The 527842-nt window shown below is 46.9% G+C and overlaps 6 protein-coding genes across 11 annotated transcripts; 3 read left to right on the plus strand and 3 right to left on the minus strand.

Annotated features, from left to right (window-relative positions):
- Positions 1 to 618: 618 nt before the first annotated feature.
- On the plus strand, positions 619 to 7641 carry C3H5orf58 (chromosome 3 C5orf58 homolog). Of its 5 annotated transcripts, none has more exons than XM_060296593.1 (4): positions 619 to 661; positions 1729 to 1802; positions 2588 to 2681; positions 7271 to 7635. In XM_060296593.1, the coding sequence occupies exons 3-4, from the start codon at positions 2588 to 2590 to the stop codon at positions 7420 to 7422; spliced, it is 246 nt and encodes an 81-aa protein (XP_060152576.1). In that variant the 5' UTR covers positions 619 to 661; positions 1729 to 1802; the 3' UTR covers positions 7423 to 7635. The 5 variants fall into 5 exon arrangements, with proteins under 5 accessions (XP_060152576.1, XP_060152580.1, XP_060152577.1 ...); XM_060296594.1 differs by having other exon boundaries at positions 653 to 676; positions 7271 to 7636; XM_030829966.2 differs by lacking the exon at positions 619 to 661 and adding an exon at positions 689 to 959 and having other exon boundaries at positions 1729 to 1918; positions 7271 to 7641.
- Positions 7642 to 9695: 2054 nt separating this feature from the next.
- On the minus strand, positions 9696 to 53557 carry LCP2 (lymphocyte cytosolic protein 2). The gene is made up of 21 exons (XM_030829965.3): positions 53303 to 53557; positions 49197 to 49259; positions 44368 to 44414; positions 35765 to 35830; positions 35320 to 35351; positions 34680 to 34717; positions 31858 to 32056; positions 29600 to 29697; positions 27143 to 27209; positions 26958 to 27041; positions 24121 to 24146; positions 23985 to 24004; positions 23785 to 23892; positions 22400 to 22430; positions 20197 to 20209; positions 19367 to 19496; positions 17829 to 17878; positions 14373 to 14467; positions 13690 to 13767; positions 11992 to 12147; positions 9696 to 10436 (listed from the first exon to the last, which is right to left on the minus strand). The coding sequence occupies exons 1-21, from the start codon at positions 53378 to 53380 to the stop codon at positions 10314 to 10316; spliced, it is 1602 nt and encodes a 533-aa protein (XP_030685825.1). The 5' UTR covers positions 53381 to 53557; the 3' UTR covers positions 9696 to 10313.
- A 58268-nt stretch (positions 53558 to 111825) lies between these two features.
- Positions 111826 to 123204, minus strand: KCNMB1 (potassium calcium-activated channel subfamily M regulatory beta subunit 1). Its single transcript, XM_030829960.3, has 4 exons — positions 123145 to 123204; positions 119509 to 119666; positions 117266 to 117437; positions 111826 to 112195 (listed from the first exon to the last, which is right to left on the minus strand). Exons 2-4 carry the CDS (start codon positions 119640 to 119642, stop codon positions 111926 to 111928), a joined length of 576 nt encoding a protein of 191 aa, XP_030685820.1. The 5' UTR covers positions 119643 to 119666; positions 123145 to 123204; the 3' UTR covers positions 111826 to 111925.
- Positions 123205 to 180158: 56954 nt separating this feature from the next.
- LOC132597027 (paraneoplastic antigen Ma1-like) lies at positions 180159 to 181819 on the minus strand. The gene is given in 2 exon segments (XM_060295496.1): positions 180159 to 180598; positions 180601 to 181819. Coding segments are annotated over 2 exon segments (1050 nt in total). The 5' UTR covers positions 181313 to 181819; the 3' UTR covers positions 180159 to 180260.
- Positions 181820 to 227632: 45813 nt separating this feature from the next.
- On the plus strand, positions 227633 to 457292 carry KCNIP1 (potassium voltage-gated channel interacting protein 1). The gene is made up of 9 exons (XM_030829957.2): positions 227633 to 228211; positions 440848 to 440972; positions 441734 to 441803; positions 443199 to 443269; positions 444001 to 444108; positions 448942 to 449046; positions 449957 to 450019; positions 452273 to 453171; positions 456338 to 457292. Exons 1-8 carry the CDS (start codon positions 228151 to 228153, stop codon positions 452318 to 452320), a joined length of 651 nt encoding a protein of 216 aa, XP_030685817.2. The 5' UTR covers positions 227633 to 228150; the 3' UTR covers positions 452321 to 453171; positions 456338 to 457292.
- A 43533-nt stretch (positions 457293 to 500825) lies between these two features.
- Positions 500826 to 522796, plus strand: GABRP (gamma-aminobutyric acid type A receptor subunit pi). 2 transcript variants are annotated; one of them, XM_030829885.2, is made up of 9 exons: positions 500826 to 500878; positions 501351 to 501469; positions 505895 to 505962; positions 506732 to 506949; positions 508591 to 508673; positions 512066 to 512203; positions 512680 to 512832; positions 513329 to 513516; positions 522494 to 522796. In XM_030829885.2, exons 1-9 carry the CDS (start codon positions 500826 to 500828, stop codon positions 522794 to 522796), a joined length of 1323 nt encoding a protein of 440 aa, XP_030685745.1. The 2 variants fall into 2 exon arrangements, with proteins under 2 accessions (XP_030685745.1, XP_030685746.1); XM_030829886.2 differs by lacking the exon at positions 513329 to 513516 and having other exon boundaries at positions 522494 to 522531.
- Positions 522797 to 527842: the final 5046 nt, after the last annotated feature.

The following is a 527842-nucleotide window of genomic DNA, read 5'->3' on the forward strand; positions in this document are numbered from 1 at the left end:
CTTAGTGAAGGCAGACTTGTATAGAACCTGATGCTGGAGTGCATCAAGTCTAAGGCAATTCCCGAGGGTGTCATGACAGCGATTCCTCTTGGAATCCAGCAGAGATGGCTTGAATCCCAACTTCTCTACTTGGCAAGAGACCAGTATACACCTCTCAGCTCATCTGTACAGATTTATAGGAATGATAATAGCTAACATTTATGGGGCACATCATCTACCAAGCCCAATGTGATGCATTATCTCACTTAAGCTTCAAAAGAAGACAGAAAGCAGCTATTATTACCCTCGTAAGATAGCTGAGGACATCTACAGCTAAACCAGCAACGGAGTAGAATTCAAGCCCAAGCAGTTTCAGTCCAGAGTCTGACCTTAACCACAATCCTATTCTGTGAAAATTAAACACAAACAAGGGCTGCAAAGCACCTAGCCAGGTGCCTGGCACATAGGCGGCAAAATGCCTTTCAACTCTCCCTCTCTGCCCATGCAGTAGTGCTAGTCACATCCTGCTTGGCATCCAGAACCGTCTCTGCAGGGGCCTAGCCAGGGACTACAACTCCCAGGATGCACCAGGCGGAGAAACTGGCCAATCAGGAAGCCCGGTCTCATTTCCACTGCCGGGTCTCGCCACTTAGCAGCTAGAACTTTGGTGACGGCTGGCGCGGTGGGTACCGACGGGGTCAGTGTTGTGGGCTGCCCAGGGTTACCAGATTTTAAATAATCTTAATCCAGTTTTGGTGTGTGGGCTGGAGGTGAAGACCGTTGACATGTCCAGGCTGCCTCAGGTTCCATCTTCAGCCGCCAAGCGGGGCGGGTCGCCAGGTCTCCTAGCCCGTGGCTAAGAGCCCGGTTTCCTCAAAAGCATCGTCATCTGTTGGGTCGAGAAGGAGCGGTTGTCTGGGCGACTCCAGGGAGGGCCGGTGGTCAAGGCTGCTGAGCACGTTTCGCGTTGTCCTGAACAGGTTTGGGAGCCTGAGGACTGCGGAAACTTCGAGATTGCCTCTGGCTCCATCTTCAGGCCCCAGCCTGTGGACCCCTAAGGCGTGGGGCTCCTCACGCGTGCCACGCCGAGGAGGAGGACTTGGCCTTTAGAAGGCAAACTTAAGGGATAATAATCGCTCCTCAGGGTGAGGGCCTGGCCTCCTGGCCTCTGGCCCTGGGTTAGTGCCTAAGCTGCGTTCCTGCCTTCAGTGTGGTATCGTGGCCTCCGACCCCCTATTCCCTTGGCCCCCCGAGCCTGGTCTCCACTTCCCACCTCCTGGGGAAGCACTGTTTGACCAGCCTCTCCTTTCTCTGAGTGATATCCTGACCGAGCTCCCTGGGGAAGGCTTGACCAGCTCTGGCCTCGCTCTGGTCCACTAGGGTCCCCTTGCCACTCTGGCCTCTGACCCCACCCCACCTACGGGCACCTGAGGGCCCTGAATAACCTGACCCCAGAGTGGAGAGCGTCAACTTTCTTGGGCATTTCTCCATCCATTTAGTTTCTACTTACCTCTTGGTTTTTACTTGTATTTTATTTTTACCTTCATATCTTTAAGGTTCTTTAATCCCCACCCTACCTCCTTTATTTTTTTTATCGTCTTTCCTTTCTCCTCAAACCTGGGTCTTTGGCTTTGCCGTACCCAAGTAAGATAGCTGCCATTCCATTTTCAGTGCCTAGGGGCTTGTAGGTGGATGCGAAGTGTAGTTTTTTCATTGTCTGGAGATGAAAAAAATGTATTTCCTTTACAGTGGCTCTGAAGTGAGTGAAATAGGGTAAATACCCCTGACTCAGGAAAAGGCAGAGGCAAGGAATTGATTTCAAGGTTAGTTTGTTTTCAGTTTTTGGACAAGCAGCCTCACGCGTAACTGCCCACCTTCTGGAGCTGTGTGCACTAATTGTGGTTTATTCAAGTTATTTCGAGATATTTGAATGGCTAAGGTTAGTTTCTAGTGAATCACCTAGAAACATCTCTCTATATTTATATCTGACACAATTGGCTAACTATATGTACTTTATATATAACATAGTAACACGTTGATTTACACATTTCAGCTAAATTAAAATGTGTGTTGCCCTAAATCCCAAAGCTAAAATAGAAGTGGCCATGTTGCCATCTTTGTAGTCAAGGAATTATAATCAAATCTTATTTTAAGCTTTACTATGTACTTAAAGAAACCATGTACGGACCCTGTCATTCAAGCATAAGCTAGAAAAAGATGCTGACTTACATAAACAAAATTAGAGAAGATCTTATATGAGATTGCTAAATTGTAAGGTAGTTTATAAGTGCTGAGGCTTTCTGAAATGGGGACATCTGCATTTCCATTGTAAGGGCCCCATCTTGTGGATATGGTTTGATTAAAGAAGACACCTCATCCTAAGAATTCCAGTTACAGGTGTTTTCAGTTGGAAAAATATCAAGTTGATTCCTTCGTATGTTAGAATTCTAGCCATTATAGTCTCTCTAAAGAGACTATAATTTCACAAATATTTTAGTTCTGAAGTAACAGAATTTTCCTTTCAGAAATGCTGAAAATTTAAGTATTTTTAAAGTATACACAAATACTCCTGATTTATACATTGTTTTCGTTTCTCTTTTAAAATCAGATGTCTGACAATAATGTTACCAACCATAAGCTAAATGTGGAAGCCATAATTAAAAATATTAACACAATTTCTTTGGAGTTGAAGAAAATGAAAGGTAAGTATGGATTAAATTAAACATGAATTAAAATGTTTGCATGTCATTGTTATAAAATAAATAGTAGAGTCAATTTGTGCTTCTGCTGGGGCAAAACTGAATTTTGCCAACTAAGTAGGATTTTTCTATTTCTTAAGAAATGCTTACACTGTAATATGAACTAGATCTCTGAAGATGCATTATGTTTGAGCATTGACCTGGACGTTAGCAGACTTGAATTGTCATCCCTGAATCCCTTAATCATTACTAAGCCCCTAAAGTTCCCTCCAAGTCAAAACTTGTAAGTTTGCTTGATTGTGTGAATTAATGGTTCTAGTAGGATTAGATCTTATAGGTTATGATGTTTAGTCACTCACCTTAGAGACATATTCTGTAATTTTATCCCAGGCATGTAAAATTTCCGTGAGTGAATATTTCACCTATTCTTGACCAAACATTTCCTATGTTGGGAAACTCTCTATATCACCAGTCAATCTATTCCATCTTAGACAATTCCTCTTCATGGACTAGTGGAAATCTTTTTCCCTATTTCTTTCATCCATTGGTCCTATTTCTAACCATGAAAACCACTGAATATGTAGTGGTTATTCTTATGAAAACCTTTGGTATTTGAAGACAGTCTCTGTGTCAGTTATGAGACCTTCCTACAAGTAACAAAATACCAATTTAACATGGCTTATACAATATGGAAGATAATAAGATTCCAAGGTTGGGCAGCCCTAAAGCTAACTCAGAGTTTTAAAGACTTCATCAGGTACTAGGTTCTTTCCATATTTCTGCTCTGTTATGTTCACTCTGTTTGTCACTTCTCATGGTCATTACCTGCAGACATGACCATATACAGACACTGTCTCTGCCTGTGTCTCTTTTTTTTTTTTGCGGTACGCGGGCCTCTCACTGCTGTGGCCTCTCCCGTTGCGGAGCACAGGCTCCGGACGCGCAGGCTCAGCGGCCATGGCTCACGGGCCCAGCCGCTCCGTGGCATGTGGAATCCTCCTGGACCGGGACACGAACCCGTGTCCCCTGCATCGGCAGGCGGACTCTCAACCTCTGCGCCACCAGGGAAGCCCTGCCTGTGTCTCTTATATAAGCCTTTCTCCAGATCCCTCCGGCGCATTTCCCCTTTCCTTTCATTGGCCAGATTTGTGCCACATGTGTATCCTACAGCAGCCACCACCAAGGGGAACAGACCAATTTGGACCAGTCAGCACTTACTGCTGGTGCTGGGGAAAGAATCACCTCGAGTGCAATCAAGTTGTGCCCCCAGGAAGAAGAGGGGAGTGGCTGTTACTTAGGCACCGAATAGTGAGTGCCTGTTATGCTTTTCCTATGTGTTCTCCCAAGCATTTCCCAGACTTTGATCTGGGAACACTGCTGTCTCAGAAGATGTTAGTAGATGCTGTGCAATAAAAACGGAGTCCATCAACTGATGATCAGATAAGTTTGGGAAGGGCTTTATGCTATATAATTCTCTCACAAATTCACAGTACATATTAAGAGAGGCTGTGAGGAGTCTGATATAAAGGAATCGGGTTAGCTCTGCTTAATTCATCATCTCTCAAAACCAATCTAAACACTACGGCAAGGATCATGTTTCTAAAATGTAAATCTGCTGAAAATGCTCGTTGGCTCACCATTGTCCTCAGGATAAAGTCCAGACCTCCTAGAATGGACTGTAAGACCTTGAGATCAGGCCCTGCCTACCTCTCCAGTCTGTTACCTCATTCTTTATTCCCTGCACGTTCTGTGTTCCAGTCACATTGAACTATCTGCATATCTACACGTTTGCTCTCTTCTGTGCCTGTGCCTTAACACCTCCTCCTGCAATGCCTACTGTTGCACCCCTACCTCTACCGCACCAGGTTAACTACTTATTAGTCAAGGTTGCTTACAGTGGAAAACTTTTTTTTAAGCCAGTATATCATCTCTTCTACATTTTCATATTACCTATCACACTGTATTGTAATTGAATGTCTACTTACTTTTCTTATCCCTGCTCATCTGTAAGCTCCTTAAGGGTATTCCTAGCACTTAACACAGTGCCTTTATATAATAGGCTCTTGAAAAACATTGATTAAATGAATAATTGGTTCCAGATGCTTGCACTCATGTAAAACAATTACAGAAGCTTTAGATTCTTCTCAGACTTTATTATCTAACTGTTCTGGTTTGGGAATTATTCTTTCATGAAGTAAAATAAAATAAATATGATCAATATGTTTTTGAAAAGTTGTCGGGTAGGGCAGGCAGTGAAGATACAAGACTTGCAGAGCTAGACTAGGAAGGTAGACTTCTGGTAAACAGGGAAGAGTAAACGAACACTGTTATCCCCACTTTCTCCCAAAAGTAATAATATCAATAGCTAACACTTATAGCATTTACCATAATCCAGATACTCTTCCAAGAGCTCTACATAAATGGACTCAATCGTCATAACCTTATGAGGTAGGAAATAATACCATTGGCATTTACAGATACAGAAACAGATATAGAGAGTTTAACTAACTTTCCCAGAGTTACACAACTAGTCACTGGTAGACCTGAGATTTAAATTTAAAGTCCTACAAGTTGAGGGAAAGAGTAGTACTAAAAACAAGGGTCTTAAGACAAAGTTTACATATTGAGTTACAAGACCCACAGTGGGGAAACCCACTTGGCTACAAGACATTGGCAGCCAGATTTATACCCTCAAGCAGATTTTTCTTTCAGGAATCAGACCAGCCTAAGAGAAAAGACCTAAAGATACTGATAGCAGAGGTTCCTCCAACAAAACACCCAACCAGATCACCCCACAATATAGACCACCATGGGCAAAGAACTTCCAATTGTCTTTTTAGTACCATAGTCTTAAATACGAGCAGACAAGTATGGAAAACAGATATTTGAGGAAAGCATCTAATGGAAGGAAAAGCAGAGACAAAACCAATAAATAGATTCAATCAACGGGGAAGAAACAGATTAAACTCCAAGAAACTACATTAATATCCACAGAGAAGTAGGAGAAGATGCTATGTTCATGAAAAAGGAACAGGATACTATAAAAAATATTTAGAGAACAAAGTTAAAAGTGTGGCATAGAAATAAACTCTGGAGAAGGGTTTAAAGATAAAATGAAGAAAATTCGAGTGTAGAGCAAAAACACAGACAAGGAAGTCCAACATCCAATAAATAGGATTTCTAGAAAGAAAGAACATAGACAATGGATGGGGAGGAAGTCATTAAAGAAATAATCCGAGAAAAATTTCCAGAGCTGAAGGATATGATTTTTTACAGTGAAAGAGCCCATCACAGTAGATTGAAAATAGACCCATACTAAAAAAACAATAGTACAAAATTTCAGAACACTGGAAGAAAAAAAGATTCTTAAATCTTCTAAAGAGAAACAATGATTAAGAATTGGAATTGTATGAAATTTCTCCATAGAAACACTGGAAGCTAAAAGAAAATGCAGCAGTGCCTTTGGAAATCTGAAGAAACATGATGTCCAACCTAGATTTCTGTAGCCAGTCAAGTAAGCACTGGTGTAGAGAGAGAAATTTTCAGACATAAATTTCCCCACCTCAGGAAGTTACCTAGGTTGCATTCCACCAAACAAAGGAGTAGACCAAAAAAAGAGAGACCTGAGATTCTGGAAAAAAGATATTCCACATAAGGGAGGGGTGAAAGGAGACCCTAGGATAATGGTGAAGGGAGTTCCCAAGATGTGAGCTGTACAGCAGTCCTAGAGAGCTGTCAGTCCAGACTAGAGCTGATCAGACAGCTCTAGGAGAGGAGAGGCTTTCAACAATAGAATAGTCAAGGCACTTGACTATACTGAGAGGAGATTTACCCAACTGCAGAAATTTGATAATTAAGCAATGAAAAAAGGAAACAATTATTAACTGTGGTTAAGTGGTAGCTTGCAGGAAGGGAAACATGTAAGACTCAGCTGTAAAGATTATATAATCAAGAAAAATTTAAACATTAAATATTGAGCTAAGAAAAATTGTCCCTCAAGTACAGTGGGGGAATGGGTATAAGTGAAAAGAGCTATATCTTAATCTTCTGTGATCAGAAGCAAATAGATAATACCTAAAATTGAAAAAGAAATATGCATGCCATTTAGAGATATGGAGGTTAAATACCACCCCTCCCAAAACAAACAAACAAACAAACACAGAAGAGAACCACAAAAGCGACAAAAACAAAATGGGCTCCAAAAAAGTTAAAAGTGGTTGCCTCTGGGAGAATAGGAGCTGCTATTTTTTGCAACATGCCTTATTTGATTCTTTATACTATGTGCATGTATAACAGATAAAAATAGTAATTTTAAAAATACATAAATTTGCATAAATCAAATTGCAATTTAGTTAAGATAACTGACAATTTGAGCTAAAGAGCCCTTCTAGTAAGTTTCTATATCATGCTTATTTTGTAGTATATAAATTTGACTCTAAGTCAAAATTGGGCACATCTAAATTGCGGTTTGAGCAATAATCACTTAAAAGAAAGCTAAATTAAGAATTAGGAAAAAGCTCCTTAAAGTAATAATAGTTGCCTATGACATATGTGCTACAATATAATGTCTTCTATTATTTTGTTTTACACAGAGCTCTCCCAGTTACTGCTTTGTGACCTTACCCTATGTTTTAGTCATCCTGTGAAGACGGATGATTTAAAGGAAACAGAAAGAAACAACCCCCTCTTTGAAGAGTCTAAAATGTCAGATGTATCTCTTGCTTCTAACAGTTTTTTAATCTGATATTTTATTTATTTGTTGTGAATTTATAACTTTTTATTGTTGAATTAACACATACCTAGGAGAATTGAGTTTACTAATATATTTAATATAATAAAAAACAAAATAAAAATATGTTGAGTTGTAAAGAATCATTTCATGCTCTTGAAGACTGTTATTTTCTTGTTTTAATGTTTCAAGGAATGGCTAATTTATTTCATTAATGGCAAGAGTATGACATAGGAAATTGGCCATGAGGCACTGCTTATCCTTTACCCTATGCCTGAATTTGGCTTAGGTTGAGAGAGAGTTACTAAATTCTAAATGTATGGTATGACTTTATATTAATCAGATCTCTCCTGGTAGCAAGTGCCAAAAGCAACTCAAGCTAGCTGAAGCATTTATTGGGTCATGTGACTTGGAAGTCCATGGTTGGGATAGATTTCAGGGCCTCCACTAATTCATCAGATGTCTCTATCCTGGTTCTGTTTCTGTACTTGGCCTCATCCTCTCCTATTAAAAGCTGATTTCCTCCATATGCCAGGTAGAAGGGGGTAGAGGTATGGTAGACAACTCCAGGTGTACAGCAGTATCTTTTGGGGATCCCAGAGGAAAGAGATCTTCTCTGTCTCAGTGTTTAACATTCCAGAGAAAGATCCTGATTGGCCCAGCTTTGATTAAGATGGGTCCTGAGCAACTGTGTTTGGTGAGGCTCGTATCATATGCCAGGGTCTGTAGCAAAGGAGAGACCCCACCAAAAGAACAGAGTTGCCATGGCCTGAAGAAGGGGAGAAAGAATGCTAGTCATAAAAACATCAGATACCACTCATTTCAGTCACTGAAGTGGAATAGGCTTTAGTTTTAGGATACCTTTATTCTAAAACTTCCTAATTTCTGTCCCTTTCCACCAACGAAAACTTAAAATAATAAGCGTTTACCTTGTAAACATAATTCACTACTATATAGTTGCTTTGAATTCTACCATGTCCTTCATTTTAGATAATTTTGAACATAAAGTATAAAATACCATGAAGCAAGACACAAGGTCAGCAGAACTTGTAGCGTTTTCTATCCTCGTTACCTAGCACCTAGCTCAGTGCACAGAATAGGCATGACATAAACGCTTGTTGAATATCCTATTGAATAAACAGGTAAATGAATGCAAGATTTTCAGCTCTAGAATTCCTGAGTTCTGGACCCTAATTTGAGAATTTCCAGTTTCTAAGGATGAAGTTTTGTGAAGCATTCTTTTTATCATCATTGATTAAAAGTCTCCATATGCTCATTATCTTAGCAAATCGTGCCAGTGGTCTTTCTATTAGCTCATGAAAGTGAAGATGCAAGATATTCTTTGTGACTCAGAAAACTCCTAGGTTAAACAGAGAAGCCAAATATTTTTGTTAATAAAAGTTTTGGGGACTTCCCTGGTGGCGCAGTGGTTAAGAATCCACCTGCCAACGCAGAGGACACGGGTTCAAGCCCTAGTCCGGGAAGATCCCACATGCCGCGGAGCAACTAAGCCAGTGCACCATAACTACTGAGCCTGTGCTCTAGAGCCTGCGGGCCACAACTACTGAGCCCGCGTGCCACAACTACTGAAGCCTGTGTGACACAACTACTGAAGCCCGCATGCCTAGAGCCCATGCTTCACAACAAGTGAAGCCACTGCAATGAGAAGCCCGCACACCGCAACAAAGAGAAGCCTCCACTCACCGCAACTAGAGGAAGCCCGCGCGCAGCAACTAAGACCCAACGCAGCCAAAAATAAGTAAATAAATTAATTATTTTTAAAAAAATTTTGGAATAACAACGAAGGCCTCAAAGGGGAAAACTTAACTAAATGCGAGGTTTTCATTTTGTGAAATGCCTACTACTTTTTGTTAAATGAGATATGTAGGTTGAAGGAAAGAAGTGAATTGCTTTGAAGAATTTATAAAGCCTTTTGGGGAAGGGTGAAGAGAGGGCTTTATGACAGTTGTCAGGGGGATAAAAATAGAAAAAAAGTATCTAATTGGAAAGTCTGATCAAATTTTTCCATGTATATATACATGGCTTTTTCATCTTCCCAGGAAGACTGGTAAAAATCTACATCACTTGATGATGCTTTTGGAGTTGGGTAGGGGTGGAGGAGGTAGGGTGTGGGTGTCGGTTGTGATGAAATTAAATCCGGGTGTATATGACACCAAAGCCTCATCTCTAAATTTAAAATGTTTTCTTTTGGTATTTGTCGCTTTAAAACAGAAAAATGATAGTGTGAATGAAATAAAGTCAACAAAGTTGTTTTAGGAACCGAAAAGTGAAGCAAAAGGCAAATTAATTTTAATTCCAGGAAATTATCCCAACTGCATTTATCTTTTTCATTAAAAAAAGTATACAAAAATCCCCCCAGCAAAAACACCAAATAAGTATGAAACACTTTTGAAGCCTCTTAAATTATTGCTCTTGAGAAATTAAATTTTAGTAATTTTCAAATTATACATATAAAACTGATGATTGCTTTGAATGGTAAAGGATTGGCTATTTAAAAAATCAGTTTTACGTGTTACCAAAAACTATTACCATTTCAGTGTTTCGAAACTTACCCCAAATTGTTTCTGTAGGTATGTAAACCACTGTACGTGGAAATGGGTGTTCAAATACACATCTTTTTAAAATGAATTATTACAGTGCACTACTAGACTTCAAGTGTGAACATTATTACTCATGCACTTTGCAAATATTGAAGAAGAATAAATAAATTATGGGATCTTTGACAGTCTTCATTTCAAACACTTTCTTAAGGGAAAGGACAAAAACTTTGTGTTCGTGTTGAGGGGTTCAAATCATCCCTGAGTGTTTGACGGTTCACCAAGATTGATTGATCTTCCCAGGCTGGGACAGAGGCAGGAGGAAGGTTCATTTGCTTGGCTAACTTGCTAGGGATAACCTGCAGAATACGTTAATGTGCACTGGTATCTGGAACCTCGGTTCTTCCCATCAATGAGCAGAAGTGGCATTTTCCTGAAGTAGTCGATAATATCTGACACAGACAGAAAGTCCTGAAAGATTCAAAATAGGGAGATAAATCAACATTGGAATAGGTAGTGTGAATTTCACTCTCAGTTTTTTTTATCTGCATAATATCCTACCTCTTGAAGTATGAGGATTATGGGAAAAAAACATGTAAAATTTGGCAAATATTTTAATGATTTCTGCTATAGAACATTGAAAAAAATAATTCCTCACCAGTATCTAGCAAACCTTGGATAAAAGACAAATATGTATTTAGGTATATATATTTTTAACCTCATATAGGAAATTATATATATTATAGAGATAGAGAGAGGGAGACAGGGAGAGTCTAATTACGATAGCCTTACCTTAGGATCATTCTATCTGTGGTTTGGTTTTGGTTTTTGTATCCCTACTTTACTCTAAATCACGAACAACGTTAGGAGGTATAAGGAATCAGGAAGTCAGACAGCATTGCCGGTGTCTGAAGATGCATAATAGTTCCTTCGTGATCTCTGCCGTGTCCCCACTGCCACCTCCACACTCACTTGCTCTGTAGCAAGTCTTTGCATTCATTACCTGGATCACCCTATCCCTGATGGTCAGACTGGGAAACCCCCATCCATCCATCTAGATATGGGTCAGAGGTCACTTGGTACCCCAGACAGAGTTATGCACTTCCTCCAAGACTACTCTGCTAGGTGCCTCCCTCCAGGGCAACTGCAATGAGTGGTTTGTATTTGTATGTTTCCACACTAGACCAATAGAAGTCCTGGAGGGCAGACATCTGTGCTTCTATAGGACCTATGCAGCTCTACCCATGCTGAAGCAGTGATTCAAACATGTGACCAAAATCATGTGGGGTTTTTTTTCTACTGGTTTACATTACCATAACTTAAAAATATTTGGAGTGAAGTGGAAGTTATGGGTATGTTGTTTCTCATTCTGGAAATGTTTGATTCAGCTGATCCTCCTCCTGGAAATTTGAACTTAAAGAACATGTTTGGGACATTAAGTTTAGCTATAGTTTCCTTTGCAAAAAGCAGCCGGGAAAGGTTTCCTTCACACCAGTTGTGATAACTACCCCAAAAGCGACTAGCATAAACCTTGGAAAAATAGAGGAAAATGTCTTTGGCAATCTGGCCACCTTCATTGGCCTTACTTCCATTTTTCGTAAGCAGTGACCCAAGTCATTTTTCCAGATGTCCATTTAAGACACAGCCCTATAAATACACTGTAATCTTACATTAAAATTATTAAGTCACAGGGGTGACTTAATTCACCTCTGTGTCACAGAAGGGACTTGCCTTTGGCACCATCTAACTGGATTTTTAAAAATTTAAATGCTAACATACATATATTTTTTAAGTTACACATGTGATTTTAGACTATTTGGAATAAAAGATATAAGTAGCAGAGGTAGATACTGTTACCATTTTAGTTCCTTCCAGTAAATGAAGGGCTTCACCAATGTGACTTAACTCTAAAGTTGCCAGGCAGTATGGACCCCAAAAGAATGCTACAGCTAGGTTCCATGTAGGTAGGTATGCAGAGAGGCATAAATAGAGAACTGGGGGAAATTTTACAACTAGAAGTCCTTACCTCTTTCCCTCGGAGTCCAGTTCCCAACAAGTAAACTTGGCTTTCCTCCTGATAACGGATCTGAATGTTGTAAACTTTCTCTTTGTACAACACCATGAGGACGTATGGATTGGTTATTGTTTTTCTAGAGCTGTCTCTAACCAGGAAAGTGCCATCCTAAAAGGATAAATTCTTGTTATTATGGGAGCAGCAAAAGTCAATACTCCTGTTGCCCGTGAGAGCAGTAGACAAGCCTCTAGGGATCTGGGAACCTACCAGTTGACAATTCAGTGAACATTTAGTTCCCCAAACTGCAGTCCCATGTGGCATGGATTTCTTGGTTGTCAAGAAATCGGCAGCAGAGATTATGTTAGAGAAATTTCCAAATTTCAAAGAGACCTCTTTGAAGTCTCTTGATGAAAAAGGAATCTCTTTTTCAGTAATAAAACAAATGACAGATGGTTGAGTGGATAAAGGGCCAGCAAAATAAGGACTTTATTGGTTAACTAAAGATGTATCTTCCTACTGCTGAGAGCTATTTCCCTAACTCTTTCTTTCCACAGTCAAAGTCAGAAAACACCCAAATTCCTAAGAAATTTACCCATTTTAAAACCTCATGGTATCCAGGAACAGTGTTTCATCATCAAACACCTGAACAAAATCCAGTGTGGACCATCTGTGTTCTTATCTCCCTTTTTCTTCTGATATTTACCAAAATAGTATTGTGATTTGTCTTGTACTTTAAAATTTCATTCCATGAATTATCTACATAATATTAACACTATAAAGACCTAATATTAAAATACAATGAATTAGGAAGGACTCATTTAAATTACTCCCTCCTCTGTATATTGAATCAGGATGGTTCTAAATAGCCATCCATCTGCAATAATGGCTTTCCTTTGTTCTTTTTATTCCAGGTTGATTGAGTAAATTCTAGTGGGAACATCTCTGTTGAACAAATATACGTGTGGACCAGCGATTCATAGCCCTGGCTTCACTTTAGAATTTCAAGTTTTGGAGACTTCCAGAGCCCACACAGCACCCCTGACTAATTAAATCAGAATCTCTCCAAGTGAGACCAGAATCAGAATTTTTTAAGGTTCCCCAGGTGATTTCAATGTGCAGCCAAGCTTGAGAACTACTGTTGCAGTCTTGAGATGTGAAAGGTGTGAAAGAGGAAGGATCTTTGCTTTCCTGTCTCTGATATATAGATTTAAGGTTAATGTTCAGCACTGGAAGACAGGAAATCTGGTTTAAGATCTTTCATATTGAATGACAGCTAGAAATTTCTAGGGGAAAGGACAAAAAATTGCTGTTGTCTCTCTCAATACGGGTCCCTTCACATTGATGTGGATGGCAACTGTGTATCAAGAGGAAGATGGAACCGATAAGACATTGGAAATTTGGGGGAAAGAGAGTCTCCTTTTGATGCTGTGTGATTCCTGTGAAAAGATGGACCATTTTAGTTAATAAAATCTCCTAAGATTCTGCCAGCCAAATGACTACCTTAATTTAGATTTTTTTCCCAGGGTCCTAAGAGTCTGGTAGGACACGGGTAGGTGGAAAGCTGGCACTAATTGGCCCCCTTGGTATAACAGCATGAATGGCACCCAGCAGAATTCCTAGCCCATAATTGGTACTCGGTAAAAGTCAGTTCCATTTCTTTTCTTCCATTAATATTTATAACTACTTAAAAAATAAACTTTAGCACAGTACCTGGTTTATCTTTCTAAGAGCCGCTTCTGCCTCTATTCGGGTAATATACGAAACATACCAGTCTTCATTTAATGAATTCTGAAAATGTAAATTTTAAAAAATGGTATAAATTTTGCAGTTACATATGTAAGTGAAAAGAAAGGCCTCCAAGTAATCATTACCGTAAATCACCACCTCAGTTCCATGAAGTTTGAAGCATTTATTTTAATTTGAATATAGAATCATTCAGGTGAGGATAAACAGAAGATATTTTGTGTGAACTGCTTTTTTTCATGACACTAGTTGCAAAGGTAGCAGTGAATAAGCATTTCATATATAATGAAGCCTCTAATCAGGAACGATATAAATGTAATAATTTCTTCAGTGTAGTATAATAATATATTTAATGAAAAAAACTAGGTTAACGAGCAGTTAAGTGACTTATGCAATGTCATAAACCAAGAAACAGATGAAAAACAGGATTATTTTTCTCACTGTTTAATGCAAAACATGCATTTGCCATTGGAAGAGGAACACCAAGGGAAAAAGAACATATTATTTTTCATCTGAGTCCTCCTCTTGATTTTTTCGCTAAAAAAATTAAGACTAATAGGAGATAAAAGAACAAGGGAGTATTCAATGGGAGTTTCTGATGATTCATTTCCTGGGGTGGAAAGAAAGTAGGAACATATGCTTTATCTTACCTCTCCTTCCGAAGGCGATGGCAGCTGAGGTTTGGTCGGGGCTGGCGAGGGAAAGCTCCTGCCTTCACCTCTGGGAGGTGGCCTGTTGCTAGGGCCTTCAAAAGTAGAGCATTCTGAAAGTTCATTTACTTTAAGCAATTTTTCACTTGTCATAACACATTCCCCCCCCCCCAAAATGCCCTTGCAGTTATTCCCAGCAGTTAACGTTTCAAGAAACCACAGCTTCAAATATAATTTTCAGGACTTCCCTGGCAGTCCAGTGGTTAAGACTCTGTGCTCCCAATGCAGGGGGCACGGGTTCAATCCCTGGTTGGGATCCTGCATAATGCAAAAAAAAAAAAAAAAAGTCACTTGTTCGAAACCACAGGGCTGTTCTGTAGCCAGGCCAGTGAAATTCTGAGACACTACCACACATTTGAGTGATTGCTTCATTGTGCACGTTACATATACACCACCCATGGGATGACAATGCGGTGATAAAATAATTATGTTCTCATTGTTTTCACAAAAAGAAATTTGTTACCCAAGAGGAGGTGAAGTTACCTTCAGAATAGTTTTAGCTTTTAGAACTAGAGTTTACTATCTGCTGTTCTTTACCCAATTTTCTACAGAGGTAGAAAGGTTCAACTTCCATAGAAAGCCCCGCCAACTATCTGATCAATCAGGAAGTCTGTATTGGGTTCTATAAATTACCCAGCACTTGTGCTTCGCCTTTTCTAACACCTTTTTTTCTTGTTGACAGTTCCCTGAAACTTTCCAAGAGGATGTGTTTCAGGAAAGGTTTGATTTGGTTGATTTATAATCGCCAAGGCTGTCTCCTGTGTGCCAGAACAGCTGTTAAAGCCTGGGAAATTCTGTGAGTTGAATGTTCTCTTAATAATTCATGCGTCATTCATTTGTTCATTCAACAGACATTTAGTCAGCACTACTCTGTCCAGGCCCTGAGTAAGGCACCTGTGTATGCTACCTTTCATTCTCACAGCAACCCCACAAGGTGGGTATTATCTTCTTTTTTGAATATCAGGAAACAAAGGCTCAGTGAGTCTAAATAAAGCATGTGCTCTTAGTGGCAGCGCCAGGACTTGAACTTTACTGTGCATAAATGAGAAGTCCAGGGGGACCCAGTATCACCCAGGCTCAGGAATATGCATTTAACGAGCACTCCAGGTGGTTCTGCACCGGGGCTGTTACTCCATCTACAATACACCACGGGGGGCAAACTGCCTGCCCCTGGGCCACTGAGAGAGGAGAGTTACTTGGGAAGAACCAGAGTCTTCCCAGCCATGTCACCTGGATTACTTGAGATGAGGTTCCCTGTTTCTAAAGAAGCAGATCAGGCTAGCCTGAGCTGCTGATCTTCCTTCTAAAGGCTCCAGACTTTCCCCATGCCCACCTTTGCAGTCCAACACGGCAGGCACTTTTATAAGGTTTGTTGAATGAATGAAATCTAGCTATATGGGAGAGCAGTGTAATCAAGGCTTACAGTGCATGGCTGTTTTAGAGTTGAGGAATTCTTCTCTCTCTGCTTCTGCAGCTGCAGGCTAGCACTACAAAGCCATTATTCATGACAGACAATATACTACTTTTCATTGCAGTCACCCACCACCCTTCACATCTAGATCCTCAAGGGTTTTGGACAATATACAGCACATCCTTTATCTTCCTGACCTTGGGACAGCCAGTGGAGGATTAGACTGAGGACCAGGTGTCCTGGTACTCTTAGGAGAAAAGGGTTCAATTTTGATTAAGGTAGTAAAGTAAGCCCTCTGCATCCACAGGTCCACATCTGTGAATTCAACCAACTGCAGATTGTTTCAGCCAGTGGGTTGGTTGAATCTGTGGATGTGGAGCCTGAGAACGTGAAGGTCTGATGGTGCTACGCCATTTTACAAAAGGACTTGAACATCCTTGGATTTTGGTATCTGTGGGGTCCTGAAACCAATCCCCCTCCCATATTAGAGGGATGACTCTATTCCAAAAAAATGAACCAACTGTTTATATTAATAATGCCCATCACCAACTCATAGAAGTCTGTGGAATTCACTTTGTGAGATACTGCTATAAGTGAAGTGTCTCAGATGCCTGCAGGGGCCAGGCAAGGAACACAACGTAGGTTCACAAAATAATGAGTTGTGGACACTGGAAAATTGAGGGGTGTGTGTGGTGGAACTGTGGAAGCCATATAGTGAATATGGACACTATATCCTCAAATGCTTAGGAAACATTGAAAACGTAGTGGATTTCATTGGTGTCAGCAGTAGGGTCTCACACATACATGGGATGATGTACCCAGCTGAACGTAATAGATGTGCTCCTGAAAAAAGTTCTACCCTTGAGTTATCATTTAAACTTACTAAAGTAGTTTTCTATTTATAACACATACGGTACTGGTGTTCCTGTATGTGTGCCATGAGTGCCAAAAAAAAGAAGAGTGTTTTGTTTTTTCCTCACAGGACTTTTAAAAGTCTTAAGTCAACCTTTAAAAATTGGGTAATTTCACATTAAAAGCCATATTTCCAGTTTTTCTTGAAAAAAAATCAGAAAATCTGGTAACACGAGGTGAGTTTCCTAGCATGAGAAAAAAATCTGTTTACTAGAGTTGGGTGACTTTCCATAGTCATTTGTCAGTCATTCAACAAATATTTTTAAAGTGCCTACCATGTGCTAGTTACTTGCAAGTCTTTAAGGATAAAAAATAAACACAGTCTAGTCCTACCTTTTAGGTCTTTGCTTCTACTCAGAGCGGTCCATGGACCAGCAATACCAGCATCGCACAGGAACTCGCTAGAAATGCAGAACCTCGGGTCCCATCCAAGACCCACTGAACTAGAATCTGCATTTTAACACAACTCCCAGGTGATCTATATGTATTTTAAAGTCTGAGGACACTCTCAGCAGATACTTATCATGGACACCCAGAGGAGGTATTACTGAAAATGCAGGTCCTCACCCAGACTTACTGTATCAGAATCTTGGGGCCTGGGGTCTCTTAAACTGTATTTTAAAGTTGTTCCTCAGCTAGCAACTCCAGGTTAGATTCATTATAGAAACCAAAACTACAGAGAAAGCCAGCACTGTCCTAAGCACCATATAAAAACAGCAGGGAGGAAAAGCTCTGTGTGGGAAGATGAATGCCAAGGCTGCCTTCCTGAGGAAGTGTGTGTGTGTGTGTGTGTGTGTGTGTGTGTGTGTGTGTGTGTGTGTGTGTGTGTGTGTGTGTGTGTGTGTGTGTGTGTGTGTGTGTGTGTGTGTACGTGTGTCTGTGGTGTTCTGTGTAGTATCCTATCACTCCAACAGCCTCTGGCACACTGCAGAAACTGAGTTAAGGGCTGAATGAGGAAGTCAGATACTTTTAGGAAACAACAAAACCGTTGCCAAAAGGCTTTGGGACAGGTTGGCCGTCTAGTCATGATGGCATATTGGCGGGAGTAGACCACTAGAGCCCGGAGTACAAACCTTGAGAGAAGTATGGCGGCAGGGAGGCACTCTGCGAAAAACCACTGTTGCTGTGGAGACAGAAAAAGAACGGATTTTATGTTGGGTTAGGTTTAAGGGGCCAGAGGGGGAGCCTGGACTGGGGAAATGCTGCTTCTTTTGCTATTACTTCCCACTCCCTCCCTGAAACCACGGAAGCAGGGCAAAGAGAAGGAACTTGTTGGACATACTTCACTGCTGTCCCAAGATGGACCATCTCAAAGTCTAACAAGCTTCTCAAGCCAAAGAGCAAAAGCAACCAAAGAACTGTGTAAAGGGCTTTAAAAGCTACTTTAAAAAGTCAGCTGCAGTTTGAGGACTTTGAGTTTGCAGCATGACAGAAGTCTTCTGGGGAGAGGACTTCTCTTTCAGTTAGGAAAATATATTAAATGGGCGTGTTGTTTGGGAGTGGTGCATCCCCAGGGCCTAGGGGTTTATAAGGAGAGGGTAGGGAGGTGAGAAACACAGAGAGGGCTCGGTGGTGCTGCAGCTGACAGAAGCAGCATCTCTGGGGGCTGGGGTGGTGCTGACGAGGGCCTGAGGGAGGCCCCGAAATGCTGTCTGCTCCACGCTGAGCGGCAATTTCCCTAGCCTTTAGCCCAAACCTTCTGTAAAAGTCTGCTCTGCTCAGAAATCTCGTGTGAGTGTTATCTTGTAAGAATGAAGGGTAGGGCTGGGGCCCCAGGTGGGATGAGGTGGCATGAGAAAATGGGAGACATGGCAGAAGAAGGAAAACAGCTGGAAGAATGAGAGGAAGCAGCAGAAAATCAGAGCAAGAGGCACCCAGGGAAAACGAAAAAAATTGAGAATCCTTCCAGATATCTGGCAGGGGTGGAGGGGTCTTGCTGGTGGGTGAGTTTTCTCCCATCATTAGGGTGGGGACTGAGCCTCTCCCTTTGGGTAGTGAAGGAGAAGATGAGCCCAAAGTGCTGGTGGATGAACCCTCGAGGGCACTACAAGGCAGCCCGACGGCTTATTTATGAGACACGACCTGAGTCTTCCTCCTGTCCGTGCCTCTGCCTCTGACAGCCTGCCTAATCATGGACCCTGAGAAACACTCTTGCAACTGAGAAAACAGACCTGCTGGGGACAGAGCCTGTGCAGTGAATTCTCCCCACCTGCTAGGTACAAGGTGCGTTTTCTCAGTCTTCCCATCCAAGGTGCAGGGTGAATCCAACTAATTAAATCAATTGGGTTTCTTGAGTGTTTGTTTCTTTGTTTTAGCTCACAGAGTGAAAACATTCCCTATTTCCCACCAAAGAGTCCATTCTGTCTGGGGCCATGACAGGGCGGTCAATTCTGTATCCCTCTGACCCCCAAGCACAGAGACTCAGAGGACAGCAGTGAGTTAACATATGCAATTCTTTATGCTCAGCTTGGTTTTGTTTCTTAAGACCCAAGATGTTCTGACCCTATGACCAGCGGCTCATTTCTTTCTTTCTCAACCCACCCGACATTCGCTCAGTATCAGTGGCCCCAGACGTAATGCTAGGTTAGAACTGAATGACGTCAGCACAAACCTTTCTGAGAAGGCTCCGGGCAGGTGAGCTGATGGGACGGAGTGCTTGGGCGATGGCTTAGTAGATCTTGAAGGGAAGGTGTTGGAACTCATGGGGAGCAGTGCTGGCTGGGGCAGAGATCTCTGATGTACTTCGGGGGAAAAGAAAAAAGAAAGCAGATTGTCAGGATCCAAGTGTCACAGGAACATCCCAGCACTGCTCCCCAGTTAGAAATAGCTAGTCTAAAGGGAGCTACAAAAATCCAAAAGATCAAATGTCATTAGGAAGTGGTAGGTCGGAAGCCCACCCCCCAAGGTTTTTCTAGATGATTTATCGCCTTAGAATACAGTTTCAAATGCTGCCATTCTATATCATTCTCCATAACACACATTTATTTTATGTTTTTTTTCATTTTTGAAATGTTAACTTGGCAGAAAATTGTCAGTTGGAAACCATATGAATTTCAGAAAAGATTCACAAGTTTTGTTTTATGAAAGCCAAATTTTATGCTATGTCATTCATCTGCAGTTAGTGATCCTTTAGCCACATGTGTTAGAGAGCATAAATACTAGAATGTTTTCTATCAAACTGTACATGCAATTTTCAATTTTGCTGTACTAGTAATCTGCCCTGTTATGCATGAACTTAACAGTTCTCTTTGGTAACCCAGCCGAATAACTCCATTTTATTATAACTATGCAGTATACCAACTGACATACATCTACTTAATACTAATTTTACAATTATACTGGATACTATAGAGTTTCTGTACTAAATAATTCCATCTGAATGCCTGAGCAGAAAAATGAAGGAACGGGTTATAAGTTGTAAGAAAGCCTTTCTGAACATACCATCATCTTCATCCTGGTAAGGGGAAGGAAAAAAAAGACATTAATCTATCATCAAAACACAATTTCTCAAAGAGTAACTATATTTCTGTATTTCTCAATCATAGAAATGTCTCTGTTTTCTTTCTTTAGCAGTTGTGTGTCTCCATAATAAAGATACTGTGGAGAACAGTAAAACTTGCTAAATAATTTATGATTTCTTAATACAAACGATCATTTAAAGACACTCCAATCTGAGACACTCTTTATATAGTTAACATAAAATAGCTTCTGAGGTGTCTAAAAGGACCCAAAGATACACTAATAATGATGATATCTACTATGTGCCCCAAAGACTCATATACAATATTTCATCCCGTTCTTCAAGCAACCCTTCGAGAATTTAACATTCTCACTTTACAAATGGAAACATGCTACCCAAGAGGGATTCCTAACTCGCCAAGAGTTACAGAAATTGATTCAAACCTAATCTGCCTGACCCAAAGCTTAACCTTCTTCTGCAATGGCCGCTCCTCTTAAAAGCAATGCAACCTTACTGATTCGTAAATAGCTTCCAAGGTGTGTACGCTCGGTTCAGCACATTTATCTTTAGGACAACCTTCTGATATAGATAAGGGAGGGGCTCTTTGCTCTACTCCTCAGATAGGAAATGATGTTCAGAGAGGCAAGAATGATTTTGCCGTTGACTAGTAGACCAAAATTGCCAACTTGGACTTGTTTTGTTAGGCTAGCACAGTGGTGGTGAAAGAGCACCTTCCTCAAGGGTTGTTGTGAGGATCAAATTAGTTACTACTTGTGCCTGGTATATGTGGAGTGCTCAGTAAAGTTTGCTGTCCCTAGTCCTACCACTGAGATGAGGCAAGAAGGATCAGAGCCAGAATCACTCATCCCAGTTGGCCAACTGGGAAGGAGTCCCAGCAAAGGGCTGCGTAGATAAATACACATGGACTCAGGGAATCCCCAGAATGAAATTGGTCTTTGACACTTCTGCAACCATGTTTCCTCTGGTCCAAAACATAAGACTTCTGGATTCTCATGACAACAGGTGTCAGTCCTTCCAGAGACAGGGAACCTCAGGAATGTGACGTTACCCTCATTTTCAACCTTATCTCCTCTTTGTCCCTATGGCTCTGCAGCCAGACTGCTGTCCTCACCGTCCCCACAGGCTCCACGGGCATCGCCACTCACCTGCCTTTGCTGAGGATATTCCTGAGGCTGGAACGCACTGAGCTTTCTCTTGGGGTGTCTATCCTGTGTCCTTCCCATCATTCAATGGCCACATCTCTAAACGTCACCCTTGTCTCCTCAACCCCCATATATCACTTTCTTCCCTTCGCCTCTGTAGCTCGTTCTGTGATCATATGCTCCTTAGCATGTGGTCCGTGGGTTTGCCTGTCTCCATCATAACTTAGCACAGCATCCAGCACAGAGCTATGAAACACCAGGCACCTGTGGGCTGAGCCCTTGAACATGGCAGGGGTGTGATGGCCTTCAGACAGCTTACAGTATCGAGGAAATCAGACAGACCTGGATTTCGATCCTGGCTATTGACTAGCTGTGCAACTTACAGTGAGTATCTTACTCCTCTAAGCTTCCATTTCCTCTTAGTGAAAGAGAAACAGTGACTCCTCACAGGGACATTAAATGCAAAGCATATGTAAAGCTGGGATGACCAACTGTCCTGGTCCTTGTTTGCCTGAAAGTGATGGGGTTCCTGGGACGTGAGACTTTCATTGCTAAAACTGGGCAAGTCCCAGGCAAACGGCTTGTCAAAAGTAGCTAGGTTGGTAACATGTACATAGTAGGCACTCAATAAATGCTGCTTCCCCTCTTTCTTAGGCCATGGAGGTATTAAAGGGGAAAACAGAGGCCTAGGAAACTTTGCTGTGAGGCCCAGACTCTCCCTTTATTCTCCCTTCTACCTACTGCCCCTTCATCTTGCTAATTACCACCTGGTAATAGGGCTGAGACTAACGCATCCTCCCTAGGAACCTTCAGAGGGATAGGAGTTAAGCAATGCAGCACGGTGGGCAGGAGGGGAAGATGGAGGCCCCACCGGGCAGCGGTATTCAGGAGCCTACTGTGTGCAGGCCTGGCTCCCAGTGCTGGATTTCAATGAAGGCAGAGCAGAGGTAGCCTCGACCTCCTCAGAGCCTATAGCGGTTTCCCTGTGCCAAGCATTCACCACGTGACATTGAGTACTTACATTCTCTCTTCTGTCTGATCCCCATCCATGCCTGAAATGAATCAGGGCAAAGGAAAAGAACTGAGTATAAAGACTTTCAAAGAATATAGATAGTTTCACTTAATCTAATAACGAGAAATCAAAGCCATGAGCCGTGGTAAAATGGGAAGCAAAGTCCCCGGCAGGGAAGCAAGGGAGAGGGAGCTTCGGTGACTCAGTGTTCTGTCATCACTGTGAGCTGAGCTAGACAACCTTTATTCTGCGTAGCTACTGCTGTCAATCATTACATTAAAGAAAAAAATGTTTAATCAACAAACTAACTCTTAGGAGCTATTAAATTTCACTGAGTAGATGTTTCTCCAAGCAAATAAAAACATTTTAGGAAACATTCTCCTTTGCCGATATTTTAAAACAGCCATCGTGGGGCTCACCCTTCGTGTGAAGTGAAGATAATTGGGAAATGCTGCTGCTTCGGGATTTTTCCCTGATGCACCAGCTGGTCAAACAGATTTGATGACAGCGGCCTGAGAGCTGTGGTGGGCACAGCTGCCTGGGCCCGCTTCATGTTCTCCTTAGAGAGAGGGACACGAGGAGGACGATGTGTTGGACGCCTCCTGTCGGATGCCTCACGTCATCGCATCCTGTGTTTCTTGGAAACTTTGATATTTTGTTCATTATGATATTTTTGACATTCATTTTGAGTTTTTAGAAGAGTCCATTAAAATATTAACTCAGTTACTGAGGTTTTATTGATGCACCCTGAGCCTGGCCCTGATTTAGTCCTCACACTGGCCAAGCAAGGGCCATAGTTATGAATCCTGATTGCACAGGTGAGGTCAACGGAAGCTTTGCTTTTGTCTTTAGTAAGGAGCAGAGTTGGGCCCGACCCCAGATATGTTTGTGCCATTGGCTAACTAGGCCCCAAAAGACTGTAAAGTTAGAAATATTAGAACTGACTTTGGTATTCTGTCACCATAAAACGTGGTTGAGCAGTGAGGAAAACACTAACAGTGACCTAACACTTCCCACAGTGATTTCCTCTCCACTGCCTATATGGAAATACAGAATGGTAGGTATAGTTCCTACACCTTGTGATGGAAGGAAAATGCAACCAAAAATCTGACTGGTTGAGGAGAAGTTCTCCACAAATGGCAGTCATTCTTGTGCTCCTAAGGAAGCATCTCTCTACGTCTCTCTGTGCTAGATTGCCACGTCCTTCCAAGTGACCCAGGCACTCTACATCCAACCTGAGAAGCCTGAACACTCCTCAAGCCCCAGCAGCAAAATGAGCCCACTTCCACCCGGGAGCACCATGGCTTTGGGTCCCTACGCAGAGCTATTTCTACGAGGCAGGAGTTCACATCACCCCCTCTGCACGACAAGCTCAAGCAACAGAAGACAATTACTTTGGCACAGGTGGCTTCTTCCCTGGCAGGGGGCTGCTTCTGTCATGCCTTTCCATGGCTGGTGGCAACGGGGGCTTTTGTATCTTGGGTAAATGCTCCCCGAGAGGCCTGCAGAGTTGAGAGAAAGGATGTGTGGGAAACAAACAAGAGTCTTACAACACGTGCCACGTACCCTCACGCAGGTGCCCAGAACCACTCACCTTCCCGCTGGGGCAGAGAGCTACAAGGCAGGAAAGAAGATGTGTGAGTGTCCTCAGCACTTTCCACAGGATAAAGACAAGGTACAAAACAGAACAAAAACGAAAACAAACGAAACAAAACAAGGAGAAAGCTTACCTTGTCAGAAATCGCTGGTTTCTTTCCTGTAAGTGACAAACAGCAGGTAAGCCTTGAGTTTAAAAACTAAGCATTAAAACATTGTTTGATGAACATGAATCCAAGCCCCTTGGAGGGCTGCTTGGGTTTTAGCATTGAGGAATCATAGACTTTAGACCTGGAGGTGTCCCTTACAGAGCACCTAATTTTAGAGGCTCAGACAAATTAAATGACTTTGCCCAAGGGTCACACAGTGTTGTGTACATACGAACAGTATTGTGGGTTCTGTGCTGCTTTCCATTTTTTTTTTAATATAACTGATGATGAAAAGGATTAATGCCCTCTTGAGATTTTATGTCTCTTTCATTTGTCCAGAACTTCTTTATACAGCCGAAGTTTATTTTCATATCTGAAATAAACCCATTTGCCATGGAGGGGTTAATTTGCCTTCAGTCCTCTAGTACATTTGCCATTATGTAAGGTATTACACTTAGTTTCTGGAAAATTTTTTAACTTGGGGTACAGGGTTTCAGGAGATTCTCCTGGTGGGCTGCAAATCATTTTGTTTTGGTTTTTGTTTTTCTTTCTTTCTTCCTTCCTTTCCCTTCCTTTTTTTTCTTTTCTTTTCCTCTCTCTCTCTCTCTTTGTCTCCCCCTCTCTCCCTCTCCCTCTCTCTTCCCCTCTCTCTCTTTCTCTCTCTCTCCCCCTCTCCCCTTCCTTCCTTTTTTCCTTTTACTTTTCTCTTGGAACAGATGACATGCAGGCTCCCTGAAGAAATACTAGACATACCTGAGAACTCTGCGTTGCAAAGTTATTCAAATCAATGTATTTTTTTTATTCTGTCTGAAGTTCCCTTGAGTAGATATGCCCTATGCCTTCAATGTAATAAAGGCATTAATTAATTGGATTCAACCAGGTTTAGAAGCAAATCCTGTATGATGTTGAGCAAGTTAAAGTCTTTGAGTTTCAATTTCCTCACCTGTAAAATGGGAATTATAGGTTTGCTATAAGAATTATAGTTTAAAACTGCATAGATTTGCTCTAAGGATCAGGTGACAATTTATATGCAGGGCCAGGCAATGACCCATGGGTGCTGACAATTGTTAGACAGCTTCTCTTTCTTCCACTCCCTCCAACCCCAGCTCAGTTAACACCCTAGGGTGAATGGTGATACATCCTTCTGGAGTTGCATTTTCGCAACATGATTTATTCCTTAAAGACTGAATACATCCCTGGTCCATGATAGGCCCTAAGACTCTTGTTCCACTGTTGAAGAGCTCACTGACTAGTGGGAGAGAGTTGGGTGGTATAAAAAATGTTCCTTATTTATAAAATTTTGGTTTGAGGTGGAAACCCTACTTCAGAGGGGTACCCAGAAAACTTAAATTTATATCATTAGATATCATGATATAAATTGTATCATTATAATGAATAGGTTTTCTTTTAAAAACATCTGCTGATTTATGCATATTCCCTGGGCATGTTAGGAGTCTCCCGATAAGAGTCTCAGCATTGTAAGAGGTTAATTCTCCCAAAACATCACGGATAAGGGAGTAATTCAAGGGTAGAGCTGGTACTGTCAGGAAAAGGTGTCTTTAATCCAACTCAGCATTATGTGGTGGAAAAGGGCACCCACTGTGAAGTCAGAAACACTTGGGTTCAAATCCTGCAATTCCCTAATTATGCAAATTTGAGAAATTTACTCAACCTCTCTGAATCTCAGCTTTATCATCTGCAAAGTGAGGATGAGAATACTCCCTCTTTGTTGGGCTTGGGTGAGGACTAGAGATAATGTAGAGGTAACTCTCCATATCCATGGGTTCCACACCCATGAATCAACCAACCTCAGATCAACAATATTTGGAAAAATAATTCCAGAAAGTTCTAAAAAAGCAACACTTGAATGTGCCATGCACTGGCAACTATGTACATGTATTTATGTTGCATTTACAGCTATTTACTTAGCATTTATATTGTATTAGGTATTATAAGTACTCTAGAGATGATCTAAAGTCCACGGGAGGATGTACATAAGTTATATGCAAATACTACACCATTTTATATAAGAGACTTGAGTATCCCTGGATTTTGATATCCACAGGGATCCTGGATCCAGGGATCCCCCCTATGAATACTGAGAGACAACTGTAACTTATTTGTGGTAAGTAAAGCACTTGACCCATAGTAGGTGCTCGATAAATTGTAGCTAAGGTTTAGAATTGGATTAAGATAGCTTTATGTAGAGGGAACTGCAATCCAAGAATACTCTGGGCCAATTCTGCAGGAAAGAACTGTAGTATACCTACAGTTTGGTCAACCACTCATACAACAAAAGACAACTCTGACATTTGAATAGCACCTTAGAGTTTTATAAACTATTTTCTCATTACAGAGCACCCACCTTACAAATAAGGAGACAGCTCTGAAAAAGCAACATTCCTGTGGTCAGTGAGCTGCTAAGTTAGCAGCCAAGGCAGCCGACAACAGCTGTCCCAGGCCTCTTGCCTCTTAGCCCAGGTGCTTCCCCATCCTCCTTCAGGAGGACATGGGATGGTTGTGTGTACACAGATGGCACCTATGGAGAAGCAGGCCCAGCACAGGGCTAAGGACAGGAGCTCCGCATCAGGCTTCTCTGACTCTGGGTTTCCCCCCCGCATCACTTGGTAGCTGAGTAAACTTGGTAAGTTACCTCTTCATGCCTCAGTTTCCTCATCTGTACAATGAGGATGATTCTAATAGCCCCCACTTCATAGGATTGTGGGGATAGTTAAACGAGATGGTCCCTGTGAAAAGCATGCAGTAAGCACTCTATAAATGTTGGCCACTGTTACTATGCAGCAAATATAAAAGATACCAACCTATTGCGAAGGGCTCTCTGTCAAACGGAGCTAAGGAACGATCTAGGGGTGGTTTCGTGCTTCTGTCTATGGCAGGGGCAGGGACTGAAAGGGAAACACTGAAGTCAGTTCAAAGAAGAGAGCAGTCGGCTGGGGCAGGGGTGTGGGTGGACTGGTGGGCAAGAGAGGGCAGCCCCTATACTTACGCTTTGCTGTTTTGTGGTTTCTACTTCTGCTAGGCTCTTCGTGGTTGGGCTGGGGTGGCGGTAGTGGCTGCTTTAAAAGAAATCCATGTATTAGGAAGCATTTCCAACCCATCAGCAAGCCCTGAGGGCTTTATCGCCCTAAATAGGTGTGAAGCTGTTCACTTTCCTCCATCCCCATGTTCCACTCACACGTATACCTGCCCATTTCTCACCTGAACTGAGCTTCCTGTTCCACACACTGTGAGAGTGTTTTCTGCATGTCACTCCCCTGTCAAGCTTTTTAGTTGCTCCTATCACATTAGGAACAAAACTAAAACTCACCACGGCCTGCAAAGCTCTGCCTGAGCTGCCCCCTCTCCACCCGTCCAACATCTTTGTACGCTCCTCTCTCCAGTGCCCACCGGACTCTCACCATAAGTATCTTCCTGCGGTTCCTGCAAAATCTCAGGCTTATGCACTCTTTGGCATCTCTGTACTTGTGTTTTCCTCTGCCTGGGATGTTGTTTTTCCAGCTCTCGCCACAACTGGCTCATCCTGTCCAGGTCAATGTCACCTCTCCACCTACCACCATGTTCCCTGGTCTTCTGTCTCCCTAACCACACGTTACTACTCAAATTACCTTGTTTATACATCTCTATACTTGTTTATCATCCATCTACCCCTAACCCAAATAAAAATTTTATGAAAGCAAGGATCTTATTTGTCTTGTTCACACTCTATTCCCAGCAGCTAGAACACTGCTGGGCACTGCGGCTCAATAAATGTCTGTAGATTGAATGAATGAATTCTGCACCCCAAGAGTGAGGTGAAGCGCTACAGATTTCAAGGGCAAAATGCATGTGTAGATAAATTCAGCTCCATGAGCCCCCTCTGTAATAAAACTGCAAAAGCAGGAGGAAGCCATCTGTTCTTAGATGAAGTGTCCCGACTGTGGTGTGATCTGGATTGTGAACTTTGGGGAAAATATGTCCTCTCCCTCCTCCTAGCCCTGACACTCGGCATTCATCACAGCTGTCAAAGCGCTCTGGTCCTTTGTGAAGAGAGCACATTTGCAACTATTGACTTCTGATCCCGAACTTCTCCGGGCCTCTCTGGATACAAGCCTACCTCGGAGATATCGCGGGTTCGGTTCCAGACCACCGCCATAAAGCAAAAATCAAAAGAAGCCTAGTGATGAGGAAAAATCATAAATTTCTCTACGACAGGACAATCAAACTAAGTCAGAACTGAAACACATACAATATGCCTCCGTTGGTGATGGGCCTTTCCTAATGTGCAATGTGCATTTGTATTATACATTAACCAGACCTCCTCAAGGCAGGAGGATATAAAGAAACTTTGAGAAAAATGGTACCTTTCTTCTGAAACCACCATTGTGACTTTGAAGGTTAGTATTTCTTTCTCATCCTGTCAGGGAGTCACACTGACCTAAAGGCTCACTCTGTAGGTACACCCCTGACCAAAACATCCCTGATGAACTTTGTGTTTAATACTAACCTGTCAATATGATATATGATTCTTTGTCTCAAAAATATATGAAACGGAATCTCTAGCTCCTGACCGGTGGAGCAGTTCTCAGAGCTTCTGAGAGTCTGTCTCCCAGGTTATAATCCTCAGTTTGGCTCAAATAAAATTCTTTTTTTCTTCTTAGTTCGATTGTTAATTGAATTTTCGTTAACACTAGTCACACAAATTTTTTTATTGCCCACTGAATATAAAAGTTACATCTACACTATCCTGAAGTCTATTAAGTGTGCGATAGCATTATGTCTAATAAAACAATGTGCATATCTTACTTTTAAAATATTGCTAAAAAATGCTAACCATCATCTGACACGGCAGAGTTGCCGCAAATCTTCAATTTGTAAAAAATAAATGCAATATCTGTGAAACGCAATAAAGCAAAATGCAATAAAACGAGGTGTGCCTGTTAGTTAAGTAGAACCACGGGATCTGAGACTGTAAGCTTGAAGAAAGAGGAAAGGGAGTTTGCTGCCTCTCTCTCCCTGGGTTCATGGCATTGCACGTTTGGGTCTCAAACCTTTTGTCCGTGGAATTTCAAATGTTGGCCAGCAGGTGGCGCAAGTCTTCTTGCAGGAGGGAAGGCTGGGGACCCAAATACTTGTAGGTGCCATTAGTTTATTTTTCACTTATTTCAAAAGTCAGAAAAAATAGCACAATGAATACCAGAAGGCGACTTTTTATTATACAAATAGCTTATATTGTTTATGGTAAAGAGAAAATACCGATGATAAAAGCATTATGATGTGTATAAAAATCACTAGTATTTCATCCTCCAAAAAGCCCACTGTGAGTACTTGGGAATGCATTTTCCCGACCTACATATAACTTTTTCTTACTGGCTAGAATTGGATAACGATGTCTATAGTTTTTTCTCTCTGCAGAGGAAATCATCGAGTGGACACAAAGTGGCATAACAGAAAGTATGGAGCCTACCGAGTGAGCCCGGCTGCCGGAGGGCAAAGGAAGGATGGCGGCCATCGGCCTCTGCGGGGGCACGGGCGGCTGCTGCACTTTCCCGGAATGGGGCCGGTCTGTGGAAATGCAAAGACATTAAAATGAAAGGAGAAATGCTACATCTAGGCAAGTGTGGGCCACACCCAGGGCTCTCCGGGAACCCATCCAGCGCCGGCTGGGGGCATCTCCATATCGCTGGATCCCACGGACTCCCCCCAGCACCAAGGCCAGCCCCAGCCAGCATGGCAGGGATGTGTCCACACCTGGGTCGTACAGGGTGGGGAGTCCTTGGCCCTTTGCCTTCTCTGTACCTGTCCAGTTTGTCTTACTCTTATACTTCGGAGCAACACTCGCCTTACCTCTGGGGAACAGGTATTCATCAGAGGTTTTGTCGATGAAAGCATGAAAAAAGGCCTCTTAGTCATTAACTCAGCCAGTACCATGAGGGAGTGTTTTCAGACAAAATTGTAAAGAAGTAAACGTGTACAGACACACAAATGCACACATGCATATGTACACACATGCACACGCAGACACACATACACTCAGGCACACCCAGCTGCCTGGGCAAGGTGAAATCCACCGTCATGGCTCTTGAAGATCCTGTTCTAGGTCCCCTTCCTTCCCTCCCCTCACAAATGCTCTGGGTTGTCCTCCCCCCTCCCACTTCCTCCTTTCTTAAAGGGAGGAGCCAGTCACCGACTCCTGTAACCAAACCACAGACTCTTAACAAAACCTCACATTCTTCTGGTCATCACAGAAGTATCCCCGGGCCAGATAGATAGGCTGGCAGTGTTCCATCCCTTTGCCAGGGAAAGAGCAGGCCAGGACTGTGAGGAAGTGACAGCATTCTTACATGTTTTGCCCTGGGTGCCTGTTTTGCCTCACCCTAGCCCCAGTCCTGGGGAAGCAACACTGTTCCACAGAGGATGGGGCTCAGAACCCAGCAAGCCTGGTCTAATCTCATACCAATGCACCCCCTCTGGCCATCTGTCAGCTCCTCTGACCTGTCATGCTCCTTTCAGCCTCAGGGCTTTTGCACGGCCATTTCTACTGCTTACAATGCTCTTTCCTTCCCACATCTATGCTCACTTAGCCAACTCCTGTTCACCCTTTAAGTTTCAGATTAAATATCATATCCTCAGGGAAGCAAGTCCAGATCAGGCATATGTCCCAGCCTCATCTCCTGCGCTTGTCTTCCTGAGTATATATCATGGTTTAATTAAGTCATTTTGCGACTCATTTGTTTGATGTTGCCTGGACTATGAATTCTTTAGGGTGAGGCCTGTCTACCGTCTCGTTCATTCTGTATGCTCATAACTGGCATGTATGAGGCACTCAACGACTTAGTTACCTGTTTCTTCTCAGGGTCTACATATGAAACAGGCTTGATAATTGTTGCCTGTATCACGCAGGGTGCTTCAAAACACAAAATGAAATGCCGACAAAGCGTGAAAGGGCTTTAAAATTGCCACGTGTTATACAGCCTAAAGGATTAGTGGTATTAATTTTTGTGATACGGATCATCAACTTTCTAGCTCACTCCTTGATATGCGAGTGTGTATGTGCCTACTTGCTGTTACCACCACTGCTAGAGTGTAAGCCCTGTGAGGCAAGGGCTGTGTCTTCTTTCCAGATGATTTTAAATTTCAGCATTTAGAATGATGCCTGGCTCATAATAGAAGACCAATAATTTTTGTTGAATGGATGAATGAATAAATGAATGAGGGAGAAAAGGGCTGACAGGAGCAGATAGACAATGAAAATCTTGAATACTGTTTAAAGATTTTAAAGTTATGGCCAAACCACATTCAATATTGTTGTATTTATTCTGACAGTCTGTGTGTAGTGGTGCCCCCTAATCATGAATTGGTCAAAGGTGGGGAGGAACAGGAAAGTCCTCTTGAGTACCAAAGTAACACTCAAAATAAGCTATTACTTCCATATACCCTTCACTGGCAGATCAGTATCATCCACCATCAGCAATGATTTGTCTGCAATCATAAATATTTGTCCGCAAATCATAAATATTATTGATCCTCACAGCGAACCTATGTGGTCTGTATTGTTATTGTCCTATTTCAAAGATGAGGAAACTGAGGCCCAGAGAGGTGGAGTCACTCGCCCAAAGCCACACAGCAGGTTAGCAGGCATCAGCATGCCAAGCTTTCTGCTCCATGGGCGTTGGCCTCCCATACATCAGTGGGGGCTGGGGGCTGGGCTGCCAGGGCCGTTACCTATGTATATGGAGCCGGGGTTGGAGAAAGGCTTGGCAGGCAGGATGGAGTTCTGCAGAGCCTCCTCGTTGTTGGAGGGTGGCGGCTCATAATCGGCGTCATCTTCCACGAGGGCCTCTTCCTCTTCATTGGGGGACTCATAGTCACCGTCATCCTCCCCATACTGATCATCATCGGGACTTTCATAGTCATCTTCATCCTGCCAACACGGTGATGGGGACAACGCGGTGTGTAGAGGTCCCTTGGCAGTAGGCGTGCCCGCATCTACTCTCTCTCTGCCAAGCCTCACAGGGGTCCTCACTTGGGGGCAGTCAGCACTAGCATGGCCCTCCCACTACACATGAGGAATACTGAGCTCAGGGAGTACAAAATCCCAGGACCAGCAAGATGCAGACGTGGGACCCCCGTCAAGGTCTTCAGACCGCTAGGCAAGTGCATTGTTCTCTACATTTTTTTTTTTGCATAACAGAGAAAAGCAGAACAAACTGCTTTTGGAGAATACAGGAACAGAGGGATGGGAGAGCCCGCTGTTTTGAGTAAACACGTTTTTTACTCTAGACATTGCCAAGAGGAAGACTAAACATCAGGAGTGTTTGTGATGCCCCTAGTTAATTGTCAGTTCTGTTCTTAGGGTGACTGTGCTTGAAACTTTCTTCCCTAATGGGGAAACCAGATAACCAAAGCCTGTTAACTAGAAGGCAGGTTAAGTTGTGCCTGAGAGGGGATAGTCAGGGCTGGGCTAGTCCCTTTGCTGAGAGCTGAGCGTATAAAAACGACAGCTTATTATTCGTGACATCTGGCACTGAGTGTGAAGCTGCTGTCTTGGAAGAGACTCTTCCTAAATTTTAAATGACTTGTCGTGTTTTACATAGGCTTCTCTGTGGGTCTCAGGGAAGTTAAGCCCTAGGGGCTGGGTGATTGCCTTTGAAGCAACCCATGAAAGTGGACAGTTACAGTAATGATTTCCCAGGCAGGAGTGGCACCATCAACTGCCAAGCAATGACTAGCTTATCACTCTCAGGTCAAGATCAAGTGGGTCGTAAATGAGCCCAGGGCATTTCTCTAAAGTCGAGGGCAGCGTGGAAAGAAGCGACAGGAGGTTGCAACTTGACGAGGAAAGGTGCACACTGAGAGCCTAGAAATCCTGACAACCTTACTAGGTGGCTTAAGGAAGCCTGTCTAAGGTGCTCAAGTGAAAGATGCATGTGTTGATGTTTTGACTTGCAGAATATGTATATTTCTAATATTGGAAGACGAGGTTGAGTACCTTCCCGAACTCCAAAACAGACTTCGTCCTGCCATCAGTGTTCCTATAACTTGAGAACAGAGGATGGAACCCCTGATGAATGGGAGGGACTTCAGAACCACGGCCTCAGCGCCTCTGCAGCCCATGCCGACTGCCCCCTAGACCTACAGGGGCTCCCTGCAATCTCTCAGCCTGCACATCCCAGCCCTGTGGCTCCTGACTTTCCACTAGGCCTTTACCCCATAAGCCCTTCTCAACAATAGACTTTTCCTCTCTGCTTCTAGAAAAATTATTTTCTCCCAGTGATTTGACTTGAATATTTCTATGTGTGTTTTTGTTCCTAATCATATTCTGCCCTGTGTATGTGTTATCTAAGCTAGAAAATGCTCATAGAATTGGGTTCTTCATCTCCACCCACCCCCCAGTGCCCTGTGCAATGCTGGGCACTTCATGGAACCCCTAATGTTGTAGCCAGTGGCTAGTGGAGACTCCCTGTTTACAGAGAAGATGGAGGTGGCTAGCCTCAGGCTGAGCTCATGGGAGGGACTGCATGGCAAGCAGCAGCAAAGATGCAGCTTCTGCCTAAAAATGTAAACATTTGGGGGGAAACTGGCCTATTTTCCCTTTGGAACAAAATTAATCTGTCATATTCCTTTGTTCTCACGTAGAAAGCACAGACTTAGCTAGCACTATTTTTTTTTTTTTTTTTTTCCCAAATTCAATGCTTTCTTTTACCAGAATCCCATCAGGACAAGGGAGGTTTAGTGCCTGCTTCCTAAAGGCACTAGAGGCAGCCGCTTACCAGAAAGACCCCTGGACGGAGGGTGGGCGACCCGGGTCCTCAGCCTGCCTCTAACTAGACGTGTGACATAAGTCACGTTCTCCAGCGGGCTCAGCTGCTTCATCTGTAAAATGAGCAGACTGGACTACGAGCCGTAATGGAGTTCTTAGCCTGAGTCTCTGGTTTCAAGCGTGGTGACTACATATGCAGTTTCCTGGGGACAAGGTGTGCAGAATTCATCTGACTCTCAAAGGCGTCATCATGACCCCTCAAATATAAAACCCAGTTGGATCAGCCCATCCCTGAGGTCTTTCCAGGGCTGAGAGTTAATTCTGAGCTCCCTTTCCCTCTGGGTCACCGGTGGGCACGTAAGCCTATGAGAAAGGCTATTTTAAATCTACTTTAGCGTAGACCGTGTGGAGGAGGGGTTTGGGGGAGGGCCCTGCTATGGAGGTGTGCACGGTGGATAACGGCGTGGTCAGCACCCCACAGCCCATGGCCGAGTCCAGCCCGCTGTCTGTTGTTTGTCAAGTGAAGGGCTGGTGGCACAAAACCAAGCCCATTGATTCAGGTGTCGTCTACAGCTGCTCTCGTGCTACAAGGGCAGAGGGGAGTAGATGAGGCCAGAGACCCCGTGGATCGCAAAGCCAGAAAGTTACTAGAAGGCTCTGGCTTTCACAGAGCCCTGGGTGGCTCTATCAGGCCCTTGCTCCTTTCAGCATCATGCTGGTTCCTTATGACAAAGGCGCTCTGGAAACAGCTGTAAGGTGGAAGAACGGCCCACCCCATACTCACAAAGGATGACCAGCCTCCGTTGTCTTCTTCATGGCTTTCTGTGGAAGAGGATAACACCAGCATCGGTACCAAAAGAAGCCGCAAGAAGGAACGTCAGAGCCGCTCCCCACTCCGGGATCCTTCCCCACCACTGCCCCATGCCAGGCCTTCATGCTACATACCTGGGGGTTAACAATTCTGTATCAGCTCTAGAATTTCTACTTGAGGGGCTCATTCTGCCAGACAGAGGCAGTGGTTCTTAACCTTTCACATGCATAAAAGTCACTTGAGAGTGCTTTAAAATATGCAGATACCCTGGGCCCTATCCCTAGAGCTTCTGATTCAGCAGGACTGAGTGGGACCCAGGAATCTGCATTTTAACAGGATGTGCAATTTAACAACTGAATAATTGCCTTAAAGACTCAGAAGCAGGAGGGCTGGCTCTGCTTAGGTGCTCAGTTCAAAGCCTGGCCCGGGTCATTCCATGCACCCCACAGAGTCCCTCACTGTGTCTCTGCAGAGGGTCCCAGCTGAGAAGGGGCCATAGCCAGGTGTCCCGGCATAGTGACATCTCTCCTCCCCTCAATCTGGACCAGCAGACAGAAGAACCAAAGCACCTGTCACCTCCTAAAGCCATTGCTCTCACCCCTGAGACCTTTACCTGTTTCCTCAGGAAACCGCTGGACTTGGGGTCTGTAAAGACAAACACATTGCATTAATGGCCCTACTGACTTAGGGAGATCTCCCTCTTTCCTCAGTCCAGCCCTGCAAGGGGAGCCCCCGGGGGAGGGTATGTCTCACCACCCAGGACCGCGGTCCCTGTTGCTCTGAAACCAGGGCCAGACTACCCGAAAATTCTGGAAACCACCAAAGCCATGCTGGTGGCACAACTGGGAGCTTGTGACTGTCTGACTCTCTAGGGGAAGTTCCCCTGATGTCCCAGACACAGGGCAGGATGCAGGGCAGAGGGGGGGGGACCCCTGGACTGAAGGATCACTGCGGATCAGAAATGGGGGCCAAACCAGTCCCATTTAAAGTTAGACTTGGGTTTGCAAATGCCTTGCATTTCATTAAAGTGACACCAGGACCTCAGCTGCCCCACTCACTTGCGTGTGAAAATGCTCCTTCTCTCTTCATTCTTGTTGATTTCTTGACTCAACTTACTGAGAATCCTGCAAGATAAAGGGACAGGGGAGGTGACAAAACAGTCATCTCCCCGCTGGCCCAAACTTCCTCCCACGGCGCCCTGAAGTTCCCTGATCTGTGTGACCTCAGGAACCTGGGCCAGTATTGGCCAGCCTCTGTTCCTTTGGCCTCCAGCCAGGCCCCTCCCCGTGGGGCCTCTGCTCCTCGCTTCCTGAAGAGCTTGTCACCTCCATCCCCCTACCAGTCCCTGCTCAGGAAGCTCTCTGCTGGGGCCTCAGTCTAGCTCAGAGCCCCTCTGTGGAGACTGGTCAGCTCACGCCTGGCTCCTCTTCCTCTGAAATCCTGCAGCCTTATGATCTGGACATGACCACTGCGTATTTTATTGCGTTAGCATTCCCCGGGGCTGAGGTCCCCTGACTCTGGGTTTGGCATCCCTGTAGTGATATCTAACCTCTAAGAATCTTCAAACCATCTCTGAGACCGGGAGGAATCAGCTGCTTGCTGCATAACTCTTGACAAGAGCTCCCGTGCGCTTCTTGGGTCTGAAATCTCCTTCCATTCTCCGCTCCCTGACTCCTTCTTGGTGACATGCATTCTTTTTTTTATAGCTCTTCTTAACTAATTAAGTCAAGGGCAGTGTCAACAGACCAAAATTATGTAATTTCTAAGTCACATTTAGAATGAAAGAGACCCATTTTTACTTTTATACAAGCACACAAATAAATCAATAAATGAAATGCTCTTGTAACGGATTCTGGTGGGGAGGTCTGGGACTGACCTTGTCCACGATAAGGCTCGCATGTCATTATTTTATTGCTTGCTCCACTGCCTGACAGCAAGGTTACTGGCAGCTTAATCCTAATTTCTCAAGCTCTGTCAACAACAATTTCTTTTCCTTCAAAATGGGATTGAAGTTCTGTGAAATGATTTAAAGTTATTTTTAAAAAAAGTTCTCTTAAACCCAAGCAAGAACTAAGAAATAACATCTTTCCATCTTTCTTTAGCAATCTTAGAATGGCAAAAGTTTAATATTAACCAAATTACTATAAACATTCAGGAAATATCCAGGGATGTGAGAGAATTGGAATCTCATGAAACTCAGTCAGTTTTTAACTAACTGAAGATTTTGGGGAAAAAAATGTTCATGACATGGATTCTTTTCTTTGTTTGTTTGTTTTTTTTTTGTGGTACGCGGGCCTCTCACCGTTGTGGCCTCTCCCATTGCGGAGCACAGGCTCCGGACGCGCAGACTCAGCGGCCACGGCTCACGAGCCCAGCCGCTCCGCGGCATGCGGGATCCTCCCGGACCGCGACACGAACCCGTGTCCCCGGCATTGGCAGGCGGACCCTCAACCGCTGCGCCACCAGGGAAGCCCTGACATGGATTCTTATAAACACTTGGTGAAGTGTTCCCGATCTAGGCCCAGCCTGCAGAGTGGGAGACTCCCTGAATCACCCACGCCCGGAGGCCACCCTTGGCCAGGACCCTCTTATTCCTTGGATGTTGTAAACTAGCAATCCCCAAACCCCAGGACAGGAAGGGCCTTTGTGAGTGGGACGGCACCTCTGGCACGCCCTAGCAGTCAGCTCCAGCCTCCCTTCGCACCATTGCTGTGACCAAGGGCCCTCATCAGTAAACAGGCTCATGTCCCCTAGAGATCTGGGGCAGCTGGAGGAGCCTCAGAGGTGATCTAGTCCAACATCATTTTACAGACGGCACCACAGAGACCCAGACGGGGGAAGGGACCAGCCTGCACCGCGGGTTAGTGATGAAGGCCACCCTCTCCCCACCACACGCACCAGCCCCGGAAGCCAGGCTCCCTGGTTTCCAGAGCAGCACACTTTCAACACACCACATCCCCTGTCCATGCCCCTGATGCCAGAAGCCCCCTGGGAGTGAACGAGCCTGCAGCCCTTCTGGAAATGGCCCGGGGTCTACACTGCTTCTGCTGAAGTGACCACCTCAAGGTAACAAGCTTGGCCTAAGACAAAATTGCTCAGTTAGCAGAAGTAGTCTTGGCATCTACCACTTCTTGCTTCCCCCATCATCCCCTAGGCCCCCAGTCCCCCCACTTCTCCTTGCTCCCCGGGACCTGCTGCTCGGAACCCTCCAACTCATTAGAGTGACAGGGTAAATGAATTGTTAATAAATCCACTGGGAACTTTAGAGGACAGAGAAGGAGGGAGGGCAGTGTTTAATCCTCCATCATAATGTCCTTGTTGGGATTTCACACTTCACTGGGAGATGCTTGGGGATGGGGCTTCCCAGTGGCCTCCTGATCACACCTCCAGAATGCTTATTCCTGGTTCTTCTGTTTCCTTTAAGCGATGGTTTTGAGAAGCTGGTGGGAGTCCCTCTCCTCCCTCCTCTGACGTGCGGTGTCCCACACCCTGGCCAGGTGCGTCTGTGATGGGCGCAGCACTCATCCCCATTCAGTCACACCTTCATTCAACAGCGCGCACTCAAGGGCTTCTAAGTGCCAGGAGCTCTGCTGGGGCTCAGGGTGCCTCAGTGAACAGAACAGAGATCCCTGCCCTCCAGGAGCTTACTTGCTAGCGGAGAGAGACAGACAATAAACAACGAACATTTAAGGAAGTGAAATTCTAGATGAGAGCTGTATGTACACGCATGCAGCAGAGGTGCGAGCTGGGTGAGGGGGGAAGGAGTGCATAGGTGGGGTGCGGTTGCAATCGAAAATGAGCAAGCCTCTGGGAGGAGGTGACTTTTCAGCAAGACCTGAACTGAGGGATGCTGGGCAGCACATCCCTGCAGAATGTAGCGGCGGGGGGGGGGGGGGGGGAGGGGGGGAGGGTGTGGGGGAGGGGGGAGGGGGAGACCCTGAAGGGCTTGCACAGCTGCTTTGATCCTGAAAAGACCTCCTGCTCTCTGCAGCTCCTCTGCTTACTGGTATCTTCAGCAGCCAGGCTGGAAGCTGCTGGACTCCTAACTGGTGAAGGAAGGAAATGTCAAACCACAGAACACACAGAGGAGCAGCACAGAGCTGAGAGCAAGCAGAGCCAGAGAGGGGCTGGCAGCCCAGCCTGCAGCAAACATGGGCGCCCAGGGCCTCCTGCTTTGGGGGGCCTCGGGGCAACCTTCCCAGCCAGCTGGGACCACTGCTGGGGGTGAGTGCAGAGGGTAGCGGTGCTGGTGGACAGAGCAGCAGGTTGTTGCCACCTCTGTGTGCAAACCTTCAAGGTTGTCCCCGACTCCCACCTCCCCAGAGGACCGAGTGACAGTGAGTGGTCAGAGGTGACTCATTCCCCCTCTTCCCCACAAACCCCAGGCCATACTCAGCACCAGGGGGAAAGGCAGAGGGGGCTGGCAGCTGGTAGACACAGTTCTCTCTGCTTCATCTGTTGTAGCCCCAGAAGAGGAGCGAAATTTTCCACAGGAAGTCAGGCCATGCAGGAGACAGAATCCTGCCATGACCTGGGTTGCAGCCCTGTTGCATCCCTTAGCTTGCTGTGTGATGGGGGCCGGTCTTTGACTTCTCAGTTGAAGGCCTCTTCTGGTGATGTTAGAAGGTACGGAGGGTGGGACCGTGGGTCCTTGTTGAGTCTGACTGCAGCACCCTGCCCAAGGGCAGTGTGACCTCAGGCAAGGCATTTGCCCGCCACCCACCCCTTGGCCTGGATTCCTCATCAGCAAAACAAGAGGGTTGGCCCTACTTAGAGAATCCGTGATCGGCCTGACCATGGAGATTACATGTTACAGACACTGAGCCCACTGGTGACATAACCCATCGGAGCCTCCAGGAGAGATGCCTCGGGGTGCGGGTGGGGTGTGGCAGTAACACAAGCACCCTGGTAACATGGGTGATTCCTACCGTCTGCAAAGGTTGTGAAATCACTCCTGTCATTCTGGTATTCTTGGAATTGTTTTTTTTGTTGTTGTTGTTTTTTGTTTGTTTTGTTTTGTTTTGCGGTACACGGGCCTCTCATTGTTGTGGCCTCTCTCGTTGCGGAGCAGAGGCTCCGAACGCGCAGGCTCAGCGGCCATGGCTCACGGGCCCAGCCGCTCCGCGGCATGTGGGATCTTCCCGGACCGGGGCACGAACCCGTGTCCCCTGCATCGGCAGGCGGACTCTCAACCACTGCGCCACCAGGGAAGCCCCTGAAATTGTTTTTTAAAAACAAAAAAATGGAGGAAGAGGACAAGGAAAAGGAGATGGAGGAAGAGGAGGGCGAACGAGGTAGGGCAGCAGGAGCAGAATACGGGATCTGAGTCTGTCTTGACGTGGTCCCTGTAGGATTCTCCCAGGAGACCTGGGGCTCCCTTTCAATGGTCCCTATACTTCAGCAGCTGTGGGTAGAGGGTCTTGAAGTGCGTCTTGAAGTCAACTTTGCTGATCACACAGAAGAAGGAAGCTATGAAAGAAAGACAGGCAGGCAGAAAGGAAGTCAGGGAGGAAGGAGGGAGAGAGGAAGGAAACAGAGCAGATAGAAGCTATCAGAGCCCACAGCACACAGTAAGAGTCGATATTATTTCGTGAACACTCTATTCTTGTTGCCTGTGTTGTCACATGTACCAGCACACAACTTAAATGTATTTCTTACCAAAACTTGCATAGCCTGAGCTTTAGATGAGCTTCCCCTATCTCCCACGAGGCTGGGAGCTCGGGGGGGAGGCGGGGAGTTGCTCCCCTGACTCTGTTTCAGGGGCACGCTAGTCTCTCCCACTCCCAGAATTGGGCAGAAGTCTGCATTTGCTCCACGCTGCCCTCTCCGGCTCCTCAAAGCCTCTCTGTCCTCTGACACCACCTCTGTGACCCCTGGCCCGCCTCCCAGCCCACATTCTCTGTCCTAAACTTGTGCTTGCTCTGCGTGTCACCCTTCTTTAAAGGAACAAAACTCCTCCTTTAAAAGTCAGCCAAAGTGAGAGAGTGGCATGTAATATATACACTACCAAACGTAAAATAGATAGCTAGTGGGAAGCAGCTGCATAGCACAGGAGATCAGCTCGTTGCTTTGTGACCACCTAGAGGGGTGGGATAGGGAGGGTGGAGGGAGACCCTAGAGGGAGGGGATATGGGGATATATGTATACGTATAGCTGATTCACTTTATTATAAAGCAGAAGCTAACACACCATTGTAAAGCATTATACTCCAATAAAGATGTTAAAAAAAAAAAGTCAGCCTCCTTGAACCAAGAACCAAACCTTCCAAAGTTCTGTCCTGTCACCTGAGAAGCCAGGGAGACGCCAGGACATGGGTCTCAGGACTCAGGCCTCCGTGTAGAACCAGGCACGTGAGGGGGAAACAAGAATTTAAGGGCACAGCAGGGTCTCCCCACTTTTCAGGCATGTCCTCCGCCTGACAGTTTTACAAGTTTTATTTTACTTGTACTTCACAGTCGTCTGGGTAGTAGCCAAGAAGAATTATCCCCACTTTTACCAACAAGGAAAGCAAGGCGCTGGGGAAGTGTTTGTCAAAGGTCCCATGATGGTTTTTACATGGAGCTGAGCCAGAAGTCAAGTGTCCTGGGTTCGCACAGGGGAAGAGGAGGGGCAGTCGGTGGAGAGGACGCACTTTTCATGCGGGGAGGACTGGGCAGCTGGACGGGGATTAGCCAGTGAATGGGAGCGGGGAGGCGCGTGTGAGAGAGGGACCTTGTCCCTGTCTCCATCCTGCGGGGGGCTGGGCACGTTCTTTCATGGGCACAAGAATGTCATGTTCAGCCCTGGGGCCCTCCTCCATCCTTCCTCCCCCATCATCTGCTGTCTTTCTATCTTAGGTAGGCACTGAGTAGATGAGACAGGAGGCTGTCTCTGAGGTTAGGAGACCGACAGCCTTATCAGAAGACAGACAAATGAACAGGCATGCCTGCATTACCTCTCTGATGGGATCTTAGCTTTTCCCAGCCTAACTTCACTATCGGTAAATGGGTACAGTGTGCATTAATGTTATAAACAGAATCATCCGATGCCTATGTGCTGCCACCACCGCATTGCTGCCCTCTCCTTATTTTTTAAGTTACACTATATTATTTTAAATATAAAACTTATAGCATTAAAACAAAAAACTCCAAATGGTCATCAACAGATTTTATCACGTGTTCTATCGATTTAACCAGAGCACGCTCAGCTATACCATTGGTGTTAGGCTAGGTCCTCTAAAAGGAGGTTAACATTGTTTTATTTTAAAACCCTCCTCCATTACATTTTCCTTGATGTCTGTGGGAAAAACTATGTCCTGAGAGAGCAACTATATCTTCAGACAGAGAATGCTTCCTGGCCAGAATCTGCCTGCTTACAAAATCTATTTAGTACTGACTTTTTAAGCATCAGGGAAGGAAATTGAGGTATGCAGAGGAGTGTCATCTTGTTTTGGTCTGCTGTACCTAAACACAATTTCTTTTCTATAACCCTTTAGGGTAATGATCCAGGGCAAACGAACCTGTGTACAAGGGAATGGAACAAATAAGTACTGACTACCTCTACTCATCAAGGATGGCGCCAGGCAGCTTATATGTGGGCTGTCTCCTTCATATACACCGTTCCCTGAGAGTTCCTTCTTTCTCATCTATCGATGAGGAAACTGAGGCTCAGTGCGTTGAAGCAGCTTGCCTGAGTCCCACAGCTGGTAGGAAGCAGAGCCCACCTTAGAACCCAGATCTCCCTTGCTCCAAAGCCCATGCCTTTCTATTCTTTCATCCTCCCCAGTTAGCAGGATAAAATAATGAGTAAACATCTGAAATTGTGCTCATTGGGATTTTGCATAAAATGGTTAGAATAGCTAACACATCTTCAGTACATTTGATTATTTCCCCATTATTTCCTCTAACTTTCCCACTGGCCCTTGGAGATATGTTCTATTATTGTCCCCATTTTACAGATGAGGAAGCTGAGGCTCAGGGAACTCAGATAACTTGTCCACAGACTCACAGCTACTGAATGGAAGAATTTAGTCGCAAGTTGTCTGACCTCAGAGCCTGCATTTTACTCACTAAGATCTCCTGTCTGCCTGTTCAGATCTTAAATAATATCCTTTAAAAGAATGAGCCCATGCAGTTCATGTAACCCATTCCTTCATTTTATAGACTTGGAAACTGAGGGTGGTCTAGGACTCATCCCGGGCACAGAGCTCACAGAAGTAGAGATGGAATTGGTATTTATTATACATTTATGCCAGGGACGGTCACTATCAGATTCACCTAATCAGGGCAGCCCAGACCTTCCCCAGATGCCTTCCCCATCACTCCCCACGTTCACCCTTCGTGTTCCATGGGCAGGCCCCATAGCTTGTCTGGGGCACACATTCAAGGACATCAGAGTGAGATTTTACTGCGGGCCAAGTTGTTTAAGTTTTCAAATAACTGAAGGAATATCCCACACCTCTACCTCACCCATATGAGGGTTTAGAATCGTTCTTCTGCATTAACTAGCAGTTGCTTCTCATGCCACCTCCTTCTCCTGACTCTCAAACATACAGATGTCAGCTGAGCTCAGGCTTAAGGTTAAAAAGCATCTTCCCAGTTAAAAGTGCCTGCCTCATCGCTTTTCTTCTACTGCTCTGATGAAATCCCCTCCTTCCAGCATCTTCATAGCCACAGCCTAGGAGAAGCTCCCATCTCATAGTGGGATCATAGCCGTCATCTCCTAACTGGGTTCCATGCCTCCAGCTGAGCCCTCCTCTGACTCATCTTTACCTGCCCCCGGAAGAGCCAAGATGCAGGCTTCACCTAGTGTTCTCCCTGGTGAACTCACTTCACCAACACTCTCAGACTCCTTAGAATGGCTCAAAGCATCCTTCAGAATTGTGACCCGTCACCGTGGCCTCTACTTTTTACTTCCCCATGTATACGCCACAGCTGCTCTGACCTACTTGCAGTTCCAGTAAAGGCGCTGGTGCCATGCCTTCGCAATACAGTCCCCATTTCTAGAATGTCCTTTAACCATTTTTCATCTGATCACTCCTAATGCATTTCAAGATCCAAGTTAAGTTCCCTTCTTCCCCAAAGTCTTTCCTAATGCCGTATCTTGATTTTAAAACTCTCTGTGGACCAAACTTAACGTGTCTGCAGGCTGACTCTGGCCCACCAGCCACTAATTCTCACTCCTGTACGTTAAGGTCTCTCCTTTACATGGAACTATGGTCTTTTTCTAGAGCATCACATTTCTGTAGTTATAGAAATGTTCTATATCTATACTCTCCAATATAGTAGTTCATTGCCATCCTTCATCGGATCCAACTCTCTCATTTTACTGAGGTCCAGAAAACTAAAGCAATGACAGAGTTGGTGATGACACCATGAGGAAATCTCAGATCTTTGATTCTAGTACTATTTTCAAAGGCCAACCCACCCCACTGGGAAGAGAGGAAATGAAAACGTGGTCCAGAGTCAGGCTTATCTTTGGTAAGAGCAGCCAATACACCAGCTGGGCTAGATCTGTTATTTCTTTTCCTCAAGTCATCTTGTAACTTCTCTTCACTAAACCCTGTCCTTGCCTTCATGCTTCCTCCTCACTTTCTTATTTCAAACCAACAGTGATAGATAACTGACTCAGCTCCCCCTGGACTACTCCCCATTCTACCCAAGGAATGAGGGGGTGTACTTACGGCACCCGGAGCTTAGGGAATTTCTGGATGTCATTCTCTGCCAGGTTCTGAAATGAAGACAGCAGTAGGTTACAACCCACAGGAAAGGGTTCTGGGCCTGGTGAGTAGAGTATGGTATGAAACAATAGGGAACAGTGGGGACTGCAGCAAACTGCAGAGTACACCCCACTCACCCATCCAAAGCGGGCAGCTTCTAGATGGTGCATAAAAGCCTGTGGGCCTAGTGTTGCCAGATCTTTTTCAAAGGGAATCCCGAAACCTGGATCTTATATGAAATGTCCTGAGTTCTAAATATTGACAAATAATTTTAACTGAAGCAAACAGCAAATACTATGAGAGCCAAATCTGTGGGACCGCACAGGACTTGTTTTGTGGGCTGAACTTGGCCATGTCATGACATCTTTCTTAGACTCCAGGGCCCCTCTCAGCAGCCGTATGGAGCAGCTATGAGAAGCCAGCCTGGCGAAGGCATCTGTGCCCTTATAACATCATCACACCCCAACTGCCTCTTTCACCAGGGTTATTAGTAGAATTCTCTAGATGTAAGGATGCAATAAAGAGGCTGTCCAGAGGGAACCAAGAGGGGAAAGGAGAAAGAAACGCGTATTTGTGAAGAACTGACTTTGGGCCTCTCCTTACAGCATCTTGATTAATCCTCACATCAACCCTGTGGTGTAGAAACTACCAGCATCGTTCCCATTTTAGTGAGAAAGCTGTGGCCCGGGGATGTAAGGGGATTCCAGGTTGTAGGTGATGGAGGTGGCACTGGGACCCTGCTCTATGGCATCCAATGTCTATTTTCTTCCTGCAAGCTTCACTTTTATCATGTCCAAGCCCTTTGAGGGTCCCAGTGACCTGTGCTGGGGGCAGGTGGTGAGAGAAGAAGGCACCTGAAAGGGAGGAGGAAGAAAAGAGGGTGGGCACGCTCTCCATAGAACCAATGCCGAGGCAAGGAAGGGGCCTCCTTAACGTTCTAATTGAGGTCAGAATCCCAGTGGTTAGAGTGGGAGCTCTGGAGTCAGACAGGCTGGTTTGGAATCTTGGTTCCTTCACTTAGCAGCTGTCTGACTTGAGACAGACGCTTAGTCTCTCTAAGCCTCAGTTTCCTTATCTGTATAATGAGAAGCGTAATAATATTAATAGCCCCGTTTCAGGGGTTGTGAGGATTGAATGAGATGACGTATGTCCTGTGCTTGGCTCAGTGCCTGACATACCTTTTGTGAGTGATAAACGGAGGTTAGGTGAGTAATTTCTGTCCCGGGGGAGGGAGCAGCTGGGGTCTGGCTGGCTCCTGGATGTTAGTGTCTTTGCTTCTACTTCCGCTCTGGGCTGGGAGCTGCCTGGCAGGTTGTTGGCTGCCTTCTGAGATGAGCTGGGCAAGCTTCCTTTTAAGCACAGGGGCTGGGGCATCTTAGCAATGTGCTTATGGCCTCATCTGCTCCACTTCTTAGGAGCAGTGTCTGACCCTGCGGCAGGGCTGGGGAGGGAGTTTGCCAAGAGTCCTGAGACAATCAGGTTTTTGGTCAAAATTCTTAACTTCTTTTATTTATTTTTGCATCACTGAGCTATGGCATCCCCTCCCTCCAGAGCCACCTCCTCAGCGAGGATACCAAGACTCTTGTTCAGAGTGTGGCATGATGAGTGGAGGGCTTCCTGGGAGTTGCCAGAGGGATGAATGCTGAGAACTGGGCAGTTTCTGTTCTGCTGAGTCAAGGACATAAGCTGAGGGGATTTCAGGAAGCATGTGAAGGAGAAGGTGAGCATGTGAGCATGGCTGGAGACATAGAGGTAGAGGATATTAGGAAAGAGAAAGGCCTTTAGCAAAGTCTGGAAACTCTGGGTTACTTGTACAATGACTTGGAGTTAGACTTGTGGCTTCACAGGAATACACTTATACGCTGAGTGTGTCCTCAAGAGAGACACGGGAGAAAGGAAAGCTGAGAATTGGACCCCACCTGGAGAGGCAATGTGGCCAGGGGCTGCTGCTTGCCTACCCAATATCCACTCTCTTTCTCCCTTACTGATGGGACCCGGATTTTGTTCAGGGCAGTAAATGTGCCCAGTTCAAAATATTTAACACCCTAGACTCCCTTGCATATGGCCAAGGTCACGGGACTCCGTTGCAGCCAGTGAGCTATAACCTGAAGTCTAACTGGATAAAGCTTTTGGGAAAGTCTCCCTGAAAATAAGGGGGAATGCATTCCCCATGCACTTCTGCATTTTTTCTTCTTTGCCCTTCCCCCCTTCCTCCTGCCTGGAATGCAGATGTGATGCCTGGAGATGGAGTAGCCATCTTGTAACCATTAGGACAGAAGCCACCAACGGTTTCCATTGGCCGGGTGGGGCCTGAGTTCTTGATGACTTCCTTTAGCAGCTCACCAGCCTCGAGTGCGTAACTCTAGATTTCTTATCACTTGAGAAAGATAGGCCCCTATTTGGTTAAGCCACTGTGGTTCAGTTTCTGTTTCATGCAGCCGCACACCTTTCTAACTGACACAGCTTCCAAGCACATGGCCTCCTCTTCGTCAAGCTTCTGGAAGCGCAGCACCCCTATTCCCTCACCAGACTTCTCAATGGAAAACGAAATGGCAGCAAAACAGATTCAAAGGGCCTGCTAGACCCTACACTGAAGAAAGGAGGAAGGAACAAAGGAAGGAAGGAAGGAAGGGGGGGGAGGGAAGGAGGGAATCAAAGAAAGAAAGAGGAAGGGAGGGATAGAGGGATACAGACTGGGGTCTTCCACTTCTGCTTCGAATAGCAGAATGGTCCTGGATATTATAAAGCTGGAAAGGGTGAGATACAACCTGAAGTCTAACATCTCATATAGATGAGATATTACAGCTCAGATCAGAGCCCAAGTTGTACCCAGAGCACCTGGGGCGGAGAGTGGTCTCAGCAGAAGCTGCCGGATCAGGTCTGGGTTCTGCTGCCCACTCTCCTGGCTCCTCGAGCCCCTCTTTCCACTTCTTCCTGTTTGCACAGTGACTAGAGCATGCAGCATATTCTCTGAGGGCCTGACAGGTCCCAGATATTGGGGCAGAGGAGGCAAAGCTCCTGTCCTAACAGGCCCGAAGCTCACAAGGGGAGCACTGGGGGGACTCCCAGAGCTGGGAGGGACTGTCACCCACTACCACCCAGTCCAATGTGCTCTGTTAACAGAGGAGGGAGCAAGGAGAAGCTCAAGAGGGCAAGTGCTTATTCAAGGTGACCCAGGGCATCAGGACCACAACTGGGACCATCCTCAAGAAAGATGTCTTACTCTCTTTCGACTCAGCCCTGAGAAGTCTCTGTTCTCAGTGCTAAAGGCATCAGAAGGAAATACTCAGATTGAGCAGTAATTTGCAAAAAGAAGACAATAAAACTACCAGAACTCTATTGGCCCAAAGCTCAGTATAAAGAAATAGCATTGTTAAAAACGTATGCATGGTTAGATTAAATTACATGTGTGCTTTAGTCCAATTACTAGGTGCGCGACTTAGAATAAGTCACATCACACCTCTGTACGTGTTCCTTCAATTGCACCTGAGGTGGTTGGAGCCTTCCTGAAGATAACTTCCTGCTATAAAACAAGCTTCTGGAAGGCAGAAAACACATCTTAATCATCTCTATATTCCCAGCACACGGCATGGTCTGGTATGTAAAAGGAGTTCAGGAACATGCTTGTCCAGTGAATGACTGAATGGTTTAGGTGGGACAGTGAATAAACATGTCTTACGTGGCACATGAAAACGAAACTCAGACCAAAAGGGGCACAGGTTTGGTCTTGGCATGAGACTTAAGAACTGACCAGAAAGGAACATATGACTATGGGTGGTAGTGAGCTCACTATCACTGAAGGAATTCAAGAAGCTCTTGGTGGCAGAGATGCAATACAGGAAATGGATGGGTGTGCTGGGTGGAAAACTAGAACATGCGCCCTCTCTGGCCCCTTCCAACCCTGAAGTCTCATGGTTCAGTTCCCTCACTGCTGCTGACTAGGTCTTACAAGGAAACACAGCTTAACTTGCCCCCCGGCTCCAAATCCAATTTGGGAACATCTACCCCATGAGACCTTTGAAGTCTTTTTCCTACTTCTTTTTTAAATGATGAAGGAACATGACCAGAAGGGATAGATTGGTGCAGCCAGGGTCTCTCTTACCCATTGGCAAAGGTGTCATTTTAGGGGAAATGCTCAGACCACCGCCCCAGCCACTACCCAGTGCCTCTAACTCCACCAATTAGAGCTGCATCCCTTTCTATGTAATGGCTTAGTCCTCAATAACAGCTGCATCTTAGTCTTACGCTTGAAGCTTTTTGCAATATAATGGAGTGGAGAAAGCCATACCCCGTGTGTGTTTAATTGACACAAAACCAACTATGTGAATTTAGTAGAGAAAGAGGGACATATTGAAATAAGGAGGGTGATTCTATCCTTTATTCTAGTCAGTGAGTATGTACCCCAGAGTGAGAAATAGAGAAAGAGAATCTTCTATTCTCCCATACGATCATTTTCCCCCTTGGCCTTCTCAAAGTATGAGTGGTATTTGAATAGATTTTCAAGAGGCGTGTGTGTGTTAACTATAATTGGATTCCTCCTTATACCTTGACTTTAGAATGTATCTTGGTATGGGTGAAAAATCTGGGAGGTATCCTAAATAGGAAGGATCCTGAGAGGTGATGAGAGAGACGTTCATACAAAACTGAAGAAGGCCACGGGCTGTGTGGCGATCCTGAAGACAGGCATTGCCCCTGGGCATCCCCAGGGACAGGGTAGCCCAGTTGGCCCTGCAGCCATTGATTAAAGTACAGGACAGCTTTGCTCTCAATGGGTCAGACTAGCCAGCGCTCACCAAAAACCGCAGCCCGTCGATGTGATATTTCTTCACAGCTTTTTCACAGTCCCTGTAGTTCAGCTGAAAAAGAGGAGGGGAGGTGCTGTCAGTGCGGGCAGTTCGTGCCATTGGTTCCCATCCCTTGCCTGCCCTAGAAGCTTAGCAATTTGTGGTACTTGTGGCTAGCCAGGTCCCCCACTCCCCTCCCCTGTCTAACAGAGGGGCCCCATCCCTACCTCAGCCCTGCTTTCACTAACTAACCCCTTGGGACTCCCTGAAATGGAGAAATTGCCTGTCTAAGGCCTTGGGGCCAACCCCTAAGGGTTGGGGTACAGAAAGAGCGCCTTCAGAGCTTCAAAGGGATGGCCATACGCTCCTCTAGCAAGCAGAAAAGAGCTGAAAGAAGAAAATAAATAGCATCTCTCATCTCGCTACCCAAAGACAACCTCGGTGAAAACGGCGATGTCTTTCCTTCAGTGGTTTTTCCTAAGCATCTTTCTAAACATAATCGAGGTTATCATTCGTATTCAATCTGGTTATCTTGACTTTTCCTCCTGAAACATATAGGCACTGCTTCATGTTATTACAAACTGATTTTGAACATTATTTGAGTTTGCTCCCTATTGCTGAACATTTAAGTTGTTTCCCAAACTGCTGTTCCAATAATGATAATAGAAACTTCTAGCAATTACTGAACACTTGCTATATGGCAGGCACTGTTCTAAGTATTTAAACCAATTTTAAGTCATTTAAGCCTTATGTTTTTCAAATGGAGAGTCAAAGGCACAAAGAGTCAAGTAACTCGTATAAGGTTCCATGGGTAGGCAGGTGATAGAGGTGACAACCGGGCTGCAGAGCCAGGAATGTTCTCCTTTTAGTTAATAACAGTAAAACTTACATACAGTAAGTGAACAGATTTAAGTGCAGCTTAACATACCAGATCAAAAAACATCAGGGATATTCTTTAACATACAGCTTTTTCTTCTATGTTATGTAGTTGAAGTTAGATTCTCAAAATAGAATTATAGAATCAAAAGGAATGATCATTTTTAGGGCCTGGTTGCTTTCCTAGAGTCACATCAGTGGACAATTGAAGCAGGTGTCTGTTTCACCTCACCCTCAACAACATAAGCATTTCTACTTGAAATATCTCTAAATTTGATGTTTCTAGATAGAGTATTTAAGGTAAAATATTTGTCCTTGAGAATTCTAGCTTCTCCTCTCAAGTATGGGTCTCACAGTCTGTGGCGGCCTTCTTTTGGGGCAAACTTCAAATCATGACCTTTTCTTATGGCCAACAAAACTAAAGAGTGAGAGCAATTGTTGTAACCTCATGGCCTGACAGGGTAGGATGAATATTAGAAAGCTCGGAAAAGGCGATTTAGCAGTCATATAGAAAGCAAGCAGTCTCTGCAGGGCCCCAAACACCCCTTTTATGCATAAGCCGTGCGGTGACATGGTTCTTGGAATTTTCGACTGCCTTTAATTCATCATTTTAACTGTCCGTATCATCAGTTGAATCTCTGATTTTGCAGAGTGCTGACTTGGACTCTAGATAGACAGACTGTCCTGCAGACTGGGGCCTGCCTGGGAGTTTGATTCTGAGCCAGTAATGTCTAGGCCGGAGGGTGAGACTCTGTTCTTTTAGCATACGCTTAGACGATTCTTAGGAGTGCCCAGCTTTGGTTGGTGCTGGTCTAGAGCAGGTACCTGGTGTTGCAGATGGGACCACTGAGGCCCAGAGAGGGGAAGGGACTGGCCTAAGGTCACACAGTGAGTTGGGGACACAGCTAGGATTAGCATTTATGGCTCTGAGCCAGAGTCTTCTCCACTGCATGGCCCAGGGATGCCTTCCTGCCAAGTCAAAAGGAATTGGAGGAGTTAAAGAAATAGAAAACATGACCTCAGTCCTCAGGGTCTTTCCAGACAGAGGATGAGCTGCACATATTTGAGACAGTAAGACACAAAGGCCCACTGCTCTGCATGGAGTCCCCAGCTAGGGTCCAGCGAATAGAGCAGGAGAAAGGGAAGACTGAACATGAATTGGCCCCCTGTCTCTGCTGGAGGCCTCACACACGTATTTCCTTTATTTCTCCCAACAATCCCATGAGGTTAGTCACTGTTACTATCTCTGGTTTACTGACGAGGAAGCCGAGGCACAGAGGTGAAGTAAAAAAAAGGAGGGTCACCAAGCTAGCAGGTGGCAGAGCCAGGATTCAAACCGAGGTGTGTCTGACTCCAGAGCTGGCCGGGGAAGTGTCTCCAAGGAGGACCTGGCCCCAGTGCTTCATTAGAAATTACACCTGCTAACAGGACTTTTGCTGGCCAAGATCCGTCCCCAAATGACTCCGCGGTCAGTCCTCTGCGTTTTCCCTCTGGGGGAATTGAGATGTTCACGTTTGACGGATGTCTACCTGGGTCTGTGGGTTCCTGGATCACAGGTGCCCCTCAGTCTCCTCGTTCCTGCCTTCAGTCCCTTCATACTGGGAGGGGAAAGCTGTCCAGATTCTGTGGACTTGACCTGGAGTCTGGACTCTCCAAGAAGAACATTCTCCCTTCCTCCAACTCAGGCAGTTGTCCCGAATCATCCCCGACCTATAGTCCAGCTCTCTCTACTAAGGGGAACTTTACCTTTGGATTCTGCAGCTGCTGTACTATCTGTGTAATTCTCCTTCTCACATTGGAGATGGGGCCTATCTGTGCCTCTCAGCCCATCCTCAGGTATGCCTTGTTAATTCTCAATTCTTTTCTCCTTTCTTTATTGAGGTAATATGCTGCTTTATAGCATCTTAGCAAATTTCACTTGTGGCCCTAATTTATTTGGTCTACATTTAAGAAAAGTATTTAGAAAACTCTTTCAAAAGTCAGTTACCTCAGTGATCTTTGCACCCACCGTGCTGAAAGCTAAGTTTATTATGACCTTTTCATAAGGGAAAAATAACAGAAAGGAGATGCACAAAAAGCAGAAAGTAACAAGATCTGTGGGCTGTGCCTCTATCGTGCCACACCCAATTCAACATTTTCACATTTTTCTTAGGGAAGAACAGTTGTGACAGGAAATACCTTGGTACCATATGGACCCCAAATTAGACGATGTGTCCCTGGGAGCCTACTCCATCCCAGGAAAAACAAGAAGTTGACTTAGACAACCTCTAAGGTCTTGACCTAAAATCTTATGCTTGTGATAATCTGGAGTAACAAGTGAATCTGATGCCAGCCTCCAGAGGTGGGAGTGTTAGAAGCTCAATTGTCCCTCACGAGACATCGTATCCCTCGGACAGGGATAGAGGGTCCCTGAGTCATGTGACTTGGGATCTGCCCAAGCAGACATGTGACCTGTGGTCCCACCAGCAGATGACCAAACACAGGGATCCTTGAGCACCTCCAAGGCTGGGAGCCAGGACAGCAACACTCAGCTCTGCCACAGCTTGGCCCCTGACCCTTCCTGGCCAACCTTCTCCTCTTCAGGGGCCTCAGTTTCCCCAGCTATAGTCTGAGGCTCATGTCAGTTTCCTAGCCTGCCTCATAAGACCCTCATAAAGCTCCAGTGACACTCTGTCCAGGTAAAGGCTTCAACAGCCCTCTTTCAAGGTCATGAGCAATGACTTGCCCTGACGCCATCTCCAGCATCATTCATCACAGCCTCCAACCTTTCCTTTCTTCTCTCCTACCCCAGGACTCCATATCTCCCCTTTCTAACAAGTAGCCTTGATCTCACTAGTTGTTACAGCAGTTCTGAGTCTCAGAGCAAGGACTTTGAAACCAGACAGGTGTGACTAGAATCCCACCTCTGTCACATGCAGTCCCTGGAGCTTTGGGCCAGTTAGCCTCCTTGAGCTTATGTTGCAGCTGAGCTGGGAGGACAGCAGTCTTGGAGAGGGTTAGATGGGACTGTGCCTGAAAAGCACAAACTCGAGCCCTGGCACACAGTAGATATTTGTCCCTCTGAGGGCCTCCCATCTCCCCAAAATGCATTGCCGGGGTACTCAGTGGTGCTCACTCAACTGGCGAGGTTGCATGGAGTTGGAAGTTCCACTGCTATCTTTCACGCCTCTCACGTTCTGCCCACACTCCATCTTCAAGCCTCTGCCCAGCCCTACCACCCCCAAAACATCAAGGCTCACCTTCTTGAAATAGTCTGCAAGGGTGTCAGGGTCCCAGGCCAGGACCTCAGAGCGAAAGGGCACGTTCCTGAGTGCCATGGCTGCTCTCCTGGGACGAAGCTCACAAACTGAGCATGGGTGTTGCACCCATGGACAGAGAACCCCAAATCCAGAGTGTGGAGGCGTCTTTGGCTCTTCCAACTCCCAGGTACCCTCTGGAAAAGCTCTGCTGGAGCCGATGTCCTTTCTGCTATAGCCAGATCCCAGAAAGCAACGGCTTCCTCTGAGAACATATATGGTCTCTTCTCAGAAAACGACTCAGCAAGTTTCCTTTACCACTTCCTCTACTGGGCTCTAAATAAGTAAACAAGGAAGCTCAGCTCTGGGGGCTTGAGAGGCAGAGAGAGCTACAGGCTGGTAATTCCCCACTGGCCCCATCTACCCCAGCCCAGTGGGAGGGGCGATGAAGAGAACTTAGACTCCAGTGGGAGTCCAAGTATGTTTCCATTAAAATCCCTGGCAACCATATGTCTAAACCACATTCCTTCTTGGCTGGGTCTTTGCAGATGAAAATCTAATTTGACGGTTGACCTAAAATATAGACAATCTCCCACATCAGTGAAGGGGAAGGAGCGTGACCTTTTAATGCTTTCCAACCACCCCTCAGTTTCTCTCAAATGGATAAACTTGAGCTTCTTTCGCTGCTTGCTTATAGTTATTACAAACTCTGTGAGCCAGTGAGCTGGGCACCCAGGACTGAGAAAGGGGATCCACTGGGCAGGGCCGGGCTTAATTTCTGCTATGACTATTTCCATGCTGGGCAACCTCAGGCAAGGGCTGAAACTCTAGGAAACTCAGTTTCATATCTGAAATACAGGAACAGAAGGATTGCTTCATATGTACATAAAACTTAGATGCATTTAACTAGACAAACTTAAGGGGAAAAAGTTAAAAGAAAAAAATACCGATTGCTATCGATGCTGCCATATATTCTAGTCACTATCGTTCCCACCGTATATGCTACTTACTATTTATGCCTCCACATATTCTATCTAAAGAGCATATCCCTGGAGACAGGAGATGGGAATCTGGGTTCTCTCAGTTGGTTTCTTAGACCCTGTGCGCTTCCTATATCTGAGCATCTCCTTGACTGGGGGTGAGTCCAGTGTCAAAAGCAAACCTATTTGTACAACTTCACAGCCTCCAAACACAAGTTCACCACTCATTTAGTGCTGCAGGCACAGGCACACACAGATGACCGTCTGTCCCGACGCTTAAAGAAAGAACAGAGCTCTGTTGCACTTACCGAGTGATGTTAGGTTGGCCCCTGAGGTGATGCCTTCCTGAAGCTTCTTCAAGGATAGCTTTGGCCGTGCAGTTTCCATCTTACGCACAGTCTAAGGACCCTCACTGTAATGTACCAGCCTCGCAAGGTCGTTGTGCAAATGAGATCTGCACGTTGTCCCAGGCCAAGCGCCTTTATGGAAGTGGTTCATGAACCTGAGCTGATGTCATCCTCACCTCAGAGGGTGCCAGGGGCATCGGCTGAGGCAGCCTAGGCCGAGCACTCCTCACAGGGCTGGTACCTAAGAGCTCTCAGCAACGGACTGTGCTCTAGAAAGCACGGCCTGCTGTTCAAAACTCCGCCGCTGGTGGGAGAGGTCACTTCACTTTTCAAATTCCCAGAAGAGAAGCAAATGATAAAAAACCATTTGAAAAGACAGGAAGAGAGAGGATTCGCCTCCAAGTAGGGCAATCAAAGAAAATATCATGGAATTAGCTGGGATTTAAGCAGGACCTTGGAAGATGTAGCCAAGGGAGGGCATTCTGAACCTGTGTGTGATATATGGGGTGTGTGTGTGTGTGTGTGTGTTGGGTTCTACTTCATGAGCAAAAAACCACACCACACCTGTGGAAAGGAACATTCAAGATCATCCTTAGAAGGAGAAGCAATTTCTTTCAATGATGTTCACCCACACTCACAAGAATGCAAATCTAGGGGCTTCCCTGGTGGCGCAGTGGTTGAGAATCTGCCTGCTAATGCAGGGGACACGGGTTCGAGCCCTGGTCTGGGAGGATCCCACATGCCGCGGAGCAACTAGGCCCGTGAGCCACAACTACTGAGCCTGCGCGTCTGGAGCCTGTGCTCCGCGACAAGAGAGGCCACGATAGTGAGAGGCCCGCGCACCGCGATGAAGGGTGGTCCCTGCTCACCACAACTAGAGAAAGCCCTCGCACAGAAACGAAGACACAACACAGCAAAAATAATAAATTAACACAGCAAAAATAATAAATTAATTAATAAAACTCACTCCAAATTTCATACACAATAAACACTGCTATAAAAAAAAAGAATGCAAATCTATAGAAAAGCAGAAGTTGGAATGAAGGTATAGCTAAACATGAGGCTCTTTTGGAAGAATCATCCAATAAATGTGGCCACGATGGACAATCTGTAGAGCCCATTTGGAAGACAGACACAGCAGTTAAGAAACCTGGATGACAGTGATGATGGCTCTAAGAATCACCACGAATCAATGTGTGGAATCCTTCACGTGTGCCAAGGAGTGGGCTAAGGACTCTCCACTAATTGACATCTCATTGTTGGCACTATTATCTCTCCTACTTTTCAGAAGAGAAAACTGAGACTCAGAGAGGTGAAGCTCCTTGCCCCCCTTGCACCCAGCAATTAGGTCGTGCGGCCAGGTCTTGTCTGGAACTCTGAGTCTAGAGCCCCTGTCCTTCACCTCTCTGCCACCTTGGGGCTCTGAGATGTTATGTAAATTGCACAAGGCGGAGCAGGGGTTCAAAACCAGCTCTGTCTCCAGCCTGTGTAATTTCCTCTCTATCAGTCTGTCTTCCACAAAGAGCAGGTGAGTCTGGCAACTAGGAGCAGTTAAGAAGAGGATGCAGCACTTTCCGCAGGGCAGGACTTTGATGCGTGCACCCTCCCCACAGGGTCGTGGGCCCCTTCCCCAGAAAGGGCAGCTGAGCCGGGAGACCAGGTGGCACAAGGGGAAGGGGCTCGCTTCAGCTTGGAACCTTTACGTTTCCCCAGTCCTCGGTAATTTCCCAACACTCACGAGTTTCACGTCTCCAGTCTCCAGCTAGAGGGTTCCAGAAATTCCAGGGGCAGGGCTAATTGACCCCCAAGAGAGGCTCAGGACACCAGAGTGACCCTCGACAGGCTGGCTCACTTGGTCCAGCCTCAGTCTCCACACCTGTAAAATGGGCGGTCATGAGAGCAGCCTCGGGGAACGGCCCACAGCAGGGGGTATGCCATGGCGAGGAAGGCTGGGGCCAACTCACAACGATCCTCCAGAGAGCATCGGTCTTGGCTTCAAGCACGAAGCAGAGCAGAGAGTGGGGAGCAGGTAAGGCACAGTGACGTAGAGCCGTAGCCTCGGGGGCAGATACCCTCTCCCATCTCTGTCTCCCCCAGGCAGGTGGGGAAACCAAGAACTCATGAAGAAGCAAATTAAAAGGTTTAGTGGAGGTCTTCTCAGGCTTTGTAATCTCTGTCTGCAGGTTAGGAAGGGGGCAGTCTGTGCACAGTAAGAACAATGTCGTATCAGTACGCGGGGACAGGGGTTCATGGCGTAGAGAATCTTAAATGTGATCCCACAGAGCCTGTGGATAAGAGAGCAAATCTTGCAGGGAGTAACATGTCAGATTTTTAGATCTTAGAGACAAAGAATGGCTATGGGAACAGCACACTGCACCCCAGAGCTGGGGGGAGGATCCCCCAATATCCCCCCTGCCACACCCTATACCGTCCAGCCTTGAAGCTCTCTCTTTTCCCTGCTAACCCGCAGAAGAATTAGATGAGGAGATAACTGCTCTTCTTCACAGCTAATCGTAGAGGTGAGAAAAATATGCAATTTATTAGAAGAGTCTTGTGGGTTGCAGCCTCTGGGGGAATGGGAAGGAGTTGTCACTTAGAGACCAGGAGAGAATGGCAAGTAGGTACTTTGGAGGAGAGAATGTGTTGACCTTCTTAGGAGAGGTACCTACAAAGCTAGAAGGTGGAAGGGAGGATGTGCTTATTTGGATGTGATTTGGACAGAGGGTGTTGTCTGGGGGAGAGAGACAAAGGTGGCGGCATGTGGCTCAGAGAAGGTGGCATCTAGGGACACCGCGAACCATGGAGAGAATGTCCTCATGTGGGTTCACTCCAGTCTCACCTCCACCAAATTTATATCACCTGAGGCCGAGATGAATCTCTACTGGAACTTCCCGTAGGGCCTCTGTGGGTTTGTCTATAGTGGGGACCAGAGCTGCAGCTGTCACCTTCGCAGGAAGGGAACTATTTTCCCCTCCACTCTCAGAGGCTGGCAGTAGAAGCACCATCTGTGTGGAATCCTTCTGGGTGACCAAGGGCTCCACCCACACAGGAGGGTCCAGCCAGGAGAGCCAGGAAGGGGCCCTGACCGTTGGGCTGAGCGGGGACAGCTCCATGCACCTGGCAGCCATACACTAAGACAGAATTTGGGGACCCTGCCTGGGAGTGCGTGTGTCAGGAAGGACTGGTCTGCCACACAGCCGTCCCAGATGTGCAGGGGTCGTCCTCACCATCACTCCTGGAGGCTGGGGGAGGGGGGGAGGGACAGGGGGAGGGGCTCAGGCAAGCCCCGGGCAACCCTTCTCCAGACCTCACTGCACTCTGTGTCCTGAGAGCCACTCCAGTCTAGACACGGTCCCCAACCCCACACACACGCAGCCTGGGATATGCAGGAGGAAAGCATGAACCAGCTGCTGCATGTGAGACAACGAAGAGCAATATTTTCCACTTCCTCAGACCTGACTTCATTCGTTTCAAAAATATATATATAATTTTTTCATCCTCTCTCTGTGTCTCTCTTTCTCTGCCGTTTGGGCTGAGGTGCGTCAGAAGTTCGAAGGTGGGTAGGAGGAACTGCTTATTTGGACTTCCTGTCAAGCCTCTCTTCCTTGTCTGCCCTATTTTTCACTCAGGCAGCCTATCCCCAGATAGCTCTGCTGCGAAGAGACACTCCCCAGGTGCCCGCAAGGGTGAGTGGGTTGTGGGCAGGGGACCAGAGGGGGGAAGACAAGCTTCTCTGCTTGATAGAGGAGAAAAAACCTTGCCCCCTCCCCTCCCCCTCCCCTCCCCTCCCCCTCCCCCTTCCCCTCCCCCTCCCCCCTCCCCCTCTTCCTTGGGCAAGCTGGAGAAAGGCAGTGGAGGAGTGGGCAGAGTGGGTGCCAGAAAGGCAAAAGCAATTTTACCCTTAGCCCAGCAAAGGTGACCGTGGCCTACTCTGGCTGCACTCTCCCAGGGAGAGCTGTGGGCCCAGGAAGCCCATACCTGCCCCTAAGAGGAAAAGAAAATTTGCGACCAGCAAGGCCAGCAGCCCAGCATGGCTCAAATCCATTATAGCTCTCAGTGCATTTCACCCTCACAAGACACGTATGAGTAAGTAGATGGCAATTTTATAGAAGCTGAGAGACCAGAATTCACTTGCCCAAGTTCCCATGGCGAGTCAGTATGGAGCAGGAATGCCAACTCAGGGCCAGGTGGGTTTCCATCTGTTCTGCTTTCACCACTTTTCCCTCAGTCTTGGCAAGTCACTTAGCTGTTGACTTTGAGTCTGGACATTCCTGCCTCAACTGTGGCCCTGGTGCTTGTGGCTGCCACACTACTTCTGGAGCCCCTGATGTTGGCTGCATTACCTGTCTTAACAATATCAGTGCCCTGACCACCAGTTTATATATGACCTTCCAGATTTTTGACGCACACAGAGTGCATCTTCCAATACTCTGTCCTGGGAGAGTCACCTTGTTTGGCCTCTTCAGTCCTTGACACCTTCCTGGGGGTGAGTGTCAGAGCTTTCCTGTGAGCATGTTCCTGGAACAGAGGATGGATCCCTTAGAAAGAGGGGGTTAGGGGTTTGGGGAAAAGAGGATGCATCTAGAAAACTGGTAGTGTGTCTACCTAGCCCTTCTGTGAGACCTCAAGTGTTTGGAGAAAAGAAATGCTCGAATCTTATATGTATAATATCTTTGTGAAAGGGAGATAGGGGCATATACACCCATTTTACAGATTGCAGAGAAAGAACAAATGTTTGTCCAAGGCCTCACAGATAACTGGAGGGATTTGAAACCAAACCTGTCTGATGCTAAGACTGTTTCCACTGAGAGATGTCGTTTCCATAGATGGAAACTTTACTAGGTGAATAACCAATGTTTACCTAGAACAGTTTGTACCAACCATATTTATTAGGCGATGAAAGAAAGGGTATTTTGTCTTTGAGTTCTTCTAAAATAACGATTCTTGGTTTGCCTACATTTTTCTCTAATTAAAAAAAAAAACAGGCTTAGCAATGTGAATGCTAAGAATGTGAATGTGTGGTGCAGGCTTATCGAATCCCCTGACTGTACCCTGCAGGTAAGGAGACATTTACTTGGGGTGACAGGCTTGGCTGTCTCAGGCTGTGTGGGGATGGGAGAGGGGGGTGGCCAAGGAGAAGAGTAAAGTAAGGGAGGGAAATGACCGGCCCTCATTCATTTCATCCTGGGACCCTGAAGAAGTCTGCATCGCTCTGCTGTGGAGACCCCTGGAGTTGTCTGGCATCTTCGTGTTCAAGTCTTGTTCTTAAACCATCCTTTTGAATAATGTAAGTTCCCCTGTACTCTGTTGCTCAGGTAGCACAAGGTTGGGCTCTGTTGCTTGTACTCTGTCTTAGTTCAGGCTGCTAAAACAAAACACTGCAGACTGAGTGGCTTAAAGCAACAGAAATTTTCTCTCACACTTCTGGAGGCTGGAAGTCCAAGATCAAGGCGTCAGCATGGTTGTGTTCTGGTGAACAGAACCTTCCCGGCTCATAGCCAGCACCTTCTCACTGTGTCCTCATGTGGTAGAAGGGGCGAGGGAGCTTTCTGAGGTCTCCTTTATCAGGGCACTAATCCCATTCACAAGGGCTCCATCCCATGATCTAAGCCTCTCCTAAAGGCCCCACCTCCTAATACCATAACACTGGGGGTTAGGAATTGAATACATCAACTTTGGGGGGACACAAACATTCAGACCATAGTACAACAAAAAAATCCATTAACTCTCTCTCTCTCTAAAGGCAGAATCTATAGGAATTGAGATTCAGACTCTGGAGTCAGAATAACATGTTTGAATTCCAGTTTTGTTACACACCAGCTGTGTGACCTTGGCCAACTTACTTAACTTCTCTGTGCCACAATTTCCAGAGGGGGATGAGAAAAGCTAAATAATAGCATCGACCTCATTAAGTGGTTGTGAGGATTCAATGAAATAAAATTTCAGGCAATGACTACAGCCCCTGGCACACCATAGATGGTGGTTCTTGCTGGCATTGTTCACTGTAGTGAACATATATGATTCATTCGTCCTTCCCCAGAGACCAGCAGTTAGCTCTATATTTCTGTGGGTTCCTGGGCTGCATACAACACTGAGCTCCCCTTTCCTGTGTCATATGTGGGTAGGGTCCATTACATACACTACTGTGTGATTCTTCTGATGTAGACAGATAGCAAGAGTGGTAGAGTTGAGATTTCCTAAGAATTAAGAAAAGATGCTGCAAGCTCAAAGCCCGATGAGGCCAGGGGGAAATGCAGGTGAGAGAAGTAAGCTTGGTAGGAAAAATGATAACCCAATGCAATGACAAATGGAAACTTAATCTGGGCATTAGTCAGGAAGATAATAAGGAGGGGTGGGGACTAGGGCAAACAAGGAGCAGCTCAGTCCAAGCCCACTGCTTGCTGTATTGTAAGGAGAGCCTGCTGGTGTAAGAATGAGGCCCAGTGTTGCCAGATCCTTGATTAAGAAAATCTAGAAACATGTTACAAAAAGAAAAGGGAAATGCAATCTACTGTGCTAGGCAGAATATAATCAACTACTCTTAAGACAGTGAGTTTACCCTGAAAACTTGGGTGGGCCCACAGGGGTCCTTACAAGTGGAAGAGGGAGGCAGAAGAGGAAAGATTCAGTGGGACATGTGATTATAGGAGAAAGACACAGAGAGATGAGACACTACTCGTTTTGAAAATGGAGGAGGTAACCACAAACCAAGGAATGTGAGTGGCCTCTAGCTACAGGGAAAGGTGAGGAAAAGAATTCTCTCCTAGACCCTTCAAGAAGGAACAAAACCCCAAAGTTTAGCCCAGTGAGACCTATGTCAGACTTTCAACCTCAAGACTGTAAGATAATGAATTTATGTTGTTTTGAGTCACTACATTTGTGGTAATTTGTTATCGCGGCAGTAGAAAACGAATACATCAACTAACTTAAAAAAAGAAACAAAACATGTGGGCCCAGCAAATCACACCTGGCATCTGTTCCTGCGAGCCACTTCTGATTTAGAATCACTGAATGACATAGAATTCATTGGAATAACTCACTGGCCTAATCATTGCCCAGAGGTGCCCCAGATCACACAGCTGTGACTCACACTAGGGATGCTGATTCTTAGGGCAGACTCATATCACTACCCGGGGCATTGGCGGAAAGCAAACGGAGGTGAGCTTATGTCTGCGAAGTCCCGGCCGTCGTGACATTCACATCATGTGCGCCGTGCCTTACGTAAATACACCTGTACGTGGCTGGGAAGAGAGCAAGAAATAACAGTTTCAATGGTGTGGGTCACTTGGCCTACTGATCTCTTTAAGAAAACAAATGAATGGACCAGGGTGAGCTCACAAAGTCTGACTACAGTCTCTGCCTTCAGAACACGACTCCTGTCTAAGAAAAGACTTCCTTCTAGACACAGGGCATTGTGAGGGGCCCTTTCCCTGTCACTGCTGTCAACGTGGCTACGACTCCCCAGAGTAATGTTCCTGTGTCTCAAGCCAGTCACATTTTATTCTTTGTGTGTGTGTGTGCATGTAATTTCGGAGGCACCATTCCATTTCCCCGGAAGGATCTGCACTGAGTGGCAGCATGAATGACCGTGTGTTCATTCAGCAGCAGCAGCATCTGGCACTGGTTTTCTAAGCTCTGGGTCCTGTGATGCTTTACACTCAGAGGACACCTATCAGGGCTGTGGAATGTCTAAAGTTGAACCTCTGGAAAATGGAACCAGAGACTGGTAATTCTAGAGCAATGAAGTCCCCCAAAGTGGCCGCCCATGGGTGTCTTTTAGCTATGTGGGTAATCTGCTTGGACCACAGTGCTTCTCCCCACTGCCCCACTCCCAGAAAAGGACTTTGAATACTTTTACCTGGGACATGTTCTCTTCAGTCTGCTGTAGCCCCCAATCCTCCCCCTTTATCTTATACCATCACCCTTCACTCATTCACATTCCCTGCCAAGCCCCCAAAAGAGTTTGAGTTTGGGACAGTTGATGCTTATCCAAGTCCCACATTCAATTCAATTCACTTATTTATTCATCCAAGAAATATTTATTGAGCACCTACTACATGCCAAAATGTTCTAGGTAATGGGGATTCACCAGAGAACAAAGTCTGTAGTCTTATGGGGCCTTATAATGAAAATAGCAATGGCAAGAAGGTGATGATGATGATGATGATGGTAATTAACAAGCACTGAGTATTTACTTTGTGCCAGGCTATGTTCTAAGCCATATATATATATATATTTGCTCAGTGCATATGTACATATATATATATATATATATGTTTATTTCCTCCTCACAACAGCCCTATAAACTATTTCCCTCACTATAAGATAAGGAAACTGAGGCACAGAGAAATTCCCTGCGTATGTGGGAGATAAACATTAACAAGGAACAAATAAGAGACTCTAGGGTTCTACTCTCCAATATGGTAGCCGCTAGCCACATCTGGCTGTTTAAATTAAAAGTAATTAACATGAAACGAAATAAAATTAAAATTTCAGTTCCTCAGCTACATGCATTTCAAGCACTCAATAGTCACCTGTGGCCAGTGGCTACCATTTTGGACACAGAGCATTTTCCATCATTGCCAAGCTCTTTTGCAGTGCTAGTCTAGAGTATTGTCATCAGTAATGGAAGCTCCAGGGACTGAATCTTCTCTGACACTCACCAGTTGGGAGACCTTGAACAAATGTCTTAAGCTCTCTGAATCTCAGGCTATTGATCTATAAAATGTAGTTAGTAATAACACCATTCTCAAGGAGTTTGGGGGAATATGAATTATTTCTTGACTGTTTAGAACACCGTTCAGCACATAGTAAACATCTGATCCATTATAGCTATTATTATAAATATATAAAATGATGGGAGGGAGTGATAAATATTATGAAGACAAATAAAGCAGAGACAGGGGACAGAAAATGAGGGGCACTTGCTTGGACAGGTCAGTCAAGGGGGTCCTCCTGAGAAGGTGGCATCTGCGTGAAGTCAGGAAGCCAGACTTGGGTAACCAGGAAGGACACCCAGGTAGAGGCTGTGGATGAAGACTGTGAGGCTGCATCTTGCTTGGTGTGGTCCAGAAACAGCATCATGGCAGAGAAGCTGGGAAGGAGCGAGCCAGCGAGAGAGGAGAGAGAGCAGGGCTCAGGAGATACCGAAGGACCATGGGGAGAACTTTGGCGCTTGTTCTGAGAGTGGTAGGGGCACCCGGTGGGTTTGGAGCAGGGAAGTGATGGGATCTGACTTTTATTTTAAAAAGTCACCCTAGCCATGTATGGAGGGCCAAGGGGGCAGGAGTAGAGGCAGGCAGCTGGTGGCACGGAAAAGAGTGAAGATGAGAAGGTTTCATATTCAGAGCAGCCCTTCACACCGCTGTCCCCTCTGTCTGAACCTTTGCCCTGATGTTCTCCTGGCTCGCTCCCTCACCTCCTCAGGTCTTGACTCAGAAGAGCCTTCTTGCCCCCTTTCCCCCACCCCTTTTACTCCTTCCCACTTATCCTGATCTAAGATACAGCATATTTTCTTGGTTTTGTTCACTATGGAAAGAAAACACGACGGTGGGGATTTTTATCAGCTTTGCTCATTACTCAATCCCCAGCACCTAAGCAGTACCCAGCACAAACTAAGTGCTTGAGAAATATCATTGAATGACTGAACCGGTGTATGAATTATAGAGAAAAGGAGGAGTGTAGGTGATAACTGAGAAAACTGAAGCCCAGAGAGGGAAAGTCACTGGCCTAAATCCACAGAGCAGTCGAGGGCAGAGCTGATACTGGAACCCAGGCCTCCCAACCCTGGTCCTGTCCTGTCCCTGCTCCCCCACCACCTCATGTAAGTTTTTCCTTTATTCTTGGAGCTCTCAATAAACATTTTTCTCTCCATGTTTAGTTGTCACTTTTCTCTTGAACCAGCTGTGTCTTGACTCCCTTTCTCCATATTTTCCGGAATATATTCTTCTGAACTTTCACTTTTTCTGCAAGCCTGATCCTACTGCAATATCCAGATCGTCATCTGCATCACATGAAAGAGACGAAACAGGAAGCCATGATGCCCAATCTGGTTTCCCTGCCAGGGCAGTCTGCCCAGGAAGATACAGAGACACTGCCCCATGGCAGGGGGTGGAGGTGTTGAGCTGAGCTGAGCATATCCTCCCCCCAGACATACAGCTGCTGAGCAAAAACGGAGGTCTTGCCGTTTGCTCTGGTACAACGAGCCCAGGGATCGCCCCGAGAAACCTCATTCAATTTGCCCTCACGGGCAGAGTCCCGACAGCTCAGCCTTCTCTTCCCTTCCCTCTGTGTGATGGCAGAGAGGTCCTCAGAGCTGGTCACTCCATCATGTCCCTTCCCGCTTCCCCTTCCTGACCCATGCAGGAGGGAGGTAATTCTCCAGCTCGTCTGATGGCAATTCTGAACTCTTGTTCTATCCCACCTCTGGTAAAACAGCAGAATTCTGTTTTATTATTTATCATAATATTAAAAGTTACACTTTAGAACCCTTATTCTATATTAGGCACTTTGCAAATCCACAATCTTTGCATAGCCCATCTTACAAACGAAGACTCAAACGTTACCCCGTGGGTAAGTGGTGGAGTTGGGCTCAGTCCTCGGGTCTGCCTGTGTCCGAATCTGGAGCTTGTTTTCTTCCCTGAGACGCAATCGCCTTTCACTCATTCAGCAATTTTTTATCAAGCCATGCTATGTGCCAGGCCCTGTTCTAAGCATCAGGTTATGATGATCAACAAGACAAGGTCCAGCCCTGGAAGAACAAGTGGGAGAGAAAACAATGAGCAAGAAGTAAACAATGAACCCAGAGGTCACGTTCAATAGATGTATTGGCCATGGACACATTGAAACAAGCCCGTGTGAGAGAACAAGCACAGGACAGGGGCTTCTCGGTTTGGTGGTTGGGGGAGGTTCCTTCATGCTGATGGATGCCAAAGACAGCAGGAAGGAGACACTTTACCAGAAGGCCGTGGTCCACCTCGGGAGGGGGCCATGGATTGAGGCAAGGTGTCAGGAGGTTGTGGGGGGTGCATGGCTGACCTTGGGGAAATTCATGGGGTGGTGTGTCTCTATTTAACCACTAACCGTGTAGGGGCCTCTTTGTTCTTCACCTCCAGCCGTGTTGATTAAGTAGTGTATACCATTTCCCCTGTTAGGTTTAATGTCAAACATCTCTTCCTCTGTCCTGGTCCCTCTCTCCTCTTCATGCCCGGCTGGGTCCTCTAATGGGTTTTTCTCCTCCTGACACCAAAGGCTGAGGAACCTTAAAGCCACCATCACAAGGGAAGAAGCTGCAGCAGCAACAGCTACCTCGAGCTCCCCCTGGTGGCCTTTCTGCAAGCTGCATATCCCTCGCGCTCCGCGGCTCCTTGAGCCGCTGGCTCCCTGCCCTCTCGGTCCAGACCCCTTTACAGGAGACTTGGTCAGACCTGATGCCAAGCGCCCTCCCCCAACACCCCCATGCTTATCACCCCTCATGGCTCTTCTTAGCTCTTGTCTGGTCACCTGACAAGGGGTCTAGAGACCCATGATTAGACTCAGAGCCCCCAGACCCCACTTACCCAGAAAGTGACTGCAGAATCACTTCAGATGACTCGATGCAGATCGAGAACATTATCCTGTCCCTTCTAGGAGAATGTGTAAAGGGCCCACTCCCTAATTCCCTTCCCTATCGATGCTGAGCATCACCTCCTTGGGAAAACTTCCCTGAGCCTCCAAATGTGGGTCAGGGTCCCTCTGCAGTGCTTCCAGAGGGTGCTGCACCTACCCCTCATGTAGCCCCACCCAGGAGTGGCCACCCGACCCCTCATCTCTCCCACTGGAAGGGGGTCTCCTTGAGGGCAGGTCAACACAATATCTCTAGGAGTGGCAGGATTCTTGGCACAGGTGAGCCTTATGAGGCCCAACTGGCCCGAGTCTGAGGCTGCTGCAGCCCTGCTGTCCGGACCCTGGGAAACCAGAGCATGCGATTGTTTCTGTTTCTAACTGTCCAGGATGTGGGAATCCTTCCAGACGGTAGTGCCACTTCAGCTTCCTCTTTGGTTTCTCTTAAAAAGTACAACTGGGGGATGTGTAGGCTCAGCCAGGGTTGGAAGGTCAGAAGCACATAAGTCGAGAGCACCCTCTGATCACAAGCAGGGAGATGAGACTTTCTATGACATAACTGAAAAGGCATATGGGGATTTTTGTATCTCCAGGAAGACTCTGAGACACCCCTGTTTAGAATGCAGTGACTCCTTAGATTCCATACATATGTGTTAGCGTACGGTATTTGTTTTTCTCTTTCTGACTTACTTCACTCTGTATGACAGACTCTAGGTCCATCCAACTCACTACAAATATCTCAATTTCGTTTCTTTTTATGGCTGAGTAATATTCCATTGTATATATGTGCCACATCTTCTTTATCCACTCATCCAACATGTATATGGAATCTAAGAAAAAAAAAAATGTCATGAAGAACCTAGGGGTAAGATGGGAATAAAGACACAGACCTACTAGAGAATAGACTTGAGGATACGGGGAGGGGGAAGGGTAAGCTGTGACAAAGTGAGAGAGTGGCATGGACATATGTACACTACCAAATGTAAAATAGATAGCTAGTGGGAAGCAGCCGCATAGCACAGGGAGATCAGCTCGGTGCTTTGTGACCACCTAGAGGGGTGGGATAGGGAGGGTGGGAGGGAGGCAGACGCAAGAGGGAAGAGATATGGGAACATGTGTATATGTATAACTGATTCACTTTGTTATAAAGCAGAAACTAACACACGATTGTAAAGCAATTATACTCCAATAAAGATGTTAAAAAAGAATGCAGTGACTCCCCGGCGCTGTCTAGGGTGCTGAGCTGGTCAGACGGCAGAGATCTGGAAGATACCCAGAGGGGGCGGGGGTGGGGATGGGGAAAATGGCGTCACGCCCTTGCAGCCCCCAAATCCCTTCAAGTTGTCTGCTACCCTCATATTTTATACTGTTTGAACAAAGTTTTGATTGTTTTCTTCCTACAAAGGTAAAACAGGCATTATGGAAACTTTAATAAAATATAAGCAAGGAACAAGAATAATAAAAAGTAAACACTTCAAATTTACTGTTTCCTTTTTAAAAAGGAAATTTAAAAAATTTTTTTCCTTTTGCACTGTCAAAATAGGATCACATTCTTCTTACAATTCTTCACAACCTCTTTTTTTAAAATATATGCAACATATTGTGAACAGTTTTCCATGTGGCTGAATGTCATTCTGGAGCAGCTTTTTAGATGGCTATAGGGCACCCTGTAGTATGCAGGTACTAGAATTTATTTCAAAAACTCCCTACGGTTGGATATTTCGGTGGGTTCCAAATTTCACTACTGTAAACAACTCAGAAATGAGCCTTCTTTTATCCATGATTATGTCTAGGGTAAGTTGTTAGATGTAGACTTGCTGGTCAAGGATATGAACTTTTATAATTTTCCTACATCTCACCCTGCTCTTTTCTATGTATAAGTTTATCAGATCATCACATTGTGCACCTTAAACTTAATACACTTTGATATGTCAATTATATCTCAATAAAGCTGGAAAAATGAATTATTTTTTTTTTAAAAAAAGAAAGAAAATCATCAGATAATTCCCGATTGAGGGACACTCCACAAAGTACCAGATCATTATTCCTCAAACTGTCGAGGTGATCAAAAACAGGGGGAGTCTAAGAAATCATCACAGCCGAGAGGAACTTAAGAAGAGGGACAGTAAGATGTAATGTGGTGTCCTGAATGGGAGCCTAGAACAGAAGAAGGACATTAGGCAGAAAAGTAAGGAAACCTGAAAACTGTGTGGACTTCAGCTAATAATAATACATCAATATTAGCTCTTTAATGGGAATTCCCTGGAGGTCCAATGGTTAGGACTCCTTGCTTTCACTGCCGAGGGCCTGGGTTCAATCCCTGGTGGGGAGCTAATATCCCTCAAGCCTCGTGGAGTGGCCAAAGGGAAAAAAAATTAGGTCATTAGTTATGACAAATGTACTATACTAAGGTATGATGTTAATAAGCAGAGGATATTGAGTACAAAGGACCTCTGCACTATCTTCACAGTCTTTCTCTAAATCTAAAACAATTCAAAGTTTGTTTAAATAAACAAGCTTAGTAAAATGCTCATGGTAGAACCGAGTTGGTGGATAATATTGGTGTGCACTGTACAATTCTTCTGACTTTGTTGTGTGTTTGAAATTATTCATAATTTTAAAAATTATTTAAAAAATGAATGTGTGAGCATTTTGCTTAAACTGCAGGGTAGGAAAATCCTGAAATGCTTCAAGCACCTAGCAAGCAAACAAAAGATTGTAAATCAAAATGAACCGCATGGCACTAATGTGCAAGTTGCCTCTGAGGTCTCGTCCTCACTTGGTGTGCTATGTTCCTTGCTTTATATTACTCAATGTAAAGTCATTTATAAGGATATTAATAACTTTCCCATCAACTTTGGTTTCCCCAACCCTGGACCCCCTCTTGAGATTTTAAGATTCTCAGTCACAATTTCTCCTGAATGCCCCACAGTTGGAGAGATGCTACATATTTACATATTTCCGCAGATGACCTAGTATCCTACTTCACAGACAAAAAACTGAGGCTACCAGGCCTAACTCCCCCACTTCCTGTCCTCCTACCTACAAACGTATTTATAATCTTCCCACACTCGCCCCTTCCTTCCAGACTCAGAGAGCTATTTCGAGTTGACTCCTCCCTCTGTCCTCCATCCTCCCCTTTCTAATTCTTCCAAGACAGTCATATCTTCCATCCATTATTTTATCTCTCTTCCAAATCTTCATATCTTCTCTACCAACTCTCTTCACAGCCCCCCCAAGCCTGTGAATTTCATCTTTTAAACAATGAACTGAGTCCTCCAGAAGCAAAGCAAACAACCACAAAAAGTCTTTTACCTCTGCCTCCGTTCCCCTCTTTTTCTCATAGCCAGGGTTCTCAGGAGGACACGGTCTACACTTGCCGTCTGCACACACGTTCATTCCCCAGTGCCTAGCTCTGCACCGAAGCCTCTGCCCATCTCACTGCTGGCTTCCCCAAGGCCCACAATAGCAGCCTGTACTGTCAGCAGCAGGGGACCCTCAGGATCCAGTGCCTGCTGGGCATTCTCGCCTCCCCTGGCTTCTAGGACTCGCTCTCCTCCCACCACCACTTTGTCTGATCCTTGTCAGCCTCTCTTGCTGGTTCCTCTTTCTCTGGTCACCCTGATAGGTATTAGAGCTCTGTCCTTGACCTTCTTATCATGCCTTAACACACTCTTCCTGCATGACCCCACTCCTCTCAAGGTCTCCATCATTCTGATGACGCCCAGATCTGCACTTCCCCACACAATACAAAGGGCTGACATGTAACTTGTTTTGAGGACCTACTACACGCTGGGCACCGTTTAAGGACTTTCCATACATTGTCTCATCTGATCTTTACAACAAGCCTAGGAGGGTGGTACTATGATTGTCATCCCATTTGCCCAAGTCCACACAGCCTGAAGTCAGGATTTGAACGCTGACCCATGCTGTAACCACCACACTACTCTCTGTGCAGAACATCTCCATCTGGAGTTTCTTCATTTGCCTCAAGCTCAACATGCCCCAGATGGAACTCATATTCTTTCCCCACCTTGTATTTTTAGAGGAGGCTCTATACTTGCTTCTACAATTGGACAGGGAGGAACTCTTTAAGAAAAAGAAAAGAAAAAGAAAATAGTGACTACAAAATCAGGTTCAGAGTCCTGAAGCTTCAGCCTGGACTTTCCCCAACACATTTCCAGTGCCGCAGCAGGGTGACCGTCAGGAACACACATCGCATCAACCCTGCTATGACTCCCTATTTTCCTCCGGCTAAAGTCTAAATGCCTTCGCCTAGCATTTCCCAACTCTGGCCAGCCTTGCCAGGCTTACTTGTCACTGTGCTCTCCTTTTGTTCCTTTTTTCAAGAAATAATTCTTGAGTACTAAGGGTTCTGGACCCAGTTCCAATGTGTGTGCGTGTGTGTGTGTGTGTGTGTGTGTGTGTGTGTGGTGAGGAGGTTTTCCCACACCACGAAACAATGCTCAGGGCATCATCAAGGTGTCCTATAACCCAGTTCAAATTCTGATGCTATATTCCTGAAGTTAGCGTCAGATCCCGTAAGTTAAGGGCTCAGTCTCACAAGACTGCCCCCTGCCCCCCGCTTCAGAGGCCAATCTCAAGTCCAGGTTGTCCCCTGTGCTTCTGACCTACCGGCTGTGGATCAGAGATATCCACAGCCCTCTCCTTAGGTTCTATGAACTTGCTAGAGTGGCTCACAGAAACATTTTACTTACTAGATCATCAGTTTATGATAAAAAGATATAACCAGGAACAGCCAGACGGAAGAAACAAATAAGCAAGATGGGTGAGTGAGGAGAGAATTAAATTAACCAAAATCACGACACTGAGGGTGCTACTTCAGAAGAAATGGTCAAGTCCCTTACAAGAAGGTGACATTTGTGTGAACAGCCAGGCAAAGAGGAATAGAAAGTCCTGATGTGAACGACTTGAGCATGTTCGACGATCAGGAAAGGGTAGGAAGAGTAAACAGGGAGAGGGCCGGGACGTGAGCGTGGAGAGGTCTGCAGGGACAAGACCATGCAGCGCCTTGCAGGCCATGGAAAGGAGTCTGGACTTCATTGGAAGTGAGTCAGAGGCATACGTAATTGTTGAGTGGGTGAAGGAGTGAGTGAACACATAAACACGATGCATGTGCACTGTTTCAAATGTAGTTTGTCTCTGGTGTGTCTCTGCCTTGAGTCCTCGGCGCCACCTTTACCTGGACCCTCTTCTGACCACCTGGTGGGTGTCAGGTAAGACAACCTTTGTCCTGAACGCCAGGCACGTTGCTGTTGGACAAACCGAGATGCCCCAGGTCCCATCTCAGAAAGGACAGTTATCACCCTTGCCTGGAAACAGCCCGGGGCTAGCCCTTACCTCCTGGTCCAGGGCTGATGTCCTTGCAATCCCTCAGGACTCCTGGGTGAAGAGTGAGGTCATAGACTAGGGTGGCGGGAAGGGCCAGGGACAGGGCAAGAACTGGGAAAACCCAGGAAGTTTGGCAACAGAGAAGATTTTGGATCCTTTCAACCTGCTGTAGAGCACAGGGAACTATACTCAGCATCTCGTAATAACCTACATGGAAAAAGAATCTGAAAAAGAATATATATATATATGTATACCTGAAACTAACACAACATTGTAAATCGACTATATGTCAATAAAAATTTTTTTTAAAAGATTTTGGATCCTTTCTTGAGCATTTATCTCTACATGAATGACCTTGGACAGGCCCCTTCACCTCTCAGGCTCAGTTTCACCACCGTGACATGGGGACACAAGTCATTGGGTTTGGGGGAAAGAGTAAATAAGACCGTTTAGTAAAATAATAGGTTTAGACAAACATTATTTGCTCTTCCTTTCTTTAAACAAATAATGACCCCGTTGCCTAGAAGTTAAACTGTACCGTCAGAAAGCACCTTTCTTCTTTGCTCCTGTTCTATCAAACCGAGAAAACACCAAAAATCATGTGGTGAGTCTCAGTTCCCCATTTCGTTTATATCCAAGTTGATATTTCCCTTTTGCCACAATAGAAAAAAAAAAGGAAAAGAAAACTCGAAACGGCTTCACTTCCCCTTCCCTCAAGATCCAGCATGACAATCCCTCCAGAGGCAGAGCTGCAAATCAAAAGAAGCAGCAGAGTCTTCAGAAGGCAAGGGGGCATCACTCCAAGGCTTAGAAATCGAGGACAAGAGCTGGGAAGCCGGCGGGCGCTGGCACTAGACCAAGCCTCCGAGGGCCTCCGTGAGCTTGGCTTGTACAATACCCTCCCCTTTCCCCACGTCGCGTGGGAGCAGATCGTTCAGATTATTGTGGGAGCAGCAATACATGTGGCCGAATTATTTTTCTCTCTCATTTAGTTCTTTTTGTCTTGCTCTTTAAAACAATGTCCAAACAGACTGTGGGCCACACCGGATCATCTAGGGTTCAGTGTTTTGGGAGCTGGTTTTCTGAAAGCCCTGGTCTCAGGAAAGCTTAGCAAGTCGCCGCATTTCACTAGGGGGGCCAATGTGGAACATGTACACACACACACACACACACACACACGCACGCACACCCCTCCCCTTGCCCCAGTTCCACACCACTCCCCTACCCTCAACCGCAGGAAGTAGATTTCTCAACCAGCAGGGCCGGGTATGAGTCACAGGCAATTCCGTTTTCTTTGGGGGCATAAGACTTCCCTCTCGCTCTTGGGGCCACGAGGGGCTGCTGAGAAGGAGATGTGGTCCTGACCTTGAAGGAAATTCCCATGTCTGTACCGTGGCTGGGGAAGAGCACAGTTTCTTTTCTCAGCCATCTCAAGGGTCAAGGATGCCCTCGTTCCTGGTAAAGGACTGATGTCTGCAGGTGTTGGTGCAACGTGGTGTGCGGATGCTAGGGAGAGAGTGCAGGAAAGGAGGGCTAATATGAACTGTGGGCTCCTCAGCAGAGGCTGCCCAAGGTCACATGATGATGGGGAGTGTGTATGTACGTGTGTGTGTGTACACACACTTATGTGCAGCTGGTTACTGAGGCTTTCAAACTTTCCTCCAGGAGCTGCTGCCTTTGCGGAGGGAATAAAGGAAAAGTCCCTCTCCCCTCTCCCTCCACCTGGTGGATCCATGAGGAAGGGTGGTCAGGTCCATTGCTCACACAGTGTTCTCCTTTTCCTCAAATCAGCTCAGACTAAGCAAAGAAACAGGGTGGTGGCCCTCCCCCAAAACGCATCATGGTGGCAGGAGAGGAAGGGCCCTACTTGGGGGGACAAGACTCTCCCTGAATCCATGAGCGTTGTCCCGACGGCTCCCTGGGGATGGTCAAGATGAGTCTTCAGGAAGACTCATACCAGGCAACTTCTGTTTCTTTTCCTTTCTCAGGTGGAAATGATGCAACCCTGTCTTTGTGATCCACCTGCAGGCTGCCCACCATCCTTGAAAGGGACAGAGAGGAGAGAGACAAACCAAGCAAAGCCAGTGGGCTTCGAAAGCAGCCTTAGCTCCGATCGCCGGCGCTGCCCCAGGGGCCAGCCCTGCCTGAAGCCCTTTGAGCCCAGGTCACTGGAAGGCTGCTATGGGGCCATTTGGTGACCAGAGGGGCCTGTGCCTGTCTCAGGACACAGAGGGCTTCTGTTGGCCACTGACGCCCAGCGTGGGCAGGTGGGAGGGTACCAATCCCAGACAGCAAGTTGATGCAAGACGGCACCCTGCCCAGCCAAACCACAGGAAGAAGAGAAATTCAGTAAACAGAAGACACTTCACTGAACCCAAATGAGGTAAATGCCTACGTGCCTGACTTTTAGAAGAAAGGGGAACATGAAAAATGTATTCTTAGCAAAGCTTCTTCAGCAAAGAAAGTGTTTCACATCATGTGTCCTGGTGTGGGTACACTTTGGGTCACTGAGTCCAGAGTCCAGGTCACTGGCTACTCCAAGTTCAGTGCCAAGAATCCACGATGGCCTCTGCTCTGCCATCCAGGCTGCGGTCTCAGAAAGATCCTTCCACTCTCAAGATGTGGAGCTAAAGAGAGTTTCCACTCAGATAACCTGAAACCCAGGAAACGGGTTAAGCTCCTCAGTCCCTGGATTAAGTGCTGTTTTGCGGTGCTTACCCCAGCAGAGGGCAGGGCAACATTGCTCTCTTCTCTCCCCACCCCAGCGCCAGGTCCAAGGCCAGAGGAGGTGAGCATTAGCAAAAATGTGGCTTTTTTTCCTTGGGTGGAAAGGCTGAAAGCCTGACTTGCTTCCGGGCCTTCGGCTGGCCTAGGTGCTACAAAGAGGCTGATGTTACTGCTTCGAGCATCAGCGCTGTGGACTGTGCCAGGAGTATGGGTGTGTGCGTGGGGGCTGAAGCCTCTTTCACCCTGGGTTCGCCTCCATCCCTTCCATGGTGAGGCTGGAAAAAAAGCGTGCGGCTTCTCCCGAGGCCTTAATCAACACCCTTGCCCCCATTTAAATCCTGTCTGGCGTCTGTCTCCTGCTAAGGTTATGACATCACTGCACAACGTTTCCTCTTTAGCAAAGCGGGGTCCAGGTGATGTTCAAGGGTTGGCCCCCAAAACTGAAGAGAACAAGAATCAAGGATGGTGTTTACTCCCTAGGAAATGTGCTGTTTCTCAGGAAAACTGCAGAAGCCCCAGATGCATTTGCCAGACAGAGCTAGATCAGCAGAACAGTGGGCTTGGACTTGGAGGCCAGTTCAGTTCCGCCAGTGGGAAGAAAAACAATGCAGAATGTGGTTTTCTAGTTCCTGGGGTTTAGGGAGCTCAGAAACTCCTTCTCTCTCTCTGTCCTTGCTGCACCATTGTTAATTGTGGAGGAAACTCTGCCCTCTCTTAGCATCGACATTGAGCTTCCAGCAGCCTCAGTTTATCTGGCAGTGAAATGGAAAACCTCATTTTAAACTCATCACCTATGGTATGAGAGAGGTGGGTGTGACTCCCATGGGCCTTTCCATATCTTCTCCTCCCCCTCAATCACCCTTTCTCTTTCTCCCCTGGCTTCTGCTTGTTGTTTCTCTTTTCCTCCTACTCTCGAGGTCCTCTGTCCTCTGTCATCTCTTTGCCCCCTCCAGGCAGCAAGATGAAGAGCGTGCCACATTCTGGTTAAGAAGTTTTGCTTTGCAGAAACACAGCCAATTTACGATCCTGCCCTTCCCATCTAGGGACTTGTTCATTTACATTTAGCAACCTGAGAAGAGAGGCTTAGCTGGGAGTTTCTGAGGCCGGGGAAAATTACAGTGAGACTTAAAAGTGATGTCCTCACCAAGGTGCTGAGCTGGTGCTGTGTGCCCAAGCGGCCACTGAGCTCTGAACAGAGGGCCTTGTGGAGGGGGGGTGTCGGAAAGGAGGGGGGCTAAGGTTCCCCCTTGGAATCATGGTTAACTTTCTCCGTGTTCCCAAGCCAAGAGACAGAGACAGAAGCACAGAGGGAAAGAGGGAGACAGAGCAAGACACAGAGAGAGCCAGAGAGACAAAGAGAGACCAGAGAGGGGAGAGACAAAAAGTCCAAAGGGTAAAGAGAAAGAAAGAGGTGTGGCAGTCTTGAATATGTTTAAAAATCACAAATAAGATTTGAACAGAGGGGAAAGGGTTTAAAAGGGATTTTTCCCCTTATTTACTACTAAATGAAAGAACCCCTGCAGCAGGTGACTGGCGACCAGGGGAAGTTCCATAAGAACCAGGACCAGTTAAGTGGCAAGGTTCCCAAGCCTTTGTTCCTGGCCTACAGGGCAACTTGTACCTTCTGCATTTTTCTGTGGTGCAGGGTGGTTGAAAAGTACGGTAGACCAGGCACTGAAGCTTTTCCTGAAGAGGCAGGTCATGGGTTGATCTGTCTGGGGTGTCTCATGTCTCCCATCCCATTAGATATCCCTGTCCTACTAACACCTCTCCCCCTCAAGCTGTAGATGACGTGTTAAAGCAGGGAGTGCAGGCCCAGGATCATACATATCCCAGCTGGAACCCAGGACCTGCCACTTACTAGCTATGTGTTTGAACCAAATTCCCTAATCTCTGCGAGCCTTGGTTTTCCCATCTGGAAAATGGAGGTATTAATATCCCACAGTGTTATTATAAGAATTATTAATAATGTTAGTACACTATTAAACAAGGAAACAAGTAATGGTCTTGGCTCTTAACCAACACTGTAGGTGTGTGTCATACATTCATGACCCCAAGTCGTCCTCACATCACCTCCACCAGGTATGGACCACAAACATTCTCACTTTTTTTTTTTTTTTTTTGCTGTACGCAGGCCTCTCACTGCTGTGACCTCCCCCATTGCGGAGCACAGGCTCCGGACGCGCAGGCTCAGCGGCCATGGCTCACGGGCCCAGCCGCTCCGCGGCATGTGGGATCCTCCTGGGCCGGGGCGTGAACCCGTGTCCCCTGCATCGGCAGGCGGACTCTCAACCACTGCGCCACCAGGGAAGCCCAACATTCTCACTTTTTACATGACACTGAGAAAGGCAAAACCAAAAGTTCCCGCTGACAGGGTGGCTCCAACACCCTTCCCTTTCACAGCCAACACATCATAGGCGAACAAGATACGTGAGCTTCCTTTCCTTCTCCACCTACCAATGGTTTGGCTTTCTGTTTGGACAGGCCCATTCCCTGCAGCTGGAGTCCAGCCCTGCAGAGCTGCAGAACCCTGGAGAAGGAGCCCAGCCTTGGAGGGCGTCGGGAAGCACCTCGTCCCAAATCCATCAGCCAATAGCTGGCGGAGGCACCCTGGGCAAAATCATTTTCTCTCTCTGAGGCCTCTGATTCCTCATCAGAGGAATGGAAGTAGAGGTGATGCTAAGCGTCTTCCTGCCCAGACAAGTTATTTCGAGGACCCAGGGTAGGGAGGCGGTGTTATCAGTGCAGAGAAAAGCCACAGCTCACAGGAAGGGCAGAATTCTCTTCCTCTCTCTCAGCCCCACCAAGAGCCTCTGTTAGACCTATAGACCCTCGGGGCGTAGGCCGGGCTGTGGCTGCCCCCAGACTTTAGAAGGGGAAAAAGGAGGACCACACAACCTGAAACTTACTTTGACCTGGGGTTCAGGCCCCCAGTCCATTGAGAGCAGTCAAATTTCAGGATAAAACACATAGGTTGAGAGATCAGACATGTGGGGCTTCAAGTCCATCTTAAGAGTCTCTTCCTAGCTGTGTGACCTTGAGCAAGTCACTGTCTCTCTGAGCCTTAGTTTCCTCATCTACATAATGGGAATAAAACTAGTGCTACCTCCAAGGGTAGATGTAATAAAGCAAGGCTTAGAAAGCACCTGGCCCAGCCTCCAGGGCACAGCAAATGCTCATCCACGCTGCTGACCCTGTACCCGTGCTGAGAGCCGAGGGGCTGTGCTCCCGGGCTTCCCATCCCCACCTGACTCAGGGCCTCGTCCTGCCACCGCTGTCCATACCGGGTACGAGTGCCACTTGCAGGGTACGTAAAATGGCGTTTGAAAGATGAAGGCTCTGTGCAGCTCATGGATGTTCTGTTTAAATTTACTGATTCCCTAATTATAATCTCAGCAAGAAGGAAAGGACCGAGACCGGCAGGGGCTGTCGAAGAGCAATTACTTGGCAATTTTCTTTTTTCCAGTGGAAGCGAAGGGAGGTGTAGGAGCACGACACAGGGAGCTCAGATGGGCGGCTGCCTGGGAGCCGACTCAGCCCTTCTTTGGAGGGTGGCCACGGGGATGGTGCTTGGGGGGCAACGGGGGAGGGGGAGCTGGTGGGTGACTTACCCATAAAGTGACATCTCTTTGACATCCCCCTTTCTTGCAAAGCTGAAACACAGCCTGCTCTCCCCTTCCTTCCTGGTTAACGGATAACTGTAGGGCACATACCTATTTGACAGATCTTTCTTTTTCTTTCATAATTTCCAAAAGTAGAAAGAACACTTGCATAGAATTATCCAGGGTGCTTGACAGAGATTCAGGCCCCAAAGTCTCACCTCAGACCTACAGAATCAGCCTCTGCCGCCTGGGGTGTGGGCACTGACATCTGCACGTGGCTAGTGGCCTGGGAGATGCTCACAGACGCTGAAGGCCGAAAGCCCCCCACGGTGGGCTATAAACTCCTTGAGCCCATCCCGTTTCCACATGGCAGCAAGCTGCAAGGCTGGGCCCAGTGTCTGACACCTGGCGATCCGTCATTGCATCCTTGGGCAACTCAGCTCATCACCTCTTGGATGCCTGGGGTCACCAACTTTGGAAGTGTCAGATGCAGGAAAGGATGGCTGAAGGCTTGCCTTGTCCTCTGCACAGAGTGACCCAAGCCAGTACATTGTCGTTTGCAGAGTGTCAGATCCAGAAGGACTCTAAGCAAGCAATTTCTGAGCGTGAGAACAAAGATGTCTGGGCTTCAAAATCTGGTTCCACCATCACTTACCAGCAAGACAACTTTGGACGTGTTGCAGCACCTCTCTGTACTTCACCTTCCTCAACCGTAAAAATAAGACAGAACCATCTTCCTGGGAGGATAACTTACGATTACACAGGGCACATGCACACCAATGCACATGTACGCCCATGCATGCGCACACACAAACGTGTGCATGAACACACGGTACCTCACAAAGTGCCGGGCACCTGCGAACTGCGAATTGACTGCTGTTGCTGGAGGCTTACTACACTCTAAGCACAGTGCTGAGTGCCATAGCTGGATTTTCTCATCAAATCCTCACCACCTGGTAAGTAGGTTTTTGTCCCATTTTACAGAGGAGGGAACTGAGACTCAAAGAGATGAAGTAAGTGGGGCTAGGTTAAAGAAGCAGTAAGGTTGGAGCCGCTGGTTTATTCATAAATTAGTGATGGCTCTGCGTGTGCCAGGCTCTATTCAAGGCATTGGGGATTTTGTGGAAAACAAGAAAGACAAGGTTCCTGGTCCCTTGGCAATCACGTCTGTTTGAGGGAGATTTGGAGACTGACTCTAAATTGTCTGACTCCAGAGCCCAGATGTCTGCCCACCACTCGTACTGCCTTCTTCATAGGCGATGGGTCTTATGGTCATTGTCAAGCACACGACCAAGCCTCTCCCATCTCCTATCGCTGCGTCTGGGTCCTGGGACTCTGTACTTGGAACAGAGTGGGACTTGCTGAGAAGAGCTCTGATCCTGGGATGGGGAAGCAGGTTGAGGGTAGAATACAGACCACCAGCTTCCGAGTGAGGGTTGGAGGGTCTCAAAAACTGTGAGTAGAAACAGTACTCATTTTACAGTCAGATCTAGCCTTTGCTGCTTGTGATTCCTGAAAACGTTGTCCAAAGCGCATTGAGATCTCCCCATCACTAGGAAGGATACCTGCTCCTCCCCCAAGTCCCCTGACCTACATCTTCTCAGGATCAGAAGGGCGGTCACCCCTAGCCATGTGGGCTGCAGATCAGGGAGTAGGAACTTGGGCTCCCTCTAGTGAGACAGTGGGGGACCTGTGTTCTAGGCGCAGAGCAGCCTCTCTGTAGGACTTCCTCCCTGTCAAGAAGATGGTGGGGTTGAGAGAGTCCTGGTCAAAAATAGCCCCTCCTGTGGCTGCCAAGAACGGCAACAACTCCCCAGCAGAGCTGTCAGGAAAGCTCGCTCTTCTGAGGTCCTTGCCTCTGTACCTAAACTTCCCCCAGCTGTGCACACACAGATCCCTGGGTTCTGGCCCCATGTAGCTCCCTCAGCCTCTGCACCTAAACTTCCCCCAGCTGTGCACACACAGATCCCTGAGTTCTGGCCCCATGTAGCTCCCTCAGCCTCCACACCATACTCTTTGCCACACCAAACAAGCACTGCTTTCCCTGCTGGGCCCGTTGGGCTGAGCTTGCCCCTGGCCCCTTCCTGCTCACCCCGCTGCTCCCTACCGACTGGGGGTGGGCCATGACAGAGATTGGCCCTGAGCCCCATTTCCGTGCTCAGCTTTTCCTCCTGGAAGCCACCCCATAGTATTTTTGGAGTCACTTAACATCCTAATGATTAGCAAACTCTTGCAACCAGATGCCTGGGCTCTGCTGAGTCAGCAGATGTCCCAACAACAGTGGAGAACAGACCGTGGGCAGTGTCACTTCGAATGAGTCTCGTGACCTCTCAGGGCTGCAGTCTCCTTGTCTGAAAACTGAAACAGAAGGCTGAGGTTAAAAGGGACAAAATATGGGAAAGCACTTTGGAAAGTATAATGCACAAGCCACTGTTAGTATTTCTATTATGTTTGAAACCGGGAAATCAGCTGAGATGCCTTACCCTTTAGGATTCCAGTGGCTTTTCTTGGATGTCCCCCCACCACGACCATGTAGTGGGCCCCTTCTGCTCTCAGTCTCTCTGCTATTATGTAGATGTGGGGAGAGGTGTACGGAGGGCAGGGTATTCCCAGTCACCTGGACTTCTGAGCACCTGCTAACACTGAATTAAGCCAGCTTAGGGACCTGCTTGGTTTCATAGGTACCCTGATTCTCTTCTGCATCAAATCCATCTGAATTTGTAATTCAATCCCTTCTCCTAATTTTCACTTTAAAAATCTGACAAATCCTTTGTATGTAGCCAACGTCACGGGAAGTCTGGGGAGACAGACGGAGCTTACCTCACAGCCACACAGACAACTTAAAGGTGAGTTTCGACATCTCCCTAAACATCCCTTGGTTATTCCCAATACCTGGAGGCCAGCATCCATCTCCACTTTCCTAAGCCCTCTTCAGCTCTCTCCCATCCCAAATTCCTACCACAGAGAAGTTTAGGTCTTTCTTTCTTCAAGGACCCACACCTCTATCTACAAAGGCAATCCCTTCCCTGAGAGGAGCTTAGGTGTCAGTTGAGGGGATAATAACTTCTTTCTCTCCACTACACTCTATCTCTGGACTCCCCATTCATGTGGGTAAGAGATAGGAAAGAATGAGGGCTGATGGGATGTTACTGCAGGGGCAGAGAGTGAGGACGTCGCAGAGAGGAGCTCCAAGGCTGCACAGAGTTCTGCCCCATAGTTATTTCGGAGGGGGTCTTAGCCCCTCAAGTCAGAGAATCAAACTCAAGCATTGTCTCCTCTACATGGCAGAGTCTTAATAAAGATTTGTCCTGAGCTGACCTAGTTCACTCACACATTAAGGAAGGCAGGACCCATACTGTTTCCAACCGAAGCTGAAGCCACAGAAGAAAAAGGGCCCTGGAAATGCCTCCAGGCCCATTGTGTCTGGTCCTTTGTCCTACTGCTCTGGAACCTCTGAAGCCCAAGAACACCCAGCTCTCAGACTCGTGGCCAGAGACAGAGACAGGAGATGTGACTGAAGCTTGTAAGGAGGAGAGACGCACAGTCATTGCAGACTCCAGATAATTCCATGTGGGGTCAGCACACCTGGAGAGGCAGCCACGGGTCTCTTCATCTGTATAGTGGTCAACATCATAACAATAACAACAGCAGCAACTGCAAATGATAATAGCTGTCCTTATTTGAGCGCTTATGATGTGCCACGTCCTTACACACATTTTTCATTGAGTACGGTAATCATAGGATGTAACTACCCTCATTTTACAGAGTGAGGAATGGAAGAACCGAGGCTTAAGAGGTTTCGTTGGTCTAGAGGTGACATAGCTCAGAGGTGTAGGAACTGGGCTTTTAACCATCACATGGCCCTGCCTCCTAACCAGTATACCATTGAACACGTATCAATTCTCAACTTAGAAATGAACTTCTCAGGTATTATTTTATTTACCCCTCACCTCGATATACCCAACCTGGAAGCTATGTTACAACCACGTCACAGACAAGGAAACGAGGCTTAGACAAATGACAGCGTTCGTCCGCCTCTCCTTTGCTCACTGGAATTCGAGGGCGATGCCAAGGTGAAAGGTATTGACATTCTGCAGTGGAAAGATAACCTGGGGCGGGGGGAGTGTATATTCAAGGGGTGAGCATCTCCCTCCCCAGCATGAGCAAGCTTACGGACTAGGTGGAGAAAAACAACACAAACTACCCAAAAAGCTTTCACATCCCCTTTGGTATGCCATTGCCTCCTGCCCTTCTGGGAACACGCCAGCTTGGCACTGAGCTTGAATTCCTCTAAGAGTTGAGTTGGTTTCACTATTTGAGGCTCTGGGCACAGTGACAAGGGCGGGTTTTCTCGGATCTGCAGTGAGCATTACACCAGAGTTTGGGAAATAGCCCCTACTCAGCACTGCACCGATGCAAATGCCCCAGGGTCTCCCTCCTGCCCACTAGCCACCCAGGACTCTGCCGGCCCCCCTGGGGGCTGATGTAATTACCAATATGAGGATGACTATTTAAAGGGACTTTTATTTAACCGGGAAGTGCCTCCTCTCCAAGTTCTCTCCATCACTGCCTCTAGATGGATTTCTAGAAGGATTGTTCTGACTTAGACCCGGAGCTGCCTGTGGTTTGGCCTTGGTCATGTGACCATTCTCCCGGCTTTCCTGGTGGGTGGCCTTAAAGGTAGAAGGGACTAGTCAGTCTGGCCTGGCTGTGAATGTCAGGGTCAGCCCCTCTATTCTCCATGACTGGATCTGGGGAAACAGGACTGTGACTGGTACAGAGAAAGGGAGACAACCATAGAAGCAGAGGGGACTGGCCACCCATGACGAATTACCTCTTTATTATTTCTGACACCCGCCTTGGTGCCCAAGGGATTTGGGTCATTTGTGACAATATATGTAGTAAAATATAAAATGCAAGTGACCCAAAATCTGAAGGCAGTGTAGAATTTGGGTTAAAAACGCAGGCTCTCCACTCTCATTGTCATTGTTGTGGGAGAGGCCGCCTCTCTATCTGTGCAGGGGCCCCTAGAGTGACCCAGGACTGTTGTGATTTTAGCAACTGAAAGTAGCTGCTTCCCCAGAAGCTCCTCGGTCCTGGGGAAACCAGGACAGTTGGTCACCCTGCCCGTTTAACACCAGAATCAATTCTGACAGTTGGGAGGTCTTATCCCCATTTTAAAGATAAGGAAATAGAGGCTTAGGAAGCTGGAATACCTGGCTTATGGACACACACCTAATGAGTGGTTACGGTGGCAACTTAAGTTGAAGTCTCATGGGCTCCAAAACCCACGTTATCCATGGTGCTCTAAACCAGGCAAGATCCCAACCAGAGCAAAATTTCAAGTCTGTTTTGGTGAATTTATTCAAAAGAGCTTGGTGGCTGGAGGAAGCCAGCTTGTCTCCATGAACAGTGGGGAGGTGGGCATTCTTCCTTGGGCCGCCCTTGGCACTGGGGATGGAGAGAAAACAGACCTGGTCCCACTGTCTGGGAGCTTGCAGACTCGGGGGACAGATATCAGGCAGACACGTATATAAAATAGTCAGGGAAGGCCAAGCGCCCTGAAGAAAGATACATGCACACACACCTGCCCCCGCTGGGTAAGGGAATCGGCGGTCAGAGGGGCGCTTTCCCGATGGAGTTGTTGGAGGGACCACTCTGCGGAGGTGACATGTGAGCAAAAACCTGAGTAAGGTGAGAACAACTTTGTGTGAATAGCGTTCCAGGCCGAAGAAGCGCAGTGCAGTCTCTGAGTCCAGAACATGCTTGGCCTGTGTGAGGAACAGTCAGGGGGCCCGTGAGGCTGGAAGGGAGTGAGCGAGGACCTTAACCCAGAGCCTTGCAGGGAGGCTGCTGGAGGGTTCAGGGCAGGAGAAAGACAGGACTGTGAACTGGAGGTGACAGAGATCAGCCCCTGCCCCCCACTGCAGTCTCAGCCACAGCAGCCATGTCTCCATGGGCCCCAGGGCTGGGGTCTCCTCTGGCCAGGGGGCTCAGGGTCAGGGCCACCGAAGTGGGAGATGAGGGTGGGGTGATGAGGAGTACCTTCCCCTGTGTCCCTGGTCAAGTGGCTCAGCTCCCTTAGTCTACCTTCGTCCTTGTCTCAGCATCACTCCAGGGTCAGAATCCTTTGTCCAGGCATCAAAGTTCTCAAGACGCTCTCCGTGCCCAGCACTGTGCTGGGATCTGAGGGAGCATGGAGTACGTGTCAGGCCTGGGATAGAAATGTGAACAAAAGAGACACACTCTCCCTGTTCTCCGGGCAGCTTACGTGCAGGGAGAGAGGCTGTCATTAAACCAACAGACACACAAAGGGGTCCACATTTATATGCGAATGAATACAATTGTGTATCCTAGGTGAGATGAAGTTGGAGAGATAAACAGTGGTGGGATCACAAGGGCTTTGAAAGCACTGCCAAGCAGCGTGGGTGTGATTTTGAAGGCAATGGGAAGTCATTGATGGAATGTAAATGAGGTGCTGACTAAGCAGGTTCACTGTGAGAAATGGGCCAATCAGAGAGGTACTAAGGAAGCAGAAGTGACGAGAACAGGGAATAGCTTGGATGGAACTAATGATGGCATGGAAAGACGGGAAACTTGGGTAGTTTTCCCCCAGAATGGATGTCCACCAGGAACCTCAGAATGTGACCTTATTTGGAAAGAGGGTCTTTGCAGTTGCAATTAGTTAAATTAAGTTGAGGTCATACTGGATTGGGACCATTGTCCAATGACTATTGTCCTTATAAAAAGAGAAAGCAGACACACAGGAAGAAGTCCACGTGAAGATCAAAGCAAGTTGAGAGGGATGTATCTACAAGCCAAGGAATGCCCAGGACTGTCGGCAATCACTGGAAGCTAGGAGAGAGGCAGGGAGCGGATTCCCCCCTGAGCCTCCAGAAGGAACCAACCCTACCAACACCTTGATATCCAGCTTCTGGGCTCCAGAACTAAGCTTTAGTGAGCGACTAAATTTCTGTTGTTTTAAGCCACCCAGTAGGAGGTAATTTGTTACAGCAGCCACAGCAAACTAATACCGAGGGGAAAGGATGAGGGAGAAATCAAGAATGACCCCCAGTTTTGTGACCTGGGTATCCTGGGAGGCTATGATGTGGTTTGCTGAGCTAAAGAATATGGGAAAAGCCATCTGGGCTATTTGCAAAGAGCAGGGCCCTGCAGGCGCAGAAACAGGACAGGTATATTCTGATGGGAACGTAAGAATTAAAGAAGAATCCAGAATCACTTGTATCTAGGCATTGGGACCCCAGCCCTAAAATGTGCATTTTGTGAAGCTGTGTCCTGCTTTCAGGGCCTCCGGGACGCAGTGGTGAGACACAGGGAGCCTGACTTATAGGACTCCCTGTTGGTCAGCCTGGGGCAGCCAGACCACACCTGTGGCCTTTGGTATCCAGCTGAAGCTGGCTCTTCTCTTTCCACGCTTACATAACACAGGGGGTCCGAGTCCAGTTCTGAGCGTAGTACGCAAGGGTGGGGGGGGTCAGGAGAAGGCAGCACTGGGCCGGACGTGTCGATGCGTAGCAATGGGGTAGCATCTGGGGCCACCAGACGGAGAAGGGGAGGTTTCAAGGACCCCCTTGGTCTCTCCCCATCTTTTCCCTGGAAGTCTCTGCAGCTGCACCATCCCCCTTCTCGCCAGTTGCATAGCAAAACCGTGGTTCCTCCAGCTCCGAGCCAGGCCCTGCAGACGTGCTGACACAGTTGAGGGCAAAGGGCATCAAGACCCCAACACGAGGTGCCCCGCCCTCAACACAAATGGGCCTGAGCAACTCCAGCCAACAGCACTCATGAATCTCCATCAGCTCTTAGGCATCATCTCTCATAATGATAATGTAGAAGGACACGGAGCCCCACTGGGAACATGGAGGCCTAGAGCAAGGTGAATCCCTCTCTGAGGACCACACTTGCACAGAATGGATTTTTCTGAGACTCAGAGGAAAAGGAAAACAAAAACTGATTTAATTCTGAGGAAATTGCCTTTTTTACCCACCTGTGTAAGCCTGTATTTAAATGCTAATATTTTGGGCCTGCTGGGATGCCACATTTATTTTCTCCTAAGCAGAAACAAAAAATCATTTATTTATGAGAATTCTAGCTCCTACACTCTCTCCTGAGTTCCTCACTTTCATTTCCATCGACGAGCTAGACTTTTTTCTCCCTAAGACAAATGGAATCTGTAACCATTTCACTCCCCAGACCTGATCCTCTTCGTATCCTTCCTGTTTCTGTTTCTAGGAACGCTGGTGGCTTTTGACTCCCTCCCATCCCTGAGACTTTCCTCTGATCAGTCACCAGTCCCATTGACTCCACTTCCTCCCCTGGAGTGAATCACCAAGTCTGCCTGAGAGCCTCCACTTCCCCATCTGTAAAATAGGTAACATTAACTCATAATACCAACCTCATGAGTTTGTGACAAAACCCAGATAATCCAAATACAACCCCCAGCACAGAGTAACAAGTCATGGTGATTATAATGATCCCGGCCCCCGTGGAATCTGCCCTTTTCCTCTTGGTGGTGGTTCTATTATGAGCTGTTTAGTGAGCTCTGAGACGACTCAGTCCTTCTGATCAGAAAAACAGACACTGGTCACTATTGGCTTCAGAGTATTTTCATGCTCTGAGATTCTCTACCTTATAAATGTGTGTGTTTATGGTCTGAGCACCACCACCCCCAACTCCACCTAGAAAATGCAATTTCCTCAAGGGAAGGGATTTTGTCTTTTTGGCTGGTGCATCCCCAGTGCCTGGCACACAGTGGGATTCTAGAATTTTAGAAGGGAAGACACCTAGACTCTGCCGGTTATTAAGCTACTGACCCTCAGCTTCAAGGGCTCCTTTCCCTGCCCTGCTCCGTGATGCTGGGCTGGGACCCTGCCAGCCACCTCTCTGCTTTGCCAGCAGTGCCAGGACAGGCTGTGCCATGGCGGAGAGGGAGGCTGCAGGCTGGAGAGGGGGCCTTGTCCCTTCCAGGCAGCTTCCTGCTCCTGCCCGTGTCCCCACGGCCACAGTGCTTTAGCCTAGCAGTGGCGGCAGCTTCCGGTTTCTGATATATACTTTTTTGAACTTCCAGAATCAACCTCATAGCTCTGCCTCAGAGATGCCAGCACCAGCCAGCCAGCACCCCTTCCTCAAAGGTCTGAGTCTCACTGTCACAGAGTCCCTCCTCCAGGCTTCTAGGTCCTGAGGGTCCCAGTTCTTTATGTCGTCACCCCTACCCCCAGCCCCAGCACTAGAGCAGGCAGCTGCTTCCCGCAGTTACCACCTCTGTGAGGCCTCACTGTCCCCCTTTGCCTTTCCGGTCCTCCAATACCTGCTTAACACGTCCTTATATGAAATTCTCTCTGTTAAAATAGCTGGTGTGGCTTGTGTCTCCTGGCTGCTCTGTGACTGAATCTGTGCCTACTCTCCACCTCCCTCCCATCCCCACAGCTATGGCCGTGGAGGGAATTCCCTCCAGGATGAATGTCTCCATTCTCTCTCCACGATGTTTTAGGGATGGGGAGTTTATGATTTTAAGGGACAGCTGCTTTTTGCTTTTAATAGCGAGGCAAAACGCATCTCTCTCACACTGCCAGTGGCTTTAATTTTGAACCCTGATGAGATACTAAATAAGTTTCCGTGAATTTTTGAGTCAAATGTCAAATGGTCTTGACTCAAGATGGCTGTGTGACCATCAACAAGTTACTTTCTCTCTCTGAGTCTTTCCTCACCTGTAGAGTCGGTAACATAATAGTACCTGCCTCACAGAGTCATAAGGATTAGATCTGGGCAAAGTGAGTATTTAGAGCAGTCACCTGCACGTAGAAGGCGTTCAATGAATCCTGTTGTCATCGTTATCATTGTGAGGACAGCCTCTCCACCCTCTAAAGAATAGCATGTTTGTCCTGTCTTAGCCTTGCACTCGGAGAGGTCAGTGCACTTTCCTGGGCCCAGACGCCCTCTGGAGCCCCCATCTGCCTCTCCTCCTTCCCCCTGGAACAAGTTTGTGAAGATTCCCATAAACAGTTTCAAGTGGAGAGATAACTGTCTTCCCAAGTTCCTTTGGCTAACGCACACTGGTACAAGGAGGCTGACTAATTATAAGCCTGCTGACGGTTTAATTTCCCTGGAGCCACCTGAATACCGTGTGGCCTCTTCTGTTCTTTGTTTTCAGAATACCGTGTTTCTTGAGCAGAGAAGGATCCTCTCCTATACTCTCCTATCATGAATGTAATATACGCACAACCAGCCTTCCTTCGCTGGGAATTTTCTTGGCACACTAAACACCTTGCTCACATTCCTGGGGGGTTTGCTGTGTGATATTTTGGATGCTGTCGACCCTCTCTGGGCCTGAGTCATTTATTTAAGGTTGAGAGTTCAGATACTTGTTGCCTTGCTGTGTTCAGAGGAGGATCTGAAATGCTTAGTGTTTGGGTTACTACTAGGGGAGATTAAACCTTGAAGCCTGGCTCCACGATTTCCAGTGACCATGAAGCTTCACCTACACAGCATGAATTCTTTTAGGGGATGGGGCGGGAGTGGTGGCACTAACAACAACAGTGGCAGTAGTAGGAGCAGCAGGAATGACCTTTGCCCCTGACAAAGTGGTTTACTATGCCAGAAGCTAAATTAATCACATTGGTTTCATTTAAATCTCCCCCAAACTTTAGGAGGGAAGAATTGTTCTTCCCATTTTACAGATGAAAAAACTGAGGCTCTTTGGCTTGCTCCAACAATTGCTAAATTGCAGACCTTAGGATCTCGGGTCTGTCGTTGGCTTTTGTACTTGCTGTTCCTCAGCCCTAACAGTTATTACCTCAGGGAGCTGTATGGCTGGTTTGGAATCTCTGCTTAAGTGTCATTTTAATAGAGAGAAGACTTCCTCGATGACCCTATAAAATAGGAGCTCCTGTCACTTTTATCCACTTAGCTTTCTTTTTCTTCAAAGCACAATCGATATATGCACATATTGGTTGACTGCGTCTGTCCTTCCACCATGTGAACGTGACCCTGACAAGCACAGGACTTTTTCTGTTTTGTCCATCACTGTATATTCAATGGCTGGAGCAGAGGTCATGGTAACAGTGTTTTCAACATATATGGGTGTAGAATGAACGAGTGATTAAATACCAGGTGCAAAGATCCATGGTCTTAACCATTATCTGTCTTGCTTGGAGGAGTTATGAGATACTTGCTTATAAGATTGGCCTGATCCTTCCAACAGTAGGTGCCGTTGTTTCGTTACCCCTGTGTGTTCAAATGTTGGGATTCCAGATTCCTGAGCTGGAGCCCAAATACGAATCCCCTCCGGACATCTCTCATCATTCCCAAACAGACGCTGCTAACAGCCTTCCAGAAGTACCTCCACCAGCAATGTTCCTGGCCAGGTTTCCAGCCGAAAGACCAAGTTCAGGGTCAGCTAACGTCACTAAAGTCACAGCCTTTGTTTTTTTGGTTTCTCAATTTTCAGTGTCCTTCCCTTGTGTGGGATGGAAGAGAGAAGCAACTGGGTGTAGCTGAGAGTTCCATGTCCTATGAAGTGAATTCTCCATTCAGAGGGCGGTACTCTCCTTGGCAAAATGGTCAGGTGGGTACCACATGCTCTTTTAATCTTTCTCTAATCTTTCTCCTCCTCCCTGGTGCCCAGGTAGTGCTGCCCTTGGCCGACTGCTTGCCTACCCAGTGATGTTTCACACCCCAGTTCTTTCCTCTTTCCTCTCCACCTCTACCTGCCCTGCGTCTCCATCCCACTAAGATTCTGCAAAGTGAGCAAATTTCATTGGCTAAACGATTCTTGACAAGGGCTTCACATCTGATGATGAGTCCACTCCACCGTTAGTTCCAGGAGGGCACTGACCGTGTCTATCTAGTGTGCCCAGCTCAGCATTTTCTACATCCGGGGCCCTCAGTGCTTCCTGCACCCAGGCTGCTCAGCCCTTTTCTACAGACTGTGAGCTCAGGAAGTACTGGATATATGAGCAAGTGTACAAAAGAACAAGAGCCATTAATATTCCCAGATACCACATGCATTTTAACTGGGACCTTCAATACCTTAAGACAAAGAGTGAATAACGTGGCGGTTTCAAACCTTAAGACATCAAACGCAATGGGGTATTTTCCTCCGGGGCTCCTTTCTGTTGTATGTGTTGTGACTCATACCATGCCGGTGAGTCAGGGAGCGCAGGCCACTTTAGGGCTTGGAGAAAGGCTCTGTGCTAGTGGGCTGTCTCCGGGGTCTGTTCGCGGAATTGAAATTTGTTGGTGACCTGAGGGCTGAGGTTCGTTTCAAGATTCATTTCCACATGACTCGCAGAAGATGGGGAAGAAACTAGACACGAACCATGAGTTCTGGCATATGTGGCATTTTATCAACAGGTGGTGTCCCTTCTCTGGCTCTTAAGCAATCTAGTGCTCTCAAACATCCCAGAGAAACAGATAATAGACAAGCCGATGGAGAGAAAAAGAAAGACATTCCCAGGGCATGGCTTAGTTCAATGCCAGGTGGATTTCATATCTGCTGTTCAAATGGAACCACGGTGCATTGGTGGGTGGTACCCATGGTGATGGCCCATGGGGACCCTTTAAATCACCAGGGAAAGTAAAGTGGGGACGTCATGGGGGAGGTTCACGGCCCTGTGTAGAGGGTGGGATGAGATGTCCCCCTGACGTTCCAGGCAACCCACATGGTCTATGCTACTGAACAGCAGCCAGACTTTTTATTAAGCAACAGTTGGGGTTCATATTTGCATACTACCATGCAGTTTTACTTCTGAGAGTATTGTACTGTAGTCAGATTGTTTGAATTTCGGTCATTCCTTTATGGCATCTCCGAGGAGTACTTTCTTCATCAAGAAAAGCCCTAATTGCACTCCTCTGCTATCCTGATGAGAGAGCACAGACTCTTAGCTGCTCTGTAGGGGTGGGAGCTGGAGTTGAACCCCCGACTTTGAGTGGGTGTGTGTTGGGGTGGAGGGCGGGGCACCTGGAGCCGGGAAGCAGCAGAGTCATTGACTTTCCAAATAAACGGAGGCAGACAGCCTCTGCTGCTGGTGCCAGAGAGCTGCACAAGCCAGCTCCCCCAGGGCTCCCCACTCAGCCCAACTTCTCCGTGATGCAAACCAGGCCGCTCAGAAGCTACCTGCAAACTTTCCACTGAGCGCAAAGCAGTGGTCTCCTACTCTGGAGGGAAGTCCTCCCAGATCCCGATCAAGGCACGGCACAGAAAATTGATCTATTAGATTAACCAGGAAGGAAAGAGCGGGAGAGTGAACCGGGAGGCTGTGGAGTGGAGTGTTTTTGCGTAGCAGTCCCCTCCCTTCTGACTCGAGTATTAATTGCTACATTACCACTGCCATGTAAGAAAGACAGTCAGCAAAGCCTGGGAAAGCTCCAGCTTCTCCCTCCCCACGCTGCTCAGCTTCACCCTCCTCCTCCGTCCCCTCAGAGCGCCCTGTGCCCTGGCAGTGCTGCCCCAGCCCTGACATCCTGAGATCCTCCTGTGGCGAGGACTTGGGTGGACGGCGGGAGGGAGTGGAGGGAGGGAGGAAGGAAGGGAGCAGATATCGTGCCCTGCAGGCTCTCTGGATGCAGAAGCCGGACTCACTGCAGAGGCAGCTGTGCTGTTCCCGTAGCTTCTGGGGTGCGTCCTTCTCTCAGGGTTCGCCCAGGCAGGCTCCAAGTTCCAGGGGCACGCAAGGTGGGTGCCTTTCCTTCTGGGTGCCGACAACAGAGCCTGCCTTCCCTCTGCCACCATGAACGGCTGCACCAAAAGATGCAAGCTTGGGTTCGTGAAATTTGCTCGGACCGTCTTTAAGCTCATCACTGGGACCCTCAGCAAAGGTAGGGAGCCTGGCCTTGACCCTCGTTTTCTGTATTGGTGCGGTCTGGCTGGTCAGAGTGCCTCGGTGCGGTTAAGTGTGGCCATTCCCATGAGCCTGGGTCTCAGAGGAAGCTGGGGAGAAATCGGGGGCTGGATTTCAGGGTTGCTGACAACCTGGGTCCTGGCTGCAAGCAGGCGGGCACCAGGCCAGGGAGTTCAGCCGGCTGTAATTGCCTGGAACTTTGGAAATGGGTTTGGCGGTGTGTGGCTGATTGGTTACAGGGGGGCAGAGGGACAGAACCCTTCCCAGAGCACTAGAAGCAGCTTAGCATGACTAGAGTTTCAAGAAGTTATCCACGGAGTGTTGTGCCTTGTGATAAAAGAGAGATTTGATGCAGTGGGCTGTGAGTAATTCTGCAGAACAGAGAGGCTGGAGGGGGCGCCAGCAGGAGGTGGCTCGGGGCTGGAAGCCACCGTGCACTGGTGAATACAGGATCTATATCAGCTCTGGGTCTGATGTCAGGAGCCAAGAGCTTCCTCTCACGGGGTTCCAGGGTCTTGCGTTTCTGGGTCTTTGTTCATCGTTTCTTTGCTTTTTTTGGACCCCTGTCTCTCTGCATCTCCTACCTATGCCCATTCCCCGGGAGCAGGCGTGGCAGGGAGTTTTCAGGTCTGACTGCCTGGGTAGCCCAGAGGGGATGGTTGTGGACCGGAACTAGGACTGCATGTGTGCATTTCAGCCCCAGGATGCAGAGGGGAGGCTAACTTCTCAGGGACGTCCCTGCCTCTGGGGCCCCATGTTACACTCTGTACCAAGGAGTGTGAGGGACTCAGAGACACTCTGGCAAACTTTCTGGAGATAAAATTTAAAGAGGGAGCAGCGGCGTGATGTGGCTGCACTGGCTGAAAAAGTGTCTTTAAATATTCATGCCCTTCGTTCAGGAGGAAAGAGTCTTTGGGGGAGATGCACTGGAAGAGGCAGGCAGGGTATTTGGGGAAGGAGGGAGGCCCACATACTCTTGATCGGGGATTTTTTTAAATGACAATGAGAGAAGATAAGGACTGTGTATGGCCATCTCTAATGACCTGGTTCAGGTCCCCGGCTGCCCGGCAGGTCCAGCATGGTGAAATTGTAAGGTGGGTATGGGAGAAGGAATGGTGAGATTTGGTTTATCTCCTTTCTCTGGCCCTTTCATAGCTCCTGTTCTGTCCCCATTGCACTTCTGAAATAGGGCACTGCCCCTCCAGGAAGCTCAGGTGGGTTGAATGCCCAGTGCTAAGGGTCAGGCTGCCAGGCAGAATTATTAGGGGCTCCAAGTGGGACAGACTGAGGTGAGGCGGAGAGAGCAGAGGGCTTAGGGGATGGTGCAGGGTTCCCCCATTCAATCCTCTCATCAAGGATCCCGGGATCTCAGGGGGTGATGGGTGAGGGGCAGCATCCTATCCCAGTCTCTGCTTCCCAGAAATGCAATGGAAAGAACTTTGGCCTGAACTTAGGAAACCTAGGTCTCAACTCCAGCTTCGCTCCCTGTGCAAGTCACAGCCTCGCTGAGCCTCGGTTTCCTCACTGTAAAATGAAGCTAACCTATCTACCTCCCAGCCCCGTTTCAAGGATCCAGGGAAGCTGAGACACAGGATCCCTTTACGGAGTGTGTTGCAGTGACCCCACACGAAGAAGAGGTCAGGGACTGAGATGGGCATGGGTCTGGAGAGGGTGACCCAGACCATCCCCTCTGCCTGCCCAGGATCAAAATCTCTGTAATGTAGCCGACTGCAGGCAGGTCTGTACACTCCAGGCAGCATCAGAGGGGAAGAGAGATCACAGAAGGACATAATGCCTCAAAAGTGGGTGAGTGTGAGTAGGTGAGGTCAGTCAGGGAGAGAGAGTGTATGCAAAAGGGTGTGTGTGTGTGTAAGAAACAGACAGAGAGATTCAGAGAAAAGGTGGATGGCTATTTGAATAAATGAGGAGGAGGATATTTTCGCCTGCATATTTGCCCACAACCATCCCCTTGACATTTATTTACTGAGCACCTGCTCTGCGCCACACTCATTAGACGCTGGACATATGGGTGAATAGGACTCGAGCCCTCCGTCGAGAAACGTGCATTCCGGTGGGAGCGCAGACCAAAGACACAGACCCCACGGGGACATCACTCTGAGTGCTGAGAAGGAGGGAGGCGTGGGGGCCGAAGGGCACAGAGAAAAGTAGCCTGAGCAGGTGAAGAAGCTCCTCCAAAAGTGACATCTAAACTGAGCCGAGCAGAAGGGCCAGGGCTGGGCTGTGGAAGGAGGTTGGTGCTCCAGAGGGAGCAGCACTGGAGTGTCAGCCTTTGCAGAGAAACCAGCCAGTGGGTCAGGACGGCGCCCTCTCTCTGCTCAGAATCCCGGAAGACTAAGATCCGTGTGACACAGAAAGGGCTCCACAGGGACCGGTAGCAGGGACCGAGTGGCCGCCTGGACTCCTTCTGACCTGCTTCACCACTGAGTTTTCGCAAACTCGTGTGAGAGGCGACCCACGGCAGGCATCAGGGCACGATCCTGCCTCCTGGCTCCACAGAGAGCACCGAGAGTTTACACAGCCCTGGCTCTGTGCCAGGCACAGGCTGGGAAGCCAGTGTGCTGCCCAACCCAGGTGTTCAGTAAATATTTTTAAAATAAATGACCAAGAGAGCAGAGTCAAGCCTTGAGCAGGAGAGTGGAGAACAGTCTTTCTAATGTATAGACCGGCCCTAGGTGAATTTAGATTGCACCCTACATGGACACGTGACATTTGCCTAACGATTTCTGGTTTCCGTTGTGATTTCACTTATTCATTATTCATCACACTGAGTCCTAGATTTGCAATAATCCAACCTTTAGAAGAAGTATTTCTCTTTGCTCCTTTCAGGATTGAGGAATGTAAAGATTCTATAGGACCAGGTACCTCCTGCTGGTCCTGGGGGCAATGTATTCTTTCTTAACCTGCCTTGGGAATAACTGGGGAACAGGGAGGGCCCATGACCACCCCCTCTGTGTCCTGCCTGCTCCTGTCCTGGCCACCTCCCCCTGATGCCAGCAATCCCCCATTCCACTGCTCTCAGCTGCCAGTGGCCCAGATTTCTCATGGAGGTCCTTTTCAGAGATCAGGTCCTCCCCCTTGACTTTGACCTTTTCCTTCATAGCTCTGATCACAATATGGGATCCACGTCTCTCTTAGGAACATGTTTGCTTAAGGCCGTCTTCCCCACTTGACTTAAGCTCTGTGAGGGCAGGGCCCACGCGCATTTTCCTCACCACTGTAGCTGGAGCTACGCCTCCAGTGCCCAGCCCAGAGTGAGTACTCCACCAATAGCATTAAACGAATGAAGCAGCGCTACGTGACACCCTGAGATGATGCTTGTAGTAGCCTGAGCTTCTAGGAAGCACCGTGCACACACCTGTCCCAGAGGTGCTCAGTCTATGGTCAGAGGGTGAGCCTCCAGCCAGACAAATCATTCAGAACCGTGCCTGAGCTTCTTAGGGTCTTGGGAAGGGCATTTAAATTGTCAGAAGAGGGGAGGTTGTGTGTGTTTTGGGGATGGGGGAGTGTCCTAGCACCCTCACTCCTGCCCCTTCAGGTCTACTTTGATTTGTTTCACATACTGGACTTCTCTGAAATTTAACAAACGAGTTTTTAAAAGGTTAAAAAACAAAAAAAAAAGAAAGCTTAAAAAAAGTTTGCAAACAAATTATGCAGTGGCAAAGGCAACTGGTTGCCAGACTAGGACATCTTGGGTTCTCTGCATACTGGCTGGGGAGCCTCGCGCCAGGTCCCTTACCTCTCTCTGGCCTCAGGTACCTAATCGATAAAATGGAATCGTAAATGGCCTCCTTACGGGACTTAATGAGATTGTGCATGTAAAGCTTCCTGCGCTAATGAGGACCTACAGTGTCGCACAGGGAACTCTACTCCATACTCTGTGATGGCCCATATGGGAAAGGCATCTAAAAAAGAGTGGATATATGTATTTGTACAACTGATTCACTTTGTTGTACAGCGGAAAGTCACACAACATTGTAAGTCAACTATACTCCAATAAAAATTAAAAAAAAAAAAGAAGATATCTGCATAATAAGTCCTGAGGCAATGCTCCATGGGGCTGCTACAGTGATTAGCTGGTACTCTCGGGGCTGTGAGCATCTTAAGGCAGAGACTTCTCACTCACTGCTTGTTCCTTGAGCCCCTGACGCAGACTCTGAGAGCAGCTTCTCGTCTCTAGCACTTTTGCTGTTTCCCCTCCGCTGAACTTGCTTTCCTACGGCTCCACCCAGTGCAGAGACTGACACACGAGCCACTTCCCACACCTGATTCCCTGATTAGGAGTTAGGAGTGTGACTCCCAGAGCCAGGCCCTCCCCTGCTCTAACGAAGAGCTTACCAGATGCTCAGCTCCTGCCTTGGATGCCCAGTTACACCGGGCTCTGAGGAACGTGCCTCTTCCTGCGCAGCTAGCTCCCCAGCCCTGGCAGAGACCCCGGGGCTGGCGGCGGGAGCCAGAAGTTGTGCAGGCTCCACTCTGGCTGGTGAGGTTTAAGCCCATTTCCTTTTGCATTTTGGGGACCCATCCATTACCCAGGCACAGATGGCAAAGCCAACGCAAAGCAGGAGGGAGAAATCCAATCCAGGAGAGCTTCTAGTTGTCCTGGCCACCCGCGTAGCTGCGGGGTCGGAAGGCGGGGTCGGCAGGGGGGCGGTGCTGACCGTGTAAGATTTGTCTCAAGAACCTTGCGCTGGAGCCCCAGCTCTCCCTCCCTCCCGGCCCAGGTCGGTTCTCTGTGTGCTAGGCAAGACCTCAGCTTCAGACCCAACGGAGACAAGCCGTTCCTCTTGCCTCCCCCCGACTGCTGTTCAGAAGCCTCAAGAAAATGACCTTGAACGTGGGGAGGGCTCTGCCCTCGGGCAGACTGGGCTGGAGTCCCAGCCCTGTGGTCCACCAGCTGTGTGAGCTCGGGTGAGTTGCACAACCCTCCCAAAACCAAGGTTCTTCCTTGATCATTGGCGATAATAGCAATATCAACCACGCAAGGCTGTTTTCTAATTTAACAAGGATAATACAAGTCACAGGCTGGCAGCAAGCAGGTCGAGAGGGGACCCCGCACTTGCAGGGAGCTGAGCTCCTTAAACGGCATGCCCTAGGCACCTCTCTTGCCTTGCCCCATCCTGACCCTGGAAGTAGGCACTGCAATCTCCATTTTAACTGTTTTAAGGAAACGGACCTTTAGCTTAGCCAGGTTGCCCAGCTGGCAATGAGTGGCAGGGCTGGAGAAGAACCTGAGTTCTACTGGGGTCAAGACCAGGTGCTTGCCTCTCCACGGGGCTGGAGAGGATGCCCCTGCGGGCTTTGCTCCCCACCTTGTCACTGGCAGAGTGCCACCAGCTCCCCACTAATTTTGTAGGTGGGTTTGTCAGAAATGGTTGTACCTGCTGGGGTGCTTCAGGGAAGCCACCTATCTTGCAAGGGGTTGGGACAAATTCCGTTATGTGGCATGACCTGGGTTAAGGAATAAGCTTGATGGGGAAAGGGAACACCCCACAGGCCAAGGTCAGCAAGACAGACCCATGCGTGCTCTCCTGGCGGCACTATCACCCCTGGGACAGGTGCGCTGGGGCCCAGACACCTGCTGTCTCAAGCTCCTCGCCCATGTGGGACCCTCTCTCACTGCTCTGCATCCTCACAGGGCAAGTGTGAGAAGTTGTCTTGCCAGTGCAGAAATACACAAGTTTCAGGGCACCAGGCAGTCTGGAATTACTAGAATTATCTAAAAAAAGCAATGACCTTGACTCTGGGGATCTTGGAACCTGTGAGATGTGACAGTGCCCTCTGCCAGAAGGAGGGCACCTCCTGCCTCCTGAGAAGCTCAGCTTGTGTGCACTTCCCTTCGCTGGGGAGGTTAGAGTCCCCACCAACCCGGGTCCCAGCTGGCTTGCTCTCCTGGCCACTCAGGCGAGCACCGGGCTCATGTTAGCTCAGCCCCATCCCTGGTTGCAACTGGGAACCTCTGAGTGCTTGTGCCTTGTCATAGGCAGAAAGTTCCAATATTCTGGTCCATTCCTGCCTCTCCAGTCCCAAGCCAGAACCTGCCAGGGTGGGCAGTGTGCTCGCTTTGGCTCTCCCACGTAGCCCTCATCCCAGCCTACAGGTCTCTTGTCCTTGCCCCTCTGTAGCAGACCCATCACCCCCTGATTCATTTTGCTGACCAGGAGCTCTCTGGGGTCCCTGTAGTCCCATAGCAGAGGAGAGAGAGGAAGGTGGGACCTCTGTCACCTGCCAAGGCTGTCCCTCTCTGGGACCACCGGTCCTTTCTTCCAAATGACACCAATACCAGACAGGAATAATTTGTTCAGCTGCTTATCCTAGCCCTGCTGCACAGACATCCTATTAACTCTAGGACCACGGGGGACCGGCTGGTTTGTTCCAAATTAAAAGTAGCTGGAAATGGGCCCCTCTGGCAGGCGGGAGGGCTGCAGTACAAAGACACAGGGTGGAGTGGATCAAATCAGGTCTTAATCAGCCTTTGGAGGCCCAGAGGTCCCTGGCCCTGCCAGTGTGACCCTCACCTTCCCCATTCTTCTTAGGATTCCAGAATCTTCCAGGCCACAGAATCTTCCCCAGACCACCTCTCTCATCGGACCACAAGTCCCAAGTCCCAGACAGCTGTTGATTCATGAGAGCGGATGTGGTCATGTGAGGCAGCCATGGATGGCAGGAAGATGCAGGGCAAGCAAGGGCACAGCTCTGGAGCCAGACAGTCCTGGGTTCAAATCCTGCCACTTGCTGGCAGGATAGCCAGGGACAAGCCATGTCCCACCTTGAGTCTGTGTCCTCCCCTGGGAAATGGGGCCAGTAATTCCCTCCTCATGGGGCTACGAGGAGATGGTGCACGTGGCATACCCAGCACCCAGCACATACCTGCTGCCCAGGAAAAGTCAGCTTCTCACCCTTCTCTTCTTTTCATGCAATTAAACCTTGGACTCATAGCCAACAGAAAGGAGGCGGAGCCGAAAGAAACAAGGCTATGAGTCAAGTCTTCTTCCGGCTCTTCTCTAGACGTACGGCTCCTCCAACGTTGCCCCCTCCACGCCCAGTCACTCTCAATTACATCTTCCGTAATTGGGAACTTGTCAACAGCCGAAATTATCCTTTTCATTTACTGGTTTTCGTTTTTATTGGCCATCCCCCTGCCCCTGTGAGAACATGAGCGCTCACTGCATGGGGCTTATTGGTGATGCCTTGAGCACCAGATGCATGTTGAATAAATGATGACTAATCACTTTTCCTGCCCAGCAACATCAGGCTGTGAGACTGGAGTCCCTTTTTGAGGCCTGGACTTTGTCAGGCTGATTCAGAGGCCTCCACGCCCCATCTCCCTGTTCTGAATTTGCAAGAGTTTGACAGAAGCCACCAGCCACAGTGACCTTGATGAGATGAGGGATCAGTGCAAGCAAGACCAGGGGCCTGGCCATTCTTCCACCCCAGTTCTCCGGTGCCCTGTGGGATGGCCCTCGCTGCCCGTCCACTACAGCTGGCCAGATGCACAGAGGGGAGGTCGGCTTCCCCCTCAGTGTCCATCTGCTCCCCAACTGGAAGGGCAGGAGGGAGGACCCAGGCTCTGAGGGCCCCACAGGAGGGCAGGGAGTTGTGCAGAAGAAGCAGAGATGAGAAACTTGTACAGGCACCCCAGGCCATCTGGAGGCAGTGGAAGCCAGGACCCCAGGAAGAGACATGAGGGAGAACGTTTACCACTGCCAGTGATTCCAATCCCTGTACTCCTGAGTCTGGAGGCGGAAGGAAGCCTTCCTCCTGTTGGGATGACGGCAGGAGGACCATGAACTTAAAGCCAACCATGGTCCTCTCTTCTTGAAGCCATTGTGTTCCTTCTTGTGGTCTTAGAACCACAAAGAGCAGCAGGTTGGGAGCTCGGCCTTCGATTCCAGATCCTCCCCTTCTCTGGGCCTCCGTTTCTTCATCCCTAAAATGAGGGAGTTTCTGGCTTCAAGCGTCCCTTCCAGTTTTGGAATTTTAAGACTCTATAGCGATCATTGCAACACTACGCATGGCACCTGCTCTGTGCCCGACCTTGCTCTAAGCACCGCACACACAATTTTGTTTAATACACACAAGAACCCCAGAAGGTGGAGAGCTCTCATTAACCCAATTTATAGATAAGAAGTTCTGAGCTTCAGGACAGGAAGGGCCTGGCTCTGGGTCACACAGCCAGCTCGGGACAGGGCCAGGATTGGAAGTCAGGCTATCTGTCTCCAAGTTCCAGTTCTACTTCCTATATGACGCTCCTTTCATTTCTAAAACTCAGATCCGGCATAGGAAAGTAATAAAGACAAAACGGGTTCTTCCGCAGCTTGACCAAGAGGCAAAACATGCTCTTATTTGAGAAATCAAGGTTTCAAGGCCTCTATTCTGACGGAAGCAGCACAGCTTGGAAGATTCTGCTGAGACCTGTGCCCCCCAGATTACACCCCAGACCCTCATCCACATACACCCCTTCTCCAGTCAAACCACAAAAAAATATGGGAGAACTAGCCTGACAGCTGAGACTGCACAGAGGGGAAAGAAATGAAATACCACCCAGCAAGCATTGCTATTGTAATTCCAGTCTAGCCAATTTTCACTTTTTGCTGGCATGAGCTGGTTTAGAAGCAGAGGCAGGTAATCGGGCAGGGATCAGGGAGGGAGATGTGATTCTGCGGCTTGTGTCTGAGAGGCTGGGGTTAGCCCACCCCAATTTTCTTTCCGTAATCTTTTGATTAACCCTGAGCCAGTTTGGGTGTCATTTTTCAAACCATCTGTGCTTGACAAGCAGAGCCAAGCCCAGGCTTGCAGCTCGCTATCTGTAAACATCAGCTGGGAACCCGCTGTGCCTTGGAGCCTGGGATACGCCTAAGACACCAGGCACATTGGACTGCAGTCCATCCAGCCCTGGCCCTGCGAGTTACCTACTTTTGTTATTCCCATCCTGGAGCTGGGAGAGGTTGAATAACTTGCCCAAGGTCACAAAGCCAGAGCTGTGACTCTGAAGATCCCATACGGTACCAAAGGAACACTCTGTGTCAAACCCCTCAGCATCATCACCCCTGGGATGGACTGAATTGTGTCCCCCCAGATTCATAAGTTGAAGTGCTAACTTCGATGTAACTGTATTTGGAGGTAAGATTTTTAAAAGGAAATTAAGGTTCAATGAGGTCTTAAGGGTGGAGGCCTGATCAAATAGGACCGATGTCCTTATAAGAAGAGGGAGAGACGCACACATAGAGAAAAGGCCCTGTGAGGACACAGCAAGAAGGACAGAGTGGCCATCTACAAGCAGAGGAGAGAGGCCTCACCAGAAGCCAGCACCTTGATCTTGGACTTCCAGACTCCAGAACCACGAAAAAAATAAATTTCTGCTGTTTAAGTTGCCCAGTCTGTGTATCTTGTTAAGGCAGCCCTAGGAAAGTAATGCACCCGAGACAATTCTTTGCATAGCATCCTTTCGCATATCTTTCTATTGTCATAAATATACATAGCATAAAATTTACCATTTTAACCATTTTGAGGTGTACAATTCAGTGGCACTGATTACATTTCACACTGTTGTGCAACCCTCATCGCCACCATCCACCTACAGAACCTTTCTTCTTCCCAAACTGAAACTCTGTCCCCATTAAACAAGAATCCCCCATTCCCTCCACCCTCACTCTCCCAACCCCTGTCCAGCCTTCTACTTTCTGTCTCTATGAACTGACTATTCTAGGTACCTCCTGTAAGTAGGATCCACACCGTATTTGCTCTTTTGTGTCTGACTTATTTCACTTAGCATAATGTTTTCAAGGTTTATCCATGTTGTAGCATGTGTCAGAATTTCATTCCTTTCTAAGGCTGAATAATGCCCCAGAGTAGGGATATACCATCATTTTTTTTTAATCCATTCAACCGTTGCTATTCATCCACTCCCATATTTTTAAAAGACATAATCCCCTTGCTCACAACTCTGTCTCCAGTGGTTTCTTGCCACATTCAGACTCAAATGCAGACTTTCGTCTCTGGTCTGCAGCCTTTGCGTGATCTGTCCCTGCATTTCTGGCCTCCTGCTCTGGTGGCATTCTCCTCCAGGAGTGCACACCAGCCACCAGGCCATGTTGTTTTTGCTGGAACCCCAGCTCCTCCAGCCTCTGGGTCCTGACGGTTACTGTCTCTCCGTCTGGACACCCTCTGCCAGCTCTCCTCTGGCTCTCTCCCGCACTTCATTCAGATCCCCTCCTGTCTACAGTCGCCCCCGCTGTGCACAGTGGCATTTCCTCCCACCTAACGCTGCCTCATTTTCCCGCATAACCCTCCTGCAATTACATCACACATTTACTCATTTGTTTCTGGTCTGGCTTGTGCCCTGAGAGTCCAGCTTCACAAGGGCAGGGACTGTCCTGGCCGTTGCTGCTTCCCCAGCACCTGGCACAGGGCCCAGCACATAGTAAGTCCTCAGGGGAAGCTGAGAGGTCCACCAGGCAGATGAGAAGCCCAGGAGGAGACCACCTGGTGGGTGGCAAAGCTGGCCCTTGAACCTGGGCCTCTGAATCCACTTTCCTTTCCTGAAAGTCTCTGCACTGCGTGCCCATTAAAGGCCCCGGTTCTGCCTTCCCAAGTCCATCTTTCCAACCACACTTACCCCCTTAGCAAAGTGTCGATGATCCTGACTCAATGGAGGGATGAATGGAGAAAGGAAGAAAGGGAGGGAGGGAGGATGGATCATAAGTCCTTCGATTTGAATGTCTTCCTGTGCCCTCTACTCAACCCTTGTAAAAGCAAAGCAGACCTCTCTCTCCTGACTTCACTGTTTCTCTGTATGCGTCCCCAGTTTGCACCTTCCGTTATCTTTGCTCACTGAGATCTATTGATTAGTTCTCCCTGGTGTTTCTCTTGTCTGTCACTCTTTCCATTCTCAGTGCTGTCCCCAAAGTCCAAACTCTCATCACGTCTCACTGCTTTGCTGCAGCCGGCAGACTGCATTTCTTTCCACTTCTCCCCTCTTGTCTCTTCCACACCAGGGCAAAACAAAGAGATAGTCCATACAAGCCTTTGACCAGAGAGCCCTACTTCTAGAAGTCTGTTCTAAGCAGATCATCAGAGATGTACACCAAGACTTCTATTCAGCAGGGTTCATCACGGTACTACATTATAATAGTGAAAAATTGAAGACAATCTCAACTTCAGTCGAAAAATAGTGGGTTAACTGAATTTTGGTTCATCCATCTGATGCAATAATATTAAACCTTTGAAAAATTATTTTGAGGACTACTTAATAACAAGCAGAAATGCTATTGATGTAATACTAGGTGAAAAATCAGGATACAAAACTATAAGTACAATGAGGTTCCAATCTGTGAATAGATAGGTGGGTAGAAAAAGTAAAACAGAAAAGAAATAAACTGAAATATCCTGGGTTTTAGTTAAGATCAATGGTTATATTTTAAAGTTCTTCTTGATAGAGGAACTGTATTGTCTGCCTTACCTTCAATAAGCATGTATATTTAATCAGACCATAAAAATACCATTCCCTGAATACACATCTTTAATTTTTTAATTCTTCCCAATACCTTCAATAAAATTTATGCTTTCACTGCACTGTATCACTGCCTGTCCTCACCATGTTAGAGCACACCCGAAACTTCCAGACCTGGCTGTCATAGCTGGCATCTCATGGTCTCAGCCTGCTTCCAGCTCGTGTCTCCCCAGCTACAAACACATTCTCCAGCCAAACTCGTCCCCATGTGGTTTCCAAACCAGACTTGTGTTTTATGTCCCTGAACCTAGCCTCAAATGATTCAGAAAACCAAATGCACACACACACACACACACACACACACACACACACACACAGAGAAGGAGTACAAATATGGCAAAATATTGATAATAATTTGTGAACCAAGGTGAAGGGTATGCGTCTCCTATATACTAATTTTGCAACTCTTCTATAGTTGGACATTTTTAGAATTAAAGTCGGGGGAAATAAAGGAGCAGTATAATCTGGCATTTAAAGGCATTGGCTCTGCTATGAAATGACCTTAGTTTAAATCCCAGCTCTACCACCTATTAGTTGGGTGACAATGACCTCAGGCATGTTACGTACTTCCTAGGTCTCAATTTCTTCATCAGTGAAATGGGGATAATGAAAATCATCATGTATTTATTTCCCACCATTGCCTGGAGAATGGAATACATGCGTGTAAAGGGCTTGGTGAAGAGTCTGGCCACCCTTGTTCGTTGTGAACGACTAGTGTCAGTGTTCAATATAGAGATCAGATTCTTAACCATGAAGTTATCTATAATGCTCTCTACCTTCCTAAACAACTCAACCCTGGATAACTAAGTAAAGTGCTGTGGTTTGGGAATCTTTTGCTTATGAGATTCTCTTTCTGCCACTGGCACAGAGCAGGGAGAATGCAGTGCCATTTCCCGCTAGCATCCACATCTCCAGGACCTGGCACAGTGCCTGGCACAGAGGAGGCAGCCAGTAAGTGCAAAAACCCCAAAATGAGGAGCTTGAAGGGTTCAAGTTGCGCTTTAAAGAAAGTTCATCTCATCAGACACAAGCTTGTAACCTTGCTGATGCAGCCACTCTATTCCCATAGATGAGGCATCACCTTGATAAATTAGCTGTGGATATAAGCACCCTGCAGTTGGCATGGAAATGCAATTTAATTTCCAATTAAGCCTGATTTCTGGGCCGAGGGATTTGCCTGCCTCACACTGAGAGAATCGTTCCAGCCAGACCTATTGTTGTCAATGTTGGTGGTTCTCCCATGAAGGGGACTATCATGGAAACTGGTCCTTTGGCCCTTGGATGGTTCAACCAGGTTCTGCTTTTCCTCCAGAATTGAGTTTATAACAAGTAGATTCAAGAAAGTTCAAAGCAAAGACAGTCTCTCTGTGGCAGAAATTCTTAAGACAGAACACAGCTAGAAACAGATTGAAAGGGAGAGAGATGCAAGATGGTCCTCAATGATGCTCACAAGAAAGAGAAGTGAGAAGTTGTGCATGAGAAAAGAGGTGTGCTGGGAAGTTCTCTGAGCTCAAACAGAGAAGAATCTGTATAATCAGAGGAAGGAGATATGTTTGCTCAAATGGAGAGTGAACATTTGCGGAGCATCTTTTATACACCCGACACAGTGCTGAGCGCTTCACATTCAGTATTGCACTGAGTCATCACAAGCACCCTATAAAACAAAAGATGTTATGCTCATTTTCCAGTTGAGGAAACGGAGTCTCAGGGAGATCGAATAAACTGCCCAGGGTCATAGAAAAGCCAGATTCGAACTTTCATTTTTCTGAGCTTTCCTCCCTGCAGGCTCCCTCTCCAAACACAAATGAAACATGTAGTTTAGAACCAGAAGAATAAGGTTACACTAAGCTGAAACTTACCTCCCGCAAAATTTAAGAATAAGAAAAAGGCTTTGAAAACATGTTCTGAGAGAGAGAGCAAAAACAACTGACTCAGTAAAAATAACCGAGTTTGCTTGGGGCACGTGATCTGAGGGAGGGGCAAACGACACCTATTTCTGCTTGGGTTTCCCATCTTCCCCACAAGGTGAAAGACTGGACGTGATGGTCCAGCGTGGCTAAGAGGCTCACAGGTGCTCAGAGGGCTCAGGCTACTCCAAACCAATGAGGTTCTGGCTTGGGGCTCAGAAAATTTCAGTTCCCGGAGTTGGAAAGAACCAACGGAGGGCATATAAAACGGTGTTTAAAGACACCTATATGTGAGATGTTTCCAAGACTACCACTTGCATGGCCAACAGAGTCACAGAAAAATTAGTTAGAGACCACGAAAGTGTCACATAGCTCAATTTTTATTAATGATTGCAAAAGAAAATTCTAGAGCTATGTATAGATAAGCATGCTGTCAGCTCCTGGACACATCCTAGAACCGGCTATTGAACCAGGGATTTGGGGACACTTGGGGGAAAAAAAGCAGGGTTGACTGAGAGAAGTGTGGGATCCCTGAGAAAGGGACAAGTCAGCCCAGCCTCTCTTCCATTCTGCTTTTCAGTAGAGACATCAGGTCAGGGATTTCTGTGGCCATAGCATGCCTGGTTGGTGCCATGGGCTGGGTGATCACCGCATCAGGCAGACTCTAGCCAACCTCATCTGCCTGTCCATCTTGGCACTTTCCCCATCAGAATCTTTGCAGAGCTTTTTCAGATGCCTATGGTGGGGCCTCACTCCACAGCTGTGGACTCTTCAGAGGTGTGGCTCCAGGGAACCGTTCGAGAGCCTCGGCTCCATGGGAATGTATATAGAGGCCCTTAGAAAGCTCTCAGTACTGAATTTGCCCTGCTGGGAATTTTCCATTTTTGATACGGGACAGAGATTAACGGGCAGGACGCACAGTGGTTAGAGAGTAGAGCCTGGAGCCGTACTGTTCAGGTTTGAATCCCAGCTCTGCTATTCACTAACTGCTACTTACTGACTTCTGACCTGCGGCAAGTTAAATCTCTGTGCCTTCGTTGCCTCATCTATGAAGTGGAGACAGTGATAATAGCCTAAAGGATATTGTTAGGGTTAAATGGACCTTACATGTAAGGGTTTAGCCCGGATCCTGGCCTACAGTGTTCAACAGATGTTAAGTCTTATTATTATTACAGATGATAGATTCTTGTTCCAGATGTAATTTGCTAAATACATCCCCAAATGGAAGTAACTACCTCCCAGTACAGTGAGTTATTTGTCAAAAGAGATGTTGACGTAGGTTGTTGCTAAAGGGGAATGTTATAGGGAGGGTTCAAGCACCAGATCAGAAAGTGAAGAAGCACTAGGTGATCTTTAAAGAACTACTGAACCTCAGAGAAGATGAGTTTTCATTTGAATATAAGAAATCAAAGGCGTGTCGAAAAGTGGAGGCTGCAGAATTGACAGATGAGGGCTCAGGGCAACAGTGTCACTGGGAGTGGAGAGAGAAGATGGGTCTTAAAGCTGCAGATGCTAAGTAAACCCCTGTCTTTCTTTTATGTATATCGAGGGCGGTTGGTGTGAGATGCGGGAGATTATGGGAGATTGAAGTCTCTCTAATGGAGGCAGAAGGTGCAAGCTTTGGGATGAATCACCACCTCGGTCCAACATTCAGTTGGAGTCGATTGCTTTGCATTTATAGACATCTCTTCCCCGACCTCCTTAGCATTTAAGGAAGTTGACTGATGAGCACAGGCATGATATGAGTGGGAAGGGAGAGCTGTGGAAATCTAGGAAGGTGCTGAATTCTGTATTTGAATCGACATGACGAAGTTCCAGGAAAGCACCTGTGGAGAGGAAGGTAGTCCATAAACTGACCCACCTGTAGAAGAGACAACCCGGAACCAGGAGAGATGGGGAAAATGGACGCTCTCCTCCTGGCCCTCAGTGGGAATCTGATGAAACTTAGAGGAGGGTTTTGGATGTGCACAGGGCATGGCTGGGAAGAGCAGGGGGACCCTGTCTGTCTCTGGACTCACCAGGCCAGCAGTTCTGAAACTATGTGGTCTCAGAATCCTTCTCCAATCTTAAAATATGTTGGGACTCCAAAGAGATTTGGTTTATGTGGGTTATATTAACTAATGTTTACCATTTAGAAATGAAAACTCAGAATGTTTCATTTAAATGAATTTATTTTAAAATAACAATGATATACCCATTACATGTTAACAAAAAGACCATATTTTTATGAGAAATAATTATATTTTCAAAAACATTATTAAGAGGGCTTCCCTGGTGGCGCAGTGGTTGAGAGTCCGCCTGCCGATGCAGGGGTCACGGGTTCATGCCCTGGTCCGGGAAGATCCCACATGCTGCGGAGCGGCTGGGCGCGTGAGCCATGGCCGCTGAGCCTGCGCGTCGGAGCCTGTGCTCCGCAACGGGAGAGGCCACAACAGTGAGAGGCCCGCGTACCGCAAAAAAAAAAAACAAAAAACATTATTAAGAAAAGTAGCACTGTTTTCCCTTTTTGCAAATCTCTTTAATGTCTGGCTCAGTAGAAGACTGCTGGATCCTCATGTCTGCATTCAGTCTTTTGTGATATCACATGCCGCATAAGCTCTGAAAAATTCCACTGGTGAGAGAATGAGAGCAAAAAAAGCAAATAGTATCTAAATAGTATTATAAAAAGAGTTTTCACCTTGCAGTCCTCTGCTTTGAGAACCATTACCCTAGTCTCTAGTGAATTTCTTCGTGTCTTCCTGATTTTCCTTTGGTCTTACTCTTTTCCCTACGTGTGAAAGGGCAGTGGCTGGTGAGGTATAAGACAGCTGCACTTTGTTCAAACAGTATCTTTGCAAATGTTACATATAATTCAAATTCCCCCAAATGCAAAAGACATTGGCTATTCTTATGCACCAGCCTGTACTGCCAATTAGTAATAGAGCGAATGCAGTCTATAATCCACACACCCGAGGAGTTTTGAAATTAGGAGGAATTTTAGATGAATTGTTGATGGCGGTTGGGGAGGCTGACATCATTTCAGGAAGTCACAAAAATTGAGGTTTTACTAATATTTTTACATTGCATTATTTTGAATTTGCATAAATTACGTTCTTCGCTGTGGAGAAGGAAGCCCTTGATAATGGTAGGGGAGCAGGGAGACGGAGGGTCAAGAAGATGATCAGCTCCTTGAAGGCAGGCACTCTCTGCCCCTCCTCCTCTCCTTGCCGCTGACCTCCACCAGGCGATCTGAGTTGGGGGGGGTTGCAGGGAGTGATCCAGGTGCACCTCTTCAGGTGTGAGTCACTGGCTCAGGAGAGAAAAAGCAAAACCAGTGGAAGCACTAGACTTCATTAGCGGAGTGATTTTTTTAAGAACTGTTGAGGGCTCTCTGCTCTCAGGCAGCCATTATTCCAAAACCATTTTCCTCCGTGTCTAACTCCATCATGCTTAAATGCCCATTATGTCGCTCTTGTCTTGGCCATGAAGTTCTGTGAGCAACAGGCAGGTATGGGATTTGATAGAAGTGGGTCAAATTCGTTGACAGGAGGACGGCATTGTCTCAAGCAAATGAAGATCAGTGTTAATAATGCATGGATCAGTGGGGCTGGGCATCCCCAGGTACTTTTTGCTAGAAAGTCATGACCTTTTCCCCTGCAGGGGCTGTTTGGATAATCTGAGCTTCTCTGTATTTCAGCCCCAAATGCAGGTGCATGGAAAGCGTATGCAAAGGAAGCCCTGTAAATGAGACTCACGATGGGGACTTTTTTCTTCTTGTAGATTCCCATGCAGTCGTAAGAAGTAACACAGACAGGTCCCATGTACCCTTTACCTAATTTCCCCCAAAGAACTATAGGACGGTATCACAACTGGGACTTTCTAGTCTCACAAGGCTCTTGAGAAGTCCCTGACCTCAGAAGGAAGAAACTCCAGGGAATAGTGTGCTACCTCCCCTTGGAAGGATTGTCTTCAGTAAGAACCTGGAGGATGGGAAGCTGCATCAGGGATCCCTGGCTGCAAGTGACAGAAGTTGGTGCAGATTCCAGGTGCTCCCTCAGATCTCTGACTTACATGAGGACACCATGGTGTTCCCAGGATGCAAAACTCTTCCTTACCTGGCCCCCGGGTCTTTGGGTGGATGGGTCCCTCAGCCCTTCAGCTGAATCAGCTCAAATACTGTGGTTGACAGGTCAGGCTCTGGAATCACCCAGCCCAAGGCTTGATTCCCAGTTCCTCACTTACTATATGGTTGACCTTGGCCAATGATCTCTTAGAGCCTCAGTTTCTCATAATATCTTATATAGCACTTACCATGTGTCAGTCGTTATTCTAGGAACATTATACAATAACTCATTTAATACCAACAACCCCCAAAAGGGAAATATTATTATTAGTTCCTATTTTGCAAGTGAGGAAATTGAGGCACAGAGAGGTTATTTGCCCAAAGTCACCCAGCTAGAGAATAACAGGTTTGGGTATTTGAAGCCAGGTCGTAGGCATCACAAGTCCACATATATAAACCACTGTCTTATTTTGCTTCTCCTTATCTGTGAGCTGGGTTCAGTAGTGCCTCACTGAATTTTTACAAGACACACTGCTTAGCACTGTGCCTGGCATGGAATAAGTAAGCACCAATAAATGCTAGTTAACATTATTGTTGGTATAAGTTCTTCTGGAAGTTTCTGAGTATTCATTACTTGTTACTGTTATAACAACAGCTTCCATTTTGACCACCTATTATGTGTCAAACCTTCATTAGCCCCCCCCAACTACCCAAAATGGGGAGTCTCTCTTTTATAGATGAAACAAGTGAGAATCAGGGGGGTGCAATCTGGCGGAAGTGGAGACAGGATTCACCCCCAGGGTCTGCACCTGGAATCACAGCTCCGGGAGGAGCTTCAGGGACACCAGCCTAACTTCATGTCCAGCTCAGGACTGGAGCTGACAAAAAGTCATTGATTCATTCCAAAAAGCCCAGTGACAGGACCCTGGTTCTGTACACCAGTGGTTCTCATGATCCAGCACAGGTCCCCTGCAGCCACTGTTAAAACACAAAGTTGCTGTCCATCTCCTCGGGACCCCACAAAACCACTCCCCACCACACCGCCTTGGGGTTTCTGGTCCAGTGGGGCTGGGCTGAGGGCCTGAGAATGTGCATTTCTCACACGCCTCCATAGAATGCCAATATTGCTGGTCCGGGGACCACACTTTGAGAATGACTGCTCTAGGCCAAGTGTTTGGAGTGGTAATGGTAGAGATGACAGCTTCCCCCAATTATCCCCTTTCTAAGACTGAGATGGACTTCCCCTCAGGGCCAGCGTCTTGTATTTATCTGCATTGTAAATCATAATTCCCCATCTCGGCGGTTACCTTCCCTCCATACAGGGTTCTTAAATTGTGTGTTCTCAAAAACCTGTCTCTGATGGGAGCTGACCCCTTCCCCAGGCCACTTGCATCTGCTTGGTGATGGGGAGCTCACCCTTTCAAACTTCCTTCGAAAGTAACATCTACTGTTACTTTTCTGATTAAAAACAAACACAATGAAACCAAACCTTCTTAGTGTTGAAAATTTAGAAAAGTATCAAAAATAAAAAGAGGAGGGCTTCCCCGGTGGCGCAGTGGTTGAGAGTCCACCTGCCGATGCAGGGGACACGGGTTCGTGCCCCGGTCCAGGAAGATCCCACGTGCCGTGGAGCGGCTGAGCCCGTGAGCCATGGCCGCTGGGCCTGCACGTCCGGAGCCTGTGCTCCGCAACGGGAGAGGCCACAACAATGAGAGGCCCGTGTACCACAAAAAAAAATAAATAAATAAAATTAAATTAAAAATTAAGAAAAATAAAAAGAGAGAAGAAAAAAAAAAGAGGGAAGAAAGTTACAGTTAACCACCATCCCACTGTTACTACTTTGATGTATTTTAGTATTATTTCCTTATAGCCTCTTGTTATTTTTTATATATTTGGTTTTTTTAAGTTGAGGTATAATTGATATATAAGGTTATATTAGTTTTCAAGTGTGTAACGTAATGATTCGATATCTGTAGTATGTATTGCAAAATCATCACCACACCTAGCTAATATCCATCTCCCCACAATGACAATTTTTTCTCCTGTGATGAGAGCTTTTAAGATCTACTCTCTTAGTAACTTTCAAATATACAATAAAGTATTAGTAACTGTGGTCACCACGCTGTACGTTATATCCCCATGGCTTTAAGACCAGAAGTTTGTACCTATATCTGATAATATTGGTATAAAAATGTATATAGCTCTGAGAATCCTGAAAACAAACAATGTTCTAAGTGTGCTCTGCCCATGAGCGCTGCTGTTGTTTTCAGAGTGGAATTCAAAGAAGGAACAGAGGTTTCCCAGGGATGGCTTCCTGGGTGGGACCAGCAGGTCTTTGATCCAACTGCCAGGACACAGGCACAGAATCACTGTCCTCGGTGCAGTGGACAGTGGCACAGCAGGAAAGAAGTTTGAGTCAGTTGAGCGGGGACAGGGAAAGGAGACCTATCACTGGTTGGCCTTGCATTCTCCTGGGTCCGGGGAAGCCACTGTAACATTCTTGAGCAGGAAATGACTTAACAAAGAGATTTCCCAAAGACCATCCAGGCAGCAGAAGACAGAATGTATTGGAGGGGGGAGAGTGGGAAGGCAGGGGGAGGAGGCATGGGGACACAAGTGAGGAACAGCCTGGGGACGCATCCAGCCCCTGGTGGCCCGAGCAGTGATGTGGTGTGGATGGGGCTACTTCTGGGCTGCCAGGATGGAGAGGGACTGGTTGATCTTCACCATGGCGATAACGAGGAGGCCACCGGTCAGCAGGAAGGTGGGCCAGAAGAGGGAGAAGAGGAGGGTCTGGGGACCGTAGAGGCGCTGATACAGGACACTCGTCTCATTCTCCCGAGTCGTGGAGAAGCAGTCGAAAACCCGGCGCTCGTGGAGTTTGGCTCTAACCTTCTCCACATCGGCCCGGGCCATCTGGTAGTTGTCCAGGCTGCCTGGGATGTAGGAGCACTGTAGGGAGAAGCGAGAGCACCCATGGGATTGGAAATCCCTCTTTCTTAGGGCCTGGCATGGAATAAAGAAAAGCGTCAGCTTTGGAGTCAGGCCCCTGGGTGGGAGTTAAGACTGTCCAAAGCTTGGCAGGCTGCACATTGTGTGCTTCTAGAAGGTGTGTACACAGTGTCGTCTGGGAGGGTGGTGGCCTCGGAGCTGCTCAGGGTACACGCTGCACACCTGGAGATAGGGGCCCCAGCTGGAGCCCTGGCTCTGCTCCCATTGGCTTCAGAACCTTAGGCAAATTGCTTACCATTCTGAGCCTTGATGTCTTCATCACTTAAATGGGTTAATAGCAATACCTTTTTCAAAGGAGTTTATTAAAGAACTTCAAACTTATCTGTCTAAGGAGACCAATGGGGGACACAGGCTGAGTGGGCTCTATATTTCGATTCAGGGCAGAAGTCAGACGCTCAATTGCCTACAAAGCGCAGGCAGGTAACGTCCACGGGTGAAGTAGGTAAGGGAATAGGATGACAGGTGCCAGCTGACACTCGGTGTCAGGGGATGGGTGGTCCTGGTGAGATGGAGAGAGCCAGCTGCGTCTAGACTGGCAGGCATCACTCCATCTGGACAACTGATGCCATGCCATCCAGAAGACCTACTGTAGCCAGACCTCCAATATCTGTAGAGAAGCCAGAAAACCAGATTTTAATGTGGACTCTCACAATTTTAAAATATTGGTGAAAATTTGAATTGAAAACCCTTTGAGGTCTAACCCTGCGTGAGCCGAGCAAAAGATGTCGGCCAGCTGGTATCTGACACCGAGATTCAAAGGAAAGAGAGCATGCATTTAAAAGAGATTTGTGCAGGCAGAGCCTGGGACACGTTTAATTCTGACACTGATCCTTGTGATTAGGAAGCTTCCGGCCTGGGCAGATGAGGTCCAGATGGAAAGCTCCGCAGAGAAGGCACAAAGTGGAGACCCTGGTTTTATCCCTCTTCCGCGCTAGGAGGTCTGCATGTTGCTTACGTGAGCCTCCGGCAGATGTTCTGCGAGGGTGGTCCCCCGCACGGCCTCCGCAGCAGACTACCTGGAAGGCTGGTCATAAGCACAGGCTCCCTCCTCACTCTGAACGGCTGAGGGAGGGGCTCAGCCGTCGGGTGATTCCTCCATGCACTAAAATTCGAGGACCACTGTCCTCGTCCAATCACGTCCCAGATCAAAACGAGTGACCGTGTTGCGCCAGCTTCTCCCCGGGCCTGGGTTGCTCCCTGTATTTAAATGAGGTCCTGCCCCAAAGCTGCCTGCCCTGACAGCGTTCAGTCCAGCACTACAGAGAATGGTTGCATCACAGCTCTGACAGCCTGGGAAGTGGGAGAGCTGCATCCAGAGGCAGATTCACGTCCCCAGCCAGTCAGGGAGCAGCCGAGGCTGGGGAGAAGCCGGCTCCTGAGGAATCTGGCACTCAGATTTCTTGGGTACGATAGGGTCCCAGTAGCAGGTGGATCCAGAATCATGAGCTCAGAGGGCCTAGTCCTATCTCCCCAAAGTCTCTGACTGTGACCTTGGGTTACCTAGCTCACGGAACAAAGGTGTGGCGATGGAACCAGACGGGCCTGAGTTCAACTACAAGTTCCAAGTTGTGTGACCTTGGCAAATGTCTCAACCTCGCTGAGCCTTGTAGATTGGGTTTGTGAGGGTGCCTGCCTAGAAGAATTGTCATGGCAGTTAACCAAGATGATGCACGTTAAGCGCTTAGCGCAGAGCCCAGGACATATTACGTGCTCAATAAATGGAAGATGGTGTTAATAATAGTATTGTGACTTAACTATGAAATTGAAACAATACTCCTTCTTTCCCTTAAGGAGGGGCCTATGGACAAGCTCCGAAGTGGGAACTTGTGCCCATCCTGGGGTCCCACTGTATTCTTTGCCAGTTTGGGATTACTCTAGATCCTTAATGTTCTCTAGACACTGGACAGGAGTTTACTCTGCAGAGCCAACCTCAGAGGCCTGGGGCCCACTTGCATCCTCTCTCCCCTGCCTTGGGTCCAGCTAACCATGAGTTGTCTAAAGGATCTTAAATGATCTATCCTCTCCCCCCAAGCCCTGCAGTGTCACTGTTCTCAGCATAGACCGTGGGGAGGGGCTTAGAATCCCCCCCAGGCTAAGTCTCATGGAAGAATCCAAGAGTGGGCTGGCGACACCCTTCCTCATAGTAGGGGTTGGGGGAGACAGCCTTGCCAGGCCTTTCACATGTGATTCCAGAAGACACCCAGCTGGCCTGGAACACTGGCTCCTTGCACGGCAAGGAGCTGAACAAAGGTGGGAGGAACAGCTGGTGCACCAACACAGCTGTTTGGCAAAACCGTGAAGGCCACTTCCGCTGTCACGCCAGAGTGGCAACCTGCCATTGGCACACTCCTGGTGGTGCCTGGATGCTATGGGATAACAGATAGAATATCCAGCGGCTGCCAGTGCTGTCCTTCCAAGGCCAGACAGAGGCATGTCTGAGAGGCTGCTGACAGCCCATTAGGGAGAAGATCTGGCCTTTCGCTCCTCTGGCAGCCTCAGGACCGGGGTGGCAGCCTGCAAACCAGCCTGTTCCCAGCCCCCGTTGCACCAGTGATCACTTCTGCTTGTCTTTGAAAATGTGCTTCTTGATCCTTGAATAAATCAGGGGCCCCTGGATGCCAAAGAAGAGGCAGGGGTCATGGGAGGAGCTGATTCAGGTAGGTTTGGAGGCTCTAGCTCCATCTGGCATGGCCGAGTCATGCTAGTGATGACAGAACAAGTCAGGCCGCCTTGCACTGCCCGGACCCACGTCTCCATGACCCCCTAGCACTGTCAATGATCCCACTGTCCCTCCGGCACCCTTCCCCTTCCCATCCCATCAGCTGCTAAATTCTGTCTGCATCCATCCCTGCCCGAGCTGTCCCAGGTGTTTGCTGTGGCCCTCACCTCCCTCGCCAGTAACTGAACCCCACAGCCCTCCACATCACTCTGATCATGCTGCCAGGACCCCAAATCCTTTAAAGACTCCCAGCTGCTCCCAGCAGTAATTCCCAAGGAACCTTGGAATCACCTGAAGAGCCCAGAGACTCTGCATCCGTGGGTCTGGTGTGGGACCCCGGTTCTAAGTCCCCCAGATGGATCTAACCCACAGACAGAGGTGAGGAACCCCAGCTTCCCTGATCACATTTTAATTCCACAGTTTGGTAGTCCTTGGCAGGGAAGTCAGGCACACAGCTTATACAGCGCCAGAATATCATTAGTCTTTCCCTTCTTTACGGTTTGCTTGAATTTAAATCCCTGGTAATCAGTAGAACCTTCCCCCAGGAAATGCTGGAGTCTATTAGGAGTTGCAAATGGCTTTACTCCCTGTTACAGCCAGCACCACGAGCATTATTTGGTCTGAGGTTTTTCCAGGCAAAGCTCTGGCCTTTTGATGCAAAGGCAAAGGAACTTCGTGTGTTCCCAGCCCAGGCTGGTGAGAGACCAGCCCTGGTGGAATCAGAGTCTCTTTCAAACTGTGTACCCAGTACGTTAACCCCGAGCCCAGATGGCCGCCTTGGCATTTGCTCTACGTATTTGCAGGGCTACATGGGGAAGGCTAACCTGCGCATCTCATATGGTTGAACCAGTGTGTTTTTCTGTAAAATGGCAATTGTGGATAAGCTTAACCCTTCCTCCATCTTTCCTTCCCAGTTTCCTTCCTTATGCTGAACTGTTAAAGCTCAAAAAAAAAAAAAAAAAAAATCCTGATTGAATATGAATGCCTAATCCCATTCTCTGTAAAATGGTTCCTTCACGTGCTTCCCTAACTGTGCTGGGTCAGGGAATGCTGGAATTCCACCTCCCCTCCTTCTCTCCTACTGTGTTGTGTTTGCTATCACTCTCAGACACCCTTGAAGACTGTCCTTTTAGAAAAAAAAAAAAAAAATTCAGGAAAGTGTTTTCTGTAATATTCTTTTACTATGGGGGCTAATTACCTTCTATAACATGTAACATTCTTATTAAAGTTCTTCTTCTCTCAAAAAACAAAGAAAAAACTACAAAAAAACCTACCCCAGTTTAACTGTCCACTTTGGTAGTGTGGGGGGCTTCTGAGAACAGACCCTAGGCTACCTCTGAAACATTTTCCCGCTACACCCCATCCTGTGGCACTGTCTGTGCCGGTGTTGGAACCTCTCTCTTACCCGGCCTTCCCTCCTCATGCCTGTTCTCTGCCTCCCCTTGATATCTATGTCCCCCGCCCCGTATTTCTGTGTAAACTGTACCTGCCTGATTTTTAACCCAAATGCCTTTCTGATACCCTCACCTCAATGTGCTAGGAAATGTCACTTCCTCCTTTAATGCCCATAATTTTTTTGGTTTCTCCCTATGGCACTGATCCCTCTCTACTAGGTGTTATGTCACATATGAGCTCTCTCCTCTTGAACCCAAAGCCCCTAACACAGGAAGTGCTCAGCGATGGCTGAATGAAAGAGCAAGGGAATGAGTGAATGAAAATGGGCCAACTTGTGTTTCCTATAGAAAGGGCTACAATGGTGGATTTGGGGTGGGGGGCTGTTGAGAGGCAGTGATGGGTACATCTCCCAAGTGTTGGCCTCCAAAGGTTGCTCCAAACCTGGGCCTCTGGTTTCCTAGAGTTGCAGGGGGAGTCACAGGGGTTCCTCTCTGTGGGGTCAGCTCTGGGTCCGGCCTCTCATGTGACTCACTTTACAGGATGAAGCGAGACCATTAACAGCTTCTTTGTTGTGCCTGCTATCCACCCAGCATCGAGCTTGGTACATCATAAACAGTCCCTGACTTCATAACAGCGCTTCAACAGATGTAGAAACTGAGGCTTAGGGGGGCCGCGCTGGCTGCGCCCACCACACAGCTGGTTGGTGGCAGGTCTGCCTGACTCCAGTGCAGAAGAGCTAAGGCTGTCTGGACCTCATACCAGCTGTGGCCCCTGGTCAAGTGGGTTTATCTTTCCCGGCCTCCGCTCTCCAGAGCGGGGATAGGGAACCAGCTAGGGACAGGCGCACACGCCTGCCGGGGTAAGGGGATGCGTACCTCGCCCCCCCCCATCAGTACCTGCTGGTTCCGGTCCCGAGTGTCCTCTGTGTGGTACAGCACGGCCCACCGGCCCACGGATGACACGTTGACCCACAGGCACGGGTACTGGGGCACTTTCTTGCCCTCCAGTTGCTCCTGGTCCCTGATGTTGGTCTCAATCAGGTGACACAAGGATTCCTGGGTCCACACACTGGGGAGACGATGCACACACACACACATCTCAGAACCCGGATGGCACAGACTGCCCAGTGTGAACCCCTTTAGAGAGACCCAGGGCCGAGACCCTCAGCATCTGGCACTAAAGGAGCGTGACCCCAGAGTCCCTGGGCCCAGGGGAGGAATCGTAGAATCTAAATATCAACGCTTTGGGGCCTTTTGGACAACATCTGCATAAGTGGTTCCAGCCCTGGCTGCTCACCCAATACCCTGGGGAGCTTGTAAAGATTGTCGGGCCAAACCACACCCCAGAACAAGTGAATCAGAATTTCTAAGGTAGGTGGGCTCCAGGCCCTGGTGTGTTTTTGTTTGTTTGTTTGTTTGTTTGGGGTTTTTTTGCGGTATGCGGGCCTCTCACTGTTGTGGCCCTTCCTGTTGCGGAGCACAGGCTCCGGACGCGCAGGCTCACCGGCCGTGGCTCACGGGCCCAGCCACTCCGCGGCATGTGTGATCCTCCCGGACCGGGGCACGACCCCGCGTCCCCCGCATCGGCAGGCGGACTCCCAACCACTGTGCCACCAGGGAAGCCCCCTGGTGTGTTTTTAAAACTCCTCTCAGTGATTCTGATGGGCAGCCCGACCTCAGACACCTTAGCCACATCCATCTTCGTCTTGAAGAGGGTGGCAGAGAAGTTCAGAGAGGTCGAGTGATTCTTCCAAGGCCACACAGCACCTGAAGCCAGGTATGGATGGCTTCAGAATCTGTGCCCTTTTCTTTAAAAAGAGTAGATGAAGGAGGGGCTTGATTTGTTTCCCGAGAGGGGAAGATGCTTAACCCGGAGAAAACGTGTTGGAGGCACATGGCTGCTCTGAGCGGTGCCTTACTCGGTAAGATTCCAGCCTGGAATGGCTCCAGAGCTGTAAAAAGTGGGGCAGGAGCAGGCCCGGAAGAGCATAACAGGCTCATCAACACACCAGTGAATCAATTGTGACTCATTTCCCATTTACCAGGCAGGAGACACATTGCCAGACCGAGGGGGCTGTCAGCCGCTGGAACGCGGCCAGAGGCAAGGGTCTGAGACTTATCCTAAGATCAGGCTGAGAGAACGGAGCATATTTGTTCCCATTAGAACATGGATCGGGGACTTCACAGCCTTTCCTTTAAAAGCTCAAGTGGTTGACATGTCAGGCAGCAAAGGCATGGGACATTCTCTGAGATTCCAGAGCAGAGCTCCAGGGTAACAGTTTTTGGCTCGGTGTAGACACTCCCTACTTATCAGAAAGGCCCCCAAATGAAATGGTGTATACAATTGAGGTAGTGAGCTCCCCATCACTTGAGATATTCAACAGGAAGATAGATGCCCACTTGACTCAGAGGTTTGTGAAGGAGAACCAAAATGCAGATGAGCTACAAAATTCTGTGACTCTCTGATTCCTCCTGGGATCAGACTCACACTGGGGCGTTTGCTCTGATCCTTGGCTCTTTCTTTCTTTCTTTTTATTTTTTTATTTTTATTTTTGGCTGCGTCAGGTCATAGTTGTGGCATGCGGGCTTCTCTCTAGTTGAGACACGTGGCATTCCCTCTAGTTGTGGTGCGTGGGCTTTTCTCTAGTTGTGGCGTGCGGGTTTTCTCTCTCTAGTTGTGGCATGCAGGCTCCAGGGCTCATGGGCTCTGTAGTTTGCGGCACGCAGGCTCACCAGTTGAGGCATGTGGGCTCAGTAGTTGCGGCGCGCAGGCTTAGTTGCCCTGCCGTATGTGGGATCTCAGTTCCCCGACCAGGGATCAAACCCACGTGCCCTGTATTGGAAGGCAGATTTTAACCATTGGACCACCAGGGAAGAGCTGTTGGCCTCCTTGGCTGTTTCTTGTGAGAAGGGCCTCCTGCATCTTTTACACCCAAGTTCCAGAATTCCAGAGGTGCAGGGCCCAGTCCGGCCTACCCTCCATGCACTTGAACCCTTGACCCTAAGAATGAGGATTGTCCAGACCTTCCTGCCTGGTGTGAGGGTCAAGGGGAAGGGTAAGAAGAAGCCTGGGGTTCCTTGCAGACCAGACCCTTAGGGGAGAGGCCGGAGGATGGGGCCAGGCCGGGAGGGTTCCGTACCTTTTCTGGTAGAGGGGCAGCATGGTCGTGCCAAGGATGTAGTAGGTGATGACGGCGCACAACACCATGGCCACACCCAGGCAAAGGGCTCGGGTCTCTCCCCGCTTCTGAGCCATCACCAACTTCTTCCCCATGTCCACAAGGGACAGCAGTCATTTCTAGGACCACGGAGGCAAACAGATGTGAGATCAGCACAGGTGATAGGTAAACCACAGAAGGGAGGACAGGTGAGAGAAGAAGGTGCTCAAATATCAACATCATCTTTACTTTTATATGGAGCCTGGCAACCTCAGAGGGTTCTTTGGACCCCATGTAAGCCTCCCCCCAGCTCTGAGAGGCAAGTACTATCATCCCCATTCTACAGATGAAGGACCTGTGGCTCAGAGAGGTAAAGTGACTGGCCCAAGGTCACATAGTGTGTGACAGGCTCAGTAGTGGCCCCCAAGGTACACACGTTCTCAGCCCCAGGATCTGTGACCGTTACTTTACATGGCAAAGATTTTAAATGAAGGATCTTGAGATGGGGAGATTATCCTAGACTATCCATGTAGACCTAAATGTAATTGCAAGAATCCTTATAGGAAGGAGGTGGAGGGAGATTAGACACAAAAGAGGAGAGGGCGCTATGACCAGGGCGGCTGAGATTGGAGTGATGTGGCCACGTGCCAGGGAGTGCGGGCAGCCACCAGAAGCTGGAAGAGGCAAGGAATTACGTATTGTCCCCTACAGCCTCTGAAGGAAGTACAGCCCCGATGACACCTTGACTAAGCCTGGCCAACATCTTGCTGATTTTAAACTTCTGGCTTCCGGAACTGTGTGTAAGTAAATTTCTGTTGTTTGGGGCCACCAAGTTCGTGGTACTTTGTTACAGCACTGATAGGAAGCTAATACTGGAGATAAACTAATATCCTCCCTGCAGAAGTGGACCATCTGTGCTCTTTCTCCTAGGATACCTGTCTCAGAACAGCTTGGAGCATTTCACAGTTCTACCAAAACAGTCCCACAGCAGGGCCGGCTGGGCGTGGGCAGCACGCAGAGAAGGGGCAGCAGGGCCCCCAGAGGGCAGCCACAGGCATTGGGGTGGCAGGAGGTGTCTCCACTACTGGGATCCTGTAAGAGCCTCCTCCTTGCTCCAAGCAAGGGCAGGAGGCATTATGTGGCCTCAGCAACTGCTCTCTTATACGGGGACTTGAGCCACCCTGGGCCAAAGCAGGTTGCACGGGAGTGACGGGCATCTTCCTCCCTTCCCCCTTCTTGGGCCAGAAGCCCCTCGTTTTTCTTCTGGGAATCTGCTTCTCCCCAGGGCAAGCAGGGTCCCTCCCTCCCCTGCTGGGCACACTGAACACCCTCCAGCAGTGTCACTCTTGCCACCCGTGTGCCGCCTGGAGCCAGAGGTGCCTGGCTTCTCTCCTTGTATGGATTTCCCATCCCTCTGTGCGTTGCCTCACAGCCTGTGGTAAATTCCTTTGCTGGGGTTTTGTCTGTTGTTGAAGGTAGCAGTTCTACCAAGGATGCAGGGGCCGTGGGGCCTTTCTCTGTAATCCCTGTTGTAGGGGAAATTTTAGCCAGATATCAGGAAGGAATTTATTTTCCCCACCAGGTCCCTAAAGTAATAAACCTAATATTTTTATGAATTAGTGAGTATCCAGGAGATAGGCATTATTAGTCCAAAGGAATTTTCAGCAAAGTGCTTCATTTTCTACTCAGGCTTCTCTCCTAACTATTGGACTGTTTCAAGTGTCCAATCAGAGATGCTTGACCCCCTTTCCTCCCCACTCCAGCTGTTCCCCCTCCCCTAGTGTCCTGAAGAGGAGATTCCAGCATCAGATACCAAGGTTACAGCCCTGTCACTCCCTCCAAGATGATTGACTCCCTCACCCAATGATGACTTTTCCTTCCACATTTGGGGCACTGAGAAGTGGGGTTTCCCTACATTCTAACAGACATTATGAACTCACAAGGGAAAAAAATGTTCCCTTGACAAAGAAAGATGTTCTGTTCAATTCTCTTCTGTCCTATTACTTCTGTCCTTCTGTCTCTGCGTCTTGTGGGAGTGGGACAGTCCACATCATTTTTTACCTGGGGCCAGTTTAACAAGCCCGTCCATGTTTTTGCAGGTAAAGGAACACAGCCACCTGAGGATGGGCTAAAAGCCCACGTGGCCTGCTTCCCCAGGACTGTCTATGGTCACTGGTGCCTGGTCCCAGCCCCAGGACTGTGGAACACAAGTCTCTGGGGCCAAGAAGGAATCTTGCCTTGGAGGGAGGACCTAGGCCGAGCGCTCACAACAAAACCAGTCTTTTCCTGGGAGAGTCGGCGCATCCTTGAAGGGGGGAGGCCTGCCCTGCCTTCCTGGCTAATCAGCCCCCAGGGGCACTGGCCCTTCTGCTGCACAGCTTCTTATATCCTCCCAGCCCCTGGGCACTCCCGAGGCTGGGGAAGGCAGGACCCTGTGCTACCGGGTCTGAGAACTCAGGAGGAAAAGAGATGGGAGGCTCCCTGTCAGAGAACAGTCTGGAATCTGCCATTTGTTCAGATCCCACCTGTCTGCAATGCTCTGGTGAGACTGTGGCCCGCACTGAAGGAGTAGGCTTCAGAGTTTTGATAAATCCTCGTAAGACCACGCAGGATAAAAGAATGGGGAGATAATACGGATGCGGATATGGCCATAGGATACAACAACCACAGTGAGAGCCTTTAGACAGGAGGAAGGTTGGGAGCTGCTCACATCCCCTGAGGTCTGGACAAGAAGAAATGGGTTGCAGCTGTAAAAGGAGGGATTTCAGTTAGACTCTAAGAAGACTCTCTCAGTTTTGAGAATTGCTAAATATCTCTGGACTTTGGGGATATAGCTTCCCATTTAGAAAAGTCACTAGAGGTCTGGGGTGGATTTAGGAAGGATGAAGAAAGGCCAAGCAAGACAGGATTTTGGAGGGTCCTGTGTGACCTGGTATTTGGGTTGACCTCCTTTTCCTTAAGAGGACAGGGCATAGAGGACAGTGTTTAAGGGTCTGGTGGAGTGAGGGACAGGGGGTGTTTTGAGGTCATCAGACATGGGATCAAATCCTGGCTTTGCTACTTAGCAACCTTGCGACTGTAAAACGAGTATGATAGTACCTGCTTCCGAGAGTTCTGACAAAGAGCAAAGGATGTATCGAACGTCATATTTATCACAGTGCCTGGCCCAACGCAAGCCCTCGATAAATATTAACTCTTACTATTAACAAAGAAAACCCTGAAGGTTTGGATCAGAAGTCTCCAGTGCTCCTGCTGGGCCTGTTTCTGTCCTACCCCCTCCCCTGGTGACAAGTTCCAGGACTGGTCTTGATCTCCAGGCTGCTGCCCTCTGGCTGCTCTGGGAGCTGAGACCTGAGGGCCAGTGCACTGAGTTACTACAGTGACTGGGCCATGGAGCGCCCACCCTTACCCTTGGCCCCCCGAAAGGCCACCAGACCACAGGTCCAGCAGTTCTAGTCCCGAGTGACACAACATCAACTCCTCTGGAGCCCAGAATCCTGATGGACAGCCCGTCGAGGGAGGGAGCTCCCACTGCCAGCCTCCCTCCACGAAGATCTCCCCTCCAGCCCCAGTCTCTGGAGAAACCACTTCCCCAGTGCCCTTGAACTTGGTACTCACAGTCTCCCTGGTGCCCTGTGAGTCTTCGGCAGACACTTTTCTGCCTGGCTCCCAGCCCCCACCCCAAAAGAGGCCGCCTGAGCTCCAGCAGGAAGTTTGGGCTCCCAGTCCGTCTCTGGGGAAGTGGCCTTTGGTTCCCATCTGAGACGAGCCTCCATGCCCAAACATGGTCAAGTGTGAGCACACAGCCCCAGGACACAAACTCGGGAGAGCAGGTACCCAGCTCAGAGGAGGGCAGCTGTTACCCAGGCCCCTGCACCTGCAGTTCCCAGAGTCTAGTGGAAAACAGATTTCGCAAAACAGACAGCAAAACTGAGAAGTCAGGAAAGACCATCTGGGTATATTTGGAGACATTTCTTCTTCACTCAGTCCCTTCTCTGAGCTGGCAGAGAAGCCAGGAATAGAAAATGAGTTTCTTTTTGTTGACATGGGGGAGGGAGGAGGAGTTGAAGCTCTGAGGGGTTGGGCTTGTCAGCCGCTGAGGGGCTGGCATTTCCCCGCTAGAGCAACCGAAAACCCTTAGCCTTTGGCGTTTGTGTGCTGTGTGACCCTGGGCGGGTCACAGCACCTCTCTGAACCTCAATTTTCCCATCTGTGCTCTTGGGATTTTTAAATCTTACTTTGTTCAGGGTAGTGATGAGGGTTAGAGATGGTGGAGATTTGGGGCAGGGGAAAAGAAACTCACCTTTTAAAGACCAACCAAGCAGAAGTTGGGAGCAGTGAGAGATGGACCGCTGCTTCCAGCCAGCCATGTCCAGGAATAGCCTTCTTGGCCCTATGGCCTCCCAGAGACTGTCAAACTGTGCATTTTGGGCTCATGGGCAGAGACTTGTTCCCATCAATAGGAAAGACAAGCAGCAGCGTCTGCAGGCAAAACCATGCTTCCCTCCGCTTCCTGTAAGGATTAAAAAGCAGCGACAAAAGCAAACCCCATGTATTGGGCCTCCCCTAAGTATCAGGCATGATGCGGGTCGTTAGCAGGCCTCTGCCCCACACGTTACTCGAAGAAACTGAATCTGAGGCTCAGAGGCCGTAAGTTACTGGTCCACAGTTCCCCTGCTCTCAGGGCAGGAGCCAGATTCAAAGCTGGCCCTTCCGGATTGCAGAGCCGGGGCTCGCTCTGCTGAGACTGGTGTTTCTCTAAAATATAAAAGCTCACCTCGGTTATACAGACACCTGCCACCTGAGGTTCTGGCGGTCACCTGAGTACCCCCAGCTCCTGGGGAGGTGAGCACAGCCCAGCCATGCCTGCTGAATGTGTTCTAGCCCTTCCCTCACTCCTGCCTCGACTGCTGTGAGGCAGCCAGCCCGGCAGGCCATGAAATGAGAGCGATGTTCAGGCCGCTACATACTGTCTAGCACTTAGCTCCCTTCCACTGCCCCTTTCCTAATGGAATCCTATGAACAGTAGAGTAAATCGTCTATATAACAGACATCATAGCAAAGGGGGTCTCTTAAGGCCTCAGACCTTGCAGATACTGCATTGTCAATGAAGGACATAGGGCCTGGAACGCATCCCCAGAGGAATGATTTTCCAAGAAGGTCCTTGGCCCACCCCCACCCCCCCCCCTCGGGAGCCAGAATATTCCCACCCATGAACTCATGCAAAAATGCCGGTCCTTCCTTCTGCTCCCCTGGGGGAGAGACACACAGTACAACAGTTGGCCTTTCATATGACTAAAGGGTTACATTTAACCAACTAAATGAGGTATTAAGGGTTATACATTTGGAATTTATAAACAAACACTAGCATTCTTCCCAAGGTACTTTCCCCCCTGGAAGATAGGAACAGGCAGGGAAAGAGGGTGCGATCCTTCTGCTGCATCAAAGCTAATCCCTGCCAGAAGGCTTTGACATACTCGCTCTTCACGGTATGTGGGTGGAAACCCTGGTCCCTGGTTGGCTGTGGGGTTTGTGTGGGACAGATGATTGTATGTGGAAGGCAAGGAAATAATGATGCTACAGCAGTGAAGACCGGTACTTTGCACTGGCACAAAGGATAAGAGATCACAAAATCACTTCCCCAACTTCAACCTTCCAACAACCTCATCAGGTAATAAGCACTGCAGGCTCACAGTAATCCATTCAGGTAGAGAATTTTCTACCTATTTTATAGAGGGGGCTCACTGAGGTTCAGAGACGTTAAATACACTGCCCAACCAGGCAAGGATGTCACAAAGAAAGAAAACTACAGACCAATATCACTGATGAACATAGATGCAAAAATCCTCAACAAAATACTAGCAAACAGAATCCAACAGCACATTAAAAGGATCATACACCATGATCAAGTGGGGTTTATTCCAGGAATGCAAGGATTCTTCAATATACGCAAATCTATCAATGTGATAAACCCTATTAACAAACTGAAGGAGAAAACCATATGATCATCTCAATAGATGCAGAGAAAGCTTTTGACAAAATTCGACACCCATTTATGATAAAAATCCTGCAGAAAGTAGGCATAGAGGGAACTTTCCTCAACATAATAAAGGCCATATACGACAAGCCCACAGCAAACATCATCCTCAATGGTGAAAAACTGAAAGCATTTCCACTAAGATCAGGAACAAGACAAGGGTGCCCACTCTCACCACTCTTATTCAACATAGTTTTGGAAGTTTTAGCCACAGCAATCAGAGAAGAGAAGGAAATAAAAGGAATCCAAATCGGAAAAGAAGAAGTAAAGCTGTCACTGTTTGCAGATGACATGATCCTATACATAGAGAATCCTAAAGATGCTACCAGAAAACTACTAGAGCTAATCAATGAATTTGGTAAAGTAGCAGGATACAAAATTAATGCACAGAAATCTCTGGCATTCCTATATACTAATGATGAAAAATCTGAAAGTGAAATCAAGAAAACACTCCCATTTACCATTGCAACAAAAAGAATAAAATATCTAGGAATAAACCTACCTAAGGAGACAAAAGACCTGTATGCAGAAAACTATAAGACACTGATGAAAGAAATTAAAGATGATACAAATAGATGGAGACATATACCATGTTCTTGGATTGGAAGAATCAACATTGTGAAAATGACTCTACTACCCAAAGCAATCTATAGATTCAATGCAATCCCTATCAAACTACCACTGGCATTTTTCACAGAACTAGAACAAAAAATTTCACAATTTGTATGGAAACACAAAAGACCCCGAATAGCCAAAGCAATCTTGAGAACAAAAAAAGGAACTGGAGGAATCAGGATCCCTGACTTCAGACTATACTACAAAGCTACAGTTATCAAGACGGTATGGTACTGGCACAAAAACAGAAAGATAGATCAATGGAACAGGATAGAAAGCCCAGAGATAAACCCATGCACATATGGACACCTTATCTTTGATAAAGGTGGCAGGAATGTACAGTGGAAAAAGGACAGCCTCTTCAATAAGTGGTGCTGGGAAAACTGGACAGGTACATGTAAAAGAATGAAATTAGAACACTCCCTAACACCATACACAAAAATAAGCTCAAAATAGATTAAAGACCTAAATATAAGGCCAGAAACTATCAAACTATTAGAGGAAAACATAGGCAGAACACTCTATGACATAAATCACAGCAAGATTCTTTCTGACCCACCCCCTAGAGTAATGGAAATAAAAACAAAAATAAACAAATGGGACCTAATGAAACTTCAAAGCTTTTGCACAGCAAAGGAAACCATAAACAAGACCAAAAGACAACCCTCAGAATGGGAGAAAATATTTGCAAATGAAGCAACCGACAAAGGATTAATCTCCAAAATTTACAAGCAGCTCATGCAGCTCAACAACAAAAAAACAAACAACCCAATCCAAAAATGGGCAGAAGACCTAAATAGACATTTCTCCAAAGAAGATATACAGACTGCCAACAAACACATGAAAGAATGCTCAACGTCATTAATCATTAGAGAAATGCAAATCAAAACTACAATGAGATATCATCTCACACCAGTCAGAATGGCCATCATCAAAAAATCTAGAAACAATAAATGCTGGAGAGGGTGTGGAGAAAAGGGAACCCTCTTGCACTGCTGGTGGGAATGTGAATTGGTTCAGCCACTATGGAGAACAGTATGGAGGTTCCTTAAAAAACTACAAATAGAACTACCATATGACCCAGCAATCCCACTACTGGGCATATACCCTGAGAAAACCAAAATTCAAAAAGAGTCATGTACCAAAATGTTCATCGCAGCTCTATTTACAATAGCCCGGAGATGGAAATAACATAAGTGCCCATCATCGGATGAATGGATAAAGAAGATGTGGCACATATATACAATGGAATATTACTCAGCCATAAAAAGAAATGAAATTGAGCTATTTGTAATGAGATGGATAGACCTAGAGTCTGTCATACACAGTGAAGTAAGTCAGAAAGAAAAAGACAAATACAGTATGCTAACACATATATATGGAATTTAAGAAAAAAAAAATGTCATGAAGAACCTAGGGGTAAGGCAGGAATAAAGACGCAGACCTCCTAGAGAACGGACTTGAGGTTATGGGGAGGGGGAAGGGTAAGCTGTGACAGGGCGAGAGAGAGTCATGGACATATATACACTAACAAATGTAGTAAGGTAGATAGCTAGTGGGAAGCAGCCGCATGGCACAGGGATATTGGCTCGGTGCTTTGTGACAGCCTGGAGGGGTGGGATAGGGAGGGTGGGAGGGAGGGAGACGCAAGAGGGAAGAGATATGGGAACATATGTATATGTATAACTGATTCACTTTGTTATAAAGCAGAAACTAACACACCATTGTAAAGCAATTGTACCCCAATGAAGATGTTAAAAAATAAATAAATAAATAAATAAATAAATAAATACACTGCCCAAGGCAGGTTACTTTGCCTCTCTGCGCTTCAGTTTGTCCATCTCTAGAGTGGAGATACGTATAGGTAGCCCCTCAGTGTTTTTTGAGGAATAAGAGATCATCTGAGCTACCTGACACATAATGTGGCAGATTGCATTTTCCCAGGATGGCTACACCAACACACATCCCATCCCATGTGCTCGTCTTTCATTGTGACATCGACATTCCTCCATCAAGAGGGGGCATCTTTGTCCCCTCCCCCTCAGCCTGGCAGAGCGTTGTAACTGTCTTGCAGATAGAATGTGGCGGAAGTGACACTGTGATTCCCAAGGCTAAGTCGTAAACCGTGGTACAGCTTTCACTGGGCACGCTCTCGCCGGACACTGTCCGTATTGTGAAGAAGCCAGGAGGCCCCATGTAGGTGTTCCACCTGACAGCCCCAGCTCAGTTCTCTCTCAGTCAGCAAACAGCACCTCCCAGGTATGTAAGTGAAGGAGCCTGCAGATGACTCCAGGCCCCAGCCTTCAGGTCCCCCAGCTGAGGCCTCAGACGTCAGCCACCATTCTGCACCCTCGATGAATTCCCCATCCACAAAACATGTGAGCAAATTAAGTGGTTGTTTTATGCCCTTATGTTCTGGGGGGATTTGTTATGCAGCCATAGTAACGAGAACATGTTGTAAGTGATTTGGAAGGGGAACTGTTATTGTTGCTGGTGACAGTGGTAGTACAGAACCAGGATTAAAAAGCCTGAGATTGCTGTATGACATGTGATGGGGGAGCTTTAGAAATGCTCTGTATAGTCTTCTATCAGGTTGTTCACTGCTGCACAAAAGGAATAGAAGGGCAGTGATATAGGAGGGCATTTTCATTTATCAAGCATCTACTTGTGCCAGGGCGTGGTTCATATACATATGCAAATATACATATACATGCATGTGTGTGCATACATATACACACAAACACACACATGCACACACATGCATGCTACACACATGCATACATATGTGTGCGCGTGCACACATGTACTTGCATGTGTGCATTCACACGCATGCACATATACACACATATGCATACACACAATGCAAACACATCCATGTGTATATGCACATATACATGTACCTATATCCATGTACATATATATGCATGTGTGTGCATACACATGTGCATATACTATGCAATGCACATGTATACATATCCACATGCATACACACATGTGCATATACAAACACATATGCATATGCAGATAGACATAGACACACTCACACGTACATATGCATATACATATACACATGTATGCATACACATACACAAGTACATACACACATATGTTCCTCTGGGCAGTCCTCACAAGAGGTCTTCTTGTTTCAGTTATTTGCCCAAGGTCACTCCCCTGGCATGTGATGTGATGGAGCCGGATGTGCACCTGTGCTTGCTGGCTCCGCAGCCCATCCTTGTCCCTCCATGACTCCCCCAGATGCTGTTTTCAAGAGGACCAGCATTTCTTTATGACGTCTGCTTCAGCTGCTTTACACACCCCTTCTACTCGGTCTATAGCCCTTTCTGGATTGTGTACCCACTTACTTATGTAAACCCTTTGAATCAACATCTATTCTGTGTGGCCACTTGGGATGAGAAGTCCCATAAATCAAACTGGCAACCCGTGTCCTGAGCCCCTGCTGAGGGTGTGTCACTGGCTGAGTGCTGCCGGGGGGAGGGTGTGAGTAGCTCTCAGCCCTAGATAAGCCATTCGCTCACAGACATTTGAGGGCCTGCTGTGCAGAGGCTGTGAATCTGTCACTGTGCTGACCTGTGGGTCAGATGTGGCTCCTTCCCTGCAGGGGAGCGAGGATGGATTTTTAACACTGCGAAAAGTCACAACAGAAAAGATAAAATAACATGTTTTAAGGGAGAGAGAGTAATGAGGAGCAGAATAAATCACAACAAAAGATTTTTCAATAGAGTTGAGAAGACAAAGTATCAATACAAAAACAGACAATGAAATGCCAATATTCGAATCAAATGACAAGGCGAGCCCTGCCGCCGGGGAGCAGGACAGGCTCTCTCCCTGTGAGCGAAGGGCTACCTCGCTCCTTTTTCCTGACTCTTCTAGCCACTTTTTCCCCTCGCTGCATTTTTCTTACTTAACGACAAGGCATTTTAGCCTGCTGTATTGTAAACATAATTGTAAGCAGCTTGAAGTCCTCTTTGAAACAAGGAGGAACATAGGTCAAGAGCCCTGCAGTCCATCTGTGTAGTAAGGTGAGTTTTTTTTTTTTATGCCTTTTCCTTCTGCAAAATCATCTAAGCTCACTGTGGAAAAGGTGGGCAACAGAAAAGGGCAGGAGGAAGATGAAGGCTCAATGATAACCTCGCCACGCCATTCGGAGGGAATTGCTGGTGAGGGGAGAGGGCATGCATCCTTCCAGACACTCATAAAAGGGTGCAGGTGCTCTCTCTCCAGAGAGCATGCCCCCTCTGGCCCCAGCTGCTAGTGAGCTCTTCCTTTCCAGCGGGACTCACTCCTGGGGTCCTCACGTCACCTCCTGTGCCCTTAGCTACCCCCCTCAGCTACTGGGCCGGGTCAGTGCTCTGATTTAACCTGCTCAGAGCACTGTGTGCACCGCCTCCACGGCGCTTCCCTTCTGTAATTTTACATTTATTCGCATGCATTCTCCATTAACAGATCACCCATGGGGATGGAAGCTTCCTGAGATCCGGAGCAAGAGCTGTCCCTGTTCACTGCCACATCTCTAACACCCAAAGGAATAAATAGAGAATCTTGGGATTGTTTGTTGTTTGGCTTGGAAAAAAAAAAATCCCTTACTTGAAAAATTTTGTTTACCCTCTTAACCGTGTTTTTAGTGTACGGTTCAGTGGAGGAACTATATTCTCATGGTTGTGCAACTGATCTCTAGAACGTTTTCATCTTGCAAAGTTGAAACGCGGTACCCATTAAACAACTGCCGACTTTCGGCTACCCCAGGCCCTGGCAAACATCATTCTACTTTCTGCTTCTGTGAGTCTGACTCCTTTAGATACCTCATATAAATAGAATCATACGGTCATCGTCCTTCTGTGTCTGGCTTATTTCATTTAGCATAATGTCCTCAAGTTTCTTCCATACTGTAGCATTTGCCCAGGGAAGAAAAAATCTTGCTTTTTACTATAACACAATATTATAATCATTTTCCCATCCCATAAGACATTTGCGGTACGCGGGCCTCTCACTGTTGTGGCCTCTCCCGTTGCAGAGCACAGGCTCCGGACGCGCAGGCTCAGTGGCCGTGGCTCACGGGTCCAGCCGCTCCGCAGCATGTGGGATCTTCCCGGACCGGGGCACGAACCCGTCCCCTGCATCGGCAGGCGGACTCTCAACCACTGTGCCACCAGGGAAGCCCTCATAAGACATTTTTTAAGGTTGTATAATATTCCACTTTATGGGTAAACCATAATATATTTGATCATGCCATTGTGGGATATTTAAGAATGGTGCTTGTTTGTTGGAACTCAGAGTTGCCCTCTGCTGGTTATCAGACCTATTCCACCCCGACCCTCACCCTCACTGGCGTCCGAAGTCATTTTCCCTGAGTTGACAGGTACACAGGAGGTTGGATCTATAAGGACACAGTTTAGGAATCAGAACCTGGGGATAGAGATAAGAGAGCCATAGAAGTGGAAGATGGCAGCAGCTTGTCAGTTTCCTAGCCCTGCCCCAGCCTGATTTAAGACTGAGGGGGAGGGGAAGGGGAGAAAGAGAGAGAGAGAGAGAGGTAGGTAGATGTAGGCAGATGGAGCTTTTTTCATGCCATAGTTTGTGGGACTCAGACTCTAGGGTGATAAGAACAGAGGGCTCAGAGTGACGCTGTGGCCCTAGGCAGTGTCCCCCTAGAAAGGGAATCTGCATCATTGCTGAAGACAGCTGCAGCAGAGGCAGTGTCCGGACACTACTGCACCAGTCAGAGTCCCCAGAAAAGGCAGGCCCGCTGGTATGCTGAGCCGTTGTCACCCAGTTGTTAAAACACTGGGAGCTGGTCATCAGCCACGGTGCGAGTATTTATACCACGGAAATCTACAAGCGCTGCAAATCAGGACGTTTGTTTTTTGGAGAGCCGGTTTTCCAGCACACCACTTCAGAGGGCACACAAATTGGGAGATTCAAGGAGGTCTTAGGAACTATTGCAAAAGTGTGGGCAGGGTGTAGGGAAGCACAGGGAATAGTGCAGTACCCTGGGGGCTGGTCACGATGGGCTGGGGGAGGAGGGAAGGGGGCTGTGTCAGCATCAGAAATAGAGTCTCCTTGAGAGGGGTACCTCCAGCCTGAGACCCTCAGGGGGCAGCTGGGTAATGAAGAGCTGACCTCGCTGTCCGGAGACCTGTCTTCTGATCTTCACAGCCCCACTGACTGAATGTAGTTGGTAGATTCGATGTAGTCCTATGGTCAGCCTCCAGGGCAGAGAACAGTCTGGAGAAGAGTGGGAGTGGGTCTGGGGGTCACACAGGAGGATATGAGTCCATCTCCCCTAGGTGACTTTTGGGCGGGAGAACCAACAAGCAGGTGGGAGCAAAGGGTGCCTAAGTACATGGGGGAGTCCCTGCAACCCCCTAAGAATACCTGTGGGAGTCGGGTGAGAGCTCTGAGCTGAAGCATTAGTAAATCACAATAAATGCGGCTCATTTGTACCTCCAGCGGATGACAGCTGCACTCAATATTCTTTGCATATAATTTTTGCCCATTTCTGACTATTTCCCTAGAATAAAGACCAGGCCTCCAAGCAACAGTTCTAGAGCAACGGATTTCTACATTTTTAAGATTTTGATACTTACAGTATATTTTTTTCCAGAACATTCATACCAATTGATAACTGTGTGTACACAGCCAGCACACGAGAGTGGTAGATTCCACACATCTTCACCAGTACTTGACACTATTAAATTTAGAAATAGTCTCCTTTTGAGAATTCCCTGGTAGTCCCGTGGTTAGGACTCAGCGCTTTCACCGCAGTGGCCTGGGTTCAGTCCCTAGTCAGGGAACTAAGATCCTGCAAGCCGCATGGCGCAGCGGGGAAAAAAAAAAACATAGAAAGAGTTGCCTCTTGGCTAGGTGAAAAGTCTTTAGTTCCAGTTTTAATTTGCTTTGGTTAAATTACTAGCAAAGTTAAACAGTTCTTCATATTTTTATTGGAAACGAAAATTTTATTTGTCCCAAATTTCCTTTTTTAAAGATTTAAAAGAAAAGAACCTATGAAAGCAATTAGCACAGCACCAGCACATAGCGAACTCCTGTCCCTGTTGGTTTACAGTTCACTCCTTCCCACAGTCATTGACGTCACATTCATGACTTGTCTACTGTGTGTGGTCAGGGGTGAACAGGATGTCTGGACTCTCCTTTTTTCTGGCAAGATTCAGGGCCTCAATCTGCATCAGCTGCTTTCAGTGACACCTGTCAGGATGGAGTCCAAAGACTGAATGACATGCCCTCACCCACTGCCTTCCACCTCCCTGCATGGTGGGGGGCTTTGAACTGTAAACAGATTATTCCCACCCGTTTGCTGAGTCATAGAATGTCAGCCCTCCAAGGGCCCTCAGAGACCATCTAGGTCATCAGCTATCTGCATGTGTAAGGTTTTCCATTTACAAATTAATAGAGGCAAGTTTTAGAGAATCTGATAAATACAGAAAGGTGAAAAGGAGAAGCAATGAAGGCCCAGCATCTTGAAGAAAATACTTTCAAAATATTGGTGGATTCTATTCTACAGATAGATGCGAATGCTTTCTAAAAGTCAATTTAGGAATACACTGTATAATTTTAAATAAGTTCTTTTTTTAAATAGAAACACTTTCCCTTTTAGGTAATATTTTACAAAATGATGTGGCATGTCTATAATAGGTCATCATACAGATATGCCATAAAGTGTTGATTTTCTTATTAGGAGAAATCTAGGCTAATTTCAAGTCTTTGTTGTTATTAGCTATTCTCTAATGATGATCTTTGAATTTTAATCTTTGCTCACTTCTCTGATTCTTCCAAAAGATTTCTAAAAGCAGGGATCGGGGTCAAAGAATATTATGCTTTGAAAGCCCTTCTCTTTTCCTGGAAGTGTAGGATCCTATAAGATACTAACTTCCCTTCTATTGGTAAGCCATATGAACTCAGAGAGGGGAAGTGACTTACCCAAAGCCACACAGCTTTGATGGAGCAGGAATTGGAACTATGGTCTTTCTCTACAGCCTCTGGTAAATATCAGAACCTAGCCTGGAGCCCATAACTCCTGACTCCTGGGCTATGTGCTTGCCTTACTTCTCTGCTGTAGGTTATGTCTCTACCCATAAGGAACACTCTCAATTACTGAGCACTAACACGTGTCAAGCACTGAGCTGAGCACTGCAATCTAGTATCTCATTTGATCCTGATCCTATGATGTAAATACTGTCATTATCCTCATTTTGTAGATGGGGACACTGAGGCAGAGACAGTGTCCGAGATAAGCAGAGACCTACTTGTCTGAGGTCACAGTGCTGGTAACTCACAGAGCCTCCTGGTTAAGCAGGGTGGTCCAATAGAACTTTCTGTGATGATGGAAAAGTTCTATAAATTTGAGCCATACAATGTGGTAGCCTCTAGTGACATACGGCTATTGTGCCCTTGAAAAGTGGCTCACATGAGTGGGGAACTAAATTTTTAATTTTATTTCATTGCAATGAATTTAAATTTAAATAGCCACATGTGACTGGTGCTACCTTACTGAACAGACGTCTCCAGAATCGTAAGCAGCTGGCCACTCCACTGCCCCTGCATGGCCTTTTCTTTGCTATGTCACATCTGCTTTCAGGAAGGTCCTGTGAAGCGTCTCCCAACCGCTTCTGGACCCCAGCCTCGAGAGGGACTCGAACTGGCCTTCCCGAAGGTCCAGGGACTCACATCCCTTTGCCTGAGGCTGGTTTTTAGTCTGCCCCAGGCAGACGGTCCCAGTAGCTGCTTCTGCAGGCATTTAAAAAGAGATGCTGCAGAGAGAGGCTTTTTAATCGTTTTGGTCACACACTAATGAAAATGTATGTCTGTCATCTTTAAATTGCTCCCACAAAGCTCAAGGTCTACATTTACTCTCAGTGCAAATACTATCATGAGCTTCGTTAGAAACTTCTCTGGGAATTAACAATACAGATTTCAATTGTTCCTGCTCTCTGCGGACACAATCTCCCAGAAGACATGAATCTAAGGAGGGAACTGTGGAGGCATTCAAGGGATGATTTTTTTTTGTCACCCTTTACTGTCATCATTTACTTTGTGCTGGGCCCTGTGCTAGCCCCTGTGCATACCTCACTGTATTCATTTCCTAGGGTTGTTATAACACATGACCACAAACTGGGTGGGTGGCTTAAAGCAAAAGAAATTTATTGTCACACAGTTCTGGAGGCTAGAAATCCAAAATCAAGGGGTCAGCAGGACCATGTTCCCTAGGAAGGCTCTAGGGGAGAATCCATTCCTTGCCTCTTCCAGCTGCTGGTGGCTCCAGGCATTCCTTGGCTTGTGGCTGCATCACTCCAATCTCTGCCTCTGTCTCCACATGACCTTCTCCTCTTCTGTCTGTGTCTTCTACTCTCCTGTTTTATAAAGGCTGTCATCAATGGATTTAGAGCCCACACAGGTAACAGGTAAACCAAGATGACCTAAAGGTTCTTAATTTAATTTACATGGGCAAAGACCCTTTCACCTCATAAAGCCACATTCACAGGATTCGGGGATTTGGACATGGATATATCATTGTGGGGCGGGAGCACCATTTAAACCATTATATTCATTTTATTTAATCTACGTAACAGCCCTGAGAGGGAGGTGAAGTAGCCAGGATAGACTAACTGCTGCAACAACCTCAAGATTTTAATGGCTCTCGCCAATAACATTTCTCACCTTTGGAAAGCCCAATACGTATGCTACTGGTTGTACGGCTCCTTTTCTAGGTAAGTCGACCAAAAAACAATGCAGGAGGCTGAAAATAAGAAAAGAGTTTATTTGGAGTCTTAAGAATTGCAATTCGGGGGGCTTCCCTGGTGGCGCAGTGGTTAAGAATCCGCCTGCCAATGCAGGGGACACGGATTCGAGCCCTGGTCCGGGAAGATCCCACATGCCGCGGAGCAACTAAGCCCATGCTCCACAACTACTGAGCCCGCGCATCACAACTACTGAAGCCCGCACGCCACGACTACTGAAGGCCACACTCCACAACTACTGAAGCCCGCGCGCCTACAGCCCGTGCTCCGAAACAAAGAGAAGCCACCACAATGAGAAACCCGCACGCCGCAACGAAGAGTAGCCCCCGCTCGCCGCAACTAGAGGAAGCCCGCGCGCAGCAACAAAGACCCAATGCAGCCAAAAATTAAATAAATTAAAAGAATTGCAATTCGGGTGACACAGATTCTGGTGAAACCGAAAGAATGTTCCAGGGAAGAGAAAGAGTCAGAGGCTTATAAAGACGAAAAGCCACAAGGTTGCTGAAAGTTGCCTGGTGAGAATTGTGGTTGACTTTGATGCAAGTCAGGAAATGTCTGTCTTTAAGGAATCACGAGTTAGATAAGGGTATGAGTCCAATAAGCAGACGGACTTTCACAAGTTTCTTTAGGGTAAGAGTTTGGAAAGTATCTTGTTTCTGGCAGATGTTCTGGATGACTTCATTAGGACAATAAGTGGTCAAAAGGTCAGATTCCATCCAGGCTGCTATGTATATAAATCACACTTCCTTACTGGCCTCCTGAGTCCACTTTAGAGAGCTCTCTTAGCAATACTGACTCCATTTTTATTTTATTTTTCTACAGCTGGCTGCCAGGGGAATCAGGCCCCTTACATCTTGTGGCTCCACTGTCTTGTGGCCTTGAGGTCACCTTGGAGTTATCCAGCTGATAGACTGCAGGGAGGGAGTGGGTACAGAGAGAGAATGTGGATGATTGAATACATGATACTTAACCACCTTGGCCTGGAAGTGACATGCCAGACTTATCCTTACATTCCATTTGTGGAGACTAGTCACATGGTCCAACCCAGCTGCAAGGGAGTCTGGGAAATGTAGTCTTGGATGAGCATCTATGTGTATGCCAGGAATAAGATTGATAACATTTATCTACGCGGACCTCCCGTTCCTTCCCCACCCCCCAAATAGTCAGCCCTTTGTCCTTGACTCTCAGATTCTCCTCCCCTCCTCCTGCCTGTCCCTCTGGAGAAGGGAGAGAGAGAGAGAGCTGGCTTTAGAGAGGCAGAGAGGTAACACAGAGCTAAGAGCTGGAAAGAGAGGGTGTGGCAGAAAGAGAGAAAATCCATGTGGGCCAGGTGTCCTAGAAAATTCTCTCTGGTTTGACATGTCAGATGTTTGGAGCAGCTTCAGTTAGGAAAAACTCAGGAGCAAAGGAAAAGCAGAGGTGTAACTGTGAATTTTGAATGGTATCCACTTTTACGTGTTTAAAGGAGAGCAGTGATTTTCTTTTTAATTTGTTTAAATTCCTTTTGTTTGCTGGACAGCATCTCTTGACTGCAACTCCATATGAAGGAGCTGGGCTGTGGATAGCGTGACCATAGGTCCCTGTTAGCCCTGGACAGCCCCTGTTGACTGTAGTCAGCCCCTTTTACTCCCCAAAATGTCCCCGTTTGAACAATAAATGATGTGGTCACCCTAACTTTGCCTTTTGAGTGTGTAGGTCTCACCCACAAGACCAAGTTCTTCCCTAGGGCACAGGCTGTGGCTAGTTCATCTCTGAATGTCCAGCCTACACCCCCGGCCCTGGAGCATAGAGGTGCCAAGAAATGAATGCAGGAGCCAAGAAGGGCAGAGCTGGGGTTTGGGTCCAGGCCTTTATACTCCAAATGCCAGGCTTATCCTGCTGTGCCAGCTCTCCTTCTGGAGCTCTCCAAACACAGGGAAACAATTCAAGGTAACCAGGGGCATGGGGCTGCTTGCATTGTATGGACTGAGAATGCCACAGGGATTCAGAGAGGGGAGCTAAAGATGGCTGCCAAAAACAGACAACAGTTCCCAAGCTTCTCACTTCAAAACCCACAAGGGAGAGGCTGAGGGGGCCTGGGGGCAGCCCTCCAGAGCCCACCATCCTGGCCCTGCAGTGGAGGACACAGCTCAAGTTTCCTCCCACATCTGCCAAAGGCAGGAGATTGATGATGAGGTCCCAATTCTGAACAGGAATATGCCAGAGAGGTTTGAATTAGAACACTCCAGAGAGGAAAATTCAGCTCCTATTTTCACTTTTTAAAATGTACCTTTGTTTTTCACTGTAAATAGCTTAAGCAGAGTCTTGTAATTTTGAAACAACTAATTTTTTTAATTACCTTTAATCCTACCATTTAATAAATCCACTATGTTTGCACCTTGGAATCTTTCCATCCAGGATTGTTTTTCCTTTCTAAATGGTTTTTCTGTACATAGGAATAAGCATAGGCTGGTGTATCAGGTATCCATTGCTGTGTAACAAACCACCCCCAAATTTAGCAACAGCAGTGGCTCATGATTCTGCTTGATGTTTCTTCTGGTCTGGTCTGGGCTTGGTTGATCTCAGCTGGCTCACTCATGCTACCTGCAGTCCGTGACCCTGTAAGGCCTCTCTTATGTTGCATGGTTGGCTGACTATCAGCTGGGGTGACAGTGGGTGACTATGCCATATGTTTCTTAGTAGATTAGATGAGCCTGTTCTCATGGTGCTGGTTCCAAGAGCAGTAGGAAAAGCAGAAGCTGCAAATATTCTCAGGGCCGAGGATTGGTGTCCTGTGCTGTGCCATTTATTCCATTTTCTATTAGTCCAAGCAGATCAAAGCCCAGCCCAGATTCAAGGGAGAAAGGAAAGACTACTGGAGGACCTGCAAAGTATTCTTCTTTGGGCTACACTGTTAGCTTTGTGGTCCTCGTACAAAATGGTGGACCATTTTACAATCTAACACAATTGCATAGAGTTTTATACTCTTCTAATTTTAATTAATTTATTTTTTAACATCTTTATTGGAGAATAATTGCTTTACAATTGTGTGTTAGTTTCTCCTTTATAACAAAGTGACTCATTTACACATATACATATGTCCCCATATCTCTTCCCTCTTGCATCTGCCTCCCTCCCACCCTCCCTATCCCACCCCTCTAGGTGGTCACAAAGCACCGAGCTGATCTCCTTGTGCTATGCGGCTGCTTCCTACTAACTATCTTACATTTGGTAGTGTATATATGTCCATGCCCCTCTCTCACTTTGTCCCAGCTTACCCTTCCCCCTCCCCACGTCCTCAAGTCCATTCTCTACGTCTGCATCTTTATTCCTGTCCTGCCCCTAGGTTCCTCAGACCTTTTTTTTTTTTTTAGATTCCATATATATGTATTAGCATATGGTATTTGTTTTTCTCTTTCTGACTTATTTCACTCTGTATGACAGTCTCTAGGTCCATCCACCTCACCACAAATAACTCAGTTTCGTTCCTTTTTATGGCTGAGTAATATTCCATTGTATATATGTGCCACATCTTCTTTATCCATTCATCTGTCGATGGACACTTAGGTTGCTTCCATGTCTTGGCTATAGTAAACAGAGCTGCAATGAACATTTTGGTACATGACTCTTTTTGAACTATGGTTTTCTCAGGGTATATGCCCAGTAGTGGGATTGCTGGGTCATATGGTATTTCTATTTTTAGTTTTTTAAGAAACCTCCATATTGTTCTCCATAGTGGCTGTATCAATTTACATTCCCACCAACAGTGCAAGAGGGTTCCCTTTCTCCACACCCTTTCCAGCATTTATTGTTTGTAGATTTTTTGATGATGCCCACTCTGACCGGTGTGAGATGATATCTCATTGTAGTTTTGATTTGCATTTCTCTAATGATTAATGATGTTGAGCATCCTTTCATGTGTTTGCTGGCAATCTGTATATCTTCTTTGGAGAAATGTCTCTTTAGGTCTTCTGCCCGTTTTTGGATTGGGTTATTTGTTTTTTTGATATTGAGCTGCATGAGTTGCTTGTATGTTTTGGAGATTAATCCTTTGTCACCTTGCTTCATTTGCAAATATTTTCTCCCATTCTGAGGGTTGTCTTTTGGTCTTGTTTATGGTTTCCTTTGCTGTGCAAAAGCTTTGAAGTTTCATTAGGTCCCATTTGTTTATTTTTGTTTTTATTTCCATTTCTCTAGGAGGTGGGTCAAAAAGGATCTTGCTGTGATTTATGTCAGAGTGTTCTGCCTATGTTTTCCTCTAAGAGTTTTATAGTGTCTGGTCTTACAATTAGGTCTTTAATCCATTTTGAGTTTATTTTGTGTATGGTGTTAGGGAGTGTTCTAATTTCATTCTTTTCCATGTAGCTGTCCAGTTTTCCCAGCACCACTTATTGAAGAGGCTGTCTTTTCTCCACTGTATGTTCTTGCCTCCTTTATCAAAGATAAGGTGACCATATGTGTGTGGGTTTATCTCTGGGCTATCTATCTTGTTCCATTGATCTATATTTCTGTTTTGTGCCAGTACCATACTGTCTTGATCACTGTAGCTTTGTAGTATAGTCTGAAGTCCAGGAGCCTGATTCCTCCAGCTCCGTTTTTCTTTCTCAAAATTGCTTTGGCTATTCGGGGTCTTTTGTGTTTCCATACAAATTGTGAAATTTTTTGTTCTAGTTCTGTGAAAAATGCCAGTGGTAGTTTGATAGGGATTGCATTGAATCTGTAGATTGTTTTGGGTAGTAGAGTCATTTTCACAGTGTTGATTCTTCCAATCCAAGAACATGGTATATCTCTCCATCTATCTGTATCATCTTTAATTTCTTTCATCAGTGTCTTATAATTTTCTGCATACAGGTCTTTTGTCTCCTTAGGTAGGTTTATTCCTAGATATTTTATTCTTTTTGTTGCAATGGTAAATGGGAGTGTTTTCTTAATTTCACTTTCAGATTTTTCATCATTAGTATATAGGAATGCCAGAGATTTCTGTGCATTAATTTTGTATCCTGCTACTTTACCAAATTCATTGATTAGCTCTAGCAGTTTTCTGGTAGCAATTTAGGATTCTCTACGTATAGTATCATGTCATCTGCAAACAGTGACAGCCTTACTTCTTCTTTTCCGATTTGGATTCCTTTTATTTCTTTTTCTTCTCTGATTGCTGTGGCTAAAACTTCCAAAACTATGTTGAATAATAGTGGTGAGAGTGGGCAACCTTGTCTTGTTCCTGATCTTAGTTGAAATGATTTCAGTTTTTCACCATTGAGGATGATGTTGGCTGTGGGTTTGTCATATATGGCCTTTATTATGTTGAGAAAAGTTCACTCTGTGCCTACTTTCTGGAGGGTTTTTGTCATAAACGGATGTTGAATTTTGTCGAAAGCTTTCTCTGCATCTATTGAGATGATCATGTGGTTTTTCTCCTTCAATATGTTAATATGGTGTATCACGTTGATTGATTTGCGTATATTGAAGAATCCTTGCATTCCTGGGATAAACCCCACTTGATCATGGTGTATGATCCTTTTAATGTGCTGTTGGATTCTGTTTGCTAGTATTTTGTTGAGGATTTTTGCATCTATGTTCATCAGTGATATTGGCCTGTAGTTTTTTTTCTCTGTGACGTCTTTGTCTGGTTTTGCTATCAGAGTGATGGTGGCCTCGTAGAATGAGTTTGGGAGTGTTCCTCCCTCTGCTATATTTTGGAAGAGTTTGAGAAGGACAGGTGTTAGCTATTCTCTAAATGTTTGATAGAATTTGCCTGTGAAGCCATCTGGTCCTGGGCTTTTGTTTGTTGGAAGATTTTTTTTTTTTTTTTTTTTTTGCGGTACACAGGCCTCTCACTGCTGTGGCCTCTCCCGTTGCGGAGCACAGGCTCCGGACGCGCAGGCTCAGTGGCCATGGCTCACAGGCCCAGCCGCTCCGCGGCATGTGGGATCTTCCCGGACCAGGGCACGAACCCATGTCCCCTGCATCAGCAGGCGGACTCTCAACCACTGCGCCACCAGGGAAGCCCTATTGGAAGATTTTTAATCACAGTTTCAATTTCAGTGCTTCAATTTCAATTTCAGTGATTGGTCTGTTCATATTTTCTATTTCTTCCTGGTTCAGTCTTGGAAGGTTGTGCATTTCTAAGAACTTGTCCATTTCTTCCAGGTTGTCCATTTTATTGGCATATAGTTGCTTGTAGTAATCTCTCATGATCCTCTGTATTTCTGCATATACTCTTCTAATTTTTAGTTTAACATTGTACTCTAATCATTTTCCCTTATCAATACAAAGTCTTCATGACAATATTTTTACTGTCTGCATGACAGTTAGAAGGCAGAGTACAATTTACTCCACTATCTCAATTTTATGTCCAAATTGTTCAACATAAAGATTACTTCCCTTTCTCCAAGTTATAAATAAGGCTGCACAGAACATCTTTATGCAGGTAGCCACTTCTGTAATTTTGATCGTTTCCTTGGAATAGATTCCAAGCAGTGGAGCCAAAGAAGTATAAATGGTTTTTAATATTCTAGGTACTTGTCATCAAGAGGCATGGCAAAGGAGTGCTGCTTTGCCTCCAAGGGCAAAGATGAGTGAGATTTTCAGCAGCCACCTGGATGCAAGCCTTCCTGCAGGGCCTCCCAGCTTCCCGTGGCTCCTCTTCCTTTCTGGTTGGCCAGGCCGGGAGCTGGAATGAAGCACCGGCTGGGCAGGCCCCTCCTTGGGCTCCAGTGTTAGCTCTGTGGTCGGTGGCTGAGGGTCAACCTTGAGGTGGACACAAACTGACTCAGGGCCCTGCAATCTCTTACCTCTTGTCTGTCAGGATAGTGTGTCTCCTGGACCAGTGACATTAACCACCTACACCCTGAGCGGGAGAGCAGGTGGGACTGCCAATGGCCTCCCATACCAACCGGCTCTGCCAACCCCTCCCACGTGCATATGAGGCCCCTGCTCATCCATGATTCCAAGTGAACCTCATGGAAACCCCACACGCTTAGCAACACTGAGGTTGGTCCCACATCCAGATGGAGTCTCGGGGCTCAAAGTGTCCCCACCTCTCATGGGGGGAAGTTGCTGGGTTCTGGGGGTGTGCCTGGTGGTCTGAGGGTCGCACTACAGACCAGCTAAGAGAGGCAGAGCCTGTATGTGATGGCATGTTGCTAAGGGGGGCCCAGCAGGCCCTGTGGTTAAGGACCTCAGGCTGGATCTCTTTCTCTAACACGTTGTGTGATGAGAGAGATGGGTTTGCAGGTGTTTCCCCACAACTAAAGAGGGAGCAGTTGATGTAAATGAGAGGAACATTTATAGATTTAAGGAAGGGCAGGAATTTAGAAAGAAAGATAAAGATAATAACTGTGCTGACTGACACTTTAATTTTTCTCCTATTAACGAGGGTAACCCAAAAAAATTTCTTTTTAAAACATACCATGGAAAGAAAGAGGTTAAAAAAAATCATCCACAATCCCACTCCTCGATCAGAGCAACTATCGTTAGGTTTGTGAGTTCTCTTCTAGGTTGCTTCCCACCTCCCGCCCGGACTTTTTTCTCTTGTAATGCATCTTTTTCAAAGCTCTTTCCCACACTCTGATTTTCTGCACCCAGTGTGGGAGGTTGGACAGGTAACATCTTCTCCTTTGAACAGGTGAAAAAGGGAGGTCCAGGGAGGCGGCGAGGCCCTCAGCTAACATGTGAAGGAGCCAGACTTCACCTGTCCAACTCCAGGGCCGGGGCCAATGCCCTTTAATAATAATAGTCTGCTCCAGCCCAGGTACTTGGCATTCACTTTCCTATATAATCCTCACAACAACTGTGCAATGGGTACTGTCATCACTCCCATTTTACAGATGATAAAACTGAGGCTTAGTGCTGGAAAGTAACTTGCCCAAGGTCACACAGTTAGGATATCTGTAGCAGGGATTTGGACAGGGAGTGGCCTGTCTCCAGAGCCCATGGTCTTAAACCTATGCCCACCATGTCTGCCTGCATGGTGAGATCCATATGTCCTCTCATGGTCTTCGGGGTCCTCCAGGACCTGGCTTTTGTTCACCTTTTCCCTTATTGCTCCCTGCTTCCCACGAGGCCCCTCCACTCCCACTAAACTGAACTGCTCTCAGTTCCCCCAGTGCTCTGTGCTCTACCCAAACATCTAGGCTACTATTGCTAATAACGTGCACCTCCCCCCATCCTTCAGGTGGCTTAAAAGCTACCTCTTCCAGGAAGCCTTCTCTGACCACTTCCCAGACAGGAGGGGCACCCTCCTCTGGGCTCTCACAGAGGCCGCATTTCCCCTGCCACAGTACCTGGCCTGGGCTGAAACTGCTGGCTGCACTGTCTCCATAACAGACTGTGAGGTGTGGAGTCTTGCCCCCTGGACTGTCTTCAGCATTTAGCCAGATGCTGTGGGGAAGCCTGTCCTGAGAATGTCCTCTTCTTCCCCCTTCATGATGGGGTGCTAGGTGGGACCCGGTCCTGAGGGCAGGATGCAGCCCTTTAATGGTCTCCAGCACCCATCCTCCTCTGCCTTCTCTCTTCCCCTCAGCCTCTCCTGTCCAGAATTTGGGACCCAATTCCAGGCTGCCCCTGCCCCAACCATGTCCCTTTGGCTTCCCCAGGTCTGAAGCAGCTTTCTCCTCCAACCAATGGTTTACAAAGATTTTTCTGAGGAGCACCAGTCCTGCATAAGATGGTTCCTTGGTCCAAAGTTTTGGGAAACCCTGCCTAACTGATTTCTTTGATATCCACCTATTAATGCTTTGGAAATCAGCACCTGTTTCATTTGATACATATGAAATGTGAAAATGTTTATTTCCTGGGAAAGTTATTATGAAATAAATGGGGCATCTTACAACCAATGGCATTTTGTAATGAAGGAAATGCGGTATGGAAGGTGTCAGGCAGGTTAGGAGAGTAAAGGTCCTGACAAGTCCTGCAGCAGAGAAACAAAATTAACAGTGCTGAGCCCAATGCTTCACAAATGAACTCTAACTCCTGAATATTTTTTAAAAGACATAATAACACTCCAACGAACTACATTTCTAGAAAATGCACTTTGGAAAGCATTCCCCACAATATTTATCATCTATGGAGCATATTTTAGGATCCACCTTGTGTTGTTTCTCTGATCGTTTCACATTTGCTAATCTTGCCTTCTTGCCTAGACCACATGCTTCCTGAGGGCAGGGCAAGCTTCATAGAAATCACTGATACATCAGAAAAGTGATGCCCCAGAAATACACTGCTGCTCAGAATACGGCCTCGTCCTCCGCAGGGCAGTGAGAGTGACCTTCACCAGGAAGGAAGTAGACCTTCAAAGGTGAGGGCCTTGTTGAATCACATCTTGTTTGGCTGCTTGACTTAAGGCACGTTCCTTAATCATTCTGAGCCTCAGTTTTCCCATCTGTAAACTGGAAGAATAACAGTTTCTAGCTTCCAGGGTAGATTAGGGGAGATAAATATGGGTAGAGCCCTTGGAACCACTCAAGAGATAAAAGCTCCTATCAAGAGATAAGAGCTCTGATGCTAGCTGTTGCTGTCATTTTGTTGTTATTGTCATCTTGAAATCCCCCAGTAGTCAGTGGTGGACGGTATTAATTGGAGGAGGAAATTGTTAGATGAAAGGGGGTCACTGGATAACAGAAGGAGATTAGAATTATTGGCCGGCAGACAGCTGCTTATGGAAGAGTCACCGGCTGGAGGGACCTCCATTGAATAGGCGGCCACTGCGGGGAGAGAGTCACTTGCTGTGAGCTCACTCATTATTCCTCAGGGCATCTGCAGGGCTCAGCCAGACCCTCATCTGTAATCTGCTCTTGCCCAAAGCTGACCGAATGAGCTCTTTGTCATGTAACACAATAGGAGCGAGGGTGTGAGCCGAATTATTCTGCGCCCAAACTCCAAGAGTAGAAGAGGCCCTGTCAGAACTACATTTGTCCCTAGTGGTGACCCCAGGAACTGCAATGTGGACCAGTCAAGGAAAACGTGGTAAAATTCCAAATGTTTCATTTTGGTTTGGTCTGGTTTGGTAGTTCTTACTGGGGCAAAGGAAGAATTGTATTTTCAATGCCCCATGGCTTCTTGAAGAAAGCATTCACCGCTGTCACCGCAGCCCTTGTCAAAAAGTCTCCATTGTAAAGAAAAAAGAGAACACAGAGAGAGAGAAGCAGAGTGAAGCTTCGTCCAGCCTGTAGGTCTCTGTGTGTGAGAAATTTAAATAGAAATGAAGGCATTAGGGGGAGAGTCTGACTGCTCTGAAGCATTTCACTCCTGGAGCAGCCGGGCTCTGGAAGGCGGGCGAGCCTGGCCTCACTAACAGCACACACTGCCCTGGGCGCATAGGTGAGGGCCTGCGGGCCTGGGGAGCGGGGGCACAAGGGGTGGCTGGTGAGGTAGGTAGGTTTGGAGGTGTGAGCTGCCCGCATAGCTGAAGAGGTAGAGGAACAGAGCAGGGGTAGACTCTGTTCCAGGCAGCCAACGATCACAGCTGCTCATTTCAGACTCAGCGGTATTACTAACGCACCCGGCTCACCCAGGCATTGGGAAGCAGGACGGAAACTCTGGTCCATCTGGTGCCTAAGACCATGCCTTTCCTTTTCCACCGTGTCGTCTGCTGGAGTTAACATCTCAAACTGGACGGCATCATTCAGTGTCCTCCTCGGCAGGGAACAGGCTCCTAGCCCACACAAATCCATATGGAGACTCTCTGAGGACCTGCCTTTAGGATCGTGAGACCCCAAGGAGTCGCCCTCAGGATTTAGAACCTGGGTTCTCGAGGTGTGCATGAACTTGCCTGCCCCGTTGCTCTTAGCAAACCTACAAGAACGAGTCAGTCTCCGTCCCCCGGTTTGCTCACGGCTCCAGTGACGCAGGAGCAAAAGAGCCCTGAGCAAGCTCGGCAGAGGCAGGGTTGTACAGGAGTTGTGCACACAGAATCCGGAGCCGGTGTGAGTTCAGACCCCCTCTCTGCCACCAGGGCCACCATGCAGTGTTGGGTAGGTTATGCCCAGAGCAAGGGCTCCCGGCCAAGAGAGTGCCGGCGCCTGGTGCTCCTGTCACCAGGTCCCCGGGCCTCTACCCAAAGAACAAGGGGTCTTACATCAGTTCCAGAAAAGACCCACATGCACCAGCCATGACCATCTGCTGCTGGGAGCTAGGTTATCTGGCTGAGTTGTGTTCCCTCATTGTGCCTCAATACCTTCACCTGAAAAACGGAAAAAATAATATATTTCTCAAACGTGTTGTTGTGAGGCGTCGAGGGCTGGTTGCCCAGAAAGCATTTAGAACAGTGTCTAAAGCGTAGGAAATGCTCAAAGAGCGTGGTAAGTATCTGAAGGATTAGCCATAGTACCTAACCAGCATTTCTAAAGGATAGTTTTGCTGGTGGCCAACTTTGAACCCACAGTATTATCCAATTTTACATTTTTTGTTCTAAGCTCCAAGGTAACCATCAGAATCCCAGAGAAACCATCAGCGGGCCCATGAGCCCACCAGCCAGCCTGCCTCGTCAGCCTGCCCTGTGCAGGTCGGCCGAATCCTTCACACAGGGCACCACCGGCAACACAGGTGCACCTACATGTCCTTCCTACACCCTGAGATGGAAACGGAAAGCTGGCTTTTTTTTTTTTTTTTTAAGCTCATCTTCTGTTTTGGACCAATTAAAAGAAAGGCATTTTAATAGCCCTGTGGAAAGGGAACTGACGTTGTTTCCCCAGGCTGCTGTCTGAGCCCAGAGGTCTGGGAGGGATTAATAAAGATGCTATAAATGCAACAGTGGCCCATATGTCTGCGGGCAAAGTGCTCTGGTTTGGGAGGAAGGGAGAAAATTAAATTAAAATGGGAAAATATACGTTATTCGAATGAGGATAGAAAGGAAGAACCCAATGGAGTCTAAAGGAATCTGAGGAAATCTGTCGGCAGGATGTTGAGGTTAGCTCAGCACTGCTGCACAAAGACATCTGGCAGGTGGTAAACTAGCGCCCCAAACAGAGTCAACTGTTGAGTTTGGTCTCATTCTTCTCACCGATGTCCTATCCATGGGCTTTTAGTGCTGTGGTCCAGGGATGACAGATAGTTGTATTTATCAGACTTTCTCTCAAGGCAATGTACACGGTCACCCACCCAGCAAATGTTAATGAGGCATCTTCTCTGTCCCTGACCTCGATAGGCACTGGTGACTCAGGGATGAGCAGAGCCAGCTCCGGGCTGCCCTCAGGGAGCACTCAGACTCACCATGTGGCCAGTGAGAGGATGAGACTGATTTCCTGTGCCCTCCGTGGGCCGCGGTGCTGGCTCTGGGCAGCATTTACTCACTTCTTCTCCCAGCATCGCCCTCCACCGAGGTGATTATGATGCCTATTTTACAGGTGAGGCAGCTGAGGTGCAAAGAGGTGAGGGAACCGCCACACAGCCAGTTGTGGCAGAGCCAGGGTTAGAACACAGGGGTGTTGTGACTTTGAAGACTAAGTTCTCACCCACCTTGCAGGCAGCTGTTCTGATAGAAGAGAGCAGAGGAGGAATGTCTGTCTGTCTGTCTGTGTCTGTGTGTCTATGTACACGTGTGCATGTGTGTATGGCAATGGTTCTGAGTCTACCTGAGATAAGCATTCCTGGGAGACTTCCTGGAGGAGGTGAGGTCTACTGGAGTCCTAAAGGAAAGGTCTTGAGTGCCAGGCTAGGGGATTTAGATTTTAACAAGTGTTTTTTGAGCAGAGGTGAGGCATGATCATATCGTCAACAAACCGATATTTAATTAGCAAGTACTATGTGCCAGATAATCTATTAGACATAGAGAGGGTTGTAGAAATCTAAAATGAGATGTAGTCCCTGCCCTCTCTTAGCTTCAGTCTAGCTGGAGAGATGAAACACTGAAATGTTAAAAAAAAAAAAAAAGAATTAGTGACAGTGTTGATAAACTCATGCCAAGTGTCAAACAGCAGGCAGAGACCAAGTGCTGAGGGAGGTCAGAGGGGGCAGCTGACTGGGCTCTGGGCCGATTAAGGTGCCTTCACGTGTAGGTGGAATCCCAGCGGGGTTACAGGAATTCAGAGGGAGAGATGGGAATGACACCAGAGCCAGGGCCCAGCTTTTCCCATTCTGGGGTCCCGGGCACTTAGGAGACAGTCTGCCTCTAGCAGGTGCTGATAAGTGCTTGTTGAATGAATCAGTGTTGTGTCCACTGAAAATAAAGGGTATGTGGCTGACAGGTAAGGTGTGACTCTATCAGGGACGGCAGGCCACTGAGCCTCTAACTGCCCACCACGTGCAGTTTAACTGACTTGTGACCCTACCCATCAGATTCACGTCCTTCAGTTTTCAATTTTTCAGTTTTTCCAGGGCCAGACACACATAAGGCCCTCAGGCAACGTGTGCTGAAGAGGTGAGTAGGCTCTGTGCCAGGAGCAGCAGCAGGAAATATGGGAGAAGTCTGTGGGGGCAGATGGAGGAAGCCTGGAATGCCGGGGCTTTCCTGTGAGCAAGTGGTAGCCACCGAGGTCTCTGAACATTCAAGAAGTGGAAGGGAAAACATCAGGGGAAGATTCATCTGGCTCTAAGCAAAATGCACTGAGTGGTGGAAAGGAAAGGGGGAAATGCTGTGAGAGAGGGCTTCAGAAAGTGACTGCTACCACTTAAACTCTGCAAACCCTTTGATCCAGAAATTTGATTTCCCGACATTTGTCCCAAGATCACTGAACAAGCGTGGAAGAAAGCCATTTCCGGAGATCCTTGCTGTGGAGGACAGAGAACATTGGCATGTAGCTCCCTCTAGGGGTGCAGTGGGCGAGCTGGCGTCCGCAACAGGCTCCTTGCTTTTTCTCTTCCCCTCTCGCCTCAAGGCCTGTGCACCAGCGTTCCCTCTGCCTGGAATGCTTTTCCCACATCTAGTGACGTAACTCCCTCCTTCCCATCTCTGCTCAAGCACCCCCTTCTCAGTGACACCATCCCTGACCAACCTATTCTATTTTCCTCCAACCCATAATACCTGCCACCCCATGCCCCCTGCTTTGTTTTCCTCCCATCACCTATTGCCATCTGACATACTCTGTATTTTACTTATTTTCTGTCGCCACCATCCCCTACTCACATGCCCACTAACGTAAAATGCACCAAGTGGAATTGTTATCTCTTTTGCCCACTGCTCTCCCCCAGTGCAGAACAGCACCTGGCACATAGTAAGTGCTCAATAAAGATTTCTGAAGGAATGAAGGAATGATGGGTAGGTAGACATGTAAGTGTGCGGCTTACACATGAGTTCAGCTTGGGCACCAGGGAGGGGGCCAGGGCAGCACCTTGCTACTTCAGGGCTGCAGGGTCACAGCAGAGGGAGGCTGACCCGGGTACCTCAGGGCCCTACTGGCGGAGGGTCAGAAGGCAGAGTTGTGACGGACACTTTGAAATTAATCAGGCCTGACAGGCACCCAATGGGTCCTTTCCTGTCATAATGAAACCTTTCTAAACATAGCCACATGCAATTAAAATGTGACAGCACTTACACTGCAGCTGTGTTGTGCAAGAAAAGACTTCCTGGCCCTAGGTCAGAAGAGATGGACTCACATCCCAAATACCTGCCCATGTCTCTCTCCTGGGCAAGGCCCTTCACTTCTCTGAACCTCAGTCTTCTCCTCTGTGAAAGGGGAATAACACTATAGGAGCTATTTTGCGGGGTGTCATGAAGACCAAGGAATTAACCGAAATGAGGGATTTGTATAGATTTGAAAAGCACCACACAAATATAACCCGACATTATGTGATTATTATATGAATGAGACCAGGTTGGACCATAATTAATTTATGAGTGAGGGTGTGTCTGAGGCCAGTGAGGATGAGGCGAGAGTGGTGTGCGGGACAGACAGTGGACGCTTCCTGGACTTTCGCTACTCAACCTCAGTCCAGAATTACCAATGCGAGTGGTCTTTCTGTAGCCTCATTTTCTTTGTCTTCAGGGTCTGAGTGCAAGCAGAGATCTGAGCTGTTTCCGAGTTTCCTGGGGGAGTAAGACCTCTTGATGTTTTGTTTTCCTTTATTTTGCTTTGTACTTATGCCTGGGAAACGATGAGAAAGAGATAGAAGGAAGGAGATGGGGCTGAGGGACTGAGCCCCTTTCAAGGGAATAATTTATTTAAAGCACAAGGACGGTGACAGTTTGAGCTGGACAAAGGGTGGTGAAGAGGCAGTGCAGTGGTCTACGGAAGGAAGTTTCTAGCCCTACTTGGGTGGCTTTGGGAGAGAACCATCTGTTGGGAACCATCCTGTGCAGGAACTGGGAACTGGTCCTGAAAAGGGGTGGGGAGATTGGGAGGGGGTCTCCACATCGTTCAGTGTCTAGTCCTAGGGCCTGGCTCATTCCTCATGTCTGGTCTGCCCTCAGCTCCAGAGCTCCCATTCCTGCGTTGCCCAGCTCTTTGGATGTGACTTTGTAAACAGAAGTATATAAAAATGGTCTGGCTGTGCCCTTGAGCTCCCTGGTCCAGCCTCCCCCTGGGACCTGCCCTCACAGTAAGAAGGAGTCAAAACCCATCAACAAATTCAGAGTCAGTCACCTCTCTCTCCTGTGGGAAAACCAACAAACCGCAACATTTACTCATCCGGAATGTTCCCCTGATCTTGTCTAATGTATCCGCAACCATTCTTGAGCTGAGGTTTTATAAAGACAGTTGCGCAAGTTGAGGATGCGGAATAAATGGTCTAAGGCGAAGAAGAGCCAGAAGGCAAAGATGTTTCATCCTCGTGGTAACTAAGATCTGCTGGCTCCAAGTGCCTAGAGCTCTGCACTGGGAAGAACTGTGAGGCTGGGTCCGGAATTCTGCACATCCAATCGAGACTGCTGCAATCAATTAGCAATGTCTGCCCCAGGCATGTGTGGGGGAACTGAGGTGTATATGTCATATATAATAGACCCTCCTTATATCTCCCAATCTACTGTGAGACCTGCAATCAACCTAATGACAGTTTTTCCCAAAAGAGTCCATATTCAATATTAAAAAGTGTAGATGTTGGTTATTGGATGGATCCAGGTTTCAAACTTATAAACACAAAATGTGTGTGTGTGTTTGAAAGAAGAAAATTATTATTTGCTATCCCTTCTGTACCAAAATTGGCTTGAGCATTTCAACCAGAAATTCAATGAGCATTCTTTGGAGTATAAATAAATATGTTGAATCTACCCATGCTTTCTCACTCTGGCTGTTTCTTGCTTCTGTGTGCAGCAAAAACAGGAAGAGGTGGAAGTGGGGAGGAGTTTCTCTGATGTGTTGGTAAGGTCTCTAATGTCTGACACATAGTAGGTGCTCAGCAAACACTTGTAGCATGAATTTTGAAGGATGAACTCAGTCTCCGTGTATTTTTCCATGATTCATAAATGTTGTCACTTGAGCTGAATTTCAGTGTAATATGTTATCTACTGTCATATTTTTTCTCTGTGAGCAGACATGAAGGTTGTTAATTGGGATAACGCATGTGGACATTGGTTCGTTGTTTTTCTGAGCGAGGGGATGGACTGGAAAGAGGAGGGATTTTACTGTTAATTATTCCACTTATGTATTTGCTTGTTCATTGTTTGTCTCTCTTTCTCATATTTCCCCTCAGAGGTTCCTCATTCTTGGATCCCTAATCCCGTAGCCTAGGATTCTCAACCTCAACTCTATGACATTTGGGGCGAGAGAATTCTCTGTTATGGGGGCCTATCCTGTGCCTTATGTGACGTTTAGCAGTATCACTCACCCCTACCTACTAGGTACCAGTAGCAACCATCCCAAGTTGTGACAACCAAAAGTGTCCCCAGACATTGCCAAACGGTCCCTGGGGGACAAAATTTCCCAGATCAAGAACTGCTGCTTGAGCTTCTCCAGGAACATGGCTAATTTCTTCTTTTTGGAGCAATTTCAGCATTAATGTCACCCTCTCAGAGAGCCTCTGACCACTTGGTCCAACCCCAGCCTCAGAGCTCAGCATCCTACCACCAGGTCTCATTTCTCTGCAGAGCACTTGTGTCTCCCTGTAATTTCCTGGCATAGATGTTGTCTGCCTGTCCCCACTGGAATATGAGCTCCATCAGGGGCTTTTCTGTTGACCATCTCTCCATCCCAGGGCCCAGAAGTACCTAACACTTAGTAGGCTCTTGATAATCGTGTTGGATGGATAAAGGCAAGGAGGAAGTAATCAAGGAAGGCTCACTTTGGAGGTCACATCTCTATGGCATGAGGTTGTCATCCATGGGAAGTTTGAGGAACAGCATTCCAGACAGAGGGAACAGCCATTGCAAAGCTCTTAGGCCGGAATGGGTTTGGCATGTGGAAGGTTGCTAGAGAGGAGAGGTGGAGGGGGATAGGAGGAGTTGGGCCAGGAACCAAGAAACAGCCTGGGGCTTCCCTGGTGGCTCAGTGGTTGAGAGTCCACCTGCCGATGCAGGGGACACGGGTTCGTGCCCTGGTCCAGGAAGATCCCACATGCCGCAGAGCAGCTAGGCCCGTGAGCCATGGCCGTTGAGCCTGCGCATCCGGAGCCTGTGCTCTGCAACGGGAGAGGCCACAGCTGTGACAGGCCCGCGAACCACAAAAAAAAAAAAGAAAAGGAAAGAAACAGCCTGATTAGGGGGCCCGGGAGGCCAGGATGAGAAGTGCAGACTTTATTTTAAAGTGACAGCAAGCCCTCGGAGACCCCCTGGGAGCCCCGAGAGTCAGCCCCTGGCAGACAACTAGCAACTTCTCCTCTCTACCTGTCCTCCAGCCTCAGTATGGACAGGTTGGGGAGGATTCATAAATCTGGTGTGAACTCTTGAGACTAAAGTAAGAGCTGACATGGCCTCCAAGCCATATCTCACAATGGGAGAGAGTCCTTCTGTCCGAGAGGCTCAGAGGTTTGGGCCACTCTGCTCTCAGCCGAAGCTGGCCCCTCTTTGAACCTGCATGGACCTGTCCTTAGTCAGCTATGCAGAAATCACAAATCCAGGAATTGGCAAGGAAGGGCAGGGATTCTCTGCTCCAGCTCCTCAAATATCAGCTTAAAGAAGTGATATGTAGGAAAGAGCATTGAAGAGACTCATTATTCCCAGGTAAGCCATCCTGGAGTTCTCGGGTCATGTTGATTCTGCCCTGTCAGAGCTGCCTGCCCAGCTTTGTGCTGCAATGCTGTGTCTGGGCTAGTATTGAAGGTCTTTAAGAAAAAAGCTGCATTTCTGCATTTAGTGGGCCACTCAATATCTCCTGCATAAGAAGACTTCTGACGATAATAATAACAGCTAACTTTGTTAGGAATACTTACCAGGCCTCAGGCTCTATTCTAAATACATCACTCAATAATCACTGAGGACTTCCCTGGTGGCTCAGTGGTTAAGAATCCGCCTCCCAATGCAGGGGACACGGGTTCGAGCCCTGGTCCGGGAAGATCCCACATGCCTCAGAACACCTAAGCCCATGTACCACAGCTACTGAGCTTGTGCTCTAGAGCCCGTGGGCCACAACTCCTGAGCCCGTGCGCCACAACTACTGAAGCCCACGTGCCCTAGACCCCGTGCACTGCGACAAGAGAAGCCACCGTGATGAGAAGCCCGCGCACCCGAACGAAGAGTAGCCCCCGCTCGCCACAACTAGAGAAAATGACTGCGCGCAGGAAGACCCAACGCAGCCAAAAATAAACAAAATTTAAAAAATAGTCATAATAGGGGCTTCCCTGATGGCACAGTGGTTAGGACTCCGCCTGCCAACGCTGGGGACATGGGTTTGAGCCCTGGTCCAGGAAGATCCCACATGCTGTGGAGCGACTAAGCCCACATGCCACAACTACTGAGCCAAAAATAAATAAATAAGAATAATAAGTTTAAAAAAAAAAATAGTCATAATAATTCACTGAATCCTCACAGCAAACATGTAAGGATCATACTATCATCATCACCCCCATTTTACAGATGAGGAAACTGAGGCCCAAAGAGATTAAGTAATTTGCCCAGATTCACTAAGGAGGCTAAACCAGGTTTGGCCCAAAAATCCACATTCTAACCCTTAAATTATATTCTCTTTTTTAAATTAATGCCAAAATATGTCACAACATCTTTTTAAATGAATATACCTTTTGCCTCAGCAATGCCACTTCTAGGAACTGAGCCTAAGGAGGTATAAATATTTAGCTACAGAGATGCAGTGTTGTTTAGAATATAGGACACAAACCACATCTTTATTAAAGGGGTTATTTAGGTAAACTGTGGTGCCTTTATATAAAAGAAACGGTTCAAAATGACATCTATGCATATGTGCCAACCTATAAAGACATCTACACTATATATTTTAACAGGAAAGTCCAGAAAAATTGCATTTTTGTAAACAGCGATTTTGTCTGTGCAGTGGGACTCCTAATGATTTTTAATTTCTTCTTTTTGCTGGTCTATAGTTTCTAATTTTCCTACAATGAACATGTACTACATTTGTAATAAGAAAGAAACCCAGTAAAAGTTATTGAATAAAGGAATAAACAGCCAGAAAGCATTCTCTCCTGAGGAATTAGTGAACACCTTCCCTGACCATAAGGGCTGCGGTTGCTTTTCTGGAAACTTCATTTGTTTCCCAGGGTCTGTTTTCAGCCAATGGGGAGATGACGCAGGTGATCAGAGTAGGAGAGAGCATGAGGGCGCCTGGACAGGTGGTCGCTTTCAAGGTGTCTGGCTCCACACACCCTCTTGTTTTCTGGGTTCCAGTGACCTCCCCTTCCCAGTGTAGGAGGTAAAGTTCTGCCGCTCTGGCCCAGGTCCTGAACTCTCCCTTGTGTTTTCTTTACACATCACTGACACCTTTGTCATGAGTCCTTTTGTGAATAAACCCTCCTCAAATTACTCAAATTTAGTGCAGCATGTTTCCTGTTGAGAATCTGGCTGATCCTTTTACCCTATTTCACTCTTTCTTCCTGTCCTTAGTCCTCTCAATCTGATCTGTTCATCTTGACCTTGTCTCCTGTCATCTGGTCTTGCCCACCAGACATCTTCATCTGGACAACGTGGGAACTCAGAAAATTCATCCTGCATAACAGGACTTTTTAATCTATTCCCAAACTAAGTTCTCTCTTCCTTTCCATGAGCACCTCTCGACCCACTCCCAACCTCAAAAGCATCTCTGTCTGTCACTCCTTCACATCCTTTCAGTGTCCAAAGCTTATGAAATCAACTTCAGCTCTGTCTTTTCCAAACAAGACTTCACACCATTTCTCCAGCCCCCTCCGTCCTCCAGACCTCCTGACGGGGCTGCCTTGCCTGCTGTCTCCTCTCCACATCCTGCCTTGGTCTTTGGTCTGTGTTATGTGTGGCTTCTGTCAAAGAGTCCTTAAAAGACAGCTCAGATCCTATCCACTCCCCTACTCAAAAAACAGTGCCAGTGGGACCAAACCCAAACACCTCAACCTTCCATCCAGAGCCTTCAAGAACACTTTTCAGCCAGATGTCTCTCTCTCTCACATGCACACCCTCATTAACAATCTTTCCTGAGATCGAACCACTGAATCTTTTTTTAAATCTTATGCAATATTTATTTTATATTATACAGTAAAATTTACTTTTTGGCATCCAGTTCTGTGAATTTTAGTAGATGTGTAATTTTGCATAACTATCTGCACAGTCAGGATACAAAACAATCCCATAACCCCAATAACACCCTTCACACTATTGCTTCATTGTCACACCCTCTCCCCACCCTAAACCTCTAACAACTACTAATCTGTTCTCCATCTCTATAGTTCTGTCTTTTCAAGAATGTCATATAGGGACTTCCCTGGTGGCGCAGTAGTTAAGAATCTGCCTGCCAATACAGGGGACATGGGTTCGAGCCCTGGTCCGGGAAGATCCCACATGCCACGGAGCAACTAAGCCCATATGCCTCAACTCCTGAGCCCACGTGCCACAGCTACTGAAGCCCACACGCTTTGGGGCCTATGTGCCGCAGCTGCTGAGCCCATGTGCTGCAACTACTGAAGCCCACGCGCCTAGAGCCCGTGTTCCACAGCAAGAGAAGCCACCGCAATAAGAAGCCTGTGCATTGCAATGAAGAGTAGCCCCTCCTTGCTCCCCGCAGCCAGAGAAAGCCCGCGTGCAGCAGCGAAGACCCAACACAGCCAAAAAAAAAAGAGAAAGAATGTCATATAAAGGAAGTGATACAGTAATGTTTCGAAACTGGCTTTTTCACTTGGCCTAATGCCTTTGAGATTTATCCGAGTTGTTGCATGTATAAATAGTGCAGTCCTTTTTATTTCTGAGCGGTATTCCATTGTGTGGATGGACCAATCACTGAGCCTTTGCACAAAAAGGCAAAGCCTTTGCTCATGCTGGGTCCTCCCCTGGGTCACTGCCCTCCACATTTCCAGGTGTCCCTCAAAGACTGTTCAAAACTAGCTTGTCCACACACAGTCCCCGACCCTGGTTTTCCTTCCCACAAGGAACCAGTTCCTCCTTCCCCATCCCATAGCCCTTCATGTGCACATCTTTCCTGGAAGACATCATCTTCCACTGGTCCTTTGGGTGAGTGTCTTGGTGGAGACTGTGCTCTCCTTGAGGCCAGTGGCCTTTCTTTTTTGCCTTTGTATCCCATGAACTCAGCCAAATGCCTGGGTCAGAGCCAGTACAAAATCTATGTAGTTATGGAAACAATGGATCTTCCCATTCTACAGTGTAGAGTCATTGTCTGAGCAAATGGAAGAAAAGGAGCTAACACAGAGACAGGATGGCAGAGACCGCCCCGGTTGCAACCTCTGCAAAGGCAAATCACGGCCAGTCCCCAGGAGGGTGTGGAGGCAGAGGCCCCAGAGAGGTATTGAGGTTCCACAGTAAGTGAGGAGCTATAGGTATGATGTCATCAGCCGTAGAGGCAGTAACCAGAGAGGCAGAGGAATAAAGTCGGGTGGAAAATCAAGTAAATGGCCAATATCCCTTCATGGCCTCCCCAACTTAAATGCTACACTTGGAAGAAGGAAGGAGCTGGATTTGAACATAATTCTGAAATAACCGAATTTACCTGAAAATGACTAGCCTGAGTTTTTTCTTCAAGCAGAACTTTGGCTCCGAGTCAGAAAGTACATGGAATTACAGAAAAGAAAGTGATCATCTTGCATATCTGAGTTGTGTGATCTTTTTGTATATAAAATCGTGCCCTTACAGTGTATCGGGGGCCAATTATGCATGATCTCTTTTAACTAGAGAGACCATAAAATTTATTGCTTTAACTGGGACAATTCTGAAATAGAAGGGGGTGCTATTAATAGCTGCATAGTGATTCAGGTCTGAGCAAACCATGACTTCTGCTTATACTACAGCAAACCCTCTCAACATTCATATGAGAAGGTGACATTCGTATGCCCATTTGCAAAGCTTAAATGATTAAATCTTGAGTCCAGAATTAACAAGGCAGCCCCAATTCAAGCCAAGTGGTCCTTTTCCAAACCCCATATTTTGCATAGAACCTCAGGCTGGTTTTACCCACCTCTATCGCCACCCTCCCTTTACTTTGTTCTCTCTTCTCTGGCAACAGAAATATAATGAGACCACATACATCATTTTAAATTTTCTAGTAGCCACATTAAAAAATAAACAGAAACAGTTGAAATCAGTTTTAACGGTATGTTTTATTTGACCAAATATATCCCAAATAGTATCATTCAACTGTAATCAATAGAAAATAATTATTCATGAGATATATTACTTACTTTTTTGCCATTAAGCCTTTGAAATCAGGGGCGTCTTACTCTTACAGCCTATCTCAATTTGGAGGGCTTCGTAACCACAAGTAGCTGGATCTGAGGGGCAGGCCGGGCAAGAGCAGGTCGCAGACACACTGCCATCTAGTGGACAAGTGCTTCTCGCCTGGAAAAGCACCTGGAACAAAACAATCCACATTCAGCGTAACCGTAACCGTAGAGTCAGCCTCGGGATTAGCTCCCCTGAAGGAATTTACTGAGGTAGGGGTTGTTGCTGAGTTTGTCCCAGGGCAGATACACAGCCACGGAGGAAACTCAAGTCACCATGCTGTCAGTAAACCTTGGCCATGTCTCATTCTCACTTTCTAGTCACATAAAGATTAGCAGAGAAGGATGGTTTTTCAGAACGCAGGTTTAAAATAATCCTTCAAAAAGTCAGAGTTTCTTTCTTTCGCACCCAATTTCCCTGTATGGTGATTGTGTCAAGGGCTTCTCCCTAGTTTCTCTTTTAATCTCCTGTGAAATCTTGGTTTCTTCCAAGTGTTACCTTTCTTGCTCAAATTGGGTGTGGTTATTTGAGGATTCTAGTTAACCAAGGGTTTTCTTTTTTTCCAATATGAATAATTGATCAAGAATCTGTGATGTGGGCTAATGTGATTCTAGACTCCTGCCTTATCCGCAATTGAAGGGGAGCTTTAAACACGGCTCTGTTTGAATAGAATGATGTAACTATGTCACTCAGGAGAGGAGTGTCTGGCGCTGAGATGGCCTTGGCAAGGAGAGTAAGAAGCCAGTGGGGCATTCTCTGACTTGGCATTGAGTGTTTTCAGCACTGCGCTGTCCTCAGGATACTGTTGGATTTTGTGCAGAAATGTTGCTTCCACATTTAAGGAGATACAATCTTCCCAGGAGAGATATGAAAACCATCTTAGACAATAACAAGAAAAACAAACAGCATCATGGTAACATACAAGGACAGATGTGCTTAAATTGCAGCATGGGGCCGAGTGCAACTTGGATGTAAAGCAAAGGAGAGAGAGTGAAAAGAATGAGAAGGGAAGTAGGTTCTAGTCACAGCCCTCCACCCCACCCCCACAACCCTGGCTGTGTGACCATGTCTCAGTCACGCAGCCTCTCTGGTCCTCCGCTTTATCATTTCATACTAAGCTATGGACAGTTTGGACAATTTATACTTCTAGGGTGGGGAGCCAAAAAGAAAAGAAAGACAGACATCCAAGAATTCCAATGATTGTCTCAGGAAGAGTTTCTAAGCTGTGGGAAGGCATGAGCCAAGATACAGAAAGAGGGGAACTTGGAGCAGGAAGGAAGGATGCTTACCTGGAAAACCTAGAGGAAAGTGATGGGCTGGGATGTCTAGTTTCTCTGTTTTCAGGAATGGTTACAGATTTTCCTGTTCAGAGGCAGAAAACTGGCCTAAATTTTTGACTTATAGAATCTAGAATTGAAAGGGATCTTTGAGACCTGTTACCAGAGTAACAGGTCCCAAAGACTAGTTTACGGAATGCTAGTACCTTGTGATGTTAATAGATATTTAACGAAACAGATTTCTTTGCCACAGGACTTTTCAGAACCTTTAACATTCTATGATTTTCCCAGAGGGCAGAGAGCATTTCCCAGACTTATTTAACTATGGAACAGTTTAATTTGAAGGGACATCACTTGGGAGGTGTTTCAGGGAGCGCACTTTGAGAAACCCTGCTCTAGTCCAGCTCTGCTTTTTTACAGATAGGAAAACTGAGGCCCAGAAAAAACAGGAGGAGGTTCAAGGTTCACGAAGATAATGGTAGAGCCAAGAGTGGGATTTTGGTTTTTTGACTCCAATACCCAGTGAATCTCTTTTTCTTTTTTCTTTTTCCATTTGTATTATACACTATTTAAGACATGCAAAAAGATCTACAGAATTATACAAGATATTCATGTGCCACCACCCTAAGAAATAAAACATTGCCAATGCAGCAGTAAAAACCCCTTATGTACGCTTCCCAAATCTCTCCCAGGAGAGCTCCTATCCTAAATTTGGTGACATCATTCTTGGAAATCGTGGTCGAATTTCAAATAAATCACATCATATTCAGAGAATCCTCTTACATCTTTCATGGTTTGTGAGTTTTGATGGTCTTAGAATTAAAAACAAAAATGAAATATCCCCCTCAGCCTGGAAGAGCAAAGATTAAAAATACACCTCAAGAATCCTCGGATTACCTACCTACAGCTCCCACCGTATCAGAGAAATGTATTTTTTAATTCTCAAATCGGCTTTTCATATGGCTTATTAATTCTGTTAGATACAGGGGTGCTTCTTGCTTCATTCCACGCGAGACTTTCATGACGTGAATTCACGGCACCTCCCCTCCTACCTGCAGGCCAGATGGGGAGCCGGGTGTTGTATAAATGTTTAATTGTGGCACAGTAAAAATATTTGCCTTCAGTAGCTGGAAGCTACCGAACGGAGGTAGGGCTGTCTACTAGAGTTGCCAGACTTCATTCTAATGAGAACAGAAATAAAAGCTGATTAAATCAAATTCCCCATAGTGTAGAACCACTTAAATAAATGTTTCATATTGTTTGCATGACGCTTTTAAAATGTAACAGCTGCTTATGTAACCGTTACCCTGGACATAAATCATTCATGGCCATCACTGCCATCAGAGCAGCACAGGGTCCTTTTCTTCTGCTGCTGACATTTCCATTACAGTGGTACTTTTCAGACAAGCCGTTTGGGTTCCCCCCTGTACTCACGTGCAGGGTAGGAGGAGCATCAGTGACAGGATATGGAATGAGAGGCAGGCATTAATGAAGGGCCTGTATTGCATGTATACTGTTGGGCTGGCATTTTCACAAGAAGGCATTATTGTTCCCATTTTGTAGATGTGAATACTGAGGCCAATGGAAATAACTCACCTGAGGTCCCATGGTAAGTAATAGAGCCTGTCTTTGAACCCAGGTCTGTCTGAGCCTTGGCACATCATACCAGGCTGTCTAAGAACAAAGGACACATCACCTCCCCTCAACTCCACACACCTCATGCCTTTGGGCAATGATGAGACCAAAGAAGGCCAGAGCAGGTCTCAGAGACCCAGGGAATCCTTTGGGCTGGGGCTGGGGGGCGGGAAAGGAAAGAGTCTGATCTGAACTCCATTTCCTGGGCCCGCACCCTAGTCCACATCTCCATCATCTTTCACCTGTTCACTATAACAGCCTCCTTCAGGCCTCCCTGCCTTCATTCTTGCCCACCTCAATCCATCATTCACCCAGTAGCCTGAGGCATCGTTTAAAAGTGTAAATCAGGTCATGCCATTCTCCCGTTTAAAAGCCTCCAATGGCGTCCCACCACTCTTGGCATAAAGCCTAACCTCCCCCCACGTCCCTCAAGGTCCTGAATGAAATGACACCTGCTGACATTTGCTTGTTCTTCTCTACCACTCTCCTTTGTCCAGACATCCTGGCTTCTGTCTGATCCTCAGACAATCTAAGCACATGCCTGCCTCAGGACCTTTGCACATGCTGGCATCTTCCTATGGCTGACTCCAGCCTATCATCCAGACCTCAGCTCAAAGTCACCTCCCCAGAAAGGCCCTCACTGTGCCCTCCAATGAAAGCTGCTCTCCCCTAGACACTCTCTGTCACATAGCTCTCTTTCATTTACTTTGAAATACGTATCCCTTTCTCAATTTCTTGACTTGCTTATTATTTTCTGCTTCACTAGAATGTAAGCTCCATGAAAAAATCTCTGGGCTATTCACCACTGTTTCCCCAGTCCTAGAATAGTGTTTAGAACAGAGCAGGTATCCAATAAATATGAACTGAATAAATAAATTAACTTGCACATCCATTTCCCCTGCATCCAGACTAGGCTACCCTTAACCTAGCCCCTAGAAAGTGAGACTTTGTTTCTGAAAACCACTTGCCGCCTCCAGACCCAGGCTCCCAGCAGGTACCCCAGCCACGCAGGGGATGTCAGACATGGGGCGAGGCAGAGAGCTGGTAAAGAAAATCCAGGAGATCTTTTGAGATTCCCTGTATTCACAGGCAGGAGGAACAAACAGTGTTCCCTAAATCCATGCTTTCCCAGGTCTGCAGGCTGAATCTAAATAGGAAATTGAACATGAGGACTTGCCGGTACTGTCCAGGCCCCAGACACCCCATTTTGGCTGGAGAGAAACTCGGCCATGGCCCCCAAATTGGCTCAAACTCTACCCTCCCTGCTGCAAGTGTCCTTTCCTCTGCAATGGAGGCTGGACAGCTAAGCCCAGACCTCTTGGAGCTGGGGCTCTTGATGTCAACCAGATATTCTCAAGCAAGATTTAGAAGGCAGAAGCCATCTTCCCACTCTTTTTGTTAGCCTTCTGCCAGCAGGTAAGGTCCTGGAGACACAGGTGTGCTGCGGCCCTGTGCTGCTGCCACTGTCCTAGAGCTTCTAGGTGACCAGAGGAAGTTGCTATGCTGGCAGCAGTGGTGGCAGCTTCCTTGTTCCTGAACTGCGGCTCCAGCAGCGTGCTCCTGATATCAGTGACAGTCTCAGGGTGCCCCCTGGCAGGTCAGTTCTGCAGCGTTCTGAAGGTCATCCCTGGAGGCTACTTCTCCAGCCCTTCTAGTAATTTCATAGACACTTGATTCCTTTCAGGAAGTCCCTTCCTCCGTAAAACATCCAGGTGGTTGCTCTTTCTTGCACTGAGTCTGACACAGAGCACTTCTGTGCTAGGACTATTCTTATTCATTTCTGGTCTTTGTATCCTCAAAGGGCCTAGCCTGCTTGATAAAGAGATTGTTAATGCTTTGTGATTGAAAAGCCTCCACCACCACACACACACACACACACACACACACACACACACACACACACACACACACACCCCAGCCCAATGAGGCAGCTGCTGTGTCCCTGACAAACCCTGTTAATAACGCACGTGTCCTATTTGTTTGATTTTCCAGCTCAGGGTGAAAGTCCCATCTTCTCTTGTTTTGCCTCTTGCTGGCAGCTGATACTGGGACACAGCAAAGGGCATGGACTTAAGTCACAAAGTCAAGTCAATTACCCCTCTGAGGCTCAGTTTACTAATCTGTGAAATGGAGCTATGAACCGCATCCAGCACAGGGAGCCTGGTGAGCATGGAGGGAAGTGCGCACACACGGTCTTTAACACAGCACCCGCGCACGCACGCCCTCAGTAAATGGCAGTTCGGGTCAGCACTGCCTGATTTACCCAAAGAAATGTTTCACACTTGGCCTGAATTTCCACTGCAGGAGCCAAGAGAGAGCTCCTGGGGAGGCATCGTCTCTCAGGCTCCCAGGAGGCTTGGCAGAGGGCTGAGCCAAGAGCCCGTCTCTCCCACAAGCCAGCCTTGCATAAAAGAAAGCAATGATTTGGCCTCAGGACGAGGAAGCTGGCAAGAAGCCATCCTATCTGCAGCCCTTGTACTGACTGCGGGACCATCTCCACAGTGAGAGGAAGAGGATGAGAGCTGAATCAGGACAGCGCGTTCCGTGCCTCCTGTTGCAGTGAGGGTGGTGGACACAGGCAGGGGCCTCCTACAATTTCCGCGGGGTCACCTGCAAAATGGAGGCAAAACACCTTTCTCCCCAAGGCCATGTCCTTAATGAGGTGCTGAGAGTCACCCGGGAGACACATCCAAGGCACGTACTTCCGGGGCATTAGGACTGCCAGCCAGGGCCCCACCACTTTCAGCTACTTCTGCGGCCTCCAAAGGCTGGGAAAGAAAGACATCAGGTTAAGTCCCCAGGCCAGGTGCTAGTGGCTCATGGTCACCCTCTTCTTGAGCCCAAACATGAGTGCTTTCGCCACAACCTCCTCCCTGAATCCTCACCACTGGCCCTATGAGGTGGGCGTTCTTATTTTCCCAGTTTTAAGAAAGACACAAAGGTGAAATGATTTCTCAGGCTCACACAGCCTCTAACTGGTAAGATCTGGCCCCTATTCAGCACAGTCTACCATGTAGGGTCTGGAAGGGAATCCTCCCCAGCTCAGGACCCTTGACCCAAGCCCCCAAGTTCCCACCCAGTGCAGACAGGGATGCAAGTGGCTCCCTCTGTGCCAGGCCCTCCGTTTCCACCTCGCCAGGCTGCTTAGGCTGCGCCCATGGGGTCTGCCATCCCCTCACCCCACGCCCCGTCTTCCTCCTGAGAAGCAACTCCCACCCCTCACTTCCTTTCTGGGGAAAGCATGCTGCCAGGCTGCTGGGGTCAGATGGCCAGGGACAACTCTTCCCTTCCCGGTGGCATCTCCCGGCGGCATCTGGACCCAATCCCCATCCCTGGAGTTAGCAAACTGTCAAGAACCTCTCCAGTCTATGGGTTGACTTCAAATTTAGCATTTTCAGTGCATGATAGAAAGGAGATAGTTTTGTTATATCTACAAGGGCAGTCCCCTCTTTCCAGAATGCCTTTCTCCCTCCTCCACCTAATGAACTCCTGTTCATGCTTCAAAGCCATGCTCAGATGTTCCCTTCCCACCAATTTCCTCCCATACCCACCTTCTGATGTGGGTGTGTCCCGGGGAGAACCTTAGTTTTCCTCAGTGGAGAAGTCTGAAATGCTCGTATAGAAAAAAATTTTTTAATGAAAAGGAAATCCAGAAATAGAAGCAGGCTGGGAAAGATGATGTGGCAGTCACCTGAACTCAAGAGAAAGGACAGAAACAGTTAAGGGTTTTTTCCAAAGTGCAAAATGTAGGTTGTAATGCCCTCCTCAGTCTCCCCGTGATAATATCGTAGATCAAAGTCTATATTTCTCACCAATGCTTTTGGAGCTGAACCTGTGTTTAATTTCGTCTTGTTGTTTTTTATAAAAATAATATTCCCACCCAACTGAAATTTAGCAACAAGGAACATAATATCTGACTTAACAATGGCATAGGCCGTGATATTTACTGTCCTGTGGAGAAGAGGTCTGGGTGCAGACAATTTTAGGGCAGCTCCATCATGTCAAGGCTCTGGAGTGGCTTCTCTGACACTCTCTGCTGTGCTGCCAATAGTCACAGGACAGCTGGGTGTGCTGCAGGCATCCCATCCCACGCAACCCACTCCATCCAAAGCCAGACAGGGAGAAAAATGTGTATCTCCCTCAACTTCCCCCCTGTATATGGGGAAGAAAATATTTCCTCTTCTTAGTTTCCCTTTCATCAGACTTTGGTCCTATGTCCCTGCTGGGAGTGTGGGAAAGTGATTTGGGGCAGTGGGCCGGTGGTTGCCAGCTCTATCGTGGAAACTAGATTCCGCCAGCAAGGGGGCAGGGGATGGCCTTTGCGTGAGCAACCGGCAGCAGGGCAGCCTGAGGGGGTCAGGCATCCTCCGGTGACTGGGCAGGGGTGGTTTCGGAGGGGGCATGGAGGGCCCTTCTCTACTGCGCTTAAGCCACAAAGGTCCTTCTCACATCCACTCAGTTATGGTGTCTCAGGATGAGAAGGAGATGAAAGAGGGCCCCCCTCTGCCTGAATCCCTCCACTGACGGGGAGTCTGTTACTTCTGGACACCACTGTTTCCTATCCTGTGTTAGCTTGAAGTGTTAGGAATTTCCTTCCATTGAGCCCAAGGTGATTTCGTGGTAACTTCCCTCCTCGTTCTGGTCCTGCCACCCACAACTTCCTTCAACAGCCCGTATTCCACACTAGCCACCAGAGGGAACATTTTAAAACACAGGATTGGATTGGATATGTCACTCTCCTGGCTAAAACCCTTCAGAGAGTCCCCGATGTCTATAGGATAAAGTCCAACTTCATGGCGTAGCATCAGAGGCTCATCACAGTCCAACTCCAGCCAGGTCTCTCTTCCTTATTCTTCTCCGTCCAACACATATGTTCTTATACCTTAGGTAAGAACACATGGAAGTGATTGTTATTCCCCCAGTGCATCTATGATTTTGTTCAAGTTGTTCTATTTACCCAATATTCTCTTCCCTCTTCTGCAGTTGGCAAACTCCTCCACACCCCTCAAAGCCCAGTTCATTTGGCCCCTCCCAGGCACTATTACTCCTGAAGATTACATAGTTGCATCCTTGGTTTCTATCATACCTGGTGCAGTTAATACAGCACTTAGCATTATTTGGTGCTTCATGGCTTTCCAAAAAATATTCACCCGAGGACCAGAAGATCCTATAAGGCAAGCACCTTTGTAGCCTTGTGCCTAAATCAAGCACTCAGTAAAAGCTTGCCTAAAGCAAAGGCTCACCTTGGGAGCCCCAGCACCCTGTCAAGGATGGAGCTTGAAAAGAGTTGTTGTAGGGAATTTGTGACATGATGTGCAGTTTCCTGGTTAGTGAGAAGTGGCCCAGAAATAGTAGCTGTAGCTGATATTGTTACTATTGCTGTTGTTGTGTTATTATTGGATCACAGCCCTTCCTTTAACTGACCTTTAACCGGCCAGCTGCCTCCTGGTTCCCAGAATTTGCTCACTGACCTTCTTCCTCCCATGACTGAGAACATCCAGGCAGGATCCTGTTCCCCTGGTGGAGGGGAGGAAGAGCATCCCACCCTCCCCTGCTGCAGGACAGATTTCCCCGTAGTCTCACTCCATCAATAGATGCTGGCCAAGCAGTTTCAGCCCCTGAGTTAGAGAAACGTATTCCAATTAAGGGACCTGCTGAAAGTGGCCTCACTTTACAGACAATTGGGTTGTGAATCGAAGTGGGCATTAAAGTTTACAAGCTCGACAGAAACCAGCCGACCTCGCTGCTCATTGCTGCTTCTCCATTTTTTACTCCACGGCTGTTTGCGGAGGGAGTGAGGAGTGTGGACAAATCCTAGTCTCCACAGTCCACAGTGGGAGAAATGACCACCCATCTGCTTGTCATCCATTCGTTCATTTGTTTATCATTTTTTCTTGAAAGACCCAGCCTCTGGGCAGGTGCAAAACCTCCTCTCTCGTTATTTGTGCTCTCCCTTCTCTGGCATTACATAAGAGTCTGGGAGACTTTAGATGGTGCTAGAAAAGCAGGAAAAGGGCTCCAACCCACAGCTGAGATCACACTGTCCAAACCCCCAAGGGCCCTGAAAGTCCAAGGCTCTGGTATTTGGGGTGCACAGGGCACCACGTCTCTGCTGAAACTGGGCTCCCCAGACCTGGTGCACAGGGAGCCAGGCCCTCCCACTGCGTTGGTCAGGATTCTCCAGAGAAGAAGAACAAATAGGATATAAAGAGCGACATATATAAGAGGAAATTTATTATAGGAATTGGCTCACGTGATTATGGAGGCCAAAAAGTCCCATGACTTAAGCTGGAGAACCAGGAAAGCTTGGTGGTGTGGTTCAACCTGAGTTCTAAGGCCCTAGATAGAACTGAGGGGCTAATGGTGTTAGCTCCAGTCTGAGTCTGGAAGTCCAAGAACCAAGTGCACTAATGTCCAAAGGCAGGAAAAGTTAGATATCCCAGCTCGAGCAGAGAGAGCGAATTCACCCTGCTTCCGCCTGTTTGTTCTATTCAGGTACTTAAGGGGTTGGATGAAACCCACTCACACTTGTGAAATACCCAGTCCAAGCTCCTCTGGGAACGCCCTCACAGACATACCCAGAAATGATGTTTTTATTTGTTGTTTTTTTTTTTTGCGGTACGCAGGCCTCTCACTGTTGTGGCCTCTCCCGTTGCGGAGCACAGGCTCCGGATGCGCAGGCTCAGCGGCCATGGCTCACGGGCCCAGCCGCTCCGCGGCATGTGGGATCTTCCCGGACCGGGGCACGAACCCGTGTCCCCTGCATCGGCAGGCGGACTCCCAACCACTGCACCACCAGGGAAGCCCCAGAAATGATGTTTTACCAGGTATCTGGGCATCTCTTAGCCCAGCCAAGTCAGCACGTGAAATTAACCACCACACTCACCAAGGCTCTGCCCCCAGCCCTGCAGTACCCACAGGCTCCACACCTTTCTGGACATGAGGACTCAGTCTCCGTTTTCTCTCTTTTGGCCCCCAAGCTTCCTGCCGCTCCCACACCTGCCTACACTCCAAAACACTTTCTTCTCAGGGGCTCAAGGCTGCTCCAGGCCAAATCCCATCTCACAGTTGAGTTTTATCTCCTCTCAACAGTGCTTTGTCTTTTTGGGTTCTTTTTTTTCAAATTGAGCCATTTTTTTAAAAGCTGAAGTTTCCATAGAAAAATGCAGGCTGCTACTTTCTCTTTATAAGTAGGGTAATCTACTTATACCATACTTATATGGACTTGTGTAGAAACGATTTAGGTGGAACTGAAGAGCAGGGTCTTTCAATAAGGCCTGAGCTTCCAGCAACCAAAGGACCATCTCTCCTACCCGTCCCCTCCAAAAAAAAAAAAACCCTCCCTGCACTCATTTATATCATCTCCTGTCCTTGCACATTTATTTTAGGTTTTAACTAGCAACAGGAAGACTGGCCTTATTTAAACAGCAAAACTGCTTAAATGAGATATATGTAAAGCATTTGGAATGGTTCCTGCCACCTAACTGAGCCTTAGTTAAATATTTGTTGAGCAAATAATCTGATAATTAAAAAGATAGACCAGCTGGGCACATAAAATAAGAATACTAGCTCAGAGCTGACACTAGAGGGCTCAGTTATTTGCAGAATTTCACAGCTTAGAGGCTATGATATAAGGACACATCATGAAGGAAGTTCAGATGATATGAGAACCACCTTGCGTCCAGAATCCAGAAAGACCGTGCCAGGTCCATGCTTTGAAGCTGGGAAATTAGAAGATGACAGTGTGTTACCCCAAGGGACTCCTGGGATTCACAGGGACCACCTAGAAGACCACCAAGCTCTTTACCTGCTTTTTGTTATTAGATCCTCACAAGAACCCTGTGAGGTAGGAATTAATCTCCCCATTTTACAGATGGGAAAACTGTCTAGTGAAGGATCTCTTGGACATTGTTGAAATGGCCACATAAATAAGTATAAATGAGATAAATTCTCTCTGAAGGAAAGGAATAAGGATTTACCATGGTATAGAACAAAGAAAACGGGCCTGGTCTTGGTGGTCAGCGGATGTTTCTTTAAAGCGGTGACAGCCAAGCTGAGATCTGAATGCTAAGTGGTAAAGGGGAGAGCAGGCAGGAGGGAAATATTCTCAGGGGCTCTCAATCCCAGATGCACAATGTGAACCTCTTGGGGAGCTATACCTGGTCTTGTGCCAGTCCAGTTAAATCAGTAGGACCTGAGTACCAGAGTTTTTAAAAGCTTCATGTGTGAACCACTGAGATGGAGCAAACAGTCGTATGCTCACTGACAATAGCCATTCATAGCTATTGGGTAAACATAGTAGATGCTCAATAATCCTGAGCAAGTGGCATCCGCAGCATTCCCGTCATCATTATCACCTCTGCTTCCTCCAGATGGCTCAGTACCTTAAGTCCAATTTCAAAGGCAGGAGAGAAACCTGCCCCTGTTGAGGGCTTGCTGTGCATCACGTACTATGCTAAATCCTTCACATTATTCCATTTAGCATTTATCCAAACCCTCAGAGAAAGGAATGCTATTATTATTTTACAGATGAGGCACTTGAGGCCTTATAGCAGGGCACCAATTTGCCCGGGACTCTCAGCTCATCAAGGGCAGTGCTGGGACTGTAGACTTCTGGCTTTAGGGGCCACACTCTTTACTCTGACGTCTGCATCTCCATCCATCCAGAGGTGCTTCCTGCTTGCCTCAACCATCATTTCCTAACCTCTCTCAATAGATGGATAGATAGATAGACAGATATAAATATACACATAGATAGAGATAGATAGAGATATAGAGATACAGACACAGATGAAGATATAGATATATCTATTGTCATATTTAGAAAAGTGCCCGGAATATAGTCAGCGCTCAGTTAACATCAGGTGCTTTTAATATTTTCCAAGGGCTGGAGTAAGAGTGTTCCTGAGGCTTTTGCTCCCTACCCCCCAAATCAGAGGGCATCCTGGGTAGGGTGTTCTCAAGCCCCTCCCCAGGAAACCAGGATGGATAACTTTAGGGAGGCCTAGGAATTCTGGCCCATGTAGGATGTGCGCCACAGCAGCTGCTGAGTTTGCCAGCCCCTGCGGAGAGGAAGAGCAGCAGCTAGGAGCCTGGGTTGACGAGGAGGGTGAAATGACAGTCAACCTCCTCTAAGAACAAGATGGAAGGGAGCTCTCAGCTCCCAGATAGCTGCCAACTCATGCCTTACATGCCGCTGAGGAGCGCCTGTCTGAGCTGGGGTGGAACTGGCCATGGTCAGGTCTCAGACCATCTCCCCCTGTGCCCTGGCCGGAGGCGCCCCCAGCCTGGGGAACTGGCCCTGGCCAGCTGCGGTTAGTATCACTGATGACCAGCAGAGGGCAGCACAGGCCACAGGCTCCCGCCCACCACAGCCTGCCTTTTTCCCAGCAAGGTTTTACTACCAAGTCCAGCCTCTTGGATTCAGTGTCTCTGGTCTTCCCAGCCGGCTGGAGAAGTCCTGAACATTCCTCATAGGCCGAAGACATCTCCTACCTTCCTCATCCCAGCACCCGAAGTCTTTCTGGACTCTTGTTAGCTTGCTTAGAAATTTCACGGCAAATAGGGAGTGAGTCTGAATTTTTTTTTTTGCAAGCTGACTCTGTGCAGGGTACTGAGCTACATCCTTGACATTTTCAAGGAGGAGCAAGTGTGAAATGGTGCTGAAGGAACAGGCTGGGCACAGGACAGGGCTTTGCTTAATCCTGATGAGTGATGTGATTTGGACAAGCCCCTTAAATTCTGTGAAATCAGAGATAAAACCCCTACCCCGCCCTACCCCTCGGGGTTACAGGAGTATTAGATGAGAAACCACGTGCACAGATCCCTACACAGTGCTGAGGAAACAACACTGCTATTCTTCAGGCAACATCTGGCAGAGCTGACCCCAGGGATGCGCTCCTTCAGGGACCAGTTCCCTAATTTCTCTCTCTTCCCTCCACCAGCTTCCCATTGCCACCTCCAGGGAGCCCACCACTACCTGACCCGCCCCAAGCACCCGCAGGCTGCTGTAAGGCTGTTCCCTCCAACTCAGTTAGACACACCCCATGCCAATGCCACCCCAGTACTCCCTCACCCCCCTTCATTGGCCAAGACCGTGGCCTTGTCTCAATTTTATATACAGTGCATCAGTCCAGCTACACTACAGGATTCTGGAGCTAGAAGGGGGTGGGGCAAGCATCTGCATTTTCACAAGCTGCCCCAGTGATTTTGAGACCCACAGTGAAAGAACCAAAGCTCTAGGCAAACATATTGGGGCAACGGTATTCCAAAACAGTTAATTCAGGCTAGTGAAGGGGACGGGAGAGCCGTTATGCAAATACGCGGCCATTGGAGGCTATTCATTTCTGGGAGAGAACACGGAGCCAGGGAAGCAATGTCAGCAACACCAGGCAGAGTGGGGTGGCTGGTCCCAGAGGGCCAATTCCTGCTCTGCCTGATGAACAAAAAGGTCTCAGTAGCTGCTTCAGAGGGTGACAGGCCTCATGCTGGGCGACAGGGGACAGCTGCTAGGCCTGAGCCAGAACCGGGAAGGGCCACCTGTCCTACTCAGCGGTTCTCTAGCATGAGGAAGCATCAGCATCCCCTGGCAAGGCCCACTGGTCCCCAGATGGCTGGGCCACCCCAGAGCTTCTGATTCAGGAAGTCAGGGGTAGGGCCTGAGAATGTGCATTTCTGACAAGTTCCCGTGTGGTGTGTGTGTGTGTGTTCCCTACGCCGACCTCATGCTGCTGAAAGAAGCCCCTTCCCCAGAGCTGGTCTTGAGCCTGAGATCCAGCTTCATGCCATTGTCATTCCTGGCCTCGGTCTCTCCACAAAGCTGCTGTCCTTTCTGCCACCAGCCTCTGTATTTCCAGGGTTTTCCTTCCAGCCCCTTTGGGCACAGGACACAAGACTCTTGTGTTCAAATTCTGGGTCTGCTTTTTGGCAACAGACCAAGGCTGCCCTCCTGCCATTCATTTGTCCCATCAAGCCCATCGGTGTCACACCCTTCCGAGGTCTGTCCCCAGGCTGCTGGCGTTGCTTTCTCCCTTGCCTGGAGCCTGCAGTGCCGGGGAGTGTGTCTCCCACTCTCCCCCGTCCTCCCCCAGCACCTTGCTGCACGGAGAGACGGGGAAGCCCAGCTCCCCTGCCTGGAGCGCATGTGCTCCTCCTGAGTCCCCGCCGGGATCAGGCCTGAGACAGCAGCCTTGCTTGGCGTCGCGCCTACCTCTCTGGTTTCTTCTTCCCCATCCTTCGCTGATTTCTCGTGGAAGCACTTCCTTGATAAATCTCTGGCACACATATTCTCATCTCTGGGTCTGCTTCTGGAGACCTGGTCTAAGACAAAGGGGGCGTCATGGCTGATTTGTCCCCGGCCAGCCGCGTAAGACAGACCAAGGGCAGCAGAACTCAAAGCCGTGAGGAGGGGTTTGCAGTGGTTAGTTGTGCCGGGCCTCTTCCCACCGTCACCCCAACCCCTGCCGCCGGTGCTCCTGGCCCCCTTCCCTCACCTATGTCTGTCCCCTGCCTCCGTCCCTTGGCGGAGTGGAGGCTCTCGGTTCATGTGTGCCCCCTGTCGCTAGAGTCAGGTGGGCAGGAGTGGTCCATGGCATTTAGCATCTCTACTCTAGGCCCAGGGACCAAGCAGAAGCCTTTAGCCCCCAGCGACCCCTTCTTCTGCTCCCTGCCGCCATGCTGCAAGATGCAGATAAGAAGGAAATTTTGCTTCTGCAAATTGTAGCGTTCATAAATCCTGGCAGGCTAACGGGCAGGCAGGCGCAGGTGGGGAACAAGTGTGCAGGCTCAGCTGAGCGCCAGGGCCTGCCTTCCGGGAAGTCACCACCTGCCATCACAGCTCTTTCCTGAGATGCGTCAGGAGAGCTGGAGTGATGAGAGAGGGGGAAGGGGCCGAGCTCGGCCTCTGTGCTGTCACTTTCTGCTGCCTCTCAACAAGGAGACTTGATGCTGCGGCAGGAACGGGGTAGGTGGAGCCCCAGCTCTTTGCGGGGCCCCCCGAGGTAGCCTTGGGGGGCATGTTTTAGCCTGAGGGGGCTTCAGCTTCAGTATTTCCAAGCTGAGGCAGCAGGACGGGGCGTGGGGAAGCCTTAAGACTGGGGGCAACATAGCCCTTCCCCGGGCTTTGCAGGCCCCGTCCCCAATTCAATCCTGGGATGGCATGTGTAGCTCTGTTTTTTCTTCCCCTGGGGCACAGGCAGCTTAGGAGCTCCTGAGGGCAGATGGGCCTGAGGACTTCAGAGGACTCAGAGCCCGAAGGAGTGGTCCATCCTTTCCTTCTTATAACCAGGGCTCTGCCTGGCTGTCCACGGAGGGCCACAGATAATTAAATAGAAAAGCACCATAAAGCCCTGGCAGAAAAAGCACGGGATAACCATGAATCCCGGAGCAGAGGCTCAGTTATTTCACAGATCTGAAGGATCCTAGGGAAGGGACCTCACCAAGATCACACAGAAAATTAGAGGCAAAGTGGAACCGAAGCAAACTGATTTCAGGTGAGGGCCTTGCCTGACCCCTTCCTGGGAGAACTTGGGAGGCTTCTGGGAGCATTGGGATGCAGAGAGGACACGTGGAGGTTGTTTCAGTGAGGACTCTGTTTTGTTCAAGTGACAAAAACTCTAGCTCTGCATTGGCATAAGGAATGCAAAGGTTAATGGTTCACATAATTAGCCGGTTCAGAGGTAGGAGACATTCAGGCACTGCTGGATCCAGGTGTCCAGTGACGTCCACAGGACTGGCTTCTCTCCATTTCCTCGCTCTGCTTTCCTGTGTGGGCTTCTTTTTCACGTGGTGGCTCCCTTCTCCCTTCAGAAAGCAAACCGGCCTCTCAGCTCCAGCCTCACATCCCATCATGTGAGTCCCATGGGGAAGAGGCAGAGTCTTTGGCAGTAGCTCCTGAAAAACTCCCGGACTTCTTGCTGATCAAACAGCTTATGTCATGTGTCCACCCCTGGACTAATCACTGAGGCCAGGGACATGAGACACACAAGTGACTCGGCCTAGGCCATGTGGCCTCCCCTGGAATGGTGGTGAAGCCTGGCCCACGGAATGGGGAAGGGGAAGACACTGACACATAAACGTTCAGGGCTGCTGCCGTAAGAAGGAGCGTGGATACCTGGGAGGCACACACGTGGTCGGCCCAGAGTTAATGCAGAGCCTGCTTCTATGGCTCAGGGCTGAGATCAGAGGATCCTAGTATGGGGTCCCAATCCATGACAGGGGTCTTTGGAAAGGAGCGACTTCTGTGGAGCCAGGCTGTATCATTGGAAGCTCAACTAGAAAAGTGCATTTTACATGTCTCTCATGAAAAACTCAGACGTTCCACTGCCTAAAGTAATTCGGACCGAGTTTCCTTCTACAATCAATCATTTAGGTTCTTTCTCTATGAGAACGTCCTTTCCTTTGTCTCTAAGTGGAAAACTCCTATACATCCCAGTACAGTACAAACAATACTACTTACGGCTGTTAGTATAAGGCTAGTAGAATAGGCCTTTTGCTCTCTGGTCCAGTCATTCATTCATCTATCCATTCATTCGTTCAACAAATATTGAGTTCCTACTATGTGCCAGACACTGGGCTGGGTGATGGGCTTACAGAGATAAATAAATAAGACAGATGGGCCCCTACCCTCTTAGACTTTACATAGTAGGTGGGGAAACAGATATTCATGAAACATGCAAGTAAGTGTAAAACTAAAACTGTAATAAGTGGTACAGTGTCACTGGTCAGGGAGCTCAGAGAAGCTGTTTGAAGCTGTGACCGTGGAGCTGAGGGTGTTAGGATGAGTAGAAGTTACGGAATTGAAGAGGGGAGGGGGGTGAGGTACAACGCACGTAGACGCTGCTGTGGAGGGAGGGTGCCTATGAGTACGAGGGATGGGTTACAGACCACTCTTCCTGGAGGGGGAGAGATCGAGGGCAAATAAGGCACAGGACACTGGAGAGGGTGGCAGGGACAGACCGTGCAAGATCTAAGGGCACCCAGGAGCCACTGAAGTCTCTAAGCAGTGGAGTGGTTTGATACAGTTTGCACTGTGGGAAGATCTCCCTGACTACATTGCAAAGAGTAACTCAGAGAGTGGGGAAACAACAAGACTGTGGGTAGACCAAGCACCAAGATAAAATCTGATGGTCATCTGGTTCTGTGGCAGTAGTAGAGAGAAGTGGATGGAACTTGGTGATGGATTGAGTGTAGGAGGGGAGCGGGAGGGCGGGGTCAAGGATGATTTCTGGGTTGCCAGCTTGCACAACTAGGTCAATGGCGGCCTCATTCGTTAAGAGATGTTGAGTTTAAGATGCCTTGGGGTACGTGAAGGAGGCAGTTGGATTATCCAGGCTGGAGCTCAGAAAAACCTGGACTAGAGAGAGGCCTTGATGAGTCATTTGGGTGGGTGGCAATTGCATCTCTGGGGGCAGATGAGATCACCCAGGTTGATGGCGTGGATTGACAAGAGAAGAGCATCTTGGACCAGTCCTTGACGATCATCTGTGTTGAATTGTCAGTTAAAGGACGTGAGCCTTAAAAGAAGGCAGAGCAGGAAACTGGGAAGTAGAAGGAAACTGGAAGAGTGTTGTACGGTCAGAGTGCCTGCAGGAAAGGGATGGCACTCTCAGCAGGTCTAAGGGAAGAGGGTTTAATGAGGGACTATAGATAGAGCCATGGGCGGCGTTGAGAGAAACACCAGGTGCTGATGTGCCCTAGGTCTAGCAACTGAGGGAGTCGTCAGCATCCCTGGGCCTGACGGGTCAAGGAAGGGGAGTGATGCTGGAGCCCAGTGTGGGCTGGAGCTGTAACCTCAGGGATGCAACCACCACCAGAACTGCAGCTGGACAGGGAGGGAGTTGGGGTAACAAATGCCTGCCCTCCCCTCCTTCCACTCCCCAACCTGCTGGTGCCTCTCTCTCCTTGGGCAACCCAGCCAGAAGTTAGAGGGCAGGGCAGCCAGGGTGGCACAGGCCATGGGGACAGAGCAGGCAGAGAATGGATCCGAGAGGGGGGTGGGGGGGGGAAGGAGGAAAAAACAGCCCAAGTGTGGTGTCGAGGAAGCCAAAGAGGAGAGTGTTTGGAGGAACAGGAAGCCACCCAGAGTGTCTCGCACAGTTGAGAGGCCAACAGAATGAGGACCATGTTAGCCTGCTGTGTTGAGGGCCGTGGGGGGTCATCTGTGCCTTTAGGAAGAGTTTATCTGATTGAGTGATGGGGGTAGAAGCCAGACTGGAATTTGATACGAGAGGCCTCTTGGCGGTGGTATTAAAAGAGGAGCATAGATGTAGTTCAAGTACGCCACACCACAGTTTTGTGGTGTTAACTTGGGCACCACCTGGCTCATCTCTAAGGTGAAGAAATCAGCAGTACCTGCCTCAAAGGAGAGTTGGCAGGATCGAATGCTATCATGACACACACCACCCCATGAACTCTAAGACAATGGACAAGAGAAGAGCTTGTCCCTGATAAAGCCCCTGCCTAGGAAGGCACAGAGGACCCAAGGGTCAGGCGACTGGGGCTTAGTTAGATATTAGGGGGCGTGGACACCCTGGTGCCTCTCCGCATCCACCTCCAGCCAAGACCTGAGACCTCCGACTAAACCTGTCTCCCCCTGGATTGGGGCTCAGTGGGGGCTCCAGGGGGTTTGGCAATGGCTCTGCCCCCTGAGTTGGGGCAGAGATGGGACTGCTTAGAAATGCGAATGGAACTTTAACCCAACAACGTCTGGTGGCTTGACAAAGCGCAGCGGCCATGAAGACCGCAAGACCAGGCGGACATCTGTAGCTGAGGACACTCGCCCGCCAGGCTGAGGCTGGACCCGCAGGCGTTCTCTCCCTCTCCCCCCAGTGCAGAATCTGTCCCAGCCCAGCACCCTGTCCGTGCACCCTCTTTCCGTACCTTTGCTCTCACTTCCCTCTCTCCATCTGCATCAGTAATCAGTCTGAGCATGTGTGACTGGTGTGAATTTCAGTCTGCAGCCTCAGGTGTGCAAGAAATGTGACATCCTGTATATCCGATGAGTAAACTTTATTTTCAGTTTGCATTAATGTTCCTGCAGGTGCCGTCCCAGGCCAGCAGCATATATGCAGTGATGGGACCAGACCTTGAAGCCGCTATTATTCATCTGAGGCCAATTACGTGCCTGAAATCTTTCTGGTAGGAAGCAGAAAGAACATGGCATCTTTGTAGCGAGGTTTTGTGATTCAGATAACAGGGCTAGCTCCAGGGAGCATAGAACAAAGGGCCCCCTGAGGGGAGAGACACCTCAGAGGCTGCACCTACAGGGCCATGCTGGGCGGGACTCCCTGCCTGTGAGCGGCAGGTGCAGGTGTGCCCTGTGTGTGGGTTTCTGTGCACGCACTTTGCACCTCTGTGTGTTTCTGTCCCAGCCAGGGACTCAGGTCAGAGATGGAGGAGCACAGGAGGCAAGAGGCATCTGTAGCCGCAGAGCCTGCTCTGGCCCTGCCCCAGGGCTGTATCCCTGGGACCCATGACAGTGCTTGGTTCTTGGGAGAAAATGAGAAGATCTTTAATGAATGAACAAGCACTGACACTGTTTACTACCGTAAGCACAGCTGCTACTCTACAAGAGGGAGCAATTGATCAGAGCTGGGGCCACAGTTGGTTCTCAAGTGTCATCCATTCTCTGAACCTTTATTAAGCCCCGTCCCCTGTGGGCTTGTGCAGTGGGGTCGATGCTGGAATCACAACCCAGCTGGGCCCCTGATGAGCTCTGTGACTTTTGGTTACTCACCTTCCCTTTCCGGCAGCTCCTTGCAGAGGAGATGGCATTGCAAAGACTCTGAGGGTTGAGTAAGCAGGGTCCTTTTGGGGACCCGAAAGGAGGCCATGTGGCTGAGAGCCTCTGTGAAGCCGGAGGGGCTGGCAGGACCGGATCCTGAGGGGCCCTGTAGCCATGATAAGGAGTCAGTACCAATTAGACAGTGCCTGAGGTCAAGGCCCCCCCCCCCCGTAGTCTCAGCTGCAGTTTGCGCATCTGCTCTGGACTTGGCCTTCTAGGGTCCAGCCTGACCTTGGGCCTCTGCCTTGGTTAGAGATGAGTCCTCACCCAGTGTGCAGGATGAGTGTCTCCGAGGAAAACCCATCCCACTGGCCCTGGGGACTCTGAACGCATGGACCACAGGCAACTCTCAAGACACTTCATCCCTGTACTCAGGATGGTGTCCCGTTTCTGCCAAATGAATCTGGAGATGACAACACCATCACCTGATGCCTTCTAGGTGGAGGCCTTTTTGGCTCTGTGACATAGGGACATACACAGAATGATGCCATCAGCCCAGACATGTTTCATAAGAGAGGAGAACCCAGAACATGGAGGGGGTGGAGGCCGGGACTCAATCAAGTTTTCTGATGTGATTATGCTCCAGGGAACACATAGTCCTGTGCCTTTGTGTGCAGGAATCCCGTCTACAAAACCCAGAGAAATAGCCATTTGACCTGCTCTTGAATATTCCCTTACATGGGAGGCTCACTACTTTACACGGCAGTCTCTCAGATAGTGAAGGGTTGAGACCAGTCCTGTTTTCTTCCCACTTCCAGAGATGGGTCCCTAACCTTGGACTCCGCAGTCCTCCTTGGTTTTTAGGCCTCACCAAGGATTTGAAGATAGGCTTCTCACCTAATGTGAAATAGCAGACTTTGGTTCAGTGGGGTTTACTCCATTGGTAAAGGAAATGCCAATCCAGAAAGAGCTGTTTAGGGGTAAAAACGAGGTATTCTTATGTGGCGACAAAACCCAGCTGCCCATCAACTTACCACTCAACTTCCCCTGGGCTTACAAAAGTTTATTGATATGAGGATCACCTTGAGGTCTGGACAAGAGGGGTACCTGGTGTGGGACCCCTGCTTTAGAGGACCCCCCTCTGATTCTCCTCCAGCCATGCCCCACCCCACAGGGTGAGGAAGGGTGGAGAGAGAAAGGAACATGGGATTTTTTTTTGAATTTTTAAAATATTTTAATTAATATACATGTATTTGATAACTTCGAACTTAGAACACTTAGAATCAGCATGAACAAGGTAAACTACACTTCAATGACAAAGATTTGAAATGGGGGAACAGATACTGTAACTGGTTCATATTAACCTCCCCTTGCAATCTGTATCTGTATCTTGTCCAGTGAAAACGATTTAAACAGCTCTACAAGTGCAGTATTTTTCTAACAACCCATTTTGTAGTCTCGGAACACTTTACAGTTAAACTGATTGAGATGTTTAAAGATGAAAAATAAGAAATTTGCACTCTAAATTTGAATATCTAATTCACATTCCTTTACGTTAATGTAAACCAGGAACAATTTACAGTAAACACAACAACTATTCACGATAGTAGTAACAACAGTTCACATTCTTACTGAACACTTCTTGTGTTAGCCAGGCCCTGCACTAAACATCTGAACATGCAATATCACATTTAATTACCTCGACGGGAAGTGTCACGAGTTCACGTTTTCCACAACTGATGATGATGCAAGCTGATGACAGCTTGCACTGAGCACTCGTGTCCAGACCTTTCCCTGGCATCGTAGCTAGCATGACTCGTACCGCAGCAGCTCTGGTGCTTGTTTGCACGATTTTACTAATGTCGCATGAATACGCAGGCCTGACTTCCCCCCAAAAAAAACACGGCTAAGTCTTTACTACTAGGAGACACACGTGTAAGACAGCACAGAGACAACGAACGAAAGCAGCTGCGATCTAGGTCTGCACTAAAGCCCCTTTTATGGGGACTCAGAGGGGCCCCTTCAGGCCTAACTGCAGGAGGACAGCCTCCGCCTCCTCCTCCTCAGCCTCCCCCTCGCGGATCTGCACCAGCAGCTGGAAGAGGTTTGGGGCTGGCCCTTCCGCAACCGCGGTCAGCCACAGCCTCTGGAGGGCCCCGCTGTGGTTGGCCCCGACAATGACCTGCTCCAGGCGGGCTCGATTCACGTTATCTTTATCTATGGCCCCCTTCTCCACCACCTTCTTCAGCAGAGGCTCCAGACGAATGACATAAGCAGATAACTTTTCTCCCGGCTTCTGGTAAGTGTTCAGAAATCTGACCTGCGCATCCCTAAAGCTCTCCACTTCCCAAACGCTTGCTCAAGCGCCTTCAGGCATTCGGCGGTGGTAATCGCAGGGTTGCTGGTCTTGAGGATGCGTATGACATCAGCAGCAGGACCTCTAAGACTCTCCATCAACCGCCGCCTCTTTTCCACATCTGACACCTGCCACTCCTCTATGACCTCATTAGTGTGCTCCAGCCAGGGATCAAATGTCTCCTCTCCAGGCCCCAGGATGTCCCTCCCGGAGAAGAGTGTCAGCTTCTTGTACCCTATGGACTCAACAAGAGGCGGAATAACATTATGCAAAATATAGTTTAGCATCTCTGCTGGCATATCTGGGATCGGGGCCGGAGTGGGGTTCTGAAACCCAAGGACACGGGCAACATCTTGCACGGTCCACCCCTCTCTTGCCAGGAAGAGGTGCAACCTTTCTAGAAATTCAGCATCGGAAGTCGGGGGCTTAAAGACCACTTTCCACACCCCTCCTTTACCGGGCATCTCCCTGGGGATCGCGGTGTAATCGACAGCACCAGTGAGCTCTAACAAGGCTGCTTTGGCATTCTCTTCCCTCCAGAACATTCTCCCAAGCACTCGATAGGGCACCTGGGGCATCGCAGCCTGGAGGGTCTCTTCGATTTCAGCCTCATCACAGTTCACTGGGATCCCCCAGACCATCAGGGCTCTCTGGGAGTTCACATCCATCCCCTTACACCAGTCTTCCAACAGTGTCATCGCCATTTTGCCAACTATCAAAGGCCCCAATTTTACAAAATACGGGTTACTGTGGTTCCCTGTGCTCTAGGACTTAGGACAACAGCAGACACTCCCCCGCAATATGCCCGAGGAGTCAAGCTTCACGCCACCACGATTAACAAACGACACCACAGTCCTGCTCTCGTCCTTCCGCTGCCCCCCAGTGTCAGTCCTCCGCGTTCTCGGAGCGAAGCCTGCGGGATGCTCAGTTACGCGGCCACCGCCATCTTGAGTCTCTGGTCGGGGTGTTCGGGCCGGGTCCTCCACCTGCAGGCAGGGTGTCGCGTCGCAGCTCAGAGGCGAGGAGTGAGGGCGGGCGGCGAAGGCGGGAGCCGCCGGGCTGTAGAGGCCGCCGGGGTGTAATCGCGGGGCGTGGTCTTCTGTTCTCAGCCCGGGCGCCAGGCACTCGCGGCTGCTTCCGGCGTCAAGCGGGCTTTCGCGGTCGGAGCCGGGCCTTCAGGCGCGCGAGAAGCCGCTTCTCTGCAGACGAGAACTGTGCCGCCCCCGGAGGAAGAGACTGTCCCGAGGTCGCAGCGGCGACAGCGGGGCCAGCCCGAGAGATGGTCCTTCGCTGGCGCAGGTGCCCGTCTGGGCTGCGAGGACAGCCGGGCACCCAGAACACACGCGGCGGAGGCGGGTGTAGGATGCGGAAGCAGGGCTAGAGGCGGCGCAGACGAAGGCAGGCCATGGCGCCTGCGCGCCCGAGCTGCTGCACGTGGAGTCGGGGTGGCGCAGCGCGACTTCTGGGAACGTGGGATTTTTGTCCACCAGGACCACACTCTGGGCACCAGGACCCCCAATTCCCTCTCCAAATAGCCCCGAGACTGCTTCTGGGGCCTCAGGGGCCCACTTTCTGGGTTTGCCTTTCTGAGAAGCTGTTTGTGGGAGCTGTGTATGAGCTTGGACGGCAGGCTGGAGCGCCGAAGCTCGCGCTGAGTACCAGTGAGAATTGGAAGGGAGAGAAAAAGGCTCAGGCCATGGGCCAGGAGTGGGACCTGGGGCCTGCACTCCCTGCACTGCCATGTTCCAGGGAGGAATTCCACCGAGTCTCAAAATGTGCAAACCCAAGCGGTTAAGAAGATAGCTCTGTTAATGTAGCAAGAAAGAACATATTTTGTTTCACAAGCAACTGACTTGATTTATAGCTTTGACTATTTTGACATAAGGTAAGTGGGCCTCTACGCTTGTTTCCTTGTTGCTATTGCAACAAATTACCACAAACGTCCTGGCTTAAAACAATGCAAATTTCTTCTTTTACAGTTCTGGAGGTCCGAAGTCCAAAATGGGCCTCACTGGGCTAAAATCAAGGCATCAGCAGGGCTGCATTCTTTCTGGAAGCTCTAGGGGAGAATTTGCTTCCTTGCTTTTTCCAGTTCCTAGAGGCTGCCTGCAGTCCTTGGCCTGTGGCCTTTTCCCCAGGTCTTCCTCACACTGCCATCTCTCTGGTTCCTTCTTCTGCCCCCGTCTTCCACTTACAAGGCCCCTCGGGATGCTTGGCCCCACTCAGATAATCCAGTATCATCTCCCTACTTGAAGTCAGCTGATTAACAACCTTAATTCCATCTGCAACCTGATACCCCGCTGTCAGGTTCCAGGGATTGGGATGTGGCCATCTTCGGAGGGAGGACTGCTACTGTGCCCACACATCCTCCATTTGTATTCTCGTCACAAGTCCTACAAAAGTTAGGGGTATGATTTGTTGAATCCTGAAAGAATAGTACTAGTGCCTGAGAATTGCTTTTCCTTTAAAAAAAAAAAAAAGGCTTACCCCTCAGCATCTGATTTCCTTTAGGCATCAGTTCTATACACCTGCCATGATTTGCAGGCCTGGGCATGAGCTCCACCATTTCTGAATGACATTATTATGTTACTTCGGCTCCTGATGCAATGTCCAAGAGTAGAGATAAAGGCCTCTCCAGCTCTCTCAGCCCACGCTTTACAGAGGGAGAAGGGAATTGGGCCACACAGTGGAAAGTACTAACACTTACCTCTCCATACATGAACTCACCACCCAATTATTTGGGGGCAGGCCATAAAAAGGGCACTAGACTGGGAGTTATTGATTCAGCTACTCACCAGTTCAGCAAATATTGATGTATCATCTAGTCTTGCCAGGCCTAGTACTTGGAGTTGGAGAACCTGAAGTGTTAAATACACGCGGGTCCCACCCTCGTAGCTCTGTCACTGTGGGCAGGGGCCTTCCTCCCTCTGTGCCTCTGTTTTCTTATCAATTTCATGAACACCTAGATGGCCAGTAAAGAGTCCCGTTATGAGGGGAGCACCCTCACCTTTCTCGTTCACTGTTGTCTCTCCCAAAGCCTTGAACATGTAGTAGATGCTCAGTAAACGTTTGTTGAATGAATGGACGGGTGGATGGCCCTTCCTGACCTGACAGCTGTTGACTGTATCAGATCAACCAGAAGCCAATGTAGGAGGGGGGTCGAGGAGGAGTCTTGGGGTGGATTCCCACTGCCGCTTACAAAACATTTGCTAGATCTTATTCATCCCCACAGCTGCCTTATGAGTTGACTCCTATTATCATTCCCACTTAACAAATGAAGGAGCTGAGGTACTAAGAAGAAACTTACTTAAGGCCACACAGCTAGTAAGAGTTGGAGCTGGGATTTGAACCTGAACTCTCTCCAAGAAGAACAGCTTGCCTCCTTCTCTCACAGGGAGAGGTATGCTCTCCCCAGGTCCCATCCAGCAGCTATTAACCTCTCCCTTTCCACTACTCTCTGCTCCCTTCCTGTCTCCAGAGATCTCCCTGGGTCTGAATTATTGGACCTCAAGGCCAGGTTACGCTGCTGGTGGGAACTAAAGAAGGTGACAGGGCTTAGTTGGGGTGAGACCGTTCACGTCCTTTATTCCTAACTCATTCCCCTCAATCACTCTCGGCAACTTCCCTTGAACAAAGATAGAAGGGCTTGATCTGTGCAGTTTCCAGTGAGTTTGCACCAACCCCAGGGAGATCGCCACCCATCATCTGTTCCGCTCCATCTTTCACAAGCAAGCAGCATGACCTAGAGAGACGGGCAGTTTAAAGTATACTGAGAGCTCCTGCCTCTCCCTTGATTACCCCGAACATGCTCTGAGTGGGAGCGGCTGTTACCGTATCCCCAGCAAGTATCCCTACGGCACAACCATCACTAGATACCTTTACTGGCAGTGAGGGGATGGGAACAGGGGTGTTCTCCCTTTCTGTTTCATTTGATAAGGCTTGGAAAACTCTGGCTGGACTAATCTATTTCTGACGGCCGCTGCTGTGGAGTGCTGCAGAGCACCAGGTTTGGAGTTAGTCAACTCCCCCATTGGCTGTGTAACTGGGCAATTACATCCTCCCTCTGAGCTCAAGTCTTGCTGTGAGTTAGCAGTGTGCTAGTCTTTGACCTGACTGCCTGGAAATCGTGGGGTCACGGCTCCCAACATCCCACCTCTCCCCCTTCTATCTTATCCCTGGTTCCAGGTGAGGCAGGACCTGTGACACGTCCGGATCTCCATTCCTCATCCTCAGCACTCTACCAAGTGGTCCAACCTCACATCCCTCCCCTGGGATCCTGTGATAAGTCATGTGAACCCCTCCAGATCCTGACTGAATTCAACCTCCTTTCTCTAGATGCCCAAGGCATAGCATGGGTTCCAATGGTGTGACTTAGATTTAGTTTTATTCTTTAGATGTCTGTATCTCCTATTTGATGTTTCCCTCCTTGAACTCCAGGTGAAGCCCCATCTTCTAATTCAGCTGAATCTTCCTCCACGCCTAGCACAGTGCCTGGCGCCCAGAGAAGGAACTGTGTGTTGAATTCCTGTCTGAGCTTCAAGCTAAGAGAGCTTGTGACTGTAAGAGAGATGAACCCCCCTCCACCTGGACTGAGAGAAGGACATTTATTGACCCAAATGACTGAGTAGACAGGGCTCCAAGGGTAGCTAGAGCTAGACGTTCAAGTAATGTCTTCAAGAATCTTTCCCTCCCCTTTGGCTGTTTTCCACTGTGTTGGCTTCACTGTCCAGAAGGCTCTCCTCTCGGTGGTAACAAGATGGTCATTAGCGATACCTAAGTTACCTTCTGTCCATTTAGTAATCCCAGCCATCAGGAGGAGGGCTTTCATTGGCCAGCTTGGGCCACGTGCCCAATGATGAACCAATCACTGTGGCCAGAGGAATGGAACTCTGTGATTGGCCAGTTGTAGGTCATGTGGCCCCTGGAGTGAGGGGGTGTATTTAACTCCATCTTAGCCAAAAAGAATGAGTAGGAGAGGGGTAGTTTCTCAAAGGGGGATGGGGAAAATACTGCTTAGCAGAGGGGGAATAATGGACGTTTGACATGCAAGAATGAGATTATCCACTCTAGTCTCTTGGGTTCCGTAAAAGCAGCCACATTTACTACCTATTTGGTTCTCACCAAATGCCTAGGAATGGGTTCCTTACTCCAAATTTTCCTGCATTTTCACATAAGGTCTATATTAACCTTTGAATCCTGTCCTCTTCTGTTCTCAGACTACAGGACCAAGCTAAGAGGAGCCCTCTAATAGCAGGAGCCACACCCTCCAGGCTGCAGATCACCCAAGTATTCCATTAGGATGCAGAGAAGTCCTGCCTCCCCCTCAACTCACTCTGTCTTCCAGTGCCCCTCCACTCTGTCTTCCAGTGCCCCTCTGCTCTGTCACCACCTCCAGCAGACATGACCCCTCCAGAACAGAAAACAGAAACCCAGCTGGCTGACAACCTCAGGGAATGTTTTGATTTCATGATGACTAACAAGGATGCAGCATCTCAGGACCAATTCAAAGGACTGTATTTTTTAAGATTAATCTGCCCACACAGTGAAAATAGCTCCTTTCAGTTCAGACTAACTTCTTCCTGTGACCATAACAGTCGAATAGCCCATGACAAGAAATTGGGATCATGATTTATCAGGAGGAACAAGTCTACAAATATGGCTTGTGTTCCCTATTCAGAACTCTATGTCCTCAAGAGTCTTGGTCCTAACATCTTCTTGGTGGCTCCTCGCCTGATAGCGAAGCCCTGACAGTAAGCACCGTATCCGTTACCTATTACTGCTCTAACGAACTAACACTCACTCAGTAGCTCAAAACAACACAAATTTATTATCTTAGAGTTTGGAAGGTCAGAAGCCCCAAGTGGATCTCACTTGGCTCAAATGAAGGTTTCAGTAGGACTGGGTTCTATCTGGAAGCTCTAAGGAAGAATCCATTCCCTTGCGTTTCCCATCTTTAGAGGTTACCTTCATTCCTTGGCTTATGGCTGCGTTCCTCCCTCTTCAAAAGCCAGCATAGAATCTTCAAATCTCTCTTAGAGTCTCACTCTTCTGGCTCCCTCTTCTATATTTAAAGAACCCTTGTGATTACATTGGGTCCTCCTGGATAATCCAGAATAATCTCATTTTAAAGCCAGTTGATCAGCAGCCTTCATTCCATCTGCAATCTTAATTCCTCATGGCCGTGTAACATCAAATAATCATAGGTTCCAGGGATTGGGACATGGATATATTTGGGGTGACCATTATTCCACTGACCACAGACACTGAGAGAATTCTAGGTGAACGTGGACTTTCTCATCAACCCCTGTTTGGCATCAGCAAGTCAGAAGAATGGCAGAAATACATAAATACATAATTGTACAAATTACAACTAAAAGGAGCAAGGTAAGGTGAAATTAGAACAAAAAGAAATATAGATGCCCCTCAATGGTCCTATCTAAGAAATAAGGGACTTGGTGTATCCAATTCTGGAGAACAGAGATCCTGTGCAAAGAGTTAGGAATATAGATGCTCCATCCTTTTATAAGTGAGGCTCCATTATAGCTCCCCAATTCTATTGAGGTACTAAGGTTTGCCTTCTCAGCCTCTCTCAGCAACTTTCTCCTATCCTCAGAGGGCTGAAGGGCTCCCAGATCCATCAGGACTTTGGAAGAGTTCTGCCACCTTCATTAGGCAATAACCCAAAAGATTTGAGTGGATGTTTTGGGGGGAACTCAGGTGTGAAATTGCAGCCCTGCAGGTTCAAGCATCCAACATGTCATTACAAATATGAAGCAGAAATTGTTTCTGGAAGGGTTAGATTAACGGCTGATGAAGGGAAACCAGATGTTTGGAGGAAAGCCCTCTCTTTGGAGGACGATTATGTTTTCCTGGTCCCACTTACTCAGACAGACCTTGGGGGCAGAACGGTTCAAGGTCGGCATGAGTCATGTGGGGCATCAACAGTGGTTCCCACCACCTCACAATCACAAGATTCCAGTTTGGAACCTTGATGCTGACTCATTCTACTCCTTGCCCAACTTCAGCACTGCTCTCTCCTTGCATTTTCTCCAGTCTCTTGAGTTATTTATGGAAAGGACTGTCACTTCCGTCACATTGAAGGCAATTACCATGTCTTACTCACCTCTGCGGGCCCAGTGTCTCCCATGATGAAGCTCTCCTTGTTAGTTCACTGGCATTGCTCATCTCTCCACACTGTATTTGGAAAACCCCCCGTACGAGGCAGAGCCCACCTCCCACCATAAAGCTGGGAATGCCAAATACCCTCTGTCTCAGCCTCCTTTGCAGCTACAGTGAATACAAAATGTCCTACCCAGTAGACCAAACCCTCCTGACCCAAGTTTTGCACTGGAAGTTGTGACTTGAAGAAACCAGAACCAAGTAGGACCTGTTTGTGAAGGAGATGACAGGGGAGCCTCCACATCTGGTTTCCAGGGGCAGCATCCGGAATTGAGCCTCAGTGATACGGGCCAAACAAGCCACCACATCAATGCCAGTTGCCAGGGGGGCGTCTTCCTAGGACCAGTTCTTCAGTGCTATTTAAGGGGTTGTTCCTGGCACACAGCCTCCAAGTTGACTTTAGTGTTTCTCAGTGAGCCAGCGAATCCCCCTTCCCCTCAGATCATCCAGGCTTAGTGCTTATTGCTTACAAAGGAGACCCTGACTGACTCAGAAGGCCTTGAGGGTTTGACTGGAGTCATCACATTCCCTCTCACCCTGGGGCCTTTGCATATGTCATTTCTTCCACCGGGAGCAGGCATCCACAGCCCTGTCCTCCTGGATGACTCGTGCTCATCCATCCAAGTGCCCAGACGTAACAACGCTTCCTCTGAGAAACCCTCCCAGATCACCCCAAGTCTGGGCTCCCACAATCCCCACACGTTCCTCTTGGTAGCACTTGCTCGGCTGGGTTTGTCTGTTTCTGTGTCCCTAACTACTCTCTGAACTATATGAGGATAGAAACTGTATTTCATCATATAAGTGCCTAGTCTATTAATATTCTTGAATGAATGAATGAACGAATGAATGAATGAATGGAACTGTCCCAGGCCAGAATAATTCTTAGTGGAGACCCCACCATCACTTTCTGGCAGCATGAGGCATCTTCAGTTTCTGGACTCAGGGCAATTGCCCTGTTCCAGAAACCCCTCCCACAAATAATATTACCTCATTCCCCTTCCACCAGCATTTCTTGTGTATCTACTCTGTGCCAGGCCCTGTGCCCTCTTCCGCCCACATTTCAGATCCTGCAGGTAGAAACACTAACAGCGTGGCTCTCCCTCCTCCTCTGCCCAGTCATGGAAGCCCCAGGCACTTGGAAGAGTGACCACATGATCCCTGGGAGAAGCGTGGGCCAGCTGCAAGCCTCGTAAGTGGGCAGGCTGCCATGGTGACTTCTTAATGGAGAGAGTTGCTTGAGGAACAATGACCACAAAAGGGAACAATTACCAATGAAGTATCCATTTATATCTAACAGTTTTCAAGAATGGGCAAGATATAAAGCCACAAGTGAAAAGATACTTCAAGCAAATAATAGCGCATGAGCTGGTCTGGACCCAATTCAAGGCCTGTTCCTCACTCCTCCTCCGCTCTCATCACAGAGAAATAAAGCTGTACTTTTCAGTGATCTATAGCACTGTTTAAAATTACTGTTTTTAATACTTACTGTCATTTACCCAGCACCCATTATGTGCCACGTACCCTACAAGACACATAAAATGTGTTCTCCAATCTTGGAAACAACCCCACAAAGTGAGTGTCATTATTCCCATCTTACAGATGAGGCAACTGAGGCTCATAGAGTTTAAGACCTATGGAGGGTTGCACAGCTGGGAAGGGCAGAGGCAGCATTTTATGCTTTATTCAAAGCAGCACATTCTCCCTGTGCCGTTAACTTTGTCACAGTATCTCCATGAGAAAGCTTCCTCTGAAATGAGAATCCAGCCCTCTCCTGCCTTATCTCCACCATGTTTTATTGCCATCTATTTCAAAGACAGGCAGTCGGTTGTTTCCTTCATTCATTCATCAATATATATACATTTATGTGTACATAAGAATTTCCAACTGTTAGTGTCAAACCAGCACGCCCTGTGCTGGGCATTCTGGACCCAAAGCTAGCACACTTGTAAGTTAAAAAAGCTTCTCCAGAACTACTGAGCTTCCAGTCCCTTCCTCCACTCCTGAAAGTAGCCTTCCTTTTCCAAACTGCACTCTGGGTCCCGATTTGCCACCCAGAGCTACACACACACTTTGTCCACAGTTTTGTGAAGTCCAGATGAGCCACAGCTTGCGAAGAGTCCAGAGCAGAGCCCAGCACTTGGAGGGCTTGGTGGAGCCCACAGGAAAGTAACACACATCCTGAAACAGGCTACTCAGGGTGGAATTTTTGCTCCGCCACTTAGTAACTGGATGATCTCGAGCAAATTGCTTAACCTCGCTATGCTTCAGTTTCCTCACCTATGACTTAGGGCAAAAAAAAAAAAAAAAAAAGTAACATCTCCATTGGGTCATTGTGAGGGTAAAATAAAATAATCCATGTAAGGGGCTTGGAGCAGTGCTGGGGGATTATTAAGTGCCAAGCGTGCATCAGCTAGTATCAGAAGTAGCCAAGGGGCAGGTGCTCAGTCTTGGGTCAGTTCTCTCAACTCTACCTTCAGGCTCACCTCCTCGTGTGGTTTCTTCTCCTGCTTTGATAACTAGAAGCAGTTGTATGGAGCCTGGGGCCTCTTCTCACAAATGCCCAGGTCAGCCATTGAAGCCTGTCTTCCTTTCTCCCAGGCACTCTCAGCCTCTCAGGAAAAACATGTCAGACCAAGTGTCTTCCAAAACTCTCCATCACTCCCCATAAGGCTAATTTCCACCCAGACTCCTCTGAAGGGCCTGGGAGGCCTCCCCTGGCCTAGCCCATGCCTACCATCCAGCCTCACTGCTGCCCCACTAAACTCAACAGCTCTGGCACAGCTGTTCCCCACCCCACCCCCCCACTGGGACAGCTGTCCCCTTCTCTTTCCCTGGCCAACTCCTATTTGTTTGTAAGCTTCCTCTAAGGCTCAGGAAGAGGAAGTATCTCCTGGCCATGCAGTGTGCCTCGCATTTTATAGCTGATAACGTCCTTGTGAATCTCATGCAGGGCACTCACCCCACTCCCTTGTAATTGTCGTCTCTGCAGGACCAGGGAGGGCTGAGCTGTGGCTGACTTGTGTGTTTCTATGGTCCTGGCACCTGACACTTGCAATAGAGGAGGTGTTTGATAATATTTAGAAGAATGTGTGAAATGACTGAGAACACTGGTATGAAGAAAGTGTCCATGACCCTGGAGAAGTTTATCATTCAGAACGAGATAAGCACCCCCATAGGCAGGAGTTGGCCTGACACTCACAGCTGGGTCCTGGTGTTTACCTCTATGAACGTAAATGATTTCCCAGAAGATGGACATCAGGCAAAGCTACACTGACCAGGATGGAGCCTGATACGAATAAGACCACTTCATAATCATGTCACATAAACGTATAACATGAACGCAGACAAAAATAAGAACATTGTCCGAACCACAAAAATGACCGATATCTTCCCTTTTCTGGCTAATCCGAGTCATTGCTTGCTGCTTGTTCACCAATAACGCTATCATTCCTTTTGCCTTACAGATAAGACTTATACAGATCCCCAATGATGGAGTCACCCTTGCTACCTGAGAGCATCCAATCCAGAGCAAATGCCCTCTTCCTTGAACCCTCCCTAAAATCACCTAGCCCAAGACTCAAATCCTTTCCTGTCTTTCCTTAGCACCCTCTTGCCAAGGTACCTCACTGTTGCCCCTAGTGGACATTCCTCCTCACTGCAATGAGCCAACCAACCCAACTCTGTTCAACCATACTGTGTCCCTGGACATCTTTGGCTAAAGGGCATTGATGTCATCTAGTTCCCATCACCCCAAGTTTACTTTTAAAAACTCATCTTAATTGAAAAATATCTGCAAACTAATTGATGGTGATAAATATATTTCTGGTAGGAGGCACATGCCAGAGTAGAGAACCTTGAATATACTGTTGTTTTCTACAGGGTCGCCTTAGCTTCCCCGCCACTGTGTAAGTGGAGAGGAGGAGGAAGGAAGCTTTGCTGTCCTGGGCATCTGTGACTGGGTATGTCTCCTCTGGAAGAACATCAGCTAACATTCCCTGAAAAACAAAAGAAGGTTATCCTTGTATGATTACATCTGCTTCCAGGAGAGCACAGAGCATGCATTGTCTGTCCCAGGAGCTGCCCTGCACAGGGCCTAAGCTGGTGGCAGTTGTCATAGGTTAGTGGTAACCGTCTGCAAGGCCAGCCTCAAAAATGCCTAGTGAGGGAATTCCCTGGCGGCTCAGTGGTTAGGACTCTGCACTTTCACTGCCAAGAGTGTGGGTTCAATCCCGGGTCAAGGAGCTAAGATCCCACAAGTCATGCAGTGAGGCCAAAAAAAAAAAAGAAAGCAACAAAAAAATTATTTAAAAAAAATGCCTAGGGCTTCCCTGGTGGTGCAGTGGTTGAGAGTCCGCCTGCCAATGCAGGGGACACGGGTTCGTGCCCTAGTCCGGAAAGATCCCACATGCCGCGGAGTGGCTGGGCCCATGACCCATGGCCACTAAGCCTGCGCGTCCAGAGCCTGTCCTCTGCAATGGGAGAGGCCACAGCAGTGAGAGGCCTGCGTACCGCAAAAAAAAAAAAAAAAAAGCCTAGTGCTCTCACTACAATGGACACCACTGTGGATCCATTTCCATCCCCTAGTCTGCTTCCCATGGGAACATCTAGAGGGATGCCTGGTTGGTAGCACCTGGGACTGAGAATAAGACGGAGTTGGGCTCTGAGTGCAAATGAGAGACATACTGTGTGATGACTGGCCGAGTGCCTCCAACAAAGGCAGAAGGCCAACAGATGCTAGTCTGCCTTGTGGATGGTGATAATTTTCTTCTTGGAAACTCAGAGAATCTTGATGTGTAAGGTTAAGGTCAAGGTAAGGCCTTTCCTCTGCAGCCAGAAAGCAGCTGGAGTGTGTGACAACAGAAATCCAATACGAAACTCAGATGACACAGGTGGCGATGAGGTCACAAATGTAAATGTCCCGTCATAAATTTCTACCTGGAATGAGGCCCAGGGTATCAAAACTGTCGGCAAAAGCCAGTGATGGCTCCAGAGAGGGACGTTAAGCCAGGGCTTGATCTATGAGGAGGTTTCATGCAGGGGCTCCTGTCAAATCCCATCCACAGGCCAAGCTGACGTCTGCAGCTGTAACATCACCGCACTTCCCATTCGCCTCTCAGGAAAGCTAAACTTCTTTATGATGCTTTTTATCCAATTTGTCTTCTGTCATTTCTTCTCTCTGCCCCCTCTCCCTTTTGCCTCGTGCCTGACAAATAAGTGAACTGTTACCCTGTCAGTTATTTATCGGAGTAACTTCCTGAGGAAATTTCAAATTTCATTGAATTTTCTGAAAACCATGAATTCTAATGAGGTGGCAATAGAGGAAACAGCGTGATGAAGGAATTGTTATTCGCTGGTTGTACATCATTACCACCCAGAATTTATCGCCGGATCGCTCCCAGATGGAGTCACTGAACTATGATTATATTTTAGAAAATGAAAGGGGACAAATCTAAAAAGGCAATAAAGCAAATTAGGAGCCTTCTTGAGGGACACGATGATTACTGATTAAGTATATTGGGCATCGAAAATGCGGGAGCACTTTGGCGGTTTAAATTATACATTTGTGCAGGCAACATTTTTGCTGGTCTCAAAATTCTTTGTTATTTTGGTCTCCTAATCACATTCCCCTTCATCCTCCCAACTGACAATTTGAAAGAACATTAGAAATGGTCTTTTCTGAAGGAGCATTTGCTCTCAAAATGCATATACACTCAGCAGCCATTAAAAGGATATCATCCAGTCACTTCGTTTCTCAATTTAAGGAAAGTTACTGTATTAGAGGAAGCAGCCCCTATTTCAATCTAATGGTCTTTGTGGTGTCTTTCAAGATGCTAGACCAGAGCGAAAGGGTTGCGGAAGGCAGTTTGCAAATGTCCGCGGCTCCCATACCACAGATTTGTTGTGGTACCAACAAAGCAGCTACCCTCCCAGGCACCAGATAGGAAGGGATCCACATTCCTGCTTCCGGTTTGCTTTTTAAAGGCTCTAAAAGTAACTTTGGGGCATTTCTCTTGAAGGGTGCTCTAACAGAAGTTGGAAGAATTTCTTTGCAGTCCTGGCTCAGCCTCCTGTCAACTGTGTGACCTGGGGCCTATTATATCACCTCTCTGAGACTTTGTGTCTTCATTTCTACAAGTCCACAGTACCTGCCCCATGGCGCTGCTAGGATGGTGACATGAGATGAATGCCTACGATATACCAACGATGTGCCTGGCGCACAAACGATGTCCAATAAATGTTTCTTTCTGCCACCGTCCTTTCTGCCACCGCTATCTAGCCCTGTCTGGATCACACAGAAGGTCTGTCTGTTTCACCAACAGATAGAATATCTATGAATTTTCTCCCCTGATACTCATTAGCCAACAGAATTCTACTGAGCATCATTTTCAGCTCAGCTTACTGTCTCTAGTCCCCAGGGTGGAGCGGAGCTTAAAAACCCTGCCCAGATGCCAGCCCCATGCCAAGCAGCTTAGGCTAAAACCCAGCCACCTACACCCTTGGCCTTCAGGGAGAGGCCTCAGGCTCTAGTCTGGGGGTGGTATGGAAGGTGAAGGCAGGAAGTAAGCAGAGGAAGTCCCAGTGTGCGGGGCACCATGCACGCACCCGTGTCAGGCTGGGCCTGGGGCCCTCCTCCTCCAAAGTGGGTGTGGCAGACTGTATCTCCCAGCATGACTGCATTCATCCCATGTGCTCCACCTACAATGCTATTTGGACAGTCCTCCTACTGAGACTGGGGTTTGTGTATTCTCTCTTGAAACCTGGGTGGTACTTGACTGTTTGACCAATAGAGTTCAGTAGAAATGACACCATGTGATCCCCAAGGCTACATCATCAAAGGTGACTCAGCTTCCACCTTGCTCCCTGGAATGCTTCGTCTTGAAGCCTTCAACTGACTTATAAGCAGTCGGCCTGCCCAGCGGACACCAGGCTCTGAGGAGGCCAAAACCTGTCCATGAACAGGGACCACATGAGAGTCCCTGATGCTACCTGACGAGAGAAGGATGCTCAACTAGCCCCAGCTCCAGCCATCTGGCTGCAGTTGTATGAGACACTGAACCAGCATCTAGCCAAGCCTTTCCTGAAAGAGAAAGCCAGAAAGAGAAAAACAAATACCGTATGCTAACACATATATACGGAATCTAAAAAAAAATTAAAAATAATGGTTCTGATGAACTTAAGGGCAGGACAGGAATAAAGACACAGGACGTAGAGAACGGACTTGAGGACACGGGGAGGGGGGAGGGTAAGCTGGGACGAAGTGAGAGAGTAGCATTGACATATATACACTACCAAATGTAAAACAGATGGCTAGTGGGAAGCAGCCGCATAGCACAGGGAGATCAGCTCGGTGCTTTGTGACGGCCTGGAGGGGTGAGATAGGGAGGGTGGGAGGGAGGGGATATGGGGATATATGTATATGTATAGCTGATTCACTTTGTTATAAAGCAGAAACTAACGCACCATTGTAAAGCAATTATACTCCAATAAAGATGTTAGAAAAAAAAAGTGATTGTGTTAATGATTGCAGAACTCTGTGATTATACTAAAAAGCATTGAATTGTAGCTTTAAATGGGTAAACAGTACAGAATGTGAACTATGTTTCAATAAATCTGTTACATTAAAAACATATATTAGAGCTATGCCTAGGATCCCGGCTGATCACTCTGCCTCCAGCTGCCCACCCTCAATCTCCTTCCTGGACACACCAGAATAATTAAAACATTGGTGAATGAATAAATAAATAAAGCAGATCGTGCCCCTCCTCTGCTCAAAAGCCTCCAATCCTTCTCTACTTCATCCAAAGTCAATGTCATTACAATGGCGAAGCATGATCTGGCCGTGTTACCTCTAACCTCATCTCTCTCCCCACTCCTTTTTGCTTGCTTCACTGCAGCCACACTGGGCTCCTTGCTCTTCCTCCAAATGCCAGGCATGTTCCTGCCTCAGTACAGCTGCCTTAACTCTTCCCTTGGCCTGGACCGCCCCTTCCTCAAATAACTATGTGCCTCACTCCCTTACTCTTTCAAGTTTTTCCTCAGAAGTCAACTTCTCAACAAGGACTCACCCTGAAGACACTATTTTAAATATAACTCGTACTCATCTCCCCCACCCCACCCCAGGACCTCTCAATTTCCCTTTCCTTATTCTATTCATACTTTTTCCATCGCACTTATCTCTTTCAATAGTCCATTTAATCAACTTATTTATTGGGTCTATGCCCTTCTATTAGAATATAATCTCCACAGGAAAAGGAATTTTTAAATCTATTTTGTTCACTGATTTATCCCAGATAGCTGGCACATAGTAGGCACTCAATAAACATCTTTTGCATGTTTGGACTAGATCAGACCACATCACTCCCTTACTGCTCCTTGAGCTCGAGAGATAAAGCCCAGCTTGATATGCTTCTGCATGACCCGCTGGGCTTACCTGACCCCAGCTACCCCCACTTGGTCACTCATTCTCCTCAGAAAACAGATTTCCTACTAGTTCCTGCATTCCCACCTCTGTGTCTCAACCCATGCCACTCCCTCTGCCTAGAATTCCCTTCTCCAACATGTATTCTTATACCCATTGTACAGATGAGGAAATGGAGGCTTAGAAAGTTAAGTCACTTGTCCAGGGTCTCTGAGCTAGGCAGTGGAAGGTACAGAATTTACTACTAGGTCTGTCTGGCTCCAAAATCTATACTCTCCTAATATAGGATATGAATTTGTGAGGCAGCTGTCAGCTTTAGTTTGCAAGTGTTCAGAGTCAGAAGAGGGGAGAGAATAACATGGAGGTCAGCCTGAAAGAAGGAACAGAAAAGAAGGTGCAGAAAACAGCCCTGCACACCTTCAAGGCAGACAGTCAACTTGACGAGGATGGCGTGATATGCAGGGCATGGGCAGCCTGATCTTCAGCAAGACACAACTTCCATTAACGTGACAGACATTGAGCCGAGCATGGTGTATTTATCGCCTCAAAACCTCACAATGATGCAGTCAGGTCCAATCGCTGTCTTGTTGTATCAGGTGCAGGGCCCAGGTTCAAAGAAGTTTGGGGGAGTTATCCGAGGTCCGAGAGCTGGGAAGCCACCAATGCAAGTACACACTCGTGTCTGCCCTATGTACAAAGCCCTATCATGCCCTTAGCCACCATCCACTCCACTCCTAAGTTTCTCTAACATAGGACCTGCAGACAGACAGCATGCAAGGCTTGAGAGTCATGGATTCCTAACCCCTAAAGGGGCTGTGGAATGACCTCCACCTCAGCCCTGCCCCTCTGCAGGAACCTCATTCAGTCACCTGAAATTATTTGTCATCCTTGTCCCCATTCCTGAGGTGTCACCCAATAGATAGTCTCCTTTCTTGTCTCTGTCCCTGTGGCCCAGGTGGTCAGGAGGCAAGCCCCAGGGCTCCCACCTTTGCATCACCTGTGTGCCCGTGAGTGCTCCGTACATATGCTCCCCCCCCACCCCCGGTGATTCTCATGCAGTCGTCTAACTGCTAAGCCTCGGGAGGGACCTCTGTGATGCATGAGTATTGGGGTCTGCTGGCATTAGAGAGAGAAGCAGCCACCCAGAACTGGCTGAGCCAACGTGCTACAGATGCTTGGGAGGAGGACAGAGGATGACAGAGGATGACATTGCCCGAGCGCAGCAGCAAAGACCCAACGCAGCCAAAAAAAAAAAAAAGTTAAAAAAAAGTGATTGTTAAAATTTGCTAAACTTATAAATAAATAATAAAATCGGTAAACTGAACTTTAAAGCTTATGGAAGAACCTGGATCTGTATGAATTTGTAACTTTAATAAATTGAATATTAATTTTGACAACCAACGAAACCTTTGAGTAGTATGTTCAGCGCCCAAGAGCTTCCTTTGAGGACATCAAATTAATAGTTTTTTATTATTAGAAAAATGATTATGATAAAAAAATTCAACTGATATAGAAGGGAAGAGGTGAAGTCCCTAGGCCCATCCCCCAGGTAACCATATTTACTGGTTTCTTGTGTATCCTCCCAGAAATTTTCTTTGCATACGCATATAATCTTCCTTCCCTCCTACCCCCCACCCGCGCCACCACTGTTTTTACACAAAGTGGTTTATTCTGTCTAATATACTATATTGTCTTTTTGCTTGATGATATACCTTAGAAACGTGTTCGGGTCTCTCATGAAAACAAAGATAAAAATTGCTGCCTTCACTCCTCACCCCTTTATGGGGATATGGCTTTATCTCTCTCTTCCAGGTCATGGCCAAATTTCTCTCCAGAGCTGGTGCTCTCATTGTCTCCACTCCCCTTCCCGCTCACTCCACAAACCCCTTCGTTGCACAAAAATGGTACTTACCTGGGACACCGATGTCTTCCGTGTTACCAAATCCACCAGAGGGGCCTCAGCTCCGCTTTGCCCTGATCTGTGGCTTTTGAGGCTTTGCTCTCTTTCTTCTCCCTTCCTGGGCTTCCCATCTTCTCCCGTCTTCTCTTGATGCTCCATCACCTTCTATTCTTATATCCTCTCCTACCTAGACATTACATCTACAAGAACGTCAAAACCCAGACCTTCCATATCCTCTTGTCATCCTAGACCTTTTCCTTAAGTGACTGCCTCCCTGCCCAGGGCTTCCGTTCCCTGCTATATGCAGACAACCCACACATTTTTTTTTTTTTTTAATAGTAAGAACTGTATATTTGGTCTTTTTTTAAATTAATTAATTTATTTATTTATGGCTGTGTTTGGTCTTCATTTCTGTGCGAGGGCTTTCTCTAGTTGTGGCAAGCAGGGGCCACTCTTCATCACGGTGCGCTGGGCCTCTCACTATCGCGGCCTCTGTTGTCGCGGAGCACAGGCTCCAGACGCGCAGGCTCAGTAATTGTGGCTCACGGGCCCAGTTGCTCCGCGGCATGTGGGATCTTCCCAGACCGGGGCTCGAACCCATGTCCCCTGCATTGGCAGGCAGATTCTCAACCACTGTGCCACCAGGGAAGCCCAACCCACACATTTATATGTCCAGCCCAGAAGCCTCCTCCAAGCTCTCTATAGATCTGGACAACAGCTTAAACAACACCTGGTCCTAGATGGCTCAAAGGCAAGTCTGGCTACATAATTTGTTGGGCCAGTGCAAAATGAAAACGCGGGTCCCCTTGTCAAAAAAATTATTATGGATTTCAAGGTGGTGACAGAAGAGCATTAAGGCAAGTGTGGGTCCCTAAGTGACCATACAAGTCGTGCACACATGAAGTTGGCCCTGCTCAAAGGTATCTCAAACCCAAACCTGAAAAAACATGCACGTCCTACCTCACCACCAAATGCACTCTTTTTTTTTTTTTTTTTTTTTTTTTTTTTGCGGTATGCGGGCCTCTCACTGCTGTGGCCTCTCCCATTGCGGAGCACAGGCTCCGGACGCGCAGGCTCAGGCTCAGCGGCCATGGCTCACAGACCCAGCCGCTCCGCGGCACATGGGATCTTCGCGGATCGGGGCACGAACCTGCGTCCCCTGCATCAGCAGGCGGACTCCCAACCACTGCGCCACCAGGGAAGCCCTGCACTCTTCCTTGTCTTTGCTGTCTCAGTAGATGGCACCACCCCCATCCAGTTATGCGAGCCTGGGAACCGGGAGTCACCCTTGACACACCCTCTCCTGTACGGCCGCATTATCCAGGGTACCAGCAAGCCCCCATGTAGATTTCCACTCCCCCCAGGAGCGGCCCCCAAGGGCCGTCATCTCTTATCTGGCCTATTGCAATAGGCTTCTCTCTGATCCCTACACTACCTTCCTCTCCACATCATTCTATGATCCCTATGATCATTCTATGATCACTATGGCCAGAGAGATGATTTTTTTCAAAATATAAAGCTAACCGTGACAACCCATCCCCCATTCCATAACAATCCTTTGCTTCCAACCCTTTAGCGGCTGCCCATTGAAAGTCTCTTTCCCACGCAATCTTTTTTCCTTGACTCTTTGCATGTTACTTCCGACATACGAAAGCTTTCATGTTTTTGTAATCAAATGGATCAAATGGGTCAATCTTTTCTTTTGTAGCTTTTGAAATTGGTGTTCTTAGAATGATTTTATAGAAACATCGTCCATGTTTTCTTCGTATGTTTCATAGTCTTTTTTTTTTTTTTTTTACATGTAAATGTTTGATCAATGTTTGGGCGTGAGGCGTGAGGCTCCAGCTTTGTTTTATCCCAAACGCCTCATCAGCCTCCCCTGGCTGAGCCATCTTTTCTTCTGAGTTGCAAACCCACCTTGATCTGGCCTTGAATTCCCATTTGTGTCGGGGTTTATTTCTGGCCTTTCCATCTTGTTTCATTGAACTCTTTTTCCTTGGGTACAAGTTTTCTGATGGCCTGACTTGATTCAAGGATAAAACCTAGACTCTTCCAGGGCATGAATGCCTTTTACTCAATCCTCCATAAACAACGATTCCTTCCACAGAGCTTTTCTCTTTTGTTCTTAATGAGAGGTGAGGAGGGACTTCCCTGGTGGCGCAATGGTTAAGAATCCACCTGACAATGCAGGGGACACGGGTTCCAGCCCTGGTCCGGGAAGATCCCCCATGCCACAACTACTGAAGCCCGTGTGCCTAGAGCCCGTGCTCTGCAACAAGAGATGCCTCTGCAATGCGAAGCCCGCGCGCCGCAACAGAGTAGCCTCCCGCTCGCCGCAACTAGAGAAAGCCCAAGCACAGCAATGAAGACCCAACGCAGCCAAAAATAAATACATAAATTATTTTTTTAAAAAAAAGAGAGAGATGAGAATAACAGAGGTTCGGGACTCTATTTTCTGGTGATGGTTTTCAGCTCCAGAAGGCCATTACTCTGGGCTATCGATTGAGGGCAGAGTTTTCAGCCAAGGAGATGGTAGAATTGGTATCGCTGTACAGAAACCGAAGAGCCCAGCAGGGACGCAACCCCTCTCCTCGCAGAACGAGCTGCAAGTCTTTGGATTCCCGGCGCTTGTTCATGCCTCTGGGCTTTTGCGTGGACCCTTCTTTTCCTTTCTTCTACTAAATAGTCCAAGCCTTCAAGCCTTAGCTCAGGCATGCCTTTACCCAGGGAACCTCTGCTGAGGCTCCTTTCTGCGCTACTCACCTGGGTTCAGCTCTGCCGTAGCCCCTAGCACGTGTACACAGTAAGAGAAATCCCATCTTGCCCCTAAACCACCCCCTGAGACCACCGTGGTCTTCCCCAGGGCAGGACCCAGGTCTGGGTTGACTTGCGCCCTCTATCCTGCACTGATCCTCAGCCCAGCCCTCTGGGATGTATGTGGGATGGAGGTGTTCATTGGTTTTCTGTATAAAAACAATACATGCTTGTCGTAGAAGATCCAGATTACTGAATTGCTCTAAATAACCCCAGTCCCCAGTCCCAGTGCCTTTTCCAGAGGAAACCACACAGCGTGATGAGTATCTTGGTAAAAGTCTGCTGAAGAGTTGGCCAACTTTCCCACAATGGCTGGCTGCTCACCTCCCTTTAGATGAGAGTAGTTTACTCATATCCCTCTTTTACAGCTCAGGGAGGGAGGCAGGGAGGCTCGGAGAGGCAAACTACCCCAGGTAGTGGTGGCCCAGCGGGGCTCTGAAGGCTATTCTGACGAGGAGGCTCCACTCACCAGGCCACTCTGCAAGCCCACCCTCGGCCTGGGCAGGAATCTGGCCAAAGCAGGAACGCAGCGGGCCTGGCCCTGCACTGCTGGGGCAGAGGTACTCCAGCCTCCTTCCTCCTGTTCCTCCTTTCCAAGGCCTCTCTCTGTGTCTCTGCTTCTCCCTCCAGATATCTCTTTATCTAGAACCCACTCATTTATCACCTTCTGATGAGCCCCGCCAGGCAGGCCATGTCAGGAAATTTCTTGGTGTTCGTTTTAATAAAATTTAATTATGAAGACAGTCTCACAAGTCATAATACATTTAGTGGCTCATTTTTCACTTCTACGTTGGAGGCTTCCTGGCAGCCAGGTGGGAGGAGTGGAGATTGTGGGGCAGGAAGTGTCAGAGCCCGTTCAGGCCCCCAAAGGAGCTGGGGTGCAGGAAGCAAGTCCCTGACGCCTTCTTCACCAGCACAGCCTTGACCCTTCATACCCCTGGGGGCTGAGGTTGAAAGAGCACCGAACGTGGAGTCAGGAGACCTAGGACTAAGTCCTGCTTTTGCCTCAGACTGCCAGGCAGATCTCCGGGAAGGTATCCAGTCTCTCTGGGCCTCAGCTTTCTCATCTGCAAAATGGGAATGGTTTTGGTCCAAAACTGAGAGACACATTGTGAGCGTCAGAAGCAAGATCGCAGAACGAGAGGACTCCCCTGCAGGCTGCTGGCGGCAGAAGCGCAGGTGTGGCAGCTGGCTGTGGTGACATCTGCCCTGCTGGCCTGTGAGTCAGCTCACCCGGGGAAGGAGTGGGGTGAGATTGTAGGGTCCCCAATAGTCACTGTGACAACTGACATTTATTAAGTGTTTTGTATTTTCCAAGGCCTTTAAGTGCACAAGTTCACTAAATTTTCACAATACATGTTACTATACTATAAGGTTGGTACTAGTATTATCCCTATTTTACATATGAGAAAACAGAGGCACAGGAAGCAAAAGCACTGTGTCCGAAGTTATTGAGTTAGTTCATGGCGGAGCCAGATTTGAACTCTGGCTGACTCCAGAGTCCATCTTCCTACGGATGAGGTCAATGTCCTGCGGGAAATCAGGGAGGGACCAGGAATTTTTATAATCAGGGTGACCTCTCCCAGAAGTCGAGGGGAATGCAGAAATTCAGCTGAGCACCAGGGTCCCTGGCAGCTTAGTGTGGGACATGAGGGCACACCTCTGGTGCTTCCAAGTGAGATGGATTCCACACTTGTCACTTCATCCACAAATCCCATGATGGCAACCTGGTCCTGGCACCTTGGCCGATGCTCTGCCTCCAACCCCACATCAGGGGGTGAGCAAGGAGACAGGCTCGTGCTGGTATGGCCGACACAGGGCAAGGCTATGGCGCATTAATTTTGAAAATAATTACATGCACATGTCCAAAAGGAGGGAAGTCAGCTTCCATTCAAGGAACATCTCTCAAGTGCCAGGCCCCATCCTGCTGTATGCTTAATATACATCATTTCCGATTCTCACAAGACTCCTCTGGGGTCCGTGGTATTATCTCTATTTTGCTGATGAAGAGACTGAGGTTCAGAGAGCATAAGTGACTTACCCAAGATCACACAACCAGACAATAGCAGTGCTGGGAGCTGAACCCAGCTCTGACCAACCTCAAAGCCTTTCTCCTCCACTGCTCTGCTTCCCTCTGTATCATATCCATTTCCACACATTCACCCCAGCTTCACATTCACCACCTACTGTTTGCCAGGCAGTGGCCTAAGTGCTCTTTGTACATGCTGGTCTGCTCACTTCTGTCCGGGAAGAGGAGGGTCTGCAGAGACGGTCTTCCTGGCTTCCCATCTCAGACCCAGCGAGGTGGTCTCCCACGCTGCTGTCCTGGGAACAAGCAGGCAGCTTTTCTTAGGTTTTTCTAAGTTAAGAGTCCTCATGGCTGGTAAGACAAGGAAACAGACGAGATTAAAATAACAAAACAAAAGGAGAAAGTCACAAAGTTCCAAGAAGTCTCAAGATATCTTTCTGTTCTCCATACTTCTCTTAACGCAACTGGCGCAAAGGCCCCTTGACAGAGGTTCTTATCTGCAGAGTTTCAAGGGCCCTAAAAGACACATGATTATCTACCCCACTTCCATTTCCTCCCTCCTTTTCCTGATACTTCCTTGCTAACAGACCCAATTTCATTCAGGAATCCACCCCCGCAGGAAAGCTGACCCTCCACTCAGCTCAGGATGAAATTCTGAATGATTCAGTATCACCTCTACTTCAGTGATAGGTTTAGGGGTGGCATGCGGCTGATGCTTCCTGGGGTCTAGGGGATGATTTCATTATTTTCTGGCTGTTTTGGGTTCCAACTTGTTTCTAATTTGCAGTTCCAAATTTTTAGATGCTCATATTTCTGATTAATTACACTAACAGATGATGAAATATCAAAGTGTAGATCTGCCTTCTCAATCCCCGCAGGAATGAACAAATTCTGTTTCTCTAGATTTTGACTTAATTGTCTTAGTGTCATACGTTAGATGGCAGACTTCTTTCTGTTCCAATCTGGGTTTTTAATCCCCTCTTCATGATTCATTAGTTAAAGGCGTACTGTCGATAAACAATGAATAGAAAAGATTCTTGTTTAGCTTTAAAAAATAAGCATGCTGTCATTTGACCTTCCATCAGTGGCTTGTTTCTAAGTTATTGTCTTGGGATAGTGATAGGACTCACTGAAATGGTTACTAGCCTGAAATTTTGATTGTAGAGCAAATTTTGGTAAATAAAATAACCTGTTTCTGCTGACTTCTACCTTTGGAAATCCGTTCTCAGGGAAAAACGTTGTTATCCTACAAATTAACACGTCCCTTCCTACTATGTAGCAAAGAGTCTCAAATTCCTCAGGTTCAGGAAAAAATGGAACTATTCTCAGCATGTCCTAGCAGTAATGCTCAACATAAATTACAAAACACAAAGACAGTTTTGAAATGCAAAGTATTTTATTATACATGGCATTCCCTCGGGCTCAGAGATGAAGACATTTCCTATATGTTACGAGGACCTGTAAATTTACTCAGGGATTTTATACCTATCAGAAAGTAAATATTTCTTTTCATAAGTTTAAGATATAACCACCTTTGAAAGCTATTTATTTCATGGGCTGGCTCTTAACTGTTTACCTAATAGCCTGGTTTAGAGTCATTGGTGGCTATTGGTCACTGTTCATTCATTGAACAGATGTGTTTGAGTGCCACCATGCACAGGCTCCCTGCAGGCACTGGAGAGACAGCGATGAATCCAGCACAGCTCTGTCCTCAGAGGTCACATCTTCAGAGAACTGTGAATTAATATTTGCAATAGAGTGTTGACCTAAAACAAATAGATTGTCAGATATTTCTCCAGCAAAGATGGGTTTATTCCGGATCAGCAGAGAATTGCAATTTGGGCTCTGCAACCATGGCAAGCCATGTGCAAGTTCCCGCCTGTCAAGGGAAGGAGAGTGCTTTTATAGAGGGGAAAAGGAAGTTGGGAGGGTTATAAAAAACAAAGAGTCCATGGCTTTTCATTGGCTGAGTCCTTGCCAAGAAATAGGTGGAGCCTTTCTTTTTCTCATTGTGCTCAGTTATCATCACAGGACGTGAGAGCTCCCCGTTCTGTTCTCCCAATTATTTAATTGAGCTTTCTGCTTACTAATTTTTACAAGAGTTGTGTCCAAAACTCCAATGGACATGCATCCAAGGGTGGGAACATGGAAATTTGTGGTGGGGAGGTGTCAGGGAGAGCTTCAGAGAAGGGTCACCGAGGCAGATCTTAGCTCTTCATTCTTCCAGGAAGTTTGGAGTAGCAGGTTGAATTCAAGACATCTATTTCAAGGCCTGATGGGCCAGGTAATGATTGGGGATTTATCCAAATAGATATTATGGTAGTCATATTTGTTTGATACCTTTTGTAAGCTCCTTTCTTAATTTTTACATAATTCTCATAAAGTTTGGCAGCGTGATGGCCAGAAAGATATCACAGATATAGGCAGAGGATATGAGATCCTTTCATTTGACTCCTTCAATGGACTAGGAAATGCAACCGCACTCATGGTGGGAGGAAAAACTTCCCTGGCCTTCAAGTCCCACGAGGGCACCTGCTGCTAATGACGGTCCTGATGAGGGTGTGGATCCCTCAGGCCTCTGGGATGCTCCCTTGGACATTCTCACAAGGGTGTCTTACCTCCTGGGTGCTCACGATGACCCCAGAAACTCCAATCTCAGCCCGCGTCTGAGGGTTTACTGCAAGATCGTGTAACTCCAAGTTCAATTTCCCATGCTCAGTTTCCCCGGGGAACCATCTCCCCATCAAGCCCAGTTTTCTATTGTCTGAACAATCAACTACCTGTCTAAGTTTCTACGTGAGAATTTTGGCATCTTGGGTTCCTTTTAACTAGTACACGCTGTGAGCTCTAAAGTGAAAAAGAAAAGGTTCTTGCGAGGTGTTCGCTTTCGAGATTACCGTCCGGTGGGACTTGCAAGGTGAATAAAATGACACTGACAACTGAACACTTCCTCCAAATGAAATAGCAGTATGGATCTGAGTCCCATGCATGACTCTCGAGGCAATTAATGAAAAAGAAAGGAAAACAAAGGGTCAGCAGGATACCCAGGGCGTTGGCCCCCAAATGTTTAATCCTGTTTTCTTTGGATTTTGAAAACCGAGATTGCAAGTAATCTGTCAAGGAGGCATCAAACCAGAGGATTCCAAAATTGGGTCATACAGGAGGTGGGCCTTCTGAGAAGATCTTTGGTTTCAAGAGACCTGGGAGCATGTTGCCCGTAGGCATTTTGAAGAGGTTACCAGCTGGAGGCACTGAACAAGAAATGGTCTAGGGCTTCCCTGGTGGCGCAGTGGTTGAGAGTCCGCTGGCCGATGCAGGAGACGCGGGTTCGTGCCCCGGTCCGGGAAGATCCCACATGCCGCGGAGCGGCTGGGCCCTTGAGCCATGGCCGCTGAGCCTGCACGTCTGGAGCCTGTGCTCCGCAACGGGAGAGGCCACAACAGTGAGAGGCCCGCGTACCGCAACAACAACAACAACACAAAAAACGGCCTACTGTTCCTATCGGATAAAATACTGCTTTTCGGGGTTAAAAATACTAGTAGTAATAACACCAGAGTGCTGAGGAAAGAAAGAAGTGACTCTTAGGTTCCGTAGGAGGGAGCCAGTGGAGAGCACTGGAAGAAGTTGGGTGACAGGTTAGGACCCCTGCCTCGAAGACACCGCCCATCTTCTACATAGGACTTGGAAAAGCTCCATTTGGTCAATTCCTATTGGGCATGAAGATGTCTCCATTTCCAAGCATCTCCACATTAAAATGCAAACATAGCACAGCACGTTTTACCAAGGCAAAAATAATCATCAGTCCCTTCCGTTTTCAGTACGGTTCCATAAGGATAACATCTCGTTTTCTGGCCCACTCAGGGACTCAGGAATTTTGGCTGTGATGCGTTGGTAGGTCCTTTAATGCCTGTGGGACATTTGTCACCAGGAAGAACACACACACCTCTTGGTGCTTTATTTAATATTCAACTTACTAACCCTGTGAATCTATTAAACAATTTTTCTCTTGATATTCAAACACTATTTGCATAATTGGTAAATCAAAACTTACTAAAAATTGAACCAATTACAATTACTCTAACTTATAAACATTGGTTACAAAGTTATTTACCACACTCTCCAAAACCGTTAATTAAAACGCATATTTTAATGTGCAGCCTCTCCTAAACATCTCAAACACCTAAAAAGTCATCCAAAATGCACAGAGAACATCAAGATGATTGAAAAATATATGCTTACACTTACCCTTAAACTAATCGAAAGTATATAGGTCATGGATATATATCAGATTTTCATTAGGTCTATACTTACGCCTTCCAGAGTTACTCTCTTAGAATTACAATGATAGCTTCCTAGGATTAGGTTTTTAAAAAATCCAATTTCTTCTAGGATTACAGATTTCCTCCAGAACCAAAAGAAAAATAATATCATCTCAGGCCAGCAGTTTGGGGGTTACTGATTATTCTTTGGGACCTCAATAAAGAGTCTTCTCAGATTTTTGTACTTCAGACTATAAAAGTCCATGCCTTTCTCATAGATCTTCTTTTCCGAACCAGAGGGTTTTCCTAAAGTGTTTCATTTCTTAAGAAACCAGGGATAAACATTAGCAGTTTGGTGTCTTCATGAAGACAGTTGCCCAATTCAGCATCTCCTACACATTACCGGTTCCCTCTTTTTATCATGCGTGACTACTAATTTCTATTTTTTTCCCCAAGGCTATTAAAAGTATTCAAAATCCACTCTTTCCTCCTTACAAGGACAGAGAAAAGTGCCTATTGTTGCTTAATAAACCAGCATATACTTAATAGAAGAACTAGCATCACCCGTATATAATCCAAGGCACCTCTTGCAAATAATGTAAAATGAAACTCTAACAGGTTCACCCTTTTTGTACAATTTATATCAACTTTTCTCTTTCGAGCTTCATTGGGAACTTACGGCCCTTCACAGATTCCATGTATTCCCATTAATTACAGTTATCGGTCTCATGTTATACTCCAAGTGTCAGAGCTGGATCCCTGGAAGCCTCTCTAATCCACCTTCTTGGTCCTTTCAGAACTGCCTCGTGTTACTGTAGTGAGCATCCTTGCTTTCTCCTCACAAAAGGAACTTCCTTCCTGCCTAAGGCCACCCTCCCAAAAGCCCTTGTTTCCTTCAGTGGAGAAAAGTGTTAAAGACAAAATCTGGCTATTAGGGGGCCCATGAGAGTTGGTGGTTGAACATAAGTTCTGCTGCTGCTGCAGTCACTTTCAGTGACAGAGGTAGCAAACTATTTAAAGTCGAGTCCACATGAGTGCTTCCAATTTAACTTTAGCTTTGCTTAATTATGTTGTCCTGATGGAAAAATTTCAAACATATTTTCTCAGTGACAAACTTACTTAACAGTTTAACCGCTCATCCAAGCTGTAAATTGCACCTCACTTCTATTTTGTTTTATATTTATAAAATAAATATATAAAAATACTTGATATTTCTTCTTCCATCTGTCGTCAGTTGACTGAAGAATGTAGAAGTAAGATCAAGTTAAGTGAGACCCTTAAGGAAGGATCTACGTCTAATCACGTCTAAAGGAGCTTATTTATTTTATTTAAGATTTATTACCACAACAGAAAGACATGTGGAGAAGAACCCCGCCCACCTACTATAATGATAGGAGTTTATAGTTTATTTTATAGTGGAAAGAAGGAGCTATTCTGTGATGGGTTCTTTTCTGAGGGGTCCATGTGGTCATATCTGAACTGCAACGGACATTTCTTGCTTCTGAGCCCGTATTTCTAAATCTTATTCTTTGCTTATGTATATAGTAAAGTGACTTTTTGAATCCTAGTCCTTTATCAACTGCTAAAGCATTTTGCTTGCCTCCAACTTGGTTAACAGAATGTTGGTTGTGGTTATGGGATGGTTTGCCATCCATATCTTCCACCGAGTGTGATGTACTGGCATTCTCTCTGGCAATGGTGTTATTAGGCCAATTGAGAATACAGGAGTTATTAACACTTTTAAAAGAGTTGTTAGCAGGAAACACTGCCTGTTTGGAATCCACTGTGGGAAAAAGGATCTACCACTTAGATAACACAAGACACTTCCTGTGTAACACCATTCATCTTCCTTCAACAGTGCCCCACCTACTGTAACTCTGATGTTTCAGGTCAAGTTCATGTCTTTTCCCAGGAGGTTCAAGGAAGGGTAGACTTTTTGCCAGGGATTAGTCAATATTTACTAATAGGAATAACAACAATAATTACAATGATGGCCAACTTTTGAATCCCTCTTTTGTGTCAGGCACGATATGAGCCTCTTTCCAGCTATTATATCATAAAATCCTTATAACTGTCACATGAAATCTATACAATTACCTGCTTCAGTTTACCTCTGAAGAAACCAAGGATCAGTCAACTGAAGTAACTTCTCAAGGACTTACAGTTGATAGATGGCAGAGCCCAGAAGCAGGTACATGTGACCTTGTTGTTCTGAGGCATCCTGCCCCCTGCCCAAAGCCACAGCCTACAAAGATTCTGATGGAATTTGTTTTTGCTGCCACTTGAGCATTGGTATTTTAAAAGTCCACAGAATTCTGGCAGAGTTATGGGAGATTTTATCTAGTATGTTAGGAAAGTGAAGAATGCCCAAGGCTAAGTCCGAGAGAGAGAGGGCGAGAGAGAGGGAGAGGGAGACCAACACTGTAACTCCAACACTGTAATAACTTGCAAAGCCCTCTCCACCGATTCCTTTCTCCACCAATACAGCCCTGGTGACATTCACAGCCATATACGTGGGATACTTGTCAGGAGAAACATTTTGCTGCTATTGTCCCAGTCCCTTTGTCCTGAGAAATTTTATCTAGTCTTACAGTATTTCAAATAGGTCATAACTAGATTCCCTGTGTCTCTTAGCAGACTTAAGCCTAAATTCTAAATTTAAAATATCAGATGGGAGAAATAGCCTTTTCTTCACTATTATAGCCTTTTCTTCACTTTTATCTACTCTAATCTTCTCTCCAAGCATGAATGGGGTCAAAAGTGGGTCTTCTGCTTGAAAATCTGGACCGCGAGGGATCTCATTTGCAGGCTCTTGAGATGGCTATTTATTTGGAGCTACACCTTCCCAGGCCCAGAAATTACAGGTGACTGTAGAGCGCGAGCTACCTGGGCTGTGATGGGGATAATCTAGGGTGATCCATGTCTGGGAGCTTTCTGACTAAAAGGGTGAAAGCCAAAATCCCCTCCCCAGGAGGACATGCAACCATTGGGCTCTCTTGTGACTATCACTGGGATATTGCTCAGATCTGCACCAGGTAAGCTTCTGAGCCCCCTTAAAATGGGCTGAGCCAGCCTCCCCATTTTAAGACCATGTCTCCTATCTGCCACAGTCCCTCTTGCTTCTCTTTATTTAGAGACATCGAACTTGTTTTATGGAATTAGCATGCAAGGGGAGAGTACAAATCCCCGTATAACTCGTGCAAGTGTCTGTCGATGATGATTTGCGTGGGGCTGCAAGGTTCCAGAGTGATGGTTACGATGACTCTGGAATCAGACGGTCTTGAGGTAAAGCCCCAATCTTCCTCTTTCTAGCTTTGTCCCTCAGGTCAGTTCCTATATGTCTCTGAGCTTCATCTTCTTTATTTGCAAAAGAACTGTTCAAATACCTCTGTGGACTAAAGTCTCAGCATCACGAGACTCCAAAATGGCACATTTGTGCTTGTTCATTCTGTAAATGCTTCTCGCGAGGGTACCATGATGCTAAGGACACAACACTGACCCAAACCCATCACCAACCTTCAGTCGACTGGGCATGACAGATGTTAATGATAACGAGAATACCTCACCAATAAATGTACTATTATGCCCCTGGGAATGCAATGAAGTAAAGGTAGGTGGTACTAAGACAGTTTGCAATGGGGGCTGAGTTGTGACCAGAAGAAAGACCAGCCATTTTCCACCTCATCTCTTTGCTTCCAAGAGAAACGTAAGTTCTTAGACAAGTCTCTGGTCCTTCGGGGAGATGGATCCTGAAAGAGGAAACAAGGGAGCACTGACGTCAAGCCATCCACAGACAGGTCAGCACTCTTCCGCCATCACTCCACTGCCCTGCCGGGTCATTGGGATGAACACCACCCGGATAGGACTGACAAACTCACTCATCTGAATCTCTCCTTCCACAAACACTCACCTCCTCTAGACCTGTCCCCACTGTCCCTGTGGCCTTTGGAAGGTGAATTAATGACAAGCCTTCTGCCTCGGATTCCCAGGGGTTGTGGCAGCAGGGTGAGTCACCTTATAACGTATATAGTACGTTTCCCCAGGAGGCGGCGGTGGGTGGAGGCATTTGTAGAACTCAGCTCTGCTCTGATAGATCATTTAGAGGATGTCATTTATCAGAGAGCGAAAACAAGCTAACCAGGCATGCGTACCCTCCTTGAGCCTTGGTGGGCGACCCCCAGCCAGCACACGCCTCCACCACACACCTTTGGGGGAGGCTGGTAAGAACCAGGAGGTCACAGGGTGTCAGTGTCACTCCCCTCCATCTCCACCTCCAAGGCTCACTCACTCACTCTCTCGTCCCTCCCCACCTCTCTGTCTCTCCTTCCTTCATTCCATCTCTCAGTTCCGTTTTTGTCTGCCTGTTTCTCTCCCCCTTTCCTCTTTCTGTCTCCTTTGCTGTCTCTCCCTCTCGCCCCTCCTTCTTTCCCTCCCCTCTTCCTCTCTCAAATCTCTCAGCCAGGGCTTCCCTGGTGGCACAGTGGTTGAGAGTCCGCCTGCCGATGCAGGGGACACGGGTTTGTGCCCCGGTCCGGGAAGATCCCACATGCCGCGGAGCGGCTGGGCCCGTGAGCCATGGCCGCTGAGCCTGCGCGTCCGGAGCCTGTGCTCCGCAAGGGGAGAGGCCACAACAGTGAGACGCCCGTGTACCGCAAAAAAAAAAATCTCTCAGCTGGTCTCCTCCCTCTGCCTCTGTCTCCTCTATCTCTCCACCTTCTCTCAGCGTCCTGATCCTCTCTCTTTCTCTCAATCCCATTCTCTGCCCATCTCTCTGGCTCTGTCTCCCCTTTCTGCTTCTTGCCTATTTACCCTCCATCTCCAACCATACCCAGTGGGGGTCAGAGCTGATTCTTCACACTCTTACATAAATCCTGCCCTGGGTGGGTCTAGAGAAGAATCCCCGCCTCCTTCCAGCAGGTGGCTTTGTCCCCTCTCTCACCACACCTCTTCCTCCATATTCCAAACTCAGGCACACAGAGCCCAGCCCTGAGCCCAGGGTCTGAACAAAGAGGGTGTCTGATGGCCCAGAGCTGAGACTTGTAGGGCAACAGCATCCCCACCCCCACCCCCCCGCACTCACAGCCCACCTTCAGTGTCGTGTGGATTTGCAGGGACTATTCTGGAAACCGCCTCCGGGAATCTGCGAAGCAGCTGGGGCAGGTCTGAGTCTCCACAGGACCCACTCTCCGCCTCTCAGGGGCTGAGCCTCTGTTCCCTTCCTGAAGGGGCTGGGGAGAGGGGACTGCTGAAGACACAGCCTCAGAGGAAGACAGGCAGCCTCTAGACAGGGCCTGGCACATGACAGTGGAGAAATCGGGGAACCCAAAGATAAAAGAACTGATTCCTGTCCCAAGAGCCACATCCTTGGCCCCAGGCCCAGCCTCAGATCACAGCTAGTCTCAATTTAATTGAAAATCAACTTGACAAGGCCCCTACGTCCTTCTGCTAGACTCCGCATCATCGTCAAGATTAGAGACGGTCCCTGAAGGAAAGAAGAACAGAGCCCTTGGAATTTGTCAGACTCTGGACCAGGTTTTGTCCTATGTGTCTCCTCCTAGGAAGCCTAGAAGATGTATACAATGGCCTGCCCCAGACAGATGAGGATACTGAGTTTCAGAGAGGTTAAGTGACCTGACCAAGGCCACACAGCTAGAAGCCCTGAGCAGCTCCAGTCCTCCCGCTAAATAGTTGTGCTCCCTGGCAAGAGGGGGTGTGTGGTCCTGACACAGCCCGGGGTACAGGGGCACTGTCATGGCTGGAATGAAGACTCAGCAATACAGATCACTGAGCATCAGGCCCCTGTTCATGTTCATTGGCTGGGCAAGGCTCCCAGTGTTCTCTGCACCATGCACTCCAGCTGGTCCACCTGCCAGCACTTTGTCGTCGTTTTCCCAGCAGCAGCATTCTGACTATGCTTCCCAGATACCACCCAACTGGCAGGAAAGTTGTACAAGGGGTCTTGCCTTGCCCTCTCTGTTCAAACGTTGGGCACAGGGACTCAAGTGTGGCCAATCAGATCCTCTTTCCTGAGACTGAGCACAGTAAGCTAGAACAAAAAGTAGTGGTAATTGATTTATCCTAAAGAAACCCTATTCATGAGTTCCTGTTGCCAAGACTTCTGGAAGTGCCCTGGTTCCTGGCAGGTCCTGGATTTGTTTGTTAAGCATTTTCTGGATGTGTGAGCCCCCATATTCTTCTCATAATTTCTTTCTTCTGTTGAAGTTAACCAATGTCAGTTTCTGTTGCTTACAACCAAAAATAATCCTAACTAACACCTCACTATCCTGCAATAGAGCCCTGGCATGATAATCAAGGCTATGCGTGGCTGTGCCTGCCCCAGGTTGCCCCGACCAATTTCCTGTTGCCTGAGCCAGTCGTGCTGAGCTGTCTGGCTACACCCTGTGTGCTCCATCCTGCTTCGTGCTTGTGCGCTTGTGTTTTATGGTTTTACCATCAATTATGTAATGAACATTTTAAAATTGAGATATAATTAAGGTGTTAGTCAGAGGTCTCCAGAGAAACAGAACCAATAGGATATGTTTATATTGAGAAAGAGAGAGACAGAGAGAATGAGGGAGAGAGAGAGAGAGATTTTCACATGTCTGTGGGAGCTGGTATGTATGAAATCTGTCCACAGGGTAGGTTGGCAGGCTGGAGACCTAGGGAAGCATGGCTGTTGCAACTTGACAGTCTGGAGGTAGAACCCCCTCTTCCCCAAGGGACTTTGGTCTTCTCTCTTACGGTCTTCCACTGATTGGATGAGGCCCACCCACAATACAGGGGGTAATCTGCTTTACTCAAAGTTTACTGATTTAAATGTTAATCTCATCTAAAAAATGCCTTCACAGCAACATCTAGACTGGTGTTTGACCAAACAACTGGGCACCATGACTTTGCCAATTTGGCGCATAAAATTAACCACAATTCACATACCGTAAAATTAACTCCTTTAAAGTATACGATTCAGGGATTTTTAGCTTATTCACAAAGTTGTGCAACCATCACCCCTATCTAATCACAGAGCATTTGCATCACCCTGGAAAGAAACTCCAGTGCTTTAGCAGCCGCTCCCCATTCTTCCCTCCTCAGCTCCTGGCAATCACTAAAGGCTTCTGTATATTGCACGTGCTGGTTCACCTTCTTCCTCCTCTCTCTTTGCCTGCCTGGTAAATTTCTACTCTCTGCTCAAGATCCAGCCCTCCTCACATCTCTTCCTTGATTCCAGCCTCCCTGAGACACATCATCCCACTCAAAGTGGTTAATCACTCTATCTTATCTGACCCCCCAATTAGAAGCTGGCCATGCCTCCTGGCATAGCCCTTAGCAAAAGATATTAAAATTGTCTATTAATGTGTTTCTCTTTCTCACCAGGCCAGGGGCTTTTAAACTGTGGCCAGGGATTTCAGGAGTTCTTGAAATTGACCCATGTTTTACCTGAGTGTGTGTGTGTATATGTTTCTCAGGAGAGGTCCACAGATTCTATAACATTTTTAAGAGGGTCCCAAGAAGTCAGGAGCCATGACATTGGACAGAGCTTCTTAAGGGCAGAAGCCTACTTTACTAGTTCTTCTATGGCCTCACGCCTAGTGCAGAGTATGAGGCTTACTGAATGTGCCTGGGCGATGAATGAATAACATTTAGGAAAAGGTCCCTTCCTTCAAGGTTTTCCATCATCTTTCTCCGTGAAGCAGTTAAAAAGCAAAACCAAATAACATATGGTTAAGAGTTGGGAGGAGGATGATAGATACATAAGGGCACACTCTTTCATTCATTCACCCATTCACCCATTTACCCATTCATCAGTTTGTCCATTCATGATTCATTTTATGCACATACAAGAAACCACGCCCAGTGCTGGCTGTTCCGGGGCTCAGAGAAGCAAGGAGTCACTGCATGTATCAGAGCTCCCTGAATATAGAGGGAGGTGATGTGGTAAAGTCTAGGAGGGTTTCCTGGGGGAGATGTGACATGAGTGAAGCCAGGAATGAGGACTAGTATTCAGCCAGATGGAACGGAGACCTGGGCAGGGGGTCCTGCATATGTGTGTTGGAGGAGGGGCATCAGTGTGAGCAGATGCCTGGCCTACCGAGGACCTGAAGAGGGAGAGAATTCACACACCAACAGTCCCTATAGCCCAGAGAGGACTTTTTAAGTCTCCAGGAGGTGATGGCTCAGAAAGGCCAGGCCTGTGGGCTGAGCTGGGCCTGTCTGTGATGCGGTGTGTGGTGTGATTAACAAGCTGGACCACAGGGCAGAGCTGAGTGGGTAAAAATGCTGACCCCGAGCCCAGCTGGGCACAGAACAGAGGGAGGATTTCACTAGTGTTGGAGAGGAAGGATGCGCCTGCTCCCCTGGAGGCTGGAGGGCAGGAGGCTAGCCAGGCGGGGGGATGACCCGACGGCCCCTTAGTGGTGATTGAGCCGCCTGGGAGGCTACTAGCGCTAAAGGAACAGGGAGGGGGAACAAGAGTCCATCCGTTACCTCGGCACTTACACCAAAAGATGGAAGACGGCTGCCAGAAATTCCCCTTGAGAAAGGAGAAGCCATGCTACCGGAAATCAAGATTTGGCCGTCATGGGCAGAGAAGGAATGAGATTGTCTGGTGGCTGCCAGACGCTGGGCCAGGGTAGACTTGGGGGGTGCTGACCTGGGCTAATGGCCTCATGCAGGGAGACCCCAGGGCAGGGGCTGACCCTTCCAATCTCCCTCAGCGCCCTGTGAAGCCCCTGGAGCTGCCCAACTCCAACCTCTCTCTTTTTTCCTCCACCTTCCTTGACCTTTCTTTTTATCCCCTGCCCTCCCCACTCCCAAACACACTGCCACATCTCTGAGCAGTTCTGAGCAAATCACTACAAACAAAACTGTGGCAGTATTTAGGGCAGGGATTCGGGGCCCAGAACTGTGCTTGGTTTTGGAATTTAAAGGTAATCATCAATCCCACTCCTTTCCTGTGGACCACTTGAGAAATAGGTGATGTTGAATGTGGATGAAGGTACCTCCTTTATTACTGCTGGGAGCTGCATCGGAGGAGACGGCCTGAAGCCAAAACTTCTAGCCCCGAAGTACACTTAGCCTAGGGTTCCAGGCAGAGCAACTGGAGAGCTGGGGGTCTCCTGTATGTCCCCCTCATCCCATAGCCGTGCGGGCGGGTCCTGGGATGTGTGACACGTGCGGGGACCATGAGCTGAGGCAGCTATAAGAAGGGGCTGAGCTACAGATCTGAGGGCCATTGGCCATTCTCCCACTGAGACGATCTCTACCTTCCCCACTGGGATAGGAGTGGAAGGGGTAAGGAGGGACAGCAATTTCTCTCCAGTACTTTTGGGTCATTGCTGGCATTTGAGGAACAAAAATGTCTTTTTCCTTACGCTTGGCACTTTGCAAGTATTTTCTAATCAATTCTTCACTGTGACTATTTGAGGTAGGTGAGAAGCCACTTCACCCATGGGGATAGGGAAGTACAAAGAGATTAAGGGGGACTTCCCTGGTGGTGCAGTGGTTGGGAGTCCACCTGCCGATACAGGGGACACGGGTTTGGGCCCTGGTCTGGGAGGATCCCACATGCCACGGAGCAACTAAGCCCGTGCGCCACAACTGCTGAGTCTGCACTCTAGAGCCTGTGAGCCACAACTACTGAGCTTGCGTGCCACAACTACTGAAGCCCACGCGCCTGGAGCCCGTGCTCCGCGGCGGGAGAGGCCACCACAGTGAGAAGCCCGCGCATGGCAACAAAGAGTGGCCCCTGCTCACTGCAACTAGAGAAAGCCCACATGCAGCAATGAAGACCAAACACAGCCAAAAATAAATAAATAAATTTATAAAAAAAAAAAAAAAGAGATTAAGGGATGAGGCCTTGATGTGGTAGGGCCAGGTTCTGCATAGCTTCCTGGCCTCTTCTCCAGGACACATGGTCAACACACCAAGCTCTGCAGAAAGCTGTTGGACTCATCTAAATAGAGACAGCCAGTAAGCCATGAGAAGGCTGTGTGACCTTGTTTAAGTTGCTTAACCTTTCTAATCTTGCTTCTCAACTGCAAAGTGCGGGCATTTAAGGCAATCTATATTCATGGTGAACCTGCTTTGTTGAGAGGGCTCTAGGGCATCCAAAGGGGAGAGGCTATGTCCTTGACCCAGCTGACAGCGCTCAGATCCTTTCCCTCCTCCTGTCCTTAAAATTCTTCCCTGATGACAAGGGTGCAGGGCGATGGGGCAGTTATAAAGGGTGAGCTCAAGGGAGTTAGTTCCTTTGTTGTGATAGAACAGTTGGGGATCTTGACTGTGTTGGTAGTTACACCAATGTACACACATGTGATAGAATAGCATAGAAATAGGCATGTACACACACAGGCACATGTGCGCACACACACAAATGAGTGCATGTAAGACTGGTGAAATCTGAACAAGGTCTGTGGCTTTCACCAGTGTCAATCCACAAATGACAATTATACTTGTCAATTGTACAACTACGACAACGGCAGCTATTACCATTGGGAGGCACTGGATAAAGGGTACACAGGACTTTTCTGTACTATTTTTGCAGCTTCTTGTGAGTCTATCATCTTTTCAAAATAAAAAGTGAAAAAAAAATCTCCCATGGCCCCTCATTGCTCTCAGCATAAAATCCAAACTGCGCCAAGGACCACAGACCCTGCACAAAGGGGCCCCCTGGCCTCCTCTGGAACCTCTCCCCCTCCCTCCTCTCTGCGCCTGGAGCTCCCAACTCATTCCTTCTGCAGGGCTTGGGCCTTGCTCTTTCCTTCAACTCAGGTTCTCTCGCCCCAATTCTCTGCTTCTGGGAGAACTATGAGTTAAAGCTCTTCAGTTTAGCAGACATCGGCGAGACATGGGCGAGTCTAGCTCTGGGTAAATGGTAAAATGCTAGCTCAAGCTGCATACAGACGCCAGGAAGTTTCCAACCCTGGAGATCTTCAGGAAGATCTGATTGCTTCTGGATGACTGTCGCTCACTTCAGTCATCTATCGCAGGTTTTATCACATCAAGTCACCCATGGTGGCGGGACCTGCGTTCTCCAAAGTCCGTCCAGCTGTAGGTTCAGGAAATCCATAAATGAGGTTGGTGAGGCATTGTTGCTCTGCCCATAGGGGCCCCACCGTGAGAGTGAGCTTCCTTAGGGCCAGGAGTGAGCCACTTCACCTCTCTCTGCATCTCTGGCACCATCATGAGACAGGCGTGGCAGAGCAGGGCCTCAGTGGATGCCGGCCAAATCATTGGAGGGACTGGCTGGGAGCTCATACATGGTAGACAGCAGACTCCGGGTCTGGCAGTGTCGGAAGCAGGCGAGGAGCCCTGGTGTCGTCTGCAGACTTCCTCAGCTTCCTCTTAGCGGCCTAGATTTTAGCAAACTGCATCAAGTCCTCATGGCGCTCCGCTCATCTGCACGGCATCCTCCATCCAGAACGGCCCCGAGCTGCGGGCACAAATACTAATGTACCATGCAAATGCCAGCCCAGAGAAAGAGAGCCCTGGGTTGTCAATTAGCTCCCCCAGTACTAGCTGGAGGACCCAACCCCCTCAGTCACTAGGGCCAGCCCAGTGCAAGAAGGGACAACAGAAACAGAAATCTTGAAAAGCCGATGTTGTCACGCCAGTGTCTTGTGGCAGCCCGGGGAAGGGAGCTTCAATACAGGGGGAGGAGAGGGCCAGCCTGGCTGCTCCGGAAGGGGGCTCCCAGGGGTGCTTGGGAGAAAGGGTGGGTCCCTGCTCTTGGACGTGCTGCATCTACCTTCCCCTCTACCTGGCCACCTGCAGGCCAGGTCACCTGGGTACCAGCTTCAAGTGCACATGCCCCGTGGTGTCCTCTAAGCCAAGACAAGGCTCTTTGCAGATACTCTCCTCTGACCCGGGATAGTCACCATAGGAGGGAGGACAAGTGGTCCCCATCACCCCACTTGTCCTCTGTTTCCTCTAACTTCCTTCTGTTCCCTTACCCATTCCTCTGCTTTCTTTCCTTGGTGGGTGAAAGCATGAGTTTTGATGACAGATAGAACTGGGTTCAAACCCTGATGCTACAGCTCACTCCACCCACCTAGGTGGCCTTAGGCAAATCACATCACCTCTCTGATCCTCAGTTTGTTCATCTGTGAAATGGAGAGGAGAGCAGAGCCATCGAGGTATTGCAAGGATCGAGTTTTGAGGAGTTAAGAATTTCAGGCAACATCCTCTGGTGTGCTAGAAATGTTACTCTGTTTATTTCTTAAATTTTGAACTTAATTTCTATTCACGTTCCCATTCTTGGGGGGAAGAAATGAAATCTCAATAAACTCAGGGTGCCCCATCCCCCGTAGGGTTGCCTGGGGGTTATGAAGCATTGAGCTGGGGAGTGGGCTCAACCATCAGTGTGCAGCCTCTCCAGGCAGGCAGCCTCCAGAGGTCCTGATTCCTGTACATTCTGTGGTCACAGCACCATCCAGCTCAGAGGTGGGCCCCCCAGCCTAGAACCTAGGTTTGCTGGTTCTCTGGGGCTTTCTGGGCCTCACCCCTCCTGATCGCAGGGGGAAGAGTCTTCTCCTTGCCAGACTCGACAGGAAGAGACAGGTCAGGACTTCGCTCCCAGAAAAGATGCACCGTGTGCAACACTCCACATAGAGGGCTGGTGGGGCTGGAAGTGGGTCTCAGGGCCATGTCCTCTCACCCCTCCATCCCCCCACAATCCGCTCTACTTAGGAAAGAGGCGAGGCATCCTCTGCCCCCAGATGCCACCACAGTCTGGGGTTTTAGAGCTGAATGTTCCACTGGAGGTGGGTCAAGGACACACTCTTCTATCCGCTCTCCAACTGGCCTTTCATCTTAAGCCAGAGCCTTTGTAAGTTAAAATCCAAGAAGGTGACTCCATTGATTCTGTGTCGTCTTTGCCCCAGGCAGCAAATGCCACAGGTCTCAATGTGGAGGAGGGGATGTGGTCACAGGACAAAACACAAGAAATACCTCCCAATATCTTGTAGTTTTAAGTTGCCTCAATTCTGCAGCCTTGTCCCAGAGTCAGCCCTCCGCGTAACAGCAGCCACGATTCTTTTCCACGTTCCTTCCTCTCTCTTCAGGCTCCAGTTGCTGCAGCAGTGCTGGGAAGCTGGGAGCCGGTGCTGACAGGTTCAGCCAGCTGTGTAGGGCCAGGAGCGTTCATCGCTGGCATTATTACTAATCATCAAGCAGCTTGGTAGCTGCTCCCTCCTCCCCTCCCAGCTCACTTCCTCCAGGGTCTCCAGTCTGTAGAAGCCCTGGAGGGAAAACAGACCCAGTGTGCATCCCTGAAGGCTGGTGGCCACGGCTGCAGCTCCCAGGCCCTAAGGGTATGGGTGAGAGCAGCACCTGCCAGTCAGAGGGCCAGACTCCCCTCCGTATCTGTCCCTCAGCTCTAAGATGCTACACCATTCCTATGAATCCCCAGAGAAACAGTGCTAGAAGAAATCAGTTGCAACAGCAGCTGGAGGACTTGGGGCTAGACAGGGAGTGTGAGCTCTGGGGTCAGATCACCTGAGTTCAAGGCCAGTCTACTACTTCCTTGCTGTGTGACATTGATCAGGTCACTTAGCCTCTCTGTGCTTTGGTTGCCTCATATATAAAATGGGGCATAATGAGAGTACCTACCTTATGGGGTATCGAAATCATTAAGTGGGACTAGGTATGTGACTGGCACATAGTAAGAATGGCATAGATGGTGCCTGCCGTTGTTACTGTAATTGGTATATAACCTAAGGAGAATAAAGAAGGGCAGTGGACGCAATTGACTCCTGGACATTTACCCAGAATTATGGATCCATATTTTGCACACACTTTAAAAAGATAAGAAATTCTGCCCATGGTTTCTGTCCCCATTGCCCCAGCCATTTCAGCATCACCTGTCCACCCTGCCACACCACTATGGCAATTATCCAGGGCGCCCCTGCCCCACTTCAGCCTTGCTCTGCCCCTTGCTTTCACCCCCACCCCCTCTAGCTCCATCCCTTTCTACCCAGTTCCACCCTTAATTTCTCCACCCTTCCTCCACCCTGAATTTTGCCCTCCTAAGCTGCCCTAAGTCCCTGCTCTTGCTGAGTCCAAACTTTTGGGTAGGGACTTTGGGTGGGACAGGCCAGCCTGGCCAGGGTCAAGGGCCAGTTTTTTCACTGGCAGAGCTAGAGAGGTCATTCTCACTGTTTCTTGATGAAGTCTGGGATGTTATAGGGAGTTGTTTATCTGCCCTTTGCCCCTTGGTCTGTGGCTCTCCAAGCCAGTGGGCATAAACTTCTGCAACCCCAGAGACCCACTCAGGGTGTGATAAACAGGAGGCAGTCACGAAATGCACTCATCAAATTGTGACTGAATGAAGGTTAATGATGATGTTAACGATGACCAGCATCCTTCCTGGAGCCTTGCAACCTGCCAGGCACTACTATGCTAAGGCACCTGAATGCTTCTTCTCATTTAACCCTCATAGCAACCCTAAGAAATTGGCATAATTATTACCCCCATTTTACAGAAGTTGAAACTGAGGCTCAGAGAACTTAAAGTCACACAGCTAAGAAATGACTGGATCAAATCTCTTCATATAATTTTCCACCTTAGGAAAGAGTTTCTTAACCAGGTGTCCAGAGATGTGCTTCAGTGGGGAGAGTCATGAATGCCATAAAACTTTATGCAAAGTGTGAGTGCAGGCAGGCACAGTTATTTTGGGGAAGCAGTTTCACAGGTTTCATCGGATACTTAAATGTCTGAACATATTTGATTCCACGTCTCCAACCCTTCCTCCTTCCAGCCATCCTTCCATCCACCTCCGAGAGCCATTTGATCAATTTCATGAAGCCCCTGCCTTGTGCCGGGTCTAGCGTGGCACCCATGGCTTCTCTGGCCTCCACAACACGTAACGTTTCAGATAATGCAAGTTGAGGTGCTCTGGAATGTCATTCCCACCTCCCTGGATCTGGGTAATTCAGAAGGGCTTTGCTGCCAATGTCTGGGCTGCGTGGGTGGCTGCACTCTGTCTGAACTCGTCTCAGCGCCTGGTGGAGACTGTTCCAATGCTGGAGCATGAAAGGGGAACACTTGAGGCAGTGCAGCGGTCAGGACACAAAGGGCAGAGCCTGTGTCCTGGCTTCCCCTGCATTCCCTGCAGCCCCCATCAGCCCCACTCCCTCAAGGGGCGTGATCAGCCTCGACAGATGAGGCCACGCTTGATACATGAGGACATGGCCCAGGAGAGGCTCCTCCTAGGCCCAAGTCCTATTCCAAGGTCTTTTCTTGCTCCTGGGAAGATGGGGAAGAAGGTGCTTGCAAAGGAGACCCAAAGGGGAAACTGAGGAATGGAGTTAGCATTTTCTGAGCCAGGACTGTGTTCCAGCTGGGGAAACCCTGTGCCGGGTGCTTCTGCAATCATGAGCTCTTTCAGCCTCACCTTGCCACTGACATTGGTGGGATGGTTCCTCTTGCAGATGTGCAGAGAGTGAGACTTTCAAAGGTCAAAGAACATGCTCAAGGTCACAAAACAAGCACCACATGTGAAGCCTGAAGCTCTATCTACTTCCCTGCCCTCTGGAGAGCTCCCGCTCCCCCCTCCTCCCTCCCCCTCCCTTTTCCTCCCTTCCCCTTCCCTCCCCTCCCCCTCCTCCTCCCCTCCCCTTCCCCCTCCCCCACCCTCTCCTCCTCCTCCTCCTCCTCAAGACATCACCAGTAGTTTGCAAACAATTATCCTACCTGGCTTCTCTAAGCATCCCCCACCACCTTATCCCATACTAACCTGCCCCCTCCCGATTGCAGTTTGTAATGATGAGAGCATCTGGTTGTCTTCAGCCCTAGATCACCAGCTTCCTGAGGGGCAGGGACTCTTGCCTCTTCTTGTTCGTTACTGATCCATGTATTTAAAATAGTGCCTGGCAGGTAGACGGTGCTTAATAAAATATATGTTGAATGAATGAATGAATAACTAAATGAGCCCCAGAGCAAATAATAATAAATGACATTTGCAGAGTGCTTTACAGAGAGTTAAAACACTTTCCCTTTACTTTATCTAACTCAATCCTCACACCAACACCCTTGAAGGGGACCTGTTCACATTTTACAGATGAAGCGGCCCAGGCCAAATTCACATGTAGGAAGCACGTGGGATTTGATCCCAGGTCTAGAGGATGGGGCCCTTTCCCTGCCCTAAATGACCTCAGTGTGAGTATGACCTCAGTGTGGAACACTTAGGACATCCTGGGCCAGGCTGAGCTGTGCTGGAGGGGGACGGGGGAAGAGAGTGTATGCTTTGCTTTCTAACAGCTCACAGTCTATTCGAGGAGGCCAGACATGCATGTGGAACATTTGGGAAATGGTACAAGACAGCAGCTAGCAGAGTGCTGAATTGCACATGATCAGGTGCCAACCACTTTCCCTTCCTTGACTAATCTGAGTCTTTTAATACCAGATGGGGACCCTGAGAATAGATTTCCTCTGAAATAGATGAAGAGCAAGATGGAAGCCAAGGGGAAGGCTGTGAGTTACTCATTTTCACACGGCTCTAGCCCGGCACGATGTCTGGCCCTCAGCAGTCCACTCTCCCTAACTGGCCACACTAAGTGCTGGACGCCTACTCAGGACCTCGCACGCATGACCTCCCCACTCTTCATGGCAGTACTGCAAGGCAGGTACTAATGCAGTCCACAGAAGGGGAACGTAGAGTTCAGAGGAAGGACTCATCAGGCCTGAAGTCACACAGCTAATAAGGGACAAAATCGGGATTTGAACCCAGATCTAGCAGCCCCCCAGATTCATGCTCTTAATCTGACACTGCTGACTGTGTGGTGGGAACTCAGCGAACTGCCCTTGTCTGCAAGGATGGGAAGAGACATGGCTGAGGGAGCAGTGAGGAGAGAGGGAAGCAAGGAACACAGCTTGTGTGTTTCGTAAACAGACAAGCACGTGTCTGCTTCAACAGGATCTCTGCGGGTCTCTGACAATCTCACCCTTTCCCCCCGTAAGCACCCTCCCAGGGGTACCCTAAGGAGTCCTATATGGGTGCTCATGTCAGAGGAAAGGCAAGGCCTTGCCTCCAGAGACTTCTGAGGGCATGCACAGGCCCTGTGAATGTGTATGTAACTGCTCAGGCTGCTATAACAAGATGCCACAGACTGGGTGGCTTAAACAACAGAAATTTAGTTTCTCACACTTCTGGAGACTAGAAGTCCAAGATCAAGGTGAGGTGCCAGCAGGGTTGGCGTCCGGGGAAAGCTCTCCCCTGGGGTTGTAGATGGTTGCCTTCTCCATGCTGTGTGTGCACATGGTCTTTTGCTGATCACACAGTGGTGGTGGGAGTGGGGGCCCTCTGATATCTGTTCTTATAAGATCATTAAGGACACTAATCTCATGGGGTCAGGGCCCCACACTTATGACCTCGTTTAAACCTTAATTACTTTCTTAAGGGCTCCATCTCCAAATATAGCCACTCTGGAGGTTAGGCCTCCAACATATGAATGTGGGAAGTACACAAACATTTCACCCACAACAGGGTGAACGAGTGAGCAGTCAGAGCCAGAGACGGTGCATGAGCTGACTCACCTTCCAGGGTAGAGGGAGTCACAGCCATTGAAATCCATGTTGGTTGGGACTGGCAAGATCACCTAAGCGAGTACACTATATCAGGACAGCAGGAAAAATGGTCCCTACAGCCAGGTGAGTGATGGGAGGCTCCCTCTCTCTCCATGTAGTTCTCTCTTGCAGTCTCCAAGAGGTAGGGATCCAGGCTGTTGTTTTCTTCTTCTCTTGTCCCTCGTACTTGTCGTGTATTCCTACTTAGACACATTCTTTGTGAGCATCTCATGGGTGATGTCTGCTGCATTGTACTGTGTGTGTGTGTGTGTGTGTGTGTATTTATCTGTAGATAATACCTACCACACAGGGCATCATCAGGAATAAATGAACTTCTATGCATGTATAATTAATATCTGGTACATGGTAGGTGTACGAATGAACAGATATTTGTTGAATGAATGAATCTTCACTTGGGAGAGTGTGCTTCTTCCTTTGAAAGGCAAGGATGATCTGGTAATCATCAGGTGTTACTTACTAATTGGGTCACTGAGCAAAGAAAATTATTAGTTCATTCTTTCCTTCATTCATTTATTGAACATAGACTGACTGCACCTCTGTCAGAAACCAAGGGTTAGGCAGACCGTGTACAGCTAAATCAGGAGCAGTCCCTGCTCTTAAAGACCTTGCAGTCCAGAGGGAGAGACAGACAGGGAAGGGGACAATGAGAACCAAGGTAGTGAGTGCTCTGATGGGAAAGAGTCCCCAAGTGCCATAGGAACCCCAAGGGGGATACCACTGGGGCCCAGAGAGGGATTCCTGGAGAAACTGACACCTGAAGTAGATCTTCAAGGGTGAGCTCAGTTTGTCAGATGGAGAAAGGGTTGAGGGACATTCTAGGCAGAGGGACAGCCCTGAAGCACAACCACTGAGGGCACACTGGGGACTAGTGAGGGTCTGTGTGGCTAGAGCCCCAAAGAGAGCAGGGGACTTGGGCAATGAAGCCAGACCACTAAAGGGCCTCATAATTCCTGCTCAGCAGTTTGAACTTTGTCTCGGTGGCTTCATTTTATTCCCACTGCTCAGATACAGCCAGTTGTGAACTCCTCTAGTTGACCTTACTATTTCTATCCGTACAATGGAGCAATTCATCTGCTTCTTCAGAGGGCCTTGGGGGGCGAAGGAAATGAGAGAATGGCATCCTAGCCCTTTGTAAACTCTCAAGTGCCGGTCCTGGTCACTCAGGTAGTGTGGAGCTGAGCAGAGGCCCGAAGGTGAAATGGCTTGGTGCTCCGTCCAGAGATTTTTGAGAAAACTGGGGGCTGTACCATCACCGTCTCCCCAGCAAGGATCCCTCTGTTCCTTAAGTCCTGGCCATCCTAGTGGGTCCTGTTGTGACCCCAGGCTTCAGCTCCACCCCCACTTTTCTTCCCTAGCAAGGAGGGCAGGAGGGAGGCAGGGCCGGCCCCTACCTGTCCTGCTCCATCATCCGGGATTCTAGGCCTCATGGACACAGATAAGCCCTGAACTGGCAGTTAGGAGAGCTGAGGCTTTCAATCTGGTGGGACCCAGAGGAGAGCTCCCCAGCTCAGTGGCCCACAGTATCCTCATCTACCAACAGGAATGTCCCCATCACACAGCGATGACAGAGACCTGGGCTCCAAGTTCTAATCCCCTATCCTGGCCAGGTAACTTCAGGCAAATTTCTTGCCCTCGGGAGGCCTCAGTTTCTCTCTGTGGTGATGATTAGACACGACCAGACTAATAGTCACAGGGTGTGGGGTGATGTGAGCTATATAGCAACAGGCCATGCGAACGAAAGGGATGGGTGTTATTAAATGCACCAAATAGGACAAGTGCTGGGATTTGAGAAAGCATGAAGTGCTGAATAGGTGAATAAAACCAGTCAGGGTCCCTGGCCAAGTCGCAGACCGCCTGCGTCCCGCAGAATGGCAGCTAATGGGCTGGAACGAAGGGGAGCTCTGTATCCTTGGGGTAGGACTGTATGCCCGTATGGCTTCGAGTCCGTGTAAACATGGGTGACTGTGATGCTCTTTTGCACTGAACGTGTGTGCGTCTGCATACCTGCGTGTTCGTGTGTCTACGTCTTGTGTGGAGTCCTAGGGATGCACCTGTGGGTGTTATGGACTATGAGTCTGTGTGTACAACAGCAACATCTGTGTGGACTTGTGGAACCTGTGCACATATGTTTGTGTGACTACGTGCATGAGGCCATATGTCGGGAAACCCTATGACCTGCAAACACTGCTTATAGTGGGAACCCAGGCAGCTCAGGAAGGGCAGCTCCTCCTCAGGCTTCAGGGGAGCAAACCTTGCATTTCAGCACCACCAGGGGGCTGAGGAGAATCCAAACGGGTAGACCCAAACTTTGCCTTTTTGCATGAGAAGTCAAGATAGGGTTTGGGGTCCTGCCCCCTAACAATAGCTTGTAAGTTCTTGGGGGTCAAAGAGGGAGAAGGATGAAGGAGGGAGGGAGGGAAGAAACAAAAGAGAGTAAGGAAGTGTCCATAGGGGCCGAGGGCTCCTTTCCCCTTCCCAACTCCCTGTCATTCAAAGGTGGCCCTGGCGCCAGAGGAGCAGGAGGGCACCTTCCTCCTAAGACATCCCATCCCGTGGGTGGAGCAGACTTTGCCCCACCCCATAAAGATTTCCCTTGAAGTCAAATGAAACAACGCACCCCACGCAGGGACACACACACACACACACACACACACACACACACACACACACACACACACACACACACACACACACACACACACACGTTCTCCCGAGAAGCAGTCTGCTGCCCCCTGAGCCCCACCCGTCGGCCAGGCGTCCGCACCCCGCGCCCCTCGTGCGCCCCGGCCCCGCCCCGCCCCCCCGGGGTTACCCGCCGGCCGCTCTCCGCGCGCCTCAGACTCGCCTCGAGCGCGGCAGGCAGGCAGGCGCGCGCGGCTCCGCTCCACGTCGTCCCCGCTCTGTTCATTCATGATTGGTACTCGGCCCCCCGAGACCCAGCCCGAGCGCCGGGAGGGGAGCCGAGCGTGCGGCAGGAGGGGCGGGCAAGCGCGGCTCCCGCAGCGCACGCGGCGCTGGCTCAGGAGCCTCGGCCGGGCGGGCGCACCGGCCCGGTGTCCAGCGCCAGGCAGGCTTCGGGGCATCGTTCTCGGTCCTCGGCGAGGGAAGCGGCAGGGCCCGGGTCCGAAGGCTCGCCAGGAACGGCTAGCCCTGTGAGTCAGTGCATGTGCGGGGCTGAAGAAGGATAGAAAAGGCTCCCAGCGCCCCAGCCCCACGCTCGCTGAATACCAAGCTGCGGCGAGCTGCGGGGGGCTTTTTTTTTACCTCCTCCAATTCGGAGTAGAAGAGCCACACTGATTTCCTTCCAGTGGAGGGGAGGGGCAGGGCCCGAGGTCCCAAGTCGCACACAAGTCTTCGCTGCCATGGGGGCCGTCATGGGCACCTTCTCGTCTCTGCAAACCAAACAAAGACGACCCTCGAAAGGTAAGCCACCTCCTTCTTCCTTTTGTTCCCCTGGCTGGGTTTGGGGGTGCTCGGTGCTGGGTTGGGGTGTGCCTCCTGCCCCCCTTGGCCCGGACCCCCCTCCCCATGAGGAGTGGGTTCAGGTTCCTGTAACCAAAGGAGTAAGAAACCGGCGGGAGGATTGGTGTGAATACCCGTGAGCTGGCAGAGGAGGGACCCAGAGTGGGCTGCGGCCTCAGGGGCCACGGAACCTCTCCGGGGCACCAGGTGCCAGGACCCTACTCCTGGAGGAATCTCTAGGCACAGAAGGCAGAGACAAATTCACAGGTGGGAGGTGGGGACGACATTGTCTGAGTGTACATGTTGGGAAGCTCTTCCCGTTCCCATGACCGTTGGTGTTTGTGCGACTGTGGGCATCCAGCGAGGGTGCTCACATATTCACTCACTGCCCCCCACCCCCACCCCCAGCAGCGATGCTGTGCAGACCTGGGGGTCCATCATCAGGGAGAGAGTGCTTTCTGCAAGCCAAAAGGAATCAGCTGCTGGCAGGTGATAAAGCTCTCAGGGCTCGTGTCCTGGTGGCTTTAGGGAGTTGGGAGCCGGGGCATCACACGAGGGTGCTGCCGTGCTCTGGGAGCCGCCTGAGAGCTGAGAACACTGTCAAGGTCTGGTGAAGAGGTGAGCTGACATCAGGGATTAGAAAGCATAATATCCCTGGGTCCCTCCTGCCTGCACTTCGGCTGAGATAAGCCCAATCTCACCAGCGGGACAGTCATGAAACGGGTCCATGTGAAGTTGGGGGAAACGTGTTGCACCGCGGCGGACTGTGCGGGCCTCCTATCCAGCTGTTTGAAAGTTGGTTGTTGGAATAAAGACACTGGATGCGGTTAGGAAAAAGAATACGATGGGTTTGGTTTGTTTGGTTTTTATGCTCAAATACTACTGTGAGTGGTAGAAGGATTTTAAGTAACCTGACAGTTAAACCTTTAAGTTCTGCCGTTGGAGCCCAGGTTCTGGTGACAGGTGAGGTTACAGTTCCTACCCCTTATGCTGGCTAGTGATTAGATCAGCGGGAGGATAATGGTGGACCCCAGGGTGCACAATGAGTCCACTCTCAAGACTTGGTTGGTCTTTACTGATTCAGTAGGAAAGTCTGCATCGCAGAGGTAGCTCCCCATGAATAACTTGTCTTTGAGGGATCTCGACATCTGGCCCAGTCCCCAGAGGCATCAGGCTGGCTGAATACTGAGGAATAGGATCTCTGGGTGAAGATCTCAGGTGATGAAGCTGGGTTGGCATTCAGAGCCTAGAACATGGGAAGAGGCTTCGACCCATTTGTCCAGCTGCATTGTACATCCTCCTGGCAGGGAAGAGACTGGGTGCCGTTTTACCAGTCCTAGGCAGGACAGGTCTGCAAGCCTCGGCCCAGGACCTTGACATTAACAGCCCCACTTCTCACGGATCCTCAGATACTGCTTGACTGGGGACAACGTTCAGCGCAAATCCTGGTCTCCTTCCCCACCATCTGACCACCATGAGGTCCCAGAGGCCAGGGGACTGTGGGGATAAGAAACTCAGGGATTTGTTTTAATATATTTTCAATGCCTGTGGCACTCCTGGAAGGCAGCTAGGTGTCACAGAAAGATCTTGGACCCTAGAGTCCAACAGATTCTGGGTGCAAATCTCAGCTCCATCGCTCCTTCCTTACGTGACCTCAGGCAGATCCTTTCACCTGCCTAAGCCTCAGTTTCTTATCCATAAAATGGACAGGATACTATCTCCTGGCAGGAAACAGGGTGTGGAGGGAGTGGAGCGAGGGAGGACCCCGCCTCATCTACTGTGTCAGCTGCAGCTACCAGGGACCCAGAGGAGATTGCTGAAAGATGCCAAGATCAACTGAACGATGGATGTGGAGTTCCTCCCCTAGGGCTGGGCAAAGATTATGAGCTGAGACATTGCTCAGACGTTACTGTCTGCCATTCCCTTTTCCTACACAAAACTGCAGGTCACCCCAGATGGATTCCCAAAGGATTCCAAGAGGCCAGAGCTCTTTGCTTCTCTCTCCTAGGAGTCTAAGAAAAGAGAGGAGGGGGCACAGCATTCAGCGAGCCCCTGCTCTGTGCCTGACACAGTGCCAGGTGCTTTATCTGCGCATTCTCACTTAACTGTCCCAACAACACTTGTTTGAAGCTCATTGCGGGTCCAGGGCTAGTGGATGGGCTGCCATGACAAGCTGCCCCGAGCCTGGGGTGTCTGGTCAGCCCCATTTGCACAAAGCCACACCACACTGGCTGGAATTGTCCAGGGCTCCAGCTACGTACATCCCCCCCCCCCCAGGCCTTTATCCTGGAGCAGAGTCTTATCTTCCTGTCTAGCTCAGTGGAATGCTGGTCAGCAGAAGACCCTTTCGTCAGGGCTTGGAAACTGGCTGGAAAGGCTAGTGATCAGGGATCACTTCTTGGTCAGGTTCCTTGCCCCATGGAGACCCAGGTTTCACCTTTGTAAAAGGCGGAAGTTACATTAGACATTTTCTCAGGTTCCATCCAGTTCTCAAATTTGAAGATTTCTGTTGCTGATGCTCTTACCAGAGCTGCCACTATGATGTCTGAGACACCAGCCTCAGAGCTAATTGCAAACAGTCAGAAGAGAGTGGTGCAGATTTTCAACTCGGGAATCGGTCTCCCTGCTGGGTTCAAATCCAGGCTCTACCACTTACTAGCTGCGTGACTAAGCCTTATTTTCCTCAACTGGAAAACAGGGACAGTAGTAGTTACCATCTTAAAATAGCTGTTGTGCTGTGTGGATTTCAGGAATAATGCAAATCAAATGCTTAGCACGAGCTCTGCTACATAAGTAGTCAGCAAATTTTAACTACTATTCAATTTATGGCTCTAGTGTTTAGGGCTTCCAAATGCCTCGAGTAAGCCATCCTGGAAGTAGTCCACGCCTGTTGGAATCCTCACAGCTCAGTTCTGGAGCGTTCCTTCTGCCGTGTCCAGGAAACTAGGACCCAAACCTCACGTGCTCAGATGCTGGTCCTGTTGCTGCAGCCCCTGCTGACCTCTGCTTTGTGGCTGGTCCTGAAAACACTGTATCTTGTTTAACAAATACCCTGCGTGTTTTGAAAATATAATTTGGAATCACATACATATAAAGCTCCACATGATTTAGTGGCGAGGGACATGCCTAGCCCAACCTGGGTGTTCAGGGAGAGCTTCCAGAAGGCCACAGAAATCTAAAGTAATTTAAGAGCTATGTCACTGAATAAGAAAGTTTCGAATTCATTTCCTATCCTTCTCTCCGTTTGGGACCTTTGTCGTTAAGTAAGAATGAGAAAAGTCCTGCCTCAGAGATTCAGCCTCTGCATCCCAGTCCCGGGTAGGGTTTCTGGCTCCAACAGTTTTGTATGTGTTTATCATACGAAGGACACGGCTCTGGGCTTAAAGGGTCGGGATATCAGGGGTGATCAGATGAGGATCACGCAGGTGCAGTGGCTGGGCCTCTGTGAGGGGCAGGGGGCGAGAGAATTTAGGGAGAACGTCACTAGCCCAAGGGCATCTCAATGGAAATTTGCCTATAAGCAAATAAGCCTACTTTGCAGGGGTGCCTGGGTTATCCATCCGCCGTGACCGAGGGAGAGCATTCAGAACCTTCAGGAAGGACTGAGCTTGGGATCTCCAGAGTGTTCATTCAATAGATGAGCCAACAAAATCGCACAGCTTTTAGATGCTTTTTCCAAGGCTACATGGCAAGTTAAAGACAAATATGGGACTGGTCCCCTCACTCCTAGACCAGTGAGCATCTCGGGACCTTAGAGACCTGATGGAAGCACAATATTCCTGATGAGGCCAGGTTTGGGGGTTATTGCTCCGGGCAGCATGTTCTCCCAGCATATTCTCCCAGGAAAAATCTGGGAGACCAGTGGGAGGCAGCCAGGCGTAGAGAAGCAGTAGCCCCGCCGTCACACTGTTCTGGGATCAAGAGACCTTTGGCAAGTCATTTCACCTTGGAAATGTCAGTGTTCTTATGTCTAAAAGAGGAATACTGATTTACAGAGGTGTCCATGCCTGAGCATTACCCATTTCTGCATCTTTATCCATCCTTTTAACTCTGTGTTACCCTTCCCCCCACTGCCTTGTCTAATAGTTAAAATTCTACCCACATTCCAAGACCTCACTCAGCTATTTCCACATTCAGGAAGGCTCCCCCAAGCCCTGGAAGGAAGCAACTTCTCCCATCTAAATTCCTTAATCTTTTAAGGTGTACATTCTCATGACTTTCAAGTCATGCTTTGAATTAGGCAATTGATGGAGGTGTTAACCCCTCACCCCATCCCCAGAGCATCAGCTTCTCAGGGGAGCTGCTCTGAATCATCCTTCATAGTCCCCAGCTTGGTTCCTTGTACATAGTAGGTACGCCATAAATCTTTTCTGGAGGAACTTATAAATAATGGACTGCTTGGCCACTTTCTGTTATTTCCTGGAATTGCCCACCCTGAAGCAAAAGTTAGCTTCCCACTGGAATTTCAGTTACCAGCCCTCTGCCTGGAATAAATTCTTTTCTTTGGTCTGCTGGCTTTGAATTGGCTTTGTCCACAGAATGTACTGAGTCTGTTTACTATTAAGCAGGGAAGTGCTGAGAACAGCGTTCCTGCTCCCCAGCCCCCCTGAGAGTCACAAAAGGACAGGGAGACCATACCCAGTGCCGGGCACAGTTCTGGTCCCTTTATCCCAGAAGAAAGTCAAGGAAGCTCAAAGCGAATGGGGAGAGGGAGATGGTAAAGACTGAAAGATGGAAGTGAAAGGACTACTGTTTGAGGTTTTTTTTGGCCTGGTCCCTGGAAAAGGATCGTGTCTTGGACTTCCTTATATGCCTGGAAGGGTTTTGCTCAATAAATGGTTTGTAAATGTACAAATGAGCAAGTGAATACATACATTAGCAAGTGAGTGAAAGAATGAATGATTGAATGAATGAGGGGATAAATAAATGAGTGAATGAATGAGGAAGCAGATGAATGACAGAAGGAATGGTTGAAGAAGTGAGTGCATGAGTGAGTAAATGAATCCATAAATTAATGAATGGTTAATGAAGTCCCAGAAAGGCTATGATAGCAGGCTGTCTTTGCATGAAGAGCATGGATAGTCATGCTACCCAAATCCTGGATCTAAGCCCCCCACCGTGGAACGTGGAAGGAGTCAGTGGTACAGGAGGCCCCGGTACAGATAATTAATAGTAAACTTATAACAAGTGCTTCATGAAGAGCTGAAAATTATAAGTTCAGTCAAGAAGAGTTCTGGTAATTTTTTGGATATCTGTACCTTGGGGAAGGTGGGAAGATGGAAAAGTATCTCTAGGCTCTCACTCTTTTGTTGATTCATTCAAAAAACTAAAGTGAGGACCGACCCTCAATGCCCTCCCTTGTATTTCAGGTTCCCCTTTGTCTTGTCTAGGTGAGATCAAGAATCTGTGTATCTGTCCACTCAGTTATTTGTTCACTAAGTAATCCCGTAAGTGTCCTTTAACTTTGCTTCCCTGATGTTTCTACCCAAGATCCCCCTTGGCTTCCCCACTCTCCCTCCACTTCCACCTCCCAAGGTGAACTCCTACACACCCTTCAAGACCTCATTCAATGTCACCTCCTCCCAAGCTCTTGTGGGCAGAGCACATTTCTCCCTCCCCTGCTCCCCTACAGCTGTTGCTCCTTCCCTTGGCTACAGTCCCGAACAATATGTGATTATGGATTTACGCATTCGTCTCTCTGACTAGCTCTCAGGGAATGAGTCTTATTTCAGGGCCTCTGTCAAGGCCTGTTGCTGATGGATGTTGCCTGCATGGAGATAAGGATGGATAGACCAGGTTGTGAGTCCCTGATGGCTCCAAGGAGTGCAGGAATGCGGCCTCGCAGATGAGAAATCCGGTCCGCTCATGGGGAGAAGTGCTGCAAAGTTCTGCATAATGGCCCTGGAGCTGATGTTCCCATTCATCAGGCAGAAGCCGAGCAGTATTGGGGGGCGGGGGGAGAGAAAGAGAGAGAGAGAGAGAGAGAGATACTGTGTGTGTGTGTGTGTGTGTGTGTGTGTGAGAGAGAGAGAGAGAGAGAGAGACTGAGAGAGTCCTGAGACTTTCAGACAATTTGACTTATCTTTAAATGCTTTCCCTCCCTCCAGGTAGTGTTTTAAATAGGTCACCTTTAGGGAGTAGCTGTGATCAGTTGGGCTATCACTAGAGTAGCCGTGGGAGCAGAGCATTGGATTAATTCTTCTTATTCCAGGCCAAACTGAAAGCTTCACTGGGGCAGTTGGGGGATGGGGGGTGGCAGTGGGAGCTACAGTCAAATCAGAGAGTTAGGAATAGGGTGTGCAATGGTTAGGACCACTGGGTTAAAGTAAGAGACTTGGGTTCAAACTCCGACTCTGTGACTTCTTAGCTGAACCTCTCTGAGCCTCCGTTTCCTCCTCTCTAAGATGAGGGCAATGATGGTGTCTCCCTTATCTCCTTAGGGCTGTGGGAGGGGCCCAGGAGGTGGTGAGCACAGTGGTTCACAGAAGGTGAGATGATTCCAGCAGCTTGGGGCAGTAGTGGCTTTGCTGCTGCCTTTTGTCCCATCTCAGGGCAGGTCCCTTCCTCCTCTGTCGCTCCGTCTGCACTGTGACTGCATGATCAGTCTGCACGCTGATGGACATTGGTGGTCCTTGGTGATCTCTGTGCCTTCGAGCTGTGGCCTCTGAGTCCACCCCGTGGGCCCCAGAGCCATCATAACTATGGCCACTGAAATCCCAAGCAGTTTCTCCGGTGACTTCTGTGGGAAGCCGTCAGTTTCAGATGATGACGAAATTCCCAACGGTGAGATAGGAGAACAGGGGTCATCAGCAGGGTTAATAATAATAGTAATAGCTAACGTTGACCTGGCCTCGCTCTGTGCCAGGCGCCTTGCTCTGCCCTTTTCCTGTGTTATTTGATTAACCTCCTCCCAGCCCTGGAGAACAGACCCTACTACGGTTTCCATTTTGCAGATGAAGAAACTGAGGTTCCAAGAAGGGCAGTGCTTTGCCCAGAGTCTCACAGCGTACGGATAGCAGGACCTGGTTCCGGCTGATCCCAGAGCCTGAGCTTTTAACCTCACCAGCCTCCTCCCCTCCTGGCCTCCCCTCGAGGGAGAACGGGGTGTGTGGAGACGGGGGAGAAGGCATCCAGGGATAGACAAAGCACCTCATTAGCATATGGAACTACTGAGCCATCTGCAGGCCTTGAGCAAAATGCTTTTCACCCCATCTCCAACAGCCCCTGGATCTGTTTCCATTTAATCTGACACTCCAAAAGCCTGAATATGAAATGATTGGGGGCAGAAGGTCAATTAGCAAATTCATTAATAGGATTAAACATCTCTCCTCTGTGCTAATCATTTCTGTGAAGTAAATTCTTCTCCCTTTGTTACAGCCATCGTTGCCTGTCAGAGAAGGATGGAGCGCTTAAGTACCTCCAAGGCTGTTAGAATTTCAAACCATCAGAATCGGACACCAGAATCAGTCTGTGTTTTCACAGGGTCCAGAGAGACAAGGAGGGATCAGTGGGTGGATGAGTGGTCATCCTTACAAAGGAAACGAACGCAAGAACTTGCTGGTGTATTTGCTTTCTGCTTTCTCATTAGTTCCCTTCCCGTCCTTAGCCACACATTGGCCTAAATCTGTATTACACATATATATGTGGTATAGCAGGTACAGACACATGCTCTTTTTTTTTTTTTTTTTTTTTGTGGTACGCGGGCCTCTCACTGCTGTGGCCTCTCCCGTTGTGGAGCACAGGCTCCGGATGCGCAGGCCCAGCGGCCATGGCTCACGGACCCAGCTGCTCCGCGGCATGTGGAATCTTCCCGGACCGGGGCACGAACCCGTGTCCCCTGCATCGGCAGGCGGACTCTCAACCACTGCGCCACCAGGGAAGCCCCCAGACACATGCTCCTGATTAGACAGACCTGGATTCAAAACCTAGCTGTGCAACTTATTAGCTATGTGACCTCAGGCAGGTCCCCTTGCCTCTGTGAACTTTCGTTTCCACATCTAGAGAATTAAGATATTGATGGTAATTACCTCCAAGGTCGTTATAAGAATTAAATGCAATAAGGCATGTAAGATACTGTGGTCAGAACATAGCAAGGGTGAATTAGAGGCAAGTTACTGTTGTTTGGAGCCATGCCACTCAAAGTGTGGTCCTCACACCAGCAACCTCTGCATCACCTGGGAGCTTATTAGGAATGCAGAGTCTCAGGCCCCTACTGAATCTTGCATTTTTAACAAGATCTCCTGGTGGCTTGGATGCCCACTGCAGTTGGAGAAACATTGACTTAGAGCACAGAGTATAGTGCGCATGTGTGTGTATATATTGATATATATGTATATATGTAATTATAGGATTATATATCAAACTGGCAGGGACCTTTGAAGCCTTCTGGTTTAAGTATCATTTTAGGATAACCAAACAAGTCCAGAGAAGGTGAGCGGTCTGCCCACAGTCACACAGCTTGAGCGTCAGCCCTGCGATCTGAACCCCAGGCTTCCCCAGCACTGCTTGTTTTTATATGAATTGCCAGGAAGTCAGATTTCCCCAGATCGGCGTTTCTGCAGTTGATCCTTTTTTCTTTTTTTTCCTTAAATGAAACAGAAGGGTGGGACCACGTATGCCCATTAAGTTTTCATTTGCTAATTTAAAATGTTATTCCAGCCAGGTGAGATCCTGAACCTTGCTTCTACCAGCCATCACCTTAGCTTTACCTCCAAGATCTATGCTACCTGAAGGTGTGGCAAGGGGACATTCTAGGTCTTCATCTAGTTGGCTTCCAAGACTGTAGGCCAGGACAGGGTGCAGGACAGACTGGTGTGAACTACTGACATCTCTCCACAAGGGTTTTCATTGACAATGCTCAGTGTGGCAGAGTAGGCTGGCCGCCTGGATTCTGAGCAAAAGCCTTTGTGTGGGATTTGAAGCCAGAAGACTTGACAGAAGTTAATAGGAATCTAATGGACAAAGGAAGGGCCTGAAGCGTGAAAGTCAAATGCCTTTTCCAGGGGGCCTAGTAGGATGTCTCTGTTGGAAAACAAACGAACCATCCTAGTTATGGTAGGAAGCTTTCTGCACTAAGCAATTAGTCAGGACTCCTCCAGGGTAAATAGGCTTGTATAGGGTAGAAATTGGAGAGATGGGGAAGCATTGCTTGAAGAGGAGGAATTCTAACTTTTGAAGGCCTGCCCTGTCCCAGAGCCTTCTGCGTGCCTAATCTTCCTTCATTTCTGTAGTAGTCCCATGATGGATGTTTTGTTATCCTCATTTTGCAAATTGGGAAACTGAGGCTCAGGGAGGTTTTGTGATCATCCAGTATTAGAGAGCAAGGATTTGAAGCATGTCTGATTCCAAGTTACCTCCTCCGGCCTGAGGGCACATCCAGGGCAAGCAGGCCTCTGACCCCCAAGAAGAAGTTGAACAACTGTGGCTGCTCCCGAGCTTTTAGAGACAGGAAATGACAGCCACTGGCCTCCTCACCCATCTGACCTTGGAACCAGAAGAAGAGGAGGGCTCGGCTGGCGGCCAGGAGTGGGCTCTGGAGGCCACAGGGCGCCCAGCTGCCTTTGGGAAGCCAGTGCATTAGCATTCATGTGATGGAGGCTGCACTTTCTCTCCATCCCTGGGACTCCTCCTTGTAAGACTCTCCCAGACGGTCAAATGGTCAAATTGCACAATCAGCAGGGTCCCTTAGAGAGTCTTCCCGGCTCTCTTCCTTCCCTTTCTTAGTGCTGACACTGGGCTCGATTAGACTCTTAAGCCCTAAAGGCCCAAAGGCTAAAAGACTGTGTCCCCACCACCAACTGCCTCACCATTTGCTACTTAGATAATTCGAAACAGAAACAGTAAGATAAGTCTAAAGAAATGAAATAAAATTCAGATTTTTCCCATGATAACTTTTTGGATCATTTTTTGAAATATACTTTCAAAACAGGTTTTTTCACAAGTTTTGATGCCTCTACTTTGCTGGTGCTTTAAGCATCTCTTGAATGTGCCTGTTGGGTACGTCAGCCTCAGAGTTGGAACCAGACAGGAAAAAGAAAAAACTCATCTGTGTTGAGCACCTACTGTGTGCCAGGCACTCTGCAAGGTGTTGACAAATATAACAATATTTTTAAAGCTTTTATAAGAAGAACAGTAGTAAAAAGAAATGACGTGTGTAACACTTTGTACCAAGTACTATTCCAAGTACTTTTGATACATTAAACTAATTTAACACTCACAGCAATCCTATGGGGTATATACTATAATTATCCCCATCTAGCAAGTGAACTCTCCTACTATGAGAGGTAGGCATTCATCCCGCCATTTTATAGATGAGAAAACTGAGACTTGGCAGGAAGTGACTTGTCTAAGTCCCTCCAGGTGGCTGGTAGAAGAACCAGGATTCACACCAGCTCTGACTGACTCCAAATACAGCCCCACTCATTTCCTAGAAGCACCCTGCTTATTTGATATGTCCCCAGGGTGCACTATAAGGATGGGTGGGAAGGCCTGGGACTAGAGACTGAGTATTGAATCCTGTCCTAACTTTTTCAGGGGCACCCTTCACTCCCCGCTGCCTATTGCATGTGTCCCTGCCTTGTGCTACCATCCTGGGTCTTCCTGACCTGCCTGAGCCACCCCTCTGCACATTGGTCCACATCGTGCAGCCTGTCCGGGAGCCACGTCAGGCTCCCACCTACTTCCCCTGAAGGAGAAGCTGCCAGAAGGAGATAAGAGTGATGTAGGACACTGCCTTTGCCCTCAAGGAGCTTCACACCGGGACAATAATAATAATATTAACCCAAATCTATAGAGCTCCGACTACGTGCCAGACACTTCAGCAGCTTGGTTTTTGTGTAAATCTTATAGCATCATGAGGAAGTCAGCACTGTTACTTGACCCTTTACAGATGAGGAAACTGAAGGACTGAGGCATGAGGAAGGCAATGTCCGATGTCTCATCTCTCATAAGTGGCCAAGCCAGGATGTGAACCCAGAGGGTTTGATTCCAGCGCCCGCATGCTTGTGTTATGCTGTGGGGCTTCCGGGGAGGGAAAGAGCATCTGCTCCTGAGGGGCAGGGCTGGAGAGTGAGAGAGGAAGGCCGAAAGAGGTGGCGTTTGAGGTTGATAACAGAGCTAGGGCTTGGCCCAGGCAGGAATGTAGGTGGTGAAGTTCTAGGCGGAAGGAATAGCGTGAGAACGTCAGTGAAGCAGACAGCAAGAAAGGAGAAGGAATAAACAATGACAGTGATGCTTGGCACGTTTGTGACTTGGAGGATGTCACTGGAAAGGCTGTTGTGAGAAAAGGGAGGGAAGAGAATGGAGGCAGAGACCGGAGTCAGGCTGTCCACCTTTATTGAGGTGGAGAAAAGGGTCCTGGCAGGTGATAGAGAGCAAGGACGAGCACAGGACAAAGGAAGTGGGGATCAGGACTGTCCCTTCTCACCCTACCCTGTTCCCCAAAAGCCTCCCAGGGATCACTTCCGCCCGCCTTCGCTCCCCCCACCCTCCCAATGCACTCACTGTTTGTCCTGCATGATTTAGCAGTTGATCGCCTTGAATTGCTCTATAATCACTCCCTGTAAACATGCATCACTCTCCAGTAAGAGTACATTTTCCTCAACAACCGACCGGAACTTTTCTTTCTGCCCTTCTGAGCTCCTCCGAGAAGCTCGACACAGTTCTGAGCCCACGAGTGGTACTTGGTGACTTGAACTGACATTTCACAGAGATGCAGGAGGACGTGGGATTCCCTAATTGGGATCAGTGTGGCCAAGAAACTTGGACATAACTCTGACACCACCCCCTGTGCCTATCCACAGTATCTGAACGTCAAAGACTGTGGTTTAGTGCAAAAACATAGAGCATTGGGGGCCATTCCATAACTGCTTACTTAGAGTTGATGGAGGAAAGAACAGGTGTGGGGTGTTGAGTAAAACAGAACCAGAGGCCAGTCTAACTCCCCTTATGAGCTGTGTGGTTGAAGAAAATTGCTTAACCCATCTCTGCATGTCAGTTTCTTCATCTGTTAAATAATAACTATCATGATATCAACTCATTGGATTGTCATGGGGATTAAGTGAGACAATGTGCATGTATGTGGCAAACTGTAAGGCAATGTATAAATGTGGGTATCGATATGTAGATGGTGATAATGGTCACCGTGGTAGTAATGATCTTGATGATGGTGGTGGTGATGATGGTGGTGGTGTCGGTGTTGGTGGTGGCAATGATGATAGTCATAAGGGACGATGCTATAAGTGGTAGTGATAATGTTGATGATGGCAGAAGTGTTGGTGACCGATGATATTGGTGACTGGTGGTATTAATGGAAGTAGTGGTACTGATGATAGGTGGTATTTATGGTGATGCTGGAGCATGATGATCTTAATGGTGATAATGATGATTAGAGTAGGGATAATGAGGATAGGGTATGAGTAGTGGGATTAGTGGTGTTAGTGGTGTTAGTGATAGGAGTGCTCTCGTGGTAGTGTGGTGAGGGGTGGTATTAGTGGTGGTGGTGATAATGGCAGGGGGGATGTTGGCGATGGTGGTGGTAGTGTGTTGAGGGATGGTATTAGTGGTGGTGGTGATAATGGCAGGGGGGATGTTGGCGATGGTGGTGGTAGTGTGTTGAGGGATGGTATTAGTGGTGGTGGTGATAATGGCAGGGGGGATGTTGGCGATGGTGGTGGTGGTGATATAGTGGTGTGAGTAGTAGTGTTGGTGACAGGATGATGGTGGTACTGGTGGTAGTAATTTAACGGTGCTGATGGAGGTAGTAGCACAGGTGGATTTGAGGCTGTCATTCCCTTTGTCCAAACTATCTTCCTTGACTAGACTGCACAGAAAGATTTCTAACCCCCAGAATTTGAATTCCCCCAGATATATTTGTTAACAATAGGAATGAATAAGACAATTCAGCCCATGCCTCTACACTTCTACTCTTATTCGTGGTTGGTACTTTCAGAATGCTTTTCATATAAGCTGCCTTCTCGACACTTGCCTTCCCAGCATGGAGCACATTGCCATGCCTGGTACATAGTCAGTCTTTGATAAATATTTGTGGAAGGCAAGAATAAAATTGCAGGATGGGGCTGTGCTCTTAGATGAACTCATCGGTTAAATGTCCCATCTCCAAAGGTATGTGGGGTGATCAGGCAGCTCCCCAGAACACCAGAATGTACCTGCACTCACGCCAGGACCAGGGTGGTTACTGCAGCAGCCCTTCTTACCTGGCAAGCTGGGAAGACTGCCCGGGGGCGGGGGGAGCCCTGGAGGTCAGCCTGGCCCAACCACGTTCTGCCCTGATTCTGCACTGACTTCTGAAGACAAGCAACAGTGGAGAAAATGGCATCTCCCACCAGCTGCTTCTGAAGGGTCCATGCTTCCTCCTCAGCGCCCGTTTTTTGTGTAGTAAGAAGGAGAGGCACATTCTGCTTCTAGAAAAGTTCTTCTTGGCAGCAATCCCTCCCCCCACCCCCGGAGGGAGGGATTATGGAAGTGGCTTCAAGTCCAGTATCTCCATAGCCCACCTTTTACCCTGGGCAAGTTAGAGTCACCTGTAGGGTCTCTGCTCATCTTGGAAAAGGAATAATCACATGCCGACCTTGTAGGGTTCTTGTGGCTTTTAGGTATATGGCACATAGTAAGGGCTCAATGCATGGTAATGGTTCTTAATATTGGTAGCATTGATTATTCCTGTCACTAATGGAGCGATTAATATAATAGGTGATGAATAACGATAGACCAGAGATTTTGTGTGTCCCTCTTTGGTGGAACCTTTATGGCTTGCATTCACCTTGAATCCTCTGGTCCTGGAACTCTGAGCCTGAGGGGGTCCCCTGAATGGATCACATATTGTTGGTGGGGTTGTTTAGAAAAATGAGGATAACCTGTCAGCACTGGGGACCGGGTACTATTCTGTCAAATAAGGAATTCAATTTGAAGACCAAATAGTCTTAGATTTAAATCCCAGGCTTACCTCTTATTGGCTGTGTGACTCGAGGTAAGTTACTAGGTGAACCTTAGTTTCTTTGTGTGTCCATTGAGGTTTATAATACCGACCACATCAGCTCCTTAGAAGAGTATGAAAAATCAAGTGTAAATGGAGCTAAGGATGAGGATTTGTCTCCCAGGCAGCTCAGGACAGGAGGTAATGGAAAGACCAAAGTGGTTTTGGGATTAGAGCTGCCTGCAGCCTTATCTGTTATGGAGTTGATTTATTGTCCCCTAAAACCCTGGAACAGAATCAAGAAGGGGATGAAGGGAGGGAGTGGGGTCATAAGAGTATGGAAGAGAATGTAAACATGTAGAGTGCAGGTATCAATAATAGGCTGCCTACCCATAGCAAGCACTCGATGCAGAGAGAATTCATTCACTGTTGGCATTTTTACTGTTGCGACTGTTATTGTTGTTCAAAGTTGTGTATGAGAATCCAGGTAGAAAGGAGAACTCAAGCGAAGACACCGAGTGAGGGGACAGAGTGATGGACAGAAGCTAGGCTGAATCTATTCAAGGTTACAAAGCACCGAGCGCCATCTGGAAAGGATGGAAACTGAGGCAGGCTCCCGCCCTTCCACAGACGTCTCATATCACCCAGTGACTCTTTAAAGGGTGTTTGGTGCACGTGCATTTGTATAGAGAGAGGTAAAGGGTGCTACCTTGAATGGGACATCGGACACCGGGCTGGGGACGTCCCCTAAATTATCTCATTTAATTGTCACACAATCCTTTGAGGTAGATACTGTTACTATTTCTATTTTAGAAGTGTGAAAACTGAAGCTCAGAGAGAACTGACTTGCCCAAGGCCGAAGGCCAAAGTGCAGGGACGGCGTTGAACCCAGGCCCATCTGTCCCTTAGGTCTCTGTAGTGCCATCGCTCAGAGACTTTACACCTACTACCTGGCATTAGCTCCATCTGACACTTGAGGAGGTTGAGGCTCAGGAAAGCTGCTTCTGTGGGAGCTCAAATCGACGCAAGACTAATCCCAGTTCTCCTGGCTGCGAGCTCTGTGATCTCTCCCTGGTAGCTCGCACATCATTGGAACTGACAACATAAAAGTCTCCCATCCCTTCTCTCCTTCTCTTACTGCCTTTCTTGGCCTTCTTCCAAAACTTTGGAACAGCAGTAAACTAGCTCAAGAGACAGAAAGGCTGTCGGAAGCTCAAATCCGAAACCAATTTGGTCTTCACACAACTTCCATCTGAGCTGCCTGGGAGACAAGCCCTTCTCCCGCCACCGTTGCTCTCATGTCAGTGGGCAGCAGTCAGATGAAAAGACTGACATATATTGTTCCTCTTAATCCAGACCCCACTGAATGCACAGAGCGTTCCATGTAATGGTGAAATGCACACACTTAACAGCCAGGCACTTCTTGTCTAGAACCTGGCTCTGTCTCTCTTGAGCTGTGTGATCTTGGGTAAGTCATCTACTCTCTCTGAACCTCAGATCTGTCTTCTGTAAAATAGAGCTAATAGCTCCCTCCAAGGTTGTTGTAAGGATTAATTGAAAAGGTGTACATAAGACACCTGCCTCGTAATAGGCACTCATTTGAGGGTTAATAGTGGTTTTAGTTGTTATGGTTTGACCCAGTGAGTTCTGGGCTATAGACTTCATAAATATAGGCTTCTCTGCAACCACAATCTTAGTCCCTAGCACAAGTATGATGGTTCCTGGTATGTGCTATCATTCCCTTATCTATTACCCATGGCAGAAATTGATCATCCATCATAGTACTTTTTCCTTCTGAGCCAGAATGTGACTCAGAATCCTTCTTAACACAGCATTCCAAGCAGTCACTACCAATTGATGACAGTTGACATGGAGATAGTTGAAATTTATTTGCATCGCAGTTCTGATCAAGTTCACATTCTCTGCTCCCTCTGTACAGCCCAGGCTATCTCTCTGCTCTGTCTCCATTCTGCTCCTGTGAGTGCATTTCTGTGCGTGTGTGTGTGTGTGTGTGTGTGCACGCGCGCGTGCATTTAAACTCTTCTTCCAGGCTGAAAGACCATTCCAGTCATTTGTGTGTTGCTGTATATGTACAAATCTCTATACTTTCAGAATCCCATTGGCCATGTCATGCCTGTGGCTTGGGATCTGCAAGTAACATCAGCTCGTATCTGGGAAGGATGGCAGGTGGGAATCAAGTTAGAACTTGGGAAAGCAAATCCATGCACAGCACGCACCATCAGCCGAATGACACAAGAGATGGTGGTTGGGTACGAATTTGAAGTTTCAGAAGATTTAACACTCCATTGGCTGATGACTGTATTCTCAGGGATGCAGGCCTAGAATAGAAAAATGTATCCTTTAGGGTAATGCTAGCTGCTATAACAAATAGACCCCGATATTTCAATGGCTTAACACAGACTTTTATTTACCATTCATATAGCTGTTCAATGTGGGTGTTCCTGGTGAGCTAGTAGCTTTCTTCCACATGGTCACTCAGGGATCCAGCTTCCTTCTGTCTTGTCACTCCACCAACCCTAGGGCCTCCTTTACATCCTAGGTGAAGTGGGTAGAGATAACACACTGCTTCTTAACCACTGTGACCCAGCCATGACAGACATCACTTATACACAGATTTCACCGGGGGAGTTTGCACCTAACCCCAGCCAGATGTGGTGGGGAGGTGGGGTAGGGGAAGGAGGCAGAAAATGCGGTCGCTGGTTGGCTCCACAGCAAGTTTATACTCTTGGGGAAGCTGAGATGGAGGTAGTGTGAAGATCACAGTCAGGCCTGCCACAGACAGCAGTTCAGGGATGGGCACCCAATCAGCTGGGTAAGGGTCCTACCTGGGGAAGGAGTCTGAGTCCAGATGCTGTTGGGTCCTCTTTAGCATAAAAAAGGGCAGATCACCTGTGTGATCCTAGGGTCAACTGTCTCCCTCCTGGGGAAGGGATGCAGCAAACAGTCAGAGTCTGATGCTATTAAACCTTCTAGTGGTTCAGCTAGCACCCCAGCTGATTCCAGGTTCATCAGGAAACTTTATTATTATTATAACACGCCTTCCCAGGCAGCTCTGCCTCTAGGGAGAGACGGCACAGGTCACGACAGCTTCAGCAGTCCTGCTTTGCACGGCAGTTCCTTTTCTCAGTGTGGTTTATATTTTGGTCTCATGATCTGGGTTAATGGGAGTGTTCTCCTGACAGATGGGTCCCTTCTGGGCGTGCCAGCGAAAGCAGGTTTCCGAACCTCCAAGGCTGGGGGCCAGGGGCTGGGGAGTTCACCAAAGTAAATGCCACCTTGTGAGGTCTCTGGGAAGCAGCCAGCAGCCTCTCCTGGGCACCACTCCTGCCTCATCACGAGGCATCTTTCGCTGGCCCGTGAGCACATGAGAGCCACATTCACAGCCCCGTCGGCCTGGGTCTGTTTCCAGCTGCACGTGGGACATTCTGGCAGCTTCTCCCTGATCTCTGTATGGAAGGAGACAGGAAGGAGAGGAGATGAGAGAAAAAAAAAAAAATTAAAAAAACATGCTTCGTTTTCCCTCCAAAGCATACCTTGTGAGCCCCATCTGTACAGGATTTGGAACAAAGGAATCCCGGTGCTTTGATTATCGTGTCTGCAGTGGTTGTTGAAACGAGCCTGACACCGGTGCCTCAGAAGGAATTATAATTACATCAGAAGACCTGAGGCAACCGAATAAACTGATTAGTTGCTTGCTCCTAGTCGATAGATTTTTTTCTCCCCCTCCGGGTCATAAATAGGGCCGTGGGAGATGGTGGAAGCTTGCTGGGTGGCAGTAGTCAAGAGATGGGGCTGTGTACATCCAGGAAGCCAAACCAAGTGATACTGACAGGTGCCCCTGTCAGACTGACAGGCGCCCACCTGCTCCCGCACAGGAGGTCTCCCCCCGGGCCAGGAACTGCGCTCAGAGGAAGGGAGTCGGGCTGTGGCGAGCCTCCTCGGAGCAGGCTGATGGTGATTGGATTGCTAGGCAATGCTCTGGGAAGCCCTCCCCCAGGAAAGCTGACGCCTTCTGCCAGGCATAATTATTGCATGGATAATTACACGATTCAGAGCCTGCTGGAGAATCCTGGGCTGGTGCCAGAGCAGAGAGGCAGGGTTTTGGGACTGTGACCGATCGCTGCTTCTCAGGGCCGAGTTTTAAAGAAGAGGGTCCTCTTTTTGGCCTCCTGAGAATCCCAGCTGGCAGGGCTAGGACTTGGCATGCCGGGAATCATCCTTCGGACGTCTCCTGCCACTCATCACGCCCCACACTGAGCTCCACTCCTCTTACCCCGATCTGCTGCTCAGCCGTATTCTCTTCTCGGACAACAACACCCCATCCTCCCAGACCAGACCCCCACCTGCCACCCTCATGACAACCACCCCTATAGGATGCCACTGTGCCCTTCCCCTAGTTCCTCAAACGTGACCTTGCGCTGCCTGAAAATGTAAGTGTGGAATGGAAGGATGGAAGGGTGAATGCTCCTGGCTCTGAAGCTGGACTCTGGTTTGAATCTTGACTCCATCACCTGCTAGCTGGGTGACCTTGGGCAAGTCACTTGACCCCACTGTTCTTCTTTCTTCCCATCTACAATGTACAGATAATAGTAACAAAAGAACCTACCCCGTGGGATTGTTGGGAGGATTCAATGAAATAATTCATGTAAAGCACTCAACCGAATTAGTACACAGTAGCTCTTTTATCGAAGGTTTGCTGCAGGTCCCGAGGTGGATACTCACAAAACGGCAAATCGAAAAAGAAAAAACAGGTTTGAACTGGTCCACCTTTTCATTTTAGAGGGAGAAACTGAGGTCCTGAGAGGAGAAGGGCCCTACCCCTCTCCACCCCAGAAGCCTGACTCCTGAACCCCAGCCTGGAGCTCTCTCTTCCGAGGCCCAGCCCGCCAAGTGTGGAGTCGGACGGCTTCCCTCTAGATGGTCACGTGCTCTGAGTTCTCCAAGGGCTCACCAGGCATGAGAGGGCTGTCACTCCTACAAAACCCCTGCCTCTGAGAAGTGGGTTGGGGCCGGGGAGGAAAAACATGCAACTTGGTTTTGTTCCAGATTGAATGAAATGAGGGGGCAGGTGCCAGGCCTGGGGAACTTTGTCTGAGACATTATAGTCTTAGTGAGGCCCTGGGCTCAGTCTGAGGTGACCCATTTACTGGGTCCCTGCTGTGTGCCTGGGCTTGGGAAACGGCTGCATCCGTGGGCCTGTCCCTGTCTCTGGTCTCTGAGGGGCTGAGCCCACACTTTGCCAACTGCCTGGGTCCTAACCCGGCTCCGGCACTTACCAGTTGGATGTCCTTGGGCAAGTGGCTTAACCTCCCTGAGCCTGTTTTTGCTCTTCTGTGAAATGGGGGATTCAAATACCCCATAGGGGTGTTGTGAGGATAAAGCCCGCAGGTGGTGCCTGAGACTTAACAAAGTCTAACGAGGGAATAACCAAGCGCTCCAGTGTCTGGAGTGTGCCCTTCTTGGCATGCCATCAACGTGCATTCCCTTCCTGGAATGCGGAGGAAGGAAGACCTCCGTGAAAACCCTACATAGATCTTTGCCGATCGGCAGTTTTTCCTTGAGTTAATTTGGGAGCCTTGACCTTTCCTGCCATGTGTCTCTGACTCAGACTGCAGTATCGCAGTGCCAGCCAAACGTGGTGACAAGCCCCTTTCCTAGGCAACTAAGCAGAGGCAGGAGTGCTCTGAATGCTTCTCCTGGGGTGGAGGGAGCCGTCTGACTCCCCAGGGTCCGCCTGGTGAAGGGAGTAATTCCAGTCATCGTGTCTGACGTCCCCCTCAACAAGGGGTGAAGGTTAGTTTCTGTCCCATGTTCAGAAGCCTCACCCCTGCACAGCCTCATCTCTGCCAATCCCCAGGGGAACGGGGCCACAGCCCAGAAATGCCAGAGCTGACCAGGCTGCTCTCCTGGGGTGACTCTGTACTCCACGCAATTCCGTCTCACAACCACCCTTGGAATTTCTCCCAGGCGCCAGGCCCCGGCTCAGCCCTGCCGAGTCTCCCAGTACTAGCGCCCACGATCTGCCCTGGATCATCAGGCACTTTCTCCTGCAGCTGGGTTCAAAACCCGGCTCTTCCACCTTCCAGCTGTGTGACCTTGCGGAGCTCATGTCACATTCTTGGGACCCAGTTTCCTCTTTTGTAAAAGTCAGTTGTGACTATGAAGCTGGTACCAAGTCTGCAGTGCTTAGCACAGGGCCTGGCCCACAGCACACTCTCAATAAAAGTCAGTTGTTTTTTTTTTGGGTCGTCATCAACTCTACACGGTAGCCCATTTCTGAAGGGAGGTCCATGCAGTCGAGGGACACGGTCTGGGTCGGGGGGTGGGTGTGGAGAGATTCATTCATTCTCCTGCATATCGAGTGTGTGCTGCACCCAGATCATGCCCCTCCAATTGGAGATCTGTCCTTCTGGGCCTTGCACATTTGCTGGAATTGGAGAGTCACCAGTGAAACCCAGGTAGTGACATGTGGGAGGGGAAGACTGAGACAGTGTCAGCTGCTTTCATCCCATCCTCACTGTTTGGGACACCTCCGCCCATCCTCGCACCCACACCCTTCATCTGACTACCTACTTCCTATCCTCTGGGGCTTGGTATAGGCATCACCTCCTCCAGGAAGCCTTCCCGTGTCTCTCCTCCATCCCAAAGCGGGCTTAGGTGACCCTTCTCCAGGCTCCAGGACACCATTGCTCACCAGGAGCCCAGTATGAAGCTCCAGGCCATGAAGCCTAAAGGTCTGAGTTCAAGGTGTCTTCAACTTACAGTGCCTGACATATGGCAGGAGGTAAATAAAGCGACGTGTTCACTTAGTTATTTGCTAATATTCTGTCCTGTTACAAAGGAGATTTGAGGCAACTGAATGAATGAATGTTTGCAGAGCTGAATTAAACTGAGGAGGCAGGGGTGCTGGCCTAGGAAAAACCACATGGGCATGGCATCAGGAAGACCTGGGGGAAAATTCTGATCGTGGCCCTGTGGCTTCTGTAGTCCTTTGGAAAAGTCATTTTCCTCCTTAGAACCTCAGTGAGCTCATAACCCATGAAGTGGGGCTATGAAGGTTCTGAGGACTCAGCGTAAGGCCACACGCCAAACTCAGCAGCTCAGAGCTGACGCAGAGCCAGGCATATGAGTTTGGCCTTTCAAACTATTCAGGAATGACCCGAAGACCCACAGCAGGTGGTCACTAGTTATTTTGCAAAGGTACACACTTGAAGGGTGCTCCTTGGAGGCCTGAAGGTGAGGGAGGGTCACTGAGCTGGAGGTTTGCACACGTGCTTACACGCTCACATACCCTCCCCCAGCATGCACATCTTAAGACAACTTCATTTTCTTCTGTCTGTCTTTGGGTTCCTGGTAACAGTGAAAGCATTAAATAAATAAATAAAACACGTTTGTTTTGAGAATAATGATGTAATCTAATGCCACACAGTATTTGTTTGGGGGGCAAAATTTATTTTAATAGTTTCAAAAATGATTATCGCCCTGTATTTATAGAAACACAGTGGTTCTAAAGGGGTCATTTTACTTTTGTTATCTTTCACTGCACATCAGGGAGAGGGCATGCTGCAGTGGTATTTGTGAGCTGGAGGATTTGGGAAGGCTTCCGGAGCTCACCTTGGAGTTTTAAGGATTGACTGCATGAGAAATTCTGCCCAAGGCCTGCCCTCGGGGGGAACCTGTGTCTCAGCAGCCAATCCCACCCAGGCTGCTCTGACTCAGCCTCCCAGCTGCTCTGGAACCAGAGGCCGCAGTGGCTCCCTGGCAACCCCTCACCCCCTATCACCCCGCTACCTGGCCCTTCACCTCTCCCAGTACCCTGCTGCAGTCGGCAGGCCCTTTTTTCAGGAGTGAGCTACAAGTGGTCTCTGGGTAGCTGGATAGCTGTTTCGAAGGCCTGTTAGACCTTCCCAGCACCATATGGGCTTGTGCAAAGAGCTGCAGGCCAGCCTTCAGTTCCACCGTGGCATTTGCTAGCTGGATGGCCTTCCTTATCTGTAGAATGGGCCATCCTGCACAGCTGGCATGAGGAATTCATGAGAAGTGTTATCTCTAGTGCCTGGGGCACAGCAGGAGTTCAGAAAATGTAGTCGGTCTTCCTAAGGAATCTGCAAGATAGTTGGAAACGCATGTCCAAGGGCGTAATGTTGCTGATGCGGCAAGAGCCAGGCTTATTTGGAGAGCGGAGGCCTTTGTGGCATGTCAGAGTAAATCGGGCCCCTTACCCTCTATTCCCCCCTCTCTCTGCCTATTGGCAGGAAATCTGCTACTCATTCTGGGACCTCAAGATGTCACAGGGCCATGGACACCCGGTCAGAGAAATCCAAGGGTCTAAAAGGACTTGAGGTTATTTTTCACTTGGAAAGGAGGAGACGTCGTGCAGGGTTGTGTGCTGATACCGCCTCTGAATGCACATGCATGCGGGGAATGTCATTCCAGACAGGGTGATGCTCTGAATTTGAGAATGGAACCCACTGGCCTCCCTTCAACAATTCAGCAGAGCTAGCAGTTATTGAATAGGAGACAATTGTTAGCCTCAAAGATGGGCCCATGGCCCATTTGCAGAATGAGGGGTGAGTGGGCGTCCCATCTGCATTAGTCAGGACCTTTTCAATTCCAAACAACAGAAAGCCAACTCTTACTCTTTAAGAAAAAAATAAGGACTTGCTGGTTCATGTAATAAGAAGGCCAGGGTAGGGTAAACTTCAGTCACAGCTGAATCCAGGTACTCAAAGACAGTGTCAACAGGAGTCTGTGGATTTCCATTTCTCAGGTCTGCTCTCCTTTCTTTTGGCTTCATTCTCAAGAGAGCTCTAGCTTTGGGGTTCTGAGAGCAGCCACCAGCAGCCCCAGACTCACCATCTGCCAGCTTAGCAACCCCACTGGGAAAGAGCTTCTCCTCAGTAGTTCCAGGAAAATCCCAGGGCTGGCTCTCATTGGCCTACATTGGCCACACACTGCACTCTGATTGGCCAGGATCTAGGAGGAAGGACAATTCTGCCTTAACAACCAAGTGGACTGTACTTGGAGGAGGAGTGGGAAAACCCAGGAGCTCATCCTAGAAGAAGAGGAATGGCCGCTGGGCTGGTGGAAGCAAAAGATGTTGCTGCCTTGTTAAAGGATGCAAGGTTTCTGCCAAGGACTAATCTCACCCCAAGGCACTACTCACTCTAACCTCCAGCCTGAATAATCATAAATCATTCTCTCTTGCATTTGCTGGACACCTGCTTCATGTTAGGCACTGTGATTACTGTTGAACATTCATCTTCTTAGGAGCTTCTGAGATTGGTTCTGTTATCATTATTCCCATTTGACAGATGGCAAACCATAAACTTACAGGGTAGAATACCAAAGTTGCCCAGGGTTAGAGCTTATAAATGGCAGAGTTGGGATTTGAACCCACATTAGATAGTCTGACTGCAGAGTGCAGACTCTTAGTCACCAGGGCATAGAGTCTTCCCCCAAATTACCTCACAGCTCTCCCCTTCTATGCCTTTGTTCTTGTTGATCTCTAGACTTTAAATGCCTTCCTTTCCTTCCCATCCTTACTCCCTTGCCAAGCCTATCTTTTTTTTTTAAGTCTATATTTTTTAAAATTATTTATTTATTTATTTTCTTTATTTTTTTGGCTGCGTTGGGTCTTCGTTGTGGCACTCGGGCTTCTCACTAGTTGTGGCGTGCAGACTTCAGAGCACGTGGGCTCTGTAGTTTGCGGCACGCAGGCTCTCTCATTGAGGTGCACGAGCTCAGTAGTTGTGGCGCACCAGCTTAGTTGCCCCACGGCATGTGGGATCTTCGTTTCCCGACCAGGGATCTAATCCGCCTCCCCTGCATTGGAAGGCGGATTCTTTACTACTGGACCACCAGGGAATTCCCGCCAAACCGATCCTTGAATATTGTCTCATCTGAATAGTTTTCTTCGGGATTAATGCTTTCTACGGCACCGTGGTCACCAGCCCATTGCAGAATGCTGTGGGTGTATTTATTTCTCCTGGATGGCCAGTTCTTGGCAAGCAGGGACCGTATCTCTCATTTACCATTCCAGCACCTAGTACAGTGCCCGGCACATGTAGGTGCTCGTTGCTCATGAGATATGGGTTGATTGTTTAGATGGCAACATAAATAGAATCAAAGCACAGATGGTTGCCAGGACTCCAGGATAGGAGTATTATTGGTGGTGATGATCTCACAACTATGAGTATTATGTTAATGATAGCATATGTGTCAGGTACTACATTAGGGGCTTTGCAAACTGCTCCTTTTAATCCTCCCAACAATGCTGCTCTTCTCATTTTGTAGGTGAGGAAATTGGGGCTCAAGTTGAGGAAATGACTTGCCCAAAGAATAGCATATGGTGTAGCTGGGTTTCAAGGACAAGGATGGGGCTGCCTGACGCTTTCATACCCTCTGCCTCTCGTACCTAGACAGCTGCCCACAAGATTGGCCCTTCAACAGTTCTTGGCATCCCAGGATCTATTGAACACTTTCCCTATGTTTGGAAAATTCCTGACATTAGAAATTCTCCCTCCCCAAGGTGGGAACTCACACTCAGACTTTCCGCTGCCCTTGCATCTAGGGCTAAGATAGCAGAGGGACCCACATGAGGCTTTATTTGGAAGAGGTTCACCTAAGGAAGTATGGACTCCATTTTTGGCGAGGGTGGCAGCAGAGGCAAACAGCTTTGTAGAGGCAGTGGTGGGGATGTTCTGGTGTCCAGTTCCTAGTGTGGCCACAGTGCCTATACCAAGCAATGGGAATGTGGGTGGCGTCTCTCCTAGAGAGGGCTTGAACACTGTTCCAGGTAGGGTGGCTTCCAAACCTAACACCTTGACCCTCTTGGAGATTCTCTGAATTCCCAAATATCTTCTAATAACTTCTTTCTCTGTGTAAACCAACTAGAGTGGATACTGTAGTTTGCAACCAAGAGCCTAACCTGATAGGTGCATCCTCGTAGGACAGAGTGTGTGGGTTTAAGACTTGACCCTGTGTGAAGGCAGCATGAGCCCTAGACGATCTGTAGAACCAGGCGAGGACAAGGCAGTATCTGTAGAAAATTAAAGAGGGGAATTGTTATGCTGATGGGTCTTCGGAAGCTTTTGCCTTCTACCTTAGTCCTTTCAAGCTTTTGTGCACACAGATCCCCTGGGAGTGTTGTTAAAATGCAAATTCTGATTCTGGAGGTCTGGGCGGGGACCTAGAATCCTGTGCTCCCAATGCCTAGCTACCCTGGGTTTTGTTGAAGCTGGTAGTCTGAGGATCACCAGTGAGGTGGTGAGGTTCAGGTGGCCTCAGGCAAAACTTTGCGCATTACATAAATACCGACTTCAGTTTCATGAAGTAATGAGATCAAGTCCTCCTCTGGCAAGTCCACCACTAACAATTATTCCTGTCTTTGGTAATATCAGTTCTATGGCACTGGGAGTTTCAGATCTCGTAATTAGCATGCTTTGTTATACCATTCCTGCTCCTAATGAGGACATTTTAATAATTTGCTTTGTTGAAGAAACAGGATAGGTTCCTTTACCCCACAGTGCAGCACGAGAGGAATGTGGTTTGCTATTTTTACCTCTGACTCAATCGAGGGCAGGCCAAAATGTGTGAGGCACTGCAGGAGCCCCAGTACCCCAACCCAGGGGGAACAGGCCCTTGAAGCAGCCACACGGCCTCTGAAATCATCAAGTCCTGGCCCCACATCTTTCCAGACCCAGCTCACACTATTTCCAATGGTCACCTGGCCTCAGGCCACTCTCAACTCCCTAAGCAGGACAGCCCTTTCTCTCTGCCAAGCCTGCGCATAGGCAATTCCCGAACCTGGAACGTCATCACCACTGCCATTCTTATCCATCTGGCCAACTCCTCCATGATCTTCAAAACCCAGTTCCTGGGTCACCTCCTCTAGGAAGTCTTCCTTGACCTTCCTTCTTTCTAGCCCTTAGACTGACCTAAATCTTAGAGATCAGTACTTCATATTAAAAATTCTTCTTGGCTTATAGCCTGCAGCCAACTCAGACCACAGACTTGGGTATGCAAGAAACGTTGCTTTCTTTATTGTTCGGTAACCGAGCTTAATTTCAACTTCAGGCCTTCATTCTGCCAAATGAAAGAAACAAAATCTTAGTCAATTTAGGTTCCTCCCCCACTTCTCTGGAGTTGCATTTTTGTGTCAGGAAGTTTCTGCCGTCACAGGCAGGCAGGGGTGCCAAAGCATGGGGCGGGGGGGGGCATTTGGTCCTCAGTCTTCTCTCTGTGCTCGCATCCACTCTGATGTCCTTGACCCATCTTGCTTCAGGTCACAGGTCTATGCGGATCCTTGGGGTATTCTCCATATCTGAGCCTCAAGGCCTCCTGAGTCTAGTTCATGCTCTCTCTTCTCTCTGATATTCCTGAGACCCTCTTGGGCATAAGGAGATAGTGGGCTTTCTGGGATAAGGTGCTCTGACACCACCTCAGACACGTTGTCCAGGACGCCCCATGAGGCCGTCTTGGTATCCAGATCACAGGCCACAAGGCTGTGTGGCTGCCCTCTGTTCTCAGACCCGCCCCTCCTGCTGCCTTAGAGACTCGGCTGGAGGGGAGGGTCACGGTCCCTTTTCAGGTGACCACCAACAAACACCTAGTCTTCCTTCCCCTCAGATTGTCCTCCTCCTGCTTGCCCCAGTTCAGGCAAATTTTAGGTACAGGCCAGGGGAGGGGGTGGTGAGGCAGAGGTTTCTCTTACCAAGAAGGTAGCTTTCAGATCCATGGTTTTTTCCAGGAGTCCTTCACAGCTCTGGGCTTGTGGAATTCAGAGAGTCCACGGAATCAAAAGCCTTTTCTCTGACAACTGTAGGTCTTTGCCTGCAGTTGTCAGATTCTGTTTAGAGACTCAGAAGTCAAGCAGGGCCTTCTTTGTTCTCTGCTTTCTGGGCGCAGTCAGCGTGGAACGCCCTGCCTGCACCCCGAATTGGGGAGGGATCTCTGGATGTTGAGAATAACAAGACAGGAGAACACAACAGACTCGGAGAGCTCAGAGAGGGGAAAGGCAGCACCTCCCTTATCTCGACATTTCCAGAACCAGGCATAGCGTAACAAGGGTTAAAAGCAGCCAACATTTATGGAGAGTTTCTGGTGAGCGTGGCACTGCTCTCCCTACACCATCTCACAATCCTATGCAGCAGGTACTATTTTTATCCTGATTCTTCAGCTAAGGAAACTAATGTAGAGAGGGTTGGATAGCTAAGGCCATGCTGCCAGGGTTCACAGTCACCCCAGGCAGTGTAAGCTCAGAGTCTTAACCACTGGGTTCCACTGCCTCATATGCCCAGCACTTGGCACAGTGCCTGGAATTCGCCTCTGTGATTTCGTGGTTGTGTGGCATCGGATCAGTGTCTCAACACCTCTAAGTGTCACTTTCCTCATCTTTAGAATGGGGGTCGTACGTGTGGGGAAGATGTGAACACAGAGAGACTCAGGTTCAAGTTGTCTGACGGACAGAGCTCCAACGTTGAATCCCAAGACGTGAGTGCATGAAGTTCACATTTCATCTTTTAGATTGCAGTCCTTCGGAAGTCACAGTTCCTCTCCCAGTGCCCGTCTCCTGACCTGCAAAATGGGTACAACCAACATCTCTGGTAGACAGTAACTTATAAGCCTTGGTTCCAGCAGGGAGTGGGGTCAGGAGGGCAAATGGCTAGACCGGGTGGGCTGGCTGGGCTCAGGCCCTCAAGTGTTTTCCTAGGCAGTTGTTCATTCATTGGCTCAGGGTCACCCCAGCCTCACCCTGCAGTCAGTCTCTGCCCCATAGAAGCTCCAGACGGGACTAGCTGCCCAGCCCAGAAGGGAGGCCCAGGACTCGTGAGCCTGCGGGGTGACACGCGGGGCCTCACGGGACTCGGGCTATGGCAGCTGCCTCCCGGCCCAGGATGGATCATTGAGCAGCCGAAGCCCCCTCCTGTGTGCAGTGGTCTGTGCTGGCTGCCTCGGCTTCTCAGAGAGTCTGATGAACGTGTTTCTCTCACAGCAGTGGCCGCTTCATTTGTTTGTCCTTGTAGTTTCCATTTCTCATTAGCTGCTAGATCGTCCCATGGCTGCAGATCCTGTCGTCCCTGACTCAGCCAGCGGGGGCTGTGCGGGCTTCAGGGGCTGTGGTCCCAGTACCATCCCAGTGACCCAGGGGGAGGTCAGGAGCAGTGGTGCCTGCCAGGCTCTGTCTCAGAGGATGCAAATTAGGTTGGCTCCTGTCCTCGGAGACTTCATGGGGGTAGGCAGGGGCGGAAAGTTCTGCCTGACCCCTGGCCTAGTAACTCAGTGGAACATGATGGGGTGCCCTTGGGTGGGGGGAAGAGGAGGGAAGATATGAGCTTTCTTCAGTTTTGTTACTCTGTGCTAGAGGCCACAAGGAAAGGCTGGCAGTTTTCGTGGGATAGAAAAAGCCAGAAGACAGTTGTCTTCATTCTGGTTGCTATAACAAATGCTTATAAACAAGCAGTCACTTCTCACAGTTCTGGAGGCTGGGAAGTCCAAGGTCAAGGTTCTGGCAGATTCAGTGTCTGGTGAGAGCCCACCTCCTGATTTATAAGCTCATAAACATTTGTCTTCTCACTGGGTCCCCAAGTGGTAGAAGGGGCAAGAGAGCCCTCTGGGGCCTCTTTTATCAGGGCACTAATCCCATTCATGAAGACCACATCCTCATGACCTAATCACCCACCAAAGGCCCCACCTCCTAATACCATCACGCTGGGGGTTAGGTTTCAACATATGAATTTTCGGGAGACACAAATGTTTGGACCATGGCACCAGGGAACTGGGGATTGTACATCTCTCTGCTTCCCCAGCAACATCTAGTAGGTGTACAATGAACACCCACCTCCTACTGATAAAGGACCAGAGAAAAGAGGGGAGGGGAGGGGACTGCCTTCAGAGGCCCCCCTCCCACTTAGCCCCCAACTTTTTGTAAATCCAGCACCCCTACCCCAGCTGCTCTCCTGTGTGAACGATCACCCTCTGAAAACCTGCAGGAAATGCTAAAATCCCAGCCTGCCCTTCCCCACCCCTTGCCTCTCATACTTCTTGAGGCTTTTCCCTGAGCACACACTGGCCTCCCGTGTTTATTCAGGGAGTGGGAATTAATAGCGTTGTAAATCTACCTCAAATATAATTAAGAAGGTAAATCTACTTTTGAAAAAAAAGATTTGATTGCACATCTCCAGACCAAATAAAGAAAATTTTAAGTATCTGAGATGTGCAGCATCACGGGAACTGGGTTCTGCTTCTCCCTGCCAGGAGAACATTGGGGAGTGGGGATGGAGGTGGGAGGGAATCGTTGGAGGAAGTGTCTCCTCCTGTCCCACCGGTGTAGAGATGGCGCTCAGTCTTCTCACCTGTGAAGCGATATTAATAATACCAGTCTTTGGTGGTTGTCTCGAGGATTGGAAATGATGCCCACTGAGTGCCCAGCTGAGGGTCTCCTCCTGAATGTAAGCTCCATAAAGGCAGAATTTTGCTTGTTCCTTGAAGAATCCCAGTGCCTCACACATGGTAGGTGCTTGATTAAAAAAAACAAACAAAACCAAAACCGTCAAACTCTGAAACCCAGAATCTGGCAGTGGCTTGCCCGGGGTCACACATCAAGTCAGAGCAGAGTCTGGATTCAAACTAAGGACCTCTGGGGTCCTAACCTGGGAGCTCCTTCCACTCACCCAGGAGAGGTGTGCTTTGCTGCATTCCACCAATTACTACTGTCTATAACCTTGAAAACCACCTTTCTTTCCCTGGACCTCAGTTTTCCCATCAGTAGAATGGGAGTATTGTTAGCGAGAGACTCATACCTCCACCTTAGTAAACAGGCCAAGCCCTGCCCCACCTTTACCGAGAGCTGACCATTTTCTGTCCAGACTGTGGCCTACAACCTTTTGTCTACCATCATCAAAACCACCCTCTCCTCCACTTTTCTCTCTACCCTCCCCAAGGATGAAATAATGGAAGGCAAACGTTCCCCTGCTGCCAGTCCCGTCCCACCGGTCAAGCTAGAGTGAGGAGAGGAAAGAGACCAGAGCCTCCCCCTCCACTGCCCCACACCTGCTGAGACCTTAAGGAAAGCGGGGCGGCCCTGGGCTGATTCTCAGTGATTTAACTCTCCCTCACACCCGCAGCGCACCTGAGTTAAAGATGACCTTGGCGAACAGCCTTATGTGTTATCCGTCTGGTACAGAGAACAGAGTCAAAGAAAACCCACTCGGAAGTCTGCAGAGCTGCTAGTGGGGTTGGGAAGGGCAGGAAAGGAAGGAGGCAGGATGGCAGGACATGTCCCCGAGGTGTTAGGCAAGATGGATTAAGGAGAGGAGAGTCGCACTTGTGAAGCTCTGCTCTGGAAAAATCGTTGCTGAGGAGAGATTACACACCAGAGCTTCACCAGAACGGGGCTTCGCAAAGAGAGGTGGGGCAACAACCAGCTCTCCCCAGACACCCACCCTCACAGCCATCCTTTGACACTTCAGGCTGGTGGCTCAGAAAGGTAGCAGCTCCGGTCTAAATACCTCCTCCTGCCAAGGCAGGATTATGCCGAGTGAGGAAAGCGGCCTGGCTCTGGGGCCTCCAGGCCTGGTTTCTACCATCCTGATTCTGCTGTGTGACCTTGGATGAGTCACGTTACCCGCCTGAGCACATGTTCCCTTAACTGTAAATAAGGAAAATAACACCCAGCTCAGGGTACGGTTGGGTGGAACCATGTGGGACAACGGTTAAGGGCAAGGACAAGGGAGTCGGGCGGCCCAGGTTCAGTGATTCAGTCACCCCTCTGAGCCTGTTTCTCCGTCTGTAACAAGGGCCTGGGTAGGTGTCTGCTTCCGCCTTTCCTGCTTGTACTAACCCTTGGGCTGGATAGTTTTTGTTTCTGCCTCGTCCTCCATGTGTGCCGGGGAGGCTGACCTGGGAGGACGCTAGCAAGGAGGGCCTGCCTCTGGCTTCTGGCTGTTCTAAATGGAGGCATCAGCAGGAGACTAAGGGCAGGAGAGTGACATCAAGGTACCTGCCCTCAGGCTCCTTCCCCTGGCATTGTAGCAGGCTGCCCGGCGGCCCCTCAAAAAAGGGCCAGGTCCCTCTCAGGCAGCCCTCCCCACCCAGATCTTTCTGTCTCCGGGTACTGACAGCTGCCCTTCGCTCTTTGGATTGGGGTGTTAAAGGCACCCACTGTTCCCTGTCCCGAGTACTGCACCGTCCATGCAGTACTGCCCTCACCACTGGAAACAGTCCCTTTGTTATGCTGCCTCAGTTTACTCTATTTGAGTGGGCCTTTGTGTCCTGCTGAGACTGTGACCGAAGCAGCTGCCCCTTTGGCCCCAGACCTGGCTCCATTGCCCTTTAGGTGTTTAAAGCAAGAAGAATCCCCACAGCTGAGTTCAGCTCTACGCTACGCCCTGTATACCCCGAAACCTCGCAACCTCACCTAATCTTTCAAATAGCCCTGGGGGGAAGTTACTGTGGTTCTTCCCATTTTGCAGATGAGGAAACTGAGGCTCCAAGAACTGTTCTCAGCCAGGGCTCTAACTATCTGTCCTGCACTCCTTCCCCAGCATGGGCAGAGGAGCTTCTGAGTGCCTGCAGTGCAGACTTCCAAGGCGCGTTCTCAGGTGGACGTGTCCTCCCCACAGCCGCTTTGAGGAACATGTCAGTCTGCAGTCAGGTGAATGATTAAGCAGGGTGATTGGATGAAGCCCACATAGCCTGACATAGCAGATGCGCCGTAGATGCTAAACACCCTATTATGATTATTATTATTCCAAAACCCTTTTACAGTAGGGCAGGCGTGGGAAGTCCCCCTAAGGCCAGTTCCTTCCTCACAGCCTCCCCAGCCCCTGTTCTTCTGATCACCTTGACTTTGGACTCTGCTGGGTCGGGAGCCACAGGGAGGGTCTTCCCACACACACAGTTGTTCCTCCTCCTTCACTCCTAGCCCCGTCCTTCCTCATCCCCAAGCCTGCCTCTAGGGCCCTCTGTCACCTGCTTCTCTCCTTCTCTGCACGGAGCCTAGGGAGATGGGAGAAAACACGCCGTTACGTCTGGGATGTGAAATGTTACTAGAGTCACGGCTTCAGCTCAGAGTGAAAGATTCAGGCCTGGCGTGAGTCAAGGTGGAATTTCGCTACTGGGTGTGAGGGGAGTTGAGGAGCTGAGGGGTGAGGGACCCTAGGGTAGGCACCCCCCGGGCACTTCTCCGGCCCCATGACATACATGGTGTGTCATCCAGTCCTCCTTCCAGAAGTCTCCTTTGCACCAAGCTGTGTCCTTGGCACCGGAGATGCATAAATGACGCCCAGGCCCTGCTCAGAAGCTCTCAGTCCATGGAGGGGACGGTCCTGAAGCAATGACCACAGCATGCTTGATGCTCCAGCAGACGGGAGTCCCCCTTCCTACAAGCCCAGAGAAAGACCCCTTCGCCATATTTCCTCTAAGGCAAACACCTGGCCCCTGGCGCTCACGCATTCATTCAACGAACCAGTATTACTCAGTGGATCCATTTTTGGCCACTTCTCAGCCTCCTTCATTGGGTTCCCCTCCAATGGTACCCACTACACAGTGGCTGGCCCCAGAGCTCTGGACTGCCTTCCTGTCCCTCCCTCCGTGGTTTCATCCATTCTCCTCCCAGCCTTAAACACCATCCGTATACAATTTGCAGGATCTGAAGTCATGTGACTTCCAAAATATACCTCGACTCTCCCAATTCTTTTCACCTCCTCCATGGTCTCCCTAGCCCAAGCCAATCTCATGTCTAACCTAGGCTGTTGCAGTAGCTTCTGGACTGCGGCCTACAAATCACAGGCAGTTCACATATCAGGTTGTCACTCCCCAGCGTAAAACCTTCCAATGGTTTCCCTTGGCACTTGGAGTAAAATCCACATTCCTGACCGTGACCCTGAAGGCCACCCCAGCTGCTGACCTCCCTGAACCCACCCACCCCCGACCCCTCCCTCTCTGTGGCTACCTGGGGCTTCTGCAAACACCAGGCTCTTCCTGCCTCTGGCCCCTTGACCTTCCCACGGCTGGCGGCTCCTTCTCAGCTCTCCGGTCTCAGCAAAACTGCCCCCCTCCTCATATTTCTGACCGTTCTAGCCAAAGTGGCCCTTGCCTCCACCAGATGTCTCATCTCATCGCCCCGTTTTATTTTCCCAGGAGCGCTCATCTCAACCTAATCGTATCTTGTGAATGTGTTCGCTTGCCTGTTGTCTGTCGCCGCCACTAGACTTCGAACCCCAGGAGAGTAGGGACCTGGTTGGCCTGTTCACCGCTGTGCCCTAGCACCTGGCCCCAAGCCTGGCACAGCATAGGTGCTCAGCAAGTAATCTGTTAAGGAGCCGATGCCAAGCGTGCCGCCAGGGTGTTGCTTAACAGCCCAGGCGTCTCTACAAGTTTTATCTTCTGAACCCAGATCTCCCCTTTCTCAGGGCAAGTACGTCGCGTGTCAAGAACACAGGGTGGACACAGATTTATCCTCCCCAGTGACTTCATGCCCGAGGTGAAGTGAGAAGAGATTGGTTTCTTAGAATAATAATTGTCTCAACCTGGATTCTGGCTTCAGCGGCCCCAGCAGCCTGCTGTGTGGACATGACCTGTTCACTTTCCCTCTCTGGGCCTGAGTTCTTTCATTGTAAAATGGGGCTCCCACTACATGCTGCTTCCCTTTTGGATCCTAGGGAAACTTCTTCCCACTACCCACCCAGGAAAACTCGAATGTGAGGAAACCAGGATTTTCAGGCAAGGACATCAGCCCAGGAGCTTTCCTGGGGCATGGCTCCCACAGCCCCCGTCCTGCAGAGAGACCAGCTGGGCTTCCTAGAGGGCATGCCTGCCCAGAAGCCATCCCCATTCCACCCTGCAAAAGTCTCTGAAGGTTTATGTTGAAGCACAGTGAGGTGGCTGCTGGAGCCCAGGCATCAGTACAGCCCTGGGACCAGCAAATAGAAAATGAATCTCCGTTCCTCATGCAGCGTCCCGGTGGTGAGTTAGTGCAGCAGTAGCTGCCGTCCGGCACTGCTACACGGACCACGGGGGCTATAACTTATCCACAGTTATGCTGGCCACCACGGTGCTTTTCAGATAACAGGTGGAGAGTTCACAGAACCCACCACGTGATGAAGACGTGCCCTTCCCTTAGCACAGCACAGTGAATAGAGGTTGAGAACGGTGAGCAGTGCCCCTACCTCAGTAATGAGATCTTGATAGCGACCCACCCCTAGCAGGGCCTTGGGGCTTCTGAAAGATCAGAAACACTGACAAGTTTACCAAGTTCCCATGCCTGCCCTAATGGTTGCAGGACAGCAGCTCTTTATTCAAGCTAACCCTCCTCCAACTGCAGAAGGTGGGGTCGAAAAAAGACTCTAGTTAGATGGGCAGGCAACAGGGGTAAAGTGTGCCGTCAGAGGGATAAGAACCCCAGGCACATCTCGCTGTCCCTGGTGGAGAAGGTCTTTGTGGTGACACCAAAAGGTGGGCAGAAGCTGAGAGATCTGGTGCCTCTGACTATGCCATTCTGTGCTGGACATGGGATGTGTCATCTCTGCCTCAGTGGTCCCATTTATAGAATGGGGATGCTAGGTGATCTCACAGGGTGACCTTAGGTGAGTGACTTCTTTATGAACCCCAGTTTCCCCAGCTATGAGATACTATATGGGAGAGCTATAAAAACAAAATACACTATGTATATTCCTTCTTGCTCAAAACTAGAATATTCTAGTATCAATCCTCTTTCCATTCCCTTTCCCATCTATTTAAAAAAATTTTTTTTTATTATACAGCAGGTTCTTATTAGTCATCAGTTTTATACACATCAGTGTATACATGTCAATCCCAATCACACAATTCATCACACCCCCACCCCCACCCCGCCTCCGCTTTCCCCCCTTGGTGTACATACGTTTGTTCTCCACATCTGTGTTTCAGTTTCTGCCCTGCAAACCGGTTCATCTGTACCATTTTTCTAGGTTCCACATATATGCGTTAATATACGATATTTGTTTTTCTCTTTCTGACTTACTTCACTCTGTATGACAGTCTCTGGATCCATCCACGTCTCTACAAATGACCCAATTTCGTTCCTTTTTATGGCTGAGTAATATTCCATTGTATATATGTACCACATCTTTATCCATTCCTCTGTCGATGGACATTTAGGTTGCTTCCATGACCTGGCTATTGTAAACAGTGCTGCAATGAACATTGGGGTACAAGTGTCTTTTTGAGTTATGGTTTTCTCTGGGTATATGCCCAGTAGTGGGATTGCTGGATCATATGGTAATTCTATTTTTAGTTTTTTAAGGAACCTCCATACTGTTCTCCATAGTGGCTGTATCAATTTACATTCCCACCAGCAGTGCAAGAGGGTTCCCTTTTCTCCACACCCTCTTCAGCATTTGTTGTTTGTAGATTTTCTGATGATGCCCATTCTAACTGGTGTGAGGTGATACCTCATTGTAGTTTTGATTTGCATTTCTCTAATAATTAGTGATGTTGAGCAGCTTTTCATGTGCTTCTTGGCCATCTGTATGTTTTCTTTGGAGAAATGTCTATTTAGGTCTTCTGCCCATTTTTGGATTGGGTTGTTTATTTTTTTAATATTGAGCTGCATGAGCTGTTTATATATTTTGGAGATTAATCCTTTGTCCGTTGATTCATTTGCAAATCTTTTCTCCCATTCTGAGGGTTATCTTTTCGTCTTGTTTATGGTTTCCTTTGCTGTGCAAAAGCTTTTAAGTTTCATTAGGTCCCATTTGTTTATTTTTGTTTTTATTTCCATTACTCTAGGAGGTGGATCAAAAAAGACCTTGCTGTGATTTATGTCAAAGAGTATTCTTCCTATGTTTTCCTCTAAGAGTTTTACAGTGTCCGGTCTTACATTTACGTCTCTAATCCATTTTGAGTTTATTTTTGTGTATAGTGTTAGGGAGTGTTCTAATTTCATTCTTTTACATGTAGCTGTCCAGTTTTCCCAGCACCACTTATTGAAGAGACTGTCTTTTGTCCATTGTATATCCTCGCCTCCTTTGTCATAGATTAGTTGACCATAAGTGTGTGGGTTTATCTCTGGGCTTTCTATCTTGTTCCATTGATCTATATTCCTGTTTTTGTGCCAGTACCATATTGTCTTGATTACTGTAGCTTTGTAGTATAGTCTGAAGTCAGGGAGTTTGATTCCTCCAGCTCTGCTTTTTTCCCTCAAGACTGCTTTGGCTATTCGGGGTCTTTTGTGTCTCCATACAAATTTTAAGATTTTTTTGTTCTAGCTCTGTAAAAACTTTCCCGTCTATTTTCCTCTTTGTTATTCTTCTTAATTTTACCATTTATGGACATATCCCTAAATAATACATTTGTAAAATATTGCATTTAATTTGAAATTTAAATAAATGGAATCACACCAAAAAATCACACACAAAAAACCATGAGCTTGATCATCTTGGCTCTGTGACTTGGGACAAGTCCTTTCCCCTCTCTGGGGATTGGTTTCCTGTCTCTAAAATGGGCTGAATGTGGGGGGTGGAAGAAGGCTGACCTCTGAGGCCCCTTTCCATATACAGTTCTACACTGCAAGTGACCTGACGCTCCACACGTCCCCATTCGCCTCTCTGTCCTGTGTGCCAGGCCTGAGGCTCTCCTCTTGGATGGATCAGTTCTCACCCTGACCCTCTCGAGTCTGCTGCAATTGTTTCTCAGTTCCCCTGAATGTGAGGCTTCTATCTGAACTCAAACAAGCTTTTAGCCTGTCCTGGACGGCAACTACTATCGTCTCCGTTAATCCTACTGGGAGGGATTCACCTTTCTCGGCTGAATGAGTGATGCTTTGAGCCTTGCCCCAGAAATGTGGGCTGGACTATTCAGTACTTGTCACCAGCAAGCTCTCTTCCTGAAACCTCACCCTCTGGCCACCCAGGTGACTGAGTACCTTACCCTCCTTCTTATCAGCAGTGGCAGAACCACCAAGTAAAGCTCCCCCCCTCCACTTTCTGATCTTGTTCGGATGCTCCAAACAATAGTTGTAAGTAATGTTGTGAAGAGGAAAAGAGGTTTGCAGTTAGATAGCTTGAACCCTGGCTCTCCTGTTTCTAGTCCGTGCAGCCTTGGCAAGTGCCTTCACCTCTCTGAGGTTCAGTTTATGCATCTACAAAAATGAGATCGTAACACCTCCTGGAGGGGTTGTTAGGAGATGCAGAGAACAAATTGAAAACACCTCAGACAACACCTGGCACATTGTAGAAGCTCAGGACCTGCTGGTTCCCTTTCAGTTCTCCCGTCCCTGTAATATCATCTATAAAGCCAGATGGGAAAAAGATGCTCCTTTATCAGCTCCTATTCCAAGGAGGCATCCCCATCTATAGATTTATAGCACCTGGGCTCCTAGCCATACACCCCAAAGTCAAACTGAGCAGCGATAATAATAGTTATTCAGCCATAGCACACTGAACCGGGGACCTGAGTTAACTCACAGTTCAGACCTGCCAACATTCACTAAGCACCTACTGTGTGGCAGGCTCTGTGATAACCCCTGGGGAGAGAAAGATGGATAAGAAAGTGTAGCATTGAAATTAAAAGCTTGGTTTGGAAGTCAGACATGCCTGGATTGAGTCATAAACTCTTTGTGTGGCACTGGGCAAGTTCATCACTTAAACTCTCCAGACCTCAGCTTCTAAACTAAGATGCCTCAGAACTGCTGGAAGGATTACACGAGAGGTTCTTAGCAAGTGCCTGACTCATAGCAACTATTAAAATGCAGAAAGTACCAAGACTCAATCCAGTGTGGAAAAGAAAATAAGACACACATACATATATCAACGCACAGAAAGATGCTTCTCAGGTCAAGGAAAGTAGACACAGGCAGTCTTCGTTTTTTCTAAGGATAATTGGTACCAGTAAAATACCGCTTAAAGAGAATTTTCTTAAAACCAGAGTCAAAATATCCATTATAAATGGTGAAGGAAAAAGGTTTGAATGGGGGCCATACCTTGAAAAACTGAACCCGAAAGCATGGAAACAAGTCTTTTTTTTTTTATCTTCTGTTAACAAAATGTAGGTTATAGTGTCAAATGTGCGAATTTTTTTTCCATTGAAAATAGAAATTGTTGAGTGTTGATTTTTTGTGGGGAAGGGGATGAAATTTTTCAGAGAGAATCATGTCTTAGCACAAGGTAACAGTCTTCATTTTGTGTTTGATTTTCACAGCATGATAATAGTGTCATTTTGTGCAGATATTTTAGAGATTTATCAGTTTTCCCAAGAGTATCGTCCAATCATTAGATGGTAAAATTTTCTTTTGAAACATCTGGCATCTTTATCTGTTTTCTCTTCTTCGATTGTTAACTAGTTCAACTCTGCCCATTAGTAAATCTTTTAGTGTTAGGAAGAGTTTTACTTCTCTACAAACCTTGTAACTGTACAATAATAATTGTCAAATTCAGAGTAACTGACTAGGATTTCTAAAGGAATTCAGAATAGAGAGCTTACTGGGTTGATTCTTTTAAGTAGGTATCCTATTTTAACATGCACACTTAACAAGGTCTAAATCTTACTGATAGCTTTACTCTTCTCCTGAATAATCATACCTTTACAATGTTTGGACTCTAATTATCTGTGTTGGGACTCAGAGCAGGCTACCCCAAAATATGCCATTGATTCTTCCACACTCAAGTTACTTGAGAAACAGCTAGTGAAAAAATATATGTATATATTGGAAAGAAAAAGATATTAAAAAAAAGAAAACCACTCTGATCCATCTCTTTCCCCATGAAAGTGGGAGATAAATCTCCCATTTGAATGTATCCTCCCTGTACTAGGAGGAGAGAAAGCATCCTTATCACCAGAGTTAGGGAATTCAAAGCTAAGAAAACTATAGAAACCAACCTGGTTACTTCTTCATTAGTCTGCTACCCTAAGCACAAACTCCTTTGTTTTGTTAAATCTCTACAAAGAATTGTTTCTTTGTCTAAAACTGATCTATAAACAGCCTGCTTTGGTCAATCTGGGGTCTCATTTCTATGGAACCTCTATGCATATGAATTTTTTTTTCCTGTTAATCTGTCTTGTGTCAATTTCATTATTAGATCAGCCAAAATAACTCAAGCAGGGTAGGGAGGAAATTTTGCCCTCCCAACACCTCCCTCCCAACTTAAATGCTGTGGTTCATTATTTTAGTTCTATCTTGTGATTTATAGTCCATTTATACTTAATACACTTACTGATATAGTTGGGTTTAATTCTACCACTTTGCTATTTCTTTGTCATTTCTTCTTTCTTGTCTTTTTTTGGAAATCAAACAAATATTTTTATTATTCTATGTTTTTCTTGTATTGGCTTTTTGTTTCACATTCTGCAATTATTTTTCACTGGTTATTCTAGAAGTTTCAATGTACATCCTTAGCCTGTGACAGTTTATTTTGCTACTTCCTGAACAATGTAAGAATTTTACAACCATTAAGCTCCATTATTTCCCTTCTTACTTTTTGTGCTATTGTTAAAAATTTGACTTCTGCGTATGTTATAAATCCCACAAGACATTATTTATATTATGATTTTTAAAGTCAATATTCTTGCATATTAGCCTAAATATTTCCTTTGTAGTGTTCATTCCTTCTTACAATTTTGTGTTTCTGGCTGGAATCATTTTTCTTCAATCTGAAGAATTTTCTTTGGTATATCTTCTAGGGCTGGTCTGATGACATTACATTTTTGTTAATTTTTAGTTTCCATTTGTCTGAAAATATCTTTATTTTGTTCCTTTTTCTGCAGGATTTTTTTTTTTTTTTTGCTATTTATATAATACTAGGGGTAGTTTTGTTATTTTTAAAATTTCAGCATTTTAAAGATGTTTTCTAAAAGTTCATCCATTTTTGTTGAAAAGTCAGCTAACAGACTCATTCATGTTTCTTTGAAGATTTTGTCTCTTTTTCTCTGTGACTGCTGTGAAGAATTTGTCTTTGGTTTTTAACGGTTTGACTGTGAAGTGTGTAGATGTGATTTTTTTTTAATCCTTTTTGGGGGTTCACTGAGCTTCTTGAATCAGTGAGTTGGTATCTTTCATCAGTTTGGACACTCTTGACTATTATCTTTCCAAATACTGCTTCTACCCAATTTCTCTCCTTGCTTCTGGGACTCCAAATATGTGTATGTTGGACCTTGGACATGAGCCACATGGTGCTTATACTCTGTTGTTTTTTTTAATGTCCTTTTCTTTTTTCTTTCTGGTTTTAGTTTGGCTGTTTCCTACTGTTCTGTCTTTAAATCACTGATCCTGTAGTCTGTTGTGTTTTGTCTGCTGTTAAATCCATCTAGTTAAGTTTGTACTTTTTTTTACTGATTCCAAGTAACTGTTGAAAGATAGGAGACTTCAGAAGGCTCCTATTTTCATCCGTTTCATCCATCATTTTCATTTCTCTTTAACACAGGAATCGTAGTTAATGTTTTCATCTGATGACTAAAATATCCAGATCATCTGTGAATCTGTTTCCATTGTTTGCTTCCTTTTCTCTTCCTCTTCTTGCCTCTTCACATGTTTTATGATTTTGACTGTATGCTGGACATTGTGTATTAAAGAACTGTGGAGGCTCCAGATGATTTATTCTATCAGAGAAGCTTCCTCCTTTCCTCTGTTAGGGGACAGGGTAAAAGGCTGAGTCCCTCAGCCCAGTCAGGATTTGAGATGGGTCATTGATAGGTTGTAGTTTTTAACAGACTAAGTCCACCACCTCTGGTTTGTCCCTGTTCCTTGAGTGTGGCCCTCCAAGCCTGTTGAATAAGAACCACACTGGTTTCTGTCTCCTCATTCCCAAGAGGGAGAAAAGAGTCAGGCGTTTATGTCATGTCCTCTCCCTCTAGTGGAACTCTGTCTCCTAAGTACCATGAGATCATAAGACATTTTATTCCAACTTTCCACCTCAGCTTCCATGTTACCTGTGCTGCATCAGCACTCAGCAGTGTCCTATAGAGAAAATTAGCCTCATATTTCTGGCTTTTATAGGTTCCAGTCTATCATACCAGCCCTGCCTTAAAGTTCTGCTAGATTCCGTTTCCCCCAGCAGATGACCTCGGCTTGGGCCAAGGTTTAAGCCTCAGTTAATGTCCAGAATCACAAATGCCCCCAGGGAAGAAAGCTGTCAGCAGTTATCAGCTTATTTAGGAAGAGCTCTTCCTTTTCTGCGACTTAGGTCCATTTACTTCTCATTTCCACAGCTCTTTGATATCCTCAAAATTTCTATTTTTGCAGCTTTTTTTTCCCCTTTATAGCTCTTGCAGTAGGGGAATTGGCCTGCTATGATATACTGCATCCTACCTGAAGTCAGTATTTTATCTTGTTATTTTAAGTCAACAAATTAAACATTATCATTATTAATTCATATATTAGTTTAAATTTACCCTCATATTGGTCACATATTTGCTTAGTATTCCTCAGACCCTCTATCTAGATTAATTTTCCTTCTAATTAAGTGAACTTCTTTGGTGAGGATCTGTTGGTGATTAAACTCTCAGTTTTTATCTGTCAAAAAATGTCTTTAGTTTGCTTTCATTCTTTTTTTTTACGTTTATTCTTTTTTTTAACATCTTTATTGGGGTATAATTGCTTTACAATGGTGTGTCAGTTTCTGCTTTATAACAAAGTGAATCAGTTATACATATACATACGTTCCCATATCTCTTCCCTCTTGCGTCTCCCTCCCTCCCACCGTCCCTATCCCACCCCTCCAGGTGGTCACAAAGCACCGAGCTGATCTCCCTGTGCTATGCGGCTGCTTCCCACTAGCTATCTACCTTACGTTTGGTAGCGTATATATGTCCATGCCTCTCTCTCGCTTTGTCACAGCTCACCCTTCCCCCTCCGCATATCCTCAAGTCCATTCTCCAGTAGGTCTGTGTCTTTATTCCTCTCTTACCCCTAGGTTCTTCATGACATTTTTTTTTTCTTAATTCTCTGGGTGTACATTAGCAGGTGGTCAGTATTTTTCTCTTGACTCACCAAAAACATTATTCTACTACATTCTGGCTTCCATTGTTGTTGAGAAAATAGCTGTTAGCCTAATTGCTGTTTATTTGTAGATGGTCTAACTTTTCTCTCTGATTGCTTTTAATATTTCTCTGTCATAGATTGTGTTTCCTGCACCTTCTAGAATTGAGCTGTTTACTATCGGAATGATCATAAGCAGTGGCCCTGGGTTAGACTTTCTCACTCTATCCTCCACATCTTTTAACATCTTTCATTTTTTCCATCTTTGTCTTTCTAGCCTACCTTCTAGATACTTTTACTTTATAACTACCTAATTGTTTACTAATTCTCTTTAGTTGTTCCTAATTTGCCCTTTAACCTATCCATAACCATCCATTGTGGCTTTTACATTTGTTTAATAAACATATTTTTATTTCTAGATGTTCCATATGATTCTTTTTCAAATCTGCCAAGACATTTTTACAGTATCTTATTATTTGCTTATATCTTGAAGCCTCTCTTATTTCTTTAAACATGTAAACATTGTCATCTTGTGTTCTGTATCTAATGAAAATTCTAATATCTAAAGCTTTGCTGATCTGATTTTGGTATCTGTTTTTCCTGCTGGCTCTCTCTCACAGTGCCTTATATCCTTGTATGTTTTGTAATTTTTGACAATGAATTTTCCTTGGAACTTTATCTTTGAGAATTTTTTGAGGACTGAGTTAAAGTTTCACTTCTCCAGAAAGGACTGTGCTTGCATCTTGCAGTCTCCTGGGGAAGCTACCAATCCTAAACCATTTTTTAAAAACATTTTTAAAATTTACTTATTATTTATTTATATTGGCTACACTGGGTCTTAGTTGCGGCACTCGGGATCTTTAGTTGTGGCATGCTAGCTTCTTAGTTGTGGCATGCATGCAGGATCTAGTTCCCTGACCAGGGCTCAAACCCGGGCCCCCTGCATTGGGAGTGTGGAGTCTTACCCACTGGACCACCAGGGAAGTCCCAATCCTAAACCATTTAAAATTAAATTTTCTACTTGAGATTATTCAGACCACAAACCCAAGTGAGGGCTAGCATAGGGTTACAAATTCTCAAGGAACATGAGTCCCCTCCCTTCCCCACTTCCCCAATCTTCATCAAAGTCAGGTCAGGCAGATTTTCCATGTGAATTAATTTCTCATTCACCTTTATATTAAAGGTCTAACCCTTTGAGACCTAAGATTTAAGTGGAGGGCTTTACCCACTTGGTGGAGCCTAGGTTTTACCTACTGGTTTCCGAGCGAGATTTTCAGTGGCTTGGAGTGGCCCCTGAGTGCATAACTAATTCTCTATAAATCGTTATTTAAAGGCAGTAGACTTGCTTTCAGAATCACTGATTTCATGATTGCCCCAGGCTAAACCATCCTGTCCCTCTTTAGATGGGAGAATCCTGATGCTGGGACCTCCAGCATGGGGACTGGGCTAGAGAAGACAGGCAATGCACTAGCAAACTCATGGTCACTATTAGAGCTGGGGTTCCTGCTTGCCTTCCGCACACCCAAGGATAAGCCCTTTTGTATCCGCTTCACTCCACCAGATCCAGGGGTCCTGTTGTCAGAAGCTGTAGTCACACTAAGGGAACAAATTCTCACCTGGCCTGAAAAATTATATGCCATAAATCAGCCTTTTTGATTTCCTGGTTTTTTTTTTTTTTTTTTCGGTACGCGGGCCTCTCTCTGTTGTGGCCTCTCCCGTTGCGGAGCACAGGCTCCGGACGCGCAGGCTCAGCGGCCATGGCTCACGGGCCCAGCCGCTCTGCGGCATGTGGGATCTTCCCAGACCGGGGCACGAACCCATGTCCCCTGCATCGGCAGGCGGACTCTCAACCATTGCGCCACCAGGGAGGCCCTCCTGGGTTCTTTTTAATACAAAAAGATTTTAGTCCCAACCTCAGACCACGATCATGTTCTTGGCTAAGAAAACCTGCTCTGATTTGAGGAACTGACATTCATACAACTAACTGATAATATTGATTGTCTGTCTCTTAACCATGTTAAGAATATAATTAAGGAAAACCGCAATAATGATAGCCGTTTTACCGCTGATGAAATCACCAGACACTTGATTTAACTCCAGCATTTCTGAAAGTGTGTTCCTTGAACATTAGATCATGCAAAGGGTCTCTGTGTTTAAATAAGCTTAAGGAATGTTATATACTTGAACCTTCTCTTAGAGATTCACAACATACATTAGAACATTCATGGCTCTGAGAAGTCCTATGGTAAAAAAAAACCGGTTTGATTCATTGTTTTCAAATCATATTTAACCACAGAAATATAGAGAACTTGGAACAGTGATAACTCATCTTTTAGGATAGAATTCACTTCTGTCACAGAGATTGGTCAACCCTCAACGAACGTTGAAAAGTGGGTTATAGAGATAAGAAACGTTTATTCAGCAAATATTTGTTGACTGTCCCCTATGCCTACCACTGTGCGTATACATTGATGAATAGAACAGACAATGGTTTCTGTCTTGTTTAGCTTATAGGAGCATTGGACCATCATGGGAAGCATTAAGAAAGAAACATCAAGTGGTTAGAACCTAGATGCTCCTCAAGTTATGGAACAGGCCCACGAGTTGGGCAGTTGGCCAGATATTTGCACCCAGCCTAGAAGCTACAAAACTTACTGACATAATTGTACCACTCAAGAGAACCATAAAGAAGACTAAGCACAATCACATTTGTTTCTGGAACAGCAGAGTTTATCTAGGAAAGGAAGTGCAGGAAAGACTGGTAAGGAAGTAGGTCGTTTTAAGGCTTACAGAATCTCTGATGGATCTGAGGATTCTTTCTAAGTTAAGCTCTGTAACAGTGTCTGAGTCATAGACCAAATTCAGTAAATGTGAGCTGGAATGATGATGGTGGTGATGGCGATGATGATGGTGAGGACAATGATAATATTGATGGTGACAATGATGGTGATGATAAAGATGGTGATGACGATAGTAATGACGATGGTGATGGTGATGATGGTGTTGGATGGTGATGATGATGGCAGTGGTGATTCTGATGACAGTGATGGTGATATGACTGTGATGAGGATGGTGATGACAGTGATAGTAATAATGATGGTGATGTTGATTGTGTTGGTGATGATGATTATGACAGTAGTAGGAATCTTCAACTCCTTCCTTTCTTTCAATGCTGCTTTCAGTTGATCACCAAGAACTGTGAGTCTACTTCTTAATTTACTCTTAAATCCATCCTCTCATTTCTCTCTGAAATTCCGTTTCCTTGGAATAGGCCTTGATCTTTTCTTAATGGCCACCTTGTCTCACTTCCCTGCCTCTAACTCCCATTCTTCCGATCCATACCCCACACTGTGCTAATGTAATATTCCTAAAGTTTGTCTGACCACAACTCTGCCTTGTCAAACAGCCTCTGAGGTTTCCCCAAGGCCTGTGCTGAAGGTGCCTGGGTGGATTAGCAGGGATTAAAGACTCCCCACAGCTTCCCTCCCCAGCCATATCTCGCCGTCTCATCATGTATCCTCAACTCAACTACACTCAGCCCACTGCACCCCAGTCACACCACGCACACACACACTTCCATGCCTCTTTCGTGCTCTTCTCTTTATTTGTCTGTTCTCCTTCTTGTCTTTTAGCAAAACCTACACTTATCCTTCAGCTCAACATTCAGAGACTCTCTGGGGCCTTGCATCCTCCTCAGCCCCGGAATGGACTGTCACGTTCCTTTGCCTGGCCTCCTGTAATGCTTTCTGCATGTATCTGTGTGGGCTTCGCCACGTGCAAGGTCGTGTTATTGTCTGTGTCCACCCTGGGTGGGAGGTGCTGCTTGAGGGCGTGTGCCACATCTGGACTCACAGTCCACTGTAGATCCCACACAGTGTAGAATCCCAGAGACATTAGTGTAACCGTCACCAAAGTGCTGGGTGATTGCACCCCCATAGAGTAATAGCTCTGCAGAGCCAGACCCCTCTTCTTATGGGATCTATGTTGCCCACACTTTCTTTCCTGACAATCCTGGGCCAGGGCTTCACCAGGTTTGTAATCCAGGGGAGCCTGAGACCAAACTCCATCCTCTTTTCGTTCATCGACACAGTTTCACTTGTTCTCACGAAGATGTGTGTGTAGGTGGTTGTGTGTGCCTGTTCGTGGTGAAGTCTGGATGGGCTGGAGGGAGACTCAGTCCTCTGTGCTATAGATCAAGGACACTGCATTCTCCTTAGCCTTTAGCAAGTCATTAAAATTAGAACCATTTGTCACAGGAAGGCTCTGCAGCATCAGGCCCTTGGGGGGACCAGGATACATCTCTTGGCCTCTGAAGGGAATGAATCCACTCATTCACACATTGATTTCACGAATATTTATTGAGTCAGTTGTGTGCCAGGCACCGTGCTAGGGACTGGGGATACAGAGCTGAGCAAAAAAGAGCAGAACTAAGTGCTCGTTTTCATGGGTTTTATGATCAGCTGCCCTACTAGTGGGGGTGGGGGCAGACAGCAATCAGAGTAACAAACCAACAAGATAACTGGGGGCAATGATAAGGGCTACAAAGGAAATAACACAGGGGGACATGGGCAGATAATGCGGGGAGACTGGAGAGCTGCTTTGATGGGGAAATCCAAGAGGGCTTCCCAGTGGAGGCGGCATTTGTGCTCAGGCTTCTGTAACAGGAAGGGACCAAATGTGTAAACCTCTGGGGGAAGATGGAAGGCCACTCCAGACCAGGCAGAAAGAAGAGAAGGAAGGCAGTCATGGTTGGCCCACAATAAATGAGAGGGAGGGTTCTAGAAGAAGCAGTTAAAAGGCAAGCAATGGCCAGGCCAGGCAGGGCCTTGTGGGCCACGCCAAGGAGTTGGGGTTTTATTCTAAGTGCAGTGGGAGGCTGCTGGATGGTTTTAAGCAGGAATGACAAGCTCCCGTGGATGCTTTTCGAAGCTCAGCTGTGTGGCGAAGGAATTGCAGAGGGGACAGAGTGGACCAGAGAGGCAGTCAGGAGCTGTCCAGGCCAGGGCTGGGGCTGACAAGGAGCAGGGGTTAGCGCTCAGAGTCTCAGAGTGGTGAGATGCAGCCTTTCCCTCCTTCCTCCCTCCTTCCTTCCTCGGAAACCCAGCTGGCCCTGGAGGGCTCCCAACGAATGACATCATCTTCAGCTCTGGGGTGCTTGATATGCAGGGAACACATCCCAAGGGTGTGCTGAGGCCATACACCAAAGCACGAAGCTGCCAGCGTGTGTCGGAGGGAGAGATGAAGGGAGAAAACCCCAATGAGCCCCTCCTGTGGCCTAGACACTGGGTCCAGCACCATTATCCAGCACATTCTGGATAATACAGTAGCCCTGTGAGGGACAGCTCTGTTTTGCAGATGAATCCTATAATCCTGATCAGGGAAGGTTGCTTGGAAATCACATGACCCATCCTCCTGTCTCAGAGCTTGTGTGTATCCCTGGTTCTCATTTATTTATCAATCATATCCTTAAGTAGAACTCCTAACTCTGTCCTAATCACTTTGCAAATATTATTTTTCATAACCACTTCATAAGGTAGGACTTATCATTGTCCCAATTTAACAGGAGAGGAAAACTGAGGCCCAGAGAGGCTAAGTAACTTGCCCGAGGTAGCACTGAGCCAAGATTTAAACCCAAGCATGTGGAATCCACATTCTTTCTAACTCTACCTGTTGCTCTCTCCCCTCTATTGTTCGTGAACTAGAATAATGGAAAGATCTCCACCCCACCCTACCCCTCAGAGGGATAACACATCTCTTGTCCACATAGTGGTATTGCCGAGTTGTTCAGTGTCACAGTTATCATCTTGGGGGAGTAAGGACTCCTCCTAGGAAGGCTGGCCTGTCTTAAAGAGGAGTTCATTTCCAGTTACAATTCCTTACAGGTAGCGAGAAGGTCTCAGACTGGAAACTCAGAGTGAGAAGGCGGACCTAGGTTGTCTATTTTATTTAACCTTCTGTCTCTAGGTTTAGTGGAGTACCTGGAACAGAGGCAGTGCTCCATAACATGTGTTGAGTGAGTGGATGGATGGATAAAAGGGTGAACACGGGCGTATCCTTCCCGCGAGATTTTTACAGCTGATCCAACGATACCTGGCGCAGTGCGGGCAGGCAGTGTGGGAGGGCCGTGTCATGGCTCTTGCCCTCACATGCCAGGGTCTGGTTCAGTGTGCCAGTGTCAGATGCTTGCAAGGCCGTGGCCTGTCCTCCGTTCCAGCTGACCATTGAGGCCTGTGGGAATTGACCCTGTGTGGCCCTGTGTGGCCATGTCTTCCGATTTTTCATGAGAATCTGGATGTACAGATGTCATACAAAATTATCTGATTTTTAGAAGACTGTGTGTCCCCAAGAAAATACATCTAAGCACCAGCTAGATCAAGTCTCTGGGCCACTGCGTTGAGACACCCAGTCTAGAATCAGTAGGAGGTGGGCCAGAGCAGGGCCTGGATTGTTGACCACGAAGAAAGATGGGAAGGTCCCAGGAGCCTCTAAGAGGAAGTTTCATTTTGCACACTGGCTTATACAGACTCAGGATATGATCAGTGTTAATTTTCCGGTTGTCATCTCAGGATTTCAGTTGTCTTGTCTAATGCGGCAGCCAAGCTCAGTCAGTTCTGTCAAGGGATTAGAGGATGGCTCTTATGTACAGAACTGGGCCAAGGCGGTAAAGAGAGGGCAGTGGCTTTTGAGGCCCGAGGAACGGGGAAGGTGGCTTGATGAATGAACCTAATGAACTGCAGCATCTTAGAAACCAGGGCTGAGCAGCCCAGCCATCCTTCCCCAAATGGAGATTCACCACCCGTGGCCAGACTCAAGGATGTGAGCTTTATTTTCTTAATCAAGAGAGAAAATTTCTTTGCAGGCACGATTCCCAGCTGGGAAATTCTTTTTCTGTTCCATTTAATCCCTTCTGCTGCTGCCAGAGCTTCCTTTGGTTCTATTTATTTCCCATGTTTGTCATCCTCTCCTTCCCCTTCTCCTCTCCTTTTTCTTGTCCCCCACCCCCTTCCCCAGCACCAGCCAGAGCCCGTGAGAAGGGGAGGGGGACTGCGCTTCTCCTGGCTCCGTCTGGGGTGGACTTTTAATCCAGGCATGTTGCTGCCTTTGCCAACACCCAGCGCCGAGCGAGCGTTTGCACCAGGTATTTAATTAAACCAGGGATTCCCAGGGGATTTGAGAAACCGACTGGCGGGGGAATGGGCTCTGTCTCCACATCTTATTTTGACAAGAGCTGTAATTATCCCTCATCGCTGGCAGGAGAAGCAGAATCGCTTTCCTTCCAGCCCCATCTTCTTAGAGCAAGAGTACTCAGGCTCTTCTTTGCTCCAGCAATAAACAATCTGCAGACCTAGTTTCGCCCGTTAGGCTAAGACTGAGCTCAGCCGTTCCTGAAGTTAATGCAGATGTGCCGCTCAGATTGTCAGCAGTGTCGGTGGGGGTGACTTTGGAGCACCTGATCCGTGCACTAGGGACACTGCTCCCCAAGGAAGATCTTTGTGGGCAGAAGGATGGAGGTGGGAACCACATCCTCCAAAAGGACACAGGTTACTCCTCCAGGAGCCAACATGTATGGGGCACCTTCTGTGCCTGTCTGATGTTTAACCTTCTCAGCCACCTTTCCCATATTACAGATGGGGAAACTGAGGCTCTGAGAGGCAAAGCCACACTGTCAGCTGCAGTGGCCTCAGGACTTTCCCCAAGGGCCAGCAGGCCCCACAGCTTCTGCTCTTTCTACTTTATGGCACTGTGTCCCAGGGATGCCACCCCCCGCCCCCTGGGCTCTGCCCCAAGCAATTCTTGGGTAGATGCTGGAAACACATCAGTGCACTTAATTCTCAAGAACCCATAAAGCAGGTGTTGTTATCCCCAGTTGACGGATGAGCAAAGTGAGCCTTATCAGGCCACTTTCAGGTCAGACAGCAAATGGTTGGCCTGAGAGTTCGTCTAAACCATTGCGCTATAAAACCTCCCTCCATACCGCTTGTGTCCCGGGGTCCCCAAACTCTAGAGTTCTTGGAGGAGCTACAAGAGACAGTTTGGGAGTGAGGATGCGGAAAAATGCCTCTGAGCTGCCAGTCTCGCGAGATTACTGGAGTCCTGCTCTGTGTGCTGCTCTAGGTGCTTCACCGCCAGGGGGCCCACCCTCTTCAGCATCTTCAGGTGCTGTCAACCCTTCCCTTCCCTATGGTTGGAGTCTCCTCTCCAGGCCAGGGCAGAGGCGGGGAAGGGCCTGCTGTCAGCGGGGAAGAGGCGGAGGGACGGACGGGGAGGGGAGGAGAGGGGTGGGGCGTGAGGCAGATGGGCCCAGAAGCAGGATGGAGCCAGCCGCCCAACTCTGACAATTTGAAGTGTTTCTTCCGATTGTCTCCTTTCAGCCCCATCTACGGATGGCTCATTTCGTGAGGGAGGCCCTGGGCATTTGTCCCAGAACTTGAGCTGTGATTAGGAAAGGCAGGAACACTTGGGGGTGGGGGGAGGCACCCCTTAATGCACCAGGATATTTCTTGACCCTCATCTTGCAGTCGGCTCCAGCTGCCACATCAGGGAATTCTTGCGGGTCTGCAGCCTGGATTCCAGTTGCTGATGCTGCCTGTTAAAGATTTCCTGGGCTGTTCTGCCTTAGGATTTGTACAGACCTGGGTTTATATCCTAAAGTTTCCATATTCCAGCTGTTGTGACCTTGGACAGGTCCCTCAGCCTCCCTTGAGAGGCAGTGCGATATAGAGGTTAAGCACGTTAAGCAGAGGTTAAGCAGAGCCAAGCCTGCTGAGGCTCCAATCCCCACTCTCTGTGCAGCCCCCTTGCTAGCTGTGCAACCCTGGCCAAGTGACTCAACACCCCTGGGCCTCTCTTCTGAGCTGTAAAATAAGATTCTACAAGTATCCACCGTGTGGGGTTGTCAAAAGGATGAAGCATATTCATGCATTGAAAGGACTTGGCACACAGGAAGTACTCACATGTGTTAGCCGCCATTAGGGCGTGGTGAGTATTTTCTGGAATGAATATGGATAAACTTAAGTCAACAGTTTTCTCTCCTGAAAATTGTCCATTGTGAAGCCATCTCAAACAGATGTGGCCTGGAGGAGTGAAAATACGTAGGAGGTTCTGGTACCTCATGCCTTTTTTCCCTACCTCCTCTCTCCTGCCTCCCCCTGGCATTCTTCACGCAGCTCATGCTGTAAGCGTTTCCTCAGGCCCCTTATGTGCCAAGCTTTGCCCCTGGGGTTAGGTCCCCGGCAGTGAACAATGTAGGTCCTGTCCTCTGAGGGACTAACAGTCGCAGGATTGTGATATAGTGCTGGTGGAGATCAGGAAAGGCCACTTTAAGAGTGTAATGTGTGAGCCATGTGACCATTATTAGGAAGAGCATTTCGAGGCAGAGGAAACAGCTTGTGCAAAGGCCCTGAGGTGGGAACATGTGTGAGGAACAGGAAGATGATCAGAGTGGCCAGACTGGAGTGAGGAAGAGAAGATGGGTAGGAATAAGGTTGGAGTCATCGCCAGGGGTCAAATCATAGAGCCACGGTGACAAATTGGGCCTTAATCTGAGTTTTCTAGCACAAAGTTGTTGTGAAGTTTAAGTGAGAGGAGAGTGGTAAAGTGCTTTGAACAGCATCTGGCATATTGGAGCCCTAAATAATAGTCATATTATGGCTTCTCCTCCTCTTTCCACACTCAGCACTGAGGCTTTCTCTTGTCTATTAGCAAACTACAGACATTCTGGTTTAGGAAAGTGCACTGTACTTAAAGTTACACAGACTTGGGCAACAAGTCTCAGCTCTGTGTGTTTATAAACCCCCTTCCTCCCTGGAGTGTTTATAAAATGGCCACATCACATCCCCTGCCCAGGTGGTTGGGACGATGAACTGGAAAGTAAAGCACCACAGTCAAAGATGCTTATTATTTAAACGGCTCTTGCAATCTAAGATCAGAAGACTGAAGCTGGCTGGGACCTCAGGGGAAAAGTCCCTTTCAGCTGCATCATCGGACAGGTGGGACACCAAGCTCACCTGTAGAGAAAGGTCAGAGCACACTGGGAGCGGACAGAGTGACTCCATTCAAGGTCATAGGAAGACTCTCAGAGTGGCCCTGACAGCTGTCAGAGAAGCTGTCAGCTTGTACAGCCCCTGGGGCTAGTTGGGAATGACCCTGGGTGCTGCCATCCAACCCACCTGTGCATTTCCCTGAAAGAGGCAGCCAAGTTCTGATTCAGGGAATTAAAACCCTAATGGTCCCCAAGTCTATTATTATGTTTTAATGAGCTAGAAAAGCACAAACTGAAATCCTTAAGGCCATCAGCCGTGACACACAAATCTAATAAAATAAAGTGCTTATAAATCCAAGAGTTGTTTAAAACCCAGAAATTGCAGCTCACCCTATGGAGCTATAGCTTGTTAGCCCCTAACAAGCTGAGTGGCTTTGAACCAGTCCTTTCTCTTCCCAGGGCCTCAGTTTCTCCATCCGTAATAAAATACAAGGATTAAAAAAAGACAGGGATCCCTGTGTCCTCTTCTATCCCAGACAGGCTTTGATTCTAAGTATTTCTTAGGGAAAGTCTACCCTGGACTATGCAGTATCTTTATGTGACACCTTGTCTGATCTGCTCTTGAGAATCTTCTTCCCAATCCCGTCTTAAACATCACTCCTCAAGGTGGCATCCATCATCACCCTAGACAGAATCACCTCCTCTCTATTAAACTAAACTCCCTTTGCAAATTTGTTAGAAGTAAAGATAAATGCATTGTCTTCAAAATTCTACTCCTGTAGCCCCAGAGGGCTAATATTGTTTATATTACTCTGATTCAAGCTATCACAATAAACCCACAATTAGTTATTTGCATATATGTCCAATTATCTACAAAGCAGCAAATATATTATTCATTTTTGGCTCCCTCCCCAGTACCTAGCACAGGAACTATTTACAACATAGTAAATAGTTCCCCAAACTTTATAACATTACACCTCATCTGTCTACTTCTTGGGATGGCCCTCCCCTACCTTGGCCTTGAGGCAGGCTCCTATTCATCCTTCAAAGTCCAACCTCCAAATCCCCTCCTCTGTTAACCTTTTTCTCCTTTGGCTAAGTGAGTCTTACTTTGGGCTCCTTCATATGTATACGCCTTCTGTCGTCAGGGGGCACTGCATGCTGCCAGGGTCTGTTTACTGTCTGTTTACCCTCCTCTAGGCTGGGGCTCCTTGAAGAAGCAACTCTGGACATTTCTCCTCTGCATCCATCCCCAGTGTTCTTGGCCAGGATCTGTGAGGGCCTTGGTGCAAGTTAGGGAAACTGAACTTAATTGCCAGACAATGGTGGGGCTATTAAACAGATGTGTCAGAGCTCTGACACATAAACCCAGACATGCCCACAACCCAGCAAGCCCCCAAAGCTGTAGGCTCCTCAGCCCGAGCCCTAGAGAGCATCTTGATTGCCATTCCAGCCCCTGACCACCTTTCCTACTCTCCCAGTTCCCTCCTGCTTTTCCCTCATCCGTGTAAATAAGGCTGACAGTATTTCCAAGGAAACATTCAGCTACTTGGTCACTGTTGTGTTTCTGAAGTTGGGAAAGTAGGGCTTTCATAGGTAATGCTCAATAGTAAGCTTTGCAACCTAGGCATGCGTTATATACTATGTTCATTTCCTGTAAATCAACTGCTTTGTAAAGAGAAGGTTTATGTGACAACATTTTTAAATTGATAAAGCTTATGCTCAGCGTAACACAGGTTCCGGAAGTTTCCTAAAGTCCTCCTGTGGAGCCCACACTGGGCAGCAGCAACAGGAAGAGCCAAGTTCTCAGGGTAATAAGCTTGCTGTGGGGCAGGCAGAGCTCATAAGCTAACCCTTCACCACCCTCCAGTTCTCCCTCGCCACTTCTGGGTTTCCAGCTGGAAGCCTCACGAGGGAATTCTCTGTGCTCTTCCCCATGACCTGACCCTACGAGCTGTGCACGCCCCGGTACTTATTACTCCCAGTCTGGATCTGGGCTAAAAGCATGGGTCAGGCTTCAGATCTGATCAGGGACAGAACCAGAGTGTCTAGACAGGTGTGCTGCCTCGTGGCAAAAGCCTTGGAAAAGATGAGACCTGGGTCTTAGGCTTAATTCTGCCTATGACCTTGGGTGTCTCACCCTGTGACCTTGGGCCTCAGTTCTCAGCTGCCCCATGGGGGCAGTGAGACTTCCATGTCACACCACAGTGTTGTGAGTTCTCTGACCCTCTCCCTCTCAGGACTACCTCATGTTTACCAGTATTTCTGTCTCCCCCTACCCTTCCCCTGTGGTCCAGACTTGGGAAGGGGGCAGGCAGCTTGTGGGTATCCCAGAGATTTGAGTTTCCAGGACTCTCTAGTAAGAACCATTTTCATTGGCAGGTCATTGCTTCTCAGTCACTGTCTTTCTTTCTTTAAATCATTTTTTCCTTTATGTAACTTGAAGTATAGTTGATTTACAATATTGTGTTAGTTTCAGGTGTACAGCAGAGTGATTCAGTTATATATATATATTTTTTTCAGATTATATTCCATAGATTATTACAAGATATTGAATATTGTTCCCTGTGTTAAATACAGTAAATCCTTGTTGCTTATCTATTTTATTTATAGTAGTTTGTATCTGTTAATCTCATACTCCCAATGTACCCCTCTCCCCCTCCCTTTCCCCTTTGGTAACCATAAGTTTATTTTATATTCTGTGTGTCTGTTTCTGTTTTGTAGGTAGATCCATTTGTATTATTTTTTTATATTCCACATATAAGTTATATCATATGATATTTGTCTTTCTCTGTCTGACTTACTCACTTAGTATGATAGGTCCATCCACATTGCTGCAAATGGCAGTATTTCGTTCCTTTTTGTGGCTGAGTAATAGTTCACTGTATACTGCATATACATACATACATTGTATGCCACATATATACCACATCTCCTTAAATCAGTCACCTGTGGATAGGCTTTTGGGTTGTTCCCACGTCTTGGCTATTATAAACAGACAGTCGCTGTCTCTTTTTCCGTCTCTGTTAGTCTCCCTGTCCTTCTCTATGAATCTTTGTGTCTTTTTCTATCTCTGCCTGCCTTTCTCTTTGTCTTTCTCTTTCTGTCCTATACTGTCTCTTCATCCTGTCCCCCACCCCCTTCCAGTCCCTAATGTCTTTCTCTCTGGGTTTTCTGCTGCATATTTCTTCCTCTCCGCCTCCTTCTACCTCTCACCTATCTCCCTTCCTCTCCCTTGCTCTCCCTGCTTCTCCCTCTGTACAGGTCTCTCTCTATTTCTCTCTCTAACAGTCCATCCTTCTCATAAGAAGAGGTCCCCTTTGGGGCCCAGCAGCCAGGCCAAGCATCCTACATGCGATGGACATACCTGCTGTCCAGGTCCTGACCGGAGTGTAGCATCTGCCCTGGGTTTGTTTCCACTTACAAAGGGCATCTGTAATTAATGTGGGCAGTGGTTAAAGAGGCAGAGGTGTGTTTATGCTCCTCTCGGGCTGCAGTGAAACACCCGTAACATTTAATGTGGTACACTGACATTTAAATGTCAATTAAAAAGTCCCTGTTCTGCTTGGCTGGCCCCTAGATCCTCAGATGAATGTTGCCGTCCCGCCTGCCTCATCAGCCCCACTGAGGGCCACTGGCATGTAGATGACATGGCAGCCACAGTGACCATGACAGTGGGGGTGGGCAGAGTCTGAATGGGCTGAGAGCATTCCAGGCGTGGAAGACAGCGTGACAAGAGGCAGGGAGGGAGTTGGTGCTTGGCTGGAGCAGAAACATGCAGGAAGTTAGCTGGAGCGAGTGTATGAAGGGGATACATGGGAAGCAGGACTAGAGGCAGCGCTTGCCTGCTTCCCCTCTTGTCCCTGTCCCTTCAGGGCATTGCCTAAAGCTCATCTGTTACTTATCACTTAGGTGCAAAGTCTGCCTCTGATCACCCTCCACTAGACTGAGAGCATCTTAAGGCCCCGGTCCATGTCTCATTCACCTCTCCACCGCCCATGATGCTTAGTGCACACAGTGCCTGGCACACAGTAGGTACACAGGAGTGGTCCATTCAGTTTCATGCAATACTTATATCCTGAGTTCCCACTGTGTAGCAGGACTTATCCTAGGAACTGAGGTTACAAAAATGATTAAGACTCAGACTTAACCTCAAAGGCTGTATTATGTTGTGAAAGGCAAACAGAAAAGGCAAACGCTAAGACAAATGGAAGCAAAGAGAAGAGGCAGCTGGCCCAGCAAGGATGACAGGGAAGGCTTCCTGGGGGAGCTCAAAGGAAGCTGAGACCCAAAGAATAAATATGTGTTTGCCAGGCAGATAAGAGGCGGGGCGGGGGGGGTGGGATTCTAGGCAGCGGGCCCAGCACATGTGTGGAGGGAGAGGTGAGCCCAGGAGTGTTCAGTGACAAGGATTAAGGAGTAGACAGCAACAGGACACAAAGCTTCACTGTGAAATCCATGCCCAGGGACCACGTGACTGTACCTGAGCTCTGTGAGGGCAGGGACCTCGGCTGCCTTGTTCACAGCTGTTCCCAAGAGGCAAGAAGAGTGCCTGACACACTGCACACACTTGATAAACATGTGCTGGATGAATAAATAAATGCTGTCTTCTCTGGCCTCTCTTCCCTTGTCCAGTTCCCAAAGCCCAGTGGGTCCCTGAAAGTGCATTTATTTTGCAAGAGCCTTTCTCAAAGCCTGGCACCCTGTGGGTACCCCATCCCCTCATCCCCTGCATGTCATCTCCCAGCCCCTGAGCTGCCGTGTCTGAGAACGACATGCTCTATTTTCTCAAGAAAGTCTGTTCAACAAGAGGCAAATTGTCATCTAAAATTTCCTGGAATTGTCGTACAGAGAAATCTGTCTTCCTGAGCCCAGGGCTCTAAGCTGCAGCTGAAGAATGAAACACAGCAAGTGGAACATCTGCCCAGAATGGGGTTCAGGCCCTGGAATAACACATGAGACCAGGTCTAGTCCTGTGGCCCCTTGCGGTCCCTGGTCCTAACGCAGGTGTTCATTTTCCCCTCCACTCTGGGAAGGGAGCCCAGGGCCAGGGCACCAAGTTTCTAGACTGTCGGTTTGCTACCCAGAGCCGTTTTTCACTCCCCACTCACAACCCTCCACACCCAGATCTAGTTCCCCCCATAATCTGCCTTTTCAGTCTTGGATACTACAGTACTGGAAACTCCCTAGGAGAGCCTGTAAAACCCAGAGCTTCCCCATCCTCCATCCATCAACCTATCATTTACTCATCCTCACTCTCGGTTAGAAGCCTCCCCAGAGTGCAGGGTCCTATCTTGCCTATTGATTTGGCAGGTGTAGCTCCTCTCCATCTTGGCTGGGGCACGGTTTACACTCCCCGACCACGCAGCCACAGTGGTGAAAGGAATGAATCTAGTGATTGCGCCGGCTTTGGTTCAATCAGTTGCTCAGTTTCCTGGAATTACATCCCAGTGGCTGCTATTGACGGAACTGTATGGAGTGGTACCCGGAGCCTGCTGGACACAGGTTCATGGTCCTAAATTCAATTTGATGATATCACGTGCCCATGCACCGGGCTTCCTTACCTGTCCTTCCCCCGACACCTCACACTCCGGCCTGAGTTTTCTGAGGCAAGGGGATCTGTGCTAAATATTTGGTGTAAGCGATGCAATAAAAGTCTTCCTTTGTCTCCCTCTTTCTTATATCTTACCTGTAGAGGAATGGGAAGGTATACTATATAGTTTAGAAGTGGAGGTTTTATGATGTTGGACATATTCAGGAAGGCTCCAATCCCAACACATCCCTGCTCTCAAACATTGTTCTTACACACACACACACACACACACACACAATCCCCCACGACCCTCAATCCTTCTTCCTCCTTTGCCATGTCACAGCACATTGTGAACACATCAAGAAGCGGACGCACAAGAAAGGTCTTCTGAATCTTCGACAGGAGTTGTCATCAAATAGAGGAGCCCACACACCAGAGGTACACAAATGTTCATCAGAGATGCAGGAAGAAACCATTGAGCTTCTACTGACAATTTTTTTTATCATGCCTAATTTCTGTAATTATGCATCTTTGCTAAGTACATTGCTCATTAGCACAGTAGCCGGTGCTAATAATATATTAACTATACTCATGTTCTGGGGGAGTTCAAAAAGTGCAGCTCCGTATTTTTCTTATAATCATATTCTCTCACCCCTGCTCATATGTCCTTCAAATTTCCCTAAGGGTCCTGGAGGGTAAATTGAGAGTAACACTTATTTGAACAGCGTCTTTCCTATGATACTTCATTTGGTCTTCCCAGTGATCAATGGTGTTGGTGGCAGGAGAAAAGGCTGGGGTGGGATGGTGGTGGTGGTGGTGGTGGTGGTGGTGGTGGTGGTGGAGGAGCTGACCATGGTCCTGAATTAGCATTGCCTCTACGGTGAATTGCTAGGGGGCACCAATAAAAATTCAGATTCCTGCATTCTCCCTACCCTCCCAAGACCTACTGAACCACACTCTCTTCGGAGATGTAGCCTACGAATCTGTTCTTTAAAAGCACCTCAAATAATTGCCCAACCAGACATGGGCACCACTGGGCTAGGACATGGTGTCTCTCTTCACCACAGGAGGCAAGAGAGTCTTGGCCAACCTCACCCAGAAGCTTGCATGTGGTTTGTCATTATTTTCTATTTTTATGAGACTTTTTCCTCTTCGTGCTCTTGCAGAACAAACAGACTATTTATATTGCTGATGTCGCATCCCTTTGAAAAACGTATGAGGTTTCATTCATTCATCCGACAAACGTTTTTACCAGTTACATTTATCATTTTATTTTCACCTGACAGATACAGAAACTGAGGCCCAGAGAGACCAAGGGATTTGTTTCTTACTTAGCTTGTAAGAAATAGATTCAGAAACTTAACCCAAGTTACCTGGCCCCAAATCCTATGCCCTTTTAATTTTTATTTCAGGACATTTTAATGAAATGGCCACAAAACCAGAGCTCGGCCTGTGCAATGTATTGTACCCCTTGGCCCTTCTTCCTCTCCCCCTCTCGCCCCCCACCCCCAAGTGCAGGCTGCAGAGGAAATTAACATTCAGGGCACGTTCTTTTCCCTTCTGATCCCATAGAGGGAACACAGCCTCTGCCTGCCAATTAGTGATGTTCAGATCTTTATTAGAGATGGGGACAGCACGTTCCAGTTATGCAAACACCCTTGTCTGAGAGCAGCCATGGGTCAGTACACTGGCCACATCTCTCCCCACAGAGTCACCATGGAGGTGACTTGGTACCCCCAGTGCTGCCTTAATCAATGGTTCAATCAATAACTATTTATTCGACCTTGTCCAACGTGCTGAAGGAAGCATGGGGGACGTGTAATACCTCTGCCTAAAAGAACCTAGAGCCCCGTGGAGAGTGGGACCAGGTAGAGGGAAGAACTTAAAAGGCCCTCTGCTCTTTTTGAAACAATTAACAGTTTCTATTTATTACCCCCCAAAAATAGGTAAAGAAAGGAATTAACATTTGATAAGTACCCACTGTGTGCACTGTTAGGCACTTTATTTATTTTTTAAAATATATATATATATAAAAATATATATACACATTTATTTATTTATTTATCTTTGGTTGCGTTGGGTCTTTGTTGCTGGGCATGGGCTTTCTCTAGTTGCGGCGAGTGGGGGGCTGCTCTTCGTTGCAATGCACGGGCTTCTCATCGCGGTGGCCTCTCTTGTTGTGGAGCACGAGCTCTAGGCGTGTGGGCTTCAATAGTTGTGGCACGTGGGCTCAGTAGTTGTGGCTCGTGGGCTCTAGAGCGCAGGCTAAGTAGTTGTGGCACACGGGCTTAGTTGCTCCGTGGCATGTGGGATCTTCCCGGACCAGGGCCCGAACCTGTGTCCCCTGCATTGGCAGGCGGATTCTTAACCACTGCGCCACCAGGGAAGCCCTAGGCACTTTATATACATCATCTCATTCAAATCCATTAATTTTATAATGAGAAACAATGTGCTTTATTTTTCAAAGCATTTGCTTTAAGTTGGAAAATCTAGGATTGTAATCCTGGCCCTGCCACTTTCTCCCTAGGAGACTTTGTGACCTCAAATTCTTCATCCACAAAATGGGAGGAAATAATACCTGTCTCCTAGGATTGTTGGGAGGAGAAACTAGGTAGTGTATTTAAGTCCAATGCCTCATCTCCACATGACACAGAAAATGAGAAAAATGCAAAATCATAAACCAGGAGGAGGGGGAAAATGAAGAATCAGGAAGAAGGAAACTGTGGCATGCAGTATGGAGAACAGAAAGTCTGTGGCAAGCAGCCAGATATTCAGAAAAAGAATCTGATTCAGGATTCTGGAGGTCAGGAGTCTGTAGCCTGAGAGGTGGTAATAGTTGTTACCTAGGAGAGCTGGAAACAGAAATGCATCAGGTCCAGCTGTGGAAGAGAATGGAATACAGGTCAGTGTCTGAAGTGCAGGGGTAGGCACATGGGTGAGACACTGTGATTCTCAACATAAAGGGATTTTGCCCCTGAGAATGTTTGAGAATTTCTGGAAGTATGTTTGATTGGCACAACTAGAGGAAGGTGTTACTGGTCTGTAGAGAGTAGAGAGCAGGTGTGCTGCTAAACATCCTACAATGCACAGGAAAGCCCCCTCACAACAGAGAGTTATACAGTCCCAAGTGCCTCAAGTGTCACTGTGGACACACCCGGTCTAGGGGATGAGTTGGAGTGGGAGACAGGAAGTGAAGGAGTTGAAGATGAGACCAAACATCAGGTGGGAAGTTAGGAGGAAAAGAGGTCAGACCAAGGGTGAAGAGTTAAGAGGACAAAAGGAGGTGAAGTGATGAATCAGATTAGGATCTCATATGGGTCAGGCAACAAGTCAGGGATGGAAATGGGCTTCAGAGCTCAGACAGAAGGTCAGGATCGAATCACTGAAGAAGTAAAGATTAAGAAGCAATGAGGAAGACAGTTGAGGCCAGAGCCAGGAAGAAAGGGGGCTGGCCGGGCCATCCTGGTTGGAGTTTGGGTGGAGAGTAAGCATGGTGGATGCGGGTCAAGGTGATGATGCCCTGGCCAGAAGCTTGAACAAAGCCAAGGAGCCAGCAATGGACTATGGGGTCTAAACAAGGGTCAGGGGCCCCAAGAGTCCAGGCAGGTCGCTGGTTGGAGGTGAGTTAGTGGCTGAGAGGAGGAGTAGCAGGGAGAGCCCCGAGGGGGATGAAGATGCCACCAATGCTGGGAGTATTGGTAATGCTCTCAGGAGAGCAGAGACCTGACCAAGAATCTCCAAGCAGAAAAATGGAAACCAGATAGAAAACCTGACTATGGAGGCAGCATCTCCTGTTCTGGCCCTAGAAACACTCCCCACTGCAGGCAGAGTCTCAATGAAGAGCTGCCCTGGGTCCAGGCTACATCCTCAGCAAAGGGTGAGGTTTGTAGCCATAGTCTGGGCAGCCCTAGTGTGTAGAGCATGGCTAAGAAGTCAGATGCCTGCAGCTCTGAATCCCTGCTCTGCCACCTTCTACATGTGTGACCTTTGACTCTGAAGCTCAGTTTCCTGATTGATAACATGGGAACAATAAAGGAGATTATCCATGTGAACTACCTGAACTGTAGAGGACTTTGTGGCTTTTATTACCACTGGAACATAGTTCCCTCATTGGTGTTTCTGAACACTTTGGTGCATATCTATTGCAGCAGATTATTTATCCATTCGACAAACACTTACTCGTTATCTAGTATGTCCCAAACACGTGCTGACTGCTAAAATGACCTGGAGGAACAGAGATTGATTTCGGTTCTGTGTTTACTGCACTCCCGAGGTTGAAAGAGATCTTAAAGTTCATAAACTGTCTCCTAGGCTGAAGTACCCTCTACGACATCCCCCACATGTGCGCAGCCTTGGCTCACACACTTCTAGCGGTGGCCGGCTCGCATCTCCTTTCACAGGCTGCTCTATGAGAACATTCATACCTGTGTTGAGCTGAAATCTTCTTGGTCCTGGCTCTTTCTCTGAAACTGCCTAGACTTGTTCATTCCCTCTCCCACATTGCATCCCATTCAGAATTCTCAATGGCTAACGTACTCTGTCAGGCAGGATGGATTTTAGGTCCCCCACCACTGAGTGACTCTCCCCAGAATGGGCTCAGGTGTATCTCTGCCCTCTCCAAGTGGAAAGCAGACAATGGCTGTAACCCTGGGACCCTTCCCTCAACAGACATAGCCTCCAGGGGGCTCAGGGTGACCTCAGAAAGACAGAGACATAGCTCTTTCCCAGTAATCTGAAACATTCTCTTACCTTCCCAAGATCAGGAGAACAAAGCGACTTCTCGAGCTCTCTCTTAAGGAGTCCATTCGCAGTTTGTTTGAGCTCCACATAATTGGCCCCAGATGCACAGCAGAGGAAAGACATTCGCTGACTAGCTTTTCTAGAACCACGAACTCTTTGACACTGTTGGTGGACATTCTGTGACCCTCCCAAGACCTTGCTTTGGGAAGCCTCATGCTGTCTTTTCCACGCCGGAGGGCAGTCCAGATTCCTACTGGAGTTATTTGAATAAACTTCCCAACACCCCTGAGCCTCAGTTTCCTCATCCGTCAAATAAAGATAATAATACTACTTAACTCGTCAGGTTGTTGCGCATAACAAGATAACAGGTGGGGAAAAGAGATAGAACAGTGCCCGGCACTTAGTAAAGTGCTCAACCCCGTGCTAAGCTTTGTTAGGGTTATTTGAATCAAGATAGGGAAGCTGTCCTAGGTGACCTGACATTCCAGCAGAGTCATCAAGATCAGGTTGAAAGGAAGGATATTAGCATGGAGAGAGGCTAGGAGCTGCAGGAACAGAAATAGCAAAACATTCAGGCATTGATATCTGACCACTGGAGTTGTTCTCTCCAAAGAAAACTGACTGTCATGCTTATGGATGGGGACAGGAGAGAGATCTAAAGTCTCCTGCTTTTCTGCAGCATTTCCCTGTTTCTGCTCTGACGTTCTACAAGGCTGTACTTGGTGGAGGGTGGGGTCCGATCGACCCAATGTGGATTTCAGTTCTCCCAGTCACTGGCCGAGTGATACCAGAAAAAAGTCACTTCACCTCTCTGAGTCTCTATTTTCTATAAAATTAAGAAGACATCTATTCCCTTATAAGATCGTTGGGAAAATTAAAGGAGATCTATTCCTTACACACATGCCTGGCATATATTGGGTACCTGATAAATGGTAGCTGCTATTATCTTCTTCTTATCATTATTTTCATGATAATAATCTAAATTATTACTGGCATTCAAAACCGCAAAGAACCTGAAAGAATGAGGATCTCCTCCCCTTTTCTTCCCGTGCTTTCCCTCTTTGGAGAATGCATGCTAGCTAACCCTTCGCCATATTCATTCTCTCTATCTGGCTCTCTCCCTCTGGCTCTGGCTCTGGCTCTCGTTCTCTCCCTCCCCTTTTTCAGTGCCCTGATAGGTTCCTGAGAGGGCTGGAAGCAGGGATTGTGAACTGCCAGATTTCATGCCCTGCTCTCATCCCTCTCTCCAAAAGCTTATCAAATATTAAAAGCTGTGAAATAGGAGGCAGGTTTTTAATCATTTTAATCACAGCCTTCCTCAGCCTGCTCAAAAGGGCTCGAAGGAATCGATTCAGAAGTGGTAATTATGCTTGTGGCCCCGTGCCAGGCTCCAGGTCAGCACTGGAGCGGGCACCAGCGACAGATGGCAGAGGCACCGGGGAGGGCTCTTCCCAGGTGGGGGCCCCCGAACAGGAGAAGCCTCATGGGAGGAAATGAAGCTAAGTCATCCCAGGTTAGGCACCGGGTTTTTAAATGCACACCAAAATCAATTGCAAATCAACTTACTTTTATTAAGACCTCCTTAAGTGCCAGATGTTTTTAGCCTCATTTAACCCGCTAAGCAAGTCAGGGAGGTATTTATCATTATCCAATTTATACGCGAGGAAACTGAGGCTAAAAAATGTTAAGTAACGTCCCAAGGCCCGTTAGAAAGTGGCACGGCCAGATATGTCCTGTTCTGGAGCCTGCACTCTGTCCTCTGGGCCTCCGTCACCCTTGGGTTCGGGGGCCTGCTGCAGGGATGTCGGAGGGACTGCTACCCTAGATGCCCTGCCTCCCTCTTGCAGCCTCACTGTCTGTCCAGCTTTGCTCACCTCCCTCCCCCTCCCCCACTGCAATATCTTATTCCCTCTGGCTTACTCTTGCCCTCCTCTGGCTCCTGGGATTTATCCATGCACTTCAGCCCCCCAGCGAGCCATTAATCCTTTCCAACAGCTTACACATCACAGCCCAGCTGCTCACCCCGCTAGACTCATTTCTGGACAATCCTCCACCCCGTCCACCTCCTTACTGCGTACTCCCGTGGGACCTAGCTTCGTGCAGTTTTCAAACACCTTTCTCTCTTGCCTTCTTGCCTTTGCACGTGCTTTTCCCCTGCCTGGAACAATGCACTGTGCCTCCCCCTCCAGGTCTCAGCCGAAACACCAGTTCTTCCTGGAAAGATGGCTGACTCACTAGGCATTTCCCACCACGGTGATACCGCTATCGCTTTCTCCCTATGAAGGCAACCAGTCTTTTTGGCGGGAGGCGGGTTGTGGGGGATGGCTCGTTTGCATTGCTGGGATTCCTCTGGCTGGCCAGTCTGAGAGGGCAGAGGGCACGTTTGCCTGATTCGCCACTGCAGTCCAGGGCCAAGCAGGGTACCCAGTGCAGAGCACGCATCGGTTAGACATTGGCTGAGTGCGTTACGTGAATAAGGAGACTGGGCTTAAAGGTGGGGATTTCTGGAGGCTTAGAAAATAGGGCAGAGTCATAGCTCTGGGCCAGATGAGGCATGCAAGTGAGCAGGGATGGCCATTTGCATACAAAGTACCGAGGAATATTCTTCAATATCACAAGAAGATATGTTTTCCATCATTTTTCCTTGAAAGATGCATCCCTCTTGATCTATCTTTCATTTCCCCACATTTAATAGAGATGTGAATACAGAGAACTATGTCTCTACTATAAGACAAATAGCACCCCACGCACAGTAATAAATGACGACCTAAGTAGTCTACTTGTCAGAAAAGATGAAAGGGAGTGGGGCAGGGGATGGTGAGTAGAGGCACACGGACCCTGTCTAAAGGGATAGCTGCTTCTCAACCCCAGGCTGCTGTTACCCAGGGGAATGTGGCCAGATTTCCTGACTTTTCAAAAGAAGCTGGGAATAGACTATATGCATAATGTTCCAATTTTTAAGAGTTGCCTCAATTAAACAAACACATGTGCGCTCAGACACACATGCACGCACACACAAACAAAAACAAAACGAGCCCAATAAAACATCTGCTGAGAGGTTTTGGGTCTTAGATTGGAACTTCTGCACACATTTTCCTGCTGAGTAGAGAAAAGCTCCTTGCAGATGGACCCAAATGGGGGCCCCCCAACACCCGGAATCCACCAAATGCCTAGGGTTGTGTGCACCCCAAACACTCCCTTCTTATGTTCACAATGCTTTCTTGAGGATCCTGCAGAATCCCCACACCAAAGGAGAAATATTTATAACCCAACCAGGCAGCACTTAGAAGATCAAGGCATACATGGCATGCTGAAATCACTGGCCCCTTGTTCCCGTTTCCTCTCTGCTGTAGGATCAAATGCTTCCAGTTTCAATGATTAATCGCCTCTCAGTTTTCACCACAAGTTGTACAGTGTTATTGACTGGGACAGAAATATTCTCTGGAACAAATGCAAGTCTTAGGAGGGGCTGCTGCTGGCCTGTGGCACCTGATTCAACCCACCCCTGAGACTGGGTGAGACTACCCCGGGCCCCCCCATTTACGGATGGGGCTCAGGGAGGCTCAAACAAGTACCCAACAACTCTCATTACTGTGACTTTATTAATGGCTACTATCTTGAATGCTTACTATATTCTGGGTATTGTGCCCAGCATGTTGCATCTACTATCTCATTTTTTTTTTTTGCGGTACATGGGCCTCTCACTGTTGCGGCCTCTCCCGTTGCGGAGCACAGGCTCCGGACGCGCAGGCTCAGCGGCCATGGCTCACGGGCCCAGCCTCTCCGTGGCATGTGGGATCTTCCCGGACCGGGGCACGAACCTGTGTCCTCTGCATCGGCAGGCGGACTCTCAACCACTGCGCCACCAGGGAAGCCCTACTATCTCATTTAAGCCTCATAACGGCCCTCATATATTTGGGGAGAAAGAGGACAAAGAATCTTGGCGGCAACATGACTATTTTACACACGAAGGAAATGAAGCAAAGAGATGTTAAGTCCAAGGTCACACAGCTAATAAGCAATAAAGTAGAGAGTCCAGCTTGGTGATCAGGGCTCCTGCCTGAGCTCAGACATCATTCTCTTACCTGAGCCCAGACACAGACCCACAGAGTCTTTTCCAAGCTGGCTGGGCAAGGAACATTTTTTTGCAAAAGCTGCAATTACTACAGTGCTTCTGTGGATGGTCTTGGGGTACTGCTGGTACTGTTCTTATGCACCTACTGTGTCACCTATGCTTGGGGGTTGGGGAGGGAGATACTATGGAGGACTGAGGAAATCTACTCCAGCCGCCCTTGCATTTTTCTTTTTCCAGTTAAACATGGTGAGCTTGCTCTCTGGGAATTTTCCAAGGCTCTGCCTCTCAATTCAAATCCTTGGAGATATTCTCCAGGGTCTACGAATGCTCAAGGGTAACATCTTTTTAAAATTTTTAATTTCTCATTTAAATAGTAAATTATTTAAACATCAGTTTAATATTCTAGATCATCGGTTGTAACCACCTTGTCACAATCTATGCCAAGAATCCGCAAAATACAGCTCATGGACCGAATCAACGCCCAACCTATTTTTGTATGTCCTACAAGCCAAGAATTACTTCTACAGTTTTAAATCACTGGGGGGAAAAATCAAAAGGATAATAATGTTTCATGACACTTGAAAATTTTATAAAATTCCAATTTCGATGTCCATACCTAAAGTTTTATTGAAACACAGCAGTGCCCATTTGTTTGCCTGTTATCCAGAGCTACGTTTCCAATAAGACAGCAGAGTAGAGTAGTCTCAACAGAGACCATCTGGCCCCCAAAGCCAAAAATATTTACTATTTGGCTCTTGACAGAAAAAGTTCGGTGATCCCTGATTTATGCAATGTGATTTTAGTGTCCATATTTTCATTTATGCTTTTAACTGAGTTAGGCATCTTTTTTTTTTTTTTTTTTTTGCGGTACGTGGGCCTCTCACTGTTGTGGCCTCTCCCGTTGTGGAGCACAGGCTCCGGACGCGCAGGCTCAGCAGCCATGGCTCACGGGCCTAGCTGCTCCGCGGCATGTGGGATCTTCCTGGACCGGGGCATGAACCCGCGTCCCCTGCATCGGCAGGTGGACTCTCAACCACTGCGCCACCAGGGAAGCCCCTTGTTTTCATTTTTATTGTTACGAGCTAATAAGGAAAAAAAATAGAGGGAAGAACTTAGGTACCTTCTAGAGTGTCCTCAGGTGATCGAGTACAATTTTCTGATGGTTCCAGGAGAAAGCCAAGAGAGAGTTGAGCCAGTATAGCATGAGGTAGACCAGCAGGCTGAAGTAAAATGTAAAAAAATGTCAACTCCACACCATAGTCACACTGCAGGCAGAAGTTCACTTTCAACCAAACCACCTCACATTAAACTAATGTTAATTTGAAGTTTACTAGTTTTGCAGTCTTATTTGTGCTTAATTTGGAAATTTGTTTCTGTTTTATAGCTCAATAAGAGCTATAAGAGTAAGGATTTTATACCTAGCTTTATGTTTGCCTATGTTAAGTAACATTGTGATAAGAATAATTTGAGTCAACACTTACTGTTTTGAGTCGGCAAAAGGGTTGAGTCAAGTGTTGAGTCAACACTTAATGTTTTCCCCTTTAATAGGGCATATGTTACTCAAGTTATAAGCAGGAAAAATGGATGCAAGAAGGGTCAATTACATTATACCTTTGAATCAGTATAATCTAGTATAAATTGCTACCTGCCACCCTGGCAGAAAATTCGGTCTCAGTTATTTTGGGAGGTCCCCTCCCCAGTTTGAGGAGAGTGGGGAGTGTCAAATAAAAACTCTAAGGTTAAGTTGGGACCAGGTTCTCCTTTTAGGGTGGTGACCATTTTTTGCTATTGCTCCTGTGTCTATACTGCATTTGTATGTGCTGATCCCCACCATTCATCCCTTAGGCTCTGTTGCTGAATGGCTCAAAAGTGCCCCTCACTTAGTCCTCCCGCTTGCTTCCTTTCCACCCACTCAGCCCACTTTCCCTTTATTCTCTCTCCTTCTGGAAAAAAGGGAGCACAGTTTTTCTCAATAAGGCTTTAGAAGCACAGTGCTAGCTTGACTTTCCTGTGTGGGGCTGGGCAAAGGAGTCAGAGAGGACTGCTAACAATGGGCCTTTCTTCTTAAAAATTCACTTCATTACAACTGTTATATAAAAAACATAGTTTTCCTTCACTGAAAAGTTATACCCAGGCATTGACGATCAGAGAATGAATGGCGCTCTTTTAACCCTCTTCTGAGTTCCCCAGTGTATCAGTTAGCTATTGCTGTGTAACAAATCACTCCAAATGTAATACCTTAAAACAATATAAATTCTTTATTTTGTTCACAAGTCTGCAATTTGTGCAGGGCTTGGCAGGGGTGGTTTGTCTCTGTTCCATGTGGAGTCAGCTGAGGTAACTCAATTGGGGACTGGAGGATCCACCTTCAAGATGACTCACTCACGTGGCTGGCAAGTTGGTACTGGCTGTCATCTGAGAGCTACAATCAGGGGCCTGTTTCCTCTTTACATAAGCTTCTTGTTTGGGCCTCACAGTAGATAGTGACCTCAGGGCAGCCAGACTGCTTACAGGGTAGCTAAAGATTTCAAGAACAAGTATTCCAGCAAGCAAGGTAGAAGCCATAGTGCCTTTTATGATCTAGCCTCAGAAATCACATAGCATCACCTCTACCACACCTGTTGGCTGGTATTATTGCAAAAGCCCACTCAGTTTCAGAGGCAGGGGCCATAGACTCTACCTCTCAATGGAGAAGTGGCAAGGTGCTAAAAGAGTATGTGGGATGGAAGCTATTGTTACAAGCATCTTTGGAAAACACAGTCAGTCACATCCAATTTAGCTTAGGATTGACCTTCCACCCTGACACAATTCCCTGTCATATGTTAGCTGCTTGGGCAAGTGACTTCAACTCTCCAAGCTTCTATCTCCTCCACTAAAGAGAGGACAAGTGAGTATTGCTTCAGGGTCGTGTTATGATCATTAAATGAGATAATATATAAAAAGTTAGCCTGATACCTGGCACAGAATACATGCCTGACAAAGGTTAACTTCTTGCTCTCTTCCCCGACTTCGTCTCAGCCAACCTGCACTGACTCGAAATGACCTTCTTCTTGGCTGCCACCTTGGAAGCATTTTCCGTAAGAAAATGTGTCCGTGTATTCATAAATTTACAGGTTACACAAAGGTGTTGTTCAAACATTGCTGGGTGCTTGGTCTTTTCAAAGTAGACTCTTGTTCTCAAAGCTGCTGGCTGCGGGAAGGAGCCCTGCAGGAGTCCTTTTGCCCACGCTCGGTCTATGGGTGAGGGAAATCCGGACCTCCCTCCAGTGGGGCTGATGGAAGGGGAAGGACCACCATATGTCTTTCCCAGAAGGGTGACTGAGTTCCGCTTCCGTCCCAGTTCCCCTGAGATTTTCCTGAAAACCCCCGTGGCTAGCCCAGTTGGGAGTGTTAGCACATCAGATCCCATGCTTTGGTGAAAAATGTAAACACAGACCTGATTTTTCATTTTAAATGAAGCCAAGCATATTGCTCCCAGCAGATGCCGAGTGACTCAATCTGTCCTCTCGGTTTTGAAGGGAACTGAAGAACAACATGGTAAAATAAAGCAAACAGCACATTTATTGGTTGATAAAATGCTGTTTTAGTCTACCCTGGCATTATATGGTGATTGCTATGCAGCGAACATCTGTTATTAAATCCAGACTTCTGTTGCCTGGATACATTAAGTCAAAAGCTGGAACGAGTGAGAAATCCATTTGTGTGTCTGTTGCGTGTGAATGTCAGAGCTCATATGATGCCTTTGTCTTCATTCTAACTGAATCTTTTACTATGGAATGTCTCGCTTGTTAATTCTGACTCTGGGCCAATACTGTTTTCATTTGATTAAAAAGAGTTAAAGAAACCAAGAAACAGTATTCTCTCAGGTGCTCTAAGTAACTTTGTTGACTAATTTTTGGAGAAGGCATGGTGTATTTGAAAAAAGTAGGATGCTTTTAAAGAGAATTCATACCAAATAATTCAAATTCTAGGTGTCTATCCCCAGGACACAGGGGAGATGAGCATATGTTTTTGAGGGCAAGGATGTTCAATGCAGTGTTACTTATAACAGAAAAAAAAAAAAAAAAGAAAGAAAAAGTTAAAAGTCACCTAAATGCACATATGTCAAGAGCTTCATTTGTATTGGCTGCAAATTCCATGTTCTTCCACATCACGATAGACTACATTATTTACAACTTTATGCTATTCTAAAAAATGTTTCAGTGAATGACTTGGTGCAGGTGTTATTACCTCCTAAGGATAGATCGCTAGGTGTGGAATTGTTAGGACAAAGTGCATATTATATTGTTTATTCGTTCAGTCAACAAGCATGTCTTGAGTGACACTGTGTGCTAGGCAGCAGTGCTCTACACTGGGGCTCAGTGGGGGAGAAAAAGTCCCCACCTTCATGGAGCCAACAGAGTGAGAAGGGAGGAATGAAAACTAGAGGGATCTCGAAGACAGAAGTGAGTTCTAAGGAGGGGGCTGAGAATGGTGGAGAAGCTAGACAGGCATCTCTGAGTGCCACAGATCAGAGGGCATTGGAAGAATCACTCAGAGCTAGCAGTGGTTCCCCAAAATGTGGTGCTGGGAAATGTGGTACATTCACTCAGTCACCAAATATTTGTCGAATGCCTACTAATGCCAGGCTATGTTCCAGGCAATGAGAACGCAGAAATGACCATAACCAATAAGGTATCTTAAAGCAGAAAGAGATGGACAATAAACAAACAAATTTCAAAAAATGGTAAATGCCATGGAGAAATTAAGGAGAGCTGGGGAGGGGAGAGGTCTGCTTAGATAGACTGGGCAAAGAGAATCTCTATGAGGAAGGATGTTTGAGCTGAAAAGCGAACATTGAGAGAGGGATAGTCATGAATAGACTGGGAGAATGAGATCCTAGGCAGAAGGACCAGAAAGAGCAAAAACACTGAGGTGGGAATGAGCTTGGTATGTCTGAGGAGCAGAAAGATGGCCATGAGTGAAGCCTAGTGAGCTAATTTGAAAATGGCTTAAGTCTATCTGTCAGTAATTGTCACTATAATGCTGTGTAACAAGCCACCCCAAAACTCAGCAGCATACAATAAACTGGGACTAGAACCCAGGTATGAATCTCTCCAAACTATCTTCTCTTCCATCCATAGTCACCACCTCTCTATGTACAACCTATCTGCTCTGAAAACCACAAGAGCCTCAGAATGTATTAAGTACATAAGAACTAGTCCTGCATCTAGATGCAATGGCTCTCAAACCCTAAGGAGCATGAAAAATACCTATTAAAAGCCTCCTGCACTGTTGGTGGGAATGTAAATTGATACAGCCACTATGGAGAACAGTATGAAGGTTCCTTAAAAAACTAAAAATAGAACTACCATATGACCCAGCAATCCCACTACTGGGCGTATGCCCTGAGAAAACCATAATTCAAAAAGCGTCATGTACCACAATGTTCATTTCAGCACTATTTACAATAGCCAGGACATGGAAGCAACCTAAATGTCCATCAACAGATGAATGGATAAAGAAGATGTGGCACATATATACAATGGAATATTACTCAGCCATAAAAAGGAACAAAATTGAATTGTTTGTAATGAGGTAGTTGGGCCTAGAGTCTGTCATACAGAGTGAAGTAAGTCAGAAAGAGAAAAACAAATACCGCATGCTAATGCATATATATGGAATCTAAAAAAAAATGGTACTGATGAACCTAGTGGCAGGGCAGGAGTAAAGACGCAGATGTAGAGAATGGACTTGAGGACACGGGGAGGGAGAAGGGTAAGCTGGGACAAAGTGAGAGAGTAGCATGGACATATATACACTACCAAATGTAAAATAGATAGCTAGTAGGAAGAAGCTGCATAGCACATGGAGATCAGCTCAATGCTTTTTGATGACCTAGAGGGGTGGGATAGGGAGGGTGGGAGGGAGATGCAAGAGGGAGGGGATATGGAGATATATGTATACATATAGCTGATTCACTTTGTTATACAGCAGGAACTAACACAACATTGTAAAGCAATTATACTCCAATAAAGATGAAAAAATACCTATTAAGCTAGTTAAGTATATAATATCCTAGGCCTTGCCCCCAAGAGTCTGATTTAGCAGGACTGCGGAAGGCCCAGGAATCTGCATTTTCAAAAGTAACTGCACCTAGTTATGTTGAAGGTGGTTGATGTACCACTTTTGGAGAATCAACGATGAAAAATTCACCAAAGACAGCCTTAGGCAGGCCAGAAAGATGACCCTGCCTATTTCCCCTCAGGGTTAAGCAGAAGCTTGCCCTGACCCCACCAGTTGCCAGTGTCGTGAAGTACCCTCGGGCATTTTTAGCGAGCACATCTCTTCACTGCGATGCCATCTTCCTGGTCCAGCGGGGGAAGCCTGAGTTAATGGCGTCTCCTGGGTATAATAAACCTCCCTTAGGGCTCTGGTCCCCGCTGAGCTCTGCTGGATCCTCTAGCATTTCAAAGTGAAGTTAGAGGTTCTTCAAACAGCTCGAGAGATTTCTTGGAAATCCAAGGCACCTCATCCCCTGCTCAGAGCTGGATTTGGCTCTTAGCTTGGAGGTGGGAAGACCTCCTGGGCCAGGACTTAAGAGTGGCTCACAAGGAATCAAAGCCAGCTTTCTCCACCTTCCTCTGACAGCCCTGTGTGCTTCTCCTCTGATCTCCTGCCAGAGTGGGGAAAGGCATCCCAAAAGCTCATTAACAGCTCACATACTTTGCCCTGAATCAGCTCTTAAACACCGTGGGATGAACAGCCCTAAACGGGAAAGAAAAAAAATAAAATAATGCGTTTCTTACAAGTTCATAAATATCCCTGGTGCTTTCTGTCAGGCCAGGGTTTAGCCTTCTCTGCTCTAAACTTTATTTTCTGAGCCTCTAAGGAGAGTTGGCTATTGGTCCCTTGGCCATTAATTGCTTAGGTGTGCTGACCCCCTCCAAACCCCTCCACCACAACACACTGGTCCATGTCCCACTCCAAAGTGACAGAACTGCTCCCAGGGATCTGCACCTTCTTAGAAACACTACTGGATAATTATTTCTTTAGTCTATACTGACAGAAATACCATCTCTAGGAAGACAGAGTGGTAATAACTAACATTACTTGAGCATTTCCTGCGTGTATTTTGCATGCATTAGCCAACTTAATCTTTGTAATAACCCCGTGAGGCAGGTACTGTTTTCACTCTCATTGCCAGACAAAGCATTTGAGCTTCTGAAAAGTCCCTCATGCAAGGTCACACAGAGCTGAGGTCCGAATCCAAGTCATTTGGCCCTAGGACCCCTCACCAGCTACCTCACCAGCTCCCACTTCACATTGCCTTGAGCAGACCATACCTACATGACTCCATTCAAGTTGGATGTTGACATAAACAACTCCAGGCATATCCAGGGCATGGATACTCAGAACCACATCACGTAAGGAATAGTGGCAGGACTTGAAGATGTTTTAACGTGAAGACAACGTGGTCTCATGGCAGGGGTTGAGCAAGGGTATAGAGGCATAAGACATGAAAAGTAACTGCAGATACCTGATGATCTATTAAGAGACAAAAGGATTAGATGGCCCTGTATGAGCCCAAGAGTTACAATGTCCAATGAGGTGAAGTAATGCCAGGATATAAGAAAAAGCTTTCACATACTCAGAAGTGTCCAAAAAAGTGTTGGACTGCCTTGGGAAGTCTTGGGAATCTCCCTGTCATGGGAGGCATACAAGCAGAGACTTGGCAATGTCTTGTATAGAGGGGTCTCAATGTCAGATGACACAAATAACTTTTGAGGCACTTTTGACCCTGAGTATATGTCATTCGGTTGTGATTTGCCGGAGCCTCATCTCAAACAGCATTTTACGTTGTCGTTAAAACGCCTAACACAGACTCCTTCTTAATAAGCCTAAAGATAGGCATCATCACTCCTAGATGATGTCTTCTTGGCCTGGGATGCAAAATTTTGTGGGCTTACTTCATATCCAATCCTTATCAGGTGATGTGTCATGAATCACGGATTACTGGAACTACATGAGACCACAGAGCTAATGATACAGGTGAAGAAACTGAGGCCTGGAGACAGCAACTAACGTGTCCCAGGTCACAGAGCTAGCGAGTGCCACGTTGGGCTGGATTCAGGGCTTCAGATCCCGAGCTTACTGCTACACTTCCCACACCACAAGGCCTCCTAGAGTATCAGAGTATGAAGGGCCCCTAGCAGTCTTCTCAATCTGCAATGACAAATAGGATTCACTTCCCTGCGCCGACTTGTAATTCATCGGTCGTGATTTCCTGAAGAGCTGTTTCAGAAGGATTCTGGGGCCGCATCTGGGTTCAGTGGAAAAGAGATCTGTGAATCATTAATGCCTTGGGCATAGGTGGGAAAGTAACCACCTGTGTGCCAAGGCTCCTTGAGCTCATTCATCTCAGTGACTTTCTGGCTGTGCAAGCTGAGCTCTCAAGAAGTGATATGAACATTGCGGAAGAGATTATGAGGTGAGATGAGGCCTTAGCCACCTCATTTATGGAAATGATTTAAGGATCCTCGTATGATGATTAAACCCACCTATGGAATGAGAAAGATACACAGCTGCCTTAAGCCCCATCAATATAGAACAGATGACAGGTGATATGTAGATGGTTTGAATAACAAGTTCTAGTTCATCTTGACTAAGGTGCTTTGCCCTGGGTGGCAGGTGGCTCCGCCCCTTACATGTTGGGAAGTCATAAGCAGGTACTTCTCCCGGATCCTTTTGCTAATTGGTAAAATGAGGGATAAGGTTTTTCTCTCAGGATTGCCATTGAAGAACGGAGAAAATATAAGTACTCAGCACAGCCTAACACTTAGCAGTTGCTCAATAAATAGTAGCAAGTGCTAGCAATATAATATTGCATCTACCCCTTCTCTCTCATCTTTCCAGGCTGTTAAAGGGTTAGCAGCAATGGCCACCCAAAAACAGACTGCCACGGGACACATAGGTCATCAACTCCAGATTATTGGTCTGGGGCAGATTTTTGGAGTCCCTTGTTCCCAAAGAGTTGGAGACTAGCTTTCCAGCTGACTGAGAAGGGGAAAGCCAGGAGGGAAGACCAGAAAATCCAAGGGTAGACCTCTTAGCCCCATAACACCTTTCACCTTCCAGTCCTCCTTGGGGATTCTCCAAGTCTACACTCCTGGTCCTAAATGTAGAGGAAGAGCCAGGGACAATGAGTGTGAAGTTTACTGCAGGCTCGATGTTGAAGGATTACACATTTCCTTGAATTACAAGGAAGCGATCTGCCTCCCAAGCCTGCTATTCCCAAATTTATCAAAACACAAAGCATTTTTTAAAGACCCCTTCATGAACTGATCAAATGTACTTGACAACAGAGCCAGCGGGCCAGTCAGATCAAGTCTTCACAGCCCCTGAGAAGTTGCCTACACGATGGACATGACGGTTCTCAGAATCTGTGGGTAGGAGGGATTTAACTCCACGAATGGGGAAGGGAAAACAGGAAAGCTAATATTTACCGAGCACCTACTGTGTGTCAGAGGGTTTACAGAACATTATCTCATTTAATCCTCACAACAAAAATACTTAATAATGCTTCGTTTAGCAATAATAATTAGCTGTGAAATGGCTGAGATTTGCAATACTAATAGACACCAGCTACTTTGCATATGTGGTGAGCAAACAGGAGCCCTCAAATTCAGGGGAGGAAGAAATGTAGTCTTTATAGCACTCAATTTCATATCCATTTTGAGCCCCCAGCCCTTTGGGTAGCAGGACCTTAACCTCTGTCTTTTCAGTTTCTCTCCCAACTTCTTTCCCCAAAGCTGCATCTAAGTTTGGGGCCGGAGCTGGGAGCGCGGACAGAGGAGCTCATTCTGGGTCAGTGCGTCAGCGGGGGTTCAGGACACCCAGCTCGGTTGCCCTCATCTACCTCAGCAAATGCAGAGACGTCCTCATTCCCATCCAGTCCTGGGCAGTCATCAGTGCCTCCTCTCTGTCCCACCCCAAAGGTGGGCTCATCAGGGCTACCCACCAGCCTGCCAGCACCTCCAGGCAACGCTTGGGAACTGTCCACTGCTCTGGGCACTGTGCCAGGGCATGCATGTGCTAGGAGGCTGCCTCAGCCTGTCTTCCTAGGATCTCTGCTGCTCTCGTGCCGGGCTGTTTGCAGAAACCCCAGCACCCAGCCTGTTTTTCAGTCGCATTCTTATCTCCAAACTGACTTAGGGGTTCTCTTTCCTCCCCTCCCTTCTCAGTGACCACAAACATCTTAGTTTTCTTCTTCCCTCCCCTCCTTGCCCTGGTTTAAGAGAAGCTTTATTGAACTTGAGGGCAGAAGAGGCTGCCTCTTCCTCTGTTCTTCAAAATCTATTGTTTTGGGCACAAAATGATCTCCAGGGCTCAGGCACCTGAGGCTTAATAAACTGAAAATCTTTCTCACCTTTCCGGTTGCATCTCCCACCCCTGTGGCAGTGAATGCTGCTGAGCAAACGGGGGGAAAGCAATGAGAAAACCCCAAAATGTTATCTCGCAGTATTCATGAGCTCTAATCCTCCAGTAGCCCTGTGAGGTCAAAATAATTGTCCTTATTTAACCTTGAGGATGTGGATGCTCAGAATGGACATTTGCCTTGTCTGAGGTCTCACAGGGTGAGCAGTGGCACTGGGATGGGCCCAGAGCCTCCATCTGACTGACTCTATTACCTGAAGATGGAATCTGGGTTGTGCCAGCTCAGTTGATAAGTAGAGGCTGCCTGAGGAATTGCTTTGAGAATTTTGAGGCTGCATCTGAATTCGCTGAGTAGAAAAGAGCTGTGATCCATTAGTAATGTCTGCCATGGGCACTGGACTGGACAGCAGCCTGCCACGGGCTGCCAGTGCCAAGCCACACTCCCTAGACTCCGTGCGTCTTAGAAATTCTATTCGCATCTGTTGGCTAGATAAATTAATGAATGCCTGAACTACTTCATTAGTGCTAGATTTAGAGAAGGGGCTTGAGGCAGGAAGTGAGAGAGGCTGCTCACGGTCGATTCACAGCCGTCTTGGGAGGCCAGGCTGGACTGTTAGAGATAAGAATGGCAGGAGGGATTGGGACTTGAACTTGGAAGAGCTTGGAATTCCAAACTCAGAAGCCTGTGAGTTGCGAAAGGTTTGGGCTCAGGGGAATAACGTAAGAAAAGTCGCACTTAACAGCAGGGGGCAGCGAACAGTTGAGGCTGAAGGACCAGCCTGGAGAGCTTTGTAATCTGTGTGAGGTGTGGGGGAGATGCCCAGCCCATGGGAGAGGAAGGTCACGGTGACAAGGACAGGAAGACGTGGAGGGACAACTCACAGGTCTCGGAGGCTGGCGGAGGACTCTTTTCCCCAGTGACTCACATGTTCCTTCTTTCTAGCTGAATTTCAGTTTTATTTTCAGCTCTAATCAGTGATAACAGAGAGATCCAGGTGCTTTCTTTCCCTTGCTCCACATTTCCCTCTGCAACCTCCTGGAACCTAACGATCCCCCATCCTCCCAAAGAAAAGAAGTTGACAGCCTGGAGCACAGCGGCCTGTAGCTTCATGACTGTCATCACAGTGGCCCCCATTTACTGAGTGCCCTCAGTGTCCAGCACAGGGTCAACCCTTCCTAGGCATTATCCCCTTTAATCCCCAGCAGCCCTAGGAGGTAGGAACTACTAGTATCTATATTTTGCAGATGAGAAAACTGAGATTCAGAAAGGCATAGTAACTTGCCTAAGGTCACATCACCAATAAGTAGTAAATCCAGAAACAAAAATCGTTTTTTAAAATAAAATCTGGGGCTTCCCTGGTGGCGCAGTGGTTGAGAGTCCGCCTGCCGATGCAGGGGACACGGGTTCGTGCCCCGGTCCAGGAAGATCCCACATGCCGCGGAGAGGCTGGGCCCGTGAGCCATGGCCGCTGAGCCTGCGTGTCTGGAGCCTGGGCTCCACAACGGGAGAAGCCACGACGGTGAGAGGCCCACGTACCGCAAAAAATAAATAAATAAAATAAAATAAAATCTGAGTTCAAAGCTAGCTTCCTTAACAATATGCCTCTGGCCTAATTAAGCCATAACATTTCACAGGTGGAAGTGTCCTTAGAGAATATCTAATCCGACTCCCTCACTTTCCAGAGGGGAAATCTGAGGCTCAGAGAGGGGACGGGATTTGTCCAAGGTCACCAGTGAGTTAGAGGATGAGCTGGGACTTGAACCCAATAGAGGAAGGAAGCCTGACTCTGCAGCCTGTTGGTTGTTGATATCCTCTCCCACATTTTACCACCTTCTTCCCACCCCCAGCCCCCATTGGACGTTGACCAGGTGCATCCTGACACCTAGCTCCCCGGCAAGGCCTTAACAAGGACTGAATTCATGACGTCTCCCCAGCCTTTCAGCCCCTGAGCTCCCCATCCTCCTTGCTCAGAGATGTTCAACTCCACCAGCATGTTTCCCAGGCACACCCTTCCTGCCTGTTACCCGTGAACATATCAGCCCCCGCCTCTCATTCCTGCGGCAGAGATGGTTCTGTTGTCACTAGAGCAATAGTGCACCCAGTGGCATCTAGAACTCAGCTCACGATGGCATAGTGAATGGAGGAAATAGAGCTGAATGCATCCATGGCGAATATTCCTCCCAGGGTAGACGGGGCCATCGGCTGAGTGGCCCATGACAGACGTCCACATGGGACCCACTTGCAGGGCCACCTTCACTCCTTTAAGGAGCAGGCCTGTCTCCCAGGCTGGCCATGCTTCAGATCGCTCTCCATCCTAGACCATGGACCTCCTGAGCCCTGTCTTGAAGGAGCTGGTGTTTCCACATGTCTCCGACAGTGCCTCTCAAGCAAGCAACCTTGACCCTGCAGTTAGGGAGGCTGGAGAGCATAGCGGTTGATGGCACAGCCTCTGATGTCAAATGAATCCACTTTCAAGTTCCAGCTTTCCTCCTCCCTGCCGGTCAAGCTGGTCAATGTCCCTGAGTCTCAGTGCCCTCATCTGTCAAAGGGGAAGAATGAATCCCTATCCCATGCGTGGTCATGTGAATTAAATGGGATCATATGTGTGTTTGGCATGGTTCCTGGTGCACAGTAGGTGTTTAATAAACAATTGCAATAATATTAATAACAATAATAGCAGTTACTTCTTTATAACCTTCACAGCACTTTGCGTATATTAGGTGCTGTAGTAAGGTGTTGAGATTAAGATGCTGCTTCTGCTGCTGCTAACTGATGATCATGATTGACGGTGGTGGGGAGGAGAATAGATGAGAATGTAAAAGCCCTAATGGGCCTTAGAAACAGCAGTTTGTTGCAATAGAAATTGCATGAACTTTGCAGCCAGACAGTTGAACTTAAATTTATTACCCATCTGTGTGACCAGGGGACGTAACCTCATCTCTCTTAGTCTGGGCCTCATTCCCTCATCTTCTATAGGGCTGCTGGCAAGAGTAAATGAAGCCATGCTTCTAAAGTGCTTAGCTCAGTACCTGGCCTAGTAGACGTTCAATTTCGAGTAGGCATTGCTGTTATTTTTGTCAGTACATTTCTGGTCTCCCCAACCCATGGGTCAGCACTCCCCTTGAGAGCAGGTTGTACACTGCTCTGTACGTGGTCCCTGAGGACAGGGGCAGAACAGTTATCCAACAGCTATTCATGGAGCAGTGTCTGTGTGCCTGCCACTACCCTCAGCACACGGTGGGGACGAGAACAGACAGGATCTTGGCCTTCATGGAGCTCACAATCCAGTGGGGAAGACAGAGGAACGACAAGTCTGTAATTACAAGTGGATCCTCAGAAGGAAACCAAAAAGTTGCATGATACAGAATAATGTGGGATGGAGCGGTGGGTGTTAGTTTCCTATCACTGCTGTAACAAATTGTCACAACTTTAGTAGCTGAAAACAACACACGTTTATTATTTTACAGTTTTAGAGGTCAGAAAGCAGAAATGAGTCTTAAGGGGCTAAAGTCCAGGTGTTGCAGGGCTGTGTTCCTTCTGGAGTCTCCGGGGGAGAGGGCATTTCCTCGCCATTTCCAGCTTCTAGATGCTGCCTGCATTCCTCATCTCATGGCTTCTTCCTCTATCTTCAAAGTGCATCACTCCAGCCTCTGCCTCTGTCATCACATTGCCTTTCTCTGACTCTTATCCTCTTGCCTCTGGTAAGGACCATTCTGATTACACTGAGCCCACCTGGATAATTCCAGGAACTCTCCCCATCTCAGGATCCTTAATTTAATCACACTGCAAGGTCTCTTGACGACGTAGGTAACAGGCTTCAGGGATTAGGGCGTGGACATCCTTAGGGGGCCATTATTCAGCCTAGCACAGGGGGAGTCTACTTTAGGTACGTCCTGTTCTGGACATCACCAAGTTTAGCACATAACAGAGGCCATGAATGAATGAATGAATTAGTGAATGAATGAATGGACAAATGACAGAGAAAGAGAGAGGGAGAGAGACAAAGCCAGCCTGTTCCAAGCAGTCCAGACTTGAAATGGGCTCTCATGGGTCCCCTGAGAACCTGTTGCTTTGCTCATAGATCTGCCCTTGGGCATCAAGGGTCAGACCCACTGGAGAATTAAACCTTTCAAGTTCATAATGTAAAAAATTCAATGCCCTGGAGCTGAAAGTCAGGGAGGGACCTAAGAAACCAGCCACGTACTGAGGCCTCATCTGGGTGTTTCATAGAATTCATGGTCCTCTGTTTCAACAGCCACTGTTGTCTCCATTTCTCAGATGAGGGACTGAGGCACAGAGAGGTGCAGTCACTCACCCGAGGCCACACAGCCAGTGAGTGGCAGATCCACTGAGACTTAACGCCAGCTGCCTGGCTGCAGGGCCAGTGCTCTTATTTCCATCGCACACACTTAATAAACCCACTCCTGGGGCCACCCAGCATTGTCCTCAAGGGGACTTCCTATTTCCCTGCTGGATTCTATGTACGATTCGTTTCTTGCAAGATTTTAAAAAGCAAGTATCGGCTTGTGATGGTGCTTGTCAGTCACTCACGCCTATGGCAATGCCCTCTATTGTTTTACTAGGTGGTGTCAGTAGGAGGGCAGCCTCAGACCAGGACCGAGGGAGACACACATACACACACACACACACACACACACACACACACACACACCTGCCTTCCTTCCTAAACCCTCAGCTCCCTGAATGAGGCTCCTGGCACAGCTCCCCTAGGGAAGGAAATGCAAGAGGTCGCCAAGGGAGCCCAGTAGCTTTGCAGAGCAAACCACTCCCTGTTCCATGTCCATATCTAGACTGTTTCCTGTGACTCAGTCTGACTACAAACGGCCACAGGTCGAGGACCAAGGTCAGCCCAAGGAGAGAAGGGATGTATAGAGTAGAGGCTCAGCATCCAGGCCTGGGAGTTAGACCAGGGCTCTTTTACCTCCTCTGCTTCTTGCTGATGGCCTCGAGTACATTGTTTCTCCTCTCTGACCCTCAGTTTTCCCTTCGATAAAATGGGCATAATAATGGTGTCTACCTCTTCAATTAAAATTAGATGATACTTTCACGTCAGCATTAGTGCAGTTCCTAACACCTAAAAGGTACCAAATAAGTGGTATTTGTTATTACCTAATTTAATTAGGTATTCAGAGTCTCAAATTAATAAACTTACATATTTACCGAGTACCTACTCTGTGCATACCCTACACTGGGGATGAGGGGGGCTGTTTATTTTAGACAGGGGTCCAGGGAAGGCCCCTCGGAAGAGATGACGTGGGAGCACAGACCAGAATGAGAGGAGTATATGCAGGTACTTGATGACTGTACTTAAATTAGTCTTTTTCGTGGGCTGAGGGTGGCCTGGGAGCCCATTGACCTTCAACATAAGTCGTGAGGCCTGGCCCAGAGCAGAAGCCTCTGCAGTCAGACAGTCGAGGGTTCAAATCTCAGCTCTGCTACTCTCTAGATGCATGGCTTCGAGTGGCTGGCCTTACCTCTCTGAGCGCCTCTTTCCTCCTCTGCAACATGGGGTCGGGGATGGGTACTGGCATCCAGTACACGCTCTGTAATTGGTGAGTGCTGGTATTCATATTATGTGATGCAAGTCTGGCAACTTGGAGCAAGTAGTGATGACCTTGAGTGTGGATAAGAGGCAGCTGGAAACCTTCACACTTCCCTTGGCCGGCCTGGGAGAGACCAGGGGAGCTGCCATCCCAGAGCACCCTGATCCCGGCTTTGGCCTAAGTCACTCGCCTCCTGGCACTTATCAACCACTGTGATAGTTGCCAGCTGCAGCTCCTGAAGGGAAGGCTTGGGGACCAGGGAGCCACATCCTGCAAACTGAACTTAAGTGCTAGGAGGCAAAGCAAAAAAAAGTGTAGGCAAGCAAGTCTGCGTCAGAAATGAGATCCCCAGTGACCGGATGGCTGACTGCAGCTGAAATGTTCTCATCTAACCGCCGAGGCTTAGTGGCTGGGCTCTGGTTTATGCTTTGGTGATGGTCAGTGTTGGGGGACACTGGGTTCGAGGGTGATGGGAGGGATGGGAGAGGTTCCAGTTTCACTCCAAACTGCCTCCACCCCCAACTCATCACCAACCTGACGGGGCAGGATTTACTATTATCACGACCACTCCTAAGACTATCTGTATTTTAAATGATAGGGTCCCCTGCCGGACTGTATTAGTCCTATTATTTTAACTGTATTAGTCCTGTAGACTGTATTAGTCCTATTATTTTAACAGTACATATGCTGTAACAAACAGCCCCAGAGTTTCAGTGGCTGAAGATGGTAACAGTTTACTTCTCACCAGTGCAGCTCAGAGTGGAGGGGGCAGTGCATCTATGCCTCTGCTCCATGCAGGCTCCTTCCATCTGTGGTCCCTCCCTCTTCTGTGTCTTCTAAGCCCTCTCCCTTATGCTGCTGGATAGGGAAAGGGAGGCTGGGTTAGCCTGAGCAGTTTGTATGGAGCGGGCCTGGAGGAGAAGACAACACAGATACAGAGGAATTTTTCTAGGTTCTGTCAGGCTGACCACCACATTCATGGAGAATGTGCTAAGGTGTCACCCCCTTTAGGTAGCATTCTCTGCCCCCCTCCACCTTCCCAAAGCAACCCGAGGTGTGTGCGTGCACACACACACACACACACACACACACACACCAGGCATGCTTTGTGCTTCCCCCACGCCCTAGGCTGAACTCCAGCATAGCACATATCACAGGGAGTGATCATCACCTGCCTATATGTCCTTCTTCTCAGTAAAGTCTGAGCCACAGGGAGGCAGGAGCTGTGTTCCCAGAACCGGGACTGTGGTGGACGCTCTGTTTAGTTTGTTTGAGAAGGAGGGAGGGGCTTCCCAGGTGGTCCAGTGGTAAAGAATCCACCTTCCAATGCAGGGGACGCGGGTGATCCCTGGTCGAGGAACTAAGATCCCACATGCTGCAGGACAGCTAAGCCTGTGAGCCACAACTACAGAGCCCATGTGCCCTGGAGCCTGCACGCCACAACTAGGGAGGGAAAACCCTCACATCACAACTAGAGAGAAACCCCTGTGCCGCAACGCAGCCAAAGAAACAAAGAAAATAAATAAATAAAATCTTAAAAAAAAAAAAAGAAGAAGAAGAAGGGAAAGAAAAGAGGAGAGAGAAGTAGCACTTGTTGAGATCTCTCAATTCTTTTTTTTCAATGGTGGTAAAATATACATCACAGGAAATTTACCATCTTAACCATTGCTCAGGGTACAGTTCAGTACCACTGAATACATTCACATTGTACAACCACCACCACCAACCATCTCCAGAAGGTTTTCATCTTGCAAAACTGAAACTGAAACCCATTAAACACGAACTCCCCATTCCCCCTCCCTCCAGCCCCAGGAAACCCATTCTACTCTCTGTCACTGTAAGTTGCGCTACTCTAAGGACCTCGTGTAAGTGGAATCATACAGTATTTGTCTTCTTGGGAGTGGCTTATTCACTCAGCATAATGTCTTCAAGGTTCATCCAGGGTATAGCATGGGTCAGAATTTCCTTCTTTTTTGATTAATATTCCATTGTATGTATATACCACATTTTGTTTATCCATTCATCCCTGAATGGACACTTGGGTTGCTTCCGCCTTTTGGATATTGGCTATTGTGAATAATGCTGCTATGAACATGGATATACAAATATCTCTTTGAGTCCCTACTTTGAATTCTTCTGCGTATATACCCAGAAGTGGAATTGCTGGATTATATGATAATTCTGTTTTTAATGTTGTGAGGAACCGCCATTCTGTTTTCCATAGCAGCAGCACCATTTTACATTCCCACCAGTGGTGCACGAGGGTTCCAATTTACCACATCCTAACCAACACTAGTTATTTTATGTTGTTCGACAATAATTATCTTAATGGGTGTGAGGTGATATCTCATTGTGGTTTTGCTTTGCATTCCCCTGATGATTAGTGATGGTGAGCATCTTTTCATGTGCTTATCGGCCATTTGGGTATCTTTTTTGGAAAAATTCTAGTCCCTTCAATTCTTTATAAATATTATCCCCCTTGCTCGTAACAGCCCAACGAGATGGGTATTATTATGCCCATTTTACACTTAAGCAAACTAAGCCCTGAAAAAAACCCAAGTGACTTATCCAAGGTCGTGTGTGACGTAGAAAGTGACAGGGCTTATATTTAAACACCAACCCTCCTCTTTCCAAACACTAAGCACATTCTATGAAGGCGACCATTATTACACCATTAATAGCATGCTGACTTATCTGTGGTCCTCCCTGTCCCACCCACATGTAGACTGTGCATGCCTGGAGATCAGAGACCGTTTCTTAATTGTCTTTGATGCAGTGGCAGGCACATGTAAGAATATATGAAATGTTGAATGAGTAGATGCAGGCCCAGGGCTACACCCAAAAACTGCATGTCATGACTTGGAAGGCTTGACTTAGCCACTCCAAACCTAGGTTTCCTTATCTACAAAATGGGGATAGAAACTCAGCCCTCTGTGGCCTGTTGGAAGGTCGGAACTAATACCTCTGCCAGGTGCCAGCATGGTGCCTGGTGTGTCTGGGGTGCTAACTAAATAAATGGTAGGAACCAAGAACAGTGCCATGCTATGGGGTGTCGGTGAATGCCAGACAAAACGTAATTTGCCTTCTGCTTGCTTTCCTTCTAGTTAGGGAGGCAAAACAGCCCAGCAATAACTAAAGGGGAAAATTGAAGCCAGCACAGACTACAAACAGGCTTGTGTGTGTGTAGATTATCTCAGGACCAATTCAGGAGAATCTGCACACACTGGATGCCTCAGAGGAGGGGACCCAGGAGTCGGGGAGGTTAAGGAAATTGGTTCATTTACTTCAAGTGGCTTAATCTTTGCTGTATACACTTCTGCATGGTTGGAATTGATTAGGCAGATATCTCTGCTTCTAGAAGAGAGCGGGACACAAGGATAGTGTGGGCAAGTGGCCTGGTCCACGATCAGGTGGGGAGGAGAGCCCCCTGAAAGCAGAAGGAGTCTCTTCTGAATCCATCTGGCTTCTGCCTACCGACCCCACGTGTCCTGGAGACGCTCCCACCTCCCAGCGGGAAGCAGAACCCCTCACGTCACACCAACTCCCAGAAATGTGTACTGGAAAGAACCTGCCATTTGCTCCCTGCGTCCCCAGCACCTAATGGAGTTATCGTGGAGAGGGGAGCATTTTTAATTTACTCTGGAGGGGTGTGTGGAGGCCTGGTGCCACCAGCTTCCATCTCGGTGACAACAAACTCATTCTTCACTATAATTAAAATGTCACTTTGATAAATAATTCCATCAGCCCCCTTCCACCTATGAATAGCTTCCCGCTATAATTGTTCACATTCTGCTGAATTAGAAGTATTCGAGGGAGAATTTAAGAGGTATTTAGGGAACAAAGATAAATCGGGTATGTTTTCCACCCTCCCACAGCCCCTCATTAAACAGATATCACCCCTCGCTGGGGGTCCCTCTCCCCAGTGTTCTCTCAGTCACTCTTCCCAAGTAGAGGGAGATGAAGGGGTTGTCACCTCACGGGGGGCCTCATAGAGGGCTGGAGTTTGGGAACATGTGTCGGGGGGCTTCCCTTCCCAGCCATTACTGTAGGAAAGGGAGAGTGGGCTCTAGCTTCAAGAGGGATATAAGCTTGGAAAAGTCAGTTAGCCTTTCCGGACCTCTGTTGTATAACGGACTACAAGGTTACCCTTAAGAGATTGAGTCAAGATATAATTCTTGCTCAATGAGGAGTCATTTGATATTGTTTGAGGGGGGCTTCTCATTTTACAGATGACAGGCCCAGGGCTCCCAAAGGGCAGCTTCTCCTACATGACACAACTAGAAATGGGCAAGGCCAGGATTTCTGAGTCCTCAACATGGTATAAAGCACATGGCAGGAGCTCCACAAATGTTCCTGTCTTTCCTTATTTTTGTTGGTGCCTCCTTCTTCCTAATAAATCACATCCATTGGGATTATATAGGATGCACAGAGCCAGTCACAGGGTGCTGGACACCTTGGGGAGCATCCTGGATCAGCGTTGCCTTGGGTTTCAGAAAGAGATGGCATTTGTCTCTTCCTCCTCCAAGAGACGGGTGTATCTACGTGGCTAAGAGCACAGTACTTTGTAGTTAGAAAGCCAGGGTTCAAGGACAGCCTTTTCAACTATGGGGCTGGGTGTTACAGACTCTAACTAGTTTCCTTCTCTATAAATGTAAATAACAATTGTCACGTCTCCTCAATGAGTTGTGAAAGGCAGTACCACAAGGTCCACATGTGGGAAACATTAGCCGTTGTTCCCACTGGGTTTCTCATGAAGAGTGTAGCAGGTACCACTTGGCCATACGGTTTTAAGTGCTGTGTGCACAACTGGATGGGATGGAGCATCAGATCAATCTAACTAGGCCACCCCTCCTTCAGGCAAGCCCCCCAGTCCACGTGCGAGAGTCCACTTCAAGGCCACCAGAATCCTGCCAAGCGGCTCCCCTGGCCTGGCTTCTTCCAAGAGTTCTGAATGACAGGTATTCATTGGTTGTGGTAGATGCTGAGGCTGGGGATTGGAAGGGTGAAGGATGGAGGTGGGGATAGGCGATGGAGTGTAGGAGGGGTGCAGACAAAGGGGACGCGGTGGTGCAACCTGGTTGTGAGTCTGCTCTGAAGCAGAGCCCAGGAGGACAGCCCTCAGGTCAGGGAGCTGTGTCTGCGAGGGCCATGCCTTGTGTCATCAGTAGGGGAATCTGTGAAAATAACTCACAGCAAGTGTCGCTGGCCAGAGAAGCAGAGGACCCTGCATGAGGCCCACCTTCCCCAGGCTCCATCCCGAGCATTTCAAAAGATGAGCCGTCCCCCGAGGGTAAGGTTGCGATCTACTGAGCAAGGGGGCGTTGTATTTGCACTGAGCACTTTGCCTGGAAGATCTGTGGTAGAGACCCCAAGATGATAGAAGGAAGAGACCCCTGCGTCTCTCCCCTGCAGGCCCCTCAGGGCTGATTCCCTGCCCATCTCCAGGACTAACTCTCTGGGGTGTAGCCTGTGGTGGGCCAGAGTGCTCAGGTTCTAGAATGTAGGAGGAAGGGGAGAGGAGAAGGAACTACCACCTGTGTTAGCTCATTTGATCTTCCTAAGAACTCCGCAGGATAAGTATTTTACCCCACTTTACTGAAGGGAAGCTGAGACTTAGAGACAAAGGATAATTTTGCCAAGATCACACTTCTAACAAATGGCTGGATTTGAACTCAAGGCTCTGACTCCAAAGAGCCAGGCTCTTTACAGCTGATCCATCATCCCCCTACATTATGCAAGTTTGCACCTTGGGTGTAGAGCAAGCGTTTGACAGGCAGTGCTCTCTTGTAGCCTTGAGGAAGGCCTGTGTGGGGAAAATGGGGCAGGGGAGTGTCAGGGTGGTGGCTTCATCCAGGCTCATTCCACACCTGCCTGGATGACAGGGCTGCCAGTGATGTACTACCAGGCTAGCTGACATTCCTTCCAACATAAAGATGCAGGGACCCAAAAAAGTTGTTTCCGAAGCTCCAAGGTTTGAAGAACATGGCTTTGAAAACAAAGAAAGGAAGCACATGCAAAGGGTTTGTTTATTCTCTTGTACGCAATAAAAAGACAGTAATTCAAACAACTTGTTCTAGAACATTGGAATCCCCCACCCCCATACAGGGAAGCTCATCTGTCCATTTGTTTAAAAAAAAAAAAAAAGCACATTTCTCTGCAAATGCTGACGCCCTGTGACACACCCACCCAGCCCACCCACTACACCGGTTGTGAGGCCACGGCTGCCACGTGGAGATCTTGTCACAGTTGGCAGCCGCCTCTCGGATCGAGAACTGAGGGGCCCTACCTTTGAGACCCGTGCCAGACTGGGTGTCACCTGAGAGACTCAGGTGTGTTCCAGAGCGGTGTCCATGAGCCAGGACTCCTGCCTGGGGCACAGTCAAGGAAAAGAGAAGTGACATCACTAAGAAAGCACCTTCTAAAGTGTCGTGGGACAGTGGAGAGAGCATTAGACTTGGAGCCGGGACGCCAGCTCCAGGGGTCACTGGTGAGCGCCCCTGGGCGAGTGCCTTCCGTTCTCTGGGCCTCAGCTGTGCAAACACTGGACAGCGGTCCCAAAGCTCTCATCCTGTCTGAACACCCCTCCAGTTTGGGGCCTGCTTAGTAGGTGGCATTCTGGTGGACCAGAGCTGGAGCTGTGACCAAGGCCAAAATGGACACAGGAAATGAAGATGCTAGAAGCCAAAGGGGGTTGCACAGGGAGTTCCCAAACCAATGGGACTGGAAGCAGACGTCAGAGTCAAGGGCAGAGCTTCTAGGAAGCCAGCGGGCAAAGCGCGGGAGGGCGTGTGGGGTTAGCCAACACTGATTGAGCACTGGCTGTGTACCAGGCAGCGCTCAGTGTTTACTATATATTCAACTCCTTTCAGCCACACAGTCGGGCCATGGGTGAGCTTTGTGGGGAAACTGAGACACGGAGAATTGAAGTGACATGCTCACGTTCACGCAGCAGCCACCAGAATGAAAAGCCAGGGTTTGAACCCAGCTGACCTGGCTCCAGCGTCTGTGCGTGTTCCTCACGCCCCTTAGTGATGTCACATCCTGCCTCTGTTGGGGTCGGGCAGGGCCATCATCCCTGAACAAGCACTTGGACCCCGGAGAGTTCACGCATGGTGGGTGGCTGGCTCAGTCCGGTTCAAAGGGCAGGAGCAGGACAGTCGCTTGCAGCTGCAGCAACCCTATGACTCAAACCAAGGCAGAAGTGACCAATGGGCGTGGGGGGGCGGGAGGTGTCTTACTCTGTCATCCTCTCCTGGTGAGGAAGGGGCTGTCCAGCCTTCTTGCGGGGCTGAGTCGGGCATGTCACAAACCATCTAACTGAAACGTCTTCACGGAGCCGCATTTCCCGTCACGCGGAGCAGCCGCCAGGGTCCCCCTTCGTCTCTGCTGGCCGAGAGGCTCGTCTCCCACACATCGCACTCCCTCTGCCCCCTCCTGCTGGAATGGACGATCGTGGATTTTGGAATGAGATCAATCTGGAAGATGAATGGATTCATGGGCCCATAAAGGAGTCATGAATCACTGGCCTGAATTACTGCCTTCAATCCTGACAGGATGAATTCTCTCAAGCAGATTCTCCTTGTCAGACAGACATGGGAGGCAGTGGCACGACGAATCTCAGGCCACCGATAACATCATTATTCCACACCAGGCTGGTTTCGGTTCCCCAAGCCGCCTTCCCTTAATTTGCGGCTCACTTCTGATGCTGGAGAGGACAAGAAAATAATAAAATAAAATATATATGTATAAAAGGAAGAAAGAAAAGAAAGCAAGAGAAAGAAAATGGGGAAGCTTTCATGCCACATGGAAAGGAGACAAGATAAATGTACCGAATCTGATTTCAAAAACTGTTTGAAAACCCTGTCCAGGATTGTCAGAAACGGCCCTGGCGTCCTCAGGAAATGTGTCACTGCCAAAGGCCTGCAACGCTGAACTCTGCAGCCCCCGCTCCTGCATCCTGGTGACTTGTTTAGAACTACTTCAAACCAGAACAAATCAGAGACAACTGCAGTCTCTCCTAGCCCCTCAATCACTCATAATCAGACCATGTATTTTAGCAACAAAATCTTCCCTGGCTGAAGAGCTCATTCATCTGCCTTCTGCAAGCTCAATGCCCTTTGAATGGGAAATGAGAGGAAGCCACCTGCCTCTCTGGCAGCCAGGGAAGCCGAGAGAAGGAAGGAATTGCCAGCCCGCTCCCTGCCCCATACATCACCAGTGGGAGCCCAGACCAGCAGGGACCTGCAGGTGAGGAGGCGACCAGCCAGCGAGGGGCTGAGAAGGGTCGTCATCCAGTTCCACACGTCCTGCACCGGATACCGTGGTCTCTCGGTTTCAATTCTGTTGCTGCCATCTTTCAGCCATGTGACCCCAGACAAGTTACCTAGCCCTGTGAGTATAGAAGCAAACCCATGGAAACAATGAATGAAAGAAGCAGAGAACCAGGACTTGGGTGGACCTGACTTTGATTTTTTTACTCCAACTCTCGGGAAGCAATCACTTCACTTCTCCAACCCTCATTTTTTAATCTGTAAAAGGGGGACAATAATACCTATCTGTAAGGTGGAGACAATAATACCTACTTGGCCTCTCTCACAGGGTTTTAGGAGGGTCAAAGAAGCAAGAGAGATGGACGGGCACGCTTGAGATGTTACAAGTGGGAGGTAGAGGTGTTATTTCAGCATTAGGAACCTTGTGCGAACATGTGCACCCTGGGATCAGGTGAGCTTGTCTGACCACAGCTGCACACACTCAGAGCCAGGGCAGGGTTTCTCTCTGCTGCCTGCCCAAGCACCGCCCATTACCAAGGACACCCACAGGTCAGAGGCTCCGAGGTTGCAGAAGAGGAGATCTTGGTCTTGCGCAGGGAGAGGAGGCTTGGGAGATGCCCGGGGGGCCCCGTCACACCTCTGCGGGACCCTCTGCAGGAACAGGGCTCTGTCCTGCTCTGCATGGGACCAGGGGACAGAAGCCAGCTGAGACCAGAGGGGAAGAGGCTTCCTGCCATCTCAGATGCTGAAGCTGAAACGGGATATTGAGAGCGCAGATGGGCCCTGAACCACATCTGAAATGCTCCCTCCTGTGCCCCTACCTGTGTGTGTGCAGGGGGTCAGGTGGGAGGGAAGAGAAGGCAGAGAACACAAGGCTGAGGCCCTGGACCGTAAGTAAGGCAGTTTATAGATCCCATAGGCCTGCGTAGACCTACAGGCTGCCCTGGAGTTGAGGTCCACTGACACTGCCTTAGCCAGAACCAGAGGCCAGAAGGGGCACTAGAGCAGGAGCCAGACAGAACCAATTCACTCCTCCTTCCTCTAGCAAATGTCGCCTCTAAAATCTGACATCAGTCTGTGGGTAAAAGTGGAAGCAGCAATTAAAATGAGCTAATACACAATGCCAGGCATACGGTCAGTGCTCAATAAATGCTATTGTGATTACACTGGAGAGCGAAGTTGTTGCAGCATACAATGCATTCATCTTTGACCTGTGACCTCTCACCCAGACACAGCTAACCCAGAAATCCTGTGCAATCTAATGGTAGCACCTGCTTAGTTTTCTTACATCTCAAATGAAATCAGGGCAACTAATGTCCAACTACTGCCTGACTTGTCAGAGTTACAGGTCCTTTATCTCATATAATGAGTTGCCCATCATTGGAGGCAATCAAGTAGAATATTTCTGGTCACATGTGGAAGAGGAGGCAATAGCCAGGAGGAATGCAGAGGTGCTTTCCCACCCCAAGATTTTGTGATGCTTAGGACTGTGGGTGGACATAAGCATGTGATGGGTCTGGGAGGGGGGAGTGAAAAGTTAGAACACTGTGAGTGGGGGAAGGAGAAGAAACTGGAGAACCCAAGAGCCGGCATATGAATTTCACCTGAATATCTTCTTCTTCACTTCCTCCTTCCTCCAGCACTGACCTGAATGAGGTATTTAAATAAGGACAAACATGGAAGCAACCTACGTGTCCATCAAGAGATGAATGGACGTAAAAGACGTGATATATATATCACCTATGTGTGTGTGTGTGTGTGTGTGTGTGTGTGTGTGTGTGTGTAATGGAATATTATTCAGCCATAAAAAAGAATGAAATTCTGCCATTTGTAACAACATGGATGGACTTGGAGGGTCCTGAAACCGTACAACTCCTTTAATCCATTTTGAGTTTATTTTTGTATATGGTGTGAGGAAATGTTCTAATTTCACTCTTTTCCATGTAGCTGTCCAGTTTTCTCAGCACCACTTATTGAACAGACTGCCTTTTTCCATCGTATATTCTTGCCTCCTTTGTCGTAGATTAATTGACCATAAGATTGCACCGCTGCTCGTAACCTCATACTTTACTCAACCTGGCCTTGGCCTGCCTCTTAAGTTGCTCACCTTAAGTTGGAACTCTTGGCCAGTGCCACATGGAATCACCTGCGTTTCCCTGAGAACATCATGCTCCATTTCGCTTCTGGGCCTTAGCACAGGCTGTTCCGTCTGCCTGGAATTCCCTTCTTCCTTTTCTTTTCCCACCCAAATCGTGCTTGTCCTTAAATATCCACATTAAGCTTCCTCTACTCTTGGGAGCCACTTTTGGCCCCCGTGCACCCATGGCCTCCCCTTCTCCACCTCCCCCACCCTGGACAGACTCCTCAGCCCACCCTTCTCACATTGCACTGTGACTGAGGACTTTCCTGTCATCCTCCCCTGGAACACATCTCATTGATTGCTGCCTCCCAAGAGCCTAGCTTGGTGCCCTGCATGTGATAGACATGTCCTATTGCAGGGGTAGGACAGCAAATGCTTAGAGTTTAACCTCTGGAACCAAAAGGGCCTGATTCAAACCTCCATTCCACCATTCTTTAGCTGTGCAACCCTGGGCAAATTAGCCAGATGCTCAGAGCCTCAGTTTCCCCTTTTATAAATATGATTTAATAACAGATAGTCCAGTGCCACTTGCTGATTCAATGAGAGAGCTCATAAAAATTGAGTAGCGCCGTGCCTATCACGCAGCCAGCAGATGGCCAATTAATGTTTGGAGATACTGCGCTTCAGAATTGGGCTGGAGGTAGACAGACTTAGTTTTGAATTTGAGCTCCACCACTTACCATCTTTGTGACCTTGGGCAAGTTAGCCAGCCTCCTTGAGCTTGTTTTCTCATCTAGAAAATGGGCTTTCTGTTGGGGCTTAAATCAGAAGACTGTTGTGAGCCTGCTTACTGTCCAAATAAACAAATAAGTGCATGTTTACTGAATTAGGCCTGCCATGAACTTGGCAATGAGTGCACAGCTCTACATTTAGTGACAGGAAATTTCACCAGGAAAGTTGAAGACTGTGGAGTCGGACTCCCAGCTGCCGGCTCTGCGGAGACAGAGAGAGGGGACAGAGCTTCCTGGACAAGAAAGGGCCTCTTTCGAGTTTACACATGCACCTTTCCCAAGAGGTGATCCTGGGTCACCTCTGGCATTTCTGAACGGGACATGGGAGGAGTTGTGGGCAGGGCATGGAGCACAGACTCGGGAGCAGACAGCCCTGGTGTGAGCCCACGTTCTGCCATGGACGGCCTGCGTGGCCTTGGGCAAGTTGCATCCCCTCTCAGCTTCCTCAGTCTTTAAAGCAGGGATTATAAAATGCAGTACCAACCCCGCAGGTCATTGCAAAGAGCACACCTGCCATTGGCAAGTGCAAGACACCTTGTAGGTGTTCGATAAACATCTGTTCCTGCCCTCTCTCCAGAGCAGCCTTGTCCCAGTTCATATGCAGGGCTATGAACTAGGCTGCGGTGCCCTTTAAATACACCAGCTACAGGTTTGAAACTAATGGAGCACGTGGTGGGGATGGCTGGGAGTCACAGTGGTGTGGAGGAGAATATGGCTTCACGAAAATAACATTTGGAGGTAATTATGGGAGCAATGGATCAGAACCACAGTCAGCTTCCAGCCATCCCCAGAGACAGAGGGAGAGATGGAAGCAGAAGGTGGAACCTTGCCTGGGAGCCGGACTAGAGCATCCCGTGAAACTTCAGCCTGGCTTCAGCTCTGCCCTGAGAATCCTGGGCTCTGGCTCCATCACCCATGAGGCAGGTTAGCTGTTCAGGGCTTCTCTTAGTTTTTAATCCCAATAGGACACAAGTGGTATTAAAAAGCTGTGCAAGATAGAAGAAAGAAATGGAGTGAAATCTGCGGGCAGGGAGAGGCAGAAATAATAAATGCATTAGCAGTGGAGAAACCAGAAAGAGAGATTGCATTCATTCCACCTCTCACCTGTTGTAATAGACACCTGCTCTTTCCCACCCTGTGCTTGGGCTGCAGACCAAACGTGGACCAGACCTGGCTCCTGTGCTCGGTCACAAGAACGAAGTTGGAACGTGTGTTTCCTGCTATCATGGAGGCATCGCAGCACAGTAAGGGACCACCATGCAGCCTTCAGGCATCCAGTAAGGTGTCCTTGAAGAGGCACAGCCTGCCTGGAGTCTGATCTGGGTCTTGACCCTGGCAAAGAGCGGTGAAGCAGGCAGCAGGGGCTAGAAGCTGCCACTGAGATGGGATGGTGCCAGAGGGACCAAGCTGAGGCCAGCATGAAATGACCTCACCGTGGATTCTCACCACTTGGGTGAGGCCGGCAGCTCCCTCCATGTATGATTCGGAGACCCTAGAAGCCCAAGGGCCGCCACTCTGCACCACACTCAAACCTTCCTCTGATGCCTTTAATCTGCAGGGCTCTGAAAGGTTAAGATCGGATCCTGCACAATGCATGGATTTCCTTTGCTTTTAAGGCCAGTCCATCAGCAAATATTTACCACGGGACTCTGTGCCCTGGCCCTGGTCCAGCCCACAGAAGTAGCCTTCCCTCTTGGCCTCGCAGCTCTCCACCTCTCACCACCTCCCCCTCTGCTCCTCGGCCGCAGGAACTGGCAGACTAGGCATGTATCTGCCGGTCTGCCATGTAGGCTGTGACATCTAGGGTAGGTGACAGGACTTTCCCAAAAGGCCACAGTGGTGGCTTCAATTTCGTTTCCCTCTGGTGGCTCGGTGCTAGGCACAAGGAGGGACGTGTGCTCCAGGCCTGACCACACAAGGCTGTGGTTTCCACTACTCAGGGTGGCAGCAGGCCTCCTAGATAACAACCAACAGCAGCCGTTCACGTGCTGCTCCTCAGTGCCAGGTGTCACTGCGGGATTCACATCATCTCATCTAATCCTCCCCCGGCCCTGGCGAGTGGTCTTACTATCTGCACTGACCAGATGAGCAAACCAGACCCAGCAAGGAGAAGCACAGGCAAGGGCACATGGCCGGGCCCCAGTTCTGGGCTGCAAACCCCAAGCTTCCTGATTGCAAAGTGCGTGGTCTCTGGGTCTGCACCAGGTCACAGCTCATGAGCTCTCTCTCCTCTCCTGACCCCCAGCCTAGTGAGCCAGTCAGCACAGAGGCTCAGAAAGAGACTGTCTCGGGTGCCCCCAACGTGGCCAGCTCCTTTCAGGGCCAGGGATGAGACTGCGGCTGCGGAGCCCAGCAGGGCAGAGGGGCTGAGGGAGTGGGGTTCTGCCCGCCCCCGACCTGCACGCTAGGACACCTTCCGAGTGCATAATGTGCGGATGAGGCCCTTTGATAAGGACCAGATCCCCTCTCGTTGCTTGGCAACCCAGCTTACAAGTCATAGCAGGAAAGTAATTTACAGGAATTCAAAGTGTCCCTGGAGGTTCTGCTGAGCTGAATTTGTGCAAAGAGGAGCCTCAACGGTCCAAATCACACCCTTGGAGGGAAGGAGGGGCGGGAGGAAAAGCTTCCACTTTCCTCACCTGAGAGTCAAGAGCCCTTGAGCTCAGACTCACTGATCATTTTTATTAACTTATTTACTGATTCCTTAATGAGCCCCTACTATGTGGCAGGCCCTGTGCTGGGAGCCAGGCGCATGATGACAGATGAGACAGATGCCCCAGAGACACACAAGTAAACAGAGGGTCATGGACATGTGACTGGATAGGGTGTGCACAGGGGTCTGGGTAGACGCCCCAAGGAGAGCAAGTAACACAGATGGGGGGTATGTGAAGGCAGGGGTCATGGAGGTGACCAGTTAGCCAAACAGAGGAGGGTGGAGGATGTCCCAGAAAGGGGCCAGCATGAGCAAGGGATGAGGGTGAGAGAGCTCAGCACATTCTCGAATCCTATGTGGTCGGGGGCTCGGCGGGGTTGCGGGGGGTGCTTCTGCTGGGGCTATAGGATAAGTGGCACCCAGGCCGGGCAGGGCCTTGAATGCCAGGCCAAAGTCTGTATTTTAGCACGTAAACAATGAATGTTACTGATAGCAGAGGCAGGGCATGAGATTTGGGTTTCAGAAAAATCACTCTGGTTTTACTTACTACTGGAGAGTGGTCTGGGGGAGAAGCAGAAGTTGGAAGGAAAGATACTGTGGGTATGGAAGTCAATTGAGAAACTACTAAGGAAAACCGCTAAAGGCAAGAGATGATGAGGCCCAAACTAAGGTGGAGAGTAAGGGACAAGTTCAAGAGGTAGGAAATAAAGTCAACTGGGCGTGGAGACTGATCCGTGGTGAGGGTGAGGGACAGTAAGAGCCTCGAGGGTGTCTGATTTGACTGACGGCTGGTACCACTTACTGAAATGGGGAGGGCAGGATGAAGGGCAGGTGTGATTTTCGGGGCATTTCCTCCCATCCTATCCATCAGGATTCTCTTGGTTGCCAGTGACAGAAAGCCAACTGGAATGCGCTTGGGGAGTGGACTGAGCCATGCCATGTAGAGTAGGCGGGGTAGGGATGCGTCGGAGCCTGAGTAGTCCTCTCTAGCGCCAAAGGCCCTAGGGGCAGCTGTTTAGGTTGGACAAAGCAGGTTCAGTGGAGGGGATCTGGAGTCGCAGAGGAAAGAAACCTCAGATGGCACGCTGAGGAGGACCCTTGGCCCAGAGCCCATCCTGACCGTCACTGTGGCCCATGTCACACTTGTAGGGAGAAGCCAAATGGCAGTTGGGAATGGCAAGGCTTTGCGCACACGTGGGCAGTCTGGTCTCCAAGAAGCCCGGGGAGGGGGATGGAGGTCAGCCAGATGGCGCCTGAAGGCAAGAAAGCCACGGAAAAATAAGTCCCTGTTCTCTACTCACGGCTGGTACTTGAGAGAGGTTGGAGAGCCCTCCTGCAGGGGCTGAGTGCGGGAGCCTTCCACGGAGGGCTGCTCAGGCGTTTCCCAGACCTGTCCTTCCCTAGGAACTGACTCAGTGGCCTCATCTGGCCAGAATGACTGAGAATGGCACCGGGACAGGTTCAGCCCCCAAGAGGGGATGGGCTGGGGCATCCCCATACACCACACAGGCCAGGAAGGTCTCTGCAAGCAACTTCTCAGCAAAGAGAAAGGCCATTTGCACTGGGCTGCCTGCAGCGCCTCTTTTCTGAGCAGATCTGGTTCTCTGAGCCAGTGGGTCTCCTTCTCTTCCTCCTCCAGCTCAGGAAATGACCTGGGCAGGATATCGACCCAACCTGGGGTGCAGTATGGAACAGTGGCTAAAGGGCCTGTGTTTGATTCTTGCCCCGTGTCAATGGGCAACGTGGGTGGGCTCGCCTTTCTGAGGCTCGGTTCCCCCAGGTTGTAAGTTGAGGTGGGTTCCCACAGGGGCGAGAGCTCGTAGGTCGTCCCAGGTGCTCTGCCATGCTCTCTGCCTCAGCAACCTGCCCTCTTCCCTCTGTCTTGTCTCTGCTCAACCTTCTCCCTGCGTCCTCATCACTGCAGCTGATCCAGGATTTCTGGGTCTACGCTTCCTCAAGGTCTTCTAGCCTCTGCTCCAACTTCCACATCTTCTTGGCATCCTCCAGTGACAGTTTCTGTGAGAGACAGGGGGAGAATCATACACATCAGCCCATCTTCATATTTTTATTGTTATAAAAGACACATCACATAAAATTGACTACTTTAACCACTTTTTGGACCTCTGGTGTTAGCTTTTCTTTTCTTTTTAAAAATTTTTATTTTATATTGAAGGATAGCTGATTAACAATGTTGTGTTAGTTTCAGGTATACGGCAGAGTGACTCAGTTATACATATATATGTATCTATTATACATATACAAGTACATATACATGTGTATGTGTCTATAGATATACATATATCTATTCTTTTTCAAATTCTTCCCATTTGGTTTACTACAGAGTATGGAGCAGAGTTCCCCGCGCTATACAGACAGCAGTTTCACCCCACCTGACCGTTGGTTATCCACTCTAAATGTCACAGTGTGTGCCCGTCGATCCCAACACCCCCCAATCCATCCCCTGCCCCCAGCAACCACAAGTTTCATTCTCCAAGTCTGCGAGTCTGCTTCCGTGTTGCAGAGAAGTCCATTTGTATCATTATTCTAACCGTTTTAAAGTGTACAGTTCAGTGGACACTTCAATACATACATGAAGTATGTTCACAGTGTTGTACCACCATCGCCACTGCCTCATTTCCCAACTTTTCACCAACCCAAACGGAAGCCCAGTAACCACTCTTCCCCTTCCCCCAGCCCCTGGCAGCCACGAGTCTGCTTTCTGTTGCTATGGACTTGCCTCCTTTGGATATCTCACACTAGTGGAATAATACAATACGTGACCTTTTGTGTCTGGCATCCATCATGTTCTTAAGGGTCATGCATGCGGTAACATGAGTCAGTGCGTCATTCCTTTTGATGGCTGAATAATATTCCACTGTATGGGAATGGCATGTTTTGTTGACCCATTCATCATTTGATGGACATTTAGGATTTTTCCACCTGTTGGCTTCTATGACTAGCGTGCTGCTACAAACGTTCATGTATTGGGGGGTTTTTTTGGTTGTTTTTTTTTTGAACACTTGTTTTCAGCTCTTTTGAGTACATACCAGGAGTGGAATTGCCAGATCATAGGATAATTCTGTGTTTAACTTATTGGGGAACTGCCAAGCTGCTTTCCATAGCAGCTGCACCATTTTACACTCCCACCCGCCATGTATCAGTACAAGGGTTCCAATTCACCACACCCTTGCCAACACTTGTTATTCTCCTTTTTTAAAAAAAATTACGGTCATCCTAGTGGGGATGAAGCCTATCTTATTTTAACCTCAGCAGGCAACGGGATGTGTCCTCTTGCGGGAAACACTCAGGTCCTCTCGCTGAGGCAGGTGGAGGGGCCACCCCTGGTTCGCCAGCACGCCCAGACACAGCCACGTCCCAGCTTAGGTTCTTGACGGGACGCCCCCATCTCCTTCAAGACTAAAAATGTGGCTTTGGAGTGGTATCGCCCTGGTTTGGATCCACATACCAGCCACAGTCACTTTCAGTAGCAGCCTACACTTTCACTGTAGTTAGCCTCTTGTGCCTCTCATGCCAGCTTCGTAGAGCAGAGGTGAGGAATAAATGAGCTCATCCCTGTAAAAAGTTTAGAGTGATGCCTGACCCACAGTAACTGCCCAATTAATCCAAGCATCATTATCTAACATAAATGATCATTGAGTGATGACTGTATGCCAAACCCAAGGCTGGGTGCCTCTCCTGTTCTTACAGTGACCCCAAGAGGTAGGTATTCAAACCCCATTTAACAGATGAGATCATGAGGCACCTGCCGAGAGGTCACTGTCTCCCAGCAGTGAGTGACAGAGCCTGGAGGAGGACTCTGGATCTGTCCGACTCTGAAGTCCCTGCTCGGTCCACTCATGGCAAAGAAAATACAGTGTCTTCTTATGCGGGGTCCATTCCGGCTTGCTGAGTGCTCTGTTTCAAGGAGGCTCTTGTGTGTGCCCGAGAGTGGCAGTAGATAAATTGCCCTGGACACTCTGGGGTCACGGAAGGATTGTATGGAGACGAGATGAGGGTCTCAGCTGAGGGGAGGGTTCCTGGAGGACAGAGATCTCCATGTGGAGCCTGGTTAATTTCCAGCTGTATCATGTTCAATGTGAATTCCTTTCTCATCTCCCCATGTAACCTTCAGTAAAACCTGTATGACTCGCCAATGCTTTTAGAATTGAATTTGCGTGGGGGTGTACTAGCTTCCTATGGCTGGTAACAAATTACCACAGATTAGATGGGCCGAAAACAACAGAAATTTATGCTCTCACCATTCTGAAGGGCTGAATTCTGAAGTCAGTATCACTGGGCCCAAATCAAGGTGCTGTCATGGCCACACTCCCTGTCGGGGAGAATGTGTTCCTTGCTGCTCCCAGATTTGGGTGGCTGCCAGCGTTCCTTGGCTTGTGGCCACATCCCTCCAACCTCTCCCCCCTCTCTTCTTCTGTATGTGTCGTCTCCTTCTGCCTTCCTATTATAAGGATAAATGGGATTTCATTTAGGGCCCACCTGGATAATCCTGGATGACGTCCTCATTGCAAGATCTTTAACTTAATCACATTGCAAAGTCTTTGCCAGATAAGAACATTCAGAGAGGTTTCAGGGCTTAGGATATGGCCATCTTGGGGGCCATTATTCAGTATACTATAGGGGGGAGGATAGAATGAAGGAGAACGGCCTCAGGATGAGTGTAAAGCTGGAGGCCAGGCTGTCTGGAGGGGCCACATCACTCTCAGCTCACACACAAGATCTTACTACCTCTAGCAAATGGCAGAGCTAGGGCTAGAACTCGGGCCTCTTGACCCCGGGTCCAAGGCTCCCTTCACTGTAACATACTACTCCTTCCTCTTGTTTTGCTGGGTCTTCCATAGTCATGTCCCCTGATGTGGGTCTGTCTGGGTCACCGGGATACCAGCTGGAAGGTTTTTACCTCAGGGCTGTACTAGGGCCAGGGAGTTGAGGGAGGAAAAGAGTGGGCACCAGAACTTGACCCAGGGGCCTGTTTGACACACCCCGCATATCCTGCCATCTTTCCCTGTCTTCCACCACTGTTGCCCAGGCCTCAGGCCCTCCTGGGAATGAGGCCACCGTTAAATTCATTCCAGATAAGACCCCATTTCAGCCAGCTGTCATCCGTATTGGTAAGCAAACACAAGAGGGGAGAGAAGAATGTGAAAGAGCTTTGAACCCTGAGGCAGCCGATCTGCTGGGTTTCACCCTGTAGTCACATGAGAATGGTTGCTGAAGTCAGATAACATCAACTGTGTGACCTCAGCAACTCACTTTGCTTCTCCAAGCCTCAGTTTACTCATGCATAAAGTGGGGAGAACTATGTCTACCTGACTGACTCATAATGAAGATGAAATCAGCATGAAGGTGAAATTTCTTCATTCAGAGAAATGACAAAGCCATACAGCTCCTTCCATGCTCTGTAAAATCTTCTCTGCTGGAGGAAAAGTTAAAAACTCAGGATCAAGGTCCTAGTGGGAAGAATGATCCTGGGTGGAGGCAGGGAAGGCTACTCTGGCTCTGATCAGGCTCTGAATACTTGGATTTGGTGTTTTAACATTACTTGTCATCACTCTCCAACAGGGAGACGTCTGTTTTCCCCTGGTGTGACAGTCATATAATAGGCCTCCTGCTGTGCCCCACAATGTCATGCTCTGGGCAGGAAAAAGTTGTTCACCACTCCGCACTCCAGTGTGTGGAGTTCACTCTGTCTCCTGCAGAATCATATATAGCAAAGACCAGAGAAGAAAAAGCCGTCTTCTCCACGGTGGCTTCTTATCACACAGAATGAGAACGCTTTTCCTCACTTCCTTCCAGTGAGAGAGTCAGTGGAGAGCAATGGCAACCACATGGCTATTTATTTGTGTTTCTGGCAGATTATAATTATCATGATCACTAGCATTTATCGAGCTAGCTATGTCAGGCGCCGTGCTGCATGCGTTATCACATGAAAAATCTTTCCAAAGGGCTTAGGAAGCAGGAAGTATTGTTTTACAGAAGAGGAAACTGAGGAATAGAGAGGTTGAATGTGAATCCCATGTCAGCCTAATGCTGGAATCTAAGCACTTAGCCATTTCACTGAATCTTTTGATTAATTTTGTGTGTGTGTGTGTGTGTGTGTGCGTGCGCGCGTGCTTGAATTTCACAGGGGTTTTTTGGTGACGTGTACTGTTGAACAAAAATTGTTAAATGCTAACTTGCTTATTTATGTGAGTCAGGAAGTTGTGACAAATAGGAAAATACAAGTAAAAAAAAAATAAAAGGAAGCTGGGTGTAAAGTTAGAATGGAAAGCGCATGATCTTTTGCTGGGGTGGTCCCTAATCTGTCTCTGAGCTTCCCAGCGGCCCCTGCAAAGAACGAAACATGATCTGTTATGCAAACCTCCACAGCAGTGGTTTTCGATATGTGATCCCCAGACCAGTGGCCTCAGCATCACCTGGAAATTTGTGAGATATACAAATTCTCAAGCCCCAGCTCAGAATTTCAGAGTGAGACCCGGCCATCAGTGTCTTAACAAGCCTCCGGGTAATGGTGACGCACGTTTAAGTTTGAGAACCACTTACCTTCAAATGAGAACATACCAGTTATTAACATTGACGTTTGAGAGAAATTTCTCCCCTGAGCCCTGTGTGATGCAGTGAGCTAGTGTTTTAACCAAATCCCTATTGTAAACACCATCATTAGTTTTGTGGGGTGCTTCTTAAGTTTCCCCTCAGCATAGACCCATGTGCCTTAAGGCACAGTTTAATGAAAGCAGTCCCAGGCAGTCAAGCGGTGTTGTCAGGCACAGCATGCTGGCCAGGCTTCCTATTCTCACACGGTCCCCAGTAGTGTGAAGCCTGGAGAGTGTCCTTGCATAGCTATCAGGAGGCAGGAGTCTGGAGCCAGGCTGATCCAGACTTGAATCCTGGCTGTGCATTTCAGTCACTGAGTGACCTTGGCCAATTCTATTAATCCCCTCCTGATGCCTCAGTTTCCTCAATGTGTAACATTAGAGTAGCTATTCTACCTATTTCATTGAGTTGTTCTAAAAAACACAGTGAGCTCATGGGTAATGTGCTTAGTGGGACCACTAATATACTAATAAGTGCTTAATACATGGTCCAGTGGTTATAAACTAGTAGAACGTATATCCTGTAGGTGATACAGCAAACCGTCAGCCTGTTTCCATCAGCCTCCATCAACAGTGATATATACCCTTTCCCACCTCCCACAGAGGATTACTCTAGAGTTGTATATTCCAAACTTCTTGGGCACCTGATACAGAGTTCTTTCACGTGTATTATACCCTTTCATCTTTTAAACAGCTCTCCAAGGTAGCTATTATTACCCATTTCCTGCATCAGGAAACTGAGGTCTCCCCAGACGAGCTGACTTTTCTAAAGTCACATAGGTAAGAAGTGATTTCAGATCTTCTGGCTTGACAGTGAGACCCAGATTCATCAATCATTTCTTGAGGCTCTCTGAGATGCCTTCTCAGATCCCAATTCTAGTCAACTTTGGTTCTGAGAAAGATGGTTCTCAGCCCCAGCTGGGGGTGGGGGAGGAAGGTAGCTTTTAGAATTGGAGCAGGACAGGTCGATGGAGCTTATCTGGTTCGAGCCCCTGGTTTCCAGGTGTCCAGGCTCTAGAGGGGCTTGACTTGCCTGGGGTCCTATAGTGAGAGCTCTGCAGAGCCCATGCTCCAGCTGTCCACATCCGGTACTCAATTCTCTGCCCCATGCCTCATGGCATCTTTGAAAGGCAAGGCATCCCATGAAAAGCACAGCACAACAAAGTTAGCATGAGACCGAGAGTTAGAGCCAGTTGCTGAGAGTAACAAAATGTCAGAAAACGTGGAATCATCCACATAGTGCTTGTGGGAGGTATCATATACTCTGTGGTCAAAGCCACAGAGACAGCTATCTGGCAAGCCTTCTTTCTCCCCTGGAGTTCATGGCCACGGCTGCTTTCCTAGAACCTGGGACCAGCACGTCCCAAGCCCACTCTTCTTCCCAGGAACGGTTTTCACAGCAAAGAGCAGCAATTTTGGAATCAGGCCCAGGTTCCCAGTTGTTACATCGGTCAAAGCAAGTCACACTGCCAAGCCCAATGCCAGTGGGGCTGGGAAGGGCAGGGAGGGAGGGAGGAATTATGACTTAGTGATGCAGCCTACCACACCCACCTTGCAAGTTTGCTGGGAGAGAGGATTTGTTCACTCATTCATTCAATGTGTATTTATTGAACACTTGCCAAGCACTGTGCTAAGTGCCGGCTATGTAGCACTGAACAAGACAGACACAAGTCCTTGCCCTCCTGGAGCTTGCATTCTAGTGAATAAACCCCCTGATTTATCCACAAACATTTATGAGTGGTTTGGACAGGCGTTGGAGACACAGATGTCCACAGCAGCACCTCTGCCCTCAGCGAGCTCCTGGCCCATGAGAAAACCAGACATATAGACACCCAATTACAACACAGATGGGACAGGAGGCAACAAGCATGTGTGAGCTCCAGAAACACCTGGCACAAAGCACACTCCCTCTCGGAGCCTCTCTCCCCTCCCTTCCCTGTGCCAGACCTCCTTCCCAGACACGGGCCAGGTTTTCAAGTGACCCAGGCCAGCCAGCTTTGCAGAAAGTCGATCAAGAGCTCTCAGCAGGCCCCTGCCGGGCACAGTGCAGAGGAATTAAGTGCAGTGAGCGAAACTGAGCCATCACGAGTAAGGAGCACTTGCTCTCCCTTCCCGAGACGGATGGGGTGACTGGAGAGGAGGATACAGATCCCATGGCTGAAACACACATCCTGGGAACCTCCGTAACAGCGTGGATGAGTGACAGCAAACAGGCCTTCTGCCTACAGGGCTGAAAACGCACTGCTTCTCAGGGTGAGCCGGAGGTCAGGGATCAGACAGCGCTCCCCAGAGATTGCTACCGTTTTCCTGAGTCTCAGGAGATGCAGTAAATTGGTTTAATGGAGTGGAGTCTCGTTGTTATGGTGGCAGGAGGAGAGCAGCCCGATCACCCTGCCCCAGACTAACGATGTTAGGTTTGGCTTGGAGTGAACGTGGCCAGCATAATTCAGGGGAACTCGATTTGTATCCTCTTTCTGATAATGGCTGTGTGCTCTGTCCTACTCCCCTTGGGCCGGCTAGAAACCTATGGCTGACGCCTCCCCCCACCTCTAAGGGCCAATCAGTCTGTAGGTTCTGCTGGTTTCCTCCTCCCAAATGTCTCTCCTGTCTCTCCCTTGATTGTCGCAACAGTCCCCACCTGGTCTCATCCGCTTTTCACACAGCGGAGATGTTGCTAGAAGTCACACTTGATCACAACTGTCTCCTGAGGAACACCCACGCCCCAGCACACCCTGAGCTGTGCTGATTCCTCCCAGTGCCATGACTGTAGTGTCTGATCTTCTCATCCTTGTTGCTCTTCTCCTTGTCTCCACTTGGCAAACACCTGCCTCTCCCTGAAATCCCAGCTCCAATCTCCTTTTCTGTCAGGGCTTCTCTGTCACTTTTACCCCCTACCTCCCTTCCCACCCAATTAGTGTGGACCACTGCCACCCCCTGTATGCGTCCAGCGTCCATCTCCCATCCCTCAGGACTGTGAGGGTGTTCACACAGTCTTCATTTTTTGACTCCTTTCTAAAGAGTCGTAATAATATAGCTAGTAATGAGACAAAACACTGAGTATTTCTGTTATGTTCAGCATGGTTTGACAGCTTTACATGCACTAATTCACTTAATTTCTCGACATTCCATTAAATGGGCACTATGGTTACCTCCTGCTTGAAAGATTAGGGAATTGAGGCATTAAAGAAATCTAAGTAACATGCCCAAAGCGACATAGCTAATAAGTAAGAGAGCCAAGATTTTGAACCCAAAGGAGCAGGGGGGAGAGAGAAATGGATGGAGAAGACAGGAACAGAAGAAAGAAGAGAAAGGACGAAGGGAGGGAGGGGAAAGAGCTAGAAATGAATCTTTGCTATTTTTAGTCATTGAGATTTGGGGGTTGTTTGTTACTGTGGCAGATCCTAGCTTGTCCTGACTGATAAAATGAATAACAACGTGTAGACACGTTAGAAGCAGGACTATTTGATCAGGAAAGACAACAGAGAGCTTCCCTAAAAGAGAATGCAAGGACTCGCCTGGTCAGTCGTCAGCAGGGGCTGGTTGGTTTCTGTGTGGCTGGCTCTTTGTGACCCAGGAGAGGAAACATGGTGAATGCGCCAGGAGCTTGCAGCCTGGACAGAGTGAGGGGACTAAGTGTGTTCAACAGGAAGTCATCCAGCTCTGGCTGCCCACGAGAGAAGCGATGAATGGAAATGCCTGATTCCCAAATAACCATCAAGTACCGGAGAGCACCTGAGGTGGAATGGTTAAGTGTGTGTTCCCAGGGAAGACCTGCTTCATCTGGCTGTGTCACAAAGCAGATGGAGACAGCTGACTGGGAAGGACTGTCAGTCCCTGGGAATTGCCTTCATCTGCTTCCCACACATTGCCACAGCCGAGAGGAAAGCCAGAGACCCTGCTGGTGGGGCCATTGACAGGATTCCACTGGGCACGACTGCAGAAAAGGAGTGAAGTAAAGCTGTCAGTTCGTTTGGCCAGCGTCTAGGCTAGCCAAAGCCCTGGTCCCACCTCCTCACTGTGGGCTATAACTCATGCAGTTTACGATCAGCCAGATGGCCTGGAGGGCACACTCACCCCATCTATGTGCTGGGAGCCGTAGTCCAAGGGCTGGTTGCATACCAGCTTCTCAATTTTTTCTTCATTAACGTCTTCAGGCATTTTTTCCCCCTGTTCTTCCCCCCACCATGAAATTTTAATACCAAAAATATGCTCTGTACTTGTTTGTGTACTATATGCATACCTGTGCTTTAAATATAAAAAGAGTTAAGTTTTTTTCACACACACCCCACCCAGAAGAACAAATTTTTACCCCTGTGGAGATGCTATGCTTCCCATTGAGAACACATGTACACTAAACCCTCAGATAACCAATTTCTGCTATCAGTCCCATCGGATTTTAGGGGAGAGAAGCAACTTACCAGGAAAGAAATTCTTTTTGCATAGTGACACCTCCTCCAGGAAGCCTCCCATCCACCTTGAGCCAGAACTGAGCTTTCTAACATCACTGCATGTGCTGTTTTCCTGCACATTCACATGGCCGTCTTTACATACATGTTTCCCTCCTGAGTTTACAAGTTCCTTGAGGACAGAACCTGTGTCTCTGTGCGTTACTTCCTGTCTCAGTGCCCGGCACATAGTAGGAGCTTCACTGATCATTAAAGCAAGACGAAACATGAAAGCTGCTTTGTCCGGGCCTGGGGACCCGATGCAGGGTGCAGCTGTGGTACAGTCACTGTCGCAGGCACAGCACACCCTGGCATAGTCAGCTCCTAGTCGGGAGCACCAAACAATTTCATTGAGGCATGGAGAGCTGACTGACAAGCCTGTAATAACATTTTAATGGCCTGAGTCCAATTCCCAATAAATTACTTAAGTTTCTGCAGTCATGGAGCTGGCATTTTCATTAATACCCCTGATTAATTGTCTGCCCTAGGAAAAAAAACCCATCACCATCACAATCTTGATCTCACTAGTTCCTTGCAGAGAGAATCCCAGCGGCCTGAGGTTTTCCACTGGATGGGAGTTGGTGAAGGTCAAAGGGAGAATCCTCTGCCCCCGTGTCACCCCACATGGCCTTGGGAACAGAGGAGTGCCGGCTCTGAGCCCGGCTGCCTGTACTTGAATCCAGACCGGACCACTTACTGCCGGGGCCTTGAGCTACTTCAACTGCTTCAGTATCTTTATCTGTCAAATGGGGCTAGTAATAATCCTTATGCCATAGGTTGATGGGAGGAGTAATTGAGTTGGTACAAGTAATGTCCTGAGCACAGCAACTGGCGCACAGTAAGCACGCAGTTAAATAATGCCTATTATTATTTCATGTCGGTTGCTGTTCTAGTCTTTTTCCTCCAGAAAGCTCAGGGAGCTGCATCGCCTTAGAAGACACAGAACTGCATGTTTGGGAGCAGGGCTGCTTTAGTAGGGGAAGGCAGGCTTTGGAGCACTATAATGTCCACTTAACAGGGCTTTATTAAGTTGCGAGTAGTGAAAATCCGCAAATTTGGATTCACATCCTGGCTCCACCAGCGGCTGACTTGGGGACCGACCCTACACAAGTGCCTTCCCCTATTGAGCCTTCCCAAAAAATGAGGGTGATATTTTTTATGCTCTGGGGTAGTTTTTTTTTTTTTAATTAATTTAGTTTATTTTTGGCTGTGTTGGGTCGTCGTTTCTGTGCGAGGGCTTTCTCCAGTTGCGGCGAGCAGGGGCCACTCTTCATCGCGGTGCGCGGGCCTCTCATTGTCACGGCCTCTCTTGCTGGGGAGCACAGGCTCCAGACGCGCAGGCTCAGTAGTTGTGGCTCATGGGCTTAGTTGCTCCGTGGCATGTGGGATCTTCCCAGACCGGGGCTCGAACCCGTGTCCCCTGCATCGGCAGGCAGACTCTTAACCACTGCGCCACCAGGGAAGCCCCTCTGGGGTAGTTTTGAGAATCTGATGAGACAATACAAATGGAAGCATCTGGTGCTCATAACTGGTCTTTTGTTTATTTATTCAATCAACAGCTTTTATTGAGCACCTGCTGTGGGCCAGGCACTGAGCTAGGCACTGGGTATCAGCAAATTAGTACCATCTCCTTGGAGCTTTCCATCACAGTAGTTAAGTTGGACAGTGACCAAGTGGACAGATCAACGTGTAATGAACGTCAGGAGGCAGTAAGTGCAGCGGAGGAAAGATAAAGCATGGCGGGGAACAGAGAAGGCTGGGACTGCTTCTAGAACGGGTGTTCAGAGAGGGTCTTTTGCCAGAGGTGATACCTGAGCATCTGAGGAGAGGTTTTAATAAAGCGAGAGAGCATGCCATGTGGCCATAAGGGGGAAGAGTTTTAGGGGGAGGGAACAGCACGTACAAAAGCTGGAACATGCTTTTGCCACTAACATTTTGCCTTCCTTCCTTCCTTCCTTCCTTCCTTCCTTCCTTCCTTCCTTCCTTCCTTCCTTCCTTCCTTCCTCCCTTCCTCCCTCCCTCCCTCCCTCCCTCCCTCCCTCTCTCCCTTCCTTCCTTCCTTCCTTCCGTCTTTTTTTTTTTTTGGTAATTTCAAATAATTTCCTCCCCAGAGCCAACAAGACAGGGGTGTGGGCAGGAGCTCACAGGGCCTAGGTATTCAGATGGGGGCTGGGTAAGGGGGCAGGTCTTTGTTTTCATGTCCACACATTTGATTAGCTGTGAAAGCCGGCACTCCCTCTGCCTGAGGCTCCCCTCTGCATGTGAAAGAGGCAGGGTTTGGAGCTCCCTCTTCAGCATCCTCTTGCTTAGAGACCCCATCTGGCATTTTTCAGTCTCTGCATCTCTCATGCTCCCCCCAGAGCCACACGGACCTTCATCCAGTTTCTTAATCCAGCCTGCCCTCTCTTGCCTCTGGACCTTAGCCCAGGCTGCTCCATCTGCCTGGAACACACTTCCATACACCCGTCTTCACTTGCCTAACTTTTACGTATCCCTTATGTCACTGCTTGTCCTCTGGAATCCAGCCTTCCCGGTTGTCCCCAGGCTGGGTAGGGTCCCTCTGCCCTGCCTACCCGCTTTGATTGTCCCCATCACTTCGGTGATCACGCTGATTGTAACTGTGGTTCCCTGTCTGCGCCTCCACCGAGTAGCATGTTCTTTCTGGGCAGGTCGATGTCTTACTTGTTCTGGCATCTCTAGGGCCCAGGATCTGGTACCTAGTGAGCATGTAATAAGTATTTGCCCTGAGCTGGAGAATGCAGGGTCTCTGCCCTGAACATCTCAGGTCTGGATGGCAAGACAAGATGAGGTAACAGGATAATGTGCCTTCACTACAAAGCATTGAGAGGAGAAAGGCATAGAGGCCAGAGGATACAGCAGGAGCAAAGGCCAGGAGGCCAGAAATGACAAGTCCCTGATGCGGCCAGCAGGTTAAGATGAGTGGAACGCTTGGCCGAGGTCAGATTTTGCCCCCTCCAGGCCCGCACACCACGATCCTCTTGCTCCCATATATCCCAGTCATGCCTGCTCTATCTGGTCAGGACCTCACCCTCCAGAATCTGGGTTTATCATCAGCCAGACTTACAAGGTATAATAGGCCAGAGGGAGCCCGGGCTGCTGCCAGATAGGCTGGGCCTTTTGGAGACAGAGTTCACATAACTTTTTGCAAAGCTGGTTCTGCTCACGACCAGTTCCATAAAAGGTCTCCTATAAGCCACACCTGCTTTGGGAGATTCTCATTGCTCATTAGCATATCAAAGGCTCTGAAACGTCCTGCAGGGAAGACTCTGGGTTAACCTTAGGAGCCCCGTTTCCCAAACTTAATTGAATGAGGAGTCCTCCGAAGGTTCTGCAGACCTACTCCAGGCAAAGCAGATCTAACCCTTCTCTGTGCAGGCAACAACAGAGAAATTTAAAAGAATTACATTGATTGTGCCATTACTTTTCCTTCGAGGTGGGTGAGAGAGTAAATGAGACAAAGGAGAGAATTACGACCAGAGATGTCAAGCGGCTGTCTTACAAGGAATATTCTGTTTGCCCAGGGAGAAGGTTTGCAGAATATAAAGGACCATTTCTTCCCTACAACATCCCTGGAGAGAAAGGAGGGAAGAAGCGAAAGAAGCCCTCCATTGACCACTAGAGATGGGAGCGTTTCTGTTGGTTTCATTTACATAAGTGTCCTTGGCAATTTGTCCCAATTTGTCTCATTACAAATGATGTAAACATCCGGCGAAATTACAGACAAAATGGGACCGTTTAAATGCTGCCTGATTAAAAGCCCCGGGTTGCCTGCAATAACTTGCACGCATGCTAATAGTTTCCCTGCACGGACCTTGGTTCCAAAGCTCTGGGAGCTCAGGGAGGGTCCCCAGGCCTAGTGTCCCCATGACTGCAGCTCTCCACATAGAGCCTTGTAAGAATACACTGTCACGCTCTCTATATTTTTTTGCCAAGAGAGAAAAGAAGGGAGGGAGGATAGGAGGGAGAGAGGAAGGAGGAAAGAAGGAAGAGAGAAAGGAAGAAAGAAAAAAAGAAAGAAAGCTGCCATTTTCTCCTTTGACATCTCATTGGTGTACAGGGCGGTGTGACTGAGGGGGTTGGAAAACCAAAGTTCAAATCCTAGTAATGTTACTCGCTTAATGTGTGTGACCTTGGACCAGTCACATCACTTGGCTAAGCGTCAGTTTCCTGGTCTGTCAAATGGGGATGAGACCCTGTCCTGTCCATCACTGGACGCTCAGAACCCGAACAGTGCTGACGTGGGGTGGGTGCTCAATAAATAACTATTGAAGGGATGGTGGGATGAGTGAGTAAGTTGGCGATTCTATGGGCAATATCCCTCGAGTCTGAAAAGCACTGTACCAATGAGGGAACTCTTTTATAGCCTCAGAACACCTCCCCTTCAAATCCTTTCCCAGTACCTCCATTAGAAGTGGCACAGTCGGACACTGGTATCTGATGGACCCGGCTCATAGCCTGGCTCCTAATCTTGGGCAAGTGGCTAAACTCTCTGAGGTCCAGCTTGCCCCTCTCTATGACTGGAGAGTGAGCCCTGCCTCTCACAGGGTGGTCGTGATGTTTAAAGAGATGATGGATGCAAATGACCTCCTGGGAGCCTATAGGCAGGAGGCACGTAAGAAGGTCTGTTAGATTAGAGTGAGTCTCTAGCAGGACCTGAGGAGCTCAAAATCAGACCTGGAGTGAAGGGGACTTGGCCAAGGGGCTTCTCACCCCTGAAGCCTGGCGGAGGGTGCCAGCAGGGTCCACCTCTTCCAAGTGCAGAAACACTACATGTGCTGCTTTAACCCAAAACACTGGGAGCAATTGAAAGCAACTGAGAGAAGAGATGATTAGAATACAGGCCTTCCAGCTCTTGCTGTTCTTGCCCCTTCATTAGTTGCTGTGTGATCTTAATAAAACGTCTTGCCCTCTCTGTACCTTTATGTAACAATCTGATAAGAAGAATGTTGATTCATGGCACCAGGGAAGATTAGAGGATCCTGCGAGTCCCTGACACTGTTAACATTGGATTCTGTCCACCTTTCAGTCGGGGGTCTTCAGACCTCTGTGCCACCATCCCCAGTCACAGAGTTCCAACTGGGAGGAAGGGTAAGGGGTCTGAAGAAGGAGATAGAGGAAAGGGAGGAAACAGGGCCAGAACCCCCTCAGCAGATGGCAGGAGCAGGGGCAGGTGGGCCAAGATTCAGACCCAAAGTCCACCACTTACTAATGTCAAGAGTGTCCTGAACTACAAACTTCTGAACCCCAATTTACTCACCTTGAAAATGGAAATAAAAACACCTACCATACAACGTGTTGTAAAAATTAAAAAAGGGTCTGGTTCATAGCAGATGTTCAAAGGACGTCAGTTCCATTTTCCTTCCCCTTAGAGATCTTTGTAGTAGATGTTGTGGTGTCTTCCCAACACCCATTCCACGCTTTCCCTGTCCCGTAGCAGCTGAGATGTCATCCTCCCACCTCCAGCGCTGGGATTGGTCACTCATGGGCTTGAACCCAGCAGTTTAATCCCATTAGTTCCCTTGGCCTTAATCATGGATGCAGGGAAGGCACATGGCCTAAGTTGGTTCAGTAAGATTTAAGCTCAGAAATCTGGTTTGTTGATCAGAAAGAGAAAAGCTCTCTCTAGAAGGAGTTTGGTCCGAGAGTGAGAGCTAGAGCTGCTATCGCCATTTTGCTACTGTGAAGGAACTAGCTATGAGAACAAAACTAACTTGAGGAGGGGGCAAGCATCGTAGAAAATGTTGCCGAAGTCCTGATCAAACTGTGCCTGAAGCATCTGGGCTTCTCAGATCCACGAGCCAGTGAATTCTCTATGTTTCAAGCCAGGTGAAGTTAAATTTTAGGAGACATCAAACAAACAAACAAACAAACCTAACTAACACAAAAATCTTCATTATTCAACACTCCTGAACCGCCCCCCGCCCCAGTCCACTGGGAGCTTGTTTTTCATGAACCAATTTAGATATGCAAATTCAGAGCGGTATTAGGGGCCCTCCCCGTGGACCTAGGATTCCTTTTGACTCACAACCTGGACACAGCTTTCTGGACCCTCCCACTCCCTCCCTTTGCCCAGGGGATCTGCTGTAGTATACAAAGGTGTCCTTCTCTTGGTCGTACTAGGAGGCAGTGGCAGGGAAGCTGGAAAGAAGCAAGATAGGGCTGCAGAAATACCAACTTCAGAGTCAGGGAGACTCAGGTCAGCCTTCAGCCTCTATTTCTTCCAAGCTTCCGAAGTTACATCACCTTTCTGAGCCTCCATCCTCCCATCTGCGAAACAAGGATAATAATACCTATGTGGGCTGCTATGAAGATTTCAAGACATCGTACGTACAGAATACCTGGCTGAGAGCCTGTGGGGTAGTAGGCATTTCACAAATTGTAGCTGTTGTTTAGATTTTTATCATTATCGTGGTTGCCCTTCCTGTTTTCCAGGGGTAGCACGGATCTAAGATGGTAGGGGCTGCAGATTTCTCGGGGGGGCGGAAGCAGCTAGGGGATAAGAGACGGTGTCACTTGTCAGCACAGAGCATCGTTTGGGGGAGGTGTTGGGGGGGATGGTCAGCACACACCCAGCAGCCACATAAGGTTCAGTATCCAAGTCAGTGACACGCCGGTTCCAGGTCTTTCTCAAGGTCAGGGGTGCCTTTCTTTTGATCAGTTTTCAGAGCTATCAATGTGCAGAGAAATGATGGGAGAAGAGAGACGAAAAGATGAATAAGACCAAAAGCTGCTCGTAAACCAGGGTAGATGGTTTTGGAGTCTCATAGCCCTGAGCTCAACCCTGGTTCCCCGGCTGAGCCGCCATGTGACTTACGGCACGTCAGGGCCATCTTCTGAGCCTTGGTTTCCTCCTCTGGGGAAAAAAAAACCACGAGGAAATAATCACGTATGTCGCCCAATTCGTGGAAACATAATGCAAAGTAGAGGATGCAGGTGGCTTGCACAGGCCCTGGGGCAAAGTAGGTGCTCAATTAAGAGTCCTTGGGGGTTGGGTTGAGTAGTGTCCCCTCAAAATTCATGTCCACTCAGAACCTCAAATTGTGCCCTTATTTGGGAATAGAGTCTTTGGAGATTGAATCTGTTAAGGATCTCGAGATGAAATCATCCTAGATACAATGACTGGTGTTCTTATAAAAGGAAGAGGAGACACAGAGAAGACAGCCCTGCGAAGACAGAGGCCGAGATGAAGTTCTGCTGCCACAAGCCAAGGAATGTCAGGGCCACCGGAAGCTAGAAGAGGCAAAGGAGGATTCTTCCCTAGATCCTTCAAGGGAACGTGGCCCAGCTGGCCCTTGGTTTCAGACTTCCGGCCTCCGGCACCGGGAGGGAATCCGTTTCTGTTGTTTTCAGCCACCCCAGTGTGTGGTGCTTTGTTACGGCAGCCCTAAGAAACTAAAATACCCCTTCTGCCTCAACCCTCTCCCCTTAAACAAAGCAGATGTGAAAACCACCTCATAAGGCTCCAGGTTAAGGAAGTGTGGGATGCAAGGGGCTGTAAGGATGCGCAGGAGGGCTTGAACCTGGAAATGGGGTGATAGCATCGCCCTCTGGTGGTGGCTTGCAGACTAACAGGATGGGCATGCCAAGCGCCGGGCCCACAGAAGGGCTCTGGGGAGAGTTCTTTATCCAGCATCAGGAGTGCTCTGTTGGGGACTCTGAGCCACCAGCCCCCGCAGAGCCATTTTTAGCAGGAGCTCAGCGACACCTGTGTCCCAGGCGGGAAGCCAGACCCAGCCTTCACTCCACCCCCAGACCCTCCGAGGCTCTGGGCCTCCTGCCCCTGATGGCTGGTCTCTGGGGGAAAGGGCCCTGCCTCATGCACTGACCTGGGCAATCAGTTGCTCAGCCCACCTTTCAGCCTCTGGGGCTGGGGATTCCAAGTCTCTTTAACTGGGGGCAAACTCAGTAGAATGCTACTATGCGCCAGCCATTGTTCTAGGTACTGGGGGCGCAGCAGTGACCTTGAAGGAGAAGATTCCTGATCTGGTGGAGCGTAGAGTCAAGTGGGGGCTGGAGAGGCAGGAAATGAATGAATAAGTAAGGGAACCAGGAGGTAACAGTTCCATGGATTGGTCTAAACGCAATGGGGTACAGACGACAGAGAGCTTCATTTTCTCCAAACTGTTTACCATCCTCTTGTCTCTCATATCCCTCCGTCTTTATTTTAGAACGTCTCTGGCAGTTCTCCTAGCTTTGCAATCACTTCAGCTCTCGTCTCAGGAATAATTTCAGTTTTCAAGTGTCTGAAAGTCCCATCCAGTTAGAACTTAAGTCTTACGTGCAGTTTGAAATTTCTCGCCTGTCTCAGCACTCAGACCTGGGCGGGGGGGGGGGGGGGGGGGGGGTTGGGGGAGGCACAGCCAGCCTGCACTTCCCAACTTTTCCCTCCCTTCCTAACCTTCCTGTTTCTAGTGCAGGGCAGCGGGGAGGCTTGGCCGAGGAGAGACAAGGGTCTTCGGACGTGGCTGGAGCTGCTGCTGATTTTCTCCCAGCCAGCATGGCTGTTCTATCACGTGGCATGCTGTCATCTTCCAAATGCTGGCTCTTTCGTGGGGCTCCTTGGGGGAGGGCTTTCTTTCTCCCAGCCTGTTGTAGATAGATGTCCTTGTCAGCTGAGCTCCTGTAAGCATCCTTTTGTCCCCCAGCTGCTGGGCCACCTTCACCCCATTAGTCACAGCCTCTCTCTGCCTGGGGGTCCTCTTGTCCAGGCAGCAGCCCTCTTGGCAGGGGGAGGGGGAGGGTATCTTGTGCAAATGCCTCAAGCCTGCTTACCTTCCTCAGCCCCCTTGGCCACAAGAAACTGGCAAACTTCCGCTTTACCAGAGGGCAGCGCCCAGCTGCCCTCTCTCTGTAGGAGGCCACCTGAGGCCCCCATCTCCTGAATTCTCCAGGGGGATGCAGCCTCCAATCTTACGTTCATATACACCCCCCAGACCCCAGGGACTCAGGAAACTCTCCCAAGGGCTCTGTCGCCAAGCTTCAGGCCTGAGGCTGCACTGGGTGTCTGCCGCTCAGGACCCCCTACCATGGCATGAAATGCCGGCTCCCTTTCACGTGGGCACCCTCACCTCTGGGAGGAGTTCTGGTTCCCCATCACTGGGCTGTGACCCCGGGGAGAGCCCCCTCATGGAAAGGAAGGAAGAGAATCAAAAGTGCACTTACTCCTACAAATTCCCTTCCCCCCATCTCCTTGGGAACGTCTATCCTCTTGTACACTGGCTTGGGCTGGTTAGTCACAAAACCCGTCGCACTTTCTCTCAGCAAGTCTAACACGCATCCACCAACTCTTTTCTATTTATGTATCTAGGGTTACTTCCCAGCCGCTGTCCCCAGATTGTAAGCTTTAGCCAAAATCCTGGGCAGCAGGATGTCTTCATCCACCTCCCGTTACAATGATTACAGAGGCGCAAAGGTTTTGAAGGGCAGGAAAACGATATAATGCGTTACAGCGTAACTGGGCTGGGAACTGGGCAGCAGTGCTGCTTTGGACCCGGGGATCAGGGCTCACTGAGGAGCCACACCCCCACGAATGGGGCGCAAGCATCACAGACCTGGGGAAGAGCTTGGGCAAAGCCCCATGGTGGGAACAACATCGCTCGGCATAACGAAACGAAAGCTTCCCAAAGTGTAGTGAGCGGTGGAGTGAGTGGCCGGGGAGGAGGCTGGACCCTGCCCTGCAGACGTTGCAGGCCATGACGAGGAGTTTGGAAGTCGCTGGAAGGTCTGAAGCAAAGGGGGGTATGACCACACTGGTAACCCTTGTGGAGACCAGACTGTATGTGTGGCAGGCGTTATGCTAAGCACGTTTGAGTCATTGTTTCCTTTAACTCTTAGAATCACCGTGCCGTTCGGGTCTGAGTACTTGCATTCGACAAACAGGGAAACTGAGGCTCGGCCACGTGTCCAAGCCTCCCCAGCTGTTAGATGCGAAGGCTGCAATTCAAGCCCAGGACTCTTAGGCTCCCAGCACTTAGCTCTTCCAATCAGAGCATGCTGGCTTTCCAAGAGGGGTGCAGGAGGCACCCCGCCCCCTTTCACCTCAGCCACCCTGAGCTGGTGTCACTGCTTCTGACAGTAAACCAGGAAACCAACCAACCAACCAACCAACGGGTGCTGCTGGGAGGGAGGGTCTGGGGTGAGTGCTTCAAATTGACTAGAAATTCCCTGTGCAGCTAACCACGCTGGACCAGGGGCAGGGACACTAACACGGGGGTGGGCAGGGGTGGGAAGGGCCTTCTCCCTGAATCTGGAGCCCCAAGGCACCCTGCCCCGCCCTCCTGCTGCCCAGGCAGGAGTCAGAAGCTGGACCTCTCAGGGCTGCAGCCTGAGACATGGGCGGGTGAGGGGCACATTGCAGTGAGGCTGACAAGCAAGTTCCGTGTAGTGACATTTATCTTTCGGGCGGCGGAGGGATGGGCATGGTTACTTCAGCATTTGAAGACGTCTCCTAGATTTGAGAAACTCCCCCATCTAACAAGTTTTGGTGGGAGGCAGGGTCCACCTCCCTCTCGAGAAGCCCGGAAGAACAGATACTCACTTTCCCAGCTTCCCTTGCAGAGAGGGTGTGTGTGTGTGTCCTAAGCCCAGTGGGCTGGGGAGCCCGAGACAGGCAGGTGACCTTCCAGGGAGAAGGTGACCTGGTGGCTGCAGCAGGAGCTGTAGCCAGTGTCCTCCTTGGGGGCCGATGTGGGCTGTGGTCCTGGCTGTCCCCCCTCCTTTTTGGTGTGTGTGTGCGTGTGTGTGGACTTCACGGGGAAGACAGGAACAGGACCCCAAGCTCTGGCATAGGGCACTCTGGTTGCCCAGTGGCTCTCAAAGAATGCTCCCGTGACAAAGCTGTTAATGGCCCTGAACAGTATGAGAAAAAAAAAAATTCTTACGTAACAGAGAATATCTATATCTCCAGGCCTGGCTCTCTGGCCTCCCAGGGCTGGTCATTAATCCCTTTTCTGCGTCAGCAGCTCAAGGCACAGTCCTTGCATCACAAACCACCTGGGATGGAACCCTCACGGGGCAGCCCTGCTGGGTCACATGCCTCCTGAATTGTGAGCAAGCTCTGCTTCTCGAGCGTCTTCAAGCAGATTTCCTCTGCCCCTTAGCAAGCCCCCTGCACTCCCCACTGGAACCAGCACCAGGCCGGCCTGACCCATACTAGTTTGGGCTGCTACCCTCCACGCTCAAGGGGTTGGTTCTTGCTTCTCATGATGCCAAGCTGCGCTGGGAAGGGGCTGAGATGACTTCAAGTCCCAGAAAAATTGCAAAATACCAGGTCCTCCTGCCAATGCCCAAGGGCCTGGCTGACCCCACGGACCCCGGTGTCCAAGCTGCAGGGCAGCTCCTGGCCCTCAGGCATCCACCAAAGCCTGGAGTACTTTGATTTGACGTGCAGACAGAGCTTGAAGGGTCTGTTTCGAACCAGCCTGTGGTGTTTAGCTCTCCCCGAGTGATGTACAAAAAGGCTGAGACTCGCCAGGGCCGAGGTGGGAGCCCCGCTCGCACCCTGCCCTCAGCCCCACCCAGCACCGAGGCTGGGGGGACAGGCTCGCGCTTTATGGGACCAGCTGGAGAGGGGAGGGGCCTGGGCCTTCCCTTGATTCCAGGGTCCAGGGACCCCTGAGGAAACGTATCAGCTGGATGAGGAGGTCAGGTGTCCTCTCTCTCCAGTACATGTCAGAGATTTTTTTTTTTTTGCGGTACGCGGGCCTTTCACTGTTGTGGCCTCTCCCGTTGCGGAGCACAGGCTCCGGATGCGCAGGCTCAGCGGCCATGGCTCACGGGCCCAGCCGCTCCACGGCATGTGGGACCTTCCCAGACTGGGGCACGAACCCGTGTCCCCTGCATCGGCAGGCGGACTCTCAACCACTGCGCCACCAGGGAAGCCCCATGTCAGAGCTTTTAATGAAAAGTCTTCATTCCCGAAGCCATGCCTGGTGTCATTCTGACAGTGTCGAGGATTCCGGCCTGGCCCACCCTTTCTTCCTCCCCAGCTTTGTGGAGAAGCACGTGGGGATTTTCTGCCTTTGGGATCACCTCCGCTCCCTACACACACACACACACACACACACACACACACACACACACAGATGGCATTCGAAAAAGAGAATGCAGCCAAAAGGGTCTCTCCTGTGGCATTTGGCCCAGATGGGGAACTGTTGGGCCCAGGGACTTCGCAGGCAAGCACGAATCACGCCCATGGCCGGCTGCCCCCTGCCCCCCGTCAGACACGCACACGGCCTCCTCCATCACCTTGAGGCAAGACAAGTCACCCCCACGGCTCCTGTGAGCCCAAATCTCTTTATTCAAGCCAGGGCCTTTCACCCTCACAGCAGCACGTGCTTATCACAAGCCCCATTACTACAAGTGGGGAAACTGAGGCTCAGAGAGGTTGAGGTCCTTAAAATTGCACAATAGGTATTAGAGCTAGAATTTCAACTTCAGTCTCTCTGACTCCGAAGGGTTTGGGTTTGCTTTCTTCCCTGGCTCTAATGCCCCCCACCAGACCCTATGAGAAAACTTCCAGGAACACTGTTTGCAGGGCAAAAAATCAATAACACATGTAATAAAGAAGAAGGCACTTATTCCTTCATAACTGTCATAAAAAGCAACATGGGGTATTTTCCATGCCCAGGAGCTGGGCTGTAAAGCCATGATTTAAAGATCTCACTCCAGGTCTGGTTGTCCCGCTAAGACGCCCATCGATATCTGAATATTTACACACACACAGCGCTGCGGTACATACATTTCTGGTAATGGGGTGTCTCTTGGAGGGGAGCTCAGGGTTAATTTGCAGGATTCACGTCCGGGGTTTGTGAGCAGCACAGGTTTGGCCCCCAGTCCCCTGGCGGGGACCTCCGGCCATGCACGGAGGGGTCAGACAGAAAATCCGCACCCTTGGCCTCCTGGCCTCCTTCCAGCCTGCAGCCCGTGGCACTGAGAGCAGCTCTGGACCGGAGCCCACCCGGTGCTTCCCACAGACTGCCCTCCCCCCAGCCCCCGCTGAGCACTTCCATCCACCAGGCCCCAGGCTGACTCCAGAATGCAAAATCGCTTTGTCCCTCCTTCTCATCCTCTCCCGCCTCCTGCATCTATGGATTTGCTGTTCAGAAAACATCTGTTCCCTCCTTCACCCCTGACATAAGCATCAATCTCATGTTAGCCCAGCTGCTTAAACTCGCGGCCCTGGGAAACAGACACTCTTTCCTGACCTGGCACAGGTCTGGGGACTCTAAAGCAGGCCTGAGGGTCTGACAAGGGGAGTCATGGGGGTGGGGAAGGGGGACTTGTCCACACAGGGACCTCCAGGCTAAGGTCCTAGGTCAGGGCCAGAAGGAGAGAGATAGATCAGAGGGGTAAGGCTGAAACTCAGGGGTCTAAGGGGAACATGACCTGCCCTGAGAGGGGCCCTGGACAGTCAAGGCCCCACCAAGTCAGTCAGAGACCCATCTGCCCGATGTTGGGTGGGAGTGAAGAAGGGCCTCAGGCAGCCAATAGAAGGCCCTGCAGCTGCGAAGCTACTGCAGCCCAGAGGTTGCAGTCAGATGCCTTGGTTCTGCTGCACACTCCCTCTGCCTGCTCCAGCAGCCCTGGCCTCTTTGCCAGTGCTCAGTTATCTCATGCTCACCACACCCTGGAGCCCCGGCTGGCCCTCCTCTGGATAGCTGGCCCCTCTGCACGCAGGATTGCCTCAGCATTCAGGGCTGCCACCCCCTGGTCGCCCCCAGCCTCTGCATCCCCAGCACAGGCACGCCTAGTAGGGACACCAAATGCACCCCCAAACATATTTGGGAAATGGATTAAACGTGAGCCTGAAAAAGGGAAACCAGACAGGCCAGAATCCCTATAAACAATGGGTTTTGTGAAAGGAGATGATCCCCTCCCCCACTGGCCCCAAGGAAAGGACTTGGACCTGTCTGTCTGTCTGTCTTCTTCATAACTGTCATAAAAAGCAACATGGGGTATTTTCCATGCCCAGGAGCTGGGCTGAGGAGGGGGCAGCGGGCGAGTGCTGAGCAGACCCTGCCCAGGCTGCTAGGTATTCTGGGAACACCTGATCCACTTCCTGGGCCAGTCTGGGCCTGTGGAGGGAGGGCAGGGAGCTGGGGTCAGGGGTTAGCTGGGCTCCTCTGGTGAAGAGCAGAAATGAGTGTGATGTGAACAGTAGGTAAATAGTCTGTGAGAATTTTGAGGGCAGATACTGACTCTGGGGCTACTGGGGTGATCCAGGCACAGTCCCTCCCCTCAGGAAACTCACAGCCACATCAGAAAAAGAGGCTAAAGATAGATGGCACGTAGTAAGGCTCAAAAAATATTTACTTAATGACTGCTGGGTGGATGAGACAGACAGCAGACAGACACTGATAATTCAATGTGCTGAATGCTATGACTCGATCAACATATGATTATTGTTTCTACGATGTGCTGGTGAACACGAGTAAGGAAGCAAGCGTGTGGTCTCAATTGCCTCTACCCAAGGTGGGCCAAAGGACCAAGAAAGACTTCCCAAAGGAGGGAACATTTGGGCTGGGTCTTACGGATGAGTAGGAGTTCACCCAGTGCACAAGGGGAGAAGAGCGTCCCAGCAGAGGGGCAGCAACTGCCGAGGCAGAGAAGCAAGAGAGAGCCTGGCCTGTTTGGGAAATCTAGAGTGTAGTTATATGACTGGAATGGAGAGGGGTGCCTTGGGACTTGGGGAAGGGCAGAAGAAAAGGCCCTTGCTAACTAATTTGGAGCCACTGTAAATTTTGAAACAAGGGAGGGATGTAAAGCAAAAAAAAAGAGAAAAAGGCACTCTCAGCAGAGGGGTCAGCCTGGGCACCTCATGGGGGTGTGAATGAGCACGGCACATTCAAGGAGCAGTGAGACCAGGTGTGGAGGGAGTCTCCTAGGAAACGGTGATACCCCAAGGGAACAAGCATGGCCTTGTGATCTAGAAGGAAATGTCCGAGGAGGAAGGTTGGAAGAAAAGAAACAAATTGTGAGACTGTCTTAAAGATATAATTCCAGGGCTTCCCTGGTGGTTGGGAGTCCGCCTGCAAATGCAGGGGACACGGGTTCATGCCCCGGTCCAGGAAGATCCCACATGCCGCGGAGAGGCTGGGCCCATGAGCCATGGCCGCTGAGCCTGCGCGTCCGGAGCCTGTGCTCTGCAACGGGAGAGGCCACAACAGTGAGAGGCCCGCATACCGCAAAAAAAAAAAAAAAAAAAAAGATATAATTCTAGAGTGCAGCTTCACTCCCATTTCACAGGTCCAGAAACTGAGGCTCAGAGGGAGCCATTCTGATTGGTGCTAGGTCCAGATAATCACATCTCCAAGGCTACCTCCTTCCCCCATTCATACCAGGTATAAGCAACTGAGAACAGCTTGAGTGTGGGACAGTGGAGGGAACACTGGGTTAGGAATTAGGAGACAGGGCTACAGATTGTCAGTGACTTGCTGTGTGACCTTGCCCAGGTGATTCCCTCTCTGAGCTTCTGTTCCCTCTTCTACGAACAGGGACAGTCAGCTCTGTGAGAGCATGTCTGCAGAGTTGCCTGGTACAGGAGAGAGCAGCTCCTGTCTGGAGCGCACTGGACAGGCAGCTTCCTCATCTGTGAAATGGGCATTAGAATTCCTCCCTCCCAGGGCAGCTGTGAGGATGGAAGCAGAAAATGTCTGTGAGTGCCTGGCACGTAGTAGGTGCTCAAGAAACGCTGAGGGTATCTACCTGCATGGCCCCAGGAGCCATGAATGGGCTTCAGGAATCCAGGACAAGTCTGAGCCTTGGTGACTTGTCTCTGCCATTCTCCATATCAAAGACTTTTCAAAAGCAGCTGGAGACCCAAAGAAAAGCTGTCCTGGACAGAATTTATGTGAAAAAACAGAAACAGAAAACAGATTTATCTCCCTGCATAGACGGAGAGCCATCTTCCCAACGATGGAGCCACCAGGCCCCAAACTGCTGATTTTTCCTTTTTCATCAGAAGCGGAGGAAAAGGCTCTCTAGTGGTGATACAATCTCTTGCGTCTCCCCCAGATGCTGGGCTGGAGCTGGGGCTGCCATGTGCTCCCAGCCTCTCCTTGGTGGGGGGGGGCCTCTGGCTCCCCTCCTTCCCACCTTTAAGCCCTGGGGGCCAGTGAGACCACAGACCTGGGAGGTATCCCAGCTCAGCCACTGACGAGCTGGTGACCAGGGCCAGGCCTGTCAGCTCGCAGCCCCAGTCCTGACCAGAGAAAGGATAGCACTGCACACACAGCTCAGTGATGACAGATGCCACGATGGCAATGACAGGCCACACGGCCACACCCACCAACCCCCCCGGGGACATCCCCAGTGTGTCAGGGCTGTGCCTCCCCTGGGGGCCAGGACAGCCGGACAGCAGTCTGCCCTCAGCGCTGAGCCCTCCCCACAGCAGAGGCCCTTCGTTCCTGTCCTGTCCTCCTGCCTGTTTCACAGCGCAGACTCATCTGGACCTGTGGGGCAGGAGAGCAAGCATCTGAATCAATATTTAAAGTAGTGAGGGAAATAAATACTCGAGGTGACAGGACAGGGAAGAGACTCAGAAAGCCCTAGAACAGCAATCCCCAACCTTTTTGGCACCAGGGACCGGTTTCGCGGAAGACAGTTTTTCCATGGGTTGGGGGGAAGGTTTAGGCGGTAATGCGAGCGATGGGCAGCAATGGGGAGAGATGGGGAGCTGTGGGCAGTGATGGGGGAGGCAGAGGAAGCTTCACTTGCTCACCCCTGCTGCGTGGCCAGGTTCCTAACGGGCCGCAGTCTGGTACCAGTACCAGTCTGTGGCCTGGGGGTTGGGGACCCCTGCCCTAGGAGAACCCTGAGATCAGACCCTGTCCAACCAAAGCCTCCTGGATCATTAATTCTTCTGTAATTACTATTCTCTCTTCAAATCCTATATCTCTTTCAAGCTCACGAGGCCCCCTCCGAGGCCCCCCCATTGGTGCTTCCTTGCAAGGCTTTGAAGAGCATCTACCCATCCCTCTCTGCACATGGCCTCCTTTGGCACAGGCTGCAGAGGCTCTGCCTCTCCACCTCAGCATCTCTGCAGAGACCCTGAGGCAGGGAGGTGGGGAGAAAGAACACAGCTCTGCTGCGTGACCTTGGGCGAGTGCCAGAACCTCTCTGGGCTCAGTTTACACGTCCTTATTGTCAGGGACATGGGCAGAAAATGAAAGAAAAGGGCCAGCACAAACAAGTGTCATTTCCCCTCCCTGATTCCTGAAATGTGATAACCTAAGGATGGACCAGCTTCCGACTTTGCCTTCTCTGCAGGCCATTCTCTGCTCGGGGGTGAGGCTGGGGGGGGACATTTGATACAGTGGAAGAGCCTTGACTTTGAGTCAAGGGAGCCTGGGTTGGAATCCCAGCTCTGCACCTACCAGCTGTATGACCTCAGACAAGCAGCCCGGCCTCTCTGAACCCCAATTTCCACATCTACAGTATCTACAAATGGGAACAGAGCTATGGTGAGGATTGAGTGGGACAACCGGAGAAAAGCACCCAGCACAGCACCTAGCACACAGTTGGCTGTCTGCAGGGTTCCCTGGCGTGGGTTGGGGGTAGGGAACTTTGAGTCCAGAGTAAACCAGGAAGAGGCCTCCTTCTCTTCCACGGGGAAGAATTGTGAATCCCCAGGTCTAAGAAAAGCCAGTCCTCATCGTGGGGTCAGAAAAAGCATCCTCTTTTTAAGGGGTGGTGTCTGGGGGGGATCAGGCCACTGGCCTCTCCTGGGCAGATTCTCAGGGTCTCATTCCTTCAAGGGCCCTGGAAGCCAAGAGCTTGGCGTGATATGGGCGCCACCTGGTGTCCAAAGGGGGCTAGACAGACCTGACCGGAAATCTGTGCTGAGTGGTACAGGAAGCAGGAGCAGTTTAGGGGACAGGGGTACCCAGGGAGCCACACCCAGGAGAACAGACACCTTATTAAATATGTAGACAACAAACAAGATACGAAAAATAAGTAGGACACCTCATCGTAAGAGCAAAGAAAAAATCAAGCAGGGAACAACCTGAAATTTCAGCTAGAGTGGTCAGGACAGCCTAGCCTGGTTGAGTACAACCCAAAGGTAATAGGGGCGAATGTGCACGTCTCTGGGAAGAGAGCTTTCCGGGCAGAGTAAACAGCCAATGCATGGCCAGGAATGTGCCGTGGGTCAGAGGATCAAGGGGAGGGTAGAGGCGAAGTGGCCAGGGAGGTGACAAGAGGACAAAGGTGTGTGGCCTGCAGGTCAGGGGTAGGGCTATGGCTTTTACCCTGCATGAGAAAGGGAGCTTGTGGCGGGTTTGGAGTGAAACCCAAATGGCATGTTAACAGCTGTGTTGTGCATGGACTGATGGACTGGGGGTGGGGCTGGGGTCACGGGCAGAGGCAGGGAAGCACCTGGGAGGTGTCTGCAAGGACCTTGTGGGAGGTGATGGTGGCTCCGACCAGGATGGTAGCAGTGAAGGTGATGAGAAGGGGACAGATTCTGGATGTACTGTGAATATAGAGCCAACCAGATTTGCTGAGAGACCAGGTGCAAGGGTGAGACAGAGAAATCCAGACTGACTGCAAGGGGCTTTTGCGCCTGAGCAAACGGCAGGACGGAGTCACCATTAACCCAGTGGGTAACATCAGTATCGTGGCTCATCAGAGGAAGTATCAGGTGTGGACATGTTAAGTGTGAGATATATACTCCTTTTATTCTTTTATATTATATATATTATATATATATATTTTTATATTTTATATATATATATATTATACACACACACACACACACACACACACACATTTTTAAGAGAAGATTAATATCTCATAGCATTCCCAGACATCACTGTCAGGAATTGCAGCTCCAGGCCGGCATTCATTAGCCACAAACCAGGCTGTCAGGAAGCCTGCCTTGGAATTCCAGTTCTGTAAGTCATATGCTGTGTGGCCTTGGGCAGGTCACTTCACCACTCTGGGCTTCTTTTTCCTCCATATGTAAATGGGGCAGGAAGAATTATTAAAGTCAACGTCTCAAGAGTCCCCTTCAGCTCTCAGTCTTTTTCATGTCTTAAATAACACCTCCTCAGAGAGCGTCCCTCCCCCAATGTTGGCAAGGTCTTCATAGAACCATCACAATATGAAACTATTAGTGCGTAGTCCTTGCTGTCTGTGTTTCCCACACTGTAAGCTCCAGGGCGTAGGTATAGTTTCTTGTTGCAAGTTTTGTCTCTAGCCAAGACAAGTATCTTCTCAAGGCTCTTTGTTCAATTCTGAGGTGAAATTAGGAGCTACTGAAGGATTTTGAGCAGAAACTTTCTGGGCTTAAATTTATATAATTTATAAAATGATCTGACTTCAGTTTACAGAAGGGTCACTGGGCTGCCGTGATAAGACTGGACGAGGGAGACATAGAGACCAGTTAGGAAGCCACCAGGCAGTGGGAGGTGGCGCCTTGGACAGGGGTGGTAGGGGAGCAGGTGGCAGTGGCGAGCAGTGACCATCTCTGGGTTGATGTGGAAGGCAGAGCCGGCAGGAGACGCTGATGGACTGGATGTGGGTGTGAGAGAGGTCAGCGTCAAGGAAGTCTCCGAAAGTTGTGTTCAAGCGCCTGGGAAAATACTTTCCATTAAATGCCACTGGAAGACATAGGGCGGGTTTGGGGGGAAATTTCAGGGGTCTTGTTTTAAGTCTGAGGGTTCTGTTAGACACTGACGTGGAAATGGGAAGAAAGCAGCTGGAAGCAGGAGTCTGGAGTTCAGGAGAGAGCTGGGCGGGAGATGGTAATTGTGGATCATGGGTGTAGAGATGGTGTGTAGAGCCGTGATGCTGGATGAGGTCACCTGGGAGTGACCTGGGCCCTGGAGGCCTGCCCATCACACTCTGGAGGCAGGAAGGACGCACGGGGACAACGGAGGCAGAAAGCAGAGGGCAAACGGGCCACCTGCTCCGAGGGCCAGGGATTGCCTGGAGAGGCCCGAGCCCTTGGAACCCGGCTGGGCTCTCCCGGGGATGCTCTCTGGGACAGCAACACTGATTCATCCACAAGGAGAGTATTGACTGAGCGCCTTCTGCATGCAGAGACCTCATCAATGACTCAACCAATATGACGTGTCACACTTTCTGATCCCAGCCCTCTGAACAGGTATTTTCCATCCTGCATTTATCCCTGTTTGATACCCGAGGAAATGAAGGACGAAAGAGATGAACAGGTCCCCCAAGGTCACACAGCAAGCCCATGGTAAAGCAAAAACAGAGGCTGGCTTTTCTGGGGCAGGAGGTGGAGCACCTCCTATAAACACCTCCAGAATTCCAAGTGCTCCCCCTACAGTAGCGACCGCCCTGGGGCAGGTCCTACCATCCCCACTTCACAGATGGATACACAGAGGCTCAGAGATGGGAAACGACCTGCTCAAGGTCATGGCTTATAGTGGCACAGCCAGGCCTGCAAACCAGGCTATCTGCATTCAAAGTCCACCTCTGTGTCTGCAGTGGGCTGGCCTCACCCCCAATCCATCCACACCACCAGCAGAACAATGGGTAGGATCCACTGAACAAAAACACGAATGCATTCAAAGCAGACAACGAATCAGCAACATTTTAAAATTAACATTATTTTTAGGACCACCGCATCTACCTAGATCAAAATAAAGATATATGCATGAATTCCAGCTATATCCTGTATATGGCCTTTCCAGCTCCTCCTTGGCCCTCTTAGAGTCCTGTGGGCCAGGACCCACTGGTTCAGACATCCCTCTACCACCCCTGTTCCCCTCTCCTCTCCAGACACTAAATGTCTGGCAAGCCTTTCTCATTGGGAAGCTACCACCCCCATCTCTGTCCTGAATGATTGCATGAGCCTCCCCACTTCTACCCCTGCCTCTCACTCTTTTAGTTCATTCTTTGCCAGCAGACAGAGGGATACTCTACAGAATCAATCAGACCACGTCCCTCCTCTGCTCAGAACCCCTCCAGTGCTTTCCATCTCACTTAGCGTAAAGGCCAAAGGCCTGATGTGATCCTAACTGCTCCCCCCCCACCTCCATTAATTCTTCTATCCCCACCCCTTCACTCACCCTGCTCCGGCCACTCAGCCTCCTTGCTGGTCCATAAACGTGGCACCCCCACCCCTGCCTCAGGACCTTTGCTTGTGCTATCACCCTCTGCCTGGAGTACTCTTCCCCCAGACATCCACATGCACAGCTTCAGACTTTCACCTCCTTCTCTGCAAATGTCCCCTTAGGGAGACAGTCCCTGACAACCCCCCTCCCAGTTTCAGACAGCAACCCTCCTCTCCCCTTCCCTGCTTTCCTGTTTCTCCCTGATATGTTCACTCTTTATCACATTACATGTTGCAGTTGTTTACATGTTGATTTCCTATCTCCCTTTACCCCTACTTAAGTGTAAGCTCCATGAAGACACGTTGATCATCTATTCTGTTCACTGCTCACTCCCCCACCCCTAGAATTGTGGTGGGCTCAGAAAAGGTGTTCAGTAAATATTTGTTGAATAAACGAATGTCAAATAAAATGGGGCCGGGACTCCAGGAGAAAGATTTGTCTATTCTCTGCTCTCTCTGTTCAGCTGAAACCAGGGGGAAGTGAGAGGTGCCAAAGGGGGGAAGAAAAGTGGCCCCTGAGCAGGGCGAGTGCTCAGAGAGCTCCAAGACCTAGACTTTAGGCAAGCTGAGACGGCTTATAGTTTACAGAGGCAGGTTTACAGTCTGCGTTTCAGAGGACAGCACCTGTTACCTTAGCCCACGCTCCAACGTCCTTGCTCACGGCTCCCTGCCTTTAGGGGCAGGAAGCCAGACCAGCTTCACATCCCTGCAGCCATTTGCTAGTGTTGTGTGGACAGTAATTGCGCTTGCTCCATGGTTTTGAGCTCTGCCCCGTGCCAGGCATGCGCTGGCACTCCACCTGCATCTGCTCGTGGGTTCCTTTCAGTCACCTCTCTATGGCCTGGAGCATCCCCAGTTCCTGAAGAGAAAAGTGGGCCCTGAAGAGATTAAGTAACTTGCTAAGGGCACACATCTAGTGTCTAAGACTCAAATCTAGATAGTTTGACCTCATAGTCTAAGGTCTTGACAGCTGTGGAATGGAAATTATGTTACCATTCTCAGTGGCAGTTTCTGAAAATAAGTAATAATTGCTGGATTCAGGATGTAGGTCTGTCAGTCACTTAAAGGCTATAATGACCTTGTCCCAGTCTCTCCAGTAGACCTTCCTCCCCCTCCTCCCTCTCCCCTCCCCCTCCCCTCTCCCCTCCCCCTCTCCCCTCCTCCTCCCCCTTCCCTCCTCCTCCCCTTCCCCTCCCCTCCCCCTCCCTTCCTCTCCTCCCCCTTTCCCCCCTCCCCTCCTCTCCTCCCCCTCTTCCCCCTCCCCTCCTCTCCTCCTCCTCCTCCCTCTCTCCTCCCAGCCCCTGCCCCACTCCAGTCGGGCTCTTCCTCCTCTCCATCCTGGTCCAGATGTCCAGAGTAACCTTGTGGGCAGTTCCTGGGAGCACCAAGCCTCACATAAAGCAGTCTCTCCCTTTTGCTCCTAACAAGTCGTGTGACACTTCCGCACACAACGAGGACAGGGCGGTGGGAGCAGTGGATGCTGAGGAAGCCTCCGCAGTACCCTCTTGCTGGAGTCTGGGGCTTCCTGTGTCCCAGCGCTGGGAGGAGATGTCCGCCAATTCCAGCTGTGACCAGCAGAGGGCAGAAGCAGCCTGGGGAAGGCCCAGGAAGAGCATTGGTGTCATTTCCTCTGCAGGTGGGAGAGACAGGAAAGCATGTTAGATTCCCTGGGGTCCCACACCCTGCTTCACCTAGTGTAGCCTACTTTTTATTTCTTCACAGGCTTCCACAAGAGACTGTGTTTGACCAGAGGCTCTCCAGCTGCTATTACTAGTATTACTGCTACTGATTAGTAATTTTAATAATGATAATGATGATAATAATAATATAATAAACTGAAAGCCTTTAGTTAGATGATCTTTAGGTTTTCTTCAAGACTGACAGTCAATTCTGTTTGTACTTCAGCAACTTGTAAAAAAAAAAAAAAACAGAAAAAACAAGCAAATAAAAAACACTCATCTGTTGCATATTTAAGAAAATAAACACACCTCCAGAAGTCAGTAGCTGAGGGACAGGCCCCGGAGCCAGGCTTCCTGGGGTTGAATCCTTCCCCCACTACTGACTGTGTGACCTTGGCAAGTTACTTCACCTCCCTAAACTCACTTTTCTCATTTATAAAATGGAAATAATAACGAGTCAGACTCATAAGGTTGTGTGTTGTGAGGAGTAGCTGAGGTAATACAGGTGGACATATAGTACCGGAGCTGACTAATTGCTCAACCATATGTGGTTGCGATAACTTCCCCGACACGTCCCCACGGCCCACTCTCACCCGTGGAACCTTCCTGTCCTCCCATCTCCCTGCCCAGACACTTTCTAACTCAAGAGTCATGTGTGTTCTACCTGGTATACTCTTGTTCACAGGTCAGATGCCCTCTGTCTGCCGCAGTGATTCAGCTGGACAAGGTTTAGCGGCATGTGATCAAATTTCAAAATAACATTAAATTAGACCATGAAGTTTTTTTCCCTCACACATAATAGAAAGCAGGAGGTGGTTGGTACAGGGCTGGGATGGCAGCTTCAAACAATCAAGAACTCTGGCTCTTTCCATCTTCCTGTTCTGCCAACATCAGTCCATGGATGCTTCATGGTCCAAGATGGCTGCATGAGCACCGGCCATCAGTTCCACAGATGGTGGTGACCTGGTCTAAGACAGCGACAGTGGATTCCAGAGAGCTTTAGAAGGTAGAATCAACAGAACTTGGTAATGGATTCAGCATGGAAATAGGGACCAGGGAGGTGTCAAGATTGACTCCTGAGTGGTTGATATGAGAGTTAGATATTTTTCCCATCTCCTGAGACAGGGACAGTGGTCCAATAGCCAGGAAGTGGTGGGCACTAGAGTGTTACAATGTATGTTAGCATATCAACACTGTGAGAAAGCATGCAGGGAAGATACGTAGTCTAGCCTGGTGTTAGACATTAGCAAGGTATGGAAAAGTCAACTAAATCTAGGTGAGCTTGAGCCCAGAGCTGCCATCTTGAATTTCAAGTGAACATTTACTTGCCTTATGGTTTGGGCTGTATACCCCTGGATGATGGTGCTCCCAAACTCAGGTCAATATCCAGGACTGGGTTAAAAGTAATCATTCCAAGAGAAAAATTGGCAGTGCAAGTGTTCGACTGGTACCTCAGGCTTTTGACAACAGAGGCGTATCTGTTAGTCTATACACACACCGAGCATATAAACTCAGTGAAACGTGGAGCATAACATTGAAGGAGGAGAAACAGTGTTTACTAAAATCTCCTAGTGAGTGCTAGGCATGTGCATATATATTTGAGGAGAAGCCTCGTTATTTAAAACTCTCAGCGCTGTCTTGCCATTGCCTGAGTCCCCAACACACCTGACAGTCTGGAGAACTATAAAGCATGGGACTATCCTGCCAGGGAAACAGTGAAAGGCAGCTCGGCGTGGCACGAACAGAATGGACTCCTGCCTCCTTTGGATGCACAGGAAATGGGCAAGGGGAGCATCTTCTTTAAGGGCGAATCCAAACTCCACCCTGGAGTTGCTACTTCCTTTTGGCTTGCAGTTGTGCAGAGGATAAAGTATTCACTGAACCACAAAGCCCCTGGATGCTAGGAAAAGAATATATCTTGGTCCCCATGTTCCCTGCCCCAAGGAAAGGGTCCAAGCAGAGGAAGCTCCCACCTCTCTGCTCAGAAGGCAAATCTCTTTTGTAGCCTCCCTGTGCATTCATGCTCGTGGAGGCCCGTGGGCCCGGCTTCCCCATCACCCTGGGTTCCTGGGAAGAGCCTCTTTCCAGACTCCACCTCTGAGCCTCATCACATTTCTCTCAGGCTGTTGACTTGGTCAAGGTCAAGGCATCGAGAGAAACGTGAGGGTTACCCTGAGGGTTCTGCCATGCTGGGGAGGCCTGTTCAGAGCCACCTCTCCCTCAGTGTGAGGGGCTGCACTGGCCCCGTCCCAGAGGCTGTGCTGGTCCCAAGGAAGGTGTCTGTCATCCCCATCTGTGTTCTCTCTTGCAGGTAAGTCGGACTGGAGCAGCGGGAGGGCTGTGTGATGACACGCTGGCAGTTTGCGAGCCAAAGCGGCCACAGTAAGACACGAGTGATTCACTGCATCTCGATTCTTAGCTAGGGTGGTTTCAGTGTGCAGACTTCTCCTGTCCCAGAGGAGACTCCTGTGGGTCTGGAAAGGGGATGCCAAACCTCGGGGTCCCGCAGAGGGCCCCTAGCTTTGGTTGGGGGAGGCGTGGCTTTTGGTTGGAGGGGACGGTGGCTTCTGGGTACCATAAGGTACCGTAAGGCCTGTGCATGTGGCTGGCACTGGGCTGCCTGCCCCAAGGGGGTATCTCCCCATGATCTGCGACATTGGTTCTGAAGAGTTTCGTCTGGCAGCTTCAAATGGCTGAGACCTACTGGCATGGTTTGCAAGGATGCAGGGAACTTTGGGGGACCTCATCAATCCCACCTGGGCGCGCCAAAAGACCCTCGACCTCTGTGGCACGCAGCCTCGGCCGTTTCCAAGCTCACGGCATCCCCCCAGCCATGTCACCCGCCCCTGGCTTAGTGTCTCTTCCTGACACTCTTCCTGTCACTGTATCCCACCCATCACCTCACGTCAGAGTTCCAGCCGATGGGAACAATTTTTAGACTGTTAATGACCGTCTAAAACTGTTTTAAACTGTTTTAGGCAGTTAATGCGCGTGTGGGATGTTGGACTGGGACGTCACTGTAAGGCCGGGTTTCTAGTGACATTTCATTTCTGGCACTAAAACGTCCAAGGCTCAAGAGGCACCTGTGTGTGCAACCCCAGGACCTGGTTGTTAACCCTCGCCCTGACCCCCTTCACCTTCTCCGTGGTTCCGAGCCTCAGGACCCTGTTGTGGACAGGGCCATCTCTTGCCCGGAAGGGAGTTCGGGACAGCTTCCCCGAAGAGCTAGGCGAATTCATTTTCTCTCGATTTTAAGGGAACGGGACATGCCAGGGATGTGAATCCTGTTCCCAGGATGCTTTAGAAAGAGGTGCTCCCACAAGACTTGCATATGATTTCTCCCAGGGTGCTTTGGGGTGGCTGCTCCTGGGGTTCTCTATCCATCGGGAATATGGGATGAAGGGAGAGATCGATGCCTCCAAAACCCCCAGCTTTAACCCCACGCCTCCCCCAACCAAAGCTAGTTTCCTGGCAGGAAACCCAGGATGCCCTGTCTGAAAAGTAAATGAAATATCCCTAAGACCAGGCACGTGTTTGGCCCCCAGGATATGGCCTGAATCTCAGCAGGACCTTCCCCAGACAGCAGTGGATGTGTCCCAGGGGAGACCCAAACACTCAGACCCTGGATCCTCACGTCTGCTGGGGTAGGGGAGGCCTGATCCCCTGGGTCCCAGCCGAGACTCAAAAGCAATCCCATCCTCTTGGGGTTGTTTCGGCCTTTCGGTCGGCTTTGGTTTCCCAAAATCCAATTGATGGGATGTTTCTGTTCAGAAACCACTCCGCCCTCTGGCGTAAAGGAGGCCTTTGGAAAAAGGGCTCAGAAGCCCTGGATCCTGCAGTGTTGGGGGGGAGGGGTGTAACTGAAACGCCCAGCATTTCATAACAGGGGCCGGTTGCTCCCTTGTGCATTTCCTAGTTTGATGCCCACGAAAGCCCTACAAGCATAAGTATAGCTCATTTTTAAGCACTATAAAAGTCTCCTTGAAAATGATTGTAAGGTGATCAGTTGGTGTGGCTACTGTTAAGACTAAGGGGCAAAACCCTTAGAGGAAACAAACGACATCAGCAGAGGGCAGAGTGAGGCACCCCAAAGTGTCGCCTCCTGCAGGACCGGCCTAACCCGGCGCACAGACCTTCCCCCTCCAACCTCTCCCACCACCCAGGCTCGCCCCAGCCTGCCCGAATCCCTCCTGCCTGTGAAGCGGGGGTAAATGAGCGTCCTCCTCACATTAGCCGAGGGTGCCCCTGTAAGAGGTGACTCAGGTCCTCTGAGCATGCCACTGAGTCCCACAGCCCTTAACCCTTCCCCATGCCAGACTGTCCTCCCCGGCAGGGTCTTCACCCCGCCTCTCCTGTAGAGTGCAATAGCCCTGAGAAGGGCAAGACGCAGGCTCTCCTATCAGCACCGGCGTTTATGAGCGGAGAACTTACTCCCTGCCACTCCCGTCCCCCTCGATCCTCACCTGGATCGAGGTGATCCAGGTGACACCTGGAGGTGTCTTCAGTTCCTCTGGGTCAGGTGCATGAGGACAGGGCAGCTAAGCCATTGCCCCAGATCACAGGCCAGTGGGCGGCAGAGCTGCAGGTGACTCCTGGCTGACATCTCTGCTACTCCTCATGGCTTCTCTCTAGACCTAAGAAGGGAAAGGCGTGAAGAGCCCAGGGGCTGCCCTCAAGAAGCAGGTGGGCAAGAGGAAAAAGGGGAGGGGCCACAGGTATTGAGCACTTACTGCGTGCACACGGTACCATGAACTTGATACTCATCATTGCTAGTGTCACAGACCTCCAAAGCCTGTGGAAGCAGACGGAGCGCCCCCCCCCACTTGCCCCTCTCCCAATGGGCACTGTTGTTAAATGGTCCCAGTTCATTGAATAAACCTGGGGGCAACAGGGGGCCTCCACCGGCCTCCAGTCCTGCTTTCCCAGTATCGTTATCGGAGTGAGGGCTCGGGGCCCACAGGCCAGTGCCCTCCTGCCCACAGCCAGGTCTAAAGGACAGACGCGGGGGAGTTCCATACGGAATTTACTTCAAGCCCCGTCCCCTTAATTTTGCTTTTAAACTTGTCTACCTGTGTCTGCATCAAGCCCAGCAGGGCCGAGGGCTGAGGATGGATCTGAGAGAACCAAAGTCAGATGCGGTGATTAAAATCAATAGTCTACGTAACGCATCATAGCTCACATCATTCCACTTCATCTTTAAACCCACGACCTTCTTGCAATTGGGATTATTATCTCCATTTTACTGGAGGAAACTGATGAGGCTCTGAGAGATAAAGTGACTTACTCAGGATCAACCAGTTAAGAAGCAGTGAATTCAGGTGTGGGAGTCTGAATAACGGTTCCCAGATGTGATCTGTGGATATTACCTGATATGACAAAAGGGACTTTGCAGATGTAATTAAGTTCAGGATCTGGAGATGGGGAGACTTTCCTGGATTACCCAAGTGGGCCCTAAGTGTAATCACAGGGTCCTTATAAGAGGGAGGCAGAGGGAGGTTAGGCCTGGCAGACGTGAAGGAGACGTGAGGATGGGAGCTAGAGGTTGGAATGATGCCAGGAAGGGGTCCCAAACCAAGGAACGCAGGCAGCTGGGGGCTAGAAAGGGCAAGGAAATGGGTTCTCCTGAACTTCAAGCCCTGCCGACACCCTGACCTCAGCCCAGTGGCTGATTTCAGACATCAGGCCCCAGAACTGTAAGAGAATAATTTGTGTTCTCTTAAGCCATCAAGTTGATGGTAATTTGTTATAGCAGCCCTAGGAAACTAACACACCAGGATTACAGCCAGTCTCCTGTTTCCTCACTGCTCTGCCACGTGGTGGATCCCGCTGGTGCTGGGCCTCTAGTCGGACACCTTCCTCCCCTAGACTCAGGGTCTCCTGCAGTCAGGAGCACAGTGTATCACCACTGCATCCCCAGGGCTCGGTGCGTATAATAGGCACCAGGAAGTGAGACTCACGTTCCCCTGACTGAGAACACAATAAACTGCTCATGAGTTTCCCACTAGATCTCAACCTCTCTAGCACCACGGCCCCGCCTGTTGAACCATCTCCAGTGTGTGGCTTGCAGGGCTTTTGTGGCTTCTTTGCTTCACAGTAGGAAAAAGTGGTGAGGCAGGAGATAAAAGCTTTGCAGTCAGATTTTGGGCTGAGATCCTGGCCAGCTGGGTGGCCGTGGGCCAGGCCTTCAACCCCCTGGACGTCATGCCTCCCCCTGTTAAATGGGACATTCGATTAGCAGCCCCTCCCAGAGCTGTTCTGGAGGTGAAGCAAGGTGATGTATACAGTGACTTGTGCACGATCCGCCTCTGTCACTCACCAGCCCTCGCTGGATGGGTCGCTGAACCTATCTGAGCCTTACCCTCTTCATCTATAAACCGTCAGTGCAAACCTCTGCCTAGCAGGGCTGACCCAGAGCAGGGCCATTGCCTCTCTCTCCTGATGAAGAAGGCTGGCTACAGGAGAAAGTTCATGGAGAGCCTTAGCAAAGAAAAGACGTCTTGGGAAGAGTAGGACGGGGCCAGATTATGAAGACCCTTGAATGCCACTTTTTCCCATTCTTTCTGCAAATGTTTACCGCACACTTACCCAATGTCAGTCTCTGATTTAGTGGCACCTACAAGGGGCGAGGTCCCTGCTCTCATGGAGCGGCCAGACAAATGCCCAAGGCAGTCAGTGATCAAGCCACAGTAGACCTTTTCTTTGAAGTATAGTTGATTTACAGTGTTGTGTTAATTTCTCCTATATAGCCAAGTGACTCCATTTATAGACATATATTCACAGACACAGAGAACAGACTTGAGGTCGCCAAGGGGGAGGGGGCGTGGGGGAGGGATGGACTGGGAGTTTGGGGTTAGTAGATGCAAACTATTACATTTAGGATGGATAAACAACAAGGTCCTACTGTAGAGCACAGGGAACCAAATCCAATCTCCTGGGATAAACCATAATGGAAAAGGCACAGTATGACTTTTGAGCAGAGACTGAACATGTCGACATCTGTGAGCATCCGTCTGGCTTTTCTGGGAGAGCGCAGCAGAGTGGAGGAGTCCAGAGGCCAAGTCAAAACTCTGTTGCATCTGTTCAGGGCTGAGGGGAGAAGGGGCTGAGCTGAGAAACAGCAGGAGCGTGAGTGCCCGTCTCTCATCCAGACTAGTGCTGATTTGTGCCCATGTCCCCAGCAGCCAGGCAGGTCACAGAGTGAGTGCTCAGGGGACAAGGTAGGGAAAGAGAATTCAAGATGACTGAGGTTTGCAGCCATCAGAAACTGAAGGGGTTTTGGAAGACTTGGGACCACCAGCAGAGGGAGCCAGCTGGCAGCCCAGGGTCCGGTTGGCTCTTTCAAGCCCTGGCCTGCCCTTGCCCTCAGGTCACAACCAGTTCAGCAAAAACCTCTGCTTTGGGTAGTATAGTCATTTTCACAATGTCGATTCTTCCAATCCAGGAACATGGTACATCTCTCCATCTGTTTGTATCATCTTTAATTTCTTTCATCAGTGTCTTATAATTTTCTCCATACGGGTCTTTTGTCTCCTTAGGTAGGTTTATTCCTAGGTATTTTATTCTTTTTGTTGCAGTGGTAAATGGGAGTGTTTCCTTAATTTCTCTTTCAGATTTTTCATCATTATTGTATAGGAATGCAAGAGATTTCTGTGCATTAATTTTGTATCCTGCTACTTTACCAAATTCATTGATTAGCTCTAGTAGTTTTCTGGTAGCATCTTTAGGAGTATCTGTGTATAGTATCATGTCATCTGCAAACAGTGACAGTTTTACTTCTTTTCCGATTTGGATTCCTTTTATTTCTTTTTCTTCTCTGATTACTGTGGCTAAAACTTCCCAAACTATGTTGAATAATAGCGGTGAGAATGGGCAACCTTGTCTTGTTCCTGATCTTAATGGAAATGGTTTCAGTTTTTCACCATTGAGAACAATGTTGGCTGTGGGCTTGTCATATATGGCTTTTATTATGTTGAGGTAAGTTCCCTCTGTGCCTACTTTCTGGAGGGTTTTTATCATAAATGGACCTAGAGTCAGTCATACAGAGTGAAGTAAGTCAGAGAGAGAAAAACAAATACCGTATGCTAACACATATATGGAATCTAAAAAAAAAAGGGTTCTGAAGAACCTAGGGGCAGGACAGGAATAAAGACACAGACGTAGAGAATGGACTTGAGGACACGGGCAGGGGGAAGGGTAAGCTGGGACGAAGTGAGAGCGTGGCATGGACATATATACACTACCAAATGTAAAATAGATAGTTAGGGGAAGCAGCCGCATAGCACAGGGAGATCACCTCCGTGCTTTGTGACCACCTAGAGGGTTGGGATAGGGAGGGTGGGAAGGAGACGCAAGAGGGAGGGGATATGTTTATACATATAACTGATTCACTTTGTGATACAGCAGAAACTAACACACGATTGTAAAGCAATTATACTCCAATAAAGATGTTAAAACAAAACAAAACATAAAGCACCTCTGCTGCAGTGATTATGGTGAAGCAGGGCCCAGAGCTGAGGCAGGACAAGTCTCAGGCCTCAAGGGAATCCCCCAGCCCTGTGCAGCTTGGCCCTGAAGACATAAATGCTTATATAAGAAGGGAGGCTGAAAATTAATGAACAAAGTGGACAACCTATTAGGAAAAGAAAAACAGAATAAATCTTAAGAAAGTAAAAAAAAGGGGGCTTCCCTGGTGGCGCAGTGGTTGAGAGTCCGCCTGCCAATGCAGGGGACACGGATTCGTACCCCAGTCCGGGAAGATCCCACATGCCGCGGAGCGGCTGGGCCCATGAGCCATGGCTGCTGGGCCTGTGTGTCCGGGGCCACAACAGTGAGAGGCCCATGTAACACACACACACAAAGAAAAGAAAGTTAAAAAAAGGAACTAATAAAGATAACAGCAGAAATTAACTTTTGTAAATAAATAAATAAAATACTAGATAAACTTTTTAAAAGACTCATCAAGAAAAACAGAGAACACATAAATAGGAAGGAAATAGGAAGGAAAAAGGAAACGTAAGACCTTAAAAGATTTAAGAGGATATTCTGAACAAACTTCTTGCAATTAGAAAACCTATAGGACATATAAAAATTTTTATAAAAATAGAGACTTTCCAAAACTGACTCAAGATGAAGTTAAAAACTTATAACCTCAGAGAAATTATCAGTTGATGAATACCTTTCCTCAACACAAACCTCAGGCCCAGACACTTTTACCAGTTGACTGTAATGCAGATTCAAGTAAAATTTTAAGAAGGAACACTTCCCAACTTGTTACAAGGCAAGCATAAGCTTGACCTCAAATCCTGACCAAGGAAGGAAAATTAAAAGCTAATATCACTCATGTAGATATACATAATTTTTAAAAATCCTCAACAAAATTCTATCCAACTGAATCCAGCAACATAAAAAACCTGAGGTTATCTCAGGAATGTAGGGTTGGTTTAATATTAGAAAGTCACTTCAAGAAATTTCCATTAACAGATTAATGGACAAAAATCATGGGCTCATCAACACATGGGATGAGGTAAAAGTATTTGATAAAATCTACCATCTGCCCATTATCTTTTTAAACATAGCAACCAGGAATAGAAAGAACTTTCTTACCCTGTTAAAGGATATTTGGAAAAAGCATGCAACAACCATTATACCTAAGGAAGAATCATTGAAAGCATGCCCTTAAGTTTGGGGGCACTGACATCCCTTCTTTTAAATGTGGTTTTGGAAATCCTAGCTAGCAAAGGAAAGAAAAAGAAATCAACAAAATGCGTAAGAATTAGAAAAGAACTTATTTGTGGGTGATATGTTTGCCTAAATTCAAATAATCTAAGATATATTATTAGATTTCCAGTATTCAACAGGATTTTTGGACAAAAGTCAATGAAAAGACAAACACCAAGAGCAAAAAGATAGAAACTGGAATTTTTAAAATACCATTTAAAAGAATATTAAATATCTAAAATATCTAGGAATGATCTCACAAAAGTTGTGCGAGACATTTGTGGAGGAATTAATAAAATTTTATTGATGGCCTTAAGGAAGATCTATATAGATGGGGAGATGAGCCATGACCTTGGACTGGAAGACTCAACACAGTAAAGATGTCAGTTCATCCCAAAGTGGAAAATGATTTTGATGAAATTCTGATCAAAATTCTAACGGTTTGGGAACTTTAAGAACTACTCCCAAAATGTTTATGGAAATGCAAATAATCAAGAATGACAGCCATACTTTTGGAAGAACATGATGGGAGAATTGATCCAACCAATTAGTAAGACAGGATAAAGCAAGAGTGGCGAGGAGAGTGTGGTTGTACAGAGATAAACAAACAATGGAACAGTGGAAAACAATAGCTCAGAAGAAGACTTCCAGAGATACAAATACCTGATATGTGACCTGCAGAGCAGTGGAGAAAACAAAAGACTTCTATATAACTGTGCTGGGACTATTGGTAATCTATAATGGAAAAGAAATTAAATTTGAATTCCTACTTCATACCCTACATAAAAATCAATACCAGGTGAATTAAACACCTAAATGTGAAAAAGAAAAATGATAAAACTTTCAGAAGACAATATAAGAGAATATATGTATGGCCTCATGTTAGGAAAGAATTTCTTTAACAAGATACGAAAAGTACAGACCATAAAGGAAAAGATGAATAAATTTGACTTCATTAAAATTAAGAGCTCTCTCCACCAAAAGACACTTTTTAAAGAGGGTTAAAGTATAAGCCATGGAGGGGGAGAAGTTATTTGCAGCACGTATAACCAAAGCACATATGCTGGATACTTAGAAGACTAAGGATCCTGAATATATGAACATGGCCTATGAACTAAGTTGAAGAAAACAAACACTCCAACCTAAAAAAATGGGCAGAAGATCTCACAAATAATTTCACAGAAGAATTTGTGTGTGTGTGTGGTCAGAATACATTTATTGACTTTTTTTTAAACATCTTTATTGGAGTATAATTGCTTTACAATGGTGTGTTAGTTTCTGCTTTATAACAAAGTGAATCAGTTATACATATACATATGTCCCCATATCTCTTCCCTCTTGTGTCTCCCTCCCTCCCACCCTCCCTATCCCACCCCTCTAGGCGGTCACAAAGCACCAAGCTGATCTCCCTGTGCTATGCGGCTGCTTCCCACTAGCTATCAATTTTACGTTTGGTAGTGTCTCAGTAGAACTTAAAGGGTCACAATTTTAGGCAAAGTCGCTGAACCTCATTAGTAGTCAGAAAACCACAGATTAAAACACAGTGAGACAGACTTAGAGAACAAACTTATGGTTACCAGAGGGGAAGGGTAGGGGGGAGGGATAGTTAGGGAGTTTGGGATTGACACATACACACTACTATATTTAAAATGGATAACCAACAAGGACCTACTGTATAGCACAGGGAACTGTGCTCAATATTATGTAACAACCTAAATGGGAAAAGAATTTGAAAAAGAATAGATACAGGTACTGAATCACTTTGCTGTATGCCTGAAACTAACACACCATTGTTAATCAACTATACTCCAATATAAAATAAAAAGTTAAAATAAAAAACACAATGAGACACGATTTCACAATCACTAGATTGACAAGAATTAAGAAATTTATAAAGAATTGGTGAGAATATGGAACAACATTCCTGGTGGGAAAGCAAATTACTACACTAACCTTGTAAAATAGTTTGGCAACGCCTAGAAAAGTTGAATATGACCCCAAAATGGCCCAACAACGCCACTATTCAATAGTTACCCCAGAGAAATTCTTGAGTAAGTCCTTTAAGAGACATATGCAAGGGTATTTGTTGCAGCATGATTTACAACAGCAAAAACAACTGGATACAACTTAAATGCCCGTCAGTAGTTGAGTGAATAAATTATGCAAAATAAAAATACATATGGGGATAAGATTTATTTCAACGTGTTCTCAATCTTCCCCTCCTCTCAAGTATATTTGCCTTTGCCTGCTATCAAAGTGTCTTCTCTTCCAGGACTGTCTGTTTAGTTTGTGTGCTGAAAAACAGATACATTGAGGTATAATTGAAGTCCAAGAAGCTGTACATATTTAAACGGTGACATCTTACTAGTTTTGACGTATGGCTGTACCTATGAAACCACCACAATGAAGATATGAATATAGCCATCACCCCAAAAGTTTCCCCATGCCATTTTTTATTCCCCTCCTTCCATGCCTCCCCATCCTGTCATTCTCCACCTGGGGCAAACACTTATCTGTCACTATAGTTTGCATTTTCTAGAATTTTATATAAGCAGAATCACAATATGTATTCTTTCTTATCTGGCTTTTTTCACGCAACATGATTACTTTGAGATTGTCATGTTATTACCTAGCTGACTACTTCATTCCCTTCTATTGCTAAGTAGTGTTGTATTTACATCGTATGGATGTACCAGTTTGTTTATCCATTCACCTGTCGATGGACATTTGGGTTATTTCCAATTTTTTGGCTATTGCAAATAAAGCTACTCTGATATTCATGTACAAGTCTTTATATAGACAAATACTTTCCATTCTCTTGGGAAAATACCAAGAGAGGTGTTGGAATTATTGGATCATATGATAAGTGAATGCGTAACTTTTAAAGAAATTGCCAATTTAGGATTTTCTTACCATCACTCTATTAGTAAATTGAAGTTCATCAACATTTGTAACTTCTGCTCCAAAAGATATTTTTAAGAAAAGGAAAAGGCAAGCCACAGGGTGAGAGAAAGTATTTGCAAAGCGTATGTCTGATAAAGAATGTAGATTCGAAATAAACAAAGAGAATAACCACCATAGTTCCCACTAAGCTATGAGTAACTGGTACAAGGAGTATATTTTAAAAGGAACCTTCGGGGGGCTTCCCTGGTGGCGCAGTGGTTGAGAGTCCCCCTGCCGATGCAGGGGACACGGGTTCGTGCTCCGGTCCGGGAAGATCCCACATGCCACGGAGCGGCTGGGCCCGTGAGCCATGGTCGCTGAGCCTGCGCGTCCAGAGCCTGTGCTCCGCAACGGGAGAGGCCGCAACAGTGAGAGGCCCGCGTACCGCAAAAAAAAAAAAAAAAAAAGGAAAAAAATAAAAGGAACCTTCTGAACCCAAAGGAATTTCAGATCTGGGGAATTTTAGGCCCACTAACCAGGAGAAGGGGTGGGTGGGACATGATCTCTGGTAATATATCTGAAGGGCCGAGAACTTGGGATCTTCTTGGCTCTTGGGGGTACAACTAGGGAAAGGTGGGTCTCAGAGGGACAACTCTGGTCTCTGTAGGAAGAACTTTCTAACAGTCACAGCTGCCAGAGATCAGACAAGTCACTTTGATAGGTGGTAAATACCCCTCAAGGGAAGGATGCAAATCAAAGCCAAATTTGGAGTGGATTGCATAAAATCCTGTACTTATCCTGAGATTCTTGGCAATCCAGTAGTGTCAAGGGAAGGGAGATTTCTAGAATTTTTCTAAATGCGTCCTGGTGGGTTTTTGCTTCTCCAACTACGCATAAACTTGGGCCCAGGTAAAACGTGCATAGCATTAATCCAGCATGAATACCCAGACCAATCCTGACTCACCTCATCCATCTCCTTTACAAGTGCCATCCGGGTGATGTTACAGAAATCTTGGAACGCTCACCATCTATAATCTTCTATCTCTCTCCCACTGATTTTTCTTTTTATATCTCTCCTTCCTGGACATAATTTATTTTTTACTTTTAAATATTTGCTTCTGTTAAAAAAAAAAAAGAACGCCTGGGACAGATTTATAAAGAACGTTCCTGGAGAGGCGAGTGGATTAATTATTCAGCATCCTCTCCCTTTGTAACTATCTATTGTCTCATATGCATTTATATGGTACCTATCACGGCAGATCTCACTCCATGCTGGAGACGTAATTTCCAGGGACTGAGCCCTTGTCTAAGAGGCACAGATAATATTGCAAATACTGTTTTATTTCTGACAGTAATGGCACGCGCCATTGTTGGCTAATTGTGTTCATGTTTTTAAATGTGAAAAATAATCAAATGTAACTTGAAAGAGATCGTACAGTAATTCAAGGGGATATTAAACCACCAGGAAGTTAGTCGGCAAATAAATAGGTGCTTGTGGCTGTCAGGGTGAGTGATGGGGGAGGGGGCTGGCTGTGGGGGAGGAGAGAGGGCAGGTGACAGAGCGAAGGGTAGAGCTGCAGTCCCTGGTGGTGTGTTGGGGGAAGGGGGTTCCCAGGGGCTAGGAAGAGAGGACCTGGAGTCACTGAGGAGGCCAGACACAGAGGAAGGGGGGCACTGCCTCCTCAGGGGGAAAGCAGACGGGTGGGTTGGAAAAGCCGGCAGATGTTCACACTTGCTTGTCTGAGTAACGTTAGCTATCAAACTCGAGGGTACCTGCTGGGGCAGGGAGGGGCTGCCATCTACTATTTATACACCTATGACATGGCAGGCATGTACCACTGGCTTTACATATATCTTCTCTCTTTTTATCATTAAACATCCCTATGGAAAGATAGTTGCTGCATTCCCATTTTACAGATGGGGAAGCTGGAACTGGTTAAGCAAAGTCTGAGTACTTTTCCTGACACCACTCTGCATGCCCCCTCCCTACACTGCTCCCCCCCCCCAAACCCCACAAAAAACAAAAACTAAGGCACAGTCCCTGCCTTCCAGAAGCTTACAGCCATTTAGGTTGGTTCTAGACATTAATATGCCCAGATTTTCTTTCTTAGTTTTGCTTGCTTAGGATGAGAGAACACACACCAGATTGCAGGGAGGTGGGGTGAGGCGTGGAGGAGGAGTGAACGTCTGGGCTTGTGTTCAGAGTGCCCAGTGCCCTTCCCACCCCCAGGGGGAGGAGTGGGGAGCGAGACTGCCGGGTGTCTCAGAGGCAGAGCCCCAGCCAGGCAGGACTGCTTAGCAAGTGAAAGAAAGACAGCCCAGCTCTGGACCCCTTTTCTGTCAATGCTGGTCAAGAGGGATGGCATTTGTCAGAGTTTTCTGGACGCAGAATGTCGCGTCTTGTTGCGTGTACCTGGGGAGTGGGAGAAGTCTTCCTGCTACCAGGTGTGACCTTGGCAAAGCGCAGGAAGCGGGGGAAATGAGCGTATCCCCTCCTTTGCTTCCTCCGTCTCACTCTTCATCATCGTCGTAAAATTTGGATCTGCAAGACTTCCTCTGGGTTTGACCCGGGGTTTTGCGCCATAACTTGTGAGACCCTCTCTGCCCAATCCAGACTCATGCTGTCGGTGCACATAAAAATCCCTAATTTGATGCCAAGTAACAGAAACCAGTTCCACTTCTCTTAAGCCAAATGGAGGACTTCTCGGAGGCACACTGATGGAGAGGGGCAACTGGGCCTCAGGCGGAACCATTTGTCAGATGTTGCCAAGCACCTACCATGAGCCAGGCTCTGTGGCTCGGTGCATGGGGACAGCCCAAAGGGTAAATTGCACCTGAAACCCTGAATGAACTCACATTCCAGTCATGTTCACAAAGAGGTAATAAATTTGTAAAACTGTGTATACTTCTCTGGCCACCATAAAATCATGCTGTACTTTGATGCTGGGTATCCATTTAAAAAGAGGGAGGGGCTTCCCTGGTGGCGCAGTGGTTGAGAGTCCGCCTGCCGATGCAGGGGACATGGGTTCGTGCCCCGGTCCGGGAAGATCCCACATGCCGCGGAGCGGCTGGGCCCGTGAGCCATGGCCGCTGAGCCTGCGCGTCCGGAGCCTGTGCTCCACAACGGGAGAGGCCACAACAGGGAGAGGCCCGCGTACCGCCAAAAAAAAAAAAAAAAAAAGAGGGAGGATTGGCTGAATCTGGGTCATTACCATAGGAAATTCATATATATAATCATTTACTCATGAATATTAATGCATTTAATGAGGGTAAAACATATTTAAAGCAGAGCGTTCATTCCAGCTACTGTTGGGTTTGTTCATTCCTCTTTCCTGTGCATGGTTCACCTGTATATCAAGCATCTGGATAGAGCTCGTCGACCTGTGATTAAATTAGGTTAGTCATTTGTTGGTGATGATTACAGTGTTAACTCATTTCCAGAGTATTCTTAGAGTCAGTAGTTTCACATTTAGGTACGTGACTTGCATTAACATTATCTGGTTAATGGTGTGAAATGTTCTTCGTGGCTTTTTGGAACGTAGTAAGATGATGTTAACACAATCTGGTTCTGAGCTCTATTTATAATGGGTATCATAAAACCATTATTTTGGAGTATGTTAATCTGAAATTTGGAACAATTCAAAAATAAACAGGGATGGAGTTTGCATCATCACCACTTATAACAATAATAAGGACTGGTAAGTTAATAATAAAGAAGTTTATAAAATAATGACTTCAGTGGCTCTGGAGTCAGACCAAAGGTAACAACTGGGCATAATCAAAATTACTCTTGAGATTCCCTAAATCATCCGTAAAACATAATACATGAAAAGATACCAACTCAAAATGCATCCAACAAAAGTCATTTTTTTCCTCCAACATTAGGAGAAATCTCTGTTAGCTGTGCATTAGATGAAGTTGGCACGTATTGGGACCAGGCTGTATGAAAACTACATAGGTCTGATGGTTGTTGACGTCGGCAAGCAGGTCACACTCCGCCCGGTGAGATGCGCGCTGGGAGAGGTACCACTTGGAAGGCAAGGCAGGAGAGGTCATAAGTCACTGTGGAGCATTGCTTTAGGTGGCAAGACTGAATTTCTCCTCCACTCAATTTTCACTGTTCTCTCATATTCCCTCCCTCCCGCCCTCTCACGTAAAAATAGCTTTACCTGCACCTGGCTACGTTTGCTTATACTCTCAGGTGGCTCTGCCCAGAAAGGCCAGCCCCAAACACTGTGCCCACCATCACTAAACAGGTCCTGGGTGCGCTGATGGCCTTTTAGAGTATAGCGAGTTCTCCAGAGCTGACTTCTTCTGCATTTTCAGGTGGCCCAGACTGCTTTTGTCCCTCCGTGGTGTGTCAGAGTTGGGGTTGGCGGGTGCGGGACTTGGCTTTCAGTGTGATGAAAACGGGCACATTCTGTGGCTGGGATCTCAACCCTATTTTCACTCCACTTCTGATTGCCATTGTGCTCTGAGAATTGACGTGCTTCCCGGAGGAACCCTGTCCCCTCAACTATATATAGCACAGGTTAATTCCCGTGCTCCTGCTGTGGGAAGAATCCTATGCTGGAAGTGGGTCCCTCTCAGAGCAGTCAGTCATCTTGCTTGCTGACCGATGATGCTGCCACAGGGCAGAAGATCTGCATTTGGGAGAAAGCTTGTGGGTGGTTGGAACAAGGGCTGAGCTTGGAAAGGCCTTGTGGCCCCAAAGGGCTGGTGTGGAGGAGCTGGAGTGAGGGGAAGAGCGAGGGCAGAACAGGCTGGCACTGACCTTGTGTGCCCTTTCCTCCCACTGCCAGCCTCAGAGCTCTGGCCTCTGGCCATCCTGACTTCCTGAAGCAGCCAGAGGAGAGCAGTTCTGAGGGGAAGGGCCAAGGAGCACATGGCCTGTCAGCCCCTCCAAGCCCCTGGGAGCCCTGTCCTAATACTGGGCAGCAGCTCCGTTCAGTTACGGGGCATGTATATGAGCCAGGCCCTGTGAAAAGCTTCCTCCCGCTTTTCCAGGAATGAATCTCAGTGCACAGCCTCAAGTGTGCAAGAAGTGTCCTAGAATTAACTTCTATTTTCAGTCCTTGTGACAGTTCTGGGCCTGACCCTGCAGCCTGCATTTCTGGGGTTCCCTGGCTTCACACCTCCTTCATTGGGGAGCACACCCCAGGAAGGAAATAGACGAGGCCTCGAATGTGGTAACCGCTGGAATAGGAGCCCCCACAGGGGCCATCCAAGAGGTCTCTAAGGAGGTGATGGAGAAGGTCCCCCGAGCTGGGCCTAAAGGAGTGACATTGCAGGCAAAGGGATCAGTACAGGCAAAAGCACAGAGACAAAAAAAAAAAAAAAAAAATTAGCCTGGGGAATTCTATAGAGGGCAAAAGAGTACGGGATGTCATTCCAGCCATCACTTTTCTTAGACATGGCAGGAGATGGGTTTTAGAAGCGGAGGGGGAGGGGCAGATTACGGGGACCTCCCACGGGTATAAAGACCTTCCCTTCTTGCTGCTGGTGGGGAGCCAAGATAGGGTCTGTCTTGTTCTCCACTGAGGCCACAGCGTCCAGCACGGCACCTGCAGGGCTGCAGCAGGAATGTGGGAAGTATCTGCTGAATGAGTGAGGGAGTGAATGTAGGAAAAAATGAATAGGGCCAGTGACTTGATCACATTTGCCTTGAGAAGGGTCACACCAAAGGCTGCATCAGTCCCAAATTTCCAACACAACAATGTCTTCCACAATGGGTCTGAACACGTAACACTTCTCAGGTTTTCTTGTCTGGATCCTGGGAGCCTACAAACTCGACAGTCTCACAACAGGCAGAACATGAGCAGCCCTCTAAGCTGATGTTTCCAGAAACACGAGGTCTGTGGTCCGTGAGATTGTTTAGGTGGTGCAGGGGCCCAGCGTCAAAAACATTGAGACACATGGACCATATTCTCTTTCCATTCTGTGTACTTCGAAGACAAGTTGTATTTCTTGCCGGTGTGCCTCTAACACTTCTCAAATACAAGCTAGTCTTCCCCATCCACTTTTTTTTTTTTTTTTAATAACCAAAATAAGGCAAGCAGGGCTTTAAAAGCCTTTGACAAGCAGCCGCCTCTCACTAGAATTTCATGACACTGTTTTGCTTTGCTCTCTTCATGGTTACAATTACCTTCTATGTAGGGGAAGTGTATCTCAGGATCCCAACAAGAAACAGATGGGAACCCAAATTAGGATATTTCCAAGGGACTCATGACAAAGGTGTGGGAGGGTGCAGGGGACACACGAATGCAAGAAACCTGGGGTTTTGTTGTGAATGCAATCTATGTTCATTAAGGAGAACTTGGAAAATACACAGGATTAGAGAGAAGAAAAAACAAGTCACCTGAATTCCTGCCACCCAGAGAGAAGCATTGTTGACACTTTTTGCAGAATTCCCTTCTTCTTTTTTCCTTGTTTCTTTAGAGAATTCTTTCCTGAAGGCTCACCCGGAGTCTTGCCATGGCTGAAAATATCTTGCATGATTCCAAAGTATGTGGAGGGGAATGAAGAACTAATATGCACAGCACAGGGAAGCTTCTGCGTTTTGTCTTAAACCAGACTCTGAACCAGACCCCTCGCCTTTTCGTTCCATGCTTTAATCGCCTTTCAGAACTTTAACCTTGAGAGAAGAGCTTTTACTGTTGGAATTACTTCCATTTCATCATGACTCTGCTGTTCATCTCCAAGTAATCCCCTAGATTTTTTCTTGGCCCCTTTGGGGTCCCAAGATGAGAATGATGATAAGACCTACTATTTACTGGCCACTCTGGCCTATGTCTTGGTACGCACTAGCCCATTTAATCCTGCCCATGACCCACTGAGGTGGGAGGAGTGTGGAGAAAGGTACCAGGAAATAAGCTTATCTCAAGTTGTTCCTCGTCCTAAAAGGACGTAGAACATTACAGACCTGAAGTGACAGGGCACTCTAAGTCAGGTGCATGACAAAGTGAGACCCAGTCACTTTTCAGAGCTCCAAAAGGTTTGAATGAATTATAGATCTATTTATAGCTTTTAGAACTTCTGACACAGTCCAGAACCGTTGGCTGTAAAACTGTTTCCCAAATTCAATCATGTTTCTCAATGATTTCCATTTTGAAATTGGAAGTCTTTGCCCCTCAAGATATAATAAAAGCCACATCAAAGAAAATGGAAAACGCTTTGCCCTTAATATTTAAAGGAGAATGATTTTTTATACAAGGCAGTCATTTGTCTGCTTAAAGCAGGTCCCAGGGCAGTGCCAGTTGGAGTTGAGCGCATAATGCTTCTGATGGATAGTTTCTGTAATGAGAAGCCCAGTTAGTGGATACTTGCCCTTACATGTCTCCCCAACTAGCTGGGTGGCAGCTAAAGACCCAGCATAAGAGGAGATCAGGACTCCAGGCCCAGGGCCTCTGTCCCAGCTTCCCTGTTCCACACACATGTGGATTTCCGCCCTGCGCTTGGCATCTGCCTCTAGGCTAGAGAATCTGAACGTGGTGAGAGTGGGCCAGGCTCTCTCTTGCTTCCTTCCCACCTGGCCCCCAGAGACCCATCAAGGTGGAGCCCTGGGCTATGCCTGGTCTATACGCTCCCCGCCACCACCGGCAGTGTTCAGTGACCCCTGCCCTTGCCTGCCCCTTGCTCCTTCTTTATGGTGTGTCCTAGACATGGAACCAGCACAGGCTAACTGTTCCTACAGGAAGATCACTTTGCTAGAGAACCAAGGCAGGTTAACAAATACAGATTTGTGATATATTTCAGAGATGGAGCCAACAGGTCCCTCTGGGCGTTTGCATGGGGACTGGAAAGGTAAAGAAAAGAGAAGCCTCTTCCGATGACACCTAGGTTTTTGACATGAGGTAGTTGTCAGTTTCTGGAAGATTTACTTGGGAGCAGTTTTAATGAGACAGAAATCCAGGGTTTGGTTCTGAACCTGTTATGTTTAAGCTCCCTATTAGCCATTTAGGTGGAGATACTGAGCTGATGGTGAGTCTGGAGCTCAGAGGAGAGGTCAGACAAGGCTGGCGTTACACGTTTTGGGGTTGTCCATGGCCTGAAGCACATAGAGGGAGTCCAAGAAAGGGTCTGTATGTGTGTTTCCCTGAGAGCGCATGTCCGTGGACGTGGGGACACATGACAGTTTGTCCATGTGTGTACAATGACATACATGACTTGGAAGGTCACATCCATCACAACTTCCTGTCTGACGATGGCTGAGGCATGTCTGCCTTCTCCTGGCCTGTAAATAAGGGGATGACGCTGATGCCCTTTAAGATCCCTCCAAGGTTCTGGGAGTAGGTGAATCAAGATGATAGAGCCATCGTGGTTTCTTTGTGGAATCAGGAGGAGGAAGTCTTAAGACTGTAAGCAGAGTGGTTAGAGGTGGCCCTGTACCTCCACCTGGAGCCTTCAGCAGCTGTGTTCCCTGACCTAGCAGAGGACCCTGAGCTCTGCGATAAGAAAGGGGCTGAGGCTGAAAAGGCACGTGGGTTACGGCTGGCCCACCCTATATTACACCCTCTGCATCTCTTTGCAATTCAACAGAAAGGTCTGTATTGCGTGTCTACCCACTTGCTCATTCCCACCATGCCGATCCGAGGGGTCCAGATGAAGTTGTGCTACATCACATTTGACTAGGAGCCAGGAGGCAGGTGGCCTGAGCATCATTTCCCACCCCACCTCCCCCTCACTCCCACCAGTGTTCTCTCCCCACCCAGCTTGTACCTGAGGCCAGCTAATGCGGATTTCAGTCCCACTCCCCAGGGTTTCTCCTATAGAAGACGAGGAGTTGGGGCTCTATCAGAGTTAGAAGAACAGAAAGAGAACTTTCTGGATTCCACATCAAATGCCCCTTTCCCGGGAAATACGATAACATCTGATCTCAGGTCATCTCCCCATGTGTCCTTCCCTAGTGTCCCCAGCCTCAGTGGACCAGAGACCTGACAGTCATCCTCTAAATCTCCCTCTTCTCCACCCAGACAGTCATTCCACAAGTCCTGCCCATTCTAGCTCCTGGCACCTGCAGCAGCCTTCCTCTCCTCTCTATCCCATCAACACCATGCAGTCTCACCAGATCTCTGAACTGCCTCCCCTGGCCTTGTGCATTCATTCCTGCCCTCGCCTCCAGGCCTGTCTATACCCTCCTCCAACGGTGTCTACACTTGGCTCCAGTCCTGTCCACACACTCCAGGCAGAGTCATCTTTCCAAAACACAAGTCCTACCATGCTACTTTCCACGGCCCTCCATCACCTTTAGAATTAATCCTTCGTGGGGCTTTCGATTTAGTGGGGAAACAAAACAAAAAAAAACAACAGTGAGAAAGTACGTTAACTATATTAGCGAGTAGTGACGAAAACTAAGACAGCAGCCAGAGAGCATGTCGGCAGTGACATTTTAGATAAAGTGGTAAAGTGGGTGGGGTCTCTCTAAGGACAGGTCATTTGAGCAGAGACTGGAGCACTTAGTAGGTTCTCAATAAAACTTAGTTGACTTAATAACAGATTGCCTCACTGAGAGAAAGACTCTAACCCACTTTTCGAGAAGTCTTTCCCTCCAGCTACTATTGTTCCAAGTCACAGGCATGAGGCTTGGGGGACCTGAGTGGGAGTTTTAATTAACCTGATATGCAGCAGTGGGAATGGAAGCCCAAAACCTCAGAAGCCTTTTCTGCAAAACGTCCAGGGCATGATAATAAAATGGTGCTTTCATCCTTATTAATGGGGGAGTCGATTTAAGGACCAGACCCAGCAGATTATTGATCAGTGTTAATCATTAGAAAATACCAAGTTAATGAATTTAACTGCCAGGCGATCTCTGTGGGACTTAGGGAGAGGCCAGTTAGATACAATAACCTTGTTCCCTTCTAGTCCAGCTAAGAGGCTTATTTACAGACGTCCAGGTTTTTCTAAGGAAAAAAAGGCAAAGTAAAAGTCGTTGCGAGTTAAACAGTTTCTCCTTCCAACTGAGTTGCTACTGGGGCTGAGTGATCACCCCAAGCCTGTTTAACACGCATCTGCTACCACTGCCACTCCCTGTTCCGGACTTTTTTAAATAAACTTTTTATTTTAGAATAGTTTTAGATTTAGAGAAAATTTGCCAAACTAGTAGAGAGTTCCCATATACCCCACACTTAGCTTCCCCTACTATTAACATCTCACCTTCGCATTGTCGCGATTAATGAACCGACATTGCTCCATTATTATTAACTGAAGTCCATACTTAATTCAGATTTCCTTAGTTTTTACTTAATGTCCGTTTTCTGTTCCAGGATCCCATCCAGGCTACCACACTACGTTTAGTCACCTTGTCCCTTCAGGCTCCTCTTGGCTGTGACAGTTTCTCAGACGTTTCCCCCTTGAGAGTTTCAAGGCGTTACCGTGTAGTTTTGTAGAATGTCCCTCAGTTGGGTCTTATCTGAAGTTTTCCTCATGCTTTGACTAGCTTCGGGGAGGAAGACCACAGAGGTAAGGTGCCATTTCCATCACATCATGTCAAGGATACATACGATCAGCGTGGCGTGTCATGATGCTGACTTTGATCACCTGGCAGAGGTAGTGTTTGTCAGGTTTCTCTTCTGTAAAGCTTCTCTCCCTCCCCTTTTCCATACTGTCGTCTTTGGAAGGAAGTTGCCACGCCTAGCCCGCACCTAAGGATTGGGGTGTTATGCTCTACCTCCTTGGGGGTGGAGTATCTACATCAATTATTTGGAATTCTCCGGCACAAGAGACTTGTTTATATTAGTATGGACTCAGGGGTATTTATGTTTATACTTTAGATTACAATCCAGTATTCTTTTACCTTTTTTGTTGCTCAAATTGTTCCACCTTTGGCCATTGGGAGCTCTCTCAGTTGGCTCCTGTGTGTCTTTGACATACCCCCATCATTGTACGTTTTTTTGTTTGGTTTTTGAGCACTTCCTTACTTTCTGGCAATACAAGATGCTCTAGGCTCATTTTATATATTTCCTACCCCAGCCCTAGAATCAGCCATTTCTCCAATGAACCTGGATTCCTTTTATTGGAGAATCCTGTATTAATTTTCATAATGGGTTGTTGTTTTGCTTCATTTTCTTTATGAGTATAAAGATAAGTCATGCTTATTATGGACAATTTAGCAACTATATGACAGAATACGGATGAAGATGAGTATTCCTAATCAGTCAACAGCAGAGAAAGCCACAGCTAACATTTCGGGGTATTTTCACCTGGTCTTTTCTGCTAGTTGCTGGCCCTTGAGGAGTTTTTTCTGTCCTTTCACTCTTGATCTTCTTCATCAGACCAAGGGATATCCCCAGGGAGTGGGGAACTGGTTTTCCTCCATGCCTCACAGCTGTGGTTGCAGCAGATGAGTCATTCTGGCCTATCTTGGGTTGCCTGTTCACTGGGTCTCTGCCCACTTCTCCCTCTAGGCGATCATAGGTCCAAGAGGCCCAGGAGTCAGGGCATGTCCTCCAACAGGCTGTGAGGATAAGAATACTTCCAAGTTCAGTGACCTTGGGCACCATCGTTGACTGCACTTTTCCTGTTTTCTAAGGATTAAATGAGATAATGTGTACAACGTGCTTAAAAGAGGTCCTGGAACATAGCAGGTATTCAACACGTAAAAGCTATTATTATTTAAGTTACCATTATTGTTAATAATCCAGAGAAATACATCCCTTAATGACAGAAGCGCAGGCTTAGGGTGGTGGGCAGGCCTCTGGGGTATAATATTTGCACAAGCAAATTGCCTCCTCCACGGGAACCTCATGAAACTGATCTGATCCTTCCCAAGAATTTGAGCAGATGGGAGAGGAACTGCCTCTCTACAAGACCAGCAAATGGAAAAGAGGGCCCTTGGGGTCTAACTGAAAAGAATATACACCTAGGGATAGGCTTGCATTGCTGTCGAGAACATGGGCTCTAGAACTGGGCTGCCCAGGTTCAAATCCCAGATCCATCACCTACCTGCCAGGTCCCCTTTATACAGTAAGTTGTCTAACCTCACCAGGCCTAATGTAAGAATAACCATATTACGTACTTATAAGGTTGCAGCAAATACTAAATAAGTTCACAAAAGTAAGAACTCAAACAGTATCTGGCACAAAGTAAGCACTCAGTTCATATCAGTTACTATTTTTGTTATTTCATCATTCAGAACTCTTCAGCTTGCAAATAACAGAGAAATTATCTTAAAATTGCTTAAGTTAAAGGGACTTTTTGGCTCATGTAACTGAATCCCAAACGTTCATAGTGATCAAGTCATGTGCCCTTCCCAGAGCTAATCACTGTGAGGGGACCCTAGGATGCAACTGGCCACTCTGAGTCACAGGTTTCACCCCTAAAAACAACAATCACAGGGGATAGATGTGGGGATGCCAAAAGCAATATATGACTTTCCTTGAAAATGCTTCCCTTTTCCCTGAAGATGAAGCTTAAAAGGAGAAACTTCTGAGGGGCTAAGCATTGAGCTGATGGGGCAAGTCACACAGTCCCTCTGCAGCAAGGTTCCTGAGGAGGAGTAAAGCAAAGTTGGGCAAACAGGCAGCTAATCTATGGGCAAAAATCACTTTCGACAGCATCCTGACCTCCCGCCTAGTGTAAGAGAATCTCCTAAAATGTTCCCCACTGGGCTCTGTTAGGAAAAGGGAAATACCACCAAACTGAAGTCAGCAGTCCTGGGTCCAAGTTCTGGTTCTGTTGTTTGACGTGGAGCAGGTGGCTTGCCCTGGTCTGGGCCACTGCCTTGTCCCTTGGCATTAAGCAATGAGTCAGCCCTAGAAATCCCTGACCCTGACCATATCAGTGATTGCTCTCCTGTGTCGACTTTTCTTCCATATAAAGAGACTGTGGCATGTAGTGGGGGAGCCCAGTCAAGGCATCAGAACCCAGGAACCAGACAGAGTTGAGGAATCATGGCAGGGGAGGAAGGGAATACAAATATGTATTAATGGGGCTTCCCTGGTGGCGCAGTAGTTGAGAGTCCGCCTGCCGATGCAGGGGACACGGGTTCGTGCCCCAGCCCGGGAAGATCCCACGTGCCACAGAGTGGCTGGGCCCGTGAGCCATGGCCGCTGAGCCTGCGTGTCCGGAGCCTGTGCTCCGCAATGCGAGAGGCCATGGCAGTGAGAGGCTCGCATACCGCAAAAAAAAAAAAAAAAAAAAAAAAATATATATATATATATATATATATATATATATATGTATTAGTGCCTAGTCCATGCCAGGCACTGATGTGTCAACATTATCCATGGTGTCTGATGCCAAGCAGCCCTGGTGACTGTGGTCAGTCATTGACATACTATGTGGGAATAGTTTCCAGGGATCTAAAGGAGGCCCACTTGCAGTCTGGCTAGTTGAGCACTGTGCCATGTTTGCTGCTGGGCAGCTGGCCTTGGGGTTGCCAGAGGCCCTGGAAGAAGAGCTATTAGGCCACCCTTCTGACTGGGTCCTTCTGTAGGAATCCTGGGTGAAATTGTTCCACTAGTCTTACCTCTTTGGAGAACCCTTCCCAGGCTGGACTTGGGTGCCCCTGTGTCATGCTCCTCTGGGTCTTCTGCTTCTCTCTCAGCACCCAGCACATGGATTTTTCATCTCCATCTAATGTCTACCTACCCCACTGACTCTGGAAGCCGTGGGACTGAGCTCCCTCCAGGCCCCAGCATTGATCCTGGCACAGAGTGGGTGATCTATATTTGTTGAATGACTGAACGAATGAATGAATTTAGATGATCCAGAATACTCTTTCTAGCTTCGCATTGTAAAGCAGGAAAAGATGGAATGAATACGATTTTAGGCAAGTCACCTAATCTCTCTGGACCCTAGTTTTACTACCTGTAAAATAGATATAATAGTAATCTGTCCCCGTGTCATGGGACTGTTTTGTTGATTAAATGAGATAATGTATACAATACTACTAACTACCCTTACTTGAATGTTCCTTATATTACTGGTGCTGTATTAGACTTCAGATAATATATTTGAAGTAATAAATATAGCGGACCTTAACAAATACTTGTCTTCTTCCCCCAAAACTACTTTAAAGTTTAAATGTTATGTTTTTTTTATATATAAAGTTTTTTTTAAAATTTATTTTTGGCTGCATTGGGTCTTCGTTGCTGCACATGGGCTTCTCTGGTTGCGACGAGCGGGGGCTACTCTTCATTGTGGTGCGCAGGCTTCCTGTTACGGTGCCTTTTCTCGTTGCTCTAGGCGCACGGGCTTCAGTAGTTGTGGCACACGGGCTCAGTAGTTGTGGCTCGCAGGCTCTAGAGTGCAGGCTCAGTAGTTGTGGCGCATGGGCTTAGTTGCTCTAGCGGCATGTGGGATCTTCCTGGACCAGGGATCAAACCCGTGTCCCCTGTATTGGCAGGAGGATTCTTAACCACTATGCCACCAGGGTCCCTAAAGTTTAAATGTTAAAGTAAAATTTTATTTGTTGAAGGGATGGATGGATGGATGGATGGTTTCCAGAAGTAACAGCCTTCACACAGCAGGGGAATGAGTGGGTATAGGTGTACCGTTGGCCCGGCAGAAATTTAAACCCTTTTAGAATAACTACCTTGGACTTCAGAGAGTTACTGGGTATGGAGATTTGGCTTTAATTAAAGTCTCAGCACAGTGTTAAATGCCATTTTATTTTAGCTCATAATTAACACTAATAAGATGAGCAGATCACAAACAGCACACATTCTGAGAAAGTGAAAAACAGCATCTGAGCTTGGTGGTTTCCATTTTCGGTTTTCCCCCCTCCCATGTTCTGTTCAATTAAAAGTTTTGAGAAAATATTGCAACCACACTCCTTGTCTTTATGGTAATGAAGCATATTAATTTGAATGTGATGAATACAATATTCCACTGACTTTTTTATTCCCTTATCTACAAAAGTTTAAAATAATGGGCCAATTAAACTGGGAAAGAAGAATGCAGGGTTTGCCTGGTGCTCCAATTCAGCAACCAAAGAACTGAAAGAGCAAAATTCTGTGACAGTCTGTGGACCAAACTTCATCTCCTTCGCAATAGCTGAGAGACACTAACGCATAATGACAGGTGTGGACCAGGGCAGAACAAGTACTGTATTAGGGATCAAGAGACCAGGTTCTAGAGCCTCCTCTGGTATTTTCTCAGTGAATATTTGTTGGATGGATGGATGGATGCAAGGAAGGAAAAGGTGAGCCAGACCACATCCCAAGGTCCCATTCTTCTCAAGGTAGCAAATTAAGTCTAGTTTGGAGCTGACCTAACCCTTCTAAGACCTAGAAGTTCTTAGAGGCAGAACTTACAATTTAAAGTCCAGTTCTCTGACCTCTTTATCCTAGAGGCATAAATATAAATTACAGAGCTAGCCTGAGCTCAAGTATGACAGCCCAGAAGAGCTCAACTCTAAAACAGAGACCCCCCCGCAAACCAGCTAACCCCAGGGAAGGCTGAGGCTTCACCAGTACAGTCTTCTGCTTTGGGAGGGGGACATCCTGGACAGGACTTATGACCGTGAAATATGGTCAAGCTATCTCCATAAGGATCTCCAGAAGGCTTCCCACCTCCATGTGGTCCCAGCTCCACCTTGCCACCACTGTGTTATCTGAGGCAGTCTGCAGGTACATCATCCACAATTTCTGTGTATTTTGTCACTCTCTATTCTGTCCTCTACATTGCAGACATTATAAAATGCAACACACATAGACACATACACTCATGGTGATGTTCCTTTGCTTAAAACCCATTGTGCCCGGGATAAACAAATCCTTAACACAGTCTATGAGACTCTGCGTGGCCTACCCTAGAGTGCCTCCCAGGCTTTTCTGTCTCCACATCCTCCGGCCCTGCCCATTCCCTGCCTCTAACACTAGCCTTCAGTCAGTTCCCAAACACCTCTTCAACACTTAGGATCCCACTCACCTCAGGACCTTTGCACATGCAATATTTTCCTTAAATGTTCTTGCCCTACCTGTCGTCTAGTTAATGCCTTATGATCCTTCAGCAATTAGCTCAAGCCTCACTTTCTCAAGGAAGGCATCCCTGATGAAACTCCCTACACCAGTTCCAGCCTGAGTTGGGTCCTACGTTTATGTTGTCATAGCCCTGACTATTTTTCCTTTATGGCACTTATCACAGCCTGTAATTAAATGCTTGAGCTATTATTTGAGTCATGTACCTCTCCTTCATTAGGCCGTTAGCACTATAACCATTGATTCTTAATCATTGTATTTCTATTGCTTAGCACAGTACCTGGCTCATAATAGATACTTAATAAATATTTGTTGACTGAATGAATGATTGAATGAATAAATGCCTAATTCAAGAGTTTTGTCTCTTTCCACTCCACTCTACTGCTTCCATTTTGGGATTTCTTAATTTCTGAAGCACTTGGGCTAGGCCTTATTCTGGGAGCTTAAACAACCGAGATCTACCCTTGCTCCCAAGCAGTCCACAGTGTGACAAGAAACAGATACATAAATGCATAATGACAATACAGTGTGCCAAGTGCTGCAATAGACGTAAGTGCAGGGTTTCATGGAAGCAGGTAAGAAACGCTTCTGTTGCCCACTGGGGAGGCTTCCCAAAGGAGATAGTTCCTAAGATGAGTCTGAAATGAAAAGGTGTTGGGAAAAGAAATAAGGGTGGGGGAAAATTTCAGGTGAAAGGACCAGCACGTGGGAAAGCTCAGAAAGCAGAGACTGGTCCTGGTAAGAAACACAAGCGACTGTGATGACTGTGCCCTGGATGGAAAGGTGGTACTGTGAGAGGTGAGGTTGGGAGGTAGGCGGGGACCAGATCACCAAGGACCTTCAATGACAGCCAAAGATGGCAGTGGACACTGTATGGAAGGGACTGGTGTGGTGAGACCTGTGATTTGGAGAACTCCCTCTGGAAATGCTTTGGAGAAGAGATGTTCATACTTCATGGGAAATATTTAGCCTCTGTTTCCCCAGAAACAGAGGATTAAGCCTGGGGAAACAGGCTCGATTCCAGGGCTGTCCATCAAACTACTTTACAGAATCCAAACTTTCTTTTCCAAAGGGCACTTGGTGTGATGGACCTTGCTTATTCATTGCAGGGAGAATTCATTTCAGGGTGGAGAATTAAAAAAAATACAAGATTAAGCAGTGTAATCAGCTGCTGCAGAGAGTTGGAAATGCAATAAATAATAACAGCATTGAGAGCTGTTTTTAATAACTCACCAGTGTAATTTAGCTCCGGCTTCTTGGAGCATATGTCAGAATGTATGTAATGGCAAATGCCTCATTGCCAACCTCTAAAGACAAATGTCTTCCCAGGAGGAAATGGGGGGGGGTGGGAAATTGGAGGACATGATTTGCAAACTGGATGTAGGAAGGCAAGCATCATTCATTTTGACACCATTAACTTTAAATTTGTGATCCTTTGCAGAGGTGATAGGTTTCAGTTGGTTTGTCTTCAGGGATGGGCAGGTTAATAGCAATAATGTGGTAAAGGCAAGACTCATAATCTGTAAGAGACTCTGCAGACCCACCATTTGCATGCAGTCCATGTTCTAATTACAGATCATCCTTGTCTATCTATTACAGCAGGTCCCCAGGGGACTGATGTCTCGGCAGCATTTGTTTTACTTAGTTGAGTTACTAAATATTCATGAAACCATTAAAATGTGTTATTGAAAAGTTTTTGACAGAGTCTGACTTTTAATAATTCATATGGGTTGCACCCACCCTCCCCCCCACAAAAAAAGTCCAAATTACTGGGATGGGGCTAGGAGTCCTCCCCTCTTAGGGAGGCATCGTGACAGTTAAAATGAGATGGACTTTGGAGTCAGATGGAACTGAGTTCAAATTCTAGTTCTAGTTCTACCACATACTAGCTGTAACCTTTTGCCAACTTACTTAAACTCAGAGGCTCTATTCTATTAAATGACAGTGATGATGTGATGATGATGTGATGATGATGATGACAGCTAATATTCATGGATCACCTATTGCATTATTTCTTTCACAACAATAGTATGATGTAGGTACTATTATGATCCCCATTTTATAGATGAGGAAACTGAAGCTCAGAGCAGTCGAGTAACTTCCCCAAGGCACAGGGCTAGTAAATAACTGTTCTAGGACACAACTCTGGGTCTATCTGACTTCAAAGCTCATGCTATTAAGTGTGCTGTGCTATTCTCTGATACTAACTTCTACGGTTTTGCAATATTAGAGACAATGAATGTAAAGAATAATTGCTGGCACATGATAGACACTTTGTAATGTCTCTTGCGTTGAAGGACTAGATTTATATTCCTTTGATGTGTTCTCTCTGGGAAAACATAGCACCATGTCTTTGTCAAAGCTTTATAATGTCCTTATCATTCCATACCTTTGTCCAAGTCACTCCACGCCTCCACCAGGCCTCGGGGTTTTAATCTATAAAGTAGGGGTGAATGGGAGTTCTTACACATACCATTAGTTTGGGTGTAAATTAATACAGCCACTTTAGAAAACAATTTAGCAATATTTAAATCAAAGATGCACAAACCCTGTAATACAGCAGTTCTACTCCTCCCCTAAAGCAGTTTCTCTGCCTCCACACTCTTGACATTTGGGGACAGATATTTCTTTGTTGTGAGGGACGTTCTGTGCATTGTAGGATATTTAGCAGCACCCCAGGCTTCTCTCCACTAGATTCCAGTAGCCTCCCCAGTTGAGACAACCAAAACTGTCTCCAGACATTGGCAAGTGTCCCCTGGAGGCAAAATTGCCATTGAGAACCACTGCCCAAAAGGAACTCTTGCAAAAGTGCGTCAGAAGCATGTTCAGTCTGATCAGAGCCACAAGATTTGCAACAGCAGAAAAGAGGTAACAAGCTAGCTGTCTGCTAACAGATGAATGGTGTGTTTATCATGGCCTAGCCACTGAATGGAATCTAATACAACAATGAAAATGAGTGAACTACAGTTTCACATGCCAACATGGATGAATTTTATAAACATAGGTTTGAGAAAAAAAATAAAAGCAAATTTCAGAAGCCTACAAGTGATATGATTCTATCTTTGTAATGTTTAATAACATGTAAAATTATGCTATATACTATTTAAGGGATATATATGTGTGTGTGTGTGTGTGTGTGTGTGTGTGTGTGTGTAGTAAAACTAAAAAGAAATGCATGGAAGTGAAAATCACCAAATTCAGGATATGGTTATTTTAGAGGGGAAGGGGTTGTAATCAAAGCAGGGTACATGGGCTTCAGCTCTACTGGTATAACTTTATTTCTAGGAGATGGGTATATGAGTATTCATCAGATTATTTTTTATACCTCTTTCTATGTCTGAAATATTTTATAATACTTTTTAAAGGAGTTAGAGTGTATCAGTTCTAATGAGGGAAGAGCACAGAGAAAAATCACTTGAGGAACTTTTCCTAATTATGCATATTTGCCTCTTGGAGATTCTGAAATCCTCTCTCCAGTTCACTCTCCATATCCCCAAGCAAGAGTCACTGCCTTGACCACTGTCCCCAGTAGGAATGTGTCATCTCTCAGGTGTTACAGGGCTGAGGATCAGTGGTCACTGGAGAATTCTTCAGGATGCTTCCTCTGGTTTACTCTTCCCCTCTAATAATCTATGATCCCATAAAAAAAGGATTTGGGGTTCTACTAGGTAGGTAAACACATAAGCAAACATCCCTCCCTCCAGTTTTCAAAGCTCAGCCCATGAACTGTCCTATGACAGGCCCTGGACAAGTATATCCCTGCGGGGTAGGAAGAGATGCTCCTGGAACGAAGATGGATGCTCCTGCCAGAGTATTTGAAACCATCCTTGTATTCCTGGCCACAGAGGTGTCCTAGGACTCAGGAAGCACCACTATCTTCAGGTGAAAAAACAAAGCCTCAGCAAGGTCAAGTCATTTGAAGGTCATCCAGCTAGTGAGTGTCAGAGACATGAATAGACCCAGGCCTGCCTTCAAATCCCCGTCCTTGTGTCTATGCCATGCTACCTTGCTGCATTAATAAGAACTCTCATAATTGTAACTGAGAGTTAGTTAGCAATGCAAGAAATTAAAGCAAGAGATTTCCCCAAAAAGCACGATTGACAAATACGTGCTCTGCATTTGGAGACAGAAGAGCAGGTTAGAGACCGTGGAGAGTCCAGACTTCAGCTCAGCTCTGGAAGATGACTGATTTGGCTTTAGCCAGGCAGAGGAGGGAGAGAGCATTCCATGTGAGGAAACAGAGAGACAAGGGAATGGGCAGGGCAGTGCAAGCCAAGTTCTGTGCCAGGAAGTCAATGTCAAATGCATTTGGTCTAGAAGAAAGCTGGCTGGAACTGGTGCCCATCTGTGGTTCTGTTTGGAAGTACAGTCACTGGACCGGAGACTCCTTGATGGTCGAGTCTGATCTTAGTCACAGTCGTATCACTGGGCCCGAGGGAACATGATATTGGAGAGAGGAAGGCAGGAAGGAAGAAAGCAATGCAGGAGAGGAGGGAAGGAAGGAAGAGAAGAATGTGCGTTGAAATTCCAACGGAGCCTGGATCCCTCCTGAGGAAGCAAAAGAGGTGAAAAACTGAACCATGGTGGTGGTTATTTAAATGCCATTATTCCCTGGCTTTATTTACAAATGAATGTTCACTGACAACAGTTCAGGGTTTTTTTGTCTTTAGCATCTTCATTGGAGTATAATTGCTTTACAGTGTTGTGTTAGTTTCTGCTGTATAACAAAGTGAATCCTCTATATGTATGTATATATATATACCCATATCCCCTCCCTCTTGCATTTTGCTCAAACCGAAAAATGATTCACGCTGACAATCAACATGAACATTGTGCACTTGTTCATAAATGTGCTCATTACTCTTGCCTGCCGGGAGCATCAACTCCTGCGTTCCAGCCTGCGTTTAGCAGAGAGACCTATGCTTCCACCTCCTCAGCCTAGGATTGTGATGGGGAAAGAGATGCTGCTGAGATGCAGAATGAAGAATGAGTCCTGCAGGCTGGAAGTTTGGTGTGTGGCGGGGAGGGAAGAGGGGAGGTCTTGAAGTTCAAGAGGGTTCAAGATCCTCCTAAAACTACTCTTGGGAGGTGCTTGAGATAATCTTTTCTGAGGGTTTTCTAAAATCCAAGAAGAAAACCGGGATGCTTTTCTCCCATTGTCTCTCCTGCCCCCCATCTCCATGGAGCTGATGATAAAATCAGATAAACAGATCTGCCTTTGAGAATTGCCCACAGAGGGACTGGGACCCAAGGCGTGGAGAACTCCCCCATTGGATTCCACGGGAAGCTGATTGAAGCAGGTCATCTCTCCCCAGTGATGTGTTTATGAGAGAAGGGCTTCCAGCTCCATGCACTGAGGCGTTTACCTTTCAGCATCTGCCCCTTCCCATAAATATGCCATCAGGAGCAATAATGACTAGCGAAGAAGTGGAATCATTGTTGGGACTGAGTGAGTTAACGAAGTGTATAAAATCTCTAACCCAGGGTGGGATGGCTGTGTTACTGTAGTTATTATTATTGGGGAGAGAAGCAAAGGGCCTGAGAGAAAGAACTGAGAAGAAACAGGAAAAACGGGGACCAGGACCAACTCTGAACTCTACCCCTCATGGCCCCCACTGCTGACCACTGAGAATCGGAGTCCTGGGGAGTCAGGAAATACTTTCAATGAAAGAATCCACAGAAGACCTGAACTCCAGGCCTGGCTCTGCCACCAACTAGTTTTATCACCTCCTGGGACACCCTTGTCTGAGCTTCCTCTGTCAGTTGATATTCATTCTTGCGATAATTAAGAAAAAGGAAAAAACCTGTGTGAAAGTCCCACACAGTGTCCAACCCATGAAAAATGCAGATAACATTTAGTTTCCCTCTCTTGGCCCCTGTTTTCTTCTCTGTAAAATGAAAATAATGCTGCACCCTAATTTGAAAGTTTATTATGAAGAGTAAGCACAGTATTTTTCAACAAATATTTGTTGAGAAACCTCAATATGTGAAGTAATGTAAAAGGTGAAACAATTTTGCCAATTATTGGATTGGCCAAAAAGTTCAATCTGGTTTTTTCCATAACATCTTATGGAAAAACCCGAACGAACTTTTTGGCCTGGCCAATAGAAATCCTAGAGCATTTTTTAGACATTGTGACCCTCCTAATGGAAAAGGCTTTCCTCTTCATCTGTGCATAGTGTCTAACACAGGCCCAGTAAATATCTGAGAAAGAAGAGAGAGAAAGGAAAAGAGGAAGGGAGGGAGGGAGGAAAGAGAGGGAGGGAAAAAGGAAGGGAGGGAGGAATGAAGGAAAGATGGAAGGAAGGAAGGAAGGAAGAGATATATCATTACTTAATTATTGTACAATTATCATCTTCATTATAAAACTAATTTAAACAAATGCAGCCAGTGCCCCCAAAAGAGCACCAAGATAAGGGCTATGATAAAGAACACTAGAATAATTTTCGCATTTTGACCGGTAATGGGAATAGTAATGATTTTCTCTCTGAATCATAACCATCTTGCAGTTAATAGTTCGCCTTCTGGTAGAATTGAGAGCTCTGACATGGTGCTCTGAGGAATTCTTTCATTTCTTTCCCACCTTTTAAAGAAAAGAGAACTCCAAACGCAATTATTGGCATTATTTTTATACCAACTGCAGCAGAACATTCCAGAAGATGAGGCCTCTACCAAATTAGTTTATCCAGATGAGATTTAGACAGTATGTCACCGTTACTGGGAGAAGCACACAGAAACCCACATACCAGCAGCAAGCCCTACGGAGTCAAGTGAATGTGAACACAGCGTTGCCCATGTGTTTTCGGTTAGCTAAGTGAACTGCTCCAATCTTGGGGGGCCCTGTACCACAGGACACCTCTGTTTACTTCAGGTTACACAGCAAAAAGCAAGCTGTAAGCAGCAGAAGTAGCCAGCTAAAATAGAATTTTTTTTCTGACTGCTGGGGGCCAACATAAATGAATTTTAAGCAGCAACAAATCAGACTCGACTGAAACCATTTGCCTGGAAGGAAGATTTGTGGCTAGAAAACTGAAGTTCATGCTACCCAGAAATTTCCAGAGAAAGTCTTATTCCCATACCTGAAAGAATATTCCTTTCTGTCCCCAGATCCAAACCCCCAATGGAAAAGGCTTTTTCCAAAACTCCGTGTACATACTCAGTCTGTGACTTTTCCATGGGACCCAGCTGATGGTGATCCCCTGGAGTGTATGAATAACAATAATGATAATGATACTAATATAGTTCTTTCTATGAATAATAACTCATTCATTTCAGTCTTCACAGCTGTCTGAAGTATGTACTATGATTATATCTGTTTTACTAGTGGGAAAACTCAGGCACTGAGAGGTGAAGTAACTCACCAGCAGTCACAGAACTAAGTAAGAGGCAGAGTTAAGAGTCAGTGCAGGCAGTCTGACCCTGGAGGCTTGCTTTGGACCTCTATGTCACACTGCCGTTCACTGCATGCCCAGGACTGTGCTAAGCAGTTTATGGCATTATCGCACTTCATTACTGCAACAATCTTATGATACGGGTACCAAGAGTATTCCTATTTTACAGGTGAGGAGGCTGGCTGCAAACATTTAAATGACTTGTCCCAGGTCACACAGGTGGCAGAGCTAAAATTCTCACGCAGAGATTCTGTGTACCTGCAATTGTTTGGTGAAAAGTATGTGCTGTGGACTGACTGTCTGTGTCTCTCCAAAATTCACATGCTGAAACCCTAATTTGAAATGTGATAATACTTGGGGGTGGGGCCTTTGTGAGGTAATAAGGTTCAGATGAAGTCATGAGGATGGGGTCCTCATGATTGGATTAGTGTCCTTATTGGAAGAGGAAAAACTAGAGCTCTCTCTCTTTCCACCATGTAAGGATACAGCAAGAAGGCAACCATTTACAAGCCAGAAAGAAGGCCCTTACCAGAACACGACCATGCTAGTACCCTGATTTCAGACTTCCCAGCCTCTAGAATTGTGAAAAATAAATATCTGTTGTTGAAGCCACCCAGTCTATGGAATTCTGTTATAGCATCCTGAGCTGACATAGACACTAGTCGTTTGTGAGTGTGACAATCTTGGTTCCCAAGAGTCCTAAGGGACTTTGAAAACCATAGCCAGTACTCATTTGTCAGACTGTGACAATTCTGAACTGGAATCCTGTGTTTTGTGGTGTCTGGGTCAGAACAAGTCAGGTAGCTGATACATGAGGTCGGTTCACCACCTTCACCCCACGTTCACTCAGGGGGAACGTCTCATGAATGACCAATCCTTTGTTTCTTTATGGCAAACAGCTCAGAGGGGGAAAAGTTGCCTGCTAGTGCTGATAAAGAATTGAAGAGGGCCAACAAAGATTCTTGGCCAAAAAATAATAATTTGGGACAAAGCGAGAAAAGTGTCCAATTCTATGCAGGCTGATATCTACAACGCAAACATATTCACCTTACAATCTATATGGAAATAAGAAAAAGCAATTTGTGAAATGGATTCCATAAGTGTTCCCATTAGGGTAAGAATTTCTCATCAAATGAAAGATGGAAATTCAATAAAACTTTAAAGGGAGGTTACATGTAGAGAGAAGATTTGTGCAGACACCACATCATGCTGGATGGAAATGTGATGTGAGAAAAAGCAGGTTCTTTAATAAACAATTCATGGATCTCTCACTAGTATCAAACCACAGATACCCATTTATTAGCTGGATGTGTGGGGAAATGTGGACTTTGGAGGCAGGTAGACCTGGGTTTAATACTCATACACCTATGAGACCTGAATTTCCCTCTGTGATCTTCTTGGGAAAGTGGAAATACCCACACAGATATATTGTGAGAATCCAGGGAAATGGCCTGTGTAAAGCACCCCACAATTTCTAGAAAATAGTAGTTAAATCTGTCTGGTTATCTTTGACGTAACTCACATGAGAGGCAGATGTTCCTAAAGCTCAGGGTTAGGAGACAATCAGGAGGGCGCTTGTCTCTGAGACCAGAATTCTTGAACGAATTTAAGTCCTTGCATGGTGACAGCAAAGGCAGAAAGTGGGAACCACCACTCCTCCTTCTCATGTCGTTTATTCCCAGAAATTCCAGAAAGTGGCAAAGGATTAAGTCAGTTTCTAGCATCTGGCCTTGCATCTAACAAATGCTGAGTAATACATGTTGGTGGAACTGAACTGAGAATGTTTTGTGCACGGTGAAATAATACAACAGGTAAAAATGCAGGGCAGAAATGTGTCTGAGACCAGAGCCATCTGCCCAGAGCTGACATCTAGAGCAGTGAGCATACATAATCTTGCAAAGGGGGTGAATGCAGAGGCAGGAGAAAGTCAGGGACAGCACCAGTCTTATAAGGTAGAGAGCTGTTGGAAAGGAAGCAATAGAGAGGCAGGAAGGAGCAGTGCAAACCAGGAGAGTTTATAGAGAAGGCAAGAGAACAGAGTACTGACTTACCAGAAACTTGGAAATACCTCTGCTCCTAATTTAGTTCCTCATGTCTGGCTGTGCTAATGCCTAAAATACCACGAAGCCCATTGGGTTAAGTATTTCTCTCGCTAGGGATCCACAGGATAGAAAACACAGTAAGGCAGGACAACCCCTGGGCAGGTGAATTTGTCAGGTTTCCTTTTGGGCAGGTGGGATCTGGAATGGCAGAGTGGTGTCCTGGTAAACCTGTAATGGTGAGGAGGGGGAGGAAGCACTCAATTACAGTGTTTGCCAATTTTCTTGGTGTAAATACTCCTGCTGTGGTTGATTTCAAGCCACCAAAGGTGTAACAACTGTCTTGCTGGTTTCCTGAAATTTTAACAATCAGTTTTCACAAGCTGGAATAGACTGACTCCAGGCACTGCCCAGGCACCAATGAAATTGGAGATTGATATATAGAACCAATGGGGGAGTTACAGAGCAGAGAAGACGAGAGTTTCCTGAGTCTCACTCAGATATGTAGAATATGTCTCCCCCTTTCACAAAGAAGGAAAGAAAGGAGAGAAGAACTTTCACATTTAGTTATTGTTGTTGTTTAAAGTCAGTTACACACACGGGAGGAAATTTTCATAGTGGGTCTCCCTCGGGCCCCAGACCCTACAGAAGCAACTAAAATTCTCAATTATCAGTTATCCTTCTGGAAATATGTATATGCCAGCATGTGTATAGGTATATGTCCCTTTCCAAATTAAAATGATAATGGTAAAATGTAAATGTCCCTTTTCAAAATTAAAATGGTAATGTACTAAACAACATTTTCTTTTAATTATATATTTTTAGTATTCTTCCAAAAAGAGAATAAATTTTAATTTATAATTAAATTTACAAGATATATAATTTTAATGGCTATATAGTATTCCTTTTATGTATGCACTGTAATTTATTTAACCAGTGTGCTCAATGATAAGCATATACTTTTTTCACTCTTTTGCTGTTATAAACAAATGACGCAGTGAATATGCTGTACACATATATATACTTGCACACACATGTAGGCATCCCTGTGTGTGAAATTTCAGGACCCAAGGGTATATACACTATTTATTTCTGATGTATTTTTTTCCCTCCCAAGAGGTTGTATGAATGTACATTCCCACCCACAATTCATGAGAGTGTCTTTTCCCCACATTGTTGCCAACATAGCGTGTTCTCAAAATCTGAGACTAGCATTTCTTAAATGCATACTCTGTTCTCATACTTGGCATGGGTTCTCTTATTTGAGGTAAGTGTATTCACAGAAGCAGAAACTGGGCCTTATGGAGATCAAGGAACTTTCCCAAGGTCTTTGTGACATTAGTCTCCAATCTTCCTTCTTCACCACATTGACTACCATTCCCCACGAGGCTCACTGCTGACAATCCCGTGCAGGAAAATTGTAAAGTTCCCCACAGAGCCGAGAAGTTTAGGATACATGAATATCATCTTTTGCTTCACCATATTTTTTTTTTGCTTTATTTCCAGAAGTTTTGCTCATTCAGTGCTGCCCAGTGATCATTTAGTCAGCCTGACTACCCTCTTAATAATTTCTGATACTGATATAAAACCTGCCTAAACACAAATATAACTGTGGGCCCAGCCCAGTTTACAATTACCTTCTTTATGATCCGGTTTCCAGGGACGTTTTATGATGTCAAAGCAGGAACCACCTATATCCCAGAATAAGCTTGATGGGTTTGTAACTGAAGAAGTAAAAACAAATTGTTGTCCTTTTGAAGAATAACCTTCACGTCTAAGTCTATCTCAGATCAAAAGCATTAAGTCTCTTCCCTTCTGTCTTCATTTATGTCTACTCTCACATGCATTCCCTCTGAGTGGCAGAGAGAATATGCTGTGAGACGTTGCCAATTACGGTCACACTCGGGTAGCAGATGGTTAGGGGTTGGTTAAACCTTTAGGGAAACTGCCTTGGGAGAAAATGAAATAAAAGCAAAGATTACTATGAAAAAACATAGACGTTGCCAGCTAGGAGGAGGAGGGAGCGGGGAGGAGTGGAAGGGAGGGAGGGGGGAGAGACTGCAAGGGAAGAAAGACCTGCGGAAATAAACCGTGCACTTAGAACAGCGGGAAGGGAGGCTTGGAAGCGTGGTTTTCCGGCTTTAAATGCCCGCTTGGCGTCTTGCTGGTGCGTCAGTGTTCCGTGAGGATGTGGGCGGAGGGCGAGTCTGAGGGGCTCCAAACATTGGGAATAGTGGTGGTCGTGTGGTCCTCTCTGAAACTTTTGCACTACCTCGGGCTGATTGACTTGTCAGACGGTAAGCAAACCCCCGAGCTTGCCGTTTTATATGAATGTGTTTTTCAGCTTAGGTTGTTGTGAGAGTAGTTTAGAATATGCCTGGAAAGTGGCGCGCGGAGACCCGAGAGATTTGAAAAAGCCCGGCTAAATCAGCGCTGTATTGATTCCGGCCTTTCTCCAAGCGCGCGAGTGATGCGCTGTCCGTGGTGCTGAAACGTGGCTCCTGGAGAGTGATGGGGGAGCGGCAGGGGAATTAGGATCTTCTGTTCCTACCCTATATGCATGAGTCTTGGTGGATTACTAGCTGTGTGAGACTAGCAGAATACATCAAAATCCTCTCTCAGATTGTCTGATGACTATATTGTTGGTATAGTCTGTCTATATGACTGTCAAATGACTGTCAATGACTGTCAAAAGTCATCGTACTGATTAACTTTGTTTAAGAAGTAGTTGGGAAGACTATGGTGGTAAAAGATTTTGTAAAATGCTGATCACAGTGCCCAGCAGCTAGAAGACATTAAACAAGTATCAGTTTCTTTCCCCAGCCCTTAATCCTCAACCCGCATAAGAACCTTTACTCTAAAACCACCTAATCAGCCATGACTTTAACTCCATTCTTTAGTGAGAATATAGTTAAAAATTCAGGTTAACCATGTTGTTTAATGTTTATTACTAGAAAGTTAGTGGTTTGGTCCCAAAAGTTAAAGGAGCTCAAGAAATAGAGAGTATTTTCTTCCTCTTCATGAGACTTTGCTCCAAATAGAACATAGTTTTTCTAGATAATTCTTATCACGTAAAATTAGGATCCAGAAAAGATTCCAATTTTGATGAGCAATGCATTAAACAAGACCAGCCTCCAACAATGTACATTCATATTCGATGTATATACTTCCACAACTGCATGGTGTAGACAGAATTCCTCTCCCAAGAGGTAGTATCACATGCATAATAATGAAATACGTTTGCAGACAAAGGACTAGCTAAAGTACCAATCAGAGCTGAAGTAGGCCAGAGACTGAAGGACAGAATGATGTGGTTGGATGAATTCTGGACTAGCAGTTACAAGACCTGGTTTCTATCAATAATCTGTCTCTGTTTAACCTTGTTCAAATCATTGTTTTACCTGGATCTCAGTTTCCTATGGCAATAGTGATGATTTTCGATCTCTGCTTCATGGAATTCTGGAGTAACCAAAGATTTCTTTTATTTGGTTTTGAGCAGGAGGTGGTAGGGCAGACTCTGAGCCCTTCATTCCTGCTTCCACAAAACCAGCTCCACTTTATCTGTTCTATATGTTAGCCCTATGTAAGAACTTTTAAAGCTTTAGCTAAAATTTGGTGAATCTATGATTCTACAACTCTATGATTGTGTTTCTCTGAGATTTTGAAAGCTGAAACATATTCAGAAAACTTTTTCTTTCTTAAAAACCACCTGAAATCTAACAATGGGGAAGAATAGTTCTGTATGCAAATAGAGACTCTTCCTGTCCCTCAGTCTCTTATACGTGCTCTTCTAAAACTCCAAATTCAGCTTGCCAGTCATAACAATTGAGCAAAGTCTCTGTTCTCCACCAGATTCCAAGAGAATGTGTCCCATCCCTACTCAGAGCTTCAGAGCAGACACCCACCGGGATTACAAATTAATGCAAGAGCTGCCTACTTCCTTATAAGGCTAATGGTGCGTGGAAATATTACCCTGTTCCTTCCTTTCCATAGCCAGAGGTGACCATCTCCCTTCCCCTGCTTTAACTTCTCAAGGTTACAGCTTTTGGTTTTATTACCACAGAAGATATCAGTTATTCATCTAATGTTATGGTAATGAGGGGATTAAGGTGAAAAGTAGAGAACATATGTTTAAGACTGCCTCCAGGAACTCAGGTGAAGGAAGGGATTAATATTTATTCTGCATCTACAATGTCCCGGGTGTAGTGCCAGGTGCTTTTATATACGTGAGCTAATGTAACCCTCAAAATAACACTCTAAGGGAAAAAATTTAATAACTCTTGCAAGTTGATATCATTGTTCCTTTTATATAAGGAAGAAGACAACTTTAGAGAAGTTACATAAAATTTCCAACGATACAGCAACAGCAACAAGCAGGTATTGGTCTCTAAAATTTCATCTTCTGTCCTGGACACCTAGTACCTCAACAAGTAAGCCCCCTCCAGATGGAGTCTGTGGTCTGTCATTAAGTCTATACCACACATATGCTCCTATGCTATAGCCTTCACCTTGTGGCCCAAAACACCATTTTTAATGTGTGTGTGATATGGGAAACTATTCACTCACTTATTATTAAGAGGAGAAGACCTCCTCCTACTGGAGGAACCAACAGGATGCAGTCAATATAAAGAGAGCAGTGGAACATCTCTAAAGAACCCATCAGTAGTCTTTCTTAGGCCCTTGGTCTTGTTCTTATTTTATTTTTCAGTAGTAATTTTGAAGTAGCATAGATATTAGGCCTGGAGTCAAAATAGCTGCGTTCGAATCCTGGATGTGCCATTTATCAGTCGTGTGACCCTGGGCAAGTTTCTTTTCTCCAGGTTTCACTTTCCTCATTTGTAAAAATAGAGAAATGAGAATGATGCTTGTATTAATTTCCTGTAACAAATTATGTCAAAGTGGATGGCTCAAAACAACAGTGATGTATTCTCTCGCAGTTCTGGGGGCTAGAAGTCCAAAAGCAAGGTGTTGGCAGGGCCAAGCCTCTGGAAGAGAATCTTTCCTTGCCTCTTCCAATTTCTGGTAGCTCCAGGTCTACTTTGGTTTGTGGCAGCATCACTTCAGTCTCTATCTCCATTTTCACATGGCCATCTTCTCTCTGTGTCTCTGTTTTCACATGGTATTTTCCTCTTCTTATAAGAACACCAGTCATATTGTATTAGAGCCTTAATGGCCTCATCTTAACTTGATTACAAATGCAAAGACTATTTCCAAATAAAGTCACATTTAAGTTATCAGGGATTATGACTTCAACGTATCTTTTTGGATAACACGGTTCAACCCAAAACACTGGTAGTAATGCTACATATTGTAAGGATTAAATGAAGCAGCATATGGGGAAGTACCAAGCTTGTTTTCTGTTTCATAGCAGGTACTTTATAAGTGTTTAATTCTTTCCAGCCTTAGATCATGCCAATCAAATGAATATACTACTCATCAGACAAAAAAGACAAAAGCCATGCTTTATGTCTTCGATTTAAAGTCCATCAGGCCTCTTAGGAAGTATAAGCCTTCCCTTTGGATTTGACAGTTGCCAGTGAGACTTCCAGAGTAGGAACACTGAGATGACTTTTCCCCTATGTGCTATGTCACCACGCATACTCAGCCTTCACTGCCAGGGCTTGCTGATCCATCAAGCTCATTGTCCCTTCCACCAAAGTGAGGACAGCAGGGGCTGCAGAGAGAAGATCAAGACAGGGGTGTGGAGGTGACAGACAAGTAATGCCCCCAGAAGATTCAGAGACCAATGCCAGTTAATTCTCTGCCTCTCTTCTCACTGCTTGCTGGGCCAGCTTTATGCAACCTCACCCTCACCAGATGAGAGCCCTCTCTCCCCAAAGCACCATGTCTACGGGCTCTGCCGTAGTAACTTCAGAAGTGATTCACTACTCCAGCTCAAAGCACTGCCCGAAGCAGTGAGGCACACATCAGTGTTTCTCAAAGTGGGTTCTCCTGCTATCATATCTTATATCTGTCTAAATATAGGGTTATTTAGCCGTCTCTGACCATAACTTATTCATGAAACCAAGAATGTCACAAGAACAACAGACCAAAAAAAATAGCAATAATAACTTGGTAAACCTGGGGAAACCATGAGAATCCAGGTGTGTTTATTGGGGCCTTTAGAAAGTCCATTTTCTATGTATTCTAAATTGTGTGAAACATGTAGTATTACTCTGGAGATTTGCTGGATCCACTTGATGGCAAAAGATTTGAAATATGGTTCATATGAAGCCAACTACCCACACATATCCAACTTTAACCATTTGTTATGGACTGTTTAGTATTTTGTAGCTTAAGAAAATATTGCCCATATAATGTTTGACTTGGACAACAAAGAAATCCTGTGATATATAAAAATCCTAGGACTTCCCTGGTGGCGTGGTGGTTGGGAGTCTCCCTGCCAATGCAGGGGGACACGGGTTCAAGCCCTGGCCTGGGAAGATCCCACATGCCCTGGCAACGAACAGTAGCTTCTGCTTGCCACAGCTAGAGAAAGCCCGCATGCAGCAGGGAAGGCCCAACACAGCCATAAATAAATAAATTAATTTAAAAAAATCCTATATTATCATTGAACTAATTTTATAGTGTTAAAAAAACTGAGGTCCTGGGGCTTCGATTTCAAGGCCACATGACTAGGAAGTAACAATTTCACGACTCAATTCAAGCCTTTTGAGTTCCACTCCAGAGCACTTTTCATTGTCCAAATGCAGCGAAACTTGCCCTTAAACTGTGCCTGGAGCATTGGGAATATCACCACTTCTACTCATCAAATAGTTGTATTATTCCCTTTGGTAAAGGGCTTATAACCTAATAAAGTTGGGTTGTAGTGGGCTGAACCATGGGCACCCAAAGATATCAGGTCCTGATCCCTGGAAACGATGTCATCTTATAAGGAAAAAGGTTATTTGCAAGTATGATTAAGGATCTTGGGAAATTATCCTGAATTAACTCGGTAGGTCCTATATGTCATCATAAGTATCATAAAAGAGAGGCAGAGATTAGACACAGACAGAAGAGGAGAAGTTGATGTGAAGATGGAGGCAAGGATTGAAGTGATGTGGCCACAAGTCAAGGAATGCTGGTAGCCACCAGAAGCTGGAAGAGGCAAGGGAATGGATTCTCCCCTAGAGCCTTTAAAAAGAGCATGATCTTGCTGATAAATGTGTGTGTATGTGTGTGTGTGCATCTCCAGGGTCCATATACCCTCCTACCACTGAATAAACAGAAACAGCTCAAGTGAATTACTCCTCTACAACCTTAACCCCAACCTCTCTCTTTTCTCTTTTTCATCTTTCTTTTTTTTTTTAATTGAAGTATAGTTGATTTACAATATTATATTATTTTCAGGTGTACAACATAGTGATTCAGTATTTTTACAGATTATACTCCATTAAATGTTATTACAAGATAATGGCTGTAATTCCCTGTGCTATACAATATATTCTTGTTGCTTCTTTTTCCTCTTTCTACCTCCAGATTTGGTTTGTTGTTTTTAATTCTTCTGTGGATATAATTATACTTTAAATGGCACACAATCCTTGGTTACTTAAGTGTTGGCTTTAAGTAGTGTCTATTATCCACCTTCTCTAAAATATTGGGAGAAAAGGACACTTACTTCCTCTACCTCTCCCACCTTTCTCTCCACCAAGTCTGTTCATTATATTATCATTTTTCAAGGCTTATGATATTCCCAGAAATACCCCTTTCAAGGTAAATGGGAGGGGTTTCCTCAGGCCTGTCATTCCCCATAAGGACAACTCCATTTGCTGCTCTGGGTGGCCCCCGAGTTCTATATCTAAACCTTTTCTACTTGTATGACAAGCAGCAGGACAGCCAGGACCTCCTCGCCTCCAGTCAGGAGAATGTATTCTGTGGTCAGAAGCCTTCCCAGTGTCTGGATCTTGGAAGGCTATCCGGAGGCGCCCAGGCCCAGGACTCTTTCATTCAGCTGCAGCCTGAAGACCCCGAACCTGACCAACAAAATGAGACTGACTCCAGGTCCCATCCACTCTGCTACCTGCCCACCTCCCCACATCCATCCTGTAGTTGAGAAAATCTAAAACCCAACACAAAGACACACAAGATTTGCTGAGCTAAAATCGCTGGTATTTCACAATATGTCAGAGTAAGGACGATAAACTTTTTAAAACTTATTTTTCTATCCAAGGCCACAGATTCTGAGAAAAAGTAACGGCCACATACAAGTCAAAACAACTGTATGGGACTGGTTTGAGATTCTTCAGAGAAAGAAACATAAAATGTTCAACTCACCTGATTTGTAAAAACATGTTTTCCTATTTATTTACATAGTAATCTCACAAGCAATACATGAATGAACTCTCACTTTTTTTTTAACATCTTTACTGGAGTATAATTGCTTTACAATGGTGTGTTACTTTCTGCTACATAACAAAGTGAATCAGTGCATATATATATCCCCATATCCCCTCCCTCTTGCATCTCCCTCCTACCCTCCCTATCCCACCCCTCTAGGTGGTCACAAAGCATGGAGGTGATCTCCCTGTGCTATGCGGCTGCTTCCCACTAGCTATTTATTTTACATTTGGTAGTGTATATAAGTCCATGCCACTCTCTCAATTCGCCCCAGCTTACCCTTCCCCCTCCCCGTGTCCTAAGTACATTCTCTATGTCTGCGTCTTTATTCCTGTCCTGACCCTAGGTTCTTCAGAACCTTTTTTTTTTTTTCAGATTCCATATATATGTGTTAGCATACAGTATTTGTTTATCTCTTTCTTACTTACTTCACTCTGTATGACGGTCTGTAGGTCCATCCACACACTACAAGTAACTCAATTTCGTTTCTTTTTATGGCTAATATTCCATTGTATATATGTGCCACATCTACTTTATCCATTCATCTGTTGATGGACATTTAGTTTGCTTCCATGTCCTGGCTATTGTAAATAGAGCTGCAGTGAACATTGTGGTACATGACTATTTTTGAATTATGGTTTTCTCTGGGTATATGCCCAGTAGTGGGATTGCTGGGTCATATGGTAGTTCTATTTGTAGTTTTTTAAGGAACCTCCATACTGTTCTCCATAGTGGCTGTAACAATTTACATTCCCACCAACAGTGCAAGAGGGTTCCCTTTTCTCCACACCCTCTCCAGCATTTGTTGCTTGTAGATCTGTTGATGATGGCCATTCTCACTAGTGTGAGGTGATACCTCATTGCAGTTTTGATTTGCATTTCTCTAATGATTAGTGATAATGAGCATCCTTTCATGTGTTTGTTGGCAATCTGTATATCTTCTTTGGAGAAATGTCTGTTTAGATTTCTGCCTATTTTTGGATTGGGTTGTTTGTTTTTTTAATATTGAACTGCATAAACTGCTTGTAAATTTTGGAGATTAATCCCTTGTCAGTTGCTTCATTTGCAAATATTTTCTCCCATTCTGAGGGTTATGAGGGTTTTTGTCTTGTTTATGTTTTCCTTTTCTGTGCAAAAGCTTTTAACTTTCATTAAGTCCCATTTGTTTATTTTTGTTTTTAATTTCCATTTCTCTAGGAGGTGGGTCAAAAAGGATCTTGCTGTGATTTATGTCATAGAGTGTTCTGCCTATGTTTTCTTCTAAGAGTTTTAACAGAGTCTGGCCTTACATTTAGATCTTTAAACCATTTTGAGTTTATTTTTGTGTGTGGTATTAGGGAGTGTTCCAATTTCACTCTTTTCCAAGTAGCTGTCCAGTTTTCCCAGCACCACTTATTGAAGAGGCTGTCTTTTCTCCATTTATATTCTTGCCTCCTTTCTCAAAAACAAGGTGACCATAGGTGCGTGGGTTTACCTCTGGGCTTTCTATCCTGTTCCATTGATCTATATTTCTGTTTTTGTGCCAGTACCATAGTGTAGCTTTGTAGTATAGTCTGAAGTCAGGGAGCCTGATTCCTCCAGCTCCGTTTTTCTTTCTCAAGTTTGATTTGGCCATTCGGGGTCTTTTGTGTTTCCATACAAATTGTGAAATTTTTTGTTCTAGTTCTGTGAAAAATGCCAGGGGTGGTTTGATGGGGATTGCATTGAATCTGTAGATTGCTTGGTGTAGTATAGTCATCTTCACAACGTTGAGTCTTCCAATCCAACATGATATATCTCTCCATCTGTTTGTATCATCTTTAATTTCTTTCATCAGTGTCTTATAGTTTTCTGCATACACATCTTTTGTCTTCTTAGGTAGGCTTATTCCTAGGTATTTTATTCTTTTTGCTGCAATGGTAAATGGGAGAATTTCCTTAATTTCTCTTTCAGATTTTTCATCATTAGTGTATAGGAATGCAAGAGCATTCCTGTGCATTAATTTTGTATCCTGCTACTTTACCAAATTCATTGATTAGCTCCAGTATTTTTCTGGTAGCATCTTTAGGACTGTCCGTGTATAGTATCATATCATCTGCCAACAGTGACAGCTTTACTTCTTCTTTTCCAATTTGGATTCCTTTTATTTCTTTTTCTTCCCTGATTGCTGTGGCTAAAACTTCCAAAACTATGTGAATAATAGTGCTGAGAGTGGACAACCTTGTCTTGTTTCTCATCTTAGAAGAACTGGTTTCAGTTTTTCACCATTGAGAACAATATTGGCTGTGGGTTTGTCATATATGGTCTTTATTATGTTGAGGTAAGTTCCCTCTGTGCCTACTTTCCGGAGGGTTTTTTATCATAAATGGGTGCTGAATTTTGTCGAAAGCTTTTTCCGCATCTATTGAGATGATCATATGGTTTTTCTCCTTCAATTTGTTAATATAGTTTATCACATTGAGTTGCATATATTTAAGAATCCTTGCATTCCTGGGATAAACCCCACTTGATCATGGTGTATGATCCTTTTAATTGCTGTTGGACTCTGTTTGTTAATATTTTGTTGAGGATTTTTGCATCTATGTTCATCAGTGATATCGGCCTGTAGTTTTCTTTCTTTTTGACGTTTTTGTCTGGTTTTGGTATCAGGGTGATCATGGCATCATAGATTGAGATTGGGAGAGTTCCTTCCTCTGTTATATTTTGCAAGAGTTTGAGAAGGATAGGTGTTACCTCTTCTCTAAATGTTTGACAGAATTCACCTGTGAAGCCATCGGGTCCTGGGCTATTGTTTGTTGGAAGATTTTTAATCACCGTTTCAATCACAGTGCTTGTGATTGGTCTGTTTATATTTTCTATTTCTTCCTGGTTCAGTCTCGGAAGGTTGTGCTTTTCTAAGAATTTGTCCATTTCTTCCAGGTTGTCCATTTTATCGGCATGTAGTTGCTTGGAATAATCTCTCATGATCCTCTGTATTTCTGCAGTGTCAGTTGTTACTACCCCTTTTTCATTTCTAATTCTGTTGATTTGAGTCTTCTCCCTTTTTTTCTTAGTCTGGCTAACGGCTTATCAATTTTGTTTATCTTCTCAAAGAACCAGCTTTTAGTTTTATTGATATTTGCTATTGTTTCCTTCATTTCTTTTTCATTTATTTCTGATCTGATCTTTATGATTTCTTTCCTTCTGCTAACTTTGGGGGTTCTTTTGTTGCTGTTCTTCTTCTTTCTCTAATTGATTTAGGTGTAAGGTTAGGTTGTTTATTTGAGATTTTTCTTGTTTCGTGATGTAGGATTATATTGCTACAAACTTCCCTCTTAGAACTGCTGTTGCTGCATCTCATAGGTTTTGGGTCATCGTGTGTTCATTGTCATTTGTTTCTAGGTTGTTTTTGATTTCCTCTTTGATTTCTTTAGTGATCTCTGGGTTAGTTAGTAGCATATTGTTTAGCCTCCATGTGTTTGTATTTTTTACAGATTTTTTCCTGTGATTAATATCTAGTCTCATAGCACTGTGGTCAGAAAAGACACTTGATATGATTTCAATTTTCTTAAATTTACTAAGGCTTGATTTGTGACCCAAGATATGATCTATCCTGGAGAATGTTCTATGAGCACTTGAGAAGAAAGTGTATTCTGTTGTTTTTGGATGGAATGTCCTATAAATATCAATTAAGTCCATTTTGTTTAATATATCATTTAAAGCTTGTGTTTCCTTATTTATTTTCATTTTGGATGATCTGTCCATTCGTGAAAGTGGGGTGTTAAAGTCCACTACTATGATTGTGTTACTGTCGATTTCCCCTTTTATGGCTGTTAGCATTTGCCTTATGTATTGAGGTGCTCCTATGTTGAGTGCATAAGTATTTACAATTGTTATATCTTCTTCTTGGATTGATCCCTTGATCATTATGTAGTGTCTGTCCTTCCTTGTCTCTTGTAATAGTCTTTATTTTAAAGTCTATTTTATCTGATATGAGAATTGCTACTCCAGCTTTCTTTTGATTTCCATTTGCATGGAATATCTTTTCCCATCCCCTCACTTTCAGTCTGTATGTGTCCCTAGGTCTGAAGTGGGTCTCTTGTAGACTGCATATATACCGTCTTGTTTTTGTATCCATTCAGCCAGTCTGTCTGTGGTTGGAGCATTTAATCCATTTACATTTAAGGTAGTTATTGATATGTATGTTCCTATTACCATTTTCTTAATTGTTTTGGGTTTGTTATTGTAGGTCTTTTCCTTCTCTTATGTTTCCTGCCTAGAGAAGTTCCTTTAGCATTTGTTGTAAAGCTGGTTTGGTGGTGCTGAACTCTCTCAACTTTTGCTTGTCTGTAAAGGTTTTAATTTCTCCATCAAATCTGAATGAGATCCTTGCTGGGTAGAGTAATCTTGGTTGTAGGTTTCTCTCTTTCATCACTTTAAATATGTCCTGCCACTCCCTTCTGGCTTGCAGAGTTTCTGCTGAAAGATCAGCTGTTAACCTTATGGGGATTCCCTTGTGTGTTATTTGTTGTTTCTCCCTTGCTGCTTTTAATATTTTTTCTTTGTATTTAATTTTTGATCATTTGATTAATATGTGTCTTGGCTTGTTTCTCCTTGGATTTTTCCTGTATGGGACTCTGCGCTTCCTGGACTTGATTAACTATTTCCTTTACCATAGTAGGGAAGTTTTCAACTATAATCTCTTCAAATATTTTCTCAGTCCCTTTCTTTTTCTCTTCTTCTCCTGCGACCCCTATAATTTGAATGTTGGTGCATTTCATGCTGTCCCAGAGGTCTCTGAGACTGCCCTGAATTCTTTTCATTCTTTTTTCTTTATTCTTCTCTGCGGTAGTTATTTCCACTATTTTATCTTCCAGGTCACTTATCCGTTCTTCTGCCTCAGTTATTCTGCTATTGATTCCTTCTAGAAAATTTTAAATTTTATTTATTATGTTGTTCATCACTCTTTATTTGTTCTTTAGTTCTTCTAGGTCCTTGGTAAAACATTTCTTGTATTTTCTCCATTCTATTTCTAAGATTTTGGGTCATCTTTGCTATCATTACTAAGAATTCTTTTTCAGGTAGACTGCCTATTTCCTCCTCATTTGTTAGGTCTGTTGGGTTTTTGCCTTGTTCCTTCATCTGCTGTGTGTTTCTCTGTCTTCTCATTTTGCTTAACTTACTGGGTTTCGCGTCTCCTTTCGCAGGCTGCAGGTTTTTAGTTCCTGTTGTTTTTGGTGTCTGCCCCCAGTGGCTATGGTTGGATCAGTGGGTTGTGTAGGCTTTCTGGTGGAGGGGACTGGTGCCTGTGTTCTGGTGGATGAGGCTGGATCTTGTCTTTCTTGTGGGCAGGACCACATCTTGTGGTGTGTTTTGGGGTGTCTGTGACCTTAGTATGATTTTAGGCAGCCTCTCTGCTACTAGGTGGGGTTGTGTTCCTGTCTTGCTAGTTGTTTGGCACAGGGTGTCCAGCACTGGAGCTTGCTGGTCGTTGAGTGGAGCTGGGTCTTAGTGTTGAGATGGCGATCTCTGGGAGGACTTTCGCCGTTTGATGTTATGTGGAGCCGGGAGGTCTCTGGTGGACCAATGTCCTGAACACAGCTCTCCCACGTCAGAGGCACAGGCCTGACACCCGTCCGGAGCACCAAGACCCTGTCAGCCACACAGCTGGTGTGGGGACCCGAGGGCAGACCGGGTTTTGCCCAGCAGGGTCCAACCAGGGCGCAATGGCAGTGTGGCCAGCGTGTGGCCGTGGTCGGCCTAGGCCGTCGTGCTGCCCTCCGCTCAGGCTCTGGGGCAGCTCAGTGACCGCGGAGGGAAGAGACGCCAAGCAGGGAGTTAGGGCTGCACGGGGACCCAGGCTCCATGCCAGGTGGCAAGGGCCGGGCCACTGGGCCCTCAGTCACTCTGGGAGAGAGGTGGTGGTGCAGGAGGGAGGAAGCGGGGCACAACCGGGCAGCTGGGGACTGCGGCTCCGCTGAGAGCTTCCACCTTCTCTGAAATCTCCCTTTTTCAAACAATGCTTTACAATACAGATAAAGTGAAAGTACCAGTAGCTTGCCCTGACATCCCAATCCCCACTTCTATTCCCAAGTACTATTGTGACACCAGTGCCCAGAAGCTAAAGATAATGATGCAGATTCCCGGGAACTCACAGAGAAGGATCACAACCTGACTCTTATGTTAAGAAAAGTGAAGATAAATTCTTTAAGGAATAAAGTTATCCTGCTTAAAAAGTCCATAATACCTTCAACTACAGAGAGAAAGGAGAAGAGGAGAAATAAGATAGGAAGGTGAGAGGGAGAAAAAAAGAGGGGAGAGGAGAGAGAAATGGTCAGAAGAGGCAGGGAAGTAAGAGGTGAAGAGGTGGGAGTGAGTGAGGAAGGATGGAGGGAGGGGGGCAATAACAGGAAGGAGATTTAGCCAGTTTTGAGGCAAGCACTTGATTCTCTGTGGTTCACTTGGGTGTCCAGTAACTTACGTTCTATCATCAGAAGCCTTGAGAAGTCTGCTTAGCTAGTTAACAGTTTACCAACTGCTCTCTGTGCTTCCATCTCTAGAGACTCTACTCTGCAAAGGAAAGCCACAGCAACCCACTTTGCACTTGAGCTGTGGCCAGAACACCATCACCCCCAGACAAAATCAGCCCCAGGGAGGAACCCAGCCTTTGTATCCAGGGTCCATAAACCTGACTGTAAAAAACAATCTGTCTAGTTACCTCGTTGGGCATCTCTCAGGCTGGGCATTTGAGGTTTTCCAAAATAAAGAGTTCAGTGTCACCCACCTAGTCACTTGTTTAGTATATTCAACACAGTCCTTCATTGATCCAATGCCCTTGAAATAAGTAAGCACAGCAGTATTGTTCCTTTATTTCCCTCAAGGCAACATGTAAGGATTAAAAAGTCAAATTTGTCCATAGATTCCTCCTCTCTGCCTTCACCTTCCCTCTCCATGCCTCTGGTCTTCTGTCTGTCCAGCCCCAGGACCCCAAATCTCTCTCATGCTACTCACAGCCTTCTACTGCGATGCCCACTTGGGCTGGTCTTTCCATTCATTCTCTCCCTGACTTCCCTGCTTCTAATCCATTTCCATCGAAATTCATCTAGACAGTGTTCCATTCCTTCTGCACCCTAACTGATCTCAAATCACTCTTGAAAAACGGATCCCTGCTTAGACAGTTGTTTTGTCAGTGAATCTCTGTGGGAAGAACCCAAGTACAATCTTTTATTTTAAATTATGGTACTAACATAGTCCAGTGGGCCCTCCATATCTGTGGCTTCCACATAGGAAGATTCAACCAACTGCAGATAGAACATATTTGAAAAAGATTCCAGAACATTCCAAAAAGCAACACTTGAATTTGTTGCTCTTGAGCAAGTATTTGCATAGCATTCACATTGCATTAGGTATTATAAGTAATCTAGAGGTGATTTAAAGTGTACAGGAGAAGGTACATAGGTTAAATGCAAATACTATGCCATTTTACTATATAAGGGACTTGAGAATTTGTGGATTTTGGTATCTGTTGCAGGTGGGTTGGCCTGGAACCAGTCTCCCCATGGACACTGAGGGACCACTGTCTACTGGCTTTAGACTGTTAGCTGCTTTCACATTTGCTTATTTTAAAAACTAGAAAGATGATTGGTGTGGCTTGTCTCCTCAGGAGTCACTGAGCTGTAGCTCCTAAGGGAATCAACTTTAAGAGGATAGTTGGTTCTAACACCAAGAAGAAACATTTGTTAAATGGATGAACAAATGAACAAATGTCTTTATCCCATAAGCAAAGAAAAGACTTGGGGAGAGGCTGACTCATGAAAACAGTGACTATGTCTGTCCTATTCACCATACATTCCTTCTGCCCAACACAGCGCCCAGTACATAGGATGCTCAAGAAGTGTTGAATGAATGAACAAATAACTAATGGACAAATAACTAATAACCCAGAGATTTATCTCTAAAACTGCCTCACACCTTGAAATGCATTTGGCAGCCCAAGACAAAGGCTTCTAACTTCACAGCAAAGACCCCATATCCCACACCATACACAGTTACTTCTCGCTCTTCTCTTGTGGGCCTTCGTTTTCCTCCAAAGCCTGGCTCCTACTCCAAATGTCTCTATTACCTTCCTAATATACATCCTAAATAGTGACAGAAGTGTGCTATTCCCCTTCTAGCCCACCCGGGTAATCCCCTCATATTTTAGAGAATATTCTAAGAATAGAGCAAGTTCTCCGACTTGACAACTCTGATACTCAGTAATAGCTGATGAATGAATGGATTCATGCAAATTATTCACAGCAAAGGACTTAGAATCCTTTCAAGCCCAATCCTGGGGCGTACTCATTGCCATTGTTTACATGGTTAAGAAAAGAGCCCCTGGCGGCATGTCAATAGATTCGGACTTCAGCCTCAGCGCTTCCCTAGGGCACATCAGTCAGTGTCCCTCACCGAGTTCACCCTCGCCAACTGTAAAATGAGCAGGTTGAATTAGATCACTAGTTTCCAAACGATGAATTGCAAAATCTGAAAGACCACCCTATGGGATTTGAAGAAGGAAAACAACATGCTTCTGATCTCTCACTTTAACTCTAGCATCTGATTGCTTTCATCTCTTTTACATACTTAGCCGCCAAGCAAAATTTCCTTTGATTAAAGAATTCTTTGCCTTTATGGGAGTTTAAAATCCACTGGATGATCTAAGGTCTATCCAACCTTGAAGTTTTAATGATCCCAGGATTCCACTTTATGTAAGAAGACCCACATACTTGCTTTCAAGGTAGACAGAAGGGATGTGATCCAGCCAGGGCCACAGCGTTTCTCTACAGCACCATCACTATGACGACCAACCATCAGTTAGGATGCTTTATGGGTGCACTGGGCCCCAGCCATAACCCCTAGAACACTGGAACCAGCAGCAGCCATAAATAAAACACAGAATTAATGAGTGATATATCTGTTCCCATGGCTGCTAGAGTGTCAATAAGTTGAGAGAGTTTTGCAAAAGCCGAGGTGAGATCACCAAGCTTCTGGTACCAAAAAGGTATACTTCATAGAATGTTTAGCTGGACAACACCCTAAAGAGCATGAAAATGATCTGGTGTCATGGAAATAACCCTCAAGCTAGAGTCAGAGGCCAGAATTTAAACCCCAGCTCTGCCATTTGCTGACTAACAACTTGGGGCAAGCTACTTAATTCCCAATCTCTAAAATGGGGTAATATAACCCACCTTGCAGGACATTAGGAGAATTAATTGAAATGAATTGTATGAAAGCATTTAGCTCAGTGCTAACAATTTAAGGGCCCAAGGGGAGGAAGTGACTTGCCCAAGGTCACTTCCTCAAGGTCACACAACCATGCCATTATTGTCATGTTGCCTACAACTCAGCATTGCCATGGTCTGCAAGGCTTCTGGTACCCAGGAAGCCAGCAGGGCCCCCTGAGCCTTCTGTCTCAGTTCCCAGCACTTCAGGGGTGCAGTCCTGGAGGGGGCACTGAGATACCACCCCAGAGCCTCACTCTCAGGAATTCAATATAGAAGGCACATTAAGACCTGTTTACATGGAAGTGCTGTTTGTAGTTATTGTTCCTATGGGATATTCCCCCACTGCTTCCTCGAATCCTGTTTTAAAATGCTCAGCTAATAGAGTTTTCTTGGCTCCCCTGGGGAGATATTCACAGATGCTAATAGAGACATAATTCAAAAATTGCTTGATATACATGCCCTCAATTTTCCCCAAGAACCACCTAAGTAAAGATCCCCAAACATGTAATGCACTCATTGGCCAGATGCGATTAAACATGCATGGTATTAAATGTATGGGCTGCTGTTCAGCCAGGTCTGCATTAAGCTGCAGCAGTGATGGCTTTATCCTAAGATCCCACAGAAGCCAAGTGCAACAGAAAAGAAGCGGGCTGCTAGATGGGAGCCTTGGAGGACCCCTGCTCTCGAGTCTCCAGTCCTTTTCAGACAAGACATGGAGGCTTCAAAAAAAAACCCCTCCAGGTCTGGAGAAGCAAAGAGTCAATGCTGAACAGCTCCAGGAATAATCACTTCCATCTCTCGATGTGTAAAGAGAGAGAAGGAGAAGGAGAAGGAAGGCAGAAAGCAGCTGGGTGCAACATTACAACATGGCAACATTCTGTTGCCACATTGTGTAAGCAATATTACCTCCACAGAAAGAAATATTACCTCCACAATATTACCTCCAAAGAAAGACCCAGCGCCACATCCCAGCACAGGCGCTTACTCTCTGTGGGACCCTGGGAGAGTCACTTAAGCTTTCTGAGACTTCACGTGAACAATGGTGAATTGGGGATACTAATATTACTTCCCACGATTGATGGGAAGATAAAAGGAGATTAACAAATGGGAAAGTACTTAGCATATCCTTACCTATAGTAGGAATTCATTAACTTACAGAGTAGGAGTTCATTAAACTTCTTTTATGTAAGTCTTCTCTTCCCTAAAATCTGAATATGGAGAGTGTGGACATGCTTACGTGTTAAAAAAGAAGAAAGAAATGTTGAGCAAATCCTAAATATACTAAAATTAGAGTAAAAGAAGTAAACTAGGACCGATTAAAAGAAATTTGACTTACCAAAGCCAATAAACTTAATGAAACTTGGTATCTCAAGAGGAAATTAATATAAATTGAAAATAGCATAGGCTCAAGGTGACTTTAGAGAAGTTTCTGGAGACTAGATCCATAATTGATTAATAACTAAAAATATAGAGAGAACTGCCCAAGGCTAGAAAAGTAGAAATCCAGTGCCCCATCCCCCCACCCCCTCTTTCCACTGCAGAAGGAATTAAAACCCAGAGAATGGAAATGCCCAGCCCAGCAGAGAACACTGAATCAGGGGTTGAGGGATGTGGTTCAGTGTTCTTTGCCCTGAAGAACCTCCCAGGGGTCAGGCCAGCCCTCCTACATGTTGTCCCTTAAAGATGGCGCCAGACTGAGTCCCAGAGCTCAGTTCACCACACCACCTCCTCACACAGGCATAGGCAGGAGGGGGAAGGAAAGAAGCCACACCTCCTGCACACCTACTATGTGCTGTGTCCTGGGTATCCACCTCATCCTTGGGAAGACCCTGAGAAGCGAGAGTCTTTAACACACACAAGGAAACGCCATTGGGCAGGTGACCTAACTGCAGGAGCAACATGTCTAGTGTGTGACAGGTATGGAATCAAGCCACACTCCCTGGGGGCAGCATCCAACTCTTTTCACTTCTCCAACTTTACAGATGCAAACATCTGACCACAGGAGGCTCTCAGACCTGATTTGAATTGACCTGAGCTTCAAATCAAACTGTAAATACTGAGATTTTACAATTACATAAAGCATTTGAAAGACCCATAACTTTTCCTGTCATCACATAACGAGAGCTGCCCTCATGGCTGCAGCAGGCATGTTGTGGCTTTCGCTTGGAGGAGGGATTAGCAAGCAGAAAGGGGGCTTAGAGAGGGCAGATGGCTGGGAGGAGAGAGGCAGCAAGAGGCAGGCTGGAGACAGTTCCATCCTAATGGGTTTCACCCTCACCCCTGCAGCTCTTGGATGGTGCCTTTGCAGGAACCGTGGCTGGAAGCACCCCAGTCCACTCCTGAGGAGAACCTCAAGCTCTTGGGGCAAATCTAGCACAAATGAGAATCCCAGCCTGGCCCTTCCAGGATGACAGATGCTTTTACTCCCAGATGGGGGAAAAGGCTGAAGTGCTCTCAGCCAGAGACCTCAATTTATCTTCAGGACAATTTTAATTGGAAACCCTACCTCGTTGCTGCCCACTTTTTCAGAAATAATTAGAATGCTAATCTATAAGAAATATGTCTATTAAAAATAAATTAATAATATATAATACATTTTGGATTATAATTTTGAATCCTTTTTTCAAAATTTAAGATGGCCATCCCATCTTAAAGTAAAAATTCATATATTTTTAATAAGCCTGAGACATGTTTCCCAATGAACCACAGATGGTTCATTTTTATTATCCTATAAAGAGACATTATGGGTAAATGTTTTTTGAAGAAGGTCAAACAGGGGGCTTCCCTGGTGGCGCAGTGGTTGAGAGTCCGCCTGCCGATGCAGGGGACACGGGTTCGTGCCCCGGTCCGGGAAGATCCCACGTGCTGCGGAGCAGCTAGGCCCATGAGCCATGGCCACTGAGCCTGTGCTTCCGGAGCCTGTGCTCCCGTAAAAAAAGAAGGGCGAACAGAACCTGAGAGGTGCTCTCTTTTGGAGGTCTCCAAGCACCTTCTAAGCATCAGGACTCCCTCCTGTCATCACAGAGGCTGAGATGGGGAGATGTCCTCCATCACCCACTAAGACACATGATCCCCAGAACTTCATCCCTGATCAGATAGAAGCAATGTGGCAATATCAAAAATAAACTTATGGTTACCGGGGGGTAAGGGGGGCAGGGATAAATTGGAAGATTGGGATTGACACATATTCAGTACCATATATAAAATAGATAACTAATAAGGACCTACTGTATAGCACAGGGAACAGTGCTCAGTACTCTGTAGTGGCCTATATGGGAAAAGAATCTAAAAAAGAGTGGATATATGTATTTGTACAACTGATTCACTGTGTTGTACAGGAGAAAGTACTACAACATTGTAAATCAAGTATACGCCAATAAAACTTTAAAAACAAACAGACAAACATAGTTCAGATTCCAGCTCTGTCACTTGATGACTAATAACCAAGCCCTAATGACCTAGAAAATGAGTATTTATAAAGTAATCCTCATGAGGTTATTTAAGGAGTGTATAATGCAGGGTACGAAATGCACTGAACATAGTAACTTGCAGGGAGAGGCTCTCTTTAATGTTCTTTCCTCTCTTCTCAACATCTAGAATCATGAGGAACATATGAAGTTGTTGCATATATGTGCCTATGCCCATAACCTGGCATTGTAACTATAAAGAGAATAGGTATGTTCTGTCCATTTGACAAACATGCATAAACCCTTCCACAAAAAGCTGTTGAATTTAGAGAACAGATAGTTCTGAACTAACCTAAGAAGACGAAAGATGTAGAGCACGGGGTGGTGACCAGCTGTTCCCCCAGCGCTGATCATTAGGGTATTGACTTACAAACCAAAGGTAAGTCAGCATTAATCCAGCCCAGCCTCTGTAACAGCCCCTTGCTGGGGCCAAGGGGACAGAGAGAAACGTGACAGCTCTTTCCCAGCCTTCCGCACTGCACAGCACAGTTCCACCATCCCTCCAATAGTTCCAGCCTGGAAAATCTTCCTTGTCAGCCCCCAGCCTTTTCCCTCACACTCCTGTCCACTACATCAGCAAGTCTGGTGGATTCTCTCTGCCAGAGAGAATCAAAATCTCCTTCTCACGGGTCCCCACTCCCCAAGGATAACCGCTATCCTGACTTGTAATAGCCTAGATTAGTTTTACTTGGTTTTGCACTCTATTCATCCATATTGTTAGATGCTGCTATAGTTATTTTATTCCTGTCACTGTGTAGCAGCATTTCATTGCTTGACCATGCTAACAGTTTGTTGTTTATTTTACCGTGGATGGATACTTGGGTGAGTTCCTGGTTTGGGGCAGTTTTTAAACACAATTTTTAAAGGTTACACTCCATTTACAGCTATTACAAAATATTGACTATATTCCCCATGTTGTACAATACATCCTTGTAGCCTATCTTATACCCAGTAGTGTATACCTCCCACTCCTTCACCCCTATATTGCCCCCTCCCGCCTCCTCACTGGTAACCACTAGTTTGTTCTTTATATCTGTGAGTCTACTTCTTTTTTGTTGTATTCACTAGTTCGTTGTCTTTTTAGTTTCCACGTATATGTGATATCATAAAGCATTTGTCTTTTTCTGTCTGACTTATTTCACTTAGTATAATGCCCTCCGAGTCCATCCATGTTGATGCAAATGGCAAAATTTCATTCTGTTTCATGGCTGAGTAGTATTCCATTGTGTGTGTATGTGTGTGTGTATACATATATATATATATCAACCACATCTTCTTGGTCCATTCACCTGTGCTGGACACTTAGGTTGCTTTCATATTTTGGCAAATGTAAATAATGCTGCTATGAACATTGGGGTACACGTATCTTTTCAAATTAGTATTTTTTTTTCAGATATATACCCAGGAGTGGAATTGTTGAGTCATGGCAGTTCTACTTTTAGCTTTTTAAGACACCTTCATACTGTTTTCCACAGTGGCTGCACCAATTTCCATTCCCACCAGCAGTGTAGGAGGGATCCCTTTTCTCCACATCCTTGCCAACATTTATTATTTGTGTTCTTTTTGATGACAGCCACGCTGACAGGTGCGAGGTGATATCTCATTGTGGTTTTGGTTTGCATTTCCCTGATGATTAGCAGTGTTGAGCATTTTTTCATGTGCCTGTTGGCCATCTGCATTTCCTCTTTGGAAAATGTCTATTCAGTTCTTCTGCCCATTTTTTAATCGAGTTGTTCATTTTTTTGTTGTTGAGTTGTATGAGCTCTTTATATATGTTGGATATTAATCTCTTATCAGTCATATCATTTGCACATATTTTGTCCCATTCAGTAAGTTATATTTTCATTTCATCAGTGGTTTCCTTTGCTGTGCAAAAACTTTTAAGCTTAATTAGGTCAGTTTGGGGCAATTATAAACTTGATACCTCTGCTTCCCATTGCTTTAAAGATAAAATCCTGAAGTTGGCTGATTTGACCAATTGCTATCTTATCTGATATGTCCTCCTTCCATCATTCCATCATTCTGCTCCACCACTTGGCCTCCACTGAGTTCCTCAAAAGGCCAAGCTTGTTCTCATCTCATGATCCTTGCACATGCTATTCCCTCTCCCTGAAACTCTTTACCGCTCTTTCTCATCTTTATTTTCAGCTTATATGTCTGCAGACTCTCCTTCCCCCAAACTTAAACTAGGTTCCGTCTGGTTTTTCTGACTCATGCTGCCACCACTCTTTTCCTTCACGGCACTTACGACAACTCATAATTGCATAATTATGCAGTTCACTTGAGTGATTATTTGTTTAACATCTCAGTCCTGACGAACAGAGCACTTGTCTGACTTATTTGTGACCATGTTGCTAGTGCCCAGAACAGTACTTGGCACAGAACGGGAGCGCAATACATATTTGGTAAATGAGTGACTGAACTTGCCATATCGTCAAGGAGCCCATGATCAAGAGAGACAGAAAAGCCTTTCTGTATTTACCATGCCATGTGATGGTTGCTGCAGGAGAGGGAACTTAACTGATGCTGTCTGGGGAAGACAGAAAAACTTCCATTTCAGAGGAAGTAGCCCTTGAGGTGACATTTTATAGAGGGCTGCACAACGCCAGCAAGCACCATTCACACTGTAGTCTAAATAGTGTCCTGTGGAGGTGTGCAGTGCAATGGGATAGATTTGAAGGAGACCCAGGAAATACGCCGGCAGAGAGAGAAGGAAATCAGGCACCAGATGGGAGCAGGAGTACATGCAAAGGTATGAAAATGTCACCCAGGAAGTTGTGTTGGGGGAACAGCAAGTACCTCTAGAGAGTGAGTAGATGTGTAGCGGGGTGACAGGGAGTAGGAGAGAAGCAACAGATGAAACCTGAAAGCTAAGCAGGGAGCAGATCATAAAGGACCTTGACCACCTCATTAAAGAGCATGGCCTTTGTCCTGCGGGCAGTGGGGAGCCATTAAAGGCTTTAAAGTTGGGGACATATTCAGATGTATTTCCTTTGACCACTTTGTCTTCTCCTTCCCCACAGCCTTTACACAAGAGATTCCTGAAAAGCTCCACCCCATCTTCCCCCCACCACTTAGAATCACACACACACACACACACACACACACCCCTTCTTTCCTATCTAGTGAGCTCCCATGGCTTTAGATTCCATGCCCGCCATCACTCCCTCAGGGAAATCTTCCCTGACTGCCCACACTACACCAGAGCCCCCTGCCACTCCCTCCCATAGCATCAAATAGCTCCACCTTACAGAACTTCTCAGTTATAATTTTGTATTTGTGTCTGTGATTCTGAGGTTAAGTCTCCCATGCTCCAAACCATAACCTCACTGGGAACAAGAACCACATCTGCCTTTGCTCACCATTGTAATCACATTGCCTGTCAAAGTGCCTGGCGTGTACTAGATACTCCATCATTAGGTGCTCTATGAATGACTGTTTAACAAAGATCCTTCTGCCTAGTCATGCAGAGAACCCATTGGTATGGTTGAGCCTACAGGCTGAAGGCTGGACCTTTGCAGTAGCCCTTAGGGAAGATACTGAGTATGTGAAATTGAGTCCCAGGGATGTTCATGCCCAATGCCCCAGCTAGGAAATGTCAAAGTAGGCATTTTTAACCCATGTCTATCTAACTGCAGAACCAAACTCCATTGACTATATTTTCTAATTTTCTGTATTCTTGATGCTGTGGCATTTGGGGCCTTCATCCTGGAAAGACTGCCCCCCTACAGAGCTAGTTAATTCCTAGGGATAACAGATGACTACTCTGCACGTGTACCTTTGTATGCAAGCCAGCCAATGCAGAGCCCAGACCGCAGCGGTCTCCTTTATCTAACTCTCACACACCAAGCCGATATTCTCTCTGCCCTAAATCACCCCAGGGCCAGGTACCAGACAACTAGGGACCACCCCTGTAGCCCAGAGGCTGCCACATTGTTCAAACTTTCCAATCCTAAGCTTTCTCAGCACACCTATCCTGCCTTGCCGATTCCTTCCCACAAAACCCCCAGCAAAGGCTCTGCGCCGTGCTGTCCCCTCTAATCCAGCTCTGCCTCCTGACTGACCCTGGTGCTTCCCTGTGTGGCCCTGCATTGGCATACTGTGCCTCCCATTTCTAGGGATCTGTGAGTATAAACTTCTTCTTCATGACAGTCATTTTCACGTCTGTGTGTCTTAAGGTACCTGATTAAAACAAATCCTGGGTATGAATGTTACCACAAAAGCCCTTTAATGCATTGAATGCAGGTGTCCCGGCGTCCTAACTCCTTGAGGATGCAACTGTGCAGTGAACACTCTAGTCTTCATTGCTCTCAACATGGCTTCTCAGAAGGCACTCATGAATGTTTGAAGAAAATAAGCAGGAAGCTCTCAGGAGCCCTCTCTCCATAGCATCTGCTTTAGCCCCACACCGGGCCCAGGCGTGGAGCTTCTCCAGTGGCCTCGGGACCAACCAGTTTTACAAATTATCAACATCTCCCCATTAGCTGCTGCAATATTAAATTGTGTGACTGGAAATGAATGAATAATCCCACGGGCAAGTGAGGGAGACCAAGCAGCAGGGATTTAATAACAAGTCCTGCCCTCTCTCCAAGCTGAAGGTCTCCCTAATTAAATATTAAAAATCTATCCGCACAGCTACAGCAAAAAATTGCTTTTTCAGCAGCGTAGCTTTCAGAAACTTCCTCAGAAGACCAAAAAGCTGTGGGAATATCCTCTTGGGGACCCAGATGTGGAAGCAAGGGAGCCGCCACATGACAAGCACTCCTGGGCACCAGGCACAGGTCGTGCACATACCTTGTCACATTTAGTCCCCGTGAGGACCATGAGACCTGGGTTAGATCACATCCAAGTGACAAAGTTGGGATTTCAACCCAGTTTGATGTGGTTATAAAGCTCACGCAATATAACACAGCAGTTAAGAACATGGGTTTTGGCATCAAGCACACCTGGATTTGAGTCTCAGGTCTGTCATTTACTAACTGTGTGGCCTTGAGCAGATTACCTTACATCTCTGAGTCTCAGGTTCTTTGTCTTTAAAAGGGTAGCTCACAGGGTTTGGGAAGGGTTACGTGAGATAATATACATGAAGCCCTAGATGCTGGGCTGGTACCTAGGAAATGCTTCTGAAATGTCAGCTACTATTCTGACCAATGGAAGACCCTCCTCCCTCATTCCCACCCCCTGATATCTGAAAAATGCCTCCTCTAGACTAGAGGGCACCCTGTCCAAACCGCTGCTTCTAGCCGGGCTGTGTCTCTTTTCTTCATAGGTCAGGGAAGAGTTATCAAAAACTGTTTATCACCTGCTGTTTATCACCTGCTCCATGCCAGTTGCATCTTTGTTCATCAACTTATTGAAATCTCACAAGAGCCCTAAAATGTAGAGATGGTTTCTACTGTTTCCCAGTGTTAAAACTGAGATTGATGCATCTAACATGTTGCCAAGGCTACACAAAGATTCCCCAAGCCAGAGGTGCTCCATCCTCATCTGCCCACCCCCAATACCAGGGCTTCCGAGGTGTTCCACATTTGTTCTTTAAGTCGACTTAAAAATAACCTTCATGGATTTCTCCTTTTTAGAAATTTGTACTTAGTCATTGCAGAAAGTTTAACAAGTACACATATAACCGCCATCCAAACCCCAACCTTCACAGGTAGCCACTGCTAAAATTTTTATATATGATATGCTAGAGATAGGTAGATGACAGATAGATAGACAGAAATTTCCTATTTTATAAAGTCTTTTTTCCACTTCTAGGAATATTTCTGAGAAATGATATGAAATATGTACAGGGTTACCCACATCCTTAATCCTGGTCCCATTGCTTCCTAGCTTCCTAGACTTTGCTTCAATAATTATTACATCTCTTTTGCATATTTAATCTCTCCATTTTAATTACAACTACTAGGACCTGTTTCCCCCTTCAGGGTCATGGGCCAACTAAAATAAGAATAAAGAAGGAAGTTACTGATTAGCTAGAAAACAATCTTAACAGTCCTAGGAGATTTTCTTCAGCTTGAGTTTTCTTGACGCCATGGAGTCAGGTCTCCAGCCAAGCCTGACTCAGCCTATGGCATTCTAAATAGGCATAACCATGCCCAGGCATTCCAGCTGAAACTTCAAATATCTCAAATTGTAGGTATTATTAGTAACTGATAGGGAGAAAAAGACTTTCCTCCCTTTCCCTCACTTGCAGAGAGCTGGGACCAAGTCTAAGGTCTCAGTCCTGTTTGCTTAACAGAGGCTCTCTATTGCAAGGAGCCAGCAAGGACAGGAAGGATGCAAAGCCATCAGGCAGAGACCTGCACTGCAAAGCCATTCTCCATGCAGTCCCAGCAAGTGGGAAGGGGCCAAGGATGCATCAGTTCTCTTATGATTAACATCAGCCCTCATTGGGTGATTAATATTATAACTCATAGCTCTCCACTGGCTTCTCAAAAAGATAAAACCCTCTGTACTGTACTTGCTTTGCTGTTTGCCACTCCTAAAACTGTTCACATGGGCCCCAAGCCTGGCACAATATGGTCCATGCCCACCTCACACTCCTCTGTCCCTTATTCACCACGTCCCAGCCTCCAGATGTACTGGGGGGCTTTCTGTCATCTCCTAGATGCAGATGTCACCTCCCAGAGCAGGCCTCTTTTCTTCTCACCGCAGAGTCCTTGGAGAGGCTGTTCCTTCCCTCTGTCCTCACTCTCCACCTGGCCATCCCCTTCCCGGCCTTCTGGACTGCTACAGAGAAGCTCTGCAGTTACGGCTAGGTCTTTCTGTTTAAGTTCCTATGACATCCCCTGCCTTTCCTTTGTTTTTCCTTCACTTTGCTCAGTTGTAATTCAGAGATCATTCGCTTAATCTCTACCTTCACCCCAGGACACACATCACCCTTGTTCCCATTGGATTGGCCAATACCAGTCACATGATCATACCTAACTTCAAAGGAACAGGAAGTTCATCCAAAGGAGCAGGAAGTGCCTGGAAGGAGAACCAAAAGTAGTTTGTGATGAGCACCAGTGACCATCACAATATAATGTTTTGTTTGAAAAAACTTTGATTCCACAAAAACATCACAACAAACACAACTAGACCCATTGCACTACAAAACACCGATTGCACTGGGCCAGACTTAACTAGGACCAGCTTCCCAATGAAATAAATAGCATCTACTTACATTATCCCACTCAAAATGTAATGTTTTTAACCAAAACATTAAAATTATAATAGCAATCCATACATATAGCTTAAAAAAATATTTCAAATGGTAACAAAGCTGTAAAGTGAAAAGGAAAGTGTGCCTTCTCCTGCAGTGTCCCCACCCCGTAATCCCGTAGAATTGACCACTATAGACAGAATTTATCAGGCCTCGAGATGAAGGCGGGGGACCTGGGAAGGCTTCACAGAGAAGGCACGTGCAGAAGCTGTTTGGGTTTCTTATATTTGAGACTTAATTTTCAAAGGCTTCTATGATCCAACTTAAGCTTTACTGTAAGCCACTTTGAGACTTATGTCTAATGATGAGAAATACTGTTTCTCTCAGAAGGGCTGGGAATTCCAAGCCACAGCTCCAATCTGGGAAGTTTCATCAAAGCATCACTCCAAGCTTAACAGTTGCCACCCACCACTCAGATTAAATACCTTCAGAGCCCTGTGACCCACTAATGCATTCACAAACTAACTCAGCTAATTAACCCTGGCTCCTTCATCCTCTTAATCTACAAAAGCCTTCCAGTTGGCCAACCCTGGCTAATGGAGTGTTATGTGGGCTCTTTGTAGGTTGCACCCCTCTCATAGCCAAGCAAAGACACCTATTAGAAAGCTGAGGCCCCTGCACTAAAGTGAGGAGGGGACTTCACTGAGTGCCTTCTACAAGTCAGGTGCTTTCTGTGCAGGGGTTCCTCTGATTCCAACAGCCTGGGAGATGGGTGGTACTGTGCCCATTTCACTGTGAGTCTCAGAATACAGAACTTGCTCAGGCTCGTCCACTATGAAGCGGCAGGGCTGGGATTCAGACCTGACTATTTTGGCTGCAAAGCTTACCATTATTCCCCACTTACTGATGCCTAATTGGGTTGCCGCCTTCCCCGACCACCCTGTATAAAATAGTGCCTCCCGTGACCCATTTCTCTAGTCCTGTAACCCTGCTTTATCGTCATTCACAGGACACATCACCGCCTCTCTTCACTTCTTTATCCCCAGTGCCTGGAAGAGTGACTGGCATCTAGTAGGCACTCAGTAATTATTTGTTGAAGGAGTAAATAGTGCTGTGAAAAAAATACTGGATTGCCAGAAGGACTGATCTGAGTTCAATCCTGCTCTGCCAGGAATCCAGTGTGTGACCTTGGACAAGTCCGGTTCCCTCTCTGGGCCCCGGGAGCCATATCTGTGAAGTTAGAGGGCAGGATCAGTGTACCTCTCCGTAACTCATATGCTCTGGGACTTCTACAACTTGTCACCCATAGTGAAGGCTACCCTCATACTCAGAAACAGGAAACAAAATTAGAAATGCTAAATGGATGGCAGAGTTTGAGGCAGGGGAAGTTATGGGGAGAAAAAGGCTGAAGCCACTTGGTGTCTTCCCTCCTGCCACAGACTGGGCTCTGTAAATCCTCAAGTGCAGAAAGTGTGAGAAGCTTGGGTAGAGGAATGTAGCCCCTGATTTGCTGAGACAGAGGAACAAACACAAAGACACAGGAGTGGGCCCAGGGGAGACCCATAGGGTGGTCCTTTATGCCAGTAAGTATCTGACTGTCAATCAGATGATGAGATTAGTCTTCGCACTTCTATTCACCATCTTGATAACCTCAGGGATGTCTCATAAGATCTCTGGTTCCATTTCTCTTAATAAAAGGGAATAATAATATTTTCTCTGAACCTCAGTTTTCTCCTCTGTAAAATGAAAATAATATAACACGTATCTCACAGGAGCTAAGCGATGTGAAGAGTGCTCTGTAAAATAGAAGGCTGAAATGTACTGAAACAGAACCTGTATGTCAACCCCATTCTTGATGCATGTGATGTTAGCAGCACAGAAGCATCATCTAAGGACACAGCCTGAATCTGCACAAAGGTCCTCTCTAATCACAGGGCACCCTTTTTTTCTCCATGTTGCCTGGAACCCCAAAAATGAAATTCGGTCACGTTTCTAGAATATCACAAAACACACAAAAGTCACTTGGAAAAACATGGTATGGGGTAGGAGAGAGGGGCTGTTAAACAGGACCACAGACTCAGGCAGTTAATGTAAATGAATGATGATAGATAACAACCCTCCCTTGGTCTTAGCGTTGGAGAGGTAATAGGGAGTAGTAGGGTCTGCGGTTTACTAGAGTACACTTGCTCGGTCTAGAGCGAGCAGCTTCTCCTCCGCTCCAGCCAGTTGTGCTATGTGATAATGCAGGCCTGCAGAGCTGTAACTTCAGATTTCTAGAGAGAAGCCAAAATCCATATTTTATGTGAAATAAATGTTGGCAAAATTCACATTTAAAAGGAGTGAGATAACAACTGTACCCTGGGGACTGCCAGATTGTGATTTCTGAACTAAACTGTCAAATGATGGAATTAGCCACTAAATTAGCCAGCTGCTTTCCAGATAGTCTCTTGGCTGCTGTCTTGGGACTCTTAATGTAATTCCCATTCAGCTCCTAATAGCTCTACACACTTTTAGCAAATAATGAGCCCTTACTATTCACCTACTATATGCAAAGCAGATACTAGACATCATATAGTAGGATACTAAAAACAAAACAAAAATAAGGACAAGACATAGTCTCCCTACCCCCACTCCACCTCACCTCACTCCTGTAAATGTAAACTGCAACACCCAAAGGTAGATTCTGATAGCTACTGGGTGATTGTTCAGAGATAAGAAGTGCTTCAGGAGTTTGGACAGACCGAGAGCTTTCCATGTGGTGGGTTTTGGGAGCTGCCCGGAGGAGATGGCTCTTAGGTTTCAAGGGTGCCTGGGATTGCGATCAGCTGATCACATGCTTTGGCAGAGATGGGGGTCCACATACCAGTAGAATCTGCAGCTATTGCAAAAGATCCATGCCGTGTAGTTGTGGGGAATTGTTCTGGAAAGCTAAACTGGGCCCCCAGGAGAGACTCTTCAACGCCAGCTGGGGAATCTGGGCTTTATCCTGAAGATTCAGCAGAGAGGTGGTGGGTTGTACTGGGGTGAATTTGATGGAGAGGGACCCCCTTATCCTGCTTTCTCGAGGATGAGAAGTCTGGGGGTAGGCTCCAGGGGCCCCTCCAGTTTCGACTCTTCACCTCTTGTGTTTTATTTCAGTCCACACAGAATAAACAAGCAGGACGGAGCTTCCCCAGACAGTCTCATGCAGGCTGTGCTTAAGTGGGGCTGTGCAGGGGGTAGGGGTGGGGCTGTGGGGTGGAGGAGGCCTTCGTGGTAATGACCTGGATCCTGAAACAATTCAGAGAGGCAGCAGGGCTTTTTTAACAGGCAGTCTTTCCTTTTTTTTAACGATGGTTTCATTTTACATTTTTATTGGCCCTGCACTGATTGTTCTCGGGCTCTCTGATGGGATATGAGATGTACTGACATTTATAGAAATCAAAACATTAATAAATCACGAAGTTCATAACGTCTGATTTGCTTCTAAATGAGACAGAACTATTATCACCATAAAGTTGCACATAAAATAGGCCCAATTGTGATGTACTGTGTAGTCTAATCAAAGGCATTTGAGTGAATAACCTTTCCACCAAAGAAGGAAACAATCAAAGCTGAATAACGTCATTAATAATTCAAGGTGTGTCTGCCAAGTCTTCATTTATTAAGTGCACGGTTAACAGGCTTCCGAGCTGAGTCCTGGAGATGACACCTTGCCACCTTCTCCCTGCCTCTGGGCAGGCAGGCAGACATTCTCAGACAACCTGGCTGCAGTCCTTGCATCTGGCAGCTCCTGTTCCAGTTGAGGGTAACATCCAATTCCCTTCTCCAGCTACGAAATGGACGATAGCGAGGCACACTGTGTCTGTATGATTAAGGGCAGAGGGCATAGAGCCATGTAATAACTCTAAGGGAGAAGAGGCAGGAAATTTCCTCAGTGACCGGCAGTTATTATGTCTATTTGCTAACCGCGCAGGCCCTGCATTTCTGGTGTCCACCACCCACAGAAGCTCTGCCCTGTTTCCTGGCTGTCTGCAGACCGAGATGCTTAACAGCTCTTTCATCCAGAGTCTTGTGTTTGCTTAGGTCCATTGCAGTTAATATAGAATGATAATATTCGCTTTAGCTAGTTAACGTCCAACCTGAACTGGCAACTGGGTGCCTATCTGACAGAGTAAATCACAGAACAAGAAAATTTTCCTATATCGAAGAGAAGCACACGTAATTAACTAGATCCATCAGAAAAGTTGTAATCGTGACCTAGAAAGTGTCTAACAGACAGGATTATTGGATTCTGCTGTTGAGAATGACCCTTAAAATCACAATCTTAATACACTAGAAGGCGGGAATAACATTTTTGTGCACCTGCTGTATGCAGAGAGCACTTTATATATCTTATCTCTTTAGATTCGCAGCTACAAGATGGGTATGATTATAACTCAAATTAGTCTAATGACCACATACCTCCTAGGGACAGTGAGATGATTAGATCAATTCTAAAACTATTAGCGTGCTCTCTGAGCTCACCAAGACAGGCACTTACTATGAGGATGCATTAATACTGAATTCCAGAGAAAGCTCACGTGGCCAGTCTCCATTATTTCCCTGCTTGTGATTATTCTATATGGCATACAGGAGTTTATTTTTCCACTAACAAAGAAAGGGTTTATTTGGTTGGGTTACAGGGGCTAAACCTACTCTGTGAAATTGAGTATTTCACGAATATTGAACGGGTTTTCAGGTCTTTTGTACACGAATTTGGGATAGTTGAGCGTAAGACAGCTCTTCTAAAATAGTAGCTAGAATGTGATGGAGTCAGGTCATACTGGTGAATCATGGGTTTCACTTCCCAAATCCATATTCAGTGACTTCATGTTGATAGTCTGAACTAGGCTATGATGGGAATATTTGCACCAAGGATATTGGAAAATTGTGTCAAGCAGGCTTCTCCCCACTCCCCCAAGAGCCAGTTGTTAAACACTTACCAGCGCATCAAAGCAAGCCCTCTGCTTGGAAACCGTCACTCAGGAAGTTGTCAAGTTATCTGGGTGGCAGTTAACTACTCTTCAAAAAGCAGACTGAAAGACTGACACCTTAGCCTGACCTTGATCCAATGACTTTCCATGAATGAGAAAATTCTATGCCAACTTGGGATAAATCTTATTCACATGGCAATTTTACTTTTCCTTTGAGTAATTCCTTCAGCCTCTCTCTGTACCTTCATTTTTCCATCTTAATACTAAAAGCATCTAGACACTGTTTTTTCCTCTTCCTCATTTGCAGTAAATCATTTTAGCCTCCCAGTCAAGAGAAGTAACAAAATCCCACCCATGTAATCCTCTGATTTCCTGCAGAAATATTCTAGAACCACTCATCCTGTGTAGTATGCCCTCTGTCCCCAAAGCAGGGCAGCCACTGCTCATTAACTGACAGTCCCCATGTGCTGGAACTTCCGAGCAATGTCCAGCTGAGACCAAAGGAGACATGGTGGGAGGTTTCCCCACTACTTCCTGAATACTAGCTGGTGGCAGGATATAACTACTTCCCCCCTAGAGCTGTAGAAACTGCTGGAGCTACCTAAATAAATCATCAAAAGTTTCATCCTGGGACACTTTTTCCAGACAAAGAGGTCCACTTACAACATTATATAGAGATTTTCGCTTGTGTCTGAGACTGCAGTGAACCTGACATTTATTTCTACTCTGCAGCCTGGTCGGGGGCTTAGCTGGACAGAAGTGTTTGCTTTGGAGATGAGGGGACACAAGAGTCCCTAATAGATGTAGCCTTGCTCCTTGTCCTGAAATACTGTTTAGGGCTCCTTCTTCCTGCCAACCCTGGGATGTAGGTGACTTACTTCTTTCCCAGGAGTTTCTTTGTTTTTTCCTTCTTGGTGAAAACTGTGTGAATGTTACACTGCCACACAATCAAAAGAACGGTGACTTACATCACAATCTGTGTAGTGATTTTGTGGACTTTTAATAATTGCATTACATTCCTGACAATTTCTACCACTACCACCACCCCCAAGAAGTGCAAGGTGCATCTGACATGCCCCTTCCACACACCCAGTGTGCTGATCTGAAGGCCACCCTCAAAAACACCCCCATTTGAGGAGAAAGGTCAGAGAACTGAAATACTTTCTCTCTGTCTCTCTCTCTCTCTATATATATATGTACATATATACATACACACACACACATATATACATATATATATTTCAAGTATATTTTTTTTTTTTCTTTTTTTTTTTTTTTTTTTTTTTTTGCGGTACGCGGGCCTCTCACTGTTGTGGCCTCTCCCGTTGCGGACCACAGGCTCCGGACGCGCAGGCTCAGCGGCCATGGCTCATGGGCCCAGCCACTCTGCGGCATGTGGGATCCTCCCAGACCGGGGCACGAACCCGTGGCCCCTGCATCGGCAGGCGGACTCTCAACCACTGCGCCACCAGGGAAGCCCTATATATATTTTTTTGAGACATTTCATCTGGAAAACCTCCCATCTGATGGAAGTAGCAATACTCAAATATTATTTTTGGTAGGACTCTGTTTTTTTCAGAACATTTTCAGGACTAAGGTGTAAATGAATGAGAAACATATAAATTCAATTTTGTTTAAAAGGGTCAGGAGGGTTTCAAGATTAAGAGAACCAATGCTTGGAGCAAAACATGATTTGAGTTTTATTGAACCAAGAAGACTGAAAAAAATGTCTGGAACACTCAGAAAAATCTTTATCAAGGCTCAGCACTCCTGGGACTCATCGTTAAGTTTATAAAATTCAGAGCTGATGAGTTGTGTGTGTGTGTATCTGCTTGAGCTTATGACTCACCTCTAAGCCTTGGCTGTAAGAATCTCAGCTTCCAGGATTATACTTAAGGGTCCAAATGGAGCTTATTTCCCCCTCTGCTCCACACAGACACCAACAAGGATCTTCACCCCTGATTACCTTGGGGTAATTTGTCAATCAAAAGATGGTGTTAAAGTTGCCCGGAATAAACCAACAAACTATGTATAGGGGAGAGTAAAAAATTACATTTTCAAATGCCAGCATGCTATCACTAATATAGTCTCCAATGTAACGAACATAGTTTAGGCAACATTAAAAATGAATCTCTGGAAACACGAAAAATATGATAAAAGAGATAGCACAGCATTCAATTTCATGCACACTGTCACATAAATTATTTGCAGCTCGAGTATGTTATGCTCTTTTAAATTTCCCTCTGGGTACAGTTTTAATGGCATCCTACAAGTTTCAATATGTCATATTTTCATTGTCATTTACTTCAAAATACTTTCTGATTTCCATGAGATCTCTTCTTTGATACATGGGACACTTAGGAATTAGAACCATGTTGCTTGATTTCCAAACATTTGGAGATTTCCTTGTTTTCTTTTTACTCTTGATTTCTTGTTTAATTTCCCTTTGGACAGAAAACATTCTGAATAATTTCAGTTCTTTGAGCTTTTTTGAGATTGGCTTTAGGAGCCAGGAGATGATCAATTTCGGTAAGTGTTCTATGTGCACTTGGAAAGGGTGTGTATTCTATGATTGTTGGGTAAAGAGATCTACATGTGTCAGTGAGGCCAAGTTTGTTCATTGTGTTGCTCATATCTTCTATACGCTTATTGATCTTTTGTTTTATCAGTTTCTGAGAGAGGTGTTTTAAAATCTCCAATTCTTTATGAATTTGCTATTTCTCCTTTTGGGTCTGTTAGCCTTTGCTTTATATGTATTTTCAAGTTATTCTTTTTTTTTTAATTTTTTAATTTATTTATTTATTTATTTTTGGCTGTGTTGGGTCTTCGTTTCTGTGCAAGGGCTTTCTATAGCTGCGGCAAGTGGGGGCCACTCTTCATCGCGGTGCGCGGGCCTCTCACTATCGCGGCCTCTCTTGTTGCGGCGCACAGGCTCCAGACGCGCAGGCTCAGTAGTTGTGGCTCACGGGCCTAGTTGCTCCGCGGCATGTGGGATCTTCCCAGACCAGGGCTCGAACCCGTGTCCCCTGCATCGGCAGGCAGATTCTCAACCACTGCGCCACCAGGGAAGCCCTCAAGTTATTCTTATTGCATACTAATTTAGAATTTTGTTATGTCTTCCTAGTGAATGGCCCCTTTCATTATGAAAACTCCCTCTTTCTCTCCAGCAAAGCTTCTTGCCTTAAAGTTTATTTTAGCTGATGTTAAAATAGCCATGACAGGATTTCTTGATTCGTATTTGCATGCTGTATCCTTTTACATTCTTTTAGTTTTGCCTTTGCTGTGTCTTTATGCTTGCAAGCAGCATTTAGTTAAGGTTTGGTTATAACTTGAAGATTGCTCTCTTGTATGGAAGATTTTCTATTTGTTTTTGTACTTCAGCAATTGTACTGTGATGTTCTTAGTGTGGTTTTTCTTTGTGATTATCTCCTTGAGGTTTGTAGTCTTGAATCTGTGGCTTGATTTACTATATCCATTTTTAAAATTCTCATTTATTTATCTCTTCAAATATTGCTTCAGCATCATTCTTTATCTCCTTCGTTTTTGGAACTCCAATTATACCTAAGTTAGAATTTTTCATCATGTCTTATGCTCTTATCTGTACTTCCCATTTTTTTCTCTCTTGTGCATCAGTAAGTATATTTTTCTCTCAACCTATCTACCAAATCATTAATTTTCTCTTCATCTGTGCATAACCTACCGATAAATTGGTCTATTTAGTTGCTGATTTTGTATAATACACTTTTCAGTTCTAGAATTTTAAACTTACTTTCTTGTATATATTCTGGTCCTCTGGTAGAATTCTTCACCTTTTTTATCTATTTTCTTGAGCATCTTTCATTATTATTTTAAAGCCCATGCTTGATTGGTCCAATATCTAAATCCCATAAATCTATTACTACATTGGTATATTCTATCTGTTTCTTTTGGTCCTGTCTCTTAATATGCCTGGCAAGTTTTCAATGAAAAGTGGACATTAGAATAAAAAATCTGTAAACTACCTAGCTGAGCCTTCAACTTCTAGGAGGTAACAGAGTAGGGGCAGATAAACTTAATCCAAACAGGGGCTGAGCTATCTTGAGGCTGGATTTCAATCTTTGTAAGGCCTGATCTATTTCTAACTTGTTCTTGCTCCTAGTATGTAATCCTTTAGGGGTCAAACTGAAAGCCTGGGTGTTTACCAGGAACCCTCCTCCTAGGAAGACCCAGAACTCCAGCACTTAACTCCCAACACTGTGAGCCTGCCCGAAGCTCTGTTTGGCCGTGGCTTTTGCTCAGTTTCTCTTGACCTGTGTCACTTAGGAATTAGCAAAAGCCTTGAGGGAACAAGCAGCTAGAGCTACCAGGCTCATGTCTCTGTGGCCCCTCCAGTCTGGGCCCCTCAAGTCCTGAATGTCTTTGTGGCACTGATCCTTTTTGTCTTCCCAGATTGCTGAGAGTTCTGCTCACATTCTTTGCTTAGCAGACCATTTTAGCTCAGTTTCTCAATCTCATTACCCATGCCACTTTAAACGCACTTGAGTTAAAAAGCAGCATTGATTGTCAGACTCACTTTAATGAGTTTTTCTTCCCTCCAGAATCATGGCTTCTAAAGTTCAGGCTATCTTGGTAGCTCTCCAAACAGACGTGATTTTCTTAATCCTCCTTTTGTAGCTTTTCTCAGTGGGAGGTCAGCTCTGCTACAAGAAAGTTTACAATTCCAGGGCCTTTTCGGCTTCTGTGCCTTTTCATATGCTGTTCCTTTGTCCCTCTTCCTTCAAGACTCAAAGAAATTATCACCTCCCCTTGAAATCTTCCCTGCGGCCCCTTCTGGTCTCCTCCATCCAAGTGGCATTAGTTAAGAGCTTCCTCCTCTTGGCTCCCAGTGTCTTAGCCATATCCACACTGCTTGGAATGATTTGCCAGTGAAGAATTCCAGACCAGCAATTCACAATATTCTACAAACAGGCATATTATATTTGGCCCATGCTGTATGTATAAATGTTAAATTCATTGATTACAGCTAGGAATCAGGACACAAATCATCTTTTAATAGTAGCATCTCTTGAAAAATCTGAAGATCTGGACTCACCAGGCTTAAATTCTACGTGACAACAACTGGCTGCATAACAGCTATTTCCCTTTCATGGGGCAATGGCTCGCCAGTTCTCAGTCCCCACCACTCTCTATGGCTGTACATACATCATCCAATTCATCTAAATTACCTACCAACTAATATTGGCATTTGAGTTTGTAATTCTTGGTCTATGTGTGTGCCCTACCCATCAGTCTAAGAACTCCATATGAACAGACATTATATCTTTTCATCTGTCTCCCAATACCTGTCACATTCCTGGCATGCCAGAGAAGCTCAGTCCATAGTTTTAGACATACCTCTGCAAGAATGCTGCTACCCTAGCATTTTTAGAGCAGTAAAACTATTCTGTAGGATACTATAATGGTGGATACATGGCATTAGACATTTGTCAAAACGTATAGAACTATACCACACAAAGAGTGAACTCAAATGTAAACTATGGGCTTTAATTAAAAATAATATATCAATCCTGGTTTTTCAATTGTAACAAATATACCACACCAATGCAGGATGTTAAAATAGGGGACACTGTGAGGGTGGGGTACATGAGAACTCTCTATTTTCTGTGCAATTTTTCTATAAACTTAAAACCGTTCTAAAAATAACCTCTACTAGTAGGGCTTCCCTGGCGGCGCAGTGGTTGAGAGTCCGCCTGCCGATGCAGGGGATGCGAGTTCGTGCTCCGGTCGGGGAAGATCCCACATGCTGCGGAGCGGCTAGGCCCGTGAGCCATGGCCGCTGAGCCTGCGCGTCCGGAGCCTGTGGTCCGCAACGGGAGAGGCCACAACAGTGAGAGGCCCGCGTACCGCAAAAAAAAAAACAACAAAAAAACCTCTACTAGAAAAACAAATAAATACAAATGCTACCTATCAGAGTGATAAAAGGGGGCAACTAAATCCAGCAAAATAAGTTTCTCCCATGGGATTCAGGTCAGGAGACAAGAGCAGAAATACCAAAGGACACCCACCTATACCACCACTTTTAGGGGCAGCAGGAAAATAAGGCTTTCCTGCCTGGGGCTGTGGGTAAGGAGTGACTAAGACACACTTAAAGTGGTGGCTGGTCTGCCATATGCACTCTTAGTCAGGGATACTGGAAAGACAGGAGGAAGTTCACATAATAGCCTACAGAGGAAACTAGGCTGGCCCCCAAATCGGTCCAAAAAGGCCAGCAGGAGAGCAGCAAATAGAGCCTGTTTCCCACTCTCTGGGACGTGGATCCACCCTACTTCACCGTGCAATGGAGGATTTTCCAGGTCTGATGTTTTTCCTTATGTTTTACATTCTGTGTAATAGGGGATTTTGCCTTCAACCGCCCTGCCCACTCATCCGAATGTGCTAATTCATTTTTTCAGTAGCCCTTTTTCCCCTTCTGCATCTGTGTTACTTATCAAGCTTGAGAAGGAAAGACAGAAGCAAAGACTTGTAGATTGTAAGCTCCATGAGAGCAGGGAACAGGGTTGTTTCATTCACTGAGATACACATAGTAGTTACTTCATTGATAGTTGTTGAGTGAATGAATAAAGAATCCTGCAAGAATGCAGTTTCAAATCACAAAGTGGCAGAGCGTGGCAATGGGGCCTCCGTTGTGGAGGGTTATCTTATAAGCCACTCTTCAATCAAACATGCAGGTATTTCCAAGGCCCATCCACATCCGTTCATCCTCTGCCCCATGCCATCCCACCTCTCTTCGGGCTGCATGGCTGCGGACATGCTCAAGGAGCTCCCTGCTGGGAGCCGTGGGCACCGCAAGGTGACCCGTTGCTCTTACCTGTTCTGACCATGGGAGAAGGTCAGTCCCAGCTCTGCTAACAATAGACTTCTTCGCATATGTCAAGCTGGATGGCGACCTGGACACCCTCAGAGCAGACTTTCCATGGAAACTAAAAGCGTGTTTTGCTTGTTTGATGAGTGGTTTTGGTAAAATGTTTTCTTACTTTTTCCTAGACATCGCCTGGTGGTATTACCAGTATCAGAGAGGTAAAAAAGTGTAAACTAACTTGACTACCTTGCTCACATTACTTTCAGCGGGAGAGCTTCTTAATCAAGTATATATTTTGTAATTAGTCTTCTCACTGACCAACTTTCTGGGCCCCTTAACAACAAACCCCACCTAAACAGAAAGAGTTGGAAACATTCTTTTAGAGACAAGTTACGGGAAAAATTTTGCTCCCCTTAAGAAACTGATATGTTTTTCTCTCACAGACAATAAGATACATGTAAAATCTCAGAGCCAATTTGTGGCTCAAGTGTAGGAACTGCTTAGAACAAATGACCTGGATTTCTACGTTCTCTTTTTCCCCCGTGGTCTCGACCTCCTCATCTAATCAATATTTTCTGAGGCAGTTTTTCCTATTACCTTATGTCTTTTTATTTTATTATATGTATTTCATATAATCAGCTTCAAGTCCTTTGTGAAACAAAGCAGAATGTGTTTAAATAAACAAATGGTGAGGGAGAGAGAGGCGGTAGCCTGGGTGATGTGAGGTAGGAGAATGGTAGTGGGTGGAAGGGCAAGTAGGTATAGATCAGGAGCCCAAAACTCAGACGCCTGCAGGACCAAGCAGGGAACACAACTGAAGTAAGTGAGCCGGGGGTGAACAGAGGGCACACTAGAGGCTTTCACTGCTCAGAGGGATCAGCCCCTGCTCAGCACTGATAAGCTGTTACCTTGTGAGAAGGTGAGACCAAAGTTGTCAGAGAATCCCATTTTCAAAGAGAAATCAGAAATCCAAACTTGTGCATGAATCTCTCAACTTTAAATGTTGGAAATTCCAAACAAAATTAAAACACATTTTATGGGCCAAACAAGACCTGTCTTTGGACTGTGTTCATGCCAATGACCAACACTTTTGTAACCTCAAAACTAAATGGTTGGTTACACAATCCAATCCAGAGACCCCATGACGGAGAAAATATTTTCCAGTACAGGAAGAAGGAGATGGTCACAGCCGTGGTCTTTGGTCGTGTAATGCTTATGGACCTAACAGAGGAGACCCTCAGCAGAGAGAAGACCAAAGACTTGGGCCGTCCTATTGCTCATAGTCCAAGGGCCTCACTTGTACACGGGCACAGAGCTTGTCAAGAGCAGAACTACTGCAAGGATGCTTACAATCAATTTGCAGTTTTGTGCTCGAGGGAAGCAGAAGCCATTGTAGAGGCACGTGGAAGCCAGATCTATAAAACAGGCCCTGGACTGGCTGGATTTGAGGTCCAGTCCTGTCACCAGCTGGCTCTGTCACCTAGGACTCAGGCAAAGCCAGTTAGTGACAGAGTGTGGAAGACATCTCCCGTAATAGAAGTCCTCAACACGGGCTCCCTGTGTCTGAAAGATACAGGAACTCATGGAAAGTACAGGCAAAATGCCATGGGTAGGTGCATTTTCTTTTTCTAAGAGGGCCTATCGCTTTCATCCACACTCAGAAGAGTCTGTGACCCCAAAACATTAAGGTCCACATAATCTGAATCATCTCCTCCAAACTTCCCTTCAGTCTGGGAATTACCTGTGTAGCATCCTCTACAGTTGGTTATTCTATCTTGCTTTAACTGCCCCCAGTGATAGATTGTTCGTCACTTTTTAAGGTACTTACAGTTAGAAAACTCTTGATCTGTTAGGACCCCCATCTTCCTAATATTCTGATGGAGAGGGTAATGTTCTCCCACTTCCCACCACACACAAAGTTTTAGTGGGACAACGGGCATGAAAACATTTTACAGAGCAAAAGTAGTTTACAAACAAAAGGTATTCTGATTTACTCTTGTTAGGTAGTGATCACCATTGTATTAGATCTCTGGGTTAATTTTTATCTTTATCATCCAAACTCAACCTGACTTAGTAACTGGCTCAACATTATTTTTAATAATAAAAATAATAATAACAAGCAACACTTGGCCTCAGAAACTCTTAACAAACCTCAGAAGAAACTGTCAAGGAGGCTCGCATCTGTTAATTCTGTTTCCTCTTCCTCCAACCAGACAGCTGGGCCACCCCCCTTCCCTTGGTGGGACCGCCTGGATAGCACTCAGAGGCTCCCTGGGGGAAAGCAAGGATTTTAAAACCTCCACAGCCCCTTTCAGAGTTTCTTCAGAATATATTTACAGTGGCCAGAACCATGAAGCATACAGAGAAAGAGAAGGGAGAGCTGATGTGAGGGAAAAGAATGCTTAAATTATGCAGAAGCCATTGTAGAGGCACCCATACGGTTGCTACAAGTGTAGGCAAATTAAATTAGTGTTTTCCATTTCCAAATCATGACCATGAGAGTCACAATCAGCACATTTTTATAAAGGAATGATTAAATTTGAGAACAGAGTATATCCCACATTACTGAGGGAAAGTACCATTTCATGAAATGGTACTCTATTTCATGAAACCCTTGCTTCAAAACATTTTATAAAATTTTCCCTTTATGTATACTGGATTGTGATGTAAATTGTAATTCTTACTATGAAACACAGTAAAAAGAAATTCAAGAACCACTGGTTGAAGTCCCTAACACCCACCGTGCGGGCGATTTCCCAGCATCAACATCTTGAATCCCAAATATGTAAATTTCCTTCAGCAACTGATGTTACCATAGTCTGACAATTAGAGGGTGATGAAGAAGCAAAACAAAACAAAAGCTTGGCAGTCAATATTCAGATGTTACAGAATCTCTTCGATACAGAAACTGATCCTGCTGGTCAGACAGTAAACAAACCAGTTCTATCTTAATGAAGTGGTTTTAATGTTTGATATATCTATAACCAGTGCATTCGTAAGGAAAGAGACAGTTACCAAGTGCAGTTTCTGAGTCAGAAAGATTCTCTCAAATTTCTGCAAAGAGATTTCCCTGAGCTTGTGAAGAATCTAATCACAGTCAATACTGAAAAAAAAAAAATCTTTTAAGCTTCTGGATAAGATAAACTCGGAAATGTATACTAGATGCCTTCAAAAATACACCTTTTCTTCCAAAAATACATTTGTGTCTTCCTTATTTACATTTTAATATAACTTTCACCTCTTTTCAGGGTTAAACATCTGTGCATTTTTAAAAATAAAATTGCTATTAAATCTAATGCTAGGAAATTTAAACCAACAACTTGAATTCTAATTTTAAATGAGTTGAAAATATATGTGAGTATTCTGAATTAGACTTACGTGGGGTTTTTTGTTTGTTTGAGAATGCTGCAGTATTTAAGTAATTGCTACTTAACTTGTTAGCTAGAAACATAACAGTATTTAAAGGCTCTATTCAAATTATAAGGAAATTGGCCACTTCCAGCTGTTTTGCATAAACAGAGTCTTATTTATATTGAATAATCTGCTTTACTCTCTGTAGGATAAGATGATATATGTTTCCCAGTATGTAAGAAAGATGACAGTTGGGAATTGTTACCAGGTTCTTCTGTCTCTCGCTTGGAACCTTACCCAAACGTCCATTACCTTAGAGAGGAGATAAAAGATATAAACTCACTTTGACGGATTCCTTTTGCATTGAGATCAGCGTCTCAAAGGAAAAGTGACAATTGCGGAGAGAATCTGATGCAAAAAGACTGACACTGGCTAGGGAAGTGCACACAGTGTAATGCACCTGCTCATCCTGTTCTATCAGATAGAAACTCAGCCTGTCCTCACTCTGCATCATCATGGAGTGATGCCCATCTCATGACTACTCTTGCCAGCCCCTATTTATCAATACATGGATTTGGTGCTACCTGCATGGCAACAATGGGCCAAGAAGGTTAGATGGAGGAAAACACTCACTTACCTTCTGTGATGGTAAAACGTTGTAAGTTACACTTATTTAGATTTTGTGATCCTACAGTAGGAGATGGACAGAGCAATGGGATACTTTAAATGACACTTTCTAAGTACCTGGTGCAAAATTATACTGCATTGTATAACAGTATGTGTAGGAGGGATAAACTACTACTTAAAACAACTGTTTTTAGAGCTCTTCAAATACTCCAGAAGCTTTCATTTATATAAAGTAGCTCCCATTTAAGTCATTTTCCTATTATTTAAGGATGTCTGGTAGGTATTACAATACCGGGAAGTACATTCATATTTTTAAATTAATACTTAACATGCTGTAATTTGTACTTTTTGCCAAATCAAGCTAGTCTTCCTCTAGTTTCCTAAATGGTGAGAGTTTACTCGATGGTTTTTTAATGCATTTGTCTCCCTTTGCTGTTTGGAGGATGTTAGTCAATCTGCTCACTTACCTGTGTCTCTAGAATATTCAGATGGTTCAATGGGCAGCAAACTGAAGATGCAGAGCAGTTATTTTGAAAGAAAAGGAAATGTTTTCATGTGGACTTATCTTTAGCACTTCTGCCCTCATCTCCACTTGGAACACATTTATCTCCAAGGCTGAAGCTCCCTCCCTAGGTGGTATCCGACACAGCTGGAGTAATGGCTGGACCGATGGTAAGACAGAAAGTGACTGAGCGGGGAGGCGGGGTTCAAAGCAGGAAGGTCATCTGCAGTGTGACCCCCCAGCCCATGAACCTATGTCTCAGGTCGCCACACCACCCTTTTGACAGCCCAGACTGTGGGCTGACGAGTGACCACCAAGGTTCGTTGCTTCAATGCCATCTCCTCTGGTTCCAGATAAGATTGAAGACGAGTTGGAGATGACCATGGTTTGCCATCGGCCCGAGGGGCTGGAGCAACTTGAGGCCCAGACCAACTTCACCAAGAGGGAGCTGCAAGTCCTTTATCGAGGCTTCAAAAATGTAAGACCCACAGGGCCTCTGAAGGCCCCGGCAGGATCTCCCATTTGGGACTAAGCTCTCCCAAATGCCAAAGGCACCCATCAGAGAGATTTTTGTACATGTATAGTTGTAAAAGGAAGGCCAAATCTATAAAGGAAACAGGAGAGCAAGGTCACCTGGCTAGAGGAAGATGCCAGGCAAGAATGAGGCAGTCTCAGTAGATGGGAAATTGGCCAACAGCCCAGAGACTTCACAGGATTGCACAGCCTTGGCCCAGATACCAGCCTTAGCGTAACCCATTCACACTGTCAATACTGTTAGTGCCCCAGAAATGATGGGATTTAGGTCTGCTGCTAACCAAGCTCACAGACTGAAGTACAAGCCTGATAGCCAATGTGTTCATTTACCTCATTATTTCATATATTTAACCTCATGGTAGCCTTGCTGGAAAGGTACTGGTAGCCCCATTTTACAGGTAAGGACACTGAGAATCAGAGACTGACTCACTCCAAGTTACAAAGCTTAGAAGGGGCTGAGCCAGGATCCAGACCCAGGTCTTTCTAATCCCAAAGCCCAGACTCTTTCCACCTCACAGTGCCCGTTCTCTGATGACATCTCATCATTTTGCAAAGCAGCTTCAGTCCTAAGGTGGAACTATCTCCCAGCCACTCACCTTGGAGATACGGAGGTGCACAGGTGGTTGCCCGGTCCCCGCCCACCAGGGATCACAAGGAACCCCAAGGCTCTCAGACAGTCCTGCTAACTCTCCCCCCTTCACACAGGAGTGCCCCAGTGGTATGGTCAACGAAGAAACATTCAAGCAGATCTACGCCCAGTTTTTCCCGCATGGAGGTGAGTCCGATCTTGAAACAGATCCCTCCTGGCTCCCTCTCTTCATCCCCTGGCAGCCTTCCTTCCTCCAAGTTCATACTTCCTTGTTATCTGCCTCCTCCTCAAGGTTGGGGAGAACGAGCAGAATTCCTCCCTTATTGCAGGGTGTGGAATTCACTGAAGCTTTAGCAGAAAAGAGCTCTGAAAATGGACCTTCTCCCAGAGAGGAGAGTGATAAAGCAACATCACAAAATCTCCTAACAGCTCTATAAAGCTGGTATTGTTATCTGCGACCCGGGCAACTACGTCTCAGAGAGGCTAAGCAGCTCACGGAAGATTGCACAGCTAGTGAATGGCAGACCAGAATTAGATCCCAAAGTGTCTGTCTAAAGCTTTGCCAAGATAGGCCTACCATTGTGCTATACTCCATCCTTTCCTTAAAACAGCTTTCCTTGAAAAAGAACTTTAGTAAATACCAGAGACTATAAAAATAAAGGAGTCCAAAAAGATGCAGGTTGAATAAAATTGTGCTTATAAATCAGGTTAGCAAGTGTGCCAGGCTCACAGCCGCTATGTCATTCTGCCTGACTCCTGCAGGAACCTGCTCTGACCCCACGGGTCTGGGGCATCAGAGGCTCTCCCTGTGGCTTCAATGTGTCACATGCCAACTTACTTCCTGCCCCAGGAGCCTTCTCCTGCAGGACCCCTTCCCCGGATCCTGATGAAACAGAGATCCAAGTGTCCCACACACTTCTTGGGCTCCGTTTCTCATGGACCTCTTCAGCAGCCTTCTTAGGTGTGGGACCCAGTACAGGACCACTCTCCCAGCTGGGGGCAGCTTCACCCCATGCAGGCCCCAGAACCGATGTTTGTTGAGTCCTATAGAGCCACTCTTATATTGAGTTTTTACTATGTGGCAGGCTGGTTGATGGTTTTGATGTTATGGCTATATGAAAAGTTTAACATTGTGCAGAGATGGGAAGGTGAAGCTCAGAGAGGTTGTGTTAGATGCCTGGGGTTACACAGCTAGGTAGCTCTCCAAGACCAGGTCTGTCTGCTCCCTAATGGGTGCTCATTCCATGGCATTGTGCTGCCACTCAGAAGAGCATCTTCTCCACACAAGTCCCGTGTCATTCATCCAACAAGAATTATACACATAGAGAGGCAGGAGCGTCTGTCTCTGGGGATGGCTAGACTTAGGAGCAAGGGCCTGTCTCAGCTCTTGCCAGAACTTCCCACCTAAACCCCAGAAAAGCCAAATGGGTCCCAGGTCACAGCAGCAGTTTTTCCCACTCTGTAATCTTCTCCCTTCTATCACCCTAGCATCATTCTCTTCTCTTTCTTACTGTTTTTAAGTGATCTCCCCTCTGCAGGACCCCTGCTCCCATCACCTGCTTTTCCTTCTGTGCCTTGCAGATGCCAGCACGTATGCCCATTACCTCTTCCATGCCTTCGACACCACGCAGACGGGCTCGGTGAAGTTCGAGGTATGCTTGTCTCTGAGAGGCCCCGGGTCCCCATCACTCTTCCTCTAAACCATGGAGATGTTGGGAGGAGTGGACCATCAAATGCTTCAGTCCTTTACCATTTAACAAGGATTTCCTGAAGATAGAAGAAGCAACTGCCCTTACCCTCCAGGAACTCAGGACCTCAGGGACTAACAATAACAGTCTAATCGGTCACATGTACACCGCGCTGACCATGCTGCAATCTCTGTACTTAGTGCTCTGCATGTATTAACTCATTTAATCCTCACAGTAACCGTAACAAGGTAGGGTTCTATTATTTATTATCAGTTTACAGAAGAGGAAATTAAGGCAGAGAGAGATTGAGTTGCTTTCCCAAGTTCAAACAGTAAGTGGTAAAGGAGGGCTTTGAACTCAGGTGGTATGTTTCCAGAGTCCATGTTCTTAGCCACCAGATGATACCACCACTTGTACAATAATTGTAGCCATGCGATAAGGCAACAGTAGGTGTCAGCACACACTGAGCTCCGTTCTTCCTCCAGAAGCTCCTTCCCAAAAATGGGGCAAGGTAGGCAGTGGAAGGGGGGTGGGGCTGTTCACTGAGTTTGGCCACATCCTTCTGGGGACAGAGGACCTGGGAGATACCATTCTGTAAAAGAAGTCACAGAGTCTGACCCAAAGACAGAGCTTCACCCCCCCCCCACCCCGATGGCTTGGTGGTTAATGTCTCTCATGCCTCTTCCACTTCTCAGGACTTTGTAACTGCTCTGTCGATTTTACTGAGAGGAACCGTCCATGAGAAACTAAGGTGGACATTTAATTTGTATGACATCAATAAAGATGGATACATAAACAAAGAGGTAAGTGAGCTGAGGCCAGGGGCATGCGAGAGCTACAGGGAAGGCACCTAATTAGAGAGAAAACAGCCTTAGTCATGAGGATGAAATGGTCCAAATGAGGAGGGATCTGCTTTGGGGCAGAGGTGGTTCCCGAAAAAATGAAGGTCACCTTTGACCTCCCCCATTGCCCTACCCTGCCCTGTCCACGGGCACTCAAGAAAGGATTAAGCAGATTCATTCACTCTCACTTATTCAATGCACATTCTAAAGGGGGTATAAATAATTTATTTCAGTGTAGAGTAACTCCTCCCACGGGAATTTGCATTTTAACAGGTTAACAGCCACACGTTAAAGGTAAAAACTGGAATAGTAGCATTGCAGGCATCACCTAGAAGAGAAAAGGGAGATCTTTGAGGAAGAGGAGATTCCAGTTGAATCATAGCCACAACCTATTTTGCCTACTAATAAAACCTCAGAAGGGGGTCGGGTGCAGCCATCTCTAAATAAATCATCACAAATAAATTTCTGAATCTTCACTGCTTGACAGTTTTAGAGCCTCAAAGTATATGTGGTATCTAGATAGTGAAATACCCACAGGTCTATCTCAAAACTCACTTTGGTATCTACTGTATCCTGGCATCTCAGTCAAAGCTTGGATTTAGCATCTTATAGCATCCCACTTCCTGAGCTCCTGTGTGCCAGGTACAGTGCCTGGAGTTACAAATGTCATCTCTAGTCCTCACCTCAACCCTGCAGGTTTCTCTCCAATTCTCATTCCTCATTCATTCAGTCATGGATTTGCTCAACATATATTTGAGGGCTTATTAGATGTTCTAGGTGCTGAAGATAAAGTGGTGAACAGTCCCCAAAATGTGAAAATCCTAATATCCACTAATAGCAGATGTGGTAAGAATTCCAGTAAATACATATAATGGAATGACAGGTGGCCATTTAAAACCATGTAAGAGCAATCAGAAAAAAAAATTGTATGTTACATTACATTTTAAAAATCACTATACAGTAGTATGTATAATATTATCTCAACTTTGTAAATAATTAAATGCTTCTATATATACTCAATATCTTATACTCCAAAATATTCAAATACTACTTTACAAAATGTATAAGGAAAGGACCCTAAAATGAGACTTATAACAAGATCTTCAACCTTGATTCAACCATTATTCCATCACTGAATAATCTTACTAACTCCTGCTCCCTTTTTTTTAATTTGCAAACTAGACAAAACTGTCCTCATTAATACTCATCAGACCTTTCTGGATGGCAGGATTAATAAAGTACTCCTTAAAAGGAAAAGAAAGTGTGAATAAGCAGCTTCTTAGAAAAGATAGCTGGATCTTCCCCAGGCAGTCATTTGGAAATAGTTTCATCAAAACTGTAGGCAATGAAAATCCTGAGAGAGCAATCAAAATTTATCTTTAAGTCCGCCTGCCGATGCAGGGGACACGGGTTCGTGCCCCGGTCCGGGAGGATCCCACATGCCGCGGAGCGGCTGGGCCCGTGAGCCATGGCCGCTGAGCCTGCGCGTCCGGAGCCTGTGCTCCGCAACAGGAGAGGCCACAGCAGTGAGAGGCCCACGTACCGCAAAAAAAAAAGAAAAAAAATTTACGTCTTTTATGTTATAAAAGTTACTCAGGAAATAAACCTATAGCCATATGGGTGTTAAGGACTTGTAAAGCATACATCTTTAATTAAACACATGGACAGAGATATATATTTCCTAGTTCTGTCCATTGTTAGGACCTAAGAGCAGTGACACTCCCGGAGCAATGAGTAGACCTAGCACCCAGACCTTGGTTTCTAAATATCATTCTCCAATAAAAGGAACTAGCCTCCTTGGACTTGGTTGATTCCAGGCCTGGGAAAGAGAAAATACAAGGAGATGATCCTGGAGCATCTTGCAGTGCTGAAAAAAATGGGAGTGCTAGGGCTTCCCTGGTGGCGCAGTGGTTGAGAGTCCGCCTGCCGATGCAGGGGACACGGGTTCGTGCCCCAGTCCGAGAGGATCCCACATGCCGCGGAGCGGCTGGGCCCGTGAGCCATGGCTGCTGAGCCTGCGCGTCCAGAGCCTGTGCTCCGCAACGGGAAAGGCCACAACAGTGAGAGGCCCGCGTACCGCAAAAAAAAAAAAAAAAAAAAAAAATGGGAGTGCTATTTAAAAAAAAGAAAAGATGGGGGGCGGGGTATGTCAAAAGACCACAGAAGTCAGCCTGAAGGAGTTCCCAACAGCCAAAGCCAGAACAATTTGAGCAACAAAATACAAATTGATAGTTTGGGTTATAACCTATAAAATAAAGTAAATGTCCATGAGTCCTAACTAATATATATGTACAAATAATATATTATGTATTTAAATAAATAATAAATATGTATTTAAATCAATGAATACATAAATAAATGGGGGATGGGAAGGACAACTCTTCCTTAAAGAAGAATTCCAATTAATAAACATAGAAGGAATAAAGGAAATACAAAATCCCCATTAAGCAAACATTACAGTAATAATTTTTGCAGGCAAGATCCACTAACAGATTCTAAGATCAGTGGAGAAGCTTGACAGGCACCACCTTAATCAAGTGATCAAGGTTAACATCGCCAGTAATAAGACATAGCAACACCATGTACCTCTTCGATATGTTGCACCAAGAAGGATATAACATCACTTCTACGGTATTCTTGTCAAAAATGCATAACTTCAGTCTAATCATAAGACAACCAGGGACTAACCCAAACTGAGAGACATTCTACAAAATAACTGACCAGTACTCATATCAAAAGAGTCATGGTCTCCAAAGACAAAGACAGAATGAGGCACCGTCACAGATCAGAGGAGACTAAGGAGACACAACAACTGAATGCGACGTGGGATCCTTGAACATAAAAAGGCATTGGGGAAAAAACTGATGGAGCTTGAATAAGCTCTCTAGTTTAATAGTTTTGTGGCATTGTTTATAGTGTTGTAGTCATTAGTATTGTAGCATTATTACTTTCCTAGCTTTCATCATTGTGCTGTGGTTATGCACGTTGTTACCATTAGGGGAAGCTGGGTCAAAGGTATACATGAATGCTCTGTACTATTTTTGCAAGTTTTGTGTAAGTCTAAAATGATTAATAATAGGTCAAAAAACAAAACAAAAACAATTCAATAAAATAAGCACATGGAATGAGGAGTAGCAGCAAGGAATCCAAGATAGAAGCTGTCCCCCGGGTCTCTGTAGACACTCCATCAGATATCCTGAAGACAAGACTGCCTTCCTACATTCTTTTCCCCCATTCCAAGTAGGGGATGGGGAAGCCCATGGAACACTACTTCTGGTCAGTGTGATCAGGAAAACACCACAGAACCACTCAACAGTGACTGGGCTCCCAGCCCATGGCAGGCATGGTGCCAGGGGCAGAGAACTTAGCAAGGAAGGATCAAGCATGTGTCCTCAGAACTCACATTCTTGGGGAAACAGATCTATAGAGCAGTAAAAAGAACAAGTTAATTATTTTAATGTGTATGTGCTGATCACTTATTCCATATCAATGAAAGATTAGAAAGGAAATATGAAAGAATTTGTCACATCTATCTGGCCCCATCAATCAAGAATGGTAATTTTTGCCTTTGTAGAAAGGGATCTTTTGGTTACAAAGCTAGAAAATCATCAACATAAAAGAGCTTAAGCTGAGAGATTTCTTGTAAAGATATAGGTAGTTTCTCTAAAAAGTCTTAAAAAATATTTTTTTAAAGTGAAAAAGAAGATATAGGTCGTTTGGTGTAACACATTTAATCCCCATTCAAGCTAGGAAGTTGTTAGTCTCCCCCCATGTCACACCAGTCTCGTCTTCTTATGCCTCTCTTTCCTCTCCCTCCTCCAGCATTGTCTTAGATCAAGTTGGCCACACTCTCCTCTGCAGGAATGATAGGTTCGGTTGGCAGCAACATGGGGGGTGGGGCGGGGCGGGGGGGAAGACCTCAGAGGAGGTTTTAGTGGATAGGGTAACCATTCTCAGATGCTGCCTCTCTGGGGCTTCTCTTGGTCCCTGTTACTACCTCTGTCTTCTTCAACTGCTTTTCTCAGAGAAAGAGAGAGAGAGAGTGTTTGTGTGTGTGCACATGTGCTCGTGAGAATATTTCTCTGTCCTCCCCCGTGTCCCACCTCCCTTCTCCCTCTACTCCTCTACTCTCCTCACTTCTCTTCTTTCTCTCCCTTTCTCCCAGAATTCCTCTCATCTCCTCTACTCCACCTGCTCCAGTCTACTCTTTATGGAAGTTCTTCCCTGTAATAGAATAATTTTCGGTGTCTGCTCTCCCCTGATCTCAGCTAAAACCTGGAAGTGGTTTGCCCATGGCACCAGCTCCAACTCTTCACTCAAACTTCTCAAGAGATAAAAATAGAGTGGCTCAGCTCTGTAGTTGGATGTCCACATTTGTTCCAATCAGCTGTGGTCACAGTGACAGGTCACCTGGTACAAACACAGCCACCCAGGCCAACCATTGAAAGGAATTATGGAGCGGAGAGAGGGTCTTCCAAAAATGGGGTGTGGGCTGATCAGTACACGAATATGTCCGCTCAGATCCCACTTATAACCCCTCACTGAGGAATGCTCAGGAAGAGGCAAGCTACCCAAGAGCTTCTGACGACAAAGAGAATTTTCCACTGCCCTCTCTCTGGAAGGAGGCTCCCAGAATATAGCCCCTTCAGCTTGCTTTCTAACTCCCTCTCATCAACTGAAGAAGTTCCTTTTAAACACTTTCATTCTCAAAGGAGACCAAGAGCCCCAGACTGTCACCCAGAGGAGCTTAACTTCCTGGTTCCCACCTTGTGTGCTTCTATGTCCCCTCTCCAGGAGATGATGGACATTGTCAAAGCCATCTATGACATGATGGGGAAATACACATATCCTGTGCTTAAAGAAGATACTCCAAGGCAGCACGTGGATGTCTTCTTCCAGGTAAGAGCACACACCTGTGCGTGAGCTTTAAGCTCAACTTAGATCAGTCAACCCACGAGCCTCTGAGCAGTGGTTTGTGTCCAAGCCTGCACTACAGATGGTAGGAAACAGAAAAGAATTACAAGATATCTTGCCCTCCAGGAATAGATTATCTCATTAAATGGACAAGTATGCACTACAGAAGAGGATAAGGAAGAATATTATTAAGTATAAGTGGTAGAGTATGGACTCTAAATTCCATAAAAATGGTTGGGGGATCAGAGTAAACAGAGAAGACGTCATTAAGCACATCTGTGTAGGTGTTAAGCATTTGTGTCTGGGGAGTAAGGGGAAATCAGGTGGAAACTAGGGTGGCTTGGAAACTGGGGTGAGCTCTTTAGACCGAAGAGTTTAGCCTTGCTCTGGTAAAAAGTAGGTGCTGTTAGTCTGTGAATAGAAGAGTGGCAAAATCTTAATGGTGTGCTAATAAAAAGAATTAACCTAGCAGGAGAGTATCAGAGAACATCAGAGCTCATTCTAGTCTAATCCTCTCACTTTGCAGATGGGAAAAGCAGAGGCTCAGAGAGGCTTAAAGATTCACTCAAGGTCACACAGTAAGTGACAGAGACAGAAGTAGAACCTCTCATGTCCAGTGTTCTTTCTGCCAAATGGACAGGCTAGAAGTGAGACTGGGAAAGGCATGTTAGGGTGTCAGCAGAATAATCTGGTGATGAGAAGATGAGCATCTACAGCAAGTTTTTTAATTTGAAGGAAGCTCATGGGGGTCAAAGTGCTGTAACCAGGGCCTGGGTGGAGTTGTCTGGCCAGTGAAAGATCATCCTAATTCTCGGGGGAATGTTGGTTAACAGAAAGCAAGTTTTGGAATGCATATCACCAGATTCTTTAAAGTGCTTCTTGTTGGGTCTTTCAGAAAATGGACAAAAATAAAGATGGCATCGTGACTTTAGACGAATTTCTTGAATCCTGTCAGGAGGTAAGGAGAGATCTCGGGGCAGAAAACTTCTATATCTGGGAAAGGAAATCTGGGGCTTGGGGACAGGCAGAAGGGAGAAAATGAGAAACTGCAGTTTCTCAGATTAGAGCTGCCACCATCACCATCACCAGCAACAACTCAGAACTTCAACAATCTCCACTCCTCAGACTGGTCTGTGGTTAGTCCTGGGTAAGCACAGGCTGAGCCACACAGACTAAGAAGGGGGATGTGAAAGCCCAGAGGGGGTCTCTGTGAAACTAAAGACTTCCAAGTGGGCAACACTGTCATTTTTCAGTCTTCCTCTGGCTTGATGACTCACTCCCCAGACTACAAAGGGAGTAGCTGGAAAAAAAATCTAAAGCTGCGATTCTTAAACCATAGTGTGCATAAGAATCGCCCGGGATGCTTCTAAAAATGCCCATTTCCAGGCCTCAACCCAGAGACTCTAGATCTGGGACGGGGATCTAGAAATCTTCATGCTAACAAAAGTGCCCTGACCAATGCTTCTAAAACTTTAATGTGCAAACCAGCCTCCTTGAAGTTCTTGTTAAAATGCAGATTCCCATTCAGAAGGTCAAGGGTGATGATGATGTTGCTAAAAGGATAAACTGGCCCCAGAGTCAGCCAGAGACTGAACTGGAAATTACTGCTTTCCTCTAATTTAGAAAAATGCATTTATACTCCTACCTTTTCTCAGAAAGGTGCACGTTACTCTGAGTTCCAGCCAATAAGAACTGCAAATGCAAGAAAGCTGGGGAGACGTTATTAACATGTAGTGAGCACCTACCAAGTTTTAGGTACATTAAGTAAACCTCACGTAATGTAAAAAACCCTGAGCAGTAGGGCCACTATATAGTCAAAATATTTAATAACTAGAGTAGACTGAGAATTGATCATTCTTAACTGACTTTGACCAATGCCCTGGAGCAGTGCCCTAAAGAACCCCTGCTAAAGTTGGTATTAACCTGTTAGTTGATGGACCTTTCGGTAGTCTAGGGGTTCTGGACCAGTTACCAGGTAGCCAGGTAGCTAGAGAGGCTCAGGTCAGCAGCTATTTACCAACAGGATTAGAACCATTTCCACACTTTAATCATTATGAACTAGCTGAACGTCAGTATTCATCATACCCATTTTAAAGAAAACGGAGGCACTGCAGGTTAAGAGATGTGGTTAACGCACAATAAGTGATAGAGATGGAACTTGAACTCCATCGTTCTAATTTTAAATACCATGCCCTAGTGTACCATGCTTTTTTGACTTTGCTTAACAGTTTTTTAATCAATTTAGTTTCTCACATTAGCAAGCAATATTGATTAATTAACTCACTTCTTTTTCACAACCCACCCTATAAGTAGATACTATGATCAATGCCATTGCACACATGAAGAAACTGAGGCACAGAGAGACTAAGTAACTTGCCTAAGGTCACTCAGCTCGTAAGTGACAGAGCCAGGATTAGAACCTAGGCAGCCTGACTTCCGAATCCATATACTTAACTGTCAGGCAATTATACCTCCCTGTTCTAGAAACTTTTAAAAGATTTCAAATACCCATAATCAACTTTGTTGATTTTCTCTACTTTAGTTCTGCTTTCTATTTCATTTATGTGTGCTCTAAATTATTTCCTTCCTTCTGCTTTTTTATTTTAATTCAATTTTTTAGGTTTTCTTTCTAGATTTTTGAGATGGAGGTTTAGATCATTGATTTTCAACCATTCTTTTCTAATATATGCATTTAAAGGGCTACATTTTCCTCTGAGTACTGCTTTAGCTGAGTTTTCTCTGACCCATGGAATTAGAAATGTGTTGTTTAATATCTAAATATTTGAGGATTTACCACATTCCATACTTACTCCTTAGAGAATATACAATAGAAAAATGTAAACTAGAATAGAATAAAAAAGAAAAAAAACATGTGATCATCTCCATAGGTATAGAACAAGCATTTGATAAAAATGCAATTGCCCACAGCTTCTTAAAAGAAGTAGTCCTCACTTGTTTACTGGAAAATTTGGGTTTTTTTTTTTCTGAATTCCTCTTTAAAGCCAGAGAAGGTGCTTCTCCCTTTGAACTTCTCACTTTCTAGGTCCCCACCTACCCCTTACTCCCTGCTTCTCATACCCTTGCAGAGTTCTTTCTGAATAGGAAACCCATTCTGCAGATTTGCTCTGGAGATTTGAGAAGTTACAGAGCTTCTCAGGGAGAAGCCTCAGAGAATTCTAACCATCCTCTTCTCCCCCTCCACCCATCCCAGGATGACAACATCATGAGGTCCCTCCAGCTGTTCCAAAATGTCATGTAACTGTGAACACAGCCATTCGGCTCTCAGAGACGTTACTAAACAACCAACTTAACACCTTGATCGGCCCTCCTTCTGATTTTACACGCGGACTCTTGGGACAGAAACACATTTTGCACTCTGGAAGAATTCTCTGCAGAGACATTTTGGGGAACCCAGGATCACGTGGCTCAGTCTCTGATTGCCAGCTCTTCCTCCTCCCTCTTCTTGAGAGAGACAAGATGAAATCGGGTTTGTTTTGGAAGCATGCTCATCTCTTCGTACTGCTGCCCTATGGAAGGTCCCTCTGCTTGAGCTTCAACAGTAGTGCACATTTTTCTGTTTGCGTGCCCCAGGCTACTGCCTCCAAGTCCAGCAGACCTTGATGTATCTGGAAGCGAGATGACCTGAGCCAAATGCACATCAGCTTCTGCTGGTCTCCCAAACCAATGTGCCTGTTTCTCTTTCTTTGGTGGGAAGAATGAGTATATACAGAACAATTAGAATCTACTATGACTAGATTGGGAGAGCCAGCGCCTAACGTATGTAGGATAGGACTGAATTATTAAGCATGGCATTGTCTGATGACCCAAACTGCACATGTCCTTTGTTTCCAGAGGCAAGGACAATAATGCTCTCTCACATTAGCATCTATGCTGGTGGTACAAGTCCCTTAACATGCACAGGAAGGAAGCCAATGCCCAGTGGCCCATGCCTCCACTTCATCTCCTGCTAGAGCCCAGCACTGCATGACCCTCCCAGAAAGCCCAGGATGCCTGCAAATTGTTGTAATTTTATACCATCTTCTAATCAATAAACGGAACTATTTCTTACACTCTTAATCTTCATTTCATCCACGACATTGGGCAGAAGAGGTAAGCTGTGAAAGGGAAGGCTAGCCTATTCCTTTGGCATCCGGTTATTAGTGCCTACCTTGTGCCAGGCACTATGCCAAGTAGCACATCCCCCTCCCCTGCCCCCAAGCAAACATCCGACTCAAATGCGAATACTGTGACCATAAGCAAATGCAGCTTAAAAATGAGACTCTTCACAACACCCCCCTTCCAGAACAAGCGTCACTCCCAAGACCCTCTGGTATAGAAAGTCTGGAGCCTCACGTGGTGTGGTTGGGGGTACAGAGATGAAGAGGTGGTCAGGACCACCTGCTGAGGGACTTGGAGTCCAGGAGTGGATCAAGAGGCTTCAGCCTATAAACAGCAAATGATTGTTTATATTGGACACTGTGGGTCTTGGCTTCCTCATTTGACATCACATTAAAAAGATTAAGAGCTAACAGTGGCATTCTTGGAAGAAAAGCAATTTACTGAACCCCTGTTATGTGCCAAGGGCTGCACTAGGGGCTTATATGAATTATCTCATTTCATGGCAGAATGCTCTGCAAGGTAGAGTCTTCATTTTGCTGGTTTGCACACTGAAGCTCAGAGAAGTAAAGGGAACTGCCTAAGGTAGCACAGCTCCATAGAGAGATTAAACTCTTCCCACTTTCTCCTAGAGCCTTCCTACTAGGGGATTCTGCCTTGCCCCAAGGAACTGAGAGTACCTCCCACACATCTCACTCATCTCCAGTCAGCTCAGAGAGGCAAAGGCATTCTTTGAATCCAAATAGTAGAGGAGAAAACAGATATAGAGAAGGGAAAAGCCTCAGGTACCCGTGGATCACTAGCGAGAGCAGGTCACCACACCTCTGCATGGATGAAATATTCCCAATCGGATTGCCATTGGCTGCTGCTGCTTTATGGCTGGAAATTATAGAGGCCACAGCTCTGTTTCTCTATTTGAGCTTCCTGAGTGCAGCCATGTGGTCATCTAAGGCTGCTGGACATGTGGCTGGCCCCTAGCAAGGCATATACTTAGGTCCAAGCAGACGATCTATTCTTGTGACCTTTCCACTGTGGGGTGTGAACCTGCATCCCAAGGCTGTACAATGTCTAGGCCATGGTTCTCCACCCTGGCTGCATAGCATAATCACCTGGGGAACTTTGAAAAATGCCAACACCTGGGCCCCATCCCAGATCAACTGAAGTAGAATCTCTTGAGTGTAGAACCCAGGCATCAGAGTTCCTTAGAAGCTGCCCACATGATTGTAAAGTGCATGGAGAGCCACAATGGGGACCATACCCAGTGCTGGGAATGGAGCACAGGACCTGAACCATCCCCCTGGCTACAGTGATTGGTCCAGAGCTAGGCTTGATACCTATGCCAGTCCACACAGCATGAATCTCAAGACTTGCGCTGGGAACAATGGGGCAAAGATGCTCTCTCTCCTATTGGACATGAATGAGACAGCAGTCCTAGGACATGTTAGTAGTGATTTAGGAATTCTGAGAGGTTATCTGATAACCAAAGGGGAGAGAAACCAGAATCACAGAAGGCAAGGCAAAGAGGTTTTTTTCATAAAAAATTTAAAAATAAACCAGAAATTGATGAGACCATTGAGCTGCTAGATCAAGCTGCACCTGAACCTACACATACCTCTGACCTTTTCAGATGCCTTTGTTTGATGCCTTATGTAAGATTTAGGCCAGTGTTTATCCACCATGTCTTCATATCAAAATCACTTGGGGAGGCACACTTAGGGAAAATTTTCAAAGTACCAAATGCCTGGGCCTTATCCCAGGTTCTGAATCAGAATTTCTAGAGGTGGGGCCCTGAGCATCAATGTGCTTTAAAAGCTCCCCAGATGATTCCAGTGTACACCTAGAATTGAGAGCCCTGGCCCTAGAAGAGTGGAAGGGCTGCTGCTCTTCTCCCTGTCCTGGCCAGACCACAGGTAAGAAGCCCAATTCAGTCCTCGGCACCCAATACTGAAAGGAAAATCAGCATCTGGAGATATTCAGAGAGAAATCAGAATGGAAGGACGATTCAAAACTTGTCCTAAGATGAATAATCAACAGAAAGGAAGTTGGTTGTCCTGGTGAGGTAGGGAGAAAAGGACAACCTGTTGGAGCAACTGCAAGGATATGGGCCACCACTCATCAAAGCTTTTAATAAAGGAACAAGGAAAAAATAAATGCTGCAGTTTCCACAGAAGCACAGAAACAGAAAGAGGCCTGGGCTTTTGTGAATCCATGCATCCCTCAGCAACTGGGGTAGTAAGAGAAATGAGGTTCTCAGCTTGGAACACCCTCCTCTTGGCCTCCTGGAGGGGTCCTGCTCCTCCTGAATCATCCAACAAATTGTCACTATTTGTCAGTCATCGTGCCTGCTGATGGGGATTCAACCGTGTAGTAGATGACTTATCAGACACGCTTGGCACTCACTGACTGCACAGGTGGACTCAACGGCTGCTGGCTGCAAATGCCTGTGACTTTTTGCCTGTCACTCTGACTGTCACAGACAGACTGTGGCCAAGATAGCCCCACTCTGTTTGTGGGCAGGGCAGGCAGGAAGAATCAGGTAGTTAGCACTTCCCAGGAGTAGCCCTTAGCCAATGACCAATGAGAGTTGGTGAATCAATACCCCAGAACCCTCTCCTTAGTAGGAAGAACTCTATACCTTCTCCCAGACTTCTCCACTAGGATTGAGCCCCAATCACCCACAATAGTAATCTGCTCAAAAGTACACCCCTTATTGACCTCTTTCTCTTCCCTGTCTCATTTCCTGCATTCTCCTACCATTGCTTCCTGGAATCCCCTCCCGGATAAACTACTGAATCCCACACGCTTGACCCAGGGCTGGATTCTAGAGGAACCTAACCTAAAACAAGTAATGAATAGGCCAGATATGTGTCCTGCTCTCATGAATCTTATTTTCTAATGGGAGGAAACAGAAAACAAATAAAATGATTTGGGGTAGTTAAAGTGGCATGAAGAGAACAAAAGTGTGATGTGATAGAAAATGACTGGGGTGACTTGGGAGTGTGCTTTAAACAGGGTGGGGAGGGAAGGCTCCTCCGAGCGGAGCTTGACGCGATCTCAGGGGTGGGGGGGGAGATCACCAGGCTTTTATACAAAATATGGGCCTAGGCTTGCTGTGACTTCTTGCTCAGGCTTCTGAGATTCTATCTCTTGTTCCATTAAGGAAATCAGATCTGTTGTGGAAATGGAGAATCCCGTCATGACCAATCCTGTGGTTCTCTAACATCCCATCTCTGAATAAATCCTCTGAGCAGAGGCCAGCAAGGCCCATTGGAGAGGCTTCCAGGAGGAAATGTAGATGGGACTGGGGACCACTGCTTGGCGCCAGGCTCTCTGTGGTTGAGATCCTACTTGAATCTCACAGCAACCTTGTGAAGTAGGTATCCTAGGCACCTATTCTTCGGATGAAAAAAAGGATGCCCAGAGACACGGAGGAAACTGCCCACAACAGCTGGAAGTGGGCTTAAAAGCCGGCCAAACTCCAAAATCCATGCCCAGCTCCGTTTCTTAGAGAACATGAAGACCTTCTCCACCTATTCCTAAAACTAGCTGTAATTATATACAAACACCAGAAGGTGTTAGAAAGCGGCTGTCGTGAAAACTAAAGCCATGAAAACAAGTCCATGAATTCAAGCCAAATTACTCTTCCTCTAAAGGGAAACATGCACAAAGATGCCCATATGGGTTTCTTAGAGGAGCTGAAATAAGTCCCTTCACATCAAAATAAGGCCCAATCTAATTGGCAGACCTCAACCACCTCTGCAAAAAACCCAGATCTTGAAGAGAAGGGGAAAACCTCAGGAGTAGCCAGCCCCACTGAGGGGACTTTTGATGACCCATGAGATTCTGACAGCTAACTGTACTCACAGTTCTAGAAATGGAGCACATGACCTAGTCTAGGCTAATCATTACCTCCCATGCCCCTGGTCACAGTGATTTGTTCAGGGGTAGGCTTAAGACTGAAGCCAGTGCAATCATCATGAATTTTAGGGTGTTTACAGAGAACGATGAAACGAAGTCCCTAGTTTTCCTGCTGGACATGAATGAAAAAGCACATAGCCCTGGAAGATAGAGGCAATCATTTTGTAACCTGCAGGAAAGTCAACCTATAGATGAACATAATACCACAGAAGTCAAGGCAGAGATGAAAACAAATGGACTCCTTGAGGATTTCACTGAACTGCTGGATCAAGCTTCACCTGAAGCTACATGTCCTGCCAGTGTTTTGGTTGTATGTATCAATAAATTCATTCGTTGTTATTATTATTTTTTTTTTTATTTTTTTTTTTGCTGTACACGGGCCTCTCACTGTTGTGGTCTCTCCCGTTGCGGAGCACAGGCTCCAGATGCGCAGGCTCAGCGGCCATGGCTCACGGGCCTAGCCGCTCCGCGGCATGTGGGATCTTCCCAGACCGGGGCACGAACCCGTGTCCCCTGTATCGGCAGGCGGACTCTCAACCACTGCGCCACCAGGGAAGCCCCATTTGTTATTATTTAAGGCAGTTTGAGTTGAACCTCCTGTAACTTGCAACTTGACACTTGCTAACTGACCCCAGCCCCACTCCTTCATAAGACAGATGGAGCAAACAAAGCCCACAGCTACACAGATGGGTTGCAGCAAAGCTGGACTCAGAAACCCAGACTAGTGCCACATCCACTACACTGCTCTGCCACCTACTGATACTTTGCAACCATAATATAATACTAATATTAAATATCATTTACAGAACACTTATGTCATACTCTCATACATTTAATCCTCACTACCCTGAAATTAGTTCTGTTATTATTCCCATTTACTAATGAGGTTACTGAGAGATTAAATAACCTGACCACGATCAAATACCTAATAAGTCATAGAGTGATTTGAACCCAGGACTTTCTGACTGCTGCACTTAACCACTAAGACAGGAACTGCTAGGTTCAATGTGTATACAGAGCAAAGCAGACTAAAGAAATGAGTTGAAAACCAAAGAATATATACCCAGTGTGAAGGAGGAAATTATATCACAGCTCTAGGGACTGCTGCCATATTTTTGGAATTTGGGCCCTGTGTGTTAGACCTAACAATTTTTTCAAGTAAAGTTGAAAATCCGAATTTCTTTTTTTTTCCGAATTTCTTTTTTTTCCCTTTATTATTTATTTATTTATTTATTTTGGCTCCGTCAGGTCTTAGTTGCAGCACATGGGATCTTCGCTGAGGCATGCAGGACTTTCGGTTGCGCACACGGGCTTCTGTCTAGTTGTGGCATGCAGGCTCCAGGGTGCGTGAGCTCTGTAGTTGTGGCACCGGGCTCCAGAGCGCATGGGCTATGTAGTTTGTGGCACGCAGGCTCTCTAGTTGAGGCCTGCGAGCTCAGTAGTTGTGGCGCACGGACTTGGCTGCCCTGCGGCACGTGGGATCTTAATTCCCCGACCGGGGATCGAACCCTGGTCCCCTGCATTATAAGGCGGACTGGACCCACGAGGGAAGTCCCTAAAATTCTGAATTTCTATATTCTGGCAAGTAGTTCAGTATTTTAAAAACACCAGGCAGACCAAACCAAACAAGTGTAAGATTGGGATTGAGCTTGGATTGGGCTCAGAGGTCATCAATTTACAACCTGTGCCCTAAATTCTATGACCGTTTTTCCCCACTAGAAAGTGGTGGTAATATACCAGGCTAATGCCAAATGTCCATCACAAGGTGAGTGGATAAACAAACTGCGGTGTATCCATCATACAATGGAATACAACTCAGCAATAAAGAAAAATGAATTATTGATAGATACAACATGGATGAATCTCAAAATAATTATACTGATGAAAGAAGCCAGACAAAAAAGAATACATGCTGTATACATCCATTAATATAAAAGTCTAGAAAACACAAACTAATCTATAGTGACAAGAAGCAGATGAGTGGTCGTCTGGGGCTGGGGAGGGTCTGGGTGGAGAGAAGGAGTGAGAGAGATCACCAAGGGGTGAGAGGAGACTTTTGGGGGTGATGGATGTATTTATTTTTTTGATTGTGTGATGATTTCATGAGTATATACATACATCAAAAATATTAAATTATACACTTTAAATATGTGTAGTTTATTGTATGTCAATTATATTTTACAGATGTTTTTAAAAATTGGTCTGGGGGGACTTCCCTTGTGGTCCAGGCGTTAAGACTCCATCCTTCCACTGCAAGGGCCACGGGTCCAATCCCTGGTCAGGGAAGTTCCACATGCCACACGGTGTGGCCAAAAAAGGAAAAAAATGCAAAAATTGGTCTGGGATCCCAGGCCACACCACCAACAGCTTTCATGGTTTACCTACCACTCTGGAACCTCCGCTCCTCAAGAAGCACTTTACATGAACAAGCTTCATCATCTTACCTTCCCTGGTCTGTCTTCTGGCCACTTTGTTCCAGCCAAGTTTCTCCAGCTATATTACATCGCTCCCTACCCCCACCAGGAAGCCTGACAAATGCAGTCCACCGCTTCCACCCCCCTCCCAAAGCCCAAGTCAGGCCCCTTCTCCATACTAGAACACCTGAGGGGTGGCCAGGATTTTGTGGCAGAGGATTGGGAACTAAGAGTACCCAATCCTCCTCTCTCCTAGCCCCCCACTCCCTGCCCAGTCCAAGGAGCCACAGGCCCTCACTGTCATGCTGACACAGAATAGGGGAGTGCTTGGGGAGAGATGGAGAAAGATGGACCATTGTGGATTCTACTGAAGAGAGCAACAGAGGCACTAAACCGGCTGCTAGAAAATAAGTAAAAGATGGAGAAAAGGAAGCAGAGAGGTGTACGGGGAGGCAGAGGAAGAATAAGATGAATGAGCTTATAAACTCCTTACATGATAAGTGTTAGCCCACTGTGATGGTTAATTTTATATGTTAACGTGGCTAAGCCATTGTACCCAGTTTCTGGTCAAACTCCCATCTAGATGTCGCTGTGAAGGTATTTTGTAGACGTGATTAACATTTAAATTTGAGTAAAACAGACTATCCTCCATAACTACTGGGCCTCCTCCCATCTGTTGAAAGCCTTAAGAGAAAAGACTAAAGTCCCCTGGGAAGAAGGCATTCTGCCTCCAGAGAGGCAGAATAATTTTGGTTAACTAAGAAGGAACTATGAAAAGGGATTATTTGATGAGCGGCCAGAGCATGGAGTAAAGGGAGAGGACTAGTCTCTTGCACACCTCCTCCATGCCGAGCACCTCTGTACAGCGCCTCATTTAGCATCATAACAATCCTCTGCGATAGGAATAAAAATAATATCTCCATTTTCCAGATGGGAGGGGCTCAGTGAAGTGAAATCAGGGGCCCAAGGTCACTGCTAGTAATTAATGGATACAGAATTTAATAATGATAATAATGGCCATAACAACGTTTAGCCATTCTAAATGCCTAATGTAAGTCATTTCACAAAAAGTCATTCTGTGCTCGCCCCCGACCTGGCCACCTCTGACTCCAGCAGCACCCCCATACTGCTGTTCACGCAAAGGGGATGGCACCCCTGAGGATTCTAGTAGTCTGGAAGGCTTCCCAGCAGAGGTGGGACCTGGAGAGGCCACAGGCAGGAGGAGGGGACCCCAAGTCAGGGACGGGTGTCAGGAAGCCAGGGATGTTTAAAGGATCACGGACAGGCCAAGATGGGGATGGTGAGGAGTCAGGCTGGGGCTACCAGGGGGACGGCCTCAGATGCCAGGCTGGGGGAAGGGGCTTTCTCTGGAGGTGGCAGAGAGCCACAGGGCTCCGAGGAAGATGGAGATGCAGGCAGGAATGGAGCTGAAGAGAGGGTGTCTCCAGAGGCCGAAGAGGGACCAGCTCTGGGAGGGATGGTGGGGACCTCAGTGAATTTGACCAAAACCATGGGGAGTGAGTGGCGGCTGAGTGGACCAAGGAACTAATGACCGGGAAGGGCCAGTGTGAGCCCCTGGAGGACAATGCAGAGGACGTGGTGAGCGATGGGAGATGCGGAACGAAGATGAGGCCGCCGGTGTGACTCGGAAGCACTCCCTAGCCCACGTAGGGTGAGTGGAACACGGGAGGCCTTGGCCAGCTGGGTGCGCGCGGCGGTGCTGCTCGCCATGCGCCGCTAGATGGAGCAGACGCCCCTCCGAACGAGCCGCGGGACCCTCAGCCTGGGCCTCACCATGAGGTCCAGGAGCCGAGGCGGTGCTCAGCTGCCGCGAGGGGGAGGATGCGCCCCACCGCCCCTAACCTCAGCGCCTGGGCACGCAGGGGGCCCCGTGCTTGCAAGGGCCCGGCGCTTAGTGTCCCGCTCCGCAGCCACCGCCCTGAAAGGGAACCCACATTTATGATTGCTCTGAGTCCTGCACATCATGCAGCAGGTCCCACCCTGCTTTCCCTTTAGAGCACTTTCACAGGGTGACTCATTTATCCCGCCCACACAGCAGTGAGGTAAGGATATGGTCCCACTTCACAGACCAAGAAGCCAAGGCTCAGAGAAGTGATGAGACCTGTCCAAGATCACACCCGGTTGGTGGTGGTGCCCGCTGGAAGCGGCATCTTTGACTTCCAAGTACAGCGTCCTTTCCCGCCCACATCAGAGACTGCCCTCTGCAGGCACCGGATGCAGACAAAGGCCTCGGCCCACTGCCTCCTTCAGGCCCATCTGGTGCTCTGAGGCTGAAGTGGGGCTGGGATGAAGGGGCCAGGAATAGCGATGTCCCCAGAGTCTCCATTTCTTCTGGTGATTGAAAGATCCTAGGCAGCCTGAAGGAAAAGGTAATCTTCCCAGCCCAGGACTTGTTAGTCCTGGCTTCAGCCTCCACGACAGACAGCCACAGACTTGGGCATCAGAAGGACCTGCCCGTTGGCAGGGTGTGCAGAATGGAGTAGAAGGTCTGGCTTCCCAGTGAGTGAGACAGCCCAGAGCTGGAATCCTTTCTCCAGCATGCCCTAAGCATCTGGCCCCTCTGAACCTTGGTTTCATCAAAAGTAAATGAGAAAAAATTCTCAGGGTTGCTGTCACTATTAAACATTTCAGGTGCCTGGCAAGTTGCAGGTACTCAGTAAATCTTCCTTTATTTACTTTTGGGTTTTGTCAGGAAAGCAGCTGGGTTATCTGCCCCGGAATCTTCCCCTTAGGGAATAAAGTATTCTCAGGGGTGGGAGAGAGAGGTCTCCAAGATAGTTGGAGGGCCAAGGGCTGAGGGCCCGAAAACTGTGAGAAATGTGGTCTAACAAGCCACACCAGAAAGGAGTCACTAACTGTGGGTTTGGAGAGAGGCCTGCACAGTGCCTTCCTGCTGGTAGAGGCTGCAGGAAAGCAAGAGGGGAGAGGGAAGGAAGAAAACAACAAAATGATAATGATACTCATACTACCCCCTCATGGGTGTACCATCCTGGGCTGGTTTCAAAACCTTTTCTGGTCCACATTGCTTGCTCTGATTCTCCCCCCCAGCTCCCCTGAGAAGCCAACAGGGCACTCACCGCCCCCAGTTTACAAATGAGTGACTTGCCCAAGGTCAAGGGGGTGACACAAAGACTTGACCCAGTCTTCTGATTTTTGATTCAGGGTTCACCCCAGTAGTGCAGAGTCAGACCCTCCAGGCCATGGGGTGAAGAGGCAGAAAAGGCAGAACAACCTCTTTGTTCTGCCAGACCCACAAAGCTAGGAGTGGGTGCTGGGCTTGGGAACTGGGAACTGAAGAACAGAATATTCTCCTGATTCCAGGGACTGTGACTTCCTTAGAGTCCAGGCTGAACCAGGATGAAAGGTTGTCCCGGAGTCCTTGGAGACAGACAGGCTTGGGCTCCAACCCCACTGCTGCGATGTACTTGCTATGTGACCTCAGGTAAGTGATCATACCTCTCTGAGCCTCTGTTTCCTTATTTATAAAGCAGGGAGGATAAAACTTAACTCACAAGCTTAGAATGTTGTGGGGGAAAGCGAGCAGGTTTTATAGCCGGTCAGACTGGGTTCAGATTCCAGCTCTGCCATTTATTAGCTGTATGACCTTAAGCAAGAGTCTTCACCTCCATAAGCCTCAGTTTCCTCATCTGAAAAATGGGGATGTTAAGACCACCTGCCTAAGGTTGTTGTAAAGATGAAATGAGATAATAGCTATAGACCACTAGACACTTTGCCTGGTCTATTGTAGGGGTCAATAACGTTAATCTCCCCTGGTGAGAAGGCGGGGAAATGCTGCTGCATTTCACTCCAGAGACCACCCCAGGACCAGGCCTGGTGCCTGCTCGCAGAGCAGTCAGCTCAGAAGCATTCCTGCTGTCAGCAGGCAGCTTCTCGGGGAAGAGCTGACATTCACAGAGAGCGGGACATTAACCAGGCAACATTAACAATGGAACGACTGTGAATTATTTGAAATATGGATCTTAAAGACAGAAATCTTTCATCCTAAGATCTCAGAATGAGGAGACCTTCAAGATGGCAGAGGAGTAAGATGTGGAAATCACCTTCCTCCCCACAAATACATCAGAAATACATCTACTGTGGAACAACTCCTACAGAACACCCACTGAACAGTGGCAGAAGACCCAAAAGCCGTGTGGCTGACAGGGTCTTGGTGCTCCGGCCAGGTGTCAGGCCTGTGCCTCAGAGGTGGGAGAGCCGAGTTCAGGACATTGGTCCACCAGAGACCTCCCAGCTCCATGTAATATCAAACAGCAAAAGCTCTCCAAGAGATCTCCATCTCAAAGCTAAGACCCAGCTCCACTCAACGACCAACAAGCTCCAGTGCTAGACACCCTATGCCAAACAACTAGCAAGACAGGAATGCAACCCCACCCATTAGCAGAGAGGATGCCTAAAATCATAATACACACCACCGGACAAAGTCCTGCCCACCAGAAAGACAAGGTCCAGCCTCATCCACCAGAACACAGGCACCAGTCCCCTCCACCAGGAAGGCTACACAACCCACTGAAACAACTTTAGCCACTGGAGACAGACACCAAAAACAACGGGAACTACGAACATGCAGCCTGAGAAAAGGAGACCCCAAACACATAAGGTAAGCAAAATGAGAAGACAGAGAAACACACAGCAGATGAAGGAACAAGGCAAAAACCCATCAAACCAAACAAATGAAGAGGAAATGGGCAGTCTGCATGAAAAAGAATTCAGAGTAATGATAGTAAAGATGATCCAAAATCTTAGAAATAGAATGGAGAAAATACAAGACACATTTAACAAGGACTTAGAAGAATGAAAGAGCAAACAGTGATGAACAACATAATAAATGAAATTTAAAATTCTCTAGAAGGAATCAATAGCAGAATAACTGAGGCAGAAGAACAGATAAGTGACCTAGAAGATAAAATAGTGGAAATAACTACTGTAGAGAAGAATAAAGAAAAAAGAATGAAAGGAATTGAGGACACCCTCAGAGACAACTGGGACAACATTAAATGCACCAACATTCAAATTATAGGGGTCCCAGAACAAGAAGAAAAAAGAAAGGGACTGAGAAAATATTTGAACAGATTATAGTTGAAAACTTCCCTACTATGGGAAAGGAAATAGTCAATCAAGTCCAGGAAGCACACAGAGCCCCATACAGAATAAATCCAAGGAGAAACAGGCCAAGACACATATTAATCAAATGATCAAAAATTAAATACAAAGAAAAAATATTAAAAGCAGCAAGGGAAAAACAAGAAATAACACACAAGGGAATCCCCATAAGGTTAACAGCTGATCTTTCAGCAGAAACTCTGCAAGCCAGAAGGGAGTGGCAGGACATATTTAAAGTGATGAAAGGGAAAAACCTACAACCAAGATTACTCTACCCAGCAAGGATCTCATTCAGATTTGATGGAGAAATTAAAACCTTTACAGACAAGCAAAAGCTAAGAGAATTCAGCACCACCAAACCAGCTTTACAACAAATGCTAAAGGAACTTCTCTAGGCAGGGAACATAAGAGAAGGAAAAGACCTACAATAACAAACCCAAAACAATTAAGAAAATTGTAATAGGAACATATATATCTATAACTACCTTAAATGTAAGTGGATTAAATTTTCCAAACGAAAAACACAGACTGGCTGAATGGATACAAAAATAAGACCCATATATATGCTGTCTACAAGAGACCCACTTCAGACCTAGGGACACATACAGACTGAAAGTGAGGGGATGGAAAAAGATATTCCATGCAAATGGAAATCAAAAGAAAGCTGGAGTAGCAATTCTCGTATCAGATAAAATAGACTTTAAAATAAAGACTATTACAAGAGACAAGGAAGGACAGACACTACATAATGATCAAGGGATCAATCCAAGAAGAAGATATAACAATTGTAAATACTTATGCACTCAACATAGGAGCACCTCAATACATAAGGCAAGTGCTAACAGCCATAAAAGGGGAAATCGACAGTAACACACTCATAGTAGGGGACTTTAACACCCCACTTTCACCAATGGACAGATCATCCAAAATGAAAATAAATAAGGAAACACAAGCTTTAAATGATATATTAAACAAGATGGACTTAATTGATATTTATAGGACATTCCATCTAAAAACAACAGAATACACTTTCTTCTCAAGTGCTCATGGAATATTCTCCAGGATAGATCATATCTTGGGTCACAAATCAAGCCTTGGTAAATTTAAGAAAATTGAAATCGTATCAAGTATCTTTTCCGACCACAGCACTATGAGACTAGATATCAATCACAGGAAAAAATCTGTAAAAAATACAAACACATGGAGGCTAAACAATATGCTACTAAATAACCAAGAGATCACTGAAGAAATCAAAGAGGAAATCAAAAAAACCTAGAAACAAATGAGAATGAACACACGATGACCCAAAACCTATGAGATGCAGCAACAGCAGTTCTAAGAGGGAAGTTTGTAGCAATATAATCCTACATCACGAAACAAGAAAAATCTCAAATAAACAACCTAACCTTACACCTAAATCAATTAGAGAAAGAAGAAGAACAAAAATCCCCCCAAAGTTAGCAGAAGGAAAGAAATCATAAAGATCAGATCAGAAATAAATGAAAAAGAAATGAAGGAAACAATAGCAAAGATCAATAAAACTAAAAGCTGGTTCTTTGAGAAGATAAACAAAATTGATAAGCCGTTAGCCAGACTAAGAAAAAAAGGGAGAAGACTCAAATCAACAGAATTAGAAATGAAAAAGGGGAAGTAACAACTGACACTGCAGAAATACAGAGGATCATGAAAGATTACTCCAAGCAACTACATGCCGATAAAATGGACAACCTGGAAGAAATGGACAAATTCTTAGAAAAGCACAACCTTCCGAGACTGAACCAGGAAGAAATAGAAAATATAAACAGGCCAATCACAAGCACTGAAATTGAAACTGTGATTAAAAATCTTCCAACAAACAATAGCCCAGGACCAGATGGCTTCACAGGCGAATTCTATGAAACATTTAGTGAAGAGCTAACACCTATCCTTCTCAAATTCTTGCAAAATATAACAGAGGAAGGAACACTCCCAAACTCATTCGATGAGGCCATGATCACCCTGATACCAAAACCAGACAAAGATGTCAAAAAGAAAGAAAACTACAGGCCAATATCACTGATGAACATAGATGCAAAAATCCTCAACAAAATACTAACAAACAGAGTCCAACAGCAATTAAAGGATCATACACCATGATCAAGTGGGGTTTATCCCAGGAATGCAAGGATTCTTCAGTATACGCAGATCAATCAATGTGATAAGCCATATTAACAAATTGAAGGAGAAAAACCATATGATCATCTCAATAGATGCAGGAAAGCTTTTGACAAAATTCAACACCCATTTATGATAAAAACCCTCCAGAAAGTAGGCACAGAGGGGACTTACCTCAACATAATAAAGGCCACACATGACAAACCACAGCCAACATCGTTCTCAATGGTGAAAAACTGAAGCCATTTTCTCTAAGATGAGGAACAAGACAACGTTGTCCACTCTCACCACTATTATTCAACATAGTGTTGGAAGTCTTAGCCACAGCAATCAGAGAAGAAAAAGAAATAAAAGGAATCCAAATTGGAAAAGAAGAAGTAAAGCTGTCACTGTTTGCAGATGACATGATACTATACATAGAGAATCCTAAAGATGCTACCAGAAAAATACTAGAGCTAATCAATGAATCTGTAAAGTAGCAGGATACAAAATTAATGCACAGAAATCTCTTGCATTCCTATACACTAATGATGAAAAATCCGAAAGTGAAATTAAGGAAACACTCCCATTTACCACTGCAACAAAAAGAACAAAATACCTAGGAATAAGCCTACCTAAGGAGACAAAAGACGTGTATGCAGAAAACTATAAGACACTGATGAAAGAAATTAAAAATGATACAAACAGATGGAGAGATATACCATGTTCTTGGATTGGAAGAATCAACATTGTGAAAATGACTGTACTACCCAAAGCAATCTACAGATTCAATGCAATCCCTATCAAATTACCAGTGGCATTTTTCACAGAACTAGAACAAAATATTTCACAATTTGTATGGAAACACAAAAGACCACGAATAGCCAAAGCAATCTTGAGAAAGAAAAATGGAGCTGGAGGAATCAGGCTTCTGGACTTCAGACTATGCTACAAAGCTACAGTAATCAAGACAGTATTGTACTGGTACAAAAACAGAAATATAGATCAATGGAACAGGATAGAAAGCCCAGAGATAAACCCACACACCTATGGTCACCTCATCTCATCTGCCCAATAGCCCTGACGTATATATGTAAGATGATCATATCTATATCTTAGGAAGGGTGACAGTAAGGCAGAGAGAGGTGAAGGTACTTGCCCAAGGTCACCTAGACAATTAGTGGTAGAGCCAGCATGTCAGCCCAAGCCATCTAGCTGCAAAACATACACAACCATCCTTCTCTCTGCCCCCCAAGCCACAGGACAGTAGGGATGACACATGCAGGCTCAATCACTCTAAACAAAGTAGGTAAGCAGAGAGGGTGGGAGTCTCAAGGGGCTTTCCTCACTCAAAGAACAGAAACGCAGCTTGCCGGGACCAGGGTGACTAATCAGAAAAATGTCCCACAAAAGGCTAAGGCAGGCTTCGAGGCCCAGAGATATGAGGCCGTAAGCAAATCCACTAACTCTCTTAGGATACATGAATGCTACACGGAAGGTCAAAGTCTCCAATAACTTGACTTTAATAAATTTACATTTATTGCCCACCTACTGGGTACTTCACACGCATTCTCTCATTTAAGCCTAACAACAACTCACTGAGGTGGGTATTACACCCTTTGTAAAAAGAGGTAGTGAAGGCTCGCTGAGGCCAAGGGATTTACCCAAGTGCACCTGGCCAATGTGGCAGAGTTGGGTGAACCCAGGTCAGTCCTGCCTCTGTGTCCGCTCTGCCAAGTGAGAATAGGGTACTCGCCCCAGGATCCATCTCTGTGGGCAGTCAGACAGCTCCCGTGCCCTCCCTGCCCGCTTCCTTCCCACTCACCCCCACGAGGCACTGCAGGGTCATCATCCTAACCCAGAGAGCAGGCTCGCCCAGGTCACTGCCGGGAGGAAGGCACATGCCTCACCTCCCAAGGCAGACACAGCCAGATGCAGCCACCATTGTGTCCCAAAGGCCCTCGGGGGCTGGAGGAGGCCCTTCACGACAGCTGCTACGGTGCAGCCCATCCGGAAGGGCTCATTTTGCTGAATGCTTAACCCTTCTGAGGACCCTCGGGGCTGATGGATGCCATACCCTACTGAGAGAGATACTCGAGAGGAGAGGGTGAGCCAAGGCACCCCAGAGAAACCCCGCTTTCCCCCACTCACTTCTGCTTCCCGGCGCTGGGAAGGTAGGAGACCAACATTCCCCAGAGGGAGAGGCCATGAGCCTACTGAGTTTTAGGAATCTAAGAATGAACACACCCACACACCTACCATATGCCCCCAAGCAAGAAAAGGGCCTCCCTGAGTCCCAGTGGCTTGGGTGAAGACCTCCCTGAGGCCGAAGGGAGAGGCTGCCCTGGGTGTGCAGCGCCCTGACCCAGCTTCTCATGGGTTCCCAGGGGATGAACAAAAGGCTCACACAGCCATCTGAGGCATCAGGTGGCAGCTGCCTCTGACCAGGGGCCATTCATGAACTCCCGCTCAGTCACTCAGCCCCCCAGGCAGCCTGGGGGTATTGGCAGCTGAGGAGAGAGACTTTCACCCAAAGACAGGTCTGGGTTTCCCTGGAGAAAAAGAAACCTGACTTCCTGGGGCATTCTCTTGGCAGGCTCACCCGACTAAACAGAGTTGTTAGATCTGTAGTACAGGGGCCACGGCCTGCTGTGCTGGAAGCACCTCCAGAATCGGGGTGCTGCCTCTGCCCCAGGTGCCACCTTAGCAAGAGAGACCTGCAGGGGTCCTGGCTCTACCGGCCGACTGGCCACCCCCTGACAACATGTCGGATCCTTCCTCTACCTGGAGCGCCTCTCCTGCCTGCCTGCCTTCTGATTCAGGCCCGGCGCCCAGGATTCCTGCTCCCCTCCCTCTGCCCTGCTCCACGCCCTGGACACACTAACAGGGGACATGCTCCTGAGAGCCTTTCTAAGCCAAGCTCGTTCAAGGGCCACGTAAATGACTGACCTTCCTCCTCTACCTGGAGAGCTCAGTACAGAACCCATCACATTCATCACCTACCAGCTCTGTGACCTTGGGCAGGATGTGAACTTCTCTGAGCTATGGCTTCCTCATCTGTAAAATGGGAATAACAATACTTATAGCTAAAGGTTGTTATGAATACACAGAATAGGCAAATCTATAGAGGGGTGATGAAAATGTCTGGAATTACATAATGGTAATGGTTGCACAACCTTGTGAATGAACTTAATGACACTGAATTGTACACTTTTAAATGGTTACAATGGTAAATTTTATGTGAGGTGTATTTTACCACCATAGAAAAGAAAAAAGTTTATTATGAGACTAAGTGAAATGGAAGTTGTAGAAATATCGATTGCAGAGCCTGGGATATAAGAGGTCCTCAACAGATTTTAATTTCCTTCCTTCCTTCAGATCATCACACTGAATTGTACGCGACACGCTCCTCCATGCCCACCCTGGGCAGACTGCCTTCCTCTTTAGATATCTGCTCTGAGATGCTAATAGGATGGGCCACATGTTTTTCATAAAGCAAAGCCTTTACCATTGGCCCATAGGAGAGAGTGTCTGATTACACCACGCCCCCTTCCCACTCCTGCTGGTGACCTCATTTACGTGTTTCACCATGGCCATACCTCAGCAGCACTGAGTCCTACAGGAGGAGGGCAAAATCCACTTTGATACCAAGGTCAAGGACTTCCCTCAGTATCTCCTCACTGTTTCCACAAAAGCTGTCATCCTAAAAAAATAAAAGATCATCTTGGGAAAGCAGTTTTCCAGGAGTCTCTCATGTTTCTGCACATCTTGTGAATGGAGACACTGTCTTGGTTATAGATTATCTTTTCAAGAATGTTTATATAGCAAATGGCATCAGAAGGTAGATAATGTCCCCCTTCAAAGCAAAGGGCAGGTAGGTTTACTATCCACTATAAAAGATATGGGTTCCCTAAGCTCAGGGTTCCTCGCCTGTAATGCAATCCACAACATGTACAAGTGACACCTGGCCCTCTTTCAACACCCTGAGGAAATCAGGGGTTGGCACAAAAAATTGTACTAAGCAAGGCTTAGTTAGTATTTCAAATCATTATCACTTGCCTTTCTTTCCCACAAGGTGCTAAACTCCTTGAGGGTAGGTAGCATGTTTTATTTATCTTTGAATTTCACAGAACAGATACTAATAAATGTTTCCTGAATGAATTAATGAGTGAATGAATGGATGAATGGAAGGATGGAGAGATGTTTCTCTTCTGTTAAACTGGCAGTTTTAGTTGACCCTGCCCCTCCCATTTCTATGGTTTTCCTAGCTCCTGACATCATATCCAATATTTTAACCACTTACCTTGCCAGATATTTGCCTGGCTAAAGCCACTGGATGTAGATAATTAGACCCAAATACTCTGTCTAAAGGCTTTGGATTGGAATGTTGGGGTGATCTTGTATCTTTGCCCAGGTCTGGACATCTCTCAGACCATCCCTGCCCTGCCCTCCCAGCTTTGTCCTATACCTATAGTATTCAGCCCCATTCCCATTGTCATGACCTAGTGGTGACCTGTAGTTCTAATGTGCACAAAAGGACATAGGTCCAGGCCACCAAACCACACATTGCTGGTCACCATTGAACCAGCAACAAATGTTTGTTTCTCATGTTTGTTCCTGTTAGGCTGAAAGGGCATCACAGTGCTGGGCACAGAGCAGGTGCTCTGCTAATATTTATTTAATGAATGAATAAGCTTTCCTTTAAATTAAATTAATTGCCTCCTTCTTATATTAAGTCAATATCCTGAGCAATGGGACACAAAATATAACCAAAAAGGAGAGGAACCTGAAATGTCGCTCTGGTCATTTCTTTTGCCTCAATGTCCGCATGGCAAACACAGTCTCCAGAACAGAAAGTGATGGAATTTGATGCGTCAGCAGCCTTCACCTGCCATAAGAACCCCTGCCTCTGTGTACAGCTTCATCACACACTATATACGATGCAGAACATGATGACAAAAGTGTATCTGCTCTATATGCACTTGCAATTGCAAACAGCTACTCACCTTTTCTATAGTGATGCAGAAAGGTTAGCCAGTCGGCATTTTGCCAAGGGAAGCCAGCAGTGAGCAGCTACTTAATGTAAAGGCTTTGGCACCTGTTTCTCACATGGTTGGCAGACAAACTGAAGTGCTAAATCCATGGCTCAGGGGTCACAAGAACACTGCATTCTCTACTGCACCAGTTTCCCCTGGCCTCAGTTCACCCGAGGAAGACTTGTCTTTTATTCTTTAAAGGGTAGAATTTAGGGACTTCCCTGGTGGTGCAGTGGTTAAGACTCCACGCTCCCAATGCAGGGGGCCTGGGTTCGATCTCTGGTTAGGGAACTAGATCCCACATGCATGCTGCAACTAAGAGTTCTCATGCCACAACTAAGGAGCATGCCTGCCGCACCCAAGACCCGGCGCAAACAAATGAATAAAAATAAATAAATAAAAAGAGTAGAATTTTACTGGATATTATCTATCATTAGATGCCCAGTAGTCAATGAAGCATTTGTTTGTTTTTGACTCCCTTCACTCTAGAAGAGATCTATGCCTGCCCATCTATGGGAATTTATACAATAAGATTAAAAGGCTCTGGAAAAATACAGGCAGTATTTATGGAAGTAAAACAAAACCGGATTGGTTATAAACCACAAAACTGCATATTCACCCAAGGATGTGGCAGTTCAGTAGAGCTCAGAGACTTTGCCAGGAGAGCTGTTGAGTTGAGCCCTCAGGCAGAAGGACTTGGCACCTCAGGGTGCCAGATTCTAGTGCCTGACCCCCCAGCATTACAAGTCCAGCAACCTGATTTTGGCAATGCTCTGAAAGTTGACCAGACTTTGGAGGAACCGACTCAGACTACCCAGGCTCACAGGAGGTTTATGTACAAACCAAAATTCACTCCACTAATCAAATCTAAGAACTAGATGTACAAGAAAAAACAAGAACAGAAAGAGAAAAAGATGGAGAGGGGAGGAGGAAGGAGAGCAAGAGGGAAAAAAGAGAGAGAGAAGGAAAGGAAGGAAGAAATGGAGGGAGGGAGGGAGCCAGAGCAGTTATGCTCCATGGTCAGTGCTGGTATCCCTGTAAGCAAATCCAATAGGGAGACCCAATTAGAAACAGAACATCACTTCCTGGGTTGAAGTCAAAGCCAAGAGAAATTGGGAGGGTATGGGGGAGGCTGTCACCCAGAACTGTGCTGAGGCCTCATGAAATATCCTTCCCCCACAAGAGACAACACCTTTCCAGGACCTGAAAACACCCTGGCAGATTCCAGCCTCTCTCCCTTGGAAGGTCCCCGATAAACACTGCCAAGTCCTTGTCCTGTGAGTTACCTTTTTCAAGGCTCCAGGCCCACCCTCCCTTCTGGATAACTGATGTTCTTCCAGAGACCACATGATTCTACTGCAGACCTGTCACCTCCTCCATGGTAGGACTTCCCCCGAACATACTGCCAAGTCACCTTGATTGGAATTCAGGCTTTCCAAAAACACCTCTGTCATCCTCTGGAATAACATCTACAGATGATTTCTTTCATTCATATTGTGTGAATTTTACTCTGTAACTCTTAAAGGACTACCTTAGTTCCAATTATTGGGGTTGGGGGTGGGGACAGCCTCTCTCTCAGGTGTGAACAGTTTATTGGTTCAGTCAGTAAAGGTACTATTTACAGAGCCAGACAGGCTCTGGCCACAAGGAGGTATTTTCCATGTCTTAATTACACACTAACTGTAATGGTTACAAACACCAAAGCAACCCATTGAAAAGTGCAGATGCTTAATGATACGGGGTCAGGTGGAAGCAAGTGACGGGCTATTGTTTTTCACTAATCTGATCTATCAGTTCAGTCAAAACAAGGCGCTGGCATCAGACACAAACACTGCTAATGATTAATCATCAGAAATATCAATATTTGGATTGAATTTCCTACACTCTTCTGGAAATGCAGACATCTGAACTCCCCAGGGCACATGTATATTTTGACCAATTATTTTAACAAGCTCAAAGCAGACCATCATGGCAAAAACATGTAAACAACTGCTCTCTGGTCAGAGAAAACAGATATTGGGCCATTTTCCTTGTGGAGAGAGTAGAGCTGCCCCATAAAATATAGGATGCCCAGTTAAATTTAAATTTCAGCTAAGCACCAAATAATGTAATATTGGGGACATATTCATATTTTAAAAAGTTTTCTTTATCTGGAATTCAAAGTTAACTGGATGCCCTATATTTTTATTTGCCAAATCTGACTACCCTATATAGGAGTGAAAGAGAAAATTTTTAATTCACACTTCTTAATAAGTTACATATAAAACACAGCTGCAGGGCTTCCCTGGTGGCGCAGTGGTTGAGAGTCCGCCTGCCGATGCAGGGGACACGGGTTCGTGCCCTGGTCCGGGAAGATCCCACATGCCGCGGAGCGGCTGGGCCTGTGAGCCATGGCCGCTGAGCCTGCGCGTCCGGAGCCTGTGATCCGCAGCGGGTGAGGCCGCAACAGTGAGAGGCCCGCATACCGCAACAAAAAAAAAAGAAACAAAAAAAAAACACAGCTGCAGAGATTCCCCCATGACAGTAGCAAAAGTTTCACACTGAGGATCAGCCTCAAACCAAAGTAGGGAATCCCAGGAATGAGGGGTAAGAGTGGCTGCTTCCCTGCTTTGCAAACTTCTCAGGCATGAAGGGCAGCAGAGAGGGGGCTACATTATTTATTATGCTGCCTTCCACTGAAAGCCCTGCTAAGATGCTCTGAGCAAAAAGCCTGCCCCACCTGGCTCCTTGGATGTGCAGACAGCAGTGCAAGAAGGGAGATGTTTTCTTCACTCCTCCCTCTGTCTAGTTATCTCTTCCTGGGATGTGAAGACCATACTTGCAGAAGCTAGGGAAAACATGGGTGGCAAATCAATGGCCTCTGGTCTTGGGATCCAGATAATTCAAGTAGAAGATAGAGGGTGGTTGCTTGTTTGTTTGTTCGTTTCCAAAAATCCCTAGGCAATTGCATCAGTGCATCCCCACCTTTAAGTACTTCATCGATATGTCATTTCATACTCAGGAATCACCACCTCCACAGCCGCCGCCGTCCTCAGGAGTTCCAACACTCTCTCTGCCATTGAACACAGTAGGATCTGGACCAATTCACTTACATTTTCAGGGTAGTGGTTTTCCAACCTTTAATACAAAGAAAGGTTTTTTAGAAAAGTAGGAGGAAGAGGAGGCGGATCTTTAGTCCCGAAACCCACTGGAAAAACAAAATCTAATGAAAAGATATTAGGACCTTCTTGCTCTAAACTTGTATGTGTAAATGTCTGCATTTTCACATTGGCTGGAGAATGAAGGATTTATTCCTATTATAAAATTATTATATGTTGTCCTTCATGGCACAAGATGTATTCTCAGTGCTGCTGTATGTTCCAGCTGTAGGGACTGAAGTTTGTTGGGTCGTCTACACTTTCTTGCCAGATCTGCAGAGTTAATGAGATGGGAAGCCACAGTTAGTCTGTAGTCTCGGGGAAGAGGTTTTCCCCACCTAAATCTTACCGCCTCTTTGGGCACCAACCACGTGATCTCGGAGCTGGAGCTCTTCTCTAACCCATGAACCATATTCTCACGCCATGTACGGAAAGCAGGCAGCTCCCTGACTAATCCTCTGCTGGCTCCCTAGTTGTCAAATAATATCCAAACTTCTTGGCTTCTCCAAATGGGTCCCAGGCCCATCAGGTGACACTCCCCTTCATGTCCCCTATCCTGGTGTCTTCCTGGGACACACTCTCCCCATCACAACCTCTGGCCTTTTGTACACACTCTTCCTTCTGCCCAGAAGGACCCTGCCCTTCTTTTTCATCTGGCTAAATGATACCCATCCTTCAAGAACCAGTTCGGTTGTCACCTCCCTGGTGAAGTTTTCCTACAGCCCACAGATGGTCCCACCCTCTCTCTTCTCTTCTCTCACCTCATTGGCTCCTTTCTCTATAATGCCACTCCCCACCCCCTCCATTGCATAATGGATTGCTTGTTGACAACTTTCTCTCCTCCAGCTTACCATGAACCCCTCAAGGAACAGACCATGTCTTAAACATCTTTATTTCCCCAGCACTTGGACCAGAATAGGTATAATAAATGTTGACTGAATCAGTGAATACAGAAACCACAGATAATTCAAATAGCATCTTCCCCGGCCTGTAAATGAGCTGTTGGATGAGTCAGTTCATAATCTATGAAGTTTATAATCTATGAAGAGTTCAAAGTCTATGAAGTTCATAATCTATGATGAGTCCTGTACACACCATTGTTTTATTAGCTAGAAGGGACAAGAAAGTTATGGTGGGACTTCCCTGGCAGCGCAGTGGTTAAGAATCCTCCTGCCAATGCAGGGGACACGGGTTTGAGCCCTGGTCCGGGAAGATCCCACATGCCGCGGAGCAACTAAGCCCGTGCGCCACAACTACTGAGCCTGCGCTCTAGAGCCCACGAGCCACAACTACTGAAGCCTGCATGCCTAGAGCCCATGCTCCACAACAAGAGAAGCCACTGCAATGAGAAGCCTGTGCACCACAACGAAGAGTAGCGCCCGCTCGCCACAACTGGAGAAAGCCTGCGTGCAGCAACAAAGACTCAACACAGCCAAAAATAAATAAATCTACTTAAAATATATATATATATATATACACATATATATGGCCTGATTATAATTCTACCAGATATTTACAATGGGTCAAATGATAAATAAAATTTAGCATGTAAACCACTTAAAAAATAAAAGAAAAAAAGTCATGGTGGGGTGCAAGTACAGGACAATGTCAAGACTTCCTCACTGGGGGCAAGAAACAGGCAGGGAAACTACTTCAATTCCAGGCTCAGTACCGGAGTCCCACCCTCAGAGTCCTAGGTCCAGGATCCATGGTGCTGGGGTCATCCTGCTGGAGGTTGGGGTAGACCAGGTAGATCACTTGAGTGCCCTAAAGCTCAGCCTGAACCCCACCTGGGTGCTGAGCACAAAGAAGACGAAGGAGGGAGCTGGCACTCTGTGTGCTCAAGTGACTGTCCCCCCACCCCTCATAGCCTTTTGCCAGCCCCCAGTTCAGTCAGTTTCCCGAAAACCAGAGATGATTCTCCAGACAACGTGACTCTTGAGAAAATGGAATTAATCATCTTGCTCTAGAGCTGGTCAAAGAGGGGCCCCTGCAGGGTGGGGGCATGTGGCCTAAATGGTCCTTTGGAGCAGAAGCCAACTGAGGTAGAGGAAGATTTCCTGCAGATCACATGGTTGGTGATGCCAGGAACAACAGCCTAGAGAACCACACTGAACAGGACTGTTCCTGTTCCTGAGAGTCCACACACATGGCATGCACACACACACACAGAGTTCACACACGTGAGTGTGTACACATACACACACAGCCCTCTCCCTCACAGAAGCTTTGGAGCTCTCACTTCAGGGTCCCTTCAGATGACTGCCACCAGTTCCCATCTGCCCCTCTGTGGTGGTCCCTTCAGGATAGAAAAGTGACCCTGGCTGTCCCCTCCTCCTTGCCATTTTCTTGAGCTCAGTAACTATTTACAAGGTAAGATAATACCAGATAGATACGAAGCAGAGTCCACATGTGAAGACATCAACCATTTCCCAGGGTCGACATAACCTTCTCGAGATCTTCCCCTTTCACATCTCCTGACCTGTCTAGTTTTTATCTAAGACCCTTCTGCCTGGTCCCCAACAAGAGCCTGGAGACATTAGTGTTCCTGGGGCTGGGGGTTCTCAAGTCAAATCTCACCTTGGCCCAGTACCTACTGTGTGAACTTGGATAAATTACTTGAGCTTTAGGACTGTTGACTCACTTGTAAAATGCGGATAATACTACTTGGTAACAAGGAAGCCTGGCACTTGAGAGACCTTCATCAGAAATTCCCTTTCAGGGCTTCCCTGGTGGCGCAGTGGTTGAGAGTCCGCCTGCCGATGCAGGGGACACGGGTTCGTGCCCCGGTCCGGGAAGATCCCACATGCCGCGGAGAGGCTGGGCCCGTGAGCCATGGCCACTGAGCCTGCGTGTCCGGAGCCTGTGCTCCGCAATGGGAGAGGCCACAACAGTGAGAGGCCCACGTACCGCAAAAAAATAAAAAATAAATAAATTCCCTTTCATTTCCGCTAAGCAAGTTGCCTGGCTGCTTTTTGTCTTTCTAATTTCCTGACCCACAATCTTTTGGGAGGAAATAACATGGGCAGCAGATTGGGAGGGATACTTACACACATGTCTTTAATGGCTACTGGATATCTATAAACAAGACACATCCCATATTAAAATGATCTACCCCAAGAAGCACAGAGGTGCCAGGCCTGGTATCCTGCTTCCATCTTTAATAACTCTCTCCCCTCTCCATCTCCCCATCCTCTCCCCTTCCTCACTCAACTACACCCAGAGGATACAAGATATCAACCTTACTCAGAGATGGAATGACCCATTCAGAATTACTCCCTCCATTCAACAAACAGTTACTGAGCCTGTGCTGACACTGGGCTTGACTCTGGGGATTCAGGGAAGATAGAAGGGGCCCCTGACCGCCTGAATTTTCCAGCTAGTAGCTTGGTATATGGATGGGGATGTATGTGGAGGGGGTGGGGTGCAGGTACAGACATGCAGGAGTGTGCATAAGCCATCACACGACAATGTGATAAATGTGGTTATGGAGATGAATCCAAAGTACCGTGCTGGGAGAAGCGAAGAAAGGCAAAGTAAGGGAAGGCTCCACAGGAGAGGAGCTGGAGCTTAGAGGGTGAGTAGCAATTCACCAGGGAGCTGCGGGCTCAGCAAACAACACCAAGGGGGCTGCCTGGGCTGAAACACTCTCTTGGACGTGATTATCAGGTGAGGGCATCAGTACCAGGAATCAGGGGTTAGTGACTGGGGCCGACTCCAGAAGACAGATATGGTGGGGTGCAGGCACACTGGACCCAGCACAGGAAGGCCTGGAACCCTGACCCAGAGCCACAACTTAGAGCCATGACGACACCTCAGCCACTTACACCAATCATCTGAGCCGGGGCAGCTCGTACAAAATGTATTCCACAAACGTTCATTGAATGAGCATTCCCATCTATAAAATGGGATTGATAATATGCACTCCAGCCATCCCATAGGATTATTTGGGAGGGTGAATTGAGGCCAGTGAGATGGAAAACCCTCTAAACAGTAAAACACGATCCCAATATAAGAATTATTAAGTGAACTGATCTTGTCGGTTTCCAGAGACAAAAACCATCTGAGGAAGCAATTGGTGAAGTACAGCGACTTCTCTGGCTGGCAAGGGAGCAGCTCTAATTAAGGAAGTCCCTTCTCTCCAGACTATTATGACTACTATTAGAGAAATCTTTTACATGGGTGAGTGGAACAAATTGAGAAAGACTTTAGGTGATAAGAAACAGTAACAGGATTGGGTCTATAAACAGTCAGGGTGGTGGGGAGACAGAAGAACTATCCTATCTCAGCATTCCACTTGAGAGTTACTGATGGCCAAGTCTCGGCCCCTATTTTAGAGAAAAGGATACTGAGGCCCAGAGAGGGTACAGGGTCCCAGTGTTCACCTGGACCAAGTAATAATCATGACAGCTCACATTATTGAGTACAGCCCTATGATGGAGCACCTACATATAGCAGGTCATTGGATCCACAGAGCAATCCTATGAGGTAGATACTATAATTATCTCCATTTTACAGATAAGAAAACGAACTCAAGCCAAGCAGCTTGTCCAGGGTCACAGTTAGTAAGTGAGGGTTAAGACTTGCAACTCCCTGTTGCCAGGGCAACCAGAAGTCCACGGGTAAAGAAATCTTTGTGGAAGAAATATATTGTTTAATTTATTTGAGGTGGAGGGGGAAGATGTGACTAAAATGGAGATTACTGATGTCATAGAGTAAGGGAAAACCTGTAATGATCTTTCTTACTTGGGAGTGAAAAAATGGGCAAGGGTTTGGGAGCTGATAAGCCACGGCTCAGTTGAAGCCAGGCCCTAGAGAAAGAAATGCAGTCAGAGGCGCCATAATGCCTGAGCCCTCCTGCTACCTCTCCCTCACTAGCTGACACCATCAATTCGAGGTTAATGCATGCCAGGGTTGGGAGCTAATTATTCCACCATTACAGACATAAATTTCCCCTGGAGAACGGCCAGAGATGGGAGCTAGGGAAAAGGGGAAGAGGCTGGGAAAAGAAAGAGGCTGCCTGGCTCTTACAAATGGGAAAATAATACGGCATCAGCTGGAGTGGGTTCCCAACCACTGGAATACGCTTTGCAAAAATTTTTAGTCTTTCCTGGTTTTTCTCCAAGCTATTTTCCTGGCTGGGGGGGACTTCCGGAGGTCATCAAGCCCCCATCCCCACCTGTCAGTATCAGTGGTTCCTAAAAGAGCCTGTAGAAAACCCTTCAATTCCACAATTTATTTAATCCTAATCTGTGCCAAGCACTTAGATGCAGGGAAGGGGGAGGGAAATCAGCCACAATGATAAGTAACACAGTCCCTGAATTTCAGGAGCTTTCAATACTGGGGAAGAAGAATGTGTATCCAATCAACTCCAGCACTATGGACAGGGAGATTCACTCCAACTAGGAGGTTCTGGGAAGGGAGAAGCGTTTGAGATGTGTCTTAAAGGATGAGTAACCTTTAGAGAGGGGGGAATGGGAAAGAAAGGGTATTCCAGGTGATGGAAGCAGCAAAAGCAAAACTTTGGAGGGAGGAAAAGACGGAACACATCGGAATGGCTGGGACTTAGGGCGCAGCACGTTAAGAGTGAGCTTGCATTGGGAGTAAAGGCCAGGGAAGTCAGCTGGGAGAGACCATGGAGGGCCTGAAATGGCATATTATGGAATTTCAAACTTTCTGCTAGAGGCAATGGGGAGCCATTGATAACTTTTGAGGAAGGGAGTGACATAATCTGATCTGCATTTCAGAAAGAGGCCTGGGGTAGTGTATAGCAGACGGGAGCAAATGGAGGCAAAGGCATCAAGGTGGAAGCTCCTGAAAGACTCCAATAGGAACAAGTAGGGATTTGAGTTAGTGTGTTGGCAACCTTGTCAAGGTGACTTTTGAGGTTAAGAGAGGGAGACACCCTTACAAACGGAGATTTCCCTTGCAAAGGTAAATGTTTCTTACAAAAGGGCCTACTTGGTCTTCCAGGTCCTTCACATCTGCTGTTTTTCAGAAAATAACCAGCTTAAAACAATGAATATGCCTAAGAGACATTTTAGGGTGGCAAATTCTGCTCCCCTACAACATCAAAAAGCAAGTTTATTGTTTTTAAATAACATACATGCTACAGACAAACTATTTGTATCGGGGTGGGGGAACAACGTGTCAATGCCCAGAGAAGCTCAGGAAGAGTAAGGGGCACTCACAGTTCCCTTCTGGGTGTTCTTTGACAGTTTTCTGTCTAAACAAGGATGACAGTTTTCTCTAAAAGCTAGAGTTACAGCAAAACTGGGAGAAGACGGGGAAGTTTCACTTTCAGTTGTGGGCATTTATTATTATTATAACCTCTTATTTTTAGATTATGAGTATACTTGAGGATGTGAAGTCACACATGTTTAGAAATGAAAATGCTGCACCTCCAAATCAGGGATTCCCCTACCACCTCGTTTCTGAAAAAGTCACACCAGAGGAGAAGCTAAGAAAGTGTACAGAGGCATGTGAGCATGAACATGCAAGCGCACACACACAGGCATACCCCATGCCCCACGTCCAAGGAATGGTTTACACGCCTAGAGCCAACACAGCCACTCAAGGAGAGATGTATGTATATTCACGGTGGGGGATTGAAGATGAAGGGCTCAGAACCCCATCCCACATGGACACAGAGTTCGAAGAGAGGAGAGAGGAAGGCCAGTAATAGAACAGGGAGCCTTCCGAAGCCAAGAGATCAGGGAGACACTAGGAGGAAGATCTGAAAACGGCATGGCAGAGGAAAAGGTGGAGGTCGCTTACCCTGGGTTCGGGAGTCTGGCTCTGGAAGGCTCTGGGGCTGGAGAGAGGCCGTCGTTAATCACATACCTTCCATTCACCCTGTGACTCAGCTAGGTAGATGCTTTGTGTATTTCTTTTTTGTTTGTTTTTTGGCCAAGCCGCGCAGCTTGCAGGATCTTAGTTCCCCGAGCCAGGGATCAGACCCAGGTCCTCTGCAGTGGAAGTGCAGAGTCCTAACCACTGGACCGCCAGGGAATTCCCGCTGTGTGTATTTGTGATCCTCAAAATAACCCCCTGACACAGACATAAGTATCCCCTTTTGCAAGTGAGAAAAACGAGGTTCAGAGGCCGCAGGGAAGTGACTTGTCCCAGGTCACATGGGCAGGAAGGGGCAGAGTTGGGATTCACACCACTTCCAAAAACTCATGTTCTTTTCTTTCCACCTGTGTTTCTCAAGAGGGCACTGTTGACATTTTAGGTTGGGCGGTTCTTTCGTTGGGGTGGGGCTGCCTAGGCATCGTAGGGTGTATAGGAACGTCCCTGGCCTCTTCCTGGTAGGCGCCAGCATCACCTGCCCCTCCCCACCCAAGCTGTGACAGTGTCTCCAGACATTGATTTTGCCACTTGTCCAACTGTGGACAAAACTGCTCCACACCGTGCCACCTCCCCCAGCAAAGGCTTTCATGGTCCCCATCCACACCGTGTGCAGAGCGAATGACCCTCCACTCCCAAGCCTGCACACTTCCTCAGCTCCACCATGTTTGCACATCGAGCCAGCTCCGTCAGTGTGGCTCAGTCAACACCATCACGCCAGGGCACTTCCCTTCTCTGAAAACAACAGGGATGGCGGCCTTGACCAAGGGTGTACATGAGACTCACCTGGGAAGTTGGTGTATTGCTTTGTTTCTTTTGTGTTTATTTTTGGTTTTCAAAGTAAAGATACGCTTGTCCTACCTCAACTCTACTGGGGCCCAGGGCTGCATGCTCCTGGTAAGAACCCCAGGCCTGAATCCTTCCTAGGGCTCATCTCAACCCCACCCTTCATTCATGAGTTCACTTTGAGTCAGTCCCCACCTCCCAATCACTTTTCAGTTCCTCCTGTGTGCCAGATGCTCTGTTAGGGACTGGGGTTCAGACAGGGCTTCTGGCCCAGGTTGAGGAACAGGGGACGACACACCACGGTCCAGCGCAGAACCTGCTAAAAGATAGCTTTGCCTAGTGAGCTACGGAGCATAAAGAAGGGGGTGGCTGGGTGCTGCGTGCATCGTGGCAGGGGGGCAGGAGAGCAGGAGGGTGTGTGAATGTGTGTAGGGACGGTGGATATGTATATGTGCGAGTGGGGGTATCTGGAAGGAACTATAGGTGTGTGTACATGTGTAGGGGAAGGGATTATGGATACATATGTATTTTATATATATACTTAGTGTATATGTGTGTGTGTATATGTGAATAGTGTTTGTGGTGTATGTGCGTGTGTGTCTTTGTGTGTGCATGTTGTGTGTGTGTATGGAAAATAAATGTATATGTCTGTGTACAGAGTATCCGTGTGTATGTGTGTGTATGTGTGTGCACATGTAAGGGGTCAGGGAGAGGGAAGACCTCCTGGAAAGACCAGCACTGGGTCTGGCTCCTGAAGAATGAGGAGCAATTCAGTGGGGAGAGTGGGGTGGGCGTTCCAGGAAGAGGGAACAGGGTGTGCAAAGCCCAGAGGCGTGACTGAACGTGGCATGTTTGGGGTGCAGTGGCAGCAGAACAGAGAGGGGGAGAAGGGGAGAAGGTTGGGGTCACATCAGAATGACCTTCCTGGAGATCTCAGCACCTCGTTAAGTTCTAGGCAGGTGCCCCAGCCTTTTGGAGAGATGCCATCAGCAACAGGCTGGCACCTCTGGGAAGGCCCAGGAGAAGGTCTGGCAAGGCCACATCCATGGTCACACCTGAACTGGCTGCACGAATGTTTACAAAGCACATGCATACTACAGGGATTAGAAAGCCGTGTTCTAAGGTTGAGCTTGGAGTGACACGTCTATAATATCCAGGGGTGGAAGGCGGGCTGGAAGCAAGCCAGGAACCTGTGGCAAAAATGGGCTGGGTTGATTTCTCTAACCTCGGAGGACTGGTCTTCAAGGCACCACTAGAATTAGCTCTTCTGTGCAAGTCCTGCCTCTCTGCCAGATCACCTCCCTGCCTGCTACCCACCTGCACTCCCCCACCCCCAGCCAAGCGTCTCTAACCTCTATTCTTAAGCATGAGGAAATTCAACACAATCCCACCACCTCGGCCCTTACAGTACAGCCTCTTGCTCCAGGTTCCAACTGGGGCAGACCTCCTTAGCCTAGGAATTCCCCCTTTTCAATATGAAAGAGGGGATGCTGAGCAGGACGCTGGGAAGGGAGTTCAGTCAAGGGAATGCGCAGTGGGAGTCCAGAGGCTGAGACCACCTCACATGGCCCACTTCAGCTCAGCCCCAGCCAGGCCTGGCGGAGGGGACATGGACTTGGCAGTCAGTCTCTCTCTGGCTGTGTGTCCTTGGGCAAGGACCACAGTTCTCTGTTTCCTAGAACAGGAATCCTAGAATGCCGACAGCATTCAGTAGCTGTGGTTCATGCAACAAATTTGTATACCTCCTCTGTGCCAGGTACTGGAATATATCAGGGAACAAAACAGACGAAGGGCCTTGCCTATGTGGAGCGTGCATTCTATAGGGAGGAGCCCAAGGGATGATAAACAATAAACACAGTAAATGACTGAATTATGGAAGGTGGTAGAAGGGGATAAGATATGAAGAAAAAGGAAAGAGCAGGGTAGGGGGCTGGAAAGGCTAGGAAGGTGAATATGAAATATGGCTGACTGGGCAGAAGCAGTTGGGAAGACACTGACATAAACCAGGCAGGGGACAGTGCAGCTGAGACCAGAAGTGGGTATCTGATGATTCCACGGGAATGGCTGTGTCTGGCCCTCAGAACATTCTGAATAGTTCAGCATAGTGTTCACCATTCTAACTGGTTGGACAGGCTCCCAGCCTGACTCAGTGTCTCAGGGACAGGATCCAGATCTCCCAGGGCTCGCTCTGCCCACTGGGACCTGTTCAGTGTCTCCAGCCACCCCGTAACCCTCCTGGAGACTGTTGTCCCAGTCTTTTCCCTGCATTACCCACCAGGGACAAAGTGCCCAACTAACGTGGCCCCAACTTTACGTTGTGTCCTCCCCAGTATCTCGAGGCCCCTGGCCAAAGCAAACAAGCCTCAGAGATCATCTGATTTACATCTGAGGGGCAGACAGGGAAGTGACTGGCCCAGGTCAGACTCCTTCATTCAGGCCCACATCAGTGCCTGCCTGGACCACTGCCCTGGTTTCCTAGCTGAGATCCCTACCATTAGGTTCTCCAATTCAGTCTTTCCACAAAGCAGCTGCCAGAGTGATCTTTCTACAACATAAATTTGATCATGTCACTTCCCTGTTTTCACTCCCTAGTTCCCATAAAATAAAGTCCCAACTCCTGGGCATGGCATTCAGAGGTGACCATGAGGCACCCCGCCTACTCTCCAACCTTGCCCACGCCACACTAGTGTCAAGTCCCCATGCCTCTACTCACACTGTTCCCTCCACTGGGAATGCCCTTCTTCCCTCTGACACCTTCTCACCTTTCAAGATTACCTCTTCTATAAACTTCCCCGAATCTCAGCTCTCATTCCAGATAGGATCAAGCAACACTTCTTGACTCACGCCCCATTGTTACCTTCACTTCTATCACTCAAACTTCTGAACCTCTATTTGAGTTGAGCTGGGTACCATTTTAGTTTTCAGTCATCAAATATACTGTCCTAAGGTTTTTGTGCTACTGCATTTTCTTAAGAAATCATGCACTTCTCAGTTCTCAGGTGTTGGTGTTTCACAGAATCATAGTTTTTAGACAGCATCAGGATGAAGCTGTTGTAAAAGGTACAACAATTGTAACTGGCAAACTGCAACTTGTGGGCCAAATCTTGCTCACTGCTTGGTTTTTATAAATAAAGTTTTATTGTAACACAGCCATGAGCATTTGTGTATGTATTGTCTGTGACTCGTTTTGCATTACAACAGCAGAGTTAAGAGAGACCACAAGGCCCACAAAGCTGAAAATATTTACTATCTGTCCCTTTTCAGAAAACGTTTGCTGACCTGGATGCTCATAAGGGCAAGGACCGTGTCTGGTTTGCACCTGGAATATAAGAGGCACCTGACAAATACTTTTGAGTAAATGAATGATACACACACTCCAGGATGACGGTGGAAGCTAAGGCAGAGCACTGGGTGTGGGTTTTGGGGAAGGAGCTGGAGGGTTTGGAGGGAGGTGCTATGAAAGGAGGGACTGTGGATTAGCCCAGCATTATGTTTTCCTCTCTGATGAGAGAAGAATGTTGCTTAGCCTCAAAAAGGAGATCTACGTCCAATGAAGGGAGGAACACCTCCTCCCACCCAAGCTGGTTTGGGTTTGTAATGACCTTGGGTGGGACAGCTTTGAGAGCCTCGGGGTGAAGGCCAGCTGCCCCCGGCTAGGACCGCACTCCTATAACAACTCCAGCAAGCAGTCCTGAGGGCCCAAGCAAGGGGTCATCCATGGAATATAGGGGAGAAGTGACAACCCTGAGACTGTATCCTCAGGGAGGCGGGGAAGGGGTTAAGGAAAGAAATAAGGAAAGTTGATTGGAAGGCCTTGGGGAACAAATCTAATGGGAATTTATATTAAAGAAAGAGGGAACAGTTGTTGATTTGGTGGGGAGAGTTGCAGAAATGAATTCAGTTTTCAAACGCTTAATTTCAAAGGAACCCAATCAGCACAAGTGGGCAGAGCTCCAGGCACATGCTTGGGTTCATGACTCATCACCAGTCTAGAGATGAGGTCAGCAAATTGCAGGCCCTGGGTCAAATCCTGCCCAGCGCCTGTTTTTGTAAATAAGGTTTCATTGGAACGTCACCTCACCCATTCATTTCCCTAATACCTGTGACTGTTTCTGTGCTACAACTTCAGGGTTGAGTAGTCACAGCATGGCTCAAAGCCTTAAATAACGTAAAACCTGACCCTTCACAGAAAACATTTGCTGACTTCTGACCTGGAACCTAGCAAGGGGCCCAACCCAATCGAGGAATGTGAAATAATTGAAAGCAAGCAGGAAGATGTGGTCATTGAGAGAATGACCACAGGTCAGACAGTCTGGTCACCATGTTCAAGGCAAAAGAATGAATTAAGCAAATATCAGGTCAGAATGTTCCTGAAGTTCAAGACCAAAATGGATACCAGTGGAAAACAGAGCGGGGCCATGTAATTAAGGTGGTGGCCAGGGAATCCCCAAGGCCGAGTCTGGTCTCCAGTCAATGTGGTCCACATAGATGACCCTTTAGGATCTAGGTAGCAGCAACATGGACAGCTCTGATGCCTTCCTTTGTCCTTGGATCTGGGTGGCCTCCAGGTTGGCTCCACCTGGCTTGGCAAATGCCCTCTAACTTAAAGTGGTCTCAGTTCTAGCCAACCAGGACCCACAGCACATCTCAAATTTGGTCCCCAGAGGAAGTCTGGGTCATCAGGAAAAAGGTCTCGGTCAGCTGGGAGGGGTTTGAGCAGAGCTGCAGATGTGCAGGCCCAGGCCCCAGACCTACACCTGGAGACATAGGTCTGCAGAGGAGACTCAGGAAGGGAGACAGACAGCATGAGACAGGAGAACAAGGAGAAAACAGAGGAAAGAAAACCTAAGGAGACAGTGGAGAGAAAGAGACATTGCTTGGGAGAAAAAGGCTGGATCTAGTTTTCCTGCTGAATAAAATAAGCCATGCTGGACGGGCTCACTAAGGTGACAGAGAACAAATTCTTTTCTCCCTTCATTAATTCATTCAGCACCTACTGAGTATCTGGTTCTATGCTGGGCATTAAAGGTTAAGAGTTTCTCTAGAAGCTCATAGTCTGGTGTGGGGGCCAGGCAAGAATACAAGCGATGAATTCTTTGGTTTATGGTGTGGTACCTGCTATGAGAGAGGTCAGCACAGAGGGTGGGGAGAAAACCAGGTAGAACAGGAGGGACTCTGAGGGACCTGTTGGGGTTGGCCTGATGGGTAGGAGGGAGAAGACAAAGGATGCTCCAGGCAGGGGAACAGTATGTGCAAAGATGGATGAGGGAAGGAAGGGGAGAGAGAAAGAGTGCAAGAGACCTCCTGGGGGCATCTGGATGTCTGTAAGCCAGTCAGTGTGGAAGGACAATTGCAGAATAAGGGAGTGATGGAGAGTGAGTATCTTGGAGGCCAGATCCTGAAGGCATTTGAATGCTATGCCAAAAGGGCTTTTTGTTTTTGTTTTAACATTTTATTTTATATTGGAGTATAGCCGATTAACAATGCTGTGATAGTTTCAGGTGCACAGCTTTATCTAGAAAAAAATCCACTGAAGGATTTTTAAGCAGGGAAGACATCTGATTGTAATAGAATTTCAGAAAGCGTATTGACAAGAGGGAATTGACAAGAGGTTGGAGGAGGGAAGCCGGAATGGGGCAGCATCCCTTCCTTTAGGGGCTCCCTCTAACATCACCTCCTCAGAGAGGCCTTCCTTGATCACCCCATATAAAATAGAACCCTTACCACTCCCATCCCCTTTAGCATCTACATATGGGTTTATTTATTTTCTGTTTGTGCCCCCCTCATTAGAACAGAAGTTCCATGAAAGCAAGGACTTTGCCTGTTTGTTCACAGCTGCATCCCCAACACCTAGAAGAGCATCTGACACATTGTGGGCTCTCAAATTCTGTTGGAAGGATGAAGGGAAAGTAATAAAAGTCCTCTCTTTCTAAGAATTAGGAAACTTAGCTGTGGGCCTGTTTTTATCTGAAGCAGTGAGCTGACTAGACCTGGGCTGGCCTTGAGGGTAGTAATGAGCTGCTGTACAGGTCACTGAAGTAAATCACAAGCATGTGAGATCTGTATCCCAAGGCCTCAGACTTGCTCTGGCAGAACTCTGAGAACCAGGTCCTGCAAAGATCCCTTCCAGGTATGCTGATCCTAGTGCTTCAGGCTGGGAGGCTTCTGGCACTAGGCAGGGAGGGTGCCACTGGCCACTCAGGGTCTTGGGTCTGAAATGACAGCTTAAAAATGTTCATTAAGCACCACCTGTGTGCCAGGCATAGGGCAAGGTATTCTACATAGGCTAATGCCACAAAGTAGGGACTGTTATCCCCATTTTACAGATGAAAAACTAAAGCTCAAAATGATTAGATGATTGACCAAGATCACAGAGTAGGAAGTGTAGGAGCCAAGATATAGGAATCCAGGTTTGACTCCAATACCTGGGTTCTCTTCTACAAAGCCATGTAAACTGAAACTTCTAATCCCAAACCAGACCCAGTGCCCCAAACTCTGCTGGCCTCACCCCAGAGACTTTTCATCCCTTTGTGATAAAGAGACCCTCAAACCTTTCTCAACCAGAGGAACTCCTCATGACTTCCAGGGACGATGCCAGGGATCCAGGGTGGGCAGGGGCAAGTTGGTAAATGAAATAGAGTTGCCGGATAGAAAAAAACTTTTCCTCTATCCTCTTATGTTAGTGTTTGGGGGCCTGTGAATTAAACTGACGAAAGACAGATTAACAAGAGAAAAGACAGATTTTTAAAATTCACATACAGATGGGAGTTCACAAAGAAATAGGACTCAAAGAGGCAGTTAGAACTGGGGGTTTATATAACATCTTAATAGGGGAAGGGGAGGGGGAGAAGGGCATTTACAGAAAAAGAGTGACTTCTTAGAAGTGTGTAGGACAGGGAGAAGAGGCACTTATGGGAAAACAAATGACTTTTAGGAAAGATAAATGGCCCTTAGGAGAATAGATGGGAGACATAATAGTTTTTATAACAATGCCTGTTTAGGTGTGATGTGGAAACTTCTTATCTCTGGCAAAAAGAATTAATCTCCCTGGTTGTTCTGAGGGAAGGGTTTTAGGATAATTACATTTTTTGAATTGTTTTGGGAAGGAATGCTTTTAGGCAGATAAGACATTTTTTATCAGGAGCCCAAATGCCTTCTGCTGAAAACAACTTTTATGCCACTGTGCCATATTCTGGGCCCCTTTACAGCAATGAGAGGCCCCACTGGGCTCTGGAACATGGGCAACGTTGCAGGGAATGCAGATGAATATTTGGGTTCAAGGACCCCCAGAAACTGACCAGGGAATCATTTTGACAAACAAAGATAATGTACTATGTATATAGCCTGAGCCTCTGGCAATGACATTAAGGTTTTGTTTTTGTTTTCTTGGTTTCATTTTTTGCGTGGAGGGAATATGGTAAGGCTGGGGGCACTGGGCATGAGCTCTTTACCATAAAGTGATGGCAGAGGCTTGGTGAGACAGCTTGCCCTCTTCTGGCTCTGAAGCTCCATTGCCATGGCACACACTGTCTGCAACAGATCTTTCCTCCAGCCACTTTCCCAGGGGGAGCAGCTTCCCAGGGCACACAGTAACGGGCGTGGATGGTCTACCCCCACTGGGACTGCTTCCTGGTCAGTCCAGCCCACCTCTCTCCACCTGCCCTATAGCCAACAGTGCCAGTGATTGTGTTTGTGGCTTGGGAGTGATTTCTAAGGTCTTTAATGCTCTCAACTTCTGGCACCATCTTCTAAAGGTGTCGGTGACCTAGCCACTCAGAAGAAAAGGCTGATTGAGGGAACAAGAACAAAGAAGCCCGGGGTGGAGAGAGGGAGTGGAACATCCCCCCGGCTTCTGGGATTATTGGACAATGGGAGTCTGGCTGAACCCCAGGAGATGTGAAGAATCAAAGTCAAAGCTAGTATGTATGTTACTGCAGATATTACAGTTTCCAAGAGTTGAGATGGGGAGGTGACTGAGGAGGCGTGAGGCCAGCCCTCAGCTTCTCCAGTCCGAACTCATTTCCCTGGACCAGGCGCTCCCACAGGTATCCTCCCAGCCCCCACACTGCCTCCTGTGCCCTCCCAACTCCTTCCCATCCTCTGGGGATCAGCTTAAATGTCAAACTCTCAAAGGGACATTTCCTCCTTAATCCCTATTATTACAGCCTGTTTATTTCCTTCACAGCTTTTATCACAAGCTGTAGTGAATATGTTCCTTTACTTCTTTATTGTCTGTCTCCATCTCTAAGCTGTGAGCTTTAAGAGAGGAAGGAGCAGGTGTGATTGAGTCAGCAAGCAATATTCCACCTGCACTTAGCACAGTGCCTGGCACAGGCTTAGCAGGTATTGAGTAATACCAAATCAATGAGTGAATGAGATGGGAGCTCTACCTGACAGCAGTAGTCTTCAAATTTTAGAATGAATAAGAATTACCTGGGGAGCTTATAAAAATTCAGATTCCTTGGCCTTATTTCTTGAGATTCCAATTCAGCAGATCTGGGGAGAGGCCCCGGGAAGGTGTGTTTTTAACCCCCGTTAAAACGTCTTGTAATCACCCCTGGTGATTCTGACACAGGAACCACTGATACAGGAACCACTGTCTCGGATTCAAGCTTTGTCTCCACTGCAGAGACAATGCCGAGAAAGGAACTTTCACCACTTGCCTTTTTGCTTTTCTCCAGTCCTTTAAGCATATAAAGTCTGAAAGCTTATGCCTTGGAGATGAGGGGTGTTGCAGGGAGAGGGTGAAAGGGTGAAAGAAGAAGGTATGTACTTATTCTTATTAGAAATTAGAAGTAAACACTAAAGCTGATAATACATTGCTGTTACCCAGTATACAGGTGCCATTGTTTGCATTCATTCATTGGCTCAGCAGACTTTTCGAGAACCCACTATGTGACCAAGGCACTTGGCCTTGATATTGGGGATGCACCAGTTAAGAAGACAAAGAACCTGACCTTAGGGAGCACCAACTTAGTGATGGAGACAGGCAGGTTAGCGACATGCTGAGAACAATAAAACCCAACAAAAGTAACCTGTGAGGGCAGCTCCAGGGAGGAAAAGTCAAGGAGCTCCACAGAGGAGATGGCATCAGGCTTATTTAACTAAAGCTTACTTGGCCAGGAGGAGGGAATAGCACAGGGCAAAGATCAGCACGAATTAGCAATGAGCACAATGTAGAAAGCATCTGGGAGGATGCAGCAAGAGACGGACAGCAGTTCCCAAGGTCAGCCTTCACCTGTTCAGGGGGTCACAATTCTCTTGTCTGTCCAATTCTTTAAGTTGAAATGTTTTTAGGCAAAGAACTCTCCTGTTCACCATGGTTCCCACCGTGCCTTACACTCAGCCTGTCTTCTTACATCAAGAAGGTATGCAGGGCTGCCACTCTTTCTAGGAGAGGGAGGCTCAACAGAGAGCAGAAATCAGAGTAGTAATTTGATCTCTTCTGGGTTTTTATGAAGACTAGTCTGGTGATACGTGGTAGACAAAACACAACTGGAAGCTGAAAGAATAGCCTGGCCCAACTGTCTCCATACCTTCTTGATCCTATACCCTCCATATACATACACTTAATTACTTAGAAACCATATACACATCTCGCTTCCTAATATACTAATATACGTTACATATGTTTAAGTAATGATTGCACCCAATTCCTGTGAGTGGGTTTTTTCCACCACACCAACAAGCAAATTTCTGACACCAGCTAGGTATCCTACAATTCAACTCAATTTTGATATTATCTGCCTGGAGATAGCATCACATCCCACAGGTTAAGGACTCAGTCCCACAAGACTGCTCACCCTCCCCTGCCTTCAGATGCCAATCTCAAGTCCAGATTGTCACCTGTGCTTCTGACCAACCATCTATAGACCAGAGGTTCCAATGGGCTCCCTCCCATTCAGTTAATTTGCTAGAACAGCTCACAGAACTCAGAGAAATATTTTACTTACTAGATTACTGGTTTATTATAAGAGGATATAACTCAGTAACAGCCAGATAGAAGAGATGCATAGGGCAAGGCATGGGGAAAGGATGGGAAGCTTCCCTCTCCTCTCCTAGCATGCCACTCTCCCCAATCTCCAAGTGTTCACCAACCCAGCTTTCTGAACCCTGTCCCACTGAGGTTTTATGGAGGCTTCATTACTTAAATATGATTGACTAAATCTTTAGCTACTGGTGACTGATTCAACCTCCAGCCTCTTTTCCCTCCCTGGAAGTCCAGGGTGGGACTGAAAGTTCCAAATCTCTAATCACACAGTTGTCTCCTCTGGCAACCAGCCCTCATCCCTAGGTGACCTAGGGTCAGTCCAAAAGTCACCTCATAACAAAAGATACCATTTATAGCTCTTATCACTTAATGAATTCCAACCGTTTTAGGAGCTCCGTGCCAGGAACGGGATGAAGACCAAATACATATTTCTTATTGTAAATCACAATATCATAGTAAGACATAGAAAGGTATTTAAATGGATGTGCTAGAGATGAAATTACACTACTTTTTAAACTCCGATTTTGTTAACCATACAAAAAAACTTTTCACTGAAAGGAATTATTATGAATACTAATATTTGCAGCGAGTGCAACATGGTTGATATGTTTTATTATGTTTGTTTTATCTTCATATTAACATTCTGCCATTTGATATTTAGACCATCTGGTTTTAAGCTCAAATTATTTTAAATATTTATTTATTTATTTTTGGCTGCGTTGGGTCTTCGTTGCTGCTCTAGTTGCGGCGAGCGGGGGCTACTCTTTGTTGAGGTGTGCGGGCTTTTCATTGCGGGGGCTTCTCTTGTTGCAGAGCACGGGCTCTAGAGTGCAGGCTCAGTAGTTGTGGCGCACGGGCTTAGTTGCTCCGTGGCATGTGGGATCTTCCCGGACCAGGGTTCGAACCCGTGTCCCCTGCATTGGCAGGCGGATTCTTAACCACTGTGCCACCAGGGAAGCCCTAAGCTCAAATTATTTTGATACTTGGCTCTCATAGTTTTCAGAATTGAAAAAAGATATCTCACTAAGGTTCAGAGAGGTATCACAAATGGAAATGTGATAACATATCACAGTAATGGCTGTGCTTACTAACATACAAAATTTTCAGTCTTACCAACTATGCAAAGGCTTCTGTTTAAATTCAGCTGGTAACTTCCTATCTTCTCTGAGGTCGATCAATTGTTCTTGCAAACTGATTATTGCATTTTTTATATTTTTAACCAAAAGGCTTCAAAACCACTAAAACTCTTCATTTTTTTTTTTTTAATTTTTATTGGAGTACAGTTGATTTACCGTGTTGTGTTAGTTTCAGGTATACAGCACAGTGAATCAGTTATACATATACATATATCCACTCTGCTTTAGATTCTTTTCCCATATAGGTCATTACAGAGTACTGAATACCGTTCTCTGTGCAATTAGCTTGTTCTTCATTCCCACACCCAAGGGCACAATAAACACTTAAAGTGTTCAGGAGTACATAGGACATCCCCTTGTCCATACAAGGGCGGCCTTGGGTGTCCAGGAGTCACCCTGGATGCACAAATAAAATTGGGTGCTAATTATTCACACATATAAAATTCACACATGTAAAATGAGGCGGTAAGCACCTTGCAGCTTTTTATCCTCCAAGCAAGAACTTTCAGGAATATGAACCTTGGACCATGTGTGAGGAGGTGGGTCAATTGTGAATGTAAGAGTATGGGTCCTGGAGTCAGACAGCTTGGTGTGGACCTGTTGACTGTGACCTAGGACAGGGGTCAGCAAAGCCCTTTAAGGGCCAGACAGTGAAAAGAATTACAGGCTACCTGGTCTCACAACTACTCACTCTGTCCTTGCGCAAAAGCAGCCACAGACAACATGTAAACAAACGTGCAAGCTGTACGCGAACAAAACTTTACTTATAGAAACAGGTATTTCTTGAAACTCATAAAACTTCATTTGCAAGATGTTTAACTAGGGTAGGCATTAGGTAGGCGAAGTGTCAACACTACCATTTTCTTGCTATTTGCTTCTGTTTGCATTATTAATGCTATCTTCTTTCAGTAGTTTCTTTTTGCAGGACTCATTTTTAAGCCACGTGTCCATTTCGTTACGGTTAATTTAGCGAAAACAAATCGTAAATCCATTTAACCTGGCCGATATACACGGCAGAAGGTCAAGTTATACTGAAAGAAAAGGAGTGATGCATAAGCACTCCACACTTAGAGACCCTGCCCCCTCCTCAGGCTTGTGTGACCTTGCTATGTGACCTCAGACAGTGTGACCAACAGAGCAGTGAGAGGCCAGTATCCATCTACATAGTAAATATTCCTAAAGTGCAATGTTTTCCCCATTGTTTGAAGCCATAGAAGTTCTATAATTTTCTCCCCACACCTCAGAGGCTCGTTTGGCACAGGACCTGGTACATGGAGGCCTCATTTTGGAGACCACAGTCTCCAGGATAAGGCAATCCTGAGCCAGGCACCAGCAGATGAGACATTTTCAAAACGAAAAGGTGCCTGGGGTAGGGATCAATCAGGCGTTGACGAGGGGGAGGCGAGAGGGAAACTAAAGGGGTGAAGGTTGCCTAGAGTTTCCAGCTGGGGCTGCAGGTCAGTGGGGTATTCAATCTGACAAGCAGGTACAAGGTAGCCTTGCCCCACCATGGCCTCCTAGGCCAGGGGAAGATCCAAAGGCTGTCTCCATCCCAAGCTTCACTTCAACTCTGTCCCTCTGTACTCCCCATCATCATTGAACAGATGTGTGAGGTACGCAGCTGACTCAGAATCCTAAGACCTGGGTTCTAGTCCAAGTTGGCCTACTGCTTAGTAGCTGCGTGACTCTCGGGCACAGATTCCTCATCTGCAAATTGAGAATAAGGGAACATATCCTGTTTGCTTCACCAAATTATAACGTGGCTGGAATAAGATAAGGCGCAGGCATATGAAAAGGCTCTGAAAACTGCAAAGCACTATAAAAATGCACAGCATTATTATGACTTTTTAGTATCCTATGTGCATAGTGATCAAGGTCCCAGGCAAGGCACTCTGGCCTTTGTTTTTCTGGGACACGTTCTAGGAGGGTGTATAGCCAGGTGATGTAAGAGGTGGACACCAGGATGAGTAACCCATGGGCGACGTGCCTGCATAGCTGGGCATATTGAAATACCACTGACCTCAGGCATCCAGAGACTAGAGGTCACACTTGGAAACTAGGAGGCCTGGATGGTGAAGAGGATGCTGGGTCTTCTGCAGACCCAGCAGAAGACCCCAGAACTTGGCTTTCCTGGAAACTGCCCACTCTAAGCATTTCTTCAGTTGACCTGAAAGAAATCAAAGAAAGAAGCTGGCACTAGATTGAAGCATTGTTTGAAGCTGGGAGATAAGAAGCCTTATCATACCTACTTTATTAACTTGAGGTCTGGCTTGCCCTGACTCTGATATAATCAGTCTATTAAAATACTTACTGAATGCTTACACAGAAGTACAATATAAGCCCATGCAATGAAAGCATTAACAATCTGATTGGGAAGATTAAATACTGGATGGTTGGGTAAGTGATAGATAGATAGATAGATACTTAGATGGATGGAGGAGTAAATAGGTTAAGTACAAACATGAGAAGATACTAACAACATCAGATAAAAAGAACAACTTATTGAGCATCTACAATGTGCCGGGTACAAAATGCCAGGTGATTTCGGATATGATATCAAACCTATCACTGCTGAATGATAGGCAATGATACCATCCCCATTTGTCAGATAAGGAAAGTGAGGTACAGAGAGGTTAAGTAACTTGGCAAAGCCACCCAGCTAGCTGCCCAATGTTCTTTTGTCTTACTGTTCCTGAGCCAGAGGATACCCACTCCTCCCATCCCCATCTCCCAGCTCCAAACTGTCTTTGTTACTTTTGAGCCTTTGTTTTATGTAAGAACATCTTGGAAATTCTGAGAAAAGCCCCAAACTACTTCCAGACGCCTTCCTACTCCCCACCAGCCAGCACAGAAATATTTGCGAGGCTGGCCGGGCTGCAGGGGCACTCTAAGGAAACTAGTTTGGAGCCAAAGGCATCTATGGGGCATTGTACATGGAGGCCCACTCCATCCTTCCTACCCCCTTTCACTTCCTGAAGCTCCATTTGCTCCCTCTTCTACTGTCTCCCTATCTCCCCACCTTCCCACCTCCAAGACAGGTAGGGGTCTGGGCAGGAGCTCAGTAATGATGTCAAGAGGGTAGGAGGGGGCTTCCTTGGTGGCGCAGTGGTTGAGAGTCCACCTGTTGATGCAGGGGACACGAGTTTGTGCCCCGGTCCGGGAAGATCCCGCATGCCGCGGAGCGGCTGGGCCCGTGAGCCATGGCCGCTGAGCCTGCGCGTCCGGAGCCTGTGCTCCGCAATGGGAGAGGCCACAACAGTGAGAGACCCGCGTACCGCAAAAAAAAATTAAAAAAAGAGGGTAGGAGGTGCTGCAGGGCCTCTTGCCATAGACTCAGCTCTCTCCTGGGCCTCTCCATTTGACTCCCTTCCTGGCTCCCAGCTCTCTCAGGGTGCAAGGCCAAGCCTCCAGGGAATTCCTTGTGCCTTCCCACAGGGCTGGAGCCAAGAGTGAGTTTCGAGGCCACTGGCTATAGTGACAGGGAGGACTGAGGGCTCAGAGAACACCGTGAAGCACTTCTGTTAGGAGGTTCAACTGGCCATAGAAGAAGGATGCTCCTAAAATGGACTTTGTGGGGAATGGAAAATCCTCTGTGTGAGGGGTAGGGATGGGGAAGGGGGAGCAACCTAGAAACCTAGCCAAATTTCTCCCAGAGTCTCTCCTATCTCTTCCTGGGTTGGCCTGCTCAGCCTCTATCACCCATTCTCTTGACCCCTATGTCTCTTTTTGAAACTTCCCAGCGTGGAAAGCACGAGGTCTTGGCATTTGCAAGTCTCCTTTTACATAGACAAGGCTCTCTATTGATCCCAAAGAAGCTTTTCAAATGCGTAACCAGGGATCAGAATTTTAGAAATGGTCAAGTTCTATTTTATGGATGGGAAGCTGAGGACTAGAGAGGTGGAATGGCTTGTCCAAGGTCATACGCACTGCAAAACCCCATTCCATTATACCAGGACAGAGGGGTGTCCTCCATATTCAGAACCGGAGACTCATCTTCCAGACACGATGGGTGGCGTTACCCATTCTATTTGACTTTCATGGGTCTTTGATCTTGAGTCTTTTCTGGCTGTGGTCCAGGAGCATGGCTGAGATGCAACTCAGAATCAAAGGCCTGGCAGCCAGCAGCCCTAGCCGGAGCTGAGGATTCCCACAGACATCCAGAACCTGGTCAGAGCTCCACCCAGAGGAGGAGCTGGGAGAGGCTCCACCCACCTGTCTGCCTGGCTGGTCTTGAAGCTCTGTCCTTCCCGCAGAGAGATCCACTCCATCAGAGAGTGACTGTGTGCCTGCATCCAGGGGGTCAGGGCTGATGATGGGGCAAATCTCGGGGACCCAGAAGACCATGCCGTACCTGAAAGCCCAGCGTGAAGCCCTGAAGGACCTGTCCTAACGGAGCCTTGTCAGCTGTCTGGTAAGGGAACTCCCAGTGCCTGAAGGGAGGAAAGGGAAGGGGATCCAAAGATAAGCCCTGCTGGGACTGAGGGAAGGGGGCCGGGTCTGGAATTTGCTGAGCACCTACTTTGTATCAGGTTTCACCATCATCTGAAGAACTATTGATTCCTATCCCTTTTACAGTGGAGGGAACTGAACCTCAGGGAGAAGTAATACAATCTCAGAGCAAGTGCAGAGTAAGAGTAAAGCACCTTCTGTCTGATACTCGAGCCACAGGTGTTCCTGTCTGTGTTGCCACCCAGGACACACACCACACACCTTTACCTTCTGTGATTTGCTCAAGGTGGACCCATGGTAATAATGCCTTTCCTCACCTCAACCTAATTCAGGATCCACTCCTGCTTCCCAACAAGTGTTTCTGTCTATACTGAAGAGACTGATGACAGGGGAACCGTGCCTGTGTAGGAAGGAGGCTAATATGAGAAGTTTGGAGCTCACGGTATTTATGTGATAGCGATTCTGGGAATGGGAGTGGAAACCTGCACATGTTGGAACTACCTCTGCTTCTTAAACTCGATACTGAGGATAAGGGGAAGGACAAGGGTTGAGGAAATGAACTAAAGGGAGAAAGTTTGATTGTGACCATTGGTGGATTGATAATGGTATTGTTGATGTGTGAGAAGGAAAAGACTGAGGTAGAGAAACATGACAGAATGCAGAATTATAGGAGCTTACATATGTGCAAAGATGTTCATTACTGATTTTGTAATAGTAAAAAATTTGGAAATAACTTAGTATCTATATAGGACATGTGTTATATAAATGTTAATACATTGACCTTATGAAATACCTTGCTGCCATCAGAAAGAATGAGGCAGATCTATAGGAACTGACATGGAAAGGTCCCACTGACATTGGGAAAGAGCATGTGTCAGGTGCAGTGATTAAAAGCACTTGTAAGTCAAGTATACTTCAATTTTTTTAAAAAAAGGTGCAAGTGAAATAAACAAAACCATAAAAATGCTAAAAAAAAGAAAAAGCTCTTGGCTCAGCTTACCTGGATTCACTTCTGCCCCTCACGTGCTACGTAACCTTGGGACTTTCCTTATCCTCTCTAAGCCTCAGTTTCTTCATCTGTAAAATGAGAATGGTAGTTACTACTTCAAAAAGTTGTTGTGAGGACTGGGGAGGTTCTTGGCACAGTACAAGCGTGCATTCAATATTCAATAAAGATTTGCTTTATTATTAAGTGAAAATGTAAATAGCAAAAATATATGCACACTATCATCCCAATTTTGCTGTTAAATATTTTTCTTCCTGCAAAGATACATGTTTATATATAAACATAGTAGATGTCTGGATAAAACAACTGTTAACAGTGGTCATCTCGGAGGTATGAGACTAGAGAGGAGTGAGGGAGGGATTTACACTGTTTTTTTAAGAGAGTTTACTTTTCAGAGAAGTTTTAAGTTCACAGCAAAACTGAGCCCCATACACGTGCGCGGCCTCCTGCACCATCAATGTGCCCCACCAGAGTGTACGTTTGTTAAATTGATAACCCTACAATGACACATCACTGAGATTTACACTTCTGACTGTATACATCTCTATCGCATTTCCATTTCTACAATAAGCATGTGTTTGTTTTGTAAGTAAAATAATGTTAATTAATGGCTGAATGGCACCCTAAGCCCCAGCACGGCAAGACTCTAGAAAGTGGCCTGGTTCACAGAAGCTACCAAAGCAGAGGGTATGACCCAGCCTGGATCTGCCTGGGAATGCAACCTGAGCCCTCACCCCCGCCCCAAGAACCTCCACTCTGCTGTCACCAGCGTGACGGGTCACAGGCTCACCTGCCTGACTGTCTGTTGCTCTCTCAGAGACATCTGACAGCAGCTCCCAAACCTGAGGAGGCCATGCCCCTGGGCCATGTCTACCCTGACAGTCTGCACGCATACAGTGCTCACCCACAGCATGTGAACTGCTTCAAAGCACCCAGGGAGCAGGTCCAGGAGGTTGGGAGAGCAGCCAGTGGGACTGGGTCTTGAGGCAGCCAGCCCTGGCTTCACAGTCTCCTCTGACATTCACTAGCACAGTGACCTTTCCGTGAGTTCTGTTTCCTCAACACAATGCAGGGGTTAACCTGCCCATCTCACAAGGCCACCGTGAGGATAGAGCAAGAAGATCTGTGGGAAAGTACCTAACACATTCCTTGGCACATGGAGGTCCTCGGGAAGTTTTCATTTCCTGGCTACGTGACCTGCTTAACAGGCCTAGACCCTCAGATACATGGCGTGGTCAGGGGGAGTGTGTCGTCGAGGATGTCCTTCCTGGCAAAGTCAGGACAAGGACAGGGTGAGGACAGTCCTGGGGATCCCCAGATATGCAGCTCAGGGTGGACCAGCTATATTTCTGCTCTGGTGAACCACCCTCTAAACAAGTCCTCAGCCTTTATTTGGGCTGGATTTAAAATGTGATCCTTCAAAATGAAGTCACTCCTGGATGACATTCAGGGGGCAGGAGCTGAAACGGAAAGGTGTGGGAAGAGGCTGCTCCCCACAGACGTGGAGAAAATGCTGTAACTGACGCCCCACAGGACAGAAAAGCTGGGCTGGGAGGAGGTGAGCCTTTTGGGTTGTCTGCCTCTCACCTACCCCATCTGTTTCCCCAGGTATTTCTACTTCAGCCCCTCTCTGCATAAGCAGCTCCTCAACATGAGGCACAGTCTCCACTTGACCTTCCTGTGTCTGAGTCTCCTCACTGGAAGGTGAGCTTTGCTACCCCACGGTGGCTTTGAGCTGAACTGCTTTGGGTTTTGCATGTGGTGGGAGGGGCAGCAGCGCTTTCTACTTAGCAATGGTGAGACAGAACGTCAGGCCTTCACCTCCCTGATGCACCAGGACAAATGCAACTTCTTGCCAGTTATTCTATCTGGAGAAGTCAAGCTTCCAAAAGGGTCATAGATGGATGAACCCCTTGGGTTTGGGGGGGAAGGTGCTTGGAGTGTTCCCAAATTAGCATGACACTGTGATATATAGCAAATGGGTAATAAAATGGAGTGGGATCGGGACATGTATTAATTCAGCAGCTGAAAATCAGAGATTTCTCTTTGGGGAAGTTACTGCTCGTATCTGAGCACAACCACACACAGACATGCAAACACAAGCTCAAGTCTGTGTGTATGCATGTTTATCCACACGTAAGCAAGCTTGTGCACCGAAACCCATTTTCTTTTCCAGGATGTGTATCCAGGGGAATCAGTTTAACATCAAGGCCAGCAGAAGTGACAAGCTGTCCCTGCCTGGCTTTGAGAATCTCACAGCAGGATATAACAAGTTTCTCAGGCCCAATTTTGGTGGTAGGTCATTCTTTTTGCCTAGGACATCAATTCAAAAAGATAGGAACAGAGACAATATGCAGACAAGGGTTTCAGGAGGTTTAGTCGACTGCGTTTTCTGACCTGCCACTGGTTAAGGAGTGGCAGTGATGGATACAGACAGCTGCCAATGATTTTTCACGCTACCTTGGAGAAAGCACTTTCTCTGGTCTCTTCACCTGCAGGATACAGAAATACTCCTCCCCACTGAGGAGGTTCCTAGAGCCCCCTCACAACCTCACACACGCTGTCCGCCTTCTGCCCACACTTCCAGTGTCATTATTCAAGGAACCCACCATGTCTCACCAGGACTACTCCACCTGGTCCTCCTGCCTCAGCCTGCTTCCTCAAGGCTAACCCTCTACTCTGTCAACTGGATGACCCCCCTGGGTCCTTTGCTGCTCAGAATACCTGCCTGCTTCCCAGCATCCTCAGCATACAGTCCAGAGCCCTTTGCATGGCACACCAGGCGCTCCCCAGCCCAGCCTCTGTCTGTCAGTCTCATCTCCCCAACTTCTCCCGACTATGCCCTGCTACAAATGTGCCCCCTGACCTCCTTGGCCTCCCTGGTCTCTGTGCTTTTTGCTGAGACTGTTTACCTGTCAAGAATGGCTTGTTCCAATTTGACTCCCTGGTGAAATGTCAGTTTTCCTTCATGTCTTAGATCAAAGGCTTCCTCCTCTGAGCAGCCCACCCAGATTCCTCCAGGCCCCATCCCCTTTCTTCACACTTTGTTTTGAACATATCTCCAAGTCATAGCCATTACCGGGTGATACTGTCACTGGCTTTATGTCTGTCTCAGCTCTAGGCTGCAGTCCCCTGGGGGAGTCTTGCTTTATTTACCTCACCAAACCCAGCAGCATCTCGGTACTTAACAGATAGCAAATTATCAATTAATATTTGTTGGAAGAATGAGGCAAGGAGGGAAAGAATGAGGCCACCACATACCTCCTCACAGGGTCTCAGCCTCTCTGTTTGTAAAATGCAAGACTGAACCAATGTGGTCACTAATGTCTTGTTACCTCGAGCAGAAACTAGTAGAAAGAGCCTTGGAGTGGAACAAACCCGAGTTTGGCTCCTTGGCTCTACTGCTGGGCAAGCATCTTAGCTTTCTGAGCCTCAGTTTCCCTTTCTGTAATTGGGGGTCACATTATCTGCCTCACAGGGAGGACTGAATGAAATGAAGTGTGTAAATACAGCATCAGGATGCAGTCTATTTTCATCCCTTTCCTTCTTGCTCCTCCCTTCAGATGATAAAATTCTCTGGTCAGATCTAGCATTAGTGGGTCAGTCCAGGTCCTCTGAGGAACAGACACTGGGAGGGGATTATCCGTGCAAGATATTTATTGGGGCCATATCTGTGACAAAATATGGGGCAGAAAAAGGAGGAAGCTGGAGAACTGTCAGACCGCAATGCAGGTCTGACCCCAGTGGAAGGAGGGAGGGAGGGAAGGAAGGCTGGTGGAGGAGTCTTAGACTACAGTGCGATTCTAAGTGTGTTTGCAAAGGCCACCAGGGAGTTCTTGAGCTAAAGTTCCCATCAGAGGAGTCTCCCATCTCTGTGCCTCCCAGGAACAGGCCTGCCTTAGTATTCCTGCCATGCTCAGTCCCTGGTGGGATGCAGCCCATGGGAAGCATGGCCTCCAAGCAAGTGTGGTGGAAGATTTCAGAGCACAGCAGCTAGGGCCAATCACACCCCCTTCGGTTGGAGATCTGAGAGACGCAGCTTCCTGGCCACACAATTAGGATTTGAGGTCCTTATGTTAAGGGACCTTGGGGGGCTTCAACCTCCTCTGGTTTTCCCAGGAGCAACTGAACACTAATGACAAGCACATGAGTCTCCACATCTGGTTGGCTCCACTCAACAATTTCTCTGCCTCCCAGATCCCAAACAATTAGGCCAGGACACTGCCTTTTTTTTTTTTTTTTTTTTTCTTTTTTTTTTTGCGGTACGCGGGCCTCTCCCTGCTGTGGCCTCTCCCGTTGCGGAGCACAGGCTCCGGACGCGCAGGCTCAGCAGCCGTGGCTCACGGGCCCAGCCGCTCCGCGGCATGTGGGATCCTCCCGGACTGGGGCATGAATCCGTGTCCCCTGCATTGGCAGGCGGACTCTCAACCACTGCGCCACCAGGGAAGCCCAACACTGCCCTTTTTGTTGCTTGCTCACGGGCCAACAAGGTACAGAGTCCTAGGGCAAGGTGCCCATTCTGAGCCTGGAGTGGACCTAAGGGGACGTGAGGCCCAGATCCTCCTGGGGCAAAAATGGGGCAAGGGGTCATCAGTCAAAAGGAGGGGAAGGCACAACCCCCACCCCTTGTCACGAGCCTGTGGCACGCTGCCTTCTACAGAACCTACATTTACAAGGCAGCCTCGAGGCCCACGGAGGGACTGTTGCTCTCCGTAATGTCTGTCCACCCAGTTCTCGGACCCTGATGTCCTTGAGCGACAAGACCTCTACAGGGTTTTTCAGGGACTGAGCTGGACAGCACAGGTTTGCAAGCAGGCCCTCCTGAACTCTGCCCAGAACCTGGCTTTGACCTCTTTCCTAGGAGAAAGCTGCCCTCTGGTGGCACAGCTAACTTTTATAACTCAAGGGGAAGAAGGAGCAAACTCCGGTCTATAAAAAAGCCAACTGAAGGAAGGCCTAGACTAGACTACCTAGAAACAAACTAAACAAACAAACAAAAACCCACACTGAGGCTGGAGCTCTTGTGTGTTTTCCATTCTCCATGTTTCTCAAGGGGCGGGGAGGAGCGCAACCAGCACTGACCCACTGCCCACTGTGTTCCAGGCACATAAGATAGATCCTGTAACCTTCCCAACCCAACCCTTGCTGGCTAGCATTAGTAGCTCTATTTTACAGGTAAGAAACTGTAGAACAGAGAAGTTTAGCAATTTGTTCAAGGTCACACTGCTATGATGTGGCCAGCAGAGGTTTCAAACACTCTGACTCTAAGATCCTCTTCTTAACACTGCACCTTGCTGCCTTGAGGGGCAGAAAGCCACTTAGCACCATAACTCCTTCAGCACCCTCCAGTGTCTGCCCTCAAAGATCTCCCCCTTTCCCACCAAGTATTAACACTAAGTATTAAGTTAATTATTGTTAATTGCTTTGGCTTTAAAACTCCACTTCCAAATTCTTACCTATATATCCTGTGGCTTGGTTTCCTTCAATCGATCATTAGGCTGCTCTGTCTGATTCCCCCCAGTTTGCTGTTTCTAAGCGTCCTTTGAATTTGGCCTCTCCTTTTCCTGGTTAACGCGTTGTCAGTTTCCAGAGGCGTCCCCAGTTATCTTGCAAGTGAATGCTACTCTATCTGTTAACCTGGTGAGGAAAGTTTTTGCTTTTCCAGAATTAGCTAAGATCACCGGAGGAGAGGGGAAGGGAAGGGAAATGCTGTTTACTAAGTGCCTGGTAGGATGTGACAGGAACAATGCTGGGGACTTTGTACAGATAATTATTTCTGAGCACCTTCTAGATGTCCAGCCAGGCGGGCACTTCATGTCCATTCTCTCTTGCCACCACCCTGCAAAGAAGCTGTCACACACCTAGTCTCATTTAACCCTGTCCGTGACCCTCTGATGTCATTAGCATTATATTCAAACCTTCAGGTGAGAAAACTGCAGTTCTGAAGGACCTGGTAACTTTTCCCACATCGAAACTCACGTCTTTCTGACTCCTGGGCTTTTGTTCCACATGTCCAGCCTAAGGAGGAGTAAACGTCCCTGGCCTGGCCTGGCCGCCGAGTATCGTGGCTCCCAAACCTCAGTCCTGAGAGCTAAGACAGGCCCTCTCAGGAGTTTGGCCCATCTGCTGGGACTCCAGGATTGAGGCCCAACATCTGCACACCAGATGAAACGTGGACAGCTCTGCAATTCTAAATAGTTTAGGGTTCTTGGAGAATAAAGGAGGTGGAGGAGAGTGTCAGGAGGTGAGCGGGAGCCCAACCATGAGCAGTCTTGAATGCCATCTTGTGGTAAATTTACTTGGTTGGGGGGGGAAATATATTTGTGTACAAATTACCAAATCTCTATTACATTTCTAATGAGTCCCTTGCAAGCACCATAGGAAAGAATCTCCAAGTAAGAAGTAGCAAATACCGCTACATTCTTTAAAATATACACTAATTAATCGTGTGGTCTCTCTCTTATGTATTTAGCTAACTACATATTTGTGTATTTTTTTCATACAAAAGGGAGGCACACGCTACATAGTGGTTCCTCCTGAGATGGGGAGGATAGAAATTAACCTTTTATTTAGAAGTATTTTATATACTTCTGAATTGTTTAAAAGTTTCCAATAGGCATAATTTTCTAATATATGCTTATTTTTTAACTGTGCTAATGTAGGGTTAGGAAATCTGTTTGTGTTTCTATGGAAGTCTTTCTGGTTTTTCTTCATTCTTAGGAGAACCTGTTCAGATAGCACTGACTCTGGACATTGCAAGTATTTCCAGTATTTCAGAGAGTAACATGGTAAGTGTGGCCCCCTCATCTTCCACCCAAGGAGCCCCTCTCCTGTGTTTTATGAGGACACATGTTCTAGCTACTCAAAGCAGAACAGAGACTTACTTGGAATGGCAGAAGCTGGAGACCTATCCTGAAACTCCAGACAGTGGAAGATGCTTGTAAAACAGATCTTCTGAGTATCAGAAGGAAAGTGGATTCAAAGGCTAGGAGGGGAGAAATGAGGGAGTGGAGTGGGTGTACTTGGTGAGGGATAAAAGTGGGGGACAAGAATAAAAGTGCAGGGGGGAAGCCTGAATGTCACATGGTCCCTCACAGAGTGGGAGACAAGCTGATGAAAACCAACAATCACGTAACTGCTTTCAACCGTCCTCTCACTTAAGACAACACATTATAGATAAGGTGACACTAAAGGCAGTTTAGAGGGTCCACTGTGGACTCTGGGTAAATCCTGGACAACCTAAGCACCTTGCTCACCAAAACCTTCAACAATTTGGTGTGGCCTCTGTGATCGAGGGCAAGTAAGTTAAGACCCTGAACATGCTCCTGTGGGGCCCCCTTTTGGCAGTGGGCGTTACTATCCAGAATCAATAAGGTGCTTTGTTCTCTTATTGCTACAGGCCACCACCTCAAGACAAACTTTATTTACCCATGTCTACTGTAGTACGTGCTCTTGACCTCAGTGGAGGTGGGTAGGGGAGTAAGACTTGACCCTTTTCCTTCCCTTTTCTGAGCTTTCTCCCTCCATCCATTTCCTCCCCACCGGCTGCCCCCTCAGGACTACACAGCCACCATATACCTCAGACAGCGCTGGACGGACCAGCGGCTGGTGTTCGAAGGCGACAAGAGCTTCACTCTGGATGCACGCCTAGTGGAGTTCCTCTGGGTGCCAGACACTTACATCGTGGAGTCCAAAAAGTCCTTCCTCCATGAAGTCACTGTGGGAAACAGGCTCATCCGCCTCTTCTCCAATGGCACAGTCCTGTATGCTCTCAGGTAATTGGATACCTGCGACCTCAGGGTTGGAGGGGGAAAGAGCGGGGAGAAAAGGCAAAGGAATTCTGAACAGCGCTCGAATAACCACCTACCCTTCTCATGTGCCTGCCTTCTTAGATCCCTGTCCCCAGAGCAGCAGGGCCCTTTCTCAGTCCAGTTTGGCTCAACAAGAATCTACTGAGAATGTGTGCTCTGTGCCAGGCCCGTGCTGGACACTGCGGATATGGAGCTGAATAAGACACTGTCCTGACACAGACACATAAGGAAAGGAAGTCAGGCGCTGGGGCCCCAAGGTGGAGAGTAGGTTAGTGATTTGGGGTGATGTTAGAGGATGCTTTCACAGGACCCTGAGCTGAATCTTAAAGAGTTAACGGAAGTTCGCCAAGAAGAGGTAAGGGGAACAGCAAGAGCAAACAGAGAGGTGATACAAAGAACTTTCCTTTCATGGGGCTCAGCGGGGTGGCGGTGGCTTAAGAATACATCTTTACTTAGCTGAGTCATTCTTGTACAGACAGAAAAGCAAAGCATAGTCCTCCAAGCCTCACCACCCGTAGTCACAGGCTCCCCTTTGCCCCTTCTACAAATCCCTGAGGCCAAAACTTCCTCCCACCCAATCGTTCATCGAGCCGCTGGTTGGCAGGAACAGGGAAGATGCCCCCAAAGTGCTATGTAAGGCAGCCCACAGGCGGAGGACTCATCGCTGCCTGTGCCAGGGCTGGACAAGGACTGCAAACACTGCTAGAGGCCTTCAGCAGAAGGCCAGGAACCAAATATTCATGAGGCTGATCTTAAATCCCAAGTGAGAGGCTGAAGTTATAAAACAAGGACTGAGCTAAGCAATGAGCTGAAGTTTCGGACCATTTATCTGACACTCCTCAGCTGCACTGAGTTTTGCAAAGGTCAGCCAGAACCCCAGCACCTCTTTCAAGAAGTCCAATAGACCTCTCCCTCCACCCCAACTCCAGTCCGTATTAAGGTGCCCCTTCCTCGTATTCCCACAGCACGTGTGTGTGTGTGTGTGTGTGTGTGTGCATGTGCGTGTGTGTCTGTCTGTATTACGGCACATAACACAGCATCCTGTACAAGGATTACAAGTGATGGATGATGATTAATAGCCTGGCTCTAGAGTCAGACAGATTTGGGGGCAAGTTCTTGCTCTGTGACCTTAGGTAAGTTACTTGACTCTCTGAGCTCCAGTTTCCTCAGCAGCAAAAGGAGAATAATAATATTTCCTACCTAGTAAAGCTACTTTAAAAATTCAAAGGGATAATTCATGCGAAGCATTTTGCATAGGCACGGACTCCTTATGGGTCTCTCCTGAAGAATAAGTTTCAAAACTGAATGAAAAAGCATCTCAAACAAGCCAGTGAATTATTCTGTTCTGCAATGTTGTTGCAAGTTTGCCTCTGAATTGCCAACATTCCAACTTCCTCCACTCTGGACCCCAAGCTTTAACTGAGTCTCACAGGTGTCACTTAGCACAGAAAAACTCAGGACTGCTTTGAATGTAGGCACCAAGTCACACATTCACTGTAAGAGTCAAGGTGAAAGTTCTCTTGGAGTGGCCCTTAAGAGGGAGTGTATACTTTCTATAGCATCCTCATAACACTCTCTATGAATCCATCATTTTTCCTTTCTTAGAATCACAACAACCGTTGCATGTAACATGGACCTGTCTAAATACCCCATGGACACACAGACATGCAAGTTGCAACTAGAAAGCTGTGAGTATATATCGTGTGGGCCCCTTAGATGATTTTCTGGGGTGACTCAGATCTGTGCTTTCATGAAGAGTGTCCTATACCTAGTGGCCTTTCTCTCCTTGATGTTGATTACAATGGGTTCAGACCTTCTGGGTGTACATCCAGAGAGATCTGGAGACCGCTCAAAACCAAACCTTACAGTATTACATCTTTGGGAGAGGACCACTGTGCATTGGCACCAAATATTTCCACCTAAAAGTGGATAAGACAGCCAAGCAAACAGGGGTCAGTAGGACTAGGAGGGGGCCTCAGAATCTGCTAACTCATGGAAGCCAGAAAGAACACAGCAGAAGTTAGAAATGGCAAGTATACAAAACAATCACTGACATTTATTGCAAGACTGCTTCCACCTTCTAAAATAAATTGTTTTGATATATATATAAAGCTTAATCTAGTAATGTCAGCAAGTGGGCATCTAAACTGCAGTCTGGGGATTTTCTTGTGATGAGGAAGGAGGTTTTACTCTAAGTTGATGTGTGTCAAATGAACTCCTGGCACCGTGAGTGATCTCCATGATTCCTTAGTAAACCACTCTGAAATGCCCACCATGGGGAGGTGGCACCAGTGATACGTGTTCTGAGAAGAAAATGCCGCATATAGGAGTTATCAAGGTATCAAGGCATGGCTCGTGCAAGAAGGAAAAACTACAGTCAAGTGCTGGAAACCACTGGGCACTTCTTACATAAGGACACAAGTGGCCAACATCCAAGAAACACAACCATTATGAGGCAGCGTTTTTCAGAGGTAGACATTTAATTAAAGACTCAGGCAGGCAGATTAATTACCTTATTGATTAAATGCATGCAAAACCTTCTTGAAGCAATACAGCTGTTTGGGGGCAGACTAAAACTTGAGGTTATCAAAAAGAGAACTCATTTTCAGCCCCACATAGAAAAAGCAATTGCCCTCCATGGATGGCTGTGCTCATCTCAAAACCCAGGAGTGAGATTCTCCTGGAAACTTCAGCACTCTGCTTGCACAAATATCGTCCCCAGTGAGCAGAGGAAGCTTTCATTGAATGTTTATCAGCAGTTATTTGGGTACAGAAACCTCACCAAGGGCATTTTTCCTGAACACCATCCCTAGACAAGAATTGATACCATCCCACAATTGCCCATATCCACTCAGGGACAGAGCAGTGAGAATGTAATGACTGTGAACATTTACCAGTTGTAATAGCAAAGTATCTAAGTAGAGGCTTGTACAACTTACTTTTTTAGATATGTTTTTTCTTTGGGATTCTAGGCCTATTTGGACAGCTGGCTTCAGTAAATGAGGGCGTGCTTCCAAGGGAAAGTGCACAGACAATTTTTACCTGGAAATCCTCTAAGAGCTCATGACTACTTCTCCCCCCTATGGAGGCGGAGATAACCACTGACAGACAGTGGATACCATAGGTTAAGACTTAACAAAATGTTAGTCCCAACACTGGCATCCCACTTCTCAGTAGCCTTGGAGAATGAAGTTCCAGGTTTAAGATCACAGGTACCAGAATCACTGGGCTTTTCCATTCACTAGCTGGGTGACTTTGGGTGAGTAGAATTAACCTCAGTTTCCTCATCAGTGAAGTAGGAAAAATAATAGTATTTGACTCAAAGAGTTATTTTTAACAGCTTTATTGAGGTATAAATTACATACCATAAAATCCAACCATTTTAAGTGTACAATTCAAAGGTTTTTAGTAAATTTTCTGAGTTGTGCAGCCGTTACCACATTCCATTGTTAGAACATTTCCATTACCCCAAAGAGACTCCTAATGCCCATTTACAGTCACTCCCCATTGCCACCACCAGCTCCCAGACCACCACTAGTACACCTTTTGTCTCTATGAATGTGTCTTTTCTAGATATTCCATATAAATGGACTCATACCACATGTGGTCTTTTGCATCCGGCTTCTTTCACTTAGCATAATGTTTTTTAGTTCATATATGATGAAGCATATATCAGTACTTTAAGTACTTTATTCCTTTTTATTCCAGACAAAAGAATACAAGTAGTACAAGTCTCTTTGGCTTGTTTCCGCCTTTCACCTGTTATGAATAACACTGCTGTAACATTTGTGTACAGGTCCTTTTGTGGACATGATTTGATTCTGTTGGACAGATACTTAGGACTGAAATGCTGGGTTAAATTTATGTTTAAGTCTTCAAGAAACTGTCAAACTGTTTTCCAAAGTGGTTGCACCATTTTACATTTCCACCAGCAATGTTCCAGCTTCTCCACATTCTCACCATCTGTTGCTGTCTGTCTTTTTAATTACAGCCATTCTAGTGGATGTGAAGTGGTATCTTACTGTGGTTTTGATTTGCATTTCCCTAATGACTAATGATTTGAGCATCTTTTCATGTGCGTATTAACCATTCATCTATCTTCTCAAAGGTATCATTTGAGGATTAAATGAGATGATAATGTTGTAAAGCACTTAGAAAGGTAATTGCTTACTAAATGATAGATATTATTATTATCATCATCCATGGGCTTTGGTATTCAACTTTTTTGAGGTACAATCCTGGTTTGTTTTTCATTTGCACTGGTATCCTGAGAAACTTATGCAACCTCTCAGAATCTGATAATTTTCATGTATAAAATGGGCAAAACATTATAGTTCCTCAATTCTAAGGCACAGCATTTATTGAATAATAACATTTGAGGAAAAATGTAAGCTCTACTTTATATATATCAAGTATAAGATCCATTTCTATTTTATTTTTTTAAAAAGCTTTAAATAATGAAGAAATATGCAGGTCTACCTTGCAAGCTCATGAGAACCTTAGAGACATAATGTGTAAAGGACATAAATGTTTAATAAAAGGTAGCTATTATTACCATCATCAGCTATATTGGTAAAACTGCTTTGGGATTTATCAAACACCTATGTTGACACACATCAATAATGTGGCTGGCTGAAGGTTTTTTGTTTTTGTTTTTGCATTTATGCCAATATGAAAATATGAATAGACCAACTGTAAAGTCCCTGAGAACCCCCTCCGAGGGGTTAGACTGTCCTGAAAAGCAATGTCTAGCACAGGCCTTTGTGGGTTCACAGATACATGTTCAAAAATATCATTTAAATAATGATAGAGGCCATTTCTAGTTGCTTATCATCTACCAGGTCTATACGATGCTTAGCATAGAAACGGTTCTCAGCTGATGGTGAAAAGCCCTAGCAGGTCATCTCATTCTGAGTAGACACTGCAATTACACTTGAGAAATCATGCCCAATTTTGCATGGGATCATCCTTGGACTTAGCACCATCAAGACAGAGCTTCTGTTTCCTCCATATCACAGCATTTTCCAGACCAGTTCAATCTGCTACCTTCTGCTGATCAGGGCACTGTTTCACTTGCCAGGGGGCTATGATGGGAATGACGTGGAGTTCAGCTGGCTGAGAGGGAATGACTCTGTGCGCGGGCTGGAGAACCTGCGGCTTGCTCAGTACACCGTACAACAATATTTCACGTTAGCTACCAGATCGCAGCAGGAAACAGGTAACTCGTGGGACAAACTGCACAAAAGCAAAATAGCTGAGCTGTATTCTGAGTCAGAAGTATCATCTTTTTTCCACTTGGTCCCTTTGGGGCCCAGGAACCCCTCTGAGGTGTGGTGGGGCAGGAGGGTTTGGGCTCGGCACTTTTACCTGCTCCACACCTACTACTGAAAAGGTCCCCAAGGGGCTCACAGTCTAGTGAAGTAGATGTCAAGGAAACCAGCAGTTATGATGCTGCAGGAATACTATGACAGAGAAAGGCACAAGAAGAGGATCCTGGGTGAGGGCATTCCCACAAATCCCCTTCTCTACAACCGCAATTTCTTTCATTGAAACTATGATGACAGTTCATGATTAACTATGTTTTGGTGAACAACAGATGGCTTCATGTGAATATAGTGAAGTTAAACATCCCACAGGGAAACCACTCTGCTAGGTGAGCAGGGATGATTTCCTATCCCTTGTTCACCCTATCAGGAAATTATACACGACTGGTCTTGCAATTTGAGCTTCAGAGGAATGTCCTGTATTTCATTTTGGAAACTTATCTTCCTTCCACTTTCCTGGTGGTGTTATCCTGGGTTTCGTTTTGGATCTCCCTTGATTCAGTTCCTGCAAGAACCTGCATTGGTAAGTAGCTCCAACGGGAGATTTCTAAGAACTGGGTTATTAGGTCCTTATTTTTTTTTTTACCTTCTACCATTGTTTTCATTGATATTCCCAGGGCAGTTCCAGGAGCTGGTTTCTTGAGAGACTCTTTTACAGAGAGAGAAAGAGAGACCGAGAGACTATTTTAGGAATAATGCATTTTTAAACTTGTGTTTGACAGTGACAGATAAGGGAGAATTGTGATTCGATGGCCTATTGTCTGTTATTTGTTTACTGAACTCCTCCCTCCAGTGAGAAGACAGAAGGTGAAACATTTAGAAAATCATATCACTCATATCTGTATAAAATAGACAAATCAACCCTTTTCCAGAAGGCCACAGACTTTTCAGAATGAGCTATGCTCCATTTCTGAGTCCTATCCTCACCTTGCCAAGTCTTGAAGGGAGACAGTCTGCCACGGGGTGATGGAAGGTTCACTGCCCACTGACGTGGGTACATTGCTTACTTTTTTTCCCAGGAGTGACCACTGTATTGTCAATGACCACACTGATGATTGGGTCCCGCACTTCTCTTCCGAACACCAACTGCTTCATAAAGGCCATTGACGTGTACCTGGGGATCTGCTTTAGCTTCGTGTTTGGGGCCCTCCTGGAATATGCAGTTGCCCACTACAGCTCCCTACAGCAGATGGCAGCCAAAGATAGGGTAAGAATTTTGAGGGCCCTATATATGATTCATCACCTGTGCCATATACTGGTCTGTAGAGATGACCTGGACCTGGTTCCCGACCCCCAGTGATTCAGTTTGCACCAGTGATTCTCATCCTTGTTCAGTTGGGGGAATCTGGAAGTCATGACACCTTTTAAAAAAGACTGCTCTTTTCACCAAATACAGTGAGATATTAATATGTTTAAATTTCCAGCAGAAAATAACGGTGTTATCTGTATGCAACATAAAATCACAACCACAAGAAAAAGCATCCATGAAAAACCCAGTATCAAACCTAACATGATCGCTGCTTATGTTTCAGATTAATATGTATTTAATGTTTATTCATTTGTCACATTTTTGTTTTCCTAAATTATACAAGTAATGGTTTACTGAAAAATGTATGGAAAAATTAAATTGTGGCAAATTTCGTAATTAGCATATTTTTCTGCTAACAGGGAAAGACTTATTATCTGACTTAGCTGTGAAACACCATGGTCCAGCTCTCAGAATAATAATAATGATTATTATCAATTGAGCATGTATGTGCCAGACACAGTCACAAGCTCTTTGAAAATATTATGTCATTTAAAATGCTCGTAACAACCCAGTAAGGCTATCTCCATTTCTATAGTTGTGGGATTCAAGTATGGAAAGATAAGTGACTTATCCAAGGGGACACAGACAGTAAGAGGCAGAGCTGGGATTCGCACCAGCCAAATCTGCTTGGCTCCAAAGCCTGACACTTACCTGTTATTCCCATTTGAAGTGGGCAACGGGCCATGCCCTTAACTATTATTCTCTGCAGGCCTACGGAACCCTGGGATTCTTTGGAAGCCCAATTTGATAGACGTTAGCATACTAAAGCTCCTGTTAACAGGCAAAAAAATGATACGGATCCAGGGCAGAAGAGCTGCCCTACTTCAGCAAAGTGCCAGGACTGCACAGGGTCCAATGGTGAGGAAATGAGGATTCAGAATAGCCCAAAGATCCAGTTGCCTTTTCTCTTGTGTTTAACTATTGTGAACAAGGTTTCACAATTATATTACTCAAGTACCAAAGGCAAATGATCATATGTGCCAGCCAAAGAATAGGTATTTCATTTATTTTACTCCCTGTAGGCTTTCTTTTTTTAAAAATTATTTATTTTTTAAATTAAATTTATTTTTTAATTGAAGTAGAGTTGATTTACAATATTATATTAGTTTCAGGTGTACAGCATAATGGCTCGGTATTTTTATACATTATACTCCATTAAAAGTTATTACAAAATAATAGCTAATATTCCCTGTTCTGTACAATATATCCTTGCTGCTTATCTATTTTATACACAGTAGTTTATATCACCTTATCCCATACCCCTATCTTGCCCCTTCCCCTTTCTTTTTTTCTTTTTTTTTTTTGCGGTACACGGGCCTCTCACTGTTGTGGCCTCTCCTGTTGCATAGCACAGGCTCCAGACGCACAGGCTCAGTGGCCGTGGCTCACGGGCCCAGCCGCTCTGCGGCATGTGGGATCTTCCCGGACCAGGGCACGAACCCGTGTCCCCTGCATCGGCAGGCGGACTCTCAACCACTGCGCCACCAGGGAAGCCCACCCCTTCCCCTTTCTTTCTCCCCTCTCATAGCCACTAGTTTGTTTTCTATATCTGTGAATCTGTTTCTGTTTTGCTATTTACATTCATTTGTTTTATTTTTTAGATTCCACATATAAGTGATACCACACAGTATTTGTCTCTCTGTCTGACTTATTCCACTAAGCATAATATTCTCTAGATCCATCCACATTACTGCAAATGACAAAATTTCATTCATTTTTATGGCTAGCTAATATTTCATATATATATATATATCTCACATATTCTTTATCCATTTGTCTGTCGAGGGACACTTGGGTTGCTTCCATATCTTGGCTATTGTAAATAGTGCATCTGTGAACATTGGAATACATGTATCTTTTTGAATTAGTGCTTTCATTTTTACCTGGATATATACCCAGGAGTGCAATTGCTAGATCATATGGTAGTTCTATTTTCAGTTTTTTGAGGAACCTCCATACTGTTTTCCACAGTGGCTGCACCAACTTACATTCCCACCAACAGTGTACAAGGATTCCCTTTTCTCCATATCCTAGCCAATATTTGTTATTTGTAGACTTTTTGCTGATAGCCGTTTTGACAGATGTGAGGTGATATCTTATTGTTGTTTTGATTTGCATTGTTCTAATAATTAGATATGTTGAGTATCTTTTCATTTTCCTGTTAGTCATCTTTTTGTCTTCTTTGGAAAAATGTCTGTTCAGGTCCTCTGCCCATTTTTTTGATTGGGTTGTTTGTTTTTTTTGATATTGAGTTGTATGAGCTGTTTATATATTTTGGGTTTTTTTTGTTGTTTTATTTTGTTTTTTTAGTTTACTTTTTAAAAAAATTAATTAATTTATTTTAGGCTGCATTGGGTCTTCGTTGCTGTGTGCAGGCTTTCCCTAGTTGTGGCGAGCAGGGGCTATTCTTCATTGCGGTGCGCGGGCTTCTCATTGCCGTGACTTCTCTTGTTGCAGAACATGGGCTATAGGTGTGTGGGCTTCAGTAGCTGTGGCTCGCAGACTCTAGAGCGCAGGCTCAGTAGTTGTGGTGCACGGGCTTAGTTGCTCCGCAGCATGTGGGATCTTCCCGGACCAGGGTTTGAACCTGTGTCCCCTGCATTGGCAGGCGGATTCTTAACCACTGTGCCAGCAGGGAAGTCCCTGTTTATGTATTTTGGATACTAACCCCTTGTTGTTCATATCATTAGCAAATATTATCTCCCATTCAGTAAGTTATCTTTTCATTTTATTGATAGCTTCCTTTGCTGTGCAAAAGCTTTTAATTTTAGGTCCCACTTGTTTAATTTTTGCTTTTGTTTCTTTTTGTCTTAGGAAAGTGATCCAAAAAATATTGTTATGATTTATGTCAAAGAGTGTTCTGCCTATGTTCTCTTCTAGGAGTTTTATGGTTTCAGGTCTTACATTTAGGTCTTTAATCCATTTTGAGTTTGTTTTTGTGTATGGTGTGACAAAATGTTCTAATTTCATTCTTTTAAAGCTGTACAGTTTTCCCAGCACCACTTATTGAAGTAACTGTCTTTTCTCCATTACATATTCTTTTCTCCTTTGTCATAGATTAATTAACCATAGGCAATTCTGTTCTGTCCTATTGATCTGTGTGTCTGTTTTTGTGCCAGTGCTATTTTGATTACTGTAGCTTTATAATAGCATAGTCTAAAGTCAGAGAGGGTGATACCTCAAGCTTTGTTCATTTTTCTCAAGATTGCTTCGGCAATTTGCGGTCTTTTTTTGTTCCATATGAATTTTAGGATTATTTGTTCTAGTTCTGGGGAAAATGTCATGGGTATTTTGATAGTGATTGCATTAAATACATAGATTGCTTTAGGTAATATGGACATTTTAGCAATATTGTGTCTTCCAATTCATGAACATGGGATATCTTCCCATTTCTTTGTATCATCTTTAGTTTTCTTCATCAGTGTTTTATGGTTTTCAGAGTATAGGTCTTTCACCTCCTTGGTTAAGTTTATTCCTAGGTATTTTACTCTTTTTGATGCCATTTTAAATGGGATGGCTTTCTTGCTTTCTCTTTCTGATAGTTCATTATTAGTGCATAGAAAAGCAACACATTTCTGTATATTAATCTTGTATCCTGCAACTTTACTAAATTCATTAGTTCTAATAATTTTGGGGTGGAGATTTTAGGGTTTTCTATGTAAAGTATCATGACATCTGCAAGTAGCGACAGTTTTACTTCTTCTCTTCCAATTTGGATGTCTTTTATTTATGTTAAATAGAAGTGGTAAGAGTGGGCATCCTTATCTTGTTCCTAAATTTAGAGGAAAGTCTTTCAGCTTTTCATCATTGAGTACGATGTTAGCTGTAGGTTTGTAAAAATTGACCCTTATTATTTTGAAATATGTTCCTTCTATACCAACTTTGATGAGAGTTTTTATCATGAATGGATGTTTTATCACATGCTTTTTCTGCATCTATTGAGATGATCATGTGATATTTATCATTCCTTTTGTTAATGTGGTGTATTACATTGATTGATTTGCAAACACTGAACCATCATTGCATCCCTGGACTAAATCCCACTTAATCATGGTATATGATCCTTTTTATATATTGTTGGATTTGGTTTGCTAATATTTTCTTGAGGATTTTTGCATCTATATTCATCAGAGATATTGGGCTGTAATTTTTTTTGTAGTGTCTTTGCCTGGTTTTGGTATCAGGGTAATGGTGGCTTCATAAAATGAATTTGGGGGTGTCCTGTCCTCTTCAGTTTTTTTGGAATAGTTTGTGAAGGATAGGTATTAGCTCTTCTTTATATGTTTGGTAGAATTCCCCTGTGAAGCAGTCTGATCCTGGACTGTTGTTTGCTGGGAGGTTTTTTAGTTTAGTTTTGTTTGTTTGTTTTTTACAAATTCAATTTCACTACTAGTGATTGGTCTGTTCAGATTGTCTGTTTCTTCTTGATTCAGTCTTGGCAGGCTGGATGTTTCTAGAAATTTGTCCATTTCTTCTAGGTTGTCCAGTTTGTTGGCATATAACTGTAGTATTCTCTTATGATTTTTTGTATCTCTGTGGTATCAGTTGTTATTTCTCCTCTTTCATTTATTTTATTTGGGTTTTCTCTCTTTTCTTCTTGGTGAGCTTGGCTAAAAGGTTTATATCAATTTTGTTTATCTTTTTAAAAAACCCAGCTCTTTGTTTCGTTGATCTTTCCTATTATTTTTTTGGCCTCTATTTTATTTATTTCCTCTCTGATCTTTATTATCTCCTTCCTTCTGCTAAATTTAGGCTTTGCTTGTTCATCTTTTTCTAATTCCTTTAGATGGTAGATTAGATTGTTTATTTGAGATTTTTCTTGTTTCTTGAGAAAGGCCTGTATTGCTATAAACTTCGTTCTTAGAACTGCTTTTGCTGCATCCCATAGATTTTGGAAAGTTTTGTTTCCATTTTCATTTGTCTTGAGGTATTTTCTGACTTCCTCTTAGATGTATCCATTGACCCATTGGTTTTCTAGTGGCATTTTGTTTAGTCTTCAAATGTTTTTGTTTTTTTCCAATTTTCTTCCTGTAATTAGTTTCTAGTTTCATACTGTTGCGGTTGGAAAAACTGCTTGATATAATTTCTGTCCTCTTAAATTTACTGAGACTTGTTTTGTGACCTACCATATGATCTATCCTGGAGAAAGTTCCATGTGCACATGAAAAGAAGGTTTATTCTCCTGTTTTGGGATGGAATGTCCCATAGATATCTATTAAGTTTAACTGTTCTAATGTGTCATTTAAGACCACTGTTTCCTTACTGATTTTCTGTCTGGATGATTTGTCCATTGGTGTAAATGGGGTGTTAAAGTCCTGCATTATTATTGTGTTACTGTCAATTTCTCCCTTTATGTCTGTTAGTATTTGCTTTATATATTTTGGTGCTCCTGTATTAGGTGCATTTATGCTAACGAGTGTAATATCCTCTTCTTGTATTGATCCCTTTATCATTATATAATGCCCTTCTTTGTCTTTCATTATGGACTTTGTTTTAAAGCCTATTTTGTTTGATATGAGTATTGCTACCCTGGCTTTCTTGTCATTTCTGTGTGCATGAAATATCTTTTTCCATTCCTTCACTTTCAGTCTGTCTGTATTTACCTCGTTTGTAGGCAGCATATAGGTGGGTCTTGTTTTTTAATCCAATCAGCCACCTTATGTCTTTTGATTGAAGCATTTAGTCCACTGACATTTAAAGTAACTACTGATAGGTATGTAGTTATTACCATTTTATTACCTCTTTTCCAGTTGTTTTTCTGGTTCTGCTCAGTTCTTCTCTTTTTGTTTCTTGCCTTGCGGTTTGATGATTTCCTTTAATACTATGCTTATGTTCCTTTCTTTTTAGTTTTTGTGTATCTATTGTAGGTTTTTGACTTGTAGCAACCATGGAGTTCATATATATTGACCTATAACTATAACTACTTGTTTTAAACTTGTAGTCACTTAAGTTCAAACACACTGTAAAAGATCTACATTTTTTACTCCCCTCCCCCACATTTTGTGTTTCTGATGTCATATATTACATCTCATGTTTATCCTTCAACTGTTTTTTGCCGTTATAGTTGCTTTTACAATTTTTTGTCTTTTAATCTTCGCACTGGCTTAAGTGGTTGGTCCTCAATTCTTACTATATATTTGCCTTTCCTAGTGGGATTTTCCCTTTCCTCTAGATTCTTCTTTTCCACTTAGAGAAGACCCTTTAACATTTCTTCTAGGGTAGGCTTATTATTGATTAATTGTTTTAGTTTTTGCTTGTCTTAGAAGTTCTTTATCTCTTCCTCAATTCTAAATAATAATCCTGCTGGGTAATATAACCTAAGTTGCTGGTTTTTCCCTTTCAGCACATTGAATATATTATACCACACTCTTCTGGCCTGCAAAGTTTCTGCAGAGAAATCAGCTGATAGCCTTATGTAGGTTCCCTTGTATATGGTTCTTGTTTTTCTCTTGTTGCCTTTAGAATTCTCTCTTTAACATTTGGAATTTTAATTATGTCTTGGTGTGAGTTTGTTTGAGTTCAGTTTGCTTGGGACCCTCTGTGTTCCCTGTACCTGGATATTTGGTCCTTCTTTGGGTTTGGGAAGTTTTTAATCATAATTTCATCAAATACATTTTCCATCCCCTTCTCTTTTTCTCTTCTCCTTCTGGGACCCCTATAATATGAACACAGATACACGTGATGTTATCCCAGATATCTCTCAAACTATTCTAATTTTTTTTAATTTGTTTTTCTTTTTGCTGTTCTGATTGGGTAATTTCCATTTTCTATCTTCTAGACCACTTCTGCATTTTTCTGTATCATTTAGTCTGCTTCATTCCTTCTAGTGTGAGGTTTTTTTTTTTTTTTTTGCGGTACGTGGGCCTCTCACTGTTGTGGCCTCTCCCGTTGCGGAGCACAGGCTCCAGACGCGCAGGCTCAGCGGCCATGGCTCACGGGCCCAGCTGCTCTGCGGCACGTGGGATCTTCCCAGACCAGGGCACGAACCCGCGTCCCCTGCATCGGCAGGCGGACTCTCAACCACTGCACCCTAGTGTGAGTTTTATTTCAGTATTGAATTCTTCATTTCTGATTGGGTCTTTTTTTTTCTTTGGCCACACCATATGGCCTGTGGGATCTTAGTTCCCTGACCAGGGATTGAATCTGGGCCCCCAGCAGTGGGAGCATGGAGTCTTAACCACTGGACCACCAGGAAATTCCCAAGATTGCATCTTTCTTTATATTTTTTTAGTTCCTTGTTAAAATTCTCACCGCGTTCATCTATTCTTTTCCCTAATTCAGTTAACATTCTTATTACCAATGTTATGAATTCTTTATCTGGTATTGTTTATTTCTGTTTCATTATTTTTTCGGGGGTTTCTCTTGCTCTTTCAACTGAGACCAGTTCCTTTGCCTTTTCATTTTGCTTAAATGTCTCTGCCTCTATGAGTTTAGGTGAAAGAGTTACCTATTGCAGTCTTGCATGGGCATCCTTATGTATATGTGTCCCCATGTGGATGGGCGCATGTGCCCATTGCTTTTGCTGGATTTGGTGTTGACGCATGTCATGTCTTTCCTCAGGGTGTGCTGGCAGCTATCACCTTCTGCCACCTTCTGCTGGAAGAAGGTGGGACTGGAAATGGAGGGGCTAGAGCTAGAGCCTGTTGTGAAGTGTGACTTCCCTTCTGCTCAGTGGCCATCACCACCCTATTGGTGGTGGGATCTGATCCCAAGTTGCTGGAGCAGAAGCCCTGAGGGTTGGGCCCATGCTGGCTCTGTCCCCTTTAAATGTATGTTTTCCCCTCTCCCAGCACTGGGGAAGTGCTGAAGCAAGGGAGGCCTGTGGGGGCTCTCGGCTTGGGTAGGCTGCAGAGAGAGGGCCGAGTGTACTGCGCTCCGATGTACTGCCTGCGCAGGCACCAGCAATTGTTGCCCTTGCTCTGCTCAGATGAAGCCTTGAGTCCAAGTCTCCTTTGTCCTTCCTTCATAGCTGATCATTCCCCCAGCCTCTGCCACCCCTGCCCTGTCGGGGAGCCAAACAACAGGGCAAGCGGGACTTGTGTGGATGCTCTGTGTGTATGGGGTATGGTGGTGAGCTATGGTGGATCAGCCACTGTCAGAGTCCTGGGCTGCTTCTGATGTGCTGCCTGAGTAAGAGTCAACAATGGCTGCCGCCACCCCACCCAGACTCTGCCCTGGTACCAGGTTGCCTCTGTGTCCCATGGAGCTTTCTTCCCAGACCAGGTTGTCTCTGCGTACCGTGGAGTTTTCTTCCAAGTCTATGTTGTCCCAGCCATGGTGGAGAATGGCAACTCCATGGGAATGCAAGGAGCATCACTATTTCTGTTTGTGTGGCAAAGTCCTTAAGACACTGCTGATTTCTATTAACTCTCATAGTCAATTATTCCCTCCTCCCAGGAATAGAACGGAATTCATCAAACACCTACTAAATGCTCTACATAATTTATGCCATTTAATCTTTCCATCAGTCTCAAGAGGTAGTATTAATGTCATCAACATTTTGCAGGCAAGGAAATTGAGTTCTAAAGGGATTAAGGTGACTAAAATTTCACAATAGTGAGAGGCAGAATGGGATTTGAACCTAGGTCAGCTAGCTTCAAGGTCTGAGCAATTAACATTTACCACACAGCCCTGCACACCTAGAATGGGCAATGGTTATTCTTCCCATTATACAAGCTGATGACCTAGGGACAGGTGCCTATAAACAGGATAATAGGACTGCCAAATCTTGCTTACCAGCCAATTTATGAGGCACTCAGTACTGGTCTCTCCTAAACCTAATTATTCAATACTAAGGCCTCTAAGTATATAAATACCCACTTACTTATTTTACTGAGTCAAGTCTATCAATCTAACTGCCCTGTTTATGAACTAGGGGAAGGCAAAGGAAGTGGAAGAAGTCAACATCACTAACATCATCAACAGCTCCATCTCCACCTTTAAACGGAAGATCAGCTTGGCCAGCATTGAAATTTCCAGCGATAACGTTGACTACAGTGACCTGACAATGAAAACTAGTGACAAGTTCAAGTTTATCTTCCGAGATAAGATGGGCAGGATTGTTGATTATTTCACAATTCAAAACCCCAGTAATGTTGATCGATATTCCAAACTCCTATTTCCTTTGATTTTTATGCTAGCCAATGTATTTTACTGGGCATACTACATGTATTTTTGAGAGTATGCTGAATTGTTTGCATGTCATAGATCTTCAACAGAACAAAGTAATGATGTAAACGATATTCTAAGCCAAGTGTGCATCCTAATCCAATGGCACCACAAGTGACTAAAATAACATTTGAGCATTTCTCCTCAAACAATGAACCCCCCTCCAACCATTATTTAAGCTGTGTAGAAGTCCTAGCATTACAGAATCTTTTAATAGAAACATCAACCCATTCCTTTTTTATTTTTATGAAAGATATTCCCATGGAGCCCAAGATTACAAACCTTCTCAGGACTGACTGCCCAGTGGCTCCCTGGTCTGCATTTAACTCATATAAAAAATGAAAAGGAAGCTATTACGTGTATTGAGTCAAGTGTCAGAGGTTGTTTCTAAATTAATCACACATGCTATTTACTAAATCTCTACAGTGCTTATAAAATAAAATACATTGCTGCCTATTTAGGGAATAACATATTCTAGTTTTTGGTTTTGATTACAATGAAATGTGGGCTTATAAAAATAAACAAAATTGAGTTATTTGTAGTGAGGTGGATGGACCTAGAGTCTGTCATACAGAGTGAAGTAAGTCAGAAAGAAAAAAAACAAATACCGCATGCTAACACATATATATGGAATCTAAAAAAAGAAAAAAAATGGTTCTGATGAACCTAGGAACAGGACAGGAATAAAGACGTAGACGTAGAGAATGGACTTGAGGACACGGAGAGGGGCAAGGGTAAGCTGGGACAAAGTGAGAGAGTGGCATGGACATATATACACTACCAAATGTAAAATAGATAGCTAGTGGGAAGCAGCCGCATAGCACAGGGAGATCACCTCCGTGCTTTGTGACCATCTAGAGGGGTGGGATAGGGAGGGTGGGAGGGAGATGCAAGAAGGAGGGGATACGGGGATATATGTATAAGTATAGCTGATTCACTTTGTTATAAAGCAGAAACTAACACACCATTGTGAAGCAATTATACTCCAATAAAGATGTTTAAAAAAATAAAATAAAATGTGGGCTTAAGTAAATTCCCTGGAAATCAGTGCACTAAATACCAAGGTGAGTTTTTAATACAGTATTTAATGTCATAGCAGAACTGTCCCCATTTCCCAATAAGTCCAACCTTTGAAGAAAAATTTAGTGGATCAGTAATCTCAAACATAAATCTCTTGTTTCTAAGATATAATGGATTCCTCAAACTGGGAGAGCTCTGGGGCTTTATTCCGCCATTTGACATGTCTTATCATTTTACTATTATATGCAAGCCAGTCCTAAACAATGCTGAAGCCCTTTCCCCATAACATGGGAAGAAATGGAGGAACTTTTTAAAAAATTTATTCTGAGTCTTTATACTGACTATTGTCATGAAGCCTTGCAGAATCAAGTCCAATTCTATCTGCTACTCTGACACTGTGCAACACTGCCAGCAGCAGATCCCCTGGATCCTTCCAAGAGGAGCTTTTATCCCTATGTTTTAATGATCAGGAATGACGCTTATTAGATAATGAGCTGTATTACCCAGAAACAAGTGGCTTATCACAAGCCAACTTGGCCTTGCTCAGATACCTGATCTTTCTAGTTGGACTACTTTGAGTGGCTTATCCTGCATGAGTAGGAGAATGTTGAGTAACAGTGCTTTCTGAGTAACAGTGGGACTTCTTACAGAATCTACATTCAGGCTGCAGGCGAGCTATCTTTTCCAAGTCCAGCCACGCTCACCCTAACATAAGAAGCGCCTTATGTGCATCCCTGCCACTTGGCCAAGCTCAGCCAACAGTACCATAAATGGCAACTTGTGAGTGTGCCATGATAAAGGCTTTCAGTTCAGGCTCAATCTTTTAAAAGAATCTTGCCATCTTTAATTCTTTAGCTTCCTTTTCTAATACATGTATCCCTTTACCCTTCCTTTCAGAAGTAAACTATGGCTTTCTATAATCCCCTATACCATAGGCTCTCATTCTTTTCCCCTTATGATACTTCTCACAATTCAGTTTCTATGGGTTTATCAAACCCGAGCTTTCAACAAAATGTTTCTGGTGGGAATAGGAGAATTAAAAGAGGTGGAATGTGACTCTATGGTTCAATCATATTTGTGATTCTTTTTAAAAAGGATTAAAAGGAAATATCTGCCCTGAAACTCCATTCAAGAATGGAGGCAACTATAAAGACGTGAAACGGTGAAATACATATACCATATTAGCTACCCAAATCAAGTGGTCATCTATAGGATATGTGTTTTAAGATCCCATTTGGAAAAGGTATATATCATAACACAAACTCAGTGGGCTCACACTCTTCCATCCTCATGTTCCACTCACCCCAGACAGTATACATATATATTCACAGATACACACACACACACGTACCCCTACTATTTCCTACTGAGGAAGATAAACACTGGTGACACAGTTAATGTCATTCTTTGACACCACTGTACCACAATACTTGCCTTGCAATTAAACAGCTAGGCCTGGTGGTATTGAAAGGTCCACTTTTCAAAAAACGTCCCGGATTCCCTTCCAAGCCTTCTTCATTGTTTTGGAATTCTCTTTTGTTTTTGTTGAATGATATTTTTATAGTTTGAGAATATACTTTGGGGAAAAAAATTCTTGGATGTTTGTATCACTCTGAAATCTATGTAGGCTACAACACTAGACTTCTCAGTAGAAACTCCTAATACTCTAGATCTGTCCCATGTATCCCACCTACCCAGATCAGTCCCTGACTCGCTTTATTCAAAATATTTATTTCTTGGGTGAAAATATCAAGACCTACCTCATCAAATTTCTCAAAGTCATGAAACTAGGTAAAGTTGAGAATACCCTTAGTTATGGAAATACAATTTTAAATTATTTTGATTTTGAGAATATCAATATTTAATATCAATATTCTCAATATAGGAAGGAAGATATATAGATATAGATATATTCAATAACAAGCTGATGACAGAGGGTTTTCAAATGAAAGACAGGGAGAAACGGAGAAATGAGCATAGCGAAAAAGAGCTAGAGATTACAGTGGACCACAAGCTGAAAATAAGTCGGCAACACAAAGGAGTACTATTAGAGAAAAAGCACAGTATGGGCTTTCAGTGACAGGAAAGTATAGTGACAATCTGTAGTTAGGAAAAGTTTGACAACCGGGATTGAGGTGTGGTCTTTCCTCAGTGCTGTGCATTACTCTTACACATACAGAGCTGTTCTTCTCAGCTACTTGCTTATACTTAATTTTGACCAGTTAGTAATGTATTTACTGCCAAAGACCCTTGCTTCTTAATAGACATTTTTAAAATTGAGTCCTAACAGACAGGGAATTATGCCCCAGTATATGGTCAACATAATTTATGTGTTTTACCAATGAATTTAAAGAAGGAAAGAACATATGAATACATGTTTCATGTTTTTAAAATAATTTTTAAAATATATAATATACATCTTTCTCAAGTTTTTGTAGAGAATTTATATATATCAGACTGTAGTATATTTGTGTTGAAAAACATTGAGTCCAATTTTGGCTACCACACTTTTAAGAAGGATGTACAGAAATGGAAAAAGAGTCAGAGAAAAGTGGTTAAAATCATGGAAGTGATTAAAATCATGGAAAACAGGTCCAATAAGAAGGAGCTTTTGCACCTTGAAAATTAAGGCTGCATGATGACTGTCATTAGGTTCAAGAAGGTTTTGTACATGAGACATGCTGTGCCACTATTCACCTGAATAAGTGAACTGAATAAAAGTAAATAGAAACGAACTTAAAAGAAAGGCTAATTGTTTTGAAGAAAGAAAATGTGCAAATTGAATAATGAAATACCGTTGAATAATGAAATGCTCGGATAAACATCTAGTCTCCATCTGGAAATTTCCCATGAGAATAAATAGCCTTGTCTCCCCTTTGATTTTGCCATCCACCTACTTGAAAGCAGAAGGTTCTGATAGGTAATCTTGGGAGGTTGTAGATACCGGGAGATGCCTCTGGCTGCACAAAACTAAAGTGTCATACTGAGTATTGCTAACAAAGAATGTATGCCTAAGAATATTCCTGGTGGCCCACAAGGTTGAGTTCCAAAATTATGGTTTCTTTGGGGGCATTTGAAGGGGAGTCATGTGACCCACAGCTTTCAGTGACTTGGATGTGAAATAGGCTTTGATCACCCAATCTCATTACTTAAAATTGTGCCTTTCCAGAAATTAGAGAAGAAGCAATCCCATTTGGAAAACTGGAAAGGGGAATAGAACATAAAAAGTGAGTGAATAGCTGCATGTTGATCCAAAGTCTCTGTGATCTTTGAGGACATCTGCACCTACAAGCCAGCTATCTCTTCTTTAATAAGCCCAGACTAGAGCCATGGCCTAACTGGTCTTGGAGAGTCAAGTGGTCCATACCCTGCATTCATGATGGCCTGCTTCCTATTCAAGTCAGGGCATGAATTTTACTAAAATCCTTAAGGAATAGGATATCACACTTCATCACCATGAAAATCTCCATTTTCATCTGGACATTTTTCCTCCTACCCAATACAGAAACTTGGTTCACTTACTGTGTAGAAAATCATTAACATAACAGACCCGAGGCTGCTTTCCTTTCTCTTTGCAAGGTTGGCCCTTAGCCAGCATCTGGGAATTTGAATTTGGGGAGAGCTCCTATTATTCCCTAATTGGTAAGAGTCGCTCACTGGGCCTAACCTATTTGCACAAACAATGTGGTTTATGCTGAACACCTGCTTCTCTTCTGGGAGTCTGCAATTTTGGATCATGCTAAGCAGGGGGTGCCTATGTGACCAGCCCCCAGTAAAAATCTTGGGCACTGAGTCTCTGGTGAGCTTCTTGGTAGACAGCATTCTGCACTTGTCTCAATTCCATGCTAGGAAAAATTAAGCATGGCCTAGGGAGGACACAGAGAGAATACTCTTTGAAGTCCATGCCTGGTTTCCTCCAGGCTTCACGCCACGTGCTTTTCTTTTCCCTTAGCTGATTGTTCTTTATATCCTTTCACTATAATATATCATAGCCATGAGTACCACTGTATGCTGAGTCCTGTGAGTTCTCCTAGAG

The sequence above is a fragment of the Globicephala melas genome, chromosome 3, assembly GCF_963455315.2.
Source record: "Globicephala melas chromosome 3, mGloMel1.2, whole genome shotgun sequence".
Classification (NCBI taxonomy): domain Eukaryota; kingdom Metazoa; phylum Chordata; class Mammalia; order Artiodactyla; family Delphinidae; genus Globicephala; species Globicephala melas.

Bases quoted from the DNA above. Each gene is read 5' to 3' on its own strand.
- C3H5orf58 (XM_030829966.2), top strand. The intron at 2,682-7,270 runs GTAAGTATGGAT...TGTTTTACACAG, and splicing joins GGAGTTGAAGAAAATGAAAG to AGCTCTCCCAGTTACTGCTT.
- LCP2 (XM_030829965.3), bottom strand. From the start codon at position 53,380: ATGGCACTCAGGAACGTGCCCTTTCGCTCTGAGGTCCTGGCCTGGGAC. The intron at 22,431-23,784 runs GTAATTGTCTTC...GATTCATTTCAG, and splicing joins AAGAAGCCACCTGTGCCAAA to GCATGGATGGGGATCAGACA. The intron at 10,437-11,991 runs GTAAGGACTTCT...TGAATCTTTCAG, and splicing joins CTGGACTCCGAGGGAAAGAG to GACTTTCTGTCTGTGTCAGA.
- KCNMB1 (XM_030829960.3), bottom strand. From the start codon at position 119,642: ATGGGGAAGAAGTTGGTGATGGCTCAGAAGCGGGGAGAGACCCGAGCC. The intron at 117,438-119,508 runs GTACGGAACCCT...TCGTCTCCCCAG, and splicing joins CTGCCCCTCTACCAGAAAAG to TGTGTGGACCCAGGAATCCT. The intron at 112,196-117,265 runs GTACTGATGGGG...TTCTCCCTACAG, and splicing joins CTCGGGACCGGAACCAGCAG to TGCTCCTACATCCCAGGCAG.
- KCNIP1 (XM_030829957.2), top strand. From the start codon at position 228,151: ATGGGGGCCGTCATGGGCACCTTCTCGTCTCTGCAAACCAAACAAAGA. The intron at 440,973-441,733 runs GTAAGACCCACA...CCCTTCACACAG, and splicing joins TTTATCGAGGCTTCAAAAAT to GAGTGCCCCAGTGGTATGGT. The intron at 441,804-443,198 runs GTGAGTCCGATC...TGTGCCTTGCAG, and splicing joins CCAGTTTTTCCCGCATGGAG to ATGCCAGCACGTATGCCCAT.
- GABRP (XM_030829885.2), top strand. From the start codon at position 500,826: ATGAGGCACAGTCTCCACTTGACCTTCCTGTGTCTGAGTCTCCTCACT. The intron at 508,674-512,065 runs GTGAGTATATAT...TTCACTTGCCAG, and splicing joins CAAGTTGCAACTAGAAAGCT to GGGGCTATGATGGGAATGAC. The intron at 512,204-512,679 runs GTAACTCGTGGG...TCACCCTATCAG, and splicing joins CAGATCGCAGCAGGAAACAG to GAAATTATACACGACTGGTC.